Source organism: Cricetulus griseus, chromosome 7 (genome assembly GCF_003668045.3).
Source record: "Cricetulus griseus strain 17A/GY chromosome 7, alternate assembly CriGri-PICRH-1.0, whole genome shotgun sequence".
NCBI classification, from domain to species: domain Eukaryota; kingdom Metazoa; phylum Chordata; class Mammalia; order Rodentia; family Cricetidae; genus Cricetulus; species Cricetulus griseus.
This window is the reverse complement of record NC_048600.1, coordinates 118,509,940-119,020,268: the sequence shown is the minus strand read 5'-3', so window position 1 is coordinate 119,020,268 and position 510,329 is coordinate 118,509,940. Positions and strand designations below refer to the sequence as shown.

General features: G+C 41.6%; 7 protein-coding genes and 1 pseudogene across 16 annotated transcripts; 1 reads left to right on the top strand and 7 right to left on the bottom strand.

Moving 5' to 3' along the window:
* Window positions 1-7,623: 7,623 nt before the first annotated feature.
* Window positions 7,624-17,647, bottom strand: LOC100773890 (translational activator of cytochrome c oxidase 1). Its single transcript, XM_027427842.2, has 5 exons — window positions 17,176-17,647; window positions 15,108-15,214; window positions 13,406-13,533; window positions 12,247-12,424; window positions 7,624-11,874 (listed from the first exon to the last, which is right to left on the bottom strand). The coding sequence occupies exons 1-5, from the start codon at window positions 17,444-17,446 to the stop codon at window positions 11,674-11,676; spliced, it is 885 nt and encodes a 294-aa protein (XP_027283643.1). The 5' UTR covers window positions 17,447-17,647; the 3' UTR covers window positions 7,624-11,673.
* Window positions 17,648-25,588: 7,941 nt separating this feature from the next.
* Window positions 25,589-50,731, bottom strand: Dcaf7 (DDB1 and CUL4 associated factor 7). Its single transcript, XM_027427843.2, has 7 exons — window positions 50,371-50,731; window positions 39,213-39,371; window positions 38,509-38,620; window positions 37,907-38,025; window positions 33,650-33,859; window positions 31,750-31,867; window positions 25,589-30,377 (listed from the first exon to the last, which is right to left on the bottom strand). The coding sequence occupies exons 1-7, from the start codon at window positions 50,506-50,508 to the stop codon at window positions 30,205-30,207; spliced, it is 1,029 nt and encodes a 342-aa protein (XP_027283644.1). The 5' UTR covers window positions 50,509-50,731; the 3' UTR covers window positions 25,589-30,204.
* A 3,804-nt stretch (window positions 50,732-54,535) lies between these two features.
* On the bottom strand, window positions 54,536-74,926 carry Kcnh6 (potassium voltage-gated channel subfamily H member 6). The gene is made up of 13 exons (XM_027427845.2): window positions 74,851-74,926; window positions 73,938-74,168; window positions 68,774-68,935; window positions 68,482-68,687; window positions 65,608-66,033; window positions 64,172-64,571; window positions 63,058-63,257; window positions 62,629-62,881; window positions 59,401-59,594; window positions 57,145-57,229; window positions 56,420-56,576; window positions 55,565-55,739; window positions 54,536-54,820 (listed from the first exon to the last, which is right to left on the bottom strand). The coding sequence occupies exons 1-13, from the start codon at window positions 74,924-74,926 to the stop codon at window positions 54,536-54,538; spliced, it is 2,850 nt and encodes a 949-aa protein (XP_027283646.1).
* A 3,141-nt stretch (window positions 74,927-78,067) lies between these two features.
* On the bottom strand, window positions 78,068-91,942 carry Ace3 (angiotensin I converting enzyme (peptidyl-dipeptidase A) 3). Its single transcript, XM_027427747.1, has 14 exons — window positions 91,843-91,942; window positions 91,614-91,750; window positions 91,101-91,259; window positions 90,771-90,858; window positions 90,502-90,645; window positions 89,533-89,724; window positions 89,354-89,451; window positions 89,094-89,266; window positions 88,544-88,767; window positions 88,259-88,403; window positions 86,187-86,285; window positions 85,887-86,009; window positions 78,905-79,089; window positions 78,068-78,441 (listed from the first exon to the last, which is right to left on the bottom strand). The coding sequence occupies exons 1-14, from the start codon at window positions 91,940-91,942 to the stop codon at window positions 78,068-78,070; spliced, it is 2,241 nt and encodes a 746-aa protein (XP_027283548.1).
* Window positions 91,943-96,561: 4,619 nt separating this feature from the next.
* Window positions 96,562-115,231, bottom strand: Ace (angiotensin I converting enzyme). The gene is made up of 23 exons (XM_035447732.1): window positions 115,138-115,231; window positions 114,472-114,615; window positions 113,672-113,863; window positions 113,107-113,204; window positions 112,187-112,359; window positions 111,629-111,852; window positions 111,019-111,163; window positions 110,669-110,767; window positions 110,345-110,467; window positions 109,771-109,982; window positions 108,975-109,111; window positions 107,941-108,099; window positions 107,621-107,708; window positions 105,060-105,203; window positions 104,727-104,918; window positions 103,249-103,346; window positions 102,898-103,070; window positions 100,499-100,722; window positions 100,051-100,195; window positions 99,682-99,780; window positions 97,683-97,805; window positions 97,193-97,380; window positions 96,562-97,010 (listed from the first exon to the last, which is right to left on the bottom strand). The coding sequence occupies exons 1-23, from the start codon at window positions 115,208-115,210 to the stop codon at window positions 96,778-96,780; spliced, it is 3,486 nt and encodes a 1,161-aa protein (XP_035303623.1). The 5' UTR covers window positions 115,211-115,231; the 3' UTR covers window positions 96,562-96,777.
* A 26,749-nt stretch (window positions 115,232-141,980) lies between these two features.
* Window positions 141,981-146,140, top strand: LOC100772551 (cytochrome b561). Its single transcript, XM_035448270.1, has 5 exons — window positions 141,981-142,283; window positions 143,106-143,204; window positions 143,451-143,554; window positions 144,006-144,163; window positions 144,333-146,140. The coding sequence occupies exons 1-5, from the start codon at window positions 142,085-142,087 to the stop codon at window positions 144,523-144,525; spliced, it is 753 nt and encodes a 250-aa protein (XP_035304161.1). The 5' UTR covers window positions 141,981-142,084; the 3' UTR covers window positions 144,526-146,140.
* A 2,044-nt stretch (window positions 146,141-148,184) lies between these two features.
* On the bottom strand, window positions 148,185-459,431 carry Tanc2 (tetratricopeptide repeat, ankyrin repeat and coiled-coil containing 2). 10 transcript variants are annotated; one of them, XM_027427849.2, is made up of 28 exons: window positions 459,220-459,431; window positions 423,243-423,332; window positions 376,107-376,178; window positions 341,921-342,103; window positions 303,288-303,398; window positions 288,464-288,612; window positions 283,296-283,482; window positions 269,281-269,544; window positions 260,402-260,527; window positions 241,135-241,416; window positions 237,446-237,579; window positions 228,228-228,459; window positions 224,938-225,104; window positions 220,834-221,441; window positions 197,985-198,093; window positions 188,916-189,038; window positions 188,151-188,387; window positions 180,953-181,138; window positions 176,376-176,469; window positions 167,877-168,010; window positions 166,701-166,824; window positions 163,818-163,993; window positions 163,423-163,555; window positions 162,860-162,889; window positions 161,930-162,021; window positions 159,810-159,956; window positions 157,234-157,334; window positions 148,185-155,599 (listed from the first exon to the last, which is right to left on the bottom strand). In XM_027427849.2, the coding sequence occupies exons 2-28, from the start codon at window positions 423,307-423,309 to the stop codon at window positions 153,637-153,639; spliced, it is 6,231 nt and encodes a 2,076-aa protein (XP_027283650.1). In that variant the 5' UTR covers window positions 423,310-423,332; window positions 459,220-459,431; the 3' UTR covers window positions 148,185-153,636. The 10 variants fall into 10 exon arrangements, with proteins under 10 accessions (XP_027283650.1, XP_027283651.1, XP_027283652.1 ...); XM_027427850.2 differs by having other exon boundaries at window positions 148,185-155,596; XM_027427851.2 differs by lacking the exon at window positions 162,860-162,889.
* LOC113836913 lies at window positions 279,148-282,679 on the bottom strand (annotated as a pseudogene).
* Window positions 459,432-510,329: the final 50,898 nt, after the last annotated feature.

Genomic DNA, 510,329 nt, shown 5'->3' with positions numbered 1-510,329 from the left:
AAGGCTAGGGTAGAGCTGGAATGTGGATCCCCACGTTCTGAGTTCTGCTAGAGTTGCTTTGGGACCACAGTTTTGCTCTTAGAATTATAAAAGCGAGACACGTTTTAAAAAGAAAAGTGCAGGAAAATAGAAAGAAAATCTCTACCCTGGAGATAGTTTTATCTATTTCCTACCTAGATATACAACGTTTGACAAAAAAATGACTTCATACTGTATTGTGGTGTGCCTTACACTTTTATAAGTGTTTCCTGTGCCACTAAATATTGTCTCAACACAATTGTACTGGCTGTGATATTTCAAAAGAGCATTGTGATTAATTTCTCCAGCCTCCATTGTTTCAACAATTTATACACCCAGTCTTTAGATTCCAACTCTACACCAATTAATGTGGGTTCCCTTTCTCTGGACACTGTTCTAGAATATAGTTCAAATTCCGGAGTAGTCTTCAGATGCCATTTTCAGCTGTCATCTAGAAACACCTTAAGTGGTGGCTCTGCCTAGAGTGTTTTGAACAATCTTCTTTTTCTTCATCCCACCCCCACATTTAATTAACTCTCTTGTCGTCGCCGTCCCACCCCCACCCCCGCCACGCCTTCCCGTTGTTGTTTGAGACAGTCTTTCTATGTAACTTAGGGTGTCCTGGAACTGTCATGTAGACTAGTCTGAAACTCATAAGAGATCTACCTGCCACCATCCCCAACTCGTTTGTCTTCTACAATCTTTCAAGTCTCATGTTCTCACTTGATTAAGCCCCCAATTTACTGAACATTCCTTAACTAGAATAATCTTTTTTTTTTTCTGATTAGGAAAAATAGAGGAAAACATCAGCCATTTACTAGATGCCAGGCATCTAGTAATCTCACTTAATGTAGAGTAACTGAGCTAAATAAGCTGCTTCCTTCTACCTTTCCTTCAGATGCCTTCCTTGTGAATCTCATTTCCACTGTTTGTCCTTCAGGCACTAAAGTTAAACATTTCCATGCTGCAGTTACCTTATGTGCCGAGGATTCCAGCTCAGGCAGGACTTTGTTCCAAGCTCCAGAGGCACCGCTCTTGACTATCCTACAGGCACCTCAAATTCTACAGGCCCCAACTGAACCCATCACTTTCCTCCATGGTCCTATGTCTCCTCTGTTCATCTTCAGTTCCCCCAAGGGAGACACTGAGTTATCAGTGAGTTCTTCCTCTCCATTTCTCTTTCCCAGCCACCAATCTTAACCAGGTCTCCAGTCCACTTGCCTCTCTTCCATCCTAGCCCCATCAACACAGCTCAAACCATCACAATCTCTTGAAGTGTGTTCACGCTACTTAGCGATCTATCAGACACAAGATCCTAGCAAACCCTATTTACAAACATAACCCTTCAATTTTGGTATATGTGCTGCCGAAGCAAGCACATAACCCATCAATTTTAAGATGAACCAAATAGGGGCTGGAGAGATGGCTCAGCAGTAAAGAGTGTTTGCTGTTCTTGAAGAAATCCCATGTTCAGTCACCAGCACCCACATTCTTCAACTCACAGCTGGTCCAGCTCCAGGGGATCGGAACGCCTCTAAACGCCACAGGCACCATGCATGCATGCAAGCCATACACATCCATCCATCCAGGCACACACACAAACCAATAAATAATTCCTCAAATAAATCTCAACTTTGCAATCTATCCCCTGCCCCTCCCCACACAGCGTTATGTGTACTATGTTCTCTGTATTGGATGTTCTCCATTTCTGCTCCCACTTATTCCTTCAGTGGAGATGTAAGTCCTCAGTTCTCCATCACTCCTTGAGGAAGCCTTTCCTACCTCTCAACAGGGCGAAGGCCCTTTGATGTGCTCCTAGGGCACCTGAACTTTCTTCATCCAAGCACTTATTCTGCTTTAATGGAACTGCATTTTGCAAAATAAGCAGAGAAACAGAAGCTGTCAGGTGGGGGTGGGGGTCAGTGGTAAAGGGCTCACCTAGCATGTGCAAGACCCTGGGTTTGTTCCCCTAGCACTGGGTGGGGGGGAGCAATAATTGAGCAAGGAAGCAGCTGTCATTCAAACTGACATGCCAACGATCTTTAATAGTATGTTCAAAATACCTGCCAGGTGGTGGTGCGCATGTGCCTGTAATCCTAGCTCTCGGGGGCAAAGGCAGGAAGATTGCCTCAAGCTGAAGGCCAGCCTCTAGTTTTCAAAGCAAGGTCCACTCCTCAGGACCATGAAGCATAGCATGACTCTGTCTCACAACAACAAAGTGTGTGTGTGTGTGTGTGTGTGTGTGTGTGTGTGTGTTGAATGTCAAACGGAGACACTAATAGTTGAGTGTAATTTCCACAATTATGCTTAGTTATGTATTTTATCTCCCCTCATGGGTTGCTTTCTCTCCTCTCTTGTAATTACTGTGTGAGGCTTCCTAGATGAGCCATGCCTTTTAAAGGCTGCCTCCTAGTTTTATTCTGACTGGGTATAGTTTTATACTGGCTGGCCTCTGGGTACCTGAGCCACACCGCTCTCAATGCCAGGGCCTAAGAAAGTGCTGGCCCTGTCTGGCAGCCCAATTACATACTAGCTGCACACTTACATTCTTTTCTTTGAAGAACATGGTGACAATGGGACACAGGAGGAACAATAAAAACAACGAATGAATTCTTTTAGGGGAAAGATCAATGGATTTGATTTACAAAAGAAAAAAATACCAGTAAACCTATCACCTGATTTATAAAAATTCTTTTAATTCAGAGATAAAGCAGGGTACCTTTTACATTACCTTTTGAACCAGTTAGTTTACTGTGTCATCAAGGAATAATATTCATACCTCATAGAAGATTCCTTCAACCATGATTTCTAAAAAATTATTGGCATTTTCTTCTAAATAAAAATAGTAGCCAGCAGCTGGGCATTGGTGGCGCACGCCTTGAATCCCAGCACTCGGGAGGCAGAGGCAGGTGGATCTCTGTGAGTTCGAGACCAGCCTGGTCTACAAGAGCTAGTTCCAGGATAGGCTCCAAAGCTACAGAGAAACCCTGTCTCGAAAAACAAACAAACAAACAAAAAACAAAAACAAAAACAAAAAATTGTAGCCAGCAGGTGGTGATGCATGCCTTTAATCCCAGCATTTGGGAAACTGAGACAGGCAGATCTCTGTCAGTTCAAGGCCAGCCTAGTCTACAACAGGGCTGTTACACAGAGAAACCCTATGTCAAAAATAAAAACAAACAAACAAAACAAAAACAAAAACAAAAAGGAAGAAAAAAATAGTATTCACTTTAAAACCACACTAGTATAAATTTATCCCAAACAGTACTTTGTAAGTAGGCAAAAGTAAAGAAAATTCATTGTAGCCTCTTTTCTAAGTAAAAATCCAAGTAGCCACTGATGGGGATAATAGTTAAACAAATTATGGTATAGTAATAACCATGTTTATAGTAATAACCATTAAATAACCATTATAAATATAATATAAATATAAATAACCATTATTTATAGTAATAAAATAGTATGTGCCCACAAACAAGAATAAAAAGCCTTCCTCTACAAATACCAAAAAATCCAAGATACTCTGTGATGTGTGTAGTGGTGGTGGTGAAACCAGATTATAAAGTATGAAGGGTGACTGTATTTTTGAAAGATTTGTTTTTATTATTTTTAATTAGTTGTATTATGGGGGACGGTATTCAGGAGCCTGAGGAAGCCGGGGTGTTTCACCTTGTGTGTGTGTATATGTGTATGGGGGTGGGCAGTTTCTGTATACATATGCATGCCTGTAGAGATTAGAGGATGACCTTGGGTTCCACCTTGATTGAAGCAGGATCTCTGTTGCTTACTGCTATGCAGTCGCAGCTAGGTAGCCACAAGTGGAGAGGGATTCTCCCGTCTGTCTCTCCCATCTCCCCATAGGAGCACTGGGATTACAGATGCAGGCACTGCCACGTAGGATTTCACCTGGGTTCTGGAGATCCAAACTCAGGTCCCTGCATTTGCATTGCACCCACTGAGCCATCTCCCCTTGCCTGGACGCTTACTATTGTCAAGCAATATTTTAAGTACTTAACATGTTAAGCCTCCTGTAAGTTAGGTACTATCAACACCCCCACTTTACAGCACAAGACTCATGTATAAAGAGGCTAAGTTTTTGTTCAAGACTGGCAGAGCCAGAATTTGTTTCCTGGCCCGGGTAGGCTTCAAATTCAGGGGATCCTTCTGCCTCAGTATTCCCAGTGCTAAGATTTTAGCCATACACTAACTTTTAAAAAAGTAGAGGACCACAGTTTGGCTCTCAGCACCCACACTGGGCATGGCTCATAACTGCCAGTAACTCCTTCTATTGAATATGATACCCTCTTCTGGCCTCCATGGACACCCCCACAAACTCTACACACACAAAGTACAATATAATTTTAAAATAGATAAAAAACCTTTTTGTAATAAGCAAAAGATTCAAGAAAGGACAAAGTTAAGGATGCTGCCCTATTCAGTGGCTGAGCACAGAGTGAGTCAAAACGAGCTCGGTATCCACCACAGCATTCACTTCTGCCAGACCACTGGCCCTTCACAGAGCATCCCCAGAGGGGTCCATGAGAATTCAAATGGAGTTTATAAAATACAAAGAAAAATAACTTGGGCTGGGGAGAAAGGCTTGCCTTGCAAATGCAAGAACCTGAGTTTAATCACCAGAACCCATGCAAAAATGCCAGGCATAGCGGTGTGCCTCGTAACTTCAGCGCTGGGAAGGCTTAAGAGGCCCCTGGAGCTCACGCAGAAGCCAGTCTGACCTAACAGTTCCACTCCAGGCACAGAGATCCTGTCTCAAGATGGATAGTGTTCCTGAGGATGACAGAGAAAGCTATCCTTTGGCTACTGTGCACACATGCACTCACAGACTTTAAAAATAGTAACTCAACAAACAGCACTGTAGAATTTCCAGCCGGGCGTTGTTGGCTCACGCCTTTAATCCCAGCACTTGGGAGGAAGAGGCAGGCGGATCTCTGTGAGTTGGAGACCAGCCTGGTCTACAAGAGCTAGTTCCAGGACAGCTTCCAAAGCCACGGAGAAACCCTGCCTCGAAAAACCAAAAAAGAAAAAAAAAAAAAAAAGAATTTCCACACTTGAATCGAACCAGAGCCTTCGCTACTCCTCCGAGTACACCAGGGCCTCTTGCAAAAGAGTAGTAGTAATACACAAGAATGCCAAGTGCTAAGATTATAGGTGTGCTCTACCATGCCCAGTTTACATGATTCTAGGGATCATGTCTGGGGCTTTGTGCATACTATCATCTGAACTACATCCACTTCTTGTAAGAGCCAACGTAAGCCGGGTGGTGGTGACACACACCTTTAATCCTAGCACTCGGGAGGCAGAGGCAGGCAGATCTCTTGAGTTTAAGGCCTGCAGAGTGAGTTTCAGGACTGTCAGAGCTGTTACACAGAGAAACCTTGTCTCAAAAAAAAAAAAAAAAAAAAAAGAGTAAAACAGGACTGGAGATATAGCTTACTGGTGTCATAGCCTTTGCTTAGCAAGGCCTTAGGCTCAATCCTAACACATACACACATACAAGTCAAAATTAGGCTGTGAACAGAGCCTCTCACAAATATTTCCAGCTCACAAGAAGGACACTTGAACATAACCCTAATGTGGCTTCAAGGCAGTGAATAACTGTATTACTAAAACAATAATCAAAGATAAGAAGATATAAGTCATTGCAGCCCCATTTTTCAGGTGTAAAGGTAAAGATGTGTAAGAGCCAGGTGTTCTGGCTCATACCTGTTATCAGCACTGCAGAGGCAGAGGCAGAGGCAGAGGCAGAGGCAGAGGCAGAGGCAGAGAGAGGCAGAGAGAGAGGCAGAGAGAGACAGAGAAAGAGGCAGAGAGAGGCAGAGACAGAGGGAGGCAGAGGGAGGCAGAGAGAGGCAGAGGCAGAGAGAGAGAGGCAGAAAGAGAGGCAGGACGTTCAAGCCCCACATGTTCTACATAACTAGGGCTATACTGGTTTTGTTTTAAAACAAAACAAAACAAAACAAAAATCTCTTAAGCTCAGACTTTCAGATATTGTCTGTCTCTTTGTAGGGCAATAATCCGAGTAGGATTTTGGTTTTGTTTTCTAACCTCAAACTCCAAACAACTCCTGCTGTCTTAGCCTTTCTAGTGTTAGAATAACTGCTACACAGGGTGACACCCAGCACCTATTTGTTTATTGGTTTCATTTGTTTCCCCTTGGGTCAGGGATGTATTCAGTAGTACAGCATACTATGTTGTACTTGGTTGGACCTCTACACTGAAAACCAAAAAGTTCCCAATAAAAATAGTAACACGGGGGCTGGAGAGATGGCTCAGTAGTCAAGAGCATTGTCTGCTCTTCCAGAGGTCCTTTTTTCAGTCCCCAGAACCTACATGGGAGCTACCAGTTGCCTCTAACTCCTGTTCCAAGAGGAACTGATACCCTCTACATGCTGGCAAAACACCAATACACATAAAATAAAAAGAAGTCTCAAAAAAACTTTTTTTTTTTTTTAAAGAAGAAACATGGTTATAGAAAGGAAAACTCAGTAGTAGCAGGCATGGTGACTCGAGCCCGTAGTAAGTAATCTCAGTACTAGGCAGGGTGAAACAGGAGAATGCTATGAGTTCAAGGCCTACATAGTGAGCTTAAGACCAGGCTGGGCTATGGAGTAAGGCTCTGTCTCACTAACTAAAATAAAACTCCAGAATAAAACAAAAAAAAAAAAAAAAAAAAAAAAAGATCAGTGACAACATCACAACTCTAAGATTCCCATTTCTGAAATTCTGATATATCTCCTCCTAGTCATAAATAAACAAACAACAATAACCCAGACCTCGTATAAGCTCTTGAGAGGTAGAAGAAGGAGGATCAGGAGTTCAAAGCCAGCTTCAGCCACATAGCAAATTTAAGAATAATCTAGATTACATGAGACCCTGTTTCAAAGGGGGAAAAAAAGATAGAAAAGACCTAATAAACATAGTATTGTTAAACAAATATTTCAGAATTTGAGTTGTACTATATCAAGTACATATGCTTCTTTTTTTTAATGCCAGAGATTAAACTCAGGGACCTCACACATGCTAACCACATGCTCTACCACTGAGCTACCCTCTAGCCCAACATACATGTAATTTTGAATCTTTATATAATATTACATTGTAAACATTTTGTGATATAAAGTATTCTTTTGTTTGTTTCGTTGAGGCAAGGGCTTACTACACAGCCTCGGATGTCCTGGAACCTAAGTAGCTAAACCCTCAGCCATCCTCCCACCTCTGCCATCCAAGTGCTGGGATTACAGGTGTGGGTCACCATAGCCAGCTTGATACAAAGTATTCTTAGAAAGACACTTTCTTGTAGTGAATGGGGGGGGGGGCAGTAGAGGGACCATCCTTTTGCTGGCCCACTCCAAAACTTTTATTGCTCTGAGATTCCTGGCAACCCCCTTCATGATCTCCGTGTGAAATTTCAAAGACAATACAGCAAAGAAAACTCTAACCTTTTGTCCCTGAAACACAGATGCTCCTGTTACATTATACTGATGAAAATCAGACAGAATTTATCACTAAACTAAGTTTTCCCTTCTTAAATGCCTTTACTACATATCATCACAGTCAAGTGACTTCTTGCTCTTAATTATATTGTATGGCTATGACTATCTTTATTTATATTTTATGGTCTCATTTAGATCTAGAAATAGTGGGAAAGGTTCAAGTCTGTCCAGCTCTGCTTTTCCTTGTTGACAGCAGGAGCAGGAAGGGCACCGCTAGGGGTCAGTGCAGAGCCGCCCTCACAGGAGCCTAACTGTACAGTACAGCAATCAGGGCCTGGTGTAAGAAAACTGTTTCCACAACAATCCCCAGGAACAAACTCTTCTAGGTTGGATGAGGCCTGTTCATAAGAGTAGCAAAGTACCCTTTAAGAACAAGCTTCTTTCCTACAGATTTCTCAGATTAGAAATGACAACATTCCTTCAACTTTATGTTCAACATTTCTAAAACAGGGCCACTTTATAAACAAAGTCTATTAACATAAGATGCCATATTAGACCCATTTCCCCTTCTTTGGTATGAGATAACTTGAGGGTTTTGTTTTGTTTTGTTTTTTATGAGATTTTTTTTCATTTTTTTATTATTTATGTATGTGTATATATATATGAGTGTATACCATATATATGTGAGTGCCCGAGGAGGTCAGAAAAAAATGAGAGCCATCTCTCCAGCCCTAGGTGTGAGACAATTTATACACAAGGTAATTAAATTATTTTGTTTTAGTCTTTTTGTGCATGTATGTGTATGTATGAGACACGGATATATATGATATGCCAGTATGTTTGTATGTATAAATGTGGGCACACACATGCCATGGCCTGTGTGTGGAAAGGGTGTCAGTGTTCAGCTTCCACCTTGTTTGAGACAGGGTCTTCTTTGCTGCTATGACCATCAGGATAGCTGGCTCTCAGCTTCAGTGGAGTCTCCGGTCTTAGCCCCCACCTTCCCATAGGAACACTGAGATTACACACACACTACTGCATCTAGCCTTTATATGACTTCTGGGATTTGAATTCAGGTCCTCACATTTGTGTGGCAAACACTTTACTCACTAAGCCATCTATCTCCCTTAGCCCTTGTTCTATTTTCTAGGTTTGTTGTAAAATCAAGTAACATATCTTATCAATCAATTATAAAGCAGTCCGATGATGTGCTAACTCAGATACTTACATGATTTGTCCCCAGCAAAACTTAAAAAAACCCGGTTAGTGCTATGACTTTGATAGGAAGCACAAGGGCATCTGCTTTGGTCTGATCTTGGCTGTTCTGCCTTTTGTTTTGCTTTGTTTTGTTTTGTTTTTTCCTCCCTGGCTGTCCAACTGTCCTTTCCCAAAAGCTAAAGTATTTTTCACAGCATTAGGTCTTTGCCACACTTATTTGCCTAAGGCTCCTTCAGAACTGACTTGAACAAGTCAAGTCAGAACTTGAACTTGAACTTGTAAGCTGGAAGATGACTCATTATGCTTGATACATTACAGCACAGGCAGTCGATACTGCTAGACTTTCTAAACCCAGAAGTGACCGTTAAGAGCCAAAGGTACAAAAGGCCAGGCTTTGGCTCAGCCGTCACTCTCCCTTTGTTCCTCTTCCCCGTCTAGTCATTGGTGTTCCCGTCATTTGGTAACACTGGAAAAGCAGCTAAAAGCAGCCCGCAAGCTCTCACACCTCGGTTAGTATTATTAGCCTTTCAGGAGAACAACCCCATCTGCTGGTAAGTCCGTTGTTATGGGTACACACAAGGGTTGGTCACAGTGGGTCCCGAGGAGGCCCCTTCCCTGATACCTGACTTCCTATGGCACTAAAGCCTTAAGCTGACAGGAAAGGGAACAAAAACTACATGAAGAAAAAGAAGATGATGAACACAGTCCACACTAACCCTGGGACAGCTCCATGGTACAGCCCCATAGTCCACACTACCCTGGGACAGCTCCATGGTACAGCCCCATAGTCCACACTACCCTGGGACAGCTCCATGGTACAGCCCCATAGTCCACACTACCCTGGGACAGCTCCATGGTACAGCCCCATAGTCCACACTAACCCTGGGACAGCTCCATGGTACAGCCCCATAGTCCACACTACCCTGGGACAGCTCCATGGTACAGCCCCATAGTCCACACTAACCCTGGGACAGCTCCATGGTACAGCCCCATAGTCCACACTAACCCTGGGACAGCTCCATGGTACAGCCCCATAGTCCACACTACCCTGGGACAGCTCCATGGTACAGCCCCATAGTCCACACTAACCCTGGGACAGCTCCATGGTACAGCTCCATAGTCCACACTACCCTGGGACAGCTCCATGGTACAGCCCCATAGTCCACACTACCCTGGGACAGCTCCATGGTACAGCCCCATAGTCCACACTACCCTGGGACAGCTCCATGGTACAGCTCCATAGTCCACACTAACCCTGGGACAGCTCCATGGTACAGCCCCATAGTCCACACTACCCTGGGACAGCTCCATGGTACAGCCCCATAGTCCACACTACCCTGGGACAGCTCCATGGTACAGCCCCATAGTCCACACTACCCTGGGACAGCTCCATGGTACAGCTCCATAGTCCACACTACCCTGGGACAGCTCCATGGTACAGCCCCATAGTCCACACTACCCTGGGACAGCTCCATGGTACAGCCCCATAGTCCACACTACCCTGGGACAGCTCCATGGTACAGCCCCATAGTCCACACTACCCTGGGACAGCTCCATGGTACAGCTCCATAGTCCACACTACCCTGGGACAGCTCCATGGTACAGCCCCATAGTCCACACTACCCTGGGACAGCTCCATGGTACAGCCCCATAGTCCACACTACCCTGGGACAGCTCCATGGTACAGCCCCATAGTCCACACTACCCTGGGACAGCTCCATGGTACAGCCCCATAGTCCACACTAACCCTGGGACAGCTCCATGGTACAGCCCCATAGTCCACACTACCCTGGGACAGCTCCATGGTACAGCTCCATAGTCCACACTACCCTGGGACAGCTCCATGGTACAGCCCCATAGTCCACACTACCCTGGGACAGCTCCATGGTACAGCCCCATAGTCCACACTACCCTGGGACAGCTCCATGGTACAGCCCCATAGTCCACACTACCCTGGGACAGCTCCATGGTACAGCCCCATAGTCCACACTACCCTGGGACAGCTCCATGGTACAGCCCCATAGTCCACACTAACCCTGGGACAGCTCCATGGTACAGCCCCATAGTCCACACTACCCTGGGACAGCTCCATGGTACAGCTCCATAGTCCACACTACCCTGGGACAGCTCCATGGTACAGCCCCATAGTCCACACTACCCTGGGACAGCTCCATGGTACAGCCCCATAGTCCACACTACCCTGGGACAGCTCCATGGTACAGCCCCATAGTCCACACTACCCTGGGACAGCTCCATGGTACAGCCCCATGTCTTTCCTTGAGGTCCCACATCTTAGAGCAAGACTCAAGCATTAACTGAACAGCATGGTCTCTGGAAAATCACAATTCCCTACTAGCTGCATGAGTGAGTGAAAAGGCTAGGATATTAGGCCAGCATTCAACCACAGCGAAAAGGAAAAAAAAAGACAATCTTAGTATTAAAGTAGAGAAGCATGTGGGCCTGAACATTGGTCCAGAAGTTCAAACACTGGACATAAACTGGGGACAACCCAAGAGTCATACCACCAACGCAGCATCCAAGAATAATCAATCACTACTCTTGTTATTATTATTATTATGATTATTGTTTTTCAAGACAGGGTTTCTCTGCAGCTTGCCCTGGAACTTTCTCTATAGACCAGGGTGGCCTTAAACTCAGAGATCCACCTGCCTCTGCCTCCCAAGTGCTGGGATTAAAGGCGTGTGCCACCAACGCCTGATGCACTGTAATTATTGATGATCAATTTCCACTCTATAGTACCACAAGACACTTCGAATCTTGACAAAGGGCAGTCACCTGAGATCAGAGTCAGACCAGCTAGCTAGTCTCATCTTGTATCCCAGATGGCCCCGTGACACCAACAGAGCTAAGAGTCCCTTTTTCTTAAGGCTGCAAGCCATGGCATCTGGTCTCTGATAGGCGCCCACCTGTTTCAGTCTCCAAGATTGCTGCATAAGCTCCTGCAACCTAGGAAAGAACCTGGTTATTCGATATTGTCATAAACATGAATCACGTCCTCGTGGTTGTTGAGAGCCTGGATGAGGTGAACAGCCTGCTCCAGGTCAGGTTCAGCCAGCTGCACCTTTGAGTTGGGGATGAACTCCAGGGAACAGGACACAGAACACAGGCCCAGGGAGTCCAGTTTCTTCCTCACTTGATGCAGTGAAGAGGCATCACAAATAAACTAGGGACAAGAGAAAGTCAGGAGGTGAGAAGCCAGGAAGTAATGTCCCACACCAGACAGAACTTTGCAAAGTCCTGAGTGGAGCAACCTGTACTGTATTATCATTGGCCTTCAGCTCAGTTTCCAGTGCTCAGAACGCTTCTCATTGACTTGGAAGAATAGGCCCTATCCTTCAGTATTCTCTTAACAACACTGGGCAATTTGTGAATTCTTTGCTTTACTTGTATCCTGACACACAGGAAGGAAGAAGCCCAGAGACATATACCTTAAGGTATCTATTAGGGACCCCTTGGAAGCCATCAAACACAAAGGCTTCAGGCTGTCAGATTTGGAAGCAAGCTGAGCAGTCATCTTAGTGGGCCCCAGACTCACCTGGAAAATGTTCTTTTCTTCTTCGTCCTCAGCTTCCTTCACATCTTCAGCTCCGGCTTCAATCGCCAGTTCCAGGGCACGCTCCAGGTTTACAGCTTTCTTCTCTCTGTCCTCTACTCCAACCACAACCACTCCTTTTTTGTCAAAGAAATGACGCGCTCCTTCAGCCATCATTCCCCTGACAGGAAAGGGAGCAGACAACGCCTAGATGGTTTTAGGAGCCCAGTCTCCATTAAGTGCTGTATTTTAACACTATATCCCTCACCCATTCGGTCCTTGGAGTACCCAGAGACACCCAGCAACTCTCTTCATGAAGAAGATGAAGCTGATGCTGAGGAAGGGTGATGGGGGAAGTACTTCTTTGTATGTTTATCTTATTGATTGTTGAATAAAATACTGTTTGGCCAATGGCAAGCAAGGACTAGGAGTCAAAGAGGATTCTGGGAAATGTAGTAGAGAAGTGATGATCCAGACAGGAAATGACATAGCAAGGAGACTCATATTTAAGCGAAGGAGAAACAGGAAAGGTCCCTTTTTCCCCTTCCCCCTCCAGCGGCAGGATGTGATCTACCGGCAAGGAGGGACGCCAATAAGGCGTCCGATAAGATAAGTCTTATAAAATATATAGATTTATGATAGTTAAGACTAAGCTAGCAGATGAGGGATCCTAGTCATTGGCCAAGCAGCTTTGAACCTAATCCAAGTTTCTGTGTATTCATTTGGGCCTAACTCGGGTGGGCGGCTGGCGTAAAGCTCACACGTGGCGGTGGGGCTCAGGAGGCTTTTGGCAGAAAGATTTATCATAACAGAAGGGGATTATCCAAGAACATCCCCATGTTCTATTTTCTACACTCATTGGAGTCTGCAAGACACAGCTTTGCTCTTTGTTTCCTACTCCATTAAAACTTTTGTCCTGGTGGAATGTTCTAAGACTGGGACATTATATGGCTACAGATGGATAATGGGGAAAAGGTCGCATTTACACCTACGGGATCCTTCATATTCAGAAGACGCTAAGGGGAAATCAGCTATTGCACTGGGTTCCAATAAGAGAGAAGCGTGTTTACAACCTGAAATACTGAGGACCAAAAACATCTGTATTGCATAGAATTGGAACCTGAAGGCTTTGTCCCCCTCCTCCCTACATACATACACTTACCCTTTCTTGTTCAGGATATATTTAATGTCCAAATGGCACTTGGGACCACTGCTCGATAATGCCTCAACGAGCAGAGAAGAGCCACCAGGGCCTCTAACCCCGTACAGCAAATGAATGCCCTTGTTTTTCTGAAATTAAAAAAAAAAAAAAATCCATTTTTCTGAAATTAAAAAAAAAAAAATCCATCGTTCTGTTTTCTAATGTCCCAATGCCCTCGTGCCAGCACCAAACCACAGGTACTAAAAAGTAGCTCCATGGATGGCCTCTCAAGAATTACTTGAGCTTGGGCTCTCAAATCTTTAATTTTGTCTCTGTCTTCTAAGGGGAGGGCAATGGTATCAACTCCGGACATCACTAGAAGAACTATTCCTTCTAAAAGAGAGTTGGTTTCCCTGGTTTCTGAATAGCCTTTCCCAGTTCTGCCTCCACCCATCTCTAACTGGATCCCACCGCCTCCCCCACAGTCACTCCTGCCTTTTTTCATCTTCCTGTATTCCATTCCATGTGAAACCTACTTAGGAATTCTCAATGCCCCTAGTCCTGGGCTGCTGGGTGCGGCTATAGAAACATCACATATGTAGAGCTTGTCACCACTGAATTCAGCACTGTAGCTAAATTCAAACACTTCGCAGCTAGTTGTCAGTTTCTTCCAGACTCCCTCGACCTCATCGCCTGCCCATGTCACCACTCTTTCTAGGCACCTTACCCTGTATCCTTCCCTTTTAGCTGATGGCTACTCCCATCCACTTTCACAAATAAATTTCAAACTCCCTGTTGAACTCTGGGGTCTGGCTACCTGGATTCAGGTCTGTCATTCTCTGCATGACCTAAATCAAGTCAACAAACCTTTTTGTGCCTTAATTTCCATTTTAAATTACTTTCAGAATTCACCGAGGTTTTGCATGCAAAGTTTTTATTAAAGCACTTGGTCAGAAATCAGAACTCAATAACTGTCGTCTATTATGATGATTACTCTGGGGAGTGATGAGACAGACACCTCAGCAGTTGTGAGGATGAGGCAGGAGGATCATGAGTTCCATGCCAGCTTTGGCTACACAAAAAACAAACAAACAAACAAAAAACAAAAACAACAAAAAACCCTGTTTCAAAATAAAACAACAAGCTGGGCATTGGTGGCGCACGCCTTTAATCCCAGCACTCGGGAGGCAGAGGCAGGCGGATCTCTGTGAGTTCGAGGCCAGCCTGGTCTCCAGTTCAAGTGCCAGGATAGGCTCCAAAGCTACACAGAGAAACCCTGTCTCAGGGGAAAAAAACCAACAAACAAATACACATACATACATACATACATACATACATACATACATACATACACTCTTCAAATCCTTACCTGTTCCAGAGGAAGAAGTGTTGGAGCCCAACATCCCTCCCTCCCACTCCCACCGTTACCGCCACCCTTCACCTCTCTTTTTTTACTGGCTTTTCTCCTTTAGACATAAACATCTGAGAAGCAAGCCCTTCTCCAACCTAATATCAGGGCTTTCCCCAATTTTACCTGTCCTTTCTACCCTATCTTCTCCAAGCTTGACAATGCAGCTCTACCCTCTATGGGTCTCCATGCAAGGATAGAATTCCCACCGTGTTCCTACCCTTCTCTCTGATAATTTAAGGACTTTTCCATGGCTTTCCAAACATGGACCTCAGGGCTGTGCTCAATAATAACAACATGAACCTGAGGACACACCTCTGTTTTCAGTGCTGACTCAATAGTTGACTTGGGCATATTCTTGCTTCGACACATCTCTAAGACATTGGCCAGGTGGCTGTTGTTCTCGGGGTTGGGGCCTCCCTCTGGAAAAAGGGAAAAGAATGATCAAAGACATCTATCTCATCCTAGTATGGAGAAATAAGCAATGTCCAGCCTCTCCAACCCCAAAACAATGGCAAATTACTCTCCATTAGAAAGCAGTATCTAACAAAGAGGGCTCAGTGTGCAAAGTGCTTGCTTTGCAAGCAAAGGATCTGAATTTGATCCATAGAACCCATATACAAGAAAATACCAGCACCAGTTTATAATCCTAGAACCAGGCAGGCAGAAACAGATCCTGAGACTCTCAGTCAGCCAGCTGTCTATGTGGTAAATTCTAGGCCAATAAGAGCCCTGAATCAAAAAAATAAAACCAGACAGAAGGTGGTAAAAGTGCATAAGCCTAGCAACCTGGGGCCCAATCCCTAGGATCCACACAAAGGAGGAAGGCACAAACCAGCTCCAGAAAGCAGTAGGTTTAGGCAGGAGCCTGAACTACATAATGAATTCTAGGTCAGTCTCAGTTAAGAGTGAGATTCTGCCCAGACATGGTAGCACGGTGCCTTTAATACCAACACTCAGGAGGCAGAGGTAGGTGGATCTCTGTGTGTTTGAGGCCAGTCTAGCCTACAGAGTGAGTTCCAGGACAGCCAGGGCTGTTATACAGAGAAACCCTGTCTTTAAAAAAACAAAAGAAAAAAACAGCGAGAGTCTGTCTCACATTGGAAGAAGGAGAAGTATTTTGGGAAAGAAGTTGCTTTGGTGGGGGATACTGGAGACGGAGCCCAAGGCCTATCCATGCTAAATACTATTCTTTTCCATGGGGCTTCATACCCAGTCTGGAAAAGAAGTTCCCAACTCACTCTCCCCTTAGGGATAGTTATTATTTTGCTAGGCTCCAGCAAACTACTTGTGTCAGATGAAGTGGTTGAATCATAATAACATCCTTGCTCTTACTCTATTAGTACATAATGTCTGACATGCTCACAAGACATTGGATTCATGCTCAGGCTCTGAGTGTAGGGGCTACACTGGGTGTTCTTTGTAGTATCCCCTCCGAGATCAAAATAACATGTTGGTTAAATCAAAATTTGTTAGGAGAGGAAGCAAAGGGAAACATCAGGCAGTTGTCGATTAATACCTTCTATATGCTGTCAGCCACCACAAGGTGGGTATTATCCTTGCTTTACAGAAAACTGAAATTCAGTAGTTAAGTCACTTTTTGAAAGGCTTTGTAGCAACCTAGTCAATGAAAGAATTCATATCTTCTTGACTCCAGACCCACACTTTTCACAGACACTAAAATGGAAAAGGAAGGAAGGAAGGTAGGAAGGAAGGAAGGAAGGAAGGAAGGAAGGAAGGAAGGAAGGAAGACAGTTGCACCACCAAGCAGATACATGGTTCCAAACAGACCTGCCAAGAAAGTTTCTCAGGAGCTCCAATGAGGGAAAATGAAGCCCAGGCAAGAAATAACTTGACTCAGCATGCCTGCCACAGCCTTCAGGAGTAGTAAAAGTGGCTGCAGAAGGCTTGGTTTATTCCTTCAAGAAAGACATACACCTGCCTTTTTAAAAAAAGATTTGTTTTGTGTTTACCTGCATGTATGATGCATGCACTGCCCGAGGAGGCCAGAAGAGAATGTTGAGTACCCTGGAACTGAAGTTTCAGGTGCTTTAAGCAATCATGTGGGTGCTGGGAACCGCTGAGCCATCTCTCCAAACCCTGACTTGACTCTTAAGGTTTATTTCTGTTTAGTACCTATCTAACTAAAGACTTGGATGGAGGCGTTTCTATCTTCCTAAGGGCAGGTCTTTGAAAAGTTTTTGGAAAGGAAAACAGGAATATCCACTGAAGGCGGGTGCTTTGACAGTTAAGGGTAGGACAACGATAGCAACTGGAAAACGCAAAGGAAATAATCGGTCCTAGTCCAATTTAGGGGTACAAGGGAAGCCTTAGGCACCGAAAGGGCCTCAGTAATCAGCAGTGAGGACTGTCAAGTTCTCACCTTTAACCGCCAGGCGGATACTGAGAGTGAGTTTACTGAAGATTCGACTCCTTTCCATGTCCTTGGGGCCCTTGATGTGCCGGACTTTAGACCATTTATTGTGTCCCGCGGTGGCCGCCGCGCTGACACGCAGCGTCCTGTGTGGAGTTGGGCCGCAGCCGGGGTTTTCCTGCTGGGAGACGCACCAAGGACCCACGCGAACCCCGAGGCTTCGCGCACGAAAGCATCGGGCAGCCGTCCCTCTCAGGTTAACAGCAGCCCACCACATCATCTGCTTCGACCAGGGGCTGCAAAGTGCAAAGAGGAGCGGCCAAGGTCAAACTGTCTAACCTGTTACCGGAACAAGCCGGTCAGGACGTCCTGGCCGCTTCTGCGGGTCTCCAGAAACCCCAAGGCTCAGATCTACTTAAGCAGCACAGCTGTGAAGGACCGGCGGACGCCGGGCATGGAGACCCTTTTTGGAGCAGTACACTTCCTTTCCCTGTCCGTTGCAAAACACGTCCCCTGCGCCTGCAAAGTCGGTTCCGCCTCATCTTCCTACTCGCCCTAACCCTGTCCCTGCCAGGAGTGACCCAGACCTCAATTGCTCCCGGTTGCTTGGAGACGCCAGATTTCCTTCCAGTGAACTAGTAGAGATTTGTGTGACTGATTTTCCTTCCTAATTCTAAACAAGTCCAGAATAATAAATGTTTCGTTGTTCAAAAAGAAATATGTCGTTCAACCGGTTCATTTTGCATGCAAAGAAACCACAGCCAAGGCTGCCTGTTTAAAAAAAGGAAACAACAAACAAAACAGTCCTAAATGCCGGGAGTAAATGCTCATGTGTGTAATTCCAGCACTTGGAGAGTGAAGGGTCGTGACACCAAGACCTTGTCTCAAAATAAAACAAACAAAAAAAGTAATGTATTTATTTTAAAAATCCTAGCCATCAGCCAGAGAAGTGATTTGACCAGACTTTATGATTTAGATTTTTATTTCTATAAACAAGGATGGCATTGTTTTGCTTTTGCCAACCCATACTGGATAGTTGAAAACACAGCATAAAACCCTGGAGTTTGGAAAAACAAAACAAACAAACAAACAAACAAACAAACAAACACGGTATGTAAGCAGCAATTGTAATCATGATTGGCTCCTAAACCCAAGAAGATGGCTTGGGGACAGAGTCAGGTGAATCGAAAGGTTTGGGGGAAAGAACAAAAGATCAGGCCAGCCTTGAGTCACACTGCTATCTTAATTTTTCATCTGTTGTTTAAAAAAATATTTTAAGTATTTTTAATTTATGCGTATGGTTGTTTTGCCTGCATGTATGTCTGTGTGCCTGGTGCCTTGTAGAGGCCAGAAGAGAACATCAAGATAGCCTAGAATTGGAGTTATAGATGGTTGTGAGCTGCCACATGGGTGCTGGGAATTGATCCTTCGTCCTCTGCAAGAGGTACCAATAGCCTTGACTGCTGAGCTATCCATCTCTCCAGCCCCTTCCACCTGCTGTCTTGACTGAGAAAATTAGAGGAAGGGGACGCTATAGAGAAAGAAAAAACGAAGTAGCAGCTGCAGAATTCCTCTGTAAGAGATCCCCAGGGTGAATTAAGTCCCAAGAGCTTAACTCATTAGAAAAGCAGGACAATGTTAAGGCGGTTTGAAGTTTTGCTCTCTAAAGTTAGACCGGATGGATTCAAACTGTGTTTCTGCCATTTACTAGTGCAACCTTGGGCAAGTTGCTTTACTTTCTGTTTCCCTCCATATATAATGACTTTGAGAAGAACAAGCAGGATGGGGGGTGTGATGGGCACAGATTTTTATTATTACATAAGTATGACCATAATTAGCCTACTCACCTTCCATTTTCATGTTCTGGGCTACACCTCCACGGGCGTCGTGTTGGCTGCTAATTCACCATCCTTTTGCTTTTGTCTTCCTAGTTCCAGAATAGCTGGCGGCCACCATGCACAGCCAGAACACAAATTCTTTATACCGCTTTTGTTTCTCTTGAGTGGCCTTCATTGTTTCGAAGGTGAAATCGTGCAGCAAGACTCAGCTCATGCGGCTGGAGAGAGGGCTCAGCATTTAAGAGAACTTGCTGCTCCAATTCCCAGCACCAATATGGTGGCTTACAGCTTCTCTAACTCTCATCTCTGGAGATCCTATGCACTCTTTTTTTTTTTTTTTTCCATTCTGTTAACCTGTTTTTTATTTTTTATTTTTTTTATTAGTTCAAATTAGGAACAAGCTTGTTTCACATGTCAATCCCTTCTCCCTCTCCCTCCCCCTGTGCACTCTTTTCACTTCTGCATGCTCTGCACACACATGCAGGCAAACACTCATAAAAATCTTTAAAAAGAACTTGCAGAAGTACCCTAAGCTTCCCTGAGGTGACAGCTGAACTGAGTCTTTAAAAAATACTTATATTTTATGTGTATGGGCTTTACAAGTGCTCTTAAAGGCTGAGCTCTTTCCTTCAAATTCTTTTTTTTTTTCTTTCTTTTTTTGTGGGGGGGGATTTTCGAGACAGGGTTTCTCTGTGTAGCTTTGGAGCCTATCCTGGCACTCGCTCTGGAGACCAGGCTGGTCTCGAACTCACAGAGATCCGCCTGCCTCTGCCACCCCAGTGCTGGGATTAAAGGCGTGCGCCACTAATGCCCAGCTTTTTTTTTTTTTTCAAATTCTTAACTGTAATAGTTCACTTATTCTTGTCAGGGAGTAGGTTCTGGGGACTCAAATCCAGGGCTTCCAGCATGCTAGCGCACTCTACCACTGAGCTATCTCTCCACCCCATTCCCCCCCCCTTTTTTTTTGGTCTTGTTTTGTTTTTTTAGATAGGGCCTCACTCCACAGGCCAAGCCTAGTTTTGAGTTCATAGTGATCCTCCTGCCTCAGCCCTCTCAAGTACCGGAATTACAGGCTGCTCCCAGTCAGCACATAAAATTTTAACTTACTACATTTTATTGATTTTGTGTGCTTGTATGTAGATGTGGCTGTTATGATGCATACTTAAAGGCCAGAAGATAACATGATAGTTTTCTCCACCATGTAGATCTTGGGGGTTACGCTAAGGTCATCAGGCTTGGGTGACAATTGCCTTTACTCACTGAGCCATCTTGCTGGCCCTTATGAGCTTTCCAGGTTCCTTAGAGATGGGCTGTCCTCTTCTTCCTTTGCTTTACAGGTTACAAAGATCAAACTCCTGAAACTTCTCTCAAGTCCTGTACTAAACACAGACTTGTTTTTATCCCATTTCACCTGGCTACATTTTGTCCTTCCTTAAAGATTCAGCTGGACCTAAACATCAGAATCCCAAGTTAGATGCTCTATCCTAGGTTCCCACCACCCATCATGCATGCTTATACCTCTTCACTTAGGTTTCCTTAAATTAATCATGCAACCTGTGGGAGTAACTTCTTCCCTTCCATCATGTGGGGCCTGGGGTTCGAATTCAGGTCATCAGGCTTGGTGGCAGGAGCCTTTGTCAGATAAGACATCTGGCTGGGCTAGCACTTAACTTTTTCATGTCAAAATATTAATGTCTATCACAGTACTGTGATTCCCATACTCAGTAGTTAAAGTGTACAGTGTACAGTGATTTTTAGTATCTCCATCGAGAAGCCATCACTACAATTTAGCCTTTTTATCACTCTGAAAGGAAACCCTGTACTCATTTGCAGTGGCTCCTCGTTTCCCCTCAATTGTCACAGGTCTGGACAACTGACACTTGTGCCTCTATAGGTACGCTTCTGTTAAACATTTCCCATTAATCAAAGTATCTAATATGTGGTCTTTGTGAATGATTTCTTTCATTTAGCATGTATCCCCTGTGTGGTGGTTTGAATGAGAATGGCCCCCATATGTTCCTATGCTTGGATGCTTGGTCCCCCGCTGGTGGAACTGTCTGGGAAGGATTAAGTTGTGGTCTTGTTGGGGGAGATGTCACTAAGGGTGAGCTTTGAGGTCTCAAAAGCCCAGACCATTACAGTCTGTTCTCTGCCTCCAGCTTGCAGATCAGGATGGGTGTAAGCTCTTAACTGCTGCTCCAGTGACTGCCTGCCTGCTGCCATGCTCCCCACCACGATGATCATGGAAGGACTCTAACCCTCTGGAACCACGAGCATCAGTAAACATTGTTTTTTGTAAGTTACCTTGGTCATGGGGTCTCTTCACATGAAAAATAACTTAGATACCCACTTACCTTTGTCAACATGCCACAGCCAAGAGTCACTTGAGAGGAAATCCTTAACCGAGGAGTTACCAAATGAGATTGGGCACGTCTCTCTGTGCGAATCTTATTTATACAGCACAGTCCAGACCTGTTAGCAGCACCATCCCTAGGCAGGTGGTCCCGAGCTACGTAAGGAAGCTAGTAGGTGCTGGAGAGATGGTTCAGTAATTAAGAGCACTGGGTGCTCATCCAGAGCACCTGAGTTTGATTCTCAGCACTCAAGTGATGGCTCACAACCATCTGTGACTCAGTCTTAGCAAATCTGATGCCCTCTTCTGGCCTCCACAGGCATGCAAGTGGTGCACAGACAGACTCAGGGAAAATACACAGACACATTTAAAAAAAATACAGCGGGGGTGGGGTGGGGGGGGGGGGGGGTGGGGTGGGGTGGGGGTGGGGTGGGGTGGGGGTGGGGGTGGGGGTGGGGGTGGGGTGTGTACCTTTAATCCCAGCATTCGGAAGGCAGAGGCAGGCAGATCTCTGTGAGTTCGAAGACAACCTGTTCTACAGAGTGAGTTCCAGGACAGCCAAGACTGCACAGAGAAACCCTGTCTTGAAAACAAAATTATTTTATGTGCATCAGTGTTTTGCCTGCACATGTCTGTGTGAGGGAGCCAAATGACTTGGAGCTCATAAATAACAGTTGTGAGCTGCCATGTGGGTGCCGGCAATTGAACCTGTATCTTCTGGAAGAGCAGCCAGTGCTCTTAACCCCTGAGTCATCTTTCCAGCCCCCAGACATATATTTTTTTTAAAAAAATGGGAAAAAATAAAGGTAGCTAAGCATGAGTCTCTCCCTCCCTCCCTCCCTCCCTTCCCCTCCCACACACACGGGGAGGAGAGGGGGGGAGCACATGTACACCATTCATCTGTGGATTGTTTCAAGCTCCTGTTTGGTTCTTGTCTTGATTTCCCTCAATGATGGACCATGACCTGGAAGTGTAAACCAAATGAATCTTTTCCAGTCCTAAGTTGTTTTTGCTCATGGTGTTTGTCATAGCAACAGAAAGGAAAGTAGAACAGTATGTTTTCAGGGTTCAGTTGACTGTAGCATTTATCCATTGAATGAATATCCATTCAATTGCCAAACATTATTCCATTGAAAGAATATTTTGCTAATGCACTCCTAGGCTGGTAGGTGTGTGTTTCTTCCTTATATTATGAATAGTGATACCACAAGCCCTGTCTTTCTTTTTTCCTCCCTCTCTTGCTTCCTCTCTCTCTCTCTCTCTCTCTCTCTCTCTCTCTCTCTCTCTCTCTCGCTCCTACACCCATCTTCTCATGTGATTTTTATTTATACCATGACTTACTTTTGAGACCAGAATCTCATTTAGATCAGGCTGGCCTCAAACTCACCTCACTGAGACTGCCTTCCTGCCTTGGCCTCCTAGGTGCCAGCATTATCTCTGTGAGCCATCCTGTCCAGCACATTTTAATCATTTATTTTTGTGTATGAGTGTCTTGCTTACATCTATGTTTGTGCATCACATCTGGTGCCTGAACAAGCCAGAAGGGGGTATCAAATCCTCTGGAACTGAAGTTATAAGTGGTCGTGAGCCATCATGTGGGTGCTGGGAACCAGACCCAGCTCCTCTGCAAGATCAGCAAGTGCTTTTAACAGGTGAGCCAACCTCCTCCCCCTTTTAAATGTGTGTATGTACTTACATATGGGTCTCTGTGTATAGGTAGGTACTCACGGAAGCCAAAAGATGATACTGAATCCCCTGGAACCAGAATCATAGGCAGTTGTAAGCTATGTAAGTGCTGGGAATTCCAAGTGCTCTTAACTGTTTTTCTCTAATGACACGTTGTTTTGTTTTGTTTTGATTTTTCGAGGCAGGGTTTCTCTGTGGCTTTGGAGGCTGTCCTGGAACTAGCTCTTGTAGAACAGGCTGGTCTGGAACTCACAGAGATCCACCTGCCCCTGCCTTCTGAGTGCTGGGATTAAGGCGAGTGCCACCACTGCACAGCTTGACACATTGGTTTTTATAACTTAAAATGCAGCTTCTAGGGCTGGAGAGGTGGCTCAGAGGTTAAGAGCATTCATTGGCAGCTCTTCCAGAGGTCTTGAGTTCAAGTCACAGCAACCACATGGTGGCTCACAGCCATCTATAATGAGAGCTGATTCCCTCTTCTGGCGTGCCAGCAGAACACTGTATGCATAATAAATAAATGTTTTTAAAAAATGAAATTCTCTAAATATTTTTTTTTAAAAATGCAGCTTCTATTTCCCAAGACAGGAATTCTAGACCAAGCTGACCTCAAACTCCCTATGCTGTGAAGGATAATCTTGAACTTCTGATCTTCCTACCTGCCTCCACCTGCCAGGTGATGGGATTACAGGTATGCACCACTACATCCTTTTATATGGTGCTCAGGACTGAACTTAGGGCTTTGTGCATGAGAAGCAAACACTCTACCAACTGAGCTACACCCACAGTCCAAGCTTATGTTATTTAGTAGCAAAAATGAATCAATAAAATAATCACAAATAAGTATAGAAACCAAAACAAGGTTTGCAGTTGCCCTGGGTGGATGACCAAGATCTCCACAGTCAGGCAGCACTGAATAGCATAGCCTGTTGAAATTTCTAGAGGTCTCACTTTCCTAGTGTTAGCCTTCAAAATGAGGCAGAAATCATGTCTCTCACAAATGGGTATGGGGTGTGAGAGCTCACACATGTAATGCAAACACTTTAGAGCCTGAGGTAGGAGGATTACCACAAACCTGAGGCTGGTCTGGGTTTCACAGTGAGTTTCAGGTCAACCTGAGCTACAAGACCCTGTCTCAGCAAAAGCAAAAACAAGCGAAAGAAAACTCATTCTCTCAGAAGCTCTTTCTTCACTGTTTATCTTTTTAACATGCAAGCCAAGTACAGTGGTACACAAATGTAGCCACAGAGGCTGAGACAGTTCAGTACATAGACCCTATCTCAAAAAAAAAGGGAGGAGTTGCTGGGGAAATAGTTCAGTTGGTAGAGTGCTTGCCTACTGTGATGTTAGCTTGGTCATTCACTTGATTTGGTCTAGAATCGTCTAACAGTCATGCTTCTGTGAGAGCATTTCTAGGAAAGGTTAAATGAGGGGGGAGACCTTTTCCCCAATGTGAATGGCAACTTCTCCCATGCAGCCCTGATTCTAAGAGGCCTGGGGCCTGGGAGAGGAACCGTGCTCTTTGTCTGCTGACCTTCCCTCCTGGCTGGTAAGTACATCTACTCTGCTGCTGCTATCCTGCCCTGACACTGAAGACCAGAAGCTCTCCAGGAATCCTCCAGGCTCTCAGTACCAGGACTGCTGAGGGGCAGCCTTGTGAAATGAGGTGGTACTGAGTTCTCAGCCTCTCTAAGTATGCAGATGGCTATTACTGGACTACCCAGTCCCTATCGTGTGAGTCAGTCTAATCAATCTCCTTTCAACATATCCATTCTATCAGTTCTTTTTCTGTAGAGAACCCCAATACATCTGCCATGCATTGGATGTGGTGGTGCACATCTGTTATCCCAGGACCTTGGAGGCAGAGGTCAGAGGATAAAAAATTCCAGGTTATCCTGGCTAGCCCCAGTTACAGAGACCCTGTCTCAAGAAAGTACATTTTAAAATTTAAAATTTAACCTCTGTATTTCCCAAAGTCTCCCACAAGTTAAGACCCAGAAGTTTTGCAAAGTACAGGGTTCCCCCTGATGTGGTTGCTGCTTTCCTCTCTAGTCACACTCCCCAGTTCTTCACACACATCCATTGACTGGTAATTCTCTAAATATGACCATACCCTTTCTTATTTATATAAATTTGCATGTGACTACTCTCTTGGCCTTAAATGGCATTCCCCATTCTCAGACAACTCCAGTACTACTTAAATCTTCAAAACCCAGATCAGACATCCTTCATCTTGTGACATGTTCCTGTCCCACTCTGGCTCTCACCCTGACAGGTGTGTCCTCAGGGCTCCTAAACACAGCCCCATTACTGCAGAACACTACAGATTTGTGGATATCCCTCTGGCATAACCCTAAGCAATCTCAGGGTCATGGCCCTTGGTGTGGAGTAGGTGTCCATGTTGCCTTAGCTGATTAAGAAGTGAGTGAACAAAGAGGAGACACAAGGTACAGAGCTGGGCCATCAGAGCACTGTGTTGAACTGAAGTAAACTCCAAAACATGACCACAAGAACAAACTGGGAAGAAGTGAATTCATCACAAGAAGAATTTCAGTCTATACATGTTCAAGTTTTATTACAAAGTATGATGGGCAGAAAATACGGTACTTCTTATACAGGAGGCTGAAACAGAACGAATAGACTTAATGTACGTAGGAAGAAGTAAAGTCACAGAAAGAACACTCCACTCTCGGGTGCTTCTCAAGTCGCCTCTGGTGGAGAATCCTAAGCTCTTTCACAGCACAGTGTTAAAATTATTACAAGCCCTGTATACAATCAGCCATGTGAAAATAATATTTATAAAGGAGAAATGGTTACAGTACAGTTCTGCAAAGGGGCAGCTTCCTCTCCACCTGAACAAGGGATGGCACAAAAGCTTTAGAACAGAAGGGAAGTTTAAATATTTAAGAAAGTAAGTTCATACACATAGGCTAAAGGGCACAGAAATGGATCAGTTAGAGCTTAACATTTTGTAGAACAAGAAATCTCCATTTTCTACAGAGGTTTGTACAATCATGCTATAATTCACACTCAGGGTGGGGCAGGGAAAGTCACTGACAGAGGGGTAATAAAACACACGGGACCAAAGCAAGTGACTCATTTTACTAAAGCAATTCAAAGCTTCAGGTCAACAGTTTTCTAACACATTGTACAGCACAATCAGCCCAAGGTGAGAACATTTCTTTCAATAGTCGATAGCACAATTCAGCTTCACTGAGTTGTCCCAAAGGTGGGTGCTCACACATTTTCCAGACTGTCAACATCTTTCTTCTGGAGTTCAAACTTCCCTTAGCTTATTGTTTCTGGCTGGCACATTAGTTCAAGCCTCTTGGAGAAGACATCCTGCATGTTTCCATATTTAAAAAGTAACATTCAGACAGCAGCCCAAGAAGCTTGTCTATCCCATAATGCCACATGCTTGACAATCTGACCATTAGCAGCAATGACAGTATGGGAGGAAGAGAGGATGTAGCTGGGTGGGACACTCAGCTATGGCCTCACGAGAGCAGAGAGGACAACTCTGAGAAAGCCTGGCTCAGGGTTCATAGTGACATTGCTCAGGTCAGCTCTCCTCTCAGAAAATGCAAGCTAAATGCCAAGCATGCCCCACCTTCCTCATCCTGACACAGGCTCTAAAGGAAACATGCGCTTTGAGGCCTCTACAGCAACTGTACTCTTTATCCTAAGCCAGGCAATTGAAGGAACTGCCATATTTTCAAAATGGGGCAGCTAGGGGAAGTTCTGGACTGTTCACCCATGCTTGGTAAACTCCAGAGTCCTTACATGTCCTTACAGCCTAGGAATCTAGGGCTCAGGATACATCTGGGAGAACATTCTACAGAGGAAAGGCAATAGGAGAAGAAAAGGAAAATGACAGAGGAGGTGCTAGGGGTGTAATTCAATTGTGGAACACTTGCCTAGCATGTGTGAGGGTCTGCATTTGACCCCCCTCCACACACACACAATGAAAGATGAAAAGGCAAAGGGAAGATAAAGGAAGAGGGGATCTACAAGAAGAACCATGGACGCTGGGGATAGTGGCACATGCCTGTGATCCCAGCACCCAGGGAGACTGAAGTAAGAGGATTCTAAGTGCAAGGACAGCCTGGCCTACAGTGCAAGACCCCGTCTCAAACAAAATAAAACAAAAACAGTATCATCATGTACTGTCATGGGACACCCAATACTTAGATTTAACCACCAGACATCACCTATAGCAGCCTTGCTGTAGGAAGGTGCTCTCTGCCCCAGCTGTCACCCCATTCCTAGCCATTCCTAGTCACCCAGTGACACACATGTTTGATTAATGGCACTGGAAGGCCAACCTAGGCTGAGGTACAGGCTTACTTCATAGCTATGAGAGAGACACTCTCAATGTTCCTCCCCTCAGGCCCTGTGTTTTCCAGTATTTCTTCTGATCCGTAGAAGTGATTTTCTCCTACACCCTAAAATATCAAATTTCAACTGTAACAATTAAAACACTGTAGGATTCTGATTTTTTTTTCCTGTTCTTCCCGAATTGCAGCCAGTTATTGTAGCCAGAATTGTACCCAATTCTGATTTTGATAGAAAATTATCACCCAGTTGTCAGGTGTCATCACTCTTCAAGCCCTAACCTTGCAGGCCAGGAGAGCGATCCAATCTCCTATGTGGAAAAGCTCAAGTCCATGAAGGCCTCAGACCCATTCAGCAGCTCAGCTCTCTGCTAATCTGACTGAGCATGCAACTTCCACACGGAAGCACAGCCAGAGCCTCCAGCTTAGCATGCCAAAGCCAAGTCCAAACAGCACCGAAGCTATACCAGAACCTGGAGCAGAACGGGTCTGGAGGCCCCCACCCACCTCCCTGTCAGTCTAAGACCTGGCAAACTTAGACAAAGACCAGCTCTCCAAACTGTAATAGCCCTGTGCTTCTGGTAGCATGGCAGACTAAGTGACTTTCTGTATCTCAAGGCTACAGAAATCTCTTCTTCAGTCACAGGGCCACCAATCCATGCTCGAAAGGGAAGGTGAGAAAGCTGGCACTTCAAAACGTGGTCCTGCAACTGTGGGTGCATGCGTATTTGAAGATGGAGACGGCAAGAGTCTTACCTGGACCAAATGGAGGGCAGGGAAAGCAGGCTAAAGAACGATGACAAGCATCCACAGAGCAAGGAAAAATCCTCACAGGTGGTTGGTTTCCAAAGCACCTCATACAAGTTTATTCTAGCAACTACTATTTACTTTTTAAAAACTTTGTTTTCAAGTTCCAGTTGACAAATCTCATCATTTAGCCCTGGTTAAAGTCCACCCAGAACACAGAGGCCCTTCCCAGCCAGCCCCACTACCACTCTGACTTCCACTGCAGACTCAGCACAGGAAGAAACTGGGGGCTCTTACAGCTTTGCATGCTACCCTCAAAGACCCTGTGCTAGCTAGCACACACCACTAAAAGCAGAGGTAACCACAAATCGTGCTCTCTACCTGCAAATGATATAGGGTAGGGAAAGGGACATGCTAGCACAAGAACATTAATCTCAAGCAGATGGCCAGCCAGAGACCAGAAATCAGAATGACAAACCACAAAGGCCTCGGGGGAAAAACCCTGACTGAAAATGCCTTTCCTTTGGGACGAACCTCTTTGCAGTGAGCAATCTATGACTTTCGGCATACAGCTGCACCAGCTGTAGGAAGCGAGCCAAGACTCAGCCAGAGAGTCCAGGTGTCAAAACAATGAGTTTACATTTACTTCTCCAGCAATGACAGCTAAGGGGCAAACCCATCAGATTTCAGGCCTACTACTCTCCTCATGTCACAGAATCTAAGAAACCTTCAGGTAGCTCAGCAGAAAATGAGCCAGGCAAACTCTCCCCAGAGCATGTCCTACACTGCCAGGGACTCATCTAAAATCAGAACCATACAAGTCCCCTCCATGGAACCCATTCATGTAACGGAAACAGTCACCTGAGGCCTGAAAGTCAGCATGGCCAACTGTAGGCTACCAAGTCCAATACTGCTCAGAACCTAGACTGAGGTGAGGGCCAGTGCCCAGGGGTAGACAATCTTAGCTGGCTGGCCCTGGGATCACCACAACTGATCAGTCCATCCTTTATGAGAATTGTCCGTCTATCTCAACCTCAAGATCTTGTTTAGGGTCAGGAGTCTCTCATCCAGGGATGGGCCAGTATCCCACCAGGCAGAAGAAACTCAACAGAGATGCCAAAGCTTAGCTTAGAGATCTTTCTTGCCTACCATTCAAGTTCTAAAATGGAAAAATAGATTCTGAAACCAGGTACTGGAAACACAACATACAGCTTTCCTGAAGCGTTCTCCCTCAGCCTGGCCCCTAGTCAACTGCTTATGTCTGCTCCACAGGGTCCTCATTAGTGAAGCCAGAGAGAGGAACTTGAGGGTGGAACAGGAGGTTTCCTATGTCTGTCCTGGGCCTGCCAGGCCTTCAAGAGACCCAGACTGAGAAAGGTGTGAGTCAGAAGCCTCTAGAGCACCTCGCAGTTCTGAACTCCCGGTCAGGTGTGCCACGCAGGCAGTGCCTCAGGAAGGCAAACTGCTCTTGGGGCCCGGGGTCCAGTGCCACTGCAGGCACTGAGAGAGGAGAGGAAGGTACCAAGAGGGAGGACTGTGAAACCAAGAAACCAGGAAAAGTAAATTCTTTTCATAAAAAAATCAGCCTGATAGATAAAAATATACAAAGTTGAGGTTTGTTAAGACACTGATACCAGGAGGAGGAAAGACAATTTGAAATTGGCATTTGTTCCCACTTAAGTGCTAGCATGGACACGGATGGGGACAAGACACGGACTACTGCCTCAGGCAGTAAACACAGACACGGGGCAAGGGACACAGACAGAGCCAGTGCTTATACTGTTCATGAACACAACAGCTGACAAACAGATATACAGAAATGTTTAATTGAAGAAGCAAAGAAGAGGAAAGGAGAGAAATTGCAAAACCCAGCCCTGGGCTTGCGGTGCACCACACAGCACAGTCCTGCACAGATAGCGAGGGGCAACCGGCCTGGACTCCTACAGCAGCTTCTGGACACAGTGGGTGTAAAGCAACAATAGACATACTGGCCACTGGAAACATGTTCTTCTTACGTGGGGAGGGAAAGGGGCAGAGGCTGAAACACACAAGCCCTGGCCTGGTAGGTGAGGTGCCGCCAAGACTACACACGGAGTATCTCCAGGCAGTTGTTATAGCAGATGGCAATCCAGTCAGGCTGAGTTGAGGCCCACTGCACATTGTTGATCTCTCCTTCAGCTGTGTAGGCCAGGATAGGGTCCTCGATGGCCCGAGGCATCTGTTGGATGTCCCAGATGAGAGCCTGATGGTCATCCGCTGGGGAAAAAACAAGCAAGAATGTCATAGCTCAGACAATGGAGTAACAACCTTTGTTTTTTTTTTTTTTTTTTTTGGTTTTTAGAGACAGAGTTTCTCTGTGTAGCTTTGGAGCCTATCCTGGCACTCGCACTGTAGACCAGGCTGGCCTCAAATTCACAAAGATCCGCCTGCCTCTGCCTCCCGAGTGCTGGGATTAAAGGTGTGCACCACCAATGCCCAGCTTAAAGATTTTAATTATAGGATCTACAGTGTTCTGCCTGCATGCACCCCTGCAGGCCAGAAGAGGGCACCAGATCTCATTATAGATGGTTGTGAGCCACCATGTGGTTGCTGGGAATTGAACTCAGGTTCTCTGGAGGATCAGCCAGTGCTCTTAACCTCTGAGCCATCTCTCCAGCCCACAATGTGGTAACAATCTTGCAACTGGAGGGTCAATCATAATTTGTAAAACATTTGCTCACCAAAACTTTGTGAGGGAGTTTTATTTTAGAGATGAGGAAACCAAGATTTAGCAATGTTACACTTGCCCCATCATGCCATGTAGCCAGTGAGTGGCAGGGTCAGGACTCATATCCAGGTCCTTAAGCTCCACCCACCCACTGCTCCAGTATTAGAGAATTAGATCAGAACATTGGAGTCGAGAATCAGGAGAGGACACAGGATGCAATGATCCTACAATATGATATCACTGTCAGCCACTAAAAACACTTACGTGAATGAAGACGCTTCTCTGATGACTGCTTCCCTTTTATGTATACTTACACTTCAACAAGCTGTACAGATGACTGACACAAATTGCTATACAGACATGCACCATTAAAAGAAATTCCACCTAGGCCTGTAGTCCCAGCAACAGGGGACTGAGGATATAGCTCAGGGCCTATCATGTTTAATATCCTTGGTTGAATCCTTAACACCATCAAAAATAAACAGCAACAACAACAACAACAAATCGAACCACTGCCAATTAATGTGTTTTCTAGCTATGGTGGCACCCTCTTTGAGAAAAATACTAAAATGAGAACTGTAGGTAAGGCTATGTGAAGGTACAAGACCCAAGACCCAAGGGAGATGATTCCTGGTAGTGCCAAAGATCCTGTTACAGCCAAGAGGGATGCTTCTTCTTGTAAGAACCCAGACTCCTGGGGAACAGCACATACTCCCCTATAGGAATATATGCACGGGTCTGTATCTGATACAATGTCATTAGTCAATAAAAGATGATCTGAGACCAACTAAATACACAAGATCATCTGGAATGTGGACTACTCCACTTTCACAAAAGTCTCCTTGGAAACAGCAAGGATTTGACTCATAGGGAGCCAAGAATGGATCTTCACTCTCTGATCCTCCCTCCCATCGTGGTTACCTGCAGTGCAGATGTGGCAGGATGAATGTGGGGCCCAAGCGATGCCATTGACACATGCTCGGTGGTTGTTTAGCCTGGCGACAGGTGTGCAGGGAACTCGAACATCCAGGATCACCACCTGCAGAAATGTAAGAAAAAGGCCCAATAATTGCAGAGTGTGGCAGGAAAAACAAACAAACAACACTATCTCACAAACAAAGTTTTAAGCATAATCTTTTTGTTTGTGGACTTGAAGAATACGAAAGAAAGGGTTTCCTAGGATGGAGAAAGAAAGAAAACAATGAACAAACACATGTAGTGTAGTCTCTGTGTTGAGACCCTGGGCCTTTAGACTAATAAGAAGGGGAAGCAGGAATAGGCACTGTGAGTTTGGATGATACACACACACCTTTGTTAAGTGCCTGTAAGAAGACACGATGGTGGCACACACCTTTAATCCCAGCACTGGAGAGGCAGAGACAGGCAGAACTCACAGAACTCTGTGAGTTCGAGGCCAGCCTGGTCTACAAAGTGAGTTCCAGGACAGCCAGGACTGTTACACAGAGAAACCCTGTCTTGAAAAACAAACAAACAAACAAATGGTGACTCTGTACCTGCCCTGAGTGCCCACTGTATTCATGGTGACTCTGTGTACCTACACTGAGTCCCTGCTGTAGCCACCATCGCTGTTCTACTTGTCTTAGCTTTACTTTATCAGAAATTATTTTATTTTTTAAGAAAATGCTTTTCAATGTAGCCCTAGAAATCTATGTAAAACAGGCTCGCCTTGAACTCACAGATATCCTTCTGTCTCTGTCTCCCAAGTGCTGGGATTAAAGGTGTGCCACCACCATGCCCATTGAAAGTTTACTGGTGTGTGTGTATGCAAGGGTGTGATTTTTTTGTACTGGGGATCGACCTCAGAGCCTTGAGCATACTAGACAAGTACTCTCCTGCTAAGCTACATCCCCACTGTATCAGAAATCCTTAACACAAAAGCAGTGCAACTGCAGTGAGTTTGTGGCTAGCCTAGGATACACAGTAAGCTCCAAGCTAGCCTGAGCTACAGAAACTCTGTTTCACCAAAGTGGGGAGAAGCTGAGCACAGTCCTTTTTGTTGACCAGGGTCCTCAGTCTAGGCCCTTTTGGCATTTTTAGTAGACTGACACTGTTGGGAACTGTCTGTGCATTGCAGGGTCATTAGCAGCCTCCCTGATCATTGCCCACTTGATGCCAAAAATACTCTTTGCTTCCTCTTCTGACAACCAAAAATGTTTCCAGGTATTTCCAAAGATCAACTGAGCACAAAACCGCCACCATCCGAGAGCTACTCTTGTAAATACACAAGGCAGATTGGACAAGGGACAGGCAGACGTATGGGGTGATAGGAGATGCTATTGTTTATATGTTTCTCTTATTGGTTGATGAATAAAACATTGATTGGCCAGGCAGGAAAATAGGTGGGGCTAGGAGACAAATTCTGGAAAGTGTAGGAGGCCAGAGTCAAGATGCTGCCAGAGGAGTGACACCATGCTGGTCATTACTGGGTAAGCCACAGCCTTGTGGCAAGACACGGATTGATAGAAATGGGTTAATAATTAAGACAGAGCTATCTGATAAGAAGCCCTAGTCTGGGCTGGAGAGATGGCTCAGGGGTTAAGAGCACTCTGTTCTTCCAGAGGTCCAGAGTTCAATTCCCAGCAACCACATGGTGGCTCACAACCATCCATTATGAGATCTGGTGCCTTCTTCTGGCATGCACTGTATACATGATAAATAAATAAATCTTAAAAAAAAAAAAAAAGAAGCCCTGGTCATCGGCCAACAGTTTCATAATTAATATAAGTCTTGTGTGTTCATTTGGGGCTCAAGGGCCACGGGACCAGCCAGGGCAGAAAGCTCACATGACAACGGGGTTTACCTCCATTCCATCCATGGCCATCGTGGCAAGGTAGTTAGGGTCCTGCTTGTTCCAGCAGAGGCGAAGCAGTGGGTGATGCTGAGGGTCTTCGTAAATGATGGTGCTGTGCTCCAGATGACGGAGGTCAAACATCCTCACAGAGCCATCCGCACCCACAGAGGCGAACATGTCCCTGCCACCTCCAGCTCGGCTGAACGCAATATCATAGACCTATTGGTAAGAAATGTCCAGTTCACATCAGCCACCTTTTCCCACAGGATGGAAACCTGTTACTTCCAGTTCACATGAACCCCAACTCATGACAGAACAGAATAGCAGGAAAAGTTAGTGGCTTCTCAGAGAATCAAGATCATTTTTTTTTTTTTTTTTTTTTTGGTTTTTTGAGACAGGGTTTCTCTGTGGCTTTGGAGGCTGTCTTGGAACTAGCTCTTGTAGACCAGGCTGGTCTTGAACTCACAGAGATCCGCCTGCCTCTGCCTCCGAGTGCTGGGATTAAAGGTGTGTGCCACCACCGCCTGGCGAGAATAAAGATCACTTTATCACAGGTGCTGGCCGACTTCTTCCCATGCCTGGCTTCTACTCTCTCTCTTAAAACCTGGTGATAAATAAAGCAAAAACTCCCCACCCAGCTGACTGGCAGAGAATACCTTAGTCTGAACAAAGACCCAGTGTTCCAAGCCTAAGGCAGTTATTTTCTGGGCTTTAGTGGTTTCACTTACATGCAATCAGATGCAGGTTCATGACAAACCACATCATGATTCTCTGCCGAGCTGGGTCCGCTATAAGCCTGAGACCTGAGATCCTTTTGTAAGAAAAAGGTAATCACGACTTCTGTTTCTGTGTTTTTTAAAAGGGCATCTGAGAGCTGGAGAGACGGCTTGGTAGTTAAGAGTACTTGTTGCTCTTGCAGAAGATCCAGGTTCAGCTAAGAGTAATCTGTAACCCTAGTTTTCCGGAGGATCTGACACTCCCTTCTGGCCTTCGTACTGTGCACACATGTGGTGCAAGGACATACATGTAGGCAAAACACCCATATACATTAAATCTTGAAAAGACTTGCAGACACCTCTGTTCACCTTTTGGATGAGTGCCTTACGAGTCTAGTGGTGATGAACAGTTCGTACCTGGGAAGTGAAAGTACTGCTCCATCTTTACCTCCTAAAGGCTAGAGTTATAGGCACCCAGGGTCCCCTTTTAATCACTCTTTTCTTTCCTGTTGTTTTAAGACAGGGTCTCATGTAGCCCAGGTTAGCACTAAACTTGCTATGTAGCAGAAGATGACCCAGGACTCTTGATCTTCCTGCATCTACCACTCAAGTGATAGGAGTGCAGACATGGGTCCTTATGAACCATAGAGAAGTATTTCTTCATAGTTAGAGAAAAGGGGGTTTAGAAATAGATAGGCATCTATTAGCAGTGTTTGCTCCTCAGTATCCAGAGTGTCTAGAGGACCTACTTTTTTTTTGTTTTTAAAGATTTTTATTTTATCTGTATGAGTGTTTTGACTGTTTGTACGTATGTACCCTACATGAGTAGCCAGTACCTGTGGATGCCAGACAGACACCCTGAAACTAGAGATACAGATGGTTATGGACTGCATGTGGGTGCTGGAATTGAATCTGGGTTCTCCAAAAGAGCAGTGGGTGCTCTTAACCACTGAGCCATCTTTCCAGCTCCAGACCCAATATTTTTTTGTAAGAAATTCTTTTTATTCCTCCACCTCGATGTCAGCTGTCATTACTAGCCAAGATCCTATTAAGAGTGTGCTTTGTGTTTGACATCTGTTTTCCTGTTGGTTCTGGGTAATTCCCCCACCAGTGTGGCTCAGAGCACAAAGCTCTCTCAGCTTAAGTATCTGCTCCTTTGTCCGTGCCCCACCTGTTCAGCTCATCCGGAAAGAGAGAAGTGGCCACTCCCAATGTATTAAACCCTCCTCTGGCTACATCTGCCAGGCATCCATTTACACCCCCCCCCCCCGCCCGGCTTTCCCTAAGGCAGAGCTGCCACTGCAGGCTGCAGGCTCCTTCTTTCTAGTTTGTCACTTGCTCTGATTCATTCCAGGCCCTCCTGTTCTTCTCTGTATTGAATGAGACCTGTTTCCTATAGGCCAGGTTTGGCTGAGTCCCAGGTTTGCTGGCTGTTTCTGGATAGTTCAGCCAAAGGAATCCAAAGTGGGAAACTGTGTCACAAGCAGCAGCTGAGTACTTACCCTTCCTCTCTCTGTTCAGAAGCATCTCTGCCAGGTAAACCCAGACTCTGGGAGTCATAGCCTTCAGCCTATAGGTAGTGGGCATCCCCTGCTACTACCTTCTCAATTCCTTCACGTATAAGCATTCTCTTGGTTTAAACCACTTAGGTTTATTCTTGCAAGACCCCTGTTCTCAGAACGGGGGTTGAAACCAGGGCCTCATGGATGGTAGGCAAGCACTCAATCACCAAGCTATATTCTCAGACACTTGGAGTAGTTCACACTTTTGGGTTGGCTCTAGCAGAGCCAAATTCCTTTATCTACAGATCCTACTCTTGGAGTGCAACACCAAAGATTAACTACTTAGAATGGTAACCTGGCACCACTCTGTTGATGACCTTAAAGCATCTTTTTTCTTATACAAATCCTGATACCACTTGCTGTGCAGGTAAAGGGGCATAAAATGAAACAAGAGAAGGTCAGAGGTTCTGTGGGAGCAGAGTTTTGCCTATTTCCCCAAACCACCAGAGGGTACCCCATCAGAAGAAACAACATCAACAAGGTACATTTGCCTCCAAATAGGACTGAAAGTAAAAAGATCAAGTAAACATACCAGAGTTCACAGAACGGTTTTAGAGAAAAACAGTTAATTAGGATTGTCTGTCATGAAATTCCCCCTTCCGTTTCCCACTATCTCTAAGAAGCTATCATGTTTAGAGAGAAGTGTTACTCTTTCTTTCTTTTTTTTTTTTTTTTTTTTGGTTTTTCGAGACAGGGTTTCTCTGTGTAGCTTTGGAGCCTATCCTGGCACTCACTCTGGAGACCAGGCTGGCCTCAAACTCACAGAGATCCGCCTGCCTCTGCCTCCCGAGTGCTGGGATTAAAGGCTTGTGGCCACCAACGCCCGGCTGAGAAGTGTTACTCTAAAATTATTCTTTAACCATATCAGTTTCTAGGATGTATATAAGAGACTTCATTAAAAAACAAACAAACAAACAAAAAAACCAGCAACCTCTGGCCCCGTCCCTACCAATCCCAGAACTGCTGTCATGGGTGGTGGTGTGTGTGGTGTGTGTGTGCGTGTGTGTGTGTGTGTGTGTGGGGAGCTAGCCTCACTGGCTCTGGCCACCACATGGCTCTCCCCAGATGATGGCTTTTGGCGGTGGATGCAGGGGGGCTGGCTGGTAGGAATTTAACCACATTCCAGTGAATACATGGACAACACAAAATAGACTTGTTCTTTTAATTGTTTGGGGGGTGGGGTCAGTAGAAGGGGATGGACATGGGAAGACTAGGAAGTGAGTTCAATCAAGGCGCATGATGTGAGATTCTGAAATAATCAATTAAAAAAAGTACCCCCAGCAACCTCTAGTATGAAAGGAAAATGAAGATTGTAGGTTAGTTTTGTTTAACGATGCATTTGGACCGGTGAGGTAGGTCAGCCACAGGTTAAAAGCACTTGCTCTGCAAACTTGACAACCTGAGCTCAGTCCTGGAAACCCACAGCAGAAGAGGGCAGCTGACTCCAACTGAGCTCAGTCCTGGGAACTCACAGCAGAAGGGGGCAGCTGACTCCAAAAGTTGTTCTCTGTTCTCCACACACGCACCGCGGTACACATATGCCTGCACATGCATACACACTTTCTCTCTCTCAGAATAATTGTCATAAATAAAACATTTTAAAAGGTGCATTCAGCTGGGTGTTGGTGGCACACGCCTTTAATCCCAGCACTCGGGAGGCAGAGGCAGGCAGATCTCTGTGAGTTTGAGACCAGCCTGGTCTACAAGAGCTAGTTCCAGGACAGCCTCCAAAGCCATGGAGAAACCCTGTCTTGAAAAACCAAAGTAAAATAAAATAAAAACATAACAAACAAAAAAATAAAAATAAAAGGTACATTCATTTATAAGTGTTGTTTTCTGTTTTAACACATTAGCTTTCAACTTAGTCAAGGCACATGCCAACACTGTGAACTACGTAACCTGCAGAACAGTGAGAGAACAGGACAGCCTCTCACCTGCAGGTACAGAAAGCACCTGCAAAAAAAGGAGGCAAGGGAAAGCATCATTACCTCTTTGTCATGGGCAATTAGCTGGGTCTTCACATGGCCAGACACGAGATTCACTCGTCCCAGCACCTGCCCGGTCTCTAGTCCCCAGATGGTGCAGGTTGTGTCAATGCTTGAGGTACCTGCAGACACCGGAGCAAGTCAGAGCTGATGAGGTGAGGTTCCATGAAGACTCCCCTCTCACTCTGATCCCTATGCTTGGCCCAGGGGACAACAGGCCACAGCACTTCCTGAGAACTGACTTGTTTTTTGTGGGGTGGGGAGAAGAATTTCTTGAAACAGAATACTCTGATATAGTTCAAGCCGACCTTGAACTCAAGATCCTCCAGCCTGCACCTCCCAAGTGCTGGTATCATAGGTGTGTAGCATCACACCTGCAAGACCTTAGACTTAAGCTGGAGAGATGTGATATACACACGGGAAAGATGAGCTCCCTATAAGAAATCTGGAATAACCACTTTCCATATTTAGCCTGTTTCCCTTGGCTGTTCTAGGACAAAGTGTGTGCCCCAATCCCCACCTCCACCTCCGGATAAAAACAGACCCTGGCAGAATTTGAGGAAATGTATCTTCATTTTCTTCAAATTGGAATTCAAAGCCCTCACCTAAAAGATAAGGATCCACCTCGTTCCAGTCAAAGGAGGTGAGGGGAGCACAGAAGTCTGAGTTCTTGTTATTGTTCAGCAAGCACTCCAGCCTGGTCTCTGTTTCACCAACCTGAAGGGACAACAATTTGAGACATTAGCCTATCTACACGCACACCCCCTTAAAGTCCTGTCTAGTAAATCTAAGACAAGGGGAGAAGATATTTTTATGATAAAGGGTAATAAAACCCAAAGGAATTCCTGAATTGGGACTTCAAAACTTGCCCTTTTACCTAGATTTCTCTCCAGGTTTGCACCCATGCCTTTGTCTGATGCTCTTAGCAGCCTGTCTGCGGGCCCTAGACTCCCAAGCACAGGGGATATCCTGTGCTGAGCTCAGCTTGAAAGGGAAGATCCATGCACTCAACACACTATAATCAACAGCCTGGGATTTATTTACTCAAAAGTATCTTGACTATCAATGGAGTAAGAGATCCCAGTGTTCTCTGCCTCACAGAAGACTGTCCCCCATCACACCAGGTTGACTGAGGCCAGCAGCAAGACTCTATAGCACCTGGGCTACATTTCCTAGAAAACCCACTGCGCTAAGACAAGATCAGTCCAGACACACGTCCTTTGTTTCCTCCACGCTGCAATGACACTACCAGTCTGCATCTCTTCAGGACCCCACAATGCAGCTGTCTGCTACTAGAGCACCTGCTTACCCTCCACACACGGAGATAGTCACCACTTGTCGCCAGAAGGTCTGGATAGACGCCTTTTGTGTCAGGAATCCACATGAGCTTTGTGGTGGGGTATGGGTGGTCAAAGGTGTTTCGGCAAATAAACTCTGAACTCTCTTCATCTAAACCAACAAGCTGAACCTGCAACACACCAAAATTGAACCATGTGAGCACTTGTTTTTCTTCAGCAGTATCAAACACATCAGATTCCTGGTCAGTGGCATAAGTCTTAACACTGGACTACACTGAAGTGCAGTCAAGTTATTACAGTGAGAGGATCCTAGACTGATGATCCCAACTCGAGATGAAAACACAAGCAGCACAGGGTTCAGGGCAGCCAACACTGCAAAGCAGAAAAAGACAGAGAAAATCTGAATACAGGTTTTCTTCTTTCCAAGTCCTGAACTAACCCCCAGGCAATCTGATTTTCCTGTCTCTCTCTTCCCAAGTGCTGGGATTACAGGAATGTACAATCATAGCCTGTTTAATGAAATACTGGGAACTGAACCAGGGCTTCATGTATGCTAGGCTCTTACCAACTGAGCTTCATGTATGCTAGGATCTTACCAACTGAGTTACATTCCCAGCTCCCCCTTTGGCTTTGTGAATCAAGGCCTTCATACACAGACCAGGTTGCTTTCGAGTGCACAGAAATTCTCCTGCCTCTGCCTCCCGAGTGCCTGTATTAAAAGCATGTGACACCATGCCCAGCTCCATTCTATGTTTTGTTTTTTAACAAATTAACGACACATATTTGGCATAATATTGCTGTAAAGAGTATTTTCACTCTACTTAAAAAGGTTTTTTTTGAGACAGATCTTCACGTAGTCTGTGCTACCTTCAAGCTCACTATGCAGGCAGGGGTCATCTCCACCTTCCAAGGGTTTGCTCTACTTTTTATTGGGTCGAGTTGTTTTCTCATTGAGTTTTAGTTCTTTGTATACTTTTGATACAATTTCTGCTCTTCTATGCTATTGCTTTTCTGTATGAATTTTCACAGGTCCTCTTTTGGTTTTTCAAGACAGGGTTTCTCTGTGTAACAGTCTGGCTGTCCTAGAACTAGTTCTATAGACCAGGTTGGCCTCAAACTCACAGAGATCTGTCTGTCTCTGCCTCCTGCATGCTGGGATCAAAGGTGTGCACCACCACTGCCAGGCCCACCTTTCTGTATGAATTTTAAAGAGCTCTTTAAACTGTACAGAAAGCCTGATGAGGTTCTGACTAAAATTGTCTTGAATCTGTGCGTCAGTGTGGGAAGAACTGCCAACTTGAGTTTACTCGTTTAGGTCACCTTTATCTTGTTCAGCAATGCTTTTAAAGTTTTGCATGTACACTCTTTCATTTCAACTCTTTCATTAATTATTTCCTTTTTTTTTAAGATTTATTTATTTATTTATTATGTGTATACTATTATGCCTGCATGCATCCCTGCAGGTCAGAAGAGGGCACCAGATCTCATTACAGATGGTTGTGAGCCACTATGTAGTTGCTGGGAATTGAACTCAGTTCCTCTGGAAGAGCAGTCAGTGCTCTTAACCTCTGAGCCATCTCTCCAGCCCTCATTAATAATTTCTATATAATTGTATGTTACTAGAAATATATTTTTTTAGGGTTTTAACTGAATTTTCCCTTATACTACCTAGCATGGTTTTAAAATTACATTTTCAACTGTTCACTGCTATTATATAGAAATGGTTTATTTTGTATATTAATCTTAGATCTCTAACTTTGGTGCATTAGTCATCAGTGGTTTTGGTACATTTGTAAGGATTTTTCTATGTGTACCTATACACTTAGTCATCGATGGATTTTTTGGAATTCAGCCTATAAGCGCAGGGTCTATAAATGTGTAGGGAGATCATGAGAATGGATGCAAAAGGAGACAGAACCCTGTGCTCGGAAACACTCACAGGCAACTCTCCAACCCTCAAATTCAGTTTGGATGGGTGAGGAGGTGCCCTTACATCTAAGCAGTCTTCCTGCCAGGTTTAAGAGGAAAAACATGGAAAGGCAGATAACACCTTAAAGTGAAACCGGAGAGCTGGAAAGATGGCTCAGAGGTTAAGAGCACTGCCTGCTTTTCCAGAGGTCCTGAGTTCAATTTCCAAAACTACATGGTGATAGTAATGATCTGTAATGAGATCTGGCGCCCTCTTCTGGTGTGCAGACAGAAGACTGTATACATAATAAATAATTTGCTTTAAAAAAAGTGAAACTGGAAAAAAAGGTGGGGCAGTGGTGGCTACACTCCCAAAAATTGCCTTTCAAATCATGAGACATTTTCCCAAACCTCAAATACCAGATTCTGTGACCACTTTCCTCTAGACCCAACACTCTAGGCCCTATGCCACCCAATGCTAAGCTACCTTAGCTTCCATTTTCCTCACTTGATGACCTTTTTCACCCTCTTCCTTTCCTTACACATCTTTTCACACTTGTAAAATTTGCTACACCCTTTCCATGCCTAATATTACACATCAGCAGTATCAGGCTTCTAGGACTCTACCATTCACTAGCTGCAGGCCCTTGGCCATAACACGTACTATTGTTAATCTTGTTTTCCAACCTGTAGAGTCTTTGAGATGTTCATGCTACCTACCATAATAATTGTGTGTAAACTGCCTTTCCCAATGTATGAGCTTCAACATTTTATCTTACTTCCTCCACAAAACACCGGCAGTTTTCCTTGTCCTGTATCTTTCAATGCTTACCAATACCACACATTTGACAGCTAATCCCATAGTGCCTCATGAGACAGACATTACTGTTTTGTGTAGTAAATGTCTTAAAAGACGAGGCTTGTGTTTTTCTTCTTGTACAGCCTGCTACTGTCTCCTAATTTGGCTTTCTTGTACCTATTTCTAATATTCCCCATGTTTGGATTCTGTTGTCATTATTTCTGGTACCCCCAAATCCCTATAAAAAGTGTTCTGCCATTGAGCTATATCCTCACGGCTAAATTTTTTTTTCTCTCTTTTCACCGCTAAATTTTAAAGAAAAGTTCCAGTTTATACTAGGATAGTGCAGATAGAGACAACTGGGAAGACAGAGGCCCCAAATAGCGATCCTGTTGGGCGAATATCTACCTGCCTCAGACTCCATTTTGTAAGCACCCATGACCTCAGCTGGACTCCATTCTCTCCTTGGATCAGCTGTTTGCAATCTCCTGAGAACTTTAAAAAACACCTCAGTTGCCTAGGCAACATCCAGAGGCGTGGGATAAGAATCTGTGGTAATGAAACACACACATCTAACTGCCAGAGCACCCAGTGGTCCAAGTACAGCCACTGTGCTACTCTGCCACACCAACCAAACACACTTCTGGGAATTTGGGGAAAATGGGAAAGGCCAGACCCACACCGCATGGAGATGCAGGAAAAGCCAGCACACAGACTGAGCAGACTGGAGGGGTTGCAAGACATGAGATTTAAATGAGACGTGCTTTGTGAGGGGCAGGGTGTGAGAACACATTCCCAGCGCCTGATCTGTCCCCCAGAGGCCTAAGACTCAGCCTTTCAGATCTCAACTCCAACTCAGACACCTTTAATCCCAGCACTCGGGAGGCAGAAGCAGGCAGATCTCTGTGAGTTCGAGGCCAGACTGGTCTACAGAGCAAGTTCCAGGGCAGCCAAAGCTACAACGAGAAACCATCTCAAAAAACCAACCAACCAAAAACCACCCAAAGCAAAACAACCCCTCCCCCCAAAAAGCAGATCTCCAACTATTCTGAATGAATCCTCCAGCTACTCCACCCCCTCCCCCATCTTAAGTGTGTGGATTTAAGTGTGTGGATGTTTTGTTTGCATGTGTGTCCCTGCACCATTTGCATGCATGCTGCATGAGGATGCCCAAAGAGGACCATAAGACCCCCTGGCAGTGAAGTTACAGGTGGCTGTGAGCTGCCATGTGGGTGCTGGGAACTGAACCCAGGTCCTCTGTAAGAGCAGCCAGTGCTTTTAAGCACTGAGCCACCTCTCCAGCTCCCACCCCTAAAAACTGTCTTAAGTAGATTCCTGTTTCTTTCGATTGAAGAACATTCAATCATGCTAGTAATAAAAATAGTGAGAGTCTCTTGAGGACAGAATTGAACCAAACTAGCTTCACATGTTTTAGGGTAAAAGTCTGTGGGTAGGAGATATGGCTCGGTCAGTAAAATACTTGTCTCACCAGCATGAGAACCTGAGGATAATCCCCAGAACCCATGTTAAAGCCTGGTGTGGGCACACACTCAGCTCTGGGGAGGTGGAGGCAAGAGGATCCTTAGGACTTGTTGCTCAGCCAGTCTAGCTTAATTCAAGCTCCAGGTTCAAGCTCCTCTCCCAAAAAATAAGATGAAGAACAACTGGGGAAGCCACTTGTCTATAATCTTTGGCATCCAATGGCATGGACACACACAGTTTCATATAAGTTTCTCTTTAAGAAAGAGAGCTGATAACCAACCACTGCAAGAACTCTCTAGTGCCAAACTTCTTGTACTGACTAATGTGGGCAAATTCTTACTACGTTCTACAATGACTGCTTTCTACATATCTAAGTATTTTCCATGTATTTATGTGTGTTGGATGTGTGTGTACTAGGTTCTTTATAACAAAAGCAAACAAAAAACCCAAAACATAGACTTGTTCCACAAAATTTATTTCACAACTTGCTTTGAATATCTTCAAGTCAATACAAATAGTTCCATCTCTTCTTCTACAGCAGAATGTGGTAAGCACACCACAATTTATTTAACTGTTCATTTATTTGGTTATAGTCCATTTTTTTTTAACAGCATGACAATAAATATCCTTATTTAATTCAGTGTGTGTGTGTGTGTGTGTGTGTGTGTGTGTGTGTGTGTGTGTGTATATGCTTTTATTGGATAGATTCCTATAAGTGTAATTGCTCTATCACATTTTAAAATCTTTGTGTGTATGTACATGTTCATGTGTTATGTGCATGCATGTACAAGCCAGATGTTAACATAAAGTGTGTTCCTCACTCATTCTCTATCTTATGTTTTGAGACAAGGTCTCTCATTAAACCTGGAATGCACTTGCTGGCCAACAAGTCCCAAGAGTCTTCCTGTCTCTCTTGGGCTTCGGGGCTTCTGGGGGGATTTGAACTCAAGTCTTCATGCTGGTGCAGAAAGCAGCCTACCAACCAAGCCACCTCCCCAGTTTCACATTTTCAATTCTACCATCTTCAGAAGGGTTGTTTCTGGCTGCTGGAACAGGATATGCCTATAATCCCAGCAAGGGGATGGGAGTGAGGATAAGGTTAAGGCAGAAGAACGAAGAGTTTAAGGCAAGCCTGGACTACAGCTAAGGCCTTGTCAAAAATACAAAAAACAAAACAAACAAAAAGCCAGAGAGAGAGAGAGAGAGAGAGAGAGAGAGAGAGAGAGAGAGAGAGAGAGAGTGTGTGTGTGTGTGTGTGTGTGTGTGTGTGTGTGTGTGTGTGTGTGTGTGTGTGTGCTGGGAATGGAAGTGATCCCAGTACTGAGGTGGAGACAGGGGGATGAGACATTTAAGGCTAGTCTAAGCTACATGAAACCTTACACAAAATGAAAACCTAGCTGGACATGTTTGTACACAACTTTAATCTCAGCACCTGGGAGGCAAAGGCAAGTGGATCTCTGAGTTCAAGGCCAGCCTGGTCTACAGAGCGAGTGCCAGGACAGCTAAAGCTACACAGAGAAACCCTGTCTCAAAACTACCCCCACAAACAAAAACAACAATAATAAAAACCTTTAAGAAAGATATAAGTATGAATAAGAACTTTCTGAAAAGGACTGCAACAGCATAGGAAATAACCCTAAATTGAGAAATGAGGTTTTACGGAATTACAATGCTTCTGTAGAGCAAAGGAAACCATCAGTGGCATGAAGAGGACGCCTACAGAACAGGTGCCTGCTAACTACACATCTAACAGGAGCTATAGAGGACTCTGAAAATCAAAAACCAAAACCTCTAAATCATATCAACAAATGGGAAAATAACTCAAGTGGCAGTTTTCAAAATAAAAACAATAAAAGGCCTACAGATACTTGCATATACAAATGAAAACTGCTTACAGATTCCATCTCACCCCAGTCAGAATGGTAACAACTACAGGCCAGGGTGTGGAAACAGAGGAGCCATTGCACACGGCTTCTGGGAATGTAAACTGGTGTGGTCCCCGTGTGAAAATCAATATGGAGGGAAGGTCTTCAAAAAGCTAAAAAACAAACTGGGCATGGTGGCTCAGACCCGTAATTCTAGCACTTGGAAAACTGAGGCAGGAGAATCACTCCTAGTTCAAGGCCACCCTGGACTACACAGTGAGAGCAAGGGGAGGAATAAAGCCCTAAAAATAGAAATACCATATAATCCACTCCTGGGTATGTACCAGAAGGATTCTTAGCCAGCACACCACAGAGACACTTGAACATCTGCAAATATTGCTGTACTATTCACAACAGCAAAGGTACGGAGTCAAACTAGAGGCCTATCAACAGGTGACCAGATAAAGAAAATGTAGTGTAAACACAATGGAACTGTATTCAACTGTAAGAAAAAATGAAATTTGCAGGAAAATGGGTGGAACCCGGTATCATCATCATGTTAGAAGAAACACACCAGACTCAGAAAGACAAATGATTTCTCCCATATGTGATATCTACATTAAAATTTATATAGATAACATACACACATCTGTACATATATGATACAAAGGTAGAAAAGGGACTCGGAGACGACAGGAAGGAGTCTAAAAGGAGGAAGGGGAGCAAGACAGGGAAAGGGAGTATATGTGATATGAAAGCAGGAGTGGAGAAGAGGGGACCAGTAAGAAAGAGGGGACACAAGGAAGGGGAGGAGGAGGGACAGAAAAGAACAAAATATAATATGAAAATGTCACAACAAAACCTTCTTTATAATGATAATTAATTAAAAAAGAAAATTTAAATGTTGCTTCCATTTATACTTTTATTAACAGTAAATGAATGTCAATCCCCTCACACCTCTGAAACACTAAAAATAAGAATAACTTTCTTGCTAATTCTACAGGAAAAACAATGCTTTATTTTACATTGTTTTATATTAGTGGTTGAGATCTGAACTCATCGTGTCAACCCTTTCCCTCAATTCTTGTAACTACAAACCTGGGGGTTTTGTCTCTTTTTTTGTGGGAGCTTTTCTCCAATGACGCAGGCCTCCTTTCTCATATCTTCTTCAATGCAATTTCTTTTCTTTCTTTTTTTTTTTCTAGCACAGGAGGTTGAATCCAGGGAATCACACATACTAGTCAGAAACTCTATCCACTCAGCTACATCCTCCGGTCTTTCTACCTTTTAAGACAGGGTCTCACTGAGTTACCAGGCTAGCCTTAAATTCAGTCTGTAGCCCAGGCTAAACTTGACCTCTTGCTTCCCTTGCTTTACATGACTAAGTACTCCTCCAACCTGTGCTCCCTCTCCTTGTCCCAAAAGACGGATTTTCTTTTTCTTTGTCCAACAAAATCCTATTTTGGAGAACTACAAATCCTTTGAGTTTGGCATCTGTAGCCATAGGCAGATACCCTTCTTATCCCCTTCCTAGAATCTGTATCCCACTGCCCTTCCTTACATACTTGGGGAACGCTGGGAAAAAAGGATTCTGTCCACGTTATCATGCCGACAGCCGGCCCTTCGCTGCAGTCGCCTGTCACACCTCTTCCATTCCTACCTTCAGTGCCTTCTGCAATCACTCATCACAACACTTCTCCAGCACTGAAACAGAGCCCTAAAGAGGAGAGCTACAGAGCAGGATCCTTTTTATTCACTGAAAAAGCACGATGGGCACTTTAAAAAACACAAACAAATCTTGTCTGTATACCCCAGGCTGGCCTCTAAGGTGGGACCTCCTGGGGGCACAGGCGTGTGTTACCGCTCTTGGCTTATCTTTTTCTCATTTTTATTTTATTTATTATTTGGGTTTGTTTGCTTTCAAGACAGGGTTTCTTTGTGTAACCTTGGCTGCCCTGGAACTCGCTCTGTAGACCAGGCTGGCCTCAAACTCAGAGATCCACCTGCCTCTGCCTCCCTCTGCTGGGATTAAAGGCGTGCGCCACCAACACCCGGCCTAGCTTTTTAAAGATTGATTTTTAAACTTTTGATTGTGCTTGTGTCTGCCATGTAGTTGTCTTTTAAACAAAAGTTTTATTAGATTTCTTTATGTGCATGAATGTTTTGCATGTATGTATGTATGTATGTATGTATGTATGTATGTATGTATGTATGTGTACCTCATGCATGCCTGTTGGTTCCCCTGGAACTGGTTATGAGCCACTATGTGGGTGCTGGAAATTAACCCAGTTCTCTACAAGAGCTCTAAACAGGGCCATCTCTTAGCCGAACCCCCCAACATGACACTCACAATCCTGCCATTTGCCAGGTTGTGTGGCTTTACGTAAGTTGTCCTCTGTGCCTCAGTTTCTTTCTGTGTTAAAATGAGGCAATCAATCACTGATTTAGTTAGGAAACTTTTTGTTCTTATGCTGGGGATTGAACCCAGGGCCTCATGAGCAGCTGATTTTGGTTCTATCTGCAGTCATAGGAAAGTTATTGTGGTAATTTGACTGTAATTGGCCCTCATAAGCTCCTAAGGAGTGGTACTATTAGGAGTTGTGACCTTGTTGGAAGTGTGTCACTGTGGAATCAGGCTTTGAGGTCTTATATATGCCCAAGCCATGCCCAGTGTCTCAGTTCACTTCCTGTTGTCAGCAAATCAAGATGTAAAACTCTTAGCTCCTTCTCCCAACACCACATCTGCCTGCATGCTACTATGTCCCACCATGATGAAAATGGACTGAACCTCTGAACTGTAAGCCACCCCATTAAATGTGTTCCTTTATAAGCGTTGCTGTGGTCATGGTGTCTCTTCACAGCAATAGAACCCTAAGACAGTGATCTAATGACTCCAATTGATTTGAATAACATGGATGTTTATTTCACACTTATACATTTCCGCTGTTGTGCTCCACATGAGCACTGTGTACCCTGAAATGGAATAGATTTTTTTTTCAAGGAGCTTATGTTAACAAACAAGGAAGGAGATATGGCACTTTCCTTTTAGAAAAACAAAACTCACAAGGTAGCTGGACATGGTGACATCTATAGATAATTTCCTGCACTTGGGAGGTGGAGGCAGGTAGATAAGGAGTTCAAAGTCTGCTTGGATTACATGAGACTGTGCCTCAAAAACAATAATGCCACAAGATATGAATAACATATAATGTGCATTATTCACAGAAATGATGAAAGTAAAGAGCACGTTTCTGAGTCAGATTTTATTTTTTTGTTTGAGATAAGGTCTTACTTTGTAACTCAGATTGGTTGGGAGCTCACTATGTAGCCCAGACTAACCTCAAAATTACAAAAATCCTCCTTCCTCAACCTTTCAAGTGCTGGAATTACAAATAAAAGCCACCAGGCCCAGCTTGAGGGTTACTTTATATTACATATTTGCTCCTCAGAAGGCATTGGGCATGTTCATAGTTTTAAATCGAGGTGCTGGAGACAAGATCATTCACTGCTCATGCAGAGGACTTAGTTCGGTTCCCAGCACTCACACTGGGTGGCTTACAACAGCCTGTAACTCCAGCTCTGGGGGACTGTGACACCCTCTTCTGGCCTCTGCAGGTAGTCAATGTCTCCTCTTTTAGATAAAAGACTCTGGAAGAATTTAAAGGGAAAAAAAATTAATTTGTGTGTGTGTGAAAAAAAAAAAAACAACTATGGTCCTTTGATGGACACATTTTACATTTATTTCTTACACAAATTCTTAAACAACAGCTTTTTTCTAGTGGTCTTAAACTTACTAACACTACCCACACCTGGACCCTGAAAGGCAGCCCCAGTTTTCCTGCCACTGTGGGAGAAAGAGCCATCAGAGAAAAGAAATAGGTTCTTGTTTAGGAACGGGGTGATCAGTGCATACTCTCTGGGACTGTAAACTACTGTGTATGTGTGAAGTATTGGCAATGAAAGACAATCCCTTTCACCCATTTCTCAAAGAGGACGAAAGAAATGAGGACCCTTACCCAGAGAAACACATGCGCTCCTAAAATACTACAAACATAAAATGTTCAAACCTTTTCACCTGAATCTTCACATTTAAAACCGAATCCCTTTCCTGTATCACTGTGGGCTAGAAATAATAAAATTGGTCTATGCAAGGTGGTCTAGCGAAATCCTAGACCACCTACTTCTTCACTCCTCCTAACATCTGGTCACTTGTCTGCAGTCTGATGATCCCAGGAGGAAGCAGAGTACTGGCTTTAAACACCACTGGTCAAAGCTTGCAGTAGCTCTGATCTCTTGTCATTCTTTTTTTTTTTTCTTTTTCCTTTTTAAACTCTAATTAAACCAAAAGAATTAAGTCAAGAGATGGGGGGGGATTCTTCTCAACACTTTCAAAACTATATCCCGAAGTATTAGCTTAAGAGCTCTCTCCTGTACCAGCGTTTTGATGGAGTGACGGATGTCCAGCAATGCTGCAAATCAACGTGAAAGGAACCACGAAAAGAAAAGGTCAGATGTCATCTTCCTCTATTCAGAAATAATGGCGGGATAATGCTACAGACCAAGGTTTCCAAGGATAGACTGGGTGTGTGTGTGGGGGGTGGACATCGGGAAGCAAAACCAATGACCAATGACAACCTAGCATTAGGGCTCTGTATCCATGAGAAATACCTGAGATGGGGAAGATCTTGCAATAAATAGCCCTAACAGAAATCTCGCGTGGCCAGGAATGCACGACCACCAATCCAAGCGCCCGCATCTTCCTCCACTGCCTCTCTCCCGCCCCCCGCCTAGCAACAGAAGCACTGCGGCAGAAGTGGGGGAGATGGGAGAGGCGGCACAGGACGAGGCTTCAACTCCGGTTTGAAACCCGCTACTGCCACCAAAACAAAACAAAACAAAACAAAAAAACCAAAACAAAACACTACGTCCCAGGCATGCCACGACACTGTCCTCAGTTTCCCCGGCTGTCAAAGTTAACACCCTCACCAGCAGGGCCACACGGAGGAACCTCCCCCTTGCTATGAAGGCAAGTTGGCGGGGCAGCTGCGGGATCTGGGGCTGCCGCCCACCTCGAGCACTCCCCGCCAGGAGAAGCCGAGCCTCTGCACGACGCACCTTGTTGTTGTACTCCTCCACGAAGCTGCCCAGCGCCAGGCGAAAGCGCTTGTCGGGCCGCACGCTCCAGTTCATGGCGTAGACAGTCCAGGGCGCTTCATATTTGTAGATCTCCTTCCGTTTGCCGTGCAGGGACATGGTGGCGGCTGGGCCGCAGAGCCGGCCGGAGAGGCGGCGGGCTGGGGCACGGGACGGGCGGGGAGCCCGGCTGGGGTCAGCGGGTCCGAGAGGCGGCGGGACCGGGGCGCTCAGGAACGGCCTAGCCCTCCGGCGGGTCCTCCGCTACACACACACTCCGCCCGGCCCGACCACCAGTTTCAAACAAGCTCCGGCAGCGACTACCACCTTCCGTTTGCGATGCCGGCCCGCCCTCTCGGAACGGAAGCCACGCGATTCCGTAGCGACGACGAGCGTTGGCTGCCGGGTATGTCCTTTCCAAACTGTTCTTTCTTCTTATTGGTCAATACAGCCTTAGCAACCCGCGTCCTCCTCACCATTGGCGGAAATGTTTGTCATTCTGCTGATTCGCCCCGCCCAACTCCAAGAGGCGGGCTCTTTTAAAGTCCCAAAGATCATTGGCTAGCCAAGATGTCAGTCAGACGGATAACGGCGCAGTGCGGGTGAATGGGGGCGTGGGTGGCCTGGGGGCAAGTGTACCCTTCTGCGCGCCTTCAAGTTCTAGGCCAAGGGTCCTAAGAGTGAAGCCTGTCACTTTTCCACTGTTGCTGCTGTTCTGAATGTCTCTCTCCGCTTCAAGTAACGTGTCAAATTACCTTAATGGAAGACTCCTGCGTTTATTGCATGGCACTAAATCCGGCGGTCCTGCAGCCTGTGCCAAACTGGGACCCTCTCCAGGCCCAAGGCCACTTTAAACAGTTTTCTTACAGGCCCGAGAGAGACATTCAGGGCCAGGTCAGCTTGATCGAGGCTTTCCTGCGCTGTCCTATAGACACTAGAAAGACTCCCGAATTCTAGGATTGATTTCCTTCCTCGCTCCGGGGGTGTTCAAAAGCCAAATGCTAACCCAACCTTAAAAGTCTATGTGCCATGAATTTGAAATGTACAAAAGCCTGGATCTAGATACATCGTTATAAAAATTTAAATGCTTTCAATGATATTGAAAGAGGTTGTATCGAATTGTTAGGCAATATAATCAAACACAGTTTAAAAATATGTGTATTTGTGTGTGCCTGAGTGTTTGTAAGTGTACCACATGTGTACAGGTGCCCACAGAGGTCAGAAGAGGCAGAGTTACAGATGGTTGTGAGACACCGTGTGAGAGCCTGGAATCCAACCCGGGTCTCTCCAAGAACAGCCAGGGCTCTCCAGGGTTGTACCATCTCTCCAGCCCATAAAGTACAGTATTTAACGAAAGTGATGTTAACACAGACACTGGAATCCTTGAGGGTCAATGGTATACATTTAGCAACTATCTTTTGGTCATGTTCACCTGTGTGAACAAGTCTACTGTGCATGCTTCTATTTTTATTTATTCTTGGTTTTTTGAGACAGGGATTCACTGTGTAGTACGGCTGTCCTGGAACTTGCTCTGTGGACCATGCTTGTCTTAAACTCAGAGATCCACCTGCTCCTGCCTCCAGAGTACTGGTGATTAAAGCTGTGTCCCACCACCATCCAGCAACGACAAAATAATACTTATCAAGAAATTTGGGCCGGGCGTTGGTGGCGCACACCTTTAATCCCAGCACTAGGGAGGCAGAGGCAGGTGGATCTCTGTGAGTTTGAGACCAGCCTGGTCTACAAGAGCCAGTTCCAGGACAGCCTCCAAAGCCACAGAGAAACCCTGTCTCGGAAAAAAAAAAATTTGGCTTTCTATTGGTTACATCATTTCTGAATTTGGCTCATAGTTTTCTATTGATTACATCATTTCCGATTTTGCAGAGTGTTAATAATGACTGTGTAGGGTGAATTTAGTAGGGATCACTCCCTTTCTATTTAGGAGAGACTCCAGAATCACCTAGGAGACAAGTTTCAATGCTTGTGAGGGTTCACGGAGGTGGGAGGACTCACCTTAACCGTGGGCGACTCCATTCCATGGCTGGGCTTCCAGACTGAAGAAGAAGGAGCAAGCTCTGGCTGTGGGCAGCCATCCCTTTTTGCTTTCTGACTATACATGTAGAATGTGATCATTTGCTTCACAGACTGACTTCCATCCTTTGACTACCAGTCCGTAGGTGTCTTTGTCAGTAAAGTGTGTCTTTTGGAGACAACACATAGTTGGAACTTGGTTTTTAAATCTTTGCTGGTGAGTTCAGGCTATGCACATATACGGTTATTAATGAGAGGTACTTGCTAACATCTGCAATTGCATTGGTTATTTTTCTGGATGGCTGGATTATCTTGTCATGTTGTTCTGGTTCCTGTTCTCATGGTTGTTCTGCCTCAGCTTCTCAAGTGCTGGCTTTACAGGCATGAGCTACTTTTCTTTAATTTGTGTGTAAATACATGTGTGTGCATCTGTACATATCTGTGTATGCTAGAGGACAAGCGTGGTGCTCCTCAGGAATGCCACCCACCTCTTTTGAAACAGGGTCTCTCATTGGTCTGGAATTCACCAATTAGGCTAGAATGGCTGGCCAGCAAATCCCAGGAATCCTCCTGTCTCAGTGCCAGGATTACAAATGTATACTATTACTGTAGGAATTTTTCTTTTTCTTTCTTTCTTTGTTTGCTTCTTTTTTATGTTTTTCAAAACAGGGTTTTTTTTCTGTAGCTTTGGAGCCTGTCTTAGAATTCACTCTGTAGACCAGGCTGGCCTCAAACTCACAGAGATCCACCTGCCTCTGCCTCCCGAGTGCTGGGAACAAAGGCTCGCGCCACCAATGCCCGGCACTGCAGGGATTTCTTATGAGAGTTTGGGGAATACAGTTCGGGTCCTCACGCATCTCACCCACTGAGCCATCTCCCATATGTTGTTTTGAAGTAGTGTTAGTAGTTAGTTAGTTAGTTAGTCTTACTAAGGGTACAAAAAGTTAACTTTAAGGTCTCTGTCTGTGTAAACACTTGCAAGTATGTGCTGGTCTAATCACTGACAGGCTCTGAGGCATCAAGTAGAAATTGCAAAAGGAGGGGAAATGGGAGTGGGAGTTAGAATTATATGAGGATAAAGGAATGCCAATTTTTAAAGGTTTCTCAGGTCAGATAGTCTGGGTTGGAATCATGTTCTCCATTTTCTAGTGTATTAAGCTTGACTTTTTATTGAAATAATAAGGAAGTGCACACATTTTTCTAACCTGAACAGATCCATGTGCCCATACCAGATCAGAAAGAAGGACAGTACAGACATGGCCAGAAGGCCACCCACACGCTGGTAAGTGCCTTGGTCTCCCTCTACCAACCCAAGATCTCTCCTGTGAGGACAGTACTGCCCACCCCCTGAGGTTGTCCTGAGGGTTAGACAAGCTTCTACCTGCAGGGCAGTCAGGATGGTGGAGTGCTGGGCTAACGCTGATTGTTGTCATGAATCTCTACAGACACTTAGGCCGTATCTCTGTTTCCTTCATCTGGAGATAGCGCAGGGCTCAACTGAGACAGCCTCTGGTCTCCAATAGGCTGGATGTAGAAGGGCACCAGCATCGACCTGATGATGCTCAGATGCGGTACACATTTAACCCAACATGAAATGTTCAAGACTTTATTAGCTGTGTGACACTGCATGCCCCCAAGGGACCCAGACGTTGTCATGGAACTCTCGGGTAGAGGGGCTAGGGGCTGGAGCTCTGTCTTTTAGGTACACCATGGAGGACACCGCTAACTCCAGCCACTTTAGAGGCTTTTGATGAAAGGTCTGGTCTACCCTGGCCTTGGTTCTGGCCTTTTGAGGCAAAGGATGACTCTGAGCTGGGAGGTGATCACTTGCAGCCCCAAGCAAGACTCAAGATCAGAAAACTCCCTTCTTCACTGACGCTTTGAAGCAACCCTCTGCCTGGCTTGCTGATTACATGGAACCCCAAGAGGGCTGGACCAAGTCCTGAGCCTCTCCGCTCAGGCCATCCTCACCTGGCTCAGTAGTCTATAGTTTCTCTGAGAAAACGGTTTTCAGAGTTTCAGGCAAGGGCCGTCTGGCTCTCCCGAGAGGTTTAACTCCCATCTCACTATATTTCAGTTCCTTCATGGTAGCTTTTAATCTTGGGACCCAATGGCTCTAACTCCTTGTGAAGCCAGGATCTGAACTGTGCCTCTGGAACTCCAGCTGCTTGGGAACAGAGCTGAGGTCTTTAGGAAGGGAGGGAAAATGGGGACCACTGATGAGTCCCTGTACTTCCAGGGGACAGAGAGATGAGGCCAGAGGTGTCAGGAGCCCCTCAGGCTGTTCTTGTTCTGAGGATGGTACGGGAGTTTGGTCCATTGCCACAGCCAAGTGATGCATCCTGGGGGAGAAATTCCTGGGCTTCTGAATATGTTTGTTCAAGTCACCATAGCTTAGGGTCTGGGGGAGAGGCAAAAGAGGTGTGTGGAGCCCAACCCCCACCTCCAGGTCAGACTAGATATGTCTTCATTTTGTGCATGAGTGTGTGTGTGTGTGTGTGTGTGTGTGTGTGTGTGTGTGCATATATATGAGTGTTGTATATAAATGAGTGAGTATGTGTATGTATGTATGTATGTATGTATGTATATAGATGTATATATATGAGTGTTGTGTAATCTCAGGTGTTTCTCAGGAGATGTCTGCCTTGCCCTTTGTGAGAAGGTCTCTCACAAGGTCCTGGGGCTTGTCAATTATGTTTGACTGGCGGGTCAGTGAACCCTAGGGATCCACTTATCTTTACCTCCCCAGCCTTGGAATTGCATGTATATACTACCTCATCCAGCTTTTTACATGGGTGGTGGGGATCGAACCTGGGTCCTCATACTTGCATGGTGAGCACTTTCCCAACTGAGCCATCACCCCAGTTTCTAAACTGGATATTGATCCACTTTGACTTCTGGGATGGGAACCAGCAAGAACTCTCTACCTGCTCCTCCTCAGAGAGATGGAGGAACCCCAGGGTCTTGTTATCCCTGTCTGAGCTGTGGGGTCTGTGATCACAGGGCTTTGCAGCATCCTGTCCAGGTTGCCCCATCGGGGGTTGTAAACCATAAAAAGGGCAGCAGGAGATACAGCTTCCAGTTGAGGGTGGGAGAATCATGCAGTTGCTTCCAGGGAAACCCTGGGGATGCCCTCATCTCTCACCTGTGCAGAGTGTCCCATAAGAAGCCTGGGCTCTGGACTCTGAGTCACTGAAGTTTCAGGCAACAAGTCCAGGTCACTGGAGGCAGGGGCTCCCAGGATGTAGCCGGTGTGGCCCTGTGGCTGCTGAAGTAGCTGAAGGATGCGGCTGAGGTCTGAGGACATGCGGGACTCCAGTCTGCCAGACAGAGAAGACATGGTCAGAGTCAGGGTCCTGAGAGCAGCTCAGATCCTGAAGAAACCTCGCAACTTTGTGACCTGACCTATTCCCACTGAGTGAAATGACAACCTGGGGCCTACATGAAGTGCTTTCCTCACTAGGATCCACAGCCCTCTCCCAAATTCCCCTTAGCATAGCCTTGTCTTTCGTGACACCAGGGACTAGGCATGGCTCATACCACATTCAGTCCTAATGATGCTTTGAGTAGGTATTCTAATTGTACCCATTTTATGATATGGCAAACTGAGGTACCAGTTGTTGAGCCCAGAGTTTGTTCACATTTTAGCTTATGAGTTACACAGCCATAATTTGAACCTAAGACTGCCGTCCTTGCCTTCACGTCACTCGCCATGCCATCCACAGGAAACGCCCCCTTTCCAAGGACCTCTAGAATTTGTTCTTGCACATGGATGTGCTGCTTCCCCCAAGATATTTCCCTGGCATGAACTCAGGTTTGCTAGAGGAAGCCACCCAAACAGTTATGCTTAGTGACATAGAATTAGAAACCTATGCTGAATGGGTCTGTCATTCTGAAACTCAACCAGGCACCTAGCAATGCCCCTAAAATACCAGGAGGTGGCGCCTACACCCAGCCACATCCTTTGCAGCTGCCCCACCCTTGCTAGGGAGGCTCTCACCTGTTCATCTGGGCCTGGAGCTGCTCTAACCTAGAGCCAAGCTCCCGAGGCCAGCAATCCAGGTCCTGTTGTGGGTTTGGAGGACTCGGGGGCATTTGCTGTAGCAATTCAGGCCAAAGCCCAGATGCGTCCGAGATGCTCAGGGAAGGGGCCGCACCTTCGGGAGGTAAGGGGACAGCCTTGGCTATACTGATTCTACAGGCCTGTTCCTTCTCACCAGAGCCCAAGTGCTCCCCCTACTTGTCATGTGAATACAGTATGAGGAGTGGCTCTCCTTATCTGGGAGCTCCGAGGACAAGGTCCTGTTCTTATGGAAGTCCTGGCTTCCAGGACCCAACTGGGTATATCCCTGAGTTGGGGGAGTTCAGCTTAAATGGACTGGTCAGGGTGGGGACTTCCAGGCCTGGTATCATTACTTATAAAACTTCAGCCTGGGGAGGTGTGGGGATCTCCTGGTACCTTGATATAAAACCTCAGGCACTTGGCTAGTACTCAGTCCTGAAAGCAATGCCCAGCAACCAGTGAGCTCTCCCTCTCTCCCTCAGAGGACACAGGCTAGCAGGGCTTGGAAGAGTGATAAAGGCTTCTATTCCTTTGCCCAAGGAAGACTCTCCCCTACCACTGAGTGTCTGAGAAACTTGTTTTCAAGGAGAGGCAGAATAGAGGGGACACTAAGAGGAGATGGAGACTGAGCAAGGCCCTAGGCAGGGGCCATCTGAACTCACCTGACTGGCTATCATTGATGAAGAAGGCTTGGGGTTCTTGGTTGCTTGGGGCCTGTCGGGGTGATGACTGGAGACCCCCATCTGCCTTGTAGGGAACAAGAACAACAAGTAACAGGGACCAAAGCTGGGACAGGGTCTCTTTTTTTTTTTTTTTTGTTCCTCCCTGTCCCTAGTTTCCCTCTCTGGCTCTTGTAACAGCTGGATGAAAAAGCAGAGACAGGTGTCTGGGCATACCACGGGAGCTCTAGTTGGCTTCCTCTACTAAGAGGGCCTCCAGCAGGGGAACAGGTTTGGAGATGATGACCTCATATCGGGTGACCAAACAGAGTCCACTAGAAAAGTCTTTAGTAGTCCTATGAATGGTAAGACTTGAGGGTGGGCAGCATTTTCTTTGCCTTTTCTCCAATGTCCCAACACCTCACACCTCAGCCTGGGCCAGTAAGTACTGTCTTTTGGTGAAGACTGGGTCTGGAACCCCTCAATTTAGTGGTATCCATGGTAGCATTCTTGGCTCCCCCCTTTCTGGCACCATGAGACTTGAGGACACCTTGGGCTTACGGTTGACTCAGGCCACCTAAGACCATGGAGACTACATTCCTTCTTCCATAGTGTCCAGCCACTAGACACAAAGGCCACCAAATGGCTCCCAATCACTAGGCCAACCAAGCAGTGTACTTACTGGATGCCTCTTGTGCAGTTCAAGAAGAGAACAGAGAGTCACAGAGGGAAAACATGGGGATGGATGGTCACAGTAAGAAAATCTACCTTAGCACACACTCTAGAACAGTGGTTCTCACCCTTCCTAATGCTGGAGCCCTTTAATACAGTTCCTCATGTTGTGGTGACCCCAACCATAAAGTTATTTTCATTGCTACTTCATAACTAATTTTGCTAGTGATATAAATCATATTGTAAATATCTGTGTTTTACGATGGCCTTAGGTGATCCCTGAGGAAGGGCTATTTGATCCCCAAAGGGGTTGTGACCCACAGGCTGAGAACTCTGCTCTAGAAGCTGTACACCAAGCCTAGGCCATGACAGTCCTTCTCCTGAGGCTAGGGGATTGTGGCCAGCAAATAATGGAGATACCAAGGCTCAGTACCCAGCCTTAGCCATGGTACCGCTGACAGGCAGTCCTCCCTCTCTCTTACTAATTGATTTCAGACTCTTCCTCTGGGATGGCTTCTCAGAACTTCCATTGAATCTATAGTGCTCACTCTCCTTAGCAAACTGGATGTACTGGCTAGTTTTATGTCAACTTGACATGAGCTAGAGTCATTTGGGAAGAGGAAACTTAATTGAGAAAATGACCCCCACCAAATTGGCCTGTGGGCAAGCTAATGGTGCGGTGTCCTGGCTGATGTTTGACAGCCCAGCTCTCTGTGGGCAGTGCCACCCCTTGGCTGGTGGTCCTGGGTGCTATATGAAAGCAGACTGAGCAAGTCATGGGAGAAAACCAGTAAGCGGCATTCCCCACAACCTCTGCATCAGCTCCTGATTCCAGGTTTCTGCTCCAACTTTCTTGGATGATGGACTAAAAGCTGTAAGATGAAATAAACCCTAAGCCTCCCCAACTTGATTTTGGTCATGGTGTTTTATCCCAGCAATACTAATCCTAACTAAGATACCCCAGAAACTGGATGTCTCTTGCATACCCTTATGGCGTCTTTGGCTCTTTAAATGAATGTCATTTTATTTCTCCTGGATTGCTGAGTGATAAGCTTGAAAGACAGCTGTATCACCATGCCTGGCACCATGAGCCCTCGGGATGCCAGAGCCCCAGAGCCCCCCCCCTTTTTTTTAAAGCTTAGCGCCATGTGATGGGAAAGCATGGACTTTAAAGCCAGACAACTTGAGTTCATAGTTTTGGCTCTTCCATTTACTAGCCATATGGCTCTGGCCAATTTACTTACCCTCTCTGATCCTCAGTTTATTCATTTAGATAATAGAGATACGAACATTCACACTCAAGAACAAGACTAAATGAAACAACAGAAGAGAAAGCCAGTACTTAGCTCACAGTAGCTGCTCATTAAATGGGAGCTGTCTAGGAATAGCTGTCTATTTAGTGCTATGTTGGCCATAGTAGGTACAGGACACCCCAGCAAAGGATGCAGCAGGAGTTGAGGGGAAGGAGCAAGAGCCAAATGAGTCCCTTAGGCCAGGTAGGCCAACTCCTTAGCAGGCTGGCTGGATGCTATCCACAACCAGCTCTCTGTGAACCACCACCACCCTGGCCCACAGGCCCAGACTCACGTCCCGCAGGTTGAAGGTGACCTCTAGCTTATTCCAGAAGGTGTCTGCAAAGGCGGGGTACAGGTCCAGCACCTCCAGCAGGTCTGCTCGATGGATTTTGTGCAGGTCACAGTAGGTCAGGGCACGCACGTCTGCACTAGATTTGCCTGGCCTGGCATGGAGACTAACAGGCTCCCCAAAGATGTCATTCTTCCCTGCAGGCAGAAGGATAGTGGTCCCTCCAAGTCCTGGATCCCTTATGAAGACCTTTTCTCAGGGCCCCTGGACTGTGATCTTCCTACCTCCCACCCCAGAGATCCCATAGAGCTGGGGCCTGGTGCTGGGGGCCTGAGGACAGGGTGCACGTTGCCTCAGATTCCCTCAGCTGCTCCTGCCCTGAGAAGATGGGTTCTTTTTCTTTTTTCTTTTTTTTTATCTCACCCCCTCAGAACCATCTTCTACAAGAATGTCCTTTTCTTTTGCTTATACTCTCTAGCACAGTTCCCATTCTGGCCCAGGGTACAGTAGACAGTCAAAGACACTAGAGGTTCCTTGCCTGATTTCTTTCTGCTCCCCTAGAGCCACTGACACTATGGAGCAGATGACAGAGGACCCAAGGACGGGAGCTTCTGTTTCTTTGTCTTCTTACTCTCCATTGTACAAGCAGGGATGCAGCATGGCCCTGGCAGGACAACCCTGGGCAGCTACCTCCTGTCTGCACTTGAGTGCAGAATGATGTCTCCTACTCCACTGTGCTGTTTGCAGGGGCAGAGGTGGTGGTTTTTGGAAAGTATTTCTCAAAGCAAGAGGTCCCAGGCTAGGTCAATGTAAGGCACAAGGAGAGATGGACTCTCAGGGTAGATATGGGGTAGACAGTCAAGGTAGATGATGCAAGCACTAGTTCCTTTCAAAGCCAGGAACTATGCTGACGATGGGATATAAACATAAGTAAGGGACTCTCCCATAAGGAGCCCTTCAAACCCTAAAAGGCTGAAGTTGCCAAGCCTTACAGAATTATCTCTCTTAGAATTGGATGCAACCAAGAACTCTGGACCATGAAAGAGGTAGGGGCTCATACTGCCTAGCATTGTTAGGACAAGGAAGGCAGAGGAGTTTAGAAGGAGTAAGATTCCAAGAGAATCAAGGCCTGGGCCCCCAGAAGGAAGGGAAATTGGGCATAAGAAACAGAATGTGGTCATCCCTGCATAGTCAAGGCTGATGGAAGAGAAGCCAGAGTCACAAGTGCCATGGACCATGGTTTCTTTGATTCCTACGGCCCCCAGGTAAGCCTAGCCTTGTGGCACTGTACAAAGGACACTACTAGTTTAGCACAGACAGAGGGATTGATGGAGGCTAGGCATGTGCCATCAAGAGAACAGGATGGAAGGGTGGGGACTGGGGCTTAGAGAAAGAAGGGACTTGCCAGGGTCACACATGGAATCCTGAACCTGGATATCAGGCAATGCAATACCAACCTTCATTCTTCAACACATGAAAAATTGTGATATAATGTCTATTTCTACTCAGCACATGATGAGAGGATTTCTTGTCTCTCACTGAAACTTAAATTGGACCAGCTTCTTAATTATTAATATTAATTATCCCTCCCATGCAGGTGGCATTTGTAACATGGCTTAGATAAAAGGAAAGGAATCACAGCAGAGCCCATGCTGTAGGTCAGCCTGGAGAATGTCTGGGCCTCACAGAATGACAGCATGAACCGAGGCACCGGAGTCACAGGGTGATAGGAAATGGTTGTCTCGCTGCATTGTGGGGTACTAGGGGAGGGAGACTAGACTCAAAGACTAACTTGATTGGGTGGACTCAGGGGTTTACATTTGTCCACAGGCCTTAGGGACCTATCAAAGGGTTCTGAGTGAAAGGAATCTGTGCAGACATGCATCAGTTGCCTTTCAGAGGACAGAAATGCTGAGGATGTACCTAATGCAAGGCCTCAGGACAGAGCTCCTGGCACCTGCCCAGGAGAGCCAGACCCAGTTGAGGCTGGTGTAGAAAGCATATCTGTCAGTAACGCAAACAGTGCTCTGTGCATGACTGCATGAGGGCAGAGGTCCAGAAACTGGCAGGGTGCCCCTGCGGCTGGCTTTAGCCCAGACAATGGAAGGGCAGGGGATGCTGAAGAGGCTGCCTTGGAGGGTTAGTGATAGTGTCAAGCTGGGATGTATTGCGCTTGGTCTGGCTTTTTAAAATTTCATTTCATTTTTTCAGACAGGGTCTCTTAGAGCCTAGACTAGCTTTGAGCATGTTGTCACCATACCTGATGAATGTGGTGCTGGAGATGGAACCCAGGCCTTCATGCATGCTAGGCAAGCACTCTACTAACTGAGCCACATTCCTGGAAGTCTGCCTGTCTTAATCTAAGGGGACATTGGAGCCAGGACACAGCTCTGAGGATTCTTGTGGCTCAGGCTGTGAGAATAGGGGGTTGGCCCACATGAAGCTATGACGTGAGATGAGAGTGGAATGCCAGCCCTGGGTGACTAGCCACTGAGGGCAGGGTGATGGAGAAGAAAGGACAGAGAGGGCTGCAAGAGAACCAGGTCATGGAGATCAGAATGGGATATGGCTGAAGTCAGAGATGAAGGACAAAGAAGATGCAAATAGAGGACCTTGAGATACTTGAAGTCAATAGTCAAAGTCACATGGCAGGTGAAGAGCTGTGTTAAGGATTCTTTGAACCAGGAATAAAATTCACTGGGGCCAGCAAGATGGCTCAGTTAATGTGGCCAAGCCTGACAACCTAAGTTTGATTGCTAGAGTCCACATGGTTGGTGGAAGGAGCAAATAGGCCAAGTTTTTCTGTGGCGTCTACCTGTCTGCCCAATGAATAAATTAAATAAAAAAAAAAAAACCAAAAAACTTTTAAGGCTTGGAGAGACGACTCAGCAGTTAAGAGTACCGATCACTCTTCCAGAGAATCCAGGTTCAAGTTCCAGCACCACAAGGTAGTTCACAACTGTCTGTAACTCCAGTTCCAGGGGATCCAACACCCTTGCACAGACATACTTGCAAGCAAAACTCCAATGTACATAAAATACAAATAGATAAATTACTAAAAAAACAAAACAATAACAACAACAACAACAAACCTTTAAAAAGCTCTCTGATACTCATGTTGGTGTCCTGGCCCATGGCTGGTCAGTAAAAGGCACCACCACACTCATTAGGAAGAAGGCAGTCCCAGTAGGGCCTCTCCAACCTCAATGCGTGTCAACCCCCATGACCCACCTAGAATGGCCACGACCACGTCATCGCGCAGGATCTCGATGGAGCCTCGAGAGATGAAGTAGAGCGTGGAGAGCACGTCGCCCAGGTGCACCAGCGTGTCCCCAGGCGGCGCGTGTGTGGTCTTGAACTTGACCGCGAGCGCGCGCAGGCACCCCTTGCTGGCACCATGGAAGGCGGGGCAGTGCTGCAGTAGCGCTCGGTGCAGGTGCAGGCAGATGTCGGCCTGCAGGCACTCGGGGAAGCCCTTCAGCACCTGCGGGTGGGGGGCGTGGCGAGTCCCTCCGAGCACAGCTGGGGCTATGGGTGTCGTGCGGAGGTGTGGGGGTGGAGTGGGGGTGGGGGGCAGTCTGCGCCGGGCTGCGGACCGCCCCCAGGGCGTGAGTCGCAGCTGGTGGCCCACCCACTCCCAATCAGGGCTGCAGGGCTCACCGCGTTCATGTCGATGCCGTTTGTGTAGGACCAGGCGTGCTGGAAATACTCTTCCAGGCGCTGCCGCAGCGGGTTGGGGATCTGGTGGAAGCGAATGAACTCCTTGACACGCAGCATCTGCGTGTGGTAGCGCGCAGTGCCCGAGTACAGGCGCTGGATGATGGCTGACACGTTGCCGAAGATGCTGGCGTACATTAGCGCTAGGGGCGGGGCGAGATGTGAGTAAGGGGCTCTGGGGTGACTCCTGGCTTCCCAGTCCTTGCAGAACCCCGGGGAAGGCCCCCTCTTTGTCCATGATGAGAGCAGAAGTGCACCACGGATAGCACTAATGCACACACAAGGGACAAAGGCCTCGGGCTAATGCCCTCCTGACTCTACTTTGTGCAGCCTGGCATCCAGGCTCAGAGGCCAGATTTCTGCGAAGAAAAAAACTAGGGCAGTCCCCCGTCGTCGTCCTCCCCCCTCCCCCCGCCCCCAAGCTCCGTTTGTTTTCTCCTTCGAGTTGCAAAAAAAAAAAAAAAAAAAAAAAAAAAAAAAAAAAAAAAAAAATACAGGGAAAACTCTTAGTCTCTCATTTTCACCTTTCCCCCCTTTCCATTTCCCTGTTTTTGTTTTTCTAAACAAAATTTCCACACCACCTCTAGAGTTCTTAAACCGGGTGTTTTGGGGGGCAGGGAGCTCTGTGGCAAGACTGTGGGCATCTGGCCTCCCAGCTGACCCCTGGGCTGGCCCTGGGACTAGAGGCTTCCTAGCTGTGGGTCTCTGACAAAGTCAAGACCTTTGGCTTCTCTTCTGGAACCTGGGCTCCTAAGGGAATTTGACTTGGATTTCTGAGACTGCGCAAAGGAGTGGCTGGCAGGACCAGCTTCATGGCACATAGCCTGTGCTAAGAGCCCAGGTTATTTCTCAACTGTTACCATCTAAATTTTTAAAAATAAAATTTAAACAAGGGCTCCATGTTTTATTTTACAGTGTGCCCTGCAAATGACCTGACCTAGAGCATCGTCTCAATAGTTGCTAAAATCTCTATACGAGTGCTACACGCCTACACACAAATCCACGTGCTGCACACAAGGGGTAGTAAGTACCCTGCATAGGACAAGGTCACACTCACAGCCAATGAGCATGACGCAGATAGAGAAGACCTTCTCAGAGTTGGTGTTGGGTGACACATTGCCGAAGCCGACACTGGTGAGGCTGCTGAAGGTGAAGTAGAGGGCCGTGACATACTTGTCCTGTACAGAGGGTCCCGAGGCTGGGTCACTGCCATTATAGTGCTTGCCAAGCTGTGCACCCAGGCTGTCCAGCCAGCCAATCTTGGGCTCCAAGTAGGGTCGTTCCACGTTGCCGATGGCGTACCAGATGCAGGCCAGCCAGTGCGCGATGAGTGCAAAGGTGCACATGAGGAGGAAAAGGACAGCGGCCCCGTATTCAGAGTATCGGTCCAGCTTCCGGGCCACCCGCACCAGTCGCAGGAGGCGTGCTGTCTTCAGTAACCCGATCAAGGTGGTGGTCTGGGGGCAGGGAAAGGTGGAGAAAGCCAGGGAGGGATCAGCTCTCGAAAGTCCAACGGGAGCAAGAAGGAGAGACATCAGGTCTGCAGGACCAGGTCAAGGGAGGCTCCTTAGCGATGATACAGCAGTGCATCATGGGAGTGAAGCTAGTTCTCCAGGCAGACAGGAGGGAGAAGGGAGGGAACTCTGTACAGAGCCACAGAGGCATGGAGGTATGGAGTGGTATGGCCCATTCGGGAAACCAAATATAACCTTGCACCTGAATCTCAGAGCAGGAGGTGACAGAACAGTGAGGAAGAAGTCTGGGAAGGTGTGTGGCCACTCCATTGGGTCTGAGGATCCAGAAAGATCTTGGTTTTAACTTCAAAGGTGTTGGGAGCCATAGGAGGTTCTCAGGGAGGTGTGGCAGGGTTGGCTAAGAGATCTGAGACTTGCCCCAGCTGCTGCATAGAGGGGACAAAGGCTGGGGAAAAGGTAGGCATGAAGGCTACTCAGTGCACGAAGCAGCAGTGGGGTGGAGAGGAAAGGGGAGGACTTAGGGATGGTTCAAGGGGGCAGGATTTGGAAAGAAGGATATACTTGATATCCCCTGTTGGATAGGCAGGGTGATTAGAGAATGAATGGAACCTGGAAGGCACGATGACATGCAAATGTTATCATGTTATCTGCAGGAAGCAGAGTGAGCACAGAGAAAGGCTGAGGCAGGAAGGGATGCAGCCTGTGTAGCCCTTTCTAGCTCCACAGTGAGAATGGCTCACAAGGCAACAAAGGAGTAGAGTATTGTCTGTCCCACAGAGATCAGAATTCTAGACCAACTGGCAGCCTAGTCCTCTAATTGGGCTTGCTAAGAGAGAGGGACAGAGGCATGGTCCCTAGGTCTGGAGATAGAGCTAGTCTTTCTCTGGGGCTGGAAGATGGCAAATGTCTGAGCCCCCTCTGTTTCCAACTGCTGTCTGCACCAATGATGTGCGTCACAGCTGTGAGGCAGGAAGGGGCCAGCATAGCTGCGGGTGTGGCATGGATCAGGTGTGCTCACCTCATCTGAGCCAGTGCGGAAGATAAGCAGGTCAAAAGGAATGGCCGCCACCATGTCAATGAGGAACCAGCCCTTGAAGTAGTGGACAGCAATTCGTCGGGGGTGGCTGACCACCTCATCATTAGTGTTGACATAGGTGGTTCTGAAGTTGATGACGATATCCACAACAAACATGACGTCCACGATAAGGTCCACCACGGTGAGAGGGCTGCAGGTATAGCCACAGGTACCACGCTGTGATTCGTCCTGGTCGCTGAGCAGAAAGGCGGCAGAGTAGGGTGTGAAGACTGCTGTGTAGATGACCAGAAGCAAGATGAGCCAGTCCCACACGGCTTTGAAGGGGCTGTAGTGTAGGATGGTACCTCGGTGAATGCGCGGTGCCTGAAGCTTATACTCCGGCAGCACATCTGCGCCCAGGGACAGGACCTGGGATGGAAGCCATGGTTGGTCAGTGGGAACAGGCAGCACTAGTAAGACGGGTCTACATGGAGGATCCTGGACAGGGGAGTAGGCATGGGTAAGTCACATGGGTCATGAAGGGCAGGGTGACAAAGGAAGGGCACACAAGGAAACAAATTCATAAAGGGTGAGGACACAGCTCTGCCACATGGTTGATGGCAGGAAGCTCACAAGCTCTCTCAGAAACAGCCCCTCTTGGGGTGAGCAGGGCCAGGCCTAGTGTCATCTTGATTATGTTCCAAAGAAGAGTCTGGATTGAGATAGCTTGGTAGGCTGTTTGTCTTCAATAGGCTTTGGAGGCTTACTGGTTTTGTTTGTTTGTTTTAGTGCTAAATATTAAGCCCAGGGCCTTATTACACACGGCAGACAAGTGTTCTACCATTGAGCTAACTTCCCAACTCAAGTTTGGGGTTTTTGATGGGAACAAGTCACTTCCAGGTGAGTCTTCATTCCTGAGGGCCAGTGAGGGTCTTCCCTGGACCAACTCTCAGAGCATCCCATGGAAAGAGCCAAATTTGGGTTGGAGTTTAGCCAGTCTGGGTACTCAACAGGTCCTGGGCTCAATGGGGCTCCATCTACATCACTCATGAGTCATTGCACTCTGTAAAGTGCTTCCTTTCATCTTTGGTACCCTTACCTCCAAGCCTATAACAACTATTACCTTAGCAACACACAGTTGCTAAGACAGAAGCCAACAATTCCCAGGCTCTTCCCAGATGCTTAACATGAAACAAGGCATCTGGGATATTAGGAAGGGCATATGCTTTGAAGCCAGACACTCCAGGCTAAATTCAAGGGCTGCTATTTGTTTCATCTGTGCCTTGGGGCAAGCCATGTAACCTGTGATGCCCTTGTTCCCTCGTATGTAAGACAGGACAACAAATTGCATAGGGTTGTGAGTACACAAGACATATCTGTTTGCTTCTAGGTCATTCCTACTCTATCATCCTACTTTGATACCATTCCAAGAGGATGGGATTGATGAAGGATTGACCACTGACTCCTCCATCATCAGTTCTGTCTTAAGGAATTCAGCCGAGCAAGGTTTTGTTGATCTTGCAGACAAGATCATGAGTAGATGGGATCACAGGGAGAAAGAAATCAATCCGAGGACTGACTTCCACTAAAGTGGTCCTGATCATTCAGATCAGGTGTTCTGGTATCCAGACACCTCAGCGGGAGCCACAGCGTTCTGCTGTGTCCAGCTATCAGCTTTCGCCCATCCTTTACTTTCCCAGGAAGCCACTTGGGAACCCATATAGACTTGGACTTTCTTTTTTAATTTTTTCCTACTCTGATATGCGGCTCTGACCCCATGGTTACTCATCTCAGTAGCCTGTGTCTCTTCACCTAGCCAGCTCTGGGTCCACGTGGACTTTCAAGCAGGACCCAACCAAAGCATCCCTGGCCACTTGAACTCTGATGCAAAGTTGCAGGTCATGTTGTCACATCCTGGGATGTCAGAACTCTCCTCTCTGCCAGGCCTTTTCTTGTCTATAAGACTAAATTGGTCTCCTCCACACCTGGGATCTGGCATTGGCTTTGCTTCAGATGACAAGGGGCAGGAGAGGAATTGTACTCTTCTCCACGGCTTAACAAAGCTCATTCTGTCTTTTGAGTTGGCACTATTTAATGTCTATTTAATGTCAATGGGTCCTCAGAGACCATTTGGCCTAACTCTTTTCTGCACATGAAAGCTCTGAGGCCCAAAGGTAGGGGTGTCCCTTGTACAAGGTCACACAGTGAGTCAGTGCCAGGATCCTGCAGGGTTCTATTCATTTCCTCTGGAAGAATCAGGCCAATAAGCCCCATGAGAAGGGACTTTTTGGAGTCAGCCAAAGCAGAGGATCCATGAAGGGACATTTGCCTTGGGCTGACCAAATAGAAGTTGAGCTGGAGTGGTATAGAGGGGTGGGTCCCCAGGAGGTTGTTCAAAGTTAGCTTAGAGGTACCAGCACAGCCCCACCTCTGCCGGGCAATATCCTCTGTGCATATTGAGGTGGGAAGCGACCACCATGCCCTGGAATTGGCTGGGGCAGGGCTCATGTAATTCCCCGCTTCCTCTCCTTTGCTTCGTATGGTCTTGATCCTCTGTGCCATTCCTTCCTTGTGATGGCAGAGCCTTACTTAGGCAGGCTCTATGGTGGCCTGTGTGCTTCCTCCTCCTCCCCCATTCCTGCATCTCCAGGCCTAAAAGGAACTCATGGGCCTTGCTAATCTCAACCTCTGCTGGTTTCAGAGCTGGGACTCAGGGCTGTAGTCTCAGGGCACAAACTGTCCAGGAGGAGGCCAAGGACTCAGACCAAGTTTGTGAGGGGCTTTGACAAGTCACATCTCTCTCTGCTTAGTCCAAGGCCTTGGAAGGGACCCTGGAGGTCTGACATAGCCCACCACCCCTGCCCTGCAGACTCATACCTGGGTGACCTTTTCAGTGACATTCTGCGTCCGCTCCACCACCTTGTGGGGAGCAATGATCTCAATCTCTGTGGCGGAGCCCGAGCGGTGCTTCTCCAGGTTGAACTCCACAAAGTTGAGTGTAAACTGCGGGATCTGGCTGACGGTTCTGTACTTGCCCCTGCCTGGGCCAGGCCCCTGTCCACTCGGCCTGCTGTGAGAGCCCTCTGAAAGCAGGGTCAGGGTCAGAGCAGCCAGGGCCAGGGTGGTGGCCTTGTCTCTCTCTCACCAGTTATCCCCTGACAGTACTTACCAGAGCCCAGGAAGCTGTGCGACAACAGACGCTGGGTCAGGCTTCGGCTGCCACTCTTGGCCAGGAGCTGGGCCAGGTCCTCGAAATTTAGGATAAACATGATGACAGCACCATCCTCATTCTTCACCGGTACCACATCCACCAGGCAGCGGAAGCTGGAGGCTGCAAGCCCCATTATTGGGGATAGGGTCGGTCACTGAGGAGGCCTGGCTAAGGAAGGGCCTGAGTGAAGGTCAGGTGAAGGATATCCACTAGAGAGAAGAGGCCTGGACGGTGACCAGAGCTATTTGGCAGAGGGTGGGTGAAGCTGTCCAGCAGGTCCCCCCCCCCCAGCTTCCACAGGGCAGAGCTGCTCATTAGGAGATAATATGGCATCAGGTCCAGTTCATGCTCAGCCTTCAGCTCAGGGCTTAGCCCTGAGGTTTGCTTCTGTGGTAATTAAAACTGAGCAGATGGGGGTGGATTAAAGGGGGGGGGGTGAGGGAGGGCATGCCATCCTCCTGTAGTTCTGGATGGCCCTGGGCTCAGATCCCATATAACCATCCCACGAAGATGCCTGCTTCCCTGACACTGGAAGGGAATTGCTAGGAACACGTCAAGTGCTGGGCATGGAGCCAACTGGCACATTAGGCCTAAGGAGGTCCTGGTAGCAGGCAAATGAGAGCTCTGAGAAACTGATTGGTTGGAGCTGGCGGGAGATGTGGGGTGAGGACCCCAGACACTCAGCAGATAAGAGATGGGGGGGTAAGGGAAGGGTCTCATCTTTGAGGATAGAGCTGGAATGTGCACCCAGGCAGAGGCTGGGGCCAAGGAGTAGACAGGGTAGTGACCTGAGGGGCTAAAAAGGGAGGGAGAAGGCATTGTGGAAACAGAACATCTTAGTGTCCTAGATCCAGCTGTTGGTACCTTAAGCCTCTGCCCACACTATCCTCTCCTTGCTCTAGAGTCTCACCATTGGCTCACTGGCAGATGGATCAATATGAATTAAAATGCTGCCTATCTCTGAATCCAGCCTGGGAGCGGACACCCCTTAGGTGTACTATATGTGTTAACTCAAACTATCGTTAGGTGTCAGTTGCAAAAGGCAGGATCCCTGGGGACAGCAGGCTCAGGTGACCATGCAGATCAGAAAGCCGGGCTGCTTTTCCAGAGGACAGGTGTGGGTCTGTGTCACCTATCCCAGGGGTTGCTGATTAACTGAAGAAAGCAAGCTTGAGTGAAATGTGAGGGGACAATGGATGCAAGCTACCTAGCAGGAACACTGCTACTGAGGGGCCACCGGAACCATTCTCACAGACACCTTACTCAGCACTCACTTTTGAACCTGGGGTGCAGCTGCGCCTCCCCCACCCTCCCTCCCGCTGTTCCTCCAGGGAGCAAGGAATCTCCCAGATCAGATTCCTGGACTCCTAGGCACCAGGCAGCCAGCTGCCAGCTGCTGCCTGGGCCCAGGGGAGACATCCACACCAGAGACACTGCCTGCCTGTTGAGTCACTCCTGGGCTCACAGTGCTACAGTGACTCTGGTCAGTGTGGGGCACAGTGATGTTCCTGTCCCTAAGGCCACACTATGCTCTCAGTCTCTCTGGCACTGGGGAAATCAGCCTAGTACCAAGTGGGGAAGGCATAGAGCCAGGCAGAAGTGCAGGTGCACCAGACTTTCTATGCCAGGGCTATCTCCAACTGGTTGTACCCCACTGATCCAGTCTTGGAATGGAGCCTTGTATCAGAAGGGCTAGGAAGTTAGTGGGGTTCTTTTGTGGCTTTCTGTGTCCTGCCTACCATGCGGCGTACTTTGGTAGTAGATGGGAGGCTAGAAGGATTGGAAAAAGCCAGGGTTCTTTCTCTACCTACAACCTAATCTGGCTATGCTTGAACTTATGGCTCAGAGCCCACAAGTAACTGGGCCAGTGAAAGAGGGAGTGAATTGTCCTTGTTTGTGCTCAGGAATGGCAGTGTGCCAGCATCCTTGTTCTGTCCCTGGAGGAAGCGCCAGTCTCTGCCTGTTTCTTTCTTCTAGGAGTTCCTTTCTGGCCCCTAGAACACCCTACTTCTGCTCTTTCACCCCCTGGCTTTGTTCATCATGTTTCTTTATAATTCATATCCCTTCCCTTCCCCACCCTGACTCTCTCTTCAACACAGCCTGCTTGTTGTCTTTTACATTCTGGCAGTCTGAGTTTGAAACCCAGGACCTCATGCATGCAAGGCAAATGCTCTCCCATCAAGCCATACCTCTTGGCCTGCCCCAATCTCTTTATGAACACCTTACCTAGTAATGGGCTGAGAGCCTTGGGGCTGATGCTGTGAGCTGATGCTGCCAGGACGGTGGCTGCATCATACTGTTCATGGCTTTACCATTCTGGCATTTGCAGGTGAGCATGTGGAAGACACAGGGGGAGAGTGAGGACAGCCCCTGACCTCATCCTTGCCTGCTGTCCTTATCAAGGGCTACAGACTAGAGAAATTCCAGGTTGTCTCTAGTCTATCTTGGCTATTAGGGAACTCTGGTTTGGGCTCATCAGAGTGTAGACTGGACTTGGTGAAGGTACTCAGAGCTAGAGCCTCTGACAGGGTGAAGAACCTGAGTGCTGCCTGTGCCTCCAACTGGACAGTTATCAGTTCCAGCTCTGCTACAGTCTCCCTTCCTTAGCTGTTAGGGTTTTTCTTTCCTGACAGGGAGATGGAAGAAAGGCTCTGATTTCTCTGGTTCTCTGACTGGGCCATTTTTCTCAAGTACCCTGGCCTGTGAGCTGGCTATGCAGACACATAACCGTAGCTCAGTGGATACAGACTGTGACTTGAGTTTCCCCTTCTAAAGGGAAAGAGGAAGCTGGGCATGGTGGCACATGCCTTTGATTACAGCACTTGGGAGGCAGAGGCAGGCATATCTCTCAGTTAGAGGCCAGTTTGGACTACAGGACAGTTTGAGTTCCAGGACAGCCAGAGGTACACATTGAAACTCTGCCTCAAAAAAAAAAAAAAAAAAAAAAAAAGAAAGAAAGAGTGGGGTGGAGGGCGGATTGTAAATAAACCAAATAGGGATGTGTTCAGGACCCCTTCCCAGCTTCCTGGTGTCAGGAGTTGGGGCTAAAAGAGAGGAAGTCACCATTAGGATGACTTTCAGCAGGATTGTGTAATGCATATGAATGTGACTTTCTTTTTTTTTTTTTTTAAAGAGCCACATGGCCAGAGTGGACTGTTAGTGTGAACATAAGTTATCTGAGCACCTCAGGACAATGCAGGTCCTCTTTTTGGTTTCAGGCCAATTAAGAATGGTCCAGGTGGCCAAAGGCTTATATAACAGGACAAGGAAGGTCTGAAAGTGAAATGGTGAAGACTAGAACTATGGAGCATCAGATATGTGGGTGATTTTCTCTTTTTTACCTGGAGCCAGTCTCCAAGACTAGGTTCCCAGGGTCCTTTCTGTTGTCTAAAGAACCTTGACAGACTTCTGAAGACCCAAATCTTGATCTCAGGGGCCACGACTTGGCTTTGAACTCTGCCCTTTGTCTAGGCAACTACAGTGTCTGAAAGCCCTGATCTCCCCTCCCCAGGAGTCTACGATTGCCTCTCACTCTCTGGGGTACAGGTGGAGCTCTGGGGTCAAGGAAAAAAACAGAATGGACCTACTCTCTTGCCACCTCTACTTCCTGTTGTTCCTCTGGGACCCTTCTCACTCCTCTGACTGTCACCTCTTCCTTGCAATGATGTGAAGAGGTGAAGTCACAGCTTTTAAAAATATTCTGACTTTGTTAACCCTGTGAGTACAGCCCACCTAAGTCAGACTCTGAAGTCTCCTGCTCTCTGGCTCTATCACAGCACTCCCTACCTGTGACTCACTTGGCTAGTCAGGAGGTAGCCAGGAGCTGAGTGAGAAGCCCTGGAAGCCCATAAACACACACACACACACACACACACACACACACACACACACACACACACACTCACGCACGCGCACACACACACACACTCACGCACGCACACATGCACACACATGCATTTGTATACACATACTCATGTTCCATGCACACACCAAGCCTCTGGAATTTGGGCTCTTAGTACTCCTTGGTCCCATTTCTAGAGGTGCCAATCCTGTTTGTACACTCTGATGACCTCATGCTCTTTTCCATGGGGCAGCTTCTCTCTTCTGAGTATTTCTTCCCCCCAAACTCCTGCCTCCAAGCATGGAGAGAATTGAGGTCCTTTCTTCTTAGGATTACTCAGGACAAACATCTCCAAGGGAGGGTTTCAGTTGGCCCCTGACAATGGGATCTTGGGAAAGGGCCTTCCACACCCATGAAATGAAGGGAGTTATCTAAACCAGTGGTTCTTAAAATTGGCAGCAAATAAGAACCACTGGAGATTTTTTTCCAGATACACCTGCCTGGCTTTACCTTGCACTTTCTGAGTCAGCTTCTCTCTAGGGAAGGTATGTTTTGCAAAACATGCCCCAGGTAGTTCTAATGCAGAACCAGATTGGGGTGGGGATTTCCTGGTGATTTCCAAGAGACTTTCAGTTTCTGATTGTAGTTCCACTATTGTCATGCACTCAGGACCCCGTCCCCTGGAGGGAGACTCAAGGGCTGCTGATATCTTGGTTCTCAGCTCCTGGTTTGTGTTTCTGTCATGTTTTCTGAGGGCTTGGGCAACAGGGACAACACCCAGTCCATCTGGGTAAATCACCTGGTTAAGGCAGGCCCGAGACTCTATCTTCCCAAAGAGCCAGACTTGAGTGAACCAGGCCCACTCTTCTGTTCCAGCCAGCAGCCTCCATGCATTATCTGGCCATAGAGACCTTGGTGGGCTGGGCTGGCTCCTTCCTTAATCCCCAGAGCAGACAGAGATGAGGGAAGTTTAATTTCCGTCCCAGCTGCTTGACAGCTGGGGCTGACAGTGATGGAGTGGGTAGCCAGGAAACGGAGGAGGAGGAAAAGTGGAATAAGAACCTCTGTCTTAGACCAGTGCCAGGAATTGGTTCGGCCCAATCTCAAGTCCCTTAGAAGACAGGCACCCTGTGCTCATTGCCTCCCTCTACTAATAAAACCAAGGCCCAGAGTAGGGATAGAAAATGTCTTTGGCTCTTAGGCCAAACCCTTCCCCCCAGGCCACTCTGTGATGAATGAGAAAGATGGCCTGCAGAACCCCTTGGCCCAACCATGGCTCACCGTCCTTTCGGTAATAGAGGATGTCCACCTTGCACTCTTCAGCCCCAAGCAGGGCCTGTGCCAAGCGGGACACAGCACTGCTTGGTGTGTTAGGGCCTGTGAGGAAGTCACAGGTACAGGGTCGCTGCATCACCTCTACACGGGAGTAGCCAAAGAGTTCACAGAAGCCATCATTGCAGTAAATGATGGCACAGTTTTCCATCTGTGCGTTGGCAATCAGGAACTTACGACCTGGAGTGGGAGGTAGAAGGTAGGAAGACCCTGGCAGCCAGAGATGGGTAGCCAGGAGAGAAATTATAGGGTCCAATGGCGGCTGAGAAGGGGATTTATATGCAGGAGCAGGCAGGGACCAGAATGAGGGAGGTGGAGGTCAGAGGAGGGGAAGGTGTGAGGACCAAGAGAAGTACAGAGGGGGTACAGAGGGGCATGAAGGTGGCATGGAACAGAAAGGTAGGGGTACACAAGTCAGGCCTGAGGGCTGTGGAAAGACCAGCACAGCTAGGGTCAGAAGGGTGGGAAGAAGGCCCCAGAACTCCTGCAACAGTGGAGGGGGTCTGGACCAGGAAGCAGGACTATGACCATCTGGAAGTCAGACCTGCTCATTGGGTGAAAAGCAGGAAGTCAAGCAAACCTCTAGGGAAGGCATGAATGGTCTGGAGGGGTGAGTGGGCCAGTGACTGAGAGGTTTGGGACACCACCAAAACTGCCGTGGGAGGTATAAGAGCTGCATTCTGCCCCAGACAGAGAACATACGAGGTATTGGGGACATAAAAAGAAAAATTTTTGTATTCAGAATCTAACCCTACCCTTCACCTCCTTTTCCTTTTACCCCATCAGAAGTTAGTAAAGTGGCTCCTCCTGCCATCCAACCAGCACGCAGATAGTCCCCCACACCCCCAAACCTCACACTTACTCTGGCCCTCGAACTTGCGGATGATGGTGTCCAGGTAAGTGTTTTGGGGAGCGACGTGGCCCCTGCGGACTGGCATCTTTTCCGTAGCAGCACTTGCTGGGAGTCACCCGAGACCTGGCTCCTGGTGTCTCTGTCAGTCTGGGGCTCAGCGGCCTCTGGCTGGGGTGGGCGCCGCCCCCGGGGAGGGCTGTCGGCCCCGCCCGCCCTCCAGCGTCTGCCCTCCCCGCCCTCGCTGGTCCTCCCCCGCCCACGGCTCGGCGCGCCTCCTCCCTCACGAGGCTCGCTCCCGGGAGCTGTCCGCATCGTGGTGCTGAAATAAGCCAAGAGACGGCAGCAAGGCGGGGTCCAGGACCCGGGCAACTTCTCTGATTTAGAGGGGGGCTCTGAATCATCCTAAGGAGAGGGGCAGGGATCTTGGACCTGAGATGCTCTGAAGAACTTACGCTCATATCCAAATGGCCAGTGGCCTCAGCATCTCCTTGGACCTCTTCTGGTACCGAAGGGCAGTTTCCCAGGCAGGGGAGGGCAGAAGTTGTTAGGGGCTTCGGGTAGACTTTTGTGGAAGGCTACCTCCAGGGTTTGACTGTTGGGCCTGACTGTGGCAACAGGACACTTAGGATTCTTGCCCACAAATGCCGTCCAGTAGGTTACCAGTGTCCATGCGCATCTGGTGGAAAATCCAGCCGGAGCCTGTTCTAGGAAGTTCTAGGAAGATGAGGTAGTATACACACGAAGGTACACAAAAAGTTTTCTATTTGGCATCTTTTTCAGAGGCCTCAAAGCTCTTCGAGCACAGGCAGATCTTCAAAGAGGAACGGATCTAAAACCTCTTATTAGCAAGTGACCACTGGTAAAAAGTGTCTGAGTACTGATTTAAAATGAACACACTAAGAGGCAGGCAGATCTCTGTGAGTCGAGGCCAGCCTGGTCTACAGAGCGAGTGCCAGGACAGGCTCCAAAGCCACACAGAGAAACCCTGTCTTGAAAAACAAAACAAAATGAATACACCAGAAGAAGCAAATTGGGACGAGATGAAGTTTATTGAAAAAGGTTTTCTGAAGAGGAGACAAGGACCACTGTCCATTAAGCACCTTAATGGATTTGGAACTTTGAAGAAGGTCCCAAGTCCAATTTTGATCCACATCTTAGTAGCTAGCATTCAAAGTGGAGCAGGCACCTTAAGCAAAGGCCCAACGGTAGCATCAGTGCAAAGGGGTTCAACTGGGTGGTGGGGAAGGTGAAAATACAGAAAAAAACAATAATTGATAAATAGCTTCCAATGCTAATTTGAACATCTAGATTTAATTGATGGACAGCTGAGTTCTTAAGCAGTTTGATGTTCAGAAGGAAATTCGAAGACATTTGAAGAAAATATTCTGGCAGAAATAAACTCTACAAAGTGGATGGGGGAGGGGAGATGGCCAAGGAGGCTCAGTGAGGCTTCTGCTGTAGTCCAGGTGAGAGGCTTGGAGTCCTGGGCTGGATGTGCCTGTGCCACGCAGAGTCACAATACCTGGTGGGGGTCCTCGGCCACAGTGGCTGAGAGATGAGAGGGCTGCCAAGTGAGGCCTCCTGGGGGGCAGAGGTGTCTTGGCTGTCCCTGAATGTGGGGAGCAGGCTGGCTGTGGAAGAGAGGTGGGGACACAGTCTCTCATATGGTCAGTATTTGGTTTGCTGAGCTCTGAGGATGGACTTGGGAAGTGAGCTATTCATTCAAACATTTCCCCAGTCCCCACTGTGTACGAGGGCCTGTGCTGACCAGAGACATTACACAGAATAGTCCTGATTCATATTAAGCCTTGTGGACCTAACAGCTAATAATGTGGACAAATAAAGGCATTATAGTAATAAGTAAATAACAGAATATATGATAGAGCCATCAAACGGGATGGTGTTGAATCTGAGGCTGGAGAAGTAAGAGTTTTGGATCAGGAGGAACATGGAGGCATCTGGAGAGCTGGGCAGAGATCAGGGATTCCACTCATTACTAATTCTCATCAACCTGTGACTTTTGAGTTCAGATGTATAATATAAGGAAAGTTGACCTCATGCTTGGGCTACCTGGCGTCTCTTCTGTATGGCTTCTGATTATAATAATTTCCCCTCAAACCTCCCATTTTCTCTATTACATACTGACTCCCAGACTTCCCAGGAGTCCCTGGAACTTCAGCCCTAACTTACCTGAAAATATCCAGTGAGGTGTCACTGTGATCAGGAGGCAGGGGAGAACAGGTTGAAAAGGGTAGGAGCAGGGGCCCTTTCCCAGTTTCCCAAGATTATCCTTAGAACATCAGATCTCAAATACCCTCCTCATGGCTGTCTTCTCTCTGTTCTCCCTTCCCCCACTGAGCCCGGAAAGGTGCTGTTTGCCCTGTGCTCGCTCTCCAGGGCAACGGGCCAGGCAGCAGGTGTGTGTGTGTGTGTGTGTGTGTGTGTGTGTGTGTGTGTGTGTGTGTGTTGAACAAGGCTATCTCCGGAGCAGAGTTACTGGAGATGAGCTTTGTTTAAATATTAAAGAAGTCAATCATTAATCATGCCTGGCTCAATGCCCAGCTACCCACTGTCTCCATTCGTGAGGGCTGGGCTGGGGTAGGGAGAGCAATGGGGCAGTTTGTGAGGCTGCTTGCATTTCAGGTGGTCAAACAAAGAGCCTTTTTGGGGCCTGGATCATGCAGTCTGGAAGGGCATGATAGAGGATGAGTGGAGTGCTGTGTGCTATATACAGAACTCAGGACTCAGAAACGGGCATCAGCAATTCGTAAAGGAATGCCTACTTCTACTGAAGGACAGTTAATGAGCAACCTGACGCAGGTTCTCTTTCTAGAGATTCCTAGGCTCCTGCAACCCTAGCCAAGCCCCAGAGCTAAGCTCCTGAAAAAGAAAAACAAACCAAAAAAACCCAAAACAACAACAAAAAAGGATGTGTGGAGAATTGGTTCTCAGTATGACTTGGTGTAGGGGCTGCTTCAAAGGGACCCAGTCACTGACTCACTAAGTCAGTGAGCCACTGTGGGAAAGTATGGTTGGCCAGAACACGCATGGATCACACAAGGTCAGTCACCTGTGCCTGCCTCCCAGCTTTGCAAACACAGTCACACCGGTTCACAGATCCGCCCCAGCTGCACCCAATGACAGCTGAGCACTATGCATGCAGACCATATCCTCCCTGACCTGTCTCAGCCATCCTCCTACCCTATCCCCCCAGTCTCACCAGTCTCTATGTTGGCTGCTCCCAGCTCTGTGACTCAGGTCTCATCCATGGAGGCTTCCTGTTTTGATGTGTGAGCATCCGAATGAGTAGACCAAGAGAGCACAGGGTCAGGAAGAAGCAGAGGCCCAGCAGGATCCACTGTTTCCGGGCTGCTTGACGGGGTTCCATGGCTATGCCCAGGAAGTAGGTGTAAGGCAGGGTGCTGAGTATCATAGTGTCCTTGTCCAGTGACTGTTTTTCCAAGTAGTGCAGCCTACAGCCCAGCACCAGGATGAGGAGGAACATGACAAAACTCATGCTCAACAGTACCCACTGGCCCAGGTATGCTTGCTCTGGCTCCAGTTCCATACCCAGGAATAACACTTTGTTTCCGGTTTTTTCTGTGGAAAAAATTAGAAGAGTCTAAAGATCAAGACGGTCTGTGGAAAGGGCCCTAGGATCCCCTGTGGCTGCCAGAAGGGACCTGATGGCCACTGTCTTCTCTCTCAGCCTCAGGCCACAGGTGAGGGAATTGGCTTTCAGTGAGGGAATCATAGGAAGAAGAGAAGGTGGGGTGACATAATCCACAGAGTCCAGTTTGGGGGCTCCTGCCCACTGACCAGAGGCCAGCTTGGCAGTCTTGCTGGGTGATGTGCAAGGTAGCCACTGAACAAGAACGATGTATGGACTGTGGGACTGGCTGAGGGTGTCCCCAGCCTGATACAGATAGGGGTCACTGAACTCTAGTTCTGTGTTGGCTAATGCCAGATCATTATCTGACTAGAGTTTCGGACTGACCCAGAGCAGGAGAGGGCAGGGCCTCAAGCTGCATCAGAACCAGGCCCAGAGTTAGTTTTGTCCAACCTTCAAAAGAACAGCTGAAGTCTGGCCAGCCAAGGATGTCCCCTTGCTTCACGTTCTCATTCACCAGCCAGTTCAGCAGCGGCTTGAAGTAGTTCAAGAAGGCCTTGGCGGATACATTGGACTCTCCAGTCATCTCCATTAGGATTTCCTGCCAGGGCCGGCTGGAGCCCTGCTTCAGGATATCCCTGGGGGAATGGAGTCATCTGTGAGGCCACATGGGAGTGTCAGCAGGTGCCACTGGGACCCCCTCAGTGTACACAATTCTAAGTCCTGAACTTTGCCAGCCAGGACCCCAGAGCTCAGCACAGTAGATGTGTCACCGGTTCTGAAGCAAGGTACACCTGCGTGTGACTCTCAGCTCTGTCCCTGTGATGCCTTGGACAGATAACTGATTGGAGGCTCCATTCTCATCTCCATAAACAGAGGCAAAGGACAGGGCTGCTAGCATTCTGGGAAGCACCAAACACCAACGGTTGCTGCTGACTGGCATTAGTGTTACTGTGGGCATCGTTATTCTACTCAAACAGGCAGCCAGCCTGAGCCTCTGTTTACCCTGATGTATTTGAGGTAGCAGCAGCCCTTCCTTCCTTCCTTCTTTCCTTCCTTCCTTCCTTCCTTCCTTCCTTCCTTCCTTCCTTCCTTTCTTTCTAAAAGGCTGAATATTTTATTTTGGGGGTTCTGCAAAGTAAATAAATAAATATATAACTTTAATCCAAGCACTGGGGAGGCAGAGGCAGGCTGACCTCCAGGAGTTCATTGCTAGCCTGGTCTACAGTTCCAGGAAAGCCAGGGCTACACAATGAGACTGTCTCAAAGAATAAGCCTATTTACAGCAGACATCATTAAACAATGCCATCAGTCAAACAGATTCTTCCAATTTTCACTTTAAAGATTCTAAGTAATTAGTTACATAAATGCCTTGACATTTACAAAATGGTAAGTACTGGACATTTTCATCTAAGGAGTTGTTCATATTTATGTATGTGTTGCTACATGTATGCACATTGCTTGTATGCCTGGTACTGGAGGCCAGAGGGCCCAGAGAGGTCCAAAGAGGGTGCTGGATACATTGAAACCAGTTACAAATCAAAATAACATCTGGTATCGGAATGCTTCAAAACGGTCATAATGGCTGGGTGGTGGTGGCGCACGCCTTTAATCCCAGCACTCGGGAGGCAGAGAGGCAGGTGGATCTCTGGGAGTTCAAGGCCAGCCTGGTCTACACAGAGAAACCCTGTTTCCAGGGGAAAAAAGGCAAACAAAAACATTTCTTTTGAAGGAAGCAGACATTACAACTAGAAAATGGGTAGAATATGTTGCCTGCAACTTTCATCTATTTACATTTACTACCTGAAGAAAATGTTTCAAAAAGTCATTTTAAATACAGTGCTTATAAAGTATTTTTTGACTTTATGTGCATGAATGTTTGCCTGAATGTATGTGGACCACATCCCCAAAACTGGAGTTATGGATAGTTGTGAGCCACCATGAGGGTACTGGTAACAGAACCGGATCCTCTGCAAGAGAAGCCAGCACCGTTCCTCTGGTACTTCTAGATGAAAAGGTGCTTTGTTTGGCTATGTTCATCTATTAAATCGATTATGTTTTACCTAGCAATTCATTTTCTCCTTACAGATGTTCAATGTATTGAGGTTCTATCCATAACGCGCCCAAAATAAAATTTAAAACCTTTCAACTTGAGTTTTATCCCCACACGATAGCAAGACCTTCACAAGGTTTTCCTTTCCCCTCCAGGAGCACCCACTCACACAAGAATAAGTATATGTAATAAAAAAGTTAAACTCTGTTACATAGCTGGTGTGTGTGTATGTGGGGGGGCAAGCTCCAAATTTCTTGTGTAAAGAAATTTCCCAGAACTCCATGCCTTCTTCCAGGGCCTGTTGCCAGCCACCAACTAGATGGAGGGTATGTTCCCTCCGTTTCGATTTCTCGCCATACAATATCCAAGCAGGCTGTTACAGCTGTTCAATTGTTAAGGTCCAGTTTCTTTTCCATCACTACCCACAATTAACTTCTAGGGCTGTGCACAGTGCACAGCACCCACCCACCCACCTCACCAACTAGTGCAACCCAACTCTCAGGCCTCAAGAGGTTTTCTACAGAAGGGAAGGCCTGGAGAAACAGCCAAAAATTCCTAAAGGGTTAAAATCACCAAGGTCCCTTTATCATAAAGCTAAGATCTTTTAAGAAAAACCTGTGATTACCTCCACACCAAACAAATCTAAGGCCTTCAGGCCAGTGAGGTGGCCACTCCATACCTATTCCTATTTCATCCTGGCACGGAAGGAACACAGAGGAACACAGAGAAAGTCCCCAAGTATCTTGCGACCAGACACGTGCACATCTACCTGCTCCACAGTTACTCGCTGCCGAGGAAGTGACTGAATTCGACTTGAGTTAGAGGAATATGGGTAAGTTTCGTTGTGGTGACAGCATGGCCCCCTCTAGTTGCCTAGCAGTGTCTGCGGCTGCGGGCGCGGGGAGGGCCGCGTGGTGCCCTTTCGGCGGCACTAAAGCTTCCCGACCGCCCCCACAAGTGCTCTCAGCCCAGGGCCTGGTGCGGGGGTCACCCAGAGGCGAGACTTGACTACCCAAGAAGCCAAGTGACTTCCAGGTGCCCGCATGGCGGGAGGCTCGCACACGGAGAGGCTCACACACGAGTTTGGGGCCTAAGGCTAAGTTCCCAGACTTCCGAGTGAACCTGTCCGTCGTGTGTGTGTGTGGGGGGGGGGGGGAGTGGCACGCACGAGGGATCCGGGGGACGGACAGGAGGTGGGGGAAGCGGACATCTGGAGGAAAAAAAAAATGTCCTCCACCCGCCAACGGTAACCGGTAACTACAACAAGGATGCGCCGCCGCCTGGAGGGGCTGCCGGGGGCGAGGGGAGAAGGGAGAAGGGAGAAGGGCCGCGGGCAGGGGGAGGGCGAGCCGTTTCATCCCTCTTGGCCACATAGTGGGGGATTGAGAGAATTCAAGTGTTGTGAGCATGGGAGGTTCTCTGTGCACCTGCAGTGCTGCACAAATAACCGTCATCTTGAGTCACACCCAGGACTTGTGGCAGATGGTAGGCTCACTGCATTCACCAGAGGGTGCCAAAACCAGAGCTCCAGGCTCTTTACCCTGGCCTTGCCAAACAACAGCAGTGGGCAGATGTTGACATTTTCAACCTGTTGTTCCAGTGTCTGATCAGGAAAGAGGTGGGGCATGGAGGGTTGGAAGTCACTGGGTGGGGTACCCAGGTTCAAAACCCAGAAGGGTTACTTTTAAAGGCATTTAACCTCTCTCAGCCTTAGTGTCCTCATCAGTAACACGAGTTCTCATGAATATCCGCCCTTCACTGTAGTTAGTATCAAGTCACATGCTGAGGAAGAAATTTGTAACTTGCTGGATTTGTACATGGTACTTGATAAGCAGCTGGAGCCAGATGGGGGAGCTGAAGGCCAGCAGACATTTGGCAGAAACTAGGGGACACATTTGCCTAGCATGCATGATTTGCATGGGTATGATTCCCCAATATTTGGGTATGATTCCCCAATATTTCAAGAAAAGAAAGGAAGAAAGGAAAAAGAAAAATCACTGAGGAAAAATCTGTTAAGATTTAATACTAGAGAATAAGGGCACCAACTTGTTAAGAGTAAAATAAAAGGAAAAACAAATCATGACTCCCAACTAATTCAAGTTTTTCAGATCCTGGGTAGAGGAAAACCTGATGTGGGCTAGGATCTCACTACATAGCCCAGGCTGGCTTTGAACTCACGATCCTCCTGCCACAGCCTCCGGGATGCTAGGAGTACAAACTTGTACCACTACACACAATTGAGAGAATAGCGCTGACTCCTGAGAGAATCTGCCTGTGTAGAAACAGCTCTGCCATCTGTGGGATGTGTGGCCAGAGCCCAGCTACAAGCTGCTAAGAAAGGGCTGTAGTGCAGCTGCTGGGCTCTGCCTCAATCTCTAAACTGAAAATACGCTCCACAGATGATACCAGGCCCATCACAGCTGGGGGCTTTAAGAAACTATCTGAGACCCACTGTCACTCTCGATTCCCATCAGAACCAGTACTTGGAGGATGGGGGCAGATAGGAGAAGCACACGGAAGCTACTCTAGGCAGAAGACTGGGAAAAATCTCCCTTTTCCTGCTCCACTCCCTTCCCTGTGAACCTGGAGAACCCCGAATAAACCTTCCAGACTTTAGCTGCTTCGTGTTTTCTTAACCTCCAATCACCTTTCCCCACGGAGCACATAAATATCTCCATGCCATGTCCTCAGTGTAATGGGACTTGGGTTTCCAGCTCCTCCCACAAGGCCATTTTCTGAATAAACTTTCTCTTTTACAAAATGAGTTCTTTCTCCCATTAGGATATTACATGGCTGTCAAGGCAGACCTGGGAACACCAGCTTCCTGCCCCCTTTGGGCCCAAAGTCTCCTATCTCTCCTCCTCCTCCTGTACTCCACTCTGTTGCCATTTAGCCACCCCAAAAGCTCACGACACTCCTTTCTTAGAAGGGTCTCCTCTGTTCACTGCCCAGAGAATGATGTACAAGGCGTTCAGTCTGGAATTCAGGGTCTTCTCAGACCAGGGGTGTAGACAGTGAAGCAGGGGCACTGATGAGCAATGTCCGTGCTTTGGGGTTAAGTCAAACACAGAGTCCTGTTTACGATGGGTGGTGGAGGAGAGAAGTAGAGAGAATGACTGATTCTCATTGGTCAAATGTGTCACCAAGCAAGTGGGATAAAGGGGAGTTAGAAGTGAGCGGATGTGAAGAAAACACACCTGTTTCTTCCATGTCTGCATTTTGGGACAGACATCCCTCTGGTTTCCAGCTGGACTTTGTAACCCTCAACATATTCACTAAAGTCTTTTCTATGTGTTGGCCTCCTTTTTAGTATTAGAGGGTTCATTTATTTCGTGGTTTATTGCCCCCTGCTGGACACAGGGTGGCTGATTAGCCATGTTGGAGGGAAATGCTGAATGAACAAGGCGAGCAAGCAGCTAGAGGTTGAATGAAGAGTTCAGAGAGCAGAGATGGAATGATAGCATCAGGCTATCATTTGTATGTGAATGTGTATCTACCTATCCCTATCTATAAAGAAGGAAAGAATTGACAGGGGAGGTGATTGCCATGTCACTGGCCTTCTCTACAAAGTCCAGAGGATCAGTCCTTCTACTCCACTTGGCCTGGTGTTAGCAGGGGGGCATAGATAAACACATTATGAACATAAAGGAAGCCAGGCATAGAGGCACATGCCTGTAACCCCAGTACTTCAGGGAGGTAGGTGTGGAAGGATCTCAAGTCTGAGGCTAGCCTGGACTACACTACAAAACCATGTCTCAAAAACCAGTACAACTGAAAATCTAAAATGCAAGCTGGGGATATTAGATCATGCATCACTAACCCTCTGTAAGGCAGAAACAAAGTTCAAAGTGGCTTCAAACAGTTAAAGAAACAGACCAAAATTAGCAACAGTCAAGAGAGCAAAGACCTGGCCAGGGGGTGGATGCCCCAATTCAGCGGTTGGAGAGCTGATCCTGGAACTGGAAGACCTGATGTGATGCCACCGGGGCCTGTATCCCTAGACTGATAAAGGTGACACCTCCTTTCTTGGAAGCCTCTCCTCTGCCACTGCCCAGGGAATGGTGTTCAAGCCTGGAATTCTGGGTCTCCTGAGACCAGGGGTGTCGATGGTAGAGCAAGGGGACAGATGAACCATCTATTGATTGGAACAGTCTGGCAATCAGTTCTGGATTCAAAGCATGAATTTCCTTCTTGCTAAATGAATGGCACACCATCAAGACAGTTCTCTGTAAAAAGTCAATGACAATATTCTACCCTGCAATGTTAAAGCTGCCAGTGTGAAGCACCTATCACAGAAAACACTATGCATGTTCAGTTTAGGTCCTCTACCTACCCTTTAAGCTGGTGTCAAGGCCAAAAATGAGGACCACAACAATGGATCTGGAAAGGAATGGGCTAACCATCAAATGCAGAAGAAAAGCCTGGAGTGGAGGGAGGGTCAGAATGGACCACAGGCTGGCTAGACTGTATCAGTTGGCCTAGGAATCGGGCTGAGCACTTGGCTGAAGAGTCAGGAAAGGCAAAAGACCAAAGGGTGCCTCACACACTGTGAAGAGGACAGTCAGATGTTCACAAGGACAGAGGAAGGGGGTTCTGGTGGCTAAAGGCTGAGGCAGGACGCCAGCCCTGGCTTCCCCTAGGAGACAAGTTGATTGATTGCATATGTAAATGTGTGTGGTGATCAAAGTGCCTCTGACCACAGCAGGGTTGAAAAATAAAAACAAAAACAGGCTTGTGTCTGCCTCCATCAGTCAATGAATGGAGGCTTTCCGATGACAACCGGGTAGTCACCAATCCAATCACAGGGGATGAGCCGTTCAGGCTATGCGTCCACTGCTGCCAGGAGATTTAGCTGGGGCCATCCTTGTAGACTTGTGGAAGTCTCCCTTGCATCAGGTTTCTATCCTACTCTGTAAAGTCTTCCTTTCCAGTCACTTCTCGGCACTCTCCCACTCTGTCCACCCACCAGCCTGATCCCTGAAGTCCCCATGGCCACCCACTCCCAGTCTAAACACAGGGGGAGGCGCTTGGTATGCCATGCTTTGCTCATGCTCATGGGAGGCCTGCCCCTTTCTGAGGGAATATGGAGGCAGGGTAGATTGAGGAGGGGAGGGGACTTGGGGGAGGGAGTGGGAGGAGAGAAGGGAGGGAAGGCTGCAGTTGGGATGTAATTTTCATAGTAAATGAAAATTAAAAAAAACAGGCTTGTGTTAATAATGTAGGAAACTGCAGTCTAGTGTGAGAAAGCACTTCCACCAGAATGTCAGCTCGGTGTAGTCACTCAGGGGGCCCAGGTGGCACCGGGAGGAGGGGGAATCTGAAGCAAGGCTCTTGTGAGGGAGATCGTGGGAACTGAAGGAAAATGAGGGAAAATGCACTTACTGGAGCATCTTCCCGGCCACCTTGGAGTTATAGATATCACACCTGTGCAGAGGGCCCACATGGCCTGCGGCCCTGCACAGTGCTTCATGAAACTGAAACTGGAGCACTAGGCTGAGGAAATACCTGGGTAGAGGAAGAAGAAGGGAAACTATGGAGGGGAGGCCAGGTGTGGGAAGCCCAGACCAGCTGAGGTATGGAGTGGTCACAGGAACCCATATTTGCACTTTCTAGAACTTCTCCACCCAGTCCCCATGTCTCTCAGATCCCAGTCAGCTCTGCCAACAGGGCCCAGACCTTTACCGGACGTAGGGCACACTGGCAGAAACATGGAACTTGGCCCCTGGGTCGAAATCTTCTTCTGACCGAGGAACAGGTGGGCACAGGCCCTGGAACTTCAACCTGGTGGGAGAGAGACGGGAGCTTGGCCATCGTTCCTGGAAGGTTCTCAGAGCCTTTTCTTGTTTGAAGTATGTGTGTAGTTCAGCCAGTCTGGGCCTGGCTTGCAGATTCAGTGCATTTTCCTTGACCAGACAAATGAGAACACATGGATTCAAAACTCAGGAATTGCAGTAACAGTGATTGGGCATGTCACTTGCTCTTCCTGGGGACTCCCTCTCACTCAACACTGGCATAGTCTCTGTGGAGATGCCATCAAAGGACCAAGTGAGGTCAGGTCCTTGCTTGCATCTATCCTATGGGATCAGACTGTAGACCAGGATACAGGTCATCTTATCTAAACAGTGCTAAGAAGAAAATAGAAATTCAGGTGTAGTGGCGCATGCCATTATTCCTAGCACTCAAGAGGCAGAGGCAGGTAAATATCTGAGTTTGAGGCCAGCCTGGTCTACAGAGCAAGTTCCAGGACGGCCAGGGCCATACTAAAAACAACAACAACAACAACAACAACAGCAACATAACAAAAACAAAGACAAACAACAAAACCCCAGAAGGGTCCCTGTGCTGTTGTAGTATTAGCACTGTTTGCCTTTTACAGAACAGTCAATCAAAGTTTTAAGGCCAGGGAACTGGTCACAGGACACAGTCACCAGCAGCCTTCATCATCTGGAGCTCTGGCGCAGGTTCTCCGATCCTTGTGACGGTGGGAGACCATGAAGCTGAGGGAATCTGCACTTTGTTGTGAAGGAGATGAGATGCCTAGCTTTGGGAGGAGACACCCACGAGTAGGTTCATCGCTCATTGTTGGCTCATGGGTACCTCTGATCAGTCCCTGGAGCTGACAGAATAGTGAGGGTATCTTTTCTGAAGGTTCTTTTTACAACCTAAGGAAAGGTAGCCCTCACTCTGTCCTGGGTTCCATTGGCTGGTTGATGGCGGGCATGGGTGGTAGAGGAGGGAAAGGGGACCCTCTTTGGGTGCCCTGGTGGCTGGCGTGGCCACACTCGGAGGGCACAGGCCAAAACACTGCTGACCACACAGTCAGGGAGTAGCAGGACTAATGGAGGAGCAGTCAGTTCTCTAACATGCTAGAATGCAGTGTGACCCTGGGCTGGTTATATGACCTCTGAGTGTTGGTACTAAAATCCCGTTGAGCCAGGGCACTTGATAGGGCAGTTGCAAAGATCCAAATGATCACAAGAGCCTGGTGCAGAGCTGTATATAGGCCACCCATGTGTTCAGAAATCTTGGACTTGGTAATCTAACGCCCGATAGACATGGAGAAGCCTTGGTTATGGGCATTTTCTGTCCAATCAACTGACCTGCTTGACAGCCACTGAGCTTTTCTGTAGTCTGGAGCTAAGGCTCCAGCATGCATGTGTGCCTCTTTCTCATGGGAACTTTTTCCAGCAAGCAAAGTACTCAGGCCTCTCTCTCCCTTCTCCTGGACTTCTGTGGAGGGAGCAGGCAGCAGGAGCCTGCTTGTTGGTCACTGGGTTTTTGCTTTTTGTTTTTTTGCGATTGTCTTTTGAAGAGAAAGTCTCATGTGGTCCAGGCTGACCTCCAACTGGCTATGTAGTCAACAAGCTGCTGGCCATGCCTGCAAGACCCTGTCATCTCCTCCTGCCTCCTGATCCTCCTGCCCCCACCTCCCAGGTGCTAGGGTTATAGGCATGAACCACCACACCTAGTTACTGCTCTGTTCTCAGAGAGGCCTAGTTGATTTCATGGTGTGAGATTCCAGACCAGTCACAGAGCACACAGAGTCACTGCCAGGGCCCCCATTTCACAGATGAGACAGAAGCACTGTCTCTGCTGGCACCAGATTGAGATCAAGGCATCATGGCCACCATGCTGACTCTATGCATTCTGTCACATTCTTTTGCCTAGTAACAGCAAACAGCACACATGGCCTGGCTTCCCTAGGTTCCCAGGACATCAACACTGCAGTCTTGGCAGGCATCCACCTTGCACACCTGAAGTTCCACCACTCCTGGTTGTAGATGTTCTTGGAAATAGTGCCATCAAAGACCTTCCAACGAAACACGTCCATCATGTAGCTGAATGGGATGAAGGCAATCTTCTCCAGGGCAATGCCTAACAGGTAGTTGACCTCCTCCTCTGGGGATGGGGTCAGGGCAATCAGGAGGCAGCTTCTTGGTCCTCCCTTCAGCCTTGCTCTGAGGGCTTTAGTCCCCTTCAGCCCTAGCTGAAGCCCCAGGCTCAGGCTGCCCTCCCTTTATCCCTTTGGTCCCCATCACCTGAATCCTGGTTCGGGTGGCTGAGCAGACCTCTGTTGAGCAGGTGCTTGTGGGAAGAGGCTGAGAGGGTGATCACTGACCCCACAGCCTCTTCAAAGGCTGGGCTGGCACCTTGTTGGTAGATTATAGAGAGGTTCTGGAACTGCAAGTAGTACTGGATATGGCCCATCTGGTGGAAGATGGAGAGCAGGTCTTCTAGGGTCACCTCGGTGCACTTCTTTACCCTAGGGTTAAAGGGTAGGGGTCAAGGAGCATGGGGATGCCCTGGGGACACTCAAAGCTTCTTCATTCAAACTTCATTAAGGCGTTGATGCCATCAAGCTGTAGACCAGAGGGCCTTGGTACCATGTTTCCCACTCTAGACTCTGTATCCACCCAGTGACCATGCCCATCATGACTCTCTATGCCGACCTTCTCTTCCACACCTCTGCATCTCATCCCCCTCCCCCAGCCCTGCTCTCCCCTGCCCACTCCCTGCTGCATGGCCAGTGGGGAACAGAAGAGGGGTAACAGCAGGGTGCTGGCTGAAGACCACGTTGGCTGTAGATACCTGACATCATCGCCTTTGTAGAAGTTCCAGGAGGAGGCATGACACTCTACTTCCCGCCCATCAGCTGGCCTCTCCAGCATTGATTTTATCCAGAAATCAGGGGGGGCGGACAGCAGTCCCAAAGAGGTTAAGAAGATGTTAGCCTCTTGAAACATTTTTTCAGGCCTCCAGTTCTGTGGGGGAAAGTGGTAACATGGGTCTGTCTGCCCATTTGCCTAAGGGGATTGTAGGCCGGGGACATCCAAAAGCTCAGCACTGACCTGGTTCTTCATGATCTTTGTGATGTCCTCAGGTGGCTTTTTTGGGAAGGGCAGCACCAGGTCCAGGATGTTGTCCCAGGACTGAGCCCACATATTCCCTGGAAAGGGAGTGAAGGGGCTAAGGGGAGGCAAGAGTGGCCTTCCTTCCTGTCTCCCTCTGCCACCAGTCTGGCCCTTACCCAGGAGGTGGGCAGGGATGGGCCCCCGCAGGTCGATGATCTCAGGCCCATAGTATCGGTACAGTGATCGTCGCACATAGGCATGGAGGTTCAGGTAGAGCGGCTGCAGTTCCTCAAAGAGTTGTTCCATGTCTTCTTTCAGGGTGTCAGTCTCGTACTGGGATCTCCACAAAGCCCCCATGTCTTTGTACCCTAAGACAGGAGAAGAGACTCATGAGTGCTCACCGTACCACCCTGCCCCCAATGAACCCGCATGGAGGAGACCCAGACACACTCCAAAGAAGCATTTCTACCTCCCTGCTCCTCGGGGGCCTTGGGTGTGAACACGACCTCCACAGGCGTGCCCACCCTAGACTAGCTCAGAGGCAGAAAGCATCCAGAGACTCACAGTAGGAGCTCCTGGTCGTGCCTTGTGAGATTCTATCCTTTCCGATGGCCATGTCCCAAGCCCCAAATTACCCAAAGCCCTGGAGTCATCTTCTTTCTCATCTCCTAGAACCCTGGTTTCCTTCCACTGTGGAGCAGGGTGTCTGTGTGGATACTTTCTTCCTGCTTGTCTGTCTCCTACTCATTTTTCCAGCATGGGTAAATGTCAGAGAAACCTGACCATATATATCTGAAGCTCTCCTCTCCCCTGCCCTCCCCAGATCCTAGAACCCCCTTCTTCCATGCATCATATTAAAAGGGAATTAGAAATGTGTGTGTGCTGGAGGAGGCTCACCCCCCAAGCCAACTGCCCGGAGGAAGTCCACGAGGCAGGCATCCATCTTTTCACTTACAGAGTCTCAGGGTCTCTCCAGCACCCAGCCCACTGTGCAGGCTCTATCTTTATTTGCAGGACCCGTTACAGTAGGGCTCATGTTGCCCCTACACTGTCCACACCCATTTTGCTGTTGCCTGCCCCCTCTGCAGCTTTGGCTCCTTTCTTCTCCTGGGCATTGACCTAGACATTATGCCCCGCCTGGTTACCGTTATATTGCGCTGCCTTGTTGCTGAGATGTACATAGTACTCGTAGACAGGGCGGATCTGGCGACCCACAACATCCCGCCAGCCCCGCCAGGCCCATATGAGCTCCTTCTGGTCCCTGGAGGTGGCCATGATTTCTTCAAGTTCTGTGACCACAACAGGAGCCGCATGAGATGCCATGCCCGCCAACCTCTATTCTTACCCACCCCTTGGTGCTTCCCCTCCAGCAACAGAACACAGTTGAGGTCAGGGGCAGGGCTTGGTTGCTCACCAGGCTCCAGAGACAAGCAGGGACCCTCATCCATGCACACCTCAGCTGTACTGTATGTTGTCTCCATGTAGGTCAGAAGTCTGTTGTACTGAGGGGGCAAGTGTCACCCAGGGCAGGCCCAGGCCCTGGGGCCCACTCCCAACATTAGCCCCACCAGCCAGGAGAGGTAGACCTGGCTAAAGTACCCCCTCCTCCTCTTGAGGAAGCTCTGGTTCCACCCCACCAGCACCCCGTCCTGCCCCAGATACTCTCTGCTCCCAGTCAGACCTGACCCACCCTCCCCTGGGTGCGGGCGTGTGTGCCGTGGCGTCCTGGGGCTCTGTCTATCACCTCCCGGAGATCCTCCGTGGGCAAGGCCGACTTGTCTACGTTCTGCAGCTTACTCAGCATGCGCTTCACTTCCGGGTCGTGGAAATAGTTTGTCTTAAACATGCGAGCTCGGCTACCAAAGTACAACATGAGCTGAGACCTCTCCATCTCCTTCTGCAGCTGGAAAGAAGGTCATCGTATGGGTGTGGCAGTTTGGGGGATGCAGAATGGGTCCATGCTGAATTCCCACTTTAAGGGTCCAGAGTCATTGAAGATTTGCTAAAAGGGAGGGGATGCTCAAGTCCTTAAAAGCAAGGAGGTAAAACTTGCGAGGGAAACGAATCCAGACATTCTTATGTAGAGAAAATCCAAGGCCACTGAGCGGCCTGGAGCTTGCAGCCCACTTTGATGTTTGTTTTGGGGTGTCCCTCTTTCCACATACTGTGGACTCAGGGCAGGAACTATGATCCCCAACCTCCAGGATCCCTAAGAAGATCAAGGGGAGGAAGAACCTGGGGGGAAACGGTACCACACCATGATCTCTCGATTTCGCCTGGTGATGTTGGTGACATAGTTCCAAGTGGCCTCCATGAACTCGTTCAACACAACTTTGGCTGTTTGCTCGTAAAACTGCAGGAACAGCCTTGCCTGAGTTTCATTGTAGAACTCATCTGCAGGGAAGGGGATCATGTGGCCTGGGGAAGGGTCTGCCCCTTCCCAGTCAGAGCTCTTATTTGGTCCTTCCTTCAGGTCCCAGCCGTACCTAAGCTTGGCTCTCCCACAGTCCTGAGCCATAGCAAGAGCTGCCCATAACAGAGGAGCACAAGTAGGGAAAGTCCAGGGCAAGTCCATCTTGTTCCCATGACCAAGAGAACAGCAGAGCCGGGAGAGGCAATGGCCAATCACGAGTCAGCTCCATGTTTGTGACATCAGGGGCCAAAGGGTCTACCATGGAATGTTAGAACTAGAAAGATTGCTCACCCAGCTTCTTGTGCAACTGCCCCCTATTGTGCAGGCTGGGAAACATCTGAAGTCTAGTCCAGTCCAGTCCAGTCATGTGGCCTGGTGTCCATGGCTAGCTAGTGGCAGAGCTAAGAGGAGAATTTGACTTTTACGCCACAACTTATTCTATTTGGTCACTTTTCCCTGGGGTTGGAGGAACCCTTGGGCTTTGGCTAGGGGCTGGTGAGACATCCTCCTTCAGAGGCTGGGCTTGAATAAGGGGGATATTAGGTAGAAGGTTGGATGGATGGATGGATGGATGGATGGATGGATGGATGGATGGATGGATACATGGGCAGCAGTTATATTTTTGGGTCTTTAGACTCTGAAAACCTAGTTGTCTTACCAGCTTCTTCTGACATGATCTCTTAGGCCCATATTTTTGGCCTTTTTCTTTCAGGAAACGTGATTAACTCCAGGGCTCTCTTTCTCTTCCCCTCATACAAGCTTCAGTAGGAGCCATCAGGGCTTTTTGGGGGTGTGGAGAAGTATGGCTCATATTCTCCATTCAGGGTCCATGTCCATGAGTACCTGAGCCTGTTTTCCAAACCAACCATGGGACTCTGTTCCCTGCTAGCTCTTGGGGACTCCCAACTACTCTAGTGCATAGACTTTGGGAGGGCAGCCCAATCTTTTGCACTTCAGGATTTCTTTCTTCGATTCTCACCCCTGTACCTGCAGACTCTCTATACCCAGAATGTCCTTCACAACCTCAGCCTAGTGGGCCACCCACCCATTTTACATATGCTGACACCATAACCATTGAAACGGACAACAATTCCATCCCCAAATATTAGTCATTGTTGTCAAAACATTTAAAATATAAGGAAAGAGGGTTGGGCTGGTTAAGCTTACAGAGAAGCCCTTCTTGCTTTAAGCATAGACGTGTTGATAAGACAGGATGTGGGGCATAGGCATGATGGTGCATGGCAAGACCCCTGTCTAAAAGAAGCATAAGGTTTTGCATTGTTGTGATCGGGTCTTGCTCTGTAGCCTAAGGCTGGTCTTGAACTAAAAATGTTTCTGCCTTAACCTCAGAAATTTTGGAATCAAAGGCATATATCATCATTCCCAGAGTAAATACAAAATGCAGAGCTGAGCTAGAAAAGGAGAAAGGGACCCTCCAGATAGTAGACTAAAGACAATGAAGAAGTGAGTAGGGCTGGAGCCCTGTGGCCACCTGGGAGGTCACTGCCTCTGCCACAAAGCTGCAGCACTGGAACCCAGAAGGTTTGATTCTCTTCCTTCCTTCCTTCCTTCCTTCCTTCCTTCCTTCCTTCCTTCTCCCTCCCTTCCTCCCACCCTCCCTTCCTTCTTTCCTCCAATCCCTGACCCCTTTCTTTTTAGAAAGGGCCTCTTGGAGCCCAGCCTAGCCTTGGACTTACCTAGCTGAGAATGGCCTTGAACTGCTGCTGCTCCTCCTATCTCCCTAGTACTGCAAGCAGTCCTGGTTTACATGGTGCTGGGGATTACACCAGAGCCTTGTGAATGCCAGGCGGGCACTCTATGGACTGAGCTACATGTGCAGCTCACACAGATGACTCGTAAGTGAATCTTCTCAAACAGAAGAGAAAATCTAGGGTCAATTGTAGTCAATAGCCAGCCCCACAGAGGACTTTCCAAGGACTGAGCACCGTGAGGGAACTTTCACCATCACAGTCCTTGTAACAAACCCATGAGGTAGGCACTTTGCTCAACACCCTATTTTTAAATGGAGACAAGCAGAGGGGCTAAGGAACTTGCTCACAAGACACACAGGTAGCAAATAATGGAAGTTGGACTCAAATCCAAATGCTCTGGTTCCAGAGCTTGCACTCATTGACATAGAAACAGTGAAATGGAGCCTATTCCACCAAGGAAAGAACACGAAGTTGTTCTCAGACTTTCCCCATGTGTGCTGTGGTAAGCAACCCCCAATAAATAAATGCAATTTAAAACAAAATAAAACCCACAATGAGTTATGAAAAATATGTACTGGCCAGATAGCCAGGTGTGGTGGCTCACACCTATAATTCTGGTACTCCAGATGCTGAGGCAGGAGTATTACCACCTCCTCTTTTCTGTTTTCAGGTGGACCCCATCCCTCCTCACTCACCCAAGAAGCATAAACAGAAATTTGAACAAATGTAATGTTTGAAAATGTTGGCAGATGCATATAACCCCAGTACTTAGGAGGCTGAGGCAGGAGGATTGAGAATCTGAGGTCAGTCTGGATTATATAGAAAGACTACTGCTTCAAAACACAAACATTCCAAAACAATATGGGAAGTGCTTGCTGTGTGAGCATAAGGACCTAAATTCAAATCCCCTGAACCTTGTAAGAGCCAGGCACATGTATGCATGTCTAGATCTGACAGGAGCAGCAACAGAAGGCTGTCTCAGGCTTCATGGCCAGTAGGCTAGCGGAATTGACAAGATCATGGTTCAGTAAGAAACTTTGTCTCAAAAACTAAAGTGGAGGGCTGGTGAAACCATTCAATAAAGGTGCCAAGCCTGACAACCTGGTCCCCAGGTCCCACACAACAGAAGGAAAAGAACCAACTTCTGCAAGTTGTCCTCTGACCTCCACACGTGCTACATGGTATCTGCATGTGCACAAGCCCTGCCTGCCATACAGTAAAAACAAAATCAGGGTGGGGTCCGGCGAGGGGGCACGGTGGGTAAAGCCTGACAACCTGTGTTCCATCCATAGAACCCTTTGGAAGGAGAGAACAGACTTCTGTAAGTTGTCTTCTGAGCTCTACACTGAGTGTCAGAGTATGTGAGCACACGTGAGCGAGCACCCCCCCCCACATGCGCACGCATACATGCTCGAGCGCACACACACAAAATTCTTTGCCCTCAGTCTGAAGCTTGTTCCTTTGGGTGAAGACTGGTGACCTCACATTGCCCACATCCCTGAAAGGCAGTATGAACCTCTGTAGTTTATAAAAATAGGAAAGGAGGTTATGTGATAATGACCTTTGTCTGACAAATTGTAAAACACAGGTTGGGAAGGGGGTGGGGTAGGGGAACTAAAGTCTATGGTATATGGACTGGAACAATCTAGAGGCTATGTTTGTAAGTTTCATTGTCTTGCTGAATTGTAAACGTCCACCCTCTTGCAAATCCAAAATTCCTCAACTCCAAATCCTGCGTGTGCGTACACACACACACACACACACACACACACACACACACACACACACACGTACGTGCTGGAGACTGAGCAGTAAAAACCAGGCTAAGGATATTGGGGACCAGAAATTGGAGTCATGAACTAGGCCTACTAGGATGAAAATATCAGCAAAGCCTAGAGACAGTTTGAGCTGAGGGTCCATTTAACAGAGGTGGGACCAGACTGGAAGGCAAGACTCTGGCCCAGAAATCTGACCAATTTCCATTTGGTCAAGAGCTAAGTTTTGTAATTAAATACTTGAAAAGTAGATACGTTTATGTTAAGGGGTGGAGATACACAGAATACTGTGGTATCCTATGTACATTGGGTATAGAGGGAGCAAGCTGGGACAAAGCACACTAAAGTGTCAATAGGGCTTACATTTCCTGATGTTGCTATATCATGGGCTTTTATTCAGAGTTTTCCAAATTTCCTACATAAGCATGTAGAGAAAAACTATTTTTAAAATTTTCTTAAAATAACACCCTCCCCCCCCAAATCCAAGTAGGCCTTCCAAAGGATGGCTCGGGGTGAGGGTGTGTGTTGTGGGATGAGCTCGGGGTGAGGGTGTGTGTTGTGGGATGGCTCGGGGTGAGGGTGTGTGTTGTGGGATGAGCTCGGGGTGAGGGTGTGTGTTGTGGGATGAGCTCGGGGTGAGGGTGTGTGTTGTGGGATGGCTCGGGGTGAGGGTGTGTGTTGTGGGGCGAGCAGGTGGCCTATAGCAGCGAGCCCACCGCTATGGCTCCTCCCCCTGGGTAGTGCCTGTGTGGTGTGGCTCCGTCTGGGAACCCAGGGTGTCCACACACAAAGTGGACAACAGAGCTGGCAGGAGTGGCAGGAGTCTAAGTGACTGTGGGGGCTTCTTCCCGCTCAGTGAGCCAGGCCCTTCCAGGGCCCCCACCCTGTGGCAGAAAGGCATCCAGGACCTTCCTCCTGAGACACCTGCAGAGGGCTCAATGTGGAATGGATGTGTGGGAACAGGGCGGGCCCTCCATATGCATCCACACGCAAGCGCTAGCGGGGAGGCAGCCTGCAGCACCTGCTTCTTGGGATCCTGGCCCGCCCCGCCTCCTGCCCATGCTGGGGACTGAACAGTTGGGCAAGGACTGTTTGCTGTGGCAGGACCTGGGCCACCTCACCGGGGCTGTTAGGAAGGCCAGGAAAGGTTGTAGGGGATGGGGGCCAGAGCACTTAGGATTACTTGGGTCCCTGCTTGGAGAGACCCTGAGAAGGCAATTGGGAAAGGGGCCTGCCGGACTGTCAGGAGACAGCAAGCAGCCCCTCCTGTCCCTGACTTCCCCACAAGGGACACAGAGTCAGGTGTCTGGGAGGACCTTTAATTATATTCACAGAGGCTGGATGGGGAATTCCATGTTAGAAGCTGGGTATCAGAGAATGGGGGCTGGGACTAGGGACGGAGAGTGGGTGGGGAAAGGGCAGGAGGAGGAAGGCCCAGCTAGAGTGTGCTCCACCCACAAAACGCGTCCCCCATCCAACTTCTCGTGGGATACTCCTGTCAGACTCGACAGCAGGGTCACCTCAGGAGTGTCTGAGCTCCACCTCAGACCCAAACTGGGGCCCACGATGGGGCCGGTGGAGGCTGTGATGTTGGCGGATGCTGAAGAGTCGATGGGTGAGACCCAAGGTGGCCACAAGCAAGGAGACGCCTAGGAAGAGCAGCACCCATTGGCCCACACGGGCCTGCTGTGGCTCCAGGTACATGCCCAGGAAGTTGACTCGACCAGACTCTGGAAAGGGGCCTTCTGAGCGAGCTGAGCGAGGAAGCAAGGAGACAGGGAGGTGGGCAGGGCGACAGGAGGGTTGGGGCCGAGGGTTGGGGCCTTCTGTTCTGGTGTCCCTGTCCTTGCTCTGAGATGAGACTGGGAATGGGATTCAGCCCTGTGTGAGTTCTGGGAGCTGTGCCTGGGGCTGGAAGTGGGGTGGGTGGTAGTACCCGTGTCTGGTGTCCAGTTGTACTGTGGCCAGCCCAGTGTCTCTCCATGTCTCCTGTTTTCAGTGGTGAGCCATTCTGTCAGTGGCTTGAAGTAGCTCATCATGGCGGAGGCTGACATGTTAGACTGGCCTGTGATCAGCCTCATGGCTTCAGGCCATGGCTTACTGTAGCCCATCTTCATAGTATCTCTGGGGAAGACACCAGAGATGGGGGACTGAATAGGAACCACATTTATCCTCTTGCCCAGGCTGGCATTCTTTCTCCATAGCCCCTTTCCCAGAATAAACCACCCTTTAGGATTAGGAATGCCTGAGTAGGGCTGAGGCAGGGGTGCAAAGGGGAGGCTGCAGGGCCCAGGGGTTCCAGTTTCCCTCTGAAAGTGACACATCAAGGGTGGCTCAGCCCAAGAAACCAAACCAGAAGTGCTGCTAGAATAGCCTCAGTGGTTTCTTAGGGCCGAAGAGTCAAAGAAGGGTCCGAGGACACTCACGCCAGCAGCTTTCCTGCTTCTTTGGATTGGTAGATGTCACACTTGTGCAGGGGACCTGTGTGCCCAGCTGCACGGCACAGCGCCTCGTGGAACTGGAACTGGATGATAAAACTGATGAAGTATCTGAGGTAGAGAGGGGAAAGGTACAAGGTGTAGGTGAAATGCCTGCAGCAGAGGGAAGGGTTAGCGGGCAGGGTGGAGGGACTTGCTTGTGCCACTGAGATCTACAGTCACGGGACCCAGCAGAGCAGGATGCAGTCAGGATGTCACTCTGGCCTTTGGTGTCATCTGAGCTCTTCCCACATGTGCCTGTATGGATGCTTCCCACCTAACAGGCTGCCTACATTCCTGCTCCAAGGGCATCCAGAGGACAGGCACAGGAAGAGGTTAATGGGAGAGCCCAATAAGCTGTGGCAGGCTGTGTGGTTTCCAGCCCTGGAACAGAGGCCAGGGTTTGCTGAGTGGACCATGTGGATCTGGTAGGACCTTCTGGGTAGGGAAAGCACTGGGCACAGTCTTATCTGAGGCAGCAGGGATTTCCTTAGAGGAATACACCAGTCAAGGCCTGGGCAACCACACCAACTCCGGTTTTTAAACGTTGTGAGTAGCAGCACACTCTCTTCCCTTTGGATCCCAGGCATAAGCCATGTGGCACTTGTTCCCCTGGCCCTTCCTCCGAGTGCTCTGCTCAGGCTGCTGGCCAGAACGTTAGTGTGTTTTTCTAGGGAGCCAAATTTCCTTTGTTCATTCCTGCCTGGATAACTATGCTAAGTGGGGACAGTAACTGTCATAGGCTCCATCTCAAGGCAAGAGTGAGTGCTGGGACCTAAGATGGAGATCCAGTAGGTGGTAGGTGGTGGTGGCCACACACACAAAGCTTCTCACTAGGGCACTCTCTTAGTTAAGCCTGCTGGGCCCTAGCAACAACTCTTCTTGCTCCTTGGCCCTCTGCAGCCTCGGAGTGTCTGAGTAGTGTGTGGTTTTTCTTTCCAGGGGTCAGACTCTGTCTGTCCTATATGTGCTGACTTTAGTCCTTGGCTTCCAGAGATTACCAGAGGCAAGAACTAGAAGAAGCTTAGCCTTCCTGAGAGGCCTTCTCTGTTCTCTGTTCCTTGGCTCCTGGGTAGCATGGGCACCAGGAACTCTACCTGTCACAGCTTCTTAGGAGCTCTCTGGATCCTACACCCTGAGTGAGCTCTACAGAGGAGCACGCGGAAGGGAATGGGCTGCCATAGTCGCCTTATGCTACAGCCAGCACAATGCAATCCACTTAGAGTAATTCACAGTGGAGGACCACAGCTACCAGGTCCCCAGCATGCTCTGTGTAGACAAGCAGCTAAGTTGTTAGACCTAGTGACCACCGTATGTACTGAGAACAAGGTGAGAAAATGGATACCCATAGAGACAGAGGACGTTGTTCAAACAAAGGGCAAGAGCTCTAACCCCCAAGCTGGCAACTAACTTGTCCCAAACCACCTTGCCTCCTGCCCTGGGCTTCAGACTCTACAGGATATTTCAGTACAACTCAACATGTATTGCAGGCAGTTTGACCACAAAGGGACCATGTCACAAAACCAACAGAACCCAAGTTAGTATCCAGCTGCATGTTACTGTTGTCAACTGCCCTGTCAGTGGCAGATGTGGGGTAAAACAGGAGGACTGTGAGTTTAATGATAGCCTGAGCTATACAGTTTACTCCAGGCCAGTGTGGGCTACAGAGTAAAACTTGTTTTAAAACAAAAGTCCCACCTAGACTAGGCCTTGTAACCATTCACCAATCTTCTGGTGAAGTTTCTGGTTTTAATTGTTTGATTGGTATAAGCTCTCACATTGTCCAAGGAATACTTAAAGTGGCTTTGGTAGTAGGTGAGCGTGTCATGAGCCAGCTCCTGCTGGTCTGACGGGGCAGCTCCGGTATAGCGTGCACAGTGAAGGAAGTTTAAACACGAACCTGAGGGTACCACCCGCCCATGGTGCACTCTCCTCCCTCTGCTCTTACCTGATGTATGGCACATTTGCAGGAATGTGAAACTTGGACCCTGGGTCAAAGTCATCTTGAGATCTTGGCAATGGAGGACAGAGACCCTGGTACCTCAGTCTGTCAAATGGGAAGATATGTTAGAGGGTGAGTTTGGGGCGAACCAAGCTGAGAGAAGTTGGCATTTTTAAAGCAAAGAATGGTCCCTGCACCAGAATGTCCTCTATTCCTGTGTGCTGGGTTCCTGTGTACAGACACCCCAGGGAGCCCCTATCACTTGTGCGCGCACACACACATACATTTCACTGACTCATCTGCAGACACACAAGCACATCCAGGCACTCTCAGAGATACACTCCAATCCACACCCCCACCAGAGTGTTCTAGAACCTGAGGCTCCACCACTCTTGGTTGTAATTCTCCTTGGTGATGCTTCCGTCAAAGACCCTCCAGCGCCACTGGTCCATGAGGTAGCTGAAGGGGATAAAGGCGATCTTGTCGAGGGCCATCTTCATCAGGAAGTTGATGTCATGTTCTGTCGGGGGAAGGGAGTGCAGCCTCAGGTGCATGCTGACCTCTCGTCGGGGCTCAGCAGCTCAGGCCCAGCGAGGGGAGCGGAGCAAGGCGCTGACTCACTCTATCCCTAAAACTTGCCTCTTGGGATGGTCTGTGTGTTATCCTGTCAGGTTTACCCTGCTGGGGCCTCTCTCCCTTCTAATGGTCTATCTCAGATCTTTGCCCAAGGGTGTCTCCAAAACCTTCCTCTTCCACCACCTGCCAATTCTGTCACTCCTTCTGGGTCCTCAGCCCACCCACCCAGCATCTCTGCCCCTCTCACCGTAGCCACCACCCTCACTACTGAGCAGGTTAAGATTGTGGAGATGTTTGGGGGTAGACACCGACAGAGCCAGCACATCTCCAATAGCTTCGTGAAAGCCAGGGTTGGCGCCCTCCTGAAAGGTCACAGGCAAGTCTTTGTACTGCATGAAATACTGGATGTGTCCCATTTCATGGTGAGCAATCACCAAGTCCTCCATGTTCACAGAGGTACACTGCTTGATCCTAGAAACAGGGGTGGGGAGAAGTGTGTCAGTGACAAACGAGCAAAGGGACCGTGGCACATACATCCTATGAAGCAGACCTTCTCCCCGTGGACATAAGGAACATGGCATGATGGGAAGGAGATATCAAATGGTCCTAAGAAAGAAGTAGCCTGCGGGCCAGAGGTCGCTAAAGGTCATTGCAGCCATCCCTCTGCCCCAATCCACACTGACTATTGCTTTCTAACTTGGCCTACAGGCACAGGAACATTCAGTCTGTGCTTTGCAGAATGTGTATCCAGTGCTGTCCCGTGCATTTGTCTCTTTATTCCAGGATTGGGGCTTCCTGGGGAACACATTGGCTGGGCCACTCTGCATCTCATTTAAACCAAAACCAGTAAGTAGATTCACTTGGAGAATGCTTATGGCCAGGGCTGGCTGACAGCTGTGGAGTTGTCTAGGTCAGAAGGCTCCTCCTCCTCCTCGTGTTGGCTTTCACCCTTTTCTATAAGCCAGTTCCAATGACAGGAACTTCTTCTGGGGATCTAAACAGTCTTTCAGTGCTGGCTCACCTCTTTCTTTCTAGTCAGAGGGGAGAGGGAGGAGCTGCCCAGCATCCTTGACCCACCAAGGGTGGGGTCTGCCTGCCTACCTCCTCTGACGCACCATAAAAAAGAGTTCCCACGGGAATTCTCACCTCCATTGATCCCTGGTCCCCTTGTCAATCTACCTGGGCCTTACAGCTCCAAGCCCTCAAGCCTTTGAAGGGCTCAAGGTCAGGCAGTGCCACCCACCGCCCCCCCACATAAATCCCACCCTGTTTGTTTCCTGGCTTTGTGTCTACTCATTTTACAGGGTGCTTCATCCCCTAGGGACAACATCTCCGCCCTTCCCAGATAGTCTTTCATTCTCTTCCTTTGAACCTGGGTTGTCCTTGGGATTTTCCAATAGAATGTGTATTGAAGATGCCTGTGATCCTAGTTGGGAGCCTGGGTAAGGCAGGAGGATCCCAAGTTCAATGTCAGCCTGAATTATCTAGTACGACCTTGTTTCAAAGAGGATGCCTGAGGTAGGACTCTGCGCCCGTTTTACACTTAGCTACGGAGAGATCTGGCTTCTGCTTTAATATACCTGCCAGCCTAAGGAAGGAACTGTCACAATAGGAAGGAACCCAAGCTGGCTTGTGCCAAGAAGATGCCTGATCACACCAAACTGCTCCAGGCATCCTAACCAGGTACCCAGTGTGAGAGGAAACCTTGAACATGTCACTCTGGACACTACACGTGGGAAAAACTGAGGAACTCCAGCCAATAGCCAAAACTAGGCTCTGGGTAAATGGCTCCAGATGAGCCACTGAAATTACCCCAGCTGTGCCTAGGGGTGGGGGTGGGGGTTAACAGTGACACAATGTTTTCCTGGCAAGTACAAAGCCCTGAGAGTCTCTCGCCTAGTGTTAATCAATTAGTTAAAATTTTAAGAGTTCATATATTTATGTAGTGTGCACCTGCCATGGTGTGCCTGTGGCCATCGGAGGACAACATTCTTTGGAAGTCCATTCTTTCTCTCTATCATTGTGCATTTGGAGGACCGGTCTCATGTCATCAGACTTGGTGGCAAATACCTTTATTTGCTGGGACATCTTTCTGGCCCAGTTAATTGGGGTTTTAATACTGTGACTGATGCCTGTCACTATGGAGTAAGAACACTTTCATTGGGTACTGCTGGAACTCCTGCTCAGAGAACCTTGAGGATCAACTGGTCATTTTATGCCACTAGATCTGGGGTAGTCTGTTAGACAGCGATAGGTAACTAGTGCCATTGATAAAGACAGTGCCTTGTCTGTCGGTGGTGAGAGTGGGTCTTCCTCACAGTGGGTGCACCCATGGGAAGGGCCAGCAACATAGAGGCTGTGCAGTGTACATAGCTTAATCAGGTCTATAACCGTAAGTTGGTGGCCCACTGACCACTGACGGAGCTGGCCAGCACTTCTGGCTTTCATTTCTAAGATGGGATGACTCTACCTGGTTCTCATGGTTAGGACCAAACCCACCTCCTTGACTCTCAGTCCTCAACTTCATCCCAGCTGCTCCCATCTGTCTTGCTCGCTCCAGTTGAGGGGACAGCCATGGAGCCTTGACTGGGCTCACACCCTTGTCCCTGGGATCAGGGTAAGGATCCTAGTTCTAACCAGACAAACCTGAAGTCCTTGCCATTGTAGAAGTCCCAGGCCGAGGCATGGCACACCACCTCCCTACCATCAGTTGGCTTCTCCAACATTGACTTGTTCCAGAACTCGGCAGGCACAGGTAACAGCCCCAGGGAGGTAAAGAAATCATCAGCTTCCTTAAATATCCTTCTGGGTGTCCATCCCTGAAAGCAGAGAGAGTTCTTTGTAAACTGGGATGTCTGATTGACAGACTCAGTTGTGACAGGAATCAGACTGTGAGAGAGCCACACTGGAGGGAGAGGGTTTTTGCCCTCCCATCTGGGGCCTGCCTTCCCTTGTTCTTGTGGAAGGCCCACAGAGAATGGCCTTGGCTTCACTGACCTGCTTTACCATGGCCTCCGTGGCATCCAAGTTGGGGGCAGAAGGGAAAGGTGCCACCAAGTCATAGATATTGGACCAAGTCTGCGCCCACATGTTCCCTGGAGGCAGGTGGGGGAAAAGATGGCAGAGAGGAAACAACTTTTTAGGCTCAGAGAAATCATGTAGGGAAAGGTGGGCAGATCCCAATCTTGTCAATCAAGGTGGCATCTCTTGAGCATCAATTGCTTGCACGCTGCCCTGGGTATTTAACGTGCATTGTCTTGTACCTACATACCTAGCCCACAGGGTCATTTCCAATGTGGGTTATAGGTAAGAACCTTGCTGGTCATTAGGAACCAAGGTAGTCTTTAGTGCCCATGAGCAGTGAAGGAATCCTCCATAAGAGCCCCATAGTCCCCGGAGCTTCAACACCCACATGGCCACCACTTCCCAAGTGTCACCCCAAACACACATGTAGTAACTTGTAATCCCTCCTGCTCCCTGGCACTGTGTAGCAGAGGAACTTGTGTCTGGAGAGAGTTAAGTGATCCAAACAGGGGCTCAAATCCCTAAGTGACGAGGCTGCATTTAAATGCCATCAGGCCACGTTCTGGACCAGCCACCTTTACAGTATTCCCGCTGTATTCTCTAAGATTGTATTATGCAGGCCACCAGTTACTCTGATCTTTTGGAGAGGCTAATGCCCCAGTGTCAGTTAAGAGCCCAATTCTCCAGGACTGGAGAGAAGGGGGACATTCAGGATGAGTAGAAGCTTCAAAACTCCATGGACAGACACGGGTCTTTTTCATAGCTGAGGCAGAATGTCCCCAATGGGGACAGAAAAATGGTAGCCTCTACCACCCCCCATTCTCTCCATCTCTTCCTGTCTTCCTCTCCCTCCTTCATGCACTCAAAGCTATTTGAATAGTTAGAGCCCTGGAAGAAGAAGGTCCAAAGGCTGAAGTGGATCTGAGCTCTCCGGCATCTCTGCTTTCACGCCCTGACCTAGACCTCGTGTCTCCTCTTCCTGCACCCCATCCTTGAATTTACATTCATCAAAATCTCACGTCTTTCAAGGTTCATATGGAATTTCCTCAGACCCCACACCCAGATTTCTAGATCTGTCTGTCTTAAGGCATGATGGGTAATGTGGTCTGACCCTTAAAAGTTGGTAAATGCTCGTATCACATGGCTCTGTGGCAAACACAGCAGCAGAAGAGTGGGGGAGTGTGGCTCAGTGGCAGCTCACTTGCCTGACACATACAAGGCTCTGAGTTCAACCCTCAGCATCACAAAATAAAAATATGAAACTACATGGTCGCTAAACATGAGCAGGAAGTTCCCCCAGTCTCACTCCACCACTCCAATCGTGGCCATGCTCCCTCAAGGAGTCAGTCCTGCACTCTTGCAGCCTGCTCTCTGCCCTGTGGCCAGCACTGTCCTGGTCCTTACTATTGTTCATTGTCTCCACCTCCTTGAGGTTGGGCCAATGCCCTTACCCAGCAAGTGGGCGGGAATGGGGCCATCCAGGTTGATGTGCTCAGAGCCATAATGGCGGTGCAGGGAACGGCGCACATAGGCGTGTAGGTTCAGGTAGAGTGGCTGAAGCTCTTGGTACAGTTGTTCCAGGTCTTCCTCCAAGTTTTCAGACTCATACGATGACCTCCATGAGTCCCCTCCATCAGCGAAGCCTGCATAGGAGACACGTTCAATACGCCCCGACACCTCTCGGATGCTTCCTGCCCCTAGCCTAAGGATCTCAGAGAACCTCTTTGAGGAGTTTGAGGGACCTGGGGCGCAGACAGCAAGGAGGACCAGCACTGGGGACTCACCATTGAGTTGGGCAATCTTGTTGGAGAATTCCACGTACTTTGGGAAAAGGGGAAGGATGGCTCTCCCCACCTTGTCTCTCCAGCTCTTCCACACCCATAACAGTTCTTCATATTTCCGGGATGTGGCCATCAAATTTGTCAGATCTGGAAGGGAGGGGTTGAATGGTTTGAGCCTCAGTCCCTGGCTCACCTCTCATCTGTTTACGAGTGGAACCTGGTCATGGAATTTCAGAGTTGGAATAAAGCTGGTAAGATCACTTGGAAATGACAGTATAGGCAGTAAGGCTAGTGACGGGGGTGGGAGAGATAGGGAGACAGTGGCCACTAGGAGCTCATGGGGTGCCCACCTGGGGCAATATGCAGCACATATATGACCTCAGACACTAGCAGGGGTTCGGCAACTTTGAAAGGGATATACTTGTTCCTTTCTTATGAGTAGCTTAATGACAGGCTTGTGTACCCACGCAGGAGGTGACTAGGCTGGAGCAGAAACAAAATGCTCTCCCATGACTTCCCCTTCCCTGGGAGAAATGGTTTGGGAAGTTTCACGGGCCTGAATTCAAGTTCTATCTCTCCCATGAACCCCCAAGGTACCTTGGGCAGGTCTCTTTCTGTATCTATAAACAAGGGAGTAGCCCTGGCCTTCCCAGGAACTTGGAAATAGAATGAGAGCTCTGTCCTCAAGCAGGGGTTATGCCTTCTCATTGCTGTGGCCCTGGGGACCCACAACATCCTTTGCAAATTGTCACTGGGCTCACAGGAATAACAATAGCTGTAAGGACTGTGCACGTACAAGAACTATCTGAGCTGCTCCCAGCAAGGTGGACCCTGGCTTTATGTCCCAAGGTGGTGGCTCACACCTTTAGTCCCAGCACTCAAGATGCAGAGGCAGGCAGATCTCTGTGAGTTCCAGGCCAGCCTGGTCTACAGAGCGAGTTCCAGGACAGCCAGGGTTACACAAAGAAACTCTATCTTGAAAAACCAAACCAAACCAAAACCAAAAAACAAAACAAAACAAAACAAAACAAAAGAAAGGAAGGAAAAAAGAAAGAAAGAAAGAAGCCATTCTGCATGAGACACCAGTAAGAATTTAAAGCTGACATGCACCTCTCAGGCCAGGGTGAGGGTCGTACAAGACTACAGCCATCAGTCTTGAAACAGATGGCTTTCCTCCTGCCCTGCCCTTGGCCTAGATGGAGGAGCCTTGGAGCATCTGAAACCCCCACTGTTGAACTTGGGCTCTATTCTGGAACATTCTGTGTCATATGCACTTGTCACCAAAAAGGTAAACTTTTTTTTTTTTTTTGAGACAGGGTTTTTCTGTGGCTTTGGAGACTGTCCTGGAACTAGCTCTTGTAGACTAGGTTGGTCTCGAACTCACAGAGATTCACTTGCCTCTGCCTCCCGGGTGCTGGGACTAAAGGTGTGCACCACCACCGCCCGGCCAAAAAAGGTAAACTTAATTTGCTTTCTTTGAAAGAAGATTTGTTTTCAGAATTCTGTGTCTGTTTTCTGGTGATGAAAGTCAATGGTCTTTATGGGCTTTTTATTTTAATTACCATGTCTATGACCAGGCTTAGTCCTGGATCAAAGGGCTGTATAGTGAGGATGCCAAATGCTACGTGTATTTTTTTTTAATCCATATTTAGAAATACACACCCAGACATGCACATGTGTTCCAAGTGTGCTTGCATGCGCACGTGCGTGTACACACACACACACACACACACACACACACACACACACACACAGGCACGTACATGTTCCCTCTTCCTCTCTTCGTGTGCACCAGAGGCCAGCTACCTATAGGCCAGCCCCTGTCCTGGAACTGTTTCTTGCTTCTGTTTATTTTCCATTTCCCCCTTCTATTTGTCATTGTTCTGACATGGGAGCTGGGTTGGGGCCAGGAAGAAACAACTTCTGGTAAAGATTCCTCACAAAGAATGTTTATGACTCTAGCTCACCAAGCCTGGAAGGAGATATGTGTGTGGGTCCTGGGGGAGGGGAGCAGAGGGAGCCCTTTCTAAGGGGACAGGCTGAAGAGCATTAAGACAGGCAGTGAGAGGGGGCTATGAGCAGGTTCCTGGTTGTCTGGCGGAAAGGTGCCATGGAGGAAGGGATGGTGTGGGAATGTTATCAGCTGAGAACAGGAGGCAAGTTCTAGTGAGTGATTCCAGGGCAGTGGGATTCTTGCATGGTTTATCCTCTCTGGTCCCAGTTTGTTTTTGTTTTCTTTTTTTAGCAATGTCCCAGTGGTAGAGGTAAGGAAGCTACAGAAGGTAGACACACAGACTTGAAGGTCTGTGGCTCTCCTTTCTGGGGTCTGAGCCTTTGAAACACATATTTGGGATTCAGCTGCTCTGAGGGGCATGTAGAAGGGAAAGAGTTGGGGAGTTCTGGGTGGGTGGGGTGGTCCTAGAGGGGCAGAGAATTAGGGAACTGTTGAGGTTCTAGTTCCTCCATTGGAGGAAATGAGTTAGGGAAGCCCTTGACAGCATCCTCAGCCAGACCAGCGCCTCCCCCCCTCCCCCACGCTCTCTTTCTTTCAGGGGTGCTCTCACCAGGCTCCAAATGCAGACAAGTGCCATTTGTGTAGCAAACATTGGCTATGCTGTAAGTCGTCTCCATGTCCATCAGGATCTGGTTGTACTGCAAGGGGGGAGAAAAGAGCAGTGAGGTACCTCCCCTCATTTTGCTCTGGCCCCAGGCACCATGGGTGGGACCCAAGGCACCGTGGCGGAGTGTTACAGTCATGGGGATTCTGGAGACGTGCGGACATGGCCTGTGTCAAGACATGCCACATCCAGGATGGAGCAAGGAACCAGTCGAGATTTGGCTCACTCCCCAGCAGGCGCCACCCATGCTCCCCAGAGCCACGCACCTCTTCCAGCTCCTTAGGAGGTAGCACTGCCCGGTCCATGTTCTGAACCTTCTTTATGATCCGTTTGATGGTAGAGTTATGAAAGTTGCTCACATCAAACTTCTTGGCCAGAGTGCCATATTTCAGGGTGTGGTTGGCCACCTTCTTGTTTTTCTCAAGCTGAGGGCACAAGGGGGTGTTATCACAGGCTCAGGAGACTTGGCATGGCCTCTGTGTAGGAGGATCCATAATGGTAGTGGTGGGGAGTGTGGTTTGATTTAGGCCAGTGCCTTTGCCCATATAAATACCTTCCTCTTCAACCTGGGCCATCTGTTAATGTGTTGGGTACAGTATGTGTTCCTCAACAGATATCTGCGGTCTAGCAATATGTATCCGGATAGAGTAAGGAAAGAGAGCCCAGCATGCCTAAATGCCATTAGATTGAAGCCTAGTACTATTAGGTAGGAGCTCCCCCATCTGCCCTGTGTATTCAGGGGTTGCATCTTTGTAAAAGGAAGAATGTCACTAATTGTGCATAACCGCCAGAGGATATATGCAGGAAGAGAAGCTGAGGTACTAAAGACCCATGGGCAGCACACAGTGGGTCTTCAAGCAACATTAGCACCCTACGTACCAGGGTTGGAGCACATGTTCAGGATTGGTTTCCTGTGGTATAATGTACACTCTGCCACAAAGGAAGGGACAGGGTGCAGGGGAATGATCGCTCACAGTGCTGACACTCAGGCTGTCAGTCTTTTAAAGAGGGATGCTGCCACTGTTTGTTTATACACAATGGGTTACAATCTCTGAGAATGGTAACTAAGAATGGTATCAGACTAGAGAAATTTGCTCTGCTCAGGCATGGATCCAAGCCCACTAAATCTGAAATGGAGTGTTGTTTTAAATATCCTGTTCAGGCTTTTCATCAATTTTGGAGCTCAGTGCTGTGTGTGTGTGTGTGTGTGTGTGTGTGTGTGTGTGTGTGTGTGTGTTCTGTGAATGTGGATGTGTTTGTGCACATGCTACATATTGGAGTTGGTGGAAGTGGCTCCTACCAGGATCTTGCTGGCCTCTAGGGTAATGTTGGTGTTATATTGCCAGTTGGCCTCTGCGTACTCGTTCCACAACACCCGTGCTGTCCGGTCATACTCCTCCACGAACCTCTCAGCCTCAGCTTCATCAGTCACTAGGTCTGCAGGAGGTGAGGAGGAAAATAGACAGGCCTTGTCTTCCTTACCACAAGGTGTGGTCTCACTGGAGTCCCCTGCTGTTGTTCCCTGGCTCCTTGCCCCCTCATGGCCCTGCCCCTTTCCAGTAGTCCCACTGGAGTTCTGGGTTGTCTGGATGGTTGTTGCTTGGTGAGTTGTTGTCTGGCTTCTGGTTGTTGCCTGGTTTGTTATCCCCTGGTTGGTTGTCACGTGGTCAGTGGTCACCTGACCAAGGACCAGCAGCAAGGGGTGCGCAAAGCAGAGCAGCAGAAAGAGGAAGCTGGGCAGTCCTGGAGTAGCCCAACCTTGGCCCATGGCCGCAGGAGAGCAGAGCCCTGCAGCCCCCACCACTGGCCAATAAGAGCCGAGTCTGCAGTGTGACCTCATAGAGCAATGTGCCAGCAAGACTGACCCTGGGGGGCCCTCAGGCTTGGGCACACTGTCTCTAGGATGCTGGGAGAAAGACATGCCCATCTTTGCTGTAGACCCTGATGATGAGCCTAGAGGTGGGTTGCACTACAGCAAAGGACACCAGGGCTCAGCTGGAACAAGCTGATCAGGACCCTGAGGCTTGGGCCCAGAGGCCAGAGGCCAGAGGCCAGGACTTCTCTTGGTCCCAGCCCACCCTCCCTTAGGGCTTTACCAATGCCCTCTGGATAGTTGTCAGGTAACGGTGGGCGCCACTGATACTCTGGCCAGCCTAGGACTTCATCATTCCTCTGATTCTGCTCCTGCAGCCACTGGATGACCGGTTGGAAGTATTCCAGTAGTGCCTGGGCATCCAGGGTATCTGAGCCCACCATCTCCTTCAGTACCTCCTGCCAGGGCCTGGAGCGGCCAGCCTGCAGCACCCGCCTGCCAAGCAGAGTGAGCACTATGGGTCCAGGGGACACAGGTTGGGGTTCGCAACAGTGCTACTGTCCATCTGTCTTTCATTAGTAAAAAAGTCTCTAGAGCTAGGGTCTCTGTGAGAGTGGCAGGGGACATTTGCCCGGCCCCATGGCAGTTGAATGCAAGCTTAATAAATATTCGACAGGAGAGAGAAAGAAAGGGGAGAGAGGGAGACAGAGAAGGAGGGAGCTGGGGGAGGAGAGGAGAGAGGGGAGAGAGTTACTCCAGAGCAGAATGCTTTGGCGATGCTCCAACCAGAACATCAGCTACCTTCACCAGCCTCTCCCCTCAGCCCCCCACTTGTTTTTCCTCTTCCTGTCACATACCGGAGCTTGGCCCCAGCCTGGGTAGACTGGTAGATGTCACACTGGTGTAGCGGGCCCTGGTGGCCTGCCTCCTTGCACAGCGCTTGATGGAACTGGAACTGTAGAATGAAGCTCACAAAATACCTGCAGGGACAGAGTAGGTGTTAGGAGAGCTGGACAAAAGCCCCTGTTTAGGCACTATCCCGTGGTTCTGCAGGGTCACAGCTAGATTAAGGGCTAGCAGTAAAAGGTAAAAAGACCAGGTGAAAGGAACATTCTAATTCTCAGCCCTTGGGCCCGAAGGATGATGGAACGGGGGGTGGGGGGTGCACAGAGTTCTGGTACCTGATATACGGTGTCCCGTTTGGGATATGAAACTTGGCTCCAGCATCAAAATGGGTTTCATTCCGGTCAACTGGAGGACAGATCCCTTGATACTTGGTTCTAGAAGGGGATGTTTAAATCTTAAGGCCCTGGGGACACACAGGCTGCCTGAGATTTGCAGAAAAGGTACTGGTTCCACCTTTGCCCACCCCACCCCCAGCATCCCTCCACATCCTGGAAAATGGGGGATGCTTCTAGGATGAGAGGTTTCAGCAGGAAGGGAGGAGGCAGAGGGTAGGTAGGCAGGCATTGTTAGAGACTGGTAGAGACAGGGGTCCACTGGGTTAGGCTTTTCCTATCTCTCGTCTCACCTAAGATACCACCAATCAAAGTTGTAGCGGGAGGGTGGGGTGTGGCCACTGAAGACCCCCCAGCGCCACTGGTCCACCAGGTAGCCAAAGGGCAAGAAGGCAATTTTCTCTAGGGCCATCTTCAGCAAGTAATTGATGTCGCTTTCTGTCCAGAAACAAGAAGAGAGAGAAGGGGGAGGAAAGAGACCAGCTAGGGCAGAGTGGACCTGGGAGGGGAAGGGGCGTCCAGCAGAAGGTGAGGCTGAGCAGACAGAGGTGAGTCCCCAGTCCTGAGTTCTGTGAGGACAAGGACTCTGGGTGAGTGCTAAACTTAGGGTGTATCTGGCGCCTCAAATTAAAAATGACAAGATGAGCTGGGCGTTGGTGGTGCACGCCTTTAATCCCAGCACTTGGGAGGCAGAGGCAGGTGGATCTCTGTGAGTTTGAGGCCAGCCTGGTCTCCAGAGCAAGTGCCAGGATAGGCTCCAAAGCTACACAGAGAAACTCTGTCTCAAAAAAAACAAAAAAAAAAAAAAAAAAAAAAAAGGACAGGATGGAGTGGGGTGGGGGCAGTAGAGATCTGCCATGGTAGATTTGAATGATCAGGCTGGGTCTTCTCCCCACCTCATACCTATGTCATTAGCAACATGGTCCAGCAGGCCGATTTTGTACAGATGTGCAGGAGTGGAGACAGAGAGAGCGAGCACATCCCCGATGGCCTCGTGGAAGCCAGGGTTGGGACCTCTGCGCAGGGGGACAGCCAGGTCCTTGTACTGTAGGTAGTACTGCACGTGGCCCATCTCATGGTGCACTATGGAAAGCTGCTCCATTGTAACCCGTGTACACTGCTTGATCCTGGAGCATGGATGAGGTGAGTGAGGATGAGGGTGAAGGAGAGGGCAGGGACCAGAGCACCGGGGAGGCCGGGACTAGAGGAGCACAGGGTTGAGGAGGACTCTGTTCTGGGATGAGAAGTGTTTAGAAACTAGCAACCCTTTGCCCCTACCCTGTTCTGCCACCACTTGGGCCCTCCTCCGTCCCAAGCTGATTGCTGCTTAGAATTGCAGGGATGGTGAGCTAATGGGATGGCCCTACAGTCCTAGGGCAGAGCAGTCCTCCAATACAGAGGCAGGTCTGAATCACAGCCGCCGCCTCCTCGGAGCCCCACACATTCTTCCCAGGTCTAGACCTGAAGTCCTTCCTGTTGAAGAAGTCGAAGGCTGAGGCGTGACACACCACCTCTCGCCCATCAGTTGGCTTCTCCAGCATCGACTCCGCCCAGAACTCAGGAGGCATCGGTGAGAGCCCCAGCGAGGTGAAGAATTCCTCTGCTACCTGGAACATGTATGTGGCATTCCAGCCCTGGCCAGGGGGTAGAAAATATAGGTCAAAAGCCAGCCACATGGAAGTGACAACCTTGAGGGCAGGGCTTGGTGATCTCCACCCAGAATTACAACGAGAAGTTACTGGTTATGATATCTTTATTCAAACAATACCAGCCAATCACAAGCCAGAGCGTGCCCAGAGGCAGCAAGCTAGGGAGGCCAGAGAGAGGGGGCCCCCACATGTCTGCAGCCCCCTTAAGAACTCCCCACGTGCCGGGCACCTTTAATCCCAGCACTGGGGAGGCAGAGGCAGGCAGATCTCTGTGAGTTCGAGGCCAGCCTGGTCTACAAGAGCGAGTGCCAGGATAGGCTCCAAAGCTACACAGAGAAACCCTGTCTCAAAAAGCCAAAAAAAAAAAAACCAAACAAACAAACAAAAAAACAAAAAAACAAAAAAACAAAACCAAGAACTCCCCACGCATCATCCTGACCAAGCCCTGACAGGCGTGGTCAAGCACACCTGTAGCTAGCTCCTAGGAAGTGTGACTACGGTGTCTCCCTACACAGGATAGCTTCCAGCCCAGGAAAAATTACTGAGGCTTAATGGCCTCACTTCTCAGAGGCAGGGCACTACTGACCACAGCAGATCACTCTGCCACCAAGGACAAGACCCTAGGTAACTGTTGACTGTTGCAGGAAAGGGGAGGGGCCCCATCTATCACATGCCCTTTCTACTACTCTCCCCATCTTACTGCCCTACCTCAGGTCTGACTCCAGAGCTTACCTTCTGCACCATTGTATTGGTGACATCGATGTTAGGTTTGTTTGGGAAAGGAACTACCATGTCGTAGATGTTGTCCCAGCTCTGGGCCCACATGTCTCCTAAATGGAAGAAGTGAGTGGGGTGGCTTCGTCTCCTGCCCAGCCATGCCAGTTTCCTATATATGCTACCCTGGGTTGGTGCCAGCACCTATACCCTAGGACCATAGACAGCTCCTCTGACTCTCTGGGTTCCACAGGACTGGTTACTGGTTACTGGTTACTGGTTACTGGTTACTAGTTACTGCCTCTTTCCTTGAACCTGCAGCCAAAGCCATTGGCTTGATCCCTAGCTCTGCCCCATTCTAGCTCTCTGGCTCCAAGTTCCTGCCTTCCCTAAGCTCCGGTGTCCCCACCTATAAAGCAGGACTCCAGGCTGCTGGGGACATTGAGTCATGGGGCTTCTGCATAAGGAAACAAAGGTCATGGCATTCCACACACTGGAGGCACCATGAAGATGAGCCATCTTTTCTCTGCTGGGCATCCTCCTGCACCTAAGATCCCCTGGGCAGCAAGGTCCAGGTCCTTACCCAGCAGATGAGCAGGAATGGGCCCCCTGAGGTTGATATATTTGTCCCCATAGCGTCGATGCAGTGCGCGGCGGACGTAGGCATGGAGGTTCAGGTAGAGGGGTTCTAGTTGTTGGTAAAGGTGCTCCAGAGTCACTTCAAAGGAGGGGGAGTCATATGCGGAGCGCCAGTAGGCTCCTGTGTCTGAAAAGCCTAACAGAGTGGGAGGGTGCAGGTCAGGCCCAAGGCTTTGGTGCACCACATCCTAATTTTAACTCTACCATCTTCCTGACTCTAAGCATTGGTTTGAGATTGTTGCTCAAATTGGCCTAGAATTCAAGATCCTCCTGCCTCAGTCTCTTGAGTTTTGGGATTACAGTTGTGTGCCATACCCTCCCCCTTATTTTAAGACAGGCTCTCACTGTGTAGCCAAGACTGGCTTCAAACTCCTTATCTCTTACCTCAGCCTTTCAAGTATTGAGATTACAGGTATGGGTTGCCATATCAAGGTCTATAATTTCTAACTAGAGGCTACGCTAATCTCCAGCAAAACAGGTCCCCGAGCACAAAGATGCAGAGAGTCTTAGGGCTGGGAGCAGGGCCACAAATGGTACCAGGAACAGCAGTAAAAGGGACAGGACAGCAAGGTACATTGGCTATAGGTTTCATGCCATTCCCACCAGCTCTGAGACCTTGGGTGGGCTGTGAAGCCATCATATGGGCTGCTTTGTCTAGCTCAGGGACATGAGGCTCTGGGGACAGCAGACAAGAGTGTAAGCTAGGAAAGGCCGCTGTCTGTGGAGAGGAAGACACAAGCTCACCATCTTGTTTGTAGGCTTCGTTGCTGAGGGTGGTAAAGTCTTGATAGAGGGGTTTCAGTGGTATGCCCACAACATCATGCCAGCTCTCCCAGGCGAACAGCAGCTTGGCATAGCTTCGTGAGGAAGCCAGTATGTTGGTGAGCTCTGAGACAGGTGAGCAGGGTCAGTTAGGAAATGTCTGTGTGCCAGTGTCTAACAGCCTGCACTGTTACACAGCGCTCTGCACTGTCCCCACCAGCTTCTTAGGCATCACAGTATCCCCAGACCAAGGGCAGCCCATAGCAAGGCTATACAAAGAAAGCATTGGGCAAGACACAGGAAAATGTCTAGGATCGTTGACCCCCAAAGGACATTTGAGGTTAGAACAGACAGACCCTCCACGGTTTGTTGCATAGAATGACTGACCTTGTGGTGAAAGCCCCAGGGACCCAAGGCTTATGAGAGGCTTTTGGAGAAAGTGAGAGGACCCATTAAAAGCAGAGCTAAGTGGCCAGAAGGAAGCTTGGTGGTGGAGGGGTGGAGTTGGAGGGTCTCTGAAGTGAGTCTGCAGGCAGTTAGGGCAGGAGTATGGGTGCATCTGCATATTCCAGTCGGTGGGGACCATCCTACAGGTGACCCAGAAGGACTAGGAAACCCCAGCAGAGATGGGACAAGGCCCATCCGTACCTGGCTCCAGGGACCAGCAGGTGGCAGTCTTGTTGGGCAAGCAAACCTTGCTGGTGGAGTAGATTCTGCTCATGTTGTTTAGGAGGGAGTTGTACTGCCAATTTGGAGTTGAGGAATTATTAGTGAGCAGACATTAGCCCCTGGAGTTAATCTGCCTACCCCACCCCACACCCCTTGGCTGAGAGGAAAAAGTGGCCTGGAGAGGGGATGTGACTCAGACAAGGTCACTCAGTGGCACTCCACTATACTGATGTCACTTCCAGTGGCGGCAGCTCTCGCAGGTGGAACTGAACAGAGATCCAGGGATCTGAGACAAGCACCAGCTTGGTACCAGCCCACAGGGAGGGCGAATCCCCGCTGTTCTCTGGCCTTGGTGCTGTCTGTCCCAACCTTTCTAATGAGGCCCATATACCAAGTCTGCTTAGAGAGAAATTTACTGCTGATTGTGTATGTGTGGGGGGAAGGGGGAGAGGAGAGCGAGCACATTTCTCTTTGCATGTGTAATGTAATTCTGGATATAAAATACAGGGCTTCACACATGCTAGTCTCAAAGTCTGGTAATTCAGCTACACTCCAGCTCATGAATTTGACTTTCTACTCCATAATATATATTAAAAAAATACAAAAACCTGTCACATTCACACATCCTGTGGTCCTAGCAGCTCTGTCTTCCCCCTGCCCCCCCAGATTCCTTACAGCCAAGGTCCATACAGACTGTAGGTCCCTTCCTGTCTGCCAGGCTGCCCTCCCAACCACCACAACAGGGCTCTTGGGGCACTCAAATTCTGTTTCCACCCCCAGGCCCACCTGCTGCCGCTGGGCCAGGAGCAAGTTGGCAGGTCCTAGGATGCGTATAACTTCAATGGCCCTCCGTAGCTTTGAGTCAGTGAAGTTCTGCCAGATGGGATCAAAAAGCTCCTTGGCCTTCTTGCCCCAGATCTCTGCAAACTCCTGCTCGATGAGTTCTGCTTCCTCCTGTGGTCACCAGGAGGGTGGAAAAAGTGGTCTAGCTCAGGCAGAAGCCATGTAGGAGAGGTTACAGTAGGAGAGCGCCTAGTCAGGCGAAGGGCTTCCAAACCCCTTGATCCTGCAGAGATTCTGTCCTGGAGACGAACTTGCAGGAGCAGCACCCCTCCTCCTGAGCCCTCAGGTTGGGAACTGTGGGAATCTGATTCAAGGGAGCAATGAAGGAGAAAATTGGGGCCAGAATAAGGGGACAGTGAGCAGAGGGCCAGGAAAGGAACCTCAACAGGGGGTCAGGCAGCTGCCAGAGGGCAAGGTCTCTAACGCCCGAGCGCCAGGAGGATTTGGCCTTGGAGGAGTCAGCTTCATCCATTCCATTCCTATGTTGGCATGGATCACGTGCCCAACCCGTACTGAAGCATCATCGCCTGCCTGATACGCAGAGCTGGTGGGAAGGTCTGGCTGGTGGCAGGGGTCCTACTAAGGACCTCACTGCTCGGGGCTGAGGCTGGGGACCCTTGGCGCCTGCTGCCCTCCCGGGGCGGCTGACCGCAGGCCTGTGATTGGTCGCTGCGCCCTGCCGTGCCCCGCCCCCGCCCCCGCCCGGGTCCAGGGTGCCCACCTGGAGCCGCGCATTCTCCTCGGTGATGTTGGTGTAGTACGCCCAGATGGCTGCGACGCTCTGGAACAGCACCTGCTCGGCAGTCGAATTGTAGCTCTCGGCGAAGAGACGTGCCCCTGTCTCGTCCGCGGAAAAGTTGCCCGGCTGCAATCCAGGGTCGAGCGCCGGAGCGGGCGAGGGCGGCAGCAGGAGCAGCAGGAGGGTCAGCCACAGCAGCCAGAGAGGCGGCGGCGGCCCCTGCGCGCGCTGGCCGGGCGCGGTCCCCATAGCGCGGTGCGCGCGGTACGGTGCGGCGCTGCCCCTTCTCCCACGCCGACCGCCCTGCGGATTATAAAACCCAGCCACCGCCGCCTCCCGACACACCCCCACCTCCCCGCCCCTCCGCGCTTCCTCCTCGGCTCCCAAGTCCCCCGCCGCGGCGCGGGCCCAGCAAAGCGGGGCGGAGGGAAAGATTCCCAGCTCGCCCTGGGCAGGGGCGCCCAACCCGGAGGGGCCCGGCAGTAGCCTGGGTGCAGAGATGGTGCTTGGTCGGGCTCTTGAGGAAGGAGCTAGAAAGGGGTCCCTGTCCCCTGCAGCCGCCCAGCTGTGCCCTTTGGCTGCCGCCGCCGCCGCCGCCGCATAGTCTCAGGCCGTAGAGCCCAGCGGTCTCTGACTTCTCACGGCTTCCCGGCATAACCCTCTAAGCCTTTCCGGGCTCTTGAATGACAAAGGGGCGTGGAGGGTTGGCTGGTGCCACCGGGATGGACTTGAGGTTGCCAGGTCCTGGAAGAAAGGGGTCGCCTGCCTGGGTGCCCGATAGGCGCCTTGGTTCGGTGCTGCAGATGTCAGTCGCCAGGTCACCTTGGGCTTGGGGTGAGGGATGCCTAGAAATAGCAGAGGAAGGGAGGGTCTGTTGTGTTCTACAAGGGGAAGCCATAGAGAGGGCCCCAAGTGCTGGATCACTTGCCCCTCCTACCCTTTGGCTACACAGCCGACAGTCAGCTGTTCAGCTCACAGGAACCATCATGCATTGTCCCAACAGAGCCCTAGAACCCCACAGTTGCACGGTTTGAGAGCTACAAAATGCCTTAGAGATTAGAACCACCCCCTGCTTTTTAGAAATGGGGAAATTACCACTGAGTCAGATTGGCTTCAAGTCACCTCAGGTCTCCACACTCCCAGCCATTTCCCGTCTCCTCCACCTGTCCCTCAAAGTGACAAGCTTGGCGGAGGGAGGATCATGCCCTCTTGAGGCACCAGGAGGCTGTGGAGGCTAACCCATCAGCACCAGGCCTGTGCCCCAAATAGGTAGGAGGACCTTTGTTCCTGGCAAATGGGGTGATGGCGTCCATATACGAGATCGTGCTGGTCTGTCAGGTGATATGCTAGAGGGGAGGTCCCAGAAAGGTGACAGAGATGGAGAAAGGACGGTGAGAACCGTGTGTATATATTTTCCTCCAGTGAGCTGCTGTCTTGTGGGAGGAAGCAGCCTGAACTGGTGGAGGCTTCAGAGGGGATCCTAAGGGTGGGCCCTGTGGAGGTCAGAAGTGCGGGGGTGGGGGCTAGGGGTGAGGGGTGGGAGACACAGGTGAGAGTCTGGGGCTTAGCCTGCACTTCTGTCAGAAACAGAACTGAAAGCAAGGAGGAGAGAGGAAGACAGGGTGGGGCTGGAGGCCCAATGTGTCTCTGAAGAGTTCTAAGTCCCTGGGCCAGGAGAGTGGGAGAACAGGCAGTTCCTCCTTCTGGCTTGTTCTCAGGCCCAGCTGTGTGGCAGTGTGACATTGTCTATACTCCTGGGTTAGGGACTGAGTTCAGGGTGAAGGGCTCCGCCTTACAGAAAGATGATAAAATCAAAGGCTGATTACTGTTATCTTGCCTACTGATACCAGGGATAGCTGGAGTCATCTTCCTCCTCCTCCCTCCAGGTGACATTTTATTGTAAGAGCTTTGTTGAATCAGTTTCCCCGCTATGCCTTACTTTCCAGGAGGGTAGAGTCATGGTCAGCCTGCCTTGTTCTCTGTGGTTTTCACAGGACATAGCACCTGTCACACGGAAGGAGACCTGGAGATATTCTATGCAGAAGGAATGACAGCTCCACCTGGAAGCCCCAGAGCCTGCAAGAGTAATCTATGAAGAGCCAAACCTCACCAATTCGGAATTTACAGTAATAGAGACATTGCAACCTTGATATCCTGATAAGTAAAAGTTAAAAATAACTTGCTATTTTTAGGATCTTACTCATGATGGAGAGGGAAAAATAAAGCTATACCTTACATTTGTATGGCACACTGGATGTTTCTATACCCTTATGTGTGAACGGTGTAATTTGCCATTTATGATAACCTTGAGGTAGAGGTAGGGAAGATGTAAAGTTCTCCACTGTTAGCTCCCTCCCCAGCTGCCCCCGAGACTGTGGAGGAGGCCCCCAATCCTGCAGGGAGATTTGATTAGGGTGGGGCTGGTGAGGAGCTGTAAAGATCTACCTGCGAAAGTGCAGCTTGCTTGTTCAGCCAGTCACCCATCTTTTAAATTCTTTCCAGTTACTAGTAACCACAGATAGAGGACAAATAGCCCCAAAAATATGGTCAGCAAACCTAGGCATTGGTGACACACTTCTGTAATCCCTGCACTTGGGAAGCAGAGGCAGGAGGACCAAAAGAAGTCAGCCTGGGCTACATGAGTTCCAGGTCCATCTTGGACTATATAGGGAGACCCTTCTTCAAAAACAAAAAATAGCTTGACAAAATCAATTGAGTGGCTAGAAAGATGGCTCAGTGATTGAGAACCCAGCACACACACTGGGTGGCTCCCAGCTTCTGGGGTCTGATGCCTTCTTTTGGCTTCTGTAGGCGCTGCATGCATGTGGTGGACACACAAACACTCATACACAATGAGAAGAATAGAATTGGGAGCTCAGGCAGGGCATTGGTGACACACACCTTTTTTTTATTTTTTATTTTTTGGTTTTTTCGAGACAGGGTTTCTCTGTGGCTTTGGAGGCTGTCCTGGAACTTGCTCTTGTAGACCAGGCTGGTCTCAAACTCACAGAGATCCACCTGCCTCTGCCTCCCAAGTGCTGGGATTAAAGGTGTGTGCTGGCCGGACGTTGGTGGCGCATGTCTTTTGTCCCAGCACTCGGGAGGCAGAGGCAGGTGGATCTCTGTGAATTCAAGGCCAACCTGGTCTACAGAGTGAGTTCCAGGACAGCCAGGGCTACACAGAGGAACCCTGTCTTGAAAAACAACAACAAAAGAATTAGGAGCTCAGAAATAAAATATTTGTTTCTATTGATTTTGCTATTGTTTTGCAACATAGCCAATAAACCGTTTTAATGTCATTTGAGGGAAGCACAAGGTGATAGTGCCACCCAACCCTGGTTATCAGTTTGCTCCTTATAAAAAAGATTATATTATTTTACAACACTGGTTAGCCTTTGATTTTTCAGTAAGGCACAGCTTCACACCTACAGCAATGCTGCTGCCTCTGCCTGCTGACTGCTGGGGCAATAGATGTGTACAAACTACTATTCACCTGTTCAGATAATTCACATGTAAGGTGTATGTAGATGAAGCTGTTAGTGTGTGTGCCATGCACATAGAGGACTGGGGTCAGCGTCTGCTGTCTTTCTCAATTGCTTGATACCTTATTTTTTGAGACAGGGTCTCTCGCTGAACTTAATGTTTGATGATTTGGTTAGACTGGCTGGCTGGACAGGGAGCCCCAGGAGCCTTTCTGTATCTGCCTCCCCAGCTCTGGGCTTCTTCTGCTATGTCTGACTTTCCCCATAGGTGCTGGGATCCAAACTCAGGTCCTCTTGCCTACATGGCAAAGCCATCCCCAGGCCCCTCAATTGAGTTTTTGAGGAGGATGCCAGATAATTAAATGCAAGGAAAAAACATCTAGGACAGATGGATTGTGAGCTTGAGGTCAACTTCAAGCTGGACTACACAAGGAGCAATAAAGATAGACATAGGTATTAGCAAGAATATGGAGAAATTAGAAAATTAGAATCCTTATATGTTGTTGGAAAGATGGTAAAATGGGGTGGACAAACACACATACACACACACACACACAGAGAGAGAGGAGAGAGAGAGAGAGAGAGAGAGAGAGAGAGAGAGAGAGAGAGAGCAGGAAGAATTGGAAACTCTCAAATATTGTACAGAAACATTAATGGTAATATATTTCATTTCATTCATAGCACTGAAATATTGGAAACTCCCAATGTCAGCCATTTGACGAAGGGCTAAACACAATGCATCCACACAATGCAGTATTTATTCCTCCAAGAAAGGAATGAAGTGCTTATACATGCTACAACATGAACAAACTCTGAAACATTATGCTAAGTGAAAAAAAAATCACAAGACTATATGTGAGCCGTCCAAAATAAGCAATTGCAGAGACAGAATACCAGTTAGTGGTTACCAGTGCCTGGGACAGGGGATGGCGGAGGGGCTGCCCAAAGGTACAGGGGTTCTTTTAAGGTGATAAAAGCAAGTTGAAATTGGTAATGATGGCTGCCCAACTCTGTAAATATAGAATGTACTTCAAGAGGGGGAAATCTTAGGATACGTGAATTATATCTTGGTTAAACTGTTAATTTTTTAAAAATGCCCAGAGTGGGGACATCGAAGAGCACTTGCCTAACATGTGCAAGGCTCTGGGTTCCATCTCCACTATTCTCACCTCACACCAAAGCCCAAAGGTTTAATTATAGCATCTTGTGCTCATCAAGAGACCTGATTAGTGATTGGTTTTGACTCACAGAGTGCACACATACTCTCCTTTTCTTAAAAGACCACCTCTCAAGGCCAAGTTCAAGTACTGCTACTACCAGAAAGTAGCCCTTGATTTCTTGTCCCGGATGGATCTCTCCTTCCAATTTATTCAGTATCCACTGTTGTCTATGGCACTGAGATGGAACAAAGGGCCATGTATGCTACCACTGAACTATACTCCTACCCCTTATCTTTACTTTTTTGGGAGAGATAGACTGACAGACTCGCTTGCTGTGTGGCCCATGCTGGCCTCCAACGTGCAGTTCTGCATTAACCTGGACAGCAGCTGGGACTCAGCACACACTGCCAGTGGCTGCACCCTCACTCGGGCACTGCTGTGTGACTGTTCTGTTCACGTCAGAAAGGATGAAGACAAACCCAAGAAATGATTCTACCCGAGTCATGGATGTTTAGGGGTTGCTTAGAAGAACTTGGAGAACTTGTGGGCAGCCATCTGTTGTACAGTACCACATGGAGCCATGATGTTGAACAGGGTGTGTTGGCACCAAGGTATTATTAATATTGTCAAAAGTATCCGTGGATGGCCCTCCCCTGTATGAGAGTGAGCTATGAGATAAGACTGGAGTCTTTAACGTGAACATCAGGGTGGAGAAGAAACTGGTTGTCCAGGGCCTGGGGTTGAAGGTTGGTTTCCATAGTAGGTGGTAGGCAGGAGGGTGGCTATTGCCAGCTAGAAGGGGCAGGCAAAGTGGTTTCATCCCAAGGAGGGCAGGGTTTAGCCTCAGTGGGTCAGAGGTTAGGGCTCCCAAGTTAGAAAATTTGAACCAGTCAGGTGTGGTGACACTCTAGAAGGCAGAGCCAGCTGGCCTCTGAGTTTGAGGGCCATCTGGGCTACAGAGTGAGTTCCAGGACAGCCAGGGTGATGTAAAAAGATAATGCCTCAAAACACACACACACACCACACACACACACACACACACACACACACACACACACACAGAGAGAGAGAGAGAGAGAGAGAGAGAGAGAGAGAGAGAGAGAGAGAAGAAAACTCGAGGCATTACAGAATGGGAACAACAGGGTCTCTGGAAGCTGAGGTGTGTTGCTGTCTTGGGGCCCTTCTGTGGTGATGGGAATATGTAGCAAAAGGAACCGAGAGCAGAGCTCAGGGCTAGAGCTTGCTTGCCATGCATGAGGCTCTGCGTTCTGTCTCCACACTGTGTGGCTGAGGGGATGTATATACATATATATATATCTATATGAAACAAAAGCCACAGATATAATTCCTTCCTCCCCCTCTTTTTTCCTTCCTTTATTGAGACCAATAAAGGAATCACAAGTAGACCAGACTGGCCTTGAGATCCATATGTAGCCAAGGATGACCCTGAACTTCTGTTCCTGCTGCCTCCATCTCCCGAGTGCTGAGATTACAGATGTGCAACACCAGCCTGGTGTGTGACATGCTAAGGGGAGACCCATGGTTTCATGCATGTGTGACAAGTGCTCTATCGACTGAACTACATGCCCAGGCCTTATTTTCTGTTCTCTAATAGCCATGTCAGGGAAAGCAAAAAGAAACAGGTAGTATCCTTCTAATATATATTCACTCAGTATATCTAAGATGGTATTTCAACATGCAATTTCTTTTTTTAAATCTATTTTTATTTTATGTTCATTGGTGTTTTGCCTGTGTGTATGCCTGTGTGAGGGAGTTGGATCCTTAAGTTACAGACGGTTGTGAGCCACCATGTAGGTGCTGGGAATTGAACCCACATGTTCTTAAACATGAAGCCATCTCTCGAGCCCTGTAAGCATGTAATTTCTAGCAACATATCTTACTTTCTTTTCTTTGCTATGTCTAAAAACCCCTGGTATGTTGTACATATCTCAGTCCAAATGCTAACATTTCAGCTCATCTGTAGTCCAGTCAACACAGTTGGTTGTGTGGCGTGGACAAAATATCTCATTCTGCTTCTGTTTTAAAACTGGTTGGCTAAAAATAAAAACTCAGTTTGTCAATGACGGATTCAGGAGCACACAGCAGCCTGGGCAGCCAACCAGAGAAGATTCTGTGGCAGGTGTGTGCCTGAGATGTGCACAGCTTCCCACTGAGAACTCTCTGGGTACTGCGTTTCTGCCTAGGGGCCGTTTTCCTGACCTACTGATTTGGATTATGGGTGGTGATGACCACAACAAAGGACCTCAGGCTTTGCTGGTTATCTCATCAAAGAAATGTGAAATCCCAGCCGTGCAGAGTCTTAGTTTAGGTCCAGTTGCCTCCCCTGGGATCAGACTCCTGGGGGTCTCTGAAGGTCACAAAGCTCACTATTTATTTTGGGTTTTGTTGGTGTTGCTTAGGGGAAAGCAGTGTTGGGGATCAAAACTAGGACTTCGTGCACAGTAGGCAAGCACTAGACCGTTGAGCCCCTGCTCAATATTTTCAATGCCTTACAACCACCTACAATTACTGAGCTCTTCTGCTCTTCCAGGCTAAAGACAGAGCAGCTCACACTGACAGTGCCAGATGGTCATTGGATCCCACGCCCGGCTGCCGAGATTTCTCCTGCATTTCTGAACAGGGTCTGGTGGTGCATGACTGGTGCATGGCTGCCCTGGAGACAGGGATGAGCCAGCAGCAGCTCCGTGCAGCCCACGCTCTGCACGACTGCTGTCCGCAGACAAAACAAACACTGTGGCAGCGTGGAGATGAAGATGCTGTGGCCAAAAGTAGCCAAGGCCTGTGTGTCCCCTGGCAAAGGCCGGAGCAAGGGAGGGGAGGAGCCCTAGACAGATGCGGGCTGGTGGTCACGTGCCCGTGCCCGCCTGGAGCGGTGGGGCGAGTGCGGCTGCGTAGAAGACCCTGAGATCAGGTTAAGACTTCAGTGAAATGGGTCAGGAATAGGAGAAAGGTTGTCACTCTTAAAACGCCTTATTATGGGGTGTGTGTACATGACATGTAATGAATATATGAAAGCTAAGAAACCTGATAGAAATGTAATATACACAACACTACCGAATGTCCAGCGGTGGCTTTATCTTTCCCAGCCTCCATTTCCAGTGCCCCCCTCCACCATCGAGAGAGAGGGAGAGAGAGAGAGAGAGAGAGAGAGAGACAGAGAGACAGACAGAGAGAGAGAGAGAGACAGACAGAGACAGACAGAGACAGACAGAGAGAGAGACAGAGAGAGAGACAGACAGAGAGAGAGAGAGAGAGAGAGAGAGAGAGAGAGAGAGAGAGAGAGAACGCACATTTAATGGCGTCAGTTCTTTTCCTGCCACCTTTATATGGGTTCTGGGATCGAACTCTGGTCCTTGGGTTTGTATGGGACGCTCTTTTTCAAGCTGAACTATTTCGTCTTGCATCTTGGCTGAATGCTTCTCTTCCTGGTGCCAAAGCAGTGCTGGGAGTGGAACCAAGCAAACGTATACTAGCTGGGGAATAAAGGAAGAAAACGTGCTGTATCCACACACGGGATATTAACTGATAATAATAATGAAACAGAAACTGATACATATCAGGGCTCAGAAAACAGACGACTGCTGAGCTTGGTGGCTCCTATCTGTAATCCCAGCATTTGGGGAGGCAAAGCCAGGAGAATTGCCACAGTTTGAGGTCTCCCTGGCCTAACGAGTGAGACACTATTTCAAAAAAACAAACCATACCAAACTGGGTGTGGTGGTACAAGTCTTTAGTCCCAGCACTCTGGAGGCAGAGGCAGGTGGATCGCAAAGCCAGCCTGGTCTACATAGTTAGTTCCAGGTCAGCCAGGGATATTTACAGAAACCATGTCTCAAAAAAAAAAAAAGAAAAGAAAAAAAAAGAAAAAGTATCAAACGGTAACAAACATGGCCACTTTGGCATATATCTCTAGTCCTAGAAGCATCTGGAGGCAGAAACACCAGGAGAAAGTGGATCTCTGTGAGTGTGAGGGCAGCCTGGTCTACAGAGTGAGCTCAGGACAGCTAAGGCTACACAGAGAAACTGTTTCAAAACACCAAAACAAGAAACAAACAGCAGCAACAAAAAAAGTTCAAGGTTGTCTTTGTCTATCTAGCCTGTTGCAGGCCAGTCTGGGATGCTGGGGTATGTGAAACCCAATCAAAAAAAAAAAAAAAAAAGTAAAAAAGCAAATCTAAAATCTGTTTATCAAGACAGGGTATAGCTGTGCATGCAGCTCAAGTTGACCTTGAACTTTCGATCTTCCTGCCTCAACTCTCCAGTGTGGGATTGCAGGCATGCACCAAGCCTACCTAAGCCTTTCTTTGGATTCCTACAGTCCAAAATGTCTCATGACCTCTTGCTTTTGTAATACTCTCCCAAGTTTTTAGTTCTATAGTTAGTAGCATTTCATGTGTTATTAACTAACACAAGTCCCATGACTGGCAGTAAAGTGATATGAAACTCAGGAGCCACTGCTAGCTCTGGCCTAGGGAGACGCAGGACAGCAGAGGCAAAGACCCAGCTCCAGGCACAGCCTCTCTAACATACCTCCTTTCTCTCCTCACAAAAGCCCTTCCAGCCCCTGGGCTCTGCTGAGCAGCTCTGGGAGGCATGCCCTTCCTCTCATTGCCTTGGCCTTTGAAAAAAACACTTTGTTTTCATTGCCTCCATATCCTGTCTCTCAAACTAACTGGCCTGCTGGCCAGGTTCTTAATTCCAGTGATTCCTGACCAAGAGGGCAGAGGGTGGGGGTCCCACACTGTTCTTAGATGTATTGTCTAGTTTTCCTTTTCATTTAGGGAATATTTATTCTCTTGTTGATACTGAGGTTAAATATCTTGTCAAGTTTATGAAGCACAAACTTAGTTCTTATCCTTAGATATTCCTGCTTGGTTCTTTTGGCTTTTATAATAAGTCAATGACATGTAGCATCAGTTGGCCTGGTGCTCATTAAGTAGACCAGGCTGGTCTTGAACTCACAGCCTGCCTGTGTTCCAAGTGCTGTGGTTAGAGGCCTGCACCACCATACCCAGCCAGTCTTTGTCGATTTTTAAAGAGACCTTACAACATAGTGGATTTTTCTAGAGCATTTGCCTACCTCTTAGTTTCCCCTTCCAGGCTAGTGTGCCTCCATAGCCCCTCCCACTTTCATAATGTTCCTTTACCACCCCCCAAACCCCACTGCCTTAAGGTCATTTTTCTCCCATGCTCATGCTTCCCTTCTAGTTCATCACACACCCCACCCCTACCCACACACCCAACTCCTACTTACACACCAGGGCAGGCCCAGTGCCTAGGAGTAGTAGGCCCACATAAAGGGAACACAATGGTATTTTTGTGGAGTTATTGTTTCCATTTTGCTTTGTTTTGACATTTTCTTATCTTATTGGTCTTTTCCTTGTTTTAATTTTCATGTTTTCTTTCTTTTTTTTGTGAGTGTATGTGTATTTCTGTTTTTTTTTTTATTTGAGAGAGAGGAAGAACATAAAGTTGAATAGGTGGGGAGAAATTGGGAGAAATTAGTGGAGGGGAAAACAATAAAAATATAGGGTATGAAAAAAATGTTCTTTAGTAAGAATCTACGGGGGACAATTAGATTTTGTTCTCTTTCCTTTCTTTCTTTCTTTTCTTTTCTTCTTTTTATTTTATTTTATTTTTTGAGACAGGGTTTCTCTGTATAACAGTCCAGGCTGGCCTTGAACTCACAGAGATCTGCCTGCCTCTGCCTCCTGAGTGCTGGGATTAAAGGCGTGTGCCACCAATGCCCTGCTAGATTTCTTAATGTTGGGATTCCTGGAGAAGAAAAACCTTGGGAAGCACTGCTCTTTCCCAGTGATATCTCTGCACTCACTGGCCCTGTTCCTACCTGAACATGGCCAGGGACAGGAAGTGCCCAGGTTGGCCGACTCAGCACCTCTGGAGTCTCACCCTCCACATGCTGTATTCCCTGTATCTGCATAAACGTTGTTCTACATCCTTCTCTCAAGAGAAATTCTTCTCACTGGCTCCCTACAGCATGCCTCCTCCCTCTTAGACTGTGCTGGCTAGCAAGTGTAGAGAGAGTCCCTGACCTGGCTATATGGATGGTGCTGTCTGAGGTCAGTGTTGTCACAGCAGCCTGGCTTCTTGGTTGTCACCTGCAGTTGGTGAGAAGCTTCAAGTATGGTCTGCAGCTATTGCTTGGCGGTTTAATGCATAGCACTGAAAATAAACTTTCCTACTAGTTCCCTCTTCACACGAAGACTGTCAGGTTCAGTCTTATTGCTTCTCTCAATTTTCTCATTATTGATTTTTTTTTCAGTGCTTGGATGGAGCGCAGGGCCTTGCATATTCTAAGCAGGTAGGTACTCTACAAAGTTACATTTCTAAGAGAAAACAATTCTTTTCGTCTGCTTTACGATGTTTTCTGGGAGACTGCACTAGAGGCCCAGGCTGGCCTAGAGCTTGACTGAGATTCTCTTGTCTCGGCCTCCAGGGCTGGGACTAAAGTTCTTCATGTAGCATATAACCAGGCCTGGCTCTTGTTCTGTCTCTTGTTCTGAGATGGAGACTCAGGTAGCTCAGGCTAGCCTAGGCATGTGTGGACCTCAGATGCTCCTGCTTTCTCCTCTCAGTCCTAGCACCCCTGGTGTGTGTACCCACCCTGTCTTCTGAGACATTCCTCTCTTAGTTGAGTATTCCCTCTAGTTTTAGGTCAAAGGTAAACTTGATATGTCCAGTTAGTGTTTAATAGGTAGAGTTTTAGTCTTCGAGAAGAATCTTGTGATCAGATGGTAGTGACGGCAACACAACATTAAGAATGTCTCTTCTTTCTCTCTGGCTATGTAGAACTCACTACATAGACCAGGCTGGTCTAGAATTCACAGAGATTCCCCCTAACTCCCACATGCTGGGACTAAAGGGGGTATGCCACCATACCAGGCAAGAATGTATTCTTAAACTCAGTGGTGGTGACATATGCCTTTAATCTGAGCACTAGGAAGGCAGAGGCAGGCAGATCTTTTGAGAGTTCGAGGCCAGCCTGGTTTACAGAGCAAGTTCCAGGATAGCCAGGACTTTTACACAGAGAAACCCTGTCTCAAAAAAACAAAATAAAATAAAATAATGAACTTCTTATGGGTGCACTGTACTTTTAAATGCTACAGGCGAAGACAGGATAGCTCAGTGGATAAAGTCACTCTTCAAGCCTGACAACCTGGCAGCAATATTTGGAATGGTGGAAGGAGAGGACCAACTCCCACAAGATGTCCCTGACCTCTGTGTATACACACAATAATAATAACAACAACAACAACAACAACAATAATAATAATAATAATAATTTTTAAAGTGATTAAAAATAGTAAAGAGGTTGAGTAAAGGCTCACATCTATAATGCCAGCACTCAGGAGGCTGAAGCAGGAGAACTGCCACGTGTTCAAGGCCATCCTGGCTCACATAGACAGCTCCTCAAAATAAATAAAGGCAAACCAAAGCCTCAGGAAAAGAAATAATTTGAAAGCTGCGTGCCGCAGGAAGGCCCTGGGGGAGTCCAGCGTGTCCAGCCCCATCTCCAGCATACCCTGCTATAGACTGCCAGGCAGCAGAGGGGAGCTGGGCCCGGGAGGCAGCCTGGCTCTGCCGCAGCTTCGGACAGTGACAGTGCTTCTTGGCCTCTCAGGCCAGGGACATATGAGTAATGAGTGACTCACATCTTCCTTTTCCCTGTTGCCTAATCTGGCCTGGTGTTTGGAACCACCTCCCACTCCTTCATTCACTCCTTCCTTGGCCCATTTCCAGCAGGATTCAGGAAAACGGACCCTGTGCTTGTGTTCAGTGACACAGGGGGACAGCGCTGAGTAAAAGCAGCCTGACCTCACCTTCGTAGACCTACTGGGGTTGACCTGAGGTTGTTCCTAGAGAGGTTGAAATCCATAGGGCGGGGCGGGCGTGTGGCCTAGTGGGGACTCACATTTCAGAGTGTTGTGGGGGGAGGAGCCAGGGGGCCAGGGGCCAGGGCCAGGGTCTGAATGGTTACCTGGACAGAAGCACTGAGTGAGTGCTCAGTATGAAGGGACCAGGAGGTGATAGACAGCTGGACAGAAAGGCAGGCTGGGCTTCTAGACTAAGGGGGGTGTCTTCCCTCTGGCATCATCATTTTACCATCTTACCTTCAGAGCAGGGACAGCAGGGGACCAAGTGCAGAGGCCCAGGCAGAGCTCAGAGTCCGTGACCCAGGGGAACAATGTGCTTGAGGCTGTTCAGTGAGTGGCCATCTAGACAGTCCAGGTTTAAGGGAGGGAGAGGGAGAGGAGTGCCCCTCAGAGAAGAAGCATGCTCAAACCAGCTTAGGTTAGGAGCTGGAAGCAGACAGTGGGAGGTCTGGTTTGGCAGGTGGGACTGCCTGATCTTTCTCCTTCCCACAAACTGCGAGGACTTCCAGGACTTCCACGGTCTACAGGAGTAGATGGTGCCAAGGGTCACACTGTTGCTTTGTTGAGTTTTGGTATGTAGCATAGTCTGGTTTCAAATTGGCAATCTTCCTGCCTGGGGTAGCACGTGTGTGCCCATGGCTAGCCAAGTTTCCTACTCCTATGTTACTGTTTATCCGCAAATTGTATTGGGTATTGTTACTGTTTAATCGAAAATCTTAAACCTATTTCTTCCAGCTTTGCCTCTAGCAAGTCAAAGTCCCATCTGCTGCTGTCCTTAGGTAAACAGGGATAGGATGGCAGCTCCCTAGGCTGGTCCTGTGTGGCCCCTCTGCCTGGGCCACCATCATCCCCGTAGGGATGAAGAATTCCTAAGATACCCCTGTGCCCTTCCCTTGGTTGCCAGATACTGAAACAGTGGTCCCCAAGGAACTAGAATCTTGCTGGAAGCCCCCATATAGGCTGAAGCCTGGTGCCAGCCAGAGGGAGGAGCTTACTTCTTCACAAGAGTCTACACAGTTCTGTCTGGAAGACCTCGCAGGAGAGACTGGAGGGGCCACACTGAATAAATGTCTTTTGTTCTTCATCATTCATTACCCTTTCACTGTGTGTGTGTGTGTGTGTGTGTGTGTGTGTGTGTGTGTGTGTGTGTGTGCGCGCGCACGCGCGCGCGCGCGTGGAAGCCAGAGGTCAACACCAGGTGTCTTTTCTCAATGGTATTTAATTGGAAGCTCACTAGTCTTCCTGTCTCTACCTCTGGTGATGGAATTACAAGTGAGCCACAGCTGTGCCTAGCTGGCTTGCTTTTGTTTGCCTCCCTCCTTCCCTCTCTCCCTTCCTTTTCTATTTTCTTTTTGTTTTGGTTTTTGAGACAGGGTCTCTCTATGTAGTCCTGGAGGTTGACATACAGACCAGGCTGGCCTTGAACTCACAGAGATCCGCCTGCTCCTGCCTCCTGTGTGCTGGGGTTAAAGGCGTGCACCACCCCGCACTGGGCTTTTCTTTCCTTCTTTTGCTGTAGGCTCTGGGGCTTAAACTCAGGTGTCCATGATTGTGTGGTATGCACTCTGACTGCGCTAGCTCCCAAGCCCCACACTTGGCTCTTTAATTGACCTGTTGATGAGAGAGCTGGGCCTTGCTTAGGAGGGCCGTGCAAACACACACTTTTGCTCTAATAACTCTGGGAACACCAGCTCTTTGCAAGGTCCACCTCTCGAATCTGTCCTCTGTCTATGCCCACTGCCAGTGGCTCTGCCTCACACAGACCCTCGCTGCCTCTCCAATCCATTTCTATAAAGCTGTGAAAATGTTAGTTAAAATCCACTCTCATTATAGAATCTCTTCAACAAAACCCTCCTTTCTGTGGTCACCTTGGGGTAGAAGCCATACTTCTGAGAGCCAGGGACAAAGTCCTCCCTGATGTGGCCCCTGCCTCCTCCACGTCACCAGGTCTGGTTCAATTGCATATGGACTGTCTTTGCTTCCCACAGGCCAGATGACTCTGACAACGTGTTCCTGAGTCAGCAATAGATGAAATGGAATGCTGAGACATAACCCCCCGCTCTCTTTTGAGGCAGGGTTCCAGGAAGTGGCCTGCAATTGCCCCCTGCTTCTGCTTTCCCAGTGGGGGAATGACAGACATACCATTTAGCATGGCTTAGCTCACCTTTCTCATCATGATAGCTTTATTCCAAAGAGCTATGCTACTTCTTTTTGTAGTTAAGGTATATTTCTTTCATAAAATGGTGGTGAGAATAAATGAGATTTTTTTTTAAAATGCCCTTGGGGCTGGGGAAGGGGTGGCTCAGTGAGTAAAAGCACCTAAAAGCCTGAGGACCTGAGTTCAACTCCCCAGAGTTATGTAAAAGTTGAATACACAGTCTGCAATCGCTGCACTCCTATAGGGGAGATAAGAGGTAGAGATGGGGGAATTCCCATTAGGGCCAGCTAGCCTAGCATCCACAGTGGTAAAACAACAAAGACAGCCTGTCTCAAATGCGGTAGAAGGCAAGGACACATGAGTTGTTTGTATCCTGACCTCCACATGGAGGTCGATGACTTTGTGTTAGTACTCAGGGGCTGTACTGGCCTGTCCTTGGAGTTCTGACAGGATATGCCCTCAGCTGCAGCCACTAAGAGCACCACCTGTGCACATTCACTACGTTCCTTTTTAAAAGGGCCCCGCCCACCTCCCCATCTCTCTCTCACCTCTGTTCCTCTTTCTCTCTGCTTCTCTGTCTCTTTGTCATCACCCGACCCCCCTCTCCCCCTCTCCCCCTTTCCTGTCCTCAGAGGTCGGTCTCCCCTCCCCCCTTTCCATTCCCTGTCCCTTAATTAAAAACAAAACAAAACCTCCACATGAGCTCTGTGGCATGGCATCTTTCTCTCTTGATCCGCCTTTTAAATTGCAACACACTGTCTCTTATATTTTGGGCGGTGAGCCTAGTCTTTAACAGCTGAGCCATCTCGCCAACCCGATACCATCTCTCAACAGACAAAAGTTAGTACCTGAAGACAGTACCTGGAGTTGTGGACCCTCCCTTTGTTTTTGAATAATAAGAAAAGGTAGGCTGGACAGTGGTGGCGCACATCTTTAATCCCAGCCCTCAGGAGGCACAGACAGGCAGATCTCTGTGAGTTCAAGACCAACCTGGATTACAGAGCAAGTTCCAGGACAGGCTCAAAAGCTACAGAAAATCCCTGTCTCTAAAGTCAAAAACAAAAAATAAGGTAATAAAAATATTGAAAGTCTCCATGAAGCAAGGCATACACACACCTGTAATCCCAGTACTTCAGAGAATGTGACAGGAGGATCACAGTGAGGGTTAGGCTAGCCTGGTCTACATAGGGAGATCTGCTTTCAAAATACAAAAGAAGCAGCACAATATCTGAGTATCTGTTAGTGTATTTGCTGCCAGGGCCTGAGGTGTGGCTGCCCGAGTCTGGGATGGTACAGACAGGGCCTGATGCTGCTGTTGTCTGGGTTGTAGAGCTGGCCAGGGGACATTGCAGGGCAGGCCCCAGTTTTCAGAGCTAATAGAAATTTGTTTGCCTCAGGCATGTGGATTCTTGCATCCCTTTTTGAATCCCTCTGGATTCTAGGGACTCCCAGAAACACTTGGGAGCTAAGCCTACATTGGGCTTCCATGGCAAAATGACCAAAAATTTTTAAAACTTATCTTTAAAATAAAAACAGGAGACCTGGTTACATTTGGGAAACAATTAGGATATATTCATGCTATTTTTTTTTTTTTTTTTTTGAGATGGGGTTTCTCTGTGGCTTTGGAGGTTGTCCAGGAAACCAGGCTGTAGACCAGGCTGGCCTCGAACTCACAGAGATCCGCCTGCCTCTGCCTCCTGAGTGCTGGGATTAAAGGCGTGTGCCACCAACGCCCGGCTCATGCTAAATTTTTAAAATAGAAATTTAACTGGAAACCCTGACTTTCCCCTCAGCTTTCTGAGTCTGATAACCCTAGGGAGAAGGAATCCATCAGGTGGGAGCGGGTCTCACCTCTGGCATCCTGGTTATGAGAACAGGGCCCACTGTGTCCAGTGCCCATTCTGCTCCTTCAAGCTTTGGCTCAGAGTCCCTGAGTTGTCCCTAGCAGCTGCAGGCTAGGGTAGCCACATCTCTGACCCCTCCCATACTGCCTCATTAGTGATCAGGAAATGCCTTCTGAAGCAGTGAGCTTGGAGACTCGAAGGAATGAGTTCTGGGACGACCCAGGAAAGAATATTCCAAGGAGGTATCAACACTGTGTATGTGAGAAACCACAAGACCAGCAGAGCAGCGGATTCGGGTGCCAAGGGAGGATTTCTGTGGACAAACATCTTCAGCTTCCAAGCCTGGACCACATGAGATGGTGGCCCAAGAAAGGGAAGTGGGGGGAGGTGCCTCTGCCCACTACAAGCTGCAGAGACACACTGCTCAGGCTTTGGAAGAAATTCCTGCACCAGCAAAGGGGGAAAGGTGGTTTGGAGGTCCCCCATTGTGAGTTGGGGACTCCAGAAGCTGGAACAGACTGAACTTCAGCATTTGACAGAACTGCGGTGTGCTCCCCCATTCTTTAAAGTGGGGTACATGAATCCTTACAGTTGAGTCCCCATAAGCTGGGACACAGGTCTCTCCATCTCGTGGAATACTACATCTCACTTTCAGCAGGCCCCTGAGAACTGTGTGTGCTGTGCCCCCACACATCCCCTTCTAGAGAAAAGCAATGCAGCCTACTATGGGGGACAAGGACCCAGAGGGTCCCATGAATCCCCAGCAGGAGTCTCCCAGGCTTTGGAAGGCACTGAAAGTCTTGCACTGTAGTCAGGGAACTCAGCACTTAAACATGATTCCATCTTGCCAAATCTGTCCCTCCTTTTCCTCCCAGAAGCCCGAATATACCCAGCAAACAATGAGAAATGGCTCAGGTCCATTTTAGTTTATAAGCACATATTGCCTGCTGTCTGCCTGTTAGCACACCAAGGAAGCTGCTGCTTACCCTAACTGCCCATTAGCTTCCTCCAGATGAAAAGCTACCTTGCTATAATTCCAGTTCTGGCTCTATCTCAACCGTACACTAGACAGCATGCTCACATATGAGGGCGCCCTCTCTAAGAAGCGGCCCCCCCACCCCATTCAGGCTGTGGGAAGCTCCCAGCGTGCTGAGGAGCTCCAAGGACTACCTTCCTTGGGGGAGGGCAGCTGGGAGAGGCCGGTATCACAGTCAAAGATGCTTTGCCACATGGGAAAATACCCCATTTCTCTCCCATTCTTGGACCCTTGGTGAGTCTCGCCAGGGTATCCAACAGGAAAGAACCTTTTGTTCCCAGCTTGTAGGAAGTCTGAGCTGGCCTCTTATCTACCCATAGCACTTCCTGGATAGGGGGCCAGGATCCGCGGCCCAAGCTCCCAGCCTCGCTCGGCCTTGGCAACCTCCTGTCTTAAATACAGACCTTGGCAACAGGTCTACGCCTTAAAAGAGAAGCTGGAAGAACTGTATCTATCCTTAGATTGGTGTCTCTCCCCTCCTCTTTCCCTGCGCGCGTGTGTGTGTGTGTGTGTGTGTGTGTGTGTGTGTGTGTGTGTGTAGGAGTGTTGAGTGTGAGAGAGAGTGTGTGTGTGAGTGAGTGTCCTGGAATGGAAAAAAGTGGGAGACAAACTGTCAACAACAGTGTCTGTGTGGCGCGTGTAAGGACAGGGTTATTCCCAGCCTTCCAGTAAAATGTAAAGAGCCATCTCCGCCCACGGGGGCTGGGGGAGGCGACTCTAGGGTTCCTGGAGCTGAGCTTGGGCCCAGGCGGGGCCTGACACCTAGTGGCTTCCCGAGTTCCGAGGTGGCGAGAGCAGAGAGCGAGAGGCTAGAGACCGGGAACCAAGGCGCCGAACCCGCGTGGCCAACGTTTCCTCTCCGCGCAGCAGGTCCCGAAGCAGGGGGAACTTGGGTCGGGAGTGCGCATCGGTGTGGTCGCGGTGCGCCCCCGAGTGCCAGCGCCTGGCGGTACTTCCGGCGCAGGTGACCGTCGCCTCCTGGTGCGCGCTACCGCCGCCCCGCCGCCGCCCTGTCACCATGGCGACGCCGTCACTCCGAGGCCCGCGGAACCGGCAGAGCGGCCGGGGCGCAGCGCGGCGCGGGGACACGCACAGGCCTGGTGGCGGCGGGACGAGGTAGGCGACACGGCACCGGGGAGCCAAGTTCCACGCGGAGGGGCGGCGGGGACTGCGGCCAGGCGACGCCGGGCTTCGAGCCGCTCTCCCGCGCGCACCTGCCGGCACCGACCCTGGCGCCGCCCCGCCTGCCCCCTGCAGTGGCTCCGGGAGGCGGCGGCCTGGCGCGGGAGTTCCTGCCGCCGGGAACCCGGAAAGGCGGCCCGGGGAGCGCGGGCCGCGTCACTGCTGGAGTCGGGCTGGGGGCCTGAGTTCAAGCCTAGGGGTCCGTGACTACATTCTAGAAGCAAGTGGGTGGGAGAAGACCCATCTGCTTTTGCCACGACCGTTCTTAGCCGCCCCCCCCACCCCCGCACTGTCCCCGCGGCTGGTTCCTGCGCTCAGGTGCGGGCCAGGTAGATCCTTTCTTCTGCATCCCGCCTTCCTCGGGTGGGGTTAGGAGTTCCTAGCCTGGCAGAAAGCCTGGCTTCATGCTTTGGCCTTGGAGGTGACGCAGGTGCAGAATTTCTCGGAAGGAGGGATCTGATGTCGCCTTTGACATTTCCAAGTGGTGGCCTGGCCACCTCCCCTTTCAGGTCACTTCTCTTAACTCCTACCCCCTTGTCCCGCGCTGCCTCACAAGTCACAGAAGGGTCTTTGTGGACTCTGGCTTCCCTTTTGGTTCCCATTCTGTCTTGGCAATCTGAGAGTTTTCTAAAACTATTTAAGAAAAGTTCTTGGATACTGCCCTGTTCTTTTCATAGCAAAACAAAGCATCGCCACCTCCCTTGAATACCTTGATGGCTCCCCAGCACCTGGATCTGGGCGGAAAATCTGGACGGCTCCAACCCCACCCCTTGTAGGAGGAGCTCCTGGAACCAGAAGTAGGATAGTCCACAGATGCCCTGCCACTGTTCCTGGGTGGGAAGAGCCCAGGCTTCTTGAACTCACAGAGATCTGAGCGCTGGGATTAAAGACCACCACGCCAGGCTTCACTCTCCATTCTCGAATCAACTCATAATTAGAAAACAAGAGGGAATATAAATTTTCAGAGATTAAAACTACTATCTGGGTCATGTGTGGTGACAAGTGGCCGTAATCCTAGCGTTTAGGAGGCTGATGCAGGTGATTGCAAGTTTAAAGTTAGCCTGGGCTACAGAACGAGGTCCTAATTCAATGCCACTCCCCAACAATAACAATTAAAAGCAGACTGACATTCTTCCCTGCTCTAGGAGTTTCTATTCTCTAGGAGCATGGGTTGGTGGTGGGCAAGAGGGACACGTGGCCTTATGAGAGGGGTTTGTGCTGTGGGTACCCTCTGGATCTGCCGCCCCCTCCTCATGTGTAGTCGCTGCCACTACAACCTTCAGGTGGCGCCACTTCTGCTCAACCGCTGTTGGGCCGAGCGCTGGCCAGGTGGCAGGTGCTGTAATAAGCACTTGGCATATTTTTCCCACTTAACTTTTCTGTAGTCCAGTAATGTGGATCTCCATGCCCCCACCCCCTTACAGTTGACAAGGCCAGCTCAGAGAAGGGACATGGCCTTCCTGAAAGTACACAGTAGTAACCAGTGGAACACATTTTGAATTGACATCTTTGTGACTCAGGCTGCATTGTAACTCTGAGATGTGTTGGGTGCTTTGGCATCCATGGGGCCTATCCTCCATGAAAATAAATACCGACATTTTCAAATTACATTGCTATAAAGACAGCATACATACTGGATTAAAACTTGAAACCATTTCAACCCTTAAAGCTCACCTCTCTTCTTCCGAAATAACCCATTTGTTTTTAGCTGTGGTGGATTCTGGCACAGAGGTGGGGCCTGAAGTCGACCTAAGGTCCACTTTCTGGCGCGATCACCCTGGGTGCCCCATGCAACAGCTCAGCTTCTTTGTGCCTTTTTCTCATCACATTTTAGGATCTCACTCATCAAGGACAGCTCTAGTCCCTGCCCCCACTATAGTCTTTTCTAACTCAATTAAAGCCTGTGGCTGATAGGGAGGGCTGTGGCCAGGCCAGGTTTCCTACTATCCAGCTTCCCTCTGCTCTGCCTGCTGCCTCCTGGGCTGTACCGAGTATGCAGTGTCTGGTACCAATAATGAGGTTAGGCATGGTTGCCTTTTAATAAAACACAGTGGGCCTGGAGAGGGAGCGTGATGTTCAGCACAGGCTAAGCCCTGCGGGGAGCTATGTCCCTGTGTGATTACATTAAGTGGGAGCCAGTCTGCAGGTGGTGTGGAGAGACTCGGGTGTATCTATGACTGTCACAGCCCAGAGACCTGTCACCCCACCCTGAACTCTCAGAAAGGAAGAAAAGTAGCCATGTAAGGGGCCACATGAGCCCCCCCCCATTCCTCGCAAGACTCTAGTGTGAACCAAGTGTGATGTGATGTTGTAGTCAGGAGGCTGAGGCAGGGGGATGTCGAGTTAGAAGCCAGCTTCAACCTAGGTTACACTGTGAGACCCTGTCTTGAAGGAAAGAAAAAGAAAGGGAGAGAGAGAGAGAGAGAGAGAGAGAGAGAGAGAGAGAGAGAGAGAGAGGCGAGGGATCCGAGGGACCATAGGGTCAAGAGTGGCCATTTCCAGGCTGTGAAGCCATGGCTCACTGTTCTGCTCTGGGAACACAGCCTATAGTGATCAGCATCCACCTTAGAAGGGAGGGGTAGGGTGTCCTCACTGTTGGGTGACCAGGGGCCATGATGCAGACTTACATGCTTACAGGGGAACAGCTCCTGTAGATACAGACATGCCACAGGCACAGCTTTGGGGACATCTGCCCTGGCACAGAGAGCTCTTAGCTGTGCTGAACTGAGCTGCATTGGGGGGCAGTTTACTAAAGGATTCCATGGGGCTCAGGACAAGGGTCTCTCTATGTAGCCCAGGCTGGGCTGGAACTTGGAATCCCCCTGCCATAGCCCCTGAGCACTGGGATTGCAGCTGCCTGATGCTGCTTTGTCTCTTCTGGAACTCCAGGTTTTGCACACTCAGGGCTGACTGAATAGGAGTCCCCTGCAGGCGAGCCATGCCTGCCCATAGGGAGTGGCCCCATTTATTGAGTAACAGCCCCCTCTTCCACCTTACAGCCTCACCTTTGCATCAAAAGCGGCCATATTTCCGGAGGTCAGTGTGCCTCACTTCCTCCTCAGGCTGGCCTTCTTGCTCCCAGCCTGCTCGGCTGGGTGTCCTACCTGATAATAAATTGAAATTGAGACACCACTGCTCACTGGCTCCCCTGAAATCCCCTTTCTCCTGTGGGTGCCTACTTTCTCCTGCAGTGCAGCAGGCAGGGCCTGTCCTTGGCCCTATGGCAGTAATGAGGGTGAGCAGGGACCAGGGAGACCCCCTTCTTCAGCAGGGGTCACCAGAGCCTTGAGTGGAAAGTGTGACAGTGTCACCCTAGTTACTGGACATTAGGAAGTTCAGAGGCCCTGTACTGATGGGAGACCTGGACCACTAGGGAGAAGACCCAGGGCAGTGTGCCCTTTGTCAAAGGATGGTGTCTTTTCCCTAGTCTGGCGGGGTTGCCTTGAGTTTTTATCTCCCCACCCCCACCCCATCTTTGACAGTGTGGGCCTTGAGGAGGCCCAGCAAGCGCTGTCACCGAGCTACATCCGCAGCCCTCTTTGGCCCTTCTTGTAACAGGCACTACTATCAATACTTGCTGCTGGCAGGCCCAAGTCTTTCTGTGGAGTTCCAACATCTAACAGTACCAGCCGTAAGCAGGGGCAGCTATTTGCTGATGGTAACTTTGAGCACAACCTCTATTGTCTTTGAGCCCTACTTTCCCCATCCGTTATATTGGGTAACACTCTTGTTATGCTCACAGTGCGGTTGGGGGTTAAACAGAGAGGTAAAAGCACCTGATGCAGAGAGTGGGGCTCACTGGCTGTCGGCCCCGCCTTCCTCGCGCATACAAGGTCTGCCTCACCCTGGGGTGCTGTGCACAGGCGGTGCATGGGTGCTCACTCCACAGGGGATTCAGAACAGGATTTCCGGTGTGGGATGGTAAAGCCACCCTCTCTCTCATCATCACCTTGTGGAAAGGCCTTCACAAAGAGGTCTCTTTTCACTAGACTGACTGGGACAGGAAAAGCAGGCTGTGGCGGGTCGAGTGCCTGACCCCACAGCCCAGAGCTGCCCCGTGTATTATATGAAGCGAGACGGAGCTGTGGCAGGTCACCTGCCCCCACCCCTCTTCCTCACTGGGAGCTAATCAAATTGTGTTGTGCCTCGGGCTCAGAGAGATGAATCTAATAAGGGAGGAGGGACCTGGAAGGAGGCAGGACAAAGGACTGCAGGGGACAGCATTCTCTGTTGGGTACCTGCGGAGTCCTGGAGAAGGGTGAAGTGACCTTGTCTTCACGGAGTAGGACAGGACACTTTGGTAGAGAGCATCGCGGGATTGATCTAGAGCAGAACCCAAGAGGGTAAGGAAGTGTGGGGAGCCTTCAGGACTGAGGAGGGGCTGGAGCTACACTTGGGGACAAGTAGAGAGCAAGCTGCCATTGCCCCTGTAGGCAGGGCAGCACGGGCCAGGAGGAGGGGAGCAAGAGCCAGCAGTGTTGCTAGTCCAGGGGAGCTGAAGCCTCCTCCTGTGGACCTGGTGGGGACATAGTGGGGCTGCAGAGGGACAAGTTAGGATCACGTGGCAGCTGGCATTTCTCTGGCTGGCAAGAGTGACAGGACTTAGGAAGTGAGCCATGTCCTGTTGTGTCAGACAGGTTCAGAAGGGAGAGGCTTATGCCCTGATCTGGTAGGACAGCAAAGATGGCTGAAGAGAAAGTGGTGACAGAGACCTTCGATAGACCTCCTGGGCTGGAGGAGGGCAGCCCACGGCTATCCGGGAGCTAGAGGGGGGCCTAGCTGTGATGGGAGAGGACTCTGATCTTGGATGAGGCTGACGAGTCAGTGGGGTGGGAATTTGGGGGAAGACAGACTGGTCTGAGACTTTGGAGTCATGTGTGGGGTCAGATAGGAATAACAGCAAGAGTTCCAGGAATAGGGGTTTTCTCCTGGCTACAGCGTCAGAAAGAATTCTCACACAGCAGGGATGACTTGAAAGAACGTGTCCAGAATTTGAGAAAGGGGCCAGTCTGCTTCACACAAGTCTCCAAGTGTACCTAGCCCATGAAAGCTGAGAGCCAGCCCCCTGGGTGGTCAGTGTAGGACGGCAGAGCCAGCCAGCAGGAGTTAGGGGCTCAGGTGGAGACAGAGACAACTACAGTGAGGTGGTATGGAGTTGTTGAATCAATGAGGCAGAAGTATGTTCATCTACATGAACAAGGGTGTGTGTGTGTGTGTGTGTGTGTGTGCGCGTGTGTGTGCGCGCGCGCTATGCCATTACATTAAGATGGGTTAGAAGATGTCCTGGGCCTGTTTCTATGAAAAATGTATGTGAAAAATGCACGCGGGGATGGGGTGACTTGCTTTTGTCTGTTCACAGAGTGTATTATTAACTGCCTTGTTCTTCTTTTCAAAAGGAGGAGTTGCTGTTGGAGAACTGGGAGCCGGAGCTGACCAACTGGAGCCCCAGGCCCCAGCCTAGCCAGAGTGGGAGAGTGGGGAAGCGGCTGCCACACACCTTCTGGTACCTACTGCTGCTGGGAGAGGTGGCTGGCTGGGAGGCAAGCCCCGTTTGTCTAGGGAGGGGACAATAAGCTGGAGCTCTGATGTCCCAGTGCTGGTGGCATCGGTGGTAGTCGGGTCCAGCCAGAGTAAGAACTTCGTGATCAGTCCCAGCCACTGAGGCAAAGGCAACAGAGGCCAGAGCCAGCCTGCTCCCCTCCACCCCTGTTACCTTGTGGGGACAGGAGAACATGCAGGGAAAGGGTTGAGAGTTGGCCTGCGGTGGTCCTGCCTGGGAGGTTGCACGCACCAGAGCCTCTCAAGGGTCTCCTGGTGCCGGCGGTGCCTCCTTAAATAGCAGCATACCTGCTCTCATCTGTCTCCCTGCTCTGATCAGCAGGTAGATGGGAACACGAGTTCTGCATGTGAGGATACATTGCTAAGGCCCCTAGTTCTGGAAACCTCACCCGAGGGAGGACAGCACCCCCTACCACCCTTGATGTGGGAAGGAGCTGGAGGGACAGACTGGGGGCTCCCTGGCTGGCCTGTGGTCTGGCACAGCAGGGGCAGAACACAGCTACATAGAACAGGGGATATCCATGCTGGCTCTTAGGATCAGGGGTTGAGGCTTACAGATGGGTGAAGGAGCAAGGCTTCCACTTCCCACTGGGGAAGGTCTTTCGCATCCATCTGGAGAAGGCAGTGGCAAGCCCTGCACCCTCAGGGGATATACACATTCTGATGTAGCCATCAGCCTCACCCCAGAAAACCCAGGGCCTCAGGAAACAGGGATTATAACCCAGGGATTGGGTCCATGCATCACCAGAGCTTTTTAAACTTGTGCCCTGTCTTGCACACAGAACCCAGGTCAGGTTTGTGGAAAGGCCTGGTTTTCTGCTGAGGTGTTCCTGGGATTTGGGGACTCTGCCCCAGGATGGTGGGAGGGGTCTAAGGTGGGAGAACGAGTGTGCCCAGCTTAGACACTGGGGCGGAGGAGGTGGCAGCTGCCACGAGGCAGGCTGGACCTTTTGAGGGTTGTGGGTGGTTCCCTAGAGCTTTGTCTCTCCTGCAGCTGAGCTCTCAGCATGGAGCACAGTGCTGCCTCCAGCCCTGCTACACTGCCGTACTACGTGGCCTTGTCCCAGCTGCTGGGCCTCACAGTGGTGGCTGTGACTGGTGCGTGGCTGGGTCTGTACCGAGGTGGCATCGCCTGGGAAAGCTCCCTGCAGTTTAATGTGCACCCGCTCTGCATGGTCATAGGCATGATCTTCCTGCAAGGGGATGGTGAGTCCCGTGGACGGTCCCGTGGGCGGTCCCGTGGGGAGTCCTTTGGGTGGTCCAGGGAGCCTGTGGTTGGAGGGTGATAGCTGGCCTCAGCAGGTGGCATCAGGGGCACACGTGCATGTGTGCATTGTTGAAGGGGACATGGCTGAGCTAGAATGCCTGGCCCTGGGATAAGAGCCAGCAGGTGCTTGTCCTGAACGCAGCCTACAAGGAGCTGGATGGCGGGGTCGGTGGGGGGTGGGACAGGACAGGACAGCCACCTCCCAGCAGCAGGTCCTAGTGGTCCTGCCCTCCCCCTCATAGCAGTGAGGATTGGACAGGATCTCATTAAGCCTTGAAGCTGGGAGTCTGCCTGCTAAGAGCACTGATTGTCTATCTAGGAAGGCTCCAGAACTGCACTCTCTGCTAATAGGTACACTGAGTCTGGCCAGCACTGCAGTTTGACTGTGGGACAAACCCTGAACACCCGAGTCAATGCATTATAGGACACCTGGCAAGGCCAAGTGTCTCCCTGCCTAGCAGTTGCTCTGAGTGGGTACTCAGGGCAGGGTGCTGTCTTTGTTGCCTCTGATGGTGGCAGGAAAATGTGGCACAGCCTCCTCTCCGGGTCCTTGAGTGTGCATGGGGTAGAAAGACTCAGGGACACCCTTGACCAAAAGCAGGATGGGTGCAAGGTCCCTATGCAGTTCTGTTTTCTCCACCAGTTCTATGACTAGCGAACCTTGACAAGCTCTTAGCACAGACCTTTGTCCAGCCAGCCAGGCATCCTTGTGTGTCCAGCACAGGCCTACCCACTTAAAGCTTTATCTTTCATCCCACAAGCTCTGCTGGTGTACCGTGTCTTCAGAAAAGAGGCCAAACGCACGACCAAGGTCCTGCACGGGCTGCTTCATGTTGTTGCCTTCATCATCGCCTTGGTGGGTGAGTTCCTGGGCACAGCCTTTGTCTCCATCTGCTGCTTCAGGATATACAGTCCCTACTTCAGGCTTCTTGGCCCTCCCCCACGCTCCTCCTTACAAGCATCCCAGGCAGGGACACTGGATGCTGGCCATCATCAGGCTGGACCAAAGCCCAGAAGTTCTGGCTAGCAGTTTCCCCCGGGGTCTCCTCTCCTCTCCCTTCTCCATGTCCAGCCCTGTCCTCATATGGCCCCTGCCTCTGCTGCAGGCTTGGTGGCTGTGTTCGACTATCACAAGAAGAAGGGCTATGCTGACCTGTACAGCTTGCACAGCTGGTGTGGAATCTTAGTCTTTGTTCTTTACTTTGTGCAGGTGAGTCTTAGCTCCAGCAAGGGATGGGGAAGGAGGAAGAGGCGGGTAGTGGGGCTCAGGTATGCCATAAAAGGGGCCCATTTTCCAGGGTGCACGTTCAGAGGAGAGAGCGTAGGTTAATTTAGTTGGATGCTGTTTTCAGAGACTGAACTGGGTATCAGCCTAGGATTCTAGAGGCCAGGGTGCCCCAGACCCCTTTGCCTTTTCCACTGACTCTGTCCAAGTGTTGAGTCACGTGCCTTGGCTTCCTGAGTCCACAGGGTGGTGAAACTGTGGTTGGAGGTCCAAAGCCTCGACGCAATGCTTCAAGCACTGGGGACCAGGCCACTTTCCCTATAAATACCCCATGCTCCACTGCTGGAATTTGAGGGGATGCAGGAGTGCTTTGGTGGCCTCCTGTTAGTTAGGTCACAGCCAGCTCATGGCTCAGGAGAGTCCTCTCTCCTTTTAGTGGCTCGTGGGTTTCAGCTTCTTCTTGTTCCCTGGAGCTTCGTTCTCTCTGCGGAGCCGTTACCGCCCCCAGCACATCTTTTCTGGTGCCACCATCTTCCTCCTTTCTGTGGGCACAGCCCTCCTGGGCCTGAAGGAGGCACTACTGTTCAAGCTTGGGTGAGTGGCCCGAAGAGGCAGTCCCCAAGTGCCCTTTGCCTCACTGGAAGCCTCTCTCTGAGCTGGCTTTTCTCATGGGGAAGGTGGAAGGGCTGGAGTCTTTAAGGCCTGGGCTGCATCTGTCCTAACTGGGACCCTTGGTGGCTTCTCCCTTCACCCTACCCTACAGGACCAAGTACAGCACGTTTGAACCTGAGGGGGTCCTGGCCAACGTCCTGGGCCTGCTGCTGATCTGTTTTGGGGTGGTTGTACTCTACATCTTGGCTCAAGCTGACTGGAAGCGGCCTTCCCAGGCTGAAGAGCAAGCCCTCTCCATGGATTTCAAGACACTGACAGAGGGAGACAGTCCCAGTCCCCAGTGACAGCCTTGGGTGGTCCTCCTGGTTCTGTGGGTTCCTGGATGTCTTTCTGCTCCTCCCTGCAGAGCCTGAGTCTTTAGGTCCAGGAGTGCGGGGCAGCGGTGTTACTTTAGTGGGGTTCTAGGTTTTGGGGTTGTCCTCTGCTTTCCCTTCCTCGCTCGCAGTTTTTGATGCATTCTGTGGCCCATGTGTAGGCCCTGCCTGTACCCTGCTATCCATTCACATGCAGAAAACTTGGTCAGGGGACCTGGGGTCAAGCCTGGTCCCGTCCCTTAGAGGAGCTAGACTATAGTTCCACCCACCAGGCAGCAGATGGCTGGGTCTGGGCCCGAGGGACTGGCGTGGAAAAGCCAAGATTGCTGCTTGTGTATTCAACCCAGGAGTCCCAGCAGCTCGGGAAGCACGTGTCCTTGGCAGTAGAGCAAGTGATATTATGCGTAAAGTATGCTGGTGTTCAGAATAAGGTTCCCCAGAAGGGTTCAGTCCGGCCCCTGAAGGAGCCCTGCCATGTGGCTTGGCCCCAGTATTGGACCTTTCTGTTCTTTAATCCCTGAGCCTTAAATAAGCTTTTCTGGGAAGGGGCTAGGTGCTCAGGGTGCATGTATGTACCTGCCCTGATGGATGAGGGCAGGCTGCTGGCACTGAGGGGCCTCCTGGCCTCCAGCCACCCCGGCAGTTCCTCCTACTACGGGGGGTTGAACCCTGGTTTCCTTCTGTAGGCCAGCCCAGGCAGGCTCTGGGAGGGGAGGCCACACACCTCCTGAGTTTTTAGAGGAGTCCTGCTGTTTGTCTTGCTCTCCAGGGAGCTGCTGGGGTGCCCTGGCTTGGCTGAAGCAACCATGGAGGCTCACTGTCCTCCCACACCTGGGTCCATCTTTGCTGGACAACAGGACTGAGTGGAGTAGAGTAGCAGGATTGGTCTCCTGCGGCATCTGCACACAGCCTCAACCCCTACTGCCTGTTGTGTTGTTAGCTGAGTCACTGTTTGGCTTGAGTCTAGAAATAATGTGATTACGGCAATGTCTTGTGCTTCTTGGGCTTGGCAAATGCTCTCTCCTCTTGGGCTCTAAGGAGCCTCGTGCTTTGTGACAGGAATGCTTAACTTAACCAGCCTGACAATTCCTTTAGGTCAACAGGCTGGCCTTCTGCCAGATTTCTAGTAACTGTGCCATGGGTCCTGCTTCGGGTGATGTCTCTTTCCCCAGCTGTGGTGGCGCGCCCCCCAGGAGGGGGGCTGCCCATCGCCCTGGCCCCCTCTTCCATCTCTCCATTTGCAGGGATGTTGAGGTTTGCCTCCAGTTTCAATGGCATATGCTGCAAGGCTAGGAACCTACCAACCCTTTCATCAGCGGCACTCTTGTGTAGTCAGATGTTTACATGTGGGAGACTGGTCCTTAGACAAACCAAGTTCCATTGTGAGTCTCCCTTGCCAGACTACACAGAGAATTAGAACTCAGCCTGTAAACTAGTCTTTTTGCCAAAGTGTATGATACATGACTAAGGACCGAAGAAGGCCCCGAGCAGATGTGTGTGGTTTCTTCTGTTTGCCTGTGGCCTGCCTCCTGTGACGCAGTGTGTTGTTGGTGCAACAGATAAATCAATAAATGTCTACAGCAGACCGCTTGCCTTCTGTTCTCATTTGCTGAGGTAAGAAAAGGATCCAAAGCTTCAAGCTGTCAGATTCACGAAGTCAGTTCTATTAGAGATGAGAGACATTGTCCCCAGGCTGTGTACAACAGAAAAAGTGACTGGCACAATCTCAGCGCAGACTGGACGTCTCTGTGGTGGTCGGGTTTGGCTCCAGGTGAGGGGACTGTGAAGGGCTCTAGCAGGCGCGAGCATGACAAACATGGTACCCACAGTGTTTGTCTTACCCTTCTCCCCCTTCTCCCCTGCTAAACTGTAGATTGCATTCCTCAAGCTAGCACCAAGGTCTACTCCCTTATGTGGCCACTCCCTCCTCCGAGGCTGACCACCAAGGTCCAGCTACCAAAAAATTGAAGTCCAGCAATTGAAAGCCCTGTTTTGGTTACCCCATTAACATGCCCAATCAAAACAAACCAACTCACCCTAACATGGGGTTTCCCCTGTAACCTTTCTTTACAAACTCATTTGCCTATGGGCCATGTCTCTCTCCCCTCTATCCAGAGGCAGTCTGTAGTGCTGTTTTGTGTGTGATCTAACAAATAAAGCTTGTCTGAAGATCAGAGTGCAAAGCTAAGCCACTAGGTAGCCACAGAGGCCAGGCAGTGGTGGCACACACCTTTAATCCCAGCACATGCTTGTAGCACTAATTCAGAGGATTAAAACAAACAAACAAACATGAAGTTGGGAAAGATAGGTGGAGAAGTCTGGGAGGAATCTAGAGGGACTGAGGGGTGGAGATGATAAAAATACACATTTATGAAATCCTCAGTCAGTAAAAATTATTTTTAAAGAGCCACTGGGAAAGGCAGGGTGAAGCAAGTTTGGAGGCTGTGGCAGGAACTTTTTATCTGTCCCTCTGTGTGTGATGGAGCAGCCTGTGACGTGTCTGCAGACATGTACTTTAAATACTTATAAACAAGTAAGGAAGTCTTGCTTCAGAAGGACCACAGATGCTTTGATGGAAGACCTTTTGGGTCTGGCTGCTGTGTATCACAGGAGAGTCGAGTCCCTAGCTCAGTCTCTGGTATAATCCAGGCCAGATGAGAGAAGAGACTCTGAGCCCTTTCTTTTGGTCCTGTTACCCTGGGCTTTCCGGGCCATCCTGGGAACACAATGCCTCAGTCATCAGGGCTCCATGTTCCCATGGCTTGACTTTAAGCTGTCCTGCTGCACTCCCCTTCCACTGGATTCTGCCTGACTTCCCAGTCCAGTGGAGAAGGATAGCTCCGGCACAGTTCAGCACAGGAAAGCACCTGCCCATAGTTACCAAAGGCAACTAGTAAGCGACAAAGAACTGAGGAACTTCTGAGAACTCAGGAAGGCATCTGATGCTCACTGCTTCTTCACTTTTTAATCTACTTTCCCCCTAAACTCTATATTGTTTTATTCATTCAATGCTACAGGAATCCTTTAAAAGCTGGGGTTTTGCCAATTCTTTTCTTTTTTTTAAAAAATTCTAGTTGTTAATGGAGCAAACAGTTTTCAGACCTAGCATGTGGCTCCTTCTGGAACCTTCTCTAGTCTGAAGATGACTGGGGCACGACTATGCCAGGCTTGGGAGGCTGAGGAAAAAGGACGGTTAGTCCAGGAGTTCATGGCCAATCCCAGAAAACACAGTGAAGCCATGGCTTAATCCGTCAAACTCAATCCAAACCAGCAAACTAAAGGGGGTGCAGTGCTCCTGTAGTGATGCAACTGAAGAGTAAGGCCCCTTTCACTCCGCACATGGCCAGCCTTCACTGATGCTCTAGAGCTGTCTCGGCCAGCAACTCCCTCAAGTGCTATCAGTGTCCACCTCAGAGATGCTCAACAACTCGGTGAACAGATGCAGAGGGCATGACTCTGAGCCACTCACAGCAGAGCAAGCAGTCATCAGGAATCTGGCCTTAGCCTGAACGTCGTCTGAGTTGTCTCTGGGCTGGCACCCTCAGCACTGCCATTTCAGGGAAGGGTGAGCTGGGAAGTTGGTTAGATCCCTGGACAGAGCACGAAAGAGAAAAGCACCAGACACCAGGTTTCTCCAAGTGTGACCATTTATAAATAAGTACATTTGCTTTCATACATACAGTTCATTGTACAGAGGACGCTCTGTATACATGGGGCAGGAAAATGCATTCATTTGAACTTTTCACATCTATCTCACACAGCTCACATGTACAGACAATAAAACTGTTCAAGCAAGTACAGCGAAGGAAATGTCTTCCTTATACACGGGGCTAGAGGCCTCCGCTGGGTGTGGGGTGTCCCCACTGCACGAGTTCACGACTGTGTGGTGTTTGATATATTAGGATAGAGAACAAACATGCATTGGATAATATACTGTACAGAGAAAGTCCTTTACATCTGAGTTATAGAAAACCTAAAGGAAAACTAAGTGCATTAAAGCTTTTCCAGCAAGTGTCTTGAAAGGACAGCAAAGAGGAATAATCAAAATCATATTAGTACAAATCACTCTTTAATTGTAGACTGTACATGTCTGTACTAATTAAAATCATCTTGGATTTGGAGGAGACAGAACAGAGACACAGACACTGTGCTAGATGGAAGGGAGGCCATGCCTGAGAATGGCACCTGCCCTGAGCCCCACAGGAACTGGCCCAACTCAGCAGGAATCAGCCAAATGTTAAAAAACAAAACAAAAGAAATCAGGACAGGAAATATAACTTACAGGATTTCCAAAATAACCTGTGAATGACGTGGGTATCTAGAGCCAGCATCGCTAGTTCTCCCCCCCCTCCCCCCAGCGAATGGGTACACAGTAAGGCAGGTACATTCAAGTACTGAATTTTCCAGAATTAACTCTCTGTCTGGTCCTGGGGATTGAAGGGAGTGATTTGAGTCCTAGCCAGACTTTCTGGTTAGTGAGTAGCAAAGGGAAAATCCAGCCACCAAGTGCTACAGAAACAAAGCAGCTAGGCCACGTTCTTCCCATGGAGTAGGTCTATCTGATACTAGGAGATGGTGCTGGCTGGCATCTCCGTGCATCCAGCTGCAGCCTGACTGGTCAGCTTAGTGTAGGATCACAGTCAGCAGGAAGAAATGAGATGGTAGGGTGAGGGAACATGAGAGAGTAACACTTGATTTTCGGTGTCCAATTACACGTTCATTTGGTACTGACTTTCAAAGCTCTGACTGCAGCCATCGTGTGGCCACAAGCGTCTCAGGGTGGCTCAGCTGCTGAGAGGCATTGGACACTGAAATGAAGGTTACCAACACTTCAGCCCTTGAGTGGTCTGTATTACAAAGGAGTTGATGAAGACCCAGGGAATATTCAAGTAGCTCTGCACAGTGGCTCCACCAGCCCCGTTGTGCTTGTGTCCAGGCCCCTAGCCAGCCACCTTTTCTTGGGAGCAGCCAGAGCTGATTTCAAGGCATTGCATGGTGAAGGTTTCCATGACGCGTCTTTGCAGGTAGCTCTTACCCCTAAGCCCTTTGTTCATTGTTAGTCATGGTAGATGGTCAGTCTGGAATTCCCAGAGGAAAAGGAGAAGTCACACCTTTCAACAAGCACAAGGCAGGGCAGTATGGCCCTCAGAGTAAAGGCGGCAGCAGACCGCTTCTTGAGAACTGGGCAGCCAGAGGGCAGCCAGGCAGGGTGGGTGGGGCTGCTGAGCACTGGGGGCTCAGCAGATGGGCACAGAGGCAGCACAGCCTGCCACCTGGGGAGCCTGTTCCATTGAGTGGCAAAGATTCAGTGAGCAACTGGTTTTGTCCAAGGCATTTCTGCAGTAGAAAAATAGCTATCTTTAATCAAACCACCCAACCATGATACTTGTGGAGTTATAAAAGTTGGAAGCTGAGTGGACTGGGAGACAGGAAGCTCCATGGGGAGAAAAGGCTCCTCTACATACCCATCCACCAGAGAAAGGGGGCTCAACCTAACCTCCCAAGCAGGTGGTGTTCAGAGTGTCTTGCTACAGGTGGCATGGATGCATGAAGACCCTCCAGGCCTTTGTTCCCTTCTTCCTGACCTCCAGTTTATGGGCCTGCCTGTTACACTGGCAGCAGCTCCACAAAGCCATTCTCTGTAACCAGGTAAGTATGCTGCAGAGCCACAGTGACACCTAGCGGTAGAGTACGGTGAAGCACACGTGACATCCACATATCCCACTGAGTATAACTAAACTCTAAGGAAAAATACTTATGGATATTAAATTAGATACTGGTTTAAATTTTTTCTATTGGGTATATCTCTGCAATATAAAAATATGAATATTTAGAGGGGAATCATAAAGTACTATACAATATAAGGGCTGAGAACACCTTTCTCTGAGTTGTTCTGTTTACAATTTAGGACCTGTTTAATAATCCAGGCTTAACTAAAATCAGCAAACTTGGATATCTGGACAACAACCTGGGATACTGTACACAATTCTAATTAGTGGAATTTTCCTGAGCCATCGAGTTTCAGCTAAACACCTAAGAAGGGCGCCTGGGAGAGGAACGAGGGGCTGTGCTCTATTAACTCGGGACTTCTAACAGTGCACGTCTGCAATCTGGACACAACAGCAGATACAAAATGATCTCCATTTGTCCATGCCGAATTCTCGTGTTACACAGGTTTTCCCTTTACTTTGTAAATAAACATTAATTTTAATTGTTACTTGTGTGCCTTACTGATCCAGTAAATATAAATGAACCATGTCTCAGGAGTCCCTAAGAAAATTGCTGGAAAGCACTTTAAAATCACTGCAAATATTTTCTTGTGTTTAAAAACTCAATCTTTCTGAGGCTTATATACAAGTTATTTCTTGTGCTATAAATGCTGTGATCACTGCTTGATTTCTTTCCTTGTTTTTTTTTTTTCTTGAAAAAACACACTAGAGCCAAGAGTGACTCTGCTAATTTCTAATGAAGACATTACTCACACTTAAATATCCAGTATTTATCAGAGTTACAAATCCGAACAGTAAAGTGCACCCATTTATAGACATGGTGTGATGGAAACCTATTAGTGCAAGAATTTTGGGCAAAGGAACATGTTTTGGTGAGAAACCTACAAGCTGAAGTTTGTCACCTGTCTCTACTTAAGGGAGATGTGAACAGAGTGAGCAGAATTTGCCAGTTTCATTTGAAAATTTTCTCCCATCCTGAAGCTAGCCATGTCTGGCAAATGCTCATTGCTGGGAAGGGAGGGGCACGTTTAAAATACAGTACTAAGATCAACCCATGGCAGTGAAGTAGCAAAGCAGGGCACAGGCAGTCTGCATCCAGGGAAGACCCTTGTTTTATTTTCTGCTCAAGAAGCTCCTGTTGGTGTTTTCTAGTCAAAACCCACTGGAACCCAGTAGTGACAGCCACTCTTTTATGATGGCCAGGAAAGAACTGTGGTTTGACATTGACCTTTCAGGTGGGGGTAGAGTAGCTAACCCTTGCTTTTCCTGAGGGAAAAAAAAAAAAAAAAGGACGGGTCCTGGGGAAAAGTGGCAGCTGTAGTGTCTTGTAGGATTGCATGACATTCTAACTCACCTGGACAGGTAAGGGGATAAGGGTGGCTTTCCAAACAGGCAGGGGCACTTTTCTAATGGGTTGCAGTAGCTCCCTTGGAGGTGGTTCAGATAGGATACAATGAAGAGAAAAACAGGGCTATTGTCCAGACACACCAGGAACCAAGAAGCTGCTGTTCCCAGCTACAGGCTAACCTTACTGCCATAAACTTCTTTTTCCAGATGGGAGAAACGGAGATATAGACAGGTGGATGGATAGGTAGGAAGAGAACGCCAATGCCTACCCTAGTTTAGGAGAATGGGGCAGTTCTTCCATCAAAGTGAAAACTGAAAACTGTTCTGCTTACAGAGATGAGTCCTGATCCGTTTTAAGCCTGGGGTCCATCTCCTGGCATAATCTAAGTCAGGGAAGAAAGGTTTTTAATCTCAGTGTCATGCTCCATGTCTTACAGATCCTTTCAGAGAACCTGTATCCCAAACAAGTCACAGCTGGATTTTATCAAGACACTGTCCTTCCTGTAGCCCCTTACTAATAAGAGTAAATCGTTCCCTAAGAACATGGGACCGACACCCCTGTTTGGTCTGCTGGGCTGAGTTGCTGACTTTAAGAGCCGACACGAGCCAGCGACAGGACTGTGCTGCAGCTTTGGTCCCTGTGTTCTTGCTGCCTATCTCACAGTTGTCTCAGTGCTCGCAAAGTCAGGTTAGCAGACATCCACAGACCTAGAAGATGTGTAGACACTGATGGGAAAGGCCTGTGGTCAATCTTATGCCCCTGTCCAGGGCTCAAAGGAGTCTGCAACACTTTTGGCTTTTTCTGACTTTCAAAGATAATCCCCAAATACTCCTAGATAAAAGACATGATTCCTGTAACAGTGAATTATGAAACCAGAGGTCTTAAAATGGAATTAATTCACAACTGGCATGGAATGTAGTGGCCTCGGTAGAACCCCTGGGATGCATCTTATAGTCCCGAGAGAATCTAAGCAGGTTCTGGAAGAACCTATTTCTTCCTAACACCATCTATGTGTGAGACAGCAAAGGCCACCTGACTCCAGGTGAAGATGCAGCTAAGAGATTATTGCACCAGCCAGACCTCAGCAATCTGCTCAGTACTGTTTTGGGATCTAAACAGCAGACTTCTCCGGGACAGATTTCTTGCAGCAAGAAGCAAGATCAACCTTTATTCCCCCCTTCTCCTCTTTTCTCTGTATCTAGTCCCTCCTCTAGCCCTGGAAAATCAGTAGCCTTTAGTGGCTCGTTGTTGCTGAGAGCTTTAAAAATACCCACAGTTCTGGAATCTCCTTGGCTGATCAACTTATTTAAAGGGCCGAATATTTACTAAATGTTCTTAAAATGCCTCTTGGAAAATCAACATGGTAACATTTCAAATAATTATAGTGGGCTTTTCTTCCAATTTAGCAGCTTGCTTTCTTCTACACTCTCCCCTAGACCCCTTTATCTCAGGGGAAGACCAGCAGCACAGAAAATGAAGATTCTAGACCTGTTGCCCACAGGGAGCTAGAGTCTGGGGAGGAGACCATGGCACAGGAATGCCCTGGGGCTGGCCATGTGGAACACTGAGTAAGAATGCAAAGACAAAGAGGCATCACACACTTCCTAGAGCTTCTAGAAGAAAACAAACAAGAAAATCTTACTTTTTAGAAAGGAAAAAGACATTCACACAACAAGAACATCAGTGAAAGCGATTGTCTCCTGGAGAAAGCTGACCAGTGTGTCTGATCTCCCTGGTTAAAGCTCACGACACAAAACCTCCTCGTTGGCATTGGAAGAGAGGGCGAGAGCATGTGGCTGGGGCACAGACCCGAGAAAGTCCTGGCTCACCAGAGGCCAGCTTCCCAGTCAGCTGCATGCAAAGGGTTTCAACATGTGGGCTGTCACCTCTGAACACCACACAGAAACTACATGAGAAATGAAGCCAGAGAACTACCTCAGATGTGGAAACCAAGCCTGAAAATGCGCAGTGAAAACATATGGGTCTCACTCCAACAAATGTCTCTTAAACATTAGACTCCACAAATGGTCTCTTTGGTTTGATAGGCGATGTCTGCCCTTGTCGAGAGTCCCGAGACAATTGCCTGTACAGGTTGTCCTGGTATGCCTGAGCCACGGGGAGGGTCCGTGCCACCTTCACGTCAGGATAGGAGGAAGCCTGGCTGACTCTTTCCAAGAGGTCTCCACGTGACCCATTAGCCAGCATCCCATGGGGGCTGTAATAATCGTCCTCCAGCAAATGGCCATTCTGTGCATTGTTGGTTTTGTTATAAAAGGCAATGTTGCTGATGGATGATGGTGGACTGAAGGACTCAGGCTGAGGCAGGTTGCCTGGAGACGTGGGACTGAGAACGGTATCCACAGATGACACTGCCCAGGTCCGATTCTGCTGGTGAAGGTGGGGGTACTGTTGAGTCCGGGCTGTTTTATCTATGATCCCCATAAATGGTGTGGTCCTGGATCGGGTGGGCTCACTGGGATAACCTCCCTGAGTGGGAGACACTGGTGACAGCTCGTCACATGACCTATCATATGTTGGTTTCAGTGGGATCTCCATTTGCTGAATTGAAGAAGAAGGCCGGAAGGTGGGAGTCAGGTTGGAGGTGGATGCGATGCTATTGCTAGATGGGGAAAAGCGAAGGCCCACGCTCTGCGAATGCAGCAGTGGCCTGGGAGTTGGTGGGTGGGGCTTGATTTCATTTGGGTTGATACTGATAGGTCTTCTGATTAAATGTGACACATCCGGGGAACCCAGCTGGCTGGAGGAACGTTCCAGATCTAGTTTTGAGTGACAGACTGGATAATAGGATGCTGACTGGCTACGTCCAATCTGTGGTGTCTGGCTGTACCTCATGCCACCTCTATAGGCAGAGGAGGGTCGCTGTGGTAGATCTTCTTTGGCCAATCCTCCATGCTGACAGATGGCGCCAGCACTCAGGCTGGCTTGAACATGCTGTACGGGTCTCCCATCTCCTACAATCCCCCCTATGGATCCCTGATAAACCAATCGGCTCTGACTCACTCCCATGTCTCCCTGTGGAGACTGGTATTTACTAGCCATCGAATGGGCTACTTGGCCGTAGGCTCCTGTAGGGATGACAGTGCTTGAGTGAACTGCTGAGCTAGGCTGGTTACTTCTTACAATTTGGGCCTTGGCAGGCTGTAGCCTGAGCCCCTGCTGGGGAACTGCCACTGGAAGCTGAGGCATCTGGTAGGGTCGTTGGGCCATCTTGGATAGTGGAGATTTTGGTCTGCCAGGAAGCTGACTCACATTTGTTTCCTGCTGATAGCGTACAGGGGAGCCAGACTGGGATCTATAGACACCCATGCTCTCAGCTGGAGGGCTGGCCCGGTACTGAGGGCCTCTACGGAGAGGGGAAGGGGGAGGGCTCGGGTATTCTTTGCCTTGCCCTCCCACAGGAGGTGGGCTAAACCGGTAAGATGCACCCTGATGAGCTGGGGAAGTATGTGGTGGGCTAGGCCTATAATGAGAGTTCTGGTGAGTCGGAGAAAGAGCAGGCGAGGTGGACTGATAACCTTGTCTAGTGGGAGAACCTACAGAACTATTGGACCGGAAGTCAAAAACCTGATGAGAGCCAAGAGGTGAGCTAGAGATATAGGCCGAGTCCCGATGGGCTGGAGAGGAGGGTGGGCTCTGGATTACTGGGAGCCCCTGACTGGGTCGAGCCTCTGTCTGGAGGCCAATAGAAACGTTTTCAACATCCTGTTCCAAGTACTCCTCCTCAAGTATGTCTTGTACAGAGTATATATCTTCCTGCGGGGGCTCAGGCTCTGTTTCTTCCTCTGGTATCTCCTGCTGGGGCTGCTGGGGCGGCGGTGGCTGCTGTGGCTGCTGCATCTGCCTGCACTCCTCCTCCACTCGCATCAGAAGCCTCTGGATCTCACGGTTGTTTGGACAGAGCTTGATGGCCTCTTTCAGGTCCTCTAAGGCTGCTGCAAACTGTCTGCTTGACAAAATGCAAACACGAGAATGGGAGTTATTCTGAGTGAATAGGAATCACCAGGAGCTGAGAACATGGCCACCGGTTCAGAGAACTGCATCTGTGGGACTCTAAAGGGTCTAGTTCAGTTCCACTTAGAAGGAAGGGAACAAAGAGGCAGTTATTCTAAGAGTCCAGAATGATCTCCTGGACATTTTGGCCTCCATCTTCCTTCTGGCCTCTCTGGGGTTAATAGAGAGCATCTTCATTATGTCAGTCAAGACAGGCTGTTCAGGAAGATCTCATGTCCAAGTGCAGCCTTGGCAGTATGAGGGTTGGCTGGGGTTGTCATTTACAGTGTCACTGTCAAGTAGCTTAGGAACAAAACAGTAAGTAACTGCAGTGTTTAAAAATCTTGCTGATCCAGTGTAATTTTTTTGGGGGAAGGAAGGGGAGTGTTTGAGACAGGGTTTCTCTGTGTGGCCCTGGCTGTCCTATAATTCACTACATAGACCAGGCTGGTCTTGAACACATAGAGAGCCTCCTGACTCTGCTTCCTGAGTGCTGGGATTAAAGGCATACATTACTGTGCCCGGCTGATCTTGTGGAATTTAAAAAATATCCTCAGTATTTTGGTCTAAACTTCAGGCCTCTTACATCCTAGGTACGAAGCCTGTCTGTCTTCTGTCCCTTTTCCTCATCACCTAACAGCACCACTGTGTCTTTCTGCTAGGTCACAGTCCACAGAAATTAAATTTGCTGCTAAGGTGACCGAGAGTGGGGCTGCTGAGCTTACTCCAAGAAGACTCTCATTTACAAACGAGGAAATGAACCATGGAGATATTCCTATCTTCCCAGCTAAAACTACCCAGAAAGCAGACAACTCATGTTTTGAAAAGGAATAATCCCAGAGGGAGAGGATTAATAATTGACTTTCTATAAAAATGTTAGGACTCTAGCTAGATCATTGCCTTTAGTGTCAATGGCCTTGGTTTGATTTTTTTTTGTAGACATGTCCCCCTGGATCATAGCAACAGATCCCAACAGTTCCTTCCCATGCACGGAAGAAGGCTGGGGACAGAGGCATCAAGGACAGTGACTGGCAGCTTTTTTTTAGCTCCTTCTAGAGACTTTCTTGCTCACTGGCCAAGGCATAGCAGATGGGCTCAAGTAATGGTGCCACCTCAGCCCTGGAAGCAGGGTCTCCTCTCTCCCTCTGTGTAGCAGTTTAGGTGAGAATGCCAATGCCACCAGACTTAGAAGACCCCTCTATGGAGGACTAAATAATCTAAGGAGTCCCCAAATGCCTGTAGGAAAGGACAAGAGTCTGTAAGTGGCTGTCCTGTTCTCCCTGTAAAGAAGGTAGATGGGAGACTTGGCTTAAACAGCTCCTCTTACTTCATCAGTATCTCTTCACGCCATTGGCTTGGGGCTGAAAAAGTGACTGAGACATGACATAGGCTCCCTGGAAGCAAGTGCCTTTTTTCATTTTACTTTTCTCCAAAGGTGCCCAGGAGAGCTGCCGATTGTAGGCTCTGTCCTGCGTATAAGGCCTGGCCCTGAGAGTCCCCCAGGGCAGGCGTATCGGGCACACCCAGGGCGGCCTGCGTGGCCTTGGCAGGTTTTCTGGCCCTGCTGCCTCTCGCCCTCCCTCGCCTCACCTGCTGCTGCGCTTTGCCCTCGCTCTCGCATAGTACGCTTCATAAGATTTCGGTTTCAGCTCCAGGGCCTTAGTAGCAAATTCCTCCGCCATTCCAAAGTCCTGCCATTACAACAGGTATGCAGATGAGTCAGTGAAGAGACACACAAAAGACAACTCGGGAATAAAACAAATTATATGCACAATTCTTTGACATTTGTGGGTGGAGTGCATGGGGTTTGTGACTCGTCTGTTACGCCTCTAACCAAAGTTCCCGTCTGCATCCCTCAGTATGGTTCTGAAACCACTATGGACTTTATTTGCTCAAAATAGTTAAATAAAAACCCAAACTTTTGAATTTGGCTCCTTTCTACCTTCCTAGCAGTTTTTTGATATCCCAGAAGCCAAATGTCAGTCCTCTGCGGTAAGGTTCCTAAAGTAGGAACCCTAAAGTCTCCACACAGAGGGGACACAGACCTGCAGGTGGCACTTAACCTGTTCTTCCTGCTGTGCTCCAAAGACCGTGGCTTCTCAAGGGTCACTGAGAATATACCTCAGAGTCTAGATGAAGGGTCTGGTAACAGCAAAGAGCACTGACTGGAGCCAAGGCGGCATGGGGATGCCAGAAAGGCAGGCTTGGTCCTCTGGTCTGTTCTAACTCCAGCAGGTTGCACAGTTTCATACCCACTGTTGCAGAGGTGAGGCTGAGCATGATGTGAGACATAGTGCTGTGTATATCGGACATACAGCAAGTGTTCCGTAAACTACTTTGTATTTCACAGATGTTTCTCTGGCTTGTTTCTTCTCCTACTTGAGCCCTTACATAGGAAACACTCAAAATAAAACAAAACAAAACAAAACAACAAAAAACAAACAAACAAACAAAAATAAAACCAGAAACAGACTGTGGCTGTGACTGAGTTCTGTGCTGTCTCTGGAGGCACCCTGGAGGAATAGGGTTTGGGGCACATAGCACTGAGCAGGCAGAGCCTGTGGTCGTTAGGATCTCCTTGGATACTAAGCTAAAGGGAAATGTTTTAATCTTCACTGGGGGGGAGTTCCTACTTTTGAGACATGGTCTTGCTATGTATCCCAAGTTAGCCTAGAACTCCCAATCTTCCTGCTTCTGCTCTGAAGTACTGTCATTTTTGATACACACCACCATGTTCAGCTCAGGGTTTTCTCTTCTTTATATGTCAAAGCCATGGGAGAGCATGATTACATTCACAATTCCTAAGGCCCTGGGGCATAGGTGAGGGTTCCTAAGACACTTCCTACTCACATGCAGACACTTCTGTACTTAACACAGTGCTGGTCCATGGGGGTAATTAGTAGTTCTGTGATAAATGCAGAGCTAGAGGAAATAGTCCAACCTGCATGGGCTACATTCCATCCCCATTTCCTAACTTTCCCTTTACCTACCTGAGAGATAACCATTGTTTCTGAGAGTACGAACCCCCCTTCTTCCTTGGTGCTAGAACCTACAGTAGGGTCTTGTGCATGCTAAAAAAGAACTCTTAGAATATTCTTAAAAAACTGATTAACTGCTAGGGAAAAAAGAAGCCAGCAGACTGACACACACTGCTGAGTTTTGCTACCTTCTCAGGGGAGGGACACAGAACCTTTGGTACTGATTTTATTTTTCACACGAGAAACCTCAGGCAGGACTTTACTATCTTGTCCCCAGATACTTTGCCTATGTCCATCTCCACCCAAAGGCATCTATTCCATGTCCCCACTCCTTTCTCCTCTAACTGTGTCCTCTGAGACGGGCAAGTCCACCCCAGGGCTCTTTCATTGTAGGTTTCAGGGCTGGGATAGATGGTGCGAAGTTATTACACAAGTCTTTCCATACTTGATGGCAGAACCTTTTCTACTGCAGCCAGAACCTTCGTCTGGACAGCTGAGTCCCTTACTGATCAACATCTCTGCTGGGTTTGGATTATTTCTATCACTTGAGGAACTGGAAATCTCTGGTGATGTCAATGACTCTTGTCATGACTTCATTTCCAGTGTCTGAGAGAGGCTCAGGAGAGTCTGCATGACAAAGGAGCACTGGCTGAAACTACACCTGCAAAGAATTGAAGAGAGCCAAGGACAACTAGGGAGATGAGAGAGGGCAGAAGGAGTTTTAAGATTTCATCTATGGCAAGAAGGGGCATGACATAGTGGAATACAGAGGCGAGGGAAGAGGTGGGAAGTTCAATAGTCTCAGGAATTAACCATGGAATCTACAGCCCTGAGGCATATGCCTTAGGGTGCACTGGAAAGACAGTGACTGAACTAGACCTAACTGCATCTGGAATTCTGCTGAGAACTGACTGGGGTGTACATGGAGATGACAGTGTTTCTGGTCGCTTTAGTGAGAATTAGGAAAATGCAGAATGCTGCAAACTGCTCACAGAACTAGCTTTTCTAGAGTCTGAGAGAGCTGTATTCAGTATGGATTTATTTCAATTGCAAATGTCAGTGCTCTGTGAAGGACAACCAAGTTCCAAATGGGGCAGAGAGGATATCTGGGGTCTAGTATAAGCTACTGAGTGACAAGAACTTTCAACTTCCAGCACAGCAGAAAGAGTGGGGATTAGTGGGACTTACGTTCATTTTCCTGCGACATCGAGAGAGGTTGAGGAGGAGAGACACTTTGAGCTCCCGGAAGGTTTTCAAGTCCTCACCAAACCCTTCTCTAGGGAATTTCTTCAGAGCATACTGGTAGCGCTGGGCAGCTTCCTTTACTTTACCTTTCTAATGGGGTACAAATGAAGAGTACAATGTTGGTTTGCTGAATGACCGAGGAGATCTGGCTACTAGTCCCTGCCTACTCTTGGAAGCTGTTATAAAGATTGAGTCTTTTGTTCCTTTGAAGCCAAGAGCGGAAGTCTAGTCTTTTCTATAGGGAACTCCCTTGGCAACAAGGGGAAGGTTGAAGGTGATATCTAAAATCACAAGCCGGAGAAACAAAATCTTTGCAAATGGATATAACAGTTTCTGAACTGTTCTCAAGGGCTAACCTTGCTCCCTGGGAAGTTCTTTCTTTTCTTGAACTGCTCTCATGGGACACATATGACTTTCTGGTCCCAACACCCCAGAGTGATTGCTCTTCCCTAGGTTCTGGCTTATGTGGCTCCTGTCTGTCCCAAAGCATAGATAATTCTCTCCCTCAGGAAACATGCAGGACCTAAAAGGTCTAGCTGTAGCTTCTCAAAAGTAACAGGAGAAAACTGTGTCAACTGCACCCCTATTTGTGGATCAGGCATGAGGTAAGAATGGCAGAGAAGAAAAGTTTGGGATCTGTGACTCTCACTTTGTAGGAGACATTTTCCCAAGATGAAATAAATCTGACCAACTTGGAGATCCCGCTGCAGAAGCACTGAGCTCTCTTTACACTTGGTGTCTGCAAAGCTGTGTATAAAGTACAGAGAGAGGCAGGTGGCAGCTCCCAACTTTACTCTCTTCCTCTGTACAGCTGCAGCTCTCTAGGTAGCAACACTTTAACTGAAATCATCTTTTAATTAGAAGTGTAGAGTCTTCCAAGGTAGAATTCTGAATGTGATTAATAATAGCTCTGCCTGTTTACATTAGGAGGCAGGAGTCCTTGCCTCAGGATAGCAGAAGTTACATTGTGACCAAGGCTTAGATTCTTCAGAGTGACACACAAGTCCATAAATATGATACCTACAGTAATGAAGATCTTTGAGTTTATGTGATTTTATGTTATCAAGTTTGGATCTAGGCTCAAGCTTCCTAAAAGCTATGATTATCATGATGTACTCAAAGAGTGTCCAGGAACTAAATTCTGCCCAGGACCTTGTATATTTGTAACATAGGGAAGCTTTTACCATCATTTCCTTTTAGATCTGTGATGTCTTGAGGATGTCTGCTGCTAAAAACTGGGTTGGAGTTATTTATCTTCAGGGATGATCCACTGAATTCAAATACTGAGGTGACTGACATGTAACACCCTAAGAACTTCCTTCTGACCAAGTGTGTATTAAGGGTACTTATCTTTTAAAGACTGTCATTCAGTGAGTGACTTTAAGCAAATGTGTAACAATCACTGTTTACCCTATTTAAAATGCTATTATTACTATCAACTTTTTTTCCCAGAATGCCCTACAACTTCTTCTATAGCCAAAGAGGACCTTAACCTTAACGTTCCTGATCTTTGCCGGGCGTTGGTGGCGCACGCCTTTAATCCCAGCACTTGGGAGGCAGAGGCAGGCGGATCTCTGTGAGTTTGAAACCAGCCTGGTCTACAAGAGCTAGTTCCAGGACAGCCTCCAAAGCCACAGAGAAACCCTGTCTTGAAAAACAAAACAAACAAACAAACAAAAGTTCCTGATCTTCTTTTGTCTCTACTTCCAAAGTACTGGAATTACAGGGATGTGTAACCATGCATAAAAACTTACGATTAATAAAACTGCAAACAGCTATAGTATGTATCACTTTGCTTTTAATTACCCTGTGATTTCCTCACTTAGAAGATTCCATGTAAAACCTGTTACCAAAGTAACAGTAAAACCAGAGTTTTCTGGTGATGTGCAAGAGGCACATGTAGGCTGTTTGTGCTTTAGTGTCAGGAAGGTAAAAAACCCAGGACTCTAACTCAGGAGACCGTGAGTAGGGAATGACTTTCTACCTTTGCTTCTAGAGAAAAGAATGAAAACTGTCAAGTTTTCAAGAGTCTACATGTAGAAAACAGTTCCCCCCGCCCTCACCTTATAAAACATGTCCCCCTCTTCCATCAGCTTGCTCAGCAGGATGATCATGATGTCTGGTTTGGAGGTGGCCATCGCCCATGTGGCTGGACCTGTAGTGTACAGGATGCATGATGGGTAAAGAACTCATACAATGTAAGGTGGTAGGAAGCTAGGTGAAAAAATTACCCTGGGGGAATTTCTGCTGAGAGAACAACTTGTTTCACAATGATCACCTCATCTTTTAGTCCTGGGAGTATTTCAGTTTCTCCCACTGCCAAGAAGATGCACTGGATTTGTTTGTGTTCACCTTAAAATAAGAATGTCTCAACTGTCCAAGCTTGTGCCACAGGAGGGCAGGAATGCCTGAGTGGTACATATGAGCACATAATGGCTTTGTTTGGAATTATTTTAAGTCAGAAGTTGGAAGAAAGGGTTTATAGTAAAGGTTACCACAATATTAGAAAAAAAAAATCCAAGACAGAACAATTTATTTTCTATCTGAGGTGGAAAACTCCCACATTTTGACTTAATTTTGAAGTGTGCACTCTGTAGAAGGGAAACCCCAATAAAGACTCTAAAGGCTCCCTTAGAGCTAAGTACCAAATAGGACTCCCTGGGATTCACTTGGAACCTGGGGCACAACTCAAGTGTCAATAGATATGAAACAAACAAGCATTAGTAAGGACTACTTTACTCATGGAAGAAAAGAATAAAGTTAAATTGATTAGTTAACTGAGGACTGAATTATTTACCAACTAAGCTTTTTAGGGTTAGTTATCAAAAGTTCAAGTTATTCTCTGCAACAGTCATTAAAAAAATCTTCTTTTAAGGTGAAGTAAATTAAAAGATTAGAGGTGTAGGGAACTCATGCAGGCTAAATCAAAGAGGAGAAGGCAAAGCTGACCAAGCCATCAGACCACGCCTGATGCTGACAGCGGGGGAATATACCTCGTGGGCGACTCGGTAACGTCTGACAACCTTCAAAGAAAGGAGAAAACAAAAAGTTGTAGGAGAGGAAAAAAAAATGGATGAAGGTGAAAAAAAAAAAAGAAGAAGGAAAAAGCAGCAGTGAGAGGCAGGCAGCAAAAAGCCAGCACATCAGCCAGCCCTTGTCTACAGTCTGTGGGGGAGGGGGGAGCAGCTGGGGTGGCAGCAGCAGGGGCTTGAGAGTTTGAAGCACATACAGAGCAAGGAAAAGCAAAGGCTTACAGCACTGCAGCGAGCCAGGATGCTCTCAGGGTGGGACTAGAGCAGAGGCAGCACCAAGATGTGCATAAGCTCAGTGCAGCCTCCTGGCTAAGGCTACAAAGGGCAGGGGAGAGAGTCATGTGACTCTCGACATAGGTTTCTACAGACTATGGTACTCTCTCTGGGCCAGTAGCCTTTGTTCACTTGGAAGGTAATTGGATCAGGGCAGAGGGAAAACTATATAAATTTACACCAAACACCCAGGGCAGCCAGACCACTGGCCCCTGGGCACAGATGGTCACTACCATCTTTCCTTCTCTTACCTATTTTGGCTCCTTTCTTCAGTAGAGTGACTACAACGGAAGTGTTCCTGCAACCCACTGCCCTATCCAAAGGACGCATCCCACTGTAGTCAACATGCTCAATCATGGCCCCATGATCCACCAGGAACTGGACCTAAGCAAGGAACAAGCAGCACTGTTAACAGGCACAATGGATACAGCTTGCCCCTTTTCAAACTGCCTGTCTGAACCAGAGTATAAAAATCACTTCAGGTTTTCAGTAATGGTTTGTATATTTCTGTCCTCCACCAATTATAGATTTGGAGAATCTATGCTGGAATCATCGAAATAGTACTTCACATTAGGTCCTAGATAGTATTACTGATGAATAACATCCCCTGTCCTTACTCTCCTGGGGTCTGTTTAAAGGTACTCACCACCTCAGCATCGCCATAGAAAGCTGCCAGGTCCAGTGGGGTGCGGCCATTCTTGTCAGCATGATCTGTAGCAGCTCCATTATCCACCAGAGAACGTACTACTGAGAGATGGCCCTTCAAACAAGCCCAGCTAAGGGCTGTCAACCCTTCTTTGTCCATTAGGGCAATAGAGGCACCTATAAGAACCAATGGGAGTCCCGTGTTAACAGGACTGAAGACACAAACATCTGTAGCAGAAAGGAATGCTGATACATAAGGTATATATGCTGTGAAAGACATATATAGCTTTTACTTCTAGATTTTTCTATTTTGAGATTGACCCTGGCTGGCCATGATGACACACACCAGTAATCCCAGAAGTAGGGAGGAGCAAGCAGGAAGATCATGAGTTTGAGGCTAGTTTGGGCTACAGAGTGAGCTCAAGATCTGTCTGAGCTACATCTTCATCTCCTGAGTGCTGTGATTACAGGTGTGTGCCAGCCCAGTTTGTGTGGTACTGGGGATTGAACCTAGAGCTTTGTGTATGCTAGGCAAACACTCTGCCAGCTGAACTTTATTTCCAAGCCCCAAATTACAACTTACTTAAAAAAAATTAAAAACACGTAAATGTTCCTATTCTATAGTATTCTACACATAATGTAGGCTAAATAATTTTTGTTGACTTAGTGAAAATTCACTTCAGTGAAAAAAACAAACAAAAAACCAAATAAAATACCCAAAGAAAATATAAAAGGAACCAGTTCAAAGACCCTGGGTAAGGCAGAACAAACCTCTGGAGTCTATGCCTAATGAGTGTCTACTGGCATGTGGCAGATATGGTAGTTACCTAAGGGTCATCAGTGCTGAAGAGGCCCTGCCTTTTCTGTTGGATATAGTTTGTTCCGGAATATTGCTTCATGTCACATCTTAAGAATCTAGGTCTACTCCCTCTGAGTACTCCCTCTGAGTGCTGCCCCCCCCCCCAGCAATAATAAAGATAGGTAACATGAAGTCAGACTTGTTTGGTAACTTGGCAAGAGTTACATTGTACCCTGGAAGAGCAACTCTTGATTTACACCTTTGAGTCTGTGGCTGTGGAAACAAATCTTCCTTGAAGGGACAGAGCTGAAGAAGCCACAGCAAATCTCTTAGGAGAAGCCTAGCCTTCCTGATCCTTGGCTGTTCAGGTCTGGGCACAGTTCTTCAGAGGCTGGTTTCCCTTGAAGGAACGTGCATATATGTATAGATAATTATATGTATTTAAGTCTGGTTTATTAACAGTGTAGGCTAACTGGAATGATGTCATTCATGATTTCAAATCTCCTCACTACCCCCTGCTTGATGCAAATCCACAGGCTCCCACTAGATGGTGCTGTAGTGCCACCAATGATGAGCCATTTCTTACTATGACGGCTTGGGACACCACTACTGCATAGGGGCTGATCTTAGAGCAGTCAGCAGGAGCTGGGATGCTTTAACATTGTTCACCTGCAGGGAAAAATACACTAGCCTCATAGAGGGAACCTCCTTTAACTTGTTTCCCATTTACCAAGGATGGGAGTATGTTGAAAAATGCCACAAGGAATTTATTATAACTTAGTAGTAATATCCCAATTCTCCAAAGAGGGTCTCATTGCTAGCAAGTCTTCTTTTTACCTCCTTTGGATTCAAGAAAAATATTACCTGTGCAGGCTGACAAATTGATACCCAGATTCACCTGGTGTGTTGGTATACTCCTTTATTTTTTTAGAAGATTTTATTTATTATGTATACAGCACTCTGCTTCCATGTATATCTGCACACCAGAAGAGGGTACCAGCTCTCATAATGGATGGTTGTGAGCCACCATGTGGTTGCTGGGAATTGAACTTAGGACCTCTGGAAGAGCAGCGGGTGCTCTTAACCTCTTTGCCATCTCTCCAGCCCCTGTATACACCTTTAAATTCCAACACTTGGCAGGAAGAGGCAGGTGGATCTGTGTGAGTCTGAGGCTAGCTTGGTCTACAAAACACATTCCAGGGCTACATAGTGAGACCCCCCCCCCCCCCACACCACCACAACTACCACCAGCAGCAAATCAGCCTCTAAAATAGATGAATATTTACTGGGTATACATTAAAAAAATTGAAGTTTGGAGATTATTGATTTGAGAGAAAGAGGTCAGAATGTGCTGGTTTCATAACAATTTCTCAGGCTATAAAGAAAAAGAATGTTAGCATTAGGAGAGCATCACAGTGTGTAAGTGGGCAGGCTGGGAGTGGTGAGGCACACTTGTAAACTTGGCTCTCTGGAAGCTAAGACAAGAGGATCACTTCAAGTTTGAGGACAGCCTGATCTACATATTGATAAACCATACACTCATGCAAATGAGGTACACACACACATACACACACACACACACACACACACACACACACACACACAGAGAGAGAGAGAGAGAGAGAGAGAGAGAGAGAGAGAGAGAGTGTGTGTGTGTGTGTGTGTGTGTGTGTGTGTGTGTGTGTGTGTGTGTGTGTGTGTGTGTACAGGAAAGTGCCAGATGATTGAGGCAGGAAGTAAATGTTGTGAGTTCAAGGCCAGTCTGGCATCTTATTTTGAAAAACTGGAGGAAAAAAAAAGAGCTGCTGGCTTTGTATTTTCTAATCAGCTGAATTAGTAAATTCTTTCTATTTTTTCGGGGGTGGGGGGGGCTCGAGACAGGGTTTCTCTGTGTAACAGCTCCATCTGGCCTGGAACTCGCTTTGCAGACCAGGCTGACTTCAAGCCTGCCTGCCCCTGAGTGCTGTGATTAAAGGTGTGCACCACTACTACCTGGCTGAATTAGTAAATTCTTAACATATCCTGAAAGTTAGGAGTTCAGTGGGTCATGGGCTTTACTCACAGCTCTGGCTTCTCAGGACTTACCTTGTGCAAGTAGAAAGTCCACGGTTCCTAGATGGCCTTCAGAAGCAGCCATCATCAGGGGAGTTCGGCCCTGTTTGTCTGCCATGTTGACGTCAGCTCCGTGGGTAAGTAAGAGATCAACAATCTGCAAGTGCAGAGAAGCAGAGGCTGGTTATTCTTGGAGCTGCTGAGAGGACACAGGCATGTGGTCTCCTATGGTGTGAATAACTACTTCCACTCTATAAGCAGCTTTCTGCTTATGAGTTTCTGTACAGTCCTAATGCACAGACTTGCTCTCCTAACTCCCATAGGGATAACCAAATGAGGATGCATTGCTGAACATCTCACTAAGACATTAAATTAGGAAAAAAGTCAAGATGTGGTCTGAAGCATCCCATAATGGAAGTTCCAGCCCAAGTAACTAGCCATGTCAGTTTCATTTCAGTGCTCTGTGGAGGCTGCAGTAGCAGTAAACACCACTAAACTGACTACAATAAAGTGCTTCTGGTAACAATAGTGTCTTCTGTTAAGCACTGTTTGGCTTCTAGTCTTTTTTTTTTTTCCTACTCAAATACTTCCAAAGTTCATTGTCAGTATCCTTTCTTTTCCATCCTAGTGTGTAAGTTAATGGTTTCTTTAAGAGTTCAAACCTCTGGAAAGATCAAATAACTAGAGTTTGCATACAGTGTGTTTTCTTCTGGCAAGTCTACAAAACACATTCCAGCAGGCTACTCACAACCTGCTCCTTGTGAGTAGCTGGTCTGCAGGGGTCTGTTGAAATGTGAACCTCTCAGTCAACAGGCAAAGAAAAGGAGGTTGTTACATAGAAAAGGAGGTTGCTCCATGACCACAGCAAACCGATCTAGCTCACAACAATGGTTTTGAGTGTTAATTCCCTCACTCCTTCTCTTGAGCAGGGTCTCATTACATAGTTCTGGCTATCCTGGCACTTACTCTGTAGACCAGGCTGGCCTTGAACTCAAGAGTTCCGCCTGCCTCTGCCTTCCAAGTGCTGGGATTAAAGGTGTCTACCACCACACCTGGTGAGTGTTAATTTCTTACATTCTCAATTGAGTGGAACATTAGTAACAAAGGCCCGTATCCTCAAGCCTGATGACTGCTGAGAAACCCATTTGTGGCTTCTTTTTCCACCTGCAACTCATTCTTACCCGAGGCTGGAAGCAGCACACAGCTTACCTGCCAGTGGCCCTGGCGAACAGTGCTGAATAGGGGCACCGCTCCTCTGCGGTTTGGCTGGGCCACTGCTGCTCCTTGTTCCAGAAGTAGACGGCATACGTCCAGTTTGCCCCTTCCGGCTGCGGCTGTCAGGGCTAAGGGCAGATAACAAATACTGAGGATGGGCAGCTCTCCTCTTTTCTAGTGTTCAATGTTAAACATGGATTAATGCATTTCTAAATGCCATGTTTTTATGCAAACACAGTAAATTACTGTGTCTGATTAATTCAATTAATTAACAATGTAACAACTTCACCTCCAAAAATAATAATTTTGGCTTCCTTTTCCAGAAAGGATATTTTTGAAGAAAAATAATAAACACATTTAAAAGGGCTCACAATATCTGGGGCCAATCATAATAATGAATTCACTGAAAAATCACTTTGGTCATATTCACTTGGTTTCATTTTTTCCTATATCCAGATAGTCTTCTCTGCTACGGATATGGAAGTGACTCTGCAGAGAAAATTAGCTGGGAAAGTCTTGGTCGACCTCTCCTGTGCTCTCAAATCTAAAGAGCCAAAGGCAGGAACTGTAGTTTAAGGCCTAGGATTATTTTTTATTGTTTTTTTTTCTTTAAACTAATTAAGATAGAAGGTTTTAAAAAACAGATTTGTAAGCATGAGTACCAGAGTTGTTCCAAGTAAGATGGTCTTAAAGACGAGAAAACAGGTGTGAAAAAGACAACTTTCTTCCTCTTATGGGGGAGGGTTGGGGTTGGACAAGGTCTCACATAGTCCAGGCTGGCCTCAAACTCACTTTGTCACCAAGGATGACCTTGAATGCCTGGTATGCATTACAGGTATGCAACAACACACCAGGCTTTCTTCTTCTAAACATAAAACAATGGAGTCACAGACTTAAAAATTGATATACATATAAAGGATACGGGAGAAAGAAATTAATCATTTTCTTTCTATACTATTGCCTATCACTTACAATCTTTGGTGTGGTGGGTATTCTGAGTGTGTGTTTCATTTCCTGTACTGTTTGCACAGTAGGAAGAATAATTTGGAGGCACAAGGTCCATTTTGTGACTGACAGACATTTCTTTAACCATAGCATTTAAAATGTAACGGTTTATTTATTATTTGGAGGTAGGGTCTCCCCATGTGCCCCTAGGCTGGGGTTGAATTTAAGTATTCCCTTTTAGCTCCCCAATGGTGGGATTGTAGGTGTATGCTACAATCCCATACAACTACAATCCCACCATACCTAGCTGAAATTTCTTGTTTTAATAAAAAAAATCTCTGTGTGTAATGGTGTTTGTGTGTTGATGTGTGCCCATGCATGTGCAGGCTGTCAGGTTGATACCAGCGTCCTCCTTATTTTCTGTTGTGATTTGAATAAGATGGCCCCCATAGTTTAGTATACTTGAATGCGTTGTCACCAGGAATAGAGCTCTTCAATAGTAAAAGGATCAGAAGGTGTGGCCTTATTGGAGGAATTGTCAGGTAGGCTTTGAGGTTTCAAATGCCCAACCTATCTTTGCTTGTGGATTAGTACGTAGCTCCCAGCTACTGTCCCAGCCTCATACTTGCCGCCATGTTTCCTGTCATAATGGACTGACCCTTTGAAATTGTGAGTAAGCTACCAACTAAATGCTTTCTTCTATAAGAGTTGCTGTGGTCATGGTGTCTCTTCACAGAACAGTGACTAAGACGTTCTCCATTTGACTTTTTTTGAGACAGGATCTCTCACTGAACCTAGAGCTCACAGATTCAGCTGGCCAGCAAGCTTCTGAATTAAACTTGCCTCTGCTCCCCCAGTTCTGGGCTTACAGATGTGTACCATAGTATTTAATTTTTTGGGGGAGGGTGTTTTTGAGACATGGTTTCTCTGTATTGCTTTGGAGCCTGTCTTGGAATTCGCTCTGTGGACCAGGCTGGTCTTGAACTCACAGAGATCTGCCTGCCTCTGCATCCCAAGTGCTGGGATTAAAGGTGTGTGCCACCAACGCCCGGCTGTGTTCAATTTTTTATGTGGGTGCTGGGGATCTGAACTCAGGTCCCATGTTTGTGAGACAGAACATTACCAAACTCTTTCCCCAGCCCTAAATTTAATGTTTTAAAGACTGGACAAAGGGTAGGAAAAATAGAAAACTATTAGAAAATAGGAGGAGTTATGAGAGAGAGAGAGAGAGAGAGAGAGAGAGAGAGAGAGAGAGAGAGAGAGAGAGAGAATTTCTCCATCTTCCAAATTGATTTGGAAAACTGAAGGTCCTTCCTTTACTACAGCCATATAGTCTAATGACAACCCAAAAACTATTAGCTACACTATCAATGCTGGGCTCTCACTGGGACTCCTCTTGAATATCCTGTTGTTGCTCTTTGTCATGAAGACCCTGCAGCTTTGGGTCTGTAGGACTGGCCGCTTCAGGGGCTCCAGCAGTTCACAGATGGAGTGGCTGTTGGGGTGGGCCAACTTAGAACCATGGTTCTGGGGCTGGTAGTTGCAGGGTTGATCAGCCTGCCAGTTATCCTTTGTCTTCACCATCAGGGTAACCTCTCCAGCATTACCCTGGCTAGTTGAACCCTTGAAGGGATGAACAAGGGGCAGGACCAGTTCTCCTATGTTGCTCAGGTAAGGTACAGGGGCCACTCTCCAGAATTCTGCAACTGGTGAGGGGCAGGGACAGCTCTCCTACACTTATGACCTCAGGGCCAGCTCTCCCACTTGCACAGGTGGCCTGGGAGAGGGGGAGGTAGAGAGGGAGGGGGAAGGGGAGGGGGAGGGGGAGGGCATCTCTCCCCTTCCCACACCACCACATAGCAGATGAAATGTCCTAGGCCAGATCTCCCACATTCGCCTTCTCAGGGCAGTTCTTCCACACCCCAGATAGTAGGGTCAGCTGAACTGTGCTGCCCAGGTGAGGCACAGGGCCCACTTCCCCAAGTGCTGCAGCTGGTAACGGGGAGGGAGGGTCAGCTCTCCGGTCTGTTGCAGTGTGGGGTAAGGGGGGGGGCAACCCCCCACATGACAGACAAGTAGCAGGGACAGCTCTCTCATGCTCACAACTTTGGGGCTGGCTCACCCACACCTCTGCCAACAGGGTTAGCTCTACTGTGCTGCCTGGAGGAGGGGCAAGACCTGCAGGAGTGCTGCAGCTGGTGAGGGCAGGGAAAGCGCTCTTGCTCTTATGACCTCAGAGCCAGCTCTCCCAATCTTAGGCACTGAAGGGTGGCACAGAAACCTGAGGCCTTGACTGCTTGCAAGTAAAGACATATGGATAAAAGGGTTTACTGCGTGACTCACCATGCCACACTATAGCTTCCATGATGAGATTGATTTTTCCTTTTTTTTCCTCTTAAATTTTTAAAATTTTATTTTGTGGAGGAGGTTGCAAGTGCAGAGGGTAGATACAAATGGACGGGGAAATGAGTAGGATCAAGATGCATGTTGTGAAAGACACCAAAAATAAATAAATAAATGTAAAAAACTATTAGGCACGCATGCACAGATACTTTAGCTTTCAAATGTTAAGATTCTAATCAAAGAAACTAGTGAAATTCAAATCAACTGGTCACTTGTAATTTTTTTCACCTAAGTGGAAATCATAGCATTTAAAATATTTGCATTTATTTAAAATATTTACATATATAAACATATTTGTATGTTTGTATAAATAAATAAACAAATGTGGACAGAGGACAACTTGTAGTTTTCAGTTCTCCCCTTCTACCATGTGAGTCCCTGAGAAAGAACACAGGTTATTAGCCTAATGAGTGAGTGTCCTTATTCACTGAGCCATCTTGTTGGCCTGGCATTTGCCTTTGGGTTTGGCTTAATTATCTATAACTGAGCCACATGCAAAATTAGGATGCCCTATAATTAATACAAATATTTCAAATAATCTCCTCCTGCCCTAAGGGTGAAATGGGTTCATAAGGAAAAATGTAGCAGTTTTTGAAAATATATGTACTCAATTTATTTTACAACTCTTGACATTGGCTTTTCTGTTTAGTTTGTCATAGGAGGGTAGAGGTCCCCTCTGAAGTGAAGGTCACTTTTAAGCCTTAAATGAATGTACACAGGGGTTAATGTTCTTTAAGTCTGGTTCTAGTTCTATTCTCTAGTTCATATATATACCTTTTTTTTTTTTTTTTTTTTTTTTTTTTTTTTTTTTGAGACAAGTATCTCTGCATACCATTGAACTCACTCTGTAGACCAGGCTGGCCTCAAACTCATGGAGATCCACCTGCCTCTGTGTCTCGAGTGCTGGGATTAAAGGCATGAACCAACATGCCCAGCTCAAGTTCATATCTTTAATAGTTTAAAAGTTGTTAGTTGTGCACAGGCATTTGAACACAAGAGTAGCTAAAAACTTAAGACATGCTCTGTGCTTCAAACAAACCACTTTGTAGAATATGGGAAAATTTCTAACTCCCATATTTTGATTCTGTTTAAAGTAACTACTAGGTTATAGGGTATGGCAAACTTACAAGTGTGTATAGGCCAAGAACATTCTTTTTCTTAAAGCAAAACATAACTGATAGCACTCTGGAGAAAATAAGACTAGTATTTCAGAACCAAGCCTTTCACTAATGATGCCAGGTCACAGAACACATTATTCACAGACAGGACCTGCCTGGAAATCGGCACTGTCTACTCTAACAATTATATTACTCTGGTTGGCCCATTTATCTCTATGGAATAACACATTTTTATGAGAGAGAATGTTCCATTTGGCTCTTTTCTTTGTTGTATAATCTCTGTTAGGTTATGATGTCATTTGGCAACAACCTTTAGATACTAGCTAGACATGGTTGTTAGCACAGCTGGCCAATTTCGTCTCAAAACAGTGTAACCATGTAGAATGGATTTCTCAAAAAACATAACCGAGTCATGGATGAATCGTATGTGTCTTATCAAAAAACTTTTAAAGAGTTTTTGTATGAAAAGAGATTAAAGTAAAGCATTATTCATAAACCATAGCAGTTAGGAGAAAAAAATCTCTTCTCAAGAAACCAGAAACAGACTTTGTTTTCCTAGCTAGTCAGCATCTGATGAGATTAGCTGACACAAATGGTTTGTGGTGTGGTGTGGTGTGGTGTGGTGTGGTGTGGTGTGGTGTGGTGTGGTGTGTGTGTGTGTGTGTGTGTGTGTGTGTGTGTGTGTGTGTGCGCGTGTGCACATGCGCATGCGCGCCCACATATGCTTTAAGAGGCAGATATGATATAGCTCAGGGATGAAGAAATAGCTTGGATGGAATGTTGACACTAAACAGAATACAGAAAAGCAAATGATTCTTTTATCTATGTCCATCTTGAAGGATTACAATGTATAAGATCAATGGAGGAAGGTGGTTGGGGAGACAAACTGATTACTGTATCTACAACATTAATTAAACATTAATGGAGCTATTTGTTACATGCTGTCTATTCTCAACAAACTCACAATTAACTAAGGAAAACATATAAATATACTATAGTGTGATAATCACAACAGTGATATCCTGTGGTATTGAGATGACACAGAAGTAGTAACTGACAAGGCCTCCAGGGAGAGAGGGTGATCAGGGTTGTATGAATGCAAGAGAAGTGAAGATAAGAAGGGACACTAGACAAAGGCGCATAGGAAGGCACTGACGTGGGAAACAATGCATGTTTGTTATTACTAGAGTTGCCAGAGAAGATAAGCAATGGATGGCCTGGAGATCATGACTGGCCTTATGCTACAGTGAAGAACTTAAGTCTACAAATTGTGAACAAAGGTTGCTAAGTAGAAAAGTGACATTAGACTATGATGTAAAAGATTCCTCTTGGGCTACATTCTGGAAAATGAATCACCAGAAAGTAAGGGTAGACATTCTTAAAGATCAACAAGTAGTCAGCTGCAACAATCTTGGCCAAATATCACATAGGTAGAAAGTATAGGAATCTTATTTTGTGAACTCAGCCTCTAGAGTTGCTAGGAACTCTAAGTGGCTGGTCCTGGTCTATGCCTGTACAGAGGGAGCAGGACAGAGCAATGTGTCACCTTACTGCTTTCCTTGTGTTGTTCCCTAAGAAGTCTGTGACAGGCCTGTGAGATAGGAGGGGAAAATCTTTTGTTTTTGTGGTGTGGTGTGGTGTGGTGTGGTGTGGTGTGTGTGTGTGTGTGTGTGTGTGTGTGTGTGTGTGTGTGTGTGTCATAAAAAATAATGGTTGTAAGTTTCTCCTTTTTTAGTGGTGTTTTGGATTTGATATAGCTAGCCAGATGGTGAAGGCTGGATATAAGATGACATCTGGAGGGATTAAAGAGGCTGCCATAGGAAGACAAAAGGACCAAGCATACTCCAGTGATCTGATTTTAGGAAATATGATATGTAAAAATTTTATCTCAGTACTATTTTACTATATTCTAAGATGCAGTTCATTGATTGTAGATTCATTGCTCCCCATATTAACATCTCTGAAACTGGAATGTGACATGATTGTTGTGAGGGTAAAGAACTTGTGTTAGTACAACTGACAGAAACATCTGTTTTGCTTTTTGTTAGCGGTGCTCTGGGTTTGAGAGTTAAGTGATATAGTTGCAGAACTCTGACCACTGTATTTTCCCTTGGCAAAGTTTCCTCAATCAGGTCAAGGTTGCAGATATGAAACTTCCACCAGCTTAAAAGTAAATACATATATAAATCTGTATAAGATTTTGCCATTGAAGCAAATATCACAATGCAATGGGCCATTATAAATTTTAAACTATGTGCTATAAATTAGAAAGAAACATGCAAACTTAGTATACATCACTACAGTTAAAGAAGCAAGCTGAAGTCCATGCTGTATTAGTGCTAAGTTGTAGTGTCATTTTCACATAGCAAAGGCAACAGTCTTTTCCAAAGATCTCTCTGAAATCAAATAATTCTGTTTTGGTTTGCTTCTGATATACAGCCTTGCTACATAGCTGTGGCTAGCCTGGAACTTGCTAGCCAGGTGCAATGTAGACCAGGTGCAATGATCTTCCTGCATCTGTCTCTTCAGTGTTGGGGTTCAGGTGTATGCAGCCAGTGTTGGGGTTACAAATTATGCTGCCATGCTTGACTTTTATGTGCTAAACTCGGGTTCTCATATGTGTTCGGCAGGCAGTGAGCTGTACCCAGTAAGACATCTCCCAGACATAGTTCATACCCTTTTGAATCTTTCTAATGTCTTTGAAGTACAGCACTAGAATGAGTTTGATATTCTACTTTTTGATTATTGGCCTTATCATTTCTATCCATTAGGAATACTGGACCATGGCATTTTTAGCCACTCTCCTACTCCCATGCCCTTGGTTAGAAGGGGTCTATCAGGAGGTATGGCAATACTGTATTGGAGAAGGTTTTGCTGACAGGAGAGGTAAAGCAACATGACCCCTTTGCAGTTTTAGGTCCTATATGGAGAATCCTGGCTGGTCCCCATCCTCTGACTTCTCTCAGGATGGAATTCCAGGGATAGCAGCTGTTTCCAGCTGTACATTTTCCTTTAATCTATCATGGGCTCTTAAGCTGCAGCTGCCTGGCATCTGCTCTTTGGCTTTTACAGAGGGAGAAATTATTTGAGAAGAAAATTCCCGAGCTCTGGACCATTATACATGTAAAAGAAGTCATGTAACCTATGTACAATTTTAGCAGGGGAAGAAAGAAAACAATTCAACATGTTGTTACTCATTTTAATTAAGTTCAAAATTCTTATCTGATTTTTTAACAATATTCTCACCTTTACCAAAATGCATACCTTTCTTCTTTAGTGAAATTATGTTCCTTACATTTGCCATCTCAATATTAGTCTCTTTCTCCTGGCAAATATGACACATATCTGTGGTAACTCTACTGTTTTCCCTGCCCCAGTTTCGTAAAGACACACCAAAGCTTACTAATGTTTCTTCCAATGCTCCAGTTTAGACTTGGAGGAAAGACAATATTCATCTCCTGCATCACTCACAAAAAGAGGCTACTGCTGAAAGCAAGGACCAAATGGTAAAGAAAATGCTGCACTATAGACCCAGAGGGATTGCATTAGATCAGTATGCATCTAGCTAGCAACTTTAGTCATAAGGCAAAGCCTAATAGTGTTAGATAACCATAATAATACCTGGCTAAGCCAAAGAAGAGGATGAAAGTGTATCTTCACAGTTTACAGCTCTAGATGGAATGTTATTTTGGGAAGAAAGGTAGTATAAGGATCATACAAACAAAAGAAGGCCTCAATTATTTTCTGCTTTGTTTACCATATTGTAGGGAAAGTTTGTCTTTTAAAAATAGTTGGAAACAAGAGTGCTAATTCTTTCTAAAAAAGAGCTAATGGTGGAGAATCCAAAGGGAAAATGGGCTGAAAGACAAAAATTGCCTAACTTCTCACTTGGGCTGACCTGGTCTCCAACACAAAAGTCTTAAGACAGAGTGCCGGAGCATGCTATACTCAAAATCATGGCACGAGAGACCCAGAAAGTCTACATGAGTACAACACGCTGCTGGACAGCAATATCCAAGAGAAGTACCTGTCTCTCCCCACAGACTGTCAAAACTGTTGATCTGTGCGCGCTCCACTTCCTCTTCATCTTTTTCTGGAAGATCAAGTAGGTAGGAGACAATCTGAAACAAGAAGTCGTGTCAGCTCACACTGCAGATGAAAAGCTATGCCGCTGGCATTAATCTGGGAGCTCTGGAAGACAATCCTCTAAGCATGACTAAATTTCTTATGTACAAAAGAAAGCAGTGCCCCAAACCATTCTGATGGAAGGCTGTCTACCAGATATAGTTTACATGTTTTTCTTTAACATAATCCATATATCATGTGATTTAAAGATTACATGTTTTTATTTAGGCTAATGACAATAAGAACTTCAGGAAAGAAATGTGGAGAAAATTGAGGCCTATATCTCTATAGAGTGATTGTTTCTTTTTTTCCTCTCAGAATTATGAGGGCTGTCTGGGAGGTGAGAGGAAGAATGACTGCAAACCACAAACAAAAGTGACAGGATCTGATTGTACCGGGAGTTAAAAGACTTTCCACAGACAATACAAATTTCAGTTTTGCTTCATATTCCCTTGGTGACAGCTCATGCCAGCTGAGAGGACTGCTGCTTCACTGGAATATCCCTTGTAGTGGGATGGGCTGGTGAGAGCTGATCTAATATTTTCAGAAACTTTACAAGTTGATTGTTAAACACAGCTGGTAATTTATTAAAAATTGAGTAACAAATTATGTGAAAAACAAAGATTAAAACACTTGAACTTGCTGGGTGGTGGTGGTGCACACCTTTAATCCCAGCACTCGGGAGGCAGAGGCAGGCTATACAGAGAAACCCTGTCTCAAAAAACCAAAAGAGAAAAGAAATAGCCAAACTAGGGCTGAAGACATAGCTTACAGGTCAGAGTGCTTTGCTTTCCTGCACTCTGTGTGCAATTCTTGCACTCAACACCAGTGTGTGTGCGATTCTGCATTTGATCCCAACACCACAAAAAACAAACAAGAAAAAATAAACAAAAAATGTCCCTCAACTCTTAAAATTTCTGAACTATTTAATTATGTCCTATTATTATCATCTGTAATAAAGAAGTTATTTATATTTATTGTATCCGTATGGTTGAAATATTGTCACTATATGCAACTGTGCATTTCTTAGCACGTTTATGTCCAGTGATGTAACACTGGCAGTCTGAAGTCAGCCATGGTGGGAATAGTTACAAACTTTATAAATCAATGTTCCTTTTAGAGCTAACCCTGAAATGTGTTTCAGTTTAATTAGCAGAGCTTGCATAAAGGTGAGAGACAGTTTAACATAAGTCAAATATCAGGTTTAATGGCAGTAAAATTATTGTGAAAAAGAGTAAATTAGATGAAATTCCACTCTGCTACCCATCTGCTTCTTGGAGAGGGTAAGGCCTCCCCTAGGATGTCTAATTCCCACCCCCACACCCCCGTTTCTAGGCTGCGCAAGTTATCTCTCCATAAAGAAATGGCTCCACTAAGTCAGTTTGTGCATTAGAGTTAGATCTTGGACCCACTACCAGTGGCCTCATATATTGTCCCAGCTGCACCATTGTCACCTAGTTTGGGAGTCTAGTTTGGTCTTACGAAGGTTTGCTTTGTTACTGAGTGTGTGGTCTACTTTTGAGAAGGTTCCATGAGGTGCTGAAAAGAAAGTGTATTCTTTTGTGTTTGGGCGGAATATTCTATAGATGTCTGTTAAGTCCATCTGAGTCATAATATCTGTTCCCTTATGTTCTCTGTTAAGCTTCTGTCGGGCAGATCTGTCTAGTGGTAAGAGTGGGGTGTTGAAGTTTCCCACTATTAGTGTGTGGAACTTGATTTGTGATTTAAGCTTTAGTAATGTTTCTTTTACAAATGTTGGAGCCCTTGTGTTTGGGGCATAGATTGTTCAGAATTGAGATTTCCTCTTAATGGGTTTTTCCTGTGATGAATATGAAATGCCCTTCTTCATCTCTTTTGATTTAGTTTGAAGTCTATTTTGTTAGATATTAGGATAGCTACACCAGCTTGCTTCTTAGGTCCATTTGATTGGAAAAATTTTTCCCCAACCCTGTCTGTGAGGTTGAGGTGTGTTTTTTATATGCAGCAGAAAGATGGATTCTGTTTTTGCATCCAATCTACTAGCCTGTGTCTTTGTTTGTTTGCTTGTTTTTTGAGACAGAGTTTCTCTGTGTAGCTTTCTGGAGTATGTCCTAGAACTTGCTCTGTAGAACTTGCAAGAGATCCACTTGCCTCTGCCTCATGAGTGCTGGGATTAAAGGCCTGTGCCACCACCATCTGGTTTAGCCGGTTCTTTTTAGAAGTGAATTGAGACCATTTATATTACTGGATATTAATGATCAGTGATCGCTAGTTCCTTTTATTTTTGTTTTTGTTGTTGGTGATGGCATTGTGTGTTCAATTCTCTTCTTTGCAATTTGCTGCTATAAGCTTATCTACTGCCTATGTTCTTGTGGATGTAGCTGACTTCCTTGGATTGGCATTTTCCTTCTAGTAGTGCTGGGTTTATGGATAGGTATTGTTTAAATTTGGTTTTATCATGGAATATCTTGTTTTCTCCATCTATGGTTACTGAAAGATTTTCTGGGTAAAGTAGTGTGGGCTGGCATCCATGGTCCCTTAGTGTCTGCATAACATCTGACCAGGACCTTCTGGCTTTCAGAGTTTCCATTGAGAAGTCAGGTGTAATTCTGATAGGTCTGCCTTTATGTGTAACCTGGACTTTCTCCTTTGCAGCTCTTAACAGTCTTTCTTTATTCTTTATGTTTATTGTTTTGATTATTATGTGGCATAGGGACTTTTTTTTTTGTTCAGTCTATTTGGTGTTCTTTAAGTCTCTTGTATTTTCATAGGCATGACCTTTAGGTTGGGAAAGTTTTTTTTCTATGATCTTGTTGAATACATTTTCTGTGCCTTTGAATTGGACTTCTTCTCCTTCTTGTATCCCTATTATTCTTAGGTTCAGTTTTTGCAAGGTTTCCCAGATTTTCTGCATGTTTTGTGTTAAGGATTTGTTGAATTTAAAGTTTCCTTTGACCAATGAATTTATTTTCTCTATCGTATCTTTAATGCCTGAAATTCTCTCTTCCACCTCTTGTACTGTTGTTTGCTTGCAGTTGTGGTTCCTGATCCTTTAACCAAATTTTCCATTTCCAGAATTCCTTCAGTTTGTGTTTTCTTTATTACCTCTATTTTAGATTTCAAGTTTTAAACCATTTCCTTCGCTTGTTTGATTGCTTTTTCTTGGTTTTCCTTAAGGTATTTGTGGATATCTCCCAATTTTATGTTTGTCTTTTCCTCCATTTCTTTATGGGAATTTTTCATTTCCTCTTTAAGGACTTCAATCATCCTCATAAAGTTATTTTTCAGGTCATTTTTTTCCTGCTTCATCTGTGTTGAGATGTTCAAGTTTTGCTCTTGTAGCACTACTAGTTTCTAGTGGTTCCCTGTTGGGGGCTGTGGCTCCTTCGACTGCTCCTTTAGATACAAGCAGAGCAGAGTCTCCAGTAAATGCTACTCCTGGTTGAAGTGGTCCTAATTATCAGGTGGTCACTCCTTGAGGTGCAGGCTAAAGCTCCAGTAGATGCTCCTCCCATTGGAGGTAGGACCACGGCTCTGGTGATTGTTCCTCTAGGTGTAGGTGGGGCTGAGGGACCAGTGGTCAATGAAGCAGCAGGGTATCTCCAACTGAGAAATGGCAGGGGATGCTGGCTGAGACAAAGGTGCTCTTTCCCAGAGGAACTTCTTAAAATAGTTTCTGGAAGCTACTGCTGGAAACTGCTGCTGTTGTCTCACCCAGTGGTCGCTTCTCACTCCTAGGCCTGAGGCTCGGGCCTCCCTCTGACACTGCTCTAGGCTGGTGGTTCAGGCCTGCCTCTGATGCTGCTTCTGGGCCTGCAGTTCAGGCCTCCCTCTGACACTGCTCTAGGCCTGAGGCTCAGGCCTCCCTCTCGATAAAATTTATAATATACTTAAGCATGTATATAGCTGCTCCCTGGTTACACTCTTCTTATACCACAGTTATTTAACATTTCACAGAATACCACACCAATTCCATGTATTTGTCACAGTTATTAATAATGTAGAAAACACCATTTGTATAGTGTTCATTATTTACAGAGTATCATTCATAATAGCCTTGTAAAAAGACTTCAGTAACTTTACTTCATGGATGAAAAACTAGGGTTCTAAGACATCAGAGAAACTGTAAGATCTAGGACCAAACCCAATCCTTCTGAGGTTCTGTGGGTTAGGTATCCTTTCTGTCCAACAATGTCTGACCATATGTTCACAAGTTGGTAACCCCTCTGTGTTTTAGTGTCATACTCTGTTCAATAGGGGTGAAAGTATGGAGGAACTGTGTGAGATAATTTCTAAGCTCCTTTCTGACTTCCGTGTTTGTCCCATACACAGAATTCTAGGTAACACGGTATCTGAGTAGTGCTTTGTAGAGTTTACTCCCCTTATTTTTCACAATAGTGATTTGGCTGGCAATTTTGTAGCATGCAAGCTTTCCCCCCACAGTTTCCTAGGTCCTTCAATGTATAACTTGGGGAAAAAAGTCCTATCGCCTTTTCTTACCTCAGTATAACCCATGCTGGCTGCAGCAATGAGAGCCTGCTGGATGGCATGGCTCTTCTTAAACACTCCTTGTTGCTGGCCCGCCATTGTCCAGTCACATTGAATCAGAAACTTGACAACCTCTAGATGACCCCGAAGAGCAGCATGAACCAAAGCACACTGCCCATTTTTATCCAAGTGGTCTACCTAAGGGAAGAGAACAGAGAGTTGTATGAACAAAGACTGGTGGCTGAATTCTAACCTAGTCACTCTGGCCTACTGCATCATCCTTTCCACTCTGTGAACTTATAGGATACTTTCTACTCAGGCTGGGTTATAAATGATCTCCTAATCCCCTGGGTATCCCTCTATGGAGAACTTCTTCCCCAGAAAAGGAGGTAAGGTTTTTTGTTTTCGTATCAAAAGAAAAATAAAACAAAACTCTTAGGTGAAGCTGCAGTAATTCTCTTTGCTCTCAAATAGTTCTTTTCAGACCAAGACTTGAGAGACCCATGGCTCTCCTGGCACAAAAATTGTCATGGCATTCCAAAAAGAAATATCCCATGTCATCAATCACTCGTTGTACCACCAAGCTTTGGCAGAAATGGATTCCTCTTCCAGCAGGAGGGCAGAATGTCAAAGATCTGGCCTAAATGGCTAGAGGCACTTGGAGCTTTACTCTAGATTAAGCTCCAAATGCAGTTTTATAATCTCAGTGTTGGTTCAAAGTTTAGGCTGAAAGAAAGGTTAGAGAGAAATTTCTAGTAAGAATGTGGTCATCTCTTCAGGACCCTCAGAACCTCTGAACTTTATGTTTTATTTCTAATTCTCCCACTTATGTTGCTTCCACCTAGTGACCCGCATGACAAATGTTAACTGAATGCTAATATGTGCAAACATCACATAGGATCAAAAGGTGGAAAATTATAAATTCTGCCCTCAAGATTTTCAAATAAGGTAGGTGGAGATCATCTTTAAAAAGTAGATAATAAATTAAATAAGGAAAATAATAGTGATTTATTGTTATTTTGTGTGTTATATGCACATGTGTGTAGTTGTACAGTGATTTATTGTTAATTTGTGTGTTGCACGCACATGTGTGTCGGTATACAGTGATTTATTGTTATTTTGTGTGTTGTATGCACATGTGTGTAGGTGTACAGTGATTTATTGTTAATTTGAGTGTTGTATGCACATGTGTGTAGGTGTACAGTGATTTATTGTTAATTTGAGTGTTGTATGCACATGTGTGTAGGTGTACAGTGATTTATTGTTAATTTGAGTGTTGTATGCACATGTGTGTAGGTGTACATACCTGTACATGCACATGTGGATGCTGGATATCTTCCTTATTTTTTGAGACAGGATCTCTCACAAAAGTTGGAGCTCACTGTTTCAGTTTGGCTGACTAGACAGTAAGCCGTCACGATACCCCTGCCTCTGCCTCCCACCAGTGATGGGATTGCAGATGTGAGTCACTGCCTCCAGCTTTCACATGGATGCCAGGGCTTGAATTCAGATTCTCATACTTATGGAACAAGCATTTTACTGACTAAGCCATCCCCCCAGCCTGTTAAAATTAATCCTGAGTACAGTCAAGAACAGATACTGTAGGATGTCTTTCTCAACTGGCTGAGACAGGAAGGAACCGGTTGCCTTATTCTAGGTTTTTATGGTAGGTACCTGAAAGAAGAAGTTTGTAAGATTTAAAGCATGGATACTTTTTAATGCCAGACCAAGTAATCCAGATTTTAATCATCAGGCAGTGTTCATGCTCAGAAGTATATCTGTAAAAACTAAGGGGATGAATGAAATTCTCATTCCCTGGATAGAAGGTTGATTCCAGGGCTAAGGTAGTAATGGTAAAAGAAAAGGCTGGACCATTTTGTGGTGCAAAAGAAAAGTTGTACTAAAAATATTAGGAACTACTGGGACTATTTGACTAACAAAATGAATAATAATGGTAATGGATTGTAGATCATAGAATAAAATAAACATCCATTAGTCCAAAGTGATACAAATACATAATGAGTAAGTATTGGATAAATACACAGGGAGTAGGGACAAGGCCTCACTATGTATCTAAAGCCTCTCAACTCATAACCTTCTGCTTCAATTTCTCGAATGCTGAGATTCACAAGCACATACCACCATGCCCAGTTCGAGACAGCTCTTCTTTACAATGGAATTCCTACCAATAAATAAGGAAAAAAATGGAAATAGAAAAATCACCCTTTAAACAGGCATCATAGCTATAACTTCTCTCATTGAAAAGAATAGATCTTAACACAAGTAAACAAGAGTGTGATAGTAATAACAAATGCAGCAACTATCAGGTCTCAATTCATCTCCTTGAAAGATTTAAATTTTTTTTTTTTTTTTTTTTTTTTTTTTTTTTTTTTTTTTTTTTTTTTTTGGTTTTTCGAGACAGGGTTTCTCTATATAGCTTTGTAGACCAGGCTGGCCTCAAACTCACAAAGACCTGACTGGCTCCGCCTCCCAGAAAGATATTTTTCTTAATTACAAAGGGAAAAAGGTACTTTCAGAGTTACACCTTGGAAGACACTACCTTTAACCAAGTGATAGAAGTTATCATCTTTAATAAGATATGTGAACATCATGGACCTCATGTACCCATTTCTATTAAGGGACAGAGTATCACATCTATAGTGTCCTTACACAAAATGAACAAACTCAAATATAATGAAATATATAAATTGAAACTTCCTTCAAAACAATTGACCAGAATTCTTCAAAAATTTCAAGTCATAAAAGACTAAGAAAAACTAAGGAAGTCTTGTGGACTAGAGGGGACTGAATATAATGTAATATAATATAATGTAATATAATATAATGTATTAAACTAAATGCAGATCACCTACTTTAATGGGAAAAGGGCATTAGTGGATCAGATTGAGAAATTTCAGGAAGGTTTATAAGTTTGACTAATCATATTATATCAATATTAATTTCTTAGTTTTAATACTGCTATTATAGTCCTTAAACTGTTAACACCAGTGAAAAGCTGGATGTAGGACATATGGGAATTCTGGAATATTTTTGCAAGTCTATACTTTTTCAATCTAAAAGATTTCAGGAAACTAAGGAGCTGGACTCAGTGGCACATGCCTTTAATCCTACCACTCAGGAGGCAGAGGTAGATCTCTGTGATCTACCTCGAGTCTCCATAGTGAATTCCAGGTAGTCACGTAGGGTATGTAGAGACCCTGTCTCAAACAACACAAAACAAACAAAGAAAAAAGGAAAAATTAAAGGGGTGTTGTCTAGTAGGTAAAATTATAATCTGAAACGGGGCAGGGCTGTCATAGTAGAAGACAAGAACAATGCAGCAGCAACATTTGGGATGCACATGAAGGGCCACCCAGGGATTTTCAGGTTGGTTACTCAATGATTTGGTAAAGGCAAAAGAGACACAGGTATCAAAGGGTCTTTAGCATTAGCAGATTTTGAAAGCAGGAAGAGAGAACGTCACACAGTTAAGACTATGAGTTATTTTGGAAGGTCAATGTGAGGTGCCAGTGAGGCATCTGGGCATAACTTAAGAAGGTTGCCAGGAGTGTGAGTCAGAGCTCAAAGTTTCTTCTCAAGGATTAGCAGACTAGAGTCAAGAATCACTCAGATGTGAGTGAAAGAACCAGAAGGCAGCTGTCTTTTAATCCAGAGCCTATGATTTTAGTGTTGAGAGAGTATGAGGACAAAGACCAGAGGCAGGATCTCAGTGAGGTTCTATCAGGAGGAAGACAATAGACAGAGAAGAGCAACCAGAGAGGTGGGAGAACTCAGACAACACCACAAAGAGGCTTAGGGGTGGGAGTGGAAAGAACTGCACTTTTGGTGACTGGCAAAGTAGTTAGCAACTTTGGAAGAATCTCAGTTGAGTGATGGAAAGTTAGAGTTCTCTCTCCTTTCTTTCTAGCACTCTTTATTAGGTATTCCAGGAGATTTAACGGGACCACCTCTTAGACCACTTTCCCTCGTCATCTCCAAATCTACGAATTGTCTTAATATGTGGAGAAAGTGAGACTGAGGGAGGTAAGATAACATGTTTAGGTCCTCACAGGAAGGAAATGTGGACTTAGTTGTGGATTTAAACCAAATATATCTGATTCTAAAGTTTATGGTTTTAATAACCCACTTTGTTTATCACTCGTGGAAGCTGATTACAAGTGGTTAGGGAGTATCGAGGAGGCAGAAGTGACTCAGGACAGATCTGAGGGATGGGGAAAGGAAGGGAAGAGAGGAGCTGTAGTATCTGGTTAGCTGGTGAGAGGTGAGACATTTGTAGGTTTATAGATTCTGAGAAAAGGGTAATGTGAATGAAGAAAAGGTAAGAAATAACAAGTGAGAAAAAGAGCAACATACTAGGACTGGGCACAGGCAGAGGCAAATGCTGAAAGAAAACCAAGCATTTCCTTGTTAGGCAAGAGCACAGGCCAGTGTAGGAGAGAACACTGTCTGTGACAGATGTTCACTGAGACAGATACTTTCTTCTTTCCTTCATTTTTTAAAAATTGAGGGCCTTCTTATACATCCCAGACTGACTTTGAACTTATGATCCTCTTGCCTCAGTCTTCCAAGACCTGGGGTTACAGATGTCCACCACATCTTATATTTTCTGCTGTGAGCCTAGCCTTTAATGGCTGAGCCATCTCTCCAGCCCTGCACCCCTTGCTTTTGGCTTAATCTTACTTATTAAAACACAGAAGAGGTGCTAGGATTTTGAAAAGAGAATGAACGGTGTAACCATTTGCTCTAGGTAAACAATGAAAAACAAGTAAAACATGGCATGGTGGTATAAGGACAGAGAAGATTCAAGGACTTAGCTAGGATGCAGCTTTCTCTCTCTCTCTTTTTTTAATAATTAAAAAAAATTGAAGCTGGGCATTGGTGGCACACGCCTTTAATGCCAGCACTCAGGAGGTAGAGGCAGGTGGATCTCTGTGAGTTTGAGACCAGCCTGGTCTACAAGAGCTAGTTCTAGGACAGCCTCCAAAACCACAGAGAAACCCTGTCTGTTTCGAAAAACCAAAAAAAAAAAAAAAAAAAGAAAGAAAAACAATCTTTTCTCATTTTACATACCAATCCTGGTTCCCACTACCTCTCTTCCTCCTTCCACCCCCAATTCACTCCTCAGAGAGGGTAAGGCTTCCCATGAGCAGTCAATGAACTCTGGCACCTTACTTTGAGGCAGGACCAAAGCCTTCCTGATATATCTAGGCTGGGCAAGGTAACCCTCCAAAGAGAATGGGCTCCAAAAAGCCAGTTTAAGCACTAGGAATAAATCCTGGTCCCATTGCCAGTGGCCCCACAGACTGTCCAAGCCACACTACTGCCACCTAGTTTGATCCTACGCAGGTTCCCCCACTGTCACTCCTGAGCTCCCACTAGCTCAGGTCAGCTGTTTCTTTGGGCATCTCCAAACTGGACACCTTTGCTCATGTTATTGCTCCTCCCTCTTTTCAACTGAACTCTTGGGAGCTCAGCCCAGTGCTTAGCTGTGGATCTCTGCATCTGCTTCCATCAGTTACTGGATGAAGATTCTATGTTGACAATTCAGTTAGTCATCAATCTGATTACAGGGGAAGGCCAGTTCAGGTACCCTCTCTATTGATGCTTAGGGTATCATCTGGGGTCATAGGATGTAAATTTATATCAAGAGTCACATCAGGACTAGATATTCTCTCTCTAGAAGCATCCATTCAAACAAAAGTGACATTGTTACAGGTGGGTAATCTGTGTCACAGTAACATCTAAGACTCTGTGACTTCACTGAGAACCCCAGGTTTCTTTTCCCAAAGGAGTCTCAGGAGTTTCACTTTCTTCCCTGGTGACAGCACTGAGCATTTCAAAATGAGGTTGCACATATTACTTAGGTTGTACTGTGAAACTAGCAGCATTCTTAGTTTTCGTGACAACTGATACACCACAAGGCTACAGTTTTCCTTGGTGGCCTACATTTGTAAAGCCAGTGGTTTTCTTTTACCAGTATTCTGAAGTTGAACTGGCTTGGAAAGTATTATAAAGAAAACATTTTGGGGGCTGAGGTGATGGTTCACTGGGAAGGGTGCTTGCTCTGTAAGCAGGAGAGCCCGAGATTGATCATTGCACCCACATGAGAGCAGGCCTGGCTGTTAATACAACGTTAGTGGGGTCCTGGGAGCTCACTTGTCAGCAAGTGAAAGATTCTTTCTTAAGACAATAAGGTGAATGATAAGAGGAGGAAACATGCCAGTGTTCTGCTCTGGGCTACATGTGTGCACCTGTGTGCACGCACCTAGACATTTATGCATGTATTTCCTCACGCCATGTTTTCAGAGAACTGAAATGTGCTAATGAACACCTTGGGTGCCCTTGCCCAGTCTGAGTGAATCTTTTCTCCAAATCTCTGGGATGGTGGTCTTCAAGGGTCTTTCATGTCTCTACACCTAAGGTTCTTTTTATATACAAACACCTTAGGTGTACAGACACTGTTCAGTTCAGACCTCCCGCTGCAGTCTCCTTGCCCTTTGCTTCTCTTCTGTATTTTTGTTAGAAAGAGGCTTCTTCTGTGCTCAGGAGACACCTTCTGGGTTGTTAGGTAGGGATTTTTGTGGTTGCTGATAAATGCTGTTTTACAAGTCCTCAAAGAGTTAGAAACTGTGCCCTGATACAGTATGCTTTGGTAAGGCCATGAGGGCAAACACTGGGATATGAGCTCAGGGAGCCATCCCTCTGATCTGCTCAATATCAGGGCTGGGTGCACCTAGACTGCTGAGTGATGGGGGATGTCCTTCTGTACTTATGTTTCTCTTATTGGTTAATGAATAAAACATTGATTGGCCAGGCAGGAAGTATAGGCAGGGCTAGGAGATGAGAACTCTGAGAAATGTAGGCAGACGGGGTCGTCATGTAGAGCCTGGGAAAAGAGGACGTGCAAGGCGTTCTCCAGTAAGCCATGACCACGTGGAAATACATAGATTAATAGAAATGGGTTAATAATTAAGACAGAGCTAGCCAATAAGAAACCTAAGCCACCGGCCAATAGTTTTATAACTAATATAGTGTCTGTGTGTTTATTTGGGGCTCAAGGGCAGTGGGACCCTGAAGGGCTAGAATTTCCTGTTACAGCTGAGGTAACAAATGGGTTAATAAAGGATTACTTTGGGAGGAAAGGAAAGGAGACGAGAAGAAAGGAAGCAGCAGAGTGGGCAGCTGTTACCTTGGCCCGTTTCTTACACAGCAACACCACGATGCTCAGGAACCCTGCTGCTGCAGCATAACCCAGAGGAGTCAGGCCACTCTCAGAAGATGCATCCACATTGGCTCCAAATTCCAAAAGCAGGGCCACCATTTCTGTGTAACCAAGGTGAGACTGGACACATAGGATCGGAGCATTATTTAAAACCTCTGTCCGGTAATTAATATTGGCACCTCCCAAAATCAGCAGTCTGCTGACCTAGAAACAGAAACAACAATCAGACACCAGCCATACCTTTTTAGTCAGTTTTTAATTAAATCACTTGAGACTCTACAGAAGTGTCCAGTAGCATTTAGGAGCCACCTTTTTTATTCTTTATTTGTTCCCTTTTGAATATTTTGCTTTGGAAAAATAATGTAAAACATCAGCTTTATGTACTGTTCACTAGCTTGAGTGAGAGCTCACATACTGAGGGCTGAATGTTGGCTCACTTAAGTGAATTCTTGATTTCAAAAGTTCCTCCCCAAACAAAGGCTACCTGAGATCAATCTACCCTTCAGATCCTTTAGCAGAGGCTGACCCCAGGTATCAGTCAGATATACAACAGCCTCAGTCCCCAGTTACAAGAATAAAATATGGCAATTTAAAATACATTAAAGTTACTAAAAGGCTATTCATTGGAAACAGTCCAAGCAAGTCAGAGATCAACTAAATGGCTACTTGATGCCCTTCTAATTATATTTTCCAGCCAATTATTCAATCTATGTGCAGTTTCCTTGTGTTTACCTTTATATTTGGAGTGTAGAGATTTCGTAAAGAGGCCAATGCCATGGAAAGACCTTCTGTGCTATAGGAGATCCAGAGACCTTGGAGGATGGAGGACGATACACCAACTTTTTTACTCAAACCCTGAAAAAGAAATATAGACAAATAATAATTAATATGGGGACAATTAAATTATTAATAAAAATATATTTTGTGAGACAAGATCTTTTTATGTAGTCCTGGCTGTCCTGGAACTTGCTATGTAGACCAGGCTGATCTCAGACTCACAGAGATTGCCCTGCCTCTGTCTCTCAAGTGCTGGATTAAAGGTGTGCAACACCACTCTCAGTGAGATAACTAAATTATTAACCCTGCTAAAAAGTATCATCAGTTTTTGGTTCTAATGTATAAGTGTAAAGTTTTATTTAAATAATGTTCATATACGGCAAAGATTATAGGGACAAAGACTAGTTTTACAGAAACTTAAATTGTTTCCAGTAGTAGATCGTTTAACATCTTTTTTTTTTGCTCTATATCTGAACATAATTTATTTTTCTATTAGATTTCTTAAGTAACTTAAGTCAACTAAAATAATACTGTGGCACAGATAATTTGATCTTTGATCTCCATTTCATTTTCTTCCTGGACATTTGGGAAAATTATAGTTACTAGCCTCCTCTGCAGCTAAGTGGATCACATGACTCACCTCTGGCTAATGAAATCTGGGCCTTACTACAATGCCTTGTTCAGGCTGACTTCCAACCCCACTGTGTGATTTGCAGACTTCCTACTGTTTCTCTTAATAGTAGATGCAGAGGATCCGATAGAGAATTCCAAAGCCTAGGGTGATTTAAGAACTACTACACAGAAGGAAACTGCACAAGTGATCTGCACTAGACTACACTGTGAGTGACAAACGAATAATTTCAGTCTTTAAATTGCCCAGTGGTTAGACACTTTCTGTGCAGCACCTTGCTCTTCTGCCAAAATATGGGTGAATTAAACAGAAAATCTCAAGGGCAGGGAATAGTAGCAATAAAACTTGGGAACTTGCATGCCTTTAATCCTAGCACTTGGAGGCAGAGGCAGGTGGATCTCTGAGTTTGAGGCCCAGCCTGGTTTACAGAGTGAGTTCCTGGACAGTCAGGGCTACAGAGAAACCCTGTCTTGAAAAAAAAAAAGTTGGGGAGCTAAGTGAAGAATGTTTTAAATAAAATGTATGCTACTTCTTCTTGCTTTGCTCCTTGAAATGTAAGCTGTTCTATTCATTTGATATACCACAGAAAGAACATTTACAAAGGAAAATTTGTTGTTTATGGATATGTTTATCTAACAAAATATCTAGTCACAGTGGTTATGCCTTTCCATAGAAGGCTGAGACTCTTATTTTCCATGGAAGGATTCTTCTAGAGAAGAAGTGTAAAGACAAATAATGAATGCCATGAAAAGCTGGATCTGTGAACACTGTCAAAAAGCTTTTCTGGAAAAGGTGTCTTTTTTCTTTCTGTAAGGATACTGTGATGGCATAAAAATGAAATATGTATATATGTAAATGAATATGTATATATGTAAATACACACTCTTTTTTTTTTTTTTTTTTTGAGACAGGGTTTCTCTGTGGCTTTAGAAGCTGTCCTGGAACTAGCTTTTGTAGACCAGGCTGGTCTCGAACTCACAAAGATCCACCTGCCTCTGCCTCCCGAGTACTGGGATTAAAGGCGTGAGCCACCAACGCCCGGCCACACTCATATATTTTAAGGAACAGTTTATGAGTATACTGAATGAGGGGAGTGGGCAGGGAAATAGCTAAAGTACTGCCTACAACTGAAATAAACATTCAGATTAATTTTTATTTCTTATGGTATGGTGGCTATATGCTTGTGATACAATACAGGATTAGACAGGAAGATTTAAGGCTTACTTGGGCTATACAGTAAAACTGTCTCAATTAAAAAGAAACAAAAATCAAATTAGGTTACTTATTTTTAATTAATTTTTTTTAAATTTAAAAATTTAGATTTTTTGCTTGGTGGTGGTGGTGGTGCATGCCTTTAGTCCCAGCACTCGGGAGGCAGAGGCAGGCGGATCTCTGAGAGTTTGAGACCAGTCTGGTCTACAAGAGCTAGTTCCAAGACAGCCTCCAAAGCCACACAGGGAAACCCTGTCTCAAAAAACCAAAAAAAATAGATTTTTTGATAATTTTATACAGTACTATATTTACATCATTTCCAAACGCTCTCCCCGTACTCCAATTCTTCCCACACCCATGACTCCAAGTTCATGACTTTTTTTTTTTTTGGTGATTTATTTGGGAGCTGGGTGGCAGGCCCCCCCAAAGAGTAAAGAGTAAAAAACAACCAACAACAACCAAGTGTTGGGATTACAGGCATACAAGCCCCATACTTGGTTTATTATGTGTTGCACCGAACCTAGGGCTTTGTGCATGCTAGGCAAGCATTCTATGGGTCATACCCCTAACCTGGATTAAAAGAGAAAAAAGTGCCTTTAGTGACACGGCTTTGTCAAAGTAGCTGCCTATGTCTAAATATTCTCAATATGAAACATACAGCTGGACAAAATGAGGAACAGGGATGCTAATCATTTCTACCCATCCTCTTGTTTCTTCTGATCCTAATTACAGAAGATGGGCCATAAGAGCTGGGTCAAATCTTGGTAGAGTGGTCCAGTGGGATCCCAGAAACACAATGCCTCTGGGAGGGTGAAACAGAATCTAGTTTAGAGCCCTCTCACTACAAGAAAATTATTGCTCCTTTGATCCTCTTCCACTATTTAAAAATGGCTACTTAATTTACTAATTATACATATTGTTTATGACTTTGAGGAGTTCTGTTCTGAATCTTTCCACTAGAGTCATCAAGTAGTTGCCAAAAATTGGTTACACTGAAAGGAGGAAGGGCAGACAACAGCATCTAATCAGTACTATTTTAGAACTTCTTTTAATTTGTGCTAATAACAGAGATATCAATTGCAAGTTTCTTACTTGGCTAATTAGTTAATATGCAAACACACATAAAAACCCTGAAGCAAGCTATCACTAAGTTGCTATGATTGTTATTTTGACACATGAGATCAAATATTTTTAGAGTTATTTTTGAAAGAATTTCAAAGCTACTAAGGTTCATCTTCACTGTAGAGCCTAGAGAACCAGGAAATATAGCTCCAACTCCCCATCTGGGCCTCAGTTTCTTGATTTAGAACATGTATGGCTTGCAACAAGACATTTGAGGAATGATACAGTACATTAATAACTTGATGGAAAAATCCCCAGAAAGCATGAGTATCAACAGACACGTTTAGGAGTGAGCCCCCACCCCATCTATACATTGTGAGGAAAAAAGAAAGGGACTAAGCACTTAATGAGCCATGTTCTGTATCTAGGACCTTCCATGTATTAGCTCCCTCAGCTTACTCTACTCTGCACAACAGTCCCTGGGAGACAGAATTTACTATTTACAGCAGAGGAAACTACCTTAGAGATGATTAAGTAATTGCTCAAAGTCACAAAGCTACTGGAGCTGCAATTAGAAGACAAGTCTTTTTTACTTTTTAAAAACTCCATAAAGTTTGGGGCTGGAGAGATGGCTTAGCAGTTAAGAGCACTGATTGCTCTATTAGAGGACCCAGGTTCAATTCTCAGCCCCACATGGCAGCTCACAACTGTCTGTAGCTCTAAAATCTGACACTCTCACACAGACAGATACACATATAGGCAAAAGACCAATGCACACAAAACAAACAAATAAACAAAATAGAGCAAAACTCTAAAGTTCATGTACTGAATAGTATACCAAGATTACTAACAAGTTCACAGTACCCAATTCAGGATTTTACTTCTGAATTGTCAGCTGGAAAAGTAGAAACTACAAGAGACACAGCTGTTGATTGCTGGCTCTTTCCTCTAATTCTGAATCATTCTGTAGTTGGCCCTCTGTTTCAACCTAGACAATGCCATCTCTTCCTATGATTTTATTTATTCTTATGTTTTCACCTGGGCATTATATGCTTCTTGTAAAGAGTAGTTACAGAATCATACTTGATGGGTTAAATTCTTTTTAGTGACTAACAAGCTGGTGAGTCATTTAACCTTGTTAAGAGCTAGAGGGAAAAGAATTGGAAAGGCTGGGTGTTGTGGTAGACAGGTGATGTCTCAGCACTTTAGAGTAAGAGGCAGGGGGATCACTGTAAGTTTGAAGCCGGCATGGTCTATATAGTGAGTCCCAGGCCAAAGAGGGCTACATAGTGAGACCCTATCCCAAACAAAAATAACAAAACAAAAACAAAAGAGAAAGAAAAGAAGAGAACTGGGAAAGGGAGACAGACAAGACCAGACGGTGTGGAAGGAGTGCACAGCAGCACTGGGAGCCCCAGTGCAGCTGGAGTAAACACACAAGAAAGACATCCAACTCAGAGCAGAGTTGAGACCTGAATGTTAGCTCTACTTGTAATATAGACTTTTGATTTCTATTGATGGAGTTGACTCTTTGCCCCTTTGAGATATAAGGAAATTTTCAGTTAAAACTCAACAAAGATAACAGGCAAATGTAATTTTATCACTAGCCAGGATGTAGCCAAAAATAAATCAATTACTTACTCTTCCTGAATATTTCAAGAAAGCACGAAAAAACAAGAGCAATCTTTTCTTAGGGCTTCTTATTCATGATTTAAACCTAACTAACTTTGGGGCTGAGCTTGTTGGTTTCTTGGAAGTTTAATTATTTGTAAAATTTATCATTAGCAACCCACTTGCAGATGCACAGTTGTCTTTAAAAAAGATTGTTTTACATCCCAATTTCTTCTCTCATTCCCTCCCCCCACCTCCCCTCTGTACCCTCACCCCCACAATCCATTTCTATTTCTGTTCAGAAACAGGCAGGCTTCCCATGAGTATCAACAAAGCATGGCATATCAAATTTCAGTAAGACTAAGATCCTCCCCTTGTGTTAAGGCTGGGCAATTCAATCTAGTATGGGGAACACGTTCCCAAGAACCAGCCAAAATGTTAGGGATAGCCCCTGCTCCCACTGTTAGGAGTTTCACAAGTAGACCAAGTTACACATATATGCAGAGGTCCCATGCATGCTCCCTGGTTATAGGTTCAAACCCTATGAGCTCCTATGAGCCCAGTTAGTTGCTTCTGTGGGTTTTCTTATGATGTTCTTGACCCCTAGGACTTCTACAGTCCTTCCTCCATCTCTTCAGCAGGGTTCCCCAACATTACCATTATTATCATTTGACCATCACACACAGCCATGTTTGAGTGTAGTAGAGGGAAAGGGTAAACAAAGGGGGGAATGCTCTTCCTTGCAGAAAGGGACAAAAAACCCCGAGGCCCATGCTTTCCATCTGTTGTTCTTGCAAATCAGGTTTTATTGTAATATAGCCATACCCATTTATTTCTGTATTGCCTTACTGTTTTTCAGCTATGATGGCAGAATTGTATAATAGATAGTAATACAGACTACAAATCCATGTGTAGCTATTTACAAAAAACTTTGTGAACTACCACTGTAAGAAGTTATGGGGTGGGGCTGGAGAGATGGCTCAGCCTTTAAAGGCTAGGATTACAACCAAAAAGAAATTATGGGGTGATATTTTCATATGGAATTTATGTTTATTAAGTCTTATTGCAGGAAGAATATTGGTAATTTTGATCATAAAACCTCATATTAAATATGTACCTAGTACTCTGGATTTTAGCATGTACCTTTTTTTTTTTTTTTTTTTTTTTCCGAGATAGGGTTTCTCTGTGGCTTTGGAGGCTGTCCTGGAACTAGCTCTTGCAGACCAGGGTGGTCTCGAACTCACAGAGATCCGCCTGCTTCTGCCTCCCGAGTGCTGGGATTAAAGGCGTGCACCACCAATGCCCAGACTAGCATGTGCCTTTTAAATTATCTTTTACCTGTAATCTTTTTAACAATTTTGAGAGTTATTGCTATTTTACAGATAAGAAAATTGACAGTAAGTGGTAGACTTTACTATTTATTTATTTGAGACACTTTCCTCATCTAGACTCCCAAAAGCTGGGATTACAGGTATGTACCACCATGCTCCTCCTCAGAGTTTATAATTAAATATGTTACTTGTTGATGTCCACGGATCTTTCTTCTATTTACAAGCTTTCTCCCTGGCCAATATTTCTGCTCCATTAAGAAACTCTATATGGTTGGCTAACCAAAGGTACATTTTAGAGGGAAGAATTCAGGAATTCTTTTTTTTTTGGGGGGGATTTTTGAGACAGGGTTTCTCTGTGGCTTTGGAGGCTATCCTGGAACGAGCCCTTGTAGACCAGGCTGGTCTCAACTCACAGAGATCCACCTGCCTCTGCCTCCTGAGTGCTGGAACTAAAGGCTTGTGCCACCACTGCCTGGCCTAGCAGCTAGCTTTCTTTAAACAAATGGAAGACTATTTGCTAATGTACTTAGCAATAGTATTCACAGTATTCATTCATATTCATTTCAAAAGTGGAACTCGTATTTTAATGAATGGATAAATAAAATGTTGTGTATCTGTAAAATGAAATACTATTTTGTAATAAAATAAATAAGATACTGATCTTAACTACAATATTAATAAACTAAAAAAACATTATTAAGTCAGGGGCAAGGGAACAATTATGTAGTTTTATTTCTATGAAATGTTTTGAGAAGTCGAATTTATGGGGCAGAATGTAGAGATATGACTTAAAATGGTAATGAGGCTTATTATACAGGGTGAGTAAATATGATAATGATAGTGATAGTGTCACAGCTCCAAGTACACTAAAACACGCAAACACACGCGCACACACACACACGCACGCACGCACCTGGTGAAGTCATACCTCAAAAAGGTGTTACAAGAATTTAAAAGGCTCTATAGCCAGTCCAGAATTGTAGGACTTTATCCTTTTCTTATTTTAAAGGTCACTAATGACATAATACATTTTTTCATGATCAATAAGGGAAATTTAAAACTGGAAATACATTTCAGTTGGACTGTATGAATGTCACTGCTGATGAGAAGTTCTGAGTGTGACTGGTTATGGCCACTTCTATCTTTGATTCCGAATGCCCCTTAGCTGACAGAGACTAAGGACTTCAGTCTGGGACATGCTAAAGCCTCTCAACAGCCTCTGCATGGAAGGATCCTATCAGCTGCAACACCAGGAACACCAGAGCCTCATCTCCATTCTTTAGCTTGTAGCCATGTCATCATGAGGCTGCACACCACAGTATTCGCAGTCTGAATCACACGTAGAGCCATTCTTATCTCACACAGCCATGCTGTCTGCATCAACCTAAGACAAAACTGTGCTAATGACAGAGGCATACAGTTTCAATGCAGGTTCCTACATGCTAAAGCCAAACTTGGTTAAACGGAGCATCATGTTCTTTCTCTGTTAACGTGGCATTTATGACATGGCATACAAAGGCAAGCATCTTCATCACTGCATCTTATCCTGTGCAGACTGTCTTGCTGAAAAAACTGATAGCTAGCTGATGGGGGAAGTACTTCTGTGTATGTTTATCTTATTGATTGTTAAATAAAGCACTGTTTGGCCAATGAGACAGCAAGTTAGACGGGACTAGAAGTCAAAGAGGATTCTGGAAAATGTAGTAGAGAAGTGATGATCCAGACAGGAAGTGACATAGCAAGGAGATTCATATTTAAGCGAAGGAGAAACAGGAAGGGCCCCTTTTCCCGTTTGCCTCCTCCAGCGGCAGGATGTGATCCACCGACAAGGAGGGACGCCAATATAAGGCGTCCGATAAGGTAAGTCTTATAAAATATATAGATTTATGATAATTGAGACTGAGCTAACAGATGAGAATCCTAGTCATTGGCCAAGTAGCACTGTACCTAATACAAGTTTCTGTGTGTTCATTTGGGTCTAACTCGGGCGGGTGGCTGGCGTAAAGCTCACACGTGGGGGTGGGGCTCAGGGGGCATTTGGCAGAAAGATTTATCGTAACAGCTAGCTCTCTCCTATCTAACCAAAGGACAATTACCTTAATGTTTATGGATGAAGTAGACATTTTACTACCTACCTGAAATTGGAATTCTGTCTGCTGTATTAATTGTACTCTGTTCGCAGCAAGTAAGGTCACTAAGTTAAGGCCACTTTTGATACAGTGATTTGTTAAGACAAGACAGTTATAATTCAAATAAAGAACTTGTCACAGTGGGTTTCACTTATGTCCATTTGATGAACAAACTTCTCTGGCCATGTGCTGATTTGTATACTGGGAAGAATTTGTGAGGCTCTTGGAAAACTGTTAATCTTTACATCTCTTGGGGGCTTGTCTGACCTAGAGAACTGTTTAAGATACTCAAATTTTTCAATTTTGAGTCAGGGAAGAACTCTGAGGAGACTATAGGGATTAGAACTATCAGAATTATGTATTCCTGGTTGGCTTTAGACTCTTGGCAGCATTCAGCCTTAGTCTCCCTTGCTGGTTACACATGTGTACTACCATTTCTGCCTGGGACTTTTATTTTTGCAGAGCTGGGAAATGAACATAGGGCCTTCTGCACGATAGGCAAGAGCTTTACATTTGTTACACCATGAACCCACAGAGCTAGAACTGTCAAGCACAGTAATAAATGTAACAGTAATAGCAAGTAATCATGAACTGTGGACTAAAAATGAGAACAATTTCCTCCTATGCTTTCATGTGGACTATAAATTCCTCAGCATTAGAGATTACATAAATGTATGTTTAGCTATCATAAAAACCTTCAGCTGACTTACAACAAAGCTGTCTTCAGGAGATAACAGGTCATATGTAGATCACATATAAGTGTGTGCTCCTTTTGCAGATACCATTGTGCATATATTCCATGGAATGTCTAGGTAGATGGCCTACTAACTTATTCAACCTCTTTTCAGGGGAGGCATTTAACTTCTCTGTCAGAACAGGGATAGCTCTTTCTAAAGGCTGAGAGATGAACAGGATACATAACTTAGGAAATGGAACAAACTAATTTCTGAAAGTAGGGATTATATGGGGATAAGTTTCACTCCCTACATCTAGTATTTAGAAAAGTCTGCTACAGATGGAAAGAGAGACGTCTTAATTTTCTAATTACCTTAAAGATGTGTGCTTTGAGGATATGATGTCCCAGTTCAATAGTCTGCTGTCGGTTCAATTTTCCCTCTTGGCGGGAAAACCAGAAGGCAAGTAATGTGTGGCCACTCCTGCAAAGAAAGAGTCATTAAAAAAATTTAATGCCTCAGTTTTGCCTTGACTATTCAGGTCCAGTCACTTCTCTAACAAAACTAGGCACCATTAAGTCAGGGGAATACAGTTGTTACTAGGCAAATAACATGTTTAGATATTACAATAGCCATTTCCAGTAGGCTTATTCCCATCCCTCAAACAAAAACATTAAAGGATTTTCATTTTTATTTTCTGTCTTTATCAGCAACTCTTTATCAATAGACTCCTGTACTCTGCTCTGTATTCTCACTGAACTAGGTCATCAGTCCTCACAGAAGCACTGCCATCTGCAGCCTACGCATCTTTTCACTGTCTAGACTTTTCTTCTCAGCCTTAGGCCTCAGTTTTAGAGCCACCTGCTTAGTATATTTCTCCATCTGCAGTGTCTCTTGGCACCTAAACTGAGCATGGTCTAAAGTAGACTGATGGCCTCTTCCTAGAGTCTTCTCTGGAAGACTTCTGCCAAGCCTCTACCTTCTTCCAGCTGAGATCAGTGGGATATCAGTAGATACGTATGATCTCTAGTACAGTATTTCCCAATTGGTTACCTGCTTTCTCCTCCAGTAGACAGAGTTCCCTGATAGCATCCACTCCTCTGTATCGCTCTGATACTAGACTCCTAATCTGTTCAAGAAAGAGAAAGGCCTCCTTCCAAACCCTTGGATATTGTCTTAATCCATTCAGGATGGCCAGAATTGTCTCCTTGGCCCAAATCATGTGATCAGCCATCCTGAGGACAAAGCCAAAAGCAGGGCTAGGCTAAAAAGTACTGGAAAAATTGAGCTTTGAGTCCTGACTGTGTAGCATCTAAGCTGCTCTAATTTTGGGTTACTTTAAATAAAGCAATTATTTTTTGCTGTTTAAACCATTTATATTGGAATCTTCAGTTCTGTTCCAACTCAAAGTATCTTCATGATAATACGCAAACACGCTCCCTATTATTTGTGATGTTGATGCTGAATAGCAAACCTAGGGCTAAATACTTTACTGAGCTATATTCCTAGCTCAATAATCTTCTTCTCCCCACCTTGACATAAGGTCTTATGCTATATGAGGCTAGGCCTCAAAACCCATTTTTAGTTTTTAAAAAATAATTTATTTTTCATTTACCTTGGTGTTTTGGCTGTATGTATGTCTGTGTCAGGGTGTCAGGTCCCCTAGAAGTGCAGTTACAGACAGTTGTGAGCTACCTTGTGGGTGCTGGGAATTGAACCCAGGGCCTCTTGAAGAGCAGTCAGGGCTCTTAACAGTTGAGCCACCTCTCCGCCCCCCCTCCATTTTTAATGTTTAAAACATTTATGTATCTATGAATATGAAGGCCAGAGAGAAACATGCAGGAGTCACTTCTTTCCTTCTACCACATAGGTGTTGATGATCAAACTCAGATCATCCATCAAGTTTGGCAACAGGCACCCTTACCCTCTGGCCATCTTACCAGACCAACCTTGAACTACCTCCTGTGCCCAAAATACAGGTGTGTACTACCATACTTGGTTTATGTGATGATGGGGATTAATCCCATACTTTCCTAAAAAGTAGGCAAACGCTCTACCAACTGAGCTATATCACCAGGCATTATGTTCTTTTAAGTGTCAACATACATTTGTGTGGTATATGTGAGACATATATTTATGTATTCCTATTTACATTACTGAAAGAAAATCTAGATCATCTATATCCTCCATAATAACGAATGTAGCCTAATTCATGGCGTTGGTGGCTCACACCTTTAATCCCAGCACTCGGGAGGCAGAGGCAGGTGGATCTCTGTGAGTTCGAGACCAGCCTGGTCTACAAGAGCTAGTTCCAGGACAGCCTCCAAAGTCACAGGGAAACCCTGTCTCGAAAAAAAAAAAAATGTTAATAATGTTTTTAGGACAAAACACTGGGCATTAGGGTCTCAGCAGTGTAGGTACATGCCACCATGCCAGATGAGCTGAGTTTTATCCTAAGAATTCACTTGGTAGTAGGAGAGAATCAATTTCTGCATGTCATTCCCATGAGTATCATGACATACCTATGCACCCCTAAATAATAAAAGCACACAAACAAACAAGCAAACAAACACAGAGACAAAAAACCCTGGACTTTAAAAAAATAATAAAACAGGCCAGTATCTGGGCATAATGACACACACCTTAATCTTAGCACTTAAGTAAACAAGGAAGATCATTGGTTGGGGGCCTGTACCCTGGGCAACAGCCTGGGATACACAGTAAGATGGCCTCAAAACCAACCAACCAGCCAGCCTGCCAACCAACCAACCGACCAACCCCCTCAAGCAAACAAAAACAAAACAGAGTAGGAGGGAAGACACTAGATTACCCTTTTCCTTCCCTCCTGCTCCCCTCTCCCTTTCTCCTTTTGAACCTGGAGAATATGAGGCGGGGCAGCTTCCATGATATATATGTCATTCCACAGTCTTCATTTCAGTAATATTTTGAAAGAAATTCCAAATTTTGTCTTCACAGAATTTCTAAACTACAATGGAAGCTTTTAACCAGGCAAAGTTAATCACATGGGAAGGAAATGATTTAGCTGGAAGAATGCCCGGACAGGCTTAATCTGTGGGGACTCATCACTATCATCTTGAGGTCTGAGCACAGGGTTGTTTCACACTTACATCATCTGAAAATGCACATTGAACTTTCACAGGAAACAAACTGAAAGCTCCATTTTGCTGGTAGTCTGTTGTAACAGAGCTAGGGAAGTTAGGTGGAATAGAGGCAGAGACCTCAAAATCCCATCTGGTCAGTAACAGTAAAATTACTGGAGCTTTCCTGGTGTAAGGACTATTTATTTTAAAGTCACTCATCCATGACTGTATAATTGTGATGACAGCTCCTGAATACAGGTCTCTGATCTACTTCTTAAGGTTTAAGCCATGAATGAGAATCCATGTATACTGGGGTTATAAAGGTAACAAAAAAGCTTGTGTCCACAGTGAATGGAATTTTCAGTTAAGATACAGATTGATTTCATCCTAGTGATTTCATTTATTTATACTAAGATACTTGAATTTCTCCAGTGTACGTCTGTACCTAGAGATAACAGTGTTTGTTACTGCTCCATTGATTGGGCACTGAGTGTAATAATACAGGGCGAGATGAGGTGACAATTGTCATTCATTTCTTTTTGAATAGAAGGCAGATTTTTTTTTTTTTGAGACAGGGTTTCTCTGTGGCTTTGGAGGCTCTCTTGGAACTAGCTCTTGTAGACCAGGATGGTCTCGATCTCACAGAGATCTGCCTGCCTCTGCCTCCCGAGTGCTGGGATTAAAGGTGTATGCCACCACTGAAAAGAACAACTTTTCTGGGTCTGTAACTCTAGCAAGAAGTCAAGAGGCTGAGGCAGGAGGATTACAAAACTGATACAAGCCTGTGTTATGTATCAAGGAAAAAGAAAAAAACCACAAACCAGTTCTGAAGAGCTCATTGAACCCAAAGCTTATGGTGTCTGGGGTACAAAAGGAAACAGCAATTCAAGCTGTGTGCTGGCATTTCCAGGTGTGTCTTGCTCTTCTGTGAAGTACAGAACCACTAGGCAAACTAAAGTCTGCTTCACATGTGCAGATCTGTTTCTACTTCTTAAACCAGCTGCTCACTTTTAAATGTTATGTTTCTTGGCCCCTAGCTCTCTAACATCACCCGTAGTTTCTTAGTTGTGATTTTTCGCTTACCCTTTGATATTTTTTCTTTCTCTTATTTTTTTTTCTTCTAGCATTAGGCCCTACCTATTGTTTCATTAAAACTATCTTCTGGGGCATGGTGGCTCACACCTTTAATCCCAGCACTTGGGAGGCAGAGGCAGGTGGATCTCTGTGAATTCAAGCCCAGCCTGGTCTACAAAGCAAGTTCCAGGACAGCCAGGGCTACACAGAGAAACCCTGTCTGGAAAAACAAAAACAAGCAAACAAAACAATAACACCCCCCAAAAAACAAAACACCACTACCCACAAAACCCAGGTATCTCCTGACAATTGTGACAATATGCAGGCACTTCTCCCATTTCTTCCAGGGATGTAATGCCTTTGTCTTCTTTTCCTCCTAGGTAGCTCTTGCCTCCTGGCTTCAACTTTTACCTTTGAATGACTCCTACAGAGATCTCAAACACAGAGATTTATTTTTTGCTTCTCTAGCTGCCTGCTGGCTCTCTCTACTTCCATCACTGTCAAATGAAAGTTGTCTTTTGAAGTTGGAACTTTTCCTTAAAAACAAATACTTTAGGGCTAGTCTCCCCCCCCCCCCAATATGGCCAGTTAGGCATAAAAACCCTGTATCAGTATCAGTTTTACTCCTTCAACTTCCTTACCTGGATAAGTGTAAGAGAACCATGTTTCCACTCTAGTGTTCATTGCCTGGCCCATTCCAACAATATACTGCAAAAGTTCATCAAAATCTTGCTAAAAGTTCTTCAATGACTTATGCTTCCTTCAGTGTATTCTTTTAAGCCTGTTCTGATTAGCTTCTACTGTCAACTTGACATAGCCTAGAGTATCTGAGAGCAGAGCCTCAATTGAGAAACTGGCTAGATTACATTGACCCATGAGTAAGCCTGGGGGGGGGATGTCTTGATTATTAACTGATGATGAGGGCCTGAGGCATGTGTCTTGAACTCTATATGCTTGCTAAGTATAAGCCAGAGTTCAAGCCTTTTGGCAAACAGCAGTCCTCCAAGGTTCCTGCTGTACTTCCCGGGTCAGAGGTAATATTGTGTGGAATAGTAAGCAGGCTTGCCTTCAAGTTCCTGCCTGGACTCCTCTCAATGTTTTTTTCATACAACTACTCCTAAGCAATTAAAAAGTAACACTTTAGACATGTACACTATAGTTTCCAAAATAATAATTTCTAGGTTATCATAAAATACTACACTTACGAGCATAAGCATAGGAGTAATGTTAGTAAGTAAATGTTACTTCTCCCACTTCTCCCATTCAGTGGAACACAAACAAGAACCCAGTATAAATAATAATATATCTATTTGTATAGTATCATTCTTTCTTTTTTTCTTTTTTCTTTTTTCTTTTTTTTTTTTTTTTGAGCTGGGGGCTCTCTATGTAGCTCTTGCTGGCTTGGAACTTGCTACATACATTAAGCTGACCTTGAACTTGCTTCTACCTTCCAAGAACACTAACATAATTAAAATAATTAATCATTTATGGTGACAAATTTAGGTGTATTTATCTTTATTTATGTGTATGTATGTGTGCCTAAATGAGTTTATGAGAACTGTGTGGCTGAGGCCAGAGGATGTCAGATTCCCTTTGGCTGGAGTTACAGGTCACTGTGAACTGCTGAATATGATGCTGAGAACCAAATCTGGGCCTTCTGCAAGAGCAGGAAGCACTCTTAACTGCTGAGCCATCTCTCCAGCCCAAAGCTGACAACTTTCAATTAGCATTTTGGGAAACTGTGAACTAAGAAATCAAGCAGAGTGAACTCTGTTAAGTGTGATTTTAGTCATGACCAAACAGAAAATATACTTTCTCTCTAACTGAAGATTATGGCAATCAAGACAGACTTTAATATAGATTCAAAGTGGTTATGAAGACTATGGGTCGAGAGGGAGTGGTGAGGACAGATGAATTATTTCCACATTATTGTGTGTAAGACAAGCTGTGATTCAAGGTTACCCTGCAAACTTCCCAGTCTGCATTCACAGTGCTACCTTTTCTGCTCTCACAGTCAGATAAACCCACGTTCAAATCCTAGCTCTCACAAGCTGTATAACCAAGGGTAAGCTTCATAACCTCTTGTGACTAGTAATGTCTAGCTTTCAGGACTGTGGTAAGAATTAAGTGAGACTTCTTAAAGATAATTTTATTTTTCACGTCTATCTCCCCTGTCTCCAGATGGGGTTTCTCTGTATTGTTTTGGAGCCTGTCCTGGAACTCTCTCTGTAGACCAGGCTGGCTTTGAACTCACAGAGATCTACCTGTCTCTACCTCCCCAGTTCTGGGATTAAAGGTGTGTGCCACCAATGCCTGGCTTTCACGTGTATCTTATCTAGCAAACAGTACAATGCAGTCCTGAAAGAGTGACTACTTTCTATGCCAGACTTCACTGCTACGAGAAAATCCCTGACAGCAACAACAGAGGAAGGATTTGCTGTGCTTATGGACTCTGTCTATTATGGCAGGAATTTGGTGGAACAGAACCACTCATAGGCAGGTGGTTGGGGGAGAGAAAGATGGAGATGAAGAGGAAGAGAGGGAGAAAGGGGGCGAGGAGAGAGTACAGGGAGAAGGAGAAAAGAAGGGGGACACAGACAGACAGGCAGGCAAGTAGACACCCACCCACCCATCCAGGCTGGCCTCTAACTTGGATTCTCCTCCCCCAGCCTCCTAATTGCTGGGATTACAGCTATCATCCACCATGATGTCTGGTATATTTGATTTTTAGATAGGAGAGAAGCAGTCACAGGTCAGAGTTGAGGGATGTCCCTCCCACCTTACCACGTGGTCTTTTCTTCTCTTTCCTGAATACACATGCTTTAACAAAAGTCAGAGAAGGTGGTATCCAGAACAGGGGATGGGGTGGGGGTAGATCCTCTTCTGTTCTCACTTGCAGGCATTGGTAGACTCTGGATATACATTACTAGAGACAAATCAAATCTACACATGACAACTTTGAGTTACAAGGAGCTACTGTCGTTTGATGACTTGGTTTCCTATACCTTAAGTGTTCAGATAAAAATCCTTTCTAAAGCAAGAATCAGTCTACCTCATCTCTATTTAACTGTTTTTTACATTATTACAATGTCACTGTTTTTGTTTTTCCAACAGATTTTCACTTAGTACTCCAGGGAGACAGCTAGACTTGAAGTCTCTATTTGTAGAACTGAAATATGCTAACAAGTGAATATAAGTATTTCAGGCATGCATTTTGCTCATCATTGTAGCCTTGGTCAGTAATGTGTAGGTATATTTATTTTGTTAGCTTTTGTGATGACAAATTCAACAGACAAAACTCTAATGTTTCAGGGAAACAAAACTTGGATGCTTTCACATTGTGTGATGGTCAGACTTGACAAAATGGTATAGTCATAGTCAGTTGGTGAGGTACCTATCTTAATATGGGTGGACATAGTATAGAGTGCTGGGAATCTTATATATGATAGAGGCAAATATGGGGAATTACTGTAGGGGGACCTAGTGCGATAAGACTGGGCAGAGCTGGCTACTACCTACAAGGTTATGCTTTCCTTCCAGTCAAGACTTGTTCTTGGGAAATCGCCTTGCATTCAACAGGGAGTGAGGGCAGGGTGACTGAGTAGCATAACACATGACTGAGTATGCTTAATGAAATGTGGGGAGAAAGGATATTCATTACATTAGACTTGGCTCAGAAAAATCTGCTCCTGCACTTTATCTGTCTTTTCCTGTCTGCCAGATGATGGTATCAAAACTCCAAAACAGTGTGTTAAAAGAGCGGTCTTCATTAGACCAGGTCCCCCCAAGACTATGTAGAACCAACCATGTAATGCCTCTGGATTTCATGTGAATGAAAAGTAAATTTCTAGTGGGAAAAACTGAGATTTTAGTGTTTACTTTAGCAGTTACCAGTATCTTTAGTATGAAAGTACTGTCAAGAGATTGGTAATAGAGGGATGGACAGACAGAGAAAGAGCAGGAGTGAGAACAGACTTAAGATCTCAATGTCAGTGAAATAAGCAGAAGCTAAAACACTATCTTCACACATTAGACCTCTGAAAACAAGCTAAAATTATACCTTACAGGTAGCCTGTTCAGACTCCATCATGGGATCAGAAGAGGAGTTCTTGTGCTTTGTGACAGTGGTAATTTTCTACCACTATTAACCAATCAATACAAAAGGCTCCCTATATCTAACAACTGCCACTTATTCCAGCAAACACGAAATCATTTTAAAATCTACAAGACAGCTAACATAAAGGAATGAAACAGTGGCAGCACCAATAGATTCCCCACCACAGCCCACCACGAGCTAAAGGAAAAGAGGGAAGCTGCTTTAAATTACCATTCCTCTTGTGTGGCCTTTGTTTTTAGAAAATAGCCACTCACAGGACAGTAGGGTAAAGCACTGTTTTCAGTAAAAGACATTCATGTGTCAACAGGCAACCAATGTTTAGGCCATGAAGGAGTTAGTGCTTTTGCTAAGGACCCCCATGCCTTTGCCTGACTCATTTTCTGTCAGTTGTAAGACAAAGGAGTCACCTTCCTCCAAGTATGTTTTGTAGCTCTTGAGCATTAGTAGAAATACAATGTGAGAATTTAGAAGAATTTCATCTAAGTTCATAAAGATTTGTTCTGACTGGCTAAACCAACACTATATCCCTGGGCAGGAAAGAACCTTAAGCCGCCTTTCTGATGAGCAGATTCATGGTTTTCTTCTTTCTTTTCAGAAGTTACTTTTTGATGTTACACAAACATAGACACCAAGCATATTTCCTACTTCTTTTTTTCTGTAAGTTTCAGGATATCAGGTCTTACATTGAGTGTGGTGATATGTTGTTTATGACTTAATAAAGCTTGCCTGGGGATCAGAATGCAAAGCTAGCCACAGCTATAGAAACTGAGCAGTGGTGGCACACACCTTTAATCTCAAAACTCGGGAGACAGAGGTAGATGTATCTCTGTGAGTTCAAGGCCACCTAGGGCTACATGAGAGTGAATCAGTCTAAAAGTAACAGAGCTCATGCCTTTAATCCCATCACTAGAGAGGCATATAAGATAGGAACAGGGCATTCAGTATTCAGTCTTAGGCAGTTAGTCTCCAGATAGTTGAGGTCAGGATCGCCTGAACCTTGCTAGAGGTAAGAGCTCTCTGGTGGTTTGGCTGCTTTGCCTTTCTGATCTTCAGCTTTAACCCCAATATCTGTCTCTGGTTGTTTATGATTCATGCTACAGTTGAGGTCCTTGACCCATTTAGAATTAAGTTTTGTATCGAGAAATAAGGATCTAATTTCATTTGGATACAGAGCTGATAGTGAGACTATGACATTATACAGCAGTTGCATTTTTTTTTTTTTTTTAAGTTTCTGAGGATCCTCCATACCTTTTCTGTAGTGGCTGTTGTTGAGTTACATCCCCATCAACCACGTATAAGGTGGCTTTCCTCCACATCCTTACTAGCATGTCTTACTTTTAGGCTTTTAAAGGCCATTCTTGCAGGGGTAAGGTGATTCACTGTGATTTTGATTTTATTTCCCTGATAGTCATTGCTGAGCATTTTCTAATAACCTGTCAGTCATTTGTATGTTTTCTTTTGAAAAACACCTATTTCAGTCTATTGTCCTTTTTTGAATCAGCTGTTATTTTTCGTTATTGATTTTTTTGTTGCTTATGATAAGATGTGTAATTGGTTGTTTTTTTTTTTTTATCAAATTGACAGAAACCTAGACATATCTGGGAAGAGAGGATTTTAACTGAGAAAATGCTCCCATAACATCCCTATAGGCAAACTTGTGGGATACTCTCTTGATTAATGATTTGGGAAGTACTACCCCTGAGCAGGTGTTCTTGAGTTCTATAAGGAAGCAGGATGACCAAGCTTCCAGGTTCCTGCCCTGACTTCCTTCACTGATGGAGTGTGACTTGAGAGTTGTAAGATGAAGAAACCTCATCCTCCCCAAGTTGCTTTTGGTCATGGCATTTATCATACCAACAGAAACCCTACTACAAAAATTTACAATTTTTTTTTCCCATTTTAAGGGCTGTTTCTTCACTGTGTTGACGGATTCCATTACTGTGCAGAATCTTTTTGAATTTGATGTAAATCCTATTTGATTTTATTTCTGTGGTCTTTTTTTTTAATTAAAAAATCTTATTTTACATATCAATCCCAGTTCCCTCTCCCTCCCATGCCCCACATCAATCCCCCAACCCAAGGACAGTGAGGCCTTCCTCGGGGATCATCAAAGTCTGTCACATCCTTTAGGGGAGAGCCTAGGCCCTCTTTTGTGTATCTGGACGGCAGTAGTATCCCTCCATAAGGAATGGACTCCCAAAGTCCATTTGTGCTCTAGGGATAAACACTGGCTCCACTGTTAGAGGTCCCATAGACTGCCCAGGCCTCCTAGCTGGCACCACATTCAGGGAGCGTGGTTTGGTCCAGTGCTGGTTCCCAGCTTTATGACTAGAGTCTTTACTATCACTAGGTCAGGTCAACTGTTTCTCTGGGTTTCTCTAGCACGGTCTTGGCTCTTTTACTCATCCCTCCTCCCTCTCTACAACTGGATTCCAGGAGTATGGCTCAGTTTTTAGTTGTGGGTGCCTGCTTCTGCTTCAATCAGCTACTTGATGAAGGCTCTTGGATGGCAATCAAGGTAGTCATCAATCTCATTACAGGGGAAGGGCATCAAAGGAAGTCTCTCCACTACTGCCTAGATTCTTAGTTGAGGTCATCCCTGTGAATCCCTGAACACTTCCCTAGTGCCAGGGATTCTCTAAACCTACACTGGCTCCCTCTGTCAAGGTATCTCCTTTCTTACTCTCCTCAATTCCTTCCCTGTCTCAGTATTCCTGATCTCTCTTGTTCTCCCCGCTCCTCTATCCCCTTCTCTTTTTCCTACCTCCCCCCACCCCCGCCATGCTCTCAATTTGCTCAGGGGTTCTTGTCCCTTTTCCCTCCCAGGGGACCATGTGTTTTTCTCTTGGGGTCCTCCTTGTTTCCTAGTTTCTCTGGTGGTGTGGATTTTTGGCTGGTAGTCCTTTGCTCTATGTCTAGTATCCATATATGAGTGAGTGCATACCATGCTTGTCTTTCTGCAATTGGGTTACCTCACTCAGGATGTTTTCTTCCAGTTCCATCCATTTGCCTGCAAATTTCAAGATTTGTTTTTTTTTTTTTTTTTCTGTTGAGTAATACTCCATTGTTTAAATGTACCACATTTTCTCCATCCATTCTTTGGTTGAGGGGCATCTAGGTCGCTTCCAGGTTCTGGCTATTACAAATAATGCTGCTATAAACATGGTTGAACAGATGTCCTTGCTGTATGAATGTGTATCTTTTGGGTGTATGCCTAATAGTGGAATTGCTGGATCTTGTAGTAGACTGATTCCCAATTTCTTGAGGAATCTCCATATTGATTTCCAAAGTGGTCTTACAAGTTTGCACTCCCACCAGCAATGGAGAAGTGTTCCTTTTTCTTCACATCCTCTCCAGCATAGATTATCATTGGTGTTTTTGATTTTAGCCATTCTGACTGGTGTAAATCTCAGAGTTGTTTTGAGTTACATTTCCCTTTTGGCTAAGGGTGTTGAGCTTTTTCTTGAGTGTCTTTCAGCCATTTTAGATTCCTCTGTTGAGAATTCTCTATTTAGTTCTGTACCCCACTTTTAAATTAGATTGTTTGGTGTTTTGGTGGCTAGCTTCTTGAGTTCATTGTATATTTTGGACATCAGCCCTCTGTCAGATGTGGGGTTGGTGAAGATCTTTTCCTGTTCTGTGGGCTGCTGTTTTGTCTTGTTGACTGTCCTTTGCCTTATAGAAGCTTCTCAGTTTCAGGAGGTTCCATTTATTAATTATCAGTCTCAGTGTAATGTTCAGGAAGCGGTCTCCTGTACCAATTCGTTCAAGGGTACCTCTCACTTTCCTCTTCTATGAGGTTCAGTGTGGCTGGATTTATGTTGAGGTCTTTGATCTATTTGGACTTAAGTTTTGTGCATGGTGATAGATATGGGTCTATCTGCAGTTTTCTACATGTCAGCATCCAGTTATGCCAGTTATCCAGTTATTTGTTGAAGATGCTTTCTTTTTTCCATTGTATAACTTTAGCTTCTTTTTCAAAAATCAGGTGTTCATAGGTGTGTGGGTTAATATCAGGGTTTTCAACTCGATTCCATTGGTCTACCGGTCTGTTTTTGTGCCAATACCAAGTTGTTTTCAGGACAATAGCTCTATAGTAGAGCTTAAAGTCAGGGATGGTGATGCCTCCAGAAGTTCCTTTATCATACAGGATTATTTCGGCTATCCTGGGTTTTTTGTTTTTCCATATAAAGTTGAGTACTGTTCTTTCAAGGTCTGTGTAGAATTGTGTTGTAATTCTGATGGGGATTGCACTGAAATCTGTAGACTGCTTTTGGCAGGACTGCCATTTTTACTATGTTGATCCTTCTTATCCAAGAACATGGGAGATCTTTCCATTTTCTGGTATCTTCTTTAATTTCTTTCTTTAAAGACTCAAAGTTCTTGCTATACAGGTCTTTCACTTATTTGGTTAGCTTTACCTGGAGATATTTTATGTTGTTTGTGGCTACTGTACAGGGTGATTTGTGTGGTCTTCTAAAAATCTTTTTTCATTTCATGAAACACAAATGTCCTGGGATTCCTCCTATTTTTTTTTTTCTTTTTAGCAGTTATAGTGCACCTTTTTGCTGTCTTTGTTTCTTACTTTGATTTTGCTCATTCCCAATGGCTAGTTCCCAACATCTATAAATATGGTCAAGATTTCCATGTACTAAAACTCTGGGAAGAATGCATGATTTATATTAGTCTTCTCTACCTTTTCATTTCACATTAGTTTTTAGTGTAAAGCTGGCTTCAGAGTTTTCTGGCAAAGTCACAGAAGGCTCCTTAATGTACATTTCTTTGTGATAATGATAAACTTTGAAATGCTTTTGGCTTTTATAACCTTTCCATTCCTTGTTTTTCCTTTTAACTCTTAAGTTATTTGACTGACCATCCATCATCATATTCTAGCATTTAGTTAACACTTTTGTTTTCATGCTTCTCATCTTACTGCTTTCTATTCCCCTCCCATGCTGGGGCTACAGTTTAGTTTTGTTTCTACTGTGACTGACTGACAACACCACACTCTGAACTTTCCCTTCAGTCCATCTTCCAAAGCCACACCTCTAACATCTCTAAATACAGTCTGTGTACCATTCCTTGGAAGCAGTTCATTCTGAACATGCCCCAAATGGGACTCATGTTCTCCTCAGAGGCATGTTCTTCTTCCTGTTCTGATGATGCTAATGGTCCATCCTCTAGAAAGTTCTATGTTGCTTAGGAGCAACACCATTCTCTACCATTTCCATATATTCTGGAGTCATTTTTTATCCTTCCATCTTTATCTTTGATTACTTTGGAGTATTTTTGAAATGTCTCTCTCACACATACTCTGTTCACTATCCTTATGATACTGGTCTTAGCATTTCTCACCTACACATTGTCATAAACCCCCAAACTAGGATCCCAACCTGTGGTGTCCTCGTCTTCAGCCTCCCTTCCATATGCTGCTTGTCAGAGCTGTCTTTCACATTACTAGAGCTAACTGATTAGTTTCTTCTCCACAAAGAGTGACAACGGCCCTCTGTAAAGTCTTAGAGATGCCATTCAAGGCTTTCTTCTTAGTGATACTACCTATCATTCTTTCTGAGCAGGCATCTTATTTTCTCATTATAGTTACTCCCAACCCCCCAAAGGCACAGCATATGCTCACATCCTTCCCTACTTCCGTCCTGCTACAACGTTCTAATTTCTCCAATGGAATCCAACTCATTTTTCAAGGCACAATTTGAATGCAACCTTTTCTAAACAGCATTTCTTCTTTGTCTAGGTTCCTGTGACACACTGTACTATGATTTATTGTTAGTTGCTTATATCAGATTTAGACCATAGGGTGTCTGACTCATCTAAGTTTCTCTAGCGGCTGGCATAATTTTTACTGCAGAAGTTCCATAAATTCTCACTAATGAAGAAAACTAAGCAGATGGCTACAGGAAGAGAAACACAAAGACTTCCAGATAAATTTTCCACTTCACTACTCAGGTCAGCCTTGAACTTGCAGGCAATTCGGTTGCCACAGTGAAGACTATGAAATATAACTCAAATGCTGAGAATAGATTGACAACCTGATTCTTACCTTTCATTTTAAGATCCCTGCTTACAGTTAGACTTTGGTTGTGCTACCTTAAAAGTCTGCTAGTTATTATCCATTCTCAGCAAAAAAAAAAAAAAAAAACAAAACAAAAAACAAAAAACAAAAAAACATGTGTCTGTGCAATAATTCTTTCTACTGACCTTAATCAGACAGTACTACTTTGGTCTGTCTGTCTGTCTGTCTGTCTGTCTGTCTGTCTGTCTGTCTGTCTCTTTCTTTCTCTGTCTCTCTCATCTCACGTAGCTCAGGATTGCCAACTTGCTACGAAGCCAATTTTTTTTTTTTTTTGGTTTTGAGTCAGGGTTTCACTGTGTAACAACTTTGGCTGTCTTGGAACTCTGTAGACACAGAGATCCACCTGCCTCTGCCTCCCAAGCGCTGGGATTAAAAGCGTGTGCCACCACCACCCATCAAACTTGAACTCTTGATCTTCACATATCCACCTTTTAAGTGCTGCCATTACAGGTGTGTACCAATTTTATGCAGTGCTGGAGATCCAACCCAGGGCCTCCTGCTGGGCAAATAATCTCTTAACTGAGCCATGTCCCCTTTCACAACTTTTCCTTGGAAGCTTAGTTCACTATGTTTTTTTTTGGAGACAGGGTTTCTCTGTGGCTTTGGAGGCTGTCCTGGAACTAGCTCTTGTAGACCAGGCTGGTCTCGAACTCACAGAGATCCACCTGCCTCTGCTTCCCGAATGCTGGGATTAAAGGCTTGTGCCATCACCGCCTGGCCCCTGAGTTCACAATATTTACTAGTCCTGTTGTGCTACTGTGTCACATCTGATGCAGATGCAGAAGAGCCCAACCAAGTCTACTAAAGATATATCCCGTTAGAAATGAGGAAAATAGCATTTCTTTGGCAACAGTCGATTTGCATAGGGATTTGATGTTTTCTTCTGCATCTTTCAACCCTTTCTAGGGCTTTTCTGCTCTACAAATGCATCATTGCTCTAGAATGGACATGTCTGACCCAGTGAGGTCTTAAGGCAGGTGCTGAGGCTTCATGAGGCAGAAAAGCTATGACTTCACTGGACTGTCACAATTTGAAGAAACAGCAGACATAGAAAGGAGGCCAAGTACTCACATTCCTTCTATGTCCCTTTAGCACCATACTTGGCTTTGAATTATAGCTAGTTATAAATGAGTCTATTAAAGCCACTAAACCCTAAGCCCTTACCTCTTTCTTACTTACACTTGTATCCCTGTAGTACTTAACTCTGCATCTCAAATACATTATTTAATAAGTGCTTATTGATGCTTGCTGGATGCTGGAATTCATGTTTTTACTTATTCCTAGGGCATGATAAATAACAGAGTGAGCAAAAAGATATTATCTGTGGAGCTTCGAGAAGAATGTTCTAAATATTTCATGTGATGGGGTTAGAATTAGTAGTACTTATAATTTTTTCAGTTATTAATTAAAAATTTATAGTGTGCATACTGTGTACCAGGCACTCTACCAGTCATCAGGAAGGCAAAGATGAGATAGAAAAAGTTACTGACCTCATTGAAGCTACTCAAATTCTAGGGGAAAAGTAGGCAATAAATAATTACCCACATCCAATAAGTTAATAAAGCTTTCTAACGCACATTAGAAAGGAAAAGATTACTAAGAACACAGATAGAATCCAGAGGTGACTTAGTAAGGTGACAAACAGAAGTCTCCCTTACGTGGTGGCGTATAAGCTAAAGTCTGAAGAGGCAAGGGGAAGTCTCACTATGTAATGAGACGGGGAAATTTTCTGTGCAAAAGTCTAGAGGTGAAAAAGAAACTTCTACAAGTGGCAGAAAACTATTAATTTAAAGGTGAGCAGAAGCTATTCACACACACAGAGTTTTGGATTTGTTCTGATGGTAAGAAAAGGCACTGAAGGGTTTCTAGAAACAGTCACATGGTATTAACTGTGTTTGAAGATAACCTCTCTGGTTGCTGGTGAATAGATTGGAAGACAGCAAGAAGAACGATGAATCCATGTGGGAGATCTGGGTGTGGCCAGTGGGGATAAAAATAAATGGGTTCTTACAAATCAATTTTGGGACTTAGAACCAATTAGATATGCTGATGACTTCAGTAAATGAAAATCTCACAGCTGTGGGTTCTTATAGTTAAGAGGGTAGAAAGCTTTTAGAGTTGATTTTGACTAAACATGGAGTTTTATCTGCTTTTGAAAGTCTCTAGAGATGGTGGAGTGAATTGCTCTACTCGCAAAAAAAGAAAATGTGTTGTCAAGTCTCACTAAGCTGACAATAACTCCTACTGATTGCTGTGCCATTAATCCTGGTTTGACAACCTCTGGGATTCTTTTGATTGGGTTAGTGTTATTTCAGAGGCTTACTAGTGGGATAAATTAGACCCTACTTCTTATCATACTTTTTTTTTTTGTTGTGAAGATGTGTGTGTCTGTATGTATGTGCATGTGTTTATGTAGGTGCATTAAGTGTTCATGGGGGTGCATTTATGTGTGCGTGTGCGTGTGCGTGTGCGTGTGTGTGTGTGTGCATGTACACACATGTGGAGGCAAAAGTTCAACTCTGGATTTAGTTCCTTGGGAACTGTCATCTTTGTTTTTTTGAGACAGGGTCTCTCAGTGGGACCTGGGGTTCTCTGAACAGGGCAGGCTGGCTGGTCAGTGAGCTCCAGGAATCCATCTATCTGTACTTCCCATTACAACTAGCTTTCCTTTATGTGGGTTTTGGGGAATCAAGCTCAGGTCATCAAGCTTGTATAGCAAGCACTTTACCAAGGTTCTTTCTATAACCCTTTATGCTACATTTAGTATCAAAAAATACCTTTATTGGGCATGGATACATGCCTATGATTTCAGAATTTGGGAAATTGAGGCAGGAGAAATATGAGCACAAGGGAAGCCCAGGCTACATAAGACTCAGTTAAAAAAAAAAAAAGGCTCTTGATCACCTCTTCATGTCCTTTTCATTTTATATTTTTAGATAGTTATTTTAAGCCAATACCTTCAGACTTCAGAAAAGAGCAGGCCTCCCAGGAATATCCACAGAACATGGCCTAACAAGTTACAATATGACTAGTCACATACCTTCATATCAAGGCTTGACAAAGCAACCCAGTAGGAGGAAAAGAGACCTCAAAACAGGCTAAAGAGTCAGAGGCAGCCCCAACTCCCACTGTTAGGTATCCCTCAAGAACAGCAAACCATAACACATATGTCGAAGACCTAGGCCAGACCCATACAGGCTCCCTGATTGTCCTTCCAGTCTCTGTGAGTCCCTATGAGCCCTGGATAGTGGAGTCTGTGGGCTGTGTTTTTGTGGATCCTTGATCCCTCTAAGCCAGTATTTTCTATACAGACTACAACCACCTTCAAAATAAGCTATATATGCATATTTTAAGAAGACATAGCGGTGTTACTCTAATACTAGTCCCTTTTGGTGTTTTTTGATTACTGGCTCTTCTATAAAAGATCCATGAATAGTAATGCCTGAGAATTTATGCTATCAAGTCATAAAATGATGCTCTCTGTATCTCACCATAAGCAGAACTTTCTTTGTATATACTGACTTAGCATGTTTTTCATAGATTTTTTTTATGACAGTGGAACAGTACATGTAGTTTTCAGCTTTAACTGGGCTTTTGAAATTATATTTGGAAAAGGAAAAATAAATGTTATGCATCTTCTAATGGTTAGACAGTTTTTCTACTTTTGACTCAGGGTCTTGCTGTGTAGCTCAGACAGTCTTCTCACTCTGATCTTTCTGCTTCAGCCCCCTGAAGGTAGGATTCTGGATAAGAATAAACACATCTACCAGGTAGATAATTTACTTTCCCTCCCTCCCTCCCAATGGTGGGGATCAGATTTTAGGATCTTACATGTTAGGCAAGCATTCTGTCAGTTAGCTATCTCCCCAACCTCCTGTTAGACAGTTCATTAAAAGATGGAAATACTTTGTTTGTTTGACTGATTTATGTTAAATGAAAACAAACTTGTAAAACTGAAGGATATACTAGATTTTCATATACTTTCTTATTTATATGATATCATATCACAAAAACATGACTTTGGGCTGGAAAGGTACTACTTCACATTTTAGTGATGATTAGAAATAGGAAAAAGTATTGATCAAATTAGAAAAATTAAGTATTAATTAGTATTAAGGTCAAAAAATATCTCCCTGGAAAATACAGTATCTAAATCATAACACTGGAATACTGATTTCCTCCTTGGTGATAGAAAAGACTTAGAAGTGAAAAAGACAGCAGGGAACCAATTCTTCCCAGGTGGTAGGGTCACTGACAAACAGGTTTCAGTGCAGGATGCCTGGGACATCAGAAGGCCTAAGGGCTGATTTAGTTCCAGGAGTCTGTCTTCTTTACACGTTTCATCAGTTTGCTGAGGTCTCTAAAAACCCTTTTAGGAAACAGAACCCACTTCATACTTATGGATTTACTTAGACACTGCAATATCTACCAGAAATGCTAACACTGAGTTTGTGCTTCACTCAGGGCAAGATTCAATGTTATTCCACTTGTAGGTTCATATCTGGATTAGAAGAACAAATAAAATCCCACTAATAATAATTCATCATTTTGTACACTGGCTGTACAGAACTCTGGCATAGATAATTTTCATTTTAGGGTAGATGCCCTCTTCCTTTTAAAAAATTATTTATTTTTATTTCATGTGCTTTTGTGTTTTGCCTGCAAGTATGTCTGTGTGAAGGTGTCAGATCTCTTGGAACTTGAGTTACAAGCAGTAAGGAGCTGCCATGTAGGTGCTGGGAATTGAATCTGGCTCCTCTGGAAGAGCAGGCAGTGCTCTTAATGGCTAAGCAATCTAGGCCCTCTCTTCTTCCTTTTTAACCTCAGACAAATTGCTTACCTGATACCTTGCTCCAAGAGCACCAAGTCTCCAAAAGATAATTCATTAAGTAAACATGTAATTCATGCCCATATACATCTCAAAACAAACAAAAACAAAACCCATTAATTTTAAGCAGTCAGCTCTAGTCATGAAGAAGCTAGTAAAGTGTACAATTGTAATAAATGATTTGTGTGGTTTCTCTTCTATTTACTCAACACAGTATTTGCTATTCTTTATCTTTTGTTTGTTTGTTTTCAAGACAGGGTTTCTTTGTGCAGTCCTGGCTGTCCTGGAACTCGCTCTGTAGAGAAGGCTGGCCTTGAACTTAAAGAAATCCACCAGTCTCTGCCTCCTGAGTGCTGGGATTAAAGGCGTGCGCCACCAGCGCCCAGCTAGTATTTGCTATTCTTAGTTTGAAGAAGTAAGGTCAAAACTAACTTAAGCTTCTGTATCATGATTTCACAGTTTAGGTTGCATCAGCTCTATATTAGTTATATGAGTGTCACAAGTTCATTGTGTTTAATTTAAATACTTAAAAATAAATAAGCCAAGGTTTCTAATTTCTGTGTCAAAATAGTCCCCTGCCTCCAGAAAAATGTTAAATCGAACAGCTGTTCTTAGGGGAGGCTCAGTATCATGGAAATTGAGATAATGAAGAAAAGAAACAGAAAAAAGAAAAAAAAACACAACATATGGAAATTTATTGAGAGCTGAGACCAATGTAGCACAGAAATGTTAAGCAGTAATTCGGTAACACCACAAGGATGGTAGCCCTGGTTATCTATCAGCTTCAAATTTCTACTATAAAAGTCACTAATGGGTTGGATAGAAAAGGCTAGTTCCTACTTTTCTCAGCCACCTCACTTAAAAGGCACCAGTTGCCTCAAATGGGTTTTATACCTTCTTACTATTAGCATAATAGCAGGGATTAGTTTATTAGATTAGTTTGTTAATCTATATCTCAATGCTCAAGGGAATAAAACAGGACAAATTAAATTCAGGATCTGACAGTGATGAATAGTGGGAAACAGAAGCAGAACAAGGCTGAAAGGTCTAGGACTGTGAGTGTCCCCAGGGGTATATGAAAACACCAAAGCTTTTGATGTCAGAACAGAGTTTTCAACTGGGCATGGTAACGCACACTTGTAATGCTACCACTTGAGATGCTAGCCTGTTCTACATAGTGTGATCCTGTAACAAACCAAGTTCTGCAGATTCAAGTGATTTCCAGCAATAGATTGCTTAATCAGTCAGTAACTCTCCTACCCCTTACAAAATTACAGAACCAGGGAAAGAGAGTGTTTATAACCCATTTCTTTCTGTTAAAATTATGTTGATGAAATGTTAAATAATTCCATTATGTCAAATCTCTGCCTAGACTCTGGGACAATAGGCACTCTGATATGTAAAATGCATGGAGTCCAACAACAGCACAGTAGCACAGATCTGCTCTTTCTTCCAGCACCCCAGACCTTTTCTGTTTAGGAAGAAACCACTTCCTTAGGTAGTCTACTTCTACTTTTGATGACTATCAACTAATTTTTGATATGAGTGGAATATTTTCCCTGAGTCTAATTCCCTAATAAGGTCAACAAGTTTAGAATGAACAACTGCTTAAAGTCTAGAAAACGGACTAGAAGAAATAATGCTGTGTTGTCCCCGAGAGTTCTCTCTATACATGCACATGTCAGGCCCTGGTGTAGCTATTGTGATTGGAGGAACTGATTTGGTCCACTCTGGCTTACTGGGGACACTGGGTACTCTAGAGAGAATTGAAGAGAACATGGAAAACAGAAGGGGGAATGGTGTACAAGAAATGGAAGCTGAAGGCCATAAAGACAAACACGGAACAAAAAAGTAGTTGCAGCCATTTTCTCTGAAAGGCTAGATGGGATCTGCCCGTTATTTCTCAGTGAAATTCCACTTTGTTGGCCCAGGGACCATGAACACTGGAGTAACAAGCCTGGTGCTGTTCAAAATGCAGAGGAAGAGCTTGAATTCCAACTGAAATCAAATCTAAGGGCAACATTTTTGATAACCCCTGGTCCTGTTTACAAATTTACTCTGTTCTCTCTTAAGTAAAATATGATGGCCATTCAGCAGTCATATTATTAAATCACCAGAGAACAGACTACCCAGCACCAGTCTGGTGTTGCTCTCATTTAATAAACAATATTGGGAAAGCAAGCCCATATAGCTGTAACATGCTGCATAAAAAACCTGCATTTTCTCCTTTGTGAGCCCCTGAGGATTTCACCCTTTGTAAGAAAGAAATTGTTAATTCAGTGGTAGCCTGTTTGTTTGGATCTTACCTATTTTTCAATCATCTGATATAGTCTAGGAGGGGAAAATATATAGCTAGAGACTGTTTGGGAACTGGCCTCAAAGTGTTTATTAAGTAATTCTAGATTAAATATTTTTCTTAACTATACAGTTTTTAACTCTATGTTTTAAATGTCAGAAGCAATATCAGCAAGATTTGCAGTAGTTTTTTTATCTGCATTTCAGTTTCCAAGGTTTTAGTTAGCCAAAATCAGCTGAAAATATTAAATAAAAAACACACGAATAAGCAATTTGTAAGCTAAATTGTGTACTTTGTGAGTAATGTGATGAAATCTCATACTACCCTACTTTGTCCTACCTGGGAACTAAGCCATTCCTTTGTCTAGTTGTATATATACCAAGTAATCACTTAAGAGTCCTCTTAGCACACTGGTTGTTATGGTGTCTGTGTTCAAATAAACTTTATTTTATTTAATAATGTCCCTAAAAGCCAGGCGTTGATGGTGCACGCCTTTAATCCCATCACTCGGGAGGCAGAGGCAGGCAGATCTCTGTGAGTTTGAGGCCAGCCTGGTCTCCAGAGTGAGTGCCAGGATAGGCTCCAAAGCTACACAGAGAAACCCTGTCTTGAAAAACCAAAAAAAAAAAAAAAAAAAAAAAATCCCTAAAATCAAAGTGTAGTATTGCTGATTGACAATTTAGATATGCTGAAGAGAATCTGTGAACTCGTTGAGTGTCTCTTTTAAGTGGAAAGTATGTAGGCATAATAAGATATTTTGAAAGACTACATTCATGTAACCTTTATTTTACTATACCACTTTGTTTGATTGTTTTTTACTTCTCACTGTGACTAATTTATAAATTAAACTCCATCATAGGTATATGTGCACAGGAAAAGCTATGATGCATACATATATGGTTGATCCTCTTCGCACTCGAGTATCTGTTGAAGGTCAGAAGACAAAAGGTTGGGTGCTTCCTTAGAGCAAAACAGTTTCAGGAACATCACACAACACATACAAGAGACCCATATTTGGTTACTGTTTGCTTTAAAAAGCCTTTCCTCAAAGTGCTAATAGCAGAAGGCTGCTGCTCTTTACCTAGTCACAGGACGAAGTTATGACACTCCTGAAAGTGTCTATTACTACAAAGGTAGTGGAGTAAAAGGCACACTCTTAACATTTTCTTTGAAACTGTACTAGTCTTGGTATTGTACTATAAGACTTTGCTTAATGCTTATTAGTAGTAGGAAGGAATTATTCCTGCTTTTATGTAGGTCTAAGGTTTGGACCATTATGTAAATGTTAGTTCCTCCAGGACTCAACATTTCCTCTTCTTTCCATGGAAGCATGCCTCATTATAAGTTTCCTGCTCTGGGAAAATATAAATTATTTTCTGCCTGGCCTAGAACTACAGCAAAGTCTGGAACTAGCTTTCTAATGAATCAGCATGAAGAAATAAGCTTCATAGTTGTTATAATGAGGTCTGGTGAACAGCAGGGCCACAGGGGCAATAAAAACCCAGCAATGTTAGAGCTTTAGCGTCTTTGGTGAGTCACAGTGTGAGGAATAGGCAATACATTGCTAAACTCACTACAGACTGGCCTTGAAGAGAAGAAGAGAAAAATTTTCTCTGTGGGAAGCATTCAATGAAGAGCAATTTCAATTGCTTTCAATATACATGCTCTATGCAATAAATTTAAAACAGGCTCAGAATTACTTATCACAGATCTTACCTGGGATCACAGAGAAATTTGGTTTTCTCTCCCTCTTCTCTCCAGATAAGCCATTCTCGAAAAGAGGGGTGCACAAACATTCGAGTCATGTCTCTGCGCTTGATTAGGAACATGGAGAGGTTCTCCATCCTCTGCTGAAAGTCTTCCCATTCTAGTGTGCCTTCAATGCTCCCAGCATTGATGGCCTGGAAGATATGTTCATCAGTAAGTGGATGGAGAGAGGCCACTGCCACATTCAGGAGAGGCATCACCCGGTCAAAGGAAGACTGAGTTGGGAACTTCATATTGCACTGCAGTAAATAAACCTCAGAGAGCGAAACAGGAACCACCTTGTAGCTAGAGCTCTTCAGCACTAGGTAGCCTTTCTCTATGAGGTCAAATGTTAGTTTCAGGTATAGATAAGACCCTTGACTGAGGGTCTTGAGGTGAGAACTGAGTTTGCCAAATGTAGTATTATCCATCTTGCCATTAAGTGAGATGTTATTCTGAATCTCTGAGCTGCTGTGAATCCGGTGCAGGATGTAAGCCTGCAGATCTTGGTCTATGGCTTCATTCTCTTCTAGTCGATCCAAAAAAATCCTATGGAAAGGCAGCAACTTGGTAATTTCCTAAAATAGATGGAGAGAGAGAGCGATAGAGAGAGACAGACAGAAAGACCTTCAGTTTTCCCTAACTCTCTAATAGACTATGAGGTCCACAATTAAGTCTGAATTTCTGAGTGGCCAAAGAGGAAAACAATATTAAGCACGAAATCCATAGACTAAAACAAATTATGCACACAATAAGAACATGGCTTTTGCCGGGCGTTGGTGGTGCACGCCTTTAATCCCAGTACTCGGGAGGCAGAGGCAGGTGGATCTCTGTGAGTTCGAGGCCAGCCTGGTCTCCAGAGCGAGTGCCAGGATAGGCTCCAAAGCTACACAGAGAAACCCTGTCTCGAAAAAACCAACCTCCCACCCCCCAAAAAAAGAACATGGCTTTTCCTAATACTGAGACTTTTTATGAGTCATAGTAAACGGTACTTCAGGATCAAATTGAAGAACATTTCTTTCCATTCTCTTTATTCCTTATACTCTGGCTTCACTGAAATCTTGCCACTCCACTAAAAAGGTTATTGCCAAGACTGTCAATAATCTTAACCTTGCCAAATCCAATAATTAGTTTTCAGTTTTCATATCTCAGGGTCTCAGGAGTATTTGACAGTTGACCACACCTTCCCATAGCATTTCTGGAATCATTTTTAGCAGCATGCTCTTATGACATATCCTCACTTTCGTAGTATCCTGATTCGTTTTACCTAGCCTATTTTGATAGCATATCTTTCATTTCCCAGCCCACCGCAAGCTAGGGTCTCTATTAATTTTCCTTCTTCAGTCATTCTCATTCTCTAAAACACTTTTAAATATCATCTGTTTTTGCCAGATTAGTTAATTCCCCCAAGTTCTCACCATGAATCTTGGTATACCCAGCAATTCATATTTTGATTTTTCACAGATAAACTTATTGTGACTAAATAAAAATTATTAGATTTTATACTCAATCACAAGACATGCCCCATGTCAACAAATTGCTGTTGTTGTCACTTACCGGCTCTAAAACCTTGGAGGCATCTGTGATCTTTGCTCCTAAAGATAGCATTTACTCATGTACTCATCCAAATCCCAGGATTCATTCTTGTTTTCTTGCTCATATTCACATTTAGTCTGTCATCAAGTCTTTTTTTTTTTCTTTTTGAATCTTACTATGTAGTTTGGCTGGCCTTGAACTCTTGATTCCCTTGCCTTAGCTTTCAAAATGATGACATCACAGGTGTGAACCACCACACCAAGCTGATCAACTGCTTTTTATTCTCCTTCAAGATATTTTCCAAACCTGGCTGTCTCACATGGTTTCTACGATTATTACTAGTTTAAGACACCATCAACTTTCACCTGTATTTCTGCTTATAATCTCCATCCTCTATAATTATGCTTGTTTTTGTTTGTGTTCCTTCCTAAAAAAGTATTATGAAAGCAGAGACATTGTTTTATTCATTACCAAATCTTCACTCATCAGGACAGTGTAGGACTTACTCTAAATATCCAAGAAATATCTATGAAAGCAATGAAAAAAAAATCACACATGATTTTATGAAGAAAATAATTTTTAGAAATTCTTCACTGAAGCCAGGTGGTGGCGGCACATGCCTTTAATTTCAGCACTAGGGAGGAAGAGGCAGGTGGATCTCTGTGAGTTTGAGACCAGCCTCATTTACAAGAGCTAGTTACAGGACAGGCTCCAAAGCTACACAGGAAAATCTTGTCTTGAAAAACCAACAAAACAAAACAAAACAAAACAAAACACCAAGAACCAAAAAAACTTCAATAAAGAGAGTGCAGTACTTGGCAGTTACTGTAGGTCTCTATCCGTGAAGATACTGAAATTTGGACTTATCCATAAAATCTGGAATGTGCATCATACACTGTTTATACTTTGGCACAGTTGAAACAATAAGGTTTTTCTGCTCTGTCTACCCCAGACATTTAAAACTGCTTTTTCAATTATACATAACATCATGTTAGAACAGATATCAGGACAATTTTGCTTATGCGTAAGTACCAAGAATAGAGATTACAGCTAGGTGTGGTGGCACACATATCTGTAATTCTGGTACTTGGGAGGTTGAGGCAGGAGGATCATGAGTTTGAGGGCAGCCTGAGTGAACACAGTGAAATGTTAGTAAAACAAACAAACAAACAAAAAAACTAAAGCCAAACACAAAGCTGTGTTCCTGAAGATCTCTATTTATATTTTAACAACCAAGCCATTATCCAATAATTAGATTGTATATGACTTTAGCTGTAAAGATCATTGTGTTGATCTAGACTCTGAAACTCAAATGACCTGCAGAATAATAGTAGTCACCTGTAAGGTGACAGGATTAGAGATACTGTTTCTGGTCTAGAGGGCAGTAAATATAATTTGCCAATATGGAGGAATAATAGTAAAGGCTGGAAGAAGGGAAAAGGAGGAGACTTACTGTGACCCTTCGTGTATTAATTACTCTAAGTGGGCTTTATCAAAAGTGGGATGAGAATTCCATGAGAATTCTTTTTTTTTTTTCAAGAACTCTATGAGATCTTAATTATCAAGTAGGGATTTTTTTTGTTAATATAATAAACACTTTCTGGGGCTGGAGAGATGGCTCAGCAGTTAAGAGTACTAACTGCTCTCTCAGAGGATGTGGGTTCAATTCCCAGCACCCACATGGCAGCTAAGAACTGTCTGTAACTCCAAGATCTGATACCCTCAAACAGACATACATACAGGTAAAATACCAATGCATAAAATATAAAATAAAATAAGCAAATTATTAAAAAAAGAAACACTGTTCCAAACCACACACAAACACAAAAGAATGGGAGCTACAAACTCTACTCCGTAGTCCAAGTATTTTTATAGGCTCAACTCCACAATCCTGGTTCTTTCAGGCCATGAGCTGTTAGTAGTGAGTAGGGGAGATAATTTAAAGAAAACAAAACCTTATCTCTTAGTTGTAATAAATTTAAGCTAAAGACCCAATATTGTCATTATTCACCAGAGGAAGGCATATGCAGAAAAAATTTTACATTCATATTACCAAAAAAAAAGACCCCCAAAAACCCCCACCACTACAACAAAAAGAAATCAAGCAGAAGTGAGGAAGAAGCAGAAAGTCTGAGCCTCTACTGAGGGCTGAACTAGATTCTGAATCACAGTAAATGATTAAAAGTGTGAGATGGAACTCAAAGAGCAAGGCATTTTTCCTTTGTACTACTACATCAGGACAAAGTCTAACGAACAGACTTTCTGCTCATGCTATTTTTTTCCTCCCTTAAGACTGATCTTGAATTCATCATCCTCTTTCTTCGGCTTTCCCAGGGTTTGGATTACATACCCAGCCATTTAGTGCTATTTTGAGGAACATTTATGAAGCCTTAGCCACAGAAATGAGAATAGGAACTTGAGAATCACATACAGAAAGAATGTTCTTTTCTACAAAATGTCTCTTAGGTTTAAGAAGAGCTAAGAGAACTAGGAACTGGAACTTTTCAGTTTAATCTTCAGAAGCAAACAAACACATACCTGTAAACTGGTCCTAACAGTTACAATTAGTTTGAGCCAAGAAGGAAAATTTCCAATCATTTTACTCAGAAATGATACAATTGTATCCCCATAATCCGGTTTGTGAAATTCTGCTTCATTTAATCCATCAATTAAAATAATGAAATCTTCATCTGGGATTTTTCTCTCTGAGATAGAAAGAAACAAATTACTTCACAATTGCCAAGTGGATAGGTAAGTTCTCATTGTGTCTTTGATCACGTATCAGCCTGAAAAAAAAAAAACTGTATTAGAAAAGGCCTCTCATGAGGCCTTGGATGCTCAGGGTGCATAACTTATAGACATGCCATCATTCATTTGGTGAATTAACTTTGTTGTTTATCAGGTCATATATATATATATATGAGCACATGCTTTTTTTGTTTTGGGTTGTTTTTTGAGACAGGGTTTCATTGTGTAGCTTTGGCTTTCCTGGAACTCACTCTGTAGACCAGGGTGGCTTTGAACTCACAGAGATCCATCTGCCTCTGTCTCCAGAGTCCTGGAATTAAAGGCTTGCACCACCACTGCCAGGTTTATGAGCATATATATTACAGTTTCAGGAATACAATATTTTCATTGTGAGAGTCTTACAGTAGGAGTTATGAGGTCTTGCATATGGAAATCCATTGTTTTCTCACACACATAAAAGTTAAATAGACTGTGGTTGTTTGTATCATAGTTTAAAGATAATAACATCATACATTCTTTTGTGAATTCCTTAAAGCCTGAGGTAGTTATAGAACTATATGTGAATGAATGTGTTCTGAAAAGATTAGGTCCTTACCCTTTATGGACTGAGCTAGCTCCCTAGACTGATATTTAACTTTGATTTTTGTTTGTTTTAGAGGTAGGACCTCACTATGGACTCTAGCCTAGCCTTGACTCATGCCCTCCCACATCAGCCTCCTAAGAGTCCCAGTGCTGGGACTCTTGGCATGCACTACCATACTCTGACAACTTTTTAGAATTTCGAGACTTTTTCAGAATATAGTTTGTTTTCATGAAGAACATACATATTCTGCATTTATTGTATAATATTCTGTAAACATCAATCTGAGCAAGTTGCTTCAAATCTTCTGCATCTTTAATTTTTTCCTCTACTTGTTTTAACAGTTACTGAGAGGCATTCAAATCTTCATCTTTAACAGGGCATTGCTTGTTAAGCTCTTCAATCAGTTTTTGATTTATGATTCTGAAATCATGAAACTGGGAACAGATTTTGAATTACTGTATTTCCTGATGAACTGGTTTTCATGTCTATTAATTGTCTTTACTAACCCTGTGTGTCTAGGAGTCTATTCTGACATTAATAAACTACTCTAGACTTCTTAAAGTTTATGTTTCACCCACTATTTTTCTATCCTTTCATTTTCAATTGTGTCACATTTGAGTAACTATGTAGACAACACACAGATCATTATTTTGTTCTTTGTTCAGCCTGACAGTTTCTACATTTTAATGTATGTATTCCATTTATATTTTACAACCAATTCTTTATTTTTTATTTATTTATTTATTTATTTATTTAATTTAGAATCAGTCTTATTTTACGTATCAATCCCAGTTCCGTCTCTCTCCTATCCTCCCATGCCCCTCACCGATTCCCCCATCCACTCCCCAGGGAGGGTGAGGCCTTCCAGGGGATCATAAAAGTCTGTTACATCATTTGGGGGAGGGTCTAGGCCCTCCTCTGTGTATCTGGGCTAAGAGACTATCCCTCCATGGGGAATCAACCGATTCTTAAATATGAATTACCTTATCTTTTCTATTACTTTGTTTTTCTTCTTTCTTTTGGGTTAATCATTCAATTTTTAATGTTTTGTAAATTGTTTTTCCAATTATTGCTTATGACTTTAAGGGTAAGTAGAAACCACCAGAATAAGATGAAACAATTGATCTCTCAGAGTTGTATTAATAGGGATATAAAAAGTTGGTTATAGAGGAATAAATGAATAGATATATCTTATAGTAAAATTGTAAACTGTGTTTTATGGACAGAACTGATTCCCACAAACTGTCCTCTGATCACCACATCAAGCTGTGATTTGAGTACACACACACAGAACAAATAAATAAAAAGTAACAGAAAAGAGAATAGCGAAGGGTAAGAGATGGCTCAGTGGGTAAGAGTACTTGCTTTGAAGAGAGCTGTAATCCTAAGCACAGATAAAAGAAGCTGGGTATGGCTGCACATGCCTGTAACCTCAGTGCTGGTGGGGCGAAGACAGGAAGCCTCAGGAGCTCATGGCCAGTCAGTGAGAGACCCTGTGCTAAGACAACTAAGGAGGAGAGCAATGGAGGGAGAGGCCCGCCACTGTCTTCTGAACATGTGGATGTGCACATCCATGTGCAGGTATTATGTATGCAACACCCCACCAACACACCTCTCCATACTAAAAATAAAAATTAAAAGGATAAAAAACTGTAGTGGAAAGAGGTTCAGGAAGGCATGTATTGGCTTAAGGAGAGACTGTACTTAGGCTTTAGTGGATACCAGGGCTGTGGAGAAAAAGGGAGGAAAGGCAAGAACTCGAGAGGGAGACAGGGCCCATTAACTTCATTTTCACACACACACACACACACACACACACACACACACACACACACACACACACACACAAAACCAAGCAAACAAACAAACAAACAAAAAAACCAACTAGCTTTTCTATACAATTTATGTACCACAAAATGTCCACTCACTTTTTTAAGGACCTTTCAAATGGAACAGTTAAGTGATTTCTAGTGTAAATACTGGGGTGTGCAACCACAGGATGCTTTATTTGCATAAATGGGGCAATAAACGTACTGCAGATATTTTTTAACTATACAAGTTTCTATATTATGAGGTTTATAAACATAGAAACCCTGTAACAGTGAGTGGGAGCTACAACTTTACTGATTTATTCTAATTCCACAGAAAGGATTAGAAGCTCTACTACTTTTATTATAAGAAAACTAAAATCATTTGGAAATCAAAATGAGAACTTTTACAAAAAGGGAGGAAGTTGCAGTTTCTACAGGAACTTGTTGTGTTTTGAAATAGGGTCTTATTGCCTAGGTTGGTTTTGACTTCCTAGACTCAACCAGTGCTAGACTTTCAAGCATTGGGACTACACGTGTGCACCATCACACTCCACCCAAGCAAAGTCTTTTGTAAACTATATTCTGTAGGCATCAGCTATGAAACATTTAGTTTTGACAATGTAATAAACATAATCATTTCTATATCATGACCCAAGTGACCAGGGCTCTTAGGACTTCATCTATACCTTTGTGGAGGTTCTCCAGGGGCTCTAGGACTCCCCTCCGGAAGGAGGCCATGGGGTCTTGAACACAGGACCGGAGGCTGAGCATGCTTTGCAGGTGAGGCTCCCGAAGAAGCTGCTCCCGGTAAGCTGTCAGCTGAGGTGAGCGGCACAGCAGGGCAGCAACATTGTGGACAAATTCTGGTACCAGGCAGGTGTAGGCATTATCTGCTTGGCAATAGTGATAGGCAACCACCTACAGAAAGATGAGATTGCAAATAGGTTTATCAGCAACTATGTTTACCATAGACTATTCCTCCTCCTACTGCCTTTGGTTTCTCCATTTCCTCAATTTTTTCAAATAAAAATAAAAGTTGCTAACTCAACTGTATAATTTATTCAAAGTCAAAATTTAGATAGAATATTTCCATTGTATATACTTATCACAACCTAAAATTAATTTTATTAAATAAAATAGGATATTCCTTCTGGATTATAAGAAACAGGAAGCAAAACTGAGAATGAAGATATATATTAATATTGTTAGTATTTACTCAAAACAATAGTATGAAAAAGTCTACTCTATAACAAAGCATTAGAAACAAAACATTAGAAGAAAACCGTGTTACTCCCAACAGATACACATGCTTACATCACTTTTTGGTTACAGTTGTATTTTAAGATAAACCTATAAAATAAAATAATTTAGATTTAAAAATTATCAGTAAATATTTTCTAAAAATCCAAGCAGAGGAAAAGTACCAAAATTAGATAAAAGGGAAGGAAAGAGGTGAGATTTTTGCTAAATATGTGTTTTATATTCTAAGAGTTCATGAGTCATAATAACATTCAGGTTCTGGGCTTTCTGGCTGGCTGTTTTAAGCTGTTTGTTAGAATTGTACAGAATTTACTCTGTATCTTCTGTTCTGGCTGCTCTTTTTGCCTCAAGAGAAAGTGTAAAAGAGGGTTTTCTTTTTGATAGAGTTGCACTATGTAATCAAGATTGGCCCAAACTCCTGATCCGCCTGCCTCTATCTCCAAAATATACCATTATGCCTAGCACAGAGGGTGACTTTAATATAGATCACTCTTCTGGTTCTTACTGCTCAGTAGTAAGTATCTTACTGCTGGGATACTGTAGAAAACATGGGATCAATAGGAGAGATTCCGCTTGATATATGGAAAGAATGTGACATGGTGCTCAGAAGACAGTAAGAGGGCAGTAACAGTGATTTCACCACCATCACCACCATCACCACCACCACCATCACTTCTAGACTCCTCTTATTCATCATCGCCATTATCAACATTCGGTATGTTCATTTTAGCTAATAGCTTTGTGCCTATAGTTAACTCTGACATCCTATTAGCACTCAGGGATGTACTGGGAATTTTTTTTTTCAGTTACTTCTCATAAAAGAGTTCTATTCTGAAAAAAAAATCCTAATCTATAAGTGTGGTCATCTTTTAAATACATTCTTGAAATGCTAACTCTATTTTAAACAGTTAAAAATCTTTCTCATTAAACATAAAGGAAATCAAACAACACAGGAGACATTATTGAATATTTAAAGCTAACGACAGGAACTGCTTGTGAGTGAAACAATCAAGTCTGAACTCAATAAAGGAACAAGAGATTAGAGGTTGCATTAAAAAAAGTCCCACTCTTTAGGTACATTAGTCTCTGTTTTATTATCTATCTTAAAGACAGTGTAAGAAGTCCACAGAGAAACCTTGTCCTTGCAGTCAATGGTGAAGCCAGTAGTTATTGTCTTTAAGGACACAAATCTCCACATGATTAAAAAGCAAAACAGCAAACCTTTGAATCAATATGTAATCACAGCATATTTTGCTTCAATTGATTCCAGATATGGAGGTAATGTATAGTTCAGACAGCCTTGTATAATTGTTTTTTTTTTTTTTTACCTAATGAAATGGGTTATCATTTTACAGATAAAGATTATAAAATTTAGAAGATTTTTTTTCTGATTTTGTTAAAAATCGTATGTGTACTTGGATAAATGAGGTTTCATTTAGTAAAGGTCACTGTTAAAGTTATATTTTCTAAAACTGCTTCTCTTTTTAATTTTAGTATTTGGCATTCAAATATAAAGTCTTGATTTCTTTGGAGAATTCAGGTAGAAAACCCACTAGGCAGCTTCAGATTTGCAAGGTGTTCAAAATAGGCTTACTAACTACACATTTCAAAGTAGCTATGTAGTATGTATAAATATATGAATTCCATCAAAATTATCTGATAGGTGCTGAGATGTCTCAGCCAGATAAAGTGCCAGCATCCATGTAAAAACAGCTGTGTGTCAGTAACATCAGTGCTGGGGAGGCATAGATAGGTAGATTGCTGGCCAGTTAGCATAGCTTATCAGTGTGCTATAGTTTCAGTGAGTGACCCTGATTCAAAACAAGATGAAGAGCAACTAAGGAAGCTGTATGTGTCTGATGCTTATGGAGGCCAGAAGAGGGCATCAGATAACATGGAACTGGAGTTACAACTGTTAGCTGTCATGTGGGTGCTGGGAATTGAACCCAGGTCCTTTGGAAAAACAGCAAGTGCTCTTAAGAGCTGAGTCATTTCTGTAGCCTCCCATATTGTCTTTTGGTATTATCTAAAACTTTTCCTATAAATAAAAACAGGAAACATGCCTAGACTATGAATTTTTTCCCAGTCTCTCATTATACCAGTGATCAAAGGCACATTTATATGGTACTCTATGGTTCTGAGGAAGTTATACTTGATTTAGTTATAGATCCTTGGAAATGGCTCAGAATCAATCTGCCTTAATAAACCAAGAGGCACAACCTTTTCCCTGGGTAGATTCTTATTTCTGTGCTCTTGGCTGCGCTCCTTGTTCATTTCTCAAATCACTGTCTTAATCTCGTTTAAAGCTATGTCTTTCTTATATAATTAATTTTTCCACCACAAGTTTTATGCATGTTAACTATTTTTGAATAAATGTGCTCTTCCTTCTTCATGGGGGAGAACAAAAGGGGAGGCTAGTAGGCCACATATCCTAAAGGATGGAGGTCAATATAGTATTTTGATTGGGGGCTGGTAACATACTTTAGTTGTGTTTAGGCTTGACTACTATCAAGCCTGAGGACCTGAGTTCAATGCCTGGGACTTACAACTCTCATATGTTTTCTTCTAACTTAGACACTTGAGTACACACGTAATAAATAAATGTAACAAAGTATTAAAGTATTTTGACTGGGTTAGAAATATAGCTCATTGGCAGAATGCTTGCTTAGCATGCATGATACCCTGGTTTTCATCTCTAGTACTGCCAAAGGTGGAGGGAGACACTTTTTGATTTAATGGTATATCCAGCTAATGATAAAACAGATCATGAATCTTATCAAAGAACTGGGTGGCAGCAAGTCTTCCAGGCTTGTGTTAAAAGTCTCAGGCCTTCACAACCATACAGCATTTTCTACTTCAAATGAATACCTATGGAGGAATTAAGCTAATCTCATATTAAGGAAGGGCAGTTTTGAATATATGGAACCCATTTGAACAGAAAAATCTAGCTTACATAACATGTGGCATTTGTATTTTTTAAAATTTAGAGTTACAATAGTTCTTCCTTTAGCTCAACTCTAACATTTGTAAGCCCATCCACCACTCAATACTCCTGATTTATTTATTAGCACTATCCTTCGACTCTTTAGTTTAAACAAATAAACCAATCAACCAACCAATCAACCAACCTGGGACTCACTATGGAGATGGGGCTGGCCTTACAATGATCCTCCTTCATCAGGCTCCTAAGAGCTGAGATTAAAGTGTGAGTCACTGGGGCTGGAGAGATGGCTTAGTAGTTTAGGGCACTGGCAGTTCTTCCCAAAGGCCTGAATTCAGTTCCCAGCATGTATATGGCTACCCACAGCTGCCTGTGATGCCCTCTTCTGGCCTCGTTGGGAACAGCACAGCATGTGGTACACAGATAAACATTCAGACAAAACATCTATCACATAAAAATAAAATGTGTGATCTACTACCACACCAGCTACTTTAGTATTTCTAGGGATCTGAAGGCTCACTGTAAATAACTACCTTAGCTTCCTTTATTCTAGTCTCCTAACTCTGCTTCTAATCTTCACTCTAGGACTGGAGGCTAAAAATAGTTTCCAGGCTTGGGTTCTGTTTCAGGAATTTTCCAGTTTAGAGACTTACCTTTTCTTCCTCCTCCTCCTTTTTTTTTTTTTTTTTTTTTTTTAAAGCAATGAGACTTTTAGTTTTTAACTTGAACTCATTTTAGACTTACAGAAATGTTGCAAAAGTAATACACAGAACTTCCATTTATTCTTCAGTCAGCCTCCCTTATTAATATTTTATATAATTATAATTATAAAACCAGCAAATTAACATATAATAATTCTACCTAAAAATCTAAACAACACTTAATAATCTTAACTAAAGATGTTACTTAAATTTAAGTGTTTCCATTAGGTCCTCTCTTATTCAAGACTCATCAAGGACCCACACAGTATACTTCTCTTTAGTTTCCTTTCATCTGTAAGAGACCTTTAGTTATCCATAAAAGACCTTACTCATTTTTCACAACTTTGATGTTTTCAAATATTAACTAGTTACTTTGTCGACTGTCTCTTAGTTTGGGTTTGTCTGATGATCTGAGACTTTTTCTTGGGAAGAACACTGTAAAAACAGTGTTGCGTCCCTGATGAGTCATGTGATAGGCCTCAGTGTTGGGATGTCTTGCTACTGGTGAGGCTGATCTGCTTTGCTTGGTTGAAGTTAAGATTCTGTAACTGTTAAGTTGCTACCTTTCTTTCTGTGGTTAAAAATACCTAAGAAAAGAGTCTTTTGAAATTATGTAAGTCCTATTTCTCTGTAAATACTCGCCCATTACCTTTGCTATCTACCGGTGGATCTCTTCTGTGGCAATGATTACTACGATGTTTGATGATTTTTCAATTTCCCTTCTTCTATATTTGTTATTTGGAATCCCACTGGAATGAAGAACTGTCCTTTTGAATATAGTATGTTGCAATTTATTATTTTAGGTCAAAGCATAAACTATACATATATATGACTACATAAAAATTATACTCATATATATGTATATATGAATACACAATGCAAAGTTGGAGAAGTCAAGATATTTAATAACCTTTAACCTTTTCAATGCTGGGAACTGAACTCAGGACCCTGTGCATGAAAGTAAGCACTCTACCATTTACCTACATCTCTAGCTTTCAGGTGGGTCCTCCTCTGTCATGACAAAGTCTTTCAACATAGTCCTGACCCGCCTGAACTCCTGATCCTCCTGTCTCAGCCTCCTGAGGGACAGGATTATAGTGTACCAACATACCTTCATCTCATATGAAGCTTTTTAATAAGGTAGTTTGGATTTTACTAAAGTACAACAAGAGAAAGGCTATCTGGTTTCAGTACAGGAAAGAGTTTGCAATTTCTTCATTCATTTAACACCAATTTATATGCTAAACCCTTGTGTTAAGAGCTGGGGATAGAGTGGCTAACATCTAAGCACCAACCTATTCTAGTGAAAGAGGCAGATTAAAAACAAGCAACAAACAACAAACACAGAAGCTGACAAACATACAGTAAGTTTGTTTTCCCCACACTTGTATCCAGAATGTAGAAGAAATCTGGGTCAGTGCTAATTTGAGAAGACAAATCCCTAGACACATGAAAACATTATTTATAGGTTACTTGCTGCTTGATTTGGATCTCATCTGTCTTCAATGTTCTCTTTAAGAACATGTAGACTAATACTAATTAAACTTCATCTATTAAACGTGCATATATTCCCTCCTTCCTCTCACCCTTCCCTAACATGTCCATAATAGGTTCAACATGCTTAATGTTACCAAACTGCCAAAATGATGGCTGCTATGCTTACAGCTTTAACAGTAGCAATACCATTTCCAAGAACCAAGATCACTTGACATTTTTCTTATATACCACAGGAATGGCAAGAGTAACATTGAGTTCTTTCTTACATAAAAATTCATTTTTTTGGGAAAAAAAAGCTCCAGCTTTTGTTTCCTTATGACACATCTTAAAAGTAGTTGGTTTCTCTAATTAGCTGATTTCATATACATTATCTTCTTAAAGATTAAACATTGACACGATAAGAGCTGCTAGCCATATAGAAACTTTTTCTTTTGAAATTATAACTCAGCAAAATCCCTGAAAGGTGAAAATCTATCACAATTTTCTTACTTTGAAGACACATTCAATGTCTGATATATTTTCCAAAGGAACTCTCAGCAAAGATCATTCTTGTCAGGAGAAAAGTAGCAGTGGTTATGGTACAGGCTCATGAGTACCTGTCCCATCTTCTACAGAATGAAGAAAATGCTAATATTCTTACACCGGCTCTGAGTCCTAGCTCTGTTACTTATTAACAGCATAGCTTTGGAAAAATAATCACTGGAGCCAGTGTTTTCTTATGTATAAAATGGAGATAATAATGACTACCATATAGGGTTAAGATACCATGACATTAAAAAAAGCAAACAAAACAAAAACCCAAATAGTTTAGAATCTCCACACTTATCACAATTTCACTAAACAGAAGCCAATGTGTTGCTGTCCTATTAATCCATTCTATATTACATTCTACACATATGACTATAACACAGTAATGAACATAAAAACTGGAAAGCCCACTTTTTTTTCTAGGTGAATTTATACACACAAGAAAGACCCTGGATGAATCACAGTGTCTCTGCACTGACTATCTCAGAACATAGTGATGCTTAACTGGAGATACAGCTGACAGGTGCTGATCTAGCAAAAGCAGTTATAATCCAGGTAGAAAGAGTTTCTTCAGTATACAAGACCATTCTAAGTTCTGACCAACTCTTTAGTGTCTCCCGCTAATTAGCATAAGAAGCAGCAAGAGTGCTATGAACTAGCAGTGACAATTACCTATATAGAGGAATTGATACCAAGGACTCTTAAATCAAGAGGCTCTTGATATATATATATTTTAATACTGACTCGAGAATCTCATTTAAAAGTCAGATATCCACTTGCTGGTTTGTTATGGTGAGAAGCAAGACTGCTGGCTTCTGCTCTGTTCTCCCACAGCACAAGCTTCTATAGCTGAACTGTAATGTGGCACAATAAATTACTAGGATAATATTTATTTTTCTACTAGGAGCCATTTCTTATACATGTTTAGCATAAACTTAAACACACAGAATGTATTTGTACATTGTTTTCAGAATTCTAAAATTTATTTTTGAAACTAAATGTAAATAGTCACTGATCGTCACTTAAACAATATTTAACTTTTTTGAGTAGTAAACATAAATATCAAGTCTGAAGGGAAATTTACTGTACAACGTTTAATAAGAAATTAAAAAATCCCATCTCAAGGTATAAACAGACTGATTTACATTTTGTTTAAAGGTGACAGACACAACATGATATTTAGAATGTGATTACTCATTCAGAAATGATAAAGAGTCACTAATATTCTATTTATTATACTTAAAACTTTTCAGATATAGAAAATATTGGAGTTTCTTTCCTTTCTGAAAGAGGGAGTAAGCTGTAACAAAGCAGAGAGATAGAGTGTCTTTTATTTTCTTAGCCCCTGCCACCATCTGGATGTATTACGTATTTACCTGAGTCTTATCTTTCTCCCACCATGAGAATGCAGACTCAGTTCTGGATTACTGCACATGGGTTCCAAGCACACATTCAAAGTGAGTAACAGGATATAATGCTGGGATCTCTTCAATATTTATCTATTTCTGTATTTATTTAAATGATTCTAAAGAATGGGTAGACACCGTATTTATGAGGAAGCAGAGATGTCTCCTACAGTCACGATGAATTGACAATGAATATGAGGGAAATCTGAGGCTGTTCTGGAAGTCTGTCTGAAAGTGCACTTACTAATAGGGATGACTAGCACCCCACACACTCCATGGAGTTTCACTCTGTACCTAGGCTGGAACCCATGTCATTGAGTCTTCCTTCAAATTCCTAGAAGCCCTCCTATCTCAGCCTTCTAAGTGCTGAGATTAAGAGCCACCATGCCTTGCTTAGAATGGATTTCTATGAGGAAATCTGAAACTGGTAATATTACAGACCATATGTACAACTTCAGAAAAGCACAAGAATTAAAAGTACAGGTACTCTGGAGGATGAAAGTAAGGAAGGGAACCCCAAACCTGGATTTCCTACCTAGGTGACTAAACTTAGAGATATCAAAAACAGGGCAAAACAGAGTTGGGTGCAGAATTGAAACCAAGGGCCTTCAGTAAAATTTGCATAGTGACTACTGAAAACAGCCATATTCTGACCTAGCCCTGGAATGTTGGCATTTAGTATATATATTCTCCAGGTAAAGGGCTAGAGAATTCTTTGTGAGAGGTTGTGAACAATTTAGGAAAGAAATCTTAAAATGTATGGACACTGATTTCTGGGTATTTTCAATAAAGAATGGATCATCTAAATGCTCTTTGTATACTTAAGCAAACTTGGCCACATGAAATTGCTCTCTCTTTTCCTCCCCAATACTCTCCCCATCCCATGGAGGGGGCAGAGAGGGAGAGAGAAGGAGAGAGAGGGAGAAAGAGGGAGAGAGAGACAGACAGAGAGACAGAGAAAGAGAGAGAACACTAGATGAATAAAATTTAAAAATGTTTTATAAACAAGAGGATAGCTACAGAAAAAGAAAGAGCTATTTGAAATTAAAATTATGATAGCCAAAAAATGTTTTTTGTTTTTTTTTTAAATGAAAGGGTTGGAAGATAATGTTGAAGAACTCCATCAAAAGGGATTGGGGATGTACAGTTTCTGGGGTTTGAGGTTGATGTCTTGGGTAAAGAAGTCAACTGATAGTTAGAGCATTATTTGCTTTTCTATGTGCATGTGTTATTTTGAGAAAGAAAATTTAAATTACAAAATATTATGGGCTATATGGTAGAGTAGGAGGAGCCAGTAATAAAAAATAAAACTACTGTTTGTTTATATGGTGACTTTGGCTAAACCATCTATTACCTTTATCTAACTCACTAGAAAACTGCTTGAAGGTTCTCATCCATCCTAGTATTTTTTTTAAATAGGAACAGAAAAACAAAGTAAAAAAAGAAACTCTTCTTCATGTTCTCATGGATACCTTTACATATTTTTGTTCATTTTTGCCAAAAGTCTTGTTATCTTTGCTTTAGTGCTAAAATGGAGCTAGTAGGTCACCAACTTGGGAACCCTATTATACCTGGGAAGCGAGTCTTCGCATGGCCTCCTCTTGTCGTCTGCGCATTTCCGGAGTTCCTGGGCAGCTTCCACTGGTTATAGATGAGTGGGCTGAAGGTGGCTGGGTGAGTGGTAGCTCTCTGTTGGCATCTACATCTGAATTAAAAAGATGAGATGTTTTATCAGAGATTCATGAAACTCTAGACAGGTGGTTTTCAACCTTCCTAATACCGTGACTCTTTAATACAGTTCCTCATGTTGTCATGACCTCTAACCATAAAATTATTTTGTTGTTACTTCATAATTGTAATTTTATTACTATTATGAAACTGTAAATATCTGATATGCAGGATATCTGGCATGCAGGTCATGACCCCACAGGTGAGAACCACTGCTTTAGACTAAAGGCATAATAAGTTCCATTTTGTTCTATGACATAGCAATTCCATTCCTAACTATATATGCAAGTGAAGTAAAAAACACATGTCTAAATAGAAACCTGCACATCAATGCCCAGAGAAGCATGTTTTATCATAGGAAGTAAAAGCAAGTCGGGTGTCTATCAATTAATGAATGGATAAATGTGCTATCTGCACACAGCAGCTACTGCTTGATGACGAAAGGAAGCAGAGTATACATGCATGCTTCCACATAGATGACACCACATCAGCCCCCAAATCTCAAGTATGCACTTTTATTTATATAAAATGTTCATTCAGATGGGGAAATCTGTACCTACAGGTAAAGCAGGGGTTTTCTGGGGTAGGTGATAGGGAGTCTGAAGGAAAGTAGGTATTTCTTTTAGTGGGACCAAATGTTCTAAAATAGGCTGTGGTAACTGTGACACAACCTTTGGATATATTAAAAACACAGAACTGAGCATTTCATTTTATTTTGAGATAGAGTATTACTATGTAGGCAGATTTCATTATGTATACAGTATAGGCTCACACCGTCCTGCTTCAGCTCCCTGTGTCCTGGGATTACAGGTATGATACACCATGCTCTATCTATCTATCTATCTATCTATCTATCTATCTATCTATCTATCTATCTATCTATCTAATCTCTATCATCCATCCATCCATGCATCCATCCATCCAAGGCTGATCCTTACTTTGCTGCTCTTCAAAGCCTCAACCTCTTCCTTAATCTTCCTGCTCTCCTCCTGAGTGCTAGGATTATAGGTGTATACCACACCCATATAGGAATTGAGCATTTTAAGGGGATAAAATAAGATTAAAAAAGAGAAGAAACTTTAAAACTTTTCCCTGGTTCTTGCTAGTAATAAGACATATCTTTGGATTAAACAAAGAAACTAGACTTCTAAATCACAGAACTGGAATATAACATACAAGGGCTTAAAACATGGTAGTGTGCTATGCTGCCACCAAAAGCTACATGGAAACTAAGCTTCAAGTGGTATAAGCAATAAAGTATTAAAAAAGGAAAATGTATTTTCTACTAGAAATGACAGAACCAAAGAGGTAAAAAATATTTTAAAAACAGGAACCAAAAAAAAAATACTATTTGAAGTTATTGGGTGGCCAACAGGTATATGAAGGACTAGAAGAAAGTAGTACATTTTACTTTGCACTAGTAAAAGTGAATTTAGATTTCCCCCACTCTACTGTGGTGGAATAGATCTCTTGGTCAACCTGCAATAACTGCAGGGTAAGTGCACAAGAGATGGCAGTGAGGCAGGTCTGAAGAAATGTGTGACACTTTGAGTTAAGTTTAGTGACTGTATTATATTTGCTGGTTTATTCTTGTCCATGGCTCTATGACCCCTTGTTTGGAATTTGATTTTAGAGTAATTACTGTCTAAATACTCTGTCCTCTGGTGAGTCTCCTTTTTGTCTGAGGGGCTTACTTACTGTTTGGCATGCAGAGAACAGTAGAAAAAGAAGTTAACAGATAAGCACAAGTCAGTGCACTTAGCAAACTAGCAAAATAGATTTCTGAAATGGGCAGAGTAGCGATTACTTAACTGAGCAGCTATTTGGAGGTTTGGCAGCTGCTGACAAATGTCAAATCCGGGTAACTACATTGGGACCTCCAGTGATAGGAATTTAGTCATATATCATGCAGAATTTCCCTACCTTCCATACTTAGTAAGCCTGTAGTGGACGCAATAATGTCTGAATTATACAACAGTCTATTTTCACAAAATGTTTTTGTTCTTTGCGTGTGCTGGGGGGTGATGAAGGCAGAGAATGATGGGGGAGTCATATCTGTGAAAGTAGGCGGAAAGCAGGATGACAGGCTAGTGTCTGCCTTGACAGTTTTTCTGTACCTTCTAAGGGAAATGACAAGGAGGGGGCAGGCTGCGGAGCTGAGTGTGGGGGAAGGAGAGCTATGCAGTGAGCTACTGCAGGCTAAACCGCTCACATCTTTTGCAGCAGTAGGCTCAATGTGGAGGAGGCAGAAGAAAGAACAACAGATGACACACAGAGATAAGTCAAAGGAGCTGTGACTTTCCAGTTTTTCATTATCACTACAACTGTATCATGGCATCATTGCCGGAAGGTTCAGAAAGCCAGTGGGATTCCAAATAAGCCTACACAAGTTTAATGTATGTTAAACTGTAGAAAATTAGGCCAAACCTCTGCATTATTCTTATTCCCTAAACCAAAGAACTTCTGCTGCTTCAGGTAATATATTTATATTGTCAGTTCATATAGTAACAGATTTATGTTGAAGAATAGCTATAGGCTGGAAAGATGGGTAGGTGGTTAAGAGCACTTGTTGCTCTTGCAAAGGACTCAGGAACCAGGACCAATTCCTAGTACCCACATGACAGTTCACAACCATCTGTAACTCCAGTTACAGGGCATGTGATGTCCTTGTCTGACCTTTGTGGGTTCAAAGAACACGTGTGGTACACATACATACATGTAGGCAAAACACACATAAAATGTTCAAATCTTATTTTTTAAAGTTACAGAGTAAAATAAAAAAATAAAAATAGCTTGCATCCTATCAGTGTAATATTCTTGACTTGTCTTTAAGAAACAAAGGTTCTTTGAGGATGGCAGAGGCAGAAAATAGTCTAATCAACAGATTACAAGAACAGACATTTTTCATAAAGCAGTGTGGGTTCTGTGTAGCTGTGACAGAGAGTGACACTACTCTATTCTCCTACTCCCTTTTCTTTTTTAAAAAATATTTGTTTATTTTGTTATTTATTTTAATTTCACTTTACATTCCAACCAAAGTTCTTCCTCCTATTCCCCCACCTCCCCCTCCTGCTCTTTTTTCAAGTTTTGAAAGTTAACTAAAGGAATAGATCTACGGTACCAACAGTGGAGATGGTCTTATAAATGGGGAGTGTTTCATTGTTTTTGGAGATTCCCAAGAGATAAAAGGCAACAGTTATTAGAGAATAACAATAACTCCCTTTGGAAAATCTGCTTTGGAAAACACACAGACTATTTTCTATTTACTCTTGTTCTCTCAGGCTTATGTGTGGACCCCAGATACTTTGCTTTCAGACGAAGCAGCTTTGGAATTTATCTTCTGTTAGGCATGATCCTGCCACAAAAGGGTTCTTCCAATTACACTTTGGTGACTGCTGGATGAGTGGGCTAGATATACACAGAGTATTATGATCTTTCTCTGAACTTTGAATTAATGGTCTTCACATGGTTCAGGTTTCACAAATTAGGAATAAAAGGATATATGGTCTAATATAAAAGAAGGAATACGTACGTTTGGGGGAGGCGTGTGGGCTATCAGAGGCAATCTGTCTCATCCGTGTACCGTGGCAGCTGAGGGCCACCAGTCTGGAGATGATGGCAGTTTTGCCGAACCCAATGTTCCCCACAATCACTACTCCTTGGTTCACATTGGCATTTGAACTCTGAAGCTGAACATCGATCTCATGGAATACCCAATCTCGGCCAACGAACACTGACTCTGTAGTGATGCTGGGCACCTCAAAGAGAAGGGGCTTCAGGGAGATATCTGGAGGTCTGTAAGGTGCAAAGCGAACTGGAAGGAACAATAAGAGACAACATAACTTAGTTTAACTGTCATCATTGATAGAAAGTGGGGGGGGGGGCGCAGTTGAAGACTATTAGAGCAACGGTATTTGATAGTATTAGGGTTTTTCAGGAAATAACAAAACCCTGAAAGTTGTTTCCACAAATAAACAATGTAGGTATGCTAGAGCTATTAGCATACAAAAAAATGGTAAAACACAAATGACTCATTCACAACAGTAAGAAAATCAGGGCAGCCTAAAAAATTTATTAAACAATAGTAAGGTTCCATCCCAAAGAGCAAGTGCTCCTAGACTTGGGGAGATAACCTTTTAGTGCTGGATGTGGGGAAAGGCAGAGGTGGAGCTAATCAGGAGTGGCTGGGCAACCTGATAGCTCTTTACTAACCACTCACTATGTATTTCAATATTTAGTAACCAATATGGTTGAACTGGTATGTAATTTGAAAATCAGTTCTGTCGAAAAGCAATGCAAAGTAAATAGGCTTGCTTAGTTTTTTTTTTAAGATTTATTTATCATGTATACAGTGTTATGCCTGCATGTATCCCTGCAGGCCACAAGAGGGCATCAGATCTCATAACAGATGGTTGTGAGCCATCATGTGCTTGCTGGGGCCTCTGGAAGAGCAGCCAGTTCTCTTAACTGTGGAGCCATCTCTCCAGCCTGGTTTGCTTAAAGAATGAAGAAAAATAAAAAAATGAAAAGACAGTGAGAACAATAAGCTCCTTAGTTCATGACTTTTTTTTCTTTTGGTTTTTTGAGACAGGGTTTCTCTGTGTAGCTTTGGAGCCTATCCTGGCACTTGCTCTGTAGGCCAGGCTGGCCTTGAACTCACAGAGATCTGCCTTTCTCTGCCTTCCAAGTGCTGGGGACATTTTGTTTTTAATCTAACATTTGCCACATTAATGTGATGCCTGTCATATGTACTTATTACAGATGATGTATGCAATGTTTTTAATTATGTTTTTATTTTGAAATATGATATACAGACAACTATTTTCTCTCTCTAAATTTAATAACTTATTCTTTAGACAGTTTAAACTGTCACTAATTTGATATATCTACTTTATGTTATTTAAATTAGGTCTGTTTCAGAGTTACTCAGTTTGTTCTATGTAAGTCAGTTTCTGTGCTCATCATAATACACTCATCTAGTTGTTATATATTATGCGATAATAAAGTCTACCATAGCTATTTTTTTTTTCAGATAAAAAAAATCCAAACCAAACATGGCCAGGCGGTGGTGGCCTTAAATCCCAGAACTCAGAAAGCAGAAGTAGGTGGATTTCTGAGTTCAAGGCCAGCTTGGTCTACAGAGTGAGTTCTAGGAGAGCAAGGATGATACAGAGAAATTCTCCAAAAACAAACAAACAAACAAACAAACAAAAAACCCTAACCAAAAAACAGAACAAACAAAAAAGCTCTAAAATAATTCTATAACTAATTTGAAGCTTATTATAGGTATTTTTGTTCATTTCATTTATTCAGTTATGATTGTTATCCAGAAAATTTCATTGAAACTTTTCACTAGAACAGATTTATTTTTTTAAAATTAAAAACAAATTGTGTGTGTGTGTGTGTGTGTGTGTGTGTGTGTGTGTGTGTGTGTGTATGCGCGTGCGCACGTGCCTGCATAAGTTTATGTACCACATCAGTATAGGTGCCCTTGGAGGTCAGAGGGTGTTAGATCCCCTGGAGCTGTAGTTAAATGCAGCTGTGTGTGAGCTGTCTGATGTGAGAGCAGGGAACTGAACCTACATTCTCTGCAAAGGCAGCAAGCACTCTTAACCACAGAGACCCTAGAATCTATTTTGTTATCAACATAATCATAATACATCCTCATAAAACAGAGGTAAAGAATTTGTTTTAGCAGATTATACATTATATATTTGAAAGTCATGCTTAAATTTCAGTGTTATCTAGAAACACCAGCTAAAGGCTGGGGAAGTGTCTTACCAATTAAGAGCACTGGCTGCTCTTCCAGAAAACCTGGGTTCAGTTCCCAGCACATGGCAGCTCATTACTCCCTATAACTCCAGTTCCAGGAACTCTGAGTCCCTTTTCTGGCCTCCATGGGTACCTGCATTCAAGTATTACACACACACACACACACACACACACACACACACACACACACACACACCCCAGTGTAAAAAGCAAACATTTAAAAATTTTTATCTTTGAAGTGGGGCATGGTTGTGGCCCATGTCTTTAATCCCAGCATGTGAAAGGTAGAAGCAGAGAGATCTTTGTGAGTTCAAGGACACCCTGGTATACATATTGAGTTCTAGGACAGCCAAGTCTATACAGTCAAACCCTGTCTCAAAACAAACAAACAAAAACCAAAAAATACAAACTAAAGCAAATAATATACACTATTAGAAAAAACATATGGTTTTAGTACATGATAATATTAAAAATAATTTTTTTGGAAAAATTAGTGATCTCAGTTTTATTGATAGAATTATTGTTCAGCTTGCAGGCAAATAAACAGTAATGTTTAGTGAATACCACTTTGACCTTAAGATTCTGTTTAAGAAATTTACTCTAAAGAACTAACTCGAATCACAAACATACTGGCATTCTTGGCAACATGTATACTGTCAGATTATATAGATATCAAAATACTAAATAATACAAATTTTACAGAATTGTAAGTGTGTATATTTATGATATAAAATATAATACATATTACTACTACCTTTAAAGTATATACAATGGAAGGTAATATAAACAAACAAAACATGGTCAATGGCATCTTTGATGTAATTTTCTAAAAATTAACTTTTCAATATGAGTTTTAGTTATATTAAGGAGAACTAAGGCTTGGAGAATGAGGCAACTAAGGTACCTGCTGCACAAGATGAGGACAGAGTTTAGATTCCCAACATCTAAGTAAAAGCTGGGTGCTGTGGCATGCTTCTACAATCCCAGAGTTGGGGAAAAGGAGGCAAGTAAAGCCCTAAAGTTAACTGGTTAGCAGTTTAGATAAACTGATAAACTCTAGGTTCAGTGAGAGACCTTGCCTAAAATAGAACAAAACAAGTGGAGAGTGCTTGAGGAAGACATGTGATAGACTTCTGACTTCCACATGCATGTGTACACATCTACTCCCAAACATAGACACTTTAAAAGGCCTAAAAATGAACTTCTATTTTCCACATAGAATATAGTAAGGAAATATTTCATCAGAATCACTGATTTCCTTCTTATGGAATGATGTAACTAAATTAACCAATCAGTGAGTTGAACAAGCAAGTTTATACTTTTGAGTGTTTTTCTCCAGTAATCAATATGTATTCATATGAAAAATACATATTGACTTAATGATTTTTATGTCATTTTAGCTATAGATTATATATCTCTAGTCAAAAATTCAAAATCTGAAATGATCAAAATTTGATCTGGCCCTATGCATTTTGGATAAGGGATACTCCAGCTGTATTAGAGAATGACTGAAATGTAACATCAGTTCTTTCTGCCAGAAGGGTCTGAATGTCAGGTAATTTATACCTCCCTCATGGGCAATGGCTCACTGTAATGGATCTAACACAAGGATAGCATCACTGAAGAAAGGCAAAGACATCTTGAACACTTCTCACTGCAGAAGTCCTGGAAAATGCTAAGAATGGAAGGGATATAATTGTAAAGGGAAATAAATCTTGAGATTTTTCTAGTTTCAAGTCTAAGGGCTAATGAAAGTGAAAAGAATCTTTGTGCAAAATGAGATTTTTATCACTGCATAGAAATAATTTTCTTACTTTAAAGCCCCTTTTCTAAATATGAATTGAAGATAAATTCTCAACATGTAGGGAGAAAGAATTAAAAATTGAGTTAAACATTGGAGTATGTTCAAATTTAAATTTTAACTGAAGTAAAGAAAACTATCTATTGAATTAATCTCTATAGAACAATCAAAGAACTGTAGCACATTCTGTAGTGATTATGTGGCAGTCTTATACCCATCCAAGCACTGCACTGAGTCTGAATTTCACAAAGCATCAAAATCTAATAAATCCTACACTTACTTTCTTAATGTTACACAGGCCACTGGGAAGAGGCATATGTGTAGGATTAGGTCTGAATGTCTAAGACAAGTTGGTTTATTATTAATATCACATTATGTTAAGGACAGAGATGCTTGTATAAGGTGCCATAAGCACTTGTTCACATTGGAAAAGGCAGCAGGCTGGAAAGGAGTCCTCACAATTTGCATAAACAAAGCAGAGGTGGTAAAAGGGCACCTTTCTCACTTGACATTTGTGGCTCTGACTGAGACCAGAATGACCAATGCTGGCACTGGACCTGTCTGATGACAAAAAGGACCATGTAGCTCCTTACATAGGAGTCTTCAGTGGCTCTCTCTATACACGCTTTCATGGTCTGTAAGGCTCTGGATGATCAGGACCCTTCCTTCTGGCCCTGCAGTGCCCACCTGCTGTTCTGACTACTTTGCAAGTTCCTTCTTTGGCTGTTCACCTGGTAAGCTTTTCACTCTTTAGACTTTATTGTTACTTTGTCACAGAGGGTTACTTTGTAGAGTTTGTTCCTCTACCTCCATCATTTTCTTTATGCAAAGGCTTGTTTTCTGTCAGAGATAACAGACTTGTTTCTATCAGTGAATTAACAAAATACTGCTTTTTACTTCCTTTTCTCACATTGTAATCTAATGCAACCATTTTTTGTTTGTTGTTTCCTTATTTATCCTTATTTCCTTAGTTACGGTATAAGCTCCATGGAGGTAGAAGTCGTCACTCTTATCAACAGCATATTCAGAATATGAAGTACACAGTAAAGCATCAAGAAATGCTTTCTGAATGAATGAACATTGGAAAACACCTGCTGCAGGGCATTTTATTAGAAGTATTTCACAGGGAAGTGTTTTGTCGCTGTACTGGAGCCCACACATGTCTCCAGAATGAAATTAAAATGAAAAGTTCCTGCTATTTAAGAATCATATTTGCCCTGGCAATCTCAGCCTGTCTCCTAAGTCTTGAATATTTTTCCTTTGAAAGATGTCTTATCCCAGTCACCTCCGCTGACTTCTAAGTGTTCCCACGTCCCTCCCTCAGGTTTCCCCTGTTAATTCTTCAGTTTTGGACATGGCTTCCCTAACTTCACTTACTGCCTAAAACATCTCATACTGAATATTCTATGAGACCAATTTGTATTATGGTATTCCTTCTAAAGTCTCCAATGGCCCTTTTCTGCTATATTAAATCTTAAAATCCTCATCAGATTCTCAGTAATGTAACTCAACTCCCTCTCCCCCCTTTTTTGGAGACAGTCTCTCACTACATAGATCACAATCCTGCCTCAGTCTCATGTCTGGGGATTACTGGCTTTTATGCATCTAAGCAAACACTGTTAACTGAGCTACATCCCCAGCCCTCTGATTTTAGTTTAAATCCATCACTTCCTTTAGCTCATAGTACGTGTTTAATTCAGATGATTTAAAGTCTTTGCCTGGCTAAGTCTAATGTCTCAGATACTTCAGAGTAATTTCTGTCACTTTACTTTTTCTGATAAATAGACATATGTAAAGTTTTTTCTATGTCTTGTAATTGTTTTTGAGAACTTCATTTTGAATACTATTATTTGGTAACTAGGTAGAGATTTTGAAATCTTCCTTTGAAGGTTTGTGTTGTTCTTTGTTTTGATGCTGTAGTCATTCTTTCATTTGTGACTTTTCCAAAGTCACTATGGTCATTATTTTGAGACAAGATCTCAATACACTGCTTAGACTGGTCTCAAACTCTTGGGTCCATGCATGTTTTCTGCTTCAGTCTCCCAAATAGTAGGGACTCCAAGAGCATGTCACTGTGCAAAGACTATTCCTTGTTGTAATCTGGTCCCTAAAGACTATGTTCTATTATCCTGGTAGTCAACTGGTAGTCTCAGAGATTCCATCAAACGTTGAAATTCAACATCATTTTTTATTCATCACTCTCCTGGTTAAGTTTTGCTTAAATTTTAGGGAGGTGAAAAGTTGAAGTCAGTTTTGACGGCTTATGGCTCTTTCAATGGATAGACTGATTCTTCGAGTTCTTCCCTTCATCATTGTCTGTGATGTCACTTGTATCAGTGGCTAGCAACTCAGAGGGGTTTTTGGGTATTTGAGTACCCTTCCTGGATGATGGAGGGAAGGAGGGAGGGAGAACAGGCAGGAGTTGGGGAGGAAGAGGGAAAGAGAAAGTGTGAGCTGGCTGTCTCAGAACTCCAGAGAGGAAGGAGAAAACACAGAGATGGATCAGTTAGCATGATTCATTGCTACATGCCTTAGGAAGTAAAAAGGAAAAGAGTGCAACCCTTGCCCAGGACTGACCAGAAGAGAAATCATAGACTTTCACAAAATCCCTGAAATATTTTTATAGATGTGTCTGTTTCTTTAGGCTGGAGACCTAAGTCCACATAACTGATTTCAAATTTGAATAAAAACCTAATTCTGATGGCAAGATCCAGGCCTTTTCTATTACATTGCATCTATTCTATAGGATGTGGGCATTACATGGGGATTAATTAGGTTTATTGCTGTTTCTTAACTTGTCTTATACTTGCCTTTAAGAATTATGTTTGGAGGCTGGGGAGATAGATCTGTGGGAAGAGTGTGTGCTGTTCAAGTATGAAGACATGAGTTTATATCCTTGGTGTGGCTATGTATGCCTGTAAACCCCAGCCTTCCTGTACTGGGTAGGAAGGAGACATGTCTGGTCAGAGACTGCATTTCCAGTGAAAATCGTTACTGAGAGACTGAGTGGCTTTCTAAACAAACATCTCTTCACGTCTAAGATCATTTTAGATTTGGTTTCAAAGGAGGCTTTTATGAATATGATTAGAGCTAATTTATAATATGGAGTAAGTAGTAATTCAATGTAAAAGCTCCTGGTTTAGAGAGTAATTCTATTAACAGCTGCTGGCACTGGGCATGATGGCACATGCCTGTAACCTCAGCATTTGGAGGCAAAGGCAGGAAGATCACTTCAAGTTTGAGGTCAGCTTAGGTTATACAGAAGAGTTCCAGGTCAATATTGGATATAGAGTAAGACAAAGGCAACATTATCCTGCCGACATATTACTGCATTACATCTTATCCTACTGAGAATGCTTTGACATTTTAAAAAGTTATTTTAAAATTTTTCTAAAAATGTAATCTATTCACAAAAGTCTCAAGAGAAGAACACAGACAAAATTAGACCAGTACCATATGGTAAAACAACTGTAGGCACCAAGAACAGTCAAGAAACAGTTTCTGTACTTCAGTACCTAGGACTTTTGTCAGACTGACATTAAAAGAAAGCCATATTTTTAACATGCCCAATCATAAATTTAGGACAGGACTCTTAGGCAGGGAAGTAGGGAATATTTGTAACTGAATGTTTCTTTATTTTGGATATCAGCACGTTTCAAAGAGCTTTTCTGGGGTAGAAACCACTGAAATATCCCACTGAGAAGTCACTATTGCAACTATGATGGTGCTAAGGGAGAAAGAAGACTTAATCCATACTATTCAGTAATAAAATAGTATGTGCTCTTTTCACTGCAGGCACCAAACAGTACTCCCAGGGCAGCAAGAAGGTAGAAGACCATCTCACCCTAGCCTTTAAAAAATATTCCAGCAAACTATTATTATCTATAATTTAGTTTGAAATGCTCATAGAAAGTCAGGTTAAGTATGATGTGTGCAGATAAGAGATATGAAAAAGATAAAATCAGGGTTGTGGGTATATAAACACTTATTAATTTTTAAAAACTATATAACTGATGACATTTCCTAATAAAATGATAGAAAAAAATTCCAAAAAAAAAAAAAAAGCATTCAATAAGATAAGCTCTGGAAAGAAACTTTTTCAAGGGATAAGAGAACCACTCTCCTGGGCTTGTGGGATACCTCTGTGGATAAAGGTGCTTGCCACCAAGCCTGATCGGAGTTCAATCCCCAGGACCCACATGGTGGAGAGAACTAACTTCCATGGGGACATGCTATGATGCATGCACAAGCCCACACAAACATGCTCGCGCGCGCGCACACACACACACACAACATTAATCAATAAATATAACCCTCCCCCAAACCAACTCAGACTCAGTGTGTGTATCTTTTCAATGTATATTATGCTTGTGGCAACAAATGAATTATTTCTAGGAATGTTCTTTTATGAGTTCATTACTAATTATAATTATATACTTAGGCTTATAGAAAAAACTTTTAAAAAAGGCAAGGGTAGACTTTAAAAAAGAAGGAAAACCAAATCCACCCAGGATGCACCAAAGTTAAGGAACCTGCTCACCCAAATGTAAACATAAAGGAGGGCTCTTGTCTAAATAGCTTTTGACTAAAGCACACTCGTTCATGGAAAACACCATGAGTCATTTAAAACAGTCAGTTACAGGACCACAGAAGAAAGACTGTACATAACAGACAGGGTCTGGCACAAACAGAAGCGCAGCTGTACTAGCCTGCATTCTTCTATAATGAATACAAAGCCTAGCCCGGAAGCACCTCTGTTCCTCAGTGCAAAAGATCATTTCAGGCTCATTCTTAGGGTTCATGCCATGCATATAATTCTCAACACAAAACAAGAGAGAAAACATATCTGCATCAAACAAAATCTGATATTACTAACAAATACAACAAACACACACATACAGCACCCCACAAAAGTCCTATTTATTGAGGCAGGTTTTTTTCTGGGGAGCTCAGGTCTGGCATGGAATTTCCAATCCTCCTTCATCAGCCTCCCGAATACTAGGATTACAGGTGTGAGTATGCTTACACCAATTTAGTTCGTCTTTAAAAAATAAGTTTTTAAAACTTTATTATTATTATTATGTGAATGATCATGTGTGTATGTGTGAGAGAGGGGGAGAAGGGGGAGAGAGACAGAGACAGAGAGAGAGACAGGGGAGAGAGAGAGAGAGAGACAGGAGAGAGAGAGAGAGAGAAAGAGAGAAAGAGAGAGACAGAGAGAGACAGAGACAGAGACAGAGACACAGAGACACAGAGAGATTATGGGTGTGCATGTTCCATGGCACTCTGGCTCTGGCTTACTTATTCTTAAGAAATATTTAGGGCTGGAAATAGATTGCTCAGCAGATAAAGACATCTTGCCACCAAGCCTGATGATCTGAGTTTGATCTTTAGGACCCTCATGATGGAAGGAGAGAAATGACTCGCTGGTTATCCTCTTATATTTGTGAGTGCACACACATAGAGTCCATAGAATAAAGCTAAAAATGAAAAAAAAAGACACACAGAGGTAAATATTTAACCAAGGTAGGAGATCACTTGTCTACTGAGTTTCCACAAGGACTGATTAATTGACAAGAGTCAAGTCTTATTTCTTCTGGGTTCTCTAGGAAAAAACTAATGGAGGCAGGTATTCCTATCTCAGGAAGTGAAATTCTGAAGAAGTGAAACAATTTGAATCAGATTCTATAAAAATGATGTAAAGACAATGATCTTAAAATGTTTATGCTACAGTAATTCTGTTAATATAGAGAAGGCAGAAACACCTTTTGGATGAGCAGGAAAACATGGCAGATTAGATAAAATGGTGGACTCAGTACTAAGGTGCCTCAGTTTGAATCTGTCTCTGTTAGTTTTCTCATCTTCAAGTAAGGTCAACAGCACTGCTCTGGAGAATTAGTACAATTGTTTTGGGCAATGTACAACTGCTATCACTTCCTACATCATGAACCCAAATAGACACTTAGTGAGACCCTTTAATCATCTCTTCCACAGACATCTATTCAAGAAAACAAAGAGGATACTGAACACACTGGCTCTTTTCAGGACCTTTTCCCTTTACAGTTTCTGCTTTATCTCCCTTCTTTCCTTAGCCACCCAATTTTTTTCCTTAATTTAAATTTTTCTCTTTCTTTCTTTCTTTTTTTTTTTTTGTTTTTTTGAGACAGGGTTTCTCTGTGTAAGCCTTGACTGTCTTGGAACTGACACTTTAGACCAGGCTGGTCTTGAACTCACAGAGGTCCTCCTGCCTCTGCCTCCCAAGTGCTGGGATTAAAGATGTGCACCACTATTGCCCAGCGCAATCTTTTCAAAGAACCATATTAGCAATCTTCTTTCACAGTTATAACTCAGAGCCTGGCTTCAACTCATGTCACTGGGCTGGAATTATTCTGGTTAATGTCACTGATATCTTTCTGTTAAGTAAGTGATTTATTTTCAGTCTTTATATATAATTACTCTTAGGATTTCACACTGTTAAACCAATCCCTAATTCTTGATGGGGTCTTCCTTTATGGTCATACCTAAAATACTAGAATCCTTGGTTTCTATATTACTGTCCCTCCACCCCATCTCAAGGGCAGAGATTAAAGTGTGTCACAGCTTTTTAAAGAGACAAGGCTCCCAGGCTTCTAATTTCTATTCTAGACTTGAACCCTAAACTCCTGTACAACATTTCCAACAATTCATGACCATTATCAATGTAGCTGTGCCTGGTGGTGTGGGCCTGTAGTTCTGGCTACTCTGGGAAGCTATGATAGGAGGGTTACTGTGTCAAGGTTTTCCTGGGCTAGTGAATTTCATGCTAGCCCGACAACTTAATGAGACCCTACCTTAAAATAAAAAGTGGTTCAGGGTTGCAGGTAGACCTGGGTAGCTTGATTTGAACACAGGAGGCTCTAGGTTCAATATCCACTATTTGGGGAAAAACAAGTCATCTATTTGAATATTTCACAGGCATCACAAACTTTAAGAAATTTCACCAAGATTATCTAACTTCCTCACTCTATTCTTGTTTTTCCATTTGTCTCCATAGTTTGTAAAGTATCACCACGTAGTTTGGTCTTCTAAGATAAAAACTTGGGACTTACCTAGGATTTCTTCTTACTTCATCATAATAATTAATTGTTTCTGGTCACAGTGTTACCAGTTTTTTAAAGACAGGGCAATATGTATAACTATGTAGCCAAGGATGACTCTAAATCTCTGATCCTCCTGCTCTGTTTATATGGTGCTAGGAATCACACGCAGGACATGCTAGGTAGGCATTCTACCAACTGAGCTATATCTCCATATCCTGAGCTGTATCCTTATATCCTATAGGACACTGGTCTTATGGGAAAACATTTGTTTAAAAACTAATCTAGAATCACTCTTGATTGGAATCTTCAGGAAGAGGACAAGAATCTTCAGAGAACAATAAAAGAAACAAGGAAAAACCCAGTTCCTGGAATGATTACTACTTTTTATATATTACATCAAATTCAGCACCTCAATATATAGGGAAAATACAAAAAGTAATGCTTTAAAATGAGAAATATTTGATAACATACTTATATAACTATGTCAATACAGTTTGAGTTTTGTGTTTAGATTGCCAGCATTGAAAATGAGATATACTTATTTTTGGATATATCAAAAAATAGTTATTTTAATACTTGAAATTTAAGAGTAAATATTTCTTAATTATTTAAACATTTAGTAATTTCTTATTTAAATTTATTAATGAAATGGCTATAGCCTCGCAAATGAAATTTCCAGTTCTGCAATTTTATTAGTATCTTGGGAAGTTATTCTATAAAAATATTTACACATAAAACTTAAATCATTTTAATAAATTAAAAATGTTCTGGAAAGACACCAGCCTTACTGACATTATGGTTACTTCAACTGACTTTTATATTTTTGAGGAATCTTAATGTAGAGTTGATTCTTGAAGTTTAATTCAGTTGAAAACACCTCTTTTAGGATGATGTGGTATAAAAATCTTTCTCAAAGGTTACTTTTCCCCTGCAGGTCTAGTAGGAAACTGTATTAGATCTTATTTGAGTTTTCTAACTGTAAAACTTAGTAATTTACCAAGTAAGACTGGTTTATATAAAAACAGGATCTGTGTGTATGAAGAACAACTGTAACTTAGTGATTAGCTAAACAAAACAAAACAAACTACATCATGAGGACAGCCAGACAGCCCAGTGGGTGAAGGTACCTGCCAGCCTGACGACCTGAGCGTGATCCCCAGGACATGTGTAATAGACGGAGAACAATGCTTCAAGCTGTCCTCTGATATCCACACACATGCCACAGCACATGTGCACCCTCTTATCCTAACAAAATAATAAAATGCAATAAAAAATTTAAAAAATCACGGCCAGACTACTCAAATAAAGCACAGTCTAGTTTTTATCAGATTTTCAAAGAAATTCAGTGGAAACAGTGAATTTTCAACTTTTAAGGCACTTTGCAGAAGAGCTGGCTGTGGGAAAAGGGAGCAATCACATGTAACTAGAATACATGGTCTACTATCTTAATAGTTATATGAAGGCATTTTTGTGAATGTAAGCTTTCTCTAGCTTTTGAATTTACTTAAGAAGGATATTTAATATTGCTTATAAAAATAATGAACTATGATAAAAATACTGATGGAAACATTCCCTTGTAAATGTGTCAGCTAGGCAGGCAATAATCTGGATGACTAAGCAACCCCAGGGCTACATGACTCAGTAGGCTAATGCAATAGCATTCAGCTTTATGACAGGCATCTTAGTCAGCTTCATAAAGAATTCATTGTTTCAGAAATGTGAGGGATTTATATATGCTGTGATGCACTGATTTTATTTAATGAAAATTAAACTTACTGCTTTGAAAGCAGGAACTCAAGAAAGCCAAGTTAACTGTTCCAGGGCCAGTTTTACAAAACTGTGCCAATGAACTGGACGACCATTTGCACACATACCCTGGATCCTAGTGTCTACCAAATCAGCAATTAACTAAACAGAAAGTCTGTAAATGTCTTTATGTAATGAGATTTAGTAACATAATCTTTTCAAGCAAAACAGTATGATTATAATTTAACAATAGGCAGGTTAGGGTCTTATCACTAATGATTTTTCATTTAATTTATCACAAGTAGCTATTATCTGAAGTCACTAGGCTAGAGAGCATTTATATTGTGTATTTAACTCTCTGGCTCCCTTTTGATATTCTACCATAGATGTTTTTTTTTCTATGGCATTAAAGACTTACTTCATTAAGGTGGTCAAAAACAGTAAGATGTTTCAGGATATTTTTAGCATAATCCTATTCAATACAATGGTGAATAAATAAAAAATAATACTCTTAAGTAATTTAAAACCTTTAGTCAAAAAAAGTTTCATAAAGTTAATTCAATTTACTATTCTTCAAAGACAGGCTTTAAGGGCAGGCTAGCAGTTATGTACTCTGTACTAGAATACCACCTTTTATGATGACTTCACAATTTGAATTTAAGCCTTTGAATAGGCTATAGCTAGGAATCTACTACCCTGCTGCAAAGGGACTCTGGACAGTGTACTTGTGTGACTTCCTTCTTTTTGTTATTGGGCTGAGTTTCTGGAAACATCAGTTTTGGTAGAACAGTTGGTCAGAACAGCTGTATTGAAAAAGAAAAGGGCCTTTCACTAATGAAGCCAATGTTAAAATATGTGTCTCGAAGATCCAAAAATTCTAGCTTAGTTAATACTCTAATAGCTTTTGTATTAGTAGTCAAAACATAATTAGTTTTATGATTAAACAATTTAGTTACTGCTAAGATAATTTTTAAATGAACTTTAATCACAAACCATGCTTATAAACAACTAACATCTAAAACTCTCTCAATATATTCCCTCTTTTATATTTCTTAAAACAGAACATATAATCCTTGAAACAGAAAACTTATCTTCAATTACAGTGATAATCTCTTAACTGTTTATTAAAGAGTCTGGGAGCCCTTGGGGGTTTCCAAGACATGTCTGGTGTCCTTAAAACTGAAGCTGTTCTCATTGAGTTAGTTTTTTCACAACTAACTGTACAGTGGACCTATTCACACCTTCTTAATGTTAGCATGTGACAAATCATATTATTTATAAAATGAAAAATATTTATTTAATGTGTATGAGTGTTTTCTTTTGGCTGTATACATATATGCACACCATGTGTATGTCTGGTGCCTACAGAGGTCAAAAGAGGCCACTGGGTCCCCTGGAAGTGGAGTTATGGATGGTTGTGAGCCACCATGTGGGTGCTGGGGAACACACTTGTGTTTTTATAAGAGCAGTAGTGCTCTTAACCACTAAGCCATCTTTCTAGGCCTTGAATATACAGACATTTTAATAATTTCTATTACTTAAAAAAAACCTATTAGTACATTTAACAGCTAAAACTAGTATCTGACATATTAGTTTATAATATGGTAAATAGTACCTCAAGTTATATAAATAAAGCTTTTTAGAATCCTCAATAATGACGCTGGGCATTGGTGGCGCACGCCTTTAATCCCAGCACTCGGGAGGCAGAGGCAGATGGATCTCTGTGAGTTCAAGGCTAGCCTGGTCTACAGAGCGAGTGCCAGGATAGGCTCCAAAGCTACACAGAGAAACCCTGTCTCGAAAAACCAAAAAAAAAAAAAAAAAAAAAAAAAAAAAAACCAAAGGGGAAAAAAAAAAAAAGAATCTCAATAATGTTAGAGTATAGCCGAGTAGATACGTTTCAGGCTGTCTTTATACTTGAAATCAGTTAGCCAATACAATTAATTATCACTGGATATACAACAGTTGCACAGTATATATCTTTAAAGACTTAGAATCATATAACACTAGAATTGTGGCTTAAAAAATCATTTCAGGGCTGGAGAGATGGCTCAGTGGTTAAAGAGTTTGCTGACCTAGATGCCCCTCAACTGAAGAATGGATATAGAAAATGTGGTACATTTACACATGGAGTACTACTCAGCAGAAAAAAAAATGGAATCTTGAAATTCGCAGGCAAATAGATGGAACTAGAAGAAAGCATTCTGAGTAAGGTAACCCAGTCACAAAAAGACAAACACAGTATGTACTCACTCATACATGGTTATCAGACACAGAGCAAAGGATTACCAGCCTACAATCCACACCTCCAGAGAAGCTAGGAAACAAGGAGGACCCTAAGAGAGACATACATGGTCCCCTGGAGAAGGGGAAAGGGATAAGATCTCCTGAGAAAATTGGGAGCGGGGGGGGGGGGGGGGAGAGGTAGCTAAGAGAATGAGAAGGGAAGAAAATGAGAGGTGAGGAGGACATGAGGGAGCAGGAAGGTTGAGTTGGGGGGAACAGAGGACAGCAAGATAAGAGATACCATAATAGAGGGCGCCATTATAGGTTTAAAGAGAAATCTGGCACTAGGGAAATGTCCAGATATCTGTAAGAATGACTCCAACTAAGAATCTAAGAAATAGTGGAGCGGCTACCTTAAATGCCCTTCCCCTAAAATGAGATTGATGACTACTTTATATGCCATTCTAGAGCCCTCATCCAGTGGCTGATGGAAGCAGAAGCAGAGACCGACAGCTAAGTACTGAGACAAACTCCTGGAATCCAGTTGTAGAGAGGGAGGAGTGATGAGCAAAGGGGTCAAGACCACATTTCGAAAACCCTCAGAAACAGCTGACCTGAACAAGAGGGAGCTCATGGACCCCAGACTGATAGCTGGGAAACCAGCATAGGACTGATCCAGACCCCATGAACATGGGTGTCAGTGAGGAGGCCTCGGCAATCTATGGCACCTCTGGTAGTGGATCAGTATTTATCCCTAGTGTATGAATGGACTTTGGGAGCCCATTCCCCATAGAGGGATACTCCCTCAGCCTAGACAGATGGGGGAGGGCCTAGGCCTTCCCCAAATGATGTGACAGACTTTGATGATCCCCATGGAAGGCCTCACCCTCCCTGGGGAGCAGAAGGGGGATGGGATAGGGGGAATCAGTGTGGGGAGGGAATGGAAGGATGGGAGGGAGAGGGAACTGGGATTGATATGGAAAATAAGATTATTTCTAATTTAAATAAAAAAAGAAAAAAAAGAGAATTTGGAATTTGCTGCTTTTATAGAGGACTGGACTTCAGTTCTGAGCACCCACATTGAGCAGCTCACAATCTCCAGCAACTTCAGCTCTAGGGAGTCTGAAACCTTTTGCTGGCCTGAGTGGGCACCTGCATACGTGTGTACATACATCCAGACTCATACATATACAAACAAAACAAAACCCTACTTCATAGGCCTGGGAGTGTAACTCAGTGGCAGAGAGTTTGTGGCTCTAGGTTCAGTTTCCAGGACAGATGAAAATATATAGTTTTTTTTGTTTAGTTATTTGTGTATGTATGTGCCACAATGAGTAGGGTGGAGGTCCAAGGACAGCTTGCAGGAGTTAGTTCTCTCCATTTATCTGTGGGTCTTCAGGATTGAACTCAGGTTATCAGGCCTAAGGGTAAGTGCCTTTACCTGCTGTGCTATCTCATTGGCCTCTAGAAATATATAATACTAAAATAATTTTCAACTATGTTATTGCTTTTTGGGGAACAAGGTAGTTTTACTTCAATTATAAGCAGGAAAAGTGGATTTCAAACTGAATCTGACTGTAATTTGTATGTTTTTAAATGAAATTATGAAACACAATGTAACAAGCTTGTGTCAGGAAAACAATCTGATTATATATCTAACCGGAAGTGAGAAGTTTTGGACATAATAATTGTAAGTTCTAAAGGCTTGCTAAGAAGGTCTATAGTCTGTCCAAGTTTGCTTTCTTTTCCCATCAATGTTCTTTATTTCATAGCATAAGTCATCCCACTTCTTTGTAAACCGTGATCAAGATAACATGTTACTTTTTGGCTCCTGATTATTCTCCAGAGGCTCTACCTGAATTACAGTATACTAATTTTAGAAGGCCAAACTCCTAAGTAAACGCCCTATCTCTTTGGATCAATACACTTAACTGGAAAGCATGTTCTAAGCTTTTAGACTGCCCAGTGGAAACCTCTTGAAAAAGAGCAATCTGAGGAGACTGAAACACTAACACAGCATCTTCACTAATGGGAAAGATACACTAGGTACTAATGTAAAGTTTTTGCAAGGGATATGAAATTAGCATCATTATCAACACATTTCAGGATAAAAGGTAGGTATACTTTGAGAAGACCTTTGGATGCACTTTTATTATTTGAGTGTTCAGAATGAAGCTCAACATAATGAAAAAAAATCTTTGTTATAACCAAGATATAACTGATATTTGTGTGTAAATAACAGCCTCACCAGAATTGATATGATTTTGTATCACCAAAATCTTAAGTCTTTTGATACTAGAAGCATGTATGTAGTATCAAAAAGATTAAATTAACAGAGCTGAAATCTGTCATTTTTTCTATGTAGTACAACACCTGTGATTAGAAAATGAAACACTGTTATGTTTTCCAGTAATGAAATATGAGGTGATATCAATGTGGAAGATCTGCAAACAAATCTGAAGGTCTAGACAGTAGTTATGTTCACTTATTTAATAATCCTGTACACTGTGGTCTTGGAACAAGTAAGTTATTCTTCTCATGTAGTGCTTGACATAATTCCACTTTCTTTTTGAAAAACTGTTCTTTAGACTTATTTATTTAGTGTGCTCATGTGTGGAGGTCAGAGCACAACTTTTGAGAGTCAGTTCTCCTCCTATCATGTAGGTCCTGGAAATCAATCTCAAGTTTTCAGACTTGGTGGCAAGTGTCCTTGATCTGCTGAGCTATTTTTCCTTGCTGGCTTAAATCCCATTTTCTGAACATACCAACTAACTAGCATATGGCAAAGTATAAACATGATAAATATGGAGAAAGATTAGAAATCAAACTAAGATTATAACTATCATTAATGTGACTACAGTAACATATTATAATATAGCAAAACAATCAATCATTTTATGCCCCTATTTGCTTAGCCATTATTGAAAAAGCTATGAAGAAAATGGTTCCCAGAATGAGTAGGCATGAGTAAGTTCTGTGCTGTGTGAGAAGTGCATATGTCACTCACTACATTGCTTAGGGTAGGACATAGGACAAAAGAGGAGAGCAAAAGCAGTATGTAAATAAGCTATAAAATAAAAAAAAAGATTGCTATAGATTGCTAGATATCAGAGGAATGCTCCTTGCTAAAAGCTATCAGAGAGGATTCATTTTGAGCAAAAAGGCACAGAGAGAGAACAGTCTCCTCAACGAGATTATTCTCATAGTAAAATGAAGGAAAAGACTATATTTCTCGTGTAGCATAGACACCGCCACAGAGAAGGTAGAGAAAGGTTCCTGTAATTGTTAATCTTCATGATAACAACTTGAATGGATTTAGAATCACCATAGAAACACACCTTTAAGGAGTGTCCATGAAGATATTTCCAGAAAGGTTTAACTGAAGAGAGAAGACCCCCCTGAATGTGGACGGTACCATCCCATGGGTTGGGGTCCTGGACTGAATAAAAGGAAGAGTGAGTTTGGGCACTGTCATTCATGTTTCTGTGCTTCCTGACCAGGAATGCAGTGTGACCAGTTGCTTTGTGTTCCCGTTGACATGACTTCCTTGCTATGATGAACTACACCCTCCAACTCTGACCTACAAATAAGCTCTTCCATCCTTAAGATTCTGCCATAACAATGAGGAAAGTAACTAATAAAATGCATAAGTGAGTGAAAGGATGTTGGTTAAATGTTGTCAGGAGTGTCTGAAACACCAAGAAAGTAAATGTACTACATGTTACTAGAAATGGTCATTAGAATAAAATGAGAGCAGGGTGTGGTGGCGCACACCTTTAAACCCAGCACTTGGGAGGCAGAGGCAGGTGGATCTCTGTGAGTTCAGGGCCAGCCTGGTCTACAGAGAGTTCCAGGAAACCCTGTCCCGAAAAAAAAAATGAGAATAATTGTATAGTAAAATACAGATCAGTAAGTAGGTTACCGCCAATATGGCTAGAGCTGAGGTTGGTCAACAGTTGTTTCCTTCCTCACTCCTAGCTCTTCCTGTTTGGTTTCCTTCAAAATGACAACATGTTTCCACCAGTACAACCTATGCAACTAGCCAGTTACATATTAAAGTAGAGCATCTCACTTCTTAAAAGGAAGATCAAAATTGGGGACAGGAGAATAAGAACTTAAAAACATATCCATTTTCACCTGTTCTCAGGCACCCCTATAGCCCTCTGTATTCTGACCTCTTAGATCCTGCTGTGTGCGAACACCACCCATACTCTGTCTTGGCATTCGAAGAGAAGTTCTCAAAGGAGTATGCCTCTGCTCATCCAGGTAGGCAAGATCCTCCAAGTGGGCAGAGCTCGTGGCTAACAAGACAGAAAATAGATAGTTACCATGCATAAGTTAGCAAAAGTTTAAAAAAGCATCTAGTTGCTATCTTCCATACCTTTGAATCAATGCTTACACCAGCAGAAAATACACCCTTAACAATATATATTTCACTTATTCTATGCCTTTGAAAGACCAAGCATTTGCCGGGTGATGGTGGTGTACACCTTTAATCCCAGCATTTGGGAGGCAGAGGCAGGCAGATCTCTCTCTGGTAGTACAAGGCCAACCTGGTTTTCAGAGAGAGTTCCAGAACAGGGCTGTTACACAGAGAAACCCTGTCTAGAAACAAAACAAAACAAAACAAAAACAAAACCCAAGTATTTAAATAAAAATTAAAATTTCATTCTACCTGATTCTTTAAGACGCAATATCACAGACCTATCATCTGCCAAGAGGTTCTATTATATTAACAGAGAAATATATTTCCTATTCAAATAGATAAACAGAAACAAACTAGAAAAGTCTAAACTTATCACTTTATTAAGTTGTAGATAATGATAGAAGCAACTTAGTATTTGAAAACAAGTATCCAGTCTAATATAAAATGCTATTTTGCTTTTAAATGTCTGAATCCTGAAAATTACAAGAAACAAAAGGGAAATTTCTTGATGTTGCTGAAACAGACAGATTTTCTACTAAAAATTAAAGAAAAATAAAACCTTGTTTTATATGAATATTTTAGCTAGGAAGGAATACCAGAGTATTGATTGTATTGAATGAAAATACAGCTACCAACTTATCACTGATGATTGGCATAAATATGGCAGAAGGGGAGAAAGCCCAAGGATTATCTTTTCATATCTGTAGGGCCTCAAATGTTTTGCCACAAAATTCCTACAGAGTACTTTCTATTACATGAGAATTTCTATTACATGTTGGATTTACAGAAGAGGATGTACCAGTTAGGTTTTTTTTTTTTTTTTTTTTTTTGTCAGCTTGACACAGCTAGAGTTATTTGGGAAGAGGAACTTCAGTTGAGAAAATACACCCATCAGATTGTCTATAGGCAAACCTGCAGAGCATTTTCTTGATTAATGATTGATGTGTGACAATCCAGTCCATTATAGGTGTTGCTACCCCTGGGCAGGTGGTTGTAGAGGGCTGAATAAGAAAACAAACTCAACATGCCATGAGGAGCAAGCCAGTAAGCAGCATTCCTCCATAGCTTCTGCTTCAGTTTCTGCTTTGACTTCCCTTATTAATGAGTGTGACCTGAGAGTTGTAAAGACGAAATAAGCCTTTACCTTCTCAAGTTGCTTTTGGTCATGGTGCTTTTTACAGCAATGGAAACCCAACTAAGACAGATGACATGATGGTTTGCCTTGAAAGCTTTACAAGCCCTTTTACTATCAGTGGTATATATCACTATCTGATACCTGATTATAAATGAGGAAAAGAGGGAGGGAGCTAAAGGGGTAGAGAAAACAGCCTGGAATTTTCTCAGCTTAACGAAAAAAGCCTATGGACAGAAAATATAGTAGATCACAGGTAAGCTGTTGATTGGGAAGTAATACTTATTAATCTGTTCATTAATTTATTCACTCAGTAAAAACAAAATCAGCAGTAAAAATGTCAACACAGTCTCTTAATAATACTTTTGCCATTTTTTTTTTTTTTTTTGAGATAAGGTCTTACTATGTAGCTTTGGCTGGCCTGGAGCTGTAGACAACAAGATCTCATATATGAAAAACTTCAAGTAGTGTTTTTATGCATCAATAGCAAATATTCTTTTTAAAAAGGAATAAAAAATCAATCTCATTGATAATAGGTACAAAAAACAATAAGTGAAGTATCTAGGAATAAATTTAATAAAGAAACTAACAATAAAAGGACCCCAGGATTGGAAGGACATCCTGTGCTCAGACATTAGAAGAACTGATATTGTTCAAAAGTCCATACTATTAAAAGTGATCTATTGACTCATTGAATCCCTATCAAAATTCTTCACAGAAGACATTATATTACCTGACTTCAAAATACTTCATAAAGCTGTAGTAATCAATACTACATGTTTTCATGTAAAAATAGATACACAGGTTGAAGGAACAGGATAAAGACTGAAAAAAACTACATTCTATAAGCAACTCATTTTTAGCAGCAGTGCTAAGACTCTATAGGGAAAGGAAGCGTCTTCAGTAAATGGTGTTGGGAAGCTCCATGTACACAAGCAGTGAAAACACTCGTCAGCTCCGTAAAAAAGAAACCATGTTAAGGTTCCTAAACTATGAAATCACTCAAAAACAAAATGGAGCAAGCCTGAATGCCACCAGAATGGTTTTCAAAGAAAAGTTCAAAACAGAAGTACAAGGAGATAAACAGGGTTGCATCAAACTCTTCCACCCCATCATTTGACAAGTAAGTAATTTTCTGAGAAAACTTTTTGTCATAGTGTGTCAATCTTACCACTCCATTTGTCAGAATGTGCTCTGGTTATACTTTCTCTGCTTCACTCACTGATCTCCCAATCAAATCATGAGCCCAGGTTGGCCTCAATTTACTAAGCTGAGGGTGGCTTTGAACTGCTGATCTTTTGGCCTTCACCTCTCAACTGCTGGTATTTATAGGTGTGTGTCTCCCTCCATACTACTTACATCTTTACCTTGAGTTCCAGGTACACTTAAACAATCAACAAGCAGCTAACATTGCTCTATGGGGCAACTTTGAGGATAACTGTAACAATAATACCATCATCCTGTACAAAGACTCTTGAGAGCTTTGGAGGGAAAAATTGTACTGGCAAATACTTTTGAGATAATTATGTCAGGTTAAATTAATATTATAATGTTTAGTGAACACATGGCAAATATATGAGATAATTACATAAATTTAAGTGAAATGTGGAAACAGGAATTTTAAGTAAAAGGAAAAAAAATCTAAAAAGAAGTCAATAAAGCCTGTCATTTAAAAACCTTGTTTTTAGTAGAGTAAGAGGGAATAGGAAATAAAGAGAAACTTATTTTAAATTAGATTTTTATTAGATTAAAATAGCTGAAGACCATATACTCATTTAACAAAAGCGTTTTTTTTAAAAAAGTGAATGTAGTTTAAATACATTCTGGGCAGAAAAACAAAAACAAAAACAAAACAAAACAAAAAAAACCAAACAACCAGCAGAGAACATTTGGTAGAGAGCATTTCAGAAACAACTCCATACTGATTTTAGAAATCAATTTTGTTATTTCTTCTTATGTCAGTTGCTACCAATGGAAACAGACCATAGTAATACAGCCATCACTCTTGCTGAGCTAGAACAGGGAGGCTGAAATGACACTTCTGTTTCCTGCTCGTGGGCAGAAGCCACTTTCCTATATTTATACAAATAAAGTCATTATTCTGACTACTGAAAAGCCACTTTTGATTTTCTATAAAATCTTCATTATAGTTTCTAATTAGATTCATTTACGCCTCCTTAAATTCCCAATCTGCATTTACCTGCTTAAGATCTTTTCTTAGAAAACTGTGTTGCTCCAAGTACTAACAAGTGGATGGAGAGAGATTATATTTTTAACGGAGTTTGTATTTTTCCAGTAGAACCCTGTTTCCCACACAAAGCACTGACAACAGCTGCTGCAAACACTTCCTGCTTCCCACATACCTTCAATTCACTGCCAATCTCATTTTAAGACACTAAAGATGACCATAGACAGCCGGCTGATAATTCCAGCCATGCAACCACAAATCCACAAGTCACTTCCTTCTAACACAAAGCTTAAAAACAAATATGCAAGAGCAATTCAAATTGTGCATGCCACAAAACTCAGAGTTTAAGATTTTCATTGTTTGGAATTTTAATTTAAAGGTGTATGAAACCTAAATTTGTATTTAGAAAACAGAGCAACTACAGGAAAAACCCAAGCTACCGACTATCGTAAGTCACTCTCAGTCATTTTACCACTAGAGAGGCAAGTGTTTTCCCTCTTAGCTACATTCCTAGTTCATCAAGGTGAAAGTTCTTATGCCTCTAGTAAATAGTACTATCCTTGCATGTAGAACCTGGAGCTTGTAAACAGCATATTTATCCTCTTAATTTATGTTGGTCATCACATTTCTAAAACTATACAGCTAAATCTATTTGACCAATATATTAATATTTATAATGCAGTGGATAAAATACAGATGATTATTTTAGGATTTATAATATATATCCTATGTGTATGTTAGAAAGAGTAAAAAGATTAGAAAAATCAAAATTATTTCCTATTAAACATTTGCATATGTGCTAACTCTACAGTCCCTACAAGTAAAGTGTTATAAAACCCCAAACAGGGTCTTTGTCTCACAGAATAATTTTGGTTTTCTTTTACTTAGGATTTTTTTTTTTTTGGTTTTTATTTTGAGACAGGGTTTCTCTGTGTAGCTTTGGAGCCTATCCTGGCACTCTCTCTGGAGACCAGGCTGGCCTGGAACTCACAGGGATCTGCCTGCCTCTGCCTCCCGAGTGCTGGGATTAAAGGCGTGCACCACCAACGCCCAGCCTTACTTAAGATTTTCTTTGTTTTTAGAGATAAGGTCAGCCTCAAACTCACTAGGTAACAGAGGAGATGGCCTTGCTTCTTGCTTCTGCTCCCCACTTTCCACTTTCAATTTTTGGGACTACAGGTGTGTGCCATCATGGGAGCTTAGGCACAAGAAGGTAATTATCTTCCCAAAGTAGGCAGAAATACATAACATAGCAAGAATTACTTAGGAATTTTTTCTGCATGTTTTATAAGTGACACAAATGATATTTTAACCTTTTTTTTTTGTAAAGACAGTGCTTTGCTAAGTGTGTCTCCAAGTCTGGTTGCAAACTGACCATAAACTGCCTTAGCCTCCCAAGTCCTGGTTTGACAGGTGAGTCAGCAGTCAATGTATTCAACATTATTTGACTTCTTTGTATTACTCATACTAATTTTTAAAAAGAAGGGAAATGTAAAAGCTGTATTTCAACAGTCTTTTATTTCTAACATCCATCTCCCCCTTACATGACTCCTGGGGCAATTGAATAAATTAGCATATGGGGAACAAGAGAAGAAAATAAAGGGACAAATACTGCATGCTTTTTCTTGTATGCAGAATCTTAATTAAAATATTTTCTATGAAAGCAGAAGGGAGATCATTTCTGAGGATCACAAGAAACCACCGGGTGCAGGGACAAGAGACTCATGAGAAATGAGTATGGGAAAAGTACAGTGATATATGAACATATACTGAAATCTATTTTTTGTATGCAAACTGAAAATTTTGATAAAACAAAGAAGAATAAATATACTTGATTTCCCCCACCCTATTTCCTATTTGAAAACCTCAGTTACTTTTTTTGTTTTATGAGACAGGGTTTTCCTGTGTAGCTGTCCTGGCTGTCCTGGAACTGGCTCTGTAGACCAGGCTGGCTTCCAACTCAGAGATCCACCTGCCTGTTTCCTGAGTGCTGGGATTAAAGGTGTGTGTTACCATACCTGGTTTCTCAGTTATTCCTGATTATCAAGGAGGTTTACTTTCTTCAGTTTGCAGAGTCATTTCTATGTAATATTAAAAAGCATATGAAAATATGTATGTCTATAAACAGAGCTAAGATATAAAGACGGCACTCTGCTGAGGTAAGAAAACTATCAAAATTGATTTAGGTATACTATTTAAACTACCAGATTTTGTGATTTTATCAGAGTCTTATACATTATATACTTAGCAGGGTAATTCCCTATGAACTTTATTTCCTAACATTCTGGAAACATTTTAAATTCACAGTCTGTGAATGTTTGAAAATGACTCATTTGGTTCATAGCTCACTTTCCTGTCTCTATAGGAGCAGATTAAAACCATGGTTTCCAGAGACAAAAAACAATTTAAAACAAACCATTGTCTGACCACTGATTTGCCCTTTAAGTAACAGCAAACTTGTTTGTAATATGTCCATTACCGATTGTAAAAATTACCTGATAAAGTATTTTCTTAACACTGTCATGCATACTATTCCAACAGTGTAAGATCCCAATTCTTCAGTCATACAATCTGGCCTCTATTTGTGCATTCATGTTTTCCTTTTTCTCTAATTTATCCACTTATTTATTGAGTGATTTATTATGTGTGTGCACATGAGTGCCACTTTGCGACAGTTGGCTTTCTCCCTTTACCAAGTGGGTCCTGTGGATCTAACTGGGCAAGAGTAATGCCTGCACCAGCTGAGCCATCTCATTTGGCCTTTGTTTCCCTTTAAAGGTATGATCAGCACTCCCTCAGAAGCTAAAGAACTCTGATAGCTAGAAAGACTTACAAATGAAACTGCCATGACCGCCTGAAATAATGATTAAGGATAATATAATTTTGTTTTAACATTGGGAAGAAGGAAAGAGAAAGAAAGAACACATAGCATGTAAAGGAAGAAAATATTCTCCAACCTTGAACTAAAACAAATGAGAAACTAGTGTGATAATATGTAAAATAAATAATACACCTGAAATTAAAATGATGAAAAGATATTACCAAGATCAATGTCCACTAAAAAATTTTGAAAGACTTCAGCAAAATTAAACTTTTGTGCTTTACAATAATATCAATAAAAATTAGAAGATGATCAGCAAAGTGGGAAAAATATTTGAAAACACAGGTTTATAGTCAGAAAAAATATATATGCATTTTTAAAATATGGTAAGACGGCAGACAACTAAATCAAAAGCTTTATCAAAGGTCCGAGTAGAAATTTAATAAGGAAAATGTATAAGTACTAGTAAGTACATAAAATAAGCTTAGTATTATCTAGCATTAGCATAATGCAAATTAAAGCCCATAATCAAATATCACCTTACATTCATTAATTACAAGCATAAATGTAATCAAATGCCACTTGTGGAAAGGATGTAGAGAAACAGCAATTGTAGTACACTGCTAGTTCAGAATGTAAAATGGCGCAGCCACTTTGTATACTTTGTAAAATAGTGTGGCAAGTTCTTAAAAAGTTAAATACAAAATCTAACTTATGAATGACAAGTACACACCTAAGTATTCACCTAAGAGAAATGAAAACACGTAAGTCTACAGACTCATACACACATGGTCAAAAAGCACCACTAACAATAGAAAGAAACTGCCCTTCAACCAGTAGGCAATACTGTTTGTGAACGCTTATTTTTCATGGACATTCTGAGTACAACTGCTAGGTTTGTAGGTAATACATATTTAGCTTTAATAATACTGACATGTAACATACTCCCATCATTAATGTGTATCACATTAATTTTGCATCACATCAATGCTTGGCAATGCCATTCCTTCTAATTTTGTGACTGCATGTGGTATTTCACAATCATGGACTGTGAGGGATCTCATACTTCACTCTACTTAGTGATCTTGGATGGTGGAAGAAGACAAAAAAACTTCAGGGTCAGAAATGAACGTTTATCACTCAGGGAAAAAGGAGTAGTAGACAACAAACATGTTTTACTTCCCTGAATACCAACGTTCACAGGCCAACATGAAGAGGGCTAGGTGATATATGCAATTGACTGCAATATGAGAGGCCCTGTAACTAAATGTAACTAAAAGAGGATCAATATGTTAAGAGAGAAAATTTGCTGTCACTATATAAAAGTGAAGAACCTTCTAGGTGAGCCATTCCCTCATCATCATACTTGGTAACAGATGCTGATCATTTTCCAGAGGTCAGAACCCTAAGAACAGGTAGGGATGTGAAATGAGTGTCAAGAAGCCAGAACCAACAGAATGAACATTTCACTGTTTGCTTTGGAATAGAGTCTTGTGTTTGTATCTCATGCTGGTCTGGAACTTAACTGTGTAGCTAAGACTGGCCTTCAATTACTGACCCTTTTGTCTCAACCTCCAGAATGCTACAACTGTGGGTACCACCACACTTGGCTGCATAACTAATAATATCCCTGGAAAGAAGTCTAATGACAATACATGTTTTATTATTCCATATCACGAACTGTATCTGTCCAGGCATTAATTTGGAGAGAGGGAAAGGCAAATACATTTTTTATTTTGTAGTCTGGACAAAATTCAGATGATACATTTTGAAAAATTTCAGTATAGCTGTTTCTGTAAAAATCCTGGTTTGAATTATTAAATAGCAACATAGCTGTATTAAAAATATCCCTGACATCACTCCTGTGTAGTTACTGAGGGAAAAAATGACTTAGTATTTCAGTTACTTATCCTCCTGTATCATTCTTTTATGACTGAGCCTGCTAGTGGCATCTGAGTTGGGAAATGAAGGTACCTGGTTTTCTATAAGAAGACAGCAAGAGTTTTGTGAAAATACTGAACTGGGAGAAAGAAGAAGCTAGGTTTCTTGCTTGCTCGTTTGTTATACCCTCAAGCAATGGATGATGATTTCTGATATTCAAACTACCAAAATATGCTTCATCTAAATAATAGTTATTAAAACTCAAGTTTTAAAAGCTAAAACCTCAAAATAAAATTCTTTTTTGTTACATTACTAGGAACTGAACCCAAGATCTTATGCATGCTATGTAAATGCTATACCACTAAGCTATATCCCCAGGCCCTAAAATTTTTACAAACAGTAAGACAAACTAGTTTATATACTTTATTGGCTCTCTTTGTGATTTTGTTATGTTTCTGCAAATCATGGGAGGAGAACTAGTAAACTAGATGAACCTTCTCCTAGGCTCAAAGACATATATATGTTACTGAAACACAACCTGTCTTATTTCTATTCATTACATATTCGGCAAAATAGTCTTAAAAACAAAAACAAAAAACAACTTACCTGCTACTGAATTTGGCCGAGGCATGAGATACAAAGGAATGGACTGTACTGATTGGGATAAAACTGTTTCCAGATTTCTCTCTTGGATCTTATTCAGACTGTATGTGGATGCAGTCATGTTTTCATCTACTCGATACAGACAGGAGTCCATGCTGGATTTCTGAGACTGCCATGGTTTTAGGTTTCCTCCAGATCCTAATTCTTTACTGCTTTCCCCAACATATTTTGTACGCTCCATGTTTTCTGAATAATTTGTCAATGTAGCTGAAAAGAAGCACAAAACAAATGTTTTAAAAATTCAAAAGAAAAAAATTAATGTTTATGATTAAAAATTCATTAGTAAGCCAGGTGTTGGTGGTGCATACCTTTAATCCAAGCACTTGGGAGGCAGAGGCAGGCGGATCTCTGTGAGTTCGAGGCCAGTCTGGTCTACAAGAGCTAGTTCCAGGACAGCCTCCAAAGCCACAGAGAAACCCTGTTTTGAAAAACCAAAATCAAAACAAACAAACAAACAAAAGATTCATTAGTAGTTGAGAATACTACTAACATTATCTTTCAAAGTTACTATGTCCATTTACCCCTAGAAGTTTAGTTTAAATAACTGAAACCATTATAAATAATATCTTACATATATCTAACACTTTATTTAAATGAAATAAGCATGTTCATGTATCAGTATCAAGGGACTGAGAACAAGGCCTATCAATGCTAAAATTTTAGAATTACCAACAAGGTATTTACATATGTTTATGGACTTCCAGAGAGCACCAACAGTCCCTCTAAATTCTCTTTTCCCCTCATCTCTTTCTTTTCCTTCCTTATTTCCTGGCTCATATTTACACACCCACCCACCCACACAACAAAACATATGATTAAAATAAACAATAACTAAGCAGAAATTAACACAGTAGAAATCACCTGATCAAATAAGAAAGTGACACAGGCCTTTCTTATACAATTCTTCTCAGTTCTAATCCTTTGCATGTCACTTGTAAGTGGCTTGCTAAAGAAAAATGATTTTAATTAAACCAAAATCTGAAAGGTCTTATAGAATTTTATCTAGTCTTACTAATAATTATACATGAATAGAAGCATTTTCTTAACCCCAGAAATGAAGAGATGAACAACAGTAAAGTCTAATTTATTGAATTTTCAGTAATAACTATAAAAGAATAAAAGATATCATACCTGGGAGAGTTTTATACTTAGTTCATGTTCTCTTTCTATACTTTGAATGTGTCTATTGCTAAAGAAAAGAAAGAAACTGAGGAGGTAATCTTATTTAATGAAGTTTTTCTGTAGATTTAAGTGGAGTTCTGGATTTTGCCGTACAAAAGAAGATATAAAATAATCTTGTTTCTAATTTAAATAAAAATGGAGGGAAAAAAAGAGTAATTAAAAAATAAAATGTAAACTTTATTATTATTTTTTTCTCCACACAAAGGAAAAGGATCTGGAAAAAGGAACTTAGCTAGAAAAAGTGAAGAAATAAAAGACTCAAGTCTGAGAATCTGGGAACTGAGGGAGAGAAGTGAGAGTGATGGCACAGGTCTCTATCACTCAGGGTTGCATAGGGTGGTGGTGGTGGTGACTACAAGTTCACGGCCAGCCTGGACTATAAGAATGAGACCCTGTCTCAAAACTAAAATGAAACCAGAGAAGAGGTACATATTCTAGAGCCCTCGAGAAATAAAATTATAAACATTATACGATTTTTGAGGACCTATAAATGTTGGAAGTCAAATCTCCATATTTAAGCTGGGCGTTGGTGGCACACACCTTTAATCCCAGCACTCGGGAAGCAGAGGCATGTGGATCTCTGTGAGTTCGAGGCCAGCCTGGTCTACAGAGTTAGATCCCAGACAGGCTCCAAAGCCACAGAGAAACCCTGTCTTGAAAAACAAAACAAAACAAAACAAAAAACAACAACAACAAACAAAAAATCCCCATATTTAGTTCCTTTTATTTCCTGCTTAGTAATCAGTTGTAAAAATTCAAAGAAATGGATAACTTATGATCAAGGGTAGACAACTAACAAAATTAAGCAAGGAAAACTGTCCCTTGGCCAGTCTTTGTAAACATGGATAAACCAAGGTTAAGTGGAAACCAAGGATGAAGTAGGTGGTGGCAACTTAAAAAAGAAATCAGCTGTGGACCCAGAACATGGAGAACAAATTAGTAACTAAAAATAACTCAGGGGCCCAGGAGGTTAGGAAATAACATCAGAAGAACTCAGATATGTATTAAGTAATGTTCATTTCTTACTAGATAAGCTTTAATAATAGCAATAACAATAGATTCATAATTAATATTTTGTAACTTGTATTTTTTGGGTGTGGCAATACCTAAGCATATGTTCTACCACCAAATTATATCCCAGCCCTACTTAAAACTTTTAAATTGTGTAAATGTACATTCCATTAGGTCACTAATAAAATACTCTAAGCAGGACTGGTGTTTCTATCCTGATTGTACATATGAAGAAATAATGCTTGGCAAAATTAGGCATCTTGTGTACTGTTACTAGAAAGCAAGTGCCTTTCAGGTAACTACTTGGCATCTTAACCACTTACTAATATTTTAGCAATTCTTTTGTTGATAATGCCTTGCTTCCTGCACCAGATTGTATGTTTCTAGAGGGTAGCTACTATACTTTCTGGGTTTTATTTTTGTATTTAAATGTAAAAACTTAGCACTAAGGAGCTGGGGAGATCATTCAGTGGTTAAGAGCACTGCCTGCCCTTCCAGAGAATCTGGGTTTCAGCCTCAGCACCTAGATTTATAGTATATGGTGGTAGCTCATTACTGTCCATAACTCCAGCCACAGGAGACCTGACACCCTCTTCTAGCCTCCATGGGTACCAGTCACATACATGAAATATAGACATACATGCAGGTGAAACATCCATACACATAAAAATAAATCTTAAAAAACAACATCAACCAAAAAACTTAGTATCAACTCTATAACTCCACTTGAAAAACAGAGAAAACAAGTGGGAGGAGACAGACTAATGCCCCACTACCATTTTTCCAAATCACAGAGAAACAGGGAGAAGTGAACTATATTTCTGGCTGTGCTGCTCTGGCAGTTTTGGAGGATGCTGCAAATGTTAACAAGATGCAGAAAATAAATGTGCTCATTCTTCAGTGTAGTTTTTATAGTACTTGTACTAAAAAATATTTCTACCTAGGGTATAAATATATATGCTACCTGGGCAAGCATTTAGGTAAAGAAATGATTTACTTTGAAAAAAAATACATGATGACATATTTTTGAGATACATAAGTGACGTTCTAAAGTATAGAACTAATGTTTGCATGTCAGTACTGGTAAAATGTTTACACAGTTCCCAGTACTATATTATATTCAGGTATTTTAAGTCTTGGTAAAGGCTTTTTATTTGTGTTATGGAAACAAGTATAAGAGACCAATTAGACTTCCTTTTTAAGGCTATTGCAAAAAAAATATATATATTTGAACTTTCAGCTTTTAAAAAGGCAGCTTCTCAATAATATTCCAGGGTCTCCTTCCTTCCTTCCTTCCTTCCTTCCTTCCTTCCTTCCTTCCTTCCTTCCTTCCTTCCTTCCTTCCTTCCTCCCTCCCTCCCTCCCTCCCTCCTCCCTCCCTCCCTCCTCCCTCTCTCTCTTCTCTGTATTGCTTTGGAGCCTATTCTGGAACTCGATCTGTAGACTAGGCTGACCTTGAACTCACAGAGATCCGCCTGTCTCTGCCTCCCGAGTGCTGGGATTAAATGGGTGAGCCACTAATGCCTGGATAATATTCCAGGATTTCAACATGCCATTTATTGACATGATTCCTTCCCAGCTCTCAGCTACTCCAGATAACAATTTCACATTCACAAAATGTGGTCACTTGCTTTGACTAATTTAGACTAGTTGGCAAATGTGGTGGTTTGAAAGAAAATCAGCCCCAAAGGGAGTAGCACTATTAGGAGGTGTGGCCTTGTTGGAGGAAGTGTGTCACTGTGGGGGTGGACTTTGAGGTATCTTTTGCTCAGGCTTCCCTCAGGGTGACTGTCAGTCAACATCCTGCTGTCTCTGAGTCAAGATGAAGGACTTTCACCTCTAGCACAGCTGCCTGCACGCCACCATGCTCCCCGCCATGATAATAATGGACTGAACCTCTGAAACTGTTAAGTGAGCCCCCTCAATTAGATGTTTTCATCTATAAGAGTTGCCATGGTCATGGTGTCTCTTCAAAGCAGTAAAAACCTAAGACAGAAGTTGGTACCAGGACTGGGTTGTTTTTGTCATAGGCCTGACCATGCTTTTGTTTGGAGGAATTTGGAATTTGGGTTAAGAAAGCAGTGTAACGCTTTACACACTGCTTAATGGGTCTTCTAGCAGGAGCATGCTAGGCAATGGTGCTGATATGGTTTGAAATGTTGGGAGCTGGCTCAAGAGGTTTCAGAGAAGAATTTTAGTATGTTGCCTAGAAATCACTCTTGTGATATTTTGGTGAAGAGTGGCTGCCTTTTGCCCTGGTCTGAAGAGTCTGCCTGAGGCTAAAGTGAAGTTTTGAATTAAGTCCGTTGGCAGAAGAAATCTCAGAACTGTCTCATACAGACTGTTGTGTGGATATTAGTGGCAACTCTAATATTTGACTTATTTATCTGCTGGTGGACAGACAGGATGGTTCTATCTTGGTTATTGAGAATAGTGCTACAACATAACATGGATGTATAAGTATTTCTATGGCAAGATGACAGACTCTTTTGGGAATCTAGGAGCACTGTAACTGGATCAGATGGTAGCTGTATTTTTAGTTTTTGAGGATATTCCATAATGATTTCTATAGAGCTTACTTGTATTTTTAAAATTAAGCATAGAAAGTATGGCTAAGTTGGTTTTACTGGCCCAGAATCAGTAGGCACAGAAAGAATTAAATAATACATGAAATATCAGAAGTTAAATTCTTTGATGCTGCTTACATATTTGGGGAACTTTTAACCAATTCTAACTGCCTACCTGTCTGATGAGTTGTTATTCCCTAACTAGGTAGTATGTGTCAAGATGCAGTGATGCAAAGGACAAATCATAAATACTTAGACTCAGAAGGGCAATTCTGTGGCAAAGTGACCATATATAGAAAGAAAATCACAAAATAAAATGCTAATATATGCATATTAGACTATTTTATGGTGGAAACTGGAGTAATTTAGAGTTTTCATATTGACTGAAGCAACACAGAATGCAATGACCTTAGATATTTCCAATAACAGTTGCACAAGTTCAAAGCTCCATGATAACAGGCCAGATAGGTTGGCTTTTTATAAATTAAACATCTGTATGTGCAACATTTCTACAAGTTAAGTTAGAAAGGAAGCATTACCCTCTCCCAAGGAAAATTTTACCTAGTCCTTTCCACTATTCCTAATACATCATTAATTCTGCTTTTTCTACATTCAGTTATTTGCCAGTAAAACAAAGAATAGTGGGGGAAAGTTCCAAATGAGTAAGGTTTTACTTCCAAAATTGTCTCCATTTTCTTTCTTTGATATAGAATAAAGTATCATCTCAGAATATAAAAATGCTTGCATAGCATGTCTGTGTATATTACTGTTTGGGTGTGGAAGGGAGGTGTGGAGATGCAAGAATTGCAGTCTTACAAACAGGTTTGTTATGAATAAAATTACCTCTATACTTTGAGACATATTCACTGAGATATAATTTACATACCATAAAATACAGCCACTATAATATAAAATCAATGTTTAGTAAATTTATAGATTGATACAATTATCACCACAATTCAGTTCTAGAACATTTCTACTAACCCACACAATTCTTTTTTGCCCATCTATAGTTAATCACTCTTAATCTAGTCCTAGAAAACTACTTATTTATTTTGAACTCTATAACTTTACTCTTTCTAGAATTTCCTATAACTAGGACCAAACATTATATAATTTCTGTGTCTAGCTTCTTTTACTTAGCTCATTTTTGAGGTCAATTTGTGCTGTAGTATTTATTAGCAGCATATTTAGTTTTCTTGCTAAATAACATTCCATGGTACAGAGATATCACATTTTTATAGTAATTTACCCTTGATGGATATTTGGGTTATTTTTGCTACTATGAATAATGTTGTTTGTTATTAACATAACCTTTCCATTTCTCCTGAGTTTACTTCATGTATATTTATACTTATTCAGACTTCATGTTTATTCAATCCCCACATAGTTTTGAGACTTGAACCTAGGGTCTCAAACGTGCTAGACAATTTTGCTATCATTAAGTAAAATGCTTGATTTGTGTTCACTCTGTTGCAAAGGCAGGCTCTCCTTCAGCCTCCTGAGTAGCTGGAATTACAGGCTTGCACCATTAGTCTAGTTGTGAGCTCTTTCTTCCTTTTCTTTGTGTGTGTGTGTGTGTGTGTGTGTGTGTGTGTGTGTGCGTGTGTTTAAATTTATTGTTCCAGAATTCAACACAGGTATTGAATATGCTTTGCTCAAATCCATTCCTGGATCTCTCCTCCAAATCCTTCCATACTCTGCTACTCTTCCATCCCACCACACATACTCTTTTTTAAACCTACCAAGTCTGCTTAGTGCTGCTAGTATATACGCACAGAAGGGGTGTAGGACTACCCATCAGCACATTGGCAACCTACCAGGGGCTTCATCCCTGAAAAAACTCACTCTTCCTCCCCTATATCTATCAACTGTGAATAGCTTTGAACTATGGGTATCAGTCTGTGAACCCCTCTCTGATGCATGCTGAAAATTCTGGGTGGCTTGACTTTGTTATTTTTTTGGGTCAGAGTTTCACTCTGTAGCTCAGGCTGGTCTTGAACTCATTATATAGCCCATACTGGCCTCAAAGTCATGGCAATTCTTCTGCCTCAGCCTTTCAAATGCCAGAATTACAGTCATGTGCCACATCTATGTACCATGTCTCTCAGCTGAGTTGATTCTTAAGAGTAAAATTGCTAGGACTGAGCATTGTGGGATATACCTGTAATTCCAGTGTGAGGCAGAAGCAGGAAGATGATGAGTTCAAGTTCATTCTTGGCTACGTAACGAGTCCTAAGCTAGCCTATATGAGTCTCCACCCCCAAAATGAAAAAAGATTAATTTTTAAATAAACAGTCAAATTATTTCTCCAGGTTACAATATCACTTTTACATCCCTATGGGTAATGTACAGACATTGTGGTGTTATCTTGTCACATTTGGATTTTTTTTTTTCTTAAACAGCCATTCTTTGGCTATGGAATAGTATTTAATTGTGGTTAATTTGTACTTCCCTAGTTATCAGTAGGGATAATTATAATAAGTATTTTTCATGGGCTTATTAGCCATTTACCTATAGCTTTTATGGTGAAACAGCTATTCAAACCTTTTGTATATTTTAAAATTGGTTTTGCATACTTTCATTTTGTACAATATTAGATTATATTGATTTATTACTCTACTCTTATTATGACTTATTTTTTCACATCTATCTATCTATCATCTTCTAGTGTATGTATGTTTGTGGCAGTGTGCATGTCATGGCATAAGTGTGGAGGTCAGAGGAAACGTTTTACAGAGTTCTTTCCTTCCATTACATGGGTCCCAGGGACCAAACACAGGCTGTCAGGCTTGGCAGCAAGTTCCTTCCTTTACCTATTGATCCACATTGCTAGCCCATAACTAAAATTTTAATGACAGGTAAAAATCTTGAGTCATGTTCCTGAGAGCAACTTTAAAATTATAGAATTTATTGTAATAATTAGAACTGTAGGTTTTGAAGTCATACAAACATGTCAGTCTTGGCTTTGCCTTTTACATCTAATACTGGTTCATACAACTAACACCTGTTTGAACCAGTGTGCTGGCTAGTTTTATGTTAACTTGACACAAGCTATAGGCATCTGAGAGGAGGAAACCTCAACTGAGAAAATGCATCCCATAAGATCAGGCTGTAGGCAAACCTGTAGAGCATCTCTTTAGTAAGTGATTGATGTGGGAGGGCCCAGGCAATTGTAGGTAGTACTATCGGTGGTTGGTGGTCCTGGGTTCTATAAGGAAGCATGCTGAGCAAGCCAGGAGGAGCAGTTTAGTAAGCAGTCATCCTCAGTGGTCTTTGCATCAGCTCCTTCTCGAGGTTCACTTTGAGGTCTCTCCTTGGCTTCCCCCAGTGAACTGTGACTCTGGATATGTAAGCCAAACTCTTTCCTCTCCAAGTTGTTTTTGGTCATGGTGTTCAATCATAGCAATAGTAACCCTAACTGGGACACCCTGGGAGCAATTACTTTTTAATATCAGTTTCCTAAGACTAAGAAGAAATTCTATTTTTATTATAGTAGAGTATATACATAGTTATTTTACAGCCAGACTGAAACACTCTATGCTTATCTCCACAGATGCTTGGAAACCTGGTACTGGCTACTGACCAAGACAAAGAAAAGCAGAATAAGTAATGTGCTGTTTAAAGTTTGAAACTTCTTCCTCCCCACCCTTCCCCCCGAGACTGGGTTTCTCTTTTGCTTAGGAGCTTCTTCTGAAACTTGATTTGTAGACCAGGCTGGCCTCAAATTCACAGAGAACTGCCTGCCTCTGCCTCTAGAGTGCTGAGATTAAAGGCATGTACCACCACCTCCTGGCTTGTATATTTCACACATACACAAACACACATAGCACAGTAACATACACTTTGAAAGGTAACGTTAAAATCTAAGAAGTTATATAAATATATTAGAATACCTACAATGAGAAGGGACCGAAGATAAAGGGAAAGTAATGAACTGAGGAAAGCTTTACACAGACTAATCTGCATGTACCAAGCAGCATTACTAATTAAACTCTGTACTTGCAGTCCAGGAAGAGAAAAACAAATAATTTTGTCTAAGGATAGATGAGAAGTTACATGTACGGAGCTGAAGGGTCATACTCTCTAGCCTTAAATGATAGAAAACAATCACTCCCCATTTATTTCTTATCCCTAAGTGCTTACTCATGGTTGGTTAACAGCCAAACTTTCTGGAGTGTAGAGAGAAACCTAGCAGTTGATAACTCCGTGGCTCATTGAGAAAAGGCATTTGCTGCCAAGCTTAGCACGCTAAGAACAATCCCTGGAGCCCATGTCAAGGTGGAAGTGTAAAACTGGCCCCACATGTGTGCTGCGGCATCATGTTCTGCCTTCAATCATGAGTACATAAACACGTGTGTGCACACAGCCCTCAATCATGAGTACATAAACACGTGTGTGCACACAGCCCTCAATCATGAGTACATAAACATAACACATGCGTGCACACAGCCCTCAATCATGAGTACATAAACACGTGTGTGCACACAGCCCTCAATCATGAGTACATAAACACATGCGTGCACACAGCCCTCAATCATGAGTACATAAACACATGCGTGCACACAGCCCTCAATCATGAGTACATAAACACATGCGTGCACACAGCCCTCAATCATGAGTACATAAACACGTGTGTGCACACAGCCCTCAATCATGAGTACATAAACACATGCGTGCACACAGCCCTCAATCATGAGTACATAAACACGTGTGTGCACACAGCCCTCAATCATGAGTACATAAACACGTGTGTGCACACAGCCCTCAATCATGAGTACATAAACACGTGTGTGCACACAGCCCTCAATCATGAGTACATAAACACGTGTGTGCACACAGCCCTCAATCATGAGTACATAAACACATGCGTGCACACAGCCCTCAATCATGAGTACATAAACACGTGTGTGCACACAGCCCTCAATCATGAGTACATAAACACGTGTGTGCACACAGCCCTCAATCATGAGTACATAAACATAACACATGCGTGCACACAGCCCTCAATCATGAGTACATAAACACATGCGTGCACACAGCCCTCAATCATGAGTACATAAACACATGCATGCACACAGCCCTCAATCATGAGTACATAAACACATGCGTGCACACAGCCCTCAATCATGAGTACATAAACACATGCGTGCACACAGCCCTCAATCATGAGTACATAAACACGTGTGTGCACACAGCCCTCAATCATGAGTACATAAACATAACACATGCGTGCACACAGCCCTCAATCATGAGTACATAAACACGTGCGTGCACACAGCCCTCAATCATGAGTACATAAACACGTGTGTGCACACAGCCCTCAATCATGAGTACATAAACACGTGTGTGCACACAGCCCTCAATCATGAGTACATAAACACGTGTGTGCACACAGCCCTCAATCATGAGTACATAAACACGTGTGTGCACACAGCCCTCAATCATGAGTACATAAACACGTGTGTGCACACAGCCCTCAATCATGAGTACATAAACACATGCGTGCACACAGCCCTCAATCATGAGTACATAAACACGTGTGTGCACACAGCCCTCAATCATGAGTACATAAACACGTGTGTGCACACAGCCCTCAATCATGAGTACATAAACATAACACATGCGTGCACACAGCCCTCAATCATGAGTACATAAACACATGCGTGCACACAGCCCTCAATCATGAGTACATAAACACATGCGTGCACACAGCCCTCAATCATGAGTACATAAACACGTGTGTGCACACAGCCCTCAATCATGAGTACATAAACACGTGTGTGCACACAGACCTCAATCATGAGTACATAACCACGTGTGTGCACACAGCCCTCAATCATGAGTACATAAACACATGCGTGCACACAGCCCTCAATCATGAGTACATAAACACATGTGTACACACAGAAACACCAAATAACTAAAAGGTTTCAAAGAACTTTTTATTTTTCTTTACTCCACCCCCCCATTACCTGAAATAGGGTCTTGCTGTGTAGCCCTTACTGGTCTAGATCTTCAATCTTCCTGCTTTATCCTCCTGAATACTAGACTTTTTAGATGTGTAATCCTTGTTCATTTTTACCCATAAAAGTTTATTATCATTGCTTTGACAAAATATTTAAAAATGCTTGCCTATATACAAGTATTTTGTCTTCTATGCTGCCAATAGAAAGTTTCTTTTAACTTATATTTAATGTTCTTATAATAGTTTTCATTTGCATATATCTGTAGAATCCCGAGTTCCTAAGGCATACTATGAAGAACCAATCGTACTGTAATCACCTTCTGTATTCTGTAGGAGCTTGTCATCTGGCTTTAAAAGACGCATTCCCAACTCAGTAATGACAGACTAAAAGGAACGTTCACTCTTGCTCAAAGGAATCGGTCCTGAAGCAATTACTCTAGCTCCTGATTTAATCATATTTTTGAAGGAATCTTTATTTTTCCTTTTTCCTCACACACTCAAATCTTGACTATATTCCAAGAAGATATGGAGATTTAAATCTTTTCTTAAAATAGATGTGCTGTAACACGACACAGGAAAGCATCATGTATAGCAAATGTCTTCTTGAATACTGCAAAATTTGTAGCTTCCAGCTCTGGTTTCATTTTTGTGAATTCTTCCTTTGTCAGTGACTGTTTTCTAAGCTTCTGCAGTTTCTCCCTTGAAGCATCAGAATCAGGTCTTTATGGTGCTGGCAGGATGATGTAACTAGCAATCTATACTATCAGTGAAGGAATCACGAAACTATGTTGCTCAATGGAAAACTCACTTTACCAATTTGGCAATGACCTCTCAGTGTGCACCGTGACTTTTAGTTTATTCTTCTGAGATCAGAATTGTGACTTGCAGAGAAGCAGCTCTATGAAGTCTCACATTTATTATTTTAAGTCTGGGGTCTTGCTGGGGCTGGTGTCCAGACCTTCCCTCACATGGATGCTTTAAGGTGACACCCAGTCTATATTTTAGACTTCCTCCTTATTCTATGTAATGTTGGCTCTAGACTATGACATTTTCTGGTTGTCAGGCAGAAAAGAAATACAATACACATAAAACCCACTTATATTTAGGAACAAAGCCCAACTTTCTTTAGTAAGTACACAGTTTCTCTTCTCAGGGTATAAACAAAGCTTTATACTACTATTGTTCTTACTGGAAGAATGTATCTCAAACTATTTGTTAAAATATACATAATAGCTGGGTGGTGGTGGAACACACCTCGAGAGGCAGAGGCAGATGAATCTCTGTAAATTCAAGGCCACCCTGGGCTACATGAGACTGAATTAGTTTAAAAGAGTAACAGAGCTCACGCCTTTAATCCCAGCCCTAGAGAGGTATACTAGGAAGAAGCAAAGGGTCTCAGGGGAGATTTAGTTTTCAGTCACAGTGAGGACAGGATCTCTATTTCAGCCTTGGTAGAGGTAAGAGCTACTGGCTGGCTGCTTTGCTTCTCAGCATGCACCCCAATATCTGTCTCTGGGTTTTTATTATTTGTGCTAGAGCTCAGCACTGGATTATATATGTGTACTGTCACATCTGATTAAACAAACAAACAAACAAACAAAACAAACAAACACTAGCCAACATGGGGACTGGAGTCCTGAACGAAGGTCCTCACATTTATAGCACTACTTTCCCCATATTTTCAGCCCTGCCTTTTGTGTGTGAGTGTGGAGATAGGTCTCTTACTGGCTTGGAAATTACCAAACAGGCTAGGCTAGCCAGCTAAGGAAAGCCCAGGGATCCCTGTCTCTGCTTTCTCAGTGTTGGGATTACATGTGTGTGCCATCAAGCCTTTATAAGACCATCTGGTGATGGCCGTGCGTTGGTGGCGCACACCTTTAATCCCAGCACCCGGGAGGCAGGGGCAGGCAGATCTCTGTGAGTTCGAGGCCAGCCTGGTCTACAGAGTGAGTCCAGGATAGGCTCCAAAGCTACATAGAGAAACCCTGTCTCGAAAAAAACCAACCCCCCCCCCCCAAAAAAAAAAAAAGACCATCAGGTGTTTTAGATAGGCAAAGAATCACAGCTTCACAGAATTGGAGGAATAAAGCAAGAAAAAAAATATACTTACAAAACAAAAAGCTATAGAAAAGTAAGAGGAATAAGAACTCAAGATTCCAAAATATAAAGTAAAAGTAGTATTTAAATAAGGCAATAAGAAAAAGAGAGGAAAAGAGAACTGGAAGGCCTCTACTGCTCTGCTGTTGGAATTTTCTGCCTATGTGCTGGGTTGCAGCTGTAGTCTCCTAGAGTTCCTCTCTGTTCCCACTGCTTGTGCAGTATAGAGGGTTGAAGACCAGAACCTCAAGGGCACTATGTTCACTCTAGACGATTTCTTTCTTTGGATACCGGAAGCTGATTCTAGACAAAAGCCCAGTTTAAGCCACCAGCAGGTCTGTGCACCTGGAAGTGGAAAATGTGAAAGCTATGAGGTGAGCTAGAGAGGGGGAGACAAAGAGAGCACTGAGTTGTGTGCTCTGGAGAGGGAAGGGAAGACTCTGCCCACTGTAGGGTCACACTTTTGGGCTGTGTTCAGCAGTAAACCACCTTGTAGGTGCAGACTCAGAGTGATCATTGGGCCTAGGCTCAGAGCTGCCCGTCTCCACAGTTACCCACAGCATGTGGGCTTTGTTTTTGTTTTTTTTTTTCTTGTCATAAGAACACATAGGTCTCAGGTCCCAAGATTCATAAGCAACAGAACAAACTTATTCTACTTTGTTAAGGGCAGAAGCCAGGGTGTCCTATTGATAAGAAAAACGGGTCAGAAGGGGCTTCCAAACCTCATCAAAGGACCGGATACACACATGAAACAAACAGACCCCACCCCCCCAGGACAACTCAAATTGCAGATCTTTAGTCATTCAATCTTAATCTCCTTTCTTTGTTTTCACAAAATTCTACTACACCAGTGAAGAATTAATTTTTCTGGACAACTATTATGACAGAAGAGATGAAACAATCGGAATTCACAGAAACCTGTGTATAGAACGTTCTATATCTTGTCAAATAAGGCCTGAAAAAAGTGATTAAATAGAAACGAATGTTTCTCATTTTGTTGACCTTTATCCATTCAACATTTTTAAAAAGAGCAAATATTATATATATATCCCCAAATATACCTCTGAAAATCTTAAGCTTGCATTTAAAAGGAATGAAATGATCCAAAATGATTATTATAAATAGAAACTCACCAATGATGCCACTGTCCCTGCTTTCCAGGGTGGAGGTTGGGCTGGTGACAGCCCCGTAGCTACAGTCCTTGGCAGCTGCATTTGTACTGACTGGTGGGAGTGTAGAGCAGGGGCTGCTGGCTGGTGGAGAGGCAGTGCTGCTAGTGAGAGTGGAGCAGGGACTTATCCGCTGGGTAATCGATGAGGTCTGAAAAATTAGAGTCGGTACAAGGTCAGATCAACTAATCAGCTGTTAAAATAACTTGATAAAAAAAAAATCAACGAAAAATATCCATGTAGCCTTTATAACTGTTACAATGGCATTATTTTTTGCTTTCCAGGATGAGATCCCATGCTCTACAATTAAGGTGAAACTTGACCACTTCATATGAACAGAGACTTGTGCTAGTTTTTCTGCTTTAGGAATTATCAGTGACATTTCTGTTAGTAAACATTAACAGAACACTTTTAAGCACAAAGTATTATTTCCAATCAACAAAACTTTTCAGAAGGCTTGGAACTGTGTCTTCTTAAAAACTTTCTTTGGTTAGATAAAGGATAACTCTGCAGCTGAGGAGAAATTTAAAAATTTCTTAATCATTTTTTGATACACAGGGCAAAATACCTCATTCTATAAGCTTCTCTAACACAGAGCAAATGGTGCTTATTTAACACAAAAAAATCAAAATTCTTGTAATACGTGATTAATGTGTAAAGATAAATTTATATCTTGAATAATTCTTATACCTGAGATGACCACCTTTTTAAGTTACTAGAGGATGGCGTCTTTGAACTACTGATTCTCTTGCCTTTACCTCCCAAGTTCTCCTATTACATGAGTGCACCATTATGCCCAGCTTTCCTTGGTAAGTTTTTAATATGAAGGAATTAAAAATTACCAAAAGGTTGGTAGCAAGGTTTGTCTAACTAATGAGAGATCCATTTTTTTTTCTTCAGCTCTTTCTACCCAAATAAATCACTGATGTAGTGAATAAAGGTCCTTTTTTGTCAAGCAGTAATTTCATCCTAGTTAAATAAGTCATAAGTGATCAAAGATGAAATTACTTGAAGTAGCACTAATGATAAATTTTGATATGTTAAATATTAAATTTAAAAGAAGCCTTTCAACTTTTGAAACCAAGAATCTACATTTCCTAACTAGAGAATGTGTTGATTAATAGCTGCAAGAATATTAACAATCTTTAGTTAATTTAATAAGGATTTCTGGATGCAATCCCCTATGTTTAATTATCTATGTTCAATCTTCGTTGGATTTTAGTTTCTGTACTATACCTGGTCATAAAAGAAACATTTGACTTAAACAAAAATAACACTATAACCAAATAAATCCTCTCAATCATATCAGTGATATTAGGAACTGATTTTTCCTTACAATGAAATAAGGCCTCAAAATCTATGAGGTAAGTTTCTTCTACTATATAGTATTCCTCCAGAGAAAAGAGGAGTTTCAATTTCTTTGTAACCTTTGTCTTTTATAAAACATTATTGGTCACTATAGCAATGGCTTTTAATTGGGAGTGCAGCAAAAATCACTCATAGGACATATAAAAAAACAAAACCAATGTTCCAGCAAAACCAACAGATACTGTACCCTATAGCACCTCAACTTAAAAATTCAACACACTGTTTTTTAAGGGCCAGGTGTTCATTTCTCTTACATGTAGGATGGCTCACAAACACAACACAAAGGCTTCAGCACCATAGGAGGGGGTCATCTCTGGCCTCCTAGGGCAAGAGGACCTTGGCCTTAGTGTACACCGAGAAGGGAAGGAAGGTGATTTCACTCTCCTGCCCTTGCTAGGGCTTGGAGTGACAAAGTAAGTTCCATTCCTTCCACCTCTCAGACAGGTGGCATATGTCATTCTAACCATTGTAGTAAATGGTAAAGGGACTAGCCTACTCCCAAACATTATAGGAGGTCAATACACAATTTTTTTTTAGATTTTATTTATTTATTATTATGAATACAACATCCTGCCTCCATGTATGTCTGCATGCCAGAACAGGGCACCAGGTCTCATTATGAGATGGTTGTGAGCCACCATGTGGTTGCTGGGAATTGAACTCAGGACCTCTGGATGAGCAGTCAGTGTTCTTAACCTTTGAACCATTTCTCCAGCCCCCTCAATACACAATTTTAACCTTCCTGCATCACTTCATAAAGCTTGTGGACTGATGAAATGTACTCAGTGTTTTATATTGCATATATCTATACTTGTCATACATTGAAAAAAGTTTTATTTTGCTATGAATTCATTATTAACAACCCATTTCTGTTTGTAGACAAGATTCTCAGTCTGGTCTTTGTCAACAGGCAGTGTATCACATACATAATATAGTCCATGTGAAGGTCAACCCCAAACATGATTTTTATGTTATTTTCTACAAAGTAAAGCAAATGTCATAAACACATGCTTTTAAAAGCCTTAAATATAAAAGTCATAAATTGTTTAGAAACTCAAAAACTGTTCAAGGCTTCATAATAGTATATGGATACTAGTGAACAAGATACAGATATTATTTTCTATGCTGTAGGCCAAATGGATATCTAATTAAGTTACTCCAATTCTATAAGCTTTTAGCACTTTTCTAATTTGTCCTCAAAATTCTCCAGAGGGAGAAAAGTGAAGTTTACAATCTGGACCTTTTAAAAGGTTCCACATAAATACAGGTAAGTGGCTGGTGAGATGGCACAGTGGGATAAGAGCCCTTTTGGTGCAAGCCGGATACCTTGAGTCCGATCCCTGGAACCCACTGTTGTCCTCTGACTTCTCTATACATTCATGACTGTCCATGTGCTACTCCACACATGTGCTTTTATACATACACACATCATGCACACACATATATTTGTGCAATCATAATACTTTAAAAATGCAGGTAAAAATTCATCCTAGTACCTTAGGGACTGGTTAAAGAATAAAATAAAATTATTAGAGTTAATTATCACTTTCAGTAATTGTTCTTTTATAGAAAATGATTCTGTCACCATATTACTAACCTGGGACATCTTTATTATAGGGTCTTCCTGAATGGAGTAATCCAACTTTGTCAAAATGTATTTAGCTCAGAAGAAAGTTACCAAAGATTATGACCTCTTAGTTTTTTTTGTTTTGTTTTGTTTTTCGAGACAGAGTTTCTCTGGCCAGGAACTCTCTAAGATATGCCTCCCTCTGCCTCCAGAGTGCTGGGATTAAAGGCCACCACTACCTGGTAAGTTTTTAAAATATTTTTATATATTTTCACTTATTTCTTACATTCAGGCAAAACACCCATGCAGACTTAATAAGGAGAAAAGAAAGAAAGAAATGTGAAAATGGGGGCCATGGAGATGGCTCAGCAAGTAAAAGCTCTTGCTGCCAAACCTGATGACCTGAGTTTGATTCTTGGGACCCACATGGTGAAAAGAAAGAACTGACTCCCACGAGTTGTCCTCTGAGGTCTACACATGTGCCATGGTACACTCCTGTCACACATACACAAATAAATAATGTAATAATAATAAAAACATGAAAATGAAATTATCAAAACAATGAAGGTAATGAAATAATTCTCTAAACCATAGTCTTACATATTTTACATACTAATTATACTGTTTATTACTGTATACTTTTTATTTATATGGCAATTTCAGCTTATAAAGTATCATTTTTGCAATAATCCTGTTATCTTGTTGTCCTTCTCTTTCTTGGTGGGAGATTAACAATTAATCCAGGCCTTACACTTGCTGGGCAGGCACTCTACCACCAGCTATCCCCCAGCCTTATGCTTTAGAGTTGTATTTGGAGTTACGGCTTTATAAGTATATTTAAAAGTAAGGCACAATTTACATACTTATGACTTGATTTGAAATCATAGTGAGTAATTTTATCATCTTTGAAGAAAAAAATGAAGTAGTTGTCTATAAGGAGGTATCATGATAGTAGTCATTAGGATAGTCACATGCTAACCTGGCACAAATATCAAGAAATGAAAAGTATTTGGGATTTACCTCAGCGATAAAGCACTTGCCTAGCAAGCACAAGGCCCTAAGTTTGGTTCCCAGAATAGGGGTAGGTCAAAACATCTCCCCAGGCCTGAATAAAATATTTTACTACAAGGCATTGAACTAGGTAGGTTTCTATTTCTGAGATAAAGACTAACGGTAACTTGGGAAGGAAGGTGTTTATTTTAGCCTACAGCTACAGTTCATCATGAAGGGAATCCAGAGGAACCTGGAGGAAGGAATTCAAACAGGCCATGGAGGAGTGCTGCTTACTGGTTTGTTCCCACTTGTTTGCTCAGGTTGCTTTCTCATACAACCTGAGACCACCAGCTTAAGGGTGGCACTACACACAGTAAGCTGGGCCCTCACATCACATCAGCCATCCATCAAGAAAAGGCCCTACAGACTTGCCTACTGGCAAGCTGACAAAGGCATTTCTCACTGAGATGCCTCTTCCCAGACAACTCTAACTTGTGTCAAGTTGGCAGAAAACATACTAGGACATTACCCAAAAGAAAGTTAACTACAAAATAATATTTTAAAGCTTTCTGAGATGGATACCCAGACTATTAGTTTCTCAGGTTTTCAACTTTTCTAATAAATGCATTCAAAACTAGTCTTTATTTTTTTTAGTAAACCCTGAGCTATATCGTATATGCTATACTTAGTTTTCATTGCAACAGTTTAAAATCTTTTCCAATTTCCTGGATTCAAAGGCTGCTGAGAAGCATATTATTCAATAGCTAAGCATTTGGGGATGTTTAACTTTTAGCTGTCATTTTCTAATCTAATTAATTCTCCTGTGGAAATAAGTACTTGGTAGTTTTAGAAACCAATTAAGAGCTGTCTACGCTCAGCAGATCATTAATCTGCCAACAATGCACATATACTTGAGAATAGTGTATACTCTTAATTTCTCACTGTAGAGTTAATCCTTCAATTCTGTCATCTGAGTAGCTTATTTGTTACTTAGTTATTCATTAGGGTTTTTTGTTTTTGTTTTTTACATATATAAAACAAACAAGTAATAGAGTGATTATAGAAAAATTATATTCTAGACCTCAAAATGAATTCTAACTATTGATATTCCTTTCAGAATGAGCATATTCCCATACCATCTTTCTTTTCCTGCTATAAAATGCTAATTTGCACTGTTTAGCCAAGTTGTTAGAGCACAGCTTACCTGATTTTCATCCTGTACCTCCATGTTGTACTGGTCACCTGACTGTACTTCCGGGACTTTCTCTCCAAGGAGGAAACCCAGCCGAGTCATGAGTGTGTTTGCTGCCTCATCTACAGATGGAGGTGGGCCAAGTTCCTGTTCAACATCACCTGGAGCAAGAAGATAGCAAAACTGAATATTAAAAACAAAATGGTCAATTTTTTACTGTTTTTATATTGTTTGGTTTTTTTCTTTAGCTTTTACATTCTAAATTTAAAAATAGTGCTCCAGTCTATGAGCTGAATTTTTAAACTTCTGTGTGGGTACATGTATGCTCATGTATGTAGAGGTAAACCTCAGGTGCTGTTTCTCAGGAGTCATCTACCTTATTTTTGAGATGGGGGTCTTTCACTGGTATTTGGGAAGACTGACTAGGAAGATTTAGGCAGTTAGTCCTAGAGATCTACCTGTCTCTACCCACCCCCTCCCCATTGAGATTAGAATCATATGCCACCATGACAGGTTTTTATGTGGGTGGGAGACTGAACTTGGGTCCTCCTGCTTGCATGGCAAGCACTTTAACAGCCGAGTCATCTCCCAAGCCCTTGATTTCCCTGCTTTAAAGATTGTAATATTCATGCACAATCTACTGAGATTATCCTCAATCAATCTACAGGAAATAACTTGAATTTAATAAATGTTTTAGTAACATGTGGAACAGAAAAAGGTTCCTGTTTTTTGACCAGTAGCTTTCAAGCACAGTCTCACTCTTGGGATCTACATTTTAGCCACAACAGCTTTTTTTGATCATTTTTTCTTCTTAAAGAGTTTATGTAAACACTTCTTTTATATACTCTGAAGTAATTTCAACCTTTGAGAAGTTTCAAAATAGTACAAAAAGTCTTTCCCCCCCTTAGCCATATAAAAGTTACAGATTTCTCCTCATCCTCCAAAGCTATGCATTTTCTATAATCACATTCTTTTGTGTAAGTCACAAGCCAGCACAGAAATCAGGATCCTAGCTCTTCCCATTACTATGGCCTCAGCCTCAGGCTGAAGCCAAGCATGAATCCTTGCTTGGTGCCCTGCTCTGGAGCAGAAGGGGGGGGGCATTTCATTCAGCTTCCCACAACTCACTTAGTTATCAGTTCATTTTTAAAACCCCGAAACAGTACTTTGCTGTTAACTGCCATGACCTTCATTCTTATAAGGCTTACAGTCCAGGTGTTTAGTACAATGTTTCTCAGTTTACCTTCTGATTCAATCCAGGTTATGCATTTTTGGCAGAAATGTCAAAAAAGTTTTGCTATGTTAACTTTGATCACTTTATTATGCCAGATTTTTCTATTTTAAAATGATACTTTCCCCTTTTGTAATTAATAAGTATTGAGGAGAGGACCGGAATTATATAAAAGTTCCATTTCTTAATATATTTTTGTGGTGATTACACACACACACACACACACACACACACACACACACACACACACACACACACTCCATATACATATATGGAATTTCCTTTAGGCTGTTTTTAGGTGCTGTAATTCTTTGACCTAGTACATACACAATGTTGTGTAACCACAGTCACTGTCCACTTTTAAAACTTTTCAGTGTCCCCAAGAAATACAGCCCCATTAAACAGTGATTTTCCCTGTCTTCCCCCTACCAGCCCCTAGTGACTGCTAGTCTACTTTCTTCTCTGGTGAAGTTGCCTATTCTAAGCACCCTGTGTAAATATATTCATATGGTATTTTACTCTTTGGAGTATGGCTTATATCACTTAGCATAATGGGTTCAAGGTTCTCCATGTTGTAACATGCTTCATAATGTCATTTCTTTTTAATAGAATAGTATTCATTTGTCCATCTGCTGTTGGGTATCTGGACAGTTGTTTTTCAGCTTTTAGCTACAGTAACAGTAAGTATGAACATTGGTGTATAAATAGATACTCGTCTGACTCTTCTTCAATGAATTTTTTCTGGTTTTGAGTATTAATGTTTCCTGGTTAGATTAATTATTACTATTGTTTTCAAATAGTGACCATCCATCCATCCATCCATCCATCCATCCATCCATCCATCCATCCATCCATCCATTTTACTGATTCCGATCTTACATGGTAGGTTGTAACTGGATACTATCAGTATTTATTTAGTTTAAATTGTTTTAGATTTAGCTAGGGTAAGCAAGCTCCTTTAATTTTTTTCTTATGGCCTTTCAACATATTCTTGCGATGTTTTCGACACAGATCTATGGCACATGATTTTTCAGGCTCATTTGGTATTTTCCCTGTCTCAGTTATGGAATTAGACAATGTCTTTCAGAAGCCTTTATTCTTCTTAGAAAAAAAGAGGTATTTAGAACATCAACAGCCATATACTAGGTGTGTTAATTGTTACTAGGGTATCACATCCTTCAGGACCTGCTCAGTGAACAGTTAGGTGGTAATTATATATACACATATTTGCAAAGTAGTATTTGTATGTACATATATGTGCAAATAATATGTACACATACATCTCCATTTTTGTTTGCAAGCCCGGCCCCAACAGACATCTCTAATTCTAACTCAATACCTTAGGGTTAGTCCATAAGATATAATTCTCTTCCTGTAATATTAACAAAGTAGGCCTCTGTTCTTCTTAGTCTGTTCTCCCTCCATATAATGCATTTCACTGCTATCTGTGGTGACCATGTACACAAATGTTCTTATATGGGTTGTGCTCCTACTCTAAGCTACAGAGCCTCAGTCACCACCACTTACTTCATCCCTACACCAATTGAGACAGAGTTCATATACTGTAAATTTTACCCCAATGAATATACAATTCAGTGGCTTTCAGTTTATTCACACCACCATCATCACAGCCCAATTTTAGAATATTCTTATTGCTTCAAAAGAAAACTATGGTTAATTTTTGCCCTGAAATTTAGATCCTTAAGATTCTTGATCTTTGGCATACATTTTGGCCCTCTTGCTTAAAGAATGTCACATTCCTTCCAAGCAATTACCCTTCTACATAGAATGGCATTTCAATGACTGCCTACTATAAGAATTATTTTTTCCACTGAGAGAAGTTAATCAGAATTATGGTCATCTGTTGCCGCCACCACCCCCTAACACCTGACTAGTCATTCCTAAGCTGATTTTTTTAAAAAAAATCATTTTAAACTGAGTCAGGGAGCTCAAAATGATCCACTATAAATGTGATATGGAAAAGTTTTTCATGATACATTTACATGGACATAACTCAGTATTTTTCAGGTTTTAAGTTCAGATGTGCTTAATCTCACACTGTAAGAAGTCATATACAGATCCTATAGAGTATTTTAGAATGCTTTTTATATCTTTTTTACCACAGCAAGCTTTAGCTATAGTGTCACATGGTTGTCACCAAGACACAAAAGCTTCTTATAATTTATGATAATCAGTATTAAACATTTAAATACTTTAAATGCTAAGAAAGTTTTGATTTTTACCTTTCAGTTTCCCATTTACCTTGACTTCCCTCTTAAGGTCACAAACTGGATCATCAGACAAGGGATACATATACATTTTTTTCTTTTTCTATTTTTTAATTTAAATTAGAAACAAGCTTGTTTTACATGTCAATCCCAGTTCTCTCTCCCTCCCTTCCTCCCCTGCCTCCCACTACCCTCCTATTCCATCTCCTTTCTGCTCCCCAGGGAGGGTGAGGCCTTCCATGGGGGATCTTCAATGTCTGTCATATCCTTTGGAGCAGGGCCAAGACCCTCCCCAGTGTGTCTAGACTGAGAGAGTTTCCCTCTATGTGGATGGGCTCCCAAAGTCCATTTGTACATTAGGGATAAATACTGATCCACTACCAGAGTCTCCATAGATTGCCCCAGCCTCCCTAAGTGACACCCACATTCAAGGGGTCTGGATCAGCCCTATGCTGGTTTCCCAGCTATCAGTCTGGGGTCCATGAGCTCCCCCTTGTTTCTGTGGGTTTCACCAGCCTGGTCTTGACCCCTTTGCTCATCACTCCTCTTTCTCTGCAACTGGATTCCATGAAAGGCTACCTTAAATGCACTTCCCTGATAATGAGATTGATGACTACCTTATATGCCATCCTAGAGCCTTCATCCAGTAGCTGATGGAAGCAGAAGCAGGCATCCACAGCTAAACACTGAATTGAACTCCTGGAATCCAGTTGCAGAGAAGGAGGAGTGATGAGCAAAGGGGTCAAGACCAGGCATACACATTGTTGTATACTAGTACTCAAGTTCCATCTGTAGAAAATCTACACATAACTATCACTGAATTTATGCCGGAGGATCTATTTTCATTTCAATGGGCACCATAAATTTCTTGGCAACAGAACAGAAATAATAGGTAGAATTATTTTTATACTGTAAATATATGCTTATGTAGTAGTATATCCCCAAATGACTGAAGCTTATTTTTTATTGATTAAATAGAACAATAAGCTACTCTCCTTCAGCTCACAAAGAATCCCATTTCTCTGCTATACATTAAACTATCAATTTTTATCATAAATTCTAGGTCTCTAAACCTTCAAGGGCTCCACTTCATTTTCTCCTAAAGAGCTATAATTACCAAATCTTTTCTAAACATAAATTTTAATGCTGGGTTTTACTAGAATCTATAAAACATGGAGGAGATAAGGCTATAACCTACATGGGAAATAAAAGATCACTATATGATCTATTTAGTGACACTCTTACAATACTTAATATATACAAGTTGATATTTTAAACACTTTACAAATCTTATTTAGTCCTTAAAAATTATTTTATGCAGTATTTTGCCCCATAGCCCAAGTTGAACTTGATCTTATTCCCTCCTGACTCAGTCTCCTGAATGCTGGACTAGTAGACGTGTGTCACTGTACCTGGATCAACTTCTTTCTTCATTAAGAATGTGACACTGTCTCTTGACTGTAAGAAGACTGTAGCAGTCTTGCCTTATCTTCCCCCTCTACTTCTAGTACTCATCAAACAAATAGCCCTACAATATCAGTGGTTTAATAAAATAGAGCAGGTGGTTCCACTTATGTGTGTACGAAGCTCCATTTTGTTGTGCTTTGGCACAGGGTCTCACTATGTAGCCCAGGTTGACCTCGAACTGTTTTTCCTGCCTCAGCCTCTTGAATGCCACGTATCCCCACATTCAGTTTACCTTACTTAATTTTTATAACTTCATGAAGTAGGTACTGTTACTATCATTTTCCAAAAGATTAGATTGAGGCATATGGAATATAATCAGTTCAAAGTCACACAAGCAATACACAGCAAAAACAGGATTAGAACTCAAGACTCCCTGATTCTAAAATCCAGGCTTCCATTACTACTATTTAGTTCCTTGCTGAAAGGAAATGGTATAACTAATGAGTGTTGAAATATGAAACGTTGAGGATGTACGTGGTAACAGAGCATTTGCCTACCTTGTTCAAGACCACATGTCTGGACAGTAGCAGGCATACTGTTTATAGTATTTTAACCTCGGTGACTAATCAACATAGAATAACAATGTATTCTATGGTCTGCTGACCTCTATGCTATCTTGGTCAGAGACCACATTAGATTCTAGGCCTTTAAGCTATAGATCCCACCCTCGAGGTCACATTACTTTGTAAAGGAGTTTCTATGTAGCCACATCTTAAGCTGCATCTGGAATGCGAATGATTATTACCTGGAAACTTTTTCCTAAACTGTACTGTGTTTTAAATATAGCGACAATGAACTAGCTGGCATTAGACTCCCAGACCCTGATCCAGGTTGACAAAGTCCATCTGAACTGGGTTTTCGGTCTCATGTTTTCACAGATCACTGCCTTCAGTGTAACCTGCAGGGTCCCCCTCATATGTGCATATTGGTGCAGGTACCTGTGGAATCCAGAGGGCTTTGGATTCCTTGGAAATGGAGTAACAGATGCTTGGGAGCTGCCTGATGAGGGTACTGGGAACTGATCTGGGTCTTCTGCAATAGTAGTAAGTGTTCTTAACTTCTGAGCCATCTCTTAAGTCCCCAAATTTCTTAATAGATAAAAAGCAGCAACACAAAAAGAAAATTTGACAAAGTAAAGTTTATTAATAAGACACTAGTAAAAGGGGAAAAGGCAAGCTATACAGTGGCTAAAGACAACTACAATTTGGCAACACATATACTAAAATTGTAACGATTCAGAGAAGATGAATACAACAAATTTAATACCTTAAAACCCTAGATGTTTCATTTAAAGGTCAGAATAGCCAAGATAAAAAACACTGATGACAGTTTACTCTGGAAAGAATGTGGAGTAAGAGGAACACTTTTCCCCTGATGGTAGGAATGCAAACTCATACAGCTGCTTTGGCAATAGGTATGGAAGTTTCTCAGAAAACTGGAAATCTACCACAAGACCCAGCAATACCACTTTTGGGTATATACCCAAAGGATGCATACACACACCACAATGACATTTGCTCAGTTATATTCATAGGAGCAGAACCTGGAAACAACCTAGATGCCCCTCAACCAAAGAACAGATAAAAAAAATGTGGTACATTTACACAACAGAGTACTACTCAGCTGTAAAAAAAAAAAAAAAAATGACATCTTGAAATTTGCAGGTAAATCAATGGAACTAGAAAAAAAAAACAAAACATCCTGAGTGAGGTATCCCAGACAAACATAACATGTACTCATAAGTGGACATTAGACATAAAGCAAAGGATAACCAGGATACAGTCCACAACCCCAAAGAACCTAGGTAACAAAGAGGACCCTAGGAGAGACGTGTGTGTGTGTGTGTGTGTGTGTGTGTGTGTGTGTAATATATATATATATATATATATATATATATAATATATATATATCTGCCTAGGAAGGGGAAAAAAGACAAGATCTCCTGAGTAAACTGGGAGTGTGGGGAGCATGGGGGAGGGAAGAAGGGAGAAAGGGAGAAAGGAAGGAGAGTGGGGGAAATGTATAGCTAAATAAAACAAGTTTTTAAAAAGGTCTCATTTTAAAGACTTAAAGGAAATTATACATAAAATGTGTTAAAATAGACCACCAGTGTATTGGGAAATGACTCATTTGATATGAGGACATAAGTTTGGATGAGCTTTTGGGAGACACATTTAAATCACAGTACTACTTGAAATGAAACTTCTTCGGTTGTATTCTGTATCTTACTATCTCTCCTGCCTTCAGGAAACTTGATACAAAAGGTGATCCTCTCTCAAAAATTAAAAACAATATATTTAGGTAAGTTTTTCCCACTGGGTATCAAACATATTCAAAATTCTTGCAATAATATATCGCAAACAGCTGGGCATTGGTGGCGCACGCCTTTAATTCAGCACTCAGGAGGCAGAGACAGGTGGATCTCTGTGAGTTGGGGCCAGCCTGGTCTCCAGAGCGAGTGCTAGGATAGACTCCAAAGCTACACAGAGAAACCCTGTCTCGAAAAACAAAACAAAACAAAAAAAACAAAAAAATAAATAAATCACAAACAACTTTACCAACTCCTCTTCCCATAATTTCCTAGTGATTACGGTACGCAACAGTATTAGGCTAGAGAGAGGATATAAGAATTATTTTATAAATCAAAGGAGGTACTAAAAAGCATAAAGAAGAAATGAATAAAATTGTCTTGGGAGAGTGCAAGGTAGAAGATGGAACAGACTTTGGAAGAAGCCATACCTGCAATTAATACTGAAAGAGAGTTTGATATTTCACAGTAGACTTAAGGAAAAAGAGCAAAGAGAATAATTTTCAGATGCAAATTCTGCTTGAGCTTTGTTTTTTTTTCACTTTTAAATTTAAATTCTTTAATTACCACTCATATTTACATATCCAGCCTCCACATTCCCTTGCCCTCCCATGTTCCCCACCAAACCCCCAACCCATCCCCTAACTCCTCCCCAGGGACAGTGAGGCCCTCCGGCAGGGACCATCAAAGTCTGTCATATTGTTTCCGGGAGGGCCCAGGCCCTCCTTGCTGTATCTGGGCTGCAATAGTATCCCTCTATAGGGAATGGGCTCCCAAAGTCCATTTGTGCTCCACTGGCTTGAAGACTGGCTCCACTGTTGGAGGTCCCATAGACTGCCCTGGCCTCTTAGCTGGCTTCAGAGGGCTTGTTTCAGTCCAATGCTCTTTCTGCAGCTTTATGATTAGCGTCTCCATGTTCTCACTAGGTCAGGTCAACTGTTTCTGCAGGTCTCTCCAGCCCCATCTTGGCTCCTTTTTGCTCATCCCTCCTCCCTCTCCACAACTGAATTTCAATAGTATGGTACAGTGCTTAGCTGTGGGTACCTGTTTCTGCTTCGAACAGCTACTGGATGAAGGCTCTAGGAATGGTAACCAAGGTAGACACCAATCTCATTATAGGGGAAGGGCATCAATGGCATTTTCTCCACCACTGCTTGGATTCTTAGTTGGGGTCATCCCTGTGGATCCCCTAATATTTCCCCTGTGCCTGCTTGAACTTTCAATTCAACATAAATACCAAATTCTATAATAAAAACTGACTCAATGCAGAATAATGTTTTAAAAATGATGATTATCCAGCCTGGTCTACAAGAGCTAGTTCCAGGATAGCTTCCAAAGCCACAGAGAAACCCTGTCTCAAAAAATAAAAAAAAAATGATGATTATTTCTAACCAATATCATATTAATGGTAGTGTTAACAGCATTAACCCTAATGTTTACTAAGCCACTACTACCTGATAAATTCCTATGTGCATAAAATATATTAAATCTTTTAGGTTTCATAATATCCTATTTCACAGGTAGAAAAATTCACAAAGATGAAGATCTTGCTCAGGATTTAGTGTCAGTTAAACAACTGTTAATATTTTTAATACAGTCTGTCTGGTCCAAGAGCCCATGTTCTTAACAATTGCATTATTATATTAATAACATGTGATTTTAAAAAATAAATATGTGATTAGCAAGTATTTAGTTGCTTGAAACAGGCTCTTTTAATATAGCCCAGGCTGGCCTCAAAGTCTCGCCAAGCCTTCTGTTTCAGCCTTCCAAGTGTGGGATAACAAGCACACATCACCATACCTGCTCTATGATTATTAGTTTTCTCTTTAACAGAAGGCACTGGAGTTATCTGATATTAGATTACAGGAAAATATTAATGATTTTAAAACTTTTTTAGTAAGAAGTTTGAATGTTCAGCAGTGCTAGGCATTAGATACTTACTTATGAAATATGGGTAGCATAACTATAACCATGGCAAAAATAAAATGTACTTTAAATCATAGCAAATTAAATTCTGTGATAAATATAACAGAAGCAAATAAATAATCTGGTGTAAAAAAAACTAGTGAATATTTCAGAAGACACTTTATGAGACTTTACTTTTAAAAGATACCATTTCTCTACTCAGTAGTAAACACCACCTTCAACAAGTACCTTCTGCTTCAGGCAGGCAATACCCAGGGAGAAAATAATGGTTATTTTCAAGAAGCAAATACCTAACAGCAAATGATTTAAACCTCTAATCCGAATCCTAACAGGATGGCTGCATACAAATAATGAAACATTATGCCCCTCACTTCTTTCCTTCTTTCTTTTTAATTCTCAGCATTCTCTTAGCTTGTTCAACACTACCTTATTTAATCTATTCAATACAAACTATTGATTTCTCATCTATTTAAATATGACACCTCTTTGTTCTAACTAATATTAAATGAATATATGAGTTCTCTTTAACAGAGTTATAAAACATCATCTTGATCCCACTACCAAAGCAAGCTTGATTATATTTCCATTTCTTAGTTCTTAAATGATTACCTGTCGTTGTTCTCTTTGGAAACTATAAAGTGAGTAACTCCCAGCAAGTGTTGAAAAGGTACAGGAGGTTTTCTGTATTCTTGCAAAAATAGCTCCTCATTGCACAAATCGGTGCTCACCAGGGATCACAGCCATGACCTCTGGTCCCTCCCCACCCACAGAGCTCCTGGTATTAAGGCACCATGCCACATTTAGTTCCTTTGGCCACAGTTAAAGACAAGGCAGAAGAACAAATGGAGTCAGAGTGAAATTACTGACAATTGTTGAAACTGGGAGTACATTCATGGAGATAAACCTTTCCACAGAATTTCTTGGGTTAGGGCACATGGCTTTCCTTAGATAATGGGATTATTATGAACTTGAGCCTGTATAGCTGAACTCGTCTTGTGGTTTCTTTGGCTGATGTCCTTTCAACTTCGGTCTCAGAATCAGTATGTCTAGACCTACTGTTTTTGAGGCACATCTCAGTATGTAAGCTAGACTGGGCCCAAATTCACAGTATGACCCAGATGAGTTTCAAACTTGTTTCTTGCTTCAGCCTCCTGAGGTCTGGAATTATGGTAGTATACTCAAAACCCTTTTATTTTTTGTATGTGTGAAAGTTAGAACACTACACAGCTAGCAGGTAGAAGAGTCAGAAATTAAACCCAGATCAGGGTTGGGGATTTAGCTCAATGTAGCCCTTGGTTAATTCCTAGTACCTGTCTCCCTGTCAAAAAGGAAAAGATACTAAATCAAGGTCTAACTCTCAAACTTAAGTTCTTACTAATATATGTGGCCCAAGAATAGGACCACAAAGTGGCATGTAATCCCTGGCCAGATTTAAGATCTGCTAATTTTAGCACCATCTCACCAATCATACTTTGATTTCCTAATAATCTCAGTCACTTTCCTCTTGGGATAGCAAGTTATAGTTTGGTGTTTGCTCCTGGATTTTTAGGAATACATCTATATATTCATATAAATATATAATTTTTAAAATCACAGAAATGTCATGTTATAGATAATGTTGCTGTGACAGAAAATTGAGACATATATATTATTCAACATGTTATAGATCACATGACTACTGAGGTAGAAATTAGAATGAAACATACTGACACTAGCTTAATGAAAGAATGAATGATCCCAACTGTCTGTCCAAACTGTAAGTATTTCTGATTATTTAGAAAATGCTTAAGAATTGTACACCACATTTCAGGAGTATCACTAATATATTAATTAACATTTCTGACTATTTACTGTGAGCCAACCATCCTGATAAATGCTTTGATCTCAGATTATCTCCATTTTTATAGATAAAGAAACTGAGGCTTAGAAAGGTTAAGTGACTTATTCAAAAATCACACAGATAATGGGTAATACCATAAGCAGACAGGCTATAAAGTGCAGGATGAATATTCTTTTTTTACTTGGAGTATTGTTCAATTGAAATGATTGTTATCAGTTGGTTACTTCTTTTCAGAAAAATAAATTACAACCCTGTCATATATTAAAATAAAAGCTTTTCCTTTTAAATGTATAAATAGTAAAGAATGCTTACAGAATGTATATGGTAACTGGGTTAGAGGACAATGTGTTTCTGAACGATATGATGTCTGACTCAAGAACTAAGCAATAAATCCTGCTTATGACACTAGACAAATCACTTACACTCCCTAAGTCTTAGTTTGCCCACCATGAAGCAATTATCTAACACCGTTCTCCAAATATCCTTTACTCTGGTTGTTTAGTTATGGTGATATTACAAATTATCTCCACAGTTGCAAAGGCAGAACCAAAGTATACCATTTGCTTACATATTCACACATTTTGTGCATATGAAAAGTTTACTTTGAGGAATTATAACACATGGATATTCAAGACTCTAGAGATACCTAGACTGAAGCATTCCATTAATTAGACAAATATTCTGGATCAACAGCTACACCAAAAAGTAGCTTTCCTTAGACTGTAGACTAAACATTGATGACTTAGTCTCACTTGATTCAGAATTTCCTTTCACATGTGGAATAACATATAAAATATATAAGTAGAGAGATGCCAGGTACAGATGGACAAACCAAGAAAAATATGTTATGTTTTTATTTCATATACCAAAGACCTATTTTTCTGGCTTAAAATGTATAGAAACACTGCCAATTACTCCCAAGGAGTCAAGAGTAATACAATAAATCCCCCAGGCTTTCAGCATTGTTTACTGCACCATTTTTAAGCAGTCTACAATAGACTTTATACCAACTGGTTCTTAAAGTATGAAACATCTACCAATAGCTTTGCCATCATCTGGGAATTTGTGAAGAAATGCAAATATTCAATCTACCTTAGGCCCACTGAATCAAAACTTCCAGGGATGGGCCAAACCAATCTGCATTTGGGCAAGGTCTGATAATTTTGAAACTTGTTAGGATTTGAGAACCACTGCTATAACCTTTGTTTACAACTGTTGCTTCTGTGAGACAGTCCCCTAAATTTTCAAGCAATGAGTAAAACAGGTAGACAAGAACATCAGCCTTAACTGTTCTATTACATATAAATGTAAAATTGCATACATCCCTTGTTTTATTAGCACATCTGATATTAGAAATTAGAAAGCCCATGTATAAATAGAAAAAAATCCTTTTCTTTCTGTTTTCTAAAGTTTTGATAATTGAGTTTATGAAATGATCTAACAGTAGACAGGCTAATACAAAAGGCAGGCAAATGTATTACCTTTGCCTGTACCAAAATGCCCAGTAACATTAATATGCTTATAGACTCTCTTCACAGAGGAGAGATGATGTGAACAATTTAGGGACAGTAAATTATCTTTTAAAAAGGTAAACAGACTTTCAGAAGAATAAGTGGAATCCTGTGACAAAGTCTAGTTGACACCTAGGCGTGGTGTCAACCTTCATTCTCCTTTCCTGTGACAGCCACTCTTCCTGGTTGGTGAGATTCCCTGGGAGAGGACTACTGACAACTGAGTTCCTTTTATCAGAGAGTCTAGCTTTAGGCAGATAACACAACTTCAGAGAAAGCCTGTTCTTGTGCTGCTTCAGGGGAGAAAAGCAGGGAAAGACAGGAGGGCAGAAGGTCAGGGAGATCTCAGATCCCAGGCTGCTCCTGAAACTTCCAATCAATGGAGTCGGCATGAGAATGCATTGTACTCTGGGGTAGCCTTCTGTAAGTCTCAACTTTGGTTGATGTGTACTCATTAATTCATTTTGTTTATTGCTAATTCTTGATACTGCCTAGAGATAATACTATCTTCAAGTCTGAGGTTACATTCTTATCCCAAAAGAAACTTATTTTTAGAGGATCTAAAAACATTATTATATAAGAACAAATCAGTACGAAGTGTCTATGCTAATAATCTGCTGGATTATAAAAGGAAGGAATACAAAGTATTGTAACAAGCATTCTGGCATCATTGATTCTTCCTGGTGTTCTAAAAACCTTAACTGAAGTTTGGTTCTACCAACAAAGAAGTCATGCTTGTGGAAAATATGCATAAATAATCAAATTGCTAAGACTGCCCAGAGAGATTTAGCACAGACATTCCCAAGTCACAGCTACTCTGCTTCATGACCAGAACAACAGCTCCATTAGATTAGTGTGATATAATTAATATGGCACTAATGAGATTAGGCTCCCCTGACAGTCATTCTGACTGTGAATCTGGAAAAGGAAAAGCCTCTGAGGGGGCTAGAAGTATAGCTGAGTGGTAGAAGGTTGCCTACCTTTTATGAGAACCTATGTTGGGGCCCCAGCTCAAAGGAGTAGAGGAAGGGAAAGAGGGTAAAAAAAGAGATGGGAAGAGAGGATAAGGAAAAAAAGAGTAGTGAGTGGAAAGAGTGTCAAGAGGGGGCTCTTAGGAAAAGCAGTAGAGAATTCATCATTTACTTTATGTTATAACACAGAAGTTTACAAACAAATTCAAAGTACAATATGCCATTTGCTACGAAGTGCACCTCAACACGGGACGAAGAACCAAGCAGTGCTACCTCAAGAGTTTTTATTGCTTTGGGAAACAGAGAAACTGGTTGCTAATACAAAACTATTATTGACTTAACAAAGAACAGTCTAAGAATAAAATCCCCAAGGTCTTTCAATATTCAAAATGAACTTATAAAGTCAAATATATTTTATTTATCTGGGTGTGGCCCAAGTTTTCATCTATTGTTTTACATGAACTTGTCCTATCTGGCTTCAGAGATATAGGACCCTGACATCTGAGATCAGAAAATGATACCTATTTAGAAGTAGAATCACTCTGTCCTCTCACTCCAAGTGCAGGATATATGTAGTGTTCTTTTCCACAGTGGTGTAACATCAATTTTAACGAGCAGGGATAAACAAAAGACCTAAAAACAAGTATCTCAAGGTTCTTTACTACTGTTCTGATCTGTATTTTCAACCAGAGCTACTAATGTTTCTGACACAATTCTATAGATGAATTTTAGGGAGAGTGTAAAGGATGTTGCCAGGCAACTCACTGAAGTCTGAAAGAATTTAAGCACTGATAATGAGCCTGTCTCTGTTTGGCTCCCACACAGGAAGGGTTTTAGTGGACCCCACATGTGTCTACACGCCATGCACAAGGAGAGGCTATCTGTACAAGTGAGTGTCCAAAGGAGCCAAACTCAGGCATCTAATTCAAGTTTAATGTTTCCAATACCCAAAGTGTTTTCTGCAACTATCCAGGATTCCAATAGCAATTGGGCACATGTCATCCTTAAAAGGTATAGTACTGAAAGAACATTCTTACACGTAATCTTTAATGTTCCTGTCTGCACATGGCCAAGATAACATGTCTTCAATTATTTCACACCACAAAACTAATCCTGAAAATTTCATTTGCCAAAATTATTTTGAAATTTATCTTTGAAACTGTTTTTAATACCTACTTTCATGAATAACAAAAACAAGACTTACAGTAAAAACCTATGTTCTTTTAGGAGACTAGATAATAAGACACAAGAAATAACATGTTTTTATGAGTAGTATACATGCAAAGCACTGCTCTGCTGGGTGGGCCTGATGCAATCCTCCCTTTTTCAAAGCAGACACTGCATGCATGCTTACCAGGGCAGTATGCATCCACGTCCAGTTTCTGAGCTGAAGTGAGAGTTGGGGAGCCAAGCTCGGACTCTGGGATTCGTGGGCTCTCAACAAATTTTGCCTTCCTCAGAGGGGCTAAGGACAAAAAGAGAGAGAGATAGAGAAGAAAGAGATAGGAAAGTAGAAAAGAAGAGGGTAAGAAAAAGGAAAGAGAAACAGAGGAAAAGGGAAAAGGAAAGGGAAAGAGAGAAACACAGAGGGGTCATGAGTCAGGGGAACAGCAGGCAACAGATGGAAGCACTTAAATGAACGACACACTCTGTGAGACTCAGATCAGGTTACCCTATTTTTTTTTTTTGTGCCAGAAAAAAATTAACTGCATTCCTCATACAGGAGATGGGTCTTGTTTAAAAGTCACTGAAAAAGCTAAAGTCTAATAACCAAAACTCTGAGCATAAATTGTAATTGTCTACTACCTTTGGTTACTTCCTCTTTTTATAAAGAAAGAACTTTCTTATCTTGGTTTTCTGTGCCATAAAATACAAATATTAACTAAGAAGACTACTGAAAAAAAATTTAAGGTTTAATTACAACTATAATAATAAAGTTTCATTTATCCAGAAAGAACTAGCTGATATTTAGTTTTGATAAATACTAAAAGTGAGTGTGATTGAGTATTGATGTAGTTTAATAGGAAACCAATTAACTGCTCAGCCATTAATATAAGAGGTCAACAATGCTAAGATACTAAAATATGAAGTAGGCCATGCCAATTTGACCCTGATGCTAAAGAGATCTGTCTTAGTTACAAACGTAGTCATGAAACCTATAAAATAATAACATTCCATACCATGAAAATCATTTAATATTGTATTAGTATATTCATAAACTTGAAGTTGTACTTACTGAAAATTCATAACCAAAATCTTTGTGATATGGTCTTATTATATAGCCCATACTAGCTCTGAAATCAGGAACCCAAATGCTTGGATTACAGGTGTGCACCATTTACCCAACTGGGCATATAAATATTATTTAATAACTTTTGTATGTGTTAAGATGCACTTTTGTATGTGTTATTGATTTACATTCAAATCCCAAGTTTAACATCTTTTAAAAAGTCAGTTGACTATCTTAAAAGTTAAAATGAGATGGATTATTTTGGTATTTTCCAACTGAATTATATTATATTCTAATAAGATAAAAGTGCTGAGCATAGCACCAACAGCAGAAAGGATCAGCTGGATGTGGAATTTACTTGAATGCATTAGCCCCATAGCTACAGGTGTCTTAAGATGTGTGAATGTGCAGAATCACATTACTGTTTTTCAAAAGTTTCTTCATGTGCTTCAAAATCCTTATCCATTACTGATCCCCAACTGATTCAAAGTTAATCCTAAAAGACGCTATAAACAAGCCACTGTAAAAATTCCTTGTCATTAAATGGCTAAAATTCTCCTTTATTATTTTTGGAGAATAAAAACTATCAATTATGAAAGAATTAAAGATTTTTTTAAAATGTCAAAACTTACAGACAACAAAATCACAATTTAAATCTTAGTGTATATACATAAACTAAAAGTACATGTTAAGAAACACAACATAAAGCCTATCATTGCCTCCATGGGAACACAAGTCAGACACTAACAGTGTTAATAGTATGGTTCTCATCCAAAAATAAGCTTTGAAAAAGCAAAAATATCTCCTGAGCTAAGAGTGTAATATTTAAGCCTCTTTTTTAAGAAATCACTGTCAGAAATTAAGATCTTGTCATTTATATACATGTGATTAGTAAGAAACACCCAAATCTCATTATATCCCCACCAACTGGTTTCAAAATAAGGACATTTGGTTTAGCAATGCTTTATAAAGAGAAATTAATTAATTAATGTGTGCATATGTACATAGACGGATGGGTGGTATGCCTGTGCATATGGCAGAGGCCAGAAAAGGGCACTGACTAGATCTGCTGCTTTGGGGTTAGAGGCATTTGTGGGATGATGCTTGTTACATCAATGTCTGGTTCTTGTGACTACAGAAGAAACTCAACTGCTGAGCCATCTCTTCAGCTGGTAAATTTTATTCTTCAAGCTCTTCAGTCCTTCTCTAGGCTTTTATTAATTCATAATCCTAGCTCTAGAATAACTATTATACCTGCTGAGTTCTGACAAAAACAGTACCGGTCCCTGATCAAAGGGCTTTATATGTATAAAAAAAACCCTAGGACCATGTTTTATGATAAAGTTTTTGAGTAATGGACAGGAACCAGCACCTTAGAGCAGAGATGTAAAAAAGGAGCTGAGGACAATAGGAGAACTTGAGCGAGGAATGAAGCATTTTTGAGAACTATGAGATGGAGTCAAAGGGAAAGACCATGGTCCTAGAGAATACAGAAAAACACAAGTAGTTGAGACTACAAAGACAATGTGGACAACAGTATAAACCAGAATTTACATTGGTTATGGAAGGGAAAAAAATGTAACCTATTTCTAAACTACATACTTTTCCAGCAAGCAGAGTTATCAGATCTGTGTAGCTCAATACCATTCTGACTTGCTTTCCCTTCTCAGGGAACTGAAATTGAGGCTATCTTTAAAGTTCACAATGGATATTTCATTTGTTTTCCTTAGTACCTTTATTCAGTAGATATTTAATTAATTATACTATCTCATTTGTTTAATAGTAATCTCATTTGTTTAATAAGGGGGTTAAATTATTAACTTGTTTGAGTTAAGCTCTCACTCTAGCTTGGTTGGCCTAGAACTCACCATTTAGATTAGGCTGACTTTAAACTTGCAGTGATCATTCTGCCTTAGTCATCAGAGCTCTGGGATGGCAGCTGTGTGCTGCTATGTCTGGCAAATAATTATATAAGATAATAATGGTGATCAGATCCAAGTAATAAATAGCTAGTATTATCTGTAAGTCAACAAAACAAAGTAAGTATAATCACAGAAAGGACAGGATGCCCAACAGTCATAATACCAGCAGGTGAAAAAAAAAGGCAAATCAAAGTGCATTATTTTTCTTGAAAGCCCTGCATTTGCATAGATTTCTTTGCAAAAATGAAAAAAAAAGCTACCTAACATGATTATAATACATAAGAGGACTGTACATCAAAAGTGCTTACCTGATCAAAAACAAAAACAAAATAAATGAAAACTGATTGGATGGGTAAAAATAAACTAAAGCTCAAATCAGGTATTTTGTTGTGATGATATGACAGGAAACTGTTACCTTGAAAATTAATTGAACCAACACTGGGAACTTGATTCTTATGCTACTAAGAAATCTAAGTTTGAGGATGGAGGCTGAAGAAAATGCTTATAGATTTAAGGAATATAGTAATTTAAAAGGTCTAGGTCATATTTCTAGCAATTATTAGTAATAACCTATTTACAAAGTCTCAGTTTTATCAGTCAAAAAGTTTTGTTGAGTCTCAACAAATTCTAATCATGAAAAATATTTAGCATGGTGCTTAGATACGATGACAGCTCACCTACAATTCAGTGGGACATGGAATGGTGAGGGCTACAGTCATGAAAAATAAGCAAGATTTCAGACACAGCAGGCAAAGGAAGAATAACAGTAGCACAACAGTGAAAAGATGGACAGTAAAGGATTTGAAACCAAAAGCGTGAGCCAGATTTCCATCCTCTGCTTTTCCTAGTGCTAAAACCCTTGCACGCATGTTGTCCATCAGTCATTCTGAGTCCATAACAGTGCCTACATCCTGGATGAGTTGTCAAGATTACATTAACTGAATGTGTAAAAAGTAAAACATTTTCAGAAAATTAAGGAAGAAATTGAAACAGGAACAACTGACCTAGAAAAACAGGCTATTTCTAGTACATGTGGCTAAAGTGACAACACATAGGAAGCATCACACTACGCAACTTCAAAGTCTTGCCAAGTAAATGTTCAAGTAAAAATGGTTTTCCATTCCTCTGTAACATTTCGTTGTACTGTGGATCAAACCCAGAGCACTTTCACTACTGAGCTATAGCCCTAGACCTTAAAGTTTAAAAACCATGGTTTCCCACCATTACACCTATTGATAATTTTCTTACGAGCCTTATACATATTTCTAAATTATACTCTGAGATTATTTGGTACTCCAAACCAGAAAGGAATGCAAGAAAACAAAACCTTTAAGACTATTTCAACCAGTCGTACACACCTATAATCCCAGCAACTGGAAGATAGAAGCAGAAAGATCAAGAGTTTCAGGCCATCTTTGGCTACATAATGAATCTGAGGGCTAGCCTGGGCTTTATGAGATCCTGTCCCAAATGTGAAAATAAAAGGATATTTCAGTGACAGAATAACATTTCATCTTTAAATTTTGTTTTAGGAAGAACAGTGGAAGTGTGTAGATCAGTGGTAGAAAATCTCCCTAATAACAATCCATGGGTTTGAGCCCTAGCATTACAAGTCCAACACACAAACCAAAGGTCCGCAGGAAGTAATTCATTCTGTCTGGAACTTACATATAGCTTCTCTCTTAGTGATTTGAAACTTCTTTTAGAATCTGATTCTAATTGCAGATATATAGCTCTAAAAATGACTGCTGCTTTCAAAAAAGCTAGACAATAAATATTTGACAACTAAGACTTAGATAACTACTTTATACGTTATCTATATTTACCTAAATCTGCTTGACCTTCATAAATTTTTTTCATGAAGAACATGCTTAACCCTATTTTGAAAATGGGACATCAGAATTACAAGATTTCTCCCATCCATGTATTAACCAGGCCCAACCCTGCTTAGCTTCCGAGATCAGATGAGATTGCGAGCATTCAGGGTGGTATGGCCGTAGACTTCTTATGAAGGGCCACAGTCATTAAATGACAGAAAAAAAATCTACATGTATTTTTATTTCAAATATTATTTCACTGATAATACCGCTCCCTAGCATTATGGGATTACTTTGAGTTATGAGATAATTCTTAACTAATCCAAAAAACGGAAGTACACAGCATGGTAGACATCACTGATGATTACCAACATCCCATCGCCTTTCAGTTCTAAGCACAGGGGCAATTATGACTTTCAGTTCTTACGAAATTTAAGAAGGACTATGTGAATATTCTGGCCAACAGACAACAGTGACACAGCCTCTGTATAAGTTTAAAGTCTGTCTCTTCCTCATTAACAAAACTCATGAAGCAAATCTCCTGTGGAGATGGTAGAGCTAGAAGACTAACTGCCTTGCACTTGTCACCAGATTCAACTGTCCTGGAGAGCTGCCCAAGCTTGCTGGATGAATCAGAAATAGGTATCCGCTGCATGAAATTACAAAGACTTTTAAGGCTGTTACAGTATCAGGCCTATTACGGCTAATTAAATAGCTAAAAAGTAATTCTTGTTTTAATTACATGCCAATCCTTCTATGTCAAGCAGAACATTTTATAGTAGCACTAATACCAATTAAGCCCCCCCCTTTAACCAAGAGGAACAGTTTAGCTTTTAAAGCTGCTTGAAAGTTTATGAATCTATCTAGTTATCTTCTAGCTATGGTAATACTGATTTTCCTGTTTGATTTTAGAACATTATTTTCTTACATTAAATTTTTAAAATTTTGACTTGTGTGTGTGTGTGTGTGTGTGTGTGTGTGTGTGTGTGTGTGTGTATGTGTGTTGGGGTGGGGGGCTTGGAGGCCAGCTGGAGTCATACACAGTTATAAGCTGCCCAACCTGGGTACTAAGAATGGAACTCAGCTCTTCTTTAGAGCAGCAAATGCATTTATTCACTGAGTCATCTCTCTAGTCACTCATATTTTTAAAAATAAAATAACCTATTTAAGGGCTGGAGAGATGGCTCAGTGGTTAAGAGCACTGACTGATTTTTCTGAGGACCTGAGTTTGGTTTTCAGCACAATATGGCAGTACATAATCATCTGTAACTCTAACTCTAGGGATCGGATACCCTCTTTTGGTCTCTGTGGGCACCAGGACCAAATAAATGTAGTGTGCAAATAAAATAAGAATAAATCCATCTTTAAAAAATTACCTAAACAAAAGCATAGAATTCCAGAAAATGATATAAACAAGTATACTAAGTTGTAAGCAGGTATAACAAAAATTTATGAAGATGCCAGGCCAAATGATAAAACTGATAATAGTTTATTGTTACCAAACTGTACCTCAATAGGGAAACTCAATTTAATTCTCCACTTTATACCCAGTCTCTGTTGGGTTATTATGGTGGCTTGAATGAAAATGGCCCCCATAGCACAGAGTGTGGCATTATTTGAAAGGATTAGGACATGTGGCTTTGTTGGAATAGGTGTGGCCTTGTGGAGGAAACGTGTCACTAAGGGTGGGCTTTGAGGTTTCAGAAGCTTAAGCCAGGCCCAGTGGCTCTCTCTGTCTTCCTGCTGCCTGCTGGTCCAGATGTAGAACTCTCTGCTACCTCTCTAGCACCAAGTCAGCCTGTGTGCTGCCATGTTTCCCATCATTATGATTATGGACTAAACTTCTGAACTGTAAGCCAGGCCCCGTGAAATGTTTTCCTTTATAAGAGTTGCCTTGGTCATGGTGTCTTTTCATAGCAATAGAACTTTGACTATGACAGCTGTAAACAAAACATTTGTAGGCAACTAAATTTAAATCAGTACCCCATCTCCAAAAAAAAAAAAAAAAAAAGTGACTAGAAATCTGGGTATGTAGTCCTTAGTAGTGACTGTCTATCATGTACTGTAGTTAAATGTCTTTCTCTGTCCCGCTGGTCTCCCTTGGACCAGTTTCTTTCCAGCTCATGGGTCCTCGCAGCTGCTTATGAAATAAAAGGCTAATATTAAATATAATTGTTTGGCCAGTGGGTCAGGCTTACTATTGGCTAGCTCTCTCTTATAAATTAACCCATCCTTAATAATCTGTGTATCACCATGTAGTCATGGCTTACCAGTAATGTTCTGTCTGGCATCTTACCCCTTCAACGACTACATGGCATCTCTCTGATTCAACATTCTTTCTTTCTCTACCTCTGTTTGGAATTCCCACCTAGATATATTCTGCTTGACCACTGGCCAAATCAGCTTTATTTATCAACAACAACAAAACCAACACATATTCACAGCATACAGGAGATCCAATATCAATATACATAGCCCTGGTTTAATCCATTGATGCCAGAAATAATAACAAAACTGGTACATAATATGAAAGATATGACTGATGAAATATTCTTAGATAGTAAAAATAACATATTATAGTCATGACTGAGATATTGGTTAGGTAAGAAAATGAGGAACTATCAGGTATAAAGAGAGACATAATTAGCAGGTTAAAGAATTTTCCACACAAACAGATTTAAGTCATTTAAACAAGGTAAGTTATTTGGTTAATCAGAACAGCCCACTGTTAACTTTCCTTGCCATTTTGCAGGAGGGGCAATCCAGTTCTACATACCTTTAATAGCTTTCCCACTGATGGCATAGTAAGAAGTCAAAAGTGAGGACAGAGAAAGTAGAGACTGAATGTGTTTTTACATGTTTCAACACAGAAAAGCTTAAGTTACTTTGTTAAATTGAGAGTAAATCATTAGGTCATTCTTGAAAATACTAGACTAGTGGGCTCTCAAATTCAGTTTCTAAACTGTGCTAGGATTAGAAATATCTGAAAATGTGTGAAAAAGCTTCATTATGGTAACTCACAAAACCTCATACAGAAAGAAAATCTGAAAACTGTGCTTCCTTCCTATAGCACCGAGAAAGGAAACAAGTATTTCAGAGAATGGAAGGAAGAATAGAGAGATGAAGAGCTAGGGATGGGAAGGGAAGGGAAGTACACGAACTGAAGTAGTCCTTTCAAAACCCAGGAGACACAAGAGCTAACACCGGGTTCACAGGGAAGTAGCAAATTTTCCAGTTCAATGAAATGCTGAATATTCAAATTATCTGAGTATAATTATATTCAAATTCAAAGACTGAAGTCTGTCAAGCTCACTTTTACCCTTTGTGTTTAGAAAAGTATATTTCTATTCAAAAGTCCTATTAACACAATTATAGTAAATCATGCTTCCCCTTGTCTTGGCCTGGGGAGGTAACAACTGAAATAACATCATCTCATCACCATGGTGACTTAATACACCAGAACAGACTTTTCACTTGATACAGATGCTATCACTATACAGTGTGGCCTGGCCTGGTACTTGTAATTCTCTCATCTCAGCCTTCTAAGTACTAGGATTACAGAGTGTGCCCCCATGTCCAGCATTAATGCTACTTCTTGGTGCAGTATACTTTCCACTATTATTTTACAGCCCCAGAGGCCCTTGCTGCATTCTCTGTAACACTCTTGGTCTTTGTTTCCTCAGTTCATCAGGATTGTCATTCTTAGATTTCTCCATAAAATATATTCATGCAAGAAGCCAAGGTTCAACTTGTTCTTGACCCCTGACCTATCTTTTCACTAAGTGATTATGTAACTATTCTGTCAACAGCTCAGTGTCCAAAAACAGTTGTTTCCTGTGGGAAGGCAAGTATAATATTAGTTAAGTCATCACACTGGGAAGGGAAGAGCTTCTTGTAATGTTTCAACTTGCATTTTTATTACTCAAGATGTGTCTGAAGAGAGACAGGTTCTTCTGCTGATGTGTCCTCAGCAGTGCAAAACACAGAATTGTTGAATAAATTAAATTTTATATACTTATTTATAGATTTTTGGAGGTATAAGAGATCTGTTCATGTTCTTCATCCTTAGTAACTAAAGTTGAAGAAGACTGGTGATTCTAAACTATACTCAAGACTACTCAAGAGTACATTCTTACATATGTTATATTTTTGTGCACTTATGCTGTGTCTCACAAAAGAATATACTAGACACAATGTCTCACAGACAGAACATTCAAGCAATAAAAATGGAGACAACATGGTGCTAAAACAAAACTGTTCAAAATGACTGCAAAACCTTAAGACATTCCAACAGACATTAATTACTGGTTAATGAGACTTGAATAAACTAAACAAGTTCTCATTTCAAGGAGAAACCAGATGTAAATTTTTATCTCTATATGACATTACAAAGCAAAAGGCAAATTGCTGCAGAGAACAATACAAAATGCAAGAAACAATAATAGTGTAACTAAAAATTATCATAGATTCTACCTATGGTTAAAGTTTTATAGCACATTACTATTTTATATAAAATATTAATGCCAACATTTAAAAACAACTGATAACTTCCCCAAACACATGTCTATGTGTGTGCATATATATGGGCAAGTAGGTACTCATTTGTGTGCACATACGTGCACGTGTGTGTGTAAACCAGAAGTTGATGCTGGGTGTCCTCTTCATTAGCTTCCCTACCTCATTGTTTGAGACTGGATCTTTCAGTGAAACTGGAATTCATCCATTTGGCTAGGCTGGCTAGGCACCAAGCCCCAGGGATCCCACTGTCTCCAATTTTCCAGCACTGGGATTACAGGAATGCACTACTGTGCCTAGTTTTATGCAGGCATTGAAGATTGAAATCAGGTTCCTTATCAGTTGAGCCATTCCCTTAGCCCTGAAGCACATGACTTTTGAAAGGAATATGTAGATCCTAAAAATAGGAAATAAATTCAATTGGTGGGGGACACCAGTAATGCCAGCATCAGTCATAGCTATGTAGCAAGACTCAGTCTCAAAAATAAACAACTAAAAGTGAGACTTGTGTTACATGAGTTATTGTTGTGTGGTCTTCAAAAAATTATTAAACTTTTTCAACTTTTTAAGATTCTTCATCTTAAAAATGTGAACCATAAAATCTCTCTCCATTTTGAGAATTAAGTTTAAAGGGCAAAAGGTAGATTCAATTAAAAAAGGAGATATTGACATTTATTATTCAGACCACTAAACAAACTTCAAAGCCACAGACTGAGCTAACCCAGAGCATAAACTGAAATGTGGGTGTGGGATTCATTATTTAGTAATAGCATACATAATAGAGACACCGCATACTTCTCAAGGTCATCACAAAGGCTTAAATGAATTCATCTGTGTAAAATCAGCATAATGCCTTATATTGCAGTGGGTTCAATGCTAGACACTTTATAGTGTATAATGATGGCAACAGTGATGATGGTGATGTATTGACAAGCAATGGAAGGAAACACAGTAACCTTTAGGATGCTGGTCAGAGTGCTGGACCTTAGTGAAGATGACTCACAACATCTAACCACAAAAAGCAATTTGCTCACAGTTCTTGGCTCATTTCTTTCTGCTTCTCTATCTTTGCCCTTAAATAAGAAACTTTAATGAATAAAGATTATTTTAAGCAGAATATATACTGTACCAAATGTACTTGTGTGAAATGTCTTCTATGGTACAGAACGTTGGAGGCAATTTATTTATGATACAAGAAAGCTAAAAACAAATCATCGAACATTGTACCAGTGATTTAAAAGTATGCTGTCACATATTAGAACCTAAGAATAGAACACTGCCTGTTGTATTACTACATATGAATAATCAAATTTCACTAGTGCATATACTCTATAGATAGGGCTACTAGGTAATCTCAGGACAGAACTCAGAATCATACAGAATGCAGTCACACTGATGTTTGCCCTTTTGCACTGGCAAATAATAGTGTCTAACAACATGCTAATTGGGTAAAATTACACAAAATTCCTTGAAATAGTTTTCCCTATACTTGAGAGACAGGAGGAGGCTTGAATAATAACAATGTACATGAAAGGCATCTGCCATTTACTGGCTGCTCTGAACTGTTGTTTCTTTCTCCAAAACTTTAAGCAAGTTTTCTGAATATTGTAATTATTCAGTGTGCAGGTAGAAACTGCTACAATTTGAGGAAGCATGAACATTGTGCCAGTACTAGAATAAAATTGGCTAAGAGTAAGTTAAAAGAGGGACCCAGGAGAGGGGCTTGGTGGGTAAAGTACTTGCTGGGCAAGCATGAAGTTCTGAGTTTGGACCCTTAGCAACCAAAGTAAAAAATCTGGGCATGGTGGTCTAACCCTAAAATCCTAGCTCAGGAGGCAGAGATAGGTGGATTCTGTGGGCTCTGGCCAGCCATTCTAGCCATAATGGTGAGCTCCAGGTTCAGTTAGTGACCCTCTCTCTAAAATATGGTGGAGAAATGATTGAGGACAATAGTTCTAGTGTCAGTGTCTGGCCTCCATATATGTTTGCACAAAAAAGTGCACCTGCACACACATGTGCCCAATACACAACACACATACAACACAGATGGGTTACAAGAATAAGTGATTAGAACTACATATTTAAAGTGAATGTTCACAACAGTAAGTAACAATGAATGGATTATATGTAGTCCAATTACCCTGATATGATCATAACATACTCTATATAAGTAGTGAAATATTACAGTGTTATTCTACAATACTTACAACTATTATGTATCAATTAAAACTTTTTAAAATTAATAGATTAAAATTAAATGTTACTGGGTAGTGGTGGCACACAACTTTAATCCCAGCACTCAGAAGGCAGGGACAGAGACAGAGGATCTCTGTGAGTTTGAGGCCAGCCTGGTCTACAGAGTGAGTCCCAGGACAGCCAAGGCTACACACAGAGAAACCCTGTTTCAAAAAAAAAAAAAAGTGTAAATTTTATCCCGTCCCATGGGCAAAAATGACTATGGAGACATTTCTAAGGATTAAGTGTAAATGCCAGAAACTTTCTGGCTTTTTTTTGGAATGTGCAGTTGTTACTAGTCACAATAGGAAATTCACACCAAAGAACAGTGAGTAATTCTAACCCTGGGTCAAGAATCACATTTCCCTGACCTTAGAATATTAGTCAGAAATCACTAGTCCTGTAAGAGGGCAAGTTGCTTTTCGGTCTCTGAAGCTCTGGTATCATCTTGGCAGAGAACAGGAAAAAGGATAAGTAGATGACTGGCAGACAGAAAAACAGGGTCTGAAGCTGAGTTGTAAAAGCATGGAACACTGGGTAGTGTGGTATAGATAATCAGAGAGGTGACAGACAAAGCATGGGCACCGACTTGGTTTAGAGGTATTCTTGGGGTTTTCACAAATTTCCTGTACTTTGAACTGAATAAATGCACTGCTCTGTTCACTGTTACATTTTAAAGATGTGTGTGTATGTGGTGGAGGGGATCTAGGAGGAGAATAAAGATAGAAGTCATGTTGCATAACATAGTAAAGAATAGAACCGAAAAACCAAACTCAAATTTCTGTCTAAAGCTAGTGAGTGCTGCCCTTTCACTAACTAATGCATCTCACTGGATGCATGGAGAAACAAACAACAAAAAATGTGTGAAAGTATGGAGCAACAAAAGCTAAAGGTGAACAATAAAATCAGTTTTCATAAAACTGGCACCAGAACTGGGCATAGGATAATGTGCAGCACTCAGGAGGCTGAGGCAGGAGGATAGAGTTTCAGGCCAGTCAGGGCTACAAAGCAAATTTGAAACCAGCTATAAAAATCTTCCTTTTTTTATAAGCTTCCTTTGTCTAACATTAGTGGTCATATACTAATGGTTTAAACACAGGTAACACTTAGGGTTGCTATATTCCACACAGTGCTAAGCACCTGGTACATGATTTGTTTAAATGTATTCTTAAGACACAGTTACTCTAAAGTACATTTTATAAAATACAATACAAAATCTTGACTATGAATAACTTGTGAACGGTTACACAGTATAGAAGTGTTGATGCTGGAGCCTACACCATGGCTGTCTGACTAGAGTCCAGTTCCTTTAAAAAAGGACCTACTGGCCTGACCTACTAGTCCTGGTAACAGTCTTTAGGTAACACAAAGGGAGCAGAAAGTATTAATTAATTCTGGAAGCAGCTACATAAAAGTCAGTAAAGAAAGCTTCTAAAACTGGAAGCTCTAAGCCACAGTGTCTAGGACAGGATTATCCTCAATGTAAAGCTGGACTCAGAACCATAACTGAAGCTCTTTCAAATGTTCCTAGGTGTGGTGGTTAATTTTTATAGTCAAACTGGCCAGATCTGATATCACTTAGGAGATGTGCTTCTGGGTATGTTTGTTAAAGGCATTTCTAGAGATATTTAACTAATGAAGGAAGACCCACCCTGAATAAAGGCAGAGCCATCCCATCGGTTGGGGTCCCAGATAGAATAAAAAGGGAGGGAAGGAGGGAGGGAGAGGGGAGGTGGAAGAGTGGGAGAGTGAGGATGGGAAGGAGGAAGGGAGGGAGGGAGGGAGAGAGGGGAGAGAGAGAGAGAGAGAGAGAGAGAGAGAGAGAGAGAGAGAGAGAGAGAGAGAGACAGAGACAGAGAGAGACAGAGACAGAGAGAGACAGAGAGAGAGAACACTAAGCAGGAACATTTCTCTTTGCTTCCTAACTACGACACAAGATACTCTGCTGCTTCACACTAAAGTGGCTGTGAACTGTACCCTCAAACCATAAGTACAAACCAATTTTTCCTTCCTTAACTTGCTTTTCTTAGGCATTCTATCACAGAAAAATAACTAATGCATCCACTGTCAAAGTTTAGATTTAGAAAAGAGTACATAGAATGAAATCCTGTGGGGTTGGGAACATGGTTCAGTTTGCAAAGCATGTGCACAGTGTACACAAGGCCCTGGGTTCAGTCCTTGCCAGCAACAAACAACTAAACGAATAAAAAACAACAATCATCAAAAATCAGAGCCAGTGCCAGTAACTTAAGGGAGTAATGACCCAAATAGTGAAGAAATATTAAAGCATGAATCAATCATCACATCACGGAGTCATTTACATCTCACCACATTTATATCTCTGCTGTTTTCTCAACAATATACTACTTAAGTATCAAAAACAAAAACAGAGGCATGAAACAAAACCACTGCAGATAGATAAGCTAAAACAAATAATGTTTTTCAAAATCTAAGACATAGTCTAGGAAAACTCATATAATTACACTTAAAATCAAAATTTAAAAAGCTAGAAGTACAAGAGGTAAGTTATAGTTCAATGTCACATTGTACACACAGATGAAATAGTGTAATCTACATTCAGTAGACTAAACATTACCATATCTACAAAAATTGCTCATTTTTGATAAATCAACAATTATCTCCAAATTGAGAGATGTTGAATTCACTAGACATTTGGTTCAATGTCAAGAATTCTACAAAACAGATAATACCTATCTAATGATGAATACAAGAAAAATAACAAATTTTATTTTCCTTTTGGAGCACTTAATCATGAGGCAGGAGTGAGGCCAGTGCACCTCCACTCAGCTTAGGTGAGATGTATGTTAGACAGGAGAACAACTTTCAGTAACACATTTTGAGAGCAGGTCAAACTTGATATAAAACAAACTAATTCTCTCTTTTCTAGCTACTACACTATATAAGGTGGGAGGAGATAAGAGCTCAGAGACAGTCTGAGGACAGGATTGCCCTTCAGTCTGAGCACTGGTAGAGGTTAAGAACTCTCTAGTGGCTGGCTGTTCTGCTTCTCCGATACTTCAGCTTTCACCCACTGATAGCTGACTCTGAGTTGTTATTATTAAGACCAAAGAGAATTTATGCTACAATACTGTGGTCAGTGACTCCTAAGAATTGGGATGAGGAGAGTGACTCATATGGCATACCTCCATCTAGCCTCAGTTGAAAAGAATTTGTCATCACAAATCTGATCAGTCAATAATAAAATGGTGAGTCATGCAGCCTCAAGCTCTCACTTTAATAAAACCTTAGTGAGGAAATGTTCTTCCCATTACAATTAGATTATCTGTTTTGGCCTCTCAGATATAGGAACTGAAACAGAGACTATTACTGAAGCACCAAGTAATCTCAGTATGTTTTATTGATCTATTCAACAAGTGTTCATGAAAGATTTTGTGTCTACAGCATGCCAGGCATGCATAGGCTGAAGACAGAATAGAGGATAGACACCGCTTCTGCTTTTCTTTCTTTCTTCCTTCCTTTCTTTCCTTCTTTTTTTTTTCTGTTTTTGGTTTTTTGAGACAGGGTTTCTCTGTGTAACTTTGTAGCCTATCCTGGCACTTACTCTGTAGACCAGGCTGGCCTCGAACTCAGAGATCCACCTGCCTCTGCCTCCGGAGTACTGGGATTAAAGGCATGCGCCACCACCCCCCAGCCTGTTTCTGCTTTATAGGGAAATCAAACATAGATTACACATATTTCTGATGATTCTAACTGTTAAAAAAACCAATTTATTCACTTAATCCTTATAATGGCCTAATGAAAAGGCTACAGGTATTACCTATCTCTTGAAGATAAAAAGGAAACTGAGGCGCAGAGGTGTTAAGTAATGCCCCCAAAACAGAATTGATTTGTGTTGGTCAAGATGCAATTTCAGGCAGACTCAATACTATGATGACAAACATTTATCCAAGAAGATGTGTGTATATATGGTACACACACACACACACACACACACACACACACACACACACACACACACACAGAGGCAAAATACTCATACACATAAACTAAAAATGAGTCTTACAGCATGATGTCATAATTTTATTTACCCCAACAAACTCTATGGGTATTATTTTTCCCATTTTGTGAGTGAGGGAACTAAGGATAGAGATGTCATCGATAATGTGTCCAATGTCACACAGCAAGCAAGTGGCAGAATCTAAACTACTATATCATATTGCAGGAGTCAAAGGAAAATAGCCATCTGTTTTATGGATAGCCTCACCTGTCCTAATATAAAAATGGGAAACTTGTAGGATAAGCATGCTAAATTGGGAAAGACAAACGTTTTATCCTTCAAAGTCTTGATGAATCCTATATACATAAACATAACATAAACATCTCCAAACAATCAGAACTCTGAAAAGCATGTTTGGCTGTGAATTTCTTAGATGTTTCCTTATCCCACATTTAATCCTGACAATTTTAGTAGCCCCCCATTTCTTCTCTTTGTCAAATAAGCAGAATATGAATATCAGTAAAAGTAGAACATTATAGCTAAGGGTTTCTACAGCTCAGGAAAGTTAAAGCAGAATCACGTTACAACAGATTTTGGTCCTTTATGAATCTATATTCTCTATGCAAAATTGAAACCAGTGGCCCAAGAATCTCTAAACTCTGTTTATAAAGACTGTCCCATCCTGGTTTCCCAATAATTATCTTTCATACTGATCCTTAGACATCTCATCTGGCTTTTAACATATGCTTTACTCTTTGGTAGATGTTTCTTAAAGTTTACTTTTTGACCCCCATTAAGAGCTGGTGCTGGAAATAAAGACGTAGGTTGGAATTCTGATAAATCATGCCTAATTTTCACATTTGCATGAACACACACACACACACACACACACACACACACACACACACACACACACACACACACACACAAACCAACATTCATCTTGATTGCAACATGACCAGCTGCCTCATGTTCTGTCACTATGACGGACTACATCCTGACATTGTGAGCCCAAATAAACCCTTCCTTCCTAAATTGATTTTGTCAAAGTACAATACTAGTAAATAAAACACTGTCCATGTGTATAACTTTGAAATTTAGAAGTTAAAAACTTGTCCTACTCTCTCTCTATTCCTACCAAGGTCAACAATACCCATCCTTAAATCTTGCCATCAATGATGGATCATTCACAGAACCAACTTGTTTGTTTGTTTGTTTGTTTTTTTTAATCTTTTTCTCTTGTACTTTCCCTTCTGTCAGTTTAATTTATCTGTTTCCAAAGGCTCTTTCAATTTGATGTCAGTGATCTTCGGCATCCTTTATTAAAGGTTTACTCCAGACAAACTGATGTTTACTAACTGATAAATTCTCACTTTCAAGATTTTTCTGTTTTTCATTTTATTTTCCAATTCAAATAATCAATATAAACTTTTTTTTTTCAATTTAAAAATCACCAAACTGCTGGGTGTAGTGGTGCACACCTTTAATACCAGAACTTCGGAGGCAGAGGGCAGGTGTATCTCTGTGAGTTCAAGGCCAGTCTGGTCTATGCAGTGAATTCCAGGACAGTCAAGGTTATGGAGAGAGACTCTGTGTCAAAATACCAAGAAAAAAAAAAAAACCTTCAAATCTGCAAGATTTTCAAGTAAAATTTATCTGGAGCATTTATGTAAATTGTAATTTTTCCATCATCTCTGGAGTGCCAAGATGACTGCTGCGTTGTTCATTCCACATCAATATCTGTTCTTCTTTTCTTGTAAATGATCTAACTTCCATGCGCTGGCAGCGTATGCTTCTTTAGGCACTTGTTCTACATGACCTTGTAGGGTTATGCACAGAAAAAAGGCTGGTTCTCTAGTTTTAGAGATATGAAGGTGTTAAACAGGTATGTGCCTTTACTGCCCAACTTTGTAGCAGTCTGGAGACAGCGGATGATGCGGAGCTATCATCATTCTTAGTTTATCATTCTTCAGTTGCAATGCAATAGATTCCTTTTCCATTCACTACAGCTTGACTCAACCCCAAACCAATACTTTTCTCTCTTTTTAATGGTGAGGACGTTCCAGTTTAACCAGACTTACCCTCATCTTACCTCTCGATTCCTAATCTCTTTCTCCACAAAGATGCATACAATTCTTTCGTCTCAGAACCTTCATTTTAAAGTGGAGGAGATCTACGAAGCATGTTTAAAACATACAGGTAGAGAGAAATATATTTGGGTATGTAAGTGCAAAACTCCTGCTGAGTGGGTTTATTTAAATACTTGGGGGATATATAGATTTTGATGATAAAAATAAGTGCAGGATACTTTAGGAAAGAAAAACGTGAGACTTTCTAGGAATGCCCAGATTTTTTTTTTTCTTTGTTGTTTTGCTCTTTGAAACAAAGTCCGAAGTAACTCAGGCAGGTCTCTACCTGCTATGTTAGCTGGAGATGACCCTGAACTCCTGATATGCCTACTACCTCCACATCCTGAGATGTGAGACTGCAGCTGTGTGTTACCATTGGAAGCTTTTGTGTAGTGTTGGGAATTGAATCCAAGGCTAGCTGCATTTTAAGCCAACGCATCTCCAACCCTGGGTTAGCTTTTAAATTAGACATCATAGCCCATTTGGTAAACATTCACATTTCTGTCCTAAAGGAACTCCTAAGGGAAAGCCCAAGCAGCAGCAATTTGGGCCAACAGAGAGGAGAGATAGGAGAGGAAACACAAAGAGAGTAATCTACTGTGCCAAGTATACTTGGTGCTTCACAGATATTACTTTCCTTGGTTTTGTTTAACTTTATTTTCTTTGCTTTTTGAGGTAGGGTCTCTATGAAGCCCAGGAGAGCCTTGAACTCATGATCTTTCTACTTCTAAATCCTAAATGCTGGGATTACAGCATGCTTCACTATATCTGGTTCATTACTCTTTGTTTTGTTTGATTTTGACACTGAGTTTCCTGTAGCCCAGACTGGCCTCAAACTAGAGCTCAAACTTGCTATCTGAGACTGATCCTCCTATCCTCTAAGGTTTCAGGCATGTGTCTCCATGCCCAGAAGTCTATATTTAATGCCTATACCACTATAACTACTACTACTAAAAAGCATTATTGCACTGATTTTATGTAGAGTAACAAGAAAAGTTAGCCTGCCTTAACTTGTAAAGCTTACAGCTTAAAAATGTAATGGAATGTTGGGGGAGTAAAGAACACACATTTATCACTGAATGTTATGACTTATTCCCATGAGAAAAAATGAGCAGGGTAACTGGGACTCACTCTTTGGTTTTAAATATCAACATAACTTTTAGTTTTAATATTTCTTAATGAAAAATTATTATTGGAATTACCATATTATTGTGTATTTGTTATTAGCACATTATGAAAATTTTAGTAAATGAAACTGAAGTGACAAACAAGCCTTTTTCATATTATGTATTCAGTATATTTATATATTTTATCCCAATTAAAAGTAATATCTACTATCAACTAAGAGTTTATATGTCTTATGAATAATACCAAAAAGACTTTTTTTGGGGGGGGATTTTTGAGACAGGGTTTCTCTGTGGCTTTGGAGGCTGTCCTGGAACTAGCTCTTGTAGACCACGCTGATCTCAAACTCACATTCACCTGCCTCTGCCTTCCGAGTGCTGGGATTAAAGGTGTGCGCCACCAATGCCCGGCCCAAAAAGACTTTTAAAATATTCCAGAAAGTAAACTGCAAGATGATGGTAAATCATTTTGAAACTGAGGTTAATTTTTTCACAGAACATTGTCACTTAAATTTGTAGCCTGAATGTTCTTCCTGTTTGGAAACCAAATGCATGGTATAGATAAGTACCAACTCAACAGAACAGGGATTGATTAGTATAAAAGGACCCACCACAATCTCTTCTAAAAAATGGAAAATTATAGGTAAAATTTAAATTAGCCAACACATATAAAGAAACAAATAATTTATATGCCATATGGGGTAAAGCCACAAACATGAAAATCAGAGCATGCTAAGGAATATTACTTAGTAATAAATTACAATAAATAAATAAAACAATAAAAATCCTAGCCTTATTAAAAAATTTCAACCAGTCTTTGTTACTATTAATAAGAATTTTGATATCAGAAATAATTCAACATAAAATCCTTTATACACAATTATGAGATTTATGAATACAGACTACAAAAGAGCATCAACTTATAATGTACATAGTAGTTCAGCATATTTAAATTTTAAAATGTATTTTAATTTGCAAAACCACGCTTAAAGTGCAAATATTCAATTTTTATGTTAATCGTAAATAAGAGAAGTAAAATTGTTTCATTAATGACACATATAACTGTGAGTGTGAGTACCAGTTTTTTTTTACTATAGTTTGGTACAATAATTCTTCATATTTAAAGGTTTTCTAAACAACTGACAGATCCATATACAGATTTATAGGAGAAAGTCTCAAACATGGAAAGACCAGAAATCAATAGTACAAAAATATGTTTTCATCTAACTATGTAAATCAAAGATCCAGTCACATCTAAGGTACATGCTTTAAGAGAGCAACTCAAGAAAACAAATAACAAGAGAATAAGCCCAGATCAAAATTATTTTTTCTGTTTTGAGGTGGCTGAAGATCAGCCTAAATATTCTAATTTAAAAAAAATCCACTTCCTAGTTTTGGGTAATTTCTAAGTTACCATAGTTAGCCAAATAGCTAAAAAGAGAAAGTTAAAAAGCAGAAAATAAGCAGTCTAAGAAAATCCAAATGTAAACTAAATTTATCTAAAGTTAGTAATTAGTAAATGATCTGAAGATGCAAGTTAAGAAGGGCAGAAATATAATTTATCTTAAATTTAACTGATAAAGTAGACCCAGATTAACATAACTAGCAAATAAAGCCATTAAAAAAAAATCCTTGTATCATCAAAAGATTCAGAAATACTCATTCATTTCTAAACATTCCAGAAAATGATAGGACAAGTGTGATGTACTAAAGGAAGCCCATTTACCAAGTCTAGAATTCTGCAATTTTTTAAAAGGAAATTTACTGATAAGGCTATTGCAATGGAAAATAGAGCTCTATTCTGGAATCATAATGTTGCAAAAAAAAAAAAAAATCTGACCTTCACATTTACGTAAAAAACACTCAGCTCAAAACTGATTTCTTTGCAATAAATATTCTTTTAAAAAAAAACAAGAGATTTTTTAAAAGTTCATGAAACAATACACAATTAAAAATTAAATAAATGTGCCTGATGAAAATTTCTTAATTGGTTCTCTGCTAACTAGATGTTAGAGTCTCTTAGGCTACATTTCTTTTCCTGCAAATCTCAAAGTAGGCCTGACAGCTCAGAAACCATGGAACATACAAATATTTTGCTTATTATACTCACAGCCTTTACTCTTCCTTCCTCACCTGTCAATACTCTGTAGTTTGCTTCCTATTTCCAGGCTTATTCACTGGACATGTTCTCGGTGCTGACACATTAGCAACAATCCACACTTTAATCTTCTTCAGCCAGTTCTTCTTACTGCCCAGAACTTACTATGCCTCACAGGTGACACTTCTTCTAGCAGATGTTGATTATGGTCCCAATGCACAAAAGATGCTCCCAAAGGGGCTTAGAACCCCTAACAACATCACCTGCTTCTTTCTGTGTCCACACAAGCAAGCACTGTTGTACTTGTTTTGATCATCTAATGATTTCAAGAAATATACAGATGAGATCTTTTCATTATATTGCTTGACATGAAGTTATTTTTTCAGAATACTGCAGCAAATACAGATTGTATGATCCCATTTGAGAGAAACATTTTTTATATAGGTTTTCTCTGTGGCGCAGTTTAGCTTACTCTTCTGCTAGAGAAAATTGCTGAAGAACTGGTTCTGAGGTTTCTAATGGCGCAGCATTAACCAGAGTGAATGATTCACGGATGTTCTTAACATTCAGGAGTAACACGGAAGACTAACAGTGCAGCCTAGGTCCAGAGCTGATGAATGGCGCAGTGCTGCTGTTGTCATAGCAACCGAGAGAAAGGGGAAAAAAAAGCAGCACCATAGAAGGAGCTGTGACATGGATTCTGGGAACAATTTATATTAAAAATCTGTAAGCATCTCGTGCCTTAAAGCTACAAACTCCTCTGATTCCTCTTTAGGAACATAAATTCTTGAATTTCTGACACTGAATTGTGTAAATACATATTGCAAAATGCAGTAACTATGAAAACAGTGACAACCCCCCCCCAACCTGTAATAAGGCGATAAAAAGGATCAATATATCACTTTAGCAAGCTAATACATAAGTTTGCAGTATCTCCATAATATATTGGGTGTGATTTAAAATTAGATACTGACATATAGCTACAATATAAGAATTACCTAGAATCTAAGACAGCAGAAAAGTTGTTTTTAAATACTCAGATATATTCAGAGTAAACATCTTTTATTTAGAAGGTATGCATCAGATACACCAAAAACTGCAGCATCATCAACAGACTGACTCATATATAGCAATGATACCAGTTTCAAAGTGAGATACACTATTGGATTCCTTTTATGTAAGGAAGGTTCACAGGAAGATGCTTATTGTCTTCATTCACAATCAAAGAAATTATTATATCATTTTGATGTGACAGGGTTACTGTTTCACCTCATGTTTCTGACTAGGCCTCACTCCCTATTTAGCCTGGGAAATACTTTTTCTGTGTAGCTTTTCCTCACCTCTCAAGAATCCAGAAGAGTGCCTTCCCTTCCAGTGGATAGTAGGAGAGCTTCTAAAAGGACTTATGGGAGCAGAACTTAAGAATGGCATCAATCTATGGATTGCTGAAATGGTATTGTCCTCTGCAGTATTCTAGATATGGCCCTGAACTGAGCTGTTGGGGGGGGATATTTTATTAGATTTCTGAGGCATGGACCATTGGTGCTATTCTACTGCATCTATTTAGATAGGGCAGTTGCATATTAAAACATTCTTTTTCATAACAATGTGTTTCTTTTCCATTACCACTCATTTAGTGTTCAGACACAATGTAAAGCAAAATAACTGTGGAAAATAATGAATTATTGTTCTCTTTCATAGGCAGGCACTATGAATAATAATTCTAGTATAGATTATATATTTGTTGGTCAAAGATTCCTGATGCCTTAAACTCTAGGAATGATAACCACAACATTAAATGTGACTAAAAGGACTGCAGTGCAGTACAAACCACATGTATTTCTTCTGACTGTAGTTGCAATGAGTTTGGTTGCTTGCCAGACATCACCATGGGTAACTCCCATCACTAGATTCATCATCAGTAAAGTATGAGTGATAACATATTTTCTACCTTCTTCCTATAAGTTATTGAGGTAACAGAATAAAATAAAACAATGTAATGCCAATACTTTAAATGCTATTTTACATAAAAACCTTAGAGGAGGCCTTAGAATACGGTTAAAGGATTATTTGAGGCTAATACACAAATATAATTCTACAGCCTGTCATGACATATATTATCTTAGAAGATGGTAACAGTGAGAAAGTAAAAACAGTTTCCACAGAATCATACTAACTATCATACAAAGGAACTTGCTTCAGATAATCTTCAACTTCACCTACCTAGAAATTAAAAGGTCAAGTGAAAAGTGAGCATTCATGTTTGACTTGAAAATTTTACAGATGGCATTACTTGCTATAACATGAAAAAAATAAAACCCAGAGATAGATATTGGGGTTCAAATTGTTGGTCAGATAAGCGAAGCAGCTGGCCACTAGCTCTTACCTCTACCTCAGGCTGAAATATCAATCCTGTCTCCATGAATCCTCAGAGGCAAAATGTTGTCTTCACCAAGCCTGAAACTGCAAATTCTAGATTGCTATCTCTCCTCAATGTGGCTGGAGACTAATTGCCTCATGAGACCCTTTGCTCCTTCCTTTTATACCTCTCAAATCCTGGGATTAAAAGTGTGGGATCCCAAGTACTGAGACCTCCTTTGTATGAGCTGTTTCTCTTTTAGACTGGATCAATTGCGTGTAGCTCAGTGTGGCCTTGAACCATCAGAGATCTATCTGCCTGTCTTCTGAGTTCTGGGATTAAAGGTGTGTGCCACCACCGCCTAGTTCTATGGCAAGCTAGTATGGCTGCTGGGATTAAAGGTATATATCACCACTGCCTGACCTCTATGGCTTGTGGAATTCTGAACCCTCAGGTAAGCTTTATTAAATCATAAAGAATAAATCATCACAACTTGGTTGTTTCCACTGTAATCTAATCTCTTCCATCTAGTTAGCCTTTAAAATATATTATTGTACTGGCTGATTTTGTGTCAACTTGACACAAAGAAGCATCATCAGAGAGGAAGGAGCCTCCTTTGAGAAAATGCCTCCACGAGATCCAGCTGTGAGGCGTTTTGCAATTAGAGATCAATGGGGGAGGGCCTAGATATGATAGGTGGTGCAGGGCATGTGGTTCTAGGCTCCATAAGAAAGCAGGCTGAGCTAGGAAGTAAGCAGCTCCCCTCCATGGCCTGTCATCAGCTCCTGCCTCCTGCTTGAGTTCCTGTCCTGACTTCCTTCAGTGATGAACAGCAATGTGGGAAGTGTAAGCTGAATAAACCCTTTCCTCTCCAACTTGCTTTTTAGTCATGGTGTTTCATTGCAGCAATAGAAACCCTAACTTAAGACAATTATCATGTCCCACTGGTTACTTATGAAGAAAATTCTCTCTAGTTGTGACTTTAGAATATCAACAATTTAATACTTGGGGTCAAAAAGCACATCTTTTTTCACAAAAAAGTCATACTCCAAACCAAGTTGAGGTGAACCATGCATTAGCTAGATCCAGAATAGTTCTAAAAAAATACTGTAAACTTGGCAATCATTTTCCCACTGTGTTTATGCCCGATAGGAGTGAAACATGAGGATATGGTAGAGATACATGAAAAGACAAAATGCATAGGTTCTGTTTTGCTTAAAATGGTTCATTTAACTAAAAAGCAGAAAGATTTAAGGAGTATTCCCTTGACTACTAATTCCTAACTCCCTTGTGATTAATCCAGTAAACAAATCTAAATTTACATGAAATCCTTTACTTTTTATGTCTGTTCTCTTTCCACTTCTCCCCCATTAAAAGTTTTCTCTAAGGAATGTTCATCAGCTGTAAGTGTCCCAGTGTCCCAAGGCAGGGCAATATTGAGATCTGATGAATATATGAACTCTCCACTTTCATAGAGAAAGTATCAGTCTTCCATGAATTGTTACACCAATCCAAGCTCTTTTCAGATTTCTATGTGGGCCTATGCCTTTCCTATGAATGGCTTCAATGTTAACAGTGATGACAGAGAGAGAAGAGAAAGAAGCATGCTCCGAGGTAGGGTGCATTCCTAGCATGTGTGTGAGGTCCTGGCTTTAATCACAAGCACCCTCTCTACACTGAATCTACACAGAAGTATAGACTTTTTTAAAAATCATAGAATGTGACTACCTACACGTTGGAAAATTACTGAAGATAGATAAAAGAACAAGACACTTTCAACTCCAAAGGATAAGCTGTCGGAGCTGGACATGGTGAGAAGCAGTGCTTTTGTTTAGTCAATATCACGAACAACACTTAAGGGATTTCAGAAGATTCATTATGTTCTGTTCTCACTTTATTATGTTGCTTTTTATAAGCTAAACACTCAATAAAACTTTCCTAACCATGTGATACTACCTTTACATTACAACACTTAGAAGAGATCACTAGCTCATAAGGGCTTTTCTTGAATATTTTTATCAGTAAACACATTATCCAATCCCAAGTGGCCCTGAATACACATTTATAAGAACACTAAATGGGTTCAGTACGATGTGCACATACATATGTGTTAACAGTTATAATCATAGAAGAGGCCATAAATTTGAGAGGGAATAGGAGGTGAGAAACACAGGGGTTGGAGGAATCTGGGAGGTGGAAACTGTAAATGCAGTACTCAAAGTCTAAAAAAATCAAATTAAAAATGAGTGCGAACTAATGTACACATATCAAATATACATTTTCTCACTTTACTTAATCTGTATTTGAAAATTTTACCAAATAATATAGATGTATATTTAAAAATAATCATATTCAGAAACCAGAAACAGAAGTTTATCAGAAACTAGGAAAACGCAGTTGTCCAACCAAATCCATTATAACTCAATGCATTGCTCACTAGACTGATAAGACAAAATCATAGACCAGGCTTTTATAGAAAATTTGCTAATGGTAATATTTTGTGGTTTTCACAATTCATCCAACAACATGAAAGAATGGCTAACATCTGGGACAGGAATGGTATATTTATAAGAGGCAGCTGAATGAAAAGTTTTTCAGAACACTCTGCCCTCTGGTGTTTAAAATTCTTATCAGAGGGAAACTTTTTCATGAGATGTGTTTATTGCTCTTAGATGCCAAATTCATCAATTTAGTTTAGTATTATAAATTTTCCATTATAAACCAAGTATATATTTTTTGTTAAACCTTACATAATCCCATGCAATAATGTACTGCTTGTTAAGAGACCTACTAAGAATTTCTTTTGAATTATGGACATTTATTTGCCCTTTGTGAAATGGTGTGAATGAGAAGTATTCTTAATGGTTGACATCAATTAGTTCTTACATTCCACATTTGGCATTCTGAAACTCACATTCTACAGCAGGTGAACATAAAGCAATTAGGGAAGGACAGGGTCAACGAAGCATAAAAAACAGGTTTCTAGGAACCATCACATAAAACTGTAGTGAATTTTATGGGAAAGATCACAGAGAAATGAGGGATTTCCATTTTCCTATAATCTTTCTGGTATCTGTCATGTTGCAAAATGGTGTCTACTTCTTAGAACTGCCACACTGCTGCTAAAAACAGATACAAGGGGGTTCATTACTGAGTGATCAACAACTTTCCTACCTGGTAGGATTTCTTTTATTGCATCTCCTACTCCCCTGCACATTACATTTGGAAAGAGTTTAGCTCTCAAATCTACTTATAAATTTAAACAAATCAGAATTTCAAGAAAAAATAGATTTGTCAAGTTAAAAAAAATTCTTCAAAATAAATAAAAAGGTCTCTATAATATGGCAAGAAAAGTTTGTTTTTTTTAAACTACTGAGTTATATCCAGGGTTATGGCACAGAATGTTACAGATCCATAAGCAAATAAATACAATGCTACTTTACAAATTAGTCACCCCTGGGGCTGGACAGATGTTTCAGCAGTTAAAAGTACTGGCTGCCTACAATCCACACCACCAGAAAAGCCAGGAAACAAGGAGGGCCCTAAGAGAGACATACATGGTCCCCCGGAGAAGGAGAAAGGGACAAGATCTCCTGAGCAAATTGGGAACTTGGGGGCAGGGGAGAGGGAGCTAGGAGAATGAGAAGGGGAGAAGAGGAGGGGTGAGGAGGACATGAGGGAGCAGGAAGGTTGAAAGGGGGGAGGGTAAGGGAGGGAGGGGAGAGAAAATAGAGGAAAGCAAGATAAGAGATACCATAATAGAGGGAGCCATTATAGGTTTAAAGAGAAATCTGGAACTAGGGAAATGTCCAGAGGATAACCCCAACTAACAATCTAAGCAATTGTGGATAGTCTACCTTAAATGCCCTTCCCCTATAATGAGATTGATGACTATTTTAGATGCCATCCTAGAGCCTTCATCCAGTAGCTGATGGAAGCAGAAGCAGACACCCACAGCTAAACACTGAACTGAACTCCTGGAATCCAGTTGCAGAGAGGGAGGAGTGATGAGCAAAAGGGTCAAGACCAGGCTGGAAAAAACCACAAAAACAGCTGACCTGAACAAGGGGGAGCTCATGGACCCTAGACTGATAGCTGGGAAACCAGCACAGGACTGATCCAGAACCCCTGAACTTGGGTGTCAGTGAGGAGGCCTCGGCAATCTATGGGGCTTCTGGTAGTGGAAAAGTATTTATCCCTAGCATACGAATGGACTTTGGGTGCCCATTCCACATAGAGGGACACTCTCTTGGCCTAGACACATGGGGAAGGGCCTAGGCCCTGCTCCTAATGAGATGACAGACTTTGAAGATCCCTTATGGAAGGCCTCACCCTCCCTGAGAGCAGAAAAGGGACTGGGATAGGGGGTGAGTGGGGGGGCAGGGGAGGAGGGGAGGGAGAGGGATTGACATGTAAAACAAGCTTGTTTCTAATTTAAATTAAAAAGAAAAGAAAAAAAAGTATTGGCTGCTCTTCAGAAGATGCAGATTCAATTCTCAGTGCCCACACAGCAGCTCACAACTGTCTGTCTCTCCAGTTCCAGGGGATCCGACATCCTCATACAGACATACATGCAGGTGGAACACCAATGCATGTGAAATAAAAATAAATTATTAAAAAAAAAACAAGTCACCCCTATCCATACTTACATATCTGTCACAACAAGCAATCAGCACAGGGAGAAATTCTTTACAAATACTCTGTCTTACTTTCAGCCTAAAGTACCATCACTTTACATGTGAGCCAACAGAAGCTCAAAAGAAGCCAATCTATCTAGACAGTGAACTTCCAAATTAATGTGTATTGTATTCTTTAAATAAAAAACCTTTTAAACTTAATTATAAAAATATTGTAATTTTTAAATCACATTTTACTACATTCATTGAGGTGAGTGGAGTAGGTGATGAGATGGCATGCATGTGGGGGTTGGGGATAGTCTGTGGGAATTGGTTCCTTCCTTGTAGGGAGCCCAGGAAACCTTGAGCAAATGTGGAAAGAACAGATGAAGTCGTGAGTGAATGTGTATTGTCGGACACAGGCACAGAGTACAGACACCTCCCATAAAGACTAGCTAACTCCTCCCCGCTGTGCTGTACCTAATAAACATACTGAGCTGCTTCTGGGTTGCTGTAGTAGTTGGTGCCAGTCTCCATCAGTGTGCACAAACCAAATGACTCCAGGTTTTATTTGCCACAACAGTCACGTTTCCACACCCAAACTGTGCAGGTCACAGCACCTTCTACCATGTGGGTCTAAGGGATCAAACTCAGGTTGTGGGGTTCACAGCAACCACCTTTAGCTGTTGAGACATCTTCACCAGCCCATTTACATATGGAATTCTGACCCGTATTTTTATTGAATTAGGCTCTTGACTATAGACAGTTATTTTAGGTTCAGAGTTATAAGCCATAACTCCACCTCATTATAGATAACTCATAAAGATCAATACTAATCAAACAAGTATTAGTTTATGCTATATTCTCACTTCTCTATACTCTTTTACTTTCTATCTGCCCCCTGGAATTTTGTCTGCCTTAATTCCTCAGATATCAATTAGTTAATTAACTTTTGGAGACTGTACCTCATTATGTAGCCTGGGCTGGCAGCAAACTTACATTCTTACCCCAGCCCTTTGAGTGCTGGACACCTGTTTGATTTCCTAAGATTAACAGGTTGCACTCATGTCCTGTTACTCTCAATTATCTACTGCTGATCCAACTCTTATGTTCAGGTTTCTTTTAAGGACTTCATAACTCTGATCTTACTAACTTGCCCCTCCATTTTGGGTCTTAAGTGTCCCTAGCTTGATCCTTCATTTGCCACAACTCTGAAAAAAAAAAGCAGTTCTATAATTTATATTTTAGGTAAGCAGATCTCTTATAAAAATGTAGAGAAAAGAAGCAATGAGGCAATAGTTGGCCATTTTAGGAGGGAAAACAGATGATATAGATAAAAAATGAAAAGTAATTTATGTATTATTAATTGTATAGAAGCATCCAAAGAAATAAATATGACCATCTCCCCATTTTTTAAATTTAAGGGAGAAGAAAGGTATGCTAGAGATTGAACCCAGGGCAAAACAAGGCCCCAACTGAGAAGAACTGTTTTAAGATAGCAAAGAGAAGATTGTGGAGGTATTAAAACAAACAAACTATGAATAAGAGAAAGGCTGACCCACTGTATAAGATAACAATGTGGTAATTTTTGTTTATAAACTTGCATTTACAATTCATCTTTTATGAGCTAAACTGTCAATATCAACTTCTTGATATACATGTTATCTTGCTTGATCCAAATACTTTGTAAGACAAAAATAACAATAATAAGTACAAAGAAGAAAACATACTCAGAGTAAACAAATGACTTGACCAGGTTCAATATAGCTAAGTAGCAGAGCCAGTCAGATATTAACCCCAAAAATACCTTACTCTAAAGTTTTTCCTGACAACATTCTGCTTCAAGCCAACAGACAGAAAATTGCAACTTTTGTACAAAGTTGACAGAATAAAAGTTGAGACCCTTATGTCAACTTTAACAGCAAAATGAAGAACAATTTTTTTTGATTACCTGGTACACAATATCACAAAAGACTGTACAAACCACAAAGGTCATCACAACCCCACCTCCAGACACTTCTCTAAGGATACCCACTCAGCATTAACTACTCAGCGGTGGACTGGTACCATTCCTTTTACTGACCTTTGTGGCCACGGATCATTGTTTCAAAATTACCAGTGTAATTTTCTTCTTTCTGTCTTTAAAGCTTCTCTTTTCCCTGAAGCACTTTGACTAAACTCAGTTTACCACAGCATGCATGCTCCCATTGCAATGCTACTCCCCCAGATAAATTTAATCATTAGAGGCTCTGGCTCTGACAATTTGTTATAGTTTAAGGAGATCCTTCCAAAATTCAGGCATCAAAGCTTAATGGGGAGTGTGATAGCATTAAGAGGTAGTAGGGTCTTTATGTGGTTATTTAAGCACGAGGGTCCCTTCTTTTACAGGTGGGATTAGATTCTCAGAAAAGAGCTTTCAAGCAAAATTCTGGCTTTTTTGCCCTCTCATTGTTACCATGTGGAGACATGAGGACCTCTTCCTTCCAGAGAATGTAGTAACTAGATACTTAATCTTAGAAGCAGATATCAACTTTCCCCAGACAACTAACCCAGCCAGTACCTTTCTGTTCTTTATAAATTGCTAGGCTTTATTTCATTATGGCAGCACAAACAGATTAAGACAACATTTATTTTGCTTTCATGCTTTCCATTAAGGAAAATAATGTTTAAATTAAAAAGGATAGAATAAACATCATGAAGAGGTCACTGAAGTACACATTATAAAGAAAGGGTTTAAAAATATATCATCAAAATCTAGGCCCCAAAATTGACAGAATCTTTCAATGTAGCCAAGGCTGGAATTACAGTCCTTCTACCTCAGCCACCTCCAAGTGCTGGAATTACAGGCCCACATCACTGTCTGGGCTCATGTCCATGTTTCTACGACTAAGATGAAGCAAGCGACTTAGCTTCAGCATCCTCTTAACATTAAGCAGGCTGTAAATGGAATCTCTAAAGCTGGAGATGAGCACCAGAATCTATCAAGTGTTGATAAGCAGGAAGACACTAATTTATACCACATTATTCTAAAAGACAGAACTAGTGCTAATGGATTGCAGTAACTAAGAAACATATTTCATCCATGGCAATCAGAGCAGTGATGACAACTATTCAAGAACAAACAGGCTCTGCTATAGAAGCGGAAGCATTCACACAGAAGCTGCTGCTACTCAGACATCTGTGAAGACTGAATTTCCTCACATATGTATTATATATACACCTTTGTGGGTCATGTTATAGTACTGAGTGCTGTAGGGAACATAGTAATAGCTCAAAAAACATTATGTATAATTACCACAAATACCTCTATCATTAATACTTCAAGGTTCAGGTTTACTTAAAGGTTTACCTGCAGCATCACTTGGGTCTACAGACTGTAGGTGTATTTGATCTGTGTTTATTAGGCTGGTTGCTATAAGTTCTCGTGTCAATTTTATATCATGTTTTCTTTCATTTTTTGATGTTGTGCTCTAAAACTGTACACTATATTCTCATAATTATTATTATTAGTGGCTAATTAATTTCCTGCCTTTTAATGTTGCATATTATTTACCTCTTTTCCTTCTTTCATTTTTCACTATGAATTACCATTCCTCTTAAAGATTCTTTCTTAGAGCCGGGCGTTGGTGGCGCACGCTTTTAATCCCAGCACTCGGGAGGCAGAGGCAGGCGGATCTCTGTGAGTTTGAGGCCAGCCTGGTCTCCAGAGCAAGTGCCTGGATAGGCTCCAAAGCTACACAGAGAAACCCTGTCTCAGGGGAAAAAAAACAAAAACAAAAACAAAACAAAACAAAAAAATTCTTTCTTAGTCTTTTACAAGAAGTAGCATCTGTAGTCTAGTAGCATTTTTGGTTAATTTTAGTCACTTCAGCTTTCTATTTTGTTGACAACTTTTTTCTATTTACTCCTCCATATTTTATCTCCTTATGTTAAGTGCTTAACAAATTTACTTTAATGACTTTTAACAAAGCCACAAAGGGAACATTTCCTAACTTCTAATACACCTTACACTAAACTGGATTTTTAAAACCTCTGTTTCTATTTTTAACTCAAAACTTATTTTAAAATTCTTTAAAACTGTACAAGCAGGAAAAGAATTATTCCTTATTTTTGGTTGTTAGATTCCATTTTTATTTTCACTGAAAATATATACTACACAGATTTTGTTACAAATAAATATGTGATCAATATGTAGAAACAGATCAGTGTAAAAAACAAATGTGTTTTTCCCCATACAAAGTTCTATACTTAACTGAATGATTAACTGCATTATTCAAATCCCCCATATTCATTATTCATTGAGTTTTGCGGCATGAAATCTATCTTAAATATAAATTCATCACCTTTCCTTTTATTGTTAACAATGTTTGCCATAAATTGTTTTTTTTAAATCTTTATGGATTTATAATTCACATGCCATAAAATTCACCCTTCCCCCACTTAAAATAGGTTTTGTATATTTACAGACTTGTGGAACTATTATCATAATCTATACTTGGAATATTTTCATTATCCTGAAAATAATTCACACTCTTAGCACTAACTTCACATACTAATTGTTATGTTCAGTCTCTGTTCATGACACTTCATAAACTAGAGTTTCACAAATAATTATATGACCTTTTGCGACTGACTTATTTTATTTAAAATGAATTTACAAGGTTCATCCATGCTGCAGCATGGACAAGTAAATAATTTATTGTTGAACAATATGGCTGTAACATTCTCTTCCATTTATCAGCTAATGAATATCAAGCTGTTTGCCTGTGATGCTCAGACCTCTTACCCATTTGGTTCTTATAAAGCGTCTGCTTTAATAATGCTGACTCATGAAAATTGAAATCACTTATATTGAAGGAAATAATAATTCCCTAACATCTTCTATTTTTAGTATTGAGGGTATAAGTAAATTATCTCTGCAGGGCCAGAAATAATTCCCATTTGCTGTTCCTATCACTGAATTAACCTTGAGATTTATAGCAGGTGGGTCTTCATATTCCAAAGATGTCGAAAAGTCTTTGTCTATTTATTTAATCTACTATCACAAAAAAAGGGAACATAACAGTCAATAGTGATAAAGCTTAGACTATGTATGTCTATTGCATTTTAAAATCCACTATGCTAGATGCAGTGGTGCTCATGCCTTTAAGCAACAGAGAGGTAAAAACAGGAAGATCAGGAGTTTAAAGCCAGCCTCAGCTCAATAATGAGTTTGACCTTAGCTCCCCCCACAAAAGGTACCTAGAATGCCAATGTTATTTCTAAAATTCAAAATATGTACTCATATATTATGGTATGCTATGTCTAGTGAGTCTGACTGTATAGACTAATAGCACATTATAGACCTTTATATTTTCAAATTAGGTCTTTAATAATTTTCTTAGAATACTTATGAGACAAAGCTACAATTCCAGACTTGACCTTAGTTTTATGAGAAAACTAACATTTGGTCAATATTTAGTATTTGCTAGAAGTTATGTCACATTTAATGTTCACATCAATCCTAATAAAATTCACACTCATACATCTTGAATCCCATTGTTCCTCAAAACTGCAAGGTAAGGATAATCTGTCATATTTAATGTATAGGCCCTTTTTAATGTCAAAATAGCTTTGAGGTGATTTTCTTGTTTTAATTTTTTAAATTTAAATTACAAACAAGATTGTTTTACATGTCAATCCCTGTTCCCTCTCCCTCCCCTCCTCCCCTTTGAGGTGATTCTTGCAGAATGTGTCTAAACTAAGTACATGTTTCAATTTGATCCATGACAAAAACAATATTTTTTCCTATAGCCAGTATTTCAAATGTTCAAGTTTACCATAATCAGATCATTTATTATGACTTACTATCAACAATACATTGCCTAATCTATTTGTTGGTAGTATCTGAAGATCAAGCATCAAGAAAGTGGAAGGACTTTCAAAGTTACGTGAAGGTTACCTTCTAAAAACTCAGAAAGCCCATTTAATACAGGTAATAGAAACTCAAGTCTCAAGTTTCTTAGACACTTTGACAGTTGTGACTAGCATTTTACTACCTACCTTAGGTTAGATACCAACTTAAAAGTTTACAGGTACTCGTCAATTTCTTACTGTTCTATGAGGTACATAATGCTATTTATCCTTAATTTTAAAAACAAAGGAAATGAAGTACAGAGAGTTTAAATGAATTTGAACAAGATTACACAGCAAATTTGGTATACTATCTCATGGGGTTTTCCATTTCCCACACAAAAGACATTAACTAAACTTACCTCATCCCTTTCCCACTTTTGAGTAGTATTTATATGTCTCTACTATACCCAATGCCTGCCTTCACCCTTGCATATATATCAGTTTATAACACACATGGATCCATGTGTTATTGACAGTTAGATTTTCATTTTTATATGGAAACAGCACTATATACATGTATATAAACATACATTTTCAAACTCATTCAAGTTTATTTGTAAAATTCAGAAAAAAAAGTTGTTTGTATTGATGTTTATACACATCAGGATAGGTAAATGGCACAAACTAAACAGGAATGAATCAATGCATTCTTTAACATCAATAGATTAAGAAATACCAAGTCTTTGTGATACAATTAAGAAATCTTGGAAAGAGAATAAATAAGAACCTGGCACTAATTAGGGCCAACAGTTTCTGCACACTCTTCCACACCTCTCCCATTACACAGTAATATATAATTAACCAACTGAACAGTAGTTCCTATTCAAATGTAGTTCTTCTAGTTTTCATTTACTGCTTAAACCTCAACTGCATCTTCTGTCATTAATAACCAACAAAAAGGCAAATGAGACACAAATGCCAAAGGGCAAGTATTGACCTTATCTAATGCTTAATTTTCTCATAGGTAAAAGACCATTTCCTAGCTCTATGATTTTTGGCAAATTTTCAATTTAGTAAGCATTACCCCTTTTACCTCTTTGTGACTTAGTTTACTAATTTGTAAAATGATGATATATGTAAAACTATATTGGTGAAGTATATACCACAAAGAAGATATTCAAGTGAACATATCTAGCATTTTTTTCAATTATTCGATAAAAACAGGATTTCAAAACATACACAGTTTGTTGATTGACTGGATCTTTTAATGTAGTCTAAGCTGGCCCGGAACTGACTATACAAGCCCAGGCTGGCCACTAGCTCATGATCCTGCCTCAAATTCCTTATTGCTGGGATTATGTACATAATTTACTATACTCAGTTCCTTAGAAATATAGTTTTTTAAAGTTCAAATGGCATCTAATACTAAAAGCAATTTTAAAAAAATTCACACCAACCTTAAAATAATCTTGTTTCAATGATGACAGCTAACACTGGGTACTTTAGATTTACCAAACATGGTTTTAAGTTAGTGATAATCAGTGTATCACCATAAGACACAGCATATCCCATTTATGGAGGAATACAAAGATGGAATGACTAAATCAGAATTGAGATACAAACTTAAGCAGTCTTACCATTGAGCCTGTGTCTCAATTGCTTTTTCTGTATCAACTTATGTTTGTAATGAATAGAGCAATGTATCTATACATTTAAAAATTTCTTTCAAGCTCTAAGTTATTTGTATTTTTAAAGTAACCTTTTGTTATTCTCACTCTTTACAAAAAAGTCAAAATATCTTAAAACTGGAATTCTTTCTGCAAAAAAAGGCCTTCAAATACATCTGTGCTGAAGGACATACACACACACACACACACACACACACACACACACACACACACACACACACACATTGAGCACAAAAGCTACCTCAAAACAATGACATGAAAAGGTTACTCCTTTGTAATATCTTACAGTGACTACAAAAGTACTCATCTGGTTTGAATTGAGGACTATTTAAAAAGGTTAATGAAGATGGTTGGTGAGATGGCTCAGTGGGTAATGGCACTTGCTACCAAGCCTGATGACCTGAGTTCAATCCCTGGAACTCATGTAGGGCAGAGAAAGAACCCACTCCTGCAAGGTTAATGAACACAGACTATTCTAGTCCCTCATACTGAATCCTCTACACATTTGCCAACAAGATCCAACAAAAAGTTGAAGCAGATGGTATTACTCCCCATCCCACCTCTGCTTATAATCTTACAAAGTAGGCTCCTTACCACAGCTAACATTTCTGACTCCTGCCTGCCCCTTGAATTCATTTTCTATTAATCTCTCCTCTGACATAGTCTGTTAAACCACACTTGAGCTCTTTATAGTTTCTTTAATATGCCAAGCTCATTTCTGTCTTAGGATTTTTCATATTGTTCCCTCTGCCTAGAAGGCTCATACTCGAGATCTTCCCACGGCTCTTCTTCTAAATCCTGCTCCTTCATTTTCTTCCTCTTGCATTACTCCATAGAAACTCCACTTCTACCCCAATTTCTCTGCAACCTATTTCCTACTTCATACCTTCACTGTACCTGTTACTATCTAAAATTAATTTATATATATTGGTTATATTCCTCCTTCCCTCCTTAAACTGGAACTGTGCAAACCAGGCTGGTCTCAAATGCACCAAGATCGGCCTGCCTCTGCTTCCAAAGTGCTGGGGTTAAAGGTGTGTAATACCATGCCCATTGGCTATGTATTTATCAGTCTCCCTCATAACTGAAATATAAAAACATTGAAGAAAGACCTTGTTTTTTTCACTGCTATGTTTTACCTAGAGTAATATCTAGCAATTAGTTCTAAATAAGTATCTGTTGAATGACTGAGCCTTATGTGTATATACTGAAAACAGGAAACCAAATGTTAGAAAGCCATAAAATAAATAAAACAGGATGACTGCATTTACTCTGTTTGGTAGGTAATATGCATGTGAGTAATACCTGGAAGTTTAAATGCACAGAAATAGATGAATTGGTTAATTTTAGCCCCAATGGCTTCATTAAATTTGTACCCTTTGGCACTTAACCTCTGGAGGATATTTCTTTGTTGTCTCTAGTATTTTCTTTTAAATTTCCTTTTATTTATTTATAACAAAACATAATTAGGAACTGGGCAACTGATAAGCAATCTACTAGCCAAGGGGTCCTTTTAAATTTTGAAATAATTTCACGTAGTCCATGTTAAGTAGAAAAGTTTATTATCTTCCTTATTTGGGGGAAAATGGCCAAAGAAACATTTTTACAGAATCTTCTTTTAGGAAATATATTCCCTTCATTCAGGTTTTAAAATTCACTTTCAATCTTTAATTTTTAGGTTTTGACATCCTTTAGTAACCAAAACTTTACGAGAAGTTCCATATACTTTAAATACTGTGTAATTACAACTCAGTGGTTCATACATGTTACTAGTCAACTATACCTCAACTTGCTGTCTATAAATCACCTCTGGGACAATAAGTTACTATGTTATTAAATGTATTTATCTTTAAACAAAGATAGCTTATCTATATCAACATTGAAACTAATATAAGCAAATCAGGTAGGCACCACAAAACCCCAGGCAATCCAGCTTATTTCATGAAAACCCAAACATTTTTGTACTTTTTCCAAGGGCTATGGAAAAATGAAACAAACACAATACACAGCAGCCATCAGATTTTGTACTCGGTGTTTTTAGCAATGACACCTTTTATTGCAAAAAGGGAGGATTTCTAAGCAATCAAAGTTGATTCGGTCATACCATGTTAAAGTTGATTATTTAGTCTACCATGTTATTAACCTATTTAACCAATTTTTTATTTATTTGTTTTGATTCTTAAATTTTTGTTTGAGACAGGGTTTCTCTGTGTGTACCCTTGGCAATCCTAAAAATTGCTCTGTAGACCAGGCTAGCCTCGAACTCACTGAGATTCATGTGCCTCTGTTTCCCAAGTGCTGGGATTAAAAGCATGCACCACTATTACCCAGACTTATTTTACCAATTTTTATCTAATAGTCTGAGTCAATACTTTGGCTCACTCAAGTTACTTGAAAATGCCTAAAATACAGTAAACAATGTAAAGAGGTCAAATTTACATTTTATGAAACCACAAAATAATGAAATGCTATATTTTGGTAAAAATTATAAACATTTAATGCTTCATTCTATTTAGAAGAGTCAAAAAGTTTCATTTTACCCTCTTCCTCTTATTTTTTTGAACTGTTATGACAACCAAATCTCCCTACCATCTAGCTCAAAACCAGTCACTGAGGAAACAATCAACATACCCTTAACATCATACCTTTATGACAGAATCCACCACTACCAGTCAACTGACAACTATCAAAAGCATGCTGCCTAAAATGCCACAATGAAATTAATCAGTTTGTGTAATTAAAATATACTAATAAAAATGTTTTTTGCTTTAAGAATATAATAATAATGTCAGAAGAATCTAACAAGGTACATGACCCAGGCTTATACATTTTATTTCTTCCCTGAAAAATTTGAGGATAAAAACCATTTAACAAAGACCTAGTTCTAAACCTAACATAAACGAAATGAGCAATATAAATCATGAGATGTATTTAAAGTCAGTGTAATTTCAATTTATGAATCACAATAAATCCCAAGAAGTTGTAATGTTCTATAGAGAAAAATCTAAGTCACATTTGAACCCTAGAAATGAAATCTACAAATAATAATTTTAAACAAAAACATGGATAATACCTATTACATTTGCTCAACTGTCAAGCTCTAATACAACTAAAATTACAATGTCTCCATCTGTTAATGTGACGGGAACAAGCTGATAAATGAAGTCAGAACAACAGTGTATTCTGGCAAAACTAAGAACTTCCTGAAAACCTAGAAAAATATGTCCACAACAGATGGGTCACTTAGAAATGCGTACATCAGTATTGTTCTAATTCTCTAAATTAAAATCAGGAGGAACTCCACTTTCTAAGAGTCTGTGGCACGAGGAAGACCAAAGGGGAGGAAATCTAAAGATGAACATACAGACATGTGATGTAACCTAAAGTGTCATACTATCAGGTTTCCTGTCAAACATACTAAATTCAGGTAAATTCCTTACCAGTCAACTTCTTCACAGGTTGGAGCCGAACACTGATAGACTGATGTGTGAGTAAGGGGGAGGATGGGAGAGAGCGAGACGCGCCCTCCATAATCCGAATGTGCTGCATACCTTCACTCACTGCGAGTGGTGGGACAGCGTAGTCTGGCTCAAAAGCGCAATCGCTCTCTGTGGAGATGCCACCTGTAATAGGAAAAGGAGAGTACACAAAAGCTGATGAGAGAAGATTGTTCCTTCTTTACTAAAATGCATCTTCTAGGATAATCCAGGATGGCCTCCCTCGCCCCCTTTCACACACACACTGCAGAATATTCGTTTACACTGTGAAGATGTGTCTTTGCCAAGGGGTCTTCTGAATGGTTTAATAGAGAGCTGAATGGCCAATAGCTAGACAGGAAGAGGTTATCTGGGACTTCCTGGGACAGAGAGGACTCTGGGAAGAAGAAAGGCGGAGTTGGCAGTAAGACTCATAGGAAGTAGGACTTGCAGAAGGAGAGGTAACAGTCATGAACCATGTAGCAGTACGTAGATTAATAGAAATGAATTAATTTAAGTTATAAGAACTAGTTAGAAACAAGCCTAAGCTACAGGTAGAACTTTCATAATTAATAAGAAGTCTATATGCCATTATTTGGGAGCTAGTTGATGGGACAGAGAAAAACTTAATATAAATAGCATCCAACATGGGGCACATAGGATCCGAGAAAGCTTTTTTAAAAGTTCCAAACAGGAAAAAATAGACTCAGATATAACTTCCTAGTCCCACAGTCTCTCAGAAATGCAGCTCCTGGCTGTTGCTTGTGGGCTCGAGCCAGCCAAAGCCATGTGCAGAGTGGTGCGGCAGGGTTAAGGCTTGACTCATGCAGTCAAAAAAAGGCCGCAGGTGTACAGTAAATCTGTCTGGACCTTGGGACCCAGAAAACCTTTAAATAGACACAGTAAAAAAATGGGTATAGACAGTCATATCAAATAAATAGTTTAAAAACAATAATGATGGGGAATGTACTGTGTATGTTTATCTTATTGATTGTTGAATAAAGTTCTGTTTAGCCAATGAAACAGCAAGTTAGACGGGACTAGGAGTCAAAGAGGATTCTGGGAAATGTAGTAGAGAAGTGGTGACCCAAGCAGGAAGTGACATAGCAAGAAGACTCATATTTAAGCAAGGAGAAACAGGAAGTGTCCTTTTTCCCCCTCCACTCTTCCTCCAGCAGTGCAATGTGATCTACCGGCAAGGAGGGACACCAATAAGACATCCAATAAATCTTATAAAATATATAGATTTATGATAATTAAGACTGAGGTAACAGATGAGAAATCCTAGTCATTGGCCAAGCAGCATTTGTATCTAATATGTCTCTGTATTACTTTGTCCATCCACGTGGCCAGCAGAACTTGAGTGGCTGGCGGAGACTACCCACGTGGCGGTAGGGCTTGGGCGGCTTTTGGTGGAAAGATTTATCGTAACACAATAAGGTCTTTAAAGAGAGAATAAAGTAATATAAAAAATAAGCCATGTAAAGATGGTATATATTATAACACAAGGAGTTTGGACCTTATATGGTATTTTATTAATTTTGAATTTTCTGAATCATAATGAACAGAAAACAGCAGCTGCTGAGAAACATTGGATTGTGGAAGGGACAACTGAATTAAACAAGCTTATATAATTTAGAGATGTCCTGGCTTCAGAATGGAAGTTGGGAAATGGGCTACGATGGGGATGAGATTTGCTGCTCCCACCCAGGAAATGAAAAGCTGTGGATTCTTTCCAAGTTAATCGAGATCAGTCTTGATTGGGGGAGACTCCCTGAGGATCTTGGCTGCAGACATGAGGGAAAGTCAAGAAAGACTACAGGACAGGTGACAGCTCTGAGACTGGATGAGACATGATAAATCTTGTTGGCTCATGACTTATTATTACATGTCATCCTTCATATGGCATTGATGGAGATTTATATTACAGTTTGGTTATGCAACCAAATGGACTTATAAAGTTGGCAGATGTCTTTTACCTACTCAAACATAGAACAACAACAACAAAAAATCATCTTTAGCTGATTTGTGCACACTGCATATTCCATACTTGTATTAATGCAGATATATATGTTACCTTTGAAAGTTTATGTGTTTTCAGATAAAAGGACCAGACACAAATAAAGATAAGTAGCCCAGGTGATCCAGCCTCTCAGAATGCCTCTGTTGCAGTTTTCTCAAATTTCTACATCCAGAACAACTTCAAAGCTGCTAGCTGAGGTGGTCCAGCCTCACAGACTACTCCAATCAGGACTTTAGATAAGCCTCACATTATCCCATTACACAAAGAATGGACAACAAATAATAAAACTATCTCTCCCAGGACTTGACCATTATCTCAATTTTCTCAGGGTCCTCTAAAAATGCCATTGTCCCAGACAACAGGAAGTAATTTAAGAACACAATGCCCACATTCCCAAGAGGTGGGGTGGTTGGTGTTTGGTCATTCGATAGATGTTTGTCCTCATTTAGGAGGGTTGGTTACAAGTTGATTGGTCATAGTAAGAGAAGAAATTAATCAAGGGAAGTTAGATTCAAGGATCATTTTCTAAAAAGAAAAAGAGGATGTATAGGCATGATAAGATAATTGAATCTACTTTAAACTAAAAAGCAACTATTAATCTCAAATATTTTACATTGGTATGATTTTAGTATACTTATACAATTTTAAGGTTATTTTTGCTAGAAATACTATGTTTTTACTCTTGTTTAAGATATTTTTGTATATTGGTACAAATTTAAGGTTATTTTTGTTTTACTATATATGTTTCTACTCTTGCTTAAGGTATTGTACCTATGCAGCTCATTTAAAAATGTAATATATAATTAAGAAATACAAATTAGTGCTGGAGAGATGGCTCAGAGGTTAAGAGCACTGACTGTTCTTCCAGAGGTCCTGAATTCAATTCCCAGCAACCACATGGTGGCTCACAACCATCTTGAATGAGATCTGGTGCTCTCTGGTAGCAGAAGACTGCATACATAATAAATAAAATCTTTTAAAAAAAGAAAAGAAATACAAATTAGTAGTTAGTCATCAATAATAATCAAACTTGTAGTCATGTTATATATGTTTCAAAGTTAAACTGAGATATGTTTTAGATCGATAGGTGGTCTTCATATGCTTCAGAGGCCTACAGAATATGACATTTAAGATATCTTAATAACCTAAGGTTTTTTTTTTTCATCTAAGCTATAGGCTGAGTTTTCATAATTAATAAGAAATCTCCATTTCATTTTTTGGGAGCTGAATGGCAGCACAGAGAAAGACTTGTTACAGACACTCAAATTTATTTGCATATTTACTTGGAGGGAGGGAGGAATGGATCAATATAAGGAGAGAAGGAAAAGTAAGGAAGAAAGGAAAAGTGAGAAAGGAAGTAAGAGAAAAAGACAGAGAGACTGGTCTTACAAGGATATCTTGCATAAAATTAAAAAAAAGACAATAGTAGATTGCTAGGACTGCAAACACAAACACATCTTAGAGAAGATATCATGATAGGTCTCAAATTATTTATGCAAGTTTGCATATATAGTATCAGGCCATTAATTAACAGTAATACATATTCATTGAACAAGATGAATCAGAAAAATCATGAAAGCTGGGGTATAACTCATGGGCAGAGTGCTTGCCTCACATGCTCAAGACCCTAGGTTCAATCTTTAGTACTGAACAAATAAATAAAAGGGGGGGGGCGCACAAGGGGAGAAAGCCAAATAAACCAGAAATCTGACAAAAAATACAATTGTGTTGACCAACAAATTAAGCATTATGCTTAATTATGCTTAATATTGCTTAATTATGCTTAACATGTTAAGAAACTAAAAGTTTAGAGTGTTAAAAATGAAAATTAAATTTAGATGAATTTCAAAGCAGATATACATAGAAGAGAGAAGTAGAAATCTGAAAGATGTGTTGGAAAAAATTAGGATGATAACTAGAGAGCCAAAAGAACAGGCTCATGGGATGGTTTGGCAAGTATAAACATTTGCCACTAAGCCTAACCACCTGTGTTCAATCCCAAGAACCACAGGAACACAGAACCAACTCCTCCTGCACCCTATCCTCTGACCACCAAATGCATACTGTGGCCCACAAATGCACACATACAAAATATTTTTTAAAAAGTAATTTTACAAAGAATGGAAATGAGTTCTTGGATAAATGGTACCAAAAGCATGGACAAGAGAAAAATGAATAAACTGGATTATATTTAAATACAAAACAAAAAACCATCTTGAGTACCAAAGGATGTTATTAAAAGGAATAAAATACAATTCTCAGAATTGGAAAATATTTGCAAATATTTTTATATGAGTCTAAAGTCTAGAATATACAAAGAACTCTTACAACTCAACAACAAAAAGACAGACACCAATTAAAAATTGGGCAAAGGTATGGTGATATCTTGCTTGTACAAAGAACGCCTGTCTGAAGGTCAGAGAATGAGCATGACATTAGCTAACCATAGATGCCTGGAGGTCTGTACAGACAGACACAAAGTTAGATAGTTGGGTGAAAACAGGATATAAGCAGGGAGAAACAGGAACTTGATCTCTCGTCTGTTGAGATGATAAGGAAGTAAGGTGTGGCTGTAACTTGCTCCTTCTCTCTGATCTCTCAGCCTTTTCCTCTGTATCTGACTCTGGGTTTTTATTACGTAGATCAATTAAGAACTCCATTCACACAAAGGACTTTTACAAAGGACTTATAAATAGCCCCTCTATATGTGAAAAGATACTAAACAATCTTTCTGTAAAAGTAAATCAAAGTCAAATGAGACCCTTCTTTATGGCCACTAAGACAAATGCCACTTATAAGAACAAAGAAGAATAAACAAATACTTTTAAAATGGGCCAATAAGATGGCTCAAGAGGTGAGAATGCCTGCTGCCAACCTTGATGACCTGAGCTCAATTCCCAGAACCCACATAATGGGAAAAACACACACACACACACACACACACACACACACACACACACACACACACTCCTCCAAGTTGATCTTGACATAGGTGTGTGTTGTATGGTATGTGACTTGTATGTGTGTGTTACAGTAAGTTATAGTATGTGAATTGTAGTCCAATGAAGAATGACACATGTATTTACCTCTAACCATGTTTTTTGATCCAGACATATAGAAATCATTGCTAATTTCTTCCCTTATAAACCTTTTGCAACACATGACTAACAGTTCTGAAGATTACCAGTCCAAATAATCAAAAATAATTGGTAGACATATAGAGAAACTGAACCACCATACTAATTAATGGCAAGAGTGAAAAATGGTGTAGCTTCTGTGTAAAATAGGTGGCTCATCAAAAAGTTAAACACAGACTTATCATATAACTCCATTCTTTCTTTCATGTGGATAGCCAAAGGCACTGAAAGCAGGTTTACAATCAAAACCTAGATATGAATGTTTACAGAAATATTACTCATAATAGCCAAAAAGTAGAAACAACCCAAATGTGTCATAAACTAATAAATGGATAAGCAAAATGTGATAATATTTTGCATAAATGAAATATTATTTAGCTATTAAAGGGATGATGTCCTAATACATGCTATACAGTTGGCAAAAACCTTGAAAGCATAATGCTCAGTGAAAGAAGCCACAAGAAGCCAGATACTATATGATTCTGCTTATGTGAGATGATCTGGAGAGATGAATCAAGGAAGACAAAAAGTAAACTGTAGTTTCCAGAGCACCCCAGGAAAAGGGAGGGGCAGCTGCTCAATCAGCCTAGTGTCTTCTTTTGGGGTGATGGATGAAAGAGCAGTGATGTTTGTATAGCAAAGTGAATATGGTTAAGAGCCACTGAATAGTACTTACACTTGGAAATGGTGAGTTTTATACTATGTGAATGGTAGTGCAATGAAGAAGGACACAGGTTTTTACCTGTAACCACACATTTTCAGTCCAGAAGCCTAGAAATCATTGTTAATTTCTTCCCTTACCAACTCTTTGCAATACATAACTAACAGTTCTGCAGATTATAGTTCTGCAAAATATATTTCAAAATGCCATGTTTTGTCCAGTCTCCTACCTTAATCCTCACCATTACTAACATACCGTCAATCTTCAAGAGGCAGAAATACAGAATTTATTCCTTCACCTTGAATTTCAGAAATTTTACTAGGCTATTGAAACTTTATTCCTTCTTAGTCTCTGATCACTATGTTTAGTATGTTCTATTTTTCCTCCCCCTGTCTGATCAGATGGATATTGTAGCTCCTAGACCTATTTTTTCAAGTCTGTTTTTCTAACATTAGGTTTCTAATCGTTGGGCTTCCATGAACACATCTGACCTTGATTTATACAAAACTGTATTATTTTACAGATTTGTAAGCAAAGAGGTATTCCATTAGAGCAATTTACAAATTAAAGAGTCATGTGGTGTTCAAAATCAGCACTAGATTTTTTTTTTTTAAAAAAAGGAATGTATTCAAGATGCTGCATTTCATTTAGTGGAGTACCAGTTTTCACTTATAATGTTCTGCTGTTAAAAATGAGGTGATAATTTTAGGATCTGATAATCCTCCTTAAGGAATCATAGTGCAATTAGTCCAGTTTGGCTGTCCTAGTTCATTTCTCTGCTTAGAAGCATTTTCTTTTTATCTTCTTTGTCCTATAAAATGATGCTTGAACTCACTGATACTACAAACAAAATAAAAAATGTATGCTTCAAGTACAATATTGTTGACTATTAACAGAATTTGGCTGCATAATAGCTTCTCTTAAATAACCAGCAGTCTTAGAAATACTGCAGAAAACAAACTTACTCTATTTGTATGAATCTGCAGTTCAACTGTGGGTCAGCTGGTGCACACTGAGCTCAAAAGTACTAGGCTAGTCACCAGATACCAGATTCAGTACCCCACCAATGCATCATCAATGCTGGGCCTAGGGACTGAAGGGACAAGTGAAAGCATGGCATGATATACAGGGAACTGCAGAGTGAGGTCTACAAAGAAGAGTGAGACCAAGTAGGGTGTGGATATATATGGAGTTTGGAATGGACAGGCAAAGTCAGAGCACAGGGATCACTTGGTGCTCCCCTTTTGTCCTATGGATGGATGACGGAGTGGTAACAGGAAGAATAGACTGTTTGGTTTGACTCTTTTCTGCACTCTCCTTTGGTTTAAATGTAACTACTATTCAGGCATTTCCCACACCCAGGTATCATACCAAAGGTCTCTGGTACAAGGGAGCATTCAATCAGGTGGACCTCAGGCCCATGGTGAGAGCAACTTGAAAGTGGTTCCTACACCAGCAGTGTTGTTGGGCTTGCACATGCAGAACAACTGACAACCTATCAAAGGTCTGAGCAACCAGCAAGCTCCAAGTGGAAATGCAGGAGGAGGCTCAGTATGTAAATTGCCATTTCTAGTCTAACTTGTTCAGAAAAAAGAAGTAACTCACTATTCTTCTTGGGGAGGGAGCTGCAAAGTGTCTCCACTTAATACTCATCTATTTGATCTGTTTGGGTTTAATTTGGACTTTTTGTTGCTCATTGCTTTTTCTTTCCCATCATTACTATCTCTCATTCTCCTATCCCATATTCTTCTTTCCTATTTTGCCTTTTCTCTCCCTTTTCCTTTCCCTATCCCTTAGTTTATATTATTATTATTTGCTAATACTTTTTATCTTTGGTAACTTTTAAATCCTTAAGTTTTCATATAAGCATATATTATAGCTTAAATAGGAAATGTTTACCACAAGCTCATGTGTTAAAGTCCTGATAGCTCTCTATTTTGTGAATTTTCTGGAAATTTCAAGGGATAGGGCCTATATGGAGTAGGTAGGTAACTGGGGTCTCTGGCTTTCTGTCTGTCCCTCTCTCTGCCTCCTGTGTCATGAATTGATTAACTCTCCTTTGCTACAGCCTATGGCTGCCACCAGCACATTGTTCTGCTCTACAATACAACCAGAAAAATGGAGCCAAATGTCCATTGACTCATTTCTCTAAAACATGAGTCAAAATAAATCCTTCATGACTTAAAATCCTTCATGTTTCTGTCTGAAAAAGAGTCACAGCTCTACAAAAGTAATGCAATACCTAACCCTGGTACTAATAATATGGACACCAATGTAGTACCTTGGTCCTTTCTTTTCTACCCTTTGGGGGTATAGGTGTTTCCAATTGCTTTTTACTATATTTAAATATCTGGTTTGCTTTTGAGTTGTTATAACTACCATCTGATTTCTCTTCTGAGTAGAAAGAACAGGCTATTTACCATGAAGACACTTACAAAAATTGAGAGATACATTCATTCTGAAAGATACAGATATCACTAATTAGAAATACAAGAAATATAATGAAGCAACAGAATATCACTTCAGAAGTTCACCACTCCTTGATAACCAAATGTAACATATGGAAATGGAATTTAAAAGTCTAATTTTTAAAATGATCAATGACCTCAAAGAGAAGATATATGGAATAAAGAAGTCAATTCAAGATTTAGATGAGAAATTCACCAATGAGACAGAGACTGTAGGGAGCAAAAAATCTTGGTAATGAAAGGCTTTTAGGGGGGAGAGTCTCATTATGTAGCTCTGGCTGTCCTGAAACACACTCTGTAGACCAGGTGGCCTCAAACTCACAGAGATTCACCTGCCTCTACCTCCTGAGTGCTTGAATTAAAGGCGTGTGCCACCATGCCCAGCTGGAAATGAAAAACTTAATGAATCCAATTTAAAAAAAATCAATGGAAAGTATCACCAATAGAATATTGGAGATTGAAGACAAGGTTGCAAAATTACTACATTCAAGTGGAAGGAGCAGGAGGAGGACGAGGAGGTACACAATCAATACATGATTCTAACTTTAAGAAACTCTGGATCAAGAGACCAAACCCAAGAAGGAGTAGAAGAAGCTGCAAACAGAAGTCAAAAAATAAAAATAAATTCAATGAAATCACACCAGAAAATTTCGGAAATCCAAGAAAACATAAAACTTCAAGTATAGAAGACATTTAAAGACCCAAATAGACATGACTGGAAAAGAACTTCTCTATGTCACTGTGGTGATTTGAAAGAAAATGGTTACCAAAGGGAGTGGCACTCTGAGTTTGAGGCCAGCCTGGTCTACTGAGCAAGTTCCAGAACAGCAAAGCTCAGTCAGTGAAAGAAATGATCAAAACCAGAAAGCTGATGAATATGTAACTGAACAAGGGGGTCATGTTCCAGACCCAGTAAGCAGCAGAACTTAGTAGCTTCGGCAACATGGTTCTGGCTTCAAGGATAGAAGGAAGGCATTATGGAACCTTCCTCCTGGGCTAAGGAAAGCCACTGAAGCCAGACATGTGTCAGAGCTATCCCTGAATAGAGGCCTAGAAAGGCCATTGTGTGAAACTGTGGAGTTGAAGCCTGGATTGCCTTGGAGACCCCAAGATGCTGGAGATTCCAGAGTCATGGGACACCTACTGAGACGAGCTGCTAACAAGGAGTGGAACCAGCCCAAGAGAAAGAAGTATGTTTCAGTCAACAAAGCTGAAAGGTGCTGGAGATATGAACAGCATTTTGACATCAGACATGGAGATGCAGGGTTTGGGGTTTGCCCAGCTGGTTTTCAGCCTGCTTTGGTCCAGTGTTTCCTCACTATGTTCCCTTTCCTAGGTTTTGAATGGTAATGTATATCCTGTGTCGTCATATATTGGAAAAATGCAATCTGCTTTTTGACTGTGATTTTATAGATTATTGCTAAGAGATTGCACAAATCTCAGAAGAGACTCTGAACTTTAAATTTTTAAATAAGTTGGGATTGTTACAAACTATGGAGACTTTTGAAGTCAGACTGAATGCATTTTTGCACTATGATATGGCTACAAGCCTTTGGGGGCCAGGGAGTGAAACGTGGTTTGAAAGAAAATGGTTTCAAAGGCATTGGCACTATTAGGAGATGTGGCCTTGTGGAGTAAATGTGGTCTTGTTGGGAGAAGTGTGGTACTGTGAAGGCAGGTCTTGGGGTTTCATATATGCCCAGTATCTCAGACCACTTTCTGTTGCCTGCACAAGATATAGAAATCTCAACTATCTCTCCAGTACCATGTCTGCCTGCAAAATGCCATGTCCCAGCATCCTGTAATGGACTGATCCTCTGAACTGTAAGCTACTCCAATTAAATGTTTTCCTTTATAAGAGTTGCTGTGGTTGTGGTGTCTCTTTACAACAATAGAAATTCTAACTAAAACAGTCACATAGTTAAAATGCCAGCATGTCATGTCAAAACAAAGAATGCTGAAAGCTGCAAGAAAATAACTCCATATTGCTTACAAAGGCAAACATATCAGAATTTATCAGCTCTCGGTAGAGATACTAAAAGCAAGACAGTGTGGAATGGTATATTTCAAACAGTAGAAAAACAAACAAACATGTGGGGTGGTCCTGTCATGTCCTGCAAACACTATTTCACTGCAGACATTCACTATCTCTGGCTTTTATAATCTTTCTGCACCTTCATCTTCAATTATCTTGGAGGGATGGGGTATGACATAGCTGTCCATTTAAAACTAAGCATTCCACAATGACCAGTTGTGGGTCTCTGTATTAATCATTATATACTATAAAGAGAAGCTTCATTGATGAGGGTTGAGAGAGGAACTACTCTATATGTATAAAGATAGTAACCGATGGGCCTGGTGGTACATACCTTTAATTCCAGCACTTGGAAGCAGAGGCAGGAGGATATCGATAGGTCAGCCTATTCTACACAGTGATTTTTAGACAAGACCAAAAAGGGAGACCCTATCTTATAAACAAACAAATGATAATACTTTAGGAAATAGTTTATTAGCAGATTAATACTATTAGGCTTTTCCCTAGGCTTATGACCTAGTCAGTAGCAGGTTTTTGACCCATTTAATGGTACCAAGCATGAGTTCTGCCTTGTGGGGCAAGCTTTAAAGCCAATAAGAAAGTAGTTGTTTATTTCAATTATATTTGTGTCACTATTAAATCAGTGGGTACATCCTGACAGGGCAGTTGTTACCAGGTCACAGCTAGGTAAGACACTGATCAGTTTTCTCGACTGGTAGGTAGCATGTATAATACCTTCTAGCACTATAAAAGTTAGCTATCAGGGATGAAGCTTCCAGATTGGTACCATCTTGACTTCGCCATGTCCTGTGACTTATGAAGCAATAGGACCACCAAGTTCTGGAGTATAAACAAGAGCAATGGCAACCTCTTGTATTATTTGGGAGCGTTGATGAGACCCCACTGATCAATGACTCAAAAATTGACCCTGGGATTTTTATTTGATAGCCTATGGTATCTGTGAGAGTCACCTCTACCCCAATTATAGGAAACTAAAAATGTTGTTATTAAAGCATGTTATAGGTTAGGCCATAAAATGCATCTTAATAAATACAAAAATTTCAAAAATGTTTGTATTGGATCAGGTAACAATGGAATAATACTAAAAATGAGAATCAAGGGACGTCTACAGATTCTATACAAACATGGAGATTGAACAGTGTATTTTTGAAACAAAATTGAGACCTTGAGTAATGGGGTAAATTTTGAAATTCCTATAATCAGATGAAAATAAAATACCACTTGCCAATATCTGTGGGATATTGTGAAGATAGTTCTGAAAGGATTTATGAGTATCTACATTAAAAAATTGGTGCTATCAAAGAAAGTCTAATAATGTAATGAAGATTTTAGCAAGCTAAATCCAAAATTATTATAGTAGGTGAAAAGACAGAATGAATTATCAGAGCTGAAATTAATGAAACAAAACTTTACTATAAAGAACAGTATAAAGGATCAATGAAAGTAAGAGCTGACTCTTTAAAAGGATAAAAAAAGACTGACAAAATTAATGCCAACTAACCAAAAGAAACAAAAGAATGGATAACAGCAGCAGATACCACTAAGAACCAAAGGATCACTAGGGAATATTTAAAAAGTTTTTTTTTTTTTTTAAAGATTTTATTTATTTATTTATTATGTATACAGTCTTCTGCCTGCATGCCAGCAGAGGGCACCAGATCTCATTCAAGGTGGTTATGAGCCACCATGTGGTTGCTGGGAATTGAACTCAGGACCTCTGGAAGAACAGTCAGTGCTCTTAACCGCTGAGCCATCTCTCCAGCCCCCGAATATTTAAAATTTTATATATTCCAATAACTTATAAAACATCCTTAAAAATGGAACAACTGATACAGATGACATACCAAACAACTCAACAGATCAAACCTCAATGAGATAGAAACAGTAATTAGATATCTCCCAAAAGAGAAAGAGACAGATTCTGGAACTGACACTGACGATTTCTAGTAGACCATTAACTAGAAAGGGAGGGAATACTTCCAAGATCACTTTACAAAGACAACATTACCCTAATGTCAAAAGCACATAAAGAGCAGGATATTGTGGCTCACACCTGTAACCTCAGCACTTGGGAGAGTAAAACAAGAGCAATGCCATGAGTTTAAGGCCATCCCGGGCTAACAATAAGTTTCAGATCTATGTGTGCTAAAGAGTGAGATCTTATCTCTCCCTCCACCCATTCCCTGGCCAAAAGACAAAACCTAAAAGAAAACTATAACTTTTTAGATGAAATATATAAAAAAAATCTTGAATAAAATACTGGTACCCTGAAATCAACAACACACTAGAAAGATGATACCTCATGATTAAACTGGTTGTATTCCAGTAATGCAAAGATGAGTCAACATATGCAAGTCAGTAAATGCAGCACAGCACATAATTAGAATCAAGACAAAGTTACAAGACAATCTAAACAGATGCAGAAAAAAAATCCTTTAGGTTTAACATCCCTTTATGACAAAAGTACAGAAGGAGCTAGATGTAAAATAATAAAGGCTGATTCAGACAGATGCTTACAGCTAACATGAAACTGACTGGAAAAGAATGGAAAGTATTTTATTTAAATTTAGTAACACAATAAAGGTGTCTACTTTTTCCACTCTTACTCATATAGTACTTTAATTCCTGGACAGAACAAAAGGCAAGAGGAAGATACAAAGGTGACAAATAAGAAGAGAAGTGAAATTATGCTTATTTATAGATAATACCATCCTTCACTTAAAAAACACAAAGGATTCATCTAGAAAATCCTTAGAGTAAATAAACAGATAAATGCTTTTAGACAAGTAGCAGGACAAAAACAACATATGTAAGTAAGTAGTTTCTGTATATACTAATATGTAACTCCCTAAAATTACAGTCAGAAAAAAATTCTCACAAGATAGCCATAATATAAAAAACAACAAACCTAGCCATAAACTTAAAGACATTAAAGACCTCTCCAAAATGAAAACTATAAATCACTAAAGAAAGAAATTAAAGAAGATACTAGAAGATGGAAAGGTACCCATATAGAAGGATGAGCAGAATATTGTCTAAAAAGGCTTATATTGCCAAAAGGAATGTACAGATTCAATGCAATTGCCATTGCCATAAAAATGTCAATGATATTATTCATATAAATGGGGAAAAAACCTCCAATAGAAAAAAAAATCTTATGATCTACAAAGACTTCAAATACTTAAAATAATTTTGCATAGAAAGAATAAGAAGAAAAACTGTATGACACTGGAACAAACACAGACTCAAACAAAAAAGAAGACCCAGAAATAAACTAATACAGTTATAGCCATCTATCAGGGTGTCAAAAACTCATGCTGACAAAAAGAAGTCTCTTTAACAAATAATGCAAGGAAAGTTATATACATGCAAAAGACTGACACAAAACTCCTTTCTCTTACTCTGATAGCTCAGGAAATAGCAGCAGGAGCTAACAAATGAGATTGTGTAATATTTAAAAGTTTCTGCACAATAAAGCAAACAATTAAAAATCAAGAGCTATCCTACAGAATTAGAGGAAATCTTTGTTAGCTATTCATCTTACAAAGGATTAATATACAGAATTTAATAAAAACTCGAATAGCAAATAATCCATCAATAAATGGGCATATGAACTGAAGTCATTTTTAAATGAAATGATTAAAATTAAAATAGAAAATTTTTAATGCTATCTTTAGCCATCAGGGAAATGCATATCAAAACACAAAGATTCCATATCACTCTAGTCAGAATGGCTGTCATCAAGCCTAACAAATGTTTACATTGGGTGGAGTCTGGCTAATCCCTGTGAAATCTTCAATATTATCTTTCCTATTATCCCAATGCAATGGCACTGATCTCCTGAACAAGACCACCTTCTTTAACACTTGAGACATTCTCTTTTCCTGGACAAAGTGCACACTTTTCAAATTGCTGCACTCTGCTTGTTGTTCCTAATTCTTACTTCACACCTGGCTAAAAGCAGCCAGTAACTACACACTCTGAACGCTATGCTATCTTGAAATTTCCTCTACCAAATTAGTTCACTGCTTTTCATTTGATCTTAACTCAAAGTTTTGGCACACACAAAATATAGACAAATTCTTTACCAGAATATGAACACAAATTCTCTCTAGTCTGATTCTCCATAGAGTCTTTCTTCTCACCTAAAACTTCATGAATTTGCCCTTCAGAGTCACATTATTGTTGGTGTTCTGGTCTCCTGAGACCCCATTAGAATCACCAGCTAAACTCTGGTTACAATTTTCTAGCCTTTCAAACTTCACAAATTCAGAAGATTCAATGCATAGCTGTTAGGCCTCATGCGCTTGGGGCAGCACATCACAGCTGGTGGGAATGTGTGACAGGGGATACCTACACTATCTCATGGCAGACAAGAGGCAGGGATTGAAGAAGTAACTGGAGACTAGGGAGAACCTTCAAAAGGTTCCTGCCTAGTGACCTATGTTCTTGAACTAGTCCCCACTCCTTAAAATTTCTAGGATCTCCAAAGCAGAATCACCAGCTAGGGACCAAGTATTCAAACTCGAATTACAAACACCAAGGAAAATTTAAAAATCTAAATGGAGAGATATATTATATTCATGAATCTAAAGATTCCAAGCCATTAAGTCAATTCTTCTTGAAAGTGATATATAGTTTTGAAGCACTGCCAATGAAAATCTAACAGGATTGTTTTTTACTCAATAAGCTATTTTAAAATGTAGACAAATACACACACACAAAAAGAAATAACAGCATCAAAACAATTTTCAATAAAGAAAACAAAACTGATAGCCTCATAGTATACAATTTTAAGATTTACTATAAATGTGCAGTAATCCAAAGAATATGCAGCACTGGGAAAAATGGACACTAAGTTAATGGAATTATTAAATCCACAAAAGACCCCATTTCAATGGTTTGGATATGATCTGTTTTCTAGAGGTTCTTATGTTAGAAGGTTGGTCCCCCACGTACTGCCCTCATGTAATGGTAATAAAAGATGGTAGGACCCTTAGGAGACAAGGCTTAGTGAAAGGTGATTGGGACATAATGGCATTTGTGAAAAGATTAATGATAATGTGGCAGGAACTAGTTAAAAATATAACACTCATGAGAATAGATTGCTGTAAAAGAGCAAGACTAGCCCCACTCTTCAACTTTTTGCTTCTACCATTTTCTCTCCTCCTCTCTCTTGGATATTGTTACCATCCAGTGCCCTCACCAAGTTGTAATGCAGACACACACATATCACACTAGATGCAATATTACTTGAACTTTCCAGCATTAGAAAAAAATCAGCAATATTTTTATATTTGTTGAAGAAGTAAAGTTACAATGTAAACATCTTTGCCCAAAGTTGAAGATGCAGACCAGAAAATACAGTATTGTCTTAACAGAGCAGAAACCTCAGAAAGGTACTTCAAAACAAGTACAAAAAAATTGTAACTTAGGAATTGCTGAAGTTTCCATGGAGTAAAGCCTGAGGGGTCTAATTCTGGAAGCCTCCCCATTCTGCTGTGTTTTATTACAGCAGTTTTATGAGGTTTCCACAATGAATATTGAAGTAAAAATCCCTTTGCCCTTCCAGCAGACGATCAGGAAAAATGCCCACTCTGAAATACACCAAAGCTCCTCCTTTCCAACAAAACATGCCAAAACCTGGTGGAAGGCAAGCTCAATTTTATACGTCCATTCAGGAGAAGGGAATACTCCACTGCAGCCCTATCTAGGTACCCTGTTCTACTTGATGAGAAGAAAAAGAAAATGGAAAAGCAAGCAACTAAACAGATCATTAAACAAACAAAACTGAGTATAGAAGTGCCTAATGAAAGTTCGTAAGATCACCAAAAGACTAAATATGAATCAGAGAACAAATACTGTTTTATTTCCTACACATCTGAACACTGCATAACTAAAGGTATTTTCAGACACACGTGTACACATGTGTACACACACACACACACACACACACACACACACACACACACACACACACACACACGAGTTGATAACTTAGACCAATGGTTCTCAACCTTCCAACCATAAAATTATTTTGTTGCTACTTCATAACTGTAATTTTGCTACTATTATGAATTGTAATGTAAGTATCTGTGTTTTCCAATGGTCTTAGGTAACCCCTGTGAGGTTATTTTTTACCTCTAGAAAGATTGAGACCCACAGGTTGAGAACCACTGACTTACACCAAATGTACTAATTTCTTAATGGACATAATCTGACAAAAAGAAATGGAGACTCAACAAAGTCTTAAAAAACAAAACATAACAAAACAAAACCTTCTTTGGCCTTAGGAATAGGAAAAGTGGTTGTATTAACAAATTTTCTGTTACATGTGTAAAAATATCTGAGATATTCAACATAATAGAGGAACATTCTCCTTAGGATTTAAATAAAACCCAAATGGTATAAAAAACGCATAGGATACAATCCTGTATAACCTGGCATAAGAAGATGTAGATAAATCTCAACTTGAAAGGGTAAAGTCTTAGTTAGATACAAACTCTAAGATGGTACAGATGTTGGAATTAAAAAACAAAGACTTTAAAGCAACTATTATTAATAATGCTCCAATAAATAAAGGCAAATATTTCTGATATGACTACAAAGATATACTTAAAATTCAGCATGGATTGTACATTTAGAACACACTATTCTTTCCACCAGTCACATTTCAGATGCTACACATTGCTAAAGATTACATATTGTACCATGAAACTTAGCTCTATATACAAAACAAAGTTGAGTTAGCCTCCAGAAGGAAAGGCAAAAGTGTAATCCATCACCAAAGCTAGAAACACAAAAAGGTGATTAACTCTTACAACTTCCTCATTCAACTCTCCTCATAAGAGACCTGTGTGGAAGACAGACAAATCTTGGAGAATGGCTACTACTTTTTAAAACTTATTTATGCTGCAACTCTTACAACTGCTGTTTTAGATGTGTTTTGTTGATGAAGCAAATCAACACATCCATGATACCTAGCTTATGTGTGACAGCCTGAAAATGAGACCATTAGAAGCAGTACTTGTTCAGTTGTCAGGGTTGGCAATACCATCACTATTGTACTTCCTGTCAATTCTGTGGCTCTAGGTAATAAACTGTTCACATGCCTTTCTCTTCCATAGGGCATTATGTTTGTCTACTACACCATAATATCGTATCATGCTGATGAGTGAGCAAGAAGCAGGAACTAATTTTGATACCTTGGTTACTTATCATAAAACCTGAGGTAAATCTCAGGAGAGACTTTTAACATTTGGAGAGAGGGACATGCCATCCTCTCAAAGAACCATTATCTTTCAAAACAAACAAATGCATAAACAACAAACAGTTCTGGTTCAGCTCTGTTCCTTAGAATGAATGTTGGGTCATCACTATCATGCTACCATGGACTAAGGCAACCCCCCATGAACTCAGTATTGCTAGATGAACAATGCAATATGGTTGGGTGTTCAATGCACCATTTCATCAGAAGGTCTAGATGAACAAGTGGCCCAAATGGCATGGTGTCTACTTCTGCTAAACCACTTATTCTAGATATGTGATTCTCATGACCATTTAACTGACATATAGATGGTAACAGCACAACAGCCCCATTCTAGGAAAGAAAGGTCACTGTGAAGGGAAACATTCCCAATGACAGAAACTTGAGCTAGACACATGGTTGTTCATTTACTTTGTAAGGAAAGCTGACAGAGGTATTATTGTTATATTGACTGGTAGACAGTGTTGAATGGTTTAAGAGATTATTTGGGACTTGGAAGAATAAATAAAGTGATGACAAAGACATTTGGAGATAAGAAACGTAGAAAGAAGTCTTTGAAAGACCACAAATTATAAGAGTAACCCATGCCCATGTAAATGCCTGCCAAAGAGCAAGCTTTCTGAGAAGGAGCTGCTTAACACAGTAGACAAAACAACCTGATTTGGGGATTCAACTAATCTCTTAACCCACTCACTAACTCTGCCCAATGGACTCATTAAGGGGGCAGAATTTAAACATACATTTAACAGCCTGGATTGCATAAACACTAAATTGATAGCCATAGCAAAGTGGAATGATCTGTGAGCTACTTCTCTGCTCCCTTCTGGCTCTTGGTGATTTTCCCTTCCTAATAATTCTATACATTCTAAGTAAATTTCGATACTTTCTTTATCTACTATATATACATTTTATAGTGCTAAGTTTTCAAGTTGTCTTATTCTGCCCCCTTGTGGGAAACAGCTCCTTACTCTTTTATTGTGAATAAAACACTAAATCCAACTTGCTTCTCCAATGAAATAAAATACATATTGATTCTATAATAATTTTACTTCAGACTTTTCTAATAGGTTCCTTCCTCATCCTTTGACATCCAACTGTTGATGGCTATCCATTAAGAGTTATACAGGGTTTTCCCCAGGTTCTTGTGGTTATCTCATCAGAAAAACTCAGATAATACTTTAAGTAAAAATATTCTGCACATTCAATATAGTTTTCAATCTTTTTAGTGATCATGCTTTTATTCCTTTTCTTTTATAAATATGTATAAGGAATGAGTTCTACAAGGTTTCTATTGTTGTTTAAGCAAATTACCATAAAGCAAAGTAGTCTAGGATCTTCTGACACAAAATGTATTTGGAACTGCATATTACAATAATGTTAAAAGATTATAAATAAATTATTACAAATAATTTTGAAAATTTAAACACAGATGAGGAAGTGGTAGGATATATTATTGGTTATTTATACTACATATGATTATATCAATTTTAAGAAACAGTTTTAGGATATTCTGTAGGGATGACCATGTTATACTGCCTAAGAGAGAACAGGAAAACCAAAACTAACTCATTTTTTAAAATATTCAAACGTATGTATGTATGTATGTATGTACATATGTTGTAAGTACCCTTGCATATGCTAGTAGGAGGTCACAAAAACCTAAAAAGATAATGAGATATTTTAGGGAAATGAAAGAACAACTGCTTGGTTAAAAGTCCTTGTTTTTAAGCTAACGAGACTATAACATGAGAAATACAAGTATGGCTAACACTCTCACGTCTAACACCCCAAGGTCATAAAAAATTATTGGCTAGAGGGCAAATTTCAAGTTTAGTTTTATGAAAAAAGTGTAATAGTGACAAAGATCAGCAAGAATGAATTTCAGAAATACAAGAGGACTACATATGAAAATGTTTCAAGAGCACTTATCATGTAAGTTCATATATAATCAGTACCAAATTCACAATTTAAATATCAGAATGAAAAGTTCTAAATGCATCCTACCAACAGTATATAGTAGTCATACTTGCTGCTTGTTTATAAATCCTAGTACTCAAGAGGCAGAGGGAGCCCAGAGCTAAGCACTGAGCCAAACTCCTGGAATCAGTTGTAGAGAGGGAGGAGTGATGAGCAAAGGGGTCAAGACCAGGCTGGGGAAACCCACAGAAACAGCTGACCTGAGCAAGGGGGAGCTCATGGACCCCGGACTGACAGCTGGGAAACCAGCTTAGGGTGGAACCAGGCCCCTTGAAGTGAGTGGCAGTTAGGAGGCCTAGGCAGTCTATGGGGGCCTCTGGTAGTGGAACAGAATTTATTCCTAGTGTACAAAAGGAGTTTGGGAAACCATTCTCCACAGAGGGATACTCTTTCAGCCTAGACACATGGGGGAGGGCATAGGCCCTGCCCCAAATGATGTGACAGACTTTGATGATCCCCCATAGAAGGCCTCACCCATTCTATGGAGCAGAAGAAGATGGAATGGGGATTGGTGGGGGGCATGGGAGGAAGGGAGGGAGAGAAAACTGGGATTGATATGTAAAATAAGATTGTTTCTAATTTAAATTAAAAAAAAGAAGCAGAGGCAGAGGGGCAGAGGGGGCAGAGAGGGGCAGAGAGGGGCAGAGAGGGGCAGAGAGGGCAGAGGGGCAGAGGGGCAGAGGGGCAGAGGGGCAGAGGGGCAGAGGGGCAGAGGGGCAGAGAGACAGAGACAGGAGGTTCACAGCAAGTCAAAGCCATTCTGGTCTATCACATAGCAAGTTACAGGTCAGTCAGGCTACATAGGAAGATCCTATCTCAAAAACACAAAACAAACCACCACCACCAACAAAATCAAAAGACGTAAAGTATTTTTTATGGAAAATAATGTCATCTAGGCATGGTGATATGATTTCTAGCACCCACATGGCAGCTCATAACGGTCTGAACTCCAGTTCCAGGGAATCCAATGCCTTCTTCTGGCCTCTGCAAAACTGGACACATAGGTGGTATACAGGTGTACATGCAGGCAGACACCCACACCACAAAAAAACAGAAAGTATACACAATTAAAATGTAAGAAATTGGCCGGGTGTTGGTGGAGCATGCCTTTAATCCCAGCACTTGGGAGGCAGAGGCGGGCAGATCTCGTGAGTTCGAGGCCAGCCTGGTCTCCAGAGCGAGTGCCAGGATAGGCTCTAAAGCTACATGGAGAAACCCTGTCTCAAAAACCCAAAATTTAAGCCTTGCTTATATAAAAAGTTTCATGTATTTAAAATTCTAAGATTGAAATTATCTTCCAAAATTTGAAAGATGTTTTAATTTTCATCTGGTTTCAAATGCTTCCAACTAAGAAGTCTAGAACTAGAGGATTAGAGAGTATGTATGTATGTATGTATGTATGTATGTATGTATGTATGTATATATTTTTTTTCTCTGAAAACCTGAAAGATTGCCTGCATGGTCTCAGTGACTTGAATTTTCACAACATGCCTTAGTTTATCTCTGTTTTCAGCTACAATGCATAGCCTTTTCAATCAGGAAACCTGTTATTTAATGAAAAAAATCTTTTGGACCACTTTATTGAAGATTTTTTCCTGCTTTTTCCTTTCCTTGAGACCTATTATCTGAATAGTGAAACTCTTGGTCCTGTAAATTTCTCTACACTTTCCATTATTGCTCTGTCACTTAGCCCATTTGCTTTACTTTCTCAGATTCTCTCAACATTAATGTCTAGAATTTATATGGGGCTTTGATTTCTGACATCAGAATTTCAATGTCTAAGAGCCATTTTTAAAAAGATATATATAGCACCATCCTTTTTTATAATGATTTTTTATTTTGAGGCTAAATTGTTTTCTCTTAGTTCTAAAAATAGTAAATTCTAAGCTAGGTGTGGCACATACCTGTAATTCCAGCCCCTGAAGAGGCTGAGGCTGGAGGATCAAGACCTCTAGGCTAACCTAGACCACAAAGTAAGATTCTGACTCAAAATTTTTTTTTATTATTTTCCTCTATAAAATGTTAAAATTGCTTTATTCTAGTTAATGTCTATGTCCACATACTACAGCGATTCTTCGAATATCAAGTAAGCCTCAGTTAGCTACTCACACGAAATAGGAAGGGATTAAAAGGCTGAATGGGAGCCTGGATAGCTGTAGTAATTTTATCTGGGCTGTTTAGGAATCTCTGATGACTACATTAGCGTATCTTTCTTTTTAATTAGGTTTCTCAGAAAAGATGTCCCCAGTCTCCTGCCTAAAGGCCCAATGTTACCAATATTCTGAGAGCCCAGTGAGATAAACAAAAGAAAAATACCTGGGGTCCAATTTCTATATTAGCATAGGACTCCTTCCCTCAACTGTGTTTGATTTCTTTCAGACTGAAGGGTCTATAAAGAATAAATTTTGAGCTTTGCCAGCATCGTAAGTGGATATAAGAGCCTCTGATGAGGGCTAGTTAAGTTTTAAGATGACATCCCTGAAACCCAACACTTTTCCATCTGACTAACCAAATCCCCCTTTCACTCGCATCTCTAACATGCTGTCAGTCTTAAACTTTGTGAGACTTGTAGAGGATGGATCACTTGGCTTTGTTTATTTCTACTGCTACTGAAGTTAGGGTTCAGTTTTCAGTGATGAATCACATCTCCGGGTCCTAACAATATATGGAGGCTGTCTCATTTCTAATCCCCTGTACTGATCTTTCAATAGATTTCTGGGATGAACAAAAGTAGAAGGGCAGACTCACCCATCCTTTATTCTGATAATACTTCATCTCCTGCAATCCCTGGAAATTGGGATCAGGTAGTTACACTCTGAATCCTAGAAATAACTAATTTTATTGCTTAAGGTTCATCTTTTATTATTAAAATTCAATTTGTTCTTACAGATTTGAAAACTATTGTAATTGACAAATCTCAGAGAAAATAATTTCATGTACCTATATCCATGATATATAATAAAACATTCCTTCCAATTTTTATTGTTTAATATCAGTTTTATACATTAGGATATTTCATTAAATATCTAGTCACCTTGGTTGGCTAGTCATATTTAAGAAGAGAGGAGTAATAACTATTATTATAGTTTCACACTAATTTTCTTGTTAGGGTTTTCACATACATGTTCTCATTATGTAGCAATATATTGAGAGAGTAAGAGTGAAAGAGCAAATAAATCCCTAACATTTCCCATATTATGGATCATTTAAGAATGATTAAGTTTTGCTAGTTTAGTTAAAACTTCAAAAATAGCCATGGTGTTTTGTAACAGGCCTCCAAACCTTAGCATAATTAACACCAATATAGACATATTTATTATTCAGGTCATAAAACTCAGCATGGAGATGGTAATGCCTGACAAAATGAAAACAAAGACCTAATCCATCAAACCCATAGTTTTGGGAAAGTCTCTAAATGTACTAACCTTGCATTTTGACTTCTACAGTTCTGCTTCTGGCTAACTTTTCTTGCTAACTGAAGTATGCCAACCCAGCATACAGTTTTTGTGCTTAAAAGCTCACCCTGAGAAAGGTTTGGGGTTAGACTAGGATACCAAATATATTCCCAGTGTAGTCACTGGCTAGCTAACTAATGAAAGTTTTCTATGCTTAAACCCATCCCAGTACTGTTCTGTGGTAAATACCCCACAAAATTTTCTGAAACATAAAATTTTATACAAAACAAAACAGTGTAACTATAAAATCTAGAAGAACATGTTTGGGTGAAAGGGTATAGAATTATGGAGTAAATGGTCCCGGAGCTTTTACAGGATCAACACACCAATATAGCCATTATTTGTATTTTCAGTTCTCATACTTTTGATGATCACTTCACTTACTTAACACCATTTATTTAGACATTTATTTCTAACAATATATTTCAGATATTTACTCTTACCACTGAGAATATAGCATTAACCAAAGTAACCCAAATGCTGTTATTATGGAACATTTATTTTATTTTAAAGAAAGAATATAAACAGAATAAATACAAAGATGATAAGTACTGAAGAAAAAGAAATGAGTGGATGACACTTATCCAATTTTGAATGAATTAGGAAAGACATCAGAAATGTCAAAGGTATGGATTGCCTTTACATGTTCATTTCAGAGAGTTAACAATGTACTGCATTCAACCTGTCTGCCCAGCCAGAGCTCTCACATCCTTCTTCAGGACCCAGTCTGGTAAGTCTCCCCAAACTACATCCAGCATCCATGTTTTGTCTGGCCATCTTATTGTGGTGGTTTGATGATTAAGAATGGTCACCATAGGATCATATATTTGAATGCTTGGCCATTAGGGAGTGGCACTACTTGAGAGGGGTTAGGAGGAAGTATGTCTCTGGGGGTTGAAGCTTCAGAAGCCAAAGCCAGGCCTAGTGGTGTTTTCTCTCTCTTCTGCTGTCTACAGATCGAGATGTAGAACTCTTAGCTACTTCTCCAGCACTATGTTTGCTGGAGCACCACCATGCTACTTGCCATGCATGATGACAATGAACTAAACCTCTGAAACTGTGAGCCAGCCTTAATTAAATGCTTTCCTTCCTAAAAGTTGCTGTGGTCATGGTGACTCATCACAGCAATAGAACACTGACTAAGACAACTACCTACGTTGTAACCAACCTCTAGGCTTCTTCTAGGACCTCCTTATCCACCCATAGGTCCCTCTTATGCCATATACAACTTTTCCACCTAGCCAGATCCACCCCCACACTCCAGGATTAGAGCAGGAGGCACATCCTGTACACCAGCCCAATCCCCTCTGTCCACCTGATTTCATTACACCCAATCCATTTCCAACACTTAGACTCAACCTACCTACACATTCTCTCTTCTAACCCAACCTGTTCTATCCGTATCAGACTTAGAATTATCAAAGCAGTCCATATCAGATCTCATTGCAAATATAATGGACCAAGTCAGTTCTACAGTTCTGTAGAAATGTTTGTTAATGTGAATTACTTAATGAACATGGGTACATAGAATTTAAAACAAAAATCATAAACTTCATCAAAGAATTCAGGACTTTAAAGAAGACACAGGAAACTGCTCAATGACATTAAAGAAAACAACTTAAGAATAAACACTTAAATGACAACCAGGAAAACACAAATATAAGACTGATGGCAATGAAGAAAACAATCTATGACTTGAAAACAGAATTCAATAGGAGGCAGAAACATACAAGGACTCAAGCTAAAAAGGGCCATAGACTATCTGTGGATGCCGGGAGTCTAGGCCCCAACCTGTGGCCAGGTGGTGTCTGAGGGCCATGCTGCCCCCAGAGCCATGATGATCTGGGTGGCCTGTGCTGTCACACAGGGCCATGGTGTCATATGGGCCCTGACTGCTGCCATGGGCCATGTCTGGGTCTGTGGCCCAGCAGCAGCCAGGATCTGGGTTGATGTCCATGGCATCTGTTGCCATCAAGGGCTAAGCAGATGCCCAGGGTCTGGATAGTTACCTGAGACCATTTTGGTGTCTAAGGCCTTGCTGTCACTGGGGTTATACTGATATGGGTGGCCCACACTGCCACCAGAACCATGGTGATGTCTGGAGCCCGAGCTGTTGTGGAGGGCATGTCTGGGTCCATGTTCCTGCTGCAGCTGGAGTCTGTGATGATGTCCATATCCTGTGTTACCACAGGGGTAATACCAACTATTCGAGTTGAAATCCCAGGGCCTACGCTGAGCCAGCTCTGCCCCTCACTGGCCCTGGGATAGCTGGCCCTGACCCTCACTGAACACTACAGCAGGAGAGCTGCCCCACACCCACACGTGGGAGAGATGGCTTCACTCCTTACCATAGGTGTGGGAGTGCTGCTGACCCTGATGGCATGGGACTAGGATATCTGGCTCTCCCCTCACCTGAGCTCTGAACAATCAGCTCAGCTAAAAAACAGACCTACATCCTGGGCCTTGGGTTGACCCACCCTAACATCTACCCCATGTGTGATCTGCTGGAGTGCGTGAAGTGACTCAGGGGAAGGGACTCAAGGCAAAAACAGGATATAGGAGATGAGTTTCTAGGAGGGTCCAGTGTTGATGATATATTGCAATGAACATTTTGTTGGTGGGGCCAAACCAAAGCACCAAAGCACCCAGTGCCACTAGGAGAAATGAAGAGGAGCTGGAAAGATGGACAATGAGGTGGGTATTTTTTTGTTTGCTTGCTTATTTGTTTGTTTTGTTTTTAATTAAATGGGGGGCATGCTGCAGAGGTGAGGGGCAGATATGGAAGGACGGTGAGGTGAGCACGTTTGGGTTGCATGATGTGAAATTCCCAAAGAATCAATAAAGAATTATGCTTTAAAAAACAAAACAAAACTGGGCCACCAAGAAGGAGAATCACCCTTTTGTATTGTCAGTCACGGTTGTCCAAGAGACTACCAAACTGTTATAGTCTATTGCTGTTACTCTTGTTTGCCTAACCACCCCTAGATCGAGAAGCTAAGTCCTTATTGCGGAAGATACCGTACACTTCAGGCAGACACAGAGTCCAAAGGCCCCTTAGCTGGAACTGACTTAAACGCTTCCTACCTTAGGAAGCATTCATGGTGCCAGAAGGTGCCACATAAGTTTCCAAAGAAGGGAAGCAACTAACAGTTTTACCCAGATATGACACCTATGAACCACAATCAGTATGACACAATAACCCTAAGGGTGCAGTACTGGCAAGCATACCTTGGCGACGACCAACAGGTCTCTAATTGGTTTTAAGATCCACTCACCAAGAGGGAAGTTATACTTGATACTAGAAATCTCCCGAACTACCCAGAGCTAGTGCAGTCATAGATCTTGGAGGAGAACCTATAATACACCTACAATTTAGGCATAAAGTTTTTTTAAAGGTAGATAGATAATACTATGATTACTAAACCAGCATAATCTCTAACTACACTCTAAATATTTGTCCTTATTCCCATATATAAATACAGTCCTCATCTCTCATCAAGGAAACTTCTGGTTGCAACAGATGGAGACCATTACAGAAAACCACAACTGATCACAATGTAATTATAGAGCCCAGTCCTGATAAATACATCCACAAACAATTGCCACACTTAAGACTCAGGAAACATTTCAGAAGAAAGGGTGGAAAATGGCAAGATCCTGAGGATCACTAAGTTCACTGTGAGACTGTATCTCCTGATACTGTCAAAAGCTATATTCATAAAGCTTCACCAACATGACTGCCTAAACATGAGCTAAACAAGGACAACAACAACAATAGACATGCCAAGTGGATGAGAGGAAGACCACTTTATCTCTACACTACACAAAGAACTACAGACAACTAAAGAATGTTGAGAATGGGATATAGTCTACTTCAAGGAAGAGCATACCAGTTGGTTCAGTCCTGAAAACACACATACAAGTAAAATTATACAGACTAAACAGTTTTAAACACACACACATATATATGTGTGTGTATATATATATATATATATATATATATATATATTTAAATAAGGGTGGGTTTAGAAGAAGGAAAGGGAAGGAGGAAATGATATAACCAATTATAATAAAAAACTGAATAGTAGCCAGATAAAAAAATTAATAAAAAGCAAAAAAAAGCAAAAAACCAAAACAAAAACCACAAAACCAACTTAAACAGAAAAGGGAAATAAGGCCACCGGGCTGACCCCTACCGAGTGTAACCTCTGCTCCTGTCCTATTCCTACACAACTTCCCATTCACCCCAGATGTCTCTGGGCCTGCACCTGCTTAGAGTGGACCTGCCCAGGCAAGGAGGAGCTCCGAGTCTGGAAACACCTCACTCTTCCTCCGCCTTTCTATCGCCGGCCCCACCCTTACCTAGTGAGAAGACTACTAGAAGAGGCAAGACCACCCAGAGCTGCAGACATTGAAGTCTTGGCCCACACACACCACCGGGTGACAAGAGGAGATAGAGAGACCCCACCTGTGCCCACTGGAAGAAGACATGGGAAGAAGACTGAATAAGAACACACTCAACAACAGAAAGACCAATATGACACCACCAGAATCTAGGGACCCTACACTAGCAAGATCTGAAAAGCCCAACACAGATGATGAAGAAGAGATGGACCTCAAAAAATTACCTTAGGAAGATGATAGAGACCTTTAAAGAGGAAACAAGAAAATACCTTAAAGATATAGAAGAAAAAACAAGCAAAAAACTACATGAAGTGGAGGAAAAGACAAACCAAAAAATTCAAGAAATAAACAAATCTCTTAAAGAATCTAAAGACAGCCAAGAAAAAACAATCAAATAAGTGAAGGAAGCACTGGAAACAGTTCAAGGCATGAAAGCTGAAATAGAAACAATAAAGAAAACAGAATGAGGCCATGCTGGAAATAGAAAGGGTGGATAAACGATCAGGAACTAAAAATGTGAGTATAACCAATAGTATTCAAGAGATGGAAGAGAGAATCTCAGTTGTTGAAGACTCTCTAGAGGATATACAGTCATGGACCAAAGAAAATTTCAAGTCCAACAAATCCCTAACACAAAATATCCAGGAAATATAGGACACTGTGAAAAGGCTGAACCTAAGAATAATAGGTATAGAAGAAGGCAAAGAAATACAGCTCAGAGGTACAGAAAACATATTCAATAAAATCACAGAAGAAAACTTTCCCAACCTACAGAAGGATATGCCTATGAAAGTACAAGAAGCTTACAGAACACCAAACAGACTGGACCACAAAAAGAAGTCCCCTCGATACATAATAATCAAAACACCAAATCTACAGAATAAAGAGAAAATATTAAGAACAGCAAAGGAAAAAGGCCAAGTAACATATAAAGGCAGACCTATCCGAATCACACCCGACTTCTCAATGGAAACTTTGAAAACCAGAAAGTCCTGGCTTTCACTAATGGAGCATGGATGCCAACCCAGACTACTGTCCCCAGCAAAACTTGCAATCACCATAGATGGAGAAAACAAGATATTCCATGACAAAACCAGACTTAAACAATACATATCCACAAAACCAGCACTACAGAAAATTCTGGAAGGAAAACTCCAACCCAACAAAGATAACTACACTCACAAAAACATAGGCAATAGATAATCCAATTTTACCAAACATGAAAAGAAACAGGAGGGCGAAATCCACACACAATGACACCAGCAATAATAAATCCCAAACAAACAAGAACAATCAATCAATGGACATTAATATCCCTCAATGTCAATGGTCTTAGCCTGCCTATAAAAAGATACAGGCTAACAGAATGGATACAAAGACAGAATCCATCCTTCTGCCTTATACAAGAAACACACCTCAACTTCAAAAACAGGCGTTACCTCAGAGTAAAGGGTTGGGAAAAGATTTTCCAATCAAATGGGCCCAAGAAACAAGCTGATGTAGCAATCCTAATTATCTAACAAATTAGACTTCAAACTAAAATCAATCAAAAGAGATGAAGAAGGGCATTTCATACTCATCAGAGGAAAAGTCCATCAAGATGAAGTCTCAATCCTGAATATTTATGCCCCAAATACGAAGGCACCCACATTTGTAAAAGAAACATTACTAAAACTCAAACTACACATAAAACCACACACACTTATTAGTAGGAGACTTCGACACCCCGCTTTCATTACTAGATAGGACAACCAGACAGAAACTTAACAAAGAAACAAAGGATCTAACAGAAGTTATGACACAACTGGGTTTAACAGATATCTATAGAACATTCCATCTAAACACAAAAGAATATACCATCTTCTCAGCGCCACATGGCACCTTCTCTAAAATTGACCACATAGCTGGCAACAAAGCAAACCTCCACAGATACAAAAGAATTGAAATAACCCCCTGTATCTTATCAGATCACCATGCTTTAAAGTTAGAATTCAACAGCAATACAAATTGCAGAAAACCTACAAACTCATGGAAATTGAATAACACCCAATTGCACCATTCCTGGGTTGAGGAAGAAATAAAAAAAGAAATTAAAGACTTCCTAGAATTTAATGAGAATGTAGACACAACATACCCAAACTTATGGGACACTCTGAAAGCAGTGCTAAGAGGAAAGTTCATAGCACTAAGTGCCCACATGAAGAAACTGGAGATTAGTCACACTAGAGAATTGACAGAACAACTGAAAGTTTTAGAGCAAAAAGAAGCAAACTCACCAAGGAGGAGTAGACACCAGGAAATAATCAAACTGAGGACTGAAATCAATAAAGTAGAAACTAGGAAAACATTACAAAGAATCAATGAAACAAAGAGTTGGTTCTTTGAGAAGATCAGCAATATAGACAAACCTCTAGCCAAACTAACCAAAAGGCAGAGAGAGAGCACGCTAATTAACAAAATCAGAAACAAAAAGGGAGATATAACAACAGACACTGAGGAAATCCAGAGAATCATCAGGTCACACTTTGAAAACCTGTACTCCACAAAATTAAAAAATCTAAAGGAAATGGACAATTTTCTGGGTAGATATCACTTACCAAAATTAAGCCAAGAACAGATAAGCAGTTTAAATCAACCTATAACCCCTAATGAAATAGAAGCAGTCATCAAAAGCCTCCCAACCAAAAAAAGCCCAGGGCCAGATAGCTTCACTGCAGAATTCTACCAGAAATTCAAACAAGAGCTAATACCAGTACTTCACAAGTTGTTCCACACAGTAGAAGCAGAAGGGACATTGCCAAACTCTTTTTTACAAGGCTACAATCACTTAGATACCCAAGCCACACAAAGATATAACTAAAAAAGAGAACTACAGACCAATATCCCTCATGAACATAGATGCAAAAATACTCAACAAAATATTGGCAAATTGAATCCAAGAAACATCAGGAAAAACATCAACTATGATCAAGTAGGCTTCATCCCAGGGATACAAGGATGGTTCAACATACGAAAATCCATCAATGTAATCCACCATATAAACAAACTGAAAAAGAAAAACTACATGATCATCTCACTAGATGCTGAAAAAGCCTTTGACAAAATCCAACATCCCTTCATGATAAAGACTTGGAGAGAACAGGAATAACAGGAACATATCTAAACATGATAAAAGCAATATACACCAAACTAATAGCCAACATCAAACTAAAGGGAGTGAAACTCAAAGTGATTCTACCAAAATCAGAAACAAGACAAGGCTGTCCACTCTCTCCATATCTCTTCAATATTGTACTTGAAGTTTTAGCTAGAGCAATAAGACAAGAAAAGGAGATCAAAGGGATACAAATTGAAAAGGAAGAAGTCAAACTTTCACTATTTGCAGATGATATGATAGTCTACATAAGTGACCCGAAAAACTCTATCAGGGAATTCCTACAGCTGATAAACATCTTCAGCAAAGTAGCAGGATATAAAATTAACTCAAAAAAATCAGTAAGCCTACTATATAGAGATGATAAATGCAATGAGAAAGAAATCAGAGAAAACATCACCCTTTACAATATCCACAAGCAACATAAAATATCTTGGGGTAACACTAACCAAAAATGTGAAAGACCTGTACAGTAAGAACTTTGAGTATTTAAAGAAAGAAGTTAAAGAAGATACCAGAAAATGGAAAGATCTCCCATGCTCTTGGATAGGTATAATCAACATAGTAAAAATGGCAATCTCGCCAAAAGTAATCTACAGATTCAATGCAATCCCCATCAAAATCCCAACACAGTTCTTCACAGACCTTGAAAGAACAATACTCAATTTTATATGGAAGAACAAAAAACCCAGGATAGCCAAATCAACTCTGTACAATAAAGGGTCTTCTGGAGGCATCAACATCCCTGACTTCAAGCTCTATTATAGAGTTCTGAAAACAGCTTGGTATTGGTAGATAGACCAATGGAATCCAATTGAAAACCCTGATATTAACACACACACACCTACGAACACCTTATTTTTGGCAAAGATGCTAAATCTATACAATGGAAAAAAGATAGCATCTACAACAAATGATGCTGGCACAACTGGATTCGGACATGCAGAAGATTGCAGATAGATCCATATCTGTCACCATGCACAAAACTTAAGTGCAAATGGATCAAAGATCTCAACATAAATCCAGCCACACTGAATCTTCTAGAAGAGAAAGTGGGAGATACCCTTGAACGAATTGGCACAGGAGACCGCTTCCTGAACATTACACCAGTAGCACAGACATTAAGATTTGCAATTAATGAATGGGACCTTCTGAAACTGAGAAGCTTCTGTAAGGCAAAGGACACAGTCAGTAAGACAAAACAACAGCCCACAGAATGGGAAAAGATCCACACCAACCCCACATATGACAGAAGGCTTATGTCTAAAATATACAATGAACTCAAGAAGCTAGCCACCAAAACACCAAACAATGAAATTAAAAAGTGGGGTGCAGAACTAAATAGAGAATTCTCAACAGAGGAATCTGAAACGGCTGAAAGACACTTAAGAAAGTGCTCAAAATTCTTGGCCATCAGAGAAATACAACTCAAAACAACTCTGAGATACCATCTTACACTGGCCAGAATGGCTAAAATCAAAAACACCAATGACAATCTATGCTGGAGAGGATGTGGAGAAAAAAGGAGCACTCCTCCATTGCTGGTGGGAGTGCAAACTTATAAGACTACTTTGGAAATCAATATGGCAGTTGCTCAGAAAAATGGGTATCAGTCTACCTCAAGATCCAGCAATTCCCCTCTTGGGCATTTATCCAAATAATGCACGTTCTTATAACAAGGACATATGTTCAACCATGTTCATAGCAGCATTGTAATAGCCAGAACCTAGAAGCAACCTAAATGCCCCTCAACTGAAGAATGGATAGAGAAAATGTACATTTATACAATGGAGTACTACTCAGCAGAAAAAAACAATGGAATATTGGAATTCAAAGGCAAATGGATGGAACTAGAAGAAACCATCCTGAGTGAGGTAACCCAGTCATAAACATGGTATGTACTCACTCATATATGAATTTTAGACATAGAGCAAAGGATTACCAGCCTACAATCCTCTTCACCAAAGAAACTAGGAAACACGAAAGGACTCTAATGGAAAAATGCATGGACCCTGAGAATGGGAAGGGGCAGAATCTCCTGAGCTAATTGGGAGCATGAGGGTAGGGGAGAGGGAGCTGCCAGAATGAGAGGAGGAGAAAAGGAGAGGAGAGGAGGAAATGGAGTAGCAGAAATGTTGAGCTGAGGTTAGAACAGAGGAGAGCAGGATGAGAGATACCATATCAGAGGGAACCATTATAGGTCCGAGGACAGATCTGGCACTAGGGAAATTTCCAGAGATCTACAAGGATGACACGAACTGACAATCTAGGCAATGGTGGAGAGGATAACCTAAATGCCCTTCCCCTATGATGAGACTGATGACTACTTTTTATGCCATCCTAGAGCCCTTATCCAGTGGCTGACGGAAGCAAAGGCAGACACCCACAGATATACACTGAACTGAACTCTGGAACCTAGTTGTAGAGAGGGAGGAATGAAGATCAAAGGGGTCAGTACCAGGCTGGTGAAACCCACAGAAATAGTTGGCCTGAACAAGGGGGAGCACACTGACCCCAGACTGCTGTCTGGGAGGCTGATCCAGACCCCTGAACATGGATGTCAATGAAGAGGCCTCTGCACTCTAGGGGGCCCCTGGTAGTGGATTAGTATTTTTCCCTGGTGTAAGAAGGGACTTTGAGAGCCCATCCCATGTCTCGGTCTGGACACATGGGGAGGGCCTAGGCCCAGCCCAGGATGATGTGTTGGACTTTGGGGAGCCCCCATCGAGGACCCTACCCAGCCTGGGGAGTGGAGGGTAGATGGGGTGGGGGACAGGTGGGAAGTTGGGGGGGGAGGGTTTTGGGGAGGGGAGGGACAGGGAGAAGGGATTGACATATGAAGCAAGCTTGTTCCTAATTTGAACTAATAAAAAAAATTACAAAAAAAAGAAAAGGGAAATAATCAGGAAGATTCTAAAAGAATACAGCAATTTTACCATTTCTTCTCAGACAGTTATGATAACAAATATTATATTGATAAAAACTTTAAATCCAGTATGTGGGGACTGAAATTGTAGCTCAGTTGGGAGACTATTAGCCTAACATTCATGAAGTCCTGGGTACAATCCCTGTACCATATAAACTGGATGTGGTACCAGCACACCTGTAATGTAACTTAGGAAGAGGCCAGAGAACCAGAAGTTCAAGGTCAGCCTCAGTTACATAGTTGGTCAGCCTGAGCTACATGAGACTGAGTTATAAAAAAGGAGGGAGGGAGGGAAAAAGGAATAGTGGATGGGAGGGAGGGAGAGACAGACGCAGGAGGAAGGGAGGAAGAGAAGGAGAGAGGAAAGGAAAGACCAGCATGTGATTATATGCTAACAAATGATGGTGTTAAAATTTTACTTTGATACTTTCCGAAAGTTGTATCTAGATATTTATCATTAATGTTGGGAAAAATTAAGTCTTAATATCATTTTTAAATTGACACAAGGCCCCATTGGATTATATCAATAAACTCTAAATGAGAAATTACAATACCTAAACAGACACAGCAAAATCCCAGTCCCCAAATATGAAGGAACAGCTGACACAGAAAAAAATTTTACCTTGCCCAGAGCGGCTTTGGCGAGAATCTACACTCGACTGTCTTCGATCCGGTGGTTCCTCGCTTCCTCCATCTGCATTAAGTTAAAAACAGCATGAACAGATAATGAGTTTGACTTAACTGGGGTGACATCTGTATCATAAAACTACTATGTGTTTCACTTATTTTCATTTCTGATAATTCGGATCATTAAAATATTTGAGGATTTCCCTACGTAAACCAATGACTATTGTCCTCATTCTTGTAGGGAGAAATTTATAAAAACTCAATGGAGGTATAAGTGCTTCTTCTTCTCCACCATACATACACATGGAGGAATGAAGGAATTTTACTGATTCCAAAGTTCATTCACAGCACTGTGGCTTAGAAGCCCTGACCTAAAACAATGACTAAATGATGTCAAATAATTTCAAAGACTGTATATACTTCTTTCCACAATTTTTCAAAAGCTACAACAAATTTACATTCATAAATAATTCCATTTTGTTATATAGAAACAAAATAACTCACCACAAAGCACAAAAATGAAATTAAGAGATTAAGAATTCCATAAAGCATATATAAAATTAAATCAAGCGGCTTAAAGTCTAGGCTTGGTGGCACATGTCTATACTGCCAGGACTCAGGAGGCTGGTGCAGAGGGGATGTAGAGTGAGTAATTGTTTCAGGTTAACCTGAATATAGAGTACCAAGTTAGCTTGAGTTTACCAGCAAACAACCAAATCAAGACTAAATAAGCTAAAGCTTTAACATAGTGATCTAAACTTACAAACTTCTTTTCACTTCAAGCAAATCTAAAATGTACTAAAGATTCAGCAGCTTACTTTATTTTAAGCAACCACTTATTTCAAACTTAATAGGAATAAGAAGTAACAACTATAAGCAGGTTTAAAAAGTATTGCCCCCCCCCGCCCCCCCCCATGTGCTCTAGGGATAAAATTCAGGTTCTTGTGCTTGTAAGGCAAGCATCTTGCTGACTGAGCTATCTCCCCAGCCCTGCTTTAACTTACTCTTCTCAGCTAAATAAAATAATCAAGGCTGGGTCGAAAATGCTCTTCTCATCTAGTCTATCCTTTTGTGAGTATTTCCCTAGCTTAAGTGTCTCTGCTGAGCTTTAGCCCCATGTAACTGATGTTGTCCCTTGCATCTCTATCTGGAAGGTGACCAGGCATCTAAAACACCACATAGTCAGGACCACATCCTGGAACTCTTCCCACATTTCTTCATGTCCCTGTTTGACCAAGTGCTACCACCAGCTATAGCTAGGTAGACCAGAACGAAGACTCACCATGGCCTTTTCTTTTGCCTTACCCTTCAAATTGAATGTACACCCTCTCCTTGCTTTTACTCCACTATCCTCTTAGATTATTATAAACGCTTCCTTACTGGTCTATCTGCCATTTGGACTTTACCTGGTGCAGAGTTCCTAAAATGATTTCTTCATCTGAGCTTCCATGTTCTCTACTCTCCATCCTAACTGAAAAGCTTAACATGTATGCATGTCTGCCTCTTATTTTAAGATGCAATATTGCAGTAGCTGGGCATGGTGGTGTATGCCTTTAATCACAGCATTTGGGAAGCAGAAGCAGGAGGATCTCTGAGTTTAAGGCCAGTCTAGTCTACAAAAAGAGTTCCAGAACATCCAGGTCTATATAGAGAGACCTTGTCTCAACAAAAACCTAAAACCTCCTGAAAACCAAAACCAAGACCCTCTCCACCCAGCTTTATCCTGTCATGCTCTGCAGTACTCTCTTTACTTCAGCCCTGTGGTGATATACTATTTATGATTTATTAAAGCTTGCCTGAGGATTCAAAACGCAAAGTCAGCCACAAGCCACAGAAACCAAGTACACACCTTTAATCCCAGCAGCGAGAAGCTAGGAGGTGGTGCTACATATCCTTAAGCCTAGGACTCAGGATTAAGAGGTAGACAGATCTCTGTGAGTCCAAGGCCACCCAGATCGACACAAGATTGATCCAGTCCTAAAGAGAAGCAGCTCACACAAAGATGATCTCAGCACCTGGGGTCACACACCTTTAATCCCAGCATTAGGGAGGTATGTAAGACAGGAACAAGGTCTTAGTATCAGGCAATCGTTCTCTAGCCACATTGAGGATAGGCATTCATTCTCTAGTCACATTGAGGACAGGAAGCATTCAGTCTCAAGATTCTCCAGCCATGCTGAGGAGAGACAGCAGGATCAGCCCTTTCAGTCTGAGGCAGTGGTAAGAGCTAGTGGCTGGCTATTTGCTTTTCTGATCTTCAGCTTGAAGTTTGAACCCCAATATCAGTCGCTAAGTCTTTTATTTTTCATGTTACACAGGCCCTATGTTTTCTTTAGATCTTTCTTCTTACTGTTCTTCCTCTCACCAATTGCCCTGGCTCAGAATGTCATTTCTCTTGTAAACCTCTCCTTCCTTGTAATATTAGTTCTACTGTATCTTATTTAGGGCTATTTGCCTTGACATCTTTGAGCAGGGCAAATCTTTACCACATGACCCTGGATAGGTCTCTTTCATCAACTGAGTACAACTACAATCTTAAAAGGCATTACTCTTGCTCTGACATCTATTCTATTTCCTTCCGTCCTACAGAGCTTGTCTTAACATTTACCTCTTTTTAACTACATGACCTATTTTTTAAATAGAAATAGTTTTTATGATATATTTACAGGTTGGGCGGTAGTGGCACACACCTTTAATACCAGCACTTGGGAGACAGAGGCAGGTAGATCTCAGTGAGTTCAAGGCCACCTGATCTGCAAAGTGAGTTCCAGGACAACCAGGGCTACACAGAGAAACTTTGTCTCAAAAAAACAAACAAAAGAAAAACAAAACCAAAAAAACAAAAAGTATATTTACCTTATATAAGACTTAATAGCAATTAAATTCATATATATATATAAAGCACATCAACTTTTGTTCTTTTGCAGAGGACTTATACCTAGTAGGTACCATGAGGATCAGCATCACTTAATTGATTTTATAAATATGGTAATCATAAATACTGAAAATATTCATATCTGAGTAAATTATGAACTTCACAACTTAAAGCAGTATACTGTTAGTAAGATTTTTAAAATCAGCAAATCGAAAGATGTTTCAATAGAAAGATTTATTCTTGTCAGTGTGCAAATATTTTTATTTTTAATAGTCATCACAAAAACAAGCAAATATTTTTAAAATGAAAAAATTTCAAATATTTTTGGGTTTTCCCTATTATATAAGTTACCTGAAATACCTGATAGACAGGCTACAAAAACAAAATGCTACTTGAAATACAAGGTTAAGAATCTTTGCTTTAACATAATAGGCCAAAAGTTTTAAAGCAAAAAGGTCCCTCTACATTATTATTCAAGAATGAGGTATTAGCCTCCATTGAAATTAAAATTCAAGTTCTTCACAGTTCTGGGAACTGCTATACTGGTAGCAAATGAATGAAAGTCAACAATGTTTCTTCCCAGCATTAGACCTTTCATGTTACAATAACAACCTGCTAGGCAAAAGGCGCTTACCACTGCAAGAATGCCACAACCATCCTGGGAGTAACCAGGCAATTTCTGACTGGATCTGAGACCCATTCTGAAAGAGGGAATTCATGTGCTGACCTGGCCAAATGCCCATGGCTGGGTAAGTTCTATACACTAGGGGAAATTTACAGCTATTGTTTTGCTAAATGAAAATAGCTGACAACCTCTTCAATATTTGTGTTTATGTTCATAGACTAATGCTGTCTTTAGCCTTAATCAAAGAAGTTTCTCTTTACAGCAAACTGCACTTAGAGCAGATCAAGGGACTAAAAACAAGTGATTGTTGCACGCTCGGTATTGAATAGGCACCCATCCAAGGCCCAGGGAACAGAGGGGGCAGAAAGCATGCAGGACCTAAACACCAGCGAGAGGACCATGAAATACTCTGTGAAGGGCACAATAGCAAAGGCATGACTAACCCTCTTAACATTGGTGCTACCTGTAAAAGGCTGCACAAGACTGAGACAGGAAAAAAATGTCAGTTAATAGATGAGGGAGTAGCAAATGTGTTCCCACCTTATTTGGAAAACTAAAAGCAGTCAAGGGCTGCTGGATGAGAGGAAGGAAGGCACTGTCTTCAGTAATGTGGCCCTTGGTTAGCTATTCATGCTCCAGGGCAACAGCCTCACACCTGTGACCCACATGAGTGGCCCTGGTTGGTTAAATCAGGTCACAAAGCAAAATAAAAACAAAACAAAAATTAAAAGTGGGATAGGGGTTTGGTGGGAAGAAGGTGAAGTACTGATGGGGGCTGGTGGGGGGAGAATAGAAAGGATGAAAAGATGAGTATGTTATATACATATGAATTTTCAAAGGATAAATTAATTTAAAAACTAAAGAGAATCTTCAAAAATTCTAATTATTTTTAAGGAAATGTGCATGTTTATATCCTTTTAACTCCATATTCCAAATAAACAATTTTACAGATTTTTTTATAAGGCTTGATATTTCATTTTATTTATTTTGTATATTTGAGACAGGGTTTCTCTGTATAGCTCTGGCTGTCCTGGACCTCACTTCGTAGACCAAGTTGTCCTGAAACTCAAGAGATCTGCCTGTCTCTGAGTGCTGAGATTAAAGGCTGTGCCACCACACCTGGCAAAGCCTGATATTTTAACTGACCAACTCAAAGTTAGAATTGGTTGTTGTTTTTTAATCCCGTAGTAATTCTTCCACCTGAATTAATATCCATATGTCCCAAAATCTTACAGACTTCTGTTTAACTTGTATTTCTCTTATTGATAGTAAATAAGGCTGGGATGATGGCTAAGAGGATAAGGTACTTGTTGCACTAGAATAAGGACCTGAATCCTCAGAACCCATATAAAAGCCTGGTACGTGCCTATTAACTGTAGCAGTTAGCCTATTGTAACTGTAGCCTATTAACTGGGCAGAGGCATGTAAAACCTGAGGGTTCAGTCATCAGCCAATCTAGCTCAAACAGTAAGTTTCCAGTTAAACTGGACACCCTGTTGTATAAAAAGGTAGAAAAGCAATTAAGGAAGATGTCTCAATGTTTGGTTTCTTCACAGGCATAGATGAGGGCTCAGAGTATGTGTGTGCCCATGTGTATCATTCTTTTCTAAAAGTAATATATTCTCTTCTAAAAGCAACAACCTAAAAAATAAATTAATTAATAAAAAAACTAGTGAAATTGAATGTATTTCACTGGCCATTTTGTGGTTGTGCAATCTTGTTTATGTCTTATTTTTGCTACTTTGTGTGTGAGAAGCAAAAAGGTAGGGATATTGGTATTATTAAGTTCAAGCAGGCTGGACGCCTTGTGCATTCTCAATGAAACACTATTGCTGAATGGCATCCCCAGTCCACTACCATATCCTCTAATCTTTGTAATCATTGCAACTGCCATTTTATTTTCTCAGATTGATTTCTAGACCTTTGTATTTGGTTTTTAACAGACTGATTAATTAGTAATGACTGGATATAAATTTCTTTCACATTTTTCTGTTTAAAGTTCAGTGAGTTTCTTTTTATAAGTATGGTAGATATTCTGCCATTGTTTAAATACTATTTTATCATCACAGTTCTATTTTTCTTCTTCTTGAGCTCCAATGGCACAGATGTCAACCTTTTGTTTCTGTACTACACATCTTCTGAAGCTCCCTATTTGTTTGCTTGTTTCTCTTTAGATTTGATAATTTGGGAGGGTTTGTTTAGATTTTGATCCTTTGTATTTACAACACAAGTTTCAAGGTCATAGATTCTTGGTCTGTCTCCATTCAGTTAATGAGCCTACCAAGTATACTTTTTCTTTGGTTATATTTTAGTTCTGAAATTCCTATTAGATTCCTTTTTGTGTCTCCTATTTTCTCACTAAACATTTTATCTATTCATTTTGAGAAGGTTCATATAACTGCTGTTGAAACATTTTTTATAACAGACATCCTTGTCCAGTAATTTCACTGACTCAGTCTGATACTAATATCTCTTATCTTTTCCCTTGCAAACTGGCATTTCCCAGTTCTCTGTATATGTAATTTGTTATTCTTAGTGGGTAGTTTTACATCATACCTGAACTTTCTCAATATTTTAAATTATGAATCTTCAAGTCTGATTTAATCTACTTGGAAATGTCAGCTCCATTTCTGAAAGCTATTATTCACAGTTCTAGTCTCATCTAGCTTGTGTGTATGCCACCCAGAGGTTGGTCTGTGCTCTGCTCAGAGATCTCTTAGATCAATCCTGAAAAGTTTTTGGTATGATAATTACGGTCAGGTTCACCCTGTAAAGCTCAGATGTGAACCCTGAGCTTCATATCCTGAGGTATCCTTTTCTACAATCTTTTCAGGATTTTCCAGTTTCCTGGTACTCCTGGAAAATGGGCTATAGTAACAGCTCCACTATAGAGAAGGCTCTGCTCTCAGAATTTCGTCTTGTGTGGGTTCCCACTGTCGTTAACAAGGTAGGGGGATATGGCAAGAAGAGAAACCATGGGAGGCTAGGGAGGACTTCTACATGATCTGTCTCAGTGTGAGTACTCTTTTCCCTTCCTCAAATCAGAACTAGAAAGTTCCTATTGAAGATGTCTCTGTCTGTATCCTGGTGTTGTTTAGTTGCAGTAAGCTCTAATTAGCAGATACCACAAGAAAAGAAAATCTTAAACTCATGAATGGTTCAGATTTCCCCACAATTTTTTCCATTGTTCCTTCCATTTCAGCACTCTAAGAGTTACTCCATGCACTGTGTCCAGGATAGCTGCACTCATAATGGGAAAGACAAGTTAAACTGTGGTGACCCCCATCTCATATGGACCTGGATCTTGCCTCTACTTCCTATTATGATGGTGCCAATCTTTTTATTGTGTGTTCTAAACACAAACCCTTTGTTTATGGCAGGGCAAGAATTTGTCTACCTGTCTCTATCACCTGTCCTTATTTATCAAATTTCCAGACCATTCTAATAGACCAATTCAATACAGACTCAGGCTCCAGGAACACTTTAGAAGACCTTCTAAGTAAGCCCTTGTAGACTAAGAAACCTGGCCCACTCACCTGCTGATTTAAATATCCAGCAACCTGCTAGAGAATCTAGCAGTAAGCCTACCTATCCATAGATACAGCAGATGGCCTGTCCAAAATCTCTGCACGAGTTAAACAGTAAAGAACTTTACCAGCAAAAGCCAATCTATAAAGAGCAGAATAGGTACAAACTTTTTAAACATTTAGACACCAATACAAGGCGATTAATGGGCATGAGTGGGGTGCATACCACCAAAGGAACAGAGTTTTAAAACATCCTAAACAAAAAGAAATCTTTGAACTACTTGATCACGACTTTTGAAATAATAATCATAAAAAAGTTCAGCGAGTTACAAGAAAACACAGACAACAAAATGAAACCAGGAAAACAAAACATGAACAAAATGAGAAATTAACAAGAAGATAGGGAGCAAAAAAAAGGAGTCACACATGAGGCAGGCACAGTATTACATACCTCTAAAGCCATCATTTGGTAGGAAGAGGAGGAAGGATCCCAAGAGTTTGAAAGCAACCTGGGACATACAGTGAAAAGCTGTCTCAAAATAAATTAAGTTGAACTAATTAGCACAACTATTGAACTCAAAATTATCACGAAGCATATTCAATCAAAGAAGAGAAAGAATCAGCGAGTACCCAGGTTAGCCTAATAAACACTGAGTGGGAAAGGCCTCCAGGACTCAAGGAGTATTACAAAGCAGACCAATGTACATGGTAAGAGTATACAGAATAAGAAGTGAAAAGAGTTCTGTGATATTAATAAGATGGGAAATTAAAGAGAAAACCTATTTAAAGAAATAATAATAGAAAAAATTCCATTATCTACAGAAATAAGCATTCAGATCCATGAAGTGAAAAAAATCCAATATAAAGACACCTTTACCATGGGCAGTGGTGGCGCATGCCTTTAATCCCAGCATTCAAGAGGCAGAGGCAGCTGGATCTACGAGTTTGATGCCAGCCTGGTCTACAGAGTGAGTTCCAGGACAGCCAGAGCCACACAATGAAACCCTGTCTTGAAACTTGCTGCCCCCTCCCAAAAGATACCTTTACCAAGACATACTATAATTATATTCTCAAAGTCAAAGACAAAGAACTTTTTATTTGTATTTTGCTTTTCTTGTTGCTTGTTTTGGTTATGATGTAGGCCACCATGAGTCACTGTATTTCTGTTTTGTTTTGAAGACAGTGTCTACATAGTCCAGGCTGGCCTTGAATCCTTCATACCATCATAACCAAGGGAACATCTGTCAATGATTTCTTGATAAAAATCTCATAGACAGAGACACTAACTAGCACGATATGTCCAAAGTCCTAAAGAAAACAAACTGCTAACCAAGAATACTTTCTGAAGCAAAGCTGTCCTTCAGGAATGAAGGAGAGAGAAAAAATTTCCCAGACAAACAAAAGCTGTTCATCACCACTACACCTACCTTACAAGAAATAAGGGTAATTCATCAAATTGAAATGAGAACGTGTTAATTAAACAGCAGAAAAACAAAGGTATAAGTCTATAAAAGTTAGAAGATAGTCAAATTCAGAACACACTGATTCTGTAAGGATGGTAGATAAGTAATTTTTAATTGTAGTACAAACGTTAAGATACAAAAGTTTTTAAAAGTATTTGGTCATCATACTTTGAAAACAGCTGCCTGGAAATTAAAGCCAGCATTTTAGCAGTAAGTTCCCACTGAGGATATATCCACATTCATATGATTTATATATTATTGATAAATTGACTGTAAAAATTAATAGTAGTTACAACAATGTTAGTGAATGTTTACACAGTTGTAAACTATGGTATTAGTAAGTTGAGAAATTAAAGTATATAGTCTTTATGTGTTTGAAGTTAACCAGCTTAAAATAGACTAAAGATACTTAATGGTAACCAAAAAGAGAAGAAAAAGTAGTAAGTAAACACATAACAGAAAGAAATCAAAGACTATCAAAAGAAAATAATAATATTAATAAAATATAAAAGAAGGTAGCAATAAAAAAGGAACAAAGGCACTACAAAATGACAATAGCAGTCAATTCATTACCTATCAACAGCTATGTAAATTTTAACTCTCCAATCAACAGACAAAAAATAGTTAATTAGGGGAAAAAGATCTAACTGTATGCTGCCTGAAGAGAAACTCACTTCAACTGTAAGGACACATATAAGTTGAAAGTGAAGGAATGGAAAACTGTGTGTAAACAGTAATCAAAGAAAGCAGGGGTGGCTACTCTTAGAATACATGGCTTATTGGGTATACTTACAGAGACCTGGTATAGGGTTGCTTGATGGTAACCCAGAGGCAGGCACACTGAAAAGTCTTTACTCAGTATGTATGAAGGCATTTTACAGTCACAACAGGCATTTTTTTTTAATTGGCTGGATGTTAGTCTGATACAACTGACAACAGCTAGTTGTATGAGACAGAATACACTTTAGACATTCTGGAAAACAGTATGAAAGTTCCTTAAAACTTAACTGTACTTCCATATGATCTAGCAATCCCAGTTTGGGGTATACCATAGGAAATTAAACCAATATATCCATATATATGTAGTTAAATGTTCACTGCAGCATTATCTGTGTAAGATACAGAATCAACTAAAGTGCCGATGGATGGATGAATGGGTGGATGGATGCATGCATATAAAAAATTACAAAGCACTACTACTACTGTCATCTGCAACAAACATGGACACATTATGCTAACTAAATTAAATCAGACCCAGAATGAAAAATACTATATAATATCACTGAAAAAATAGAATTGTGGTTGTCAAGGAGTCAGTGAAATAGGGACACATGCTCAAACAGTTTAAGGTTCCAGGGTTAGACACAAGAATATGATACTATGGTATATATTTTTTGGATTTCATCTGTAGTTCCTGGTATGCAATTCCCTCTCCAAGGTAGACCACAGAAATACTTTTTCTCAGAATATGATAAGCAGAATCTAACACCCCCCCACACACACACAGTCTCTGACCTGCTTTTATCTCATTGTAAATCACAAGACTCTCCTCAGTCTAGAGCAGTGGTTCTCATCTGTGGGTCATTACCCCTTTCACAACAGTTGCACATCAGATATATACTGTATGACTCATAACTGTAGCAAAATTACAGTTATGAACTGGCAACGAAATAATTTTATGGCTGGAGGGGGTCACTGCAGCATGAACTATATTAAAGAGTCACAGCATTAGGAAAGTTGAGAATCCTTGGGGTAGAGTAATTCTACTTCATATTCTGGAGGAAGCGTAGGTGTTTAGAGCCCAAAAACCTGCTGAAGCAGACAGGACTTGCTGGATTTCCCTTCCATGTCTATCAGCTTTAGAATACATCCCAGTCTATTAGCAGCAACTCACATTTTGACATGGTTGTCCATGCTTCTGTCAAGTCTGTGTCATGCAGTCTTCATAAAGCACACAAATGACAGGGTTCGGAGAGCACATGGAAGTTCCCAGAGGGCAATATACAATGAGAGGGCAAAGAAGCTTCATACCCCTTCCACTATATACATCTATTCATCTCTATCATTTGTGATATCATTTATAATAAACTAGTAAACATAGCTATTCCTCCAATGTCGGTAAACAATATTCATGCTAATTACTCAAATCCAAAGAGAGTAATCGGGAAATGCCAATTTATAACCAGTTAAAGAAGAGCACAGATGATATGAAATCTGTGACTAGCAACTGAAGTGGCAGACCCTGGAAGATATCTGAAGGACAGAACCAACCACCTATGGGACGATGCCATATCTAAGTCCATACTTTGAGAACTGAGTAAGATTCCCAAACCTTCTGGGGTCACACAAGTATTCTGTTGACTGTGTTATGAAAATAGAAGAAAATCACTTTGAAGATATATCCCCAGGCCCTGGTGTTGGTGGTGCACACCTTTAATCCCAGCACTTGGGAGGCAGAGGGAGGAGAATCTCTGTGAGTTCGAGGCTAGCCTGGTCTACAGAGTGAGTTCCAGGACAGGCTCCAAAGCAATGCAGAGAAACCTTGCTTCCAAAAACCAACAAATACATATCTTCTCCTGGCCCCACCTCTCAAAATATCCTAATGCAAGACAAAGGGACAATTCTTATTCTAAGCCATACCACATAGAACAATGCTCTTCGGACAGATTTTCAAGTTTTTACTCACAAATCATTTTTTTCTGGAGTTTTCTATGTACAGACCACATATGACTAGGGGCAACTAAAATAGTGGAAAGTAAGCCATGAATAAGGAGACACTAGTGTATTAGGCTACCTTAATAAACTATGAAATACTTTTTAAGTATTTGAATGTCTCCAACTTAAAGGAATGACTATGTAACTGTTACACACCATTTTTTATAAAGGTTGTAACTCTTATTCTTCCCAAGTTAGAACCAAATTAAAATTTCATTGTGTTAGATTTTCTTATAAATTGAATATGTTTGATTCATGTAGTTCTATTGTAAAACAATCATAACCTATCCATACATATTGAAGATTATATAGTTGGTCAAAGTACAGCATTTTTTAAAAGCATAAAATGTAAATAATATGAGCCTGAAAATTCCTAACAGATCAGTTAGACAATATGGTGCAAGATTTAGCCTTTGTCCCATCTTAAAAGAAAAAAATCACACAGAATACTGTGAAAAGGTTAAGGGCAGTGGAACAGTAATTTTGAAATTTTCCAAAATTTCTATTAAGTAGTATCAATGAAATTAAATATTATGACTCCAGCTCCAAGGGATCTAATGTCTTCCAACCTCCACAGGCAACTGCACTAAATTTTTTTAAATGCAAGAGGGGAAATGAGACTATGAAATCTTAGGGAACAAGTTACAATATTTTTTAACATTACACACACACACACACACACACACACACACACACACACACACCAAAGCATTAAGCTATTTGGAATTAGAAAAAAAAATCATGAAATTCTTCCTTATACATAAATTTTAAATAAGCAGAGAACTTCTTAGTCAGTATATTAAGTGAAATCCAGTAGTAATCTACAAATAATATGAAACACTGTCTTCCATACTAAAAAACACTATTAAAAGGTTTTCTATTCCCATTATTTCATAGAGGAAAATATTATAAAAGAAATTACTGCATAGGCTACAGTTTTTAACTAAGGGATACGTAAACACTAAAACAGTCTTAGAAAAATAGGAATATCCAATATTTAGTTATTTCATATGATGGCAATCAAGTTATAGAAAGACTTAAAATAAGAAGATGGCTGGCTGGGTGGTGGTGGCATGTGTCTTTAATACCAACACTCAGGAGACAGAGGCAGGCAGATCTTCATGAGTTCAAGGTCAGCCTGGCTCACAAAAGAAAAACCAAAAAAAAAAAAAAAAAAAAAAAAAAAAAGATGACTGGGATGAAGCAATAGCTCAGCAGTTAAGAGCACTGGCTGTACTTCCAGAGGACCAGGTTCAATCCCCAGTAACGACACAGCAACTCACTATGATTTTTTAAGTCCAGTCCTGGGGCCAAAAACATCTTTTGATTGAAGGATGACACAACTGCAAGTTCCTCCTCTTAGACAGACTTCCAGGATATCCATCAAGAAGAATCAGGGCTCCTTCCCCCATATCCTTCCCCCATACTACAGCACAGTTCACATACCTGTAAAGTACGCTATTGCAACCAAGTCAGAGCAACTATTCATATCTGTATGAGAGCATTGTCACATAGTATTTAGTGATTAATGACTGTAAGATAGACTGGACTATAGATTTAAAATTGTGCCTTTGAAAAACCTTCTGCCTTGATATTTTCATAATAGGCATGCAGTTGGTACTTTTAAATTGCTGAAGTGTTTATAGGCCAACTCTCAAATTAACACATTCACATAATAAAGGCAAGCCAGGACTGATGGGGAATGTACTGTGTATGTTTATCTTATTGATTGTTGAATAAAATACTGTTTGGCCAATGAGACAGCAAGTTAGACGGGACTAGGAGTCAAAGAGGATTCTGGGAAATGTAGTAGAGAAGTGGAGATCCAGGCAGGAAGTGACATAGCAAGGAGACTCATATTTAAGCGAAGGAGAAACAGGAAGGGTCCTTTTTCCCCTTGCTTCTCCAGCAGCACAATGTGATCCACCAGCAAGGAGGGACGCCAATAAGGCGTCGGATAAGTCTTATAAAATATATAGATTTATGATAATTAAGACTGATCTAACAGATAAGAATCCTAGTCATTGGCCAAGCAGCTTTGAACCTAATACAAGTTTCTGTGTATTCATTTGGGCCCTAACTCAGGCAGGTGGCTGGCATAAAGCACACATGTGTCAGTGGGGCTCGGCGGCTTTTGGCGGAAAAATTTATCATAACACAGGACTTGCTCCTCTTAGCACTTCTCACCAACCCCACCCCCACCCTAACCCTCTCCAGTCCCTGAGCTTTGCTTCCCTTCCTCCAGCTTCTCTCTTCCTAAATAACTCAGCCATTTTGGCCACACACAGTTGGCTCTCTCTTGGTCCTCTTGGCTCCTTATTATAGGATATTTGCACACAGTGTAAAGATGTGTCATTGGTTTAATAAAGAGCTGAATGGCCAACAGCTAGGCAGGACTTCTGGGCAGAGAAAGGAACTCTAAGACAAAGAGGAGAGATGCCAGGGAGACACTGAGGAAGTCAGACATACAGAAAGGTTAAAAAAAAAAAAAAGTCAAAAGGTAGATTAATAGAAACTAGTTAATTTAAGTTATAAGAGCTAGTTGGGAACAAACCTAAGCTAAAGGCCAAACTTTCATAATTAATAATAAGTCTCAGTGTCATCATTGGGGGAACTGGCAGTCCCAAAAGAAAGTCCAATAAGAAAGACTAACTACTACTCCCTTTCTCCTCTCTCTTCTCTTCCTCTCCCGATCCCATCTCTTCTCATGGCCCAGTGCAGTCTTCTGGTCATGTCTTTTCTTTCTCTCCCTGCTCTGAACTTTTCCAGATACCTCTGACTGTTCTCTCCCTCATATCTACAATAAAAACCTTCTCCTCAACCATACCCAGGAGCAGTCATGTTTGCATTTTCATTCACCACAGAGGCAAACACTCATTCTCATCACATTATTTCAGTGTATGTGCTACTAAGAGTAAGAAACTAAATAAAGAGTATATACACATAAGCACACTCAACAGAAGTGAAAGAAACGGAAGCTTCAGCTTTTAGACTGTACCAACATTAATGAAAATAGTTGTTACTCAAATGTCCCTTACTAAGTGTCAGGCATCATGCTAAGTGTTCTACATATGTATACCATTCAATCTTCATCAAAAGCCTATGAAATATAATGAATTTTCCCTTTAACAGATTATTAATGTATTTGTAGGTACAAAATCCAGAACTTAAAAGTAGTCCTGACATTTTCTTTCCCATATAGATTCAAATCCATTACTCTACTATGGAATCTACATGCATGTTTATAAATTGTGTTTATAAATTGTGATAGAAATAAGCTCAGGGTCTTAGCAAAAAAGACTACCACTCCAATTACAGTGTCTCAACAAGGCAAAACTTCACTTCTGATCAGAAAGGTATGCTGTTTCTCACCAAAGCAGAAGAGCAAGCACACAGGGAAAGGAAATTCACTTGGTTTTTATTCTAATGTAGAATAAAATGTCTTTTTCACAGTGGCTGTAATTGGTTAGTTTTAAAAGACTGGTACAAAGGAAATGTAAAGATTTGAGGTCCTTGTTGTAAACAAATATTTTATAGTATTTGATAGAAAATACTAATATTTAATGTTTCTTACAAATAAAAACCAGTCATTTTCAAGTCTCCACTTGGATATCTCAATTACTCTTAAAACTCATAATATCCAAACATGAAATTCTCTCCTTCTGCTCACTCCTCCAAGCCTAATTCTATCAGAGTTCTCCACTTCAATGCATTCATAATTGAAATCTTGATGAACAACTTGAGTTGATTAAAAAGCATACCTCTTAATGTAGATGTGAGGATGTTTCCAACAATGATTAACTATAGGGTAAGAGATCTATCTAGGTTAAATGTGGGTGTCTCCAACTTGATTTCTCCATCCTGTGACCAAAGAATATGATGTCTTCAGCAATAGATTCTTACCATCAAGTTCTGTTGGGCACCCAAGGGCAGTGACATAGCCTGTACTGTTTTGGGGTCTCCAAGACATTTCAGACCAACAGCCTAAGGGGAGGTATCCCACATCTGGCTCTGAACTTTTTATTTACCATCTGTCTGTTCCCATCTCCAACCTGCATCTGTCCCTTATTCCATCCCTTATTCATTCTTTCTAAATATAAATTCTAGCTGAATAATTATTTAGAATGCAAACTGAATAGTCACATCATTTAACACTAAAATGCTTGACATCTCCCATCAGAAAAGGTATAAATTCTTAACACAGCTCAGTTTCATTTATAATCAGATGTCTCTTTGCTTTCCTAACACTGGCTTTCTTTCAGTTTCTGATCTCTCTCTCCCTTCAAATGTCTATACAGACACTAGAGAAATAGCTCATACATATGGAGACAGGATAAAATATCGTTCATTCCAAATTCATATTTAAAAATGTAGAAGTCTCAAAGACAGTAAGAAATGCTTTATCTTATTATGTCACTTTGGTTCATAATAAAATCTTTACATTCCTTCCTCTGCAAACATAGAATGACAGCTGATAAACTGAAAACTCAACTTTCCCCTCCCCTCTTCAACCACAAGGGAAGACATAACTTTTAAATATATTAACATTCACTGCAAAGACCAAAGTAGTATGTTAGAAGATCATAAATTATAAAAATATTACTCAGTTGTTCTTTCAAATAAACTACACCAAGTAATGTTTTGGTTTTCACTAACTACATATTCACACACTGGACAGTGGGGGCGTGCTCATGTACCTCAGGCTGGCTTCTAATTTGACTATGTAATATAGCCAAGGAAGATCCTGAACTTTGGACATTTCTGCCTTCATCTCTCGAATGTGGAATTACTGCTGCGTGGTGACTGAGACTAAATCCAGAGCTTTGTACATACTAGACAATCATTCTAAACTATACCTCCAGTTCATATAGATGTTTTTTAAAGTACTTAGCATAATACTATGCACTTATGGGTCCCTGGGTCTTACTATACTATTTGACTATTATAATAATGGCAAAGAGAATAAACATCTGAGATCAAAATGTTTTAGGAAAAAATGTTTCTAAAGCTAACAACATGATGATATATGCAACATAGAAAATCCAAAGCATAATTCCTTCCCTTAGATTTGTCCTTAATACAGCTCTCAATAAGGCTATTACTTTTTTATTATCCTCCCAAGAAACAAGGATAAATAGATACAACAATGACTAAATTGCTGGGTAGTAAGAATCATCTGGATCCAATAGACATAGAAAAGAAGTGAATAAAGAACCCAAAAACCAGACACAGGTAAATAAAAGAAACTACCTACCAGAGAAACTAACATTCCAAATTACTAGAGAAAGGAAAGCCCCTTCAACAAATAAGGTAAGAAAAATAACCATCTTTATTTGAAACAAACAAATAAGTGATTTCCTTCTCACACAATAATCATTTTGCTGTAAGATTTACAGAAAATAAATCCACACATATAAAATTAGAAATGAAAATTCTTATAACTATTTATAGAAGAATATATTCACGAGTCCTGAAATAACATGAATGATGAAAAATAATAAAATTGAATAATTTAAAATCTTAACTTACTCAACATAAGTTTAGGTATAAAAAAAGCAAAATTTCAAGATGAAGTATATAGATTAAGAGGAAATACTTACAATAAAAGTCACAGACCAAGAATCAATCAAGAACAGAAGCCTATATCCACAGGAGAATAAACATTTTAGAGTTGCAGATCTTACTGAAGCACAAAATAGTTGGTGAAGTGGTGGGATCCAAAAGACCTTTAAGCAAAGCATTTTAAAATTAGATATGAAAAGGGCAATTGGCAAGTGAAAAACTGGATCTTCTTCTCCAACTTCCACCATCACTTTATGGCTCATTATAATACTAAACCTCACACCCCTGGGTGGAGATTTAAGAGGCTAATAAGATATATGGTGCAGAAGTTGTATGCAGAATTACATGTAACAGAACATACCCAAGAAACCTGAACTCTGTATAGAAGGACTGTTTCAGCTACCAAAGGCTCTTAGCTGGGGCCAATTTGTTTCCTCCCTTGGAAGAGTATTCTTCCTTAATAAAGTCTCTAACTTTGCTACTGTTCATGTATTTCTGTTCCAATCCCTTATTCTGAGACACACAGGAACCTAGCATCACTCTAGAGGTGTACACTGAACCCCTATATCAGCCAATATCAACATGCTCTCTATCATGATACATCACATTTGCAGGTGTAGCACAAAATAAGCATCAACAATATACAAATGAGTATACACATATTCCAACAAAACTACCCAGGAATATTAAAATTTGAATTTCACACAATTTTCACATTATAATGAAAATGACATTTTAGCCTCCATTAATTTTTTTCTGAATCATTTAAAATAAATGTAAAAACCATTCTTAACTCATAGGTTGTATAAAGACAGGTGGCAAGGTAAATATGGGACATTAGCTATAGTTTACTGGACCATCTTTGAGATATACAAAGAATTCCTGTAATCAGTAAGAAAAGGACAAATAATCCAATAAAAACATTCATGAAAGTTAAAGATATTAATAGATGAGGAAACTATAAAGTCCAATAAACACAGGAAAGCATATCAAACCTCACTAGAAATGAGGAAAAAATGATTAAATCAGTGAGATGTCACTTTTTACACAGGAGATTGATAAAAGTTAACTCCTACGATCTGAACATTGGCAATACAGGAACTTTCTGGGAAATATAAATGTGCACAGTAACAACAACAGAGAAATTATCTAGCAAAGGTAAACATACAGAACGTTATACTGTACCACTTCTGGGTACAGTACCCCTCCCCCAAATCCCAGTGTACATGCAAAGATAGCCATTGCAGCATTACTTATAATCTCACACTCACACAGCATCTCCACAACAACCAAACAGAAATAAACTCAATTTTGTATTAACAGGGACATTAATTAAAGACTGATAAAAAATTGAACACTGCATAAAAGCAGGTTATAGAGCAGAAATAATTTTATTATTGCTCAGCAAAATTTAAAACAAATAATATTAAACTTAAAAGCTCCTCACAGATAGATTTATAATGTGCTTTTCAACTCTGAAGGAAAAGACTCAAACATCACTAGGTTGGGTGGGTTTTTTTTGGGGGGGTGGTTTACCAAATCCTAAATCTGTCTTTTTAAGTGTGTATTTTCTATGTCTCTCTATGTTAGAATATAAATACAAATATATATATATATTTGAGAGACGGTTTCATATAACCCAGGAGGGCCTCAAACTTACTATGTAGCTGAGACTGACCTTGAATTCCTAAACCTTCTGTCTCCATCACAGGAGTTATGAGATTATAGGCAGATACTGCCATATCAGAAAAATTAACATTTTAAAAAACTCATATTCATATTCTAGAAAGTTCACTGTTACTGCAAAATTGAGTACTGGAGGTTGGAACCAGAAATTCAAACAAAATAGGAAGGGGAAAACCTTGAAGAATAAATAAGAAAAGAGGGAACAACAGTCAGAAGTTTTAAATCAGCTGTGTTTAACAAGTCGTTAGATCTCAGAGCCATTTGCCTGAGCCCATTACCCAAATGATTTCTATCACACTTGTGATAGGCTTTTAAATAGTTTAGAACTACATATCTGTAATTACTGATGATTATAACAAATGGCTGGAAAAGATTTTAGAAAACAAAATACTGCCGGGCAATGGTGGCCGCGCCTTTAATCCCAGCACTCAGGAGGCAGAGGCAGGTCAATCTGTGAATTCTGGGCCAGCCTGGTCTACAAAGCGAGTTCCAGGGCAGCAAGGGGTACATAGAGAAACCCTGTCTCACAAAACCAAAATAACAACAAAAACGAAACACACACACACACACACACACACACACACACACACACACACACACACACTCACACTCTCACACTATGCCAGTTAAAGAAATTCTAAAAGACACAGCAGAAAGGTTTTCTCTACTCTTCAGGTCCTGCCAGGATATATATACAATGTAGGCTTCTGGTGGTTAAGGATATAGTTGAATGCTAACATATTTTTATTATTAGAGAATTGATTACATTGATTAAGAAAAAGATTACAAAGAGATCAGGAACACACCAGTTCAAACTCTGGGTTCACCATATACTGTCTGCCATTGTTGGTCAAGTCTCTGCCTCAGTCTCCTCATCTGTCAAAATTGTAAAATAATGGTATTTATTAACATAAGGTTTCGAAAATTAAATTGATTTTGATATACCTGTATATGTATCGCTTGCTATTATTACACACATCTTACTATTATTATCCATTCATCAAGCACTGGAAACTTTGGATTTCTGATCTCTGAATTTGAAGCTAGCCTGGTCTATAGAGCAAGTTCCAGAACAGCTAGGACAACACAAAGAAACCCTGTCTCGAAAACAATAAAACAAAAATCCCTGGGAAATCACTGGTACTGAGACCTTGTCCTACATACTAGAGAAATAGGGTTGACAAATATCTATATTCTCTCTCCTAAAGTACATACCCATTCTACTATGTACTGAGACAAATAAGTAGACTAATGTACAGTCTTCAACTTAACGAATTCCTGAATGTATTTCCAATCTATGCAAGTTTATCACTAATTTAAAAATCAATGCGTCTTCCAAATGCCAAAATTCAATGAAAAGGGCTTATGGTTTTACACAGAGAGAACATAAATATTTCCTAAAATACAATGGGTATAATCATTTTGAGAACTATACCTGCAATCTCATCTCTAAGTTTTCCTATTATTTTTCTTCTATCCTTAACGTATACTAATCTAAAATACTAACAAATACGTAGAACCCTCAGAAACTCCTCCAATTCCCTCCATTCTAAGAATGTAATGAGTTCTTCCTCTTTTGTAACACCTTAACTATACATCATTCTGAAAATGTTATGCACACTTTCCCTCAAAAACTACCTGATCTTTAGAATTACACAATATCAACAACAGGTAAACAGATAGTGACAAGAGATTTAGCTAAACATATATCACTTTGTAGTTTAAAGCCTTTCATTTTTAAGCTGTAAAAAAAACTATTGCTATATTTCCCTTTGATAAGTTTTAATTTATCATCAAAAACATCTGAGTTCAATCATCTTACTTTAATACCTTCCTTCAACGAATGGTATCCTAACTGCATCCAACTCTATTGCAAATTTACAGTCCTAATCCTTGCCAGCCATTTTGCTTTTAGCTTGTGACACTTGCAGCCAGCTGCCTACAGCCCAACTCTATTAGCATATCAGATAACTTAGAAAATAAGCACAGTATGGAAACTATTTAACAGAGTTGGTACTCATAGAAAAATACCTGTGTCAGATGTTCCTTTTTAAATATACTTTCTTTTATGATGCTTGGCTATTTCCTTTCAATATAATTTGATGTCTTTATTTAAGATACTGATCCTGGCTCACAGTAATTGTTCCTCTCCCAAATTCTATAAAGTTGACTTATTACTGTTTTTATATAAGAATTTTCACACATGTCTTTAATCCTAGCACTGGGAAGGCAGAGGCAAGAGGATCTTGCCAGCCTCCCCAGCAAGAGTTTGAGGTCAGCCTGGAGTCAGAGCTATACAGAGAAATCCTGTTCTCATGGGGGTGGGGGAACAATTTTTATGTTGCAATAAACTACAGGAATGTTTTAAATATTTTCTGCTAAAAACATAAAAGGATTGCATATTTGCTGTTGTGATTTAAGCTATGGTCCAGCCAACCATCTAGTCAATAATAAACACATGGAAGATAACACATTATTTTCCCATCTCAAGGGCATTTCTATACTAACCAGAAGAGAACAACAATTTTCCAATTGTTTTTGACTTGTAGCATCCTATTTGAATATCATTATAGATAGTGCACCCATAACTAAAATATCACAGAAATCTTAAGATGACAACTATTTGATGTAACTTTAATATGATGGGGGATGGTGGAACTAAACAGTTTCTGTTAGTATCCTGTTCTTCAAACTTTTCACATTGTACTCTTCTCTCAACAAGCCCCAAATTCATTCTCACTTCATGAATGTCTTAAAATGATGTTACTCATTATAACCCATTCTATCACTTGAAATTATTTTTAGACAGCTTCTTCATTTGATAAGTAATGCTTTTTAGGAAGCTCATCTGTTTGATAAGACATAACACTCTCTTAATAACAACAAAGAGAGGGAGTTGTTTGCTAGTAAGGACAAACGTCTGCAAGGCAGTATATATTCAAAGAAAATGAATTAAGTGGGAACCTCAGCAACATGAACTTCTATTTCTAACCCCCCTCCATCCCCAAAGCATTTCTTTTTTCACTGTGATGCCAGCTAACCATCCGGGCTGCTGTGGAAGCCTCTGGTTAAAAAGGATTTCAAGGCTGCTGTTTCTTGTGAGGAACCAATCAGATTTCTTTGTTTCATCTGCAACATTCCATCAGGGTTATATAACATTTGGATACATGAAACATTCTAATAATACAGTATGTTTACTCTATAGTTAACTATTTACTATTATAAAATCTGGCACATAAAAATACCATATTTTTCTTTTTTTGTTGATCAATAAAAAAGATCTGAAATATACTACATTTTTTTAATTTCTGAAGAGAAAGAGTTAATTTGCTGTCTAAAAGAAACTGTTCTTGAGAGTACATCCTAAACGCGCTCTGCAGACTACTAAGATTAATGCTGATTCCATATTATTTCTGTCTACAGTAAAGTGGGTGAGGTAATCTAACATAGTGGCAGACAGCCATACAGTTGTTAATTCTAATCACATACAAAATGTCTTTACTATGGAATAAAACATTATAAAAACACATTTAAAAATAAGTCTGACTGCATTGCAAATTTTAATACCACATAAAAATCAAGTGTTTAAAGTATTTCAACAAATATTTGCTCAAATTAAAACATCTAAACTTGGAATGTCTTATCCACAATACTAACCAAAATAATATCCCAAGCAGCACCGTTACCTACGTGATCAGAATCCTTGCAATACACTCACCATGGAATCACACAAATACTCTTCCTCTTAGGCATAGAAAATGCTGCCTAAACTAAAACACTGATTTTCTGTGCTGGTAAAACACTCAAATGTTTGAAACATCTTAAGCTAGAGCTTGTGGATATAGTATATTTCTTCTTTTGACAACTCAAAAGTCATCCTAGAGATCCTGGTCACAAAACAGCACAGTATTAAATAGTACCCAAAGCATAAAAAAGAAGAATCTGTTGGGTGTGGCTTAAGAAAACGTATGTTGTCTCAACTGGACAGCTCCTCGGTTACAGGCAGCTACAGAAACCCAAAATACACACATACAAAAGCAAACTGCTTCAGGAAAGGGGTGGGAACTAAGTCTCTATGATTTTTAGTGCTTGATGTTCAGTTGTTTCTACAGTATGCTCCTAACACAACAGTATTTTGGATCAATGCTGAGATAGCTCAAGAAGCCAACGACAGGGAAATTTTACTTGTCCTACTTCTTCCCCTTTATTTCATACTCACTGTAAACATGGCCGTTCTTACAAACATTTTGCTTTCATAGAAGAGATAATCATTTAAATCATGACTATGTGCAATGCGAACTCCACTGCATTACAGTCATCAATAAAATATGAAGTGCCAACTTTAGTGCTCATCCTACTGATTTTCCCCTATCTTGCTGGAGAATGATTTCTGCTATTACAAATTGAATGTATATTCAATAAGGAGAGATATTGGCAAAAACTCCAACAAAAAGCAACAGAGAAAATACAAAACCCATTAAGTGTTTACTTATAAACAAAACCAAGCTAATACTAGCAGGAAAAGAAAACCTTTCATAACATATCTATATACACTAAAGCCATACACATTTTATAAAACAAATCTGTTCACAAGCTACCATGGATGCGATTACTAATGTCATACATGCCACATACCAGAACCTCTAAATACAGAGGGCATGCAGATTTCACAACTATTAACAATTTCATTCTTAAATGACCGTCATCAAATATTAAAACAGCTACAGAAAGCTGGCATGCTAATCTCTGCCTAAACCTCTAGACTTGTTAAACATCTCTTTTCTGATCAATGTAGCAGACCCACCTCTGAATCATACTGATGGCTATTTTTCCCCCAAGTCCTGAACATGCCGCACCATTTTGTTTGTCTTCTGGACAGTAGAGAAACCGGCAGAACAGCAGCGAAGGAGTGCACTGGAGTCAGCAGAGTCAGTGCCAGCCTCCTACTGCAGCCTGTGTATTGAACGCACTCAAACCCACAGGTGCCTATGAAAAATCCTCCAGCTGCAGCCTGCAACTCAGTGTTTCCTTCAGCAGTAAAGCTGTATGCTACCTCCACTTTGCTTTAACCCAACAAATGACAGAATGCACAATGTGGCACTTTTGAAAAAAATTTTACATAAAATGCTCACATTGTCTCCAGTAAGTAGAAAAACTATATGGCTTCAAAAAAATCATGAAGATTAAAGGGATATCACTAAAAGGGAAATGCATTTCAAATATTTCTAAATTTTAAACTAAGCCTTTTTTTCAAGAAAATACATTAAAAACTAACCATCATAACCCTCTTATGAAGAGCATAGAAAGATAATTTTCACATACCTTAAGTTGTATATATACAACTGCATGACTAGGAATACCCATATTTGTTCATCAAATTATTTATTAGAAGAAAATTTGAGATATAATCTAAAGGGCAAGGTTAATTTAAGAAAACCAATGCTCAATGAATGACATGCAAATGAAACAAATAGAGACTAAGGTTTTTCACATCAACTTCAAATGCATAGATTACTATCCTAACAGAAGTATAAAATTCAAAAAGTAGGGGGTTAAAAAAACCTTAAAACCAATTAAATCTAACCCCTTGGTTTTTCAGATGAATAAATTAGGGACTAAATAAATTATAGCCAAAGTACCTATCTCAAGGTCACACAGCTATCCAGTACCAGAATCAGCCCTTCTAAATGATCCTTTTAATAAATAATAACTACTGAAACACATTCAAGCTTAAACAGTTAATGTGAACACTCTTGTAACACTTAAATAAAGCAAGTCTATGGCAAAAATGAACAAGCAAACTTTATGGAACACAAATATCCAAGCTCAAATTGTTTCTCAAGTCAACTATTCCAAACATTTAAAGAAATAGCACCAATTCTACAAGACTTCTTCCAAATGATGGAAAAGGAAATACCCCTAACTCATTTTCAGGGTAGATTTACTCAAAAAAAAAAAAAAAAAGAATCAGATAAAAGCATTACCCAGAAAAGGATGAATATGCCTTACTGTCTATGGTTTCTATTGCTGCAATGAAACACCATGACCAAAAAGTAAGTTGGGTAAGAAAGGGTTCAATTGGCTTACACTTCCATATCACTGTTCAACACTGAAGGAAGTCAGGACAAGAACTCAAACAGGATAGGAACCTGGAATCAGAAGCTGGTGCCATGGAGGGGTGCTGCTTACTAGCTTGCTCATCAAGGCTTGCTGAGCCTGCTTTCTTATAGAACCCAGGACCAAAAGCCCAAGGATGGCACCACCCACAATGGGATGGGCCCTCCCCCATCAATCACTAATTTTTAAAATGCCTTATAGCTGGATCTTATGGAGACATTTTCTCAACTGAGGTTCCTTCCTTTCAGATAACTCTAGTTTGTGTGTCAAGTTGACATGACTTGTCAGAAAACTTATGAATATAGAAACAAATGAAAATCCTAAGTAAAATATTAACAAATCCAATCCAATAATGTACATATACTCACCAAGTGAGTGATGCTTTTTTCCTGAAAAGCTAGGCTAGTTTAGTATTCTAAAATAATTTGTCCACTATATAGTCTGCTATACAAATAATTCAAATACAGTCCACCATGTGAACATTATCTACCATAGTAGTGGTTCAGAGAAAAATCACATGATCATATTACTTGATGCAAAAAAGCATTTTAAAAACACCTAAAAAATTACAAAACTGAGAATAGAAAGAAACTCCATTAACTTCAAAAAACGCCCTACAAAGTGATGAAAGTGGATGTTGCCCACAGTAACCCTGATATCAGAAACAGCATTAATGCTCACCACCCTTGCTACCATTGTACTTGACGTATTAACTAATGCCATAAGATGAGGAATAGAACAAAGAACATACATGCAAGAAAGAAGAAAAACACTATCTTCAAAAGACACTGTCTACTTAAAAATCAAAAACACATATAAATAAAGATTCATACAAATCTTCAAATCTTAGAACTAATTAATGAGTTTAGCAAGGTCATGGAATACAAAGTATGAAGGCAAATATATATATACATATATATATATACATATACATATATATACATATATATACATATATACATATACATATATATATATATATATATATATATATTATCAAGAAGTCACTTCCCTTTCCCTGTCCTTACCCTAACTCTCTACCATCCGCTAGCCCGTAAGCCTAGTTCCAGATTTGAAGGCAACAAACGAACCCTCTTGGTGGGTGAGCCATCTCCTTTCCTAGGTAAATCACTTTTACCCCTTTTGCATCCTTACTCCATTCCTCTACAATCAGCAAACCCATAAGCCTAGCTCCACACCTGTGGCTGGGAATCTTCTTCATTGGTGAGTCTCCTTTGCCTGGCCTAGCTCTAGACTCATCTTTGGTTTGGAAGCCATCTTTCCATGGTCCAATTAAACAGTTTATCTACTAGTTTACCTGGCACAGCTCAGGTCATGCATCTCCTGCACTGGCCCAAGCTAAGGAAGGCCAGATTACCACATCAGACACACAACAAAAGAACAAAGTCCACATGCCCAGGTCAAAAACATCATGAATGGCCAAAACAGTGTGTCTCCCATCAAACCTACTACCTCTATATGAATGTTCTCTAATAAGAACTACCTAGTCAACTTTTTCTAATAAATAGGTCATCTGGACAAAAAAAATAGAAAAACCTCAGAATTAAATGACATCTTACATCAAATGAACCTAACATATCTAGAGACTATTCTATCTAAATGCCAAAGAACATACATTCTACTCAGAAGCACATGAAAGCTCTTCCAAAATAGACCATATCCTGGGATACAAAGCAAACTTTTACAAATACTGAAAAACTGAAATGTATTCTATCTGACCATTATGCAATAAAACTTAAAATTGGCAGCAAAAATGCTCCAGTAAGTGTGCAAACTTGTAAACATTAACTCATTACTTACTGAAAGATGAATGGATCAAAGAAATAAAAAAAATCAAAATATTTCTAGAACCAAATGGAAATGAAAACACAACACAGCTATATTTCTGGAAAACATAAAAAGCAGTTATAAGAGGAAAGTTTATAGCCCTAAGTGCCTACATTAAAAAATCAGAAAAAGCACAAATAAATGACTTAATGATATAACTCAAGAATTTGGAAAAACAAGAACAAACCAAACCCAAACCAAGCAGATGGCCAAGAAATAGCAAAATCAAAGCAGAAATTAATGAAGTAAGAAACAATAAATCTAAGAGACAGTTCTTTGGGAAAATAGACAAGTTGACAGATCATTAGCCCAAATAACCATAAGAAAGAATGAGAGGACCAAAATTAACAAAGTCAGAAACAAACACAGAAACAGTACAACAGACACCAAAGAAATACAGAATATTATAAGGGAATACTTTAAAAAACTGTATTCCATTAAGTTGGAAAAATCTGAAAGAAATGGATGAATTTCTTGATTCATCCAAACTACTGAAGTTAAAACAAGAAGAGGCCAATAACCTAAACAAAACCACAACAAAGGAGATGGAAACAGTAATAAAAAGTCTTCCAGTTAAAAAGAAATTGTAGGCCCAGATGGAGTCACAGCAAACTTCTACCAGACTTTCAAAGAACTACAACCAGTACTTCTTAAGCTTTCACAAAACAAAAACAGAAGAAATTCGCCCAAACTCGTTCTATGAAGCCAGTTCAAAATACAACCAAAAACAAAACTGCAGACCTGTATCTCTGATGGACAAAGAGGAAAAAAAAACTTCAATAAAACACTATCGAACCAAACACAAGCACATTATCAAGATCATTGACCATGATCAAATTCTCTTTATCCCAGAAAGGGTTGATTGAGCATAAGTAAGTCAATAAATATAGTAACTTATGTAAATGAACTTAAAGATAAAATCACATGATCATTTCAACAGATGCAGAAAAAGCCTTTGACAAACTCCACCAAGTTTTCATAAAAACCCTAGAGAGAGCAGACTAGAGAGAACTTACCTCAACATGATAAAGGGTATATATGACAAAACCCACAGGCAACATTATCCTTGTAGTGACATATTACTTATGATCTATTAAAACTTGAAAAAAATCAGAAAAGCTAAGTCAGCCTCAAGCTATAGAGATCAGGCAGTGGTGATACACACCTTTAATCCCAGCAGCCAGAAACTAGGAGGTGGTAGTACATACCTTTAATCCTAGGACTCAGGATTAAGAGGTAGACAGATCTCTGTAAGTCCCAGGCCACCTAGATCTACACAAGAATGAATCATTCTAAAAGAGAATTATAGCTCACACCTTTAATCCCAATACTAGAGGGGTATAAAAGACAGGAGCAAGAAGTCAGTAGAAGGCTTTCATTCTCCAGTCATGCTGAGGAGAGGTTACAGTCTGAGGCTTAGTGAAAAGCTCTGGGAGACAGGATCAGCCCTTTCAACCTGAGATAGAGGTAAGAAGCTAGAGGCCAGCTGCTTTGCTTTTCTGATATTCAGCTTGAAGTTTGAACCCTAATATCAGTCTCTGGGTCATTTATTTTTCATGCTACAATCCTAAATGGAGAAAAACTTGACGCAATCTCATAAAATCAGGAAAGAGACAGGGCTTCCCATTATCCCCACTCCTTTTCACTCTAGCGCTAGAAGCACTAGCTGGAACAATAAAACAAAAGAAGTCATCAAATTATCCCTACTTGCAGATGATATGATATTACACAGTAAAGATCCCCAAAATTCCACTAGAAAACTTCTAGAAACAATCAATATTTTAAGCCAAGTGGAAGGATACAAAATCAACTTAGAAAAATCAGCAGCCTTTCTATACGCTAACAACAAACACAATGAAAAAGAGTTCATGGACATACTCCTATTTACAGTAACATCAAAGGCCATAAATACCTTGGAATTTAAACCTAACCAAGGAAGTGAAAGATTGTTACAATGAAAACTTCAAATCTCTGAAGGAGATTGAGAAAGGCACTAGACAATGGAAAATTCTGGAAGGATTTAGAGTCAGACCAACATTCCAATTCATAGCATGGCAAAGGATTTAATTTTATTTTATTTTAGTTAGTTAGTTTTTTATTTTGTTTTTCGAGACAGGGTTTCTCTGTGGCTTTGGAGGCTGTCTTGGCACTCGCTCTGTAGACCAGGCTGGCCTTGAACTCACAGAGATCTGACTGCCTCTGCCTCCCAAGTGCTGGGATTAAATGTGTGAGCCACCAACGCCCGGCTGACAATGGATTTTAAATGACTGAAATAATTTCTGGGGAAAAGAAACTGTAAGAATGATACTATCCTTAGGTTTATAAAGCTATAATAATGATAACGCCATACTAGTGAATGATAGAAACAAAGCTCTATGACTGGAATGGTCAGTGCAGAAATGTGCCCAAAAAATAGGGTCAACTAACTGACTTTTAACATTAGCCCAAAAGTAATTCAAAAGAGAAAATATCATACTTTCAGCAATGTAAAAACAAACAAACAAACCTTAAAATTTTACACCTTGTGTAAAATCATGGATCAGAGATCTAAATATAAAACTTTAAAGCTGGGTGTGATAGCACAGGCCGTTAATCCCAACACGCAGGAGACACAGGCTGGCAGATCTTTGTGAGTTCAAGGCTAGCCTGGTCTACATAATGAGTGTCAGGCCAGCCAGAGTTGCAGAGTGAGACCTTAATTTAAACTCTTTAGAAGATATACTTGTAACGGGTTAATTAAAGAGTTTGGTAAGTTTTTGTTTTTGTGGTTTTGTAGCTGAATATTTGAGTCCCTAAAGATTGAACCTAAGAGCTCACACATGCTAAGTACACACACTACCACAAAGCTACACACCCCTAGGCCTAGGGTTTTAGGTGTACTACCAAAAACACAATCCATTTAAAAATGGTAAATCATGAAACACTGTTAAGAGCACAGACAAAGCACATCTAACAATGGACCTGGATCTATAAAATAAACTCTCAAAACTCAAGAGTAAAACAAATAATTAATTGTCAAAATATCTGAAAGGATATTTCACCATACAGAATATATGAAAGGCAAATAAGTACAAGAAAAGATGTTCATTACCAAGTAGAGAAAAGCAAATGAAACGACAGTAAGTAGGCATGGTGGCACACTCCTGGATTCCCAGCACTCCAGGTAGCAGCACAGTGACACTGGCTGCTACTGGGAACAGGTGAACACCAGTAAAGTTGCAGGCTCTTGCATCTTTGAACGAAGAGTTGAGCAGTGACACCAAATGACAACAGAAACAGGACAGCATACTAAAAAAAAATATACTTCCAAAAGAGGAAGTCTGTAGAACAGAGAGAGTTCAGCAGCTCAGGAGCCTACTGCACAAATCTGGGCTTTTATGTTATTTCAGAATGATAATACAACTCATACATAGCACTCAACTTTTCTGGCTGATCTGGATAATGTCGGCTCTACAAGTCAAACACTATCCTACATACAACTCAGGCATCTCTTACTATATTTTAGATCATTACTCAGGGGTATGTATTTTAGTATTATAATAGGCCAAGGGTTACTTTTAGACCTTTGTACCTGTGCCAGTAGTATGAGCCAGTCCATCTCTGCCAGGAATTTCCAGCCTTCCTCTGTGCCAACTTGTTTTCCCATATGCTAATTCTGCACCCTACTTCCCTGCCTCCCAAAGACAGCTGTCATGTTTGAGGTCAGGCTTGGCTACATAATAGACCCTGTCTCACTGATGACAACAAAATACAATGATACAACTACATATTTAATAACATGCCTAAAGTTTATTTTTTAATTGGCAATATCAAACGTTACCATATGGGAACTTTTAACCATGGCTGGTAGAAATGACACTAGTACAACCACACTGGAAAATAGTTTGGCAGTTTCTTCTAAAGTTAAATGTACATCTTCTCTATAAACCAATAGTACTATTCTTAGGCATTGATAACCTAAAGATATGAAAATGTATGCATATGAGAGATGGCATAGCGGTGAAGAGCCAGCCATCTTGAGTTCTGTTTCCAGCACACACATCAGGCAGTCACTAGTGTCTTACAAATCCAACTCCTAGAGATCCAATGCCTCTTGATATACATTCATGTGCACATACTCAAATGCAGACACATACCTACAGTTAAAAATAACAAAAATAAATCTTAAAAAGCAACCTTGGGTGAATCAGTATTTACAGTGGCTCTATTCATAATTACTTCAAACTGGAAAGAACACAAATGTTCTCCAGCAGGTAAATGGATACACAAACTGTGATACATTCATAAAATGGGAATATCACTTGGTAATAATAAGGAAAGCCTACTGCTTAACAAACCTGAATTAGTCTCAAAATGAAAAAAAAAAGCCCTAAAAGGTGATATAATACTCTATGTAATATTCTAAAAAATAAAAATGATTATGATGGAGAGTAATTCATTTGCTCCCAGGGCTATAAATGGAGAAGTATGACTACAAAGAGATATCATGATCTAACCTGTAGCATGATGTCAACAAACCGTTGTAATAGTTGCATTTGTGGCATGCTACCACCATTCACCAAAGTCAGAGACGCAGTGTCATCTTTGAACATAAATTCCAAGAATTACACAATAAAGACAAAGTGACATAGTAGGAAAAATATATATGTATTCCCCTCTGTTCTTGATAAGAGTTCTAAAAGTCTTGTAATTTCTTGTAATATCTACGAGGTATGATAGGACCATCTTTTGTCATATTTGGTCTTAGTCCCTTGTTTATAGACGTAAGAGCTTCTAGAATCCTTGAATCTTAAGACAGAGATGATGAGTGTCTTTTTGTATGTAATAGTATGACTGGTAGCAACAGAGTTCTTGGTCAGTGAATGCATCCAAGTAAAGTACAACCACGTTTGACCAAGGTGGCTGTCACTATCTCCAAAAGGACAGAAGTTCCTGTGCTCAGGATCCACCATCACCTACATCCCTTTCTGACAACTGCCATTTACCAACCATCACTATACCTACTCCCTCTTTGCCACAGCAGATTTTCATTAGAATACACACCTTATCCAAAAGTGGATGATAACAAACTTACTCAATTCCTACCACAATGTATAAATGGCTTAGTCTAAGGGTTAATATCAGATCTATTAGACCAGAGTTAATTCATCTATGGTCATATTGCATAGTCTTATGAATTTGGTTTACTGTCTCCCTGTTGGTGCCTGAACTGTAAGATGTTGATAGCTATGTTCCACTACTTGAACTAAACAATATGGAAATTCATGCAAACATATGAAGAGTGGGGGAGGAAAAATATAAGAAGCAGTAAACAGAAGAAATGGCAGCCAACCAATGTAACACGAATAAATAAAAGACCCAGAGACTGTTACTGGGGTTCAAACTTCAAGAAAATATCAGAAAGGCAAAGCAGCCAGCCACTAGGTCTCCCCTCAAGCTCAGGCTGAAAGGGCTAATCCATACACAAGCTCTTCACCAAGCCTCAAAGTGCTGCCTCGCCTCAACATGGCTGGAGAATGAATGTCCTATCTTCAGTGTGGCTGGAGAATGAATGCCTCCCTGAGACCTTGCTTCTGTCATATACTTCCCTAATGTTGGGTGTGAGCTCTTTTATACTGATTCACTCTTGTGTACATCTGGGTGGCTTTGAACTCACAGAGATCCATCTACCTTTTAATACTGAGAACTAGGATTAAAGGTGTGTACCACCACCTCCTAACTTCTGGCTTCTGGGATTAAAGGTGTGTGCTTGGCTTCTAAGGCTTGTGACTGACTTTGCTTTTCTGAATCCTCAGCCAAGCTTTAATAAATCATAAATAATATATCACTACAGATTTCTCAAGTCATCTCACAACTTCATGCATATATATACAGTACCTCTACCTCAAACTTCCTGTTCCCCACTTGTGGAACTGCCTACCTACTCTGAAAGCACAATGATAATTATCACCTTCTCCAACAGCTGTTGCATTTCTTTCCAGTCTGAGATTATACTCGACACTTTGGTACTTCATTATAATATTGGCCCATAGTATGTGCTCATTATGTTCATGTTTTAGGAAACAGGGGCAAGAGGTAGAGTTGCCCGAGGAACTCCCCCTAGACTTTTGGGGACCTTGAGGAAGGCCAAGGAAGGTCTGGTGACTCTGACACAGAAAAGAATTTCAAAAACTAGTCCATTTATGAAGCAGAGTTGAGTTTAAACAAAGATATTTTGAATACAGTTTCAGTATAAGGGTGAGAAAGGCACTCAGAAGGAAGCACAAGCCATACAAACAAGGGCTTCTCCAAGATGTTTGTTTTGAACAACAGTCACATAGGATTTGGGTGGGATTTGAAGTTATTACCTTCATCTCATCTGAATGAGATCACTAGGTGTTTCCTGAGACACTCAACAGGACTACAACTGACAAAGTAAAAGTCTAGATATCAGGGAAGTTAGGACAGCTTCACTGTAAACAGAGTTAACAGTCTTGTTTGAGCTTCCCAGGAAATAACTGGGAAAAGGAATGAGGCCTCTCCAGGTGATATAACACAGGCCTTACACCTGGCTTGTTGCTATTTTATGAAATCTCCTAATGAATTTTCTTTTCATATTAGCAACCTTCACAGGAAATGCTGTTATTTGTGCTGGGATTCATGCTTCTCCGTTGATAAGAAGCCTCAATCAAACACAAGGTGAATGGCTCCATTCCCATGCCATAGCCCCATAATTTTCATTATCTATCTACCCTGCCTCAGTCATGTAATCAGAAATGCAAAGATGACACAAAGAGGGGAGGAAGAGAAGGCATGCTCAAGTAGTGTCCAACAGTATCACTTAGCTCTGCAGCATAGTACATTGGAAGGGAAACAAAAAACCTGTTTCAGTAGGCATCTGGCCATCCCCTTTCAAGAGGAGAACAAAGAATGGCAAAATAACACACTACTCTGAGAAAAGAAATGACTGTACTGTCTACCATATGAATACTACTGGGTAACAGAATAAGGTATGTAGTAAATCTCTGAAGCAAAACAATAGTCAGGTATGATGCTGGAATTTTTCAGCTGTGGCACCACTACCCCTTCAGTATTGTTTCTCTCTCTTCCATGCCCTAATGAACATATCCAACCAAGTATTTTGTTTACAGGATGGAAGATGATGTACAAGTGGCCAAACAAAATGTTCCTAAACAAAAAAAACAACCAGAAAACTTTGTTGCTAATATTTGAATTTGAAAAAACTTGGCCCCTAGAGACACACAAAAAAAGATGTATCTTAAAAATTACATTTTTCAAAAGAAAACATAGGTGGAAATTTCTCATCTGTTGTTATTTCTGAGCAGCAAAGAGTTCCCCAGCCAAGAACAATAATGGAAACCTATCTTCTGGAACGATCAGGTGGTCAGTTTCCCAAGCAGGGCCTATCACACTAAAACCTTATGGTCTGAGCTAAACCTCAGCTTTATAGAACAGAGATCAACTCTTTGAGGATCTTCAGGTTGGAAACATTCAGAGGCAGACTGACACAACTGTTCTACATGTCTGAAATCTTCATATCAAAGTAAAGTTATAAAAAAAAAAAACTTAAGGATGGATCAAAGACCTCAACATAAACCCAGCCACACTGAACCTATTAGAAGATAAAGTGGGAAATACCCTTGAATTAATTGGCACAGGAGACTGCTTCCTGAACATAACACCTGAACATAGCACAGACACTGAGATCAACAATTGATAAATGGTACCTCCTGAAACTGAGAAGCTTCTGTAAAGCAAAGGACACAGTCAGCAAGACAAAACGGCAGCCCACAGACTGGAAAAAGATATTCACCAACCCCGTATCTGACAGAGGGCTGATCTCCAAAATATACAAAGAACTCAAGAAGCTAGTCTCCAAAACACCAAACAATCCAATTAAAAAGTGGGGTACAGAACTAAATAGACAATTCTCAATAGAGTAATCTAAAATGGCTGAAAGACACATAAGAAAGTGTTCAACATCCTTAGCCATCAGGGAAATGCAAATCAAAACAACTCTAAGATACCATCTTACTCCTGTTAGAATGGCTAAAATAAAAAACACCAATGACAGCTTATGCTGGAGGATGTGGAGAAAGGGGAACACTTCTCCACTGCTGGTGGGAGTGCCAACGTGTACAGCCACTTTGGAAATCAGTATGGCTACTCCTCAAGAAAATGGGAATCAGTCTACCACAAGATCCAGCAATTCCACTCCTAGGCATATACCCAAAAGAAGCACATTCATACAACAAGGGCATCTATCTGTTCAACGATGTTCACAGCAGCACTATTTGTAATAGCCAGAAACTGGAAGCAGCCTAGATGCCCCTCAACCGAAGAATGGATAGAGAAAATGTGGTACATTTACACAATGGAGTACTACTCATCGGAAAAAAACAATGGAATCTTGAAATTTGCAGGAAAATGGATGGAACTAGAAGAAACCATTCTGAGCGATGTAACTCAATCACAAAAAGACAAACATGATATGTATTCACTCATATGTGGATTTTAGACATAGAGTAAAGGATTACCAGCCTACAATCCACACTGCCAGAGAAACTAGTAAACAAGGAGGACCCTAAAAGAGACAAATATTGTCCCCTGGAGAAGGGGAAAGGGTCAAGATCCCCTGAGCAAATTAAGAGCATGGGAAGAGGGGGAAGGGAGCTACGAGAATGAGAAGGAAAGAAGAGGAATGATGTAGAGGTCATGAGGGAGCAGAAAGGTTGAGTCAGGTGAAGAATAGAAGAAAGGGCCGGGCGTTGGTGGCGCACGCCTTTAATCCCAGCACTTGGGAGGCAGAGTCAGGCAGATCTCTATGAGTTCGAAGCCAGCCTGGTCTCCAAAGCGAGTGCCAGGATAGGCTCCAAAGCTACACAGAGAAACCCTGTCTCAAAAAAACAAAACAAAACAAAGAAAAGAATAGAAGAAAGGGTATGTGATAGGTAGGGTTTTGGTTGGGGGCGTGGTAGGGGAGGACAGGAGGGAGAAGGGAACTGGGATTGTCATGCAAATCAATCTTGTTTCTAATTCAAATTAAAAAATGGTTAAATAAAAAAATTAAGGAAATTCTTCCCATCTTACTCATATTTGTCCAAATTTGGGTATGTATTTCTAATTCTTGTTACATAAGTGTTTTGTTGTCTTCACTGGCTGGTTTTTAAATGATATTTTAATTTTTATTTATAGTTATTATAGTCTGCTTGTACTTAATGGGCATGTGAGTGGGGATGCCCAAAGAGGCCAGAAGAGGGCATCAGATCCCCTTGAGTTTAAGTTACAGAAGGTTGTGAACTGCCCAATGTGAGTGTTGGGAACTGAACACTGATCATATACATGAATATCCAGTGCTCTTAACCACTGAGGCATCTCTCCAGCCCCCTATTTTTATCTTTGTCACATTTTCCATGCCTTAGTGTGGACATTTGGCAACCTCATGGAAGTTACATAAACATATTTACATGTTTTAACTTTAAAACTCAGGCTTCCTCATTAGACCTGTGTTCAGACTTCTGTGTAAAGAAGCTGAAATATATAAAACATATAAATCCATAAGAAGATTAGCAAACAAAGTGGAAGACTTCATGCTGGCCATCCACTTCCTTCTTTAATGCTAATAGGAACCTGGTTTTATTTTAGGTAGTTTCTCCCAGGAAGGTTGCAATTCTCCTCAACCTTGGTATCCATTCTTGATTAGCTAAAGAACTTTAGTAACAATTCCATTAACTGCTTGAATAAAGATTACAGGACACAATTTGGCTAATAGGATACAAGGTGAATGGGGAAGGTCAGGGGTGGCTTTCACGACAGTCTTTTTTAATCCTAAGGGCCACCTAAGAAAAGTCCAGTAGTTCTACTAGCCTTTGAACAACACTGTGTGCAGGACATAAAAGTTGAAGGTAAGGCAGTCCTCTTGCTGCTGCATAAGAACAATCTAAGAATAACAATCATATCCTGAAAATAAACAAAGTAAAAAGGACAGTAACTCAGTCTTTAGAGATCCTACTGAGCTTCAGAATGAACCTATATGCAATCTTCCTACCACTTGAAGTTGTATGAACCTATACACTTCTTTAATGCCACAGTCACTAGGAGGCAGGGCAGAAAGGCAGGAAAGATTATTACGATATGTCAAGATAAGGGGTCCCTGACCCCAGAGTCTGACTGAAGCCTTTCTTCACCTGAAAAACAAGAATTCCAACACAATTATTTACTGTAAAGGTTGTTGACATAGAGACAATATTTCTTTTATACAGAGATAGTTTCAAAAGAGGATGATAAAACAGCAATGAATCATGCTAACTATGGCCTTTCTCCTTTTCCAGTTACAAACCTGCAATTTTCCAGTACTCTCACAAGAAATTTCCATTCAGTCCCCTTGGGTAACTCTAGAGCCCAGGGTTTTATCTGATCAGGTTGCAATGCCACTCACCACACCTCCTCTGGAGTCACCAACACTCTCACTTATCAAAATAGAAAGGAAATGGGAAAATAGGCTCTTTTGCAACCCTTTAGAACAGTGGTTCCCAACCTCCTAACACTGCAAACCTTTAATACAGTTTCTGTCAACCCCACATTTAAGTCTAAGCTAAATGTCCTAATAAACTCACTCATCTTTAAACTGGGTCATCCTCAATTTTGTTTCTGTGGGGAAGTCAAGGATCCAGATTTACCAAGGGAAGAAAGACCCTTAAAGGATAAGGAAATTCTCTGCTGGAGGAAGTTCTTGGTGATATCTTTCTATAGTGTCTCTGAGGTTTTAAGTTGGACTATTTTGTTAATTCTAACTATTCCAATTACTACAAGAATAAATAAAACTGAGAACTGAATTTGATGCTAAAATCTTTTATTTCTCAGTTTCAAATCCTGCAGTGGCTCCTTTGCAGTATTAAGAATATACTCACAGCTCTTTAGCATGGTAAAGAAAGTACATCATTAGCTTAAAAGTGATTAACTGTCCATCTTTATAGCAATTATGTAACTCACCTGAGTTCTGGGAATAGCAAGGATTCCTACAACTACCGTGAGAACCATACAGTTTCCTACATCCATTTAAGAGCAAATGCTGCCTCCTCTACATGGAGTCCTAAATCCTACACAGACTTCAAAATTCTATTTGTAAGCCAGGCCTGATGGTATAATCCTTCATTCCCAGCTATTCTGGAAACCAAGAAGAAGGCAGGACTGGAACTATAGAATGAGTTCAATACAGTAAATAACACTTTCATGGTATGTTTGAATCATAGAATTGCTATGGTCCAAATGCTACTTTTTCATAAAGATTATTTTGAGTTATAGGAACTTTGAAAATAGCAGATACAGGAAGGGCACTCTGACTTTCATTTTCCTTCCAGAAAGGAGAGAAAACTTCAGTATGAAACTTATCTTCTATATACCAAGATAAAAGTGACATTCTTACCACCAGAGATGGGGAGCTGCTACTAAAGGAAGCCTGTTAAACTTTGTTAAACTAATCTTTATCTTCCTACTTCTCCACGACTAACTGGATTAACCACCTAGCCCAAACCTTTTAGTCCTATCACCACAGTTTATTCTTCTTCCTCCAACCTTCTCAGTATGAATTGTTCTATGGTGGCTTGCATATACACAGAGTGCAGTCTCTGTCTCTGTTTCTCTCTCTGAGCCATGTATTTGTGTGCACACATGTCCATTTGTTTGGGGGCACATGTATATGGGAGTGAGCATGCACAGATGTAAGAGTGAGTGTGGAGGTCTAAGGCCTTTCTCTGTTACTCTCCACCATATTCAGAGACAAGATCTCTGGAACTTGCTGACTAGTCAGCCTAGCAATAGCAGTGAGCTGCAGGTCCAATGAGAGATGGAGACTCAAGGGAATATGGCAAATACAAGATAAAGGAGGATACCTAACATCCCTAAGATCCTCCCCTCTGGCCTCCATGGATGTATGTGTGTGCACACACAGAACCAGAAATTTTATAGCAAGGTAGACTGCAAAAACTCAAAAAAAAAAAAATGACTCTGGGTCAGATCACTCTAAATCTGGGGGAAAGTATGTTAGCCTATTTTATTTAGGGAGTCAAATAAATCCAAAAGAGAAGCAATCTATAGAAACAGGGTAAAGATTAGTATGGGAGATAAGTTTGTAAGATAGAATTTTGTCTCTGCTTTTCTTTAAGCATCAAACTAAGAATGTCTATTAATAGACATATAAACTAGGGATCCTGGAAGACAAGGAGTCTATGATTACTGTGCATGAAACTTAAAAAAAAGAAGCCTAGTATGGTGGGACATGTCTGTAATCTCAGTACTCTGGAAACTGAGGCAGAAGGGTCTCCACAATTTCAAGACTACACAGTTCAAGCCAGCAATGGATACACTGTGAAATACTGTTTGAATAATTTTTAAAGACTGTTTCTTCTCCTTTCTGCATCTTACTCACTTCCTGGTTTTACCATCGACATTCTGTTATTATGAGTTTATAAATGGAGTACATATACAGATTTTTATTAAAATTCCTATAAAAAATACCAAGTCATGGAACTGCACACTTATAATCACAATACTTGAGAGATGATAAAAAGAAGACTGACAATATGAATTCTTGTGGTGATATTTTGTTTATGATCTAATGAAGCTTGCCTGAAGATCAGAATGCAAAGCTAACCATAGGCATAGAGGCCAGGCAGTGGTGGTACGCACCTTTAATCCCAGTAGCCACAGAAGCTAGGCAGTGGTGGTGATACCTTTAATCCCAGCACTAGAGAGGTATGTAAAATAGGAGCTCGGGGTCTCAGTCTGCAGTCAGACTGCAGTCACGCTGAGGATAGGATCACCCAGCCTTGGTAGAGGTAAGAACTCTCTAGTGTTGTCTGCTTTGCTTTTCTGATCTTCAGCTTGAACCCCAATATCTGTCTCTGGGTTCTTATTCATTCTACAAACTCTGCCTTTAAAGCCACAGAAGAGAGGGGAGGGAGAATGAGAATGAATATGCTTGGATATATGTTTGATTATGCATGACAACTACAGAATGGTACCACAAATGTGCAGAAGCACAAACCTAGAATCAAAGTTTCTTTTTGTTTTGTTTTTAATTTGAAGCAGGCATGGTGGCATCCATCTATAATCCCAGCACTCAGGAAATTGAGGAAAGAGGATGACAAATTTAGGGCCAATCCTCGTTGAAACGAGGCTTTTCTTTTACTTAAAATATTTAAGTTTTTTAACAAAAAAAAACTTGATATATTCAAGTAAAAAACTGTATAGTATTAAATTATTTTATCTTAGTAAAAAGCACTATAACAAAATGTGGCATAAAAATATACCATTAAAAATAAAATTAAATGTTTAACTTGTTACTTAAATCCCTTCTTAAAATGAGAACCCAGAATCTATTAAGTATTTTTATTCATTGTACACTCTAAAATTTATTAATACAGAATTGTAAATAGTATATCTGATCTATACTTGGATTTGTTTGTTTTCAATTTTTGTTTCTAGCTGTCCTGAAACTTACTAGGTAGACCACACTGGCCTCAAACTTATAGAAATATATTTGCCTTGGGCTAGAGAGATGGCTCAGAGGTTAAGAGCACTAGCTGTTCTTCCAGAGGTCCTGAGTTCAATTCCCAGCAACCACATGGTGGCTCACAACCATCCGTTATGAGATCTGGTGCCCTCTTCTGGTGTGCAGATATACATGGAAGCAGAATGTTGTATGCATAATAAATAAATAAATAAAATCTTTAAAAAAAAAAAGAAAAGAAATATATTTGCCTCTACCTCAGAGCACGCTGGGATTAAAACACTCTGGCACCACACAGGGCTTATACTAGAATTTTTGAAGTAGCTTATCTGTGGCAATAACGCCCAATTAGATCAGTTCAAATGGCTCAACTTAATCGTTTTCAAAAATTTGTTTTTTACCAAGGAACATTTAGCTAGCCACCCTTGCTAATTCTTAAAACTGCCATATTGCTTTGATATATGGGTCAGGCAAAGCCCTTTTCTTTTTAAAATGACAAGAGGGATGGAGCACACTGACCTCTTCATCAGAAAGCTTTCTCTGCATTAGTGTCAAGACGAATGCAGTACAGCCCTAGTGAGGGGAAACAGACAGCTGCCGACTCCTGGCTGAGGATCTACAAACAACAGTCCTCTGAACTTGCTAGCAGTCACTCACTGCCTTTCTGAACTATATCTATTGGTGGCAAGCAATCAGTCTAACTGATAACAGGAAATGATGACACACACAGTTAACCATGTGATCATTTACAATTGACAAAATAGTTTTGGTTTTAAAGTCACTTGCTTAGGGTTACATTTAGTAAACTGGATTTTAACAGGGATATGTTTTGTGCTAATAAAACTTAATTCTGAAATATTAAGAAAAAAACAGATGTTGAGTTTGGTGATGTGTATCTTTATGTAACTGTAACACTCAGGAGACTGAGGCAGAAGTGATGGTACAAGTCTGAGACCAGCCTAGCTACAAGAGAATTCATTCAACCATTAAAAATAAATACAATATATGAACTTGAATTGATCATTTATGAGAGTTTTATCAAAGAATTCCAATCAGAACTAAGAAATTACTGTGTTAATCTTAAGTGCCTTATTAAAGTTGAGGGCAGGGAGAAACTACTGTAGATAGAAACACATTTCCTTTTCTTTTTTTAAATGGGTCACAAAAAAGGCTTGTGTTGATAGCATAAACTCTAGAGTTTCCTCTGTCTTCCCTCTCCATCAGCAAAGATGGAAACTGCAAACTCCATAAGTAACAAACTAAAAGCAGACAGTGAAAAAAAATGGGGCTAAGATATTAGTGTGCCCTAAAGAACTTATAATATCAAACTGTTTTAGGGTCCTAAGGAAAAATAATCCTCATGCTATAACAAGGATAAACTTAAAATAAGCTCAGGAAAAGAAGGTGATTACACTGGAAAAAATTTAGTACATGTTTCTAGATATCAAATCACTGAATAGATGATCACTGTTCATATTACATGGGCCTGGAACAATGCATTGCAGAAACTAGCCAGTCTCCACCCAAAAACTCCAGAACAAACAATTTCCTCTTGTTCCTTTCACTTCCCCAGCACTGTATTAAGCACACTATCTAGACCACCTCCTCATCATCCTCTGCATCCCTAGGATTATTTCTTTAGCCTTCTCATCATGTCTTAACAGGGAGATTACTGTGATCATCTGTTTTCTTTCTTTCTAGTTGTGTCTTGATAAGCTGTCCAGGCTAGCCTCTAACTACTGAGCTAAGAAAGTTTCCAGTCTCAGTCTTCTGAATAGCTGTGATTACAGTTGTGTGCCACTGTGACCAACCATAATTTCTATACACTGATAACACAGTTGTTTTCCTTAAAATGTTATTCACTTATAAAACAAACATTACTAAGCACTTGTTATGTGACAAACAGGATACAACGGTTGAAAACAGAATGAACTGCCCAAGCATGGTGGGTGGTGCATGTCTTTTAATAACAGCACTTGGAGGCAGTTCAAGGCCAACCAGGTCTATCCAGCAAGTTCCAAGCCATTCAGGGCTCCATAGTGAGACCCTGTCAAGAGGGTGAGGGGACTGGAGGGGGGGTCATAAAATGTATGTTCCTAAAGTAAAAATAAATAATAGAACAGGAAAATAAGACATTTGTAAGATAAAAAGTTATTGCTGCTACAGAGACCAAAAGGGGGGAGGGTGAAAGTTAAGGAGGAAGGTAAAAGGGGGATGTATTAAATCTGGTGGCCAGCAAAAACCTCAATGAGAAGATGACATCTGAGCTATGGCCTTAATGAAGGAAGGGACCTAACTAACACCCTAGGCATAAGGAACAACACACATAAAAGACAGAGTAAGAGAAGGCACATGGCTGAAACAGAGGGAAAGGCAAAAAAGGGTTACAGGAAATGAAATCAAAGGCAATTAGTAATACATCTTAAGGAAACACGAACAGTATGAGCTTCTAATTAACCCAATATTGGTTTCTTATTTAAAGACTATATTACACCTGTGTGCCACACATGCACTGTGTGTCATTGAACTACGTACATCCCCAGGCCAACTAGCTATATGTTAAGCTAAAGTCCTTACCTTTCACTCATAAAATGGAATGGAACTTGTTATAAGGACAAAATGAGGTAATATATGTGAAAGTTACCTTTGTTTGTGAACACAAGATACTTGTGAATATAAGGTAACTTATCTAACACATGCTTCACTGAAAACAATTCTAGCCACATGATCTCTTTAGAATCTCTTACAATGAAATACAAATATAGATGAGTAAATAAACATATAGAGACAGTATGAATTACTGTAGGAATAAAAGGGAGCATGCATTCATTTCTGATCCTTGTGATAATTAAACTATAATAGGGAAGCATTTCTGAAAGCTCATAAACAATACAACATATTGTATTGAATTTCACATTGAGAAGACAGGTAATAAACACTCTAGTAGTGTGGGCAAAAGAATGATCACTGTGAGCCAGAGTGAAATATAAGTGCAACTCTAATGGCTGAGAAGGATTTTTTTTTTTTAAGTGACCCAAGTATAAATGGAAAGTCTATGCCAAGTCAATGTCATGATTGTGGAGAAAAACATAAGATATTATAAAAAGATTGACTTGTATAAAGTAGAAACTTTCTGAATATTACTTATAAAACATAAGCATAGACAAGTTAGGACAGATCCTGCCAAACTCAGTTTTTAATAGTTCTTTATAAAAATTGAGCTGGAAACACAGCTCAATGATGGAGTGCTTGCCTAGCATATGCAAGGCCCTGAGGTTAATCTTTAATACACTCCCCTTCTCAAAAAAAGGTGGGGGAAAGAGCAAGTCAGAGAAAATAGTTTATGCATTAACTCAATGGATATAAATTTCAGGCAACATTTATGATTATGAGATCATCTAGATAATTATCTTAGAAAGGATATTTTAAAAAGAAAACAAAGTAGGTAGGAAAGAGGGAACAGAAGGAATGAGTATTTAAAGAGAAGATGTGGTGGTGCTTGTATTATCAACCTGTAGATCAGAACTATATTCTAAGACCTAAGGAAATCTGCTATAGGGGTCTTCAATGAAAGCTAGTTCTCTGATAAAATTTAGAACCATGACAGTCATTTACTAAGTTTAAACGTGGGTAGAGGACTGATCTGCAAAAGCAGAGACCCACTGAGATCAACAGGAATCGGCAAAATTTATAAGGACTGTGTAGACTGGCTGGGTGAAAATGATCAGCAAACATAAATGAAAGGATCTGGTCAATAAAACTTATTTTATCTGATATTTTGTGATAGGATCTTATCTATCCTAGGATGGCCTTGAACTCGTTAGGTAGGTTAATCAGGCTAGCCCTGAATTCCTTATCATCTTGCTTCTTCTTTTCAAGTGGTGAGATTATATTATAGGTGTGTGCTGCCACAACACTTGCTGCTTGCCAGTCGGGTTTGCTAACCCTTGTATAGAAGATGAAGGCCTCCCTAGTCACTCAGTCATCCTACACGATTTTCTGCAATTGAAGAGATCTACACAGACATAAGAAACTCACAGAAATCAAGTAAGACAAGAGAAAGAAAATTATACATTTAAGTGTATCATGTCAAACACTGATGGCAAAGTAAAGAAAAAATAAAAATTTTAGCACCTGTAATAGTTCAAGGGATAATGAGAAGTATTATTTCTTCTGAGATAATATAACTCAGTAAGACAATTTTAAAAAAACTATTTCAGTGCTTAATGAAAAAGAACTTCCCATCAAGTTTGATACCCAGAGAGAATGACTTTCAAAATAAAGGGGAAGTTGTTAGTATAGAGTGGTAGAATGCTTGTGTTTACCTACTATGCACAATGCCCTGAGTTAGATCCCCAGAAGTGAGAGGGGGAAAAAAGGAATGAGGACGTCACAGGCTAACCCACAATTGGTCTGGCTCTCTGCTTTCTGACCTGGTAGCTATTTAAGATAGTAGTAGCAGTCTTGTGTTTTCATTGCCAGTGATGAGCTGCTCCCACTGCCATGCCTTCACTGTACCCCTTAGGCCATGAGCCAGAACAAAGCATTTCCCTTAAGATGCTTCCTTCAAGTATTTCACCATAGCAACTACATAATAAAAATGTCTTAGAGAACTCAAATTACAAATATATAACAAGAATTGAAGGCTCTGACATGACCAAGAAAAGGGCCAAAGTAACAGTTAATATAAATTTTTGATAAGCTAAGGATTGATATTTGAATCTTATGGTACCTACTTAAAAATTACAAGAGAACATTATTTCCAAGCTACTAAAGGAAATAAAAAGAAAAAGGTGTTTTGGTCAATCCAAAGACAAGAAGGAAGGGAGAGAGGGAGTAAGATTAGAGACAGAAAGAAAGAAAGAAAGAAAGAAAGAAAGAAAGAAAGAAAGAAAGAAAGAAAGACAGACAGACAAAAGAGCACAGAACAGGTAGGACAACAGGTAGACACATTGCAGTGTCTTATATTTAAAGCCAGATACATTCCTGACTGAATTAATGTGGACTAATGTGTCTTATTAACACAAACAGAAAAAAAACTTTCTGAAATGAATGAAAAGTAATTCTACTATCTATAAATAACAATAATACAGAAGTATCCAAAATAAGTTAATAAAACAAACCATATATTGCAAGCACTGATTAAGACAGCTTAAGAAGTTATATTGATACAAAACAAGGTTAACTTTCAACAGGAATTTCTAGAAATAAATGGACATTCCATAATGGTGAAAATCAATTCACCAGGAAGATACAATAATCTTAAATTTGAATTTATCAAATAAGATAGCTTCTAACATGAAGCAAAACTGTCAGGAACTAGGAGAAATGAACAAATCAATAATCATAGAATACTGTTTTAACTTCTTTCTCAATTGATATTTAAGAAATTAAGGATATAAAATATTTGAGGATTATTCATCAACAGAACTGATCTACACTACATACAGAACTTACATTATTTTTAGGTACATCCAGAACATTCACCAAAATCTGCCACGTGGATTAAAAGGCAAATTTCAATAAATACCAAAACTATTAAACAATACAGAAAAGATTACCAGATAACAATATAATTAGTCTAGAAGTTAACAATAATGTTCAATAAGGTACAATTATATATTTGATCTCTGTCCTGTTTCCTGGTACTTAGTTCTAAAAACCTCTGGAATTCTCAAAGTATTTAAGTTTTATTTGTTTGTAAGGGAATGACCAGTGGCTGATGGCTCTTGGACAGCCTTAAATGGAAGCTTGTTGCCAGGAAATTATGTGATTAGGTTATACTCAGGCTTGGCCTTTGGTTTCTTGGCAGAGGAGTTGAACTGAATTCCCAGGCTCAAGGACTTTTGGTTGGTAAACACATGGAGGTGTTGGGAGGTGGTGGAAACTCAAGCCCTTTCCCAGCCTTCCATCCTACCCACCTTTTCCAATGAACTGTTTCCTGGGTAATATTCTTTTGTAACAAACCAGTCATCTTTTAAATAACTTGTTTTCCTGAGTTCTATGAGCTATTGTAGCAAACAGACCTGAGAAGTTCTAGGAACCTCCAGTAGGTGCACAATCAGAAAGAAGTTGAAGTAACCTACGAATCCACCATTTACAACTGGCAACAAAAGTGGAAGGCAGCTTATGGAACCAAAACCTGTGGGTCCTATGCTTATTCCAGGTGACATTACTTTAGCTCAATGGAAAATATCCAGTCAGTGTCTACCAAAAAATTAAAATGAACTGTGGTCACAACTACTAACGTCAGTAAAGTGAAAAACATTTTCCTTTAGTTAGTGTAGAAATTTCTGTCAAAATAAGAATAACCAGGAAACAAACAAATATTTGGAAATTAGTAAATGTAACTATTTGAAGATCCAAGAAGTCACAATACAAATTACATTTGAAATAAGTTATCAATAATGAATAAACTAAGAATGGAAATTTATAAACTAAAGAGAAATCAGGTTTAAAACACTATTAAAAGTACAAAAAGTCTATCACCCTTTAATAACAACATATCTAATACATTTCTGGTCAATATCATCTCCCAAAAGTATTCTTTTACCTAAAAACCAAAATTATCCTGTTCTTTAAAAATAAAAGCAAACACACATACAACTACAACAACAACAAAATCCTTCATAAACTTTAGCACTTATAAAAATATTTACTTCTTTTTGAGACTGAATCTTACCCTATAGCCAATGCTGAGCTAGAGCTCACTCAGTAGTCAAGATTGACCAGCCTTAAACTCATGAGTCTGCTGCTTCAGCCTCTGGAACGCTGAAATTATATGGGTGTCCCATGGCACCTATTTTTATATCTTTCTGTATAAATCTATGAGGACAGTCCTATTTTTAATGGTTTCTTCCACTCAGAGTATCTATTACTATAATAAACTCCTATGTTAATTTTAAAAATAAACATAGGCCTAAAGTTTTTAATAAATAAGTGTCCATAAACACTATTCTCTCATAAAATAGAAATAAGGACTTTTTCCTCACAGTTTTTCTTTAGCAGACTGTTGCTGATAAATATTCTAGTGTTCCTACCTTCTAATAAAGAATATGGCAGTCTATAAGAATATAAACCTTATGCTCCAAATTTAATAAACTACTTAATAAAATTTTGAAGCATGGAAGCATTAGTTCAGATTCTTAAGACAACTTGTATTTCTGAACTATCACAAAGAGAAAGTGTAGGGCAATCACTTACCACTTGACCTGTTTTTCCGACTTGATTTCCCACCAGTAAGAAGCATCTTGAGACTATTCCGAAACATGGTTGTGCTCTTTTAATATAAAACTATAAAAAAAAACATGGAAAATAAGTTTAACAAGACATTTTCTACTAAAAATACTTGAAAGTTTAATTTTGAAAGCATATCAACAGTTAACTGTCTTTGTAGCTAACCTTTTCCTTTTTCTTCCTTCTCTCTCTCTCCGATGCCTGCCAGAAGCTAAGTGTGCTTCTTCTGGTTCTTTGAGGTTCACTCTTTTTCTAAAGCTCCCTTCCTCAGCATGTGGCTGTTGTCCATCATGTGGCTGACACTCACACTAGCTTGACTCAAACTATATGGCTTTCCCCGCCTTCTCTTCTCCATTCTCCTCTTCCAGGCAGCCGCCAAGATTTACAGCTTGTCTCCCCTGGGGGTTTTCTTTTAAACTCTAATAAAACTATCCTCAAGCTTCTGTTTGAATGCATTCTTAAATTTTTTTTATTAATAAGACTAAGACTAAGACCCCGATTTCCCTAGTATCTTATGGCAACCACGAATGGAATCCTCAAATTTTCTAGTAACAACAGCACTAAAGATTCACAGAAATAATTAGGTAGCTATAAATACATCCTACATTTCATTCAACTTTCCAATTCCAAAACAACTTCCCTGTCTCCTCTTTCTCGACCCTCCCCACTCTTTTCTCCATCCTCCCAACTTCCTGCCCCAACACACACACACACACACACACACACACACACACACACACACACACAATTTACAAAACTACACAGTCCTCATTAACAAGTCAAAATTGGTCTGCCCTGAGCAGGCAAGGAAAACATGAGCCTGCCCAGCACAATTAAGACAGAGTGAGAGAAGACCCACACACTGACAGGGGACCAGGTCCCTTGTGGGGGCACCAGTTGGGCACTATTATGGTAAGCATATACATGGTAGAGTATGGAAGAGAGAGAAAGACAGAATGGTTCATGTCCTGTGAAGAGAGGCAGATCTGAAGAGGTGAAGGCAGTAAGGAGCAGGCTAAGGTGGGTGGCCTGCTTGCCACCTGGGGCCTGGGCTACTGCCAAGGGCCAGGTCTGGGTCTGTGACCCTCCCATAGCTGCAGTCTCTGCTGATGTCCATGGCTTCTGTTACTACAGAAGGCTGAGAGGATAAGGCTACACAGAGTTCTCCCCAATCCTCACCGGCTGCAGCACTCGGGAGAACAGGCCCCGCAGCTCTCTTGGGCAGCATAGTAGAACTGACCCTATGGACAGAGGCACTAGTGAACAGGGCCCTGAGAAAGTGAGCATCAGAGATCTAGCCTCACCCCTCAATGACCGCATAGTGGGATGGGCAGGGAGAGAAGCCCCTTACTTGCCACCGTGGCAGATGGGAAAGCTGGCCTTGCCTCTCACCTGCTGTAGCACTCAGGAGAGTGGCCCCTGCATGTCGCCTGGGCAACACAGTAGAGCTGACCCTGGTGATGAAGGTGTAGATGAGCTGGCCCTGAGGCTTTGGAGCAAGAGAACTGGCCCTGGCCCTTGCTGCTTACTGCATAAGGTAAACTAGTTGGGGCAGTGCTGGAGAGCTCACCCTGGTGGTGAGGATGAGGGAGAGCTGGCAGGCTGACTAACCCAGCAACCACTCAAATCCAGGACCAAGCATATGAGTTGGCCCATCCCAGCATTCACTCCATCTATGACCTGCTGGAGCATGTGTCCTGCAGACCCAAAGCTGCAGGATCTCCATGACACAGAACAACAACAGGATATCCAAGAGGAGCCCCAATGAAGGGCAAGTATCTGTAGTAGTAGAAACCAGAGGCCTCAAACCAGACCAATGAGTCATTGCAAGTAAAGGTGTATGGACTAAAGGGGATACTGTGTGACTCACTGTGTCACAGTACAGCTTCCATGACAAGATTTTTTTTCTTTTAAATTTTATTATTATTTTGTTTATCTTGTGGAGAGGTTGCAAGGGCAGAAGTCAAATATGAAGGGACAGGGTGATGAATGGGATCGAGATGCATGATGTGAAATCCACAAGGAATCAATAAAAAGTTAAATTAGAAAAAAATGAATCATACATATACATACAAGCTACAATAAATAAGCTCATCAGATTGTTTTTAAATTTATATGGGCATATATATGTAACCATAATAAATAAAGAATAATAGACAAGGAAAGTGAGAAGGAGAAGGCAAGAGTACTTGAGGAGCTGGAGAGGCTAGAGATGGGTGAAGTGATATAAATATGGTACTTACATATGAGATTCACAAAAAAATTTAAAAGTTATCACGAAGGTTCTATTTTATAAGTTATTTCTTAACATGTAAAATATAAAAATACTTCTCCTCTGTGGTAGTGATGAGTTCCTTTCCCTCTGGAACTATTAGTCACAATAAATTCTTCCTTCTATTAAAGAAAAGCCAGACTTATCCCACCTCTGAAGACTACTGATGCATATGCACCAGAACCTCTCTCCTCTGTGCTGCTCTAGGATTGTGCTTTTCATCGAATCCCCTAATTCTATTTGCAAGAACTCTGATTTAAAAAAAGAAAAAAATCATCTGTTCCGGATGCCATGGTGATGTCCAGGCTAGAGCTGCAGCTGAAGGCTATGTCTGGGTCTCTGGCCCTACTGTTACCATCAAAAGCCATGTGGATGCTGGAGATCTGGGGCCATGTTAGTGTCTAAGAGCCATGCTGCCACTGGAGCCATGCGGGTCTGAGTGGCCTACAGTGGCACCCCTGGGGCAACGTTGATATCCAGACCTAGTTGCTGCCATGGAACATATCTGAACCCATGGTCCCATGACAGCTGAGATTTGTGTTGAAGTCTGAGGTCCACGTTGCCACCAAAGGTTACATGGAAGCCTGGGGTTGGGCTGCTACCTGTGGCCTTATTGGTGTCCAGGGGCTATGCCACCAGAGCCATCCTGATCTGAGTGGCCTGTGCTTCCACTGAAGCCAAAATGCTGTTCAGTCCCAAGCTGTTGCCTAGGGCCATGTCTGAGTCCATATTCCTGCTGCAGCTGGGGTCTATATTAATGTCTGTGGCCTGTGTCACCTCAGGGGACCATTGGAACCATTCGTGATGAAATCAGAGGGCCATGCTGAGTCAGCCCTGCCATTCACTGGCCCTGGGATAGCTGGCCCTGACCCTTGCTGGACACTGCAGCAAGAGAGCTGTCTACCCCAACCCCCACCACCACCACTTGGGAGAGATGGCCCCACCCCATACCTGTGAGAACTGATCCTGATGGCCTGGACATAGGAGAGCTGACTCTGCCCCTCACCTGAGGCAGAACAGCCCCAGTGGCCTGCACTAACAGCTCAACTCAGCTATCACCCAGGTCTACAGCCAGGTCTGGTGTTGCCCCACCCTAACATCTACCCCTTCTAGGTCCTGCTGGAGCTTGTGAACAGACTAGTGCCGTGAAGCAATACCCACAGGATCTTCATGACTCAGGGCATCTGCAGGATATTCTAGAGGAGTTTCGGTATCAGTGATGATGGTGTACCAGAAACCAGAGGCCTTGAATCAGACCAATGGCTCATTGCAATGAACATTTGCAAGTAAAGCTGATTGAACAAAAGGGTATACTGTGAGACATACCTGGGCTGCCGATGCCACCAGGGCAAATGAAGAGGTATTGGAGAGGCAGGAATGATGGAGGATCAAAGAGGATTTTTGTTTTTCTTTTTGTTTGCTTATTTTTTGATTGGTTTGATTTTTCTTTTTTAATTTTCTTTGTGGGGAACAGTGCAGGGGTAAGGGAAGGGACTGGCAGGTAAGTTGAATTACGGTGCATGGAGTGAAAATCCCAAAGATTCGATAAAGAAATTATGTTTAAAAGAATCATCTTTTGTTTTCTGCATAACTTTTATTCTCTTTTGTACTGAACAATCATAACAACATTCTTTTGTACATGACATACAAAAATAAACAAAGCCTGCCTCTACATTCCCTTGTGGTCCAAATACCACGCCTATAGCCTTGCTCTTCTTTTCTATGTCCTGTGAAGGAAACTGCACAAACACAAAGAGCTTACATCAACAGAAAATATCCACATCAAAGCCCAAAAAGTTAGAAAATATGGAAAAGAATATTAGCACCATATGCAGCCCAACAAAAAGTTGTAGCAAGCAAATAACTGAAAATTCAGAAATAGTCAGAAACTCAGGAGGAAGTTATATTTGAGGAGATAAGAAGCAAAAATTTTCTAACTAATCAGATATATGAAACTATGGCTGAAAAAACAAACAATGAAAACAAAAGATGCAAGCAATCACAGCCAAAGTGCTAACAAGATCTATAACAAAAAGAAATCTCTGAAACAGCTAAACAAAATGATGTTTATTTAAAATAGCAATTATCAACAGACTAAGAGATGACTTCCAACAGAATGAAGGACAGAAGACAATGGAAGACTTCTTTAAGATTCTGACTGAACTCTGCACTGCTTAGTGGAGATTAAGTAAAAAGGTTGTTTAAAAACAAAAAAGATTCTGACTAAAAGTAGGTACAAACCAAGAAGTCTATTCTCAGGCAGGGAGATGGCTCAACCTCTATAGGTACTTGCCACCAAGACTAGTGACCTGACTTCCATTCCTGAATTTATATGGCAAAAGACAGAGCCCATGACATCACGTTGCCCTCTGAGCTCTACCCATTGCACAAGCATGCCTAGATACTCATGTAATGAAAATAAATGTTAAAAAAAATCAATCTCAGATTTTAAAATTCTTTGAAAAATGAAAATGAAGTAAAAATTATTTCTAAAAAGCATAACCAAACCATGTAGGAGTAGTAGAAATATCAAAGGGGTCCTTCCAATAGGAAAGTAGTACACAAAATCAGTAGTACACAAAAATCAGATATTTAAGAAGAGTCACAGAAGGGGTTAACATGCTAGTACACATGAAGTGCAAAATAGCATTCATATCAAAAGCTTGGTAACTTTAAAATACATGTAAAGGCTAAGGAGGCAGATGACTGGGGTCTCCATGTTCTCAGTAGGTTAGGTCAACTGTTTCTGCGGGTTTCTCTAGCACCATCTTGGCTCCTTTTCTCATCCCTCCTCCCTCTCTACAACTGGATTCCAGGAGTATGGCTCAGTGCTTAGATGTGAGTGCCTGTTTCTGCTTCCATCAGCTACTGGATGAAGGCTCTAGGAATGGTAACTAAGGTAGACATCAATCTCATTATAGGGGAAGGGCATCAATGGCATCCTCTCCACCACAGCCTGGCTTCTTAGTTGGGGTCACAAAGCTGGGGAAACAGCATTGGACCGAACCAAGCCCTCTGAATGTGGGTGCCAGCTAGGAGGCCAAGACAGTCTATGGGTCCTCTAACAGTGGAGCCAGTCTTTATCCCTGGAGCACAAATGGACTTTGGGAGCCCATTCCCTATGGAGGGACACTATTGCAGCCCAGATACTGCAAGGAGGACCTAGGCCCTCCCCCAAATGATATGACAGACTTTGTAGGTCCCCTGTGGAGGACCTCAATATCCCTGGGGAGGAGGTGGGAGTGGTGGGGAACATGGGAGGATGGATATGCAAATATGAGTAGTAATTAAAGAATTTTTTTTAAAAAAAGAATTTGAATGGCCAATAGCTAGGAAGAGGTTAGATGGGACTTCTAGGGATAGAGAGGATCTGGGAAGAGGGTAGAGTCACCAGCCAGACAAGAAGGACTCTGCATGAGTAGTCTGGAGAGATGAGGTGACAAGCCACGTGAAAGAACACTGATTAAAATAAATGGGTTAAATTAAGTTATAAGAGCTGGGGTCTATTCATGTATTAACTAAAACTGGTGCTGTCAATGACTTATAGCTGCTCCTCACTTCTGAAGAACTGCCCTTTGTTCAATGGAATCAGCCTCACCCAAAAAGTTTCATGTCTCACTGTCCTCACTGTGGAATGTTCTCAATGACTGAGTAAAACAGAGGTACAAGATGAGCTTCCTAAACTCCAGGAGGCAATGAATGTGGTGATCAGATTCATGTATCAAAATCTTCATTCATACTTCTTATGCTTCATTTTTCTTTAAAACTTCATCTCCTGAGCTAGAGAGGTCACTCAGTTGGTTAGAGAGCAAGTATAAGGACCTAAGTTCAGCTCTTACTACCCATGTGAAAACAGCTGGGGAAAACCCCAGCACTGCAGGGACTGGAGGACTGATAAAGAGTTTGCTGTCTGCCAGCCTAGCCTGACTTATGTTCCATGAGACCCTGTCTTAAAGAAATAATAAGGAAGAGTGATAAAGCAAGACACTCAACATCTTCCTTTGGCTTCTGAGAGGGTGAGCAAACAGGTATGCAGACCTTCACCACACACAGAGGTGAGCATGTAATACACACCCACAAACACATTTGTTCAATGCCAACTCCCCACTAAATACAAGCTCTAGGATGGCAGAGAAGTTGCTTAATTCACTGTTGCATGGATAAGATCTAAACACATGAAACACTAACAATGTACATTTATTAAATTTATCACTCATATTCTATCTGCATATCACTGTCCACATAAAACCCTTGCAGAGAAGACTGATCTTAAGAATTTGAAAGAACAAGGAGTATATGTAAGGGTATGGAGGAAGAAAAGGGAAGGAAAACCATGTAATTATATTCTCAAAAAATAAAAGAAATATTTAAAAAATAAAGGGAAGAATAAAAAGGAAGAAACAGTTGGAGGGAGAATCTATTAACAAGAATATACTTAAATCTTGGCACTGAGATACTATAAGCTATAAAATATAATGCATGGTTCTAAAAGATAAAGCCTATCTCTTTGTTCTAAGATGAAAATCTACCCAATTTTTATGCCTAAGAGAGAGGAACAAGTCAAAGTGATATGTACAGTATGGTCTTCTTACTGCTACAATATTTTAATCTATGCACTTAAAGGCAAATATAACCATGGGCTTGTGAGAGAATATACAGAATTTTTTATATAATTCCCACAAGAGATGCATACAGGACTAAAACTGAAATAAAATTCAATGTTAGACATACTTGTTCACCATCTCTAGCTTCAAAATATTTTCATTATCCCAAAGTATTTATTCATCATTGAAATCAGCACAAATTTTAATTATTAAGACAGTAAAATCAGCCAGGTGTTGGTGGCACACGCCTTTAATCCCAGCACTCAGGAGGCAGAGGCAGGTGGATCTCTGTGAGTTTGAGACCAGCCTGGTCTACACGAGCTAGTTCCAGGACAGCCTCCAAAGCCACAGAGAAACCCTGTCTCGAAAAACCAAAAAAAAAAAAAAAAAAAAAAAAAAAGACAGTAAAATCCTCTGTGAAACTCCATAAAGCAGATAAAATATCGGAATGGAGACTTTCTTGACTGTCTGTCCTCTCAGATAATTTCCCTATCAATCCACAATGTCACACTATATGACACTTAACATATACACCAAAACATGCAAAATCATTTGAGATTTTTAGATTCTTTCATTCACTTACCATCTAATAAAATATTTTAATGTTAGAGTGTATACCTCTGTTCTCACCAGTTCAATGAAAGGTCACATGAAAAGAGGTGTCTTTACAGAACTACAGCTAACTTCCCTGTGTCATTTTACTTTCTTTGGTTTCTCCCAGCCATATAAAACATATCTAGTATGTTTATAAGGCTAAACTATTACTTTAGAGGAATAAGTCCAGGCACTAAGCAGTCTCATAAATAACATCAAGAAACGACCAAAATATGCGTAAACACTGCAAACTATCTTTTGTTTGCTTTGTTTTTCCAGACAGGGTTTCTCTGTGTAGCCTTGGTTGTCCTAGAACTTGCTCTGTAGACCAGGTTGGCTCAAACTCACAGAGATCTGCCTGCCTCTGCCTCCCAAGTGCTAGGATTAAAGGTGTACACCACCATTGCCTGGCTAAAAATACCGTATTTTAGCATATGCTTTGGAAAAGAAACCTTCAAAAATTATATTCTTACAGTTTGCAATGCTCTGATTCTAATATACTTAACAGATGGCCCACAGCTTTGTGTCTTTTTCTAGTATTAACTATAAACATATAAAATGTCTTTTGTTTATTTGATGTTTATTAAGATCAAACTAAGTATAAGTCTTAAACAGACAGTACAGGGAATTTTTTAAGGGTTAATAAGCACTTTTTGCTTAAAGTGAGTATCTAGTGTGATGCTGAGAGTTAAGAAGAAATAAACCCAAATACCATCCACAATAGACAGTGCTGTTGCATTATCAGAGTTTACTAGAAAGGGAAACTAGAGGTTTAAGTGAACAAGCATATGCTTAATGTGTGCTTTGGCATAAGGAAAATAATTTCTGTTAACAATCCTTCAATGCAAGTTTAAAGTCACATTTACACAGCTAAAAATGTTACCATCCTAAAGGAGAGCAGAACACTAGTCTTGCTTCCTTATATCTCCAAGGGTCAGTTCCCAGGCATGCCAGAACTGGAGCCCTAATTGCACGCCATTAAGGTTTTTCCTCATTTATTTTCCTCAAAATTCTTGATTTGTCTATTTTGGGCTGTAGACCAAGATAATTGTTATTATTAGCTGCACTATAACTTCATAAACTATCCTTATATGAACACCATTACAGTTCTCAACATAGAACAGGAAAGCCTCATTACAGCTTGAGCAAAGCCTAAGTGTTGAAGAAAAGCAATTAAAACAAGAAAGTAGGTACCATCTAAGACATCCTGAAAATAGTAATCTGATTCCCAGATATTTATCTGTTCCTTATCTTGCAAGAAAAATTACTCTCATTAATAAAAACTGTTATGTGAATAAAAGAAGACTATAGTTATTAGACTTACTTTAAATAACATCATGCCAGTTTAAAAGATCAGGTTTAATTAAGATATTTCTACTAGTACTCATGCAAAATATTTACTTAAAAAAGACTCCAAGGGTCTTGTGGGCAAAACCTTTAAGGAACAGTCTGGAAACACAACAGCCACCTGGCTATCATAGGGGGAAAGCCACTATGAAAGATGGGAAATATAGAGCGTCCTATGCCCTTAATGACACTGGAGAACTGCCATAAATCCTGAACTGCCTATATATAAATTCCTTTTTACCAAAAGAAAAAGTCCTATTTAATTAAGCCCAGGTATTTAGGCTTTTGTTATATGAGCTGGACATAATCCTAACTAAATATGTAAATATGTACAAAGTCTAGGAAAAGGATACAACCAGTTCAATAACGGCATTTATTCCCTGGAACACCCCCAGTATCATTTAAGAGTTAACATTGGCAGCATTCAATTATTTATTAGTAAAATGACGGAACAGTGGGATGTTAACACATCTAAAACTTAATTATTAAAAATAGGTATTATAATAATTAAGATAAAAATCCTGTAAGTAAAGGATCAAAGAATGGATGGCTTTAACCATGAAAGATTATTCTTGGCGGAGTGGAAAGGAGTGGAGAATATGACTAGGTGAGCATTTGGTAGTGACAGCGTAAATGCTCAGTCACTGCTATTTGCAGAGTTCTTTATACCACAACCCGTAAGCTACTATCACAAACGCTGTGGCATAAACTGTATGAATTTAAAACAGATGTTATAAATTTAATGAAAAATAAAGATTCAAATAAGGGAGATGGGTTGGGAGAGTAAACACAAGTGCAGCTGCATATTCTATTTTCAGTAGAGTAAATTTTAAATTATTATTTTAGATTTACTTATGCCCACATGTGTACCTGCATGCAGTACCTGTATAGGCCAGAAAAATGCACTAATCTCCTGACAATGGAGTCACAGAGGGTTATGAGCTGCCATGTAGGTGCTGGGAATCAAGCCCAGGTCCTGTAGGAGAACAAGCAATATTCTTAATCACTGAACTATCTCTCCAGTCCTAAGGCAGATCCTCGAGACCATCCTGGTCTACAAAGCAAGTTCCAGGACAGTCAGGACTACACAGAGAACCCCTGCCTCAAAAAAACAAATTAATTAATTAAATAAATAAAATAAACTCCATGTCGCCACACTTTATAGCTCCTTTCCTACCACCTAAGAATTAGTACCACCGTTCAAGCTTGTCTACAACAATGGTTCTCAACTTGTGGGTTGCGACACTTTAGGGTCTTATACCAAATTGTCTATTATATTATGATCCGTAACAGTAGCAAAATTATAGTTATGAAGTAACAATGAAATGATTTTATACTGGGAGTGACCACAACATAAGGAATTATATTAAAGGGTTGCAGCATTAGGAAGGTTGAAAGCCTCTGCTCTACAAATTATCCCAGTCTTCACCTTTAGTATGCCCCTTCCAAGAGCTATTAAATCCTGTTTTCTCTATCAGTTTTTCTAATAATCTTCATATGAATTCACAACATTAAAATTATTCTTCTAGATATACTTCTGGCAAAATATAAATTTGTAGAAAATTGTCAAGAGGAATAAAATGAAGATCACTAAAAACTACTTTGATTGACAGTTCATGAAATTTGCTTTAAAATTAAAGAACAATATTATGTAGGCATTAGGAGGGGAAGTAGAGTATTTTAAAATCTAGAATGGAAGAGCTTCCTAAAGTTAAGATCCAAATTCCAGAATCCTTGAAGGAAAAAAAACTTATTAAAGCATAAAATTTATAAAATGAAAAAATGCTATACCCAAATTAAATAGTAAGCAAGTAAGTAATCAGGAGAAAATACCTGTAACCAAAATAATAAATCGTTTAAGTTATATAAAGAACTCTTACAAACCAATAAAAATCAGTAGCATAAAAATATAATCAAAGCATCTAAACAAGAAAATGTAAAAGATTTTATGGACATGGTTATGTACTTAACTTTCCTAAAAGTCAGGAAAAGTCAATTTAAATAATGTACAATTCACTGAACTGACAAAAGCAAAATCCATAGTTTCTACAATAAGCAAGAATGAGAGAGGAGTAGGTAACCTTATGCAGCTGGTAGCCATGTGAACTAGGGTAGCTGTTTTTGGAAAAGGTGAGTCTTGTCATAGCTCTCAAATTTTTAAAAATAGATAACAACTCTATAAAACAAAAACTCTCTGACATTCTTCTAGAAAGCTACTCTAGAAAAAAGGCACACATGCACTAAGAAGCACACCATCATGTTTCACTCCAAGCATTGCTGAGCTCAACACAAAATAGTGACATAGGACTACACATACATACGGTCATGAAAAAGACTGAGACACACTAAGTGAAAAACACAAAATGCAGAACACATAAAATATGATCTCTTTATGCATACAAGACAAAATATGTATTCATATGTACATTTATACCACTGCACAGAAAGACGCCTGACACAAGAACACCTAAGGTCTGCAACTCCAGTTCCTGGGATCTGAAGCCCTCTTCTGGCCTTCATAGGCACTGCATACATGCAGAGCACATACACACACACACACACACACACACACACACACATATACACATTTAAGCAAAACACGCCCATATAAAACATAAATAATTTTCAAAGTATATTCAAGCCAGATGCAGTGGCACAAACCTTGAATCACAGCAACTCAGAGGCTCAGACTTAAGGACCACAAATTCTAGTCCCACTTAGACAATACAGTGAAACTTTACCTCAAAAAATCAAAATGTATATATGTGTATATATATGCATAAAATTATACACACATAAATATGCTGAATATTTATTTTAGAAAACAAAAATGAAGGATATATTTTCAAAATAGAAATTATGATGGTAAAATTAAATCCAGATTCAGGGAACTATCAGACCTTCTAAAAATGTGAAGATTTCTAAAAGAAAATACAAATAAATGAAGGAGAAAATTTAAAAAGTATAAGAAAACTTTTCCACAGTATGGCAATGTGGATTGTACTCGGGACCTTATGTATGCATTGTATTACTAAGCTATAGGCCTTTTTATTTTTTAGATAGTCTTATTAAGTTGTCCAAACTAGCTTAAAATTCACTCTGTAGCACAGGCAGGCCTTGGATTTGAGATCTTCCTGACTCAAGTTTCCCAAGTGGTTGGGATTACAGGCCTGAGCTACCAGGCCCAGCTATTATAAAATAATCTTCCACTGCAACACACTGGGCACTGAATGGACCAAGATCTACATATCATATAACTGCAGAGAGAGAGAGAGAGAGAGAGAGAGAGAGAGAGAGAGGAAGAAGAAGAAGAAGAAGAAGAAGAAGAAGAAGAAGAAGAAGAAGAAGAAGAAGAAGATCCTTACAAAGTGATATTAATTTCCACAACACAATGTTAGAAATGTCAAAGTGCAAAAAATTACATTGTATAGTGTCTTTTCAACATAGGAGGAAATAACAAAATATAAATGTATATGCTAATTTTAAAGAAATAATACAAGAAATATAAAGCAAAAGCATCTGTCATCTAACCTGTAAAGTGACCCAACTATAACACTGAAAGAGCTGAAAAAACTTGCCAGAGGCAGGGTGGCGGTGGTACACACCTTTAGTCCCAGCACTCATGAGGCAGAGGTAGGTGAATCTCTGTGAGTTCGAGACCTGATCTACAAGGGCTAGTTCCAGGACAGACTCCAAAGCCACAGAGAAACACTGCCTCGAAACCACTGCCCCCCATCCCCTGCCAAAAAAAAAAAAAAAAACTTGCCAGAGCAAATACCAAGCCCTTCTGCTGAAAAAGAAAAAGTCCCATCACCTCAAAACATTTGAAGCCAATAATGGGCTAAAATAAACTACAGCTAGGATAAAGTCCCAAGATAAAACAAGCTGATACAACCTCAGATCCAGTCACTAGACAGATGGTTTTCCCTTCAGTTTGACCATTCTTTTATATAAAACTGCTACTTAGAGAGGCTTAAGAGAAATAAGAAAATGTCACTTAAACTAATAATCACCTTATTGCCTTTCAGCTCCAAATTCTTTCATTTGTTCTGAAAATAGATATGAGCCCTTTGGATGCATTTTCTTTGCCAGCTGGCGCAGCGGTAAACTTCATGAGTAGAGGGCACTGGCAAGAGCGTGTGGGAAGAAATGGTTTTGCTTCTAGGTCCCAGAGCATGTGACTTCTCCAGTATTTGACTCCTATAGCACAGGCAGCTGCTCTAGCATCAGCTACTCACTACAGGGTGTGCAACCTCTCCAGTCCACCACTCACCACTCCTGTGCTGCATAACAGCAAGAGTACCCAACAGTCGCAACTTGCATTCTGGTGCTTTTATATTGGGACACTTTTGGCAAGCATCAGTATAATTTGCCATGGCAAGAGGGAAGTTCTAGAGGCCAAATTTCAAGAAAGTTCCACCTGTGTGATACCACCATACAATTTCTCTGCTATTCAGAGAGCCACAGTCATGCCCTTTCTAGCAGGATCTGGATGTCAACCAAGGGTTGGGGAGCACTCTTCCTTGAACTTTCTAAGTACAGAAATAATGATTTCTCCTTATATAAGTTCTACTCTATATCAGTGTTCCTAACCAAGCTCTCATTACTCCAATTTTTTATAACTATTAATTCATTATACTAAATGTTCCCAATTTAAATTACTATGTAGTACTCTTTCATAACTGGATATAAAACTGATACTAAATAATAATAAAAAATAAAAACATAAAGTTGGGCATGGTGGTGAACACCTTTAATCCCAGCACTCAAGAGGCAGAGGCCGGCAGATCTCTGTGAGTTCAAGGACAGCCTTACCTGTAGAGGACAGCTACAAGACAGCTAGGGCTGTTACACAGAGAAACCCTGTCTCAAAAAAACAAAAATAAATAAATAAACCAAACTAAGTTATAATTCATGTACATAAAGTAAAACACTAGGCAAAGTTAAAACAAAGATGGGCTATTGGTTGGAAGAGACAACTGCATAAAATGAGGGATGATGAATCTTTCTTAAAAGACAAATATGTCCTTTATCTGGTTTGAAGTCATACAGATTGTGTGGCAGCTAGTTTTATGTTTTATGTCAATTTGACACAAGTTAGAGTTATCTGAAAGGAGGGAACCTCAATTGAGAAACTACCTCCACAAGACCAAGCTGGAGGGCATTTTGTTTATGATTGATGGGGGGCTCTACTGTGGTAGCCATCCCTGGGCTGGTGGTCCTGGGTTCTATAAGAACAGGCTGAGAGAGTCATGAGGAGCAAGCCAGTAAGCAGCACTTCTCCATGGGATCTTCATCAGCTTCTGCCTCCAGGTTTTTGCCCTGCTTGAGTTCCTGCCCTGACATTTTTCAAAAGTGATATGGAAATGTAAGCCAAATTAACCCTTCCTCCCCAACTTGTGTTTTGGCCATGGTGTTTCAGAAACCCTCACTAAGACATAAGGTGTAAACAATTGTGAAAACTCATTAAACTGAACCTTACTTTATTTACATTTTATTCCTTGTAAGTCATACTTTAATTAAAAGAGAAAAAGAAGGAACCTATTGCTCCATGGAAAAACATCAGACTATAAAACAGGACAGGAAATGTAGGCGAGCCTGGAGCATCATGTTCTAGAAAGCAAGGAAGTGCTGGAAATAATAGTCAGGGTATATATAACAGAAAATCAAATTGAGCTATCCCGCTGACCCAACAGGAAACAACTAGAGAGCACTGGAAGTCACAGAAGACATTATTATAACCCACTGAATAAAATTAACTCAAGTTCTGGCTTTTACAGATATGTGCATGTGCACCCATACCCATGTATACACGCATACACTATACATATATACAAAATACATTTTTTAAAATGAACATTAGATAGTAGCAAGTGAGGTCAAGAAAACTTTTGTCTTTTTAACATGAAAGAAGTGGCATGTTTGGTGAGAATGAGCTAATTAAAGGAAAAGAATTGCTAAAATAGTATTCCTTTTTATTATATCTATGCAGTTATTATTTTGTTTTGGGTTTTGTTTTATTTTGTTTTTTTGAGACAGGGTCTCACTCTATATTGCCCTGGCTATCCTAAAATTTACTATGTAGACCAAGCTAGCCTTGAACTCACAGAGATCTGCCTTCTTCTACCTCCCAGGGGCTGGGATTAAAGGCATGTGCCACCACTGTCCAGCTTTTAAGCAGCATTCTTAAATAGGCATCAGGAGATAGAGTCTACTTCACAAATGGAAAAATTACCTATAGAAAGAAGTATTCACACTTCTTCACAATAGGTAGATGTCTAGAAGTACCTTCTAGAGGATTTCTCTTCATTTTTTTTTTTCAGTAAAGAATGAAGAAAAGGTATTAGTTAAGAAAAGTATGCAAAGTGTTGAAAGTGTAAGATGAGAGGAAAAACTATAAAAAAAAAAAATTGGTCCACCCTATTCCTGCACTATATAACATGATTACCTGGAAGGATTAAAGTCCCACTTGAGGTTTGCGGTCATGAATTTAAAATAAAACCAATCAGTAATGTTGTATGCTTTTCACTAACCACATTCAGCTACATGGGTGCAGGCATGGAAAAAGTGGAAAGTTGGATTTAACAGGAATGCAGTTTTGGCTCTGTAAGGACAATGAATCAAGAAAGGAAATTTGAGAGCTGGGTGTTTAACTCAATAGTACAGAAATTGCCTCATATGTGCAAGGCCCTGAGTTTAAACCCCAGCACTACTAAGAAACAACATCAACAAAGTTTCTCTTTGAAGAAGGAAATGTTGTCAAGGGTTGAATGCTGGGATAATTAGGATTGGTTTACGCTGAGTAAGAAAGGAGTAAGGCTACTGAGAGACAGTATGAAACGGCAGTCGAATCAAAGGATTAGAAAACCTAGTAGGGTTAAAAGATTGTAAATCAGGTTTAGAAGGAGAAAGATGGAAAGATGCATAAAACTGAAATTATGGGGATTCTTTGGTGTTTATAAAGAATGACTAAGTTGGAAAATTAGATCACTTCTATAAGTTAAATTCAAATACTAAAAGATCGAAGTGTTGAAAAAATATCTCATGACCAAAATTACCAAGGATTAATATAAGAAAAAGTGCTGCTAAAAAAAAGAGAAACAAATAAAAGAGAGGGTGACTCTGGGTAATAATCTAGCTGACATCTGTCTGCCAGTTCCTGGGAGGTAGTCTTTAAATCCTGGTAATTTCCTGAGTGATCCAAATATCTTTTTCTTTCATGGTAGAACTAACAGCAGCTCATAAGTGGTTTATAATAATGGTATGACTCCAAAGAGCTCTGGTTACACCAGAAAGACAAACCACCAACCATGTGACTGGTAGGCTGAGGCTCTGAGCCATGAGATATCAATCTGACCAAAATAAAAAGAAAAGCTACAGATTGAGTTCAACCCATGACCAATAATTCAACTATTCCTACATAATGAAATCTCCTTGCACACTAGATACTAAGGCTTGTGGAAGCATTTCAAGTTGACAATACTCTGGGGGTGACAGGAAGATGTTCCCCAACTTCCCAGGGAAATCTCCCCACCCTCTATACCTTTACTTTCAGCTCATTCTGACTTAAATCTGTGATGCTAAAATAAAACTACTGCTGTAAGCACACTGCTTTCCTGGCTCCTATGAATTGTTCTCATGAATTATCAAACCCAAGAAGATGGTAAGAACCCTCAAATTTGTAGTCCATTGACCAAAAATTAAAAGTGGTCAGTCTCTAAACTTTGGGCTGGGGTCTGCAAAAAGATAAGATATGGAGAGTTGAGCCTTTTACTTGTGAAGTTTGTTCTAACTCTAAATAATTATAATCAAACTCATTTTGGGAATGAACCAGGAGTTACGATCAACTGGGGTTAAAATAATATAATCTGATGACATGCAGTTCGAACCCAGGAAATCATAGAGAAAGAAGAGAGTGACCTCAACACTGCACATGAGGAATAAAAAGGATCTCCATCTCTAATGCCTGCTCCAATGGTCTGAGACTTACAGGAAAGTCTTCCAGCATCACTTAAGAGAGCTTCAAAGAAATCAATGTCTTAAGGACAAAAACAAAACAAAACAAATCAAAAAACTCCATAGGGCATTCCAAAAGTTTAACAGGTTGTGAAGATAAGAACTAATAAACAAAAGAAATCCACTAACATGGAACATACAACATAAAACAACTAAGAAATAGTGGGTCCTAAAAGTTAGGATTTCAAGGAAAAGATAGTAATTGTCTTAGTTAGGGTTACTATTGCTGTGATTAACACCATGACCAACAAGCAAGTTAGGTAGAAAAGGGTTTATTTCTAAATAAGGAAAGGGCTTACACTTCCACATCACTATTCATCACTGAAGGAAGTCAGGACAGGAACTCAAACAGGGCAGGATCCTGGAGGCAGGAACTGATACAGAGGCCATGGATGAGTGCTGCTTACTGGCTTGCTCCTCACTGTTAGGAATAAAGAATAGGTTGGGACCGCAGATGGTAGGTCCCTGGGCCTGGGCTGGGACCACAAGGATCTCGGTCCCAGGATGAATGATGGACAGTGGGTGGATGGGGAAACAGACCTGTAGATGTGACTCATGTTGAAAGTTTTATTGAGGGGAAGGTAAGAAAATAAGGTAAAGAGACACAGAAACAGGACAGGGAAAGGACAGAAGAAAAGTGGGAGATAGGAAAAGTCCTGTATGCCCCAGGGGAACAGCAGGAAAGAAACAACAGAAGTGGGTGGAACCTTTCTTTTAAAGATCCAGGGTACATACACCTGCCATGCACAGATGGGCGAGAGGCAGGGCCAGGTTTGCCTGGATTAAAACCCTCATGGCTTGATCAGTTTGCTTTCTTATAGAACCCAGGACTATCAGCTGAGGCATGGACCACCCACAAAGGGCTAAGCCCTCCTCCATCAATCAGTAATTAAGTAAATGCCCTGCAAGCTGAATCGTATGCAGGCGGTTTCTCAATTGAGGTTCAATCTTTTCAGCTAACTCTAATAAAACTAGTCATCACAGTAATCAAGTGTACCAAATAGTGTAAATAGGTCAAGCAAAACCAAGTCTAAAAAAGGACCACTGACTAAATAATGCAAAAGCCACAGATAACCATGATAAGCAATTTCAGTGAAAAAATGGAAGAAGTCTGACTGAAAGAATTCAAAATAGAGAGAGCTGCCTTTTCAATACTCTGGGAGCCATCCAAGAGCAGAAAACAAAGTGTTTACTCATGGATACTAGGGATTGTTAACTGCAGAATTACTCATGCCTTTGCTATTTTCTCCTGGGGCTTACTCTCATTCTTCCCAATTGCATCCCCCAAAATGTGGTTCAACCAACGTAAGGAATCCCTTGAAAACCATCAACTTTGTTTCCACTAACATACAAGACTTCACAGGTTTGCAGACTTCAGATATCTTAACCATCCTAGTGGCACCTGCTGGGAGAGAGCAGGGTCTCCATCATCTGTCAGGGCCCATAAAAATGGCTTTGCTTCATCTTGGCTTAAGGTCAGAGAGTTCAAAACTATCCTTACTCTTCCAAGGTTAAAGTCATAAGACCTAAAGGTCTAAAGCATGGCTCCTGTAGGATGTTTCATCTTGGTCATGGATGTCTTATCTAAATAACAAGAAACTTTGTCTAAGATGTGGTTATTCTTAACCCTCAAGGGCAGACATCAAGAGAGTTAGTCCAAGGCATGGTTACTAAATGTTTGGAAAATTAAGGAAGAAAGTCTGTTTCTTCCCTGTATCATGATAAAGAAGTCTTTTGTCATTTTCCTCTTTCTGGCCTGGATATATAAGAACATTGAAGAATAAACTTGGGCCTGTTCAGTATTCACTAAATTGCCCTCCTGACTCTATTCTGTGTCTCTGTCTTTTCCTTGGTATCTTTACCTGCCGTTTCTCAATCCACATTCCCCCTCTCAAGCACAAACACAAAGACAGGTTACTATAGATGATGCCTAACATGGGGCTACTACAAATGGCTACTATAATCATCCTGGAGTTAGAATAGTCCTATCTGGAAAAAGCAATGAACTAACTGATTGTGTGAGAATTTAGCAGGAAATTCAAGGTGGTAAACAGCTAGTATTAATGATTCCTCCATATTACCCCAAGTACCGGTTATCCAAAGACAACTTAATGGAAGAACGATAATCTTTTCAACAAATTATTCTGGAGCAACTAGATATGCAGACACACAGAGAAATAAACTTATATCCTTACCTCACACCAAAAAACAACTCAAACTGATCACAAAGCCAGAAATTCCAATCCTAGGAATGGGCCCAAGTGAAATTAAATCATTATCCACATTAATATTGTACATGAATGTTCATAGCACCATTATTCATAAAAGCCAAATACTGGAAAGAATTCAAACATCCATTTGGTGACTGGATAAACAAAATGGTACATTACACAATGGAATAATATTCAGCAAGAAAATGAAATGAAATATTGATACATGATCAACACAAATTAACCTAAAAAAACATGCTAAGGCAAAGAAGCTAGAAGCAAAGATTAGATTTGTATTTATAAAAACAAAACTGCATATTATGATTCCACTTATATGAATTTCCAAACACCAGTTACAAAAACAAAAACCATAGTGTTTGCTCAAGCAGTTTCTTAAACTTTCCATTCATGATCCCTTTTCAACCCAGGAAATCTTTACACAATCCCAGGTATATAGGTGATTAAAGTAGATATACAAATCAAACACTCATGATAATAAATCATGAAGTTTAAGATAATTCTTTGGCATATACAAAATTTTACCACTTATTAAAGACAAAAGCAAATTTGTAACTAATGAGATGGATTTGCTTATTTGTTTTCACAAAAATAATTAAATCTTGGCTGAACAGTTGATACTACATGATATACAGTATCTTCAGCATTTTTCTTTTTTTAAGAGTTAATTTTATTTATTTATTTTTTTAGAAAGAAAATTATTTTACATGTCAATCCCAAGTCCCTCTCCCTCCCCCCCCCAACTAACACCCTACCTATCCCATACCCTTTCTGCTCCCCAGGGAGGGTGAGGCTTTCCATAGGTGGGATCTTCAAAGTCTGTCATATTCTTTGGGATAGGGCCTAGGCCAACCCCCTTGTGTCTAGGCTCAGGGAGTATCCCTCCATGTGGGATGGGCCCCCAAAGTCCATTCCTATGCTAGGGATAAGTACTGATCCACTACAAGAGGCCCATAGATTTCCAAGGTCTCCTCACTGACATCCACATTGAGGGGGTCTGATCAGTCCCATGCTGATTTCCCAGCTATAAGTCTGGGGACCAAGAGCTCTCCCTTGTTTTGGTCAGCTGTTTCTGTGGGTTTCACCAGCCTGGTATGGACCCCTTTGCTCTTCAGTCCTCCTTCTCTGCAACTCGATTTCAGTTCAGTTCAAGGTTTAGCTGTGGGAGTCTGCTTCTACTTCCACCAGCTGCTGGATGAAGGTTACTATGGCATATGAATTAGTCATCAATCTCATTATCAGGAGAGGGCATTTAAGGTAGCCTCTCCTCTGTTGCTTAGATTGTTAGTTGGTGTCATCTTTGTAGCTCTCCAGACATTTCCCTAGTGCCTGATTTCTCTTTAAACCTATAATGTCTCCCTCTATTACATTATCTCTTATCTTGCTCTCTTCTAATTTTTCCCCCAACTCAACATCCCTGCCCCATCATGTTTTCCTCACCCCTTTTCTTCTCCCCTTCTCATTCATATTTTTGTTTTATAAATGTCAGTTCTGAGAACACCATTTTACATAAATATGTAGTATAAAATGGCAAAAGTACGTTCAGATCCATTTCAGAAATCGCTGGAAATTGTTTCTTCCAAACCGAAATTCATTTAACATCAACAATTCAACAATTTTTAAAATCAACATTCTAACACAATGCAACCTAAGTTGAAATACAACACTAAGTTGGTAATGTGCTGAAAAATGACAGCAGGAAAATATTAAAAGTCTTTGTTTTCCATAAGTGCAGAAAACCATATATACAGGGCAGGAAAGCCACAAATCATAACACTAAACAGTATCAGCTCTGGGCCAAGATGTCAGGCAGTGTTCACTGAAGTTGTATGCCTTGATGGCATGTGCACTCCCGTATTTTTCAAACCAAGGCTGAAATGAAGTGATACAATGAGCAAGCCCTACCAAAATCATCTTGGATTCAATATACATTGTCTTCTAATTCATTTTTGGTTACTGTATGTTCAGAACTTTTTTATTGTTCAAAATTTTCATGACCCTTGCATTCACTCTGTAAGCCCATATGGATCATGATCCACATGGACTAGAGCTGGGGTTAGGAACAGTAGCTGACTTCCAACAAGCTAAAGAAAATTTTCTGAGGTGCTAGAAACATTCTAAAATTAAATTGTGATGACTGTTCAACTCTATAAATTAATCAATGAATCATTTAATTATACATTTAGAAGAAAGCTGTGAAAAGAGAAATATCAGGTAAGAGAGTAAGGATAACTCACATCTGTGGCATCCAGTGTAAATGGGAGAAAAGATGGGAATAGTAGCTAGACAGATGGCCCAGAGAGTTTCTTTAAAATTGAAAAAAACAGGGATTTTCTTAGTTGTTAGCAGTGGTCTAGAAAAGGAAAAAAGGAAAATACAGAAACAACGTCCTTGAAAGGGTGAGAAGGTAAATGGACTCTAGGGGACAACTGAAAGGAACAGCCTTTGAAAGAAGAAAAGATGGTTAATTTACAGTAACACTGGTAAAGATTTGGGTGATAGGAAGATTATTTCTGTTTTCTTAGTGCTGAGAAGGAGGATAGAAAAGAATGCTGGAAATATTAGTTCAAGGAAAAATATAATCATTTAAGTGAACAAGAATATAAAAGAATCAGAGTAATATAGGAGAGCTAGGCAGTACTAAACAATTAATTTAAAATTGCTACAGACCAAGCAATAATTTAAAGTCAACAAAGCTATTCTACTCCAGCAATATTTAGAAGTATACTGTTTATGATCTAACAAATAAAGCTTGCCTGAGTACAAAGCTAGCCACACTAGGAAGCCAAAGAGACCTGGCAGTTGTGGCACACACCTTTAATCCCAGCACTTGGGAGACAGGGGCAGACAGATCTCTGTTAGTTCAAGGCCACCCTGAACTACATGAAATCCATCCAGTCTAAAGGAGAAACAGAACTCCCACAAAGGTGATCTCAATACTTGGGATCCCATACCTTTAATCATAGCACTAGAGAGTTGGAGACAGGAATGATAGGGCTGGACAGAGAAAGGATATATAAGGCTGGAGGAGACAGGAGCTCAGTGCAGTCTGAGAAGCAGTGTAGTCTGAGGATGCAGTCTGAGCATACAGTCTGAGGAGGCAGTCTGAGGACAGGATCACCCCTTTGGTCTGAACATTGGTAGAGGTAAGATCTCTCATGGCTGGCCACTTTGCTTTTCTGATTTTCAGCCTTAACCCCAATATCTGTCTCCAACTTTTTATTATAAAGATCAAAGAGAACCCATGCTACAGAATACAAATACAAAACATAACACTGGTACACATTGTTTTACCATGTAAGGACAACCAATGGTGAGGGTTCAAACAAGTTGAAAATAGATTCAGAAGAACAACTATAATGACCAGCTAAGAATCCGGCTAGCAGAAAAGGAAGTGAAAAGTAGTTGAGTGTTATGGAATGGAAAGGGTAATAAATGAAAAGGTATTATTAGGAACTAAAGATGCAGCCAAGTTAGTAGAATATGTGCCTAGTATAAAGGAAGCCCCAGAACAGATCCCCAGCATCACATGTGGGTGTGGTGATTTGCACATGTATCCAGCACTGGGGAAGTATAAAGGTACCAATAAGGGAAAAGAATCAAGGCTACTGTGTACTCTGCTCGTTAGTTCTTACCATTAATTTGACACAACACAGTCATCTGGGAAGAGGGAATCTCAAGTTAGGAACTGTCTGGATCAGACTGGCCTGTGGTCACCACTATGAGATATGGATGTGGAAGGGCTCGGCCCACTGTGGGTGGAGCCATTCCTAGGAAAGGTGGGCCTAGGCCATACAGGAAAGCTAACTTCCCAGGAACAAGTAAGCCAGCCAGTAAGCAGCATTCTTCCATGATTCCTGACTTGAGTTTCTGTCCTGGCCTCCCTCGTGGAAAGTCCTCCATGGATTGTGACCCGGTGTTGGTCAAATAAACCCTTTCCTCCCCATGTTGCTTTTGGTCAGAAGGGCTTATCACAGCAACAGAAAAGAAGACTGTTACTATAAGTGAACCAAAAAACCAAAAGATAGAAATTGGTATTATAGAAAGCTGTGATTAATAAGTTCTGAGGCATGGCTCTAATTCCCGGTTGCACATTAAACTCACGCTGAAAATTATTAACATATTAGGTCACATCTCCCATAAACCACATCCACATATACAAAAGTGAGTCCTAGACATCTGTGGTTTTTCAAAGTTTCTCAGACAATCCAGATGCACGGGGGTTCAAAGTCATCTGTACATATACAACACAGAAATGAATGCCTAAAATAACAAGATCCTGGAAGGAGCGGAGGTCAGAATATTAGTAGGGTCCTCTGTGTAGACTCACGAGTGATCAATAGTTACAACTGGAGGAGTAGGAAAGTGTCAATAAGCCCAGAAGTTGGCTACACACAGGAATGAGAAGCCAAGAAACCATCTTTGTCTCAGTAGGCAAAGACATGACTAAAGAACTTGTAAAGGAGACAAAAAAAAAAAAACATTAATTCAGAATGAGAGGTGATATTTTAGTTACAGCAAGGAGATGAAGTATTGTTTGGAAAAGACATTAAAAAATAAAGAGTTTTACAGATGACTGACAGTGAACTCTAGAAGGCACAGAGGAAGAAATTCCTAGTCATGAAGGGGTAAAAAGTGGAGTTGGACAGGAGATGCAAGAAAGAAAGGGCTTAGACTCAACTAGAAAGCATAAGGCCAGGAAATCTCAAAGTCATCATATTTTTTAACACTATAGAAAAAAAGAGAAAAGTTCTGTGAAGTTTGAAAAGTCTTTTCTAGACTGGGCCCAGCTACACTCTAAAAAATTTTAAAAATTAATTTCAAATAAAAATGTCACAGAAGTTATCAGGGATGTGAATCCCATACACAGTTGTGATTATAAACAGAAGATTAACACCTACAGATGAGAAAAGCATGCTGGGACCACATTCCACAGAGCAGAACAAAAACATGACAGTCCATTTTAAAAGGACCTAAAATATCTTGAGGAAGGAAAAAAAAAAAAAAAAAAGAACACAAGACATGAGAGAGCAATAGAAATCATAATAAAAATCCCAAATAAGTACCAAAACTCAGGAAATAGTTCAATATAAAAAAGAAAAAGACAACAGTAAGTAAAAACAAAACATTTTCTTTTTCCTCAAGAAAAGTAAATGAGCCAGGCGTAGTAGTGAATACCTTTAATCCCAGTACTCGAAGGCAGAGGCAGGTGAACTGTGAGTTCGAGGCCAGCCTGGTCTACAAATAAAGTTCCAGGATAGCCAGAGAAACCATATCTTGGAAAAAAAAAAAAAAAGAAAGAAAAGAAAAATAAATGATAGAAAAAATATAAAGTCTTAAAACTAAAAAAGATTTGCAAGAAATACTAAAAGGGACATGCTGTAAGTGGGTAAATGATGACAGGAGCCCCCAAAGAAAATTAAAGTCAAGAACAGAGTAAAAACAGAAAAAATAATAATTCATAGACTATTTTCTAAAATTAAAAAGTATTCAAACTACAACTTTGAAAAGGACAATGTATTTCTGACAATATTAACTCATAATGACCAAAAGAACATATTTCAGGAAAACTGTTGAGCTTTACAGAATTAAGAAAAAGAAAGGGATTTGGGGGACCCCAAAGGAAATTTACAGAGTTCTGTATAATCAAGAATAAGAGTCTAAGAAATGAAAGATGAACTGGCAACACTGGGCTTCTCACAATATAAATCAGTAAAGTTCTTAGGATTAAAGTTGGTAACCTCAGGGTGTGTGCATGTTAACAGTACTTCACCACTCCCAGAGCCGCAAATAGCAGAATGGATGGTAAATACAAGAACAGTATCATATATTACCAATCCTGAATGATGGCTTCAAATACTCATTCTAAAGAACACAATTTTGCCAATAAGCACAAAGAAAAATCTTTTAAAAGGGGATTCAGGTGTAAGATGAATTTCTCTGATGGTTAAGGATGTTGAGCAATTCCTTAAATGTCTTTTGGCCATTTGAGATTCTCTGTTGAGAATTCTGTTTAGATTTGTACCCCATTTTTAATTGGATTATTTGATATTTTGATGTCTAGTTTTTTGAGTTTTTTAAATATTTTGGAGATCAGCCCTTTGTCAGACGTGGGGTTGGTGAAGATCTTTTCTCATTCTGTAGGCTGATGTTTTGCCTTATTGACAGTGTCCTTTGCTTTACAGAAGCTTCTCTGTTTCAGGAGGTACCATTTATTAATTATTGCTCTCAGTGTCTGTGCTACTGGCGTTTTATGTAGGAAGTGGTCTCCTGTGCCTATGTGTTCAAAGAACTCAAGAAACTAGACATCAAACTACCAAATAATCCAATTTAAAAATGGGGTACAGATCTAAACAGAGAATTCTCAACAGAACAATCTCAAAATGGCAGAAAGACACTTAAGAAAATGCTCAACATCCTTAGTCATCAGAGAAATGCAAATCAAAACCACTCTGAGATTCCATCTTACACTGATCAGAATGGCCAAGATCAAAAACACCAATGACACCTTATGATGGAGAAGATGTGAACAGGGAACACTCCTCGATTGCCGGTAGGAGTGCAAATTTGTACAGCCACTGTGGAAATCAGTATGGCAATTTCCAAAAAAATTAGGTATCAACCTACCTCAAGACCCTGCAATATCACTGTTGGGCATATACCCAAATGAGGCACATTCACACTATAAAGACATTTGCTCAACTATGTTCATAGCAACATTATTCGTAATAGCCAGATCTTGGAAACAATCTAGATGCCCCTCAACTGAAGAATGGACAAAGAAAATGTGGTACATTTACAAAATGGAATACTACTCAGCAGTAAGAAACAATGACATCCTGAAATTCAAAGGCAAATGGACAGAACTAAAAAAACATCCTGAGTGAGGTAACCCAAAACCAGAAAGACAAATATAGTATGTACTTACTCATAAGTGGATACCAGACCTAAAGCAAAAGATACCCAGCCTACAATACACAACCCCAGAGATGCTAGAACCCTCTCCCAGAAACAGATGGAAGCAGATGCAGAAATCCACAACTAACCAATGGGCCAAGCTCCTGGAGTACAAAATTAGCCACAGAGGTTTTAGAGGACGCAGGACATATAGAGAGATACAAAAAGTAGTAAGGAGGGGCTGGGCTTGGAAAGAGTCGCAGGCCCTTTGGATCAAAGGAGGAGAAAGAGGAGGTCACTGGTTGCTTCTCCACTGCGTCTCTGATCAATCAGGTTTTTATCCCATATATGACTCCTGAATTTTTATTAACAATAGAATAATTTAGATAATTGATTCACCTCTCTTCTCCCTTCCCTTTCCATCTCCCTCTCCCAACTCCTCCCTCTCCTACTACAAATTGAACCTAGGGCCTTGGGTCTGCCAATACTACTACTGAGCTATATTCCCAAATTAAAATGGAGATGCTGAACAACTGTCTGTACTACAGAAAGAAAGCAAAATCTTTTCAAAATATTTTTATATAGCAGATAGACAAGTCCTTTGTTTTATTACCATTGTCATTGTTAAGTAAATACTATAGCAATAAATCTCTGAACAGTTCATCTTGTCTAATCATATATTGTTTAGAGAAAAGAACAACTACAAAAACTATCAGCCAGGAGCACTGGTGGGTAGTGCAGGAAGCAAAATTCCAAGTATTCAAAAAGTAAGGAAAAATGTTTGAAAAAAATCTACATGACCAAACTGAGGGAAAATATCTGTCAAAGTTCACTGTTTCAAGAAACAGCATGGCTTTTACTCACAGACAATTTAATTCTATCACCATAAAACCCTCTCAAGGTAAGTTTTTTTAAAAGCCCTTCATAGCTGGTAAGTGACAGAGCAATAATTCACACCTGTTTTACTGATTTAAAACTCATAATGCATGTTCTTTCTACACAACTGGTCTCTTTTCAGAAAGTCAAAGCTGCTTTTTTGTTTTGTTGTGTTGATTTTAGAGAGGTCCTTATTATGTAGCTCAGGCTAGCCTCAAACTCCTACCTCAAGGTCCTGAGTACTAGAATTACAGGTTTATACCACCATACTCCACTTAAGGCTTCTTAAACTGAACAGTGATTCTTAAATAGTACTGTCACTTTCTAATATTAGAAATATCTAACCGCTTTCAAAGGAAGTCTCTCTTCCTCTTTAAAACCCTAGAAAAGGAAGAAAGAGGATCAATGATGAAGCAGGATTTGGGTGTAGGCAGTTGGCAGTGGTTATTTGTTTACGTGCTCTAATACATCTTCATTCCACTGGTCTACAAAAGCTAACTACCTTCACCACTACCCAGCTGACAAGCCTAGGGAACTCTGGATTTCTACAACATAGCAAATCATCTATTAAGCTTCCATAGACCAGCAACTGGAAATTTCTGGGGACACTCTCCTTCTCTCTTGCAAGATTAGGAACAAAAGGTTAAGAAGATACCACCTTCATTTAGGTGGAAATATTTACTAAGATCTGAAGATATTCTCTAAATCTAAAATACTGAATCATATATTATCTACATACTCCATCCCATTTCCAAGTTAATAAATATAATCTATTATAAAAAGATCTACAGTGAAAAGGGGGCTTCTGTGGCAATAAGAAAAAGAGAGCAAAAGAAAAAGAAATGAAAAAGAAAAGAAAATTAGAACCATGATTATTCATGTCTATCTTTAAGAACAGATATGCTAATATATTTAAGACAAATGTGTGTCTACTGCTCCAAAAATGCAATTGGAATAAGTAAGGGCTTTCCATCATTCTTATTTATATGTACTTTTCCTTATAAACTTTATGTCTGAAGTACTTGCTAATATTTATAAAAATGAACATATGGAGGCTGGAGAGAGAGCTTGGCAGGTAAAGTGCTTGCTATATAAGCATGAAGAGCAGCATTTGGATCTCCAACACCCAGGGAAATGCCAGGCAGTCATAGCGGCCTGCCTATAAGTCCTAGCTTTAGCGAGGCAGAAACAATCCCTGGAGCAAGATGGTCAGCTGAACTAGGCAACTCAGCAAGATTCAGATGCAAATGAAAAATTGCCTCAACATATAACAAAGTAGGAAACAATAAAAAGACACTCAACATCAACCTCTGCCCTACACACACACACACACACACACACACACACACACACACACCTGCCCACACAATGTAAATATACAAATGCACATTTACCATACACACATGCAAAAATGCTTTAAATAAAAAAGTCTAATGAATATATAAATCATAAAAAATCTTTTTCACAATGCCTTTGCCACAAAAGGAAAACGGTAAAATATCAACAGTAAACTTTAGAAAAATGGAAACAAATGCTACTTGTTTTAACTATATTTTTCAGAGGCGGAAAAAATAAGTAGGACTCAGAAATATGAATTATAATTTTAGCTTTTAAAAAACAATATTAAATTTCTAGGCACACACCTTTAATCCCAGCACTCAATCTCTATGTGTTCAAGGCCAGCCTGGTCTACATAATGAACAGAGCTACACAGTGAGACCCTGTCTCAAAAATACCAAAAAAAAAAAAGAATAATTTTTTTCAAAATAACTAATGCACACTCAAATCTTACAAAGTATCTGCATAACAAAGATATATATATATATATATATATATATATATATATATATGCACACAATTTTGTGAAAAACACACAAGAAACAGAAAGCTAACCAAAGAAAACTATTTTATATTCCGAATTCCTCTCTGATTGGGACACCTATTTTTCTCTTTCCTTCTTACTCAGTTTCCTTTTTTTTTCTTTCTTTCCCTTTTTCTTTTCTTTTCTTCTTCTTCTTTTTTTTTTTTTTTTTTTAATTAGAGAAGTCTCACTATGTAGCCTTGAATAGCCTGGAATTCACTATGTAGACCAGGCTGGCCTAGAACTCAGAGATCTGCCTGCCTCTGCCTCCTGAGTGCTGGCTGGAATTAACGGAATGGCCACTGCATATGACAGAATCCAACTTCAGAGTTAGACATATTAAGAATGGTATAAGGAAGTACAATAGGGGCTTTTCAAGCAAGCAGTACTAAGGCAAGGTAGTGAATTTTTCTCAATAAATAGAAGCAGGTGTTTTCTGTAAAAACTTTCAACAGACATATATAACTCCTAACATTAAAAGAACATTAAGGGCACAGACTATGGGATAGAACAAGGAATGACAAACTTTTTTTAGAAAGTAAATCTTTAAGCTTTATAGGCCATACAGTCTCTATGGCAACTACTCAACTCTGCTGTTGACCTGAAAACAGCCACAGCCAATATATAAGCAAATGAACATGTTCAACAAATTTGTCTTTATGGACACGGATATTTGAATTCTTATAATTTTCACATCATGAAGTAGTAAGCTTTTAATATTTATTTCAACCACTAAAAAAAATCTAAAAACTATTCTTAGCTTTCAGGACAAATAAAAATAGATGACAGGCTAGATTTAGCCCATAGGTTATATAGTTGGTCAATTTCTATAATACATAAAGTAATCTGGCTCAAGTTCACAGAGAACCTTCTCATCTTCCTCCAGCCACCACCCTATGAAACATAAAAACATACAAAATCTAGTTATCTTTGGGGGCAGTTTTAATTACAATCTAAGTATTAGTCTGCATAGTTAGATTTATATATGTATGTGGGGATACTTTTTATACTTTCCTGAGTATCCCTGGTAGGCCTGGAAGTCACTATGTAAACCAGGCTGGCCTGGAACTCACATAGCTCCACCCGCCTCTGCCTCCCAAATGCTGGGATTAAAAGTGTGTGTTACCACACCTGGCAAGGGATGAAGTCTGAAAGGCATTGCTAAACCAATCTTTACTCAACAAATGGACAGTGAATACTCACTAGGTACTAACTATACTGATGCAAAATAAAAGATGAAAAGTGGGTTCTAACTTAAAGGAATCTAACAGACTAGCGATGTGACAGTCACATAAATAATTAAAATATGTTTACCTGATACAAAGAGAGAAGACAGAATAACACACTCAAACCCAATTAGGTGAGTAAGAATAACCTTCACTCAAAAGATACTTTTTAGGCCAAGACCTTAAGAAGAATATGCCACAGAACAAAGTAAAGGAGAGAGATATTCCAATGCGAAGGGAGCTTTATACAGAAAGGCATGAAAATGTAAGAGATTATTATATATTAAAGGAATTCAGAATTACTGAATAACTTGAATATGAATATGGCAGGTAATAAGTCAAAAGAGGTTACAGGGGAAAGACCATGAATTACCTCATATGGTTCCTAAGGAGTTCCCATTTGATCTTTTCTATTTTGATAAGCACTGAAAGTTTCTGAAGAAAGTAAAATAATCAACTGAACATTTAAAACTATCATGCTGGAGCTAGAGAGATGGTTCCATGGGTAAACTCAGCTGCTGTGCAAGCATGAGGACCTAAGTCTGAATCTCCAGCACGTTAGAAAATACAGGTTTGGCTACATGCACCTGTACCTCAGCACTGGGAGACAGGCAGATGGATCCTGAAAGCGCATAGGCCACAAGGCTGGCTAGGCTAGGCTAGCCAAAAAGGCAAGCTTCCAGTTCAATGAAACACTCTGACTCAAAAGAATGAAGAAAGCAATAGGGGGAGAGCACCCACTGTTCTCCTTTGGCCTCTATATGTGCAGGTGTATACCTCACATTCATGTGTATGAAATACACACACACAAAAAAAAAAAAAACTACCACCACCATACATGCAGGGGAAGGCACATATCCTCTGGCAGAATGTGGAGGCACCTATGAAAGAAAGGCACATAAAGAGTAAAGATGTCTTCTAGGCAATTTGAATTTTTTTTTTTAAGCACACCAAGGTCATTGACTAAAATGCAACCGCTTATTGAGGTGACTGACAACAGATTAACTTGAGTTCTAATAAAAAGGCACTTGAGAGGTTGTGTCTACCATGACTGAAAAAAAGACAGAAACTGATTCTATGGGAAGAAAAAAAAAAAAAAGAAAGTATGATTAAGACTCGCATCAACCTAATTCCTTTGTCTCTTAAACTTGATCAGGTTTATCATCAACTAAAGAAGGACAAACAGAAGTTGAACACAGCAAGATACTTTGGTGTGGCCCATAAAATAACCAACCCATTTGATACTTTCAACATCCACAAACATGGTTTTCAAATGATTTTTTTTTAATAAACTGACTTGTGTTAGAGATATAGCTCAACAGAAAAACACTTGCCCAATACACACAAGGCCCCACGTTCAATGCCCAGCACTACAAATCAAAAGTAAATTGATCTAACAAAAGTAATGCATTTCCAGCAATAATTATGGTACTACAATTATTTAGAACTTTCTAAAGTAATTGTCCATACTTTTTCCACATCAACAACCTGCTTCAGCTTTCTAGAACTCAGACACTGAGTTCTTGGTTCTCCATCTACAATAACCTTGATCTTAAAAACTAATGATAAGATGTCCTCTAAGAGAAAAATGATCTCAAAATAGAAACTATATCTCTTAAGCCTTAAGCTTTTAACTCTCCTCTCCATAACTTTTTCAAGAGACTCACCAGGGATACATATCTCCATCATTATCTCCTTGTTCTGTTTTTTTTTTTTCAATTTTAAGTAATTTTCTTCTAGTATGTTACTAGGAAACATGGAATTTAAATAAACTGAGAAGTCTTCGCAATATAATAAAGCATAAATAACTTATTTTCACAGTATAACCTATTTTTCTAACAAAAAAAAACAGTATTTGATGACTGCAGGCATATTAAGCAAATATGATACTGATTAATGATAATAATTATAATTCACAGAGAAAAAAGAAATGTCTGATACTTAAGCTAGCTTCCAGTATTTGTTACCTTGCTCAGACAAGTGCTAGAAAAAAAAAAAAAAAAACTACCATGTGTAGCAGCTTGCTGTAAGTCCTGGAAAGAAAATCTGGACACCATCAGTGAAAATATTCTCCTTACCTTTGGATGACTCTGAATTCAACCTAGTTAATTCAACTCACGTGCCCAACTATTTTGTCTCAGATTTTAACATATTTCAAAAGAAAAGAACTATGAGGAAGAAAGAATTTGATGCATTGCTATGCATGCTTATTCTACTATATATCGAGTAAGTTATCAACCATACCAGTATTTCCCCTTTGGAACTTCTGTTATTAGTATATTCCTGTTTAGGGTCTGGGTCCTTCTTCATTCAAAATAATTCATAATGACATAGGAAATACTAAAGGAAGAAACGAGAGCTGGCATGAGATAGGTAAAAATTGATGGTGAGGGGTGGGAGAGTAGCTTAATGGGAGAGCACATGCCTAATATACACAAAGCCCTGGGCTTATACAGCAGCACCAGGGGAAAGTATTAGTAACAGCCAGACAAGGTGGCACATGCCTTTAATACCAGCACCAGGGACGCAGAAACAGAAGGATAACCTGAGCTACATATGGGGACCCTGTCTCAAAATTAAGAAAAAGATGTTAATGATGGAAGAAGGAAATAATCAATTAAGGTTTAACAATGTCGGTGGTAAATTTTTATAGTAAAGATGCAAACCAAATTACATTTGCAAGCAGAATATTATCAATACAAATTTGGAGCATGTCTGAGCCTATATTTCAATTTGTTGAATATACCAAATGATATAATTTCATACCCTGAAAATTCTTGCCCATAACCAATATGTTAAATCCCACAATAGCAACAAATGTATATTAAGGTAAAGGAGTGTTTGGTTACATGAGATATGTAATTCATAATGTAATCAGAAAATTTTCTGTAAAAAGAATGGCAGAAACAGGTTGGCAAAGATCAGAAAATAATTATAACAATTGTGAGAGGCAAAAGTCCACTCCCTAAAACAAGTGAAGGTGTATGAGGAGCATGGACTACAATGTTATTCTTTGTTCTTTATTCATTTTTGTAAATATTCCATATGTAATCAATATCTATAAAACAATGGTTTAAGTGCTAAGAAATATATGCGCAAACATTTGTTTGGAAGATTAATTATTCATAAAGATCCAGTCCATTTTTGCTAACCATATTTTTAAACAGAGATCATAAAATGTGAATTTGAAGGGAAAATAATAATTTCTTTTTGATTTTCTAAATAAAATTAGCAATAAAGAGTTACTGTTACTTTTAAAGAAACGTGTGTGTGTGTGTGTGTGTGTGTGTGTGTGTGTGTGTGAGAGAGAGAGAGAGAGAGAGAGAGAGAGAGAGAGAGAGAAACTACCTGAAAGTAACTTTTTACTTCTAAAGATCCCCCTCAAAGCAAACACCACTATAAATATTTCTTTGATGACAAGAAAAGTCCTGAGTAATAGTACTTACTGCTTGTAATCACATAAAACTTAAAAACAAATTCCTAAGACAAATGCTCTACTATAACTACTCTTTGCATATGTGTAGGAAGGTTTATTCCCATCTAACAGTATTGCTTATGATGGACATATGCATTTTAAGCATAGTATGCCTTGTCAATACTAGTGTGAGACGACAATACAGTATACTGGTGAAGAACAGAGTCTGAAACCAGAGTTTCTAAACTGAAACAGTGTTTCCATGTCTCAGCTACATAATCTCTGGCAAACTGATCAGGTTTCCATCTCTCATGGGTAAAATGGAAATAACAGTATATACCTCATAGGGTTTTGTAGCTATATAAACAATGTACAAGACTGGCACAAAATGTGTGCTATATAAATGTATGCTATTATTACTAGAAGTAATAGAATACCATGTTCCTGAACATACGTTAAACATTCTTAGCAATCTGAATTGACTAATATCAGATACTGATATTAAAAGGGACATCAAGTCTAAGATCTGGCTAACATATGTTTCTAGCTCTGCACTCTAAAGTAAACAAGTGATTAATAAATAGCCACTTCAATGATACAGAACAATATGAGAAGATTGTTTTCCAAAAGTGCAGCTATCAATTTCTTCCCTTACACAAGGGGGCAGTGATAACAAGAAAAGAACCAGGCTCTGCAACACCTCTTCCTACAGACAGTAGGGGGTGGCAGTACATATGGCTTACAGTCAGAACAAAACAGGAAGACCCAACAGAACTGCTCTTTATTCTCTTCTGGCCCTCTTCTCTCTTTAGCTTCAACACAGCCTCAAGATAAGGGAAATGTCTACAGAAAAGACTAAAGTTCAAAATAAATCAAGGAAAATCCAATTTTGTTTTTGAAGGAAATGATCCCTCAATGAATGATTCTGAAACAAGGGTGAAGCCAATCAGTATGAATTTCCAGATTATCTGGCAAATTACTATAATAAGAACAACATTCGTGCAGGTAATTCAATTTATAAGAATTCTAACATAACACACTTAAAATTTCATCAATAATTAAATATACCCTAGTGAACACATCAGATATTTCTGGTTTTGTTTCTGTTACACAGACACTAGTGTATATACATGTTATAATACGTAACCCATCTACTGTCTTTTGTTACTTTTGAAATTCCAGTATGTTCTGACAATTCTCTCAAAACAGATGTTCTTAAATGGAAGTCACAATGTTTTGCAGCATGTGGATACACACACACACACACACACACACACACACACACACACACACACACTCACTCTTAGAGAGAAAGATGGGGGTGGAGGGACCTAGGAAGAGAGAAAAGGAATATTTGTTTCATTTGTTTCGGTTTTGTATTCACATTCCTAAGACAATTTACCTGGCAAATGCTACAAGGAACACTACACTGACAGTATCCATGTTGTTGCTTTTTATGCCAATTTACTGTATTCCATTTTTTACCTTATCTCAACATCCCATCCCAACAGCTAGAGCATACCAGAATATTTCACTAGTGCCAGTCTCTATAATTAACCATTGACATAGCTTTTGGCTCCAACCCTTCAAAATGCCTGAAAATGTAAGCCCTTTTGTTCACCATATTGTTTTGTTTTCCTTGTTCCACTTATTTTCACCTGTGTAAAAGCCAGGGAAGGGACACAGATGAAAAATAGTTCCCCTTGGCTAACGATTTTGAACACACAATTATGGTCAGGATGGTTGGTTTGTCTTTTTGTTTGTGGGGTTTTTTGTTTTGTTTTGTTTTCCTGAAGAGGAGCAGAAGAGTGAAAGACAGCCAATCTTCTTCCTAATGCTAATTATCATTGTTTATGTTTTGTGGGAAACATTTTAAGCATTCCACACCTGGAACAGAGAGACAGGCTACAATTGCATGCTCTACACGCTGATGACAAAACCTGTAATGATTTTAGCCCTATTTTTTTTCTTTCCCATCTCACAACCAATCTGCTTTTTTTTTTCTTTTTTGCTTTCACGTGGGTACTTTCCCTACATCAAAAAAAAAAAAAAAATTGCTTATCCCAGCTCCTCTCGATTTGCTACGACAGAATATGAAGCAAAGAGCCCCATCAGTCTTTTATTATACTACACCTCCTTGCCCAAAGGAATTACCGATATTCCTAATACCACTTCAACCATGCATTTCCACGCCGCGGAGGCCAGCCCATCCTGTGCCTTTACCTGGCACATTTCACAACTACTTCTATGCTGCATTCAGGGACACATTTTGCAACTCGTTCTGCACCACATTCCCTGCCACGTTTAGCAATCTGCCTCGCATCTCATCCCGGTCCCCGTCATCCAAAGACTCTCCAGGTACCAAATATCAAGACTAACCTCGGTGACAGCCAAGTGGCCGACCCCGGAGCCCTCCGAAGCCGTCCTCGGTCCCACATTCGGAGGCAGCCAGCCTTCCCCGCGCCTTCGACACCGGAGGCACTTCCATACCGGGGTCCCGGTCTCCCCGCTCGCCCCCGCCCCAACCCCCGCAGCTGAGGCGTCGCAAGCGAACGCCCCCTGTCACCTCACCATCGCCGACCCTTCTTCCCTGATCCCGGATCCTTACCTGCCGCTCTGAGGGGCGCGGCGCACCTCGGGGTCAAGCCCGCGTGCCCGTGGTCTCCGGTGAGGACCGCGCCGCCCGCGGACGCCCCACGGAGGATCCGCGCCTCAATCGGGCTCGGCGGGGCCTCGCGGCCGGCGAGCGCTGGCAGCCCGCGGCGGTCCTCCTGTCAGCGGCGGCGCGGGGCAGACTCGCCCTCAGCACGCGGCGGCGGCGGTGGCGGCGGCGGCGGCGGCGGCGGCGGCGGCGGCGCGGCGGGCGCCTCGCTCCGCCTCGCTCCGCCTCGCGCTCGGCACAGCCCGGAGGTGAGCGCGAGGGGGATGGGAACGGGGCGGGGCCGCCCGAGGAGGCGCGCAGGGCGGCGGAGGGAGCGCGGCGCCTACCGCCCGGGGCCCCGCGCTAGCGGCGCTCGCAGCTGGCCGCGCTGGGCGGGCGGCTGGCGCGAGGCGGCTGTAGCCACCGGGCCCCCGCCGGAGCAGCGCGCGCCCCAGCAACCCGCGCCGGCCGGCCGCTCTCTAGCGCCGCCGCCGCGCCGGGGGCGTCGCACCCTCGGAGGCCGCCCGCAGCCCCGCCCCCTCCGGGCCGGGCTGGGGAGGAGCGCGAGCGCGGAGGGAGAGCGCGTGCGTGGGGGCGCGTGCGTGGTGGAGCGCGCGCGCCCCCGCCCCCTGCCCCTCCACGGCCTGGGGGTGGGGAGCCGTTGCGAGAGCTCGTGGAGGTGAGACCCCGCGCGGCGCTGACTGAGGGGGCCCTGGCGCGGCAGGACGTGTAGGCATTTCTGGCTTCCTCAGGGGGCTTGGGCTGGTGGGCTCGAAGGCATTGGGTGAGGAAGAGGGGGCAAGCTCAGTAGCTGACAAGGCCCTCGAGAGTTTGGCTCCGCCCCCGGGATGATGTCACTCGAGGTGGCTGCTGCTGTCACGTGCGCCCACTTCTGGGGGGCCTTGCCTCCTGCTTTTGGTGGCACGAACGTTCCTCTAGACCGCCCACCCCCACCCCCAATTTGGTCACCACAGACACACGTGTCACTCAAAGTGTCGAAGCCAACAAGTGTCAGTTCCTCCCCTCCTGATTGTCGGTTGCAATAAGTAGACTACCACAGTTGCCTATCGTGGAGATAGAGATGGGAAGAAAAACAAAGCTTGGGGTGGGAAGAAGGTTGGAGGGGGTTGTAAGGGATAACGGAGGGGAAGAAAGAAAACTGACATCTAGAACAATTGCTGACGATTCGCCAGCCTTAGCATGCTAGATGCTTAAGTTGCGATGCAGCCTCAGTCATTACCAGCTTGAATAAAAATTAATGTGATTATTCAGGCAGCCAAAAAAGCACAGAAAGTCATCACATTAAGACCCCCATTGAAGGATATTAGGTCATATTCCCCCCAAAACTCTCCACCTGGATTTTCTTCCCCATGCTTCCTTTCCCTCAAACCAGGAAACAGCCATTCAACTTTGCAGAACTCTTGGAGTAAAATTTTTTTTTCACATGCTGCAAGATATTACAAAGCAATCATCGTTGCATATTTTGCTTGGGTGGACTTCCATTCCATTAACTGAGATGACTCTTTAGTCTGCCTCCTAATGAAATGCCATGACTGGAAATAGATTCACAAATTACATCAATCAAAGGCAGGGTTTCTATGCAGTTTGGAAAGTAAAGAGGCTGGTTGATTGATTGATTGGTTAGTTTGATAACAGCCCATCTGAATCTTCCCCATCCTTTAGCAAGTTGTTGTGAAATTAATTTCTTTTATTTCATAACAGTACAAAAGTTGAATATGAAGTCATGTCCAAAACTAACTCTCACAGTGAACACTTGAGAACTCTGAGGTAGGACTGTGGCATTGACTATAGTTCGCATGGCAAGGTGAAAGGCTGGCATATGGACTGTTGGTTGTAATTCCAGAAGTCAGTTCAGTCTAACTAAAACCCATCCACCTATTGTGACAGAAGCAGGGATGAGGGAGCACCACGGCAGACTATTCCGGGTTGCTGGATATGTTCAGCAATGCTGACAAATGGTCCACAAGGTGCATACATACCTAAAAAGTAACCTGTACCTCTGCTTCAGTTTTAACACAAAAAGAAACATTATGTTTCAACACAGTTTTACAATGAAACATTACAGTGTCATTATCTTTGGGGTCAGAAAACCCCAAAGGTTTGATCAGTGTCACCCACCACTTACCCTGGTACAGAATCTTAAGCGAGTCTTGAAGCTTCTTTTCTTCATCTGTCTAATGTGGGTCATGAAGCCTCACAGAATGGTTTGAAGATAAAGTGAAAAATTGAGAACTGTTTAGCACAGAACACAGTATACAATAAATTGCTCATGACACAATAGCAACTATTACATTGCTCTGACACTTGCATTTACCCACCTTAATTCTGACTTAGTCTTTTTACTTATTTTAAAGATTCTGTATCTCAGCCTTTCCCTGTGAGTTTTGCTGAAGCTAATAACATTCCTTCCCTTGAGAAATCACAAAGGGCAGTCAGGGGTATAATGTGTTGCTTTTCAAACTAGTTCAGGTGGCAGCACCTAAAATTATGGTGTTCATTGTGGAGCACCATGAAATATTGGTAGATTGAATTCTGCCATATGGACTTGACACAATTATACCAGCACTAAAGTTGGTTGTATTATGCATATGCAGATATCCACATATTAAAAAATAATGTTTTTTTAAAAAAATAATATGTCTGACTTTCTTTTTAAATCTATTTGCAACTTTTTCACTGTGTTTAATAATAATTCCCAAAATGAAAACCTTTAAGCCCATTTTCCTGGAAATTGGAAAACCACTGTAATCGTCCAGTTTTAGCAGCAGATGTCTTTATTGGATTTTTGCACAGTTAGCTTTGATAGCTGTGGCCCACATGGTCTCTTGCCCCAATATAGCAACTCTGAACCACTGTCCTCATTTCGTTTGACTGATCTTTTCCAGGTCCTATATTCATATTGGGCAGTGTCCCTGTCTACTGGGATGAGCTCATTGTCTGTTTGGATCGTTTAACATGCTTCTCTCCCACCCAATCCTACCACCAGGCCTTGCACTTTGCTCTCACAGTCTGACTTTGTGAAGGAAACAATATGTGATTGCCAAAGATGAGAATGTTGTCTGAGAGACAGAGAACAACATGGAAGCCATTTCCCTCCTCAACCCCTCTCCCAGATTTCCTTTGCTTCTTTATCAATAATGCCCAAAATTCTGAGAATCCTAATTGTTTAACTTGTTTAAAACCCATTCTCATTAAGATGGTATTGTAGTCTATAACTTAATTTAGAAGTACTTAAGTTCATAAGAAGAACTTGCAATAAACCCACAAAGTGCCCAACCTTGCCGTAGACCTTCCAGCTAGCTGTTCTAGTGCTACCGTCTGTACCTGTCCAAATGGCCATTCTTGATTTGCTGTCTCTGTATGATCACTCATCCCAGCATGCCCTCCCCTGACATCTTGAAGTCATAAATAAACCACCAGGCTCACCTTTTCCTTTCAACTTTCCCTCTTGAATAAACAGTAATAGTTACCATTGATTGATCACCTACTGTACGCAAGTAATTTACTGTCTTAAATATACCTACCGGGTTAACCCTTCTAACATCAGCTGAGTAGACTCAGTGTATAGATGGTGAGGCTCTGAGCTGAAATGACTAACTTTCCCGATCACACTCAATGATGGATACAGTCCACAATCTGTCCCTGTTTACTTCTCTGTTGTTTGTGATAAAACACTGACCAAAACCAACTTGGAGAAGAAAGAGTTTATCTTAGAACTCCAAAGTCCTAATCTTTGGGCCATGAGCTCAGAGTGGGGATCTGGAGGCAGGGACTGAAGTAGAGACCTTGGAGAAATGTTGCTTACTGGTTCACTTTCTTTGGCTTATTCAGCTTCCTTTCATATATAACCCAGAAGCCCCTGCCCAGGGGTGGCACCACCCACAGTGGGCTGGGCCCTCCCACTTCAGGCATTAGTCAATAAAGTGCCCCGGTAGCCCATGCTTATAGGCCAGAAAATGTCACCATAGGCATGCCCACAGTTTTCATGGAGATAGTCCCTCAGTTGAGATTTCCTCTTCTCAGGTGACCCTACTTTGTGTTGAGTTGGCAAAAACTGACCAGCTCAAGACCCAAACATAAATGCCATCCTTTATCGATCACCCTCAGGAGAATGTTGAATAAATGTAAATAAGAAAACAGAACACACTATTTTGGAAAAATGGGAGTCATCTTGCAATAAAAGTATTCTAATTTTCTTCCAGCACTAGAGATGGAGCCTAGGGCCTTATATACTCTTAAGCAAGTATTCAGAAAAGTTGATATAAATTAAATTTTTTTCATAGATTTTCATAATCTCATTTCCTTTTGAGCTCCAACCAATGGCTTATAATGCAGTATCTTCAACATTTCCCTCACCAACTCCCACCTCAGCCTTTTGATGAATATTTTATGATTTTTAGACTAACAGTTAAAAACATATCCACAAAGAGGAGCTACTAGTTAAAAGGTTTTAGTAAATCCCTTCTTTGCGAGGTGAAAATTTCATGTAAAATGTTCATAAGCAAGCCATCGTACATTTACCGCTGACATGTATAAGTGTTTGTTTGACAGGTTCCTGTGCTTACTGCATGTGTGTAGCTGTGCTGCATGCTGTAAGGCACACGGAATTGATGTGAGGGAAGTCTGGCATGCTAGCCACTCACAATCTATTTGGGGAACAAAATGCCTAAAACGTTTAAAAATCAATGCAGTGTATGATAAAATTAAGTGCTACCAAAAGTGAAACAGTAAGTTCTGTAGTATCTCACAAGAAGGAGAAATTTTGACATGGGTGGTACAGGACTACTTCTTGAGAAAAAATAAAAATAGGTAGAAAGAAAAGAGGAGGAGGACAGACCCTGGGACTCTAGGGGTTAAGAGAAGAGTATGGGATAACAGCAAACAGGCATGGGCCCCTTTTGGAAATGAGATGCTTTTTAAAATAAAGATAACGTCAGTGTGAACTACAAATAGGCAGCGTGAAGCTGTGAGGAATAGGTTGTTGAACAGTGAGTGTGGCTGAGTCAAAGTAGGTACTCATAAGGAGATCGCAGTTGCTAAAAGAGTGGGCAGGTAGACAGAACCAGATCTCAGAAGGTCTTCCCATGTAGGAAAGGACCCACCATTTATCTTTGGCCCTAAGAATGACAGAAAGGTAGTGTTTAAACATTCATCTCATAGGGTAGATTTAGATGGAAAGGAACAACTAATAAGGATCTGGTTAAGAAGATACTGCTGTTTAATGAGCTGAAGAAGATGATTGCTGAAAGTCAAGGAGTGTGACAGTAGAAATAGGAAGGAACAGTGCCAATGAGAACTGCATGGGAAAAATTAACAGAACGTTCTGGATAACTTGATACACAGGCTAAGGAATAATGGCGGAATCTGGATACAACATGATGAAAGTCTAGCTGCCCAGAATACTCGTACACCAGTGACCAAAAAGAGGAGAGTCAGAAAGGCTAGGTACTTTGGGGAATTTATATTTGTAGTGGTTCCTTACCATTTTTAATTACATATCTCTTTCTGTGAGAATCTGATATGTTATTCAGAGAGGAAAATGTACTCATATATATTCAATAATTTGTAATGTGAATCCATATACTTGACACCCAGACAGCTCTTGATGCAAGCTGGGCCAATCAGAGCCCATTCCAGAATTTTTCATCTTTATACATCCAAAGGATCTTCACTCCCTAGTGGGCAAATCTATGAATACTAACACAGGAGCCTGAGGAACAGAATGCTCCGGCATACACTGTGAGGACAGACTGATGGAAAAAGGAAATGATACATAGATCAGAAATGGGAGGTAGACCGTGTCCTAATGACAGTCAAGTCCTTGGGTCTGTCTCACTCCTATCCCTGGGATCTGATAGGTACTCCAGTCCCTTATTGATATTGCTTCATGGTTAGGTTTATTTGTACCAAATTTCTGCTAGTTAGGTAAGAGTGTTGATTAATAAACAGGTTAAACATATACATTTAATTAAAGGAATGGAGCCCATTCCTTCTTATGGGCTCCATGTTAACATGCTGAAAGACATCCAAATAGAAACAACCACTAGATGCACAGAACTTACAAGAGAATTCAAGGACAGGAACTATATATAGCATGAGTCAAGCCCTGAACCCTACCTGACTTCCATCAACTAATATTCAAAAATCATAACAATCATAAGCAAGTCATCCTACATTTCTGGATCTTGGGTTACTAGTTTGTGAATGAGAATTTTGAAACCATGACTAAGTTTTCAGTATGCGTATTTTACTACAATAAAAAAAATTGAGGGGCTAGTGAATTAACCAAGTGGATAAAGTTACTTGCCATTCAAGCCTGACAAATGAAATCCCTAGAGTCCATGTGTTTTAGTTAGCCCTGAGGTCACCACTCCCTTTATTCCATTTCTTAATCTGTTTATCTCCTTGAACATAGGCCTTAACTCCACTCTACTTTCTGGTGCTCCTGTTCTCCTCAAATTGTTCTACATCTTGTTCTAAGGTCCATATTCCTTCCAACAAAAGCATCAGGCCCATCACAGCAATACCCCAGGCCCTGGTACCAGCTTCTGTCTTGTTAGGGTTTCTTTTACTGTGAAGACACACCATGACCATGGCAACTCTTATAAAGGAAAACATTTAAGGGGTGGCTTATAGTTGAGAGGTTCAGTCCATTATCATCATGGTGGGACATGGCAGCACGCAGGCAGACATGGTGCTGGAGAAGGAGCAGGAAGTTAGCTGAGACACTGGCCGGGGCTTGAGCTTATATGAGATCTCAACGCCTGCCTCCACAGTGACACACTTCCTCCAACAAGGCCACACCTACTCCAAAAAAGCAACACCTCTTGAGAGTGCCACTTTCTTTGGGGCCATTTTCTTTCAAACACCACACCATGTGGAAGTAGAAAGAGAGAATAAATTGCACAAAATTGTGTGCCCAGACATGCTCAATCTCTCCCATCCCCAATAACAAAATAAGAATATTTTTTAAGAATTATGGGGAAACTCCTATTTTTTATTGGTGTCAGGATTAAATTAGTATATGTTAAAAAAAATACCTGGCTTGTAACCAGGTCTCCAATGTGTTATCATTTAATGTTACAGGCATAAAGTACATTGTTTAACATAATTATCATGAAACTATAGAGATTAGAATATTATTCCCATTTTATTAGATGAAAACACTTGAGACTCTGTATAGCCCGCCCTGGGTCCTCTAGAAATAAAGTCTCAATTAAAATGCTGATCTAGAATAATTGAATAAAAACTAGAGACGGTTTTTCACTACAATTGGTAGAGAATTCTGCTCATCCTAAGAATTGATATATCAAGATAAGGAGGATTAGATAACCCTAAAACATTTGCATATTGAATTAATCACTTCTAAAAGGGAAGGGGATGCAATGGACTTTGGACTCAGCCTGCTGGGTCCTGAGGTAGATATGTCCCTAGTGTAATGTTGCATATATCTGGCTAATATAGGTTAATATCTACCATAGATTAGTTTCTGTTGCTTACCACTTAATATCACGCACTGGGTAAGTCATAAAAGAGTTTTATTTTGGTTCTCAGTTCTGGTCTAGGGTCATGAAGCACATCTGGTGCTGGCCTTTGTCTTCAGCGTTCAGAACAGCACAGGGCATCCTTGACAGAGAGCGTGCATGTGACCTAGCCAAGCTGACATTTATAGTAGACTCACTCTCCAGATAATCTATTAGTCTATTAATCACATGAATGGATTAATTCATCTTTGAGGACAGAGCCATAATCGCCTCTTAAGGGCCCTGCCTGGTACCACCTCTTAATATCTCAAAACAGGAACTAAATTTCACCATGAGTTTCAGAAGGGAAAATCATAGCAACATTATTTAACATTTAAATCATAAAACCTTCTCTGGCTTTGCACTCACTAAATTTAAACCCATAATCTTTAAGTTCCCTGAAGAGATAACAGGGATTGTCACTACTCAGTTCATGGCTACTTCTCACATTCAACAAAATATCTAGTGTGTATATAATAGATCCTGGATAAATGTTTGTGAATTTCAGTTTTTTAATCATTTGTTTCAAATAATCAAATAGATAAAAAATGGGGATAGAAAAAAACATTAGTTACATCACAAATGTTCTAGCCTATGTAATAGTAATATTTTCCACTGTCAAATTAATAAATTAGGTTTCTGGAAAATAAAAATAATCTATCATTGTTTCATCTAATACTAAACCACACTCCCTGAGTCTTATCAACTTAAATCATGGACAGGCTAGAATTCCAGGCTTGTAAAGGACAAGACTGTGGATCAAGCTAACCTTTGAGCTAACCACCCTTCGAAGAACCTTTACCATCATGTCATTTCAACTTTTGACACTTGAGACTGTGAAAATAAACTAATTTACCAGCAAAAATCAATGCCCTGTGTTGTAGATTACATCACTAGGAACTTGTTTATTTGGGGGAAGAAAACGTCGGTAAAGCAGAGGAGCAACAGGCAGAAAATATATCCCTGTGCTTGGTACTGAGCTGACTCCTGGCTTATCTCTACTTAGAATGTATAAATGTTGATAATGTTCATTCGGTAATGGTAATTGGACTAGCAAACCAGGATGGATAAAGCCTCATTTGGAATATTCTTTGGATAGAACCTTAGTTTATTTCTTATCTAATTTCAGTTGCTGTTTGCTTTTTTGAAACAGAATCTCACTGTGTAATTCAGGCTGGCCTCAAACTCTCTATGTAATATAGAGTGACTTTGAACTCATAATCCTCCTGTGCTCCCCTGAGTGGTGGGATTATAGGTGTATAGCACCTTGAGTAGCTTGAAGATACTTAGTCATCAGCAGATACATAGTTGCCACAGTTCAAAATGGCTGAGTAATAATATTAGATAGTGTAAAAGTTTTAGTTGCTCTAAAAATGAAGACATAAACATTGACAATCAGATGTTTTCTGCTCCTAAAGGACAACTTTTTCTTCAGGGTAGCATTCTAAATAAATGATAACACTGTTATTGTAGGTGCATATTACACCCAGACAAAAAGAGAGTGGTATTAATGCACCACTAGTGAAGTGAACTTTGAGTTGGTTCTCCAATCGTTGCATTGTGTTAATGAATCTGGCATACCACCACATTCAAAGTCCATAGTATTTAAATGGCCGTTAATAAATACTAGGGGACAATCCGCAAAAATGATCAGTCATTGCTGTGAATGATCACATAGTCAGGGTTTAGAACCACAGATCAATGGGGCAAGAACTAAAGTGGAGCAAGAACACAGCAGAATTGTATAAATTACCTTTGTTCTATTTCATACAATGTAATACACTTGATTTTTAAAAAATGGGGCTTTGGATGAGAAGTGAAATTTTTAAGCAAGAAATTTGTATCTGATAGATATAAAATATAGAGATTGTTAAAATTGTTAAAATAATGAGTAGATGAGATGGGAATAAGGAAAAGAACATGTATACTGAACTTTATCAAATTCATCTGAAACCAAGTGAGCAGTTTTTCTGGGTTTAGTCAAGACATGTGACACACATTGTGAAAGGAATAGAGAGACCACCGAATCAAGAGGCAATGAGGGGAAAGGAGCGTTTTAATATTCTGTTACCAGCCTAGTAATTGTAATGAAACTTCATTTAGGTGGAACTTGGCCACCTGGCAATCTCTGTCTGGAGCACAGCAAAGACTCCAGGGAATAAAGGAGATGAAAAAAAGACCTCCATCTCTGGAAATAGTCCATGCCTCAAAGATCATGTCCATCACTTCTAGACACGCACCAAAGCTTTCTCAGAGGCTATTAATTTTTTACTGGATTCAATTTTAAAGGCTTTGTCAATCTGGTTTCCAAACCCTTAGAAAAGTAAACCAGAAGAAGGAAGAGAAACTGTCCCAGCAGGCAAGCAGAGAGCAGTCAGAAGAGCAAGCTGGATGCCTGAGGACAGGGTGGAAATCAGAAAATTCGAAAATATCAATTTAGTGGTCAAAAGGCCTTGGGGGAGAAATTTTGAAAATTGATGCCTATATTAACCATTAGTAATCAAGAAAGTTAATTTGCATTCCACACAAAGACACTCCCTGAATTAGGCAACATGCAGTATGTAAGCACATAATAAAATGTGAAGGTATGAGATGTTTCATATGACATCAAGAAATGTAGAGAAGAAAGGTGTATAAATGAGGGTCACAAAGTAGGCACACAAGGCCACAAGTTGGAGCTTTTGTGGGGACAATGGCTCTTCTTAGTCATTCTTGACTATTTCTATTCCCAGTGAAGTTCCTCATTGTATCAGCCTATGTTGTGACACTGCTATATGTTTGTCTCCTTTCTATTACTCTCTTATCATGTCCAAAAAGCAGCTAAGAGATAGGAAAAAAGACCAGTTTATAAATATAAGAAAAGTACTAAAAATTTAAATTCTGTTGGCATAGCAGGCCAACTGTTAAGTTCCAGCTATTCTCAAGATGAAGCTACCATGGCCACATTGTAAATCTACTAATTTAAAAAAAATTTACAACTTATCTTAATTTTATGTTATCTATAGGATTGGTATATTGTGTATAAGACATAAATGTCACATATTTTGAAGAGTAATATTAAACAAAGGTATATGTACATAGAATAAATATATATGTAAAACAGTGAACACTACACTAATATCTAAATTTTTTTAAATTAGAAGCAATCAAATTTATTAACCAACTTGAAAAAATAGCATTATACATAAATGCTTGATGAATAATTATATAATTATAAAATTATACTTTATTAGACTATTTATATGGTATAAAATTATGTTAAGACATAAATTTGAGAATTATTTATGCAGTATAATTGCAACTATGTACAAAAAATAGGATGGAAATCTCCTATTAGCAGTAGCTACAAAATCAATATTTAAATATCAGAACAAACTATATGTGCAACACACACACACAAATAAATATATTTACCAAAAGACAATTTCAAAGCCTGGAAAAATGAAAAGTCATATCATATCCCTTTGTGGGAGATTCAATATTGTGAAGATGCCATTTTATACAAACATTTGTCAAACATGTCGATACAATCAAAATTATAGTAGGTTATTAATGAAGTTGGCGTAATAATTTTAGAATTCATCTGTATCCTGTGATAAACACTGGACAAAAGCAACTTGCAGAGGAAAGGCTTATTTGACTCACAGCCTACAATCCATCAAGGAGGGAAGACAAGGCAGAAACTCCAGGCAGGAACCTGAAGGTAGGAACTGTAACAGAGGCCATGGAGGAGTGCTGCTTATTGTCTTGGTCTTTGTGGTTTGCTCAGCTACCTTCCTTAGACAATCCAGGCCCAAGTGCCCAGATGGCACCACCCACAGAGGCCTGGCTTACCTACATCATTCATGAATCAAGAACAAGAACATGACGTACACATTCCCACAAGTCCATCTGATGGAGGTAGTTCCTCCATTGAGATGCCCCTTTCCCAGGTATGTGTAGTTTTGTGTCAAGTGGACAAAAACTTTAGCAATCTGGATAAGTGTGTGCTTTTGAGTGATTATATTTGTTTATTTATTATGTATTGACAGTGTCTCACTACTTAGTACCTCGAACAGACATCCTCCTGCCTCAACCTTCCAAAAAGATGGGATTATGAGTATGAATTGCCACACCCAGCCAAGTACATTTTTTTAAAGTATAATGCTGGGCTTCTTCCTGTCAGATGGGAAAACATTATATAAATCGAGGTAGTGATGTATGCCTATAATCCCAACACCCAGGAGGTTGAGTCGGGAGGATTTGAGTTTGAGGCTAGCCTAGATTACCTAGCCAGATTCTGTCTCAAAACACAAAACAAAATGAACATATTTCAGAGTCTTACTAAGGTGTGGTGTTGGCTCTCAAAGAGAAAAATGAATTAATGAAAGAGATTAGATCATTGTTTGCAGACGTGAGTGAAAGCATTTCAAATAGCAGACAGTGGGTGTTGGAACAATTAATTCTTCATTTAAAAAATTGTCTTCTATAGCACACTATTCAAAAATAAATTAACTTGGACTTCCTAGTGATTGGTATGGGCCAAAGCCTGAAGAGTCAGCAGCAAACCTGGACTGCTGACACATAAAGCCAAGCAAGCAGCAGCTGGCAGGACTAGGGCAACAGTAGATTCCAGTGTGGCAGAGAGCAAGTGAAACAAAAATGGAAGAATAGGTCTCCCCCTTCCCACTCCCCACCTCGTTCCCCATCTTTCCCGCCCTCTCTCTCCTTCCTTCCCCCCTTCTCTAAGAAAGGCATTATAAACAAGGAATGGCAAGCTTGAAATGAATGGGGATTGCTGAACAGGAGAGACAGCATGTTTGTATGTCATTATCTCTTTCCTGGTTCTGATGTTTATGCTGGGTTTGTGTAGGATAACCCTCTTGCTTTTAGAAAATACACACTAAAGTCAGATGTGGAGGCATGGGCCTTTAATCTCAGCACTCTGGGGACAGAGGCAGGCAGAACTCTGTAAATGCAAGGTCAGCCTGGTCTACATAGAGAACTCCAGATCAGCCAGGACTACATAGTGAAATCCTGTGTCAAGAGAAAAAAGAAGGAAGGACGGGAGGGAGGGAAGGAGGGAGGGAGGGAGGGAGGGAAGGAGAAGGAGAAGGAGAAGGAGAAGGGAAAGAGAAACACTTAAATAGCTAGATTTAGGGCTTTGTTTCCCTTTACTTTCAAATGGCTCAGAAAAAAAAAATGTGTACAGTATTTTGTAGAATGAAGGAAGAAGAAAGGAAGGAAAAGTGATAAGATGGTACAATAAAAAATCAAGGTGGAGAGGTTATTGTGACTCTGTAATTTTGAAATTATTTCAAAACAAGTTCAAAATAAATTTCAGATGGATAAAAATGTAAATAGTTTCATCGCTTAAAACCAATGGTTCTTGACCTTCCTAATACTGCAATCCTTTAAAACAGTTCCTTATGGTGTAATGACCCAACCATAAAATTATTTTGTTGCTACCTTATAACTGTAATTTTGCTATATTTATGAATTGTAATGTAAATATCTGATATGCAGAATGTCTGACGCACAACCCCAAAAGGGTTGCAACCCACAGGCTAAGAAACACTATTTAATATACCCAAAAGATGCACATTCATACAGCAAGGACATCTGTTCAACTATGTTCATATCAGTATTATTTGTAATAGCCAGAACCTGGAAGCAACCTAGATGCCAATCAACTGAAGAATGGATATAGAAAATGTGGTACATTTACACAATGGAGTATGACTCAGCAGAAAAAACAAACAAACAACAATGGAATCTTGAAATTCACAGGCAAATGGATGGAACTAGAAGAAACCATCCTGAGTGAGGTAACCCAGTCACAAAAAGACAAACATGGTATGTTTGGTATGGATTTTAGACATAGAGCAAAGGATTACCAGTCTACAATCCATACCACCAGAGAAGCTAGGAAACAAGGAAGACCCTAAGAGAGACATACATGGTCCCCCAAAGAAGGGGAAAGCAAATTGGGAGCATGGGGGAGAAGAAGGAAAGTTAGGAGAAAGAGAAGGGGAGAGGAAGAGGAGAGAGGAGGAGATGAGGGAGCAGGAAGGTTGAGTCGGGGGAAGAAGAGAGAGCAAGGTAAGAGATACCATAATAGAGGGAGCCATAGGTTTAAAGAGAAATCTGGGACTAGGGAAATGTCCAGAGATCCACAAGGATAACCCCAACTAACACTCTAAGTGGTAGTGGAGAGGCTACCTTAAATGACCTTCCCCTATATAAGATTGATGACTACCTTATATGCCATCCTAGAGCCTTCATCCAGTAGCTGATGGAAGCAGAAGCAGACACCCACAGCTAAACACTGAACTGAACTCCTGGAATCCAGTTGCAGAGAGGGAGGAGTGATGAGCAAAGGGGTCAAGACCAGGCTGGAAAAATCCACAGAAACAGCTGACCTGAACAAGGGAGAGCTCATGGACCCTAGACTGATAGCTGGGAAACCAGGACTGACTCAGAATGTAGGTGTCAGTTTGGAGACCTGGGTAGTCCATGGGGCCTCTGGTAGTGGATCAGTATTTATCTCTAGTGTACGAATGGACTTTGGGAGCCCATTCCACACAGAAGGATATGTCTCAGTCTAGACACACTGGGGAGGGCCTAGGCCCTGCTCCAAATGATATGACAGACTTTGAAGATCCCTCATGGAAGGCCTCACCCTCCCTTTGGAGCAGAAAGGGGATGGGATAGGGGTCGGTGGGGGGCAGGGGAAGGAGAGGGAACTGGGATTGATATGTAAAACAGGCTTGTTTCTAATTTAAATAAAAATAAAAAAGAAACATTGCTTAAAATATATTAAAAATACTCTCATATGTATACCAAAATATTCACTATGTCTGACAATTTATTGTAATAATCTTAATAATAATATAAAAAATTAAAATAGGAGCTGGAGAGGTAGTTTATCAGTCAAGAGTACACATTGCTCTTGCCGAGGGCTCAAGTTCTGTTCCTAGCACCGGCACTATGAAGCTGCCTGCAGCTCCAGCTTCAGGGCCTCCAACGCCCCCTTCTGGCCCCCACAGGCACCTGCAGTCACATGTACACCTACACAAAGACACACCACATGCATACACATAATCTTAAAAGTAGAATTGTAGGAGATATGCATCAATAGGAAATGGTTAAATATATCTGCACTACAGAATGTTGTACAAGCATTTAGAAAATAGAGTTGATTTATCACCTACCAACATGAAAATATTTCTAAAGCATGTTGTTACATGGAGCAGGAAGTAACCAAAAAAAAAGTAGGAACCCATATTTTTTTATTACAAAAGATTTTAAAATAATTGCTATGGTCCAAAGAGATGGCTCACAGGTAAATGCACTTGCCGAGAGACCTGACTAACCTGAGTTTAATCCCTGGAACGTACATGGTAGGAGAGAAGCAACACGTGTATGCTGCCCTTTCACTTCTGCTCACATGCTGCAGCATGCATGGAAGCATATATGTAAGCATACGAATAAAATAACTGCTATGATTGAGCATGTGTACGTGTGCATCTGTACTTAGAAACACACAGAAATGTCTGTGAGAACACACTAACTGAATAGCTGGACTTGAGAGATGCTTCTAGGTTTTCCACAATAGACTTATAATACTTTTATTACCAAAAGAAAAAAGCCTAAGTCAGGGAGGGAGAGGCAGGAGAATCTTTTTTTTTTTTCTGAGGGTTCTATTTAAATTGATCACAGTACTTAAGGTTGGGAACTATCTTTAGGTAACTGGAAAATTCCTAGTCCAAACCGCACATATAGGGACTTGGTCTGGCCCTGGACTGTGCTCAGGTACACTTCATCATTAACTTAATAGAGGATTGGGCAGCCTGCTGAGCCACTCCTCGCTTGCCGGGCCACAGTCCAGAAGTGAATTCCCTTGCAGCTTTCCAAAAGGAGGTCAAACAAGTCCTCTGGGACTCTCAAAGAAGTTGCCAAAGGCTAAATTTGGCACTGAAGCCAAGGCCTGGTCTGGGATAAGCTGTGCCAGCATATGTCAGTTCTGCTTTCAAGGCCCTGGTGAGAATAGGAAGGACTAGGGAGCCGCTTCCAAGAGCAGCTTGAGAGGCCAAGGTGGAATCTGGGGCTGAACCTGAAGATGTAAGATTCTCCACTGTCTTCTGAACCACTCCTAGTCCTGTTGGGAGCAGGTTTAGAGTCCCCTTTTCTTTCCTCAAAGAACCAATACTGCCAACCTGCTCACTCCAAGTGTGGCCCTGCTCAAGACAAAAAGAAAGCCAGGAGTGGGTTTTCTGTTTTTGTTTTTGTATTATCTCTCTTCCTCCAAACCTCCATTTTTTTTTTTTTGTATAACCTGCAAGTTTTTAATTAAGTGACTTTTTTGGTCTTCTCCTATAATATTTCTTTGAATTACAATTCACATATCCTAAAATCCATCATTCAAAGTCTAAAATTCAGTGAGTTTGATTATATTCACAGGTGCACAACCATCACAGTATTTTTAGAATACTTTCATCACTCCCATTTAGTAGCCACTCCCCGTTTCTCCTCAACCCTCTCAGGCTGCACGTGACTAATCTATTTCCTCTTTCATCTCCTCTGGACAGTTAGCATAAATGAAGTCATTTAGGACACGGTGAATTGTGAGCGGCTTCCTTCACTTCGTTTAATGTCATTGGCGTCCACGCCTGTTGTAGCCTGTGTTGCTATTCTCTTTTGTTTTCCTTTCAGTTTCTTATTTTGCTTTGAGACAGGGTCTCATGTGGCCTAGACTGACTTTAAACTCTTGATGCTCCTGCCTCCACTTCCCAAGAACTTTGACTAGAGGTGTGCTCCGTCATACTTGACTGTGTCAGAACTCTAAATGCCTGGATAATACTCTATAAGACATTTTATTTGTCTGTGCTGGTTGATGGATATTTGAATTGTTTCCACTTTAGAGTAATATCAGTACATATGTTTGCGCGAGTGTGCATTTTTCAATCCTTTTGTTATATGCCTACAATCAATGGATTTGTGTGGTAGCTTCATATATTTAAGTTTTTGAGAAACTATTAAGCTGTTTTCCAAAGCAACTGTACCATTTTAAAATCCCTGAAAATTTATGTCAATTTTAAATCCTCACCAATACTGATGTTTGTCTTTTTATTTTATTAGTATTTGTATGGGCTGGAGAGATGGCTCTTCTGTTAAAAGGTAGGCTCACAACCAAAAATATTTTATTAGTAGTGTATGTATGTGTGTGCCTAAGAAAGCCAGGATCAGATCTCCTGGAACTGGACTTACAGGTGGTTGTGAGCCACCTGAGGTGGTGCTGGGAATTAACTCTAGAAGAGCAGGAAGCTCTCTTAACTACTGTGCCATCTCTACAGCCCTGTCCACCCCCAACCCATGTCTGTCTTTTTTATTACAGCTGTCCTAGTGGATGTAAAATGGCATTTCATTCTGATTTTAGATGGCATCTCCATACTGTCTACTGATATTGAAACATATTTAGGCCTGTGGGATGACTCAGCAGGTAAGGGCACTTACTGCCAAGCCTGACAACCTGAGTTTCACACCTGGGACACACATGGTGGAAGGAGATAAATGACTCCTCCAAGTTGTCCTCTGACTTTCATAAGTGTGCCATGGCACTTGTGTGTACACAAACATATGCATACACACACGCAAAGTAAATAATTAGCTGTAATAGAAAGAATGTAAACATAGTTTGGGGGCTGGAAAGAAAGATGGGTCAGTGTTTAGGAGTGTGTACTTGCTCTTATGGAGGATCCAAGTTCGATTCCCATAACCCACATCAGGTAGCTTGCAAAGCTTGTGTAATCCCAGCTCCAGGGGATATAATGCCTCTGGCCTCTGAGGGCACTTGCATGACATATGCAAATAACCCATCACATGATTGTAAAAAAATAATAAAAATATTTAAAACATATTTTCACATGTTTATTGGATATTTATATGCTTTGTTATTTTAATGTGATTGTACAATTTATTAATCTATTCAGATTGTTTAGTGCTAGTATTTAGAAATAAAATTGTTTAGTATCCTGGTATTCAATCTTCCAGCCTTGCTGGATGGGTCAGTAGCTCAGTAGTTGTTTTGGGGTTTGTTTTCAAGGCTGGTCAGCTTGATGAATGTGGAGAAGCTTGCTCGATTCAGCTGGGACTGGTACTGCTCGGCTGTCCTGTCTCACCAGATCCTTCCCTTTCTCCTGACCACTGTCTCTTAGTTAGTGAAGGCTTGGTACATCCCTTTTGAAAATCGGCCTGCCCTGGGCTGCCTCTTTCTGATCTGTGGCAGGTGTCTCTTTAGCTGCTAACCCTACAGAACTGAAGTCCCAGTCACCACTTAAACTAACAATACTGACTTTTCCAATTGACAAAGACTACAGTGAATTATTCATAGCTCTGTCTTCTTAAATCATATTTCACGAGCTTATTCATTCCCTGAAAATTCTACCAATGCACCTAGGTTTTGTGTTGTTTGGGCTCAGTGTCACCATGTCATAATTTATCATTATTGTTAACAGCTACTGTCTTGGTCCCTTCAAGCTGCTGTAATAAAATGCCATAAAGCAAGTGACTTATAAACAACACCAATTCATTTCTCAGTCCTAGAGCCTGGGGAGTCCAAGATTAAGGAACTAGCAAATTATATCGCTGGTGAGGAGGGCCAGCTTCTGGGTTCATGATGGCATCATCTCACTGACTTCTTGAAAAGGGGGCAGTGTGAGAATATGGGGGAGACCTACCATTAACCCCATTCATGAGACTCTGCCTTCACAAACTAACTACCTCCTAAAGGCCCCAATATATTAGACCATGAGTTAAATATATATGTAAAAATTTCATTGTGTCAGAAAAAAATGACCAGAGGTGGTCCAGAAACATAGCCTTAGAATGTTGTCCACTAAGTCAAAGATTGCTTTTGTTATAATTGCTAGCACAAAAGTATTACCTTAAAGTACTTGCAGCTAATGAAAGTATGGATCTAGCAATAACTCAGTGGCAGAGTCTAGCATACATACCTGAGTTTGATCTCCAGTACTCTCAAAAAAAATGGGGATACATTATAATAACAGTCTCCAAAAGATGCTATTGTAGGAAAGAGCAAATTACAGAAGTCTGTATTACATTGGTTTCCTATCATTATTACAAGAAAACAGCACAAAATTAGTAGCTTAAACAAGACAAATTTATTATACTTCTTCAGACTGTAATCAAGCTAAAAATCAAAGTTTCTGCCTGGGGGACTCCTGATTTATCTAGCTGGTAGCATGATTTGGTCCTGTATAGTTACAGGATAGGGCTCTGCTCCTTGTCTACTCTCTCCATTCAGCTAGGGAGGTCTCCCGTAATCCTAGCAGCCCCGATCTGGTCCTTGAACATAACCCCCCTAATTCAAAAAGCAGCAAGCACATATCAACCCTTCTCACACTGCAGTCTCTTTGGGGATCCTTCTGACTCACAGCTGAGAGGGACTTTTCACATTTAGGAGTCTTTATTAGATGGGTCCTACCCAGTTAACCGAAGCAGGGGAAGGGAGGAGAATGCAGAATGGCTAACAAGAGTCAGGACTACTTTTGGCAACAAAAAAGCATTGCGGTTACGTAACGGTGAGGCCTGTACAACCGTGGATCCCCTAAAACCCACAGACCGTAGAAAAATGGTGCATTTGAAGATGTGCACATTATATTTTAATCTCTTTTTCAGATGGAAAAACCATTTTAAAGTGTATTTTAATTATTCATGGGGCTAGAGAGATGGTTCAGCAGTTAAGACCACTTGCTCTTGCAAAGGACCTGAGTTTGGTTCCCAGTACCCACCTGGTGTCTCATAGCCAACCATCTGTAACACCAGTTCCAGGGGCACTGACATCCTTTTCTGACCTCCATAGTTCCAGATATGCATGGTGCACATATGTACACACAGATAAAATACCCCTACACATAAAATAAAATAAATAAATCTTAAAAATTAAATATATTTTAATTTTAAGTTATCTCTCTAGCCCCTACTTGAATTTTTTAAACTATAGAAACCATTTTAAAAATATACACTAATCTTGCCAGGTGATGGTGGAGCACTCTTTTAATCCCAGCACTCAGGAGGCAGAGGCAGGTGATCTTCATGAGTTTGAGGCCAGGGTGGTCTACAAAGTGAGTTCCAGGACAGCCAGGGCTACAGGCAGAGAAACCCTGTCTCAAAAACAAAACAAAACAAAACAAAACAAAAAAAACAAAAAAACAAAAACAAAAACACTGATCCATTGAACTCACACCTGTTACCATTTCATTTTTAACTTATTTTTTTATTATTTGACAATTTTATATATGTATACAAGTATCTTCCTCCTTCCTGGACCCAGACAGGGTTTCTCTGAGTAGTCCTGGATGTCCTAGAACTTGCTCTCTAGACCAGACAGGCCTGGAACTCACAGAGATCCACCTGCCTCTGCATCCCAAATGCTAGGATTAAAGGCGTAGGCCACCACAGCCCAGCACATACAATGTATCCTGTCCAACTCCCTCTTCCTAACCTCTGTGCTTCCCAGCCCACCTCCATGCTCTCCTCTTTTTCATTTTCAACCTTTCTGCGGGCACTGGTGGATGCTGAGATGCAGAGATGAAAGGATTTTGCCTCTTACTTTCAAGAGCCCAGGGTCTAAAACAGGAGACAATTACATAAGCTCTTCATTTTAATTGAACTTTGTCAGGACTAGGTTAGAAGTGTGCTTTGAGATCATGAGGGCTATCCTAGGAAACCTGGGCTTTGTTCTAGAGGCAGTAGGCAGCCGCCAAAGGCTTTTTCAGCTGGGAACTGACTCTATCAGTTCTGTTTTAGTCACATTGTCCTGGCAGCCAAGAATAAAACTGATGTGGAGGCAGCATAGCTAGTCAGAGAGAACCAAAGACAGCTGCAGTATTTGGGGTCAGAAATGATGGGAGCTTGAATGGAACGAGGGGTAGTAGGAACAAAGAGGTTCATTAAATATGGAATAAGGAAAACTCTATAGGAGTCGGTGTGATGAGGATTGAAGAGAGAGAGAGAAGTTTAGGGTGGCTCAGATCCTGACTCGGGTCACTAGGTAGATGGTAGTACCATTAGCTGAGAAAGAAGTATACAGGCTGAAATAATGATCTCAGTTTCGACAACACTTAAATATAAGGTACCATGATACAGAGCATGTGCCGGGTAAGCAACAAAGCTTTGATCCAGCTACTTAATTTCTCTCTCTGTGGAGCTTCTTAATCTCTAAGATGCCACCTTTGTAATGAGAACTTAGGATAAAAAAGTCTCTCTCTCTCTCTCTCTCTCTCTCTCTCTCTCTCTCTCTCTCTGTGTGTGTGTGTGTGTGTGTGTGTGTGTGTGTGTGTGTGTGTGTGTGTGTGTGTGTGTACTTTTACCCGGAAATCAACCATTAGGACTGTCCATCTAATGTGTTTCCAGGAAACTGTGAACTATATTAACTACTTTTATTGAGACAAAGTCTTATCATGTAATCCAGCCTCCGTCTCCCTCTGTCTTTCAAGCGCTAAGATTACAGATGTGCACCATATCCAGCTCCTGTGAACTATTTATTAAGCACATGCCTGAGCGGGCCTTGGTAACACATACTTACAGTTCCAGCATTGGGAAGCTGGGGCAGGAGGATCTTGATTTCAAGGCTAGTCTGAGGTACATAGTTAGATGCTTTCTCAATAACAAACATGTATCTGACCCTCTAGACCAGTGGTCCTCAACCTTCCTAATGCTGCCACCCTTTAATACAGTTCTTCATGTTGTAGTGACCCCCCAGTTATAAGATTATTTTCATTGCTACTGCATAATCGTCGAAATTTGACTTAAGCCAAATCAGTGAAAACATAAGTGTATCAGAAATATCAGATAGTTGACAATTTGCTACCCCAAAAAGCAGTAAAGATTTGTTTAACTAGTGAATTTAACCAATCTAGTGTAAAGAAGTTAACATTTTCAGAACTAACAAAAGCAAGCTGTTATTTTGTGTGTGCCACATGCTAGGTGCCACATTAAGCTTTTTACAGGGGTTACCTTTTTATCTCACATTAATCCTATTGTGGCAGATAATATTTACATTCTCCTTTTATAAATAAAGAAATAGAAGCTTAGAGAGGTTAAAACATATATAACAAAGATCATTAATCTAATAGATAGTAAAGCCAGGATTCAAACAAGGTCTCTCTGACTCTAAAATACAGACTCATGGTGTGAATCTTATTTTATACAAAGCCATGATTATGGGACTAGAGAGATAACTCAGACAGTAAAATGTTTGGCACACAGGCATTAGGACCTGAACGTGACTCTCCAGCATCCTTGTAGAAAGCAGGTGTAGTGGTGTGTCTCTAGAATCCCAGCTCTGGGGAGAGGGAGGACCCCTGCATCTTGCTGGCCAGTCTTTCTTCTTGCATTGATAAGCTCCAGCTTCAGTGAGAGACCCTGCCACAAACAATACAGTGGAGAGTGTCTAAGGAAGACACCTGGCGTTGATCTCTAGCCTCTACACATGTGCACACCTATGAACACACACACACACACACACACACACACACACACACACACACACACACACACACACACACATAAAATATGTGGTTATGGAGCTGAGCATGTTGGCATATACTTATAATCTAAGCACCAAGGCAGGAGGATCATGGGTTCATGGATGTTATAACAAGACATGGTCTCAAAGGAGCAGAGGAGCATGGTTAATGGACATTTATCAGTTTAATGATGAAAAACAACAGCTTGATCTTATGTACATGGAAACCAGTGACCCTTCACTGTTGCTTTGATTTCTTTATTCTTGTTTCTTGCTCTCAGTTAAATTCCAGATTCACTTCATGTGACAGCCTGTTCTCTCCCTCTCTTCTCTTCCTCTTGCAACATTTCTCCATTTAACAGATAGATTAGATACATTCCGTAAACAAGGGAGGCTTTGGCTAAGAATGGAAGCATTTATGGTATCTCAAAAGCCCTTCCCTCCTACTCATCCCTGACCTGTGCTTCTGTAGTCAGGATTTCTAAAATTACCATTGCTCTGTCCACCAGCCCGGCAACAGAAACACTTACAAAAGGAGAGGAAAGGCCAAAGCACATGCTTATTCATAACAAGAGGAGCCAAGAGTGTCAGAGGAATTTGCTGAGTGGGAATGGTGGAGTAAAGGGTGATTTGTTCTTCATAAGAGAGTTCACTTGTGCTTTTCCAAGAAATGAATGGAAGCCAGCTGAGCAGGGCATTGCTGGCACATGAGCAGTTGGTACATAAGAGAATGGCTACAACAGAATGGATGCACAGATGGGCTAATATGTTTGAATGAGGGCATTTCTGGACTCTTCAGACCCTTGTAGATTACTTAAGCAAGGAATAATAGTTCCTGCCCATTATTATTTTCTGAATGGTGACCTAAAGTTGGAGGCATAGTCTTGCTAAAGAACAGAGCTTTAATGGAGCATGCAGATATTTCTTCTTGGAATCATTGCACTGAATTAATTTCTTTTTCATGGTGGGAATGCACCTCGAATAATCAAGACGCATTGTATTCAGGATCTAATTTCCCAAATGTCAGCATGCAATACGTTTCAAAAGTAATTCACTTTGCAATGTGTTTTTCCCATTACACTCATAAGGCAGAAATTATTGCAAATAATAGCCTAGGATGCTGGGATCATCATTATATAAGCCGAAGGGTCTGCCTGGGCCACTGACAGCAAAGGTTATTTCTACTGAAAACAGAAAGAGAATTCCACATTATTTCAAAAACAAACCTGTTTGATGTCTCCTATCAACTGTCTCACTAGCCTCCTACATTCTCTTGATTCCTCAAGCCAGTCTGTTTATAGTTGCCTAAGCATGACTTACTATTTTGCCTCTGTGTTTTGTGTATGTTTTGCCTCCTTTCTGCTTATGAAAAAACAAAAAACCTATGCCCTTTCTCTTCCACATGTTCTCTTCTAACCTTCAAACCCAGGATGTAGCTCTTTTTCAGAAGCCTGGGCATGTGTGGCTCACACCTGTAATCCCAGCATTTGGGAGGCCAAGACAGGATGGTGGTGGTTTTGAGGTCATTCAGGGCAATATGAGACTGTATCTCAAACAAAACAAAAATAGCACTAAGGTGGGGGTGGGAGGGGGCAGAGAGAGAGAGCTTCTCTAATCCCCAAAACCCAAGTGTGATTTTCTAAGATTTCCTAGCTGTTACAGCCTTTGACTGCACTATACCTTATTTTCTTACAACTACTAAAATGTTCCTTTGGATTCCATCTCAAGTTGATTTATGTGTGTACATTTTAGGCTCCAATTAGATTTTGCATTCTCTGGAGATCTCGAGGGCTGTGCCTTTTATTTCTTTAGCATCCAGGAATAGTACAATGACTCACATTAGAATGTCATAAATGCCATACCTGTGGGGACACTTCAACCATCCTCATACTTTTGACAGTGATACCAAGACAACATTACTGAGCAAGCATCAGATGAATTTTAAAGGTTAAAGATGAGATGTGAACAGCCAATCTGCCCCATGTGGATCTTTCTTCCAAGGACAAGTTAAAGCTTTCTCTTGTCTGTTTATTGTAACTGTCTTTATGAAATCTCAAGATAAAAATTAACTTAAAAAATTACTTTTATGCCAGGTGGTGGTGGCACACATCTTTAATCCCAGCACGTGGGAGGAAGAGGCAGGCAGATCTCTGTGAGTTCAAGACTAACCTGGTCTACAGAGCAAGTTCCAGGACAGCCTCCAAAGCTACAGAGAAACCCTATCTTGAAAAACAAAAACAAAACAAACAAACAAAAAAAGCTTTTAGTAGACGTATGCCTGTGGAGTGTGTGTGTGTGTGTGTGTGTGTGTGTGTGTGTGTGTGTGTGTGTGTGTGTGTGTGCAGGTACTTAAATGGACTAGAGGCTTTTGACACCCATGGAGCTGGACTTTCAGGTGGTTATGGACCACCAGTGTGGGTACTAAGAATCTAATTCGGTCCTTTGGAAGGCAGCACATGCTCTTAACTACTAAGCTATCTCTCCAGCCCCTTAAGGGAATATATATAATTAGTGACTAGAAGAATCTATGCTAGAAAACATGATGGCCAACTGTTGATTATCAAGATCTCCTTCAACAAATTTAATTATTCAGTAGACATTTGTTAGGAATATAGTACATAAGGAATATACTTACAGGATGTCAAATTTATATTCCAAGAAACGAAGATATACAAAGCAAAATACAAACAGAAACAGAGGATAAAATGTGTTGGTAACCAGAAGTGTGGTGCTGAAGAGTGGATGAAATGTAAATGGAGCAATGGCCAGTGAAGGGATAATGATGTTAATGTGGCCTCAGATGATGGGTAAAGAAGAGAGGAAGAAGGCCCAGGAACAGAGCTGTGTGTGCTGTATTCGAGTGGTGATGGAAGTCTACTCCAGTTCTATGAGAGATGTCCTTTTTCTGGGCTTTTTTAAATTTCCTACATCTCTGATTTTCTGGGGGATCCATTTCACTCTCACCTAAATCATTTTTTTAACTCTGAATAACTTTAACAATTTAATGTTTTCTTACAGGGCTGGGGATGTAGCTCAGATGGGGTGAGTGCTTGTCTAGCATGTCTGAAGCCCTGGCTTCAGTCACAAGCACCACTTGGTACACATGACTGTAATCCTAGAGCTAAGGAGATGGAAGCAGAGAATCAGAAATTCAAGGTCATCCTTGGCTGTCTCGTGAGTTTGAGGCCAGCTTGGACTACATGAAACCCTTCTTTCAACAACAACAACAACAAAACCCACAGATATATTTGCATATAGTTTTCAGTGATCTAACTTATTGTAAATTTCTTTGTATTTACCCAGTTTCAGACTGATAGAGTTGCTTGAGTTTGTGGCTTAATGCCTTCTGTTACTTTGGGAAATATTCCCAACTAATATTTCAGGTATGGCTCCTACCTTGTGTGTATGAATCTATTTTTGGCCTCTTAATTTGTTCAAGTGATCTCTGTTTATCCTTTCACCAGTACCCCCTGCCATAAACGCAATAGCTTCCCATTATATATTGAGGATAAGAAGTATAAATAGTCTATTTTTTTTCAAAATTGTTTGAGCTATTCTAGTTCCCTTGTCTTTCCATCTGAATTTTAGAATCAGTTGTCAACATATAAGAAAATGGAATTTTTAAAATTAATGAAGAGGACTAGGCTTTCTCTGTTTCTAAATTCATAGCATTCCCTCCATTCTGGTTATGAATCTTTTGTTGAGAGCAGCTATAAAAATCTGATTAAAACACAAACCCATCAGGCTTTTTCAAGACATCCGGGAGCAATCAAGGCAGCCAGAACTTCAGGATCATAAAATCTTTAAGGAAAGGAGAAGTGTGAGCCTGATTTTATGGTTGCAAATGTCCCCTAAGTATTTGACAGCTCCTAAACGGCCTCTGTGCAGAGGAACGCAGAGAGCAGCTACAAAGAGGTGGAGCAGAGCTGCCAGTGGTCTCGTAGTCCTGGCGAGACAGAATCTGAAGTTGAGACGGGACTGTCAGGGAGAAAGAACTCTAGCAAGGGCATGGCCTTGGAAGTGAGGGCAAGCCAGCCTCACCTGGATAAGTCGAGGCACCTGAAGCCCATCTCACTGCAGAAAGAGTTAACTCTTCTATTGAGGATAACTGAGGGAATGTAGCTCTATCGTACAGATCCACCTAAGTTGTCTATCTCTTTACCAGAAACACATCTATCAGCATAGCTTTAGCAACCACATGACCTCGTGCCTACAGAGATGCACAGCTACCGAAACTCATATGCTTCCTGTTCTTGTGAAAAGGGGACAGACCCTGCAGAGTATGAGCTGACAGTTTCTTATAAAGTTAAGCATCCACTTAGCCTTTGTGTTGACGGTGTCTTTTCTAGGTACTTATTCATGAGAAACAGTCTTCTTTTCACACAAAACTTTGTACCCTGGTGTTTATGGAAACTATCTGAGAGAGAGAGAGAGAGAGAGAGAGAGAGAGAGAGAGAGAGAGAGAGAGAGAGAGCAATCCGGAAGCAACCCAAATGTCTTTCTGGTAACTGGATAAACAACTGACTGAGGTGGGTCTGTATAAGGAATATTATCCAGTAATAAAAAGCAAAGTATGAATTCCTCTTGAAACATGATGCTAAGTGAAAGAAAAAAAGAATCAAAAGGCTACACTCAGTGTGGTTTGATTTACACAATATTTTAGTACAGGAACATAAAATGACATGGTGAGTAGGTGCCAGGATTTGGGATAGGATAGGGACCTGGCTATAGAAGAGCACAAATGAATTTGTGAGCGAGATTGGAACTGCCCTAGGTCTTGACTGTAATAATGACAACAGCAATGTATATGTTTTTGAAATCCAGAATTTTACAATAAAGAGGTTTTTTTCTAAATTTTGAAAAGATAGATAAAAATAATGAAAAGCTTGACTTTTATTATTTCCTTGTCTTTTAAAAAAACCTTTCTTATGTAAATATACATTTTTAAAATCACATAAAATATGAGATTAAAGTGTAAGGCAAATATCCTTGAAATCCTACTAAGATCAAGAAATTGAACTTGAGGGCTAGAGAGATGGCTCTGTGGTCAAGAACACTGGCTGTTCTTCCAGAGGACATAGGTTCAATTCCCAGCACCCACATGATGGCTCACAACTGTCTGTAACTCCAGTTCCGTAGGGATCTAATGCTTTCTTCTGACCTCCTCCAACACCAGATATGTCCATGGTACACACAGATACATTCAGACAAAACACCCAAACACATAAAACAATGAAATTAAACATTTTTAGAACAAAATGGAACTTGAGGTATGGGGAGGTAGGTTAGAGGTTTAGTCTGTGCTCAGCATGGACAAAGCTCTGGGCTCAGTCACAAGAACAAAAGAAAGAAGGGAATGAAGATAAATGGAACTCACCTCTTACCGTAGAATCCCTTTTTAAGGGTTAGTTTGAATCACAAGGCCTTCGCCTCCCATAAGTAACCACTATCCTGGCTTATAGTAATCACCCATGATGGCTATCACTCAGGTGTGTGCATCCCTAACCACAGATATCTTGCCCAATAAACCAAAACAAAACTCTGGTTGTTAAGCTTCATTTTAAGCTATACACTCTCCTCTGTTCTTTCCTTTTCCTTACAACTGGTCAGGTCTGAATTTTGCTATTTGCATGCTTGTGGTGAGGTTTAGTATGTTCCTCTGTTCTCTGGGATTCCTGCAGATCAGCTGCTACATCCATGACCAGATATGACTCAGGTCCTATCCCTTACCAAAGTCTTCCAAAATAGAGTACAAAGGTGTTTGGTATCTCCCTTATAGTGATATTGCCAAGGGATCAATTTCTGGCAGCATAAAGAAAGCATATGATGTCTGATTGTGTCTTTATGTTCAAGTTACCTGAGTTTAAGAGAACAAGCCTCAGTCCCAGAAGCTCCAATAGCTAATTCCTGGCTATCTATGCCCAGAATACCCATTAGACAGACAAGTAATAGTGAAATGCAGAGAAAGATTTAGACACATTGGGAAGAGTAACTAAGATAGAAGTTGGTACCAGGAGGGGGGTATTTCTTCGACAAGCCTGACTATACTGTTCTTTGCAGAAATGTGGAAGACTTGTGTATTGAAAATATGTAATTTGCTTTTTGATTTTACAAGTGGGGGTCACAATTAAAAGACTGACTTGTGTCTCAGAAGAGATTTTGAACTTTGGACTTTTAAATAATGTTGATACTGAAAAACTATGGGGACTTTTGAAGTTGAACTAAATGCATTTTACATTATGATATACCCATAAGCCAATGGGGGCCAGGAAATAGAATGTGAAGCTTTGAATGAGAATACTTGTCTCCCAGTTGGTGGAACTACTTGTAAAGGATTAGGAGGTGTGACCTTGTTGGAAGAACTGTGTTCCTGGGGACAGGCACAATGTACTCTCTCTATGTCTCCTGCTTGCAGATCAAGATGTGAACTCTTGGATGTTCCTGCTGCCATGCCTTTTGTCTTAGTTAGATTTTTCTATTTCTGTGAAAAGACACTGTAGCCATGGCAACTCTTATAAAGAGAGCATTTAATTGGGGTGGCTTGCTTACAGTTGCAGAGGTTCAGTCCATTATCATCATGGTGGGGAGCAGGGGAGCAGGGCAGCATGCAGGCAGATGTGGTGCTGGCTACATCTTGGTTTGCAGGCACTGAGACACTGGGTGGTATCCTGAGCATAGGAAACCTCAGAGCCAGCCCCAAAAGTGACACACTTCCTCCAACAAGGCCACAGCCTAATAGTGCCACTCCCTATGAGATTACAATGACCAGTTACATTCAACTGTCACAGTTTTGCTCCCCCATCATGCATGTAGTCTAGCCCTCTGAAACTGTAAACCTTGTTAAATGATCCATTTTATAAGGTGCCTTGGTCATACTGTTTCTGTTTTGTCAAGCAATAGAAAAACTAAGACACTGACAATGATCTCATCAGCAGCTGTTGAAGCTTAACATGTCTTTTCATTCTTAGTTGCAAGATGCCAATATTCTATCTTTTCTTGTTTTGTCTTTTTTCCAGTTGGAGACATAAGGAGACACTTCTTACCTCTTTCATTTGGTTACCCAGCAGTGCCTTTTCTGGGAAATGCAGAATAATAAATGCAGTTCCTGTCCTTTGTCTGCCAGACTTCAGAATAGCAACATAGTTCCCTATCATCTCCTAAAGGTAGGCATTTTCTTTTTTGGAAATATCATACTTGAAGTCATGTGTTTAAACATGTGTTTGAGAGCTGGGGAGATGGCTCAGTTAGTAAAGTACCCATCACAAAGGCATAAAGACCTGAGTTCAGATCCCCAGTGTACATGTAACAGCCTGACTTGGTGTCTTAGGTCTGCGATCCCAGTGCTGGGGATGGGGGCAGAAACAGAAGAATTACTGGTGCTCATTGGCTATCGAATCTAGCCCATCTGAGCTTTGGGTTCAGTGAGACCTTCTCTCAAAAAAAGGTAAACAGTGATAGAAAAAAATATATCTTGTTGGTTGAGGTCTGCCCAGCACACACACACACACATACACACACACACACACACACACACACACATGCATATATCCCAACATACACATATATATAAATAAACAAACATATTTGATAGATTTAATTCATTAGCATTTTTATTATCTCTTGAAATTCAAATTCATCCTCCTTGACTTGACCCCCTCAAAACTTTTTTTTAGGTGGTCCCCACTATTTAGTTTTGATAACAAGAACATTTTTGTATACTTCCTACCCCATTTTTGTATATCTTCAGGATACCCTGATATCTTTTTAATGGGAAGTGGTAGATAGAGATCTACCTTAGGGATATTTACTTCTTCTGGCTTGGGCATTATTTTTGATGTTTGCTTGTAGTTTTCAGTAGACAGAATAGACAACATTTGCAATACACAGAAAAAGGAAATTCACACATGCATTAATATCTCTAAAGATAAACTCCCTCATGAATTTATATTGATACTTCCTAGTCAAACCTGTTCTCTGTATTCAGGATCTTTGTTGTCAGTGTCTGTCACTCTCTTAAATCTCTGTGTCTTTTTGAATTTATGAACATTTAAAATATTTTCTCTTTTTTTGCCTAATCCTCTATGGATATAACTGTTGGATTTATTTGCTTTTATTTTCTTTTTGGCTTAGTTATTTCTTAAATTATTTTGGCTTTATTTCTAATTATTTCCTGAGTTCTGTCTCCTTATTTCTGAGTTTCTTATTCTATTATTTCATATTGCATATTATTTTCTTAATGTCTTTTATCTCATTGGAAATAATAGGCTACAGCTTTAATCTGTTCTTTGAGTACTTTTTCTGGAATGATCTTACTGCCTGTGGGGATGTTATCCAGTTCTTTGTTCCTCATTTTTTAAAAGTAAAAATTATGTGACCTTGATATTTATGTTTTTCCCTTTAATGTGAAATTACTTTTTCTCAAACTTTTATTTTAAAGTCAGAAAATTCAGTTCTTCTTAGGACTCTCTCTGTTGGGGTTGGGAAATGTTAAAGAACAAGACTGTTTGCTGTGGGAATATGTCACCATTTTGCTCTGCAACTTTTCTTTCCTTTTTCTTTTGTCTATGCCCTATTTCTTCCTTATTTCCCTCCAAGCCATTTTTCTTCAGTGTGAAGCTCTGTTCTCCAAGAGGTCCTGGAAGGTTGGTTTTGAGAGTTCATGGGAGCTCTGCTGCTCCAGCTTCTTAGCCCCTTTTCCAATAGTCTTGACAGTGATGTTGGCCAAACCCATTTCTGCTCTTTTTCTTGGGTTGGCTTGTTCTCTTTCAATCGAGGGCTGTTGGCAATTTTGAAAACAGGCTATGTCCTCCTTCTTTCTGGTTGGTACATTTGGTGCAGTTTCCTTGTCTTTCTCCCAGACACCGACATCATGCAGGTTTTGTGGCCATTGGTTATTTATCCCCCATCGACTTGTATTTTAGCATTTGTGGAGACATCTTGTTACCTAGTGCTATGGTTTTGATGTGTTCCCCGGAATTCATATGTTGGAAATTTGATCTTCAGAGACCTACCTATGTTAATAAAAATTGGAATTAGGGCCTTTGGGAGGCAATTAGACATAGAGTAAGTCATGAGGGCAAGTTCCTCATGATTAGTAGCATTGATGGCTTTATAGGGAAGAGACTGAATTAACATACTTCCTGTCTTACCAGGTCACCCCCTCCACCATAGCCCGCAAGAAAGCCTGCACTTGGTGCCATGTTCCTGGGCTTCCTTGCCTCTAGAACCATGAGCTAAATATTCCTCTCTTTTTTTTAAATGTTATCCAGCCTGTGGTATTCAGTGATAGCAACAGAAAATTGATGAAGACACATTTGTTACAAATGTTGTTCATGGGTTTTTAGTTTCTCTCTACAGTTATTTTCTCTATTTTTATATAAGGATTCAGAGAGGATGAAAAACTATGCTGTTGACACTGTCATCTTCCCAGAATCCTCTCCCAAGTTATTTCAATTATAAGTGTATTCTGTATTATAGTCCCTTTGGGAGGTTGCTCATAACTTATGAGTGCTGACATATTGCTTCCGTGTGGGCCTGGGAAGGTTAAGAGCTTTAAATCTCAGCTGTTTGTGATGTTGCAATTAATGACCAAACATAAGGAAACTAAAATATGAACCTAGTGTACTTTTTAAAAATTCAAATTTAATTACAGCAGAAACATCTCTGAGGATTTGGGGGTTATTTTTAACAGTAAATGAAAGAAGCCAGTGTTTATATTCTCTGAATTAACGCAATGCTACTTTCTTTTATGGATTACAGATGCATAAGTTACTTGTATACACGTTTCATAGGATATATTTGAATATGTTGCTGCAAATCTACTCTTGTCAGGAATTTGTTAGAACTGGCACCAAGAAGAGAGACAGGTTTTTCAGTAGCAGGCAGCCTACTGACAGAGCTAATGGGCTCTGTGAGAAACTAGAACCACCCTTCAGAAGTCTCAGGTGCTCATCCGGGCCACAGTCTCAAGAGTCTAACTCAGCATGTTTAGGCACAGACAATTGTTAGCAACTAATAGCATTGGGAAGAAATGGGTTTTGCTATCTAATTTTTCTGCTCAGATGACAAGGTGTGGTACCAGCAAATCAGAACAAACAGAAACAATGCTTAGTTAGGCTCTACATCTAAAATTAAATAAATAAATAAATAAATAAATAAATAAATAAATAAATAAATCAGAGCTGTGGTAACTAGGAAACAGCATAGAGAGCGCATTGAAGAGGAATAGTTGAGGAGCCAGGGGCAACTCTAGGGCCATGTTATTATAATGCTATGCAAGTGGCATTACACACGGTTGTCATAGCTACAGAAGCACACAAGCTATAGACACATAGGCCCTGTGGACCCACCCACCCTGCTGCCACTGCCTTCCATGCCTGCCCCTGTGGATATTCTACGGCACCAGTGTAAGGGGAAAAGGCCATATGGCTTAGATCAAAATATTTTTTTCATTTCTAACAATCAGAATAGCAGAGATTCAGAGCAGAAGGGGGTGGGGATAGAAAGGAAAATGCTTGTTTCCCAGGGGTTAAAGGCTTTTGAATAGCTACTCTGGGAGGAAAGGTCAGTGGCCCTGGATGCACACCTGCGTATCTCTTCTTCTGCCTCAACAGCAGCATGGGGAATTGTAATGTTATTCAAAGAAATATGTGCAGATTCAAGAGGGAGAGAGGAGGGGCTGATATTTTGGTACTCTGGTTCTATCCTGTAGGATAGAAGAAATACTTTTGAATGTCACTGCCAAATTTAAGTCAAAGTCAGGGTAAGTTGAAAACAAACAAATCAACAGAGGTTGTTTAGGAGAGAGGATGTGAGTAGGAAATGAACAGCAGAGGGAAGTGTCTTGAATCTGAGGTCCTTGCGTGTCAGCCTGTGTTTAGGGAGTGGACAATGGGAAATCAAAACACTCAGAAGAACACCATATTTCCCATGGCCTCCTCTTCCTGGGGAGCTAACCTGCACTCTGTCAACTAGGGGACTTGCATCTTCACGTCCCTGTGTTAAGACAGGAATAAAATAACAGGAGGAGCTGAGCAGTGGTGGTGCACACCTATAATCCCAGCACTTAGGAAGCAGAGGCAGGAGGATTGCTGTGAGTTCTAGACCAGCCTGGTCTACAGATCGAGTTCCAGGACAGCCTCCAAAGCTACACAGAGAAACCCTGTCTCAAAAAAAAAAAAAAAGAATGGAAAGAGAGAGAGGGGGAGGGAGGGAGGGAGGGAGGGAGGGAGAGAGAGAGAGAGAGAGAGAGAGAGAGAGAGAGAGAGAGAGAGAGAGAGATTGAATTGGAGAACTTGCTGGCTCAGCTTTAGAGAATTCTGATGAGGTGAAGTCTCCAGACCCTTTATACACACATTTTTATTTGCTGACGTCACAGAAGTCAACCCTGTCTGAAGAGTCAGAGATGATAGGACACAGAGGAAAGATGGCTCTACCATCCTCATTAGTGTCCTAGGACTGCTATAACCAAGTGTCACAAGCTGGGTGGCTTACAGCAGTAGGTACATGTGTTCTCATAGTCTGAAGGTTGGAAGATCAAAATCAGAGTCCCTGAGAAGCCTGTTAGGAATCTTCCCTTGCCTTCTTCCAGCTTCTCATTGTTTGCCAGGGACCTATTTTCCCTCCCTCCCTCCCTCCCTCCCTCCCTCCCTCCCTCCCTCCTCCCTCCCTCCTTCCCTGTCTTTTTCTCTCTCTTTCTTGCCATGAGTTCTAGGGATCCAACTTGGTTCCTCATATTTGCAAGACAAGCACTTTATGAGCCATGCTGATTCGTCAGCCCTCCTCTGTTGGTTCAGGGGAATCTACGTTTATGAGCTCCTTGAGTGGTGTCTCTCATATCCGCTTGTCATTTCATCTATATGGGTCAAGATGGGTTTCCTGCAGAACAGACAGTCCCAGCATGAAACAAGGCCCAATCCTCCAACCTCGCTCCATTTAGAGTTGACTTGTGGTCCCCACACTAGAAAGTCTATATTCAAAGACCCAATGGCTTAGACTGCCACAACCGGAATGGTTCTGGTTGCCTTGGCAAAATTGTGAAGGAGTATGATGAATTGTACACTGAATCCTAAATATTCTTCCCAGAACTAACACTCACATGCATTGGCTGAAGTGAGTCATATGACCACTCTAACTAGGATTTTAAATCCCCATATGTCCAGACGGACAACAGACAATATCTAGAAGTCACATAATGACTTACTCTGGGATTGTTTTAGATGAGGCCTGGACGCAGTCATTCTTTTCTCCATGCCTCCCAGCTGCTCTTGCACTTATCCCTTGATCCCTTTCTGAATTTCCCACCTTAAATAACTCATGAATCCTCTCCTTACCTGCATCTAGACTGCAATTCAACCCAAACACGGACTGTGCTTTAATTTTCTAAAACTCTAGTTTACATTTCTAGGGAAAAGAATCTTTTTCAAATTCCCCTGTTCCCTTTGTTGCCCAGAGGATTCTTTTTCTTCCTTTATACTTTTAGTACTTCAAAGGTTTGGCTTGGGCTATTATTTCTGGTTCCAGGAGTTCAAATCCTCTTGTGAACTGGCACCTTCAATGATCTGTTTTGTCGCCTGATTCAAACACATTTAGTGTGAGCTCATCTTCAGTGGGGATTGTTCCACACACCTGGCTGTAGAACCACCCCTGATCTGGACACATCCTCTTAAAGCCTCAAATAGAAGCTCAGGACTTCAAGGGAGGTGTGAGTTCAGGCCCAGCACTGCACTCATGGAGTACATCTCTTCACTTCTGTTATCTAGTGAGTAAATCCTGTCAACACTTTGCCTTAATGCTAATGTTTTTTTTTAAGATTTTGTTTATTTTACATGTGTGTTTGCCTGAATGTATGTCTATAGAACACATGTGTGCCTGGTACCCACAGAAGTCAGCGAGGGAATTGGATCCTTTGGAACTGGAATTAGGGATGGTTTTGAGCTGAGCTACCATATGGATGCTAGGAAGGAAACCCAGGTCCTCTACAAGAACAGTATGGACTCCTAACCACTGAGCCACCTATCCAATTCCTAATCCCTTTTTTAAAAAATTCCTAACCACTGAGCCACCTCTTATCCTTTTTTTAAAAAAATTCAGAGTCTCATGTAGCTCAAGCTGCCCTGAACTCATTAAGTAACCCAGGATGAACTTGAACACGATCTTCCTATTTCCACCGCCACAGTGTTGGTATTACAGTGTTGGTATTACAGGCATATACCAACCACATTCAGGTTTATGTGGCAATGGGAATTGAACACTAGGACTTACACATGTCCCAGTGAACACCCACTAAGTACACCCTCAGCTGTATTTTGTTAATATGCCTTGTGTCTAATAGGAGGAGTTTTTGTAATTCCCATTTCAATGATGGTGAAGGTCCCTGTGAACTGTTTTCTTTTGGAAACACGATCTTATGTAGCCCAAGCTATCCCCAAACTAGTAGTAGTCCTCCTGTCTTAGCTACCCACATTCTGGGATTGCTGGCATACACAACCACATCTTACTGACAAATTGTTCAGAACTTTGTGATTTGGAGTTATGGGTACTTGATGCCCCCCTCAACCCCATTACAAGTCTTACAACTGGAGGACTCCTCACACTGCTTCTGGGACACCAGCTCCAGTCCATATGGCCTGTTCCATGTTCCACCATCCCAGAAGTTAGTCACGTCCTGTTCTTTCTCATTATTGTGATTTGCAGACCTCTCTTCATTTCCATGACTTAGTGACATTTCTAACACTATTTGAACTCAGTTATTTATTTAAAAAGAAAATGGCTTGGTGTAGAGAGAAACCTTGAGTGAGTGTGTAAAGAGCAAGAGCGAATGAAATCCTGAGTGAATGTGTTTTGTTGACATAGGAACAGCCATGTCAAGCCTCAGGCCCATCAAGTGGCAAAGCCTTCCCCGGTGAGGCTCAGAGGGATAGCAAAGTCTTCATCTGGTCCTGGTGCAAATGGTAACAGAGTGTGCAAGTATGAATATTTACAAATGATTGGCCAGTGTGTGCAAATACTGGAGACTGCAGTTTCTTCCTCCTGGGATTTTACAGCCCGAAATTGCCTACAGAGATCTCCTGCCAAGACTGGCTGTGCTGTATATAATGAACACGGTAAGGTGTAGGGTTGTTGCCTAGTTGGTGCTACTCCATCAGAGTGCACATGGCCCATCTGGCACCAGCTTTTCTGTACATGTATCTGTGTGCCCGTCTTTTCTTCATTCCCTCAATGCTCCTAGTCAAGTCAAGGTGCCAAGTTATGCAGGATACAACAGTTTGCTTTGTTTTAAGCAGCCTTTCTGTGTCTTTAGACTGCGGCGGGGGGGGGGGGTTTCAGTCATCTTTTAAATAGAACGTTTCTATTTTTGAGTCTTTCATACATATATACAATGAAATATGATCATATCCCCCCTCACTTCCCATCTCCAATTCCACATTTCTCCCTTAGCATACTCCCCTCCCAACTTCATGTCTTTTCTTTAATAACCCCACTAAGTCCAGTTCATGCTGCCTATATGTGCATGGGATGATAGGGCCATCCACCGCAGCATGAGAAACCCACCAGTGGCTGCACACTGAAAAAGAATCATTCTCCCTGCAGATAGTTTCGTACCTCCCCTACCTGCATCATAATTTTGACCAGCTTGATCTTGTGCAGGCAGCCACTGCTGCTGGGAGTTCCCGATTGTAATTAGCATGTCACGTCTCAAAGACGGCATTTTTGCAGCACTCCTTCCCATCCTTGGCTTATACATTCTTTCTGCCTCCTCAATGTTTCTTGAGCCTTGAGAAACTTGTCAATCATCTTAATTTTCCATATTGACCAGAATGCTCTATACCTTTCATAATAAGTCAATTTAGCATGAATGAGTTCAATAGATGATAACTAAGAGATAATGAAAGGTCAAGAAAGTGTTTTTTGTTTTTTTTTTTTTAACAGAGAGGAATCAGGAACACGTACATGTACTCAGGGAAAGACATTGGACATGAGAGAAACAGCAAACACCAAATGCACAAATGAAGGGAGGGAACTGGGTCAGAATCTAGATGGGGATCTTAAATTCAGAGCATGGGTAGAGGAATCAGACGGTAGAAGCTTTAACTCCTTGAGAACAAGAACAGGACAGGACATATAACATGGCTGGACCTAGAGCCTGGCACCTCTGTTTGCTCTGGTGTAGGATACAAGGTAAGACAGAAATGAAAAACTGAAAACATTGAGGCTTTGCAGTGATGGCTAGACATAGAATGGAACAAATATGGACACCACCAGGGACTCCAAGCAGGCCTGCATTTCTAATGCCACCAACACAGTGGCTGGGTAGTGTTTTCTTCTCTCCTAGCCCACATGAAGAGAATCACACAGTTGGCAGTTAGAGCTTAAGGCAGCTGCTGACAAAGGACACACAGGCTAGGGAACAGAGCAAGGCTGAAGTGATAACATAGAAACTGAGCTGACTGTGAACTGACCTTACCCTTGAACTGTAACAAAAACGGGACAGACTCTCCAAAGTACAAGCAGACCTCCAGAAATGTCAACTCATGACACAGTTACTTTTGTGATCGGGTTATCATCTTATTTGTTAGGTAACAATTGTCTTGGTGTTGTAGGGACAGCTATTCTGTGTTTCTGCTTTTTCTGATCTTGAACACAGCCCACTGACAATTTTCACAATGCTGGGCTTGAACTCCCAAAGAGAAGATGAAGTTGATATAGCCAGTATCTGCCTCAGCTAGTACTGTATACCAAAACATTCCTGCAGACTTTGACCTGTAGATCAGGTGTCCAGCTGTCTTATTTAGGGTTTTTATTGCTGTGAAGAGGCACTATAACCACAGCAACTCTTATAAAGGAAAACATGTAATTGGGGTGGCTTACAGTTTCAGAGGTTCAGTCCATTATCATCATGACAGGGAGTATGGTAGCATGCAGGAAGACATGGTGCTGGAGTTGAGAGTCCTACATGTTGATCAGAAGGCAGCAGGATGTCAACTGTCACACTGAGCAATATCCTGACCATACAAAACCTCAAAGCCTGTCCCCACAGTGACACACTTCCTCCAACAAGGCCATACTCATTCCAACAAAGCCACCCCTCCTACTAGTGCCACTCCCTGTGATATTATGGGGACCAATTACATTCAAACCACACCAGTCTTGGTCCAATCAATTGATGCCTATGTGATGGATCACATGGCAAGAAATACGCTTAATGCATAAGGGACCTCTCGGGGAAGATCTAAGACTTTCCATAGCTCCTTCTAAAGGGAATAAAATCATAGGCAGCATTTTTCACAAACATTTGAAGAGCATTTCTCCTCCTGTATGTCATAATAGGTCTCTATCCATTTCCTCAATTTGTATCTCCTTTTTAACTTATATAGCTGGACACCATCCAAAAATTTCCCACGTAAAGTACCTAGTTCTAGAAGTCACGTATAGTGTTCCATTGGAATTTGTGCCCCTTCCACCACACACACACACACACACACACACACACACACACACACACACACCCGAACACTCACTTACAAAGTTCACATGTTCTGTTATTTTTAAATCCCTGACTTCCATTTTGAAGAAAAATAAATTATTTTCTCCATATAATTTTGTTCCTGGCATGCCTACATCTACCGTGGTAGTGTGGAATCTTCCAAAGTGTGATAAAAATGAGTAGTTTCAGTTTCAAAGTGGGATTTTTTTCACCACTTAATATAAACCATTCTGGCAGTGACTAGCAGATTCCATTATCTAGAGCAGGCTTTTTCTGTAAGAGACCAGAGAGTAAACATTTTAGGTTTTATAGTCTATATCCTGACCAGTAACTATCACAGTCCCTTAACTCTCTACACAGTCATAGACAATCTGTAAATGAATGATCATGGCTGTACTCCAGTAAAACTTTATTTACAAAAACAGGCAGCAGGCTGGACTTGGCCAGAGGGCCACAGTTTTGCAACCCCCAATCTAGAGGGTAATTATTTATGGCTTCAGCTACTTGGCAGAATAAGAACTGAATCTCACAATGATGACGTTTTTTTCCTAACAGATGGCAAGGAATTTCAAGATTCTATGGACTCTTTTATGTGAATTAAGTTATACAGTGATAAATAATTGAAGATCACCAGATTACACAATGGTGGACTCACGCAGTGCTTAGCCTGTGTGGCCATATGCAGTAGCCCTAAGTAGATTTCACATGGTTTTCCTTTGGTTCCAACTTGAGAGCAGATTAAGGGAAAGGAGTAGGTCTTGTGCTCCACCTGATGAGCTTTCCCTGCCCTCCTGATTGGGTTGGATGTCACTAAAATGGCCTCAAACACATACATAAAGCAAGCAAAGCCTTTATTTTCAAGGAGCTTATAGTCTAGAAAGGTATGTTCATTTCTTAAGGCTGCCCAAGCAAAATACTAGAGATTGAAAATCTTAAACAGAAATGGATTGTCATAAAGCTCTGGGGGCTAGAAGCATGCCTGACTCAGGAGTCAGAGGGCAGGGACATCTGGGCTTGGTAGTTGAAAGCTTTCTTGGTTCCATCTCTCCCCATCCCAAGAGGGTCACCTGAGCTGCTTGGTGCTTCCTGACTTAGAACTGCAGCTTGCAGTGTCTGCCTCCATTGTCCCATGTCCCTGTTTCTAAGGATACCAGGCATATTGGATTAAGTATCCGCTCTTCTCTAGTATGACCTCATCTGAACTAATTACATCTGCAAAGATACTGTGTCCTTATAAGGTCACGTTCTGTGGTACTGGGAATTGGGGCTTCAATATATCTCTTTTGGTGAGACACAATTCCGTCTATTATAATACATAAGAATAAATGTGAAAAATTATAGCAACTAAGACAGAAATCTGCACAAGGGACAAGGTGGGGGCAGGGGCAGAAGAGATAAATTGTGCTTGGGAGGGTCACAGAAGGTTCTGTGGATGAGACAATGCTTGAGTAGAATTTGGTTGAGGATGTAGGGCATTGTGAATGAGGAATGCGAATGGAGGAGTGCCCCTTGCAGGTGCCACAGCAGAGGCAACAGTGTGACACAGCCTGCTCCATCACGTTCCCTCACCACTGGAAAGGGGCTTGAGGCCTGTCTTCCATAGAAGTTAAAAAGAGGTCTGAGAAGATGCTTCTGCAAACAAAGCATTTATAGCACAAGCTTGAGGAGCTGAATTTGAATGCCCAGGACCCACATAAAGCCAAGCATAGGAACACGTCTGTAATCCCCGTGCTCCTACGGTGAGATGGGAGGGCAGAGACAGGAGAATCCCTGGAAGCTCTGGAGCCCGTTAGCCTGGCTTACACAGAAGTGAACGGCAAAGAGACCCAGTCTCAAACACAGGGGAAGGCGAGGACTCACACCTGAGGTCGTCCTCTAATCTTCACATGCATGCCAAGGCATGCATTCATACGTGTGAACACGTGCATGATTAAATAAATAAATATTATTATGATTAGATAAATAAAACTAAACACCATAGCTGTTTGATAGGTTTATAACAGTTGGCGGAGCTCTCTGGCAACTCTCTGAGGCAAAGGGGGCAAATCAAATCAGAAGTCAGGAGACTGGGTGTCCATGACTTAACCCAAGCTACATTTGCATGATAAACACCCGCTGGTTTTTTTTTTTTTTTACTTGCTTAATAGTAGAAATATCAACAGTGTTATCTAAGGATGACTTTAGTAACACTTTACATAAGACGGAAAAAGTATCAATTGTTTCAAAGAATAAATACAACCATAGGTAGCTTGAGGGATTTCTTGACATTAACTGTGAGAAGGGACGGACCCTCCCCCAACCCATCGCCCAGTCATGACCCTAGAGTTGATGTTTCTGTCCAGCTTCTGTGAAATATGATTAAATGTGTTATATGTCACTGTCCCCAATTTACAGATAAAAGCATGGAGGGTTAAAGAGGTTAAATACATGGTCTGGCTCACACAGCTAGTGATTTTATTTCAAAGATAATCCTTTTAAAAATCACACAGTTTAACATATAAATGCATGAATTTTTGGCCACATTTAACAGAGCAGCTACTGGCCATAAGTAGTTATTTAATAATGGAAATTAAAATTCTGCTTCTGGATTACACTAATCCACTTTAAGGGCTCAGGAGCTAAGGGTCACCATGGGATGTTTCCTTGAAGAACAAGATGCCCACATATGAGTGCTGCGGCGTGTCTGCTTTGTGTTTGAGATGAAATTGGCATGGTATAGCATTTTCCAGCTATCACAGGCGATGGAGAAAGGATGGAGTTAGCCACAGTTTGGGAAAGAAGTGTTACCACTCCATTAGGGACAGTAATCCAATAATGCAACTAAAGAAAAGGTAAAGGGTGGTCTGACAGTCCACCAAAGCGAGACCAAACCAAAAGAGCCTTCCCTGTGGCAACCCGTTCTGTGTTTTCACTGTAATAAGCTGTGCATTTCAGTAAAACAACCTCATCCATCTCATTAAATTAGCAATGTCAACTTAAATATCATGGACTCCATACGATGCTGTTCAAATATTTGGTTTATAAGAACCGTAAATGTTATGAGTTTGTGCCTGCCTCCTTATTTTTTTAACCCAGTTTAGGACAATATTATACTCAAAGCAAAGTAATTGCTAGTGAAGAATTTTATTATCACATTCATTTATTTACAGAGGGTGGGGGTAGTATATACATGCACCATGGCATTTGTGTGGAGGTCAAAAGACAACTTTTGGGAGTTGGTTCTCTCCTTCCACCATGTGAGTCTTAGGGATTGAACTCAGTCATGGTGGCAAGCACCTTTACCCTCTGTGTCATCTCCTGGTCCCAGTGAAGAATTTTTATTCATCTTTAGAAGAGACTGTTAGACCCCTGGACCCTGAGCGATAGCTCTTAAGGTGACAGAACCTGGACAGGCCCACCTAGCTTCCATGGTGTCAGTAGTCAGTGTCCTACCAAGTCTTATTAAGCGGGACACTCCCAGCACCGAGATGCCAAAATCCTCCCAGAAGCTCCATTGTGACACAACCGTACAGCTGGTAAAGCTTCACACTGACAAAGCATTTTATGCCACAATTTTCTAATCACCCCCCTGTTTTAGAATTCATTTCGTGCCATCTGATTTATACTATTCCTAAAGGCAGAATTTCCCACCACCATTTCTTAGCTTTCAATTCTCAGAACATTTTGCAGGGAGCAAGGAGATCACAAAACAAGGCTCATCCTTCTGGTTTTCCGGCACAGTTTTTCTCTATCTTAATCAGACCTACTGTTCTCAAGCACCTCGTTGATGGGAAATAGGACTCAAGAGCGTCATTTTCATATTACCACTTCACAGTGTTTTCCTGGAGAATCTCCTGTCTCCTCACTTAATCTTCGGCCTCCAGCTCTCCCCTTGAAACCAACAGATGGTTCTCACGTTCATCCTCACCACAAATGAGAGCCAGAGAGTAGGCTGGGGTACCCTGCAGTGGTAGAGAACTTGCTTAGCATGCATGACACATGGGCTCAAGCTCCGGCACTGGAAAAAAAAAAGAAAAACCAGTAGAAATAGAAAACGATCTAGCCTGGGCCCTCTCATTCACCACACCCCAGAGCAAGTGCCAGTTCCAGCTCCTCTCACCACTGATGGAGACTGTCAGGGAAGCCCATCCAGGCAACTTCTATGCCACAGGGGATGTACACTGTTATTTTTAGTGATATTACATCGGAACCCCTTATTTATGCTGTTGGTTTGCATTTACACCCCCCCCCCAGAGCCTGACTGAATCTTTTATTGCTTATTTCCAAAAAGGACTTGGTGAATATCCCCACTCTTTTCTGCAAAGTGAGACTAGAAAAAGGCAGGCTTCTTAAGTGGCTGACAAGAAAGCTACCAAAGCCGATGAGCTAAAAGGGGAGTATAAAGCACTGAGAAAACGAAGATGAAACAACTGCTTAGCACTGTTTGAAATACCCCAAAGAGACACTAACTACCGCAAGGCAGGATTCTAAATATCTTCCTTTGTGCCCTGGAGAAGGTGCTCCTGGCTTTGAGATAAGTGAGTAAAGCAATCTTTTACTGAGATTTTTACAAGTGTAGTTAATTATAGCTGCTGAAGGTCAATTACACTAAGCTAATAACAGTACTCAACCATTTATTTGGCTTTTCCACTATGTTGCATACTATGCCAAGCTATTTACATATATTATCATATTTATTTCTACAGCTATGTAGTGAAGGTAGGTAACATTATTCCCATTTTACAGATTTAAGAATAAATGATGGGCCTTAGGAATTAGCCCAAAGTCACACTAAATGTTGGAATCAGGATTTGAACTCAGAACTTGCTGAATTCCAAGGCCCATACCACCTTGCAAGCAAATACAGAACATTAAGAATCATAAGGATCTATATAATAATGACCTACATTCCCATTAATTTGTTGCTACTCTTCAATGTAGGCATTTTGTCATATTGCTCAAGTTAGTCTCATCTTTGCAATCCTGCCTCAGTCTCCTGAGTAACGTATATTATAAGCATGTGTGACCATACCTAGCTTTCAACCTGAGCATTCTTATTTTCTGTATCTCCTTTAAAGCTTTGGGAAAATATTGAAGCATTTACAGATTTAGGGGTGGAGTGCTGAGAGTCAAATCCAGAGTCTCGAGTGCCACACAGTTGTAGCACTGAGCTACATTCCAAGCCCCTAGATTATGCTTAAGTCATGTCTTAGAGTGTTGGCAATTCAAATACCCTTCACAGACTTACTTGCTTTTCGGCTTTTAGTCCACAACGTTTAGCCCAATGTCCCCAAAGGACATTCATCTCCAGTGGTAGAGAAATGATGTTCTTTTCATCCCAAGGTGAGTTCTTAGCAGTGCCCTATGAGGATGGTGTCACTTCTCTGCTAGGGTCACCTTTATGAGAGAGTTTAACCGCCCACAGCTGGACATCCACAGGAACCATGGCATAGGATGGGAGCAGGGAAATAAATTGCCCACATAAAAATTCTTACAGCCTGGATATTTGCCCTCTGCTCTCTTGGTCTGCATCCTAATTTCTGTCAATAAACATTACTTTAAAAAAAAAAAAGAAGCAAAATTTACACTGAGGTTACCTTGAGAAGATCTTTGTGTTTATACTCCTCAGTGTTCGATAAACTTTCATAGTTAACTTTGAACTAGTCTCCCAGGAGTCAAAGTTACCCCTCCTACCATGCTCCCACCTCCAGGCCCAAAGACAGATCCAGGAATCTTACTTACCCATTATGACTCTTCACAGTTAATTTCAGGGAAAATATATACCTCAGAACAAAGAAAAATACTGACAGGAACAATTAGACAGTTACTTCATAGACCATAAACACATTTAATAAAACTGATCTAATATGAAATCTGTAATGTTCATTATGAACTTGCCTAGTGTAAAGGGGGTGTGGTGGGTGAACAATGTCTGCATAATTATAACTTATGAAGAAAAAGATGTTGTAAGTGAAGAAGAAAGTTATGGACTGAACTGTGTCCCTTAAAACCATCATTCAGAAGTCCTCACTCCTGGTGTGATGGAATTCGAAGATGAGGGTTTGGGCAGGCAATGAAGTTCGGACGAGTCGTGACGAAAGGGCTTTCATGATGGGGTTAGTGGTTTTATAGGAAGAGTGGGCTTGACATGCAGGAGATCTGAGTTTGATCCCTGTTATGGAGGAGGAGAAATAGGAGGAAAGAGAGATAGAAAGAAAATACATCAGGAAATGTGCTCTCTATGCCACCTGTTGGCACAGTGAGCAGTTGGGTGTCTACAAGCCAGGGAGAGAGCTCTCACTACAGTCCAGCTGTGCTGTGTCCCTGGTTTCAGCTTCCTAGCTTCTAGACTATGGAAAACTAAATTTCTGTTTTCTAAACCATCTAGTCTATGGCATTTTGTTATGACAGTTCAAGCTAATTCACCTTTCATTTAGAAATACCTGTTTGCATATAAAGATAACAGTTTTGCAGTTGGTGTGTGTGTGTGTGTGTGTGTGTGTGTGTGTGTGTGTGTGTGTGTGTGTGCATTAAAGCAAATCTGGCAGTCTCCTTGGCAATTCCTTTAACTTCAAGGTGATAAAAACTGCCTCTAATTTTGTATAATGCAGTTGTTTTTGTTTTTAACAATTTGGATGGGACTGTGGCCAAATAGAATTTGTGAAGTTTAACTCTTCTGACCAAAAACTTCAAAGAACCTATAACACATAATAAAAGTTACATGACAGTATATTCACATGGCAAAGTTTTGAATTTTATGGTAAGAGCACTGAAACAGAAGGAATTTATGCTGGTAGTTGTTGAAACTGAGTGTTGAATATATCTGAGGATCACTGGACCAGTCTCACTACTTTTCTGGCTTCTTTAAAATATGCATAATGTTTACCTTGTGGGAAAGGGAAAATTAGTTTTATTCAATGGATCATCACTGGATCTATCAACCACATTTTAGTGCAGGCCCCAAACCCAGGATTGATGACCAACACAAAATGGACTCCATACTTTTTAATTGCTGGTGGTGGTTTTGTATTGTTTGTTTGTTTGAGAGAGAGAGAAAGAACATGAAGTTGGATGGGTAAGGAGATGAGAAAATCTGGGAGGAACGGGGGAAGGGAAAGAATAGGGGATCAAAATATATTATGCAAACAAAACAAACAAAATAATTATAATTAATAAAGTCAACATATGCATGACGTGAAATTGGAAGTGCCTTGTGTAGGCACGCAGATACATAAGCTGTATGCACACTGATGAGTGAGCTTATTCTGTTTACAAAGGAAGAATGGCTCTTTAGTTGTGTGTTGCCCCATAAATGGAGCAAAATGGAAAAAAAAAAGTCAACCTCTTGGCCTCTTTGGAAAATGTGCAAACGGTGTCAGTTGACTGGAATGAGAGAGAATGAATGCTTCACACTCTATTTTCACAGCTGTCTTACCAGCTTCCTGGGCTGAACTAGAGTGAAGCACAGGGTCCAGACTTTCAGGGTGGGGGTTTGGGGCTCTAGTGTTGTAGTTTGAAGATAAGGCCATCTTCCTAAGCCAGCCTATTAGAGTAGAGATAATTCCCCAGAGTGGGAGAAAGTAGGGCTTTGAGAATGTCTTCAGGGACTTTTACAGGGTAGTGTGAGTTTAATGGTCCATGGAGAACCCTGCCAGCATTGTGGGGAAAATGATTTGGTATTCAATTATTTTCACTTGGGAACGTTCCCAATCTAGACAGACTTGGACTAGATAAAGCGTCCTTGTTCCACCCACCCCTCCCCCACCTTATAATTCCCAGAACCCCAGGTGCAGCAAGCTGACTTTGTTGGGGGTGGGGGGAGTAGGGCATGCACTAGGTAATTAAGGAAAACACCTTTTAGGGCTTTGGCCTACTGACATCACATCATGGATGTCTTCTCTTGGCTTTGGTGTGGAAATGAGAATTTCCACATTTCCAAGGGAGTGTCTCTTACTAACTGAATAATCATGTGGGCTCTCACCTCTCTACACAATGTAGATTGCCCTGCCAGAGCGGAGGGCTTTATAAGATGGGGAATTTTTTTTTTTTTTTTTTGCAGAGTTTTCATTTTCCTCATAACCTAGTTTTAGACTGGAGATGTGGGTGGTGAGCATCCAGGCCCTTCATGAGGCATTACACAATCTATTAGAGTTACACAGAGTGCAGAGAAGGGCCTATAACCCACTTTTTAAAAAGTGTTTCATAATATAGATTCTGAAATGCTGGAGAATTCTTCAGGGCATGAACTTATCGATACTGTTCCTTGATGGACAAGAAGTCTTGAAACAATGAAATACTCCCTGTTCCTATAGTTCACAAGCTAGGAGGAGAAAGGTGGGTGAAGGGGTTTGGCTGAGAGTTTAATAAATCCTTTGCCTTTGAGACTTGTCAGTCACCAAAGGCCCAAGGGTTTGGACCCCAAGCCCAGAAAAAAAAATACCCCAAATTTGGGAGATTGCAGTTGGCAATTTCTCACAACAGATTTTCTTCTGGAAGTTTCATTAAAATAAAAGCATACATTAGCTGTCTTTCTCTTTGTCCCTCCAGAGCTTTTAAGGTAAATTTATTGTCTGTGCTTGCATCATCATGAATCATATGTCAGGAGCTCAAGAGATATGTGGCAATGCGATTAGGTAGTTGGGAAAAGTTACAGAGAAGTTTGTTAATCACAATGGTCCTAGATTTCAGGTTCTTTCCTTCATGAATTTAATTTAAAAACAAGCAAACATGCATTTGATTCCTGTTGCATGCAAGGTACCATTGTGGGTGCTGGCCCTGTGTCACACAGCCAAGGTTCTCGAAGAACTTGCATTCTAAGGTAGATAGACTCACCCAAGAAAATGAACACCAGGTGGTGAGTGACAATGTGGAAATAAACCAGGAGGGACTGACAGAGACTAGATGAGTTAGAGTGGCTGCTAAGGCAAGCCTAAGAGCGTGGCATGGGACCTAGATACTGGGGGAAGCCAGGGAGAGGTAACAAGCAGAATGAGAACACCACAGCCTGATGTGCTCAAGAACGGGACAACCCAAATATAGCAGATTGGGGAGACAGCAAGGGAAACCTGAGACCTGAGAGGGACCAGACACCTCATCATGTAAAGACTTGAAAGTCAGTTGATGCTAAACATGAGAGAAATACATTCAAGAGTTCTAAGCAGAAGGGCTGTATTATCATCTTTGTAATTTAAAATATTACCCTGGGTAATATGTGGAAGATGGATTATATAAAGTGGTTATGATTGTAATTCTAGTGAGAGGTGATGGTGGCTTGCACAAGAATGGAGATGGAGCAAGCAGGCTTTTAGGCTATTCTTGAGGTAGACAGTGCCTGTTAGTTTACAGATAGTTAAAATGCCTCCTTGTTGGTCCAGTCTTGTTCACTGGAAACTGTTTCTTTGCCCCCTCTTCTCCCCATCTTTCCTGAGACAAGGTCTTTCTATTTAGTTCAGGCTGGGCTCCAACTTGCTATGTTGTCAAGGCTGATCCTGAACTGAAGGTCCTCTTGCTTCAGTCTCCCTGGTACTGGGATTACAGACTTGTGCCACCATCCTAGAATTCTCTACATGTTTTCACTCTGACCTTTTCTCCCCACTCATTCCCTCCCATGCATTTTATTTCCAACTCTTCATTGGTGAAGTCCAGGTCTATTTCTAGACTGGGTACAGCTTGGTGGGAAAGCACTTACTTAGTATACATGAGGTAGGGTTCAGTCTTCAGCACCATATACATAGACAAGTAGTAATAATAAACCATTAATCTGCTTTTCTGTTACTGTGCTAAAGCACTGTGACCAAGAACAACGTTAGGAAGGAAGGGACATATTTCAGCTTATAAGTGACAATCCACCGTGGAAGGAAGCCCAGACATGAACCTAGAAATAGGAATGGAAGCAGAGGCCATGGAGGGATGCTGCTTACTGGTTTGTTCTCCATAACTTGCTCAGCTTGCTTTCTTATATAACCCGGGACCACCTGCCCAGGCATAGCACTGCACACAGTGGGCTGGGTGCCCCCACATTACTCACCAATCAAAAAGATGCCCCATAGACATGCCTACAGGCTGTGGTGGTTTGAATGTAATCGACCCCCATAATTTCATAGGGAGTGAGATTAAGACTATTAGAAGGTGTGGCTTTGTTGGAATAGGTATGGTCTTGTTGGAGGAAGTGTGTCACTGTGAGGGTGGGCTTTGAGGTTTTCTATGCTCAGGATACTGTCCAGTATCTCAGTTGACTTCCTGTTGCCTGCAAGATGTAGGACTCTTAGCTACTACTCCAGCACCACGTCTGCCTGCACATCGCTGTGCTCCCTGCCATGAAAGCAATGGACTGAACCTCTGAAACTGTAAATGAGCCCTCTCACTTAAATGTTTTCATTTGTAAGAGTTTCTGTGGTCATGGCGTCCCTTCAGCAATAAAAACCCTAAGACATAGGCCAATCTGATGGAGGCAATTCCTCTACAGAGGGTGTTTCCCACAAGTTGACAAAAATTAGCAAATATAATAATAATAATAATAATAATAATAATAATAATAATTCCAGCTAAGCTCTCTCATCACAATTCTAGTCACACATTACTAACAAGTGAATGCCTCATAGACACCTCAAAGTCAGCAAACCAAAGCCAAATACACATCATCTTCACCAAATACCTGCTCCTCCTCCTCCCATCATGGAATGGTCCATCTACTAGCCAAGTAGAAATCTGGAAATCACCCTCTCCTTGCTATTCCTAACAGGCACAGAGTGTCCAGTTCTCCCTGTCTGACTTGGGATGGTCAAAGGAGAGCTTGACCAAGCGTGAAAATGGGTAGTTATTAACCAGTGTCCTTTAGGAAGGACAAAGACTTGATAGTTGGACCAAAACCATGATACCAAAGTTGCCTACTAGTGCTTGCTCAAGTGTACTGAGCAAAAGAAATCTCTGGGGCACTGCAGAAGAACAGAACAAAGCCTGAAATCAAAACACCCCAAACACTGGTGCTATGGGCTGATTCTGTTTCCCCCAAAATTCTTGTTGATGATCCAACCTTCTGAAAAATCACTAATTGGCTGAGGGTGATGGCACCTACCTATAATCTCAGCACTGGGGAAACTGAGGCAGGAGGCGCTAGAGGTCAGTGTCAACCAGACTACATAGGTACCTTTAGGTAAATGTAGTCTTAAACAGATCCTGCCAAGCAGTGGTGGTGCTCACCTTTAATCCCAGCACTCAGGAGGCAGAGACGGTTGGATCTTTGAGTTCAAGGCCAGCTTGATCTACCAAGTGAGTTCCAGTATAGCCAGAACTACACAGCGAAACCTTATCCTGAATAAAAACAAAACAAAACAACAACAACAAAAACAAAAGCAAAAAAAAATCCTAATTTTTTAGGATTGATGTCCTTTTAAGAAGAGAAAGACACCTAGTCCATCCATGCCCCTACCAAGTCACACAGAGAAAAGGTCACACTGGAACACCAAGAGAAAGCAGATATTTGAAAACTAAAGAGGAAGCCACCCCAGAAACCAGCTCTGATGGTACCTTGATGTTAAAATTCTGATATCTACAAAATTGAGGATATATATTTCTAGTATTTAAATGTTCCCGACTGAATTATTTTGTTATGGCAATCCTTACAGAGTCAGGATGCCCTCAAACTCTCTGTCCTCTTGCTTTGTCCCCCTAAGTATTGGAACTCCAGGTATAGCATATACCAGTGTGTGTGTGTGTGTGTGTGTGTGTGTGTGTGTGTGTGTGTGTGTGTATGTGTATCCATATCTGTGTGTGAATAGACTCTCTGAGTGATTATGATACATATGCAGACCAGAGAAACAGAGATAAACAGGAAGTTCTGGACACCTATAATAAGACTAATAAGATAAATACAGTCAAAGGAGAGAAACCAGGAAAGCCAAGATCAAGAGGCCTAGCATCCCAGGTGAAGGAAAGAAAGTCTGGGGGATGTTTTGGCATTTCTGGGTATAGCCTCTCAGGCTTCCACTGGTATGCCAGGGTAATTAAAGCTCACAGACTAGAGGAACCATTCCCTTAGCAGGTATCAGTTTCTGACAGTCTCACCTTCTAAATGTTTTTCAGTGTTGTATTCTTCCTCATTAGCGTTAGCCCCTCTTCCTGAAGTGTGTTATGGGTATTGTAACCCATGGATCAAACCTGCACTTACCTGTTCTGTGAATGAAGTTGTACTGGAACTCGGTTACCCTTACTTGCTGTGTGGTTGAGGATGACCTTGAAATTCTGAGGATTCTGCTTTCACCTCCTGAGTTATAGGAATGCACTACCTTGCCTGGAACTGGGAGTGGAAGCTAAGACTTCGCAAACGCAAGGCCAGGCAAGCGTTCTACCAACGTGGCTGCACCTGCAGCAGTCACATTTATCTGTTCATATGTTATGTCAGCTGCTCCTGCACTGCAGCAGCCAGCACAACGGAGACTTACGCCCAAATCATTATCACTTACCTTTCACAGAAAACGTTTGCAAATCTCTGTGTGAAAGATGCAAATCTCTCACCGTGTCAGGACTGAGAGTAGTCATT

Coding starts and splice junctions, on each gene's coding strand:
- Dcaf7 (XM_027427843.2), bottom strand. CDS start 50,508: ATGTCCCTGCACGGCAAACGGAAGGAGATCTACAAATATGAAGCGCCC. Junction 38,026..38,508: donor GGTGGATCCTTATCTTTTAG/GTGAGGGCTTTG, acceptor CGGTGTCTGCAG/GTACCTCAAGCATTGACACA. Junction 31,868..33,649: donor TGGCCATGGATGGAATGGAG/GTAAACCCCGTT, acceptor ACATTTCTGCAG/GTGGTGATCCTGGATGTTCG.
- Ace (XM_035447732.1), bottom strand. CDS start 115,210: ATGAGCAGAATCTACTCCACCAGCAAGGTTTGCTTGCCCAACAAGACT. Junction 111,853..112,186: donor TTCAACAGGAAGGACTTCAG/GTCTAGACCTGG, acceptor TCCATGCTCCAG/GATCAAGCAGTGTACACGGG. Junction 104,919..105,059: donor CAAGATTGCCCAACTCAATG/GTGAGTCCCCAG, acceptor TCTCCTATGCAG/GCTTCGCTGATGGAGGGGAC.
- Ace3 (XM_027427747.1), bottom strand. CDS start 91,942: ATGGGAACAAGATGGACTTGCCCTGGACTTTCCCTACTTGTGCTCCTC. Junction 90,859..91,100: donor CCACGGAGGATCTCCGGGAG/GTGATAGACAGA, acceptor TTGCCCCCTCAG/TACAACAGACTTCTGACCTA. Junction 90,646..90,770: donor CTGCTTGTCTCTGGAGCCTG/GTGAGCAACCAA, acceptor TTGTGGTCACAG/AACTTGAAGAAATCATGGCC.
- Kcnh6 (XM_027427845.2), bottom strand. CDS start 74,926: ATGCCAGTCCGCAGGGGCCACGTCGCTCCCCAAAACACTTACCTGGAC. Junction 57,230..59,400: donor TCACCTTCAACCTGCGGGAC/GTGAGTCTGGGC, acceptor GTTCCCTACAAG/GCAGATGGGGGTCTCCAGTC. Junction 54,821..55,564: donor TTATGGGACACTCTGCACAG/GTGAGAGATGAG, acceptor CCTCTCCCCCAG/ACCCTAAGCTATGGTGACTT.
- LOC100773890 (XM_027427842.2), bottom strand. CDS start 17,446: ATGATGTGGTGGGCTGCTGTTAACCTGAGAGGGACGGCTGCCCGATGC. Junction 13,534..15,107: donor AGTCAGCACTGAAAACAGAG/GTGTGTCCTCAG, acceptor TTTTAATTTCAG/AAAAACAAGGGCATTCATTT. Junction 11,875..12,246: donor AAGAAAAGAACATTTTCCAG/GTGAGTCTGGGG, acceptor TCTTGTCCCTAG/TTTATTTGTGATGCCTCTTC.
- Tanc2 (XM_027427849.2), bottom strand. CDS start 423,309: ATGTTTCGGAATAGTCTCAAGATGCTTCTTACTGGTGGGAAATCAAGT. Junction 166,825..167,876: donor TTCGCCAGGGCCACTGGCAG/GTAAGCTGTGTG, acceptor CTGCACTTGCAG/ATTGTTGATCTCTTACTTAC. Junction 155,600..157,233: donor AGGGCAAAGCGCAGCAGCAG/GTGAGGCGAGGG, acceptor CATTTTGTCAAG/CAGACAGTTTGCAGCAGCCT.
- LOC100772551 (XM_035448270.1), top strand. CDS start 142,085: ATGGAGCACAGTGCTGCCTCCAGCCCTGCTACACTGCCGTACTACGTG. Junction 143,205..143,450: donor CTTCATCATCGCCTTGGTGG/GTGAGTTCCTGG, acceptor CCTCTGCTGCAG/GCTTGGTGGCTGTGTTCGAC. Junction 144,164..144,332: donor GCACTACTGTTCAAGCTTGG/GTGAGTGGCCCG, acceptor CCTACCCTACAG/GACCAAGTACAGCACGTTTG.